We start from the raw sequence: 563596 nt of genomic DNA on the forward strand, positions 1-563596 counted from the left end.
CTTTGTTTTTTTTTTTTTTTTCATTTTGAAAGAATAAAAATCACGAAAGATTCGCGTAAATGAGTGTACGCGATTAACGGGTGTTTATTTTCTTCTTTTTTTTTTTTTATTTTTTCAAAGTGTTGGAACGGTGACGAGAGATGCATAGAGAAAATGGGGAGGAGAAGGAAAGAAATAGTGAGAAAGAGTGAGAAAGAAAAGGAAAAAAGAAAATGTAAGAGAGAGAGAGAAAGAGAGAGAGAGAGAGAGTGAGTGGTAAGCTTATCCTAATTGCCGGTAATAAAAGCTTTTTATCGGGTAGAGTTATGCTTTCGTTCGTTCGCTTCGCTACCCACTACACTATCTCGGTACCTTTAGCCCTCAAGCGAAAAAATAATATCAAACAAGCACCGCGGACGGACGCGAGACTTCTATATCTTTCTTTTTTTCTTTTTCTTTTTTCTATTGTGTCTAAGGGGAAAAAGCTTCTTCGTATTTGAATGAAAAAGTAAGAAAACAAGTGTCGTTTCATATTTTTGCTATTCAACCCTTTTCCAAATTGCCTAAAACTATCTTTTGCTACATACTTAGTTTCCTTATCAATATCGTGACTGATCATGCTTAATATTTTTCACGATTTAATAGATTTTTCGAATGAGATCGTTCGATTAGTGCCACAGGGCTCACATTTCCAATTTTCAGATTAAAAATTCTTCAAAATCAACTTTGTATTACGCGTACTTATATCCCTTTTCTTTTCCCAAAACTTGACTGGTGTTCTTCCCTTTTTTCTATTTTTTTCTGTTAATACGTTCCGTGACATGTGTACCACCGGTGGTACACTTATCATTAGACGTATTTATTTAATGCACTGAAAATATATGTTTAATTCTGTAAAAGAATATTTCTATTAAAATATTGATGCATTATACAAAATGCAGTATACAACAAAGTACATAAATTTGTTTAATTGTTATATTTATAATAATTAATAATTACATGTACTGGTTGATTTTGTTTAAGCAAAATTAAATGGCCTGAAACAAGTCAGGTAGAAAGGGCTTGGCACGAAACGAGTTATTCACATTTTCAATATGCATCGAATTTATTTCTTTCATTCATCGTTACCAAACAAAATGATATAATTTTTGATCGAATAAAAGGAATGTTATAACTTTGTGTTTTTTTTTAATTATTCTACCATATTGTAGTTGACAATAACACGCGAGTTAAAGTTAATTACGATTTTAAAAGTCATCAATCGAAAATAAAAAAAGAAATTGTCAGGAATTTTTAACATTATCTTAATCTTTTAATCTTTTTAGTTTCTATGCAAACATTTTATTCCGTTATTCTTATATCTAATTGTTCTTTATTTCTTTTTTATTGAATTTTTTTCGTTTTTTACTATTTCGTTTCGTTCTTCAACGTATAAAAAATTAACGAAAAAAATCATGAGAGAGAGAGAGAGAGAAAGAGAGAGAAAGAGAGAAGTGTTCTCGTTTTCGTATTCCAAAACGATAAACGTTTGTGTACATCACTCACGATCGATCTAGATCACGATCTATGAATTGATCGTAGCCAACGAACGAGACGATGTTACGATTGGTATATACCTTTCTTTTTTATTGGAAGGTTTTTTTTGTTTTCCTTTTTTTTTGTTAAAGGGATATCGCTCTGACGAGGTTAATATCGTACGTTTCTCGTTAAACGTTATATATATATATGTATGTACGTGCGTGTAACAAAAATAAAAAAAGGGGAACTTGTCAACCGAATAGAAACATGAATCGTGACAAAAATTATCTATGGTTAATAGTAAGTCGTCAGAGAGAAAAAAAAAAAAGAAAAGAAAAATACAAAAAATAGGAGAAGACAATAATTTTACCGTCATATTGGCATTTCTATTTCGTTTGAAAAATTTTGTTCTAATTTTTGTCAACGTGTCTATATGAATTCATTTTTTTTCTACCTTTTTTTCCCCTCCTACTCCTCTCACTTTCTCTCACTCCCTCTCTCTAACTATTTTATTCTAGTTTAAAATGCTACGACGTATAAACGTGATGAAATTTTTGGACGACAAAATAAAATTTGCACGAAAACACATTTTCGATTTATATTTACATAAAGAAAATGATTATATTCTCTCTCTCTCTCTTGATCGTTCATGATAAATTATTGAACAACCAATGTCCATCTACAAACACTTTTACGCATTGTGTATAAAACTCTCATCATATTCGTATTCCAGAATTATGATCAACATTGTTGGTTGGGATATGCTAACACGTATGCTGTAAAAAAGCAATTAGAAAAATAATAGACGGACACAGAGAAAACGGTCTCTACGTTGTCATCTACTTTGTAATCTCCCACGTATGTATGTACGTTCAACGACTTTCATACGATAACTATCATTTTTACCTTACACGAGTGGGAAGAAAAAGAAAACAACAAAAAAAAAATAGAAAAGAAGAAAAAAAAAATAAACCAAGAAAAAAAGAGAGATAAGATCGATAAAATGTTTCGAACAAAAGTTGCTAACGCGAACATTTTATAAAACGTGTCTCCTCCTTCATGTGTTAAAAAAAAAATAATAAAAAGAAAGAGAGAGAGAGAGAGAGAGAGAGAGAGAGGAAGAATAAAATTGACGTTAATATATTTTTACGCAGAACGATTTTTGTCGTTCACGGTATTAAACGATATAAACTTTATGAAAACTTTCATCCAACTTGCAATCTGTGTTCTAACAATTATCGTTCTTCCCTTATTTCACATGTCCATAATATTGTGGTAAAGAATATTGAATATTGTCTATAAATAATAACAAAAAAATACTAACTTATTCTGTACTAATAAAAAAAAAAAGGTAAAAAGAAAATAATTATCTTCGTTCCAGTTTTATATCTAAAAAGTAACAAACTCGATCAAAAATCCTATAAACACACCCCACTCCCAATAATTGATTAAAAACAAATTACACTAATTCTTATATTAATAAAAACAAAAAACACAAATGCACAAATAATAATAATAATAATAATAATAATAATAATAATAATAATAATAATACTCTATTCTGTATAATACATCCATACAAAAAATTATTTAAATTAAATTGTCCAACAAACGATCAAAACATATTCCCAATTTGAATCATCAGTTCAAAAAGAAATACGAATGCGTACAAGTGTTAGAAAAATTAAGATTTCATTCATAATAGAATCAAAATAAATTAGAATTAAATTGACAAAATTTAGGAAAGGCTATTCTTCTTCTTCTTCTTCTTCTTCTTCTTCTTCTTCATCTTCATCTTTTTCTGCTCTCATCGTGAACCCTTAAACTCATTCGTTGGTTGTCTTCGTAACAACATCTCACCACTACCAGTAGCAGTACTAGTACCAGCAACAGCAGCATCATCATCCGAGTAGGAACATCGAGGAATCGTGGCCCTTCGCCACGCTTGTTTATTAAGGCCGTTTCGCTTTTAATAAGCTGGAACCGTTCGCCTTCGCGCCGCCTGTAGCGAGGATCTGACTCTCGTTAAAGCCGCGGTTTCACGCTGACCAACTTTTATTAGATATCCACGGTATGTCCGCCGGCTGTTGTTAAAGCCCGCTAAGTTATGCCAGACCGTTAAGCCGCTGTCACGGATAATGGCTGGCTATTTTCGCGAACGCTTTTTCCAAGCTTTTCTACCTCGACCTCCCACCCACATACACACACATACACCACCCTTTTCCACCCACTAACACCCCTGCTCTCATCATCCTACACAACCAATACCAACCGACACCATCACCGACATCATCCATGCCATAATCGAAATTACCTGCGCTAGGCTTCGAATTATTTTCTTTCCTTTTTTTGTTTTTTGTTTTTTCCTTCTTTTATTTTTGATCGGCCCTTTTAGTTAAGCTAAAAAAAAAAAATCTTTTTTACATGACAACGGACAGCCCCGTATACTTTTTATATTATTTCTTTTTTTACTCGTACTTCGTATTATTTTGTTTTCGAAATAAATATTATGACTGTAATTTGAGTTTATTTAGGATATTATTTATTACGTGACACTTGGCAATTTATTATCGTTTATTTGATTTTTTTGTTTTTTTTTCTCTTTTAATCAGTTTAACAAATATCCTGTTAATTATTTTTGTATTTGGTTTAATTTATTTTTTTGAGAAGTTGTTTTGTAATCATTATTCTTTTCTTTGATTTAAATTCGAAGTAATTGATTCGATTGATTGATTCGATGATTAAAATTCGAGTAATTGAAGATACGATGAAATTTGTAAATAAAATACGTTTTGAAAATCACGTTAGCATTGCATTATTCTTGCATTCGACGAATATACTAAATATAACTATATAAACAACAATAATCGTTTTTTATACTAATAATAGAGAGTAAGTAGTGTCAAGTGGTGGCAACGATAATCTTGAATTGTTTCGCTGTTTATACACAAAGACGACGAGTGGTCGCGGTTGCGCGTACGCGAATAAGCGAATCGGTGTGGTTGTTCGTCGTTGTTGCTTGCTTTTGGTCATACAACACAACGAACATCGTTGCTTTTTGGAGATAGGACCGTAACTCGTACGATTCGTACTCTTCGCTAGTAGAGTGAGATAAGTTAATTACCTTTACAGGCGTAAATAACGACAATTACAAGTTTGATAAGCGAGAGGTACGAGGGCTTTAAATTCTACGTTTCTACTGCAAAATATTCTAGCATACGCGACAAACGATTGGTGTGTAAGGGAGAGTTCGTATATTTAAAAAAGGGGGAAAAAATACAAAAAAAAAGGGGGAAAAAATAAAGAGTACAAAGAATAAAATATCCTTCACCTTTTGTATGTGTAAATGTTTTTGTGCGGTCGTTAAAAGAGCAGTTAATACGATTAGACGATATTCGCAACAAAAAAAAAATATGATACGAAAGAATAAAAAAAGAAAAGAAAAAGAGCCCCCTTTTATTATCCATTTTTCTTTTTCTCTTCTTTTTTTTTCTTTTTTGCTTCTCTTACAACCAATTAAAAAAGAATAATATTACGACTTAAATCGGGTTCGATAAAAGTATAATTCTTAATCCACTTAACATCGTTTCTTCAAAACGATCATTTTTTTGTTCCTGCCTTTTTCATTTTCTTTTCTTTTTTAAATTCTTTTTATTCGTGCTTAAAGATACGCATCGTTTCATACATCGTCGATAATTACGATCCCTACTTATACGATATGAGCTTCTTTTTTTATACGTTTATTAAAAAATAACATAAATATGTTTGAAATGAAAGAAAAATTTCACACTGACAAAATATTATCAATATAAACTATGAAATATTATATAACTTAAGTCGTAGCATACACACACAAGAAGTATTTAATAAGTATAATAATATCTATAATATATAATATATAATAAAGCAATAAATTATATATGGTATTTATATATATATTAAGTAATAAAATAATAAATAAAGTAATAATATATATTATATATATTAGAATATAATTATTTAAATAATTATACTCTAATTATAATTAAATAATATAATTATATATATTTATATAAATTTTATATTATATAATATTATTTAATTTTAATATTGTATATAATATAATATATATATAATATTATATATATTAATAAAATTAAATATTATAATTATATATTGTATATTAGAATATAACATATATTATTACTCTATAATAAAGTATATCTATATAGTAATTGCAATATTACTATAAATAATTAGCGAAAAAAAAGATAATAATAATTAATTAATAAGTAATTGCCTAAAAAACGTACAATCTCGTTGTAAGATAAATACAAAAACGATCCTGTTACGTAATCGTTTTAGCACTTCTTTTTGTTTTTCTTTTTTTTTCTTTCTAACATTGAGAATTCAAACGAATGAAAATTCTCTTCGATCTATCTTCTCCATCTAATCTAACACGTACCGAAAAGGCGTATAAAAAATGAGGCTATCGAGTAGTGCCTTGGGCACTGTTTTTCCTCCCACCTACCGAAGAATCGTGATTTCCTGCAGGCTGTGCACTAGTTGAGAAGGATACGAGGGTGGTCCTCCTTCGCTAAGCTGCCTTTTATTAGTTCGACCAACACCGTTTGAACATTCTCTCTCTCTCTCTCTGTCTCTCTCATACACAAACACAAACACAAACACATATACACACATACATTCTGTTTCTTGTTCAGATCAGAGCCAGTTTCCCATCCAAGTAGAGAGTTTCGTCTCGCAAAAGGGAAACTTCCGGAGAGAAAAGAAGCAGAAAAAAATATATCTAAGACACCCTTAACACGCACAAGAGTTTCGATCCTTTATTTCTTTTCCCTCGACAAAAACTCGTTGCATTGGATGCGTAATATGAAATATTATAGATTGGGATGAGAGAGAGAGAGGGAGGGGGAAAGAAAAACACACACGAAGAAAAGTAGGGGAAAAAATGAAAAAAACAACAAAAAATATAGAAATTTGTTTTTTCTCGAGTTTTACGTAAGTTAAAACCAAGTTCTCGTTAAGATACGAGAAAACTTCATCTCTTCGATTAGAAATTAATTAATTTGATTGCAATAAAATGTCGCGGTTAAACCTTTTAGGCTTTGTACGTAGACTTTCGTAGACGTAAGTTAACGCAAAAGTCTTTACGCGTCTAAAGGAATCTTGGTGAGTTAATTGGAATATATAGAAGGCAATTAAGTACACGCGGATGATTATACGTCGCTCTGTTTTCATTCGCCCAAGCTATAATTCATTCCGGTAACATTGATTGCGTTAATTACTAGACACTGTACTATATATATTATATAGATGCGTATATATACATGCATATATATATTTGGTATATATATATCTCTCTCTCTCTCTCTCTCTCTCTCTCTCTCTCTGTTCTATATATTTAAAACGTTTGATAAGTAATATCGAATGAAAACTTAGAAAATCTTGACAAAAGCATTGCATGCTTCTGTAATTAGATATATTTCAATCGAATTTTGAAAAACAGGTAAAACATTTCATTTAAGTTAGGGATGAAAATGGTTGGAAAGTCTTGAATTTAATGTTGAATTTCTAACGAACAGAACAGAACAGAATAGAACAGAAGAGAGAGAGAATGAGATGAGAGAATTTGATTCTAAAGTTTCTCCCTCACGATGAGATAATAATTAATATTTCATTCAACTTCTTATATAGAAAATAGATAAAATAAAAAAGGTATATTTTAACATCGTCCATTATTAATAATATTATCATCTGAACAAACAAAAAATATCTAAATCTATAATAATTATATATCATCTTACAGAGATTAATGAATATCCCACTAATTCAATCAAACATAATGACGTTTATATAATAGAATGATGTAACAGGGAAAAGGGGTGGGGGGAGGTAGATAATTAATTCAATCGTTTTGGAATTATTATTATTATTATTATTATTATTATTATTATTATTATTATTATTATTATTATCAGTAAGTACGTATAGAGACGATGATAGTTCGCAAATTTCGATCGAATTTATATATCTCAAAGTTGCTCTTATGTCTTTCATGATCATCGAGAGTTGGTACTTTAAATGAGTATCATAATAATCGTAGGTCGAACTGAGAAGACAGATAAATAGAGGGACAGAGTGGTAGATAGATAGATATATAGACAAATGAAGAGGGAAAGAGAGAGAGAGAGAGAGAGAGAGAGAGAAAACTATGCTAGTAGAGAAAGGAGCCAGACCAATATCCATGCTATGCTTCCTAAGTCATGCGTTTAAATTACCTTATTATGGGACATGGCTGTCATAATTAGAGACGAGGTGAGAGGGGAATGAGAGGGGAAGGGGGTGAGCTACTAGTTGGCGGGAATTCGCAAAGCCAAAGGCCGAGTGAGAGTGTGAGGAAGAGAGAGAGTGAGAGAGATAGGGGGAATTGGTTAAAGGGAGTGAGACAGAGAATGATAGAGTAATTAACATCCAGTCAACTCCAGACTGTGCCAATAATTTCCGTACGTTCCCACCGACTGACTTGGTTGGTCCTACATTGCGCAAACACGAAAGGACCTTTCTCCATGCAAGAATCATCGAATCTACAAACATGACGTGACATGACATTTTCTTTATACCTATTTGTCCTTACGTTTGTTCGAGTTGTTACTGTTAACTTGCTGTTTTTATAAATTTTCTGCAATCTGATAAAAAAAAAAAATTACAAAATATATTAAAATAAAAATAAATAATATCTCTAAAATATTATTTAATATTTTAATATGGGAGAGATTATTTTTTAATGTATACCATATTGGTTTTTTCTCCATTTAGAAGAGTGGTAATATTAATTATGAATATGGAAAATATGATAATTTTTGTATGGGATAATAATATTATTTTTATAATATTTTTGTCTGTATATGTGTTAAGTTTCAAAAAACCATATTTGTCTGGTTATTTTTTTTATTACTTTGAGAATAATAAAAAGATAATAAAAAGGTACAAGAATTTTAATATGAAAAATAATATTATGTTTATATCATTTGGTTTTTGTGTATTATATTACAAACATTCGTTTCGTTTTCTATATTAAAAAAAAATACTACAAAAAAACATTTAAAAAAATATATATATTAGTATATATATTATATACTTGAATTTATTTTTATTATTATTATTATTATTAATATATGATTATAATGTATTGATACAATTAATAATTGCAAAATTATTTGATATAATAATTATAATCTATTAACACTTGATCTATTAATACTTTGTTGACCGGTCCCTAGTTTACTAGTGTTTCTGTGGCCGAACGTTGCTGACCGGTCACGAGTTAACTCGTGATGCGCTTTTTTCTCGCATCACGCTATTTAATAGGAAAACGCAGCAAAAATAAATATTACAATACTAACAGATTTTTTTGTACTATTGTTATACTGTTTATCATGCGAAGAAGAAATATTTAAACTTTTCAATTGAATTACGAAGTAATAGCCGGTGACATGAGATAAATTCTTTAAAAAATAGCCGGTCAACAAAGTGTTAAAACTATATGCTACATATTAGATTATTTTAATGTAATTAGAATTACGAAAGTTCATCATTTTCGATTCTCGTAACTACGCGTGTACCAAGGCGTTTTGTAATATACCTATGAAGAAAGGAGCATCTCAAGCAAGTGTATGTGAACGTATCCCTTGGTGAGTTTATGAGAGCATAACTTAGGTCCAAGTATGCGAACGGAAACTACGGAATTCCGGAAGACCTACCCGTCCTTTCTTCCTAGGTCTTCTCCTTCCTGCTCTTCACTTTTTCTCTCTCTCTCTCTCTCTCTCGCATAAACATGCACACACATACACACACACACACACACTTTCTTTATCCATATTTTCTTTATCTTTTCTTTATTTTGTAGGACTTCTTCCTTTGACAACTCCTCCCTTTTTAAATAGGTCTTCTTCTCTTTTTCATTTTTTTTATTTTTTTTTTTTTTTTTATTTTAAGGTGGAGAGCACGAATTATATTTTATTCATTGTTATTAATTGATAATAAGATTTGAAAATTTAATAATGTATATAATATTATATTATAAAACAAAATAACATAAAATTAATTATTTCTTACAAAGATTATTTTGAAAATTTTTTAAAAATAATAATTTTTTCATTTACGAATACTTTTCGTAAAGAGATCGTATAAAATATAATCGTAAGAAAGAATATTTGCTATAGTAAAAAAAAAACGATCGTAAGGAGAAACGAGTACACCTAATTCTCTTTGTTTTTTTTTTTTTTTTTTAACGATAGATACCTTCTCGAAGAATACGTGTAAGAAAAAAGAGAATTATATTACATCTATCGTAAAAATACTTTTTCGTTTAAACTCGGACGAAGTGCCTGTGTTAAAAAGCAATATTTTCTTCTCTTCTTAGAATTTGGGTCGATGGTGTTAAATCAAAATCATGTAAAAAAAACGTAAAAAATGTGGATTGGGGAAGAGCATATGAGTAAACGTAGAAAAAAATATGTTTCGCGTAAATATCGATTAAAAAATATATAAACTGAACGAATAGAAAAATATTCGATTTAAGTGTTGTGTATAGAAAAAAAAAAAAAGCAAAAAGTAAACTATGTAAATAAAAAAAAAAAAGTATAGATAAGGAAAAAGGAATGAAAAATAAAAAATAAAAGTAGTTAACTGTATAAAGATAAATAATAGATAAAAAAAAAAAAAGAAAAATATAAATCTCATCGAAATAGAAATAGGAAAATAGTTAACATTTGATTTCAATCGATCGAATTGACGACGACGACGACTACGAAAGATCCTTTCAAAATTCAAGAATCACTAAATTCCTATGAGAAATCTTTTTACAGAATAGTGTGACCGTAAAAGAAGAAACTTTCGTTACCGCAAAAGAAGTCAAGCTCAGGGAATCGAATGGATCTCGATACGTTTGTACATATATATATACCTACTATATACCTATATACCTACTATAATACATACTATATATACTAACATCGAGAATGTTTCGAAAAATGTTTGAGAAAAACGACCAGAGCAAAACTCTAACGAAAAATACTGGTTACCGAGAGGTGAACTTGATTCTTCCCTTTTTTTTTTCTACCCGACATACAAGAAAAACTAATGCAATTTTACCAGATAACAGTTAAAATCGTTCTCGCACTTTCTATTTCTATTCCTTCTCTCGTTTTTTTTTTTTTTATTATTCTTTCTCTCAGTCATTCATCCCTTAAACTTTTTCTCTCTCTTTCTCTCTCATTATTTCATATGCTCTTACTTCCTATATATATAGTATTCTAACTTTATTATACTTTCTCTATCTCATTCCATTTATTATTCTTTCTTACACATATACTCTCTTTCTTATATTTTTCTTTCTCTCTAATACTTCGCGTACTCTCTCATTATCTCTTATATTATCTCTTTCTATCTCACATTTTTTTTCACTCTTATACTCTCAGTTTAATGTTCATTTTCTCTCTCTTTCTCATACATACATACACATACACACACACACACATATTATCTCTCACTCTCTTCTTCCACTTTTTTTTCACATTCTCTCTCATGTTCTCTCATTTTTACTCTCACATTCTCTCTCATTCGTTCTCTCTTTAATCTTCTTCTTTCTTTTACTATCTTTTGGCTTCCGTGCTTTTAAAGAGGTCTGGCAGGAGACGGTACGAGAGTTGGTACGAACGCTATCGATTTAAATGTAAAACCTCGAAAGAAAGATAAAGATAGATAGATAGATAGATAAAGAAAGAGAGAAAGGGAAGAAGGGTGAGAGTTGGATGGGGCAAGGGAAGAGGTCGCAAGGTTTTCCATGGGGTTCGAGATGGATGCGGATGAGGCGTAAAATTAATTACCTCGTAATACGCACTTAGTGTACCGTAGCGTACCGGATCGATCATCCTCGAATGAAAAGTTGAACAGAAAGATAATTATCTTCTCGAATTATTATGTACATCTAATTAAGAGGTTCTTTCATTCTAATCCGTCTACGAATGTACTGACCTTTCCAAACTTTATACCAATCATTTTAACCTACAAAGAAAACGAAGGGTGAGAGATAGAGAGAGATGGAAGAATTTTTTTTGTTTTTAAAAAACCTACCATCATTTCAATCTCTTCGATGTTTACAAAATGTTTCTACACGTTTTTTTTACCTACGTATATATGTACGTATATGTATGTGTTTATATAAGTGCATTTACTAATGTTTATACGCTTATATATCTACAAGATATTTCAAAATATGTAAACATAACTTCTGCAATGGTTTCGATTAATTAGAAGATAAACAAACAATATTATTTTTTTCATCTATTATATTGTACTTTGTAATTATATATAAGTGTATATAAGTATATATATATAAGTATATATAAAATGTACTGTGTAAATTTAGTATCCTAACGTTGTCTACACATTAAATCAACAGATAATATTTTTTGATATCTAAGATAAGATTTTTGGAAACCTTTATTGAAACAAAAGAATTATTCGAATGATTTCTATTAAAGTCACGTAACACGAAACGTATATAAAATATGAAAAATGATTATAATTCGAAAACAAAGTCAAAACAGGTTCCAAACGATTACGTGAACTTATTTTTATGTTCTCATTTTTAGAATACTTATAATAAATCATTTCTTCGGTTATACCGGCATATTTTAAAACATCCTATACATATCGATCGATAAATTTTCGATAAATAATTCTCTGTATAATATAATATTTATAAATGTTAATTATGTATACATATGCGCATTCATTAATGTTATCATAAATGTCCTATGAAATGTTTATACGAATTTAATGTACGAATTAAAGCTAGAAACGTGGGGGAATAAGGAAGGGGAGCCAAAAAAATTTGATAATCGTCGCGACGTTAATTAATCGGCTCGAGATGTAATAACGTATAGAAATAAATAATTAAAAAAAAAAAAAAGGAAAAAATAACAATGAAATTTCATTATCAAATAAAATGATAAAAAATGGTAGTATTCTCTTGAATAATTACGATATTGTGTTCTGTAATAAAAAGAGAAGCTTCGAAGGAAAACCTAAGCTCCCTTTCGAAAGAGCTTCTAAAATGAAAAAAAAAAAATAATAAACAAGAAAACAAGAAAACAAAAGAAAAGGAAGAAAAAAAGAAGAAAATTTCAAAGAAACAGAGAAAGACAGCATTGCGGAACGGAGTGTCGTGAAGCAAAGCAGTTATGACTTTTTTCAGAGAGTCAACCAACTCTCTCTTTCTCTCTCTTCTCTTCTTCTTTTTTTTCTCTTTCTCTCTCTCTCTCTCTTTTCAGCCACTCTTCTCTGCAGGGTTTCATCCAGAGCTTTCCTATTATGTGAATACAGCATTAAGGAAAGCACTTACTCAAACTTTTATCGTGACTCATAGTGAAAGGCTACGATTCATAAGGAAAAATGTCTCTCTATCATTCCCTTTCTCTTTCATTTATTTTCCTCTCTTACTTATCTTGTCTCTTTCATCTATTATATTCTCGTTAGTTTTACGAAGAAATCAAGGAAATTAAACAATATTGAAATCATTTTCTGTTTCTTTTTTCTTTCTTTCTTTTTTTTAATCATATGTAATATCAAATAATCATTTAGTTTATTATCCAATTGATAAAATAATATAATAGATAGTAATTAAATCTAATCTGTGTGAATACTGTTTCATAATTCTAATTCTAATTAGTAATAAAATAGAAAAAAAGAGATTTAACATTAAGAAAATAATGAATAATGATAATAATTGATGAATCGTGAATAATTGATTCATCCACACAAATTTGTTGCGATATCAACCACGTTACAATTGAGATAATTGTAAGTGAGAATAAAACAGGAATATAAAAATACATATACGTTTCATGATAAATTATCATCGATCGTAATTTAATTTAAAAAGAAATTGAAGTGTTATTTGTTCCTTTTTTTTTGGTTCGAGATTCAAATCATTTCAATCCATCTCCCTTATCTACAATAAAGTTTGTTACGATACAAAACTTGTTACGATTTAACTACCTTGCAAGTAATCCAATACAGATTATAATGATTAAAATTACAACGAAACAAAACTAAAGATACTTGTAAAATAAACCTGAAAAAACTATTGTGATTAAGAATTGACGTATCAATTTGAAATAAAATAAAATAAAATAAGTAAACCTATAATATAATAACAATAATAATAATATTAAAATAGATGAAAAAAGATAATAATAAAAATAAAAAAAGAAAGAAAAGAAAGAGAGAAACTCATTAGAATATTAGCCACTTAGCAGAATCCATCCAATACTAGTTAAAATTCTCTCTGAAGAGAAAGATAGCTCTAAGCGGTATCGCGCATATAATCGTTTCCTTCTTTCTCTATACCAGAACCTCCCCACCTTTTATCCCATCTTCTACTACTTCTACTTCTTCTAGCCGCAAAAATCTCGTCTTATCTCGAAGCACCGCGAACGAGCTCGCTTGCTAACTCCTTCCGGCCATTAGGTTCTCCTTTCCCAGTTTTCGTTGCTTTAGGATTTCGTAGCTTGCTTGCTTTCTTACTTGCTTGCTTGCTTGCTTCGACGTAAGGCCCTGGAAAAAAAAAAACTTATCGGGGATCGCTAAAGTGAGAAGACAGAAAGATAAAATGAGACAAGAGACAGTGGAAGAACATAACGTTGTGCTTACACAATTGCCAAGCTATGCGCTTATAACGGTCAATTGCCGGTACGATAAGAGAACCCAGACACAAGGTGGCACTTTGTCCCAAGGACTTTAAACTTAATCTCTCGTTCACGTTTACATTTATGAGAAAGTTCATCTCTATCTCTCACTCTCACTTTCTCTCTTTCTCTCTATTTAGTTACCAAAAGGAACTGGTAACATAAGATATCTAGACGATATGGTTATACTTCTTCTAAAAAAAAAAAAATAAATACAGAAGTAAAATGCTAAACACAACAATCCTAAATTCTATCTCTCATTGACTCTCTTTCTCTCTCTCTAATTTCGGATCTTCGGATTGTTCCGTCGTCTCCATAGGATTAACTAGGAAATATCGGTCTCAAGATACATGTACACTAACACACATTCACACATTCACACACATATAAAACATACATAAATATATATACATATGTATGAAAGGGAATAGGATTATGATGGTAGTGGTAAGTGTAGGTTGTTGGATATGGCAAAAGGAAGAAGACTCGCAAGTAGTATAGCTCCGGCATTAACCAGCCGAATTTATGGAGTCGTCCAACTATTTAGATAGGCATATATATATATACATATATGTATGTATCTATGTATATGTGTATATCACTACGTAAATATATATTCTATAGATAAAGAGGGTTGACTATGAGAAAGAAAGAGAAAGACAAAGAGAAAGAGAGACAGAAGAAGTCAAGCGATTTTGCTTTTTGCTTTCTCACTCATTCGTCGGAGTATTCCAGCTCGTTCTTTTCCTCTGCTACCCTCTTTCCATCACCAACCCCCGTTTTCAATTCTCTTCCAATGCAAAAGGACACGCGTACACACTCACCCACACATACACATGTATATATAGCGTTAAACGTAAATCGTGAAAATATTCACCGAGCATGTCCTGTTTACCACTACAACTTACTATTACTAATACTAATACTAACACTATTACATATTACTCTTCCACCCTCACCCTTACCCTCAGCCTCGTTTCGAGTAGGAGACTTTGCCGATGGTATTTCGGCTTAATTAGTTTTTCGTCGGCGGATAATCCGAGGAGGACGATTTGTCACCCGACAGCCATCTTTCTCTTTCTCTCTCTTTGAAAGAGCGAAGTTTATGCTCGCGGAATTAAGCCGCGGACTCGCAGTTACGAATAAAAGCTGTCCCATACTGCTATACTACTTCTGTTATACCCAAACGATATACTCGAGGGTTGAAGTTGAAGTAACAAAAGTAATAGTAGTAGTAGAAGAAGAAGAAGAAGTAGGCTTTGGACGAAGTCGAGATTAAGGCGATATTTAAAGGAGCGAAAGCCAAGTTGAACTTCCGGTTAGCACCGGCTACGTATTTGTAAGGGGTTTTGCTTTCTAACGCTTATATTTTACCTCTACTACTTACTTATTTGTAAATCTTATTGGAAAAGGGCCTAAGCCAAAAGAGGATTCCTTTTATCCTTGAATATAATTCCTTACTCGCGACACACAAATGCCCAAAGCGAATGATTGCCAAGAATCTCTTTTTCAAACGAGGGATAATATGTTTATCAAAGTTTCTCAAAAAGGGTCAAAGTTTTGATCTTTATTGCTTGACTGATGTTGGTTAGGGTATTAAATGGATTTTGTACGTGTGACTAATTAATTCGAAGTTAATTGTTTTCTTCTATACTATACGTATACTTTTGTAGGACTGATAATTATTATTGTTGTTCTTGTTGATACGTTTGATAATTTGTAACAATTAATGATATTTATTTGAGAGAATGTATAAATATATTATAATATATTTATTCGTGCTGTTAGAATATAATTTAGAATTATTAGATTATATATTTGATTTATATTTAATTTAATAATTTAATAATGATTATTGTGAATTACTTAATTATTATATTATTATATTAGAATTGAAATAAATGTTATGAATTGTTGTAATTAATTAACCTTTATCATTTGAAACAAATAAAATGTACTAACTTATCGACTCGTTAGGATTACATTTTGACTTTAATTAATTGATATAAATTAATGAAAATAAAATTGACTATACTTCGTTTTAAAAATTCTTCCCTTAAGATTCCAAATATTAAAAGATTAGTAACAAAAAATAGAAAATTTAATATAGAACAAATGCATTATGAAAATGTTAATTAAAACTTAATTATACTACTTAAATATTTGCACGATAACGATTGATTAGTCGATTGATAAAGTAATGACTGCATTATGTATATTTGTATATAATGTATCTACGTACGATCGATATCAGTTACGAATCTACTTTAACAGTCCGTGGTTAGTAGGAAAATTGATAATGAGCTTGCACCATTACCAGGGCTTGCATCAATTATCGAAGCTTACCGAGGTACATTGAGTCCAATATACGACGTTAAATCGATTTTCAAAATCGACTGGGAAAATTATCAGAATTAAGCTAAACTTTCACCATGGTGAAACTACCATCCTTTAGGTTCATACTCTTCTCCCCCTTCACACTCACCCTTCTTATTCCCTAACTACCCCTTCGTCTTCTTGTTCTTCGTTTTTCATCTTCGTTCCTCCAATCCGTGTTATAAGAGGAACCCTTAAAGCGATTATAAGGTAAGGCTGTTAAGGCAAATAATATAGAGAAAGAAATAAAGAGAAAGATAGGACGAGTTAGTGGTACTTTAAAGAAATAATTAAAAAAAATAATAGGTAAGCCGAAACTCTCTCTCCCCCCCCCCTATCTTGGGCTTGTTTCGAAATGAAAAAGATACTTATGAAATTATGACTCATCGGGAATAGATAAAATATATTGTTTCATGTTATGGATTTAATTCTTTCTTTTTTATTTTTTTGTATTTTTCTTTGCAATTATTCCGTGTAACGAGAGAAAGAGAGAGAAAGAGAGAGAGAGAACAAATAGAACTTTATGAAATAAGCAATGAATGCACAAAAGAAGACACAAAAAAATAGAGACGGGAAGGTATACATTAGAAATCGTATAAAAAAAAAACCAAATTGTGCGAATGAATGAACGAAAATTCAAATATCGATTTTTACTAGGAATTGTTCGTATTAAAACTTGTGATCTCGTTAAACAATCAAATTTTTAAATTGTCGAGGATGAAAGTCATAGGTTGAAATATCATAACGAGATAACTATGAATAGACAGATCTGCATATATGTGTATATACATACAAATATGTACACATATATATACATATATATAATATATGCGAAAATAGTAATAATATTGTAGGACATTGTTCTTTTTTGTTTATTCTATTTATAATACAGATTGTATTAAATATTGAGAGGAACGTGGCACTGATTTTATTTTGTTTCTCTTATTTTTTTGTTTTTACCACAGTACTATATATATTTACATACATAAAGAAACATTTCTACGTGTCTATATATATATATATATATATGTACTTACATTATGTTACAAGAGTCTAAAAGTTTAGAAAGGAATCGCTCTCGAAACGAAACGTCGACGAAATTAAGACCTCTCAGAGAGTGTTCGGGTTCGCAAAACTTTTTCCTTCCCTTTAAAAAGCTCGCTTTACTTCCACATCTCTTCTCTCTCTCTCTCTCTCTCTCTCTCTTTCTCTTTTTCTGTCTCTGGGTTTTTTTTTTTTTTTTTAATTCTTTTTATTCTTTTTATACAACGTTACTCACTCTCTCACAACTTTTCGTTGATTTCTCGTACGTATTAAATACTTCTAACAAAGTTATAAGAAGTATCTAATTATCTCGAGTAAATATTGTTTTTTTCAAAAATAATCTACTGACGTTACGATTAATCTTACGATCATTTTGTTCGAATATAATTATTATTTTAAACAACAGTACTATTTTTCTTATTAAAACAATTGCAACATTCTTTTTTTCTTTTCCATACGAACAAAATGTCGAGAACATACATTGCTGCATTTCTAAACAATTATAATCGATCATCCCCACACAATAAATTATCTAAATATTTTTTATTTTTTCTATCGATTAATAATAAAATAATAAAATAATTGAACAACGAGCTATACATATCTATTTCTAAAACTTTTTACCTAAAAAAAAAAAAAAACAATACTAAACAAAAAATTATGTAAATATATTATAACTAAAGCATTTTGCTACAGGAGAATCTTCAAAAAAAAAAAAAAAAAAGCAATAAAAAAAATTCACGATTTTTCTAAGCATACATAAAAGTAAAATCACGTGACACACGTTTTGCGAGGAGCATAGAAGTTCGTTAAAAAACTTTCTTTCCGAAAAAGCACGGAGGAGAAGGAGGAAGAGGAGGAGGAGGAGGAGCTTTCGACGAGCTTGAGAAGAAGAAACTCTGACCGGAAAGGGAAAAGTTCTTGGACGATTTCTTCGGAAATACTTTTGGCTCTTCTTTTTCGCGTCCTTTCTCTTCTCTTCTCTTCGAAACAAATTTAACGAGCGTGCGAATGAAAAATTGGCCCGACGAACTTTTACGAAATCTGACCTCTACCCTCCCACACACACACACACCCCACCCCTCTCCCTCTCCTCATTTCCCTCTCATTCTCTCCTTCTTTCTTTTTATCTTTATTTATCTTTATATCTGTTACCAAAAGAATTTTAAAGTTTCAAGATAAGAGAGTTAACGAGAGTAAAAGTAGTGAAAGCTAGCTAAAGCTCTCTCTTCATTGTCTTTCGAATTATATGAAGCCCTTTTTCTATATAAAATTGTTACTTCTTCCACCCCCACATATCGCAGCATATTATTCTGTTCGATTAAGTGCAATTGTGAAAGATCGAACAAAAGACAAAAAAAGATATAACAATTAAATAATAATAATAATAATAATAATAATAATAGACCGGTAACGTTGACAACGTGAAATATAATTGGACGAAATAGATTAAATAAATGAACAAAAGAAAATAAAAAGGAAAAATCTCTTTCCGAACTAATTAACTTGATTGTTCATATAACAACAACAAAAAGCAACAAGATTATCGAGATCAAATGAGTCTATCACCGTGTTCAGTGTCGGAATGTATTTTTGCACCGTTAATCGAGGTACGTTGATCTTCCCTAAGGATTCCCGAAGGACAAGAAGGTCTGTGCCTTCTTCTTGGTGGTGTAGGAGTATCCTCGGATTTATCATTCATGATAGAATCGTCGAGACTGTATCGACGCATTGGTTCATCAGGTTTATCCCTAATAATAATTTTCTTATCGTAATTCTTATTAACACGACTATCATCATCATCATCATCATTATCATCATTATAAATTAATTCTTTTTCTTCCCATGCACAAAATGATACTTTCCTTTGATTTTTCGGTGAATTCTTTTTAAGAATATCACCCAATGAAACTGGACGTAAATCGTTCCTTCTGTCAGAATGTTTATCGATTGGAATAATTTTTGGTTCGATTTGTTCATTACAACCAGATGGTGACAAGGATCTATCATCTGAATGATGTTCATTTTTAGAAATATCCTGTTGATCGTTTTGTTCTTTTTCCAACATATCCGACAAAGCTACTTCCAATTCGGTTAAACTTGGTGTCATCGAACTAAAATTACTACCCTCGGCAGCTAAAGCTGCTTCTTCTTTTAAAACCTTCAATAAAATTGAATGTTCGTTTTCAACAATCTCAGCTTTGATTTTATTCTCTGGACTAGGTGGTGGGGTTTGAATTTTCTTCATTTTAAGATTCTTTTCGTCGTCCCCATCGAAGAACGACGTATTTCTATCAGGTAACATCTCACGTGTCAACAATTCCTCCGATATCGTCCTGATCATCTTATTTGTCTCACGTAAACGTAATTCTTTCGTTTCGCATGACACATCAACTGGATCGTTGGGTTCACTCTCGTTCGATAAACTCCTACCAAAGATCATCCTCTTTGAATTAGATCGATCGAAATCATCCTCTTTTTCCTCTTCTTCTTCTTCCTCCTTCTTTTTCTTCCCGATTTCACCACCGATGTTATCTGTTAAATAGAAGAGTCGTGTTCTAACTGGTCACGTATTTAACCACTTTTTATTACTTTTTTTATTAACTATTACAATTCAATTCGAAGGATAATCTTCTTCTTTCATTCACTCTACTACTATTCAAATAAATATTTTTTTTAAAGTAAAGGTAAGGAGGAGGGAAGAAAAATTTCATTCAAAAAATATACCTGAATAAAATGAATTGATCCGATTAGAACAAACAGGTTCTTTGCATAATGGTGGCTTATCTGGTTTCGATAATTCTTTCGTTTCCTCTTGAATACATCTAAAAATAATATGAAACATTTAACGAAGCATAAATTATTATTATAAATGTGTTTTTTACAAACCTGTCTTGTTCCATTAGAATACAATTCAACTTGGTATCGTTAACAAACTCGGTTGGTTTCCCAAAGGATACTGGCTTTTGCACTACGTGAGTATTTTCACGTGTCTGATGAAAATCCACCACGTCACGATCCGCTATATCTGGATCCTGAAACAATTGAATTGAATTTATTATTTTATATGTAATTATGTTTCTCTAATAGGTAACATAACGTTAGTTTAATTTTCGAGAACTATTATTGAATTTGATCGAAATGTTTAATCGATCATGTTTTATATTGTTGTAGAATATAATTATTTTCAAACATATCATCTATCACGATTATAGATATTATTTATAATTAATTGAAATAATTTATTTAATTGAATTAATTCATATTATATATTTAATATACAGTAGAGAATTTTGTAATTTGTAAACCGATAACTTTATATATATATATATAATCCTATATAATTATATGAAAAATTAATTTATTACGATATATAATATATTATTTATAAATTGAAACAATTAATTATAACAAATAAATCCAAATGAATTGATAGTATGAGAATATTTCATGAAAAGTTAAATATCGATTTGAAAAGTCAGACTTTATTCTATTCCTGAGAGTTATATACCTCATGGGGCCTTTGGTGGTGGTTCAATTCGCAATTACCGATGTCACCAATGTCCCAATCCTCCAATTTACTTGAATCGTACTTCAAGAATTCAGTCTTGCCATCGGAATCAGTGCAAGGAAGCTTTCCTTCTAGTACTTCATATTCCGATAGATTTTCGGTACTACCATGACGTGAAATATAGTCCTCCAATCGGATACTTGTTTTCTGTGTCCAATCAAAACGAATTCCGAATGGTTCTTAAATAAATTATTTTTCTTTTTTTCTTCTTTTTTTTTTCATACAAAAATACATACATACGACCTTCCTATTACACATTCCTATTTTGAAATTTTGATCAGGAAAAAAAAGAGCAAAAAAAGGGGTTATCAAAGTTATGCTTCGATCGTTCGAGGCTTAAGTTAAAAAGGTTAAATTAGATTTTTCGGCGGGAAGAACTTTACGTGGTAGTTTGAAATCGATAGATTTAAAAGGTAGATGCTATCGGGAGATGAACTCCGATAATTGTGTGGAAAAGAGCATTTCTACTGACGCGTGGAATAAAGATGAAGAGTAAAGAAAAATGGTAGAAGGAAATTGAAATTTAAAAATAAAAAAAATAGAAAAAAAATAAATAAAAGAAAAAGAAAAAGAAAAAATGGAGAGGAAATTGAAGAGAAAGAATGAGAGAAGAATATATAAGAAAAATATACGACAAATATATATCTTTCTCTCTCTCTCTCTCTCTCTCTCTCTCTCTCTCTCTCTCTCTCTCTCTTTGATATATCCAATTTTATATACGTATACCTGAAAAATGTGACAGAGAAAGATAGAATAAAAAATATAAATAAATAAAAAAAATATAAATATATATATATATATAAAAAGAAGTCCGAAGAGAAAATAAATATAAACCTGAGAGAAAGGTTGAAGGAAGGATTCGACCGGAAGAGATCCTGTACTGCTTCTGACGGGTCTCCTTGATCTTATTTTCTCGTGTTCCCCTTGTTCATCGTTGTTCCTTTTCATCTCGTATCTACCTACGTCCAACTCGTCGTAATTTGGAAGACTAACGGTACTGTAGTTCTTTGGTCTGATATTAACTTCTAATAAATTTCCATCGTTTTTATTAATAGTATCATCGATTTGTCGTTTTATTAGCAATTCTTTGGACCTTTTACACGTATCAACATTGTCTTTTTGATTAGGCGTGGACGAAGAATCCTTGATGGTACGTCCGTTAACAAATCTCTCGTATTCCTCGGTATCGTTTATTTTTTTATTCTGATTAGTATTTTTGTGTATCTTCTTATCGTAGTTCTGGGATAATCTTTTGCCGGAAACCACCTCGCTCGATATTATTCTTCCGGTACCGTTAACCTGTCGAAGAGAAAATCGATAGTTGCGGTCGTTAACGAGCACTTTGGATTTATCGATCACGGAAGAAGTTACTTTTGGCCATACTGATTGGCCAATTATTGGCCACAGGACAAGCGCACTGGGTTCTATGTCTTTCTATTTCTCACTCTCTCACTCTCACTTTCACTCATTCTCTCTCTCTCTCTCTCTCTCTCTTTTGGTTCTTCCCTAAACGATCCCATTTACGAGTAACCAAAATTGCCACTTATAATACCTCGGTAATACTCGCCTTGTGCTCGTATATCTCCTTCGTCCTTTTACCCTCAGGCATTACACCTTTTGAATATTCCTTCAACCTAGGAGAATCTCTCGTACCATTCGTTTGATTTCGGTAAATGCAACCTTCATCTTCTGATTCCTGTTGCTGCTGCTTCTTCTTCTTCTTCTTCATACCAACATCACCACCACCAACACCACCACCATCATCATCGTCACTGTCAACCCTACCAACGACATCCTCCATAGTCGCATAATCGTTCAGCAACATTCGTGGTGAGTTGTTACTCACTACAGATGAATATAACGGCTCCTCGCATGAATCTACATGCCGCAAATTGCACATCGTTTTATCTGCAATCTCGTCCGGTTTTGGTGGCAATGGTCTACCTCTATTTCTCTTCTTTCGTCTGGGTGGTGGCACCGGTGTTACGTCTTTCAAATTATTCGATCCTATAAAACACATTTATTCATTCATTCATTCATTCATTCATTCATTCATATTTATTTTACGTTTATTTAATAGTACATTAAAATGAGAATATTTTTTTCAATTACGGATATAACCAATGGATTTAATCGATTTAAATCAGTTATTTTACATACGAATTTAAATGAATTTACTTAAGGGATCATAAAAGTTGTACAATCCTATCGATACGAAATTTTTTACATATACTTTTTATATATACAGATTATAATTTTTATTCGAAAAAATCGTTCGGTTAATGAACGTTTTTCAATTACGAATTCAAATAAATTAACTTGAAACGTCATAAAAATTATGCAATCATTTGGAAAAAAAAAAAAACATTTCTATATACTTTCATCCAAATTATAATTCCCCTATCACAAAATGTAAAATAATTTATTTCACTCGTAGGTTGCTTATGAAAAATAAATGATGAAAACAAGCATATACATAGAAAAAAAAAAAATAAAAGTAGAAAAACAAATTCTTACTGATAGACGTGGGAGTGGTCGTAGGTGGATAGAGATTCGTGTCTATGGTCAAGTTGGTGAGAACCGAGTTAGGTCTTGGTGTACTGGGTACTTCCAAGTTAACGTCCACCCAATCACTTGGTTGAAAGGGTCTGTCGACTGAGTCGATGCTTCTACCTCTAGTGAGGACATCTCTGGGTGGTGAACCAGCGTATCCAATCTCAGAACTGCCAATGAAAAATTAAAAAAAAAAAGAATGATTCTTCTCACCTCGATGTTTAAGTCAAAATAAAACTCGATACATTATTTTTCTCCCGTTGTTTTAATCTCAAACATTTTTCCAATAATTAAAAGGACGTTTTATTTTTATTTTTAACGTAAAACGATCAAAAAAGATTTACGTATGTATATGTATATATGCATGTGGAAATTTAAAGCAATTTCGTTTAAAATTTGTCTGAAAAAAAAAAAATGATGGAAATTAAATGTTTAGAAAGCACATGATTAGTTTACTGATTTAATATAACGATTGATAATAATTTACGTATACTTGACATAGACATATCATTTAAATTTTATTCTAATAATTGCAAAGATGATTAGATCGAAATTGTTCATTATACTAACACAGTTAAGATAAATCTACGTGATCGGTAAATCATTTGATTCTAATCGCTTAACAGGATGATTAGACAAATATGATTGAAAACACATGGTTGTTGGATGAACGAGAAGATTTCTCTGCAGATAAATATACGTATATCTATATATACCTAATACATATAAATATATATAATTTGTGGTAGATTGATTGAAAAACTCATCGTCGGTAACGTGAGTTCTACTGATTCATGGTTCAGCGTGATTAGTGGGAGGACGTCAATGCGAGCAACGCATATAACGGCCGCCGACGCATGCACTTTATTTATGCACTGCGTTAAGCTCTCTGCCTCATATAATCCAACAACGACACTACCGTAATTTATGTCCCAACGTGCGCGTATAATCGACGCGAGAACGTCACTCTCATTGTTCCACACTGAATCGGATATAAATTGAAAGCCGAATTATCCGATTAATCCTGGTCCTCAAGCGAATTTCAAGATAAGATCGAAAATGAGAGAGAGAGAGAGAGAGAGAGAGAGTGAGAGAAAGGGGTGGGGGTAGAAGGAAGGAATAGGAGAATAAGATAAAGGTAGTAAATCCAAGAGAAAGAAAGAGAGAGAGAGAGAGAATCCTTGAGAACCGATGTCTTTGACGTGCAAATTTACGTTGAAATTCATATCTGAGTTTACTTTGGATTAAATTCTATTATTAGATGATTTAATTGAAAATATTCAATTTGATTTAATTAAATTAATTAGATTGGTTTTCTTTTTGACATAAATATTCAATATTTTTTTATATTAATGTCTTGTTATAATTCTAAAAATAATTTTTTTATATTACAATTTTGATAGTATGTAAAATAAAATTTTAAATGATTATACATAGTATGCGAATTATCTAATATATTATATTATATTATATATAATATTACTTAAATTATTCTAATAATAATAATAATAATAATAATAATAATAATAATAATAATAATAATAGTATATTAGGTGGTTTTGAAAGTTATTTCATTAATTACCGATACCAAATTTTACTCTGAACTTCCAAATTATTTTATATTCTTGGAAACAGAAATTTCAGATGTAATTTAGAATTTTCTTGCATTTCGATCCATCAAATAGGTTTTTTCTTTTTGACGTCGTATCGGTAATGGAAAATCAAAGTCAATATTTTCATCGGTATTTTGACTTTTTCATTAACGTAAGTGTAATAATGCAATCCAAGGGAGAACAACAAAATCATGTGACGTTTACGTCGAGAATATGTCAAGGGAATGCCATTGTCAAAATTGCTTTTCGAAATATTTCATATTTTTTGATTATTATTATTTAAATATATATATGATAAAAATATATATTAAATAAAAATATAACTTTTTTATTTAAATATAATTCTCCTTGAGAGTTCAAAAAAAAAAAATCTGTTATCGAATGTAAAAAAAAAAAAACAAAAAAAAAGAACAAAATGTTTTAATTTACACATATCTTTCAGATAAAACTGATTTTCCGGAATACCTACATTATACAATGTAAACAAAAACAAAACGATTTAGAGAAGATGTCAAGATATGTCATTTCTAACGAACGAACACGAAGAAACGCGATCGACTGAAAAATGCATTGCATATATTAACAATAAAAAGTCCAGTATGATTCATCCATGCATACAAATGAATGAAAATCATTTCTACTAACATACCCCTTCTTCCCATATATGAATAGATACATGCATGGAAAACGTATAAATATATACAAACAATACGCATATATCTTCTAACTCATATCTCAAAATGTAACTTCGTATTCGCGTTATCCTTAAAACGGGATATTACTTGGTATATAGTATTCTACGACAAGATTTCTCTTAGAAGTTCATTTCCCTCTCAAAGTTTTCCTAAGCGAACACCATAGCACAATTTGCATTCCTTGTTTATATATAACCGAATAATTAACACGGAAGCGGTTTGACGAACGAGCAAGTAAGTAAGCAACCAACCAACCAAACAACAAGTATACTATATACATATATATACATATACACAGACACGAATATATATATATTTAAATAAATATATGTATGCATGTATAAATATTTGTCCCTTGAGAGATCGAGAGTGGGCCTAATGCGAAAATAAATGGCACTATCTCCACCGTTAATTACAAGTTGACGATAACGTTGCAAACGCGCGCGCGCGCGCGCTCGAATGCATATATCTATCTACATAGATACATGTATATATTATATATATATATATATATATATATATATATACGAAGTAAACGCGTTTGTGGGAACATTTAACGCTAGGATATCACGTCTAAATCCTACCAGCAAATTCCTCTTCGATCTTTTATCATTGGATTATTCTCGATTATCTCCGACACCTATATGTGTATATCTACCACTTCGTCTAAATAAACGATTGAAATTTCACTCTTAACAATGTATATACACACACCTCTATATACAACAATATATATAAAAGTACATATACAAATACGTATACATATATGCAAATATACATGAAACAACTAAAGTCTATCGTTATCGTTATGATTATTTTATTATTATCTTTTTATTATTATTATTATTATTATTATTATTATTATTATTATTATTATTATTATTATTTGAATGGTATAACGAGAAGCATTTCTCCAAAACGTTTTCAACCGTCTACCATTTCCGTATGGTTTTAATCTCACACATGTCGCATTGTATATTCCTATCTTCTCTCTCTCTCTCTCTCTCTCTCTCTCTATAGTACTATCTTACTATCTATCTATCTCTATCTCTCTCACTTCATTCGTTCTATATATACATGTATATATAGATATGTGTACATGTATGTATATTTCACGTTTATACATAGGTATAGTTTATGCTTTAAATTACGATGCGATGCGGTGGCGTATGTATTTACAGATACCGAGCGTATATTATAAAAGGAACACGTGTTCTACCGTAACGAGACACCTAAGGAATGTCGATGTAATAAGCGTATATATCTATGCGAAAGAAATAGAAAGAGAACAGGAGAGAGAGAGAGAGAGAGAGAGATGATACGTTTCACGATAATTATCTCATTTTATTATTGTCTTTTTTGCAATAAGAGATATGTCAGTTATATGAAATTGTTTTTTGAAACGATCAGAGTTTATATTTGATTCACATAATCATCGTTTCGAACTACCCTATTGTTTTAAAGATCGAATTACATGAATTATTTATAGAAAATATTGTAGGATCGTGTTATATCGTTTAACATTTCTTCAATATCGAATTGCACCTATTGAAATTCAGATATGTATGTGCATTTGTATGTGTGTGTATTTGTGTGGATGATAAATGAATAAAAAATAACGGTAAATTGTTATTAAGAAAAGTAATCTTGATTTGACATCAACGGTTAATTATTGTCTCTTTTTTTTAATTATATACAGGAAATTCATGAGAAATTTTTACAACGACAATGTAAAAGTTAAAACGTAACGTTGAAACAACGATTAGGTTCAATTGTAAGGATAGATTATAAGACCTTCGTGAATGATGCCAAGTTTGTTATATGCCAGTCCATTATGCGGTTTCGTTGTGAAAGTATGAAATTGTTCTAGTGACCTCTTAAAAAATAAGATCAGGAAGATATTTGTAGTTAGACGATGGAGTATAATAAATTTTTCTCACGATCAATTTAATATGCATCAAGATAATACTTAAGAATGAAAATAATAATGAAATATTATGTCGACGTTTAATATCACGTTCGTTCAATTTATTTTAAATAATTATTTAAAGGAATATTTTTTTAATGTCTGTTTTATTTTTTTAATATATTGTTCATTGTTTAAAAATTTCTTATGTGATATATATTTTTAAATAGAAATTATTTTTATATTATTATTATTATAAAATAATATTTACTTGTCAACTTAGATTTATTAAATTTTATTTATTATAATATTTAATAATTCATTTTTCATATGAAAATATCTAATATTAAAATCTTGCCAAATATATATCTACTGATTTTTATATTCAAAGTTACTCGAGTTAAATTACGAAATATTACAATGTACCATATAAAGCTTATTATACCATATTAAGTAAAACTAGTCTATAAAAAATATTTACCTGTAAAAATCTTAGTCATTTAAAAATCATATAAAAAATACATTTCAAATGTAAAACCTTGAATATACAATTACCAGAAATAAAATATCAACCTACGATATTGACTCATGAAGATATACAAAAATATTTAAAAAGAGAAATAACGAATATTTTGAAGACATAATTATATAATAAATAATTAAAATATTTTGTAACATTGAATATGTAATTAACAATCCTCACAATTATCAAAAATAATTTATTGTCAAACTACAATAATAACATACAAAAATATTACAAAAAAAGGAAGAAAATTGTTCTGTCTTTCTAAAATTTCATTCTATGTGAAAAAAGAAAAAAAATTCATAAATATGAAACAGTGAATATAGAATTACCAATAATAATCAATTTACGACATTGACTTGTTATATAAGGAAAAAATAAAAATAAAAATAAAGACTAATAAAAAAAGATAATATAAAATCCTTCTCTCTTTCTTTCTTTATCTTTGAAAAGTTTCTTTTTGATGTTCATCGAAGATAGGCGTATTGCGGTGGCGTTGAGGATGGCGATCCTACCAGAGAATGTGACCATTTAAGGTCGACCCAACCAGGTTTGCTTGTGCTCTCTCACTTCACGTCTCACCACTGATCCCGATTCATTCCAATTCATTGTTGCTCACTTCAACTAAAGGCTTTACCTTTAACGTTGAAGGCGTGTCCTCTCTCTCTCTCTCTCTCTCTCTCTCTCTATCTCTCTCTAACTATTTCTCTCATCGAAAGACTCGATCATTCGATTCGGATTTCACTTTGTCACTATCACAATCCCTGTCGTGTCACCGGTTGCACCTCTTTCCTGCTTCTCGCTAATAGGTCGTTGCACGAGATCACCCAGGATTATGCTACGTTAATTGGACTGGCCTTGCCGTCACAAAACGATTGTCCTTCGAGTACTTCGTTAACGAATTCTGACTCGTATTTCAATGTTATTATTTATTATCTTTCTCTATGTTTTTTTTTTTTTTCATTTATTTTTTATTTTATTTTATTTCATTTCATTTCATATTTGCTTTGTTTTGTTTAGTTTCATTTTATTCTACTTTATTTTATTTTATTTTGTTTTATTTGGCAACTTTTTTCTTCTCTTTTTTTTTTTTTTCTTTTTTTTACGTTGTTTGGATTGGCTTTCGCGTGTGTGTGTGTGAAAAGTTGTGTCACCGGTATTATACCTACCTCGTTACTCTTTGAGTGGCACCACCGAGTACAGAACCCTCTTCTTTTAAGCTCGGATAAATCTACAAAAGAAATTCATCCCTTAATTAGATAAATTTATTATTGGTCTTCTGTCGAATAAAGATAATGAAAGTTAGCTTTTAAGGATAATGTGTTTATATCCAAATCTTTTGAATAAATTCATTAAACCCGATTAAAATTGTGTATTTTAATATAATCTATGTCTACGAGAAAAATAATTAAAAAGACAAATTAATATTCGTCTTAATATATAAAGTTTTTATTTAAACAAATTTTAATTTTAATATCGCAGATTTGTATGAATTGTTCTTTAGGAAGAATAGAAAAAGAAAAAGAAAAAGAAATAGAAAAAGGAAAAAGAAATTGGCACGTTCGAGGAATGATTTTTTTTCAATCTCACGCGACACGTTTCAACGAATCTCATTGAAATCGATGGTTAAATTGACCTTGAAGAAAAAAAAATAAAACGAAAATATGAGAGAGAGAGAGAGAGAGAGAACAAAATTCCTTTAAAATCGTTCCTCCTTCCAGAAACATGTTTTACGAGGTACAATTTTGAAGGGTAAAACGACGATCCTTGCTACAAACAGTTAGACGAAGGAAAGAAAGAAAGCAAAGTAGCAAAAAGAACAAGAAAAAGAAGCTTTTAGGGTTACTACACCCTATAGTAAACAGGGAAGTTAAAGGGCTCTTTGGATATCGGTTAAGGTTTTTATTGCTTTCTACCATTTTATAAGTAGACCGAAAAATTCAATAGATAGAAAGAGAAAGGGGATGAATAAAACAAAAACAAAGAAAAAACAAGGAGAATGTTAGAGAAAGGAAAAGTAAGAGGAAGTTGGTAGGAGAAAGATTAACAGGAAGTTAAACGAAAAAAGAGAAACAGAAAATCACTGAGAAAAAGAGAGAAGAGAGAGAGAGAGAGAAAAAGATTGAAACTAAATAGAAGACAAAGAGATGGTTAAAAAGATTTAGAATAAATTCAAAAGAGAGTGAAAGAGAGAGAAAAAGAGAAGAGTGTTACTGTATAAGATAAAAAGATAAAATAGAATAATATGAGAATTCAAAAAAACAAAAAAAAGATACGCGAATAAATAAATGAATAGAGAAAGAAAAATAATTTTACCGTAAATGATAAAAAGATTAAAAAACAAGGGTAGAAAGTATAATAATAAGTAAGTAAGATAAAGAAGTGGATATTAATCCACAAAGTAATAGATAAATAAATTAATTAATAAATAAGAAAGAATAGAAAAGTTTAGAAAATGAAAGAAAGTTGTAGTACAATAATAAGATAGAAAAAGAGAAACAGTAACAAGAAGAAAAAAAAAAGAAAAAAAGAAAACAATCAACAAATGGAAAGAAAGAGAGAGAGAGTATCTCAGTAGATGAGTGAGTGAATGAGTAAATAAGAAAACATATAAAAATATGAAGAGAAAGAAAGTGACAGTAATATAGAAAGTGAAAGAGTAACATAAATACAAAGCGAAATAAATAGCTTATACAGATAGATAGATAGATAGATAGATAGATAGATAGATAGATAGATAGATAGATAGATAGATAGATAGATAGATAGATAGATAGATAGAGAGATAGATAGATATCCGAGTAGAGAAAGAGATGAGGGTTTGGTAGGATGAAAAATTAGATTTAAGCTTGACGGAACGACACTCGTGCTCGCGTTGCCGAAGTTTCTCTATTGTCTGGGTGCGTACAGTTGTAAAATTAAATTGAACCTACAGGTGGCATCCAGGGACGAGTAGGAATAATTTAAATTTTAAAGCAAGCACCCCCGTTGTCCCGTGCCAGCCGGGAATTTCGTGCAGCACGGGAGTTTGCTTCAGAGCTGTCAGCCACTCTCATACTCTCTCTCTCTCTCTCTCACACACTCTCTCTGTCTCTCTTCCTCTCTTTCTATCACTAGCTATCTCACTCACTCTTCAACCATCTATCCATATGCATCTATCTATCTATCTCTATCTCTATCTCTCTGGAACGTTAGTTTCCCTAACGAAGGAAAATCTACTCATGAATTCCCTTTCAGACAATCTAAATCCCCGATTAATACGATCAGAAATCAAAAGGATACCTGAGCCTTCATGTTTTCCAATATATGGGATCTATCGATGATCACATTTTGAGAAAATAAATATATATATATAATGATAAATAAATGCAATACGAGAATAATAAAAAAATATATGTTTATTTTTTGAATTTTGTTTCTTTTTTTTAAATTTATTTTTCTTATATATATTTTTTTCTTTTTATTATTATTATTATTATTTTTTTTTTTTTTTTTTTTTTTTTTAAACAGACGTAGAGACGATTTGGACCGTGACGCTCTTGGCGAAGGCTTGCATAATCGACGATCAACTCGACAACGAGCAACTCGACTCGGTCGTGCGAGTTGTTGCATAATTCTCTTTGTATCATCGGGAACACGAAAACACGATTACGTTGAAAAGGATGGGATAAAGCACAAAAAAAAGGTATATGTATAAACCTATACGTATGTCTGCGTTATATACGAGTAACCTATCGATAAATAAAACAACGAAATTTCATATGTAATATCTTTATCGTCTTTATTTTAAATTTGTCTCTCTGATATTATAATAATTGATTTGAAATCGATATATTTAGATCAATTCAGAAGATTTTGTTTTCAATCTTCTAAGATCATCATTTAATTTTTCTTTAAATAATTATAACAAAAAAATGTACAATAAATATATGTATGTGTAGAAGTAATATATATTTATGAATAAAGAAATAAGTTTGATAAAATTTAATCATCATTTTGTACATTTTTCTTGTAATAAAAAGTTCTAGAATATATTTAAAATCATTTAATACATACATATGTGTAGAAAAATTTTTAAGTATTAAAAAACATTAAATTAATGAAATTATGTCACTCTCATTTTAAATAATCAATATAAATATCTAAAAAAAAAATTTATAATAAATCTAGAATCATTTGAGTACTATTATTTCCACAATAAAACAAATGCAAATAGTATCATATTTAATTTAAAAATGTAATCAAAATTTTTCATATACATCAAAAACTCGTAAAAAATAAAAACAAAACAAAATCCAAATTAATATTTATATGAAAAAAAAAAAATAATAATATAGATAGTATAAAAATTTGATCGTATTGTTTGATTGTAAAGTTTCTTTTTTTTTATAGTAATTCTACGGGAACAATATTTTTTAGGTTGAATAATTTAAAGTATAGAAAAAGGTAAAATAGAACAGAATCGATACTAATTACTAAAATAACATAAAATACAAAAAAAGAAAGTATATTACTTTACATTGTTTAACTTATCACCAAAAAAAGGAAGAAATTTTTAAGACGACCTAATATTAAAACATTTCTAACTGATTCTAACTTACAATTAATGAAGATCGATTTAGGTAGTCCTTGGGGGAATAAAAAAAGACAAAGTAATAGAAGAAGAGATGTTAAATATCCTGAGTAAGAGAAAAAGAGATAAAGAGAGAGATAAAGAGAGAAAGAGAGAGAGAGAGAAAAAGAGATAACTGAGAAACAAGCTTGTGAGTTACGAGCGGTCGCTTATATTATAACGCGACACGAGGGTAACATCCTGTCGACAAACTATAACATATGAACACTCACTCCCTTCAGAAATCGTATCTACACGTATCGTACACGAGAGTTTCACATCCCACCTACTACCTTCAACGTTTACATTGCAAATTCGTTAGATAAACTTCGTCGTGCTAGTGAGAAAGGATAGATACGAATAAAGGAAGGGAGGTAGGGGGTGGGAGGGAAGTGATAATTGACCGATCGAACAAAATTGATCTCTGATGGATGTAGAACCAAAATTTTTCGTTTCTCATAAAACTTAATTTAAAAACATTTGCAAACAATTTATGTATATATTACTTATTTATATTATAATCGGTCAAACGTAAAATAATAAAAATAATAATAAATAATTTCTTAAATAGTAGTAAAGTAATATTCATAATTATGATATAAAATAATGAAGAATATACGTAAGTAAATTGAAAATGTATTAGAGTTTATAACACGTGAACAATTTTTTCGAAAAATATGAAACAGAAAAAATAAAAGTAATTTTTTTCTTTTATCGTGATTCAAAAATTTTTCAACCCACCGACTTAATATCGAGTAAAGAAATTAAATTTTCATATTATCGAGGAAATAAATCGAATATAGAATTTATCGTCGACCTTTAAGTTGTTACATAATCAACGATACATTCTATCCAAATAATATAAATTTGTAACGTCAATTCGATGTACCGTGTAGACATTTACCATATGCACGTACAGATACGTGTATTTAAGTACATATATATGTATTATTGCTTATTAACAAGTTGCAGTCGTTAAATAGTCGACGATGAGTTTGTAACTGCGCCATCGAAGGTACCTCTATGCATCACACGTTTTTTTACTTCGACGAGTAACATCGTAACTCGTTTAACTCTCTTAGCCTTGAGCCGGAAAAATCTTCTCATGCTTACCCATACATTTTAAAACGAATATCCACGTAGTAAAGTAGTCGCGAATAACAAAAAAAAAGAGAAAAAAAAACCAAATGAAATGCATCATGCTAGATCGATGGCATCATCCTACACGTAAATGATTCATACACGTTATTTCCTATTTTCTTATTATTGTTATTCAACTTCTTTATAATCTCACATTCTTATATATATAAGATATAGTATTATTATTTTACTTTATTTATATCATTTTAATTTTAATCAACATTAAAACTTAATTGAATATTTTATTCTATATACATATATATATGTAGGTGGGTGAGTTGAAAAGTTTTGAGTCTAACATAAAATAATATTTTTATATATATTTTTTATTTGTTTTATTTAAGTCATCAAATTGTGTTTCAAGAAATCATAACTACTACTACTATTATTATATTTTGTATATTTCGTTTACTTTTATTTAAAAATATAATACAATTTTTATTTTTTGTCAAAGCTCAAAACTTTTCAACCCAACCATAGTAAATATAAAAAAAAAAAGATTAATTCCAAGATTTTATGATTAATGATATTCTAATTGTCTCATTAGAAATGAAAAAAAAAAGAATAATTCTAAAAATGAGTAAGTAATGTTTAGCCCACACAGTATATGCGTATATACATGTCATTAAAATTTACGCAATTGTCACGATCCTGTTGTTGCGATGTAAGTAGCTAAGAAACTTGAAACGTGAGAGAACCGATGTAAAAGTAGACTCAAGACAAGCTATAATTTCGTTGGTATGCAAAAAGTTATACCTAAGAAAGTTGTTTTTTGTTATTTTTTTTGTCTTTTTTCTTCCTCATACATTAGCATATACACTTACACAAAAAACATATATATATATATGATCTTAAAATTTAGTTAATTCCAAAATCTACCTAAAGTTTCGTTTTTCTTTTTCTTCGTGTTAATCAAACACTCTCTAGAAAACTATTTTATAAAACGTGTCAGCCATACCAGTTACGATTTCTCGTTTAGCACGTAACTTATCGCACTTAGGCTAATTGATACTGCATATCGGTAACACGAGAAACAACCAACTGCTCTTCTTATTCTTACCATCTTTTCTTTGACCATCTAACTATCTATCTAACAATGTTTCATTTTTATTTTATTCTTTTGCAATAAGATTCTTTAACGTAAAGATCGACACCTGTGTATTGTAACGTCCTTCGACTCTCGTTTTCTAAAACGATAAACATTCTATTTTTATCACAACGTCTAACCTCTTCTCGTCTGTGGATTAAATATAAAAATATAAAAAAATATATTTTCTTAATTATTACGTAATATAATAGGACTGAGATTTTCAATGAAGTTGACGCTAACGTTGACGCGTTAATTCACTTTTAATTTTATCAAAATGTTCTATCTCTTTATCTCTATCTCTCTCTCTCTCTCTCTATTTTTATTCTATTTCATTATTAAAGAAAATATTATTATAATATTCCCAACGATGATAATTAATCTCGCGAAGATTTATGAATATTATCATTAAAATGAAGTTAATTGTAACGATGTAGTAACATCAACCTCCCCCCCCATCCATCCTCCACCCCACCCCCGAATGGATGATGTTAAATCGCTATGGAAATCTATCAATGTCAAAAATAAACGTTAAATCAATAAATCTATCGAATTTATAATCTATAATTTATTCGTACGAGATATATATATATATGTTTATATATATTCTATTACTGGAATATTCATTAGAATGTTTTTTCCTATCTCCATTGTTAAAAATAGAAATGTAAACAAGCCTAACACGTTTAAAATACCGTCCACACGAGAAAACAATTCTTGCAATAAAATTATCTGATATTCTGTATGGAAGAAAAAAAAATATCTTTCTTCTATTGTTAAAGTTCAAGAGAATGGAAAAAAGAAAAATAATAAGAAGAAGAAATAATAAATAAATAAAAATACAATTGGTTTCTTTTTTACATACCCGATGAGCACATCGAACAAAGACCCGATCCAAAGGTGATTTCGAATCCTGTGCCTTTGAAGTTTTTTCTTTGCACCAAGCTTGGCCCATTTTTATTTTGTGTTTATTTCTTTATAAAAGAATCGACAATATTTCGGAATAATAATTTTTATGGAATTAATCAATCGGTTCTTTGGAGAATGGGTAATAAAAATTTGTTCTTTCTTCTCTTTATTTTTGTTCTTTCTCTCACCGTCCCAATTTTGTTTTCTTTTTCTTATTTTTTTTTTTTTTTTTTACTTTTTCTGGTCAACGATAATAACGAAATAGTATAATGTAGGCCATCTTGAGAGCCGTTCCTCGTGACCTGCCGCAACTGACGTACAACATTAAAAACCACCGTAGTCGGTCAAACGGTCGAGGAGAGTTCTTGAGAGTCACAGTCTCTCTTTCGAATCTTAAACTAACCGAATAAGAAGAAGAAAAAGAAAAACAAAAAGAAGAAGAAGAATAATAATAAGATGATACACGAAAGGAAGTTAAGTGAGAAAAAGAAGAAGAAAAATAAGAAAGGTATAGAACGTCGTAAAGATATTCCACGATGCGTGACCTTCTCTCTCGCGATGCTTCAACGAACTACAGTAAAAACGCATTCCTTCAGCATCAAAAGCAAACTCTCTACGAAATACTCACGACATTTCTTTATTCACAATAACAACAACAACAACAAACTAAAAATAATAATCTATACAAAACCGTAAATCTACCGCAATATTATTAAACGTTCAACAAATAAACATGTTGAAAAAGTTCCTTTTAAAAAATAAGAGAAAAAACAACTATACAATACCACATTGAAATAATAATCCTTGATCAATGACAAACAAATTTTACGAATATATTTCAATAAAATAATCAGAATATGAAGAAGAAAAAGGTGTGTCCCCGGAAACATACGAATAAAGAATTCCACGATGTACCGATTTTAGAAAAATCATTAATAAAATATACATCGATTGGTTTTGTTATAATTAAAGATACAAGAGGATGCTGGGACCTAGACCAGTCAAGGCCCTAATAGTAAGAGTGAGTGAAAGAAAGAGAAAAATAAAGATAGAAAGAGAAAGATATGCGTGCCAGGAGTGTGTGTTAGCACCGTTAAACTCAAAGAACCGATGACGATCGAACGTACGGCACTACTCGTACGCGGATACCGTACATACTGGACAGGTAGCTCTCATGCGAGCAGGGACCGAGCTATCCAGCTGGTATAGTTTGATTGTATAGGTGTTGTAGGTATGCAGTCGCGACACGGTGACTCCAACGAGAGCTGCCTTTCTAACCGCAGCCTCCGCACAACACTACACTGTATTACTGACTAACTCATCTCCTTATTTCTCTTTTACTCTTCTTTATCTTTCAATTCAAAATTTTTCAAATGATTTTCTTTTATTTTTCTTATTAAATCTTTCAATACGTTCTATTTAATTATAGCTTGATTTTAATTTAACACGATGATTAAAATGATTTTTATTTATATTATAATAATAATATATCGGTCATTGTTTTTTATATTTACATAGAGTGCAGGTAATAAAAAAGAAAAACGAAAGTATATGAATAGATTAATATTCTTACACCGGTGTATCGAGGGTTGCATATCTATTGGCGTTTATGCCCCTAACAAATTTTTCATTTTATTTTATTAATAAAAAAAGGATTAATATTTCTAATAAGAATTATTGATAGTTTTAGGTACATAGAATTTTAGTTGTTGATCGTTTTTGGATAATTTTGATTGATACAATAACGTATGTTTTTAGTAATGTTATACAAACCTACGCAATACTCTCGGGTACTTTCACTCATCGGGGCTAATCGTTGTCGTCGGTAAAACGAGATTAGCTGCTGTAAACCTGGCATCTCCTCTTCTCACCCTCACCTCATCGTAATTAACTGCAACTTGTAATTAGAGATAGGGTCTAAAGTGTAGTCGAATCATTCGAAACTTAACTTAATCTAATGTAAGTTGAATTATCTTGAACAATATTTAAAATATTTTACCTTAACATTTCGTATACACAAAAATATGATTGTTCTAACGACAAACGTGGCTTCTCATTTTCCCCTTCATCCCTTTTTCCTTGCTTCTTAAAATTAACTGAATTTCTAATTAGTGATGAGAGATCTAAATCGAATTCATTCGAACAAAATTTGAAATATTTTATCTAACATTTTGAATAAACGAAAATATAATTGTTCTAATAACAAACGTGGTTTCTCATCATCCCTTCCATTCCCCCTCTCTTAGTCCTTAGAATTAACTGAATTTTCAATTAGCGGTAAAATCTAAATCGAATTCATTTGGACAAAATTTGGAATATTTTATCTGACAATTAATATATTATGTAAAATATGATTGGTTTTAATAATAAAATTGGTTAAATTTTAATCGAATTTGTAAACGTGAAAAGTTTGAATGAAAATGTAAGTTTAATCGTTGAATTTCAAAATGAGAAAATACTTCGGGGTGAAGGGAAAGGGAAGGGGTTTGGACAATATTCTTGATCTTGATCTTCATCCAGTAGTCGTCATTCAGGTTCGATTGAAGTAACCTTGTTTGGACGTGGAGGTTGATACTGTGAAATAGCGGAATCTGAACTCTCGTGGAAGTGGTCAGGTGGCGTCAACCAGTTTGCGTGATAACTGCTAAAGGTTTACGGATCGTGTCTCCTGTCTTTTGTGGCTTGTACTAACTACAAGGAAATAAAACGAAGAGAGAAACAGATAGAAATTATGAACAAACAAATAGAAATAATTTAACGAGAAGTATTAAAAAACAGTCAGTTAAGAAATTTAAATAATAATAATAATAATAATAATCGTCGTAATAATCATGAATAGAAAGAACCCACAGGAATTTTTTTCGTAATCTTAAAAGCATCGATCATTTTTATCCCTTATCGCATGATATTTTTATACAGATGATATTTCTATTATTTATCTACAAGATAAAACCTGATCCGATTTATATTATGAAATTTGTGTAAGAATACAATGCATTTTACGTTTTGATATTTAAAATACAAATTTGTAAGATTCCTGTACAATAGAATAAATTGAAATAAATTAAACATAAGAAACAATATTAAATAAGGTATTTGAAATTCTGTAATGAACAAAAATTATGATCCGATTTATATTACAAGATTTTTGTTACATACACATAATGATTTTTGTTTCAGGATTTAAAATATACAAATTTGTAAGATTTAAAATGTACGATATAATCTAATTTATATGTTATAATAAAATTTCTTGCGTACATGTATACAACAATATTTTTAAACAAATTAATGAGATTTAAAATCTATAAACATATTAAAATAATTATTTTATATTGCAAATATTTGTATATTATAGAGAATTCGTAGAAAAGAGGAAACTTGTAGTTTTCCTCCTTGTATCCAATTAATTCTTACAACACGATGACCTCAACCAATCGTATTTTATAAACAAAGTGTTCGAAGAATATAACAAGGTCTAATAATACAAGATAATAAGAAGGAAAATAAAAAACAATTCGTTGATGATCTAACGACTAGTCAAATTGTACAACGTGATGAGGGATAATAGATACAGATTTTATACAATCATACTTATATTATAAATTTCATTCATTTTTCTATCCCTCTTCTCTACTCCTTTTTCTTTTTTTCTTTATTTTTTATCTTACTACGAAATATTTAATTAGAATTTTGTCGATAAAACATTTGATATAAATCTCGTCGTAAAAAATATTGTTCAATCGGTATATTTATTATTTTCTATGATTAATTATATATACTATTTAAAATTTATATTTTATCAAAGTAATTCTTGATTATTATTTATAATTATTTTATTCATTTTTATTAACACGTTGAACACTTGGTCAATTCATGCATTATATATATTTTATTTCACAACATTTGAAGTTTTGTAAAATGTTGGAACATTTATTCGTAAGAAATGTGTATTATTTTTTTATTTTTAATCTAAATTAATTAGACCAGTCAATCTGTGTTAGCAAAAAAAAAAAAATGAAAAATAAGAGAAGAAAAAAGAAGAATTACTTTGAAAAAATATATATCTTTGACCGGTGGTTATTACAATTAATTATTAACAATTATTATTCTCACTAACTTCTCACTAAATTAATTAAATATAATCTACTCTCTGTTTATTTAAAACTAATTACTTAAAATATCTCATTGTCATATATATATACACATATACATATATATCACATATGTTACTTCGCATATTCTAACAAAACTAGTTCTTAATAGAAAAGACAAAAAAAAGAAACAAATAATCTACTAAAATAAAATGTCACGATCGTTAGCGAGAATATCGAGGAAAGATACAAACAAAATATTGCTTTATTCGAAAAGTAATTTTGTTAATCTCGTTTATTGAATAATCAACCTTGTTTTAAACTTCAAAATTATTTTACATTTTAACAACAAAATACCTTTAAATGAATTCCACTGTTAAATTTGCTTTTAAAAATATAGTTCTTATAATTTTCTTTCTATAATAAAAATATCGATGAATGCCAATTGTCGTAAAAGGTAATAAAAAGAAAATTGTTTCTTGGTTTTTAGGAAAAACAAATCTCTTGGTTCTTTAAATTATTTAAAAAAAAAAACAACAAATAAATCATCTTTTATTTAGCATAGGATAAAGAAAAAGAAAAAAACGGTGAAAATTACTTTTCGAACAACGTAATGAAATATAAAATCTAATAATATATACAGCGATATTTGTTTAACCTAAATTAACAAAACATGAAATATATATATCACAGTTATACACACATACACATATATAATATTTATCGCATGATATCGTGCTCCATTACTATGTTAATATAGATTAGAAGGCATATTAGAGAGTCAGTTTAAATTGAAAGTAAACATCGATTGGAAAAATAAAAATAAAAAGTTGCAATGATTATGTCGATTCGATTTCCGATTAATTAATATAATGATGATAGTAACCAACCACGAGCTTTGATATGCATTATCAACGTTGCTGATATATTAAATATAAAAATGCAAAAAACGTATGAATCTTTGTTCATATCAACATAGGATGACCTCACTTCGACCTAACCTTCGATCGTTAAACATTAAACAATCTATAATAATAGTATTCGTTATTGGAAAATAAAAAATGAATAAAAAATAACAAGAAGAAAGTAAAAAATAGAAATTAATTTCAGCTTCAAAATCCGTCCTATGCTATCCGTCTTTCTTTTAAATAATATCTACTTCTTTTAATAATAATTATTATAATTATTAATATTAATATTAATATTATTATATTATAGTTAGCTAAAGTAATTATATTAGAGCTGAGATTATATTAAGTATATATTAGCTTTTCGTTGCGTGTTTAGTTAATTATAAGTTGTATGTATTAATGCAAAAAGATGGTAAGGATGTGTTTAAACGTTTGTAAAGAGAACCAACCCATAAAACCCTTAAAAGGGAGAATAATAAAGATAATAATATTAATATTAATATTAATATGTAATAATAACAAAATAATATTAACACGTTGATTACTAATATAATATTTGATTTTTTATTCTCAATTCTATTCCAATTTAAATCTAATTTTATGTTTGTTATATTATATATGTAAAATTCTAATTATTAGTGAGATTATGTTGAAAAATTTTTTTTCTTATAACTAATTTATCCTAAATATAATACGTTTTGTTATACAATAATAATATTTACTATATTTACAAAATGTATTATATCATTCTATTTAATAATAAAATCATACAATCAACGTGTTAATAATAATAACAATAATAATAATAATAATAATAATAATTACCGACATTCAATTTGTTAAAATTTCTCTTCTCTTTTTTCCTTCCCTATTACTATTAAATAAATCTAACAAAACAAATGAAAAATAAAAATGATCAAATAATCACTTAACTTTGAAACACGAAGAAAACCAAAAATATTAATCTTCACAAATGACGTATTATCTTCATCTAATAAAATTCATTAGCCATTTTTTTTATCGTTCTTAAAATCTACTCAAAAAGAAATAGGACTCAATCAGAAAAATTTGCTTAATCTTCCCGATAAGCTTAATTTTTTAATATCGAATGGTATTGATTTCGAGTACGGAAATTCGCTTCCTCTTCTAATTTCGCGACGATTCAATTTGTCGCATTTTTTTCGTCTTCTTCTTCTTCGTTTTCTATCATTCGTCAAAAAATTCGTCGAATTATCTTCGAATAACGATGAACTCGGTAATGATTTAATTAAATCGTTATGATCATTATCAAACGAAATCATTGAGGAAGATGATAACAATTCTTCATTAGTTTTAAACAAATCATCTTGTTCGCTACTTCGTTTTTGTTTGTGTTTCTCTTCTCGAAGTAATCTCATAGATTTCGACCATTGATTTACATCGAATTGTGGAAAAATAAACGTAGATTCGATCGTTTCATCGTCCTCGATTTTAAATGGATATAATTTCCAGATTTTCGTGGCTTTCTCTAAAAGATCTTTAGATTTGCACAACATCATTCTAAAAGGTAATCTAAGAGAAGAAAAATTATAATTATTGTTAAACTTTTTTTTATTTTATATACATTAATTGCATATTTTCCTTATTTTATTAATCTCTTCAAGGCCATTGCAACATATTTGCAAATGTTCAATTTCAAATTCTATAAATAAATTTACAATTTTGTTCTTTACCATAAAATCAATTCTAATTGCTATAAGATAATTAACAAGTTTCATGTTTTATTTTATATTTTGTGTATCATTAAAAGACAAGAAATGAAAACGTTTAAAACAAAATAAAAAAAAATGTTCCTAATATTACTGACATATAACAAAACTTGGCCTTGAAAAGATGAAAGATTAAAAACGAACATATCTACCTGGAGGGTAAGCAACCTTGCAAGGAATAAACCGTAAAGTGACCTTTATAATTCGATTCGATGTTCGAATTAATATTATCGTAGTTAATAGATCGATAAAATCTTTGAGTATTTGTGTTTCTATTGAAAATAAATGAACAAAAAAAATTATATATATATATATATATAAATTAATTAATGTAATTAAGTATACAGATAATGATCTAAATAATGATATATTTACCTTATAAATTGGCAAGGTGGTAAATCAGGTGGCACGTAAAGACAAGAATGAAGTTTATCGGGATAATCGATCGGTGATATAATCGATAATGGAGACTTGTTAGAGTTTGTAGATGAAACGAGATCATTCTCGTGGAAGAGATTGTCTCGGACGGAAGTTGATTCTCCTCCCGAAACTATCAGGAAAAGAAAGAACATAAAACATTCCAATGAATTAGGCCTCATCCTTTTCGATAGTCACTTTAAACTCGTCCTCGTATATCCAAAATTTTCTATAACAAATAAAATAAAAATAAAGGAATTCTATCAATCGTGAAAATATAATTTGCACATAACATTATCGTATAATTTTTTTAAATTGCATACGCGGTGGTATAAATTATTAATGAAATTAATTAATTGACAAATTATGAAACACAATATTGTAAAACTATAATTGGATTAAATATTATTTAAATATATATATATATATATATATATATATATTTATTTTAAAATAAAAGTTTCAAAAAATAATCTAATTAAATATATACCAAATAAATTGAACAAATAAATTCAACAAATTCACGAATAATAATAAATTGAAATTATTGAAATGTGTATACAGTTGATAAAATGTATTCAAAAATATTTTTAAGACAAATCTAAGAGACTTAATGCCAAAAAAAAAAAGAAATATATATACATAAGAATGTAAATATTATAAGCAAATAATAATAATAATAAAAATAATACGAGAGAAAAATAAATTCCTAAAACTCTGACTGAATATTTGCTGATTTAAAATCAAAACGATAAATATTAAACCAAAAAGGTAATAATAATAACAATAATAATAATAATAATAATAATAATACGAAAGATCAAAACCTATGTGACAAATAAATTGATACTAATAGAAATATACTTTGGTAGTATCGTATATTTAACCAGGAGTCACTTAATTACATCCACACATATACATCAATATATCTGGCAACATAATTGGATAAAGGTATGAGAGTGCAATACTTTAAGTTAATTTATTAACTTTCGTCGAGCGATTAAAGCGAACTAGCCGGTCCGATATTGCCTCTACCAAATAAATGGAGGATCCTGTATATATGTGTGAATATGTAGTATGTGTGAGAGAGTGAGAGAGAGATAGATAGAATGTAACTAGACGACATTGTTCGTGCACGGATAATATCGGCATCGCGACGCTAATAGCTGTAACAATGATAACCGGCCGTTATCGCATCCAAAGTGGTACAGAACAGATAGACGAGGACAGAGAAGAGCATGGAAAACAAACTCGTCGTGTAGTCCTCGTACTCATCATCGTCATCGTCATCGTCGTCATCATAGTCGTCGTAGTCATCGAGATCGTTTAATTAGAGTATTCAATTTACGAAAAAAAATGAACATATTTATAATTCGAAAGAAAAAATATTATACATTGCATATAAAAAAAAGAAACCAAAAAAAACTTGATAAAACTCGAATCGGTATGAGATGAAATAAGTAAAATTTCAACGTAGAAAAAAAGGAATTTTTCAATCAAAATCATTTCAATGACAATGTTTTTTTTTATTAATTTTAAGAAAAATAGAAACAGTAATATATATGTAAATATATAAGTGTTTCTATTTCTCTTGGAAATATTATCTTATTATCTTATTATCTCATATTAGTTTCTTTCTATATATATATTAATTTGAATATGTATTCCTATTAAAGGCCAAAAAATAAAAATAAACTCATTTACTGCTACTTTTAATTTACATACACAATATTAAATAATATATTGTATAATATAATAATTAATGATAATAATAAATTAATATATTACATATATACATTTAGGTTGAAAAATAGAGAACCTTACATGGAAACAATTTGAATTTTTTCAGTCAAAATCATTTCTATTTTTTAATAACATATGTAGTCTTAATATTTAAAGAAAATATTACATTCAAGATTTTTCAATTCATCCTTATATACACATGTATAATATAATTGAATATATTATTTTTCTTTATACATTTCTATCCTTTTCTCTTTTTCTTTTTATAAAAAAGATTATAAATTTCTCCATAAATAATCTATTTTATCTAATTATTTACAAGAACGAACACAATTGAACTATGTGATACACAAACATGAATAGAAAGTAGAAAAATCATTGACTGTCTGTATAGCTTACGAGATGTTCATATATGCCATTTCATTTCTCTCTCTCTCTCTCTCTCTTTTTCTCTTTCTGATTCTCTATCTAACGACGGGGATATTCCTCGAATAACAACTTGGTGTTTACACATTCAACCAAGAGAAGAGACTACGAAAAAATACGACGATGACGATGATGATAACTGAAGATGATAAAAAGTATGACAGGACGATACGATTGAAATGACAATAAACTATAATTAAAATAATATGAATTATTATTATTATTAATATATTAATTCTTTGTTTTTTTACATATATATATTTTTATTTTCCTATCATGTATTTACATTATACACATTCCGATAATATTAAAGAAAGAAGGAAAATGCATTCCGCGGAGATTGCACTCTGCACAGAGGATTATATTGCCCAGATCGATATGCAAAGCTAGTAAGAGATAGATACAGTCAGAGAGAGAGAGAGAGAGAGAGAGAGAAAGAGAGATAGGGATGCTGATACAGGCAGATAATGCTAGCACTGGACACGCGACACTGCCAACGTTTAATCGTGCCTAACGTCCGGTAACGATTCGCGTGCTAGCCTATTATACATCTATACCTATATATATATATATAAATATATATACCTATATATGTGTATGCCTGTACGTGTACGCGTATACATGTTGGTAGGTGAATATGTGCATGTGTAGATATTCAACGTGTGTGTATATGTATATATTCATAAACAGAGACAGCTGATATCAGCAGGTATAGTCATTGGACCGAATGGAAATTATTCAACGTCGAACGTGTCCTCCTTTCTGATCTTCCTTGATTATTATCCCCGATCAAGTATAATCGAATCTAATCTAATCGTAATCGATATTGAGTTTTGATCCGGGGTAAAAGAGGGGGAGAGAAGGGGGTTGATTGGTTGGAAAGTACATTGGCTTTCATAACGCAAATTTACTCTTGGAGAGTTAATTTTGTTTAATTAGAATGTATATATAACATTAAATGTTCTTATTCATCATCATCATCATCATCATCATCATCATTGAGGAGAAGAATACCAGGACAACAATAGAAGTTATCCCAGACAGTAGAACAAGAATGCGACACCGAGGCCAATCCCCGAAGGAGATACTAAGTACGGGTTATCGGAACCGATATACTATTTATAAATACGCCCACGGAACATTAAAAATACATCCGCAAAGTATTCATTGCGTATATTATTAGACTCCTGTGGAACGTCTTATATGCGGTAGTTTAATCGTCCCGATGAACTTCGATACTTTTATTTATTTCTTTCTATCTTTCACTCACTCAATCTTTTTATTTCTTTCTATAACCATTCTCATTAAGTGTACCGGAAAGATTTAGTTAGCATTTTAAGATCATCTTTTTTAATTTTATTGTGATTTTTGTAAGTTTTAATTGTAAGAGACATTTATACTATGAAATTGTTAAAAGATAGGCAAGGGTGGGGGTGGGGGAAGTTGATTGTAAGTTACAGCGTGTTTTGTATTATTTTTAGTTAAATGTACAATCATTTGATTTATTTCATTTTTATTTCAAGTGTTTGATTGATTAAATGTTATTTAATTCTTCTTTTTATTTTATTGTAATTATATTTTCTTTCAAGGTTGATTGATTAAATATAATTATTTATTTCCTTGTTATTTCTTTTTTTTTTTTTGCTTCAAAGTTTATCGATTAAGTGTACTTTAGTCTTTTTTGCATTCAAAGTTTATTGATTCAATCGAAGTATTTTTTTGTTTTTCTTTTTTGTAAATTATTTTCCATAAAAATTGTTGAATGATTTAAATGTGTTTATTTTTCCCTTTTCTTTTTCTTATTATTTCGAAGTTGTTTTCTTTCTTTCTTTTTTCTTTTTTTATTAAAAATGAAGACTGTTCGATACGATCTAATTAATATTTATCTTATTTTTTTTTTTTATAGTCTTCTTCCTATTTACGAATAAATATCGTTTAAATAGAAATTTTCAATTTCCTACGCGATCTTCATTATGAGAAAATAAATGTTCTCTCCATGTTTTTACACTATGAAAATCATCGAAAAGTGTAATTAAAATCACGTGATTTTTCATTTTCACTTTAATATTCAGATCGAATATATAATAACATTGATATGAGTAAATTTAAATTTTCTGTTGCTTCGTATTTTCAATCTAAATTATAGAATACTGAAAAAATTTTTAATTTCATGTTTGATTTTTTATAATCAAAAAAAAAAAAAAATAAAGAAAAGAGAGACAAATTCTCGATACCGTGAATTATACGATAAGTATTAACGAAAAAATCAAATTTATAAAATTTTGAATCACCAGACGATTTAACTCGCATCTACTGTTTCGCATTTCAAATGAAAATTACGAGTCACGAATTTTGAATATCCAACTCGACGATACTTATGTGTTTCCTATAAATTTGAACGAGCTATAAATATAATCAAAAATACAATAAAAGTCATTGCAATTGGTAATCTCGTAATTTCGGTAGAAAATTACGACCAACTAATTTCGCATTTCGATAAATTAATGAATACAAATATAATTATTTTCAAAATAAACGACCTAAGATTCCGTAAGCATTTTTCACAAGCGAAACATAATAAATGTTCTTGGAAAATGTCAAGATCAAGAGAAAATACGAGACTGGGATCTAATCCAACTTGTTAGATCTAAACCATTCGTTCAAATACGAAAGAACAAAACTTCGAAAATTCTTCTTTTTCTTTTTCGTACGAATTACATTAAAAAAATTATGAATGTTTCTATTCGTTTTTTTATTTATTTCTGTTTTTTTTTTTTTTAATTTTCCTTACCTCGTGATTCTCCAACGGCAAGATTAAAGTGCTCTTCATCGATTCTCTCATCCGGCACTGCCAAAACGTGTCTAATCGCTTTTTTTACACCCTCCTTTTTCTGTTTCCTATTTTCTTTTCTCTCACCCTTTTCCCCTTTGCCTTCTCTTCTCACAAATAATTAATCTCGCGACTTATTTAGTCTTCGACAGTCGACACCAACGAAAAAAAAAATATAAATCCAAACGATCAATTTAAAAGACAATTGTCCCCGCCAATTTTTAAATTAACTAATACGAAAAATTGAAAATAATAAAATATTAAAAATTGTCAATCACAACGAAAATTGCTTTACGAAAAAAAAAAAAAAAACAAAAAATAAAAATAAAATATACTAAATTACAATTAACAATTCGTAATTACTTGTTGACGTTCGGAGAAATAAATGAAATGAAAAAGGAAGAAAAGAAGAAGAAAAACAAAATGACTTTTTAATGGAATAAAGAAGAAAAAAAAAAAGAATCGTAGAAGCACAGCTAGCTTTTAAAAGGGATGAAAATTCTTCACAATTAAATGTAAAAAAAAATAAGACAATCTTTTTCTTTAAGAGCACTTAGAAGAGCATTCACGTTGGCGTCGATCGTACTACTATTGAGAGAGAACTCTGGGATATGTTGAAAGAGATGAAAACAAGTATCGTTTCCAGGTCCCTACCGCACCAAACGTCTCTCCATATTTGTGTTAACATGATATGACTACGTCATCACACACATACATTATTAAACTTCTTAACATACTCTTGGAAGAAAATCATTCGATACTGATATAGGTTGCCTCTTCTCCTATTTAAATCTATCATTTTATTTCCGATTTAATTTAAACAAAACAAAAGCAACATTTTGACTCTATTTAAACTTACCATACTTTCATATTTCATGCTTATAAACAACAAATTATTGCTACGTGTGTACACATTATGGTACTGACAATTATGTGCAACTGAACAAAATCAAACAAAATTAGAAATATTTTTTTTATATATATTTAAATTATTCTTATATATTTTAAAGTATAATTTATAAAAAATATAAAGAGTATACATGAGTAATATGTAAAGTGTATTAATTTATTATCAGAATTTGGAAAGAAAAAAAGGCTTAGTGTGGAACAAGCTCAAAGGTTTGCGTCAAGATGGCGACTGTGATACTGTAAAATTAAACAATTTAACATGTATAAGTGTATATTAATAAAAACAAATTATATAAGTAAAAAAAAAAAATATAAAAGTATCCAATATCGTCACATTTATTAATAAAATTCTTATAAACAAAATTTTGTTGAATTCTTCTTTATTTTTTTTTATTTTTTGAAACACAGAAGTAATTCGTTTTAAAAATATTCAAATTTAAAAGCGTTATTTAAGAAAACGTTGATTATGCATGCTCAAATTTGGTAATAATAATTATTTGAACGAAAATAAGTAGGTTACGTAAAATAAGAAAATAATAATTTCATATTAGTCGAGGGGGACGGACGGTTGGAGGCAAAAAAAAAAATAAAAAAAAAAAATAAAAATAGAAATCAAAAAATAACAAAAATAACCGAGAACGAATAATAAAGCTGAAGATGAGAATGAGAATGAGGATGAGGATGACGGTGAGGTGGAGAAGGGTAACACGTGTTACTCACTATCATTACCAATAACCCAGAGGTCAATGAAGCTAACTACCGTTGATTTATTCTGAGGTCAAGAGACAGTTCCTCTCTCTTTCTCTCTCTCTTTTCATTGGGAAAAATATATATATACATGTATATAGTAAACACATGCACGCGCACACAAACACACGCGCAAAAGTATAAATATATATTTAATTAGATAACAAAGATGTATTATCTAAATTATTTTGGAAACATTTCCAAGAAAACAATCCAATTAATAAATTACAAAATAAGATTCTAAGAAAATTTCTCTGAAATGTTTCCTTCCTATGTTAATTTTATCCGAAATAGAACACTTCCCATATGTGATACAATAAATTTATTTATATAATAATATTTAACGATAATTCACAATATATTTTTAATGAAAAAAAATTGCAAACATATTATATCTAAATCTATAATTAATATATAATATTAAATGACGATTGATTATAATATGTCACCACATTTATTTTTATATTTTATTTTAATCGACAATATTAATATATCTTACTTTTTATAATTTCAACGAATAATTTATAGTTATTTACGTTTTGATTTAAAATAAAGAAGATTCATCAATGAAGGTAAATATGTCAGCAATGATACATCATATACCGGATTTTAATTAGATAAGTAAGCGAATAATTGAGTAATGCACACGCGTGATCCATTTAGTTGCACGTGCACCAAACACGTGGAATCTGTAAAGGAAAACATTGGTGTACACGTGTATTCGATTATACAGTCAATACAAAAACATTATTATCATTACTAAACATTATTATTATAATAATAATTATTATTATTATCATTATTGTAACAATCTCTACAGATAAATTCGATTCCGTATTTGAAAAAACAAAAAAATAACAAAATTGTTGTATCCTAAGAAAAAAAAAAATAAGATGAATAAAAAAAAGTAAAAGAAAAAAAATGAGTCTCGTTATCGTGGAAAGAAAAGAAGGACTATTTTTTTTTTTTTTTTTTTATTCTTTGCTCATAATTTCTACTGGAGTTGGAACAACGAGAGAGGGTGGTGAGGCGAAAGGGGGAGGGGGGTGAAAGATGATAGAAGAACCAGTAGAAAACGGTTAACTAGATAAGATTATCTAATGAAGAATCGCCTGAAGTAGAGTGGGCGGGAAAGAGGGTGAATAAGTAGAATGTAGAGGAAAAGAAAAGGACAAGTAAGAAAGAATATAAAACAAATAGATTAAGAAAATATAATATTGAAGAAATAAAGAAATAGAAATGGAGATAAACTGTGGATAAGTTTCAACATATTAATATTTATCTCAATCTTATAAAATTATTATCACTTGCAACATGATTACATTTTTTATATTTTAAGGGAACAAAAAGGCGAGTTGTTTATGAAAGATAAAGATTACTAAAGTTGATCTTAGAATGCGAAATATTTTAAATAAGATTTGTAATTTTATAATTTGTATTAGATATTTGATTGTAATTGCCAGTACTGTTAGATTTGTTTAGAATAGTTGTGTTGATTTGTTAATTGCTTTTTGGATTTAGTTTTTTTTTTTTTTTTTTTTTTTGATAATGTGTGGACATGTACCTTTTAATTTGTATTGAAAATTTTTAAATACCCCTAGTAGCACAAAATATTAAATACACGTGTATTTAATATTAAAAAGAGATTTAATGTCTTATTAATATTAAATACACATGTATTCAATATTTTTCAATATTTTGTGCTACTAGGGACATTAAAAAAATTATCCAGTCCAAAATAAAATTATTGAAATAATCCAAAAAAAAAAAAAATAATCATACAAACAATTAAATAACAAAATTCATCTTGATTTTTATTTCTATCTTTTTTCTTTTTCCTCTCATTTAATCATAGAAAAATAATCTTCATTCATATCCTTCGACAATTCGTTCATTCATAATTTACGTTCAAATTTTGAACTCTATCATCTGAAAAAGAAAAAAGTAAAGAAAAAGAAAAAGAATATCTAGGACGATTATTTGATTTTGTTCGAAGGGGTCTATTTAATTTTATTTCATTGACCTCTGTGTGTGTGCAGCACTTGTACAGCTAATACAACGAGGACACACGATGATAGAGTGAGAGGGATGATAGAAAGTGAAACAGAAAAGGAAAGAAAAAAAAAGAGAAAGAGAGAGAAGGACCAAAAGGGATATGAAAGTCAAATGATCGATTTGAGTTACACGCCGCGGTTCGGTTTGTTCGTTTCGAATAAAGTCGATAAATATGGATGTACCACGAGATAAGGTTTCGCGCACACTGGAATTAAAGCGAAGAAATATAGACGTTTCCGTTCTATCTATCTTTCTCTCTCTCTCAAACACATATACACAAACAAATACTAACTCTGTTATATTTTGTCTCTCTTTTTCTCACTCGATTCGCGTGTCTCCCAGTCGTAAAAGCAATGCGTATGGGTGCGCCAATGGATGGCCTTCGATCGGCTTATCCATCGGTGCAGAGGCGTATTAAATGCAGATGTGTGTATGTATGTATGTATGTATGTATGTGTGTCGATGGTGAGGATGATGCTTTTACGTCTTTGTGGATTTAAATTCGACGTAGAAAAAACAAATTGTCATTTCGTGATAATAAATAATTCAAAAATTGATAGATAAGTTAAATAACTGTATCAAATTCGATCGTATATACATATATTATAATAAATTTGATGATAGAAATTATTTGTCTATTTGTTTTTGTTCAAATCTTGTTAACGAGAAAATAAAATATAATTATATCGATGAAAAATTAATTCGTACAAAATAAATGATCATTTTTGCATGTGTTTGTGTGTGTGAGAGTTATTAAAATAAAAAAGAATAAAAAAAAATATATAAATTATCGTGTAAAAGATAATAAGAAGTGCATTAAAAAATTATTACCACCGATATTGAATATTCTTTTTATTTTTGGTAAATATGAATTAACAATTATGAAAGATAGGAGTAAGGAAAAAAATATTTCAGACGAAATAAATATAAATAGATGATATAATTTTTGATTTAAAATCACTCGTAGGAAAAATAACGAATAGAATTAAATGAAAAATTGACGAATGCAAAATAGCATTGTAAAATGGTCGTAAAAAAAATATTAAAAAAAACGCGAAAAAATAAGACTTTATTGTTAGTTTAATTATTCCGAGGATTTGCGTATCTAAATCGTGAAGGTTATAAAAAATAATAAAAATTAAGCAAGTCGCGTGTTAAAGAGAAAGAGTAACTAACTAACCAACTAACTAACAATAAGTTCAACTTGGCCAAAAGTCAAACGATCTCTGGCCCATGCCGTTTCGTGGATGTTGCAAACTTTATACTAGTCGATCGTGTTGGTCTCTTGACTTTTAACGCATCCCGAGAAACGCAAAAGCCAATTCCTATTGCAACGTGACTGTGAAAGATAAACCTTCCAAATGGGTACTGTGAATTCTCGTTGGGGGCTTGTAAAAATATCGTTGGGTTTGGTAAATAAAAAAATAAAAAGAAAGGATTGAAAAAAAAAGATAATGTTTTTTAATAACAAATTGATACCCTTACGAGTTACGATGTCATTTTATTTATTTTCTTATTCTATTGTGTTAAAAAAAAAAGAATTTATCCGTAGACTATTTCGTGCTCAATTCGATGAAAATGGAAAATGAAGTGAAAGAAAATAAATGACAAAGTAAAAGAGTAAAAGTAAAATAAAATAAAATAAAATGAAATGAAATAAATAAATAAAATAAAACTAAATCAAAAAGAAAAAAAAAGGAAAATTGTAGAAACTTTCGAAACCACGATTTCTAACAGTTCTACTTTACACTTAGGCTTGGAGCTGTTGAGTTTCGAAAACGGAAGCGCTTCTGGTGCTAACGGACATCGGTGATAGCGAACAGACAAATCGATACGTGGATTGGAGTTCACAAAAAAAAAAAAAAAAACAAAAAAAAAGAAACAAACCAACAGAAAAAAGTGAGAAACTGTTAAAATATTAAGTAAATTTATTGCGTCATGCGAATATGCAAAAAGATAATATGTATGCCAATGGTTTTCCTTATAGTTAGTTTTAAAAAATGTTTTTATTTTATTGAAAAATTAGTATAAGTTTCTTAAATACGCAAATATTATAATAAATAATATAATTTTCTTATATGCCTTGGACGATATATATCTTACGTCAATAGAATCACACTGATCGTCATGCCGCCCTAGTGGCAGAAATAAGTATTAGTTATTTTTTACGTTTTTAGAGGACAGATTTTATGAAAAATTGCCTATATCGTTCGTTCTCCTTAGTCTCTACCTCAGTCGCTATAACAGTGGATGATGATATAAGATTTAAAGAAATGATATATAGGAATACTAGAGTAAATCTTTAATCCTAATCTTTTCGAAAATGACTGTATTTAGGAAGATAATTACTATATACCGTATGTACGGTCTGTAACCCTAACGAAAACGTATAAATTTATAAAATTTTCTAAACGTCTTAAAAATATAAACTGTTGGTTCTCTGTGAGATAGTATGAGTGTACGCTTCGTATTATGCAGTCGCACACAAGCACACACATGTTTGACTCTTAGTAATCAAGAGTGGGGAGATTCTCGCCCGTGACGTTCGGGTATTCTTGCCGCTAACTCAAAGAAGAAACGTTACGTGTTATATCGAATGCGTGCAAATGCTTACTCTCACTCATCTTTCTCTCTCTCTCTCTCTCTCTCTCTCTCTGTCTCTGTCTCTCTCTCTTTCTGTCCCACACTCATCCCTCTCTCTTTCTCTTTCTCGATAAGGTCGTAGTCCGAAGAGGCCGGGTTTCTTGAGTTGAGCAAGCTCCCTCACCTAGTCATTTTGTAGGAGTACTCGCTTGCGGACGTGTTCTTGCACTCTCTCTCTCTCTCTCTCTCTTTTATTTAAGAAAAAGATACTCCTTTTAACAAACGGACAGGAAACGCGTAAGGAAAAAGAGTGAAAGATCACTGAGCGAAACGCACGATCGATTTAACACGCCAACATGAAGGATATCGTTACTGAGGTAAGTTAACAGTCTCTCTTCCCTCTCTCTCTCTCTCTCTCTCTCTCTCTCTCTCTTTCTCTGTCCCCCATTCTTCCTTTTCCTCCTCTTCCTCATCCTCTTCCTCGTTCACTCCTTCTACTTCTACTTCTACTTTTACCTTTTCTTTTATACTCGTCCATTGCTACGTCATCATTGACGCCATATCTATCTTCATATTTCCATTCAAATTTTCCCGCGCTCGTCTCAACACGAAACGTGCTTCCCAATCCCTTGACAGCTTTTCTCTATTTTTTTTCTCTTCAATTTCTTTTTATTTTCATCCTAATTTTATCCTTGTTTTTTGTTATTTTCTCTTTCTCTATTTTGTTAATTTTAATTATACCGTAAAAAATTTTCTTTTTCTATTTGAACGAAAGAAACATACATATTCGTTACTAATTACAAAATTTCAAATAAACTAAACGTTTAATTTGATCTAATATTCTTTAATTTTGTAATAAACATAATCGACATGAGGATAATGTTATTCTAACACGTACTACTATTTTACATTCTAATTCACAATTTTATCAAGCAAATATAAATAAAATTTACGATTTAAACTCAACTCTTTGACATATGTTTTTCTATACAATTTTTAAATTTAATATGAAATGATGATTTTACACGCAACGGAAATGGAAACAATAATAAAAGAACAAGATAGAAAGAGATAAAGATAAAAATAAAAGTTTATCTTATCTATATATATATATATATATATATATATATATATATACGTTTAACGTGTGTATACATAAACAACATACAGAACATACACACGCACACAAATACGTGATAACTGGCACGAAAGAATATTTAATCGACTGCGCAATACTACTACTACTACTACTACTACTACTACTACTACTACTTTGAAAAATTTTAAATGTAAAAGGAATTATCAATTGATGTTTAATCGTTTGCAAGTAAAATCGTATATATATGAATATATAAGAAAGGAGAAATAATATTCAAATATAGTATAAAGAAAGTAGGAAAAGAAATACCATTGAGAATGAAACTTTTCGTAGAATTGTTGAACGTGAGTCATGCTGATAGAAATAGATCTGACACCGTGGGAGACAATTATAGATAAGGATAGAGAACGACGTTCATGTTTCGTTCGATCAATTAAAAACGAAACTTTAAAAATATCTCGATACTTTTTAACGAAAGAAAGTTAAAAAAAATAAGAAATGAAAAAAAAGTTCTATTCATTGACAATTTAGATTATTAGAATAATAATTATAAAGAATAATATATTTCTTATTAGATATGAAAACATTCGTGCATGTTATAAGATTTAATTTGAATTTTATTTAATAATTATTTATTTCAGTAAATTTGCATATTTTTTTAGTAATATTATTTATTAATTATTTATTTGGTTATTTAAAATTCTTTTCTTTTATTAAAAGAGATATATTAATTTTTTGTAAAAAGTAGAATATATTTCTTTTTCTTTTTTCAATATATTGTTATCAATATAAAATATAATAATTAATTTGGAAATTTTTATTTTACGAGATAAAAAAGTATATTTATCCTTCTAATATAAGCTATAATTTACTATCTAATTCAAACTAAACTATCCTAATTAACTTCCTTCAATTTAGGTATGTTCTGATTTCATATATTATGTATTATTCTATTCGACGTGATAAACTTTCGTATAATTAGTTTAATACCAACATACTTTCTACACAGTCAAATTTTTCCTTATAATTCTTAATATATGCACTTGAATTAAATTTCACTACTATTTTATGTATGATGTTTTCATTTGACATAGTCTATTTATTTCTCACTTGCTCTTAGAAAATACTAATACTAAAAATAAAACAAATGATTCAAATGATCAAATTTAAATTTAAAATTTAATTTCTACATTCAATGTTATTATTTTTAATCATTTCATAACATTTCACGCAAAAATTATAGTTGCAAATATTATTTTAATTATTATCTAAAAAATTATGTTATTTATTTAACATAGATTTTATAAAAATCAATTATAATAAAAGTGGATAGACATAAATTTTAGTTAAGTTTAGCATTAATATATTATACTTTAAAAGACACAATTATTTTTTAATAATTTTCTTGATATAAGCTACTTCTATTTCACCCTTATCACGATAAAAAAAAAAAAAAGAAACAAATATTTTCCATCGAATCCCTAAATTTCTTAATTATTTATACGAACACTCAAATCTCACTATTCAATCTTAAAATAATCTCATAAAACAATCTATTTGTAAACCTATCCTAAATTATACTAATTAATAAATACTAATTCAACTTTTAATCATACGATTATAATAATATTAAAAAAAAAAAATATCACTTTGTAACTCGATAAAAAATTCTACAAAAAAAAAAAAAAACTAATATTTACCAAAAAATATCTTACTTTTAATCAAACAAACAAACATATCATATTAAACATTTCTTAAACCTCATAAAATAATAATAATAATAAAAAAATAAATTAGAATAAAATAAAAACAAAGAAAATCTTATGTTTTCTCTAACATTGAATTACATATGCGGGAATCCATTGAGCTTTAAAACTGAAAAGGAAAATGACAAACGTTCGCCCACATGATTCGCATATGTTTCTCTCTCTATTCTTATTCGTCGATTCATATACCCACGCTTGACTCACCCGTTTTGCATGTTTTACGAACGATGAAATTTTCGAAAAAGCATGAACGAGGACACGTCGTCGAGGATGACGTAGCAAACGTACCACTTCCAACAACACCACCACCAGCCACCCACCTGTCGGCCCTGGCTATTTTGAACTTTCATGATCTTCCACTTTCCTTCCACCCCTCTCTTCTCCTCTCATCATCCTCATTCTCATTCTCATTCTCGTCTCTCTTCTCACTTTCTTCCTTTCTGTCTCTCTTTTTCTCACTTCTCGCGTTACCACCATATCCCTTTGACGAGAAAGAATTCGCGTGCAGTCGGCGAAACTCGATGCACTACTACTATTCTGAAAAAACACGAGGGAAAAAAAGAACGAATGAACGAACTAAGAGGACCCGTAATTCGTGAAGTGAAAAAAAAAAAAAGGAAAAAGAGGAAGAGAGAGAAAATAGAAGGATGGATTGAAAAGATGAAAAAGGAAAGAAAAGGTAAAAGAGGTGGAATGGTGGAAGGAAAAGAGTGGGAGGGAAAGGGAGATCGTATTTGCCACGCCGGAAGTGGGACCCTCGGAAGCCTCGCCATACCACAAAGGATACAATGTGCTCTCTGATGTGGGAAGCCTGAAACGAGAGTAAAGAACGTATATGACGTTATTAATGATATCGTTTCTTTCATTTTCTCTTTCTCTTTCTTCCTTTTCCTGTTCTATTTATCTCTATCTCTATCTCTATTTCTATCTCTATTTATTTTTCTTTTGGATTTACAAATATTTGATAGAAATATTATTTCAACACGTCGAGACATTTTTTTTCTAACCATATTTTTACGTAGATTATGGGAAGATTTGATAAGGTTTTATTTATTTATTTATTTTTTTTTTTTTATTCTTTTTAAATCGCATTACATCGGAGAAAAAAGTTTTATAACTTTTTTTTATAATTTATTTTATACTTTTTTTTTTTAATTTATCTATCAAGATAAAAAAGAATTTTATGGGAATATAGTAAAATTACTTTATCTCATTATAATGTATAATTTTTTCAAAGCCTATTATCCAAGATTTTTAAATTAATTTAATAGTTATTTATTTGTAAAATAATCAATAAAAATACGTATATTAAGAATGTGTTAATATATTAGGTTGTTCAGAAAGTTCGCGCCGATTTTGACGAAAGATTGAAACGCAACACATTTAAGTTTTTCTCTTTTTTTTTTTTTTAGTATATATTTATTCAATTATTATATATAAGTGCTATTTTGTTCCATAACCTTTTTTTCATTTTAAAGGATAAATTAAAAAGTTTGTTCCTCCAGAAAGAACTTTTCAGGTTTTTTTCAGAAAACAAATTTTGTGCCATCTACCGACAATCGACACGAACTTTTTGGACAACCCTATATATGTGCAATCTCTGATCTAAAAAAAAAAAGATGCTTTTCGACTCTATTACGTTTTTATTTTTAAACGAACACATTTTTAACACTAGATATTAGGATCTCTGGCAGGGGCGTGGCATAGAAATTCGACCTATCTACTCTAATTTTGAATTTAGCCACCAGATAGCGTATTCAAGTGCTAGAGATCCCAATATCAGACCAGTCATTTTGACTGGTGGCCATTTTAAATCAAAATTTCTACTTCATGTAACATTTGAGTTCTGTAAATAATTAAGCGTTTTGTTATTTAAAAATGTCTATAAATCCATTTATTTATTAAAATTATTATTGTTAAACAGTTTTTGTTATTTTTTATAAGTAAATAAAGACTAGAAGCCTCAAAAAGCATTTTTTTTATACACCAGTCATTTTGACTAGTGTGGTAGAAATAGGTATACTGAAAATGGTGGTATATCTAGTGTTAAATTTACATTTCGCTTATTCGTTTTTATACTCTCCCTTAAAAAAAGGAAAAAATAAATAAATAATAATAAAAATTACGAATATTTTAATTAACGATAAAAACAAAACAAAAAAGAGAAAATAATCATTTTATTGTAATTTTTCATAATAAGGAAAAAGAAAAAAATATTGTTGGCAGATAATTAACGGTTAATGTAAGAGAGAAATACACAACAGTACGTTTCTTGCTGATTACCGATGCGATTAATGACTACTCTAGTAACTAATTAGAGTTAGTTAATCCGCTCTGTTAGACATCGGTTTAATAAACGTTCTAGCTAGGTAGGTTGGTAGCTAGGAAGGAAGCTTGCAAGCTCACTCCTTCGCGATCGAGCAACCATAATGCTGCGATCAAACTCGCGTGATATCTAACTTTCGCGTTTAAAGTGATTCACGAGTTTGTCGATAGTTTTCAACAGAAGAGAATTTCAAATAAATACAGGAAAATATTCCTCTTTAATAAATCACGTTTAGCTAGATGGTTTCTACTAAATTACGTTTCCTTTCATCGTCCAGTCGTTCTTTCTCTTTTTCTCTTTATCTATCTATCTTTTTCTCTCACATTTTCAAATATATATATATTTATTTATTTATTTTAAAATTATTTACATATAAATATTGTATAGATTAATAATAATGTAGATGCATGAATACATTATTTTATATCTTCTTTCATGTTTTTAATTAATTTGAATATTTCATTTCTATTTTATTTTTTATTCTAATATTAATATCAATTAATTTGCTACAATATTATACTGCAAAAAAAAAGTTTGTTTTAATATTTATATATATATATATATTTTTTTTTTTTTTTTTTTTTTCATTAAACACCCATTTCATATATTAAAAGTATTTATTTTATATTTTTATCTACGTCGCGTAACGCGTACGTTAAAATAATAATTGATTTTTTTCTTTTCCTTTTTTATATATATATATATATATATACATTAATTAACATAATAGATAAAAAATTTTAAATGTATAATATTACCATGAAAATAAATATTAAATATTAACGCGTCGAATGAATAAGTTTAAAATGAATAAATTAATATTTAAATGGTATATAACGGAAAGAGAAGATTCGAACACGCAAAGAATTAAAATACATTTCTCGTGTTGCTCGTTTACTTTCGTACCGAAGGAGAAAGTACCAAGTTCTTTTAAAGAAAGAAAGAAAGAAAGAAAGAAAGAAAGAGAGAAAGAGAAGAGAGATAAAATACACTTTAGGTACAAACTTTCCACGATGGCGAATAACCTTCGGACTATTTACATTTAACTTTAAAAACCGATATTCTCCAAGAGTGAGAAAACATTTCACATTTCTTTCCTAAATAAATCACATGCTTCGCATGATTTTTACCAAACCTGTTTATCCTACGAGTCGTATAGATCGTGATTTAGACCTTCTTGATCTAACTCTTCTCCTTCATTCTCTCTCTCTCTCTCTCTCTCTCTCTCTCTCTCTCTCTTTGTCTTCGGTTTCTCTAAATAGAGATTATTATTCTAATAAACGTATTTTCCATAGAAAAATATGATGGTACATGGAATATGTAAATGTTACCATGATTCTATTTCATACTTCATAACAATACAGAATTATAATATAATAATTGTAATAATAATAGTAGTAATAATAAAATTATACGACTAATATTAGTTTATATTTGATATTAATAGATTATATTTAAAAAAAAAAACTAATAATAATAATAATAATAATAATAATAATAATGATTCCATAATTAATGTGATATAAAACAATTTTTCTAATATTAAATTATAATAAAGTAATACGCGATAAATATTCATTAAATATATATAAACAATGTGTTTTAATTAATAAAAAGTATTAAATGAATAAACAAGAAAAATAAACGCGTACAAAAAAAGTCAATAAAAAAAAAAAATAATAATTAAAAAATTACTGTAAAATGTTGTACTCTATTCTTTTCAAAGGAAACGAATCATCTAAAAACATTGTTAACAATTCTAAAAAATGATGATAATAATAATAATGGTAATAAGACGATGATAATGACTACATTGATAATCATACGGTCTAATTAAAATACAAATGAAAATCTAAAGAATAACTCCATGAATAGACATGTTTATGCGTACTACTCGACTATTCCATGTGGGTTTATCAAACAAAGTCTATTATTAGATGGCGACCCATCATCGAAAACATCGTTAAATGATGCAATCAATACGTTTACTCGTTTTAATGTTTTCAACTGATTTGTTTGACCTTTTTTCTTTCTTTCTTTCTTTCTTTAATTTATTTTCTTTTTTTACTTACCAAATGTAATGTTTCAGTTTAATACAAATGGCTTCGTCGTTCTCGAAGATTTATTTAAACCGGAAGAAGTGGACGAAATGAAATCTTGTGGGGAAAAATTCACGGAAGCTTTGCCAAATGAAGCGGAAAGGGAAATTTTTAGTACGTCAGACGAACATAGAGATTTAAAAAAAAGTAAAGGATTTTTTCTTTTAATATTTAAAATATTATAAATTAATATTTAATACATAAATTATGACAAAATATAGATCAAAAGTTTTTGTATGGAACAAAAGTTTCTTGATTATTTTAAAAAGTAATTACTTTTCTCCAGAATTTTATAGACCTATTTTCTTTCTCAAATTGCAAAACTACAAGTTTAAAGTATAAAACACAAGCACAATTATAAATCTAAAATGTAGAGAGTAGTTATTTTTTGAAATTACCTAAGAACTTCTGGCCCATCAAGTAACTTTTAAGCCATGATCTATTCTGGATTATAAATTTTGTCTATTACGTTTTAGAGCTGGGATCAATATTTCTTAGACAGTGCGAACAAAGTGTGTCCATTTTTTGAAATTGATGCATTAGAAAAGGATGGTACTTTAAAAGTTGATCCTAAAGTATCTTTAAACAAAGTAAGTTTTTATATTTCCATAATTAATCCATTTTCATTAGATAAAATCTTATATTTCTATTTAATATTTAAGAAAAGAAAATTTAAAAGTATTTATAATTATTGTCTTCGATACTTCGTGTCAATGATCTATGATTTTTCCTATCATTTTGCCGTCTGTTGGTAAAATACTTGAACAAGTTTCAACACAAACTGCACTTGTCGGTAATATGCAATTATTTGTGCATCCAAAGGCAATCTTGTAATGATAAGATAGTTCTCTATGTTATTTATAATTTTTTTTTATACATAGTGTGTCAATTATTTATCATTTTTTTTTTTATACATAGCTTGTCAATTATTTATCATTTTTTTTTTACATAATTTTAATTATTTATAAATTTATAATATATTTATAAATTTATGAATAATATTTTACATTTTACATTACATACACAATACAACTTAAATTACACTTATTATACAAATTCATATTAATTAATATATTTCATTTTTAGGTAGGTCATGCATTACATTGGCTACATCCGACCTTTAAAAAATACACATTTGATGAACGAATAAAAGAGGTTGCATTCCAATTGGGTTATATAGAACCGGCTGTGTGCCAATCTATGTACATTTATAAAAATCCTGGCAATAATTCGGAAGGTAAAGCAATAACTATTTATTTCGTCCTTTTTTTTCTTGCGATTATTACGTACAGTTTTAAATAAAACTGATATATTTTTTATTTATTTTTTTCCCTTTATTTCTTTTTCTTTTTTTCTTCTCATTAGGTCAAAGTATAAACAAAAAATATATGACACATTTGTCTGTTTATATAAAAATTTACATAATATAAGATATATATATATATATTTTTTTTAAACGTATATAATAAATATAAATAATTAATTTATTATTTATATTATATTATACATATGAATACATAATTATTATGAATTGCAGTAATTTTGCACCAGGATGCAACATACTTATACACAGATCCAGTTAAATTACTGGGTTTTTGGATCGCATTAGAAGATGCTACGCAAGAAAATGGTTGTCTTTATATTGCTCCGGGTTCTCACAAAGGTGGTGTTAACGTACGTTTCCTTCGAAATAAAGATCCTGATTCTGAACAACTTTTTGATACACGACAAACCATACCCTAGCTATCCATTAGATACTTTCCGACCTGTTCCGGTAACCAAAGGAACTTGTGTATTAATTCATGGTCAAGTGGTACATGGTTCTTTTCCAAATAGAAGCAAAAAGACAAGAAATGCTTATACTTTTCACATTATCGAAACTAAAGATGTGACTTATGCTAAGGACAATTGGTTGCAACCACCTGCTAATGGATTTGCACTATTGTATAGAAATTAAAAATACAACTAATTTTTACAATAAACAATGCAATATTTATAAATATGCGCGTACGTGGCAGGTTGTGCTCGTTTATTTGTTCTTAGCGTTGAAGAAAATTAAAATTTTTAATTAGTTTCTCTGTTCATTCTTTATGTTTAACTTAAAATTATACGAAAGAAAAAAATATATTCTTTAATGACGTTTTACTGCTCTTTGTTTTGTTTTTTTCTCTTTATTTTCTTCCCTTTCCTTATTTGCGAATTAAAAAACCGAGTTACATACTTCTGAAACTTGTCAATTTAGAATAATGTATACAAAGTTCTTGTAGCTGCTTTATTCCCTGTTTTAATTGTTCTTCTCTGACTTTTAAACAACAATATAGATCCAAAGGAGACAATTCTTCTCTAAACGTACTTTCAGGAAGAAAATTTTTCAATATTTGGTAAAGATTGATCAATGTTTTATAATCGAGACAATTATCTCTTATTTCTTCTAAAGAGCTAAAAAAAAAAAAAAATAAATAAGGAAAAAAAGTATTAAAATTTGCCTTTTCAAATAATAATCTAAAATAAAGTATGTTTCGAAATGATGTTTTACTTACTTAGTAAGAGCACGTAACAAATGATTGATGTTTCGTGAAAGTTCTAATTGAACTTTTAGCACGTGATCAGGAGTGACTGATGAATCTAGCGTTTGGAAAAAAAAACTAGTTGGCATCCCTATAATATTTGCAGCCATTCCACTAAAAAAAAAAAATAAATATATAAAAATAATTTATTTAAAAATTTTTTTATAGAATTATTTCTATTTATGTAAATAAATTTTTGTTTACCCATAATCGCGAGCATATGAATAGATGTGCTCGAAATAATTAAAAGCAATATCTGCTCTATGTTTTTGTTTCATATCGTCATCTTCTCTGCCGATCTTTTCTAGCAACTTTTTCTCACATATCTCGTTTTCGTAATTATGACATTTGTGTTGTAAATCCTAGAACGAACAAAACAATATTAATAACATTATATAGAAAAAATTTTGAATTATATATTAAAAAACAAAAATATATATGAATGATTGTTACTTGAATGGCATTCAATACTCTGGTCATAAGTTCAGAATATTTATCAATATTTATCGTTTGAATCAAGTCATTACACTTTTCCAATAAATAAACAATGTCTTTCAATCTTCGACCGCCCTCTGAAAATGAATTAATCGTTAGTTCTCTATACACAATCTAATTTGTAAGATCATAATATGAAATTTTGACTGACTTGAAAACTCTTTAAACATTTCTGATAGTTCTTTGAGTAAATTTAACGCTTCTCTGTCGAATACTTCGCTAGTAGCAGCTATCCAATGTTTAATGGCACATTTTAAAACACACATAATTGTCCAAGGTGGCTTTACGATAACATACTTTTCCCAAGATTCGTCGTATAACTTTTTCATTTCTTTACTTACTATCTGTAATCATTAATTTCATTCGTATAAAACATGAATATAAAAATATTCTTATTCTTATAAATTTTAGACATATTGATGCACAAATTAATATTTACCACTGTAAGAAATTCTTTCATCACAGTTTCTACCTCTTCGAACAATTCATTAAAATAATTTAATTCTTCTTGGAAAGCTGAAATAATTTGCGAACTATCATCTTGCACCCTTGGAAGAGAAATATCGTGAAAATTTAATATTGTTTTCCTATTCGAAAATATGTAATCTATTTTTTCAAGAGGATCATCTTTTCCAAGTGCTAATATGTCAGATATCATAGCTTTGTTGCAAAGATTTTTGTCGTACGATAATAAAGCCTGTGTTAAGGAATATATACATGAATATGTAAACTAATTTTTTATACATAGAAAGAGAAAAAAAAACATGTATCAGAGATATTAAAGAAATCATTTTTTATCACACGTACCACAGCTTTGTCAGCTTCTCGAATTTGTAAACAAACTTGAAGTATCTCATCATCAGGACATTCAGCAGCAAATTTTTCTTTATTATTCATTACATCCTGTAAGGTCTGACCAACTAAGCGTGGATCTTTAACGGAGAAATGATTATTCAAGAATTGAATAGCTTTTCTGGATTGTTCATGCAAACTTTGCTTAGATTTGGCTGCTTTTAAATAATCTAATTCCTATAAAATAAAATTAATAAAATAGAAAACATGATTCTTCATATATAAAAAAATTTCCAAATAATTTATCTATGTTTCTTATACTTACTCTTATAACAGTCCATGGAATCACAATAATTGTTCTATCGTACGTTATAAACTTTTTATTCATAGCTTTAACGACTGCATTTAAATTTGATAAAAAGACGTTAGTATCTACAACAATGTACAATATGTTATCTTCTTTTTGAGATGGTAAATGAAAAATATTTCCTTCTATCGGTAATTTTACATCTGTTATGCCTTGAGTACATAATTTTATCCTTGCGGCTTGTACCTGTAAGAGAAACAATTTCTTGTATAAAATGCCAATAAGGAATAAATTACTGTTTAAATAATGTCAAATTATTATATTACACAATTATATAAATTAGACATAATAACCTCAAATGTAATCTGTTCGTATTCCAATGGCTCCCAATCCATTTCTTCTTCGCAAATAGAAGAAGACTTATTTAAGGAATTTTCCCATGACTTATTATGGGACTGATTTAATATATTACTTTCAACAGACATTAGCAATTCTTCTTCATGGGGGATCTTCTTATTAGATAGAAGTCTATTTTGTAAATGTTTATGCCTTGTATCACTGTTTTTATAAACATCAGGTAATTCTGTAATTAACATTTGAAACGTTATGTCAAATTTTTCAAGCAAAAGCTAATATTTTACAATTAGTCAAATGTCATCCTTTAACGATAATTTACCCGAATTCTTTTGATCTTTTGTTTGAATATTTAATGAATTTCTTAACTTCTCCATGCGGTCTTTAGCCAAATTTTTCTTGATAATATTGCTTCTGTCGATTATAACCTCGTTTGATGTTTTATTTTCTTTAAAAAAAAGTAAAAAAAATCATGATCTCGATAAGAATTAAAATAAAGTATCGTTAATATATATACATTTATTATTTATATATATATATATATATAAAAAAAAAAAAACAATTATAATTACCTGTTTTCGTTAGCACAAATTTGCATCTTTTATCTGTAGTAGGACTTGACTCTTTTAATGACTTTCTCTTCGTATTATTTTGCATGAAATTCTTATTAATATTTTCTGTAAGATCGCATTCAGGATTGCTAGAAATAGAATTCATAATTTGACTTGAATTGGAAGATTTTGCCATGCTCATTCTTGTACTTCGTGTGCTTCTTCTATTGTTTTCTTTTATCGTACTTTGAATGTTGTCAACTACATCGGTATCTTTAACAATGTTGATTGGTTTTAATGATTTAACCCCTTTCTTCTCCATATTCTTCTTTTGTAACTTTTCATAAATAACTCTCATTTGTGGTGTCATCGTTTCTAGTTTGAAAGTATCTGTTTCTGGTTTGGAAATATCTGTTTCTGGTTTATCCAATTTAGAAGTCGTTGCTTCTGGTATTACAATCTTCTTGCTTTTACTCGAAGCGATATTCGACTTAAACGAATTGGTAAAAGAACTATTTTTATTATTACTTTTATCTCTCTTAAGCTGTATCTTCTTCCTAAGATCTATCATTTGACGCGTATCAACATCTTTTGTAGGTTTAAAACGTTTGGCTACTAATTTTTGCCGTACATTACTTTTATTATTAACTTCTTCATCTTCCAAATCAGGTGTTTTTCTTTTCAATTCAGAAGAACTTCTTTTAAACTGCCGTTTACGTGCTAATATTTTTCGTTCATTACTTTTATTATTAATATCTTTATCTTCAAGATCAGGTGTTTTACTTCTCAATTCAATAAAACTTTCTGTACCTGTTTTCTTTTCCTTTGTCTTTTCTGTTCCCATATAAGAATTCTACAGAAACGAATAAAAAAAAATAAAAAACAAAATTTAATTAAGATCTGATACATAAACATAATTAATATATAAAACATGTACAATTGAAATAATATAGATTCGAATACCATAATTCATAGAAGACTAGTTACAATATTATGAAGTAATAAAGTTATATTTTAATCTAATACATAATATTTTTAATCTAACCTTGTCTGTAGTATCCTGAGTAGGTTCATTCCAAGACGATTCTTTGGTTCTAGTATTAAAATAATAAACTCTATCCTGATGAGTCTTAGATTTGACAACAACCCAGTGTTTTGACAAATTATGTTTCTTCATATTGAGATGAGTAAATGAATGTCAAAAAAAAAAAATCTTCAAATGCACTACGTAATAAATTGTATTTATTTACGTCTTGAATGTGATTGAGGTTAAACACATGTTATGCTTCGATTATATTAACGTTCTCTGAGAAACATAAAATCAATAGATTATATTTAATATTGAACAAATACTAAATTATAAAAAAAAAATTAAATTCAATATAAGAAATATAAATAACGACATTCGTAATTAAATATTACTTATCACAAATATACTTCACATGGGATAGTTTAACCAATATAATAGAAACGTCGTAATAAAGGTACTAGTTTTCCGTAAAATGGTAAGATCCCATTGGTTCTTGAATAAACATTATTAACCAATCATATTTAAGTAAATGGCGCTTCGATCGAACGTGTAGTAACAAAACTAATATGGATAAAACTTTTTGGAGGTTACCAAAGATCTAAAATGGCGCCATCTTTGAGTAGGTTAGGAAGCACATTTTAGTCAAAACAATCTCCGAAATCGCAATCTATTTTTAGGTGGCACCCACTGAGCTACGGTACTTGACCGTTTTTCTCGGGCGTTGAAAAAAAGAAACGGGCGGTAGAAGAGGTTAAACGTAAGCTTAGTCGAAGTTTTTCTTCGGTAAAAGGGTTCAACGACCTTTCTCTCTCTCTCTCTCTGTTTTCTCTCTCTCTCTCTCTCTTTGTCTTTTTCTCTTCGTCTCACTCTATCTCTATCTCTTTCTCTCGTGCTTTCTCTCTCTCTCTCTCTCTCTCTTTCTTTTTCTCTCTTTCGGTCTGTTTCTGTCTTTCTTTCTCTTAAACACAGGTTACATATATAGAAAGCGTGCGTGTGACAAGAGTGCCCCGACCGGCCATGTTTATACCGTGGTGAATTTTGAGCTAAGCGCTCGGACGAAATTACCGCGATTCGATAATTTACACGTGCTCTCCTAAAAAGATATTATCCTGTACGATAAATCCAGGAAGGTGACACTAATACTTGTGAAATGGAATCCAGTGAGAGAGGTGAGTTAACGGTATTCGACGTGAAAATCGCGGCAATATTGAGAGCATCTGACACAAATCGACGGCCCCGGGGGGCAATGGCAGTGTCAGGGTCGAAACGGAACTAGTTCAGTGACCGCATTCGCGCGATTCCATCGTTTATTTCTACCTTGATGCCCTTTATCTTTTATTTATTACGAGGTATATATCAAATAACATTTCCTTTCTAACCATTTGCGAGAAACCTATCTTTATTTCTCTTACATTATCTTTCTTCTTTTTCTTTATCTTTATCTTTATATCTTACAGCGTTTCTGCTGCGTTTCAAGAACTAGAATTTCTCTCTTTGTCTTTCTCTTTTTCTCTTACCGTAAAAAAAAAAAATATAATTCTACTTACTGCATCGAATCTATGTCATGCGTTCGCATCTTCGCTTTTGAACACGACTGTACACCACTCCTCTCTCTTACTGACACACCAAGCAAACGTTCTATTACCGATCATTTCTTTCCGTTCCTTTTTAACCCTTTTTTTTATTTATCTCCACTTTCTATTTCCCTTTTTTCATCTGTCATCTATCATTTTTTCTATTTCTTTGTAAATCATCTTCGGCCTATTATCATTTTCCTACATTCGGTTTACATATTCGATGGTATTCCTTTTTACTTTATCTGTTTTATAATTTTATTTTCACTTTGCGATAGTCTTTATTTTATTTATTTTACAATTATTTAAATGTATAATTTAAACCAAATGAAAAATGTTATTATATTTTTAAAGGGACACGTAGCGTCATGCTTACTCCGTAAAAGACACGTGAGTATTGTTATTGCTTTAGACGAGTTTTCATTTGGCGTTAGTTGTAACGTGGCGACACCTGTCGTATATTCGTGCACGCCCTACCCCAAGTTCCCGAGGATTAACCCCCAATCTCTCTCTTTCTCTTTCTCTTTCTCTTTCTCTCTCTCTCTCTCTCTCTCTCTATCCTATCTTACTTTTACCCTTATTATACTACACCCTTTTTACTCGCTGATATGGCGGCCGACTAAATTGCAGGTGTCCATAGGCTAATTGTTTATATGTAAGTTTTTTTTTTTTAATGATTTAAAACAGCAAGAAATTCGAAAATTATTATCAACAATTTGAAGAATTTTATGAAAATTTATTGAAATAATTTACAAATATTTCTTTCTATTTTTTTCAATTAAAAAAAATTTTAAATTACTTCTTCTGTTCCTTTTTGTTCTTCATTTTTTTTTATAGACTATTTTTTGTTTGAAAAAAAAACATAAAAAATAAAAAAATACCTTGTTTTTTTTTTTATTCTCCAATATTGTTTCATATTATTTAACAATTTTCTATTTTATTTTGGTTTACTATTATTAATTTTTATTATCAAAAGAAAAACAAAAGAATGTGTTATTATCTCGGTCGATAAAGAAGATCGTTGTAAAAGAAAAACAAAAATTCTCGAATATCTTTTCTACGAGTAAAAAATTATTATTACAAAAATGACATCCTCTGTAACACTTCTAATTTCATTTCTATAGAAAAATCTAAGAATTTACAGCAGTTGGCCGGACGTTTTAAAATAATTGGCCGGATGTTTGCAGAATGCCCGAAGTCCGAAGCTAAGAAATTTGGCGAAATTCTTTTATCCGTGGAACGTGATCACGTCGTCCCTTCCTTAGCTAGTTATCCTTCATCTTTAATTCTCTTTCTCCACCCTCCATATCTTTTTTGTCTTCTTCTTTCTTTCTCTGTTGCAATTCCGTCCTTTTCTCTTCTAGCTCTTAGTTCTTAGTCTCTTCCTCGTTATATAAGTCCAAGGACAAGAACTGTGCAGCTCTTATATATATATATCTATCCTTTTGTTTTTCTTTCTTTTTTCTACCACCTTCCTTCTCTTTCTTACACACACATATATACACACGCGTGTAAGCGTACCCAGGTACAAATAAATGTTCCTTCTTCGCTTCCCGTTTATTCTTTCAACCACAAATAATTTTTTGAATCGGTAAAATTATCCTCTCTTGTAATCTTAATTTTGCAAAATATAATAAAATAAATATTTAAATTTATTTATTTCTTTTTCATTTTTTTTTTTGACTCACAATCAGTTTATTTCTATTATTACCGATACCGTGCATACGCGTATATAAATTTAACACTAGATATACCACCATTTTCAGTATACCTATTTTTACCACGCTATTCAAAATGACTGGTGTATTAAAAAAATGCTTTTTGAAGCTTCCAGTCTTTATTTACTCTTAAAAAATAACAAAAAATGTTTAACAATAATAATTCTAATAGATAAATGAATTTATAGACATTTTTAAATAACAAAATGCTTAATTATTTATAGAAATCAAAAGTTACGTGAAGTAGAAATTTTGAATTAAAATGGCCCGACTAATCAAAATGACTGGTCAGGTATATCTAGTGTTAAAGTGCATATGTAAATAAATTGGAAATTTTCTTACGTTTCTCACTCTTTCTCTTTAAATTTCTTTTTCTTTCTTTTTATCTTTCTTTCTTTCTATCTTTTATGATGATAATTAAAACAGGAGATTGATATCACGTGGGTGGTAGATATTGTACATGCAAATATAAATGCATATATATTATATATGTGTACATGTGTACTCTTGCTTATTTAGATTATTTCTAAACTCTACGTAAAGTTAGAGTAAAAAAAACGGTCGAGAGAGAAAAAGAGAAAGAAAGAGAGAGAGAGAGAGAATTGCGTTAGCGTGGGTTTAACAATTTTTTTGCATGACTCGCGATAGAAAAGATAAGATTATCCAACTCGACTCGACTTGACTTTATTCAAGTTGGTTCTGTCGATTTATACGTTATTTCAAAATATTTGATCATTTTTTATTTTTATTTTTGGATCATTCCGTTAAATATTCTACAAGATGCATGTAATTTCTGATGAAATCGATTATCTAATATAATAAATTAAAACAAATCCAGAATGATCTATTGAAATATAGAATAATAATAATTATGAGATTAGTATTTAATATAAAATGAAGTTATCATCTTTTGTAGAATCGATAGAAAATATATTGTTAATTTATTAAAATATATATATTTTTTTTAATAATAAATATTAATATTATTATTTTGTTTTTTATTTCAATATTTTTTCTTTTCTAAATATAATAAATAATAATATACAGTAGGCCCTAGACTTTCGCACGTAATTGGTTCCTGAAAGTGTGTGCGAATGTTGAATGTTCGAAAGTAGTGGAATGTAAAAAAAATATGCACCAAAAACTGTATTTTAAAGTATTCATCTAAATTAGCAAAATACAACACGTTGATGCACGCCCTAATGTAAGATTGAAACTGTTTTATTTTCTTTATCCATCATGTCATCTGATGGTTAGTCTGATGTCCCCTGAGAGGGAATATCCGATCGCAGAGAAATTAACAGTTAAATCTTTAAAAATGTGCGAAATAGTGAATTATGCGAAAGTAGAAATCGCGAAAGTCGAGGGCTGCCTGTATATAATATAGTAAAATATATAGTATATGTATAATATAGTAATTTATTGGGTTGTTCGGAAAGTTCGTGCCGATTTTCGATAAATGGCATTAAAATGTTTTTGCTAAAAAAAACCTGAAAAGTTCTGAAGCACGAAATTTGAAAGTTATTATATTATTATATTTATTATTTATTACTATATTATTTTTATAATTATATATATAGTTATATTTATTGTGTAATAAATATATAACAAAAAAAGAATTTAAATAGGTTGCTGCATCTTCCATCTTCCGTTAAAATCGGCACGAACTTTCCCGACAACCCAATACAATTACGATGATATACTATAATTAAATTTAATAATATATTTTTATATATTAATAATAATAATAAAAAAAATGCCGAGGTCTCGATCGAATAATCAATAATATAATCAAAAATGAAAATTAATCAATCGATCTTACTCGACGTAATCTAATACGTAATTTTCATGAATATTTCGTTTCTTTTGGTTTCTTCCACTTATTCGTTATGTATATTTTTTATGTCGTTTTTAATTTATATTTTTTTTTCTTCGTTGATGATACGAAAGAACACGTTGACACAATGCACTAAGGTCGACAATGAATCATGATACGTTCTTGATGCAAGAGTATAACGGGTTTATTGATCGCGGTTCGCTCGATCGTAGGCACTATACTGAAGCATATATAATTATGCAATCGTTACGCAATTCTCGCCAGGTTCTCATGGCAAGTGTTTGTCTCGACCTACTGACATTGGTCTGCTACAGAACGGGACACGCCTACTTGCAAACTTTCAAGGTTGCTAAGCTGTTCACGCTTCGACGATCCTTTCCATTTTTATTTTTTTTTTTTTGCTACCTCTCCCTCTCTTTTCTCTTCCTCCTCCTCCTCCTCCTCCTCTTCATCTTTTGCTTTTTTCCCCCTTTTATTCCTTTCCCACCTCTCCCCGCCTCGCCCTGTCCCGTCCCCTTTTTCCTTTCCTTTTCTTCCCCTTTCCTCTCTCCACCCTTTCAACTTTTTTCAATTCCAGACAAGCTGATCCTTGCAATGGAGGAAGGATGAATAAATTCTTTCGAAGATATTTTTGTGCGTGCTGCTTGCTGCTGCTGCTGCTGCTGCTGCTTTTATATTTCTACGTAGGGTGGAACATTTCAATTTTACACATTTGTTCTTTTATTGATGTGCGAACGTTCGTTCAAACATTATTTCAACGTGTTTTGTTTGAAAAATTTCATTATGTATATATTTATTTACTATAAATATTAATTGCGGCTATTAAATAATCATTCGTAAATTATTCGGAATATTTTTCCATTATAAATGTTCCATCCTGTATAATATATACATGAGTATGTATGAGAATCGTTCAAGTACTTTTTTTTTAATATAATTTTCGATCGAGAATATATTATTGGAAGAAAAGGCAGGACTTTTCCGTGTTTTTCCATGGCAAACCTTGATGTTTAAATGATGGAAAACTTTACCTTGAGTTTTCACTTCTTTTCCTCTTTCTCTCTCTCTCTCTCTCTCCCTCTCTCTCTCTCTTTTTTCTTTCTTTCTTTATCTTTTATGCTTTTTATTTTTTACGTGTTCATTATACCGTAAACGTATTCATTTCAAACGATTATAATGATCGTTACGAAATTGTGGAAAATGTTTTCTTCTTCTTATCGTCCATAAATAAAATATTATGTTACTTATTCCATTAAAATTATTACAAATTAAAATAATATTTAAATGAATTTCAATATTATTTCTAATAAAAACAAAATATATTGTACTCGAATAAATTGTTACACACTTTTTATCTTTAATACAAAAATATTAAACATCGACGTGACATTTAACACGATGACTGACACCATTCATTGAAATCACTGAGAATTTAATAAAATCGAGAATAAAATTTCATTATTCGTCACAAAGAGAATCAAGATCCTTTTCATTTTGAACAATAATTCAATAAAAAAAAAAAAAATAAATAAATAAGAAAATATTTGTAATAGTTATTATTAAATTAAAATAAATAAAATGAAAATTATATCAATAAAACAAATTATACAAATATTCTAATCCCTATCCAATCAACTTCCCAATGGTCAATAATTTTTTTTTTACAAATCCTTCATTATATTATTAATAAATCATTTACTCGATTTTCTAATTTTTCTACAAATAATCTTTACGGAAGTTTTCTCTAGTGGGATGTAAAATGGACGATCGTGTTGCGTATTATGTTGTAACCTTGGGCGAAAAGTTGTTTCACTCTCTCTCTCTCTCTCTATCTCTCTCTTTCGCTCTCTATCTTTCTCTTTGTCGCTTTAATTAAACACGTTTGATAATTACCGCTGGTGGCATCGTGGGTGCGATATATTACTGCGTATGTTGCTAGGAAAACCCATTAAAATCACTTCGAATAATCCTACAAAGTGTTACGAGAAACAACATCAAATGTTTCTTTATAAATACCAAAATGGCGACCTTCGTAAGTCCAATTATTACAAACGATACATTTCATTATTAAATGTGATGAAAAATATAAAAGTAATATGGTAAATAAAAATAAAAAAAAAAACAACATTCGAAACTATCTCTGAAATCACTTTTTATTTTATTTGTCGTTAAACAAGAGTTGCATAAATACGAAAACGTTTATTGTAGATTATACCATTCGATATTTGTCCAACAATGTGAAATAAAAAAAAGTTTTGAAACTTCTTTTAAAAAGAAACAAAACAAATATAACAATTTCATCATCAAAATATCGATTGAAAAATAAGAAAACATAAAAAAATAAAAAAGCAAGAAGTAGAATAAAACACAAACATCGGTTATAAATCATCTGTTTGATATTTACGTAGGATGTAAAAAGAAGAAAAGAAAAAAAAAATGCAAAATTCATAAGAAAATGAGAATAAACGTGACCGTACATATATATATATTAAAACTAAGAACGAATGCACGCGTAAAACATCCTACTTTGAATAAAAAACAATGTAAAAAAAGATGTGATGAACTTTGAAAATTACGGACGAGTTACGACGGTGATTGTTTTAAAACAGAGCTCCTTCCTACGCAATAAAAATAACATCGATTGAAAAGGGACTTCGATAGAATATATTGAAAATTATCGTGTGCGATTATATTACACGTATTTTATATACCATATCTGTATAATAAATACATAATATTATATATATATGTGTGTGTGTGTTGTGTTCTTTCTTAACGCTTGGATTCCGTTGACCGACGATGGTCATGATAGGCAGTTGTTGTTTTTAACGAAAACAATTTTTTTTTTTTTTTAATCTATCATTCGACTTTCTGCTCGACAAATTACCAAGAGCATGAATAATTACAAACCTCTATCTATCCTCCACTTTCTTTTTTTTATGAATCTTCCTTTTAACTTTATTTTATTTTTATTTTTCATTTGATTTATTTACGTGTTATCAAAGTTAACCGTACACAATGGGTTTCTATGAAAATAATATGTGTGTATAAAATATACGTATCTATTCAAATATGTATATATAAATGATTTAAAAGAACAAGCTTTTTTGTATCATTAAACGTAGGACAATTATGTATAATATATATATATATATATATATATATATATATATATATATATAAAAGTATTTATATACGTAATATGAATATACATATATGTATGTACCGTAATTAACTCGACCAGGAAAGGTCGCATTATTTATCGGCACGTGTCTCTCTCTTCTCATGTATTCTAAAACGGAAGATATTATTACTACTTCAATATAATATAATATAATATAAATATACATAGTAATCGATGATTTAAAAGTAGAAATCTTTTATCTCGTATTTTTCATTACGCTTTATAAGAGAATTGGCGATAAGTTTTGATCGAAATAGAAAATGGTGGTATGGCATCGATCGTTGAGTTTAGTTGAAATAAGATGGGTTGCTGTTGTGAGAAGGTGTGGAACAGAAAAAAAGAGAATAAAAGAGAGAGAGAGAGTGGGAGTGGGAGCAAGTGCATTTTAAGTGCAAGCAAGGCCAACCCTATGCAATTGGTTGGAAAGCGAAACGGTTCGTTGGAGGGGCATCACTTGAAAGTTAGAGAAAGATGGAAGATGTTCTAGAGAGAGAGAGAGAGAGAGAGAGAGAGAGAGGAAGAAGGGAGAGAAAAGGGGTAGTAGCGGTAGTAGAGGTGGTAGTGGGGTGGATGGATGACTCGAGGGAAGAAGGGCAAAGAGGAAGCCGAGTGCACAAAGCAGACATATGGGTCAATGTCAGGACACTCCTGTGTACTGTTTAGCACGATTCACCTACTGACCTACTTGTTATCCTTCTCTTTCTTTCATCTTTCCTGTATCTCCTCTTTCAACTCTCTTTCTCTCTCTCTCTCTCTCTCTTTTTTTTCTATTTCTCTTTTTATCTTTATCTATCTAACTATTCGTCTACAGTGAGTATAAAAAGTATTCGTAAATTCTTCGACTTTCTCGTTCATCTGTCAATTGTTTTTTATTTTTTTTATTTATGTATATAGATATTTTTATAAAAAAGTATAATTATACGACTATGGACGATATTAGAATTTTTGTAATTTATTAATATACAAAAGATAGCACACGTCTAGAAAAATGTATGATTATTATTTATCAATCATGCATTATATATATTTTAAACAAAATTTTATAATTATTTAATATACTATTTTAATATTTATAATATTTTTAATAAAACATGATTTTTATATAAATATAAACTCTCTATAAGAAATATATATTTAATAGAAAAATCACAAAGTAACATATCAAGGAATACTTTTTACATACACTGTATCTTTTACAATTCTAACTTCCTCCGGTCCGTGTCCCGTAGACTCGTTGCATGTTTAGAATTCGAAATAGCGTTAGAGTGTGCCATTTTACTTTCTTTATATATGTGTGTCTATGTAAAGGTGGCCCAGTTCTAATGTTGTAAGCTATTTTTTGTAATTTTTTGTTTTACATATATTTTTATAGAAAAAAAATGTATTATATAATCAAACGTTCAGCGTATTCTTTTAAAAGAAGAAAATATAAACGTAAAAATTATTAAGGAAAAATAAAAAAATAAAATTATATAACAATTAATTGAACTATCTTTCTTTTTGTTTTTCAGGTGAGTTTAATCGTGCCATCATCTTAACGAACGACCGATCTCAATCACAGCACGTTATTAATACGTCCTTCTGCCTTGTAAGTTACTATTTTTACGATCCGTGTAATTCTTAAAGTGTGTTCACATTGTTTATAGATTATCTTATAATAAATTATCTTTCTAACAAAAAGTTATAACAAATATAAGAAAAAAATATAGGTAAAACAAAATTGAAATGAACTTTACGTTTGGTTGTTAGGCAAAAATTCGAAAGAACTTTATTTTGTTACAAAAAAAAAAAAAAAAAAAACAACAACAACAACAACAACGATGATAAAATTTTATTACTAAAAATAATGATTTTTTTATTCGATACTAATTACGATCGATCTGTATGGTTTATGATTCTTTCTTGTGGCAGAGCATGGAATGTGTGTGCATTTACGATTACACATTTACAAATACACGTACGTTGATACGCACTCTTATACATGTTTCTAAATAAAATTGTATTTAGGCCGTTGCAATCTGGTTCTTTCAATAAAATATGCGAATACATTAAAGATGTCCATAGATCTCATTTCATATCATTGTGTTTGAATCTTGATTAACCATAATCGTATCAGATCGAACTTAGAAATTTTAATTGGAATCTAAATCTCTTCGTTTTTAATCGAATTTATGAAACTCGATGTAATTGTCCCGTCTTTATTACTCTCCCTTTTACGGATTTCAAGGGCTCGTTCCCTTTACAATCGTTTAACAACGATCCTTATATAATCTATTTGCTTTAACTATTCAGAATTTCGATTTAATTAAAATTGTGGATGATACGATTAAAATCATTAAAATGATCATTGTACACAAAATTCATATTTTATTTATCGAATTGAAAAATTCTTATCGATTAAAATGACATAATAAAATTGAAATGTTACATTAACAAGATATGTATGCCCTAGTAACACAAAATATTGAAAAATATTGAATACATGTTCAGAGACATTGAATCTCTTTTTAATATTTAATATTATATACTGTTATTATATTATTACTATTATAAATACTATATTTATTTAGTAATTATTACTATTATTACTGTTATAAATATTATATACTAATATTTAATATTATATATATATGTAAATAATAATATATAGTATTTAATATTAAATACACATGTATTCAATATTTTGAGCTACTAGGGTAGGTGTTTATATATATATGAAAATGACTCTATACAAATTTTGTTCCTTTTTATCAATACTCGAGAATTTTTGAAAACGGTCTTTTCAAGAAATAAGCAAAACAAAACAAAAATAAAAATAAATTTATATCTCTTCAACGACGAATATAACAAATTTTCTCTTTTCTTACATTCGAGTTTTGTAAAAGGTTAAAATAAAATTTATAAAAAAAAAAAAGAAAAAAAAGAAAAAGTGAAGTTTACAAAAATGTCACGTATATATTCGTTTGGTTGAGACAAAAAAAGAAGAAAAAAAAATAAATATGAGAAAGATAAGTTAAAAAAAAAGAGGAGAGAGGAAGAGTATAACGTCGGGCTACGTCGCAATGCGACGAAATTATGCGTCGACCTTGACTGTTTTACTCGCCTTTTCTCGTCATCCCCACTCGGGAAACCGATTGATCATCCTTCTCTCGTCTCGTTCCTTATAAACGAGCATTATTTATAACACGATGCGTGCATGCGCTTGCTAGCTAGCTAGCTAACTCACGTTAACATGCTTGATCATGCATACGACCGATCAACCGATCAACCAACCGCCATCTCGATATCTTTCTAGCCTTTCTGATGCTTCCATAACTCATATGGTTTGCATTTAATGACACATCGCATAAACGTGCGACTGACTTTCAAAGAGAGAGAGAGAGAGAGAGGGGGAGGAAAAGAAAAATTATATATCTCTATCATCTCCATTCCTTTTTATTAATTATTATTATTACGTTTAAAAATAATCTGATTGCAATTTTTCTTCTCTCTTTCTATCTGAGATTCTTTTAGATTTTTATTTTTCTATGAATGACGTAAAGAATTTTTCTTAAGTAATTATAAAAGTAAAGAAATTATAAATTATTATTATTGTTATTATTATATGATTAAGCATGACTTTTAATAATTATTTTTATTACAACATATCGCACACACATATATATATATATATAAATATATATTTGATTATTTTTTTATATTTAATTATATAATATATATATGCAAATAAATTTTATTCACGATACTAATGCGAAAAGATTACAAAATTAATATTTTATAAAATTAATTGTTATTCTATAATAATTTGTTTATTATATTAGATTATTACGAAACAAATTTGTCATACATGTTTGACATTTGATTTTCTTTTTCTTTTAATACTACTCGACTTTAGAAAAATACAAATAATAATAATAATAATCCAACGGTTTGTCCTTTTTTTTTCATCAACTAACTAACTACACTGGTGTATGTATTTTACTTGTATGTGTACTTTGAACAATTGGTACGTAGTTTCCTCGCTTATTAGAATTCAAACGAGCGATTAAGAACTATAAGAATGAGAAAGATTTTTCGAGTGTTCACGCGTGAACAATAGACCGTCTGATTGGTGCTCTCTTTAGAATTAGAAACCCGAATTTTGCATTGTGCAAACTACGACCAGACGAAACAGCTGCAGCCAAAATCTTTTTTTTTTTTTTTTGCCTTCTATTTCTCCCCTCATTTCCTTCTTTTAGACCTTTTCTTCTTCTTCTTCTGCTTCTTCTTCCTTCATTTTTGTTCTATTTCGAAAGACCGCAATAAAAAGCAAAAAAAAAAACGAAAAAATTCAAATTCAAAAAATAAATGTCTTCCTTTAATATTTCCACATTTTTTGAGACTTTTAATTTTCTTCCTTTTCATTTTTATTTTAAAAGTTAAAGGTTAAAACGAAAATTGTATCTCGCAGTAAGTAGTATAATAATTATATGGGCAGACGCATCACATCGTTTATTACGAATTACACGAGTGTCAGTGTCTGATCTTGACCACTGACAACTTACGATTTTCTTTTGATTTAATTTGACTTTTGTTCCGTTTTTTTTTTTGGTTTTAATTTAATTTTACTCAAAATAGGTGTACATTATTTATGAGAAACGGCAAAAGATATAATTGAGACTAAAAACATAACTTGGTAAGTAGAAATGGAGTTACATAGGACCGACGAATATGTAGGTATCTGACCTTGAAGATTAACTACTTATAACCAATCCACGCGCAGACAAGGAAAGAAATACTCGTGGTAGTATACTTGTGAGAAATCTTTTCTAAATTTATACACGCATATGTACATATGCAGTGGAACGAAGAATCTCGTGATTTTAAAATTGAACAAAAAAAAAAAAATGAAAAGAAAAAATATATATTTTTAAAAGTCCTGCAACGTTTTATATACATATATTCGTTTCCTTTTATTTTTATCTATGAACAATCGTAATATTATTAATATTTCATACAGTACATATGTTAATACACGTTTAATAAAATGATATGCCGAATTGATTTGAAATATACTGATTTTATTTATACCAAGAGAACAATTAAAATGATCTATATATATATATATATATATATATATATATATATATATTTATTCTTCAATGAAATAATGTGTTATGTTTTATCTTTGTATCGATAATTATTGTTATTGTGTCTGGATCGTTGTTTTTTACAAGTCTTGATTAAAATAAACTCGTCAAGATAAAAAAGAATCCTATTATATAAAGTTTAATTACGTTAAATCATAATAAAGAGAGAATTCATTTATATAGATTACATATACTTCATATAAAAAGTTGATATAATACAAAAAGGGAATATAAAAAAAAGATTATAAAAAAAGTATTCAATTATCTCGATACTACTTGAATTCTTTAGAATATTAAATCTTATGTTACATCGCAAGTATTATCGATATTCCAATCTCGTTACGTTGAAAGTTACAGCATAAGGAGATCATTTAAAACAAATTTTGCAAATATTTATACATTATCAAACAACAATATTTTTTTATTAATTTTATTTATAACGTTTTGATGATTTTTTATATATAATTACTTGTTCAAATATATCTCTGGAGCTTAAAGTTCAATTATATATTATATATACATACTCTGTAAATGAAATACTTGAGATTAAATCGGTTTAAGTATACAGGATAATAAGGTAAAAGATTTCGATAATTTAAGGATTTTATAAGAGTACTCACCGAGATGACTTTAAAATATCTTAAAGTATGTCCTAAAATCTACCTGAACCTAAAATTAGAACATTTTTTTACAACATTTGTAAATCTGTATATCGTAAAAACTTTTTTATTCAAATCAATATACTCTTCTCATCTTTACTGTCTTTGATTGAACAAGCATTATAGAAAATTGTATGAAAGAATTAATTAATTTCTTTGACAAGCAAGATATTACAAACTAAAATAGAAAAAGAGATGATCTACGAGATGATGTTGACACGATCAAAGATAGAGGAATACTGAAAGGGGATTGTGCAAACGATGATGAGAAACTCGGGGTCGAAAGCACGAGGAGTTTCTGTTTTGTTTACGTCTAACGTAAACTCTAAGGTCGTTACACCGTACATATACACACACATGCTTTCGATTTTACTTTGAAATGCCGACTTTTAAATCGTTTAAGTTAAAAAATAACAAAATACAAGAATGCATCCAGATCGTATTATATGAACGTAAACATTTTCAACATATATTCTTCACATCAGACCCATTTTTTGAAATTACAAACATTATTTTCTTTCCCCTTTCCCGATATACGTACATATTTATTCTATAAATGATAACAAAATAATACAAGAAATTAATTTCTTTTTGTTTTTTGTATAATAATAATAATAATTATTATTATTTTTTTATTACGAAATTTGTATCGTATGAGTGTATAATCAAAAGTAATGTTTATTAATACACGAAACTGATTCATTGGAAATACGATCAAGCTTCTTTCCATTCCCTTCCCTCTTTTTCTTTTTCCCTCTCTTCCTGTTATTTCTCTTTCTATCCTACCACACAACTTGAATGTGCTCACACGATAGAGTTAAAAGAGAGAGAGAGAGAGAGAATGAGTGGGGGATAGAAAGAAAGAAAGAGTGAGAAATGGAGGGAGAAGACGACTCACCCGTTTCGGCCATGCACTAGAACTTGACTCCTAAGTTCCTCGTCGACGGCAATGTAATGCAACTCCCCCTCTTTCTCCCTCCCTCTCTCTTTCTTTCTCTCTTTCTTTCTCTCACACATACTCATCTTCTATCTTTTTCTATAAACGCATCAACCATACGCGTGTTACAAGAATATGAGAGTTGCTCGCTACTAAAAAGAATGAAGAAAAAATGCGGATGCATATGCAAACTAGATTTTTGAATAAATGCATTTTTTCGTTGCAACGAAATAAAACATAATTATTTCAATTTGAACGATAAACGAACGAAAATAACGATCTAACAAATGTGAGATAGTCGTGGGTGTAGGAAAATGTATTGGAAATCGTCAGACGATGTTATAAGAAATTAAAAAAAAAATAAAATAAGGAAAATGTTAAAAAACAAACAACGCTAAAGATAACAAAAAAATTAATAAAACGAACTTATATACGAAAGGAAAATTATAATAATAATAATATTAATATACGATCCTTCTCTCTCAATCATCTCTCTCTCTCTCTAAAGAAAAATCCTTCGACAAAAAAATAATAGTAAGAACGAGAATGATATAGCCCCCCCCCCCCCGCCCACAAAAAAAGAAAAGAAGAATGATTGAGAGAGAGAAAGAGAGAGAAAGAGAGAGAAAGAGAGAGAGTAGCGTGGGTGCGCAAGTAGAGATGGAACGTTACTAGCCGGGCGGGGACTATGGGTTCGTCCGTCCCCCTTGCATTCTCCTCTTCTCCTCTTGTTCGTCCTCGCAACTACTCCTCCTCCACCACTTCACCACTTCTTGGTCGACCACCTCACCTCTTCCACCGGTCCCTTCTCTACCATCGACTTCCCCCACCCCCCATCTACGCTATGTCCTCCTCCACCTTCTTCTTCGCTACCACCACCCCCGTTGCCCCTCCCCCTTGCCCCGTTAGCCTTCATGCTCACGCTCACATGCAACAGCAGAGAGGCAGGCAGACCGGCCGGCTGGCACTCGGGTGCCTTTAGCCAGTGCTGTCAGATCGTGGGTAAATCTTACCCTCTCCCTGTGCCACTGGGATTGCACACAATGAAAGTTTTCCATGTCCGTGTGTTTGGGATGTCGAGGAAAGCCGAGTGTAACCGAAGTTGGCGGGCACGCCGGAGTGACACACTATGAAAGCGACTCGTGTCGTCCGAACACATGGACACGAGTCGCTTTCATAATGTGCCACTTCGTGGCCAACCGCCAACTTCGGTTACATTCGGCTTCTTTCGACATCCCAAACACACGGACATGGAAAACTTTCATTGTGTGCAATCCCAGTGGCACAGGGAGAGGGTAAGATTTACCCACGATCTGACAGCACTGCCTTTAGCGCCCGTGCATCTCCGAGTCAGTCAGTCGGTCGGTCGGTCTCTCGGTCGGTTCATTCGCTAAAGCTCTTGCTTTCTCGTTGAAGAAACGAACACGCGAGTTGTGTTATTTTCTTCCCCCCTTTTTAACCCGCCTGCCCACCCCCTATCTCCCACACCCCTCCCTCTTAATTCACGTTACAACACAACGTTTTATCTTAAACGTGTAACTTTCGTTCGTGGAATTTTTTTATGTCATTTAAAACGCGATTGAGAGGTATATAAACCCGTATATATTTTGTAGGGATAAAAAGTGTGGGTTAGGGCTAAGCTTAGGGAGACGGAGGAAAGGTTTGGAAGAAGGAGGGTGAAGTTCTGGAAGCATGTGACTGGAATTTTATAGGAAGTGCATTAATTCTATTCAAATTGTGGCGCGTTTTCATTTGGTTTTCTTCTTTTTTTGTTTGTTTGTTTGTTCATATTGAAAAATTATTTATATTTGTGTAATTACTTAAGAGTAATATGCAGTGTTAAAAAATTATGATAATTTATATGATGAATATTTTTATGTGCGTGGATTCGTTTGATTTCAATTGATCTGTTAGTTTAATTTATTATTGTTTATTTTTGTTTTTTATTAAAATTTCTCTTTAAATCGATGATCATTTAATTAAAAGTGTTTGATAATTAAAAGCAAATTTTAATATTATTTAAATTATATATGTATACGTGAAATGCATTTATTTTATTCAACGCATAAAATGCTATATTATATTTTTTTTTTTTTAATAAACATTATTTACGATCGGAAATTATTTAAAATAACAAATTTAAGAATTAATGCACTGTCTATATATATTTATATATGTATTTATAAAATAACGAAAGGAAAATTGCTATGATATATGTGTACATTCGTATTTATATAAATAATTTCATAATAATATTATTTTATTAAACTTGAAAGAAAATAAAAAGAAAGAACATTCGTGATTATCGAATCGAAAACACTATTACGATTTTCTCTTACCATTAGCTCAATAAAATTGTGTATATAAATCTATGCTTATGTGTGGGTGTGGGTTTATATGTGTATACATATATTATGTGCAATAAACGTGTATTCTCTCGATGCACTAGTCACGGTCACAGTCAGAAAGGTTTCGTGATTTAAATCGTGAAAGATATGTGTACATTTATCACGAGTGATATGTTGTTACATTCGTAACGATCGTTTGTTACACTAGTTTATTCGTTAAGAATATTAGAAATGTAATATGATAGAATAAAAGAATGATTTTAATTCGTATATATATGTGAGATAAAAAGAAAACGAGATATATGTGTAGAGAATGCAAGAGACGAGAGTGCATTCTGATTGGACGTCGTGTTGTTTTTATCTAGAACGAACTTTCGCGTGACAGTGAACTGTCTTTTCTCTTTGAAGATATTTTTATTTTGATTTTGTTTTTTTTTTTTCAATTTATTTTTCTTCAATCTTCTTTCCTTATAAATTCTCTCTTTCTTTGGTGGAATTTTACAAACGTCGCGTGTACGTATATTCAAAGATAATTTGCAAGATGCTGGGACGATAAGCAATTCCAGATGATTCTCTCTTTGTAAACGTTTCACTGAAACGTTCGCTGCTGCTGTTACTACTGCTACTAATATTACTACGACATGTAGTTCTTTTCTTATACTTCGAAATCCTTTTATGTCGTATATTCGATTTACAAAGTAAAGGAAAAAAAAAAAAAGAAAACAAATCATTGAAATAATAACGAGGAGGGAGATAATTTACAGGTTCTTTGCAATCATCTGCTATTACATTTTTCTTTTTAAAGATTCATGAAAAAAATGTTCACACGCAAAAGTGTAACATCATTCAACAAAATTTTAACATAAATTCGAATTAATTCATTTTTCTTCATATTTACTTCTATAATTAATTAATTAACACGCATTACGCAAAATTGGATGATCGTTCTCGAACGATCTCGCGTTTCAATTTATTTTCGTTCATTTTTTGGGTTAACAGATGTCCTTGTTTGGGACTCATAAAACGAACAACAACAAAAACTATATGAAAAGTATAAAAAAAAGGCCGTAAAAGGGATAGAAACTTGTACGGTTACTTCCATTCGCGGCATTTTGCGACGTGCATCTTGCTACTCCTCGAATGTAGTAATGATGATGATGATGATGATTATGATGACGATGATGATGGTTATGGTGAAGTAGCAGTAGCAGGAGTAGCAACAGTAGCAGAGTAGCATTAACGTGGCGCACGTGTGTTGCGCATTCTACGATACGATTGGTTAAAATGCAAGTAACCTTCGCAGATAGTTGAGGCTCGTTGTTTAAAATCAATGCTCTCGGATGACATTCAACGTGAATCTCACGCAATGCCGTACCTTCCAATCGTATTTTCTATCTCATTTTAATTATTTCTTCTTTTATTTATATTTTTTTGCTGTAATTTCTTATTTTCTTTAAGAAAGAATTTATTAAAAAAAAAAAAATAATAAATATTGAATTTAATCGATAGGTGATTTTACGTGTTGTGTATCGTGTATCGTGTGCGTGTGTGTTTTTTGCCTTGAAGACAATTTTTTGTTATTATTTTTTCCTACTTTTATTTTATTTTCAACATTACATTTTAAACGTGATTAAAAATAATTTTTGAGTGAACAATTTTTTCTAATTGATAAATTATTAACGTATTTGTGTTCAATGTTCAAGAAAATGCAGTTAAATAAATTGCACGTTTATTATATCTCACTTTTTACTTGAATTACTTTTTCTACGAAATAATCTTCGTCGTTTCGATCCATCGTCATCACGAATCATAGTGGATACTATTACGATACACGATCGTACTTTCTGGAGTTACACGTTTGATAGTTCCTCGTTGACTGTCGGGAATCTTAACGACACTAGTAGTAAAGGTCTCCCTCTTATTACCGTCAGACATGTTCATTTATTTTTTCTACCCTCGTATTTGTGATGATACCACCGTTGATAGTTTCTTCGATGATTGTTAACTTAAATTTATTAATCTATTTATTTCTATCATGTTCTGTAATTTTATCATTAACGTAATTCATTAATTTATTCCAAATTTATTACGAAAAATATTACGAAAATCATTAAAAATTATCTCGAAAATTGTTGGAAAGAAAAAATCATCGAGAAAGAAAAAAGATTTCAACAACATAAAAAAAAATACTTTAAATTATTGTGAATAGGGGGGTGGAGAAAAAAAATGAATCGATTAAAAATAACGGATGAAGATTAAAATAACAACTTCACAGTGAGATGAAAAATTTTCTGTACAAAATTATTGGTTGGATTTGAAAGAGGATAAATAACATTTTGAAATAAAAAAAAAAAAATAAAATAAGATGGAAAAATTTAGAGAAAAATAAATCTTTCTTAAACATTGAAAAATAACCAAAAAATGTATGAGAGGGTGTGTAGGAAAAGAACTGGCAATCGAGACATTTCTCTCCCGCGTTGTCGTCACAAGTGAGAGAGAGAGAGAGAGAGAGTAAAAGAGTAAAAGAGTAAAAGAGTAAAAGAGTAAAAGAGATAAAAAGAATAGATAGCGGTGATAGAAGAGAAGAAAAGAGAGGAGAGGAGAGAGGAAAGAGGAGAAAAATATCAGGCGTGCAGTCTGGCCAGCTCGTTACCAAATTCAGTCTAGGTCGTTTCTGCGCAGTTCCCTCGAGGTCAGACAAGAACAGAGAACATTTTACGTTGTTATAGACAATATACAGTTTTCCCTTGGTTATAAAACTTACCTTTTGGTACGAAAAAATACGTTTTTATCTTTTTTTTTATTCTCTCTCTCTCTCTCTCTCTCTCTCTCTCTCTCTCTCTTTCTCTCTCTCTAGATGCATTTTAATATTTTTCTATATTTTTCATCACTTTCCTCATTTTATTTTATTTTACTTATTAGAAATTTCTTAGGTATACATGTTAATAATTAAAAAGACTGAGCTAAAAGTTTTCTTTTTTTTTTGAATGGACAGACAATTTCTGTTTCACTCTGTATTCGACAATGATAAGCGTTTGTTGTGTTGGTTAGACTATTATTACGTCCACGCGCGAGATACGATGAACTTTTGTATGTGTTAGAAAATGTGTCGGACACCCGTTAGATATCGATCTGCCTTCCGCCATGGGACTACGACGACTACTGCCGAGGAGGTGGTGGTGGTTGTGGTGGTGGTGGCGGCGGCGTAGACTATGTATTAACCTTGAACTTCAACCTCGGCATTGACGGTGGTGGCACGCCAAAGACGTCCTTCCTTTTTGAAACTTTATACAATCGATTAGGATTTAAAAGTCGATTTTACATTTTATTATAACGTCATATTCATGTTAATTAAACATTTATCTTTTACAGGATGTTTCATTATATTCTTAAGTTTTATCATTATTCTTATCACAGCTGATCTTTTACCTTTTTTTTTTTTTTTTTTTTAATATTATGTGTAAATATTGTACATTTGAATTATTTGATATGTCGATCGTTTTTATTAATGTTATTGGTAAAATTGGGGTTTTTTTATTTTTATTTTTTTTTTTTTTCATTTAGAATTATATCAATTTGATAATAAAACATTCGTATATAATAAATACACGGTATAATATATTTGTATATATATATATATATATATATAAATGTGATATAACACTCTGGTTTATAATTTATTTAATTGGAGTAGAAGTAATTTTGATATTGGGTTGGTAAGAAAGTAATATATAATAATAATAATAATAATAATATTATTATTATTATTATTATTATTATTATTATAATATATATTACTTTCTTACCAACCCAATATTTTAATTAAAATTGTTATTCAAATAAATAACACTAAGTCAATATATACATATATTATTAATTGAAACACATATTAATTTTTTTATGTTGAAATAAATTCATATTTTTCTATAAAGTATTATTTATCGACCTAACATATATATCATGTTTAACTTATGATACGTATATGTAATAATATTATATATGTGACATAATTTATATCTAGGTATAATACAAAGCTGGATTATAATAGAATATATATATATATATATATATATATATATATATATATATATATATATATAAAATAAAATAAAAATAAAAAATAAAAAGATAGAAAGGATGATGATACAAGACTATATAGTGAAAAATGTACGGTTCATAGAACGTATTGATAAAAGTTATGCCAGCACGTGTTAACTAGTGGGAAAAGGGAAGATGAGAGTGAGAGAGATAGACGAGTTTCTTCTCCCCTTTTCCTCCCTATCACTCTCTCTTTCTCTTTCTATATGATCGTGTCAATGTATAAGAACAATGCTTATGTAACATGCGAGAGCTGGTAATTATATCGGTGCTCACGTTCGTTCACGTGTATCTTTTTTACTCTTTCCATTCTATGCACATCCGCATCGAACTACACTGTTGCACATAGCATAATACTAGTCAGTGAATACCATTCATTCCGAGAGCATACGCACTAATACACACATACACACACGTAAGCGTGAATAAATACAAACGCGTGTATACACGCGTATTACTTTCAATATTTAAAACGATTATATATTCGTATTCTTGTTCTTTTTTTTGAGTAAGAGAAAATTATTAATTAATAAATTAAATCGACGTTTCTACGATAACATTGAAAAAAAGGGACAGTAGGGGGGAGGTGGTAAAGGGAAGAAAATTATTTTACCATTAGCGTAGAGCGTTTAATACCTGTTCAAATTCTAAAGACACGTTAATTGACTTGAATAAAGCAAAAGATACAACCAAGTTCTATCTCTAAGTGCATATGTAAACTACTATCTTTTATTATTATTATTATTATTATTGATTTTTGTAGTTTCTTTTTGGAACGTTTAACCGCGATGCTTTTAAAGTACTTACATATGTATAACCAACTTACCAAGGTTAATCGCCATCTTAACGCACTTAAAGTTATTTCTTCGGAGACGTTGGGATCGCTATGAAGATTATGCTAGCAGCTTCGTTTATGCTCGTGACTAATTATGTGGGCTTGGTTGGTTCTTCAAAGCTTATTTCGAACATTTTCGCTGAAGATTTATCATAGCAATTTTCTTTTCATTTGTCTTACTTATTTTTAGAAATATCTTTTTAAGACAAACAAATTTGAACAAAAACTACGAACTCTCGTCGAATGATAATTAATTAATTATTATTATTATTGATACTAATCGTATTAAGAAACGAACCAAAGAGATTATAGAACAGTGCCGTTTAATGATCCGTATACCAAATTGATACCAAAATAATATAGTGACAAATTTACGTGAGTGTGAGATGGTGTCGAAGAAATTAAACGTGTTTTGACAAAGTAAGAAAAATCAAATCAAAACAAACAATTTAAACAAGCAAATAAAAAGATATGGAAATTGAATGACTGTTGATATCGTTTAAAAATAAAAAATAAAAGTGTTTTCGTTGTTGCTGTTGTTGTTGTTGTTGAGTTTGCGAGAGGGTGTACGTGTGTGTGTATGTGTTTGTAAGTGAGAGAGTGTACAAAGAAAAACGTGAGAAAAAAGCATCAAGATGATGAAAAAGGAGAAACCTATGATGTCCGTGACGGCCATTATCCAGGGAACGCAAGCTCAACATTGGGCTCGTGGTAATACCTGTACGTACAATTATATTATTACAATGGTTTTTATTGTCTTTTTCTTTGGAAAAAAAGTTAATCCTCAAAATCGACAAATTTGTGTGCCAATTAAGTTTATTTGATTTAAGTTTATCTTTATTGATTAAAAATTACACGAATTTTCTTGATTGTTTGATATTATTTTAAGAATACGTTATACATATTTTATTGTGTCAGATAAACAAGAAAGTTCATGCCGTTTTAATCAATGAAGATAAATGACAGATAACACTCCACAAGAATTTTCTTCATTATTTAAATTTAAATAATTCAATCGAGTAACAAGTGATTTGAAAATATTCAACATTTGATAGCATATTAAATAATACTAATATAATAAATGAAAATAAAAAATTAAATGAGATATATTTTGTTTGAATTTCAAATAAAACGATAATTAATATATTTATGGTAATGATTAATTTTTAATATTGAATATATTCCGTATGAATTATAAATCCTTCAAAAATATTTTCTTGTTTTACAAACGATGCAATGTTAAACTTTAAAAGTAACAACACACATTTGTTCGTACAAAACATTCGTACTAATTCGAGTATAAGTTTGAGTTAATGAGTACATAATACCTCGAAGGTGAACTCGAATCGCGAATACTCGCAAATAATAATAATTAACACCTTTTTTAATACGAGACAAACGATTAGCGGAATTCCCAAGGTTCTTCTCATAGTACATGTTTCTCACCTCGTTTAGTTTACTCATGCTTATCTACATATATGCAACGTTTATATATATATGATAAATATACATACAGGGTGTTCGAAATTTATATATACTTTTTTCACCTATTTCAACTCAATAAATACGTAGTATAAGTTTAGTTCCAATCTTTTGAGACACTTTGTATATGTACGACAGTAAAGAAAAAAAACAATAAAAAGAAAAAGAGAAAAGAAAATAATATTTCCATGCTAATGACTTCCTGGTAGATTGCTATTAACAATAAGAAAGATTTTTCTGAATATATAAGTAGATGAAATCACGAGTTCAATCATTTTAATTATCCTTTCTTCTATCCTTTTAATTTAACGAGAAAATCGAAAGGTTTTTATTTCTGTTTATTGTGTCAGACACGTAATATTGCAAACGTGTATTTGTATTCTTTATACGATGACACCTCATTTCAAAATGACTCACCGAATCGTTTCTGCGGGTCTACTGATAACAGACAATGTGTTTGTTTATTTACAGGGCAAGGCACTTTTTAATGTCCAGATATATATATATATATATATATATATATATATATTCAATAACTTCGAATTTATTCTTTATATGAAACATTGCACTCGAGTATAATGTTTCTTTTTATACTGATATGTATTACTCAATATATTTCATTTAATAAATCAATCATTCGATAATATTTGTACATATACGATTACAAAATCATTTCAAAAGGTATACGTCGAATAAATTATTTATTTAATATTAAAATAATTTGTATTAATAATTATATATAATGAAATAAATTATTTCAATTTTATCGATTCAATTTGCTTCACTTTTGTATTTTTTAACACACATATGTATATACGTCTATGTATCTGTATATGAAAATCAATTATTGAAACACGGAACGATACAATTTATGAATAATAGTTACAATACTATTTATCTACTTTTAATTTAATGCAAACTTTAAAAATAACAATAACAGTAAAAGTAACTGCAATAAAAAAAAAGGATATTACTTTTTCTCATTCTTAGACGAATTCTTGGTTGCGTCGGTAAAACCAAGGTCACGTTAATGCGCCTCCTTATCTGCACCCAAGCAAGCTACGATTTATGAGCCTTTTCGTGCCTTATCTCGCACCTATATTGCTTTACAACACGCGCGTCAACTCCGTGACTCCTTTTTACGATGATAAAGTTACTTACTCAATTTTTTTCTTTTTTATTTTTGTACTTCTCGTACCTTTTTTTCTTTTTCCGTCTTTCTCTTCCTTTATTTACATGTTTTGTAATATTCTAATGTTGTTTAGGAAATTTCAGGGCTTAATTAAAAATCTTCTAAATGAATCTAATCAAGTAAAGTGTTATAAAAAAAATTATTACTATCGTACGGTTATTAATTAAAGAATTTTATTATATATATATTAACAAGTGTTGTATATAATATTTTTTAGTATATATGTAAAGAATTAATTAAATATTATTTACGATAATAATGATATTGATATTGAAATGATATGAAACAATATATTATTCTCCTATCTCTGTCGCTTTAATGAATATAATTAACAAACAAACGTAGTACGGTAATATTGTAAATTTTATTTTATTATATATAAATTCTTTCGAATGTATTTGTAAAGAATTTATAAAACGATATTTATAAAGCGAATTTATATTTTAATTTATGAAATAATATCAATCCTATCTCTTAGTTTGATAAAAAAAAAATTAAAAAAAATGTATATAAACGATCTCAAATTTAATTCGATCGATCGAACTGTCTAATAAATAAATGATATTACGCAAAAGTTTGCATTTATATTAACATTACATTATAAAAAAAAAATTATAAAATTACTTTTAATACATACGCGTGTTTAAGATCAAATATACACATATATCTTCTTCAGCATTAATAACAATAATAAAAAATAAAAAATAAAAAATATAATTATGATCATAAACGTTGTACTTATAATCGTTCGTGATAGTCTTGTGAAAGTTAAAATTATCGCGTAACATTATCAACGTGTTACAATCGATCATTCTCATTTGACGTTTATATATTTTTAACGGTTATTCATTGTCATATATGTTATACCTATATGTTAGATACTATACATGTTGTACGTCATGAAAGACTAAAGAAAGATGAATGTTCTTTCGCGTCATCTCGATCGTCAACGATAAAAACGATGTTGATCGTTTCGAAGAACAAACTTATCGATCCTTTTTACATACACACATACAGAGATGCACACCTTTAGTTAAATTACGTCTGTTCATCGATCCATGTGACGATAGAGGTGACAGTGACGCTTAGTCGCTTACATTAGTGTCATTATCGTATCTTGTTTCCTTTTTATTCATAAAAAAAAAACTTGTTAAAGGATTATATATTATATGTCATATTATACTTCACTATTTATATATATATATATATATATATATATATATTAATTAAATTATATTATTATTTATATATAAATAATTAATAATTGTATAAATATTAAATTACGTATAAATATTAATAATTAAAGAAAAAAAAATATATATTTATATGTATATATAATATTTATTATATTTAATATATATATATATAAAGGTTTTTTTCTTTAATTTTAATTTCATTACTATAATTATTATATTGTGTGCTAGATATTTTGGTAATTTAAAAATAATTTCTATATGAACTATATACTGTAATGTGATTATTCATAAGAAAAAAATTAACATTTTTATCAAGAATTTGATCAGTGTCGATGCTTCGAAAAAAAAAACAACATTAAAATCAATACAAGAAATAAAGAAAAATAAATTCTATTGCAATTTTGCAATAAATTTTTGATACTTTGAAAACGATCTATACGATCTAAGAATATTATTTGAAAAGAAAGAAAAAAAAGATTGAACATTATTCATAAATTTTTCCCCTTTCTCTATCATTTTTATTCCCCAATTTTCTTACTTTATATAACACCTTATCCTTAAATTATTATTACCTTGAATACGATCTACAATGAGAAAGATAAAGAGAGAAAGAGAGTAAAAGTGAGATAGAAAGAATTAATGAGAATTCGTTTGTAAAGAATGAGTGAGATAATGAATGCGATTCATCCTTTATACAAATTGTTCTCTAGTAACACTATTCGTTTATATTAGTCTAGACTCTAGACCGTAATAGACACACGCAACAAACCACACAACACTTAAATATATACGTACACATCTATGAAGAAACTGCACCACACCTACGTAAAAAAGAAACGATTCGCGTATCTGTTTGTACTCTTCTTCTTCTTCTTCTTCTATCTCTTTCTCTCTCTTTTCCCATATACATACACATACATACATAAATATCTAACACTTTTATTAGTATGCGTATGTATATATATGTGGGTGTGGGTATGTTTAAAAATACACATATATATATATATATATATATATATATATATATATATATATATGTGGATGTTGGTTTATACTGTGTCTGTGCTTTGTCCAATGAAATCGTTCGAGCTCAACCTTGGCACCAATGTGAACAAGCCGTGAAGTGTTTCACATATATACTTCTCTCTCTCTCTCTCTCTATACATATATATGCACACATTATGTTACTTGTTCACTACAATGTAAGATGCGTTTTATGTGTATGTATATCTTGTGTGTATGACGACATGACGATGCCTTGTACTGAATTACATTCGACACGTTCAATCTTTCTTTACGTAGCCACCACCCCCTCCTTTTCTAACACACACCTAACTCTTCTTCTATACTTCTCTCTCTCTCTCTCTCTTTTTTTTCTATCTTTTTAACTTTCGTTGTGCGACAGGAATGACGTTCGTTATGTGTTATCTCCCCTTGTTGCTTGTCATACACAAACATAGGGGGGAGAAAGAAGAGCAGAGAGAAAATGATGAAATTATGGAAAACGAGTTTAACATTGAAGGTGTAATATCTGTATGTGATACATGTATTTAAAAAAATAAATGATTCAAATAATCCTAAATTGAGATTTCATATTTTCTAATTATTTAAGAATGATTTTTAAATAACAGAAATAAATACAAAATCAAATTTATAAATTATTTTTATTATATATATTATCTGTTATAGTTTTTCAATGCATAATCTTTTTACAAATATATCAATACATTTACAAAAATTGATACTTGCATATATGAATATATGTGTGTATGGTGTGAATGTTAGAGAATATAAAAGTAAACACTTACGAAGTTTTATAGGAAATGATATTTTATTATAGTCACGTTGATAGAGGATCGTGTATCGTGGCTAGTGACCGATTAAAGATATCTCTATTACGTAAATACGAGAATGTATGTGTACTTACTTCCATACTTTTATATTTCAATACATACTTTCTTACTTATTTTCTTACTTACTTACTTAAACATTAAGATCCCGTGAACGTGCTCGCGTGTAATGTGCGCACGTGCGACTACTCAACCGTGAGCTCTTCCACTAATATCACCGTCTTTCACCCTGACAATCGCGGCCTTTGCATTGTTTCGTTGACGTAACGAAACGCCTGGAATTTTGCCTCGACATGTGTTAACAACACATCTTTAGATTGCATGTCTAAAGTCACGTTCACACCAAAGATTAAAGTTCATTCTTCCATTGATTATTGTCAGTTGTATATTGTCAGTTGATATATATGTTATTGATTAAATTATAATAATAATATATAATATATATATATATATATAATTTAAAATATAAAATTAATCAATATTCAAATTAAATTATCAATTCAATTAAATATTCAATCAAAATTAAAATATAAAATGTATTACATGTTAACTTCGAAGATTAGTATAAAACAAGGAAGGTGGACATGTGGAAAATCTTATAAAAATATTGAAAATTTAGTAGTAAATTTATAAATATTGAATGGTTGTTTTTGAACACCCTGTATATAACTTGTGTATAAAAACTATTCTAAGTAGAGTGCATTAGAGTATTAAAATAATTGTTAATTAATCGATAGAAATGTATATTATTGTTTAAAATCTCCGAGAATATAATCTATGTACTATCCTCTTCAAGATTCACCTTCAGACTGACAGGTTGTCTTCTGTAAAAATTCTTATATTAAATGTTGTTTATATGACTTTTCGAATGTCGCGTCTGTGTATAACGGTAATAATATTTCTTAATAAAGAGAATTTAAGACTATAACGTTCTAATTTTAGCATTTTTTGCTTTCTAATGTAATTATTTTAACGACCCTGGTTAATGATGATTTAGGGGGTGAAATTTTCCTGTAATATAAGTACAGTGTATTAGAATATTAAAATAATTGTTAATTAGTCGAAAGAAATGCATATTGTTATCTGAAAACACCAAGTATATGATCGGAGTACCGTTCTCTTCGAAATTCACCTTCAGACTGGCACGTTATCTTCTATCAAAATACTTTTATTAAATGTTGTCCTCCCTCCCCTTCCCCTTCCTCAAACTCACTGCCCCCCACCGCCTTTTTAACACTGTCCCAATACCTCCCCCACCCCTTCTCCTTCTCCTACTCCCCCCCCCCAATCCTATACTTGGTGTTTTCAGGGCAAATGCAGATCTGCAGGTGAATTTCGAAGAGGATGGTATTATACATAAATCATATATTGCGAGCTTTTAAACAACAATACACATTCTCCTTGATTAATTAACAATTATTTTAATATTCTAATACACTCTTCTTACATTACAGAAAAATTTTACTTTCGAAGTCATCACTGTGTAGAAGCGTTAAATTTAATAAATAAGAATGAAAAAAATGCTAGAATTAGAACGCGTTTTAGTGTTAAATACTCTTTATTAGGAATATTATCATCGTTGCACACATGTGCAATGTTCGGAAAGTCATATAAACGATATTTAATATAAGAATTTTCATAAATGACCACCTGCCAGTCTGAAGGTGAATTCCGAGGAAGACGGTACACCGATCATATACTTGGTGTTTTTAACTAACAATACACATTCCTTTCGATTAACTAACAATTATTTAAGATATGTCGCATCCCACTCATAATCAAACGCATCTCGTACTAACGATCGATCGACAAACACACAAACACACACACATACACTATACAACTAACATTAGAATCTTTTATAATTTTGTTTAACTGTCGATCAAGTATAAGTTTTATCTCTCTTTCTCTTTTCATACCATTCCATAATATGTTATCGTTACCGTAGTCTAAAAAAAAGTTTCACTTCAAAAACACGTTAGATATTCTCTTTGGTTGGTTCAATTTGTATGAGAATTTTCTGCACGTGTCAGGACGTGAAACGTGATTCTGTACATGGGTATCATCGTACTGTGTCTTATTGTACACGAGCGCATGGGTTAAACACATGTTACATTGTAGACATCGTTATGCTGCATTCATTTTTGTTTTCTTTAATTTTATCAAAGTTCCTATTTTTCTTGTTTTCTCTCTGTTATTCAATCTTAACAATTTATTATAATTAAAACTCTTAAAAATATATATTCCCCGTCATTTTTATTTTATCTTTTTTGTTCTTTTTTTATAACACAATAAAAAAGGCTATTATTTCGCTACAAACTCGTGGTTGACATTTCAGACACGGTCTCTTGGTTGCACCTGCAATCTGCAACGCGTTTGACCATCAACCAACAACCACTAACATTATTGTCGTCAGTCCCCTCTGTCCCAACTCCTCCCCCCAATCTAGTCTACCTGTTTGAAACCACGAGCTCAAACGACCTTCGCCCTGATATTGATGTGCAACGTGCAAGGACACTTATATTATGTTAATTTATTCTTTAGATTGAGATTATAGAAACTTAAGAAAGGGGAAGTAGAATATTTTAAATCCTAGTGCATGAATATGCTAAATGACAATATATACGGGATGGTAAATATATGTGTAACATTGTAACATAAAAATAAGATAGAGAAATTATACAGGAAATGGAACACTAACAATCTATATAGTATGTTAGATGAGAGAGAGAGAGAGAGAGAGAGAGAGGGAGAGGGAGAGGGAGATAGAAAAAGATTAAAAAAATCTGCACTGACATTGTATATGTACAATATGTAGCATGATAAAAAAAAAGAAAAAGTGAGAGAAAGAGAGAGAGAGAGAGAGAGAGAGAGAGAGAGTAAAATATATGATATGAAAAGATATACTAACAGTGTATATGTAACAGTGTGTAGGATGAAAAGAGAGAGAGAGAGAGAGAGAAACATGATAGGAAAATCTATACTAACAATGTACATGAAATAATGTACAGCATGAGAAAGAAAAATAGATATATATATATATATATAGGGAGAGAGAGAGAGAGAGAGAGAGAGAGAGAGAGAGAGAGAGAAACATACACGATAGGAAAATTTACACTAACAATTTATATGTAAAACAGTGTGTATAAGAAAGAGAAAGAAAGATATATAAGAAGAAGAAGAAAAATAGAGAAACAGATAATTGATAATGTATATGTAATAATGTGTAGCATAAGAAAGATAAGAAAGATAAGAGAAAGAGAGAGAGAGAGAGAGAGAGAGAGAGAGAGAGATACAAGAAACACGATTGAAAAATCTACATTATCCAAGTGTATATATAAAAAAATTGTGTAGTATCAAAAAAAAAATAGAGAAACACGCGATAGGAAAATCTATACTAAAAAAAAAAACATAGTATATATCTATATATATGTGTGTAGGAAAACATTGTGGTAAATGAGAGAGAAAGAGAGAGAGATATAGACAAATATACATTTTAACACAGCGACATGAAAAAAATAGGAAACATATAACGTATAGGAAAAGGTAGACTAACAAACAACATAGATAATATATATATATATATATATATATGTGTGTGTGTGTGTGTGTGTGTGTGTGTGTGTGTGTGTGTGTATGTATAGCATGATAAAGAAAGATAGCGAAAGAGAACTATGCAGTTAAACGCCCACGTGGCTACACAACGTCCTCGTCTTATTCGTGGTCGTGGTCGTTCGTAGTTGTAAGTGCAACCAGCAGGATGAAATCGCGACCTCGTGACCTTCTCCCGGTGACCCGGGTAGCAGAGCAAGTTGCCCTGTGCATGGCACGCTGCTCTATATAAAGTACAGCTGCATATAGATCGGCCTCCTCTGCACTTTCAGGGCCGTAACCATACTACGCTTTTACCCCGTTCCAATGTTCCTAACTCCAATGTGTGTATACTCTTGCTTCATCGATCGCATAAACGAGCTGGATGAGAGTTCAACTACGATTACATATATATATGTATAATATTACGTTTAAATTCTCTGCAATCACCTTTTTTTTTTTTTTTTTATCTACAGTTGTACATAACGTTTCTTTTTTAACGAACTAATTTAAGACCTTGAAATTAAAACGTTTTAAAATAAATGAAAACGTGGTCGGTATAATCCACGAGGTTTTTTGTTTTTGTTTTTTTTTTTGTTTTATCTTCTTTTTCCTACCTTTTTGTATTTTAGTATAATAATTATAGTAGATATTATCAAGGTTATTATGAAATTCAATGTTTGTGAATTTTTTAATTGATCATTATGAATGGAATTTAATTAATGAGATTTGACTCAGCTCGTTTGACAATGGTCATTATGAAATGTTGCTACATCTTTCTTGAACTCCTTGACACTATTGTTCTGCTTTTTTTTATGATTGTGAAACTTAATTATTATGAATTATTAAATGCTAAAAGATGCTCGGATAGAAAACGTATTTTTTTTTTATAAAAGTGATGGATAATACTATTGATGACATTGAAAATTGTTAGATCTTGATTAAATTCTACAATTCAATCATAATTAATATTTCGAATAATTAATTGTATGAGAAAATAATGAAAAAAATATGAAATAAATTTCTATATCGAAATATAATACGAACGTCATCGATTTATTTTAAACATAACGACCCTTTTTCCCAGGTTCATTTGGGTTTTATCGAGAGAGGTCTGAAATCCTGACGGTTTCCTTGAAGTATATGTCTTCAAGGACTCAGGACGCCAGGGACAGCTACTATTTTCGTACTTTCGGTCTGTGTGTGTGTGTGTGTGTGTGTGTACGTGCGTTCTTTTGCGTGGGTTGCACATGCAACCACGATCGTTAAGAGTTTTCTCTGTGTTTATATCGGTGTGTATCCGGTGGCAGTGGCGTGCAGAAAACTCTTGAGAACTTTATCGCTCTAAGAACAAAAAAAAAATAATATATATGTATATAAATATATCGTATCCATATATTTCAGTGAAAGAAGAAACTGTGATCTAAAAATCATGCATTTCTTATATCTAAAGATGACGCAAAGTCTTATAAATCTTTTCTACAGTAAAAAAAAAAATAATTTATTTAAAATATAAATAAGCTACAAGCATATATATATATATATATATATATATATATATATATATATATATATATATAAATATTTTAAATAAAAAATAAATTGTGATTCAAATTGAAAGATCACGTATCTTAAATACGAAAAGAGACATGACAGAAATTCACTCGTAAATCTTTTGATATAAAATAAGAGAAAAAAAGAGTTATGATACAAAAAATGATACGAGTCTTAAATCTCTTGAATTAATGTTTGTATTTGAGTAAAAAAAAAAAAAAAGAAAAACAACTGATGCGTAAAATATATAAAAAAGTAAATATTTAAACAAATAATCTTGAGATACATAAATGTCAAACGTGTTACAAATTAAATGAAATAATTCATAATAGTAAAAAAATAAAAAAATGTTCTTACACGAGTCGTAATAAAAAGGATAGAATATTTAAGAAAAAAAAAAAAAATGATGTTATACATAGTAAGAACCATAAAAGAGGTACGTAAATTCTCGTTTACATGATCATGATAAGAGTTGGAGATCATTGAAGAGTTCTATGGCGGCTTGGTTATGGTCTTAAAAACGTTTAGTTCTCCTCCCATTTGAGAAAGAAAAAAAGAGAGAAAGAGAGAGAGAGAGAGAGAGAGAGAGAAAGATCAGAGCTACTCTCAGCGCGGGAAACTGGTTTTCAGTTTCGGAAGAGCGTTCAAATTGTCAGACGGTGACGTCATCATCGTAAAAAGTCCTATCCGCGGTATGTAACGTCGATCATTGAAAAATCATTTTATCTAGTTGTGAAATTATCAAATATCATCTTAAATCTTCCGAATATTTAACATAAAACATAATATATACATATACACGTGGATCCGAATCAAATAAAATCGAATATTAAATAAATATATTCATTCGATCATTTAAAAAAATGAATATATATAAATATATATACATATCTAATCAATATAACGTAATATATAAATTTAAATGTTAACATTAATCTTGCGAATGATTTTGATTAGAATTAACCTGAATTTACAAGTATCATTACGTGCAAGTCGATAATTCTATAAGAACCAAAATGACGATGATTGGTCTCGATGATGATGGATTTTTTAATATTGACGATGACGTAGTGTAATGATCAATTCTTAACGATTACCTATGATTGAAATCTATCCTTTTATGATGAAAGCAAAAAATATGATTTAAAATGAAAGAAAAGGAAAAAGTGTGTGAGTGAGAAGGAAGATGTGGTATACCACCGCCTGGATGCATTCAACGAGTATTTTCTTAATTCACCGCTTATGCACCACGTACACATCGGGATCTAAACTTAGAGCTTTGGATCGTGGAACGTGCACCGCTCGTGTTAACGACTCAAGTCTTCTCAACTGCATCGAGTTATCCCTTGTTTTGCCAGTTCTCCTCTCAATCCATGGTTCCAGCTATATTCTGGACTCAACAATGTTCTTCCTTTCTTTTCCATTTATCACCCCCTTTTTTTTTTTATTCGTTGCTTCCATTTTTTGTATTCGATTACAATTTGTAGATCTTGAGATTTTATTTATTTCTTTTATTTTTGTTTTTTTATTAGAAATGGGTTAACGTGTCGAGTTTTGTATCTATGAACATTTAATTAATTTATGTTTCATTATATTATATTATTCAATATTATTTTTATTTATATCTGTGGACGTTTAGTTAATATATGTTTTATTATATTATTCAATATTATTTTCTTGTAGTTAAAAAAATTTGAGACACAGTGTTCATTTAGACTAAATTTTATTCCATTTCCATTAAGTCCCATTCGAATTTGGATTTTCTTTTTTTTTTTTTTTTGTAAATATGAATGCATTGTAGCATTAATTTTTACATCTGTAAACATTTGATTAAATTATGCTAATAATTATGTTTATTATTATTTTTTTTTTTTAGAATGTTATTGTATTTTATTTTATTTGATAATCTTTAAAATTTGGAGAAATAATTTATTTGAAATTATTATAGTTAATTAAAGTTACCCTACTCTCGTCATATAAATTTAAATTTATAATTTGTCTTATAATATAAAATTATTATATTATTCATTGTTATATTTATGATAAATAATATAGAATAAATTAATATGAAAATTAAATGTTCGATATGATTCGAGTTTTGTAATTTGTTTTGAAATATAATGATGCCAAAGAATTAATTACATGTGATGAATTTATTTAACTATATCAACAATAATATAAAGAACGTCATGTATGTTATTAAAACAAATAAATTATTTTATTTAATAATAATAATAATAATAATAATAATAAATAATTTTCACGAAATTTGTAGCATCATTTATTTGGAACGAATTAATGAAAGTTTTTCCCTAAGGAAACAAACAATGTTTTAATGGTATGATAACCAAAAAGAAAAATAAATAAAAAAAAGTAAGAAACAAAACATAAGCTTTTAATGTCCAATGCTAATGAACGTTTGCCCACCCTAATGTTCCACGCGATTTTATCATTTGTAAATGCCGTAGTAAGAGTTCGTTGCACGTTTCGAAACGTTTTTCACCTAAAGGCTGACCCTTTTAAGGTCGAACTTTGACGTTCAACGTCCGCTTACTTTCTCCCTTTTTAGTCAGCTTTCAACGTGTCGATCTATGAAAGGAAAGAAAAATAAATAGTCAAGAAAAAAACGTTTTCATTAAAATTTCGTTCACAGTACACGCCCACATAATACGTATACCTATACACACATTAAATATTAGCTTACAATTTTCTATAATCTTTTGTAAATTGTTTGCTACTTTATTATTCTGCAAATTACATTTTCCAATTGGGTGAGAAAATAAATGATAAACATTATTGACTCAATTATTATACTACAAAAAAGTATTTAATTTTTCTTCGCAATATGAAAGATTTTTCGTAAATTGGAGAACACATTTTTTTATTTAAAATCGTTCAATTAATTCTTTTTTAAACGAAGAAAATAATTAATTAAACGAAAAATTACTTTCTTTTAAACATGGGATATTATTTTTTTGTTTTTAATTCGAGTACAAATATTAAACATTGTGTTAATTGTAATTCGTTTAAAATCAAATATTTTTGTTAATGGTAAATAAGAATATTATGATGATTGATTATTTCTATTTGAAAAATGAAAATTAGGGAAAGAAAACAAAATATATTAATTATTTAAATTATTTTTATTATTAATTATTCTCTTATCTTTCTCTATCGTATTAACTTTCTGTTCTTTGGTTATTATATATACATATATATATATATATATATATATATATATATATATGCAACTATCATACGTATCTTATTTTTGTTTCCACCCTTATTAACGTCTCAAGTTTCATAGAGAATAACATTTTATGAAAATAAAAGTTCTTCATTCTTTTTATGAACGTTCAACACGTCTATTATTTTTCCCCCAAAGAAAGTATCGAATACTCTTCTAATCTTTTTCTTATATTTATTTATTTCTTTTTTATTATCTTCCTTCTTTTTTATCTCTCGTCATTTTAACGACGTTTCTAATCTTCTCGTTAAATTCTACAAAAAAAAAAAAAAAATTCTTAAAAGAAGAAGAAAAAATGTATTAAAAAAAAAAACAACAAAAAAAAACCCTTATCGATAATATTCGATTCAATCTCGATATTAAATAATTACACACATTTTATCATTATTACATTTAATTAATTAATTAATTTTTTTATTTTTCATTAATCAATCAATTATGTGAAACGTAGTCTCTTTCGATATAACTGTACAAAATAAAAATATTGTATTACTTGATACTAAAAATAATCTTAATAATAAATAAAAAATGTAAAATCATCATCACCTATAAATTTGACTAATAATTATTAATAATAAGTTTAATATTATATACCTTTATAAAAAAATTCATTTTATTCACATGTAACCTAATTTTTCTTTCGTGTCATCCATAAAATTATAATATATTACCAAATAACTTTTACAAATGTCATGCAAATTACGATTTATCTGTTAAATAAAATTCAAATCCTATTTTAAAAATAAAATCAACGGATATTCTATATACAAATAAGGTATGGAACAAAATTGATATACAAAATACAGATAAATTCGATATACAAATACATAATATATTAGAGATAGAAATAGATAGATAGAGAAAGAGAGTTTAAAAATATATTATAATCTAATGAATAATTCAATATCAAAATCATGGTTGTGTTGTCTCGACGAAATTTGAACAGGCAATTTATGCGATATGGATGATGATACATCCTGTTAAGAGACGTAGGCAAGTTTTCGAACGTTGCACCGGCCTGTTTGCGTCTGGTCAAGGTGCCCGTCCACTACTTTCATCATATATACACATATATATATGTATAGTTTTCATAGTGTGTGTTTAACGTCACCCGGGTTTGGCCTTGCAAATACTCCCGCCCAGCTCTCGTCCTCGTCCTCGTCCTCGTCCTCGTCCTCGTACGAGCTACCTCACTTACACATTATGTTTCTTTCTCGTTTACTCTAATGCTTTCGCACAAAGTCGCATTTATGGTCTTTATCCAACGAAATGATAATATTCACGAGCTTCAATGGTAAAGAGAGAGAGAGAGAGAGAGAGTTTATCGATAACGAGTGAAATTATGTGAAACGATTATATTGCTGCTTTAATATTTCTTGATATATGTAGAACAAAATTTGAGAACGTCACATTCACATGGCTTAAGCTTAATAATAATTTATAAAAATAAAGAATAAATCAAAATATTCCAAAATGAACATCAAAGTTAGACCCTAGATTACTATCACTCGTAAATACAATAATTATATTTTTTTTATAATTAAATACAACTCTCGTACTTACTACAAGGAAAAATAAGTAAATAAATAAATCAAACTAATTAACAAAAGTCATTGATCATAATTATATAACCAACTTGTGCTTGAAATAGACGCTTGAAATGACGATCATTTTTCACTTTCAAATTACTATTTTCTAATGACAATTCTCGTCTAATAAAAGAAAAAAAAAGTGAAATGAAATGAAATGAAAGAGCAACGTTACTTAATTAAGAGGAACATTAATTAATCACGAATAAATGATCTCTTACAACTCCTCCTTCCCTTTCAACCCTTTAGGGTAATATCCAGCAATCTTTAATTTTCTCTCTCTCTCTCTCTCTCTCTCTCTTTCTTTCATTAAATCGATATTATGCATATAAAAAAGATTTTCAAGTTGTTTGCAAATTTGAATCGTCATTGTGGTTGGCTGTCGACGACCTTCCATCGTTGCTTTTCGAACTTTCGTTGCGTAATTAAAGCAAGCAATGGCTTGGCTAGGAGCTTTAATAAATGACAGTGACGAGAGACATGCATCGAACAACACGACAACTCGAAATAGACAACACACATCACAACGACGCACGTACGTTTGCCATGAGAGATCAAGAGAGAAAGAGAAAGAGAGAGAGAGAGAGAGAGAGAGAGAGAGAGAGAGTTACGACCTCGATACAAATCTAATCGACTAACATAAGAAAATATTCAACCTTTTCTTTTTTTGTGTTCTCTCTTCTTTCTTTCTTTTTGTTTTCTATTTCTTTTCTTTTAAACATATATAACATGTATAAGCATATACACAAATGCATGGTTAGTGTCGTATGTTATCCCTGACGTGCATGTGCGCGCGCGCGCGCGTGCGTGCGTCATACTTGTATATTATAATTCTAATAGGTGCATCCTCATAAATATTCATACATGATGACAATTATACTAATGTGAGCATAGTTTTCATTACATATTAAATTACATTTGAAATACTTCGATCCTATTAGTAATTTATTAATCATTTCGTACGATTTCAATGTGCATATATTAATTATACGTAATTATGATATTGAATTAAAGTCAATTATATTTTTCTAATAATAATACTAATTATTGTTATGCGAAATAAATTTGTCATGATATAATTTACTTATTATTATTATTATTATTGTTTGTTATCGTCTATTATCGATGCACGTTACGCACTATCGGTTTAAATTATTTGACCATGTAATAATTTTAGACAATTTTCGATACAAATAATGAACATATTATATTTCTCTCTATTCGTCGTTTATTTTCGTGACTAAATAACAAAAATAAATTTGTTTTATTATGAACAATTCGTACGTCATCAAATGGATCAAAAATTTACGTAATATTTATTTAAATATTTCAATGAAAAGTTATACTTTTTTCGTTTTCTTTTATCACATTTAACTAGAATGTAATTAAATTAATTTTTATTCAACAAACGATACGAAAAATAATTGCAAAGGAAACAATAAAAATTGAACAAACCGTTAAACAAACTTTCTATCATTTTGTACGATGATTAAAATAATTTCGACCGATATATCGTATTTTTGTTAATTTTTCTATATTTTTGTTTTTTCAAGGTCATTTTTCAAAGGTCAGACATTGAGTTGAAGGTATATAATTCATCGACGTAATATCATTTTTTTTTTTTTTTTTAAAAACATGTAAATTTATGATTGAATCATGATAAAGTGTTATCTTTGAGTCTACGTTTACTTCCACTATTCTCCCCCTCCCCCACCCACTCTCTTTCGATCATTGCAAAATGAACAAAGACATAACTCTCGAATGAATAAAAAAGAAAGAAAGAAAGAAAGAAGGAAAGAAAGAGAGAAAAAAAATAAAAGGAAAAAATATGTGACGTCAGTCAGTAGAATTACCGATGCACTTGACGTGTCCTCTTCAACATAACAACAACTAGTATTAATGCGTTCGCTCTTCTATACTGATTCATCTCATTTTCTCTTTTTCTCCTTTTTTCATTTTATTACTTTATTTCATTTCTTTTTTTCTTTATTTATTTTAATTTACACTCTGTAGCGTCTTTTTCTCGGTCATCATCCACGTCGATGAGAAGGGGCCAGTGTCATCGACGACTTGGTCTCGTTTTAGTCTTACATTAGTTCAATTAAAATGTCATTAATCTTCTTCATTGCCATCATTTTATTTCTCTTTTATTATTTATTATTGTTATTATTTCTTTTCTTTTTTTTCGTAAATTCGAAATTTTTTCATTGAACAATTTCATTTCATTTCCTCAATTATCAATTCTGTTATCAGTATCTTTAAATTAATAAAATGCAATAGACGTTGATCAGAATGATGACACTTTATTTGAATGTCATTTTTGTCAAACTATCTTTATTTTAATTTTTTTTTATAAATTTGTAGCACATGGAGATAATTGAAAATAATTTAATTTACTTTTAATTAAATAGAAAATAATTAAAATGATTTGATTAAAATGTGATACTTCATAAAATAATATATAGAAATAATATATAATATTATATTTATTATATATTATTAATATAATATTAATGTATACATACCTCTATATATATATATATATATATCAGTTTGATATAAAATTATGACAATTGATTTCACCCTGTATTTTTTATTTTTCAATCGGCCATATATTAAATAAAAAAAAAATCGATTGGTATAAAATGATTCGACTTAATGAACGTTTTTAGATACAATTTTTAAGAAATAAAAATAGTGAGAAAAAAAATAATATGCAAGCAAGTGCATTGATCCTCGTTGTCCTTCGGCTTAAAAATAGCAGAAGTAGAGAAGGAAAAGGATGAAAGGTGAGGAGATGGAGGAGAAGGAGGAGAGGTTTTATAATGAATACCCTCGTCTTTTCGCAAGCTCACGAAACTTGCTCATCATTATGCCTTATGGATAGCATATGCAAAACTTTCTTCACTGACCATTACTTCCAATTTCCTTTTGTTCTTTTTTTCTATTTTTTTTTTCTCTGAATTTCAATGTCAGATGGTACACAATATGCACTTCCTCTAACAAAAAAGAAACACAATAGATTAGTATAATAATTATATACAAGTGTAAAAGTTTCTAAATCATTTTGTAAAAAATTTCTCATTACATTATTTCTTCTTTTTATAAGACTTTTGTAACTTATTATAAAATTTGAATACCAACACCTTCAATGAAAAACTTTTCATTCAACTTGTAAAACATTTAATAATTGTATACTATATATATCTCAGAAAATTAATTTATAAAATTATTAAATTTAGATTTGTAAATATGCAATGTGTGAACAAAATTTAATTTACAAAAAAGAAATTTAAAAAAATCAATAATTATAATAATTTAAAAAAAATACCTTTCCCCCATTTTTCAATATTATTATTAATATATAACTATTAAAATTACTAATAAATAATTAGAAAATAAACGAAATAAGTAAAATATTAAATATTAAAATATAAAATATTTTCATATATAAGAACTAACATGTTAAATTATATATTCAAGTATATAGTTTAAAATATCCTTTATATAGAATTTTCGATAAAAGATCGTTGTCTTCGATGCGCATGCACCTGCCATAAAATCGGTTTGCATACGTTTTCTTTCTCTCCGAACGTGCTGATCGAGAATCAACGATCGTCCCTTTCGATGGCGTGTATGTTCGTTGGCCTTGAAGCGAGTCCTCCTCTTGGCTTTCTCCAACGTAGGAAAGATACTAACAAACGACCAAGCAAGCAAACAAGCAAGAAAAATAAAAATAAAATAAAGAAAGATCGATTGATCGATCGTTCGATCGATCAATAGACAACGATGATCCAGCACGTGAACGTTGTTGTTTCGTTGAAGATACTTCTCACTCACGTTTCACATGTAACAACATGTTATTCTTCTTCCTGTAATTTTAAATAATCTTTTATAACATCCAATAGTTTTCTTGTTTTTATTTTTTTGTATTATTTATTCATATTTTCAACAACATCGAAGATACCTAGTACTTTGTCATACATGAAAGATGATACTAAAATGATAATGATTTTAATCTAATGTTATAATAATCTTCTATAATATATATATATAAATACTTATCGTAATTTTTTCAGGGTTAAGCCTGGATAATAGCAACATGTCGATGTCATCAGTAGGCCCACAGAGTCCACTTGACATCAAACCCGATACGGCTAGTCTAATAAGTCCAGGAAACTTCAGTCCTTCAGGTCCTAACAGTCCAGGGTAAGTCTGAAAAAAAGAATAAAATAAAATAAAATAAAGTTTAACATATTTGTTATTTTTTAGTTCAGTTTCAAAACGTTTTTAGTAGGTCGTTACGAACTTGAATGTTTTGGGAATAATTATTGAGCTTTTGGATCTAATTTGATATTTCCTTATATTGCAAATGAGTAAAATGATTAAAAAAAAAAAATAACAAAGAAATATATCTTGTGGGTCTCTTATTGATTATCCAGAGTCGTAACGATACCCATAGATATTTTTTGTTATTCTCTTCTTTACATGTAAAAGATCCTTCAACGCTGCTGGTTGTCACAGCAACCTCTTGAGTACCTCGCCAAGTGGACAGAACAAAGCGGTTACACCATACCCACCGAATCACCCTCTGTCAGGCAGCAAACATCTTTGTTCGATTTGTGGTGATCGAGCTAGTGGCAAACATTATGGTGTTTATAGGTAAATATTTTATATACATTTAATTATTAATTTTTGTTTTTAATTTTTAATTTTTAATTTTAATTTTTATTTTTAATTTGTAATTTTTAATTATTAATTTTTATTACTCTCTCTGTCATTATCTATTCTTATATTTCTATTAAAAATAGAAAATAATCGTAGAATTCAAACTACGACATTTTTATAATTATAAATTCAATATTTTGATTTAGAAATTATGTAGAACTTATCATTTAAATAAAATAAAAATTCAATATATATATATATATATATCATTTATAAATTTCTTTTTTTGAAAACAATTCAATAATATTTTTTTATTTGATTATAATTATAACGCGTGAAAGAACTTTAATTGCAATAATTGAGTAAATAATTATTATTAAAAGTATTATTGTGTTCTTAGAGAAAGAAAAACGAACGAGTGTGTTTCTTTAAATAGATATTAGAATAATTTATGAACAAGGATGCACTTTTACAATGCAGAAAAATGCACTTGCACGTTCACCGAGTAATAAAGTAAGAAAAATTCGCATGGAATAAAGATGGAATGTGAAAGAATATTGTACGGATGTATTGTGAAAGCAACATCGAGATAGAATTATCAGAAAGGAAAATGGCTGGTTATCAAGAAACATATATACGTACACACAATATACAAGGTGGAGCAAAAGTTCTTAGGTGATGTTAAAAATTGATTATTTTCTTTCAAATTATTTCGACATAATTGTTTTTTTTTTTCAAAATTAATTAAACTGCAAACCATGTTTATAACATTGTTAGTTTAATTGATAATTTTTAAAGATTTTGTTAAAAGATTAATTGATTATTTAAATTACTTAAAAAAAAAAACTTTTGATTCATCCAATATACATTATTAAATTAAAAAAAAAAAAAAAAAAAAAACCAAACACAGATTAAATTATAATATATTGTTATGACTTTATGATCCCAAATGAAGCAAATTAACGAATGAATTTTAAATAAAATTCTCAATAATAGCTTTCTCTTCTTAATTAAACAAATATCTACTGTATTAATATAATAATATTGTAAAAAAATTAGCGATTATGTTCGATCGATCGATCAATCATTTTCTAGTTCCCCGTAATGAAGACTTTGGCAATGAACTTTGACTCTGATATACTGATTGTGTTCTTATAATTAATTAAATTAACGATTTTATACGAGTTTGTTGCTTTCTTAACGTAAGAAAAAAGAAAAAATGCGGTAAAACGAAAAAAATCCATTTTAAACAAAAAATAAATATAAAATACTATAAATAATCGAATAATTATTTTACATGACAAGGATTAATAATCACAGATAGTAAATGAATTTTATATACAGAGTGTCTTGTAACTAATAATACAATTGTTAGTAAAATTTGTTTATACATAGTTTTGTTTTTACTTGAGTACTTTTTAATATATTTGCAAATAATATTTTTATATTACTCTTATGCTTATTAAGATTAAACAAGAGCTTTTTATTTCCTGTATTGCAACTCAATAAAATGCATAAACTTATTATATTTTTTCAAAACTAATCGTAACCCTTATAGAAAGAAATTTAATTCTACATTGCTAACTTAAAATTATTATTTCACGTAGAATCATCCCTTGTACGCTTGTATCATCAGTTATAAGACACCCTGTAGTTAAAATAAGAACTTTGAAAAAGGTTAATATACGATCTGTGCGACAGAAAAAAAACTGATAAGATATCTCGAAAAGAATTTTATATATATATATATATATGTGTGTTATATTTTCTATATATAATATATCGTTGGTTCTTCATCTCACACGTGACTATATAAGTTTGCTTACACGTGGAAATAGTATACTATAAGTAAGTTTATGCCATCTGTGCAAGCACTTTGCATTTCTTCTGAAACATCAAAAGCATCCTCTCTTTTTCTCTCTGTCTCTCTTTCTATTTCGTTTTATCTTTTTTCTATCACTAAACTCACTTTGTGAGATAGTAAAAACAAAAAGAGTACATATAAAAATAAAAAACATTAGAATCTAAGTAACGATCTTTGATCGTGTAAACGTATATAAAAAAAAAACTAAATTTTTTATTTAAACTTTTAATATCGATTAATTAATATAACTCAACACAAATATCGCGCGTTTACTTTCTTTTAAATTATTAACAAGGATTCTCAAATTTATTACAAACCTTCATTAAAAAAAAAAAAAAAGAAAATTATTATTCTCAACTTTCTTTCTCTTATGATAATTATTTATAAAAAATCAAAGATCACATTTATTTTCAAATTCTCTCATAACTCGACGACAATGGTCGTTCTTCTCGCGTTGCATCAGATCTAAGTTAACCTTGGACTTGTATCGTGCGTTGCACAAGCTCGCTCACGAGGCTAGGACGGTTACCCAGCCGTAGTTCCTATGTGCTATAACTGCAATATATATATATATATATATATACGTATATCTATATCCTACACATATACATACATACATACATATAAATGTGTTTATACGAAAGAGAAAAAGAGAAAGATAGAGAATGAAAGAAAGATGCCGATATATACACGTCTCTTCTGATCCTATAAGTAACATACATATATATAAATATATATCTATTCACACATTTATATGTATACACATGTACGTATGTGTTTGTGTTTGTGAAAGAGTGAGATACCGATATGATTCTCATGGTCTTATAAACAATCTTTATATACGTATATATCTGACATGCATATATGTGCACGTGTGTTGAGTATATAGTGTATGTATCAGTGCATGTGTATGTGAGTGAAAGAGATAGCGATATACCCGTCTCTCATGGTCCTATAGGCACTTTACTCCAGTGGCAGCTAATTAAGTAATCACGGCCATTACCAAGGTTCCTCTCCCTTGCACGCTATATTTTCTCTCTCTTTCTCTCTGTTTTTCTCTCTTTTTCTCCGTTGACTCCTCTATGCTTGATTTCCATCCGTCCTCGTAGTTGTTACGTTGATGTAAGTTACGTTACGCTACGTTGTATCCGATAATGATTATCTTTGACGTGAATATCTCTATTAAAAAATGAAAAAAAATTTATATATATATATATATATATATATATATATATATAAAGGGGAAAGGAAAGAAAGATTAATATAAAATAATAAGTATATCCTAATTAATGGATTTGATCTTGAAATGTAATAACATGTGAGAAGGTAGTTAAGCTGTAACCAAAATAAATTCACTTCGTGGAATGTTCGTTTTGTTTTCCTGGCAGAGTCCAAGTGTCGGAATCTTTTGGATATGATCCAAATTCAAAAACGAAGAAACATGATTCATTAAAGAGAAAAAGAGAGAGAGAGAGAGAGAGTTTGTAGTTAATTGTTTATAAGAAGAACAAATGAAAAGTGTAAGAAAGAAATGATGAATGTTGTAATATTTCTAAAATTTTGAATGAAAAATCTTTATATTCAGTATTAATCTATAATATATAAAATGTGTAGAGATGAAAAATGAAAATATTGTATAAATATTTCAATATTTTTGAACAATAGATTGTTTTAAAGTTATAAGCAAAAAATATTATTGTAAATTTAAATATAAATCTTAGCAAAGTATAAATCACAGTTCGAAGTTTTGTGAGCAAAAGTTTAATTAATTATATAACTAATTGATTAGATCAAACAAATATAATATCCGCTTGAACAAAAGATAAAAGAAAATTATGAAAATTCAGGAATTTCAAAAGAACAGATTGGCTCGTAGCTATACGAACAAAACTTTCATTAATTAAAATTAATTAACTAATTACGTTACTTCGGAATATCTCTAAAACAAAACAGAGAAATAATATTGGAAAGTTCTGACATTTAAAAATAATTAATGTAAAATCTCAAACAAATAAAATAATAATAAATTTTCAGCTGCGAAGGATGCAAAGGATTTTTCAAAAGGACCGTTCGCAAGGATCTCTCGTATGCCTGTCGCGAAGAAAAATCTTGCATAATCGACAAAAGACAGAGAAATCGTTGCCAATATTGTCGATATCAAAAATGTTTGGCCATGGGAATGAAACGAGAAGCTGTACAAGAGGAACGACAACGTACCAAGGAACGAGATCAAAGTGAAGTTGAAAGTACAAGCAGTCTTCATGCTGATATGCCGATCGAACGTATTTTAGAAGCTGAGAAGAGAGTTGAATGCAAGATTATCCAACAAATTGTAACAACCGAAGAAAAGGTACTTTAATTTCATTTTTATCCACGTTTATATAATGCTTATTCCCTATGTTATTGCTATAAATAGTTTCTTATCCTTAACATTTAGAACTTACTAAATATTTGAATCTAATGATTTATTAATTTATTACAATGTGTATTTGTTCTGATCAATTATAAAACTTTTCTTTCTATTTTTGAGATCAATAGATTGAAATTTGGTAATTCAACTCTACTTTACAAATTTACTTTCCTATAATTTATTATACTTTCTTAAAAAAAAAAATACTTTTGCATTCTCTAATCAGCTATTATTTGGTTAATATCAATAAATTGGCACTTGTAATTAACATATTTTACCATAATTGTACGTAATTGATTATCTGACTTTATTTTTCTTTTTTTCTCTCCTCTTTCATCTTATAAATTAAAATTATATATAAGCAATCTTAGTAATCCAGGGAAATTAACGTTCACTAGGATCTAATGTTGCAGATACGCCACGCTTCAAATAAACAGATGTTTCAACTGGTAGCATGGGCTAGACTCATCCCTCATTTTACCTCGTTACCAATGGAAGATCAAAAGTTATTACTAAGGTGTGGCTGGAACGAGTTGATGATAGCATCCTTTTCTCATCGTTCAACTTCTTACAAGGATTGTCTTGTTTTGGCAAATGGTTTTCTCATCAACCGTGAATTGGCACCACATACTGGCGTAAGCCCGATATTTGATCACGTCCTATCCGAACTTGTAACCAAGATGCGAGATATGAAGGTGGACAAAACTGAAATAGGTTGTCTCAGGTCAGTCATTCTTTAATCCTAATCTATATTAGAAAAACAAACAAAATATAGACAAAATATTATTAGAATATAATTTCATTCAAATATTCCAATTGATTTAATATGGTGTATATATATATATATATTAAATTAGAATACTTTATTATTAACCCCTCAACCTACAACTACGGGCATAGCCCGTGTACGATGATCGGGCCAAACTTAAATATTACGGGCATAGAGCCCGTGTACGATGATCGGGCCAAACGTAAATCCTACGGGCATAGCCCGTAGTACGATGATCACAATATTTACGTTTTGCTCGATCAGTGTATCACTCAAGTCGTGCGAATGGCTCGAAGCCTGCACGAACTTGTTTACGTTTTCGGCCCTAAATTCTCGAACATAAATCGTAGGTTAAGGAGTTAATATTATTATATTATATATTATACGTTCAATTTTTTTATAATACGCAGTAAAAAAAGACATAATTTTTACATAAAAAAAAAATGGACACAATCAAAATTTGAACCAATCCACATATCCCACAAATTATATTTTCCCTACAATTTATATTACTTTTTATGTGTTTTCTAATATTTCTATTTTTCTGTTCTCTTTTTGATGTTTTTTTTTTTTCTAACATTCCAATAGATCAATAATCCTGTACAATCCTGATGTACGAGGTTTAAAATCCATCCAAGAGGTCGGTCTTCTACGTGAGAAGGTTTACGCAGCATTAGAAGACTATACACGTTATCTTGTCCGAACGATTCAGGAAGATTCGCTAAGTTATTACTTCGCTTACCGTCCATTCGTTCAATCGCCCTCAAATGTCTCGAACAACTTTTCTTCTATAAGCTGGTCGGTAACATACCAATCGAAGACTTCCTAAAGGAGATGCTGGAGAGACCCCTTGAAGAATGCATCTAAGAGGAACAAAAGGTGTGTCTCATTTTAGGGCACACCGATCTCTAAACGAAAGGTGAAAGAGATTCAAAATGTAAAAAGGAAAGATAAAAAGAAAGATAGGAAGAGAGAAAGAGAGAGAAAAAGAGAAAGAAAGAAAGAAAGAAAGAAAGATAAATTAACAAAAGGAAATAACGCTGCGTAGAAAGATGATTAATTATGGGATTATTAAAAAATAAAAGAAAGAAAAAGAAATTAGAAAGAAAACAGAGCTATACGTTAACACCATACTACTTACTATATAACAATGGTAACAATTGCAACAAAAATTAAGACAACAACAACATTGAAGAATTATTAAAATAGAGAATTTACGGATTTTTTAGTTTTTATTTTTCTTCTTATTCTTATTATTATTATTATTATTTTTTTTTTACTTTATTCTTTTCATACAAAAATATTGAACACATTTTTTTTATAGATATTTAATGATAAGCAAGCGAAAGTGAAATTACTTATATAATTTCTTTCTTTCTTTCTTTCTTTCTTTCTTTTTATTTCTCTCGTAATTATTTTTTATTATTTTTATTTTTAATTAAATAATAAACTGCAAATTATTTCTTCGTCGTCGAAGGATCGATGAAGATTTTCTCTTTCTTTTTTTTTTCTTTCTTTTTATTTTATTTTATTTTTTTTTTTGTTTATTTCAATACGATTCGTATCGAGAGCATGTCGGAACAAATATACGGCAAGATAGATATTGATTTTTGATGATTTTGTATTTATCGTTTAGATCATTTCTTTTTTATTTTTATTTTTTTTTTCAATCAAAAGATTGTCAACACTTTCTTTTCTTAATTATTATTATTATTATTATTATTATTAAGTAGAACATTGATTATAAATTCTTCACGTCGTATAATACAAAGTATGTAACTGCATCACTATCTTATTACTGCCTATTTGTTGTTGTTATTATTATTTTTATGTTTATTATTATTATTATTATTATTATTTTTATTATTATTTTATTATTATTATTATAATTATTATTGTTATAAATAATATTATAAATATTCTTATATAATTAATTTAATTTAATTAAATTAATTTTATTTCGATAATTTGTTTTTTAACAAAAACCACGTACGTGAGTCTCCTCGTTTTTACATACATTATTTAAGGATGCAGTTTACATGTGTGTGTGTATATCACTAAATATGCATATTAGTACATTCCAACTCTGCCTCGATTCGAATCGTTTATATTTTTCTTTTCTTTTTTATGAAAGATTTATAATAAAATATTGCGTGTGTGCGCGTAGATTATAATTTATTGTTTTGTACTTTAAGGTTTAGAGAAACATAAAAGAAAAGAAATTTACAATTTCTTATTAAAAAAAAAAAAAATTAATTATTGATTTTGGATAAATAATAGATTTGTTTTTTTTTTCTTTTCGTTTTTTTTTTATAATTTTAATTTGATTTTATTTGAAGCTTATAAGCGAAACGTTAAAGGAAAGTAAAAAAAAATATAAAAAATATTAAACAAACAAAATAAAATAAAACTGTGACAAATGAGTATCCGTTTTCATGGATTTAGGGATTCTTCGATAAGATGATAATTGATTAAGTCGATAGATTTATTTTGTTGAAAAGTTTGTAACTCGTAAATGGCATGATGATAATAATATGGACAACAACAACAATAACAATAAAAAAAAAGAAAAGAGGAAAGAACAAAAACGACAAAAAAAGAAATAATAAAAACAAAACCATGTTTTCTCAGTGTAACTCTGTCTTCTGTGTCCGATGTAAAAGAAAAAGAAGAATAAAAAAAAAAAAGAACTATATTTACAAGGGTAGTGAACAAAAAAGATATCTTATTGTTTAATCAATTGCAATAAGATTCTTTTTTAAGTATCATAAATATTTTTAATCGGCAATACACGAAATGATATAATTCAAAAGTTTATAAAAGCTTTGAATATCTTTTCGAGGACACCCCTTGTCAAATAACCGATTTATTCTTTCAACCTGGAAATGTAGAAATTATATTGTAGAACGTAACTAAGGCAAAACCCTTACTCTCGTTGTTAGCGATTTAACAGAACTCTGTGAGATATGATTTGAGCTGAAGGTCTTTGAGAATTCAGTTGAATTAAATGATCATTGTTTTAATTATTTGACAAAGATGAATTGTACAATTGAATATTATTAAGAAAACATTGATTGTGTTTCGAAAAAAATATTAAAATATATCAAATGTGTCCCTTCTTTCGAACTCATATATGCTCAAACAGTTTTGATTTCAAATTCCAATATAATAATATTTAATTAATATTAAATAATTCCTTGAAAGTTCTATATTATCACACTATTATATAGAAAATAATACATTTGAGAATCTTTCAGCTCTAGTCATTGACACTATTTAACTCTAGTACTCTAGTATTCATAGGCAAAGGATCATACTTACACACACTTCGATACTATAAATTATAATAATATTATTATATATTATTAAACATATTTCTATTTTTGCGTGAATGCCTACGATTGTTAGTTGTTGGTTATTGTTATCTACTTGATATGAGAGTTTTTAATGTTATGCCTACCATCAAAAATGAAACACAATATTAAATTCTTCATTTTTTTCATAAACAAAGCTGGAGTTACGGTTCATTTCAGATGCCTGCCGTGCCAGTTATGAGTATTATTCGTTTTAAAAACAAAATAATGCGTAAAATAGCCTGTATAGAAGACGGATAACAGAAATTGTTGTTTTTTACCTGATTTCTGTGATTCTTTTAATTAATAACGCGAGATATAATAATAATAATAATGCGATACTATCGACGTTTCAAAATAATATTTATGAGAGCAATTAATAGTTTCATATCTTAAATCTAAAAAGAACAAAAAAAAAATAGATTGTCACGCACTATTCTTTACCCTTTCCTTTTCATAATTGTTAGTTAATTCTGCTCGATCGTTAAAACTGAAAGCACTGACCAGAATTACCTCCCAACTATTGACGCATTTTGCGTAAACCTCTTTTCAAGCTCCTCAAAGTAAACAATAAGATACGATGATCACTTAGGGTTCGTGGGCGCGAATGCTACCTGTGAATGAAGTTTCATATAAATCTATAAATGTTAAAAAAGAGAGAGAAAAAAAAGAAAACAAAAATCTATAGATATACATGAATATATATATATATATGAAAATAATATAAACCGAACTTTTTCGCAAACGATTATACAAATTTCAGTAGTGATCGATAGTAGAGTATTAAAGCTAACTACAAAAAATGAACTTAATATTAAATATATATACACGATTCGACATTATTAAGGTAAGAGATACAAAGAAAAACAAGATTTTAAGAAAGCGAACGCATTAAAAAAAGAAAAAAATTAAAAAACAAACACAAATTATATTAAAATATGTAATTAAAAATAATGGAATTCATCAAGAATTATTCTTCGATGTAAGAGATATAAAGATTACGATTATCTTTGATGTAAATCTTGATGCTTTTGCCACGTTTTTTCAAATAGTTAGAAATGGTACAATACTGACAATTTGTATTTAGATATATTTTACATAATAATTGATGGTTCTACATGGAGAAAGATTTATTTTTGTTATTTTAATCATCCCAATTTTTAGAGATTTTACGCTGTGATAGAACGCTCGTAATACCGTTGCCATTTTATTTAATATTACGACAACAAATTTTGTGAGGTAATATTTTTAAGTGGTATAATAATATTTGTTACTATATATAAAAATGATCTACTATACTACTATTACTACTACTACTAATAATAATAATAATAATAATAGTAATAACATTTATGCGTGCTTGCTATTATTTTATTTTGAAATAAGTCTTTCTCTAAGTAGAGTAATAGAATGGGATGCGTAGTAAAGTGGTATTTTCTTATATTTTCATCCTTGTACTTATAATCTTTGTGATTGCATCTTACGACTTCATCGCATACTGCATGGTTAAAACAAAAATAATTTCTATTGGCTATAGATGAAACTAAATTAATTTATATCCAAGCTTAATATATGCAGGGTGTCCTCTATAATTGGTAATACAAGTGAGCAGATGATTCTCTGCACTTAACTTAAACTTGCAATCCTGTAAACTGAAAGCCTATTCGACAAGCATAAAAATAAAATTGATACAAAAGATAAGTACTCGGCAAATTTTCAAACTTATTTTTCTCAAGAAGAAAAAGTCTTATATGAACAAATTTTATTATACATTTCCGATTTAGTTTTTCATGTAGAATCATTACCTGTATGTTTATACCAACTGTTATATGATATCCTGTATATATATATAGTAGCAAGAGTAAAATCAAGCATAATTTATTCTTAGCGTGTCTGCGATAAATAATTTTGTTTCCTTGTTATAGAAAATTTTCCTCGCGCCCATTCTATGTAAATCAGTACAAATAAGAGTAATGATAATACAATGTTTAATCTTTCTGAATATATAGAGATATCTGACTCTCACTAAGAAATGTCCTATCGAATGCTGTACCTTTGCAAAAAGCTAATTTAGAAAACCAGAAAAATTCTATATACTTTCTGCGGACATGTCTTTATAATTTATATATTCTTAAAACTGCTAATTTTAGACAAATTAACGTATATATATATATGTGTGTGTGTATATATATGACTGCCACTACGATTAATATTTTTTGGAGTATTTGCATTAGTCGGATAGACTTCAATCAATCTTTCTATACAATCTAAAAAAAAAAAAAAAGAAATAACGACAAAAGAAAGAAAAAAACTAAGTATTAAACTAATTTACTATGCCATTTTATTGTAAATTATATACTCTGAAGCAACAGTTGGGATGTGATGAGATTTGTTTTTATAAAATTAAAGCAAAAAAAAAAATGAGATGAAATTTTTCAAACGGAAAAATACGAGAAAATGATTCAAAAAAAAATGAGGAAGAAAAGAAATTAATAATAAAAAAAATTAAGAAAAAAAAAAAGAAAAAGAATTATATTCTCTGAAATTCCATAAAATAATCTAAAACGGGTAGGCAGCTCTCTGATATAACATTCCATCCTGCAAAAGATTATTATAAGCAGCTTTAGATTAAATTACGGATACCAATTAATCAGTGTCCAGTCCCGTGATAAATTGCTGCACCGTTCAATTCAATACCCAGTTTAATTTTAATATTATTATTATTATTATTGTTATTATAATTATTATTATTATTACTATAATTATACTATTATTATTATTACCTGCCTATTTATCTTGAAAACATCTCGTTTTTATTCATTTTATATATGTGTAACAAATACACTTTTTAACGTATCAAAAAAAAAACTTCTTAAAAATATGAAATTATTTTAATTTTAATAACGAAATTTCAGTATTTTGTTCTATAATTAGCAGCAACGAAAGATGTATGCGTGTGTGCGTGTGTAATATATTATGAAAGATTATAAGAAAAAAAAGGAGAGAACAAAGAATTCAAAGTATCATCATTTATGTATACGCACATACACGCATTTTTCTCCTCTTCTTTGGTATATACTATATATGTGTTTGTTTGTGCAATAATTCTCCTAGTCCATTATCCACATCACTCTAAAAAGCTTGAAAAAAATAAAATAAAACATTAATATAAAATAAATAAATCTTCAGCGATAAAATAAATTAACTAATTGCAAACACATTGCATACGTATTCGTTGTAGATTAAAAATGTTTAACTATCTCTAAAAAAATAATATTATTGGAAACTATGATACGCTTTTATAAACGTGAATAAAAAATAATTTTTTGAAAGAGAGAAAAGCGAGAGAGTAAAAAAAGACAATGGCATGGGAAAATAATTTAAAACAAAAACAAAAAAAAAACAAAATAAAATACAAAAAAATAAATATAAAAAATGTAATGCGTTTGGCAAGAGATGGGACAGCAATTGTTTAATAAAAAGTAAGAGTAATATATTGACCTGTGTATGTAATAACAATGAGAGTATATAAAATGTAATATAATATAAAACTGGAAATAATAAAGAAACAAATGGGTGAGATTGTAAGATTTAGAAGACGAGACATACGATAGAGTGATGATATTGTGAATGTACTTGTAAAACAGTATGAAAAATCATTAACAATCCCTGAACGCAAAGGAATATTGTGTATGATCTTACATCAAGAAATAGAGTCGTCTATTCTGATTTATCTAAATAAAATATTTTTATGAAGCAAATGTTTTCTATCGACTTTCTCTCCATTTCATTTTTATTCCTTTTTTAATGTTGATTGTTAATTTTATTTTAATAAGGTTATTAAATGATAAGGGTGTGTGTAACATTTCGTTTTAAATTGTATTATAATTTTGTTTCATAATAATGACAATCAATCATTGTTGCTTATAGTAATATATTAGGTCGAGTCATAAATTTCAATCGCACTCGATAATGCTTTTATAATATATATGTTTCTTCATCGTTACTAGTATTTTAAATTAATTTATTTTCTATTGTTTTTGTTAGTAAAAGAAATTTTATAGTTTTAAATAAAAGATATACTAGAAAAAATTTTCAAAAAAATATATATCAACAGTTGCTACAGCAAAAATGTTTTTTCTTTTAAAAAAAGATGAATAAATTTTGTTAACTTTTACTCTCTTAGATGCCTTTGTTTTTGACTTCGGATTTTTTTAACTAACAATAAGTGAACATCTCTGAGTATTAGGTTATATATTTGTTACAAGTCTTTGTTAAAAACTAAAATTGAATAAAAGAGACACAATATTTATTCACCAGAAAGGAATACCTTAATTTTATTTTTATAAGTCTTCTTATCCTCTCGAATGCAAAGGATGTCTCATAAAATAAAAAAAATACGTAATAAAATTAAATTTATATGGAATGAGGGAAGATGTGTGAATTAATAATTACATAATTTTTGTTCAGTTTCAGCTTTAATTGAGAATCTCAAAATAAATTTGTGGTTAAAGTAATCGAAGATAATTATTATGAAAAAGAAATCATTCTGTTTATCATTCTGTTTCGCTTTTATTCATGATGGACAATTAAAGGTTCTTTTTTTGTTTCGCTTTTATTTCATGACGAACGAGTAAAAATAAAAAAAAATTGTTGTATATATTATTATTAATAATAATAATTTTAGGCATTTTATATTCTATGCACTGTGATTTTTATTATCACTGCAAATTCTTTTTCCCATCTTCCATATTTTGTTTGCGTTATTTTTTTTTATATATATATACATATTATATATAAATAAAATGACTGGTTGAAGTATCAAATAAAATAAGAAAAACAAAAAAAGATCTTAAATTTATCACATATTATTCCAAATATTTAAAGTATTCAAAAAATTGTTGTAAAAGATCATTTTTGTCATATTTTTGTTATCATCTATACTCCCGTTGTAAATTATGTATATCTGGTGGTATTTCCTTTGAATACATATTTTACATTACAGATGAAATAATTTAACTGCACTGCAGAAAATTATTGTTATTCAGGAAGTAATATTTTGCAATACACATCTGTAACTAAATCTCATAGTTTATGTATATTATATTTATTTATTTATTAATTTTTATTAGTTTGTGTGCAGTCTTAGTTATTGTTTATCTGAAAGAAAAAAGGAATTAATATTAATTTTTGTATACAAAATAAATAATTAACATATATTCAAAAATAAATTATATGATTGGAATTGACGTTGCAACATAACAATGTTGTAACGGGAATCATTAATCAATCATTAATTTCATTCTAACATGAAGTGCTACGTCATACAAACATTAAATGTAAGGATGAAAAAATTCATGTATATGCAAGAAAAAATCACAAGTATAAACAGAATAAATATTGTTGTATACGATGTGAACTTACAAAACTTTTCCAATTTGTTGAATATCTAAAATTTCTTTAAAATTTTTCTTCATCAAGTCCATGCTTAAAAAACATCATGACCGGCATGGATTCACCATCTATTTCTCTGTATTCCATAAGACCAACTAAACCATCGATCTCCATAGATTCACCGGTAAAAAACTGTAGTTCCTTGAATCTACTAAGTATATCCTTCATAACTTTATTCATATTGGTCTTGAAAACCTCAACTTGATCGGGAGATTTTTCTTCTAATCTGGCTACTAATCTAATATTAAAAGAATACGAAAGAAATCATTTTTAAAGAATAATACAATAAACAACAACAAAATTATAATACTTAATCTGCCACTTACTTCTTCATATAATCTTTTAAGTATGATGTGTACGATTTTTTATCCGAAAAAGCGAACGTTTCTTGAAGTCTATGATTCAAGACTATATCGACTCCTGATTCGACGGCTTCATCGGTGCATTCTTCTGCTTCTTCAGCAGACGGATTGAAACCAGCGATATCTATATCACCAGCTTTTCTTGTGATCAGCTGTATTTATTAAATAGAATATTTAATTATGTAAATACATGATAAATGCATTTATAATTATAGTATTCTAAATTTCATATAAGAGTTACCTTTCCATACACCTCATAAAGGACATCATCAATAAGTTTTATTTTATAGATGTCCGCAAACATTTCATCTCCTAGAATAATAAAATTTTCATTACTTAAATATAATGTTCTAATAATAAAAGAAAAGCTACTTCCAAGATATGTAGATGTGATTTTCTAAATCAAATGTTCCATTGTAGACACGTAGAGGTTATAAACGTGTACATTCAGTTATAATTAATAAGGACATAACTATGTTCGAAATTTTTATACTAATGATTAAAACTATTTTAGAACAATACGATAACAATGTTTAGTATTCGAAATAATAAGAAAGATACAATATTGTTGCAAGATACATATAACTGTCATTATTCGACCCAGTTTAAACAAATGTTGAAAACATTAATAAAATTAATCCGATTACAAAAATATATATAAATAATGTTAATAAACAATTAAAATAAACGAACTTACCAGTAAAAATGTCTTTGTAAATCCTCATATTGACGGATTGAAACGATTACTTTGCAGCTATTACTAAACACAAGCTACATTCACTGAACAGATCAAACCGGAAGGGAGAAGAGGGCGGGTAGATGAACTGTGGCCAACTTATATACCAACTTTCTAGCTTGTGTTTGTGTTTATATATATATATATATATACATAACACAACATTGACGTTCATATTTTCTTCATATCCTGCTAATGAGATCATTTAAGTTATAATATCATTATTTGGAATATATAACTAATAAATTTATATATACAGAAAAAACATATATCTATCCGAAAATCTTTTTTAAGTATAAAAGCATTCAATAAAATGATACCAATATTTATTATTAATTTTTATTCATTATCTATTTTTATTTGTCATTTATATACTCGTAATATATATATACTCTTTTTTAAATTATAGTTATCTTGAAATTTAAAATAATGTATGCTTTTTAATATTATTATTTATTTTATTATACATTCAAAAATATTTTATACTTTGTTTTCTCAACTAATAACTTTCAATCTTTAAAACTTTACAGCCAATCACATTTGAATTACCGACATATTGAATTATTGTTGAATGCATGCATAGATGCATTATTAATGTTTGTATATAAAATAATAAATATGTGTCATTCAAAATTATGACTTATTCATTACTTACTTATATAATTATCAAAAATTTGATTATAAAAGAATTTTTCTTAATTTTTTTAAAAATTATATATCACGAAAAAATATTACTAGTACAACCAATGAGCGTTGAGAATTGGAAAGAACGGAAGTTAGTTACATTAAAGCGAAAGGAAGAAGATGGCTGACTACATAATAAGGTAGGATAGTAATGAGTGAAGCGATCCCATTCGTACGATAATTATCGTACGCGTACGATAATTTGAGGCCCTGTACGATCCAAAATTCGTGGTGTACGATCCATTTGGAATTTCGAAAACTTGATGACCTTTTTTTTTTAGTCAACAAATTTTGGATTGGACCACCCCTACCACCACCATCACCCATACCACCACCACGATCTGTGTACGATCCGTGTACGATCTCTGTACGAACAAGTCTACGTTTTTATCGTTTTTATGATAGGGTTTAAAACTTGATAAAAAAAAGGTCATTAACTTTGAAAAAGTTGGAACTTAGACACTTTTTCCACATTTTGAAAATCTCGTCCGAGAAATTGTCGGATTTCAAATTTTCCCGGGGCGTACGATAATTTTACGCCCCTGTGTCGATCAGACGAACTAAAGTCTCTAGGATCACTGGTAATGACTAAGGCATGAACTCACTTCCGCTTTTAACTTACGAAGAGGAATATCGCGCTTGTGTGATCGGTTTCTCTAATTCTTATTTGTTTCTAATAAACATTGACTTACATTAAATTTTAATTATAATAACGCGTAAACGTCTGTTATTACATTTAGAAATAAATATTGAAAATAAAATCATGGATAATAGTAAGGAAGAAAATAATATTGAAAAAGATGTTGAATCTGTTAACGAAGAGGTTAAGGAGGACAAGCCGGTTGAAAATTTGAATGATGATATTAATAAAAAAGAAGAAAATGTTGAAACAGAAGAAAGTAAAGAAACGGAAAAAAATAAAGAAAAGGAAGAAGTAAAAGAAGCTACAGAACCAGAAGAAGAAAAAAATAAGGAAGAAGAAAAAACTAAAGAAGTAGAAGATAAGAAAGTAGAAGAAACTAAGGAAATAAAAGAGTCCTCGGAACCAACAACTGAGTTGTTAGAACAGATTAAGGATCAAATAGAAGTAAATATTTAATAATTTCTTTTTTATGTTATTTCAATTTTTTTCTTTTATAGAATAGACAAAATATGTTTATTGGTATTTAACACGTGTAAACACGTGTTTTTTTATCACCCATTAACACGTGATATTTTTTGTTTCTCACTCTATCCGTAACTTAAGATAATTGTTTTAAAATCAATAGAGAGTGGATTATTTTGAATTAAGATTAATGCAAAATTTGTTTGAATAATATTTATAATCATTTATTTATTACAGTTCTATTTTGGTGATGTGAATATGCAAAGAGACAAATTCCTTACCGAGCAAATAAAATTAGAGAACGGATGGATACCCTTAACGGTAATGCTCAATTTCAATATGTTAGCCACTATGACCACCAATTGTGATGTTATAGTTAAGGCTTTAGAATCAAGCGAGTTAATTGAAGTATCAGAGGATAAGACAAAAATAAGACGGTCACCTAAATTTCCTCTACCAAAATATGATGAAGAATATAGAAAAGCGCAGGAAGCAAGAACAGTTTATATGAAAGGATTTCCATTAAAAAATACAAATATTCAAAAATTAAAAACTTTCTTCAAACAATACGAACCTTATGAGAACGTTGTTGTAAGTATTTCTAGATATTTTATATATTTTTAATAGCATTTATTATTAATGTCAAAATTGATTGTGTAAAAATGATCACAATCTCTTACTTATAATTTATTATTCTTTAGATAAGAAAATATCAGGACAAAGATAAGGTGCTACACTTTAAAGGTTCAATTTTTGTACAATTTAAAACCTTAGACGATGCTAAAACTTTCATGGAAAGAAAATCTGTTAAATATAATGACGTCGAATTGATTAGAAAATGGGCGTAAGTTTAACTATAATGTAATATTAATTATATACAATTATATCAATTTTAAAATAATTTCTTTTTTTGTTTTTTCAATGGTTAGGGCGGATTATTCCGTTGAACGTGCAAATAAACATGAAGGCAGAAGGCAACATTATCAAGAAATGAAAGAGAAGAAAAATGAATCTGTAAGTACATGCATTAAAAATATTTAAATATGAAAGTATAGAAAAGTAATTAATAATATATCTTTTATAGTTACAGAAAGATGCTAAAGTTTTAGAGAGTGTTAATTTACCAAAAGGTGCTATTATTCATTTAAGCGATATGCCAGATAAATGTAGGAGGGATTTAATCAGAACATGTTTCGAAAAGTACGAAGTTCCTATTGCTTATGTTCAGTATGAATGTGGTGACAAAGAGGCATGGATTCGTTTCCAGGAAGAGAATGCAGCGAAAACAATTTTGGAGAAATTACCAAATAAAACAGTGAGTTATTGATGATTATTTTAATTTCAATATTAAATGTAAATGTTTAATTTACAGTTGTTGCATTATAATCTTATACATTTATTTTTATTCAAAAGATCAAAATCGATGAAAGTGAAATTACTTGTCGAGTATTAGAGGATGAAGAAGAACAGAAGTATTTGGATGAAGTTAAAAAGTATATCGTAAATGTTAGACAACGTAACAAGAGTAGAATGGACAATAGAAAAGGTAAGAATTTTGATTAAATATAAATTAATTATATTGTTAATATATGAAAATATAAAATTATAACATGTGATGAATTTTGCCATGCTAATACTGAGAAATCTATAGGATTTAATCCATAGGATTTCGTTGAGTTGAAATTATTCTCTTAATTCTGATATTTTGTAAAAATGAAAATTAACTTGCTTCTTTTGGAGGATTTTCTATTCATTAATACGGAAATAATATTATTTCAGGTCGTTCGACATATAAGGGAGGAAGAAAAAGGCATATGTCTCCTCCAGCAAATCAACCTCCAGTAAAAACGCCAGCCCAGGAATAATTATTTCTTAAAATATTCAACTATGCAAGAAATAAAACAGGTAGATGAAAGTTTTTCGTCTTAAACCTGCTATGTATATTAATATAATTCATGTTATTGTAACCATTTAATTATTTACAATGCACACAGACAAACTTTAAAAAATTTAGAAATGCTAGACATTATTTTTTATTATTCCAATTTATATTTTCTTTTTTTGCGGATAACTGAAAGATCTATGTTATATAATAATGAAAATTAATTTATAAACAAAATCCGGGTAAGAGAAAAAAAATGATATATTGTATTATTATATATGTAATACCTTAAAATATGATTATTTTTATACGATTATTGAAAATCGTAATAATTAGATACTGTAATAATATTTTATCATACACGATGAGAACCGTTAAAAATAAAGTTCGTAATAATGTTCCTGAGATTAAATTATATATTATTATTATTATTATTATTATTAATTTTAAATCTATTCGTAATATTCTTTATTCTTTTCTTCTTTTTTTTTGTCACTTTTGCAAATAATAATACATATATATATATATTTATTTAGACGTACATATCGTACCGATGGAGTATTTATAAATAAGTGTGTTTATTGTTTTACAGTGAAATTTACAAATTGTATTTTCGAGCTAAAATCGCTAATTGAATTTCACCATCGTTTTTAATTTATTTTTATTTTCTTTTTTTATTATTTTACGTGCTTGATAAATTCTTTTTTCTTATCTTTTGTTTTCTTTTTTACGTACGATCGTAAACAATATCGTTTGAAGTATGACTACGTAATGCGAACATGAGAAGGATCGTTTGCGAATAATGTTTGCTTAAAAAAATGTTTACGCGATAATGTAGTTTGAAAATGATCAAAGTCGATACGATTAGATGATTTTTTCTTTTTTCGTTTTTATTTTTCTTTTGTTTTTTATTTTTTTTCGTGTAAGTTTTACGCTAATTACAAGAGTAATTTTAATTACACGATATTATTACGGCCTTAAATCATTATTAGCTTCTTATCAACGAAGAAGTGTATTTTATTTAGTCCTTTTACGAATGAAGGATTTAGTTATTTTCTATTTTTTTCTCTTTACTTTGACGTGATTTAATCATCGAGAGTTTTTATTTTATTTTATTTTTTTTTTTGATTTATTATCGTACACGAACGAATAAGTATTTACTTTTTCCTTCCCTCTTGTTTTTTATTTAATTTTTTTTTCTTGTTTTTTTTTTTTTAAGAAATCGAACTTACGTAATCTTTTAGATTTTTACTCGTCGTTGAGACCATGTTTTTTTTTTTTCTTGCTTTCTTTTAATCTATTTATTCGAACGATCGAGAGCACGTCTCTTTTCTTGCTTACGATAAAATCGTAGCATTTGTCTTTATTTATTTATTTTATTTTTTTCTTTATTTATTTTTAGTTTTCAAAAGAGAGATATGGATTCTTTCGAAGTTGCAAATGCCACTACGATTTTCTTTTCGTATTTTTTTTTTAAATATTATATATATATATATATTTATATATACATAATACAGTCGATTTTATTTTATTTCTTATTTTAAATATTCTCGAAGAGGTTCCTATCAAATACACAGGCTCTTTTTTCATTTACGAATTCGAGTTATTGTGAGTTGGTCGTGGAGAAAAAAAATCTATGTATATATATATAGAGAGAGATACATACATATACACAGTGTTTAAGGTTTTAATGGGTAAACACTATTAGCGTATTCTATTCCCGAAAATAAGAATAAACTTTTATACAAATATCAGCTTATTTAAAGCTTTTTTACAAAGTTATAATAATCATAAGTACAACGAACGTTCGCATATTTTTAATTTGGAAATTTAAGGACAATCTTGTTGCTTAGTTTTTTTATTTGACATATCTTTAAGTGAGTCTTACATTTATGTAACATATTTTTAATTATATTCATGCATAGAATACGCTAACACCGTTTAGCTGAAAAAACCTCGGACACCTTGTATGATATATATATATATATATATATAAAGTTTATACGATTTCGACGGAAGAAAATAATTTATATCTATTCATTTTTCCGTTCTTTTCTTCTTCGAGCACAGCACTCATTTTAATTTAGTTTTTATTTTATTCATTTATTTATTTTTTCTTTTTTTTTTAGAAGTACACACGCTCACTAATTTTTTTTTTTTGGCGTATATGCATCGATATTCGTAGAGACAGGGAGAGTTATTTACGTTTTTCTTATAACGAATGTTAAGTATACTTGTGTGTGTGTATGTGTTCACGTTGCATATACTTCATTATTTTTTTAACTCTATTATAAAGAGTTTGTTTTCTTTTATTCAAATATATATAGCAACATGTAAGACAGTACTTACACAAGTGTATACGTAAGAACATTCAAATCTTTCACTTGAGTTCCATATTAATTTGTTTGTTTTTTTTCTTTTAGAAGTAAACTTCAATGTAAAATGTACATTTTATGGCATAGTACGCGGACGAAGGTACTGATTTTCAAAAACTATTTCTCTCACTTTCACTCTATTTCTTTCGTACAGACTTGCATACATGCATACACACACAAATATTCATCATTGCACCTTTGTTATCCCTAACGAAAGAAGAACACTCTTAGAACACAGTTATCTGAAAGATAAAACAATCTTTCCTTAAATGATCTTTTTTTTTTTCCTAAAGATAATCATTAACGATTGATTAGATGTCCATGTGTTTGTGTAAAAAGGCAAAACCAGTCTTTTATCATCGATTATCCATTTCCCGATGATGATTAATAGATATAAGTTTGATTTAGTCTTATTTAGAATCTAGACTGGGTCGTGGCCTCACAGTCGACGAAAGTCACCCTCTTTGGTCTGATGGTGCCGCCCTCTGGCGGCAACCCCTAATGCTATACAGATATCTCTTGTATCTGTACTCGTTTTTTTATGGTATTGGTATTGCCAGGTGTGCTACTACTTAGAGAACTGGTAGTTCTAACTGGTGGTTTTGGTGGTACTGGATCTTTGTGGATTGCATTACCAGCAGCAACATTTTGTTGTTGTCCTGTTCTATTGTCCACTTTTGTTTGTCCATCTTCGTTCATTGTTTGCTGTTGGCCTTGAGGAGGTTGTTGCTGTTGCTGTTGTTGTTGTTGTTGTTGTTGTTGTTGTTGTTGTTGCTGTTGTTGTTGTTGGTGTTCTTGAACAGAAGGACTTCTTGCTAATGTTGTATAAGATGGGGGTGGTTCTTGACTAGGTCTATTCGTATTTTCTGTAGCCTTAACTGCGACAGGTCTCGTAGTCATCGGTAAAGATTCTTGTCCATTCGGTGTACAATCCATCGCAGCTCTTTTTTTGTCACGATCACGTTGATAATAAATGCCAGCGAATATGAGCATGTTTAGGATTAGTAAAATCAATCCAACACCAACTGTGATGGCTAATGCCGTTGTTGTACTGTAGTAATGACGAGAGGCTAATCTTTGAAGTAATTCATTGTCCTCTTCGGATTCTTCTAAAATTGGGGTGATATTTTCAGCTATTGTCTCGTCATTTGTTGATGTACTGCAAGCTGTTGTCGAGGAGGCTCCACTGGTTTTTGTTGTACCCGTTAAGGGAAGTGGTGTATACCATTCGTCTCTAACTGGACCTGTTAAATAAATTATTATTGTTATTGGTCTCGAGGAAAGGATTGATAAGTAAATTAATTATTTAGTAATTTTTTTTTTGAGGGATATGCTAGTAATGTAATATATTGATTTAATTATTAAGTTAGATAGTAAGAATAAAAGTATTGAAATGTTTGTGATTATACCCGCATAATAGTGTTCTTCCCGTTCACGAAAATGATGATGTCTCATAGAAACGTCATCGTCACCTGGTCGATGAAGTTGGGGTATCAGATTTAACCAGACAGCCATTTTGTGACCTCGATAATGGCTCTTCATTTTAGGTTTCAAAGCTAAAATCATAGCGATTATATGTGAACATTACGTTAAAATATATGAATAAATTGTTTTTTTTTCTTCAAATAATTTATATACCTATCGTTAAATATTTTTGAGAATTAGTCTCATATGGTTCCCACGTTAGACCCCGAAAACGTGTTTTCTCTTTCGGTGTACCATAATCTACGGATTCAATTTTGTGAGGCTCGTTGGGGTTTCCGGTTTTAGCGAAATTGGTGAAAAATGTGAGGACGGCTTCTGCGACACCCTGATCTTGTCGGGAATAATTACGAGGGAAGAAAGTACCACCTACTACCAATGGTAATCCAAAAATATATGGAATGTCCTCTCCGCGTACACTACCCAAACGCTGAAACAAAATAATAAACAAATTAATAAATAAAAATATATAATATATACATAGGGACTTCATAAACAATATTTATTTTTATAAAAATGATATATATTATATTTTTCTTTTATTTATTTATTAATAAAATTATTCTTAATTACCTATAAGAATTATATATATTTTATATAAATGAAAAGAAACAAAAATAAGATTAAACGCGAGGATTATATTTGAAGAAGATATCGGTGTAAAGAATTATTTAAAATCTAAAGTCACTTTTCTCTCAACGATCTGTCTAGTATTTACGATCGTAAACACAAAGTAAGAACGTGGGTGGGGGGTGCTCATTATAATTAGCCGTATAAATGAGAAGTGAAGCGACTTCAACGTTACGACCCCGTTCGGGCTAATGAAACTTTCTGTGTTAAAATGGGGAGAAAGTACCTTACTCTTCCTCTCCGTCTCTCTCTCTCTCTCTCTTTCTCTTTCTTTCTCTTTCTCTCTCTTCGTCTTTTTCTTTGCTTACGAAAAAGGAGACGAAGAAGAGGTAGAGAAGGTGACTCATTTCGCTAGTTAATCTCCGAGTGCACGTAAATAAGTTGGCTATACGGGTAATATACGTAACTATACAAAAAGTTTGAAAAAAAAAGAAACAAATATACCTGCATATATGCACATATATAAATATCTATGTATAAAAAAAAGAGAAAAGAATATATACGTGTCCTGGTAATTTTGAAAGTGGACTCCGATCAATAAATGAAACAAATTTATTTTTTAATAGAAATTATTTTAATCGAATTTTGCAATATTTTGACTTATAAATCCACAATCATAATTATCGATATATTTTTTTCCTCATATATACATATACAGGAATATATACATATATGGACTATATATTATAAAAATGGTGTAAGTCAATTTAAGAAGAAAAAAATATCGTTACAATTTTTTATTTATAATTAATGAAAATATATATCAATTTTATAATATAAAATTGAAAAAAAATATATATATATATATATTAACTTTATCATGTAAAAAATAAAATCTGTATATATATATATATTTCTTTATCTCTGTTTTTTTATCTTTCTTTCTTTGACGTATATAAAGGAATAGAAGAAAAAAAGTAAAAGAAAAAGAAATGAAAGAAAATAGCTTCGGTGAAAATAAGTAAAGAAGGATACAGGAGGATTCGCATTCGCAATTAAGATGCATCCTCTCTTAATCTATGTTTAATCGTTGTCGTTCCCTAAAGAGTTAAAGATAGTAGAAACTGTGTAATACTATTATACATTAAACCTTTAAGTATCGTGATCGTTATTTTCCAAGATCTTTTCTTAAACGAATCACGTGCTTTCAAGTGGAATGAATTGCATCAAAGATTCTTACTCGTTTAATTTGAAATCAAATCTTTTATCGATTACACATTACGCACAATCCCTGAATTCAACAATATTTCTCTTACTTTCTTTTACACTTTTTTTTCTTCTTCTAAAATTAAAGATAATATTTTCAAAATCTGTTAGTCGTCGTCGTTTATTTTTTTTTCTTTTGGGTCTTGATTCTCTTTACTTTTTTTTTCACTCTTCTTCACCCTCTTTTTTCATTCTCTTAGCTTTTAATTTGCCTAACCTTCGTTTAAATTTTCCAGAGGTAATACGAAGCTGGAGCTTCGAGTTTCGGTTTGACTCGAGCAAAGTCAAAGGGGGAGTTCGAATTTTCGTAATAATTTTCTCTCGGTAAAGAAAGAGAGAGAGGGAGAGAGAGAGAAATAGTGCTAGATACATACACGTACATACGTATATATATATATTATCACACATAGCTTGTATAAAGTTATGAAACGAACTATCATCCTTCGTTTGTGGCTCACTTGGAAGTTGATTAAATTTCCTACCCCGTTTTATATATGACCCCTGGTGTTAGAAGTAGAACGATCGATTCGACGAAATCGTACGGAATTCAATCCTCAAAAGGGAGAAAAAGACAGATAGATAATGAAAGAATGAAATAAATAAAAGAATCCTATCATGGGAAATGAAACGAATTATTTAAAAGATGATCCTAAGGTCTAAAGGATACTGTCAATTCAAAATATATAAATATGCATCACAGATTAAAATTATTTGATCATCTTACGAAATGGTAGACGTGATTCTAAACAAAATATTTAATCGATATTACGAAAATATTTTCCAAACGAATGAAGTTTTTAAATTTTCTTCAAATTTCTATAAACATCGAAATTTAATTATGCTATCTCATATGAGATCGAGGAAAATCATAGATTAGGAAAATACTACGAAAAATTGTATACGTACATATATACCTAACCTTAATAACCTTATAAGTAAATCAAATAATTTAAATCATTATATACTAATAATATATAAAATGAATAATATTCAGAGCTAATAACGGAGACCAAATTACGGGTAAAATTTCAAAGATTAAAGATGAAAATTTTGTGGTGAAGAGAAATAGTCTCCATTTAATTGACGTCTTTAAAGTCCTTCACTTTATTTTTACCCAACATATACATATAATAATGATAATAATAATAATCATTACCATAATAATAAAATCATGATTATCATGATCGTAGTCATGATGATCGTGACGTCGTAAGGATTGTCTTCGTCGTCGTTATCATCATAGCCAGATCATGGAATATGGCATTTTAGATGAGAGAAACGTGATCGTCCCCCTTTTGGTAATAAGCTTTCACATCCTAACCCAGGAATAGTGAACCAGGTAGTGTCTTATTAAATCAACGTCTACGTCTTGAAATCATGGCTAGCAGTTGCCGTGAATGTTCATGGTGAAACATCGAGGAGTAAGAGTAGAGGATGAGAAGGGGTGATGGTGGTGGTTTCTTGTTGTAAAGAGGGATGGATGGTAAATGTAGAGAACCTCCTGGTGGGGTGGATACACAGCACGTAAGCTGAAGCTACGAATATCTAACACCTTAACCAAGAAGGTTACTAAAGTTTACGTTGAGAAGGAACCTTCTCTTTATCCCTCTCTCTCTCAAACACACACACATACACACGTTTTGTATCTATCTTTCTTGCTTTTGGTCTTTTGTCCTAACTATAACTATATCTATCCTTTTCTCCCTTTGGCAAGTCGAGTTAATAAAGTTAACTCAGACTTAAGCAGTCTCTCTCTCTCTCTCTCTCTTTCTCTCTTTTTCTCTCTTTTTCTTTATCTACCTATCTCTTTTTATTTCCATCCATCTATCTGCTTTTGGCTTTGCCTTGGCTGAACCTTTCTTCATTGGAGAGGAGGCATCTTAAACGAAATTCTTCCTCATTCCTCACCCTTCCAGTCTCGTTTTTGGCCCCTGGTCCCACAAACCCATCATCCCTTTTACCTTACCTTACCTTACCTTCGAGAATCTTGTATAAAAAAAAAAAAAAGAAAAAACTTTAAGAAGAAGGAATCCCTCTTCTTTAGCTTCGGGCAAAAAAATTGCTTCGGTACACAAGTATTAATAGAAAAAAAAGACTCTTTGAAGAAATCGACAAGAGTTAAGAGATATTCGTGATTACTTTAAGAACATTTTCTTTTTTTTTTACGATTTTGTGTTAATAATTATGATTTATATATATATGTATATTAAATAAGTTGATAAATACGAAGAAAATGATATTTTATGATTGGAGGATTTATTAAAAATGCAAAATCAATTAAAATGGTGATGCTATTCAATTTGTGGTAGTATTTTAAATTAATGATCAGCATTTATAAGCAAATATATTTGTAGTCTGTGTATCAAAAATAATTATTAAAAATAGTCAGCATTTGATATAGAAGATGTTCCAGTATTTATAATTAAATATTAAAATTTATGTACTCTTTATTAATATATTATTTTAAATGCAACATTTTTGGACAATGTTGAAGGAATATTGATTATTCATTTAAAATACGTACCAACAAAATATTATCTATATCAATTGATTCAATTCAATCTTAACTATAAATAATACAATTATTTATTTAAAATATATAGAAATAAATTATTAATTGCATTAAATAAAGTATTGTGTAAATAAACAACTAACATTTTTAATATATGATTTATAACACAGTCCTGATTCATCAACCAAACTCCGGTGTTATAAATTATTGATCGTTCATTTAACAAAAATGTTGACCCCCAAAAAAGGATTAAAAGTGAATAAAAATAATAATAATAAAACGAACCTTAAGATGGCCGCTGTCCTTGGTCTGATAATCAAAGTGATAAAAATATGTCTGGGCTCCTCTTCTTGCATGATAAAATGCAATCCTCATTAACGGTGCCACTGTGTGACCATCGCTAAGTGCTTCCATTGTTGAATCACGTATTATTATAGGATGTAGAACAGGCTTGTCCCAATCTGTGTATTCGTTCCTCACTGCTGAAAATATCTCATTGAGATGATAAACGTAAGCGTTTCGAATGAAGGTACGTAAGATCCGATTTCGATGATCCTCTTCGAAGCCATACTGAATATCATTCGCGTTAAAGTCGAGATTGGATTCGGTACTGGAAACTCCGAGGATCAAGGGTACTTTTATAAAGGCATCACTGGCTCGTTCCATGTCAAGACCTGGATCAGGATTGTTTTGGTCCACGGGTAAGCCCGGTCCTATTCGGGGTACGAATCTATTTTAACAAAATTATTTTTTATTATTTCAATAGATTTTCTTATGTTTTTAATTCATTATATTTATTTTTATTATTATAATATATATAAATAGTAAATATTTGTATTATCAAGTTAATCATTTTATTATCTACATATATATATATATATATATATATATATATATTTTATTTTCTGTTTTATTTTTATTATTTTGTATATATGTATATGTGTATGCATATGTAAATTAAATACATGCTATTATATGGTAAAATATTTAAAAATGTAGATAATTAAATATTATATTTACTATTATTTTTTTTATATAAATTAATAAATTTTAAAATAAAAATATAATATTATACTATATATAGTATAATATAAATAAACATATAATATACTAAATTATAAATAGTAAATATAATTATACTAAATTATTATATATAATTTTTTTTAAATATACGCGAATCTTATTTAATTAATAATCTAATTTAATATTATATTTAAAATAGTATATTTAAATTAATAAATTATAGAACAAAATAAAATATAACAATATGAAACTAGTGTATTCGATTAAATCAAATAGCTTTAAAATATTTAATAAAAAAAAAAACTATAAATAACTTTTATAAAAATACCTGATCTCAGGAAGTTCGACAGACATTAGAGCTTGCAAAAGATACACCTCGAAGACAATCAGCAATATCTTCGTCGTTTTCAGTAGGACAGCCTATTTGTTCAGCAACTTTGATCCTAAGATCGTTTGGATCGTGCACAGAAGCCCATGGGCTCAATGCCGAGCCACTTGACAATACAACGCGATGAAATAGACCTGGAAAAAGAAAGAGAAAAAAAACAAGAAAAAAAGAGAAAATCAAATAGAAGTAAAAGTAAAAAAGAAATATACAACAAGTGATAAAATAGTGTCGTCGTTTTGTATAGGATAAGTAACAATATGCGAGAATAGTAGGTAGTAAAGTTTTTCATTCTTCTACTCGACACTCCTCCTTGAACTTATTATTCGTAAAATACTTCAGATAAACTTTATACCATCTTGAAAGATAATGTCAAATTGTAAAACAGTACTTTATTCGAGTTATATGACTTTTGTATGTACATAAATATACGTATATACACGCATGTAAAAGTAAGTATAAACGCGTACTAATACATTTTACTATGTACATGAGTATATGGATATTTTCTATTATTTTAGTATTGGTTAGAAGTTATATATGTATGTATGTATGTATGTATATACGACAGCTGAAATACCCGAGTCTAGGTGCGTGTTTACGAGGTAAGAAAACCTTAGTAAAATAATACGTCGTTAAACCTTATGTCGTTATAAATTCTTATCTAAGCGTTTATTAGGTTAATAAACTTTAGATACGCTAAGGGACATTGTATTACCTTTATTAAGATATAATTCACATGATCATTTTCTTACTTGTTTTTACTTGAGAAATGAGTAAGATAATTTGATATTAATATTCTTCTAATCATATTTTTTTCTGGGGGTAGAGGGGAAGGGGGAGGGGAGGGGGAGGATTTTCTTTTCATTAATTATACATTTGTAGTTTAAATTAGATACTTTTACAATTAATTTTTAATTTGATTTATCAAAATTTCGAATTCATTATATACGTATATAATTTTATTTATATATACGTTTGAATAGAAAGAAAATATGTAACGATAATTTGCACAATACACGAGCATATAAATTGTGTGTTATGAAAAATTTAGTGTGCGCATTTTAGAAAATAAATTCTATTACGTTTGATATTTTTCTATCCGTTGAAAATTTATTTTCATCTAAAAAGAAAAAAAAAATATATAGACGAACGTACATGGAAACACACAAGTAGAGAGTTAGTATATGGGATATCATCTTTCGACAAACTTCTTTAAGGTGAATAAAATGAGCTCCGTTGAGCCTATGTTAGTAGTACATAGTAGTTATTTTCTCTTTCTTTCTTTCTTCCTTTTTCTTTTTTTTCTTTATTTTTCTTCTCATCCTTCATTCACCCTCTGTCTTTCTATCCTTTCAACGACAAAAATTCTTTTTTATCGATTTTCTACCACACAAGTCGGGCAAAGTCGGTCCCCTCTCTTACTATCTTCTCAATTTCGTTTAAGAAAAGTATTTTTCATGTAAAGTCGAAGCATGTAACTTTAAACTAAGCAATGCAGAAACCCTCTTTTACGTTACGTCTTATCGACGAAAAATATTTTCTCTTTCTACGAACGTTTTATCGTGAGAGAAACATTGAAAGAATATATCGAATGACGATAACAACAAGAACACGTAGAGAAAAATAAAATGAAAGGGTAAGGAAAAGGGAATAGATATGTTATAGATTTAAAAAAGAAAAAAAAAGAAAGGAAGAAGAAAAAAGGATTCTTTACATCTTCGCGATTCAATATTTGTACTTACATACCTACCAGCATAAAACTTTCAACGTTTACTCTAAATATTATTATTTGTAAAACGAATCCAAATATGTGATAAAGATAAAGATAAAGATGAAAGGAGATAAATGTTTGTCGAATTGTAATCCATCGTTTTGTGGAATATATATATATATATATATATATATATAAAGAAAAAGTGTTCGTGTACATTTCTATTTGATTTCTTTCTTTTTTACTTTCTTCTTTTAATACTTTACATGTGAGATTTATTTCCTTTTTTTTTTATTTCTTCCTTCCTTTTACTCTTTGGATTATTTTATTAATACTATTATGTATAAATGACGTGTGACGTGTTCTCGAATAATCTTTTACTTGAAAGAATGCCAATACTCAATATCATTGTGTATGCCATGCTTCATCGAATATATTAAGTTGTTCGGAAAATAATTTTATTTCACTTTTTTTTTTGGTAAATAAAGGATTTTCATATTGAAAATTTAAGCCATTGGAAATTATGATAAATTGTCAAATTTGATAAATTTAATTCTTTCAAATATTTCTGGCATTGTTATGCGATAATTAGCAGCTAACATAACGTAGCATTTATCGTAGTTTATTTCACTGAATGATCTCAACGCGATGCATATTTTATATCGAAATTACCACACATATCTTAAATAATTTCGTTTTTGTTTTGTTTTACAGTTTAGATAAAAATAAAATAAAATGTTTAATAGAAAAAAGAAGAATAAAAAGAAAAAATCATCTCCAAAGGGAAAATCTGCAAAAATGATACAACTAAAGTAGTAACAGAGGGGAAATTGTATGCCTTTCGTTAACGTTAACTACCAAGCAAGATTAAAGGTAAACAAGATGCCACATCTCGTTTTGTTTCATGGATAAAGAAATTCTTCCTCCTATTTCTCTCTTATTCTAGTTTTATTCGTAGTTTTTTGCCTTGCATACGTACAACGTGAATTGTTCTTTTTTTTATATCTTCATTTCATTAATTTGTTTTTCTTTCATTTTCACAAATAATGAAATTAAATGAGAAATATCTTTTATTGTAACTAAATTAACTAAAATGAGAAACAGAGAAGAAGAAGATTTTTCAATGAATGAAAGTAATAAGGAATATAAGAGTGCACATAATTTAATGGTCAGTATTTTATAGTACCATGTTATTATGTATGCATGAATGCATGGATGGAGAAATTGAATTGATAAATCAAATTGTTTTCGTTATAGGATCATATTTTTATTACTTTATTTCTATTTTATTTCTCGTGTCTCTTTTTCATATTGATTGATAACAAATATATGAAATAATTTGTTAAATAAATGATCAGCATACGTGGTTGAATTAAAAAGTATTGAACCTGACATAGAAAATAATTTTTCATTTACGTCAAATTCATTTTTCTTTTTCTATCTAATCTGAAATTATTTAGATAATTTTGAAATGTCAATAAAAATTGTTCAATAAATATCATTATTGAAAATACTGATCAGATTATTAGCCATATATTTTGTAAAGATTTCTTTAAATTATGGATCTCGTTTGTCAAAGAAGCTAATAATAATAATAATTTTATGTGCATACATATAAAATATATTTACGAGATGTAGATACTTTATAGTTACGTATAAAATATCTCTGTCAAAAGTTAATAATAATTTTATTTACGTAAGTATTCATACAGAAAATATTTGTATATATGATGATCTTCTATTTGCCTTAAGGCATATATGAGAAAAGTTCTTTTAAACGAGGATATATTTCATTTTCGAACGAAGAAAGCTCCAAGTTAAAATTTGAAGTAGACTCAACAGTAGTTGCACTTACTAAGATGCATAGTTTGCCTCTTTCCATCCTATCCCTTTTACCACTATCTACTACTATTCGTGAGAGGCAACATTTCCCATGTAAATTACTTCCATGCATTTCCTGGAAAATTTTATGCTCTAGCACAAATGGCTACGGTGAAACGTGAAAAATTAAATCTTTGTTTGCCCGGTATCACGTCCTATGGGGTTTTAATACCACGTGGAAGGGGACGGGGGAGGAAAATTCGAGATTGGGCTTACAAATGTATTCGATTTGTAGAGGGAAAAGAATAATACTAAAAATGTATATACGAGCAGGTTGCAGAAGCGTTTTTTTTTTTTTTTTTTTTTCAAAAGAAACAACAACATAAAGGAAATTGAATTTCATATGAAATCAACGTTTTTAGTTTTTGAAAGGGAGCAGAAAAAAAAATAGAAAATGTAAAAAACGAAAAGGATAAATCTATTTTTTACCGTCTACTTTCGAATAGAATATATATTTAATTAATATTTGACGATTTCAAAATAAATATCGAAATATTTTGGATGTGAATTATAGAAAGAATTTTTTAATAAATCGAGCTTGAAAGGAAAAAAAAAGGGTATTAAAAAATACATTAAAATTATAAACGAACCTTTCGCAATTTTGTTTCTCTGTTTTTTTTGTTCACATAAATAAATAAATACGTTTTATTTCGGTTCGATTTAAAATAAAGATTTTCAGATTACTTTGATAAAATTAAGTGATTCAAATTAGTAAAAAAATAAAAAACATATATTATATAAAAGTACTTTTCTTTGAAAACAAACAAACAAACATGATTTATTTTCGTTAGATCTAACAAATTAAGATCGAGATGATCGATCGTTGTTGTAAATTTTTAAGAAAGATATAAAAGAAAAGGAAAAAAATAAGGGGGAGGGGTGAAAGGGATGGAATCATAGAAACGAGGGCTCGTAATCGTTTTAAGAGGGTCAGGTCGTTCATCGAAGTGAAAAAGGTCGAGCGATGGTCAGCCAATGCGTGAGAACGAATGAACGACCTAACGAACGAACGAACGAACAAACGAGAAAGAGAGAGAAAGAGATAGACGATAGACCAAGCGGCTTTTTTTATCGTTGCCCTTTCTTCCCACTCGTTACGTCCTTAAGCCATTTCTCAACCCGTGAATCGATCGTTCGCCCTCGCGAGTATAATCGTGAAAGCGGTCGAGTGTGATTCCTGCCAATTGTCCGATTCACCGAAAGCTCGGCGCATGCGTTTTATACTCGTTTATACGTTCTGATAACGAAGAAAGTAGAAAAAAAAAGATAAAAGGGTGAGAGAGAGAGAGAGAGAGAGAAGGAAAATAGCTTTCATTCCACTCGAGTGGATTAACTCGCTAATTGTAAGTGGAGAAAAAAAAAGAAAAAAAGAAATGAGAAAAATTAGCATAATCAATCGGTCAGTAATATAGAATAAAAAAAATTCCTTTACTTCTTTTTTTGTTGTTGTCTTTTTATATTTATTATTTATATTGATCTTTTTTTTTCATCGTAGTTTAGTTAAAATTTTTTTTTGTAGTATTAATATAATTTAATGTAAATAATTATTAGTAATTATTGCAGAGAGAGATACAGAGACAAGAATTTTTAATAGATGATAATAAAAAATAAAAATTTATTATTATAATAAAAATATTAATAGTATGATAAAATGAAAATGGATTTGTTAGTATTAAAAATTAATAGGAATGTGACATAAAAATTGATTATTTTTTATTTAATTTAATTCTGTTTAATTATCTCTGTTATAAGAATATTATTATTATTATTATTATTATTATTAATTATAATAACAGCATATATTTACAAATATTCAGAATTATTTTTACTTTTTATTTCATAATAATTTTATATCAATGCATTATTGTACAATAATAATAATAGAAATTGTATCGTTGTAATAAATAATAATAAAAAGAAATTTTATTTCTAATGTAAAAAAGAAAGAAAAAACAAATGGTATAACAGAAAAGTCGAAAATTGTAAAGAACTTTTGAATGACTACGAAGGATGAGTCTGTTTCTCACTAACATAAGCCATTTCCTGAAAAATGCTCTTGCTTGTAGTAGGAAATCGTTGAAACTAGAACAAGCAGCGGTTTACATCTCGCAAAATACTTCCCTTTCGATCTTCCTTTCCAGAATTCGCGTGTTCGCAAGCTTCTTTTCTCGGTCTGCTAAATTACACGATTTCCGAGAGATTTCGGACCTGTATAGGATGCTTCTCACGTATTTTCTTGAATTACTCTAATATTTTATTGAATAATTCGAAGCTTAGATATAATGCTCGTACTATGTGTATCTATCTAAAAATAATTAATTTTCTTTTCCTTATATTAAAAAAAAAAAACCAGCAGATTTTTTAATTTCTTTTTTAGAGAATTATTTAGAATTCAATTAATTCGTGAATTCAAATCAATCGGTTGAACGTAATCTATTGATTAGAAATTTTTTTTACTTTAATCTTAATAAGCTTTATATTATCATTATTATATTTTTTATTTAAAATAAAAAAAATGCAGAGAGAGAGAGAGATAGAAAAAAATATTATACAATACTAGGGGTGCCCCGCCACACGTTGCTGTGGCTCACAATCAGTCCGATACACACGTCTTTAAGTCAACGAATTACCTTATACCGCCATCTGTTAGAATCTTATCGAACTAACAGAGATAATCATGAATCTTTGTTAATAAACAAATAATTTGCAATAAAATAATATTGAGATTATAAATTCAGATATAAACTATCCTACCTTTCAAGTTGGATGAAACTGCACACAGTGTGCAAAATTTTATTAAAATCGGTTCAGTAGTTTAGGAGTTCATTGCGGACAAACAACGTGACACGTAATTTATATATATATTAAGATTTATATGTAAAATCGAATAACATTTTTTCAATTACTTTCCCATTTTACGGATTTAAGAGATTCGTTCACCTTTAAATTCGTTTAGCAATAATCCTTACAGTTTACTTGCTTTAATATAAAACCGAGTTAAATATTTTCTTTTAAAAAATTTAAAGCTAGTTCACAAAAAATGTAAAAGCTGTAGACGACATTTAATATATTTTTCTTTGAAAAAAATATCTTTACATTACTTGTACGCTAAATTTTTATATAAAATTTTTCAAAATGAAAATGAAATTTAATATTATGCAAAAAATTAAAAACAGATATTTAAAAAAAGAAATAAAAAAGATTTAAACTTCATAAAGAACATAAATACACAAAATGTTTCCAGGGATTTTTATCTTTCCAACAGTTTTACTTTATTTTCTACGGTAAATTGCTAGGTAAACCTTTCCAAAGTGAAAGTCGGATCAAATAAGAGTTAACATCTAGTAGGATGAACGTGTATACTTCCCTCTCACAGAGATAGAAGAAATTAACTCGAACCGTTTGGTAATGGACCGATTTCCTCGAGTAATTTCAAGAAGACGCAACCATCTACTATTTTTCTTCGGCTTTTCCGGTAGTGCGTCAAGTCGACTTTTCCGACGTGCAACATCATGGTGGTGAACGGGGGTCAAACAGGAGAGCAGGGGATGACTCGAAAGAAGAAGGAAGTCAAGGAAGTAAGACCGGTAAAGAAAAAAAAAAAATAACACGTACCATGTTTTTATTTTTTTTTTCCTTTTTTCATTCATTTCCTTTAGGAAAACGTTTTGTTCTCCTTCGAGAATCTACCGACTCGACCTGTTTTGGCATATTTCTTTCTTTATTTCTGTTAAGGTCAAAGAAATAGACAGAAATAGAGAGAAAGAGAAAATAATTCACGTTTTTTTCCTGGTCTTCCACACGGATATTCTTCTTCCACTTCCACTTCTACTTCCTCTCCTTCTTCTTATTCTTTTTCTTATTCCTTCCTATCCTTCCATCTTTTTTATTTTTTATTTCTTTTTTTTTCTCTCTCATGTGCATTTCCTTTTCTTTTTCCCAAAAGATTGCTCTCTCTCTCTTTCTCTCTCTCTCTCTCTCTCTCTCTCGTTGGTATACTTATCGCGTACGTTGAGAAAGAGTACGTGCTCTTAGAAAATTAAAGTCGAAGAAATTAAAGCGATAAAGCGTAAAAAAAAACATAAAAAAAAAAAATGAAAAAAGCGACGTATGGAAGTAATGAATACTCGTGTAGAAGTTTTCTAAACATGTATCTATAAATATATATTTATATTTATATATATTATACATAACGCGTAATATACAACTTATACATGTATATACGTATTAGATATATGCGTGTGTGTATATATATGATGTATTAAATATTGAATGTAAGTCAAGCAAAGTTTTTGAAGAGGACGCATAAATGTCGAACGTGTCTTTAAAAATATTTGCTAAATTTATTTTTTTATAAATTTTTTTTATTCATTATCTTTATAAATCTTGCTGGGTGTAATTAACTAATGATTATCGATTGGTTTACTTACCTTTACCGTAAGGTGCAAGAAGTAAAAGATTTACGAGAGCAGCACCAGTGTCATGACCCATTAAAGTGATCCTTGTTGGGTCACCACCAAAGGCACCGATATTTTCACGAACCCAACGTAAAGCCATTGCTATGTCCTTTAATGCTAAGTTTCCACCTGATCCTGTTGTCCTGTCTGGGAAAGGACGAGTTCTAAGGAATCCTAGAAATGATTTTAAATATATTTTATTATTTTTAATTTTATTTTATTATATATTAATATAAATATCTTATATTTATATATTAATATATTTATTTTAATATAATATATTATTATATATTTAATAATTTTATTTATATATAATAATAATTGATATATAAAAATAACTTAATATATAAAATAATAATATTATAATTAATATATTTATATTAATATACTATAAATATTATTTTATATAATATAAAATTAATATAAAATATAATTTATGTAATAATATAAATATTATATTAATTTTATTTTATAATAGATTTTTAATATTTTATTATTCAATATTTTCTTTGTTTTAATTGAGAACAAGAATTTTAATGTAATAAAAATATAAAATTAATTAAAAATATTTATGTATTATATAAAAAAGAAAAATAGATTAAATATTTATTTTAATTTATAATCTGTCGATCCAGTAAATGAACTTTCGTTATACATAATAATTTGTTACAAAACTTTAAAAATATAATTTATAATTTAAATGAAAATTATCAATAAATATTAACACGGGATCTAAGAATAAACAAATAATACGATAGAATAATTCTAGTAAAAGAATAAAAAAAATAAAACTAAAAATAAAATAATAAAAATATATATATATATATATATATATATATATATATATATATAAAATAAATAATATTGTAATTTATACCTAATATTCCTAAACGATAATTAAGCGTAATGACAATAACATGACCAGCACTGGCCAGTACAGATCCATCATAAATATTTCCTGAACCCCATTCGAAACTTTCACCGTGCACGTACACCATAACTGCATAGGGTGCTTCCAATCCAAGGGATCCTGTAAAACATTTTTCCGTTAAATCAACACAAGAAAACGATAATAAAATGACGATAAGACGATTATTGATAAATCATCGTAAACGATCATAGTACGAGAGATGAATCAGCATTTTTTTTTCAACGAATAAAATTCATTTATAAAATTAGATCTCGTTTTTTTATATATATCTATCTCTATTTCTCTCTCTTTTTCTCTTATTCTCATGGGGAACGAAGTATAAGTAACATTGAAACGCGTTAAGCTATTTTCACTTGGAATATAATTTTGATTTCTCACGAAGGAAAATGGAATTCTATTATTCCCGACTATTCTGAAGATTTATCATTGAATTTTATTGGAAATTGAAATTCTTAACAGGAATTTGAGATATCAAATATGTCGATTATCGATATATGATTTGATATGTTTGATGAATTGTTTGATTATTGTTTATCTCTTTCTTCGTACATAGAAAAATGCAATTTTTGTATGATTTCATTATTTTATTTTAAATAGTAGGAAAATTCAACTTAAGAGATATTTTTAGGATAATTAAATTTTATTTTTTGTATCATATTTCTCATTTTTATATTTTTCAATTGAAAAATATAACTTTTCGTCTATTTGTTTAAAAAATATTCAATGTGAAAGTACGAGATATTTGAACAATAATCAAATTTAAATTTCGAAACAAAAAAATGATTAAACAATTGAAATTTATTTACCGCTTCCGGGTATATATAAATTCAAAAAGAGACAATCCTCGCTTTGATTGGTCAAAAATGCTAGTAAACGTTTCAATTGTTGATATCTGCCGACAGGCATTTGCAATAAAGCGATAGTTTCGTTGCTGATGTCTGGATGATTTTGAGGACAAACGGAACCATAAGTTTCCGCCAATTTGACACCGTTCCAAGGTATCGGTGAAATTGGTGCACGAAATCTTAAATCTCCGATTGGTGGTGCGGCGTATGGGATACCACGAAACACTTCTACTGGATCCAAATGTTTGCTGTTAAATTCCTAAAAACATACAAAATAATACAAATATATTTAACACGTTCCGTGCCAAGTCCTTTTTACCTGATTTGTCATTCAGGCCGTTTAATTTGAATCAACCATTACATGTAATTATTAATTATTGTAAATATAACAATTAAACAAACTTATGTGCTTTGTTCTATACTGCATTTTGTATAATACATCAATATTTTAATAGAAATATTTTTGTACAGAATTAAATATGTTATAAACATATATTTTCAGTGCATTAAATAAATATGTCTAATGGTTAGTGTACCACCGGTAGCACACGTGGCCTGAAGAACAAGTTTAACGTGTACCACCGGTGGTACACGTAGCACGGAGCGTGTTACGTATATATTAAATAGTATGATAGTCATAATAATTATATTCGTAATTAAATAACGTGTAAATAAATTCTATTATTGTCACAATAATCGTAATTTATAATAATTAATATGATTATTAATGAGATACAAATTAAATGATTAAATTAAAATTTAACATATGAACAAACATATACGAACAAAAAATATATTAAAAAATACGAATTCAAAGAAATTTAATGATTTGAATGATTTAAAAGAGATGCACGAAATAAAAGAAGAATTAGGAAATTGTTACGAGGAACGTAAACAATATAAAATTGAATCATAAATGATACAAATAAAATATATTGATTAATAAATTTCCCAGATTAATGTATTAAATGAATACATCGAATATCCCGTAGGACCACTTGTGTTATGGAATTTTCTCTAAAATTGGAAAATTAAAATAGATATTTAATTTATATAAATTGAAACACGATCCTGAAAATTTTCATGATATCATCAGTAGAATATATATGTAATAATCATTCATTCAAAAGCAAACTACGTTCATTTTATACGATGTAAACATATATGTATAAAAAGGTTGTAACCGAATAAAATTTAATGGTTAGAACAAGTGAGGTTAAAAAGTCACATGAAAATAGTCTCATATCCAATATATTAAATTAGTTCGATAATGTCATCACGTTTTTCTCTTTTAGTTAAGAACCATTTTTGATAACCATTCTCTCATTTTCTTTCTTTTTTTCTTATCATTATTTCTCTCCCTTTTACCTCTTTTAACTTTTCTTTCTCAATTTTCTCTATCTTTTTCTTCTTCTCCAATTTCTCATCGAATGTTATATTTCTTTCTCTTCTATTCCTTCAAAATACTTTCCTTTCTCTTTAAATTTTCAAATCTTTCTCAATCTATTTATCTCTTATTTCTAAATTCTGTTCGTTTCTCAATTTGTTTTTGTTTTTCTTTCTTTCTTTCTTTCTTTCTTTTCCTCTCACTAACAATTCTCTCTCTCTCTCTCTCTCTCTTTGTTAATTGTGTTTTCTTTATTTTTAAATTTGTTCTTTGATTTTCTTAATTCTTACACTTACTTATCATCTCTTCTATCTCTTTTACTGTCACCCTTTTCAAACCGTATCCTTTTTTTGAAAAAGATAGGAAAAGTATGAAAAATAAAAAAAAAAAAAAAGAAGAAAAAAGAGAAAATTCTTCAGTCAGGCCGCTTCTTGAAAGCAATTATAGGCGGAAGGACCAATAAATCTCGTGTGGTGGGCGTCGACGTTAATTGCACCTTTCGGGTGCCCTTGGGGATAGGCGAGGCCATTGAAATCTCGACGCTTCGGCCTTGCATCCGGATGAAATCACGAATTCCCATTAACCTTTCGCGTCCTGGTGTTATTTGGGTGGGAATGAAAAAAAAAAGGAAAAAAAAAGTAAAGGACTTCTAGCGAGAGAAAGAGAGAGGGAGAGAGGAACCAAAAAAATGGGATTGACGAGAAAAAAAAAGAAAATATATTGAAAAAAAACGAGCAAAATGAATTGCATTCGACCGATGGTCCGGCCTCTAACACTCGCCCTTTTTCCCTCTCCGCATCACTAAATCCCTTCTTTCTCTTTCTCTCCCTCTCTCTCTCTTTCTATCACACACACCCCGACATACTAGTTTGTCGCTCTTTGGCTAGCATTAAAAATTAACGGCAGCCACGTGGTAACCCCATAACCGACCTTTTCCTTTTTCTTCTTTTTTTTTTTTTTTTTTACGTGGGCGCGTGTGTGTTGTCTTTATTTTTAAATTTTTTTTTGCCATTTTTGTCGTTCAATTTTTTTCCCAAGGCCTCTACAACGAAGCATAGTCAACACCCAGTGTCGACATGCGTGCCGTTATTTTTCAACCCTTGGGAAAAAAAGGATGGCGTGTTACTACATTCTCCCTTTTTCCTCTCCAACCCTCTATCTTTCATTATTTTTTTTCTCTCTCTCTATATATATATACATACACGCACGTACGCACACTCTTTCATCAGGCATTTGCATTTTTTTCTTTTTCCTGTGGTTGGCTAGTCATTCGCCAATATCCATGAACGGTAAACTCATCGTCCATAAACGATGAGTGTACACACCCCATCTTTTTCTCTTTCTTTATTGTTTTACTTTCTTCTTCCCTCTTTCTCTTTTTTTTTGTTATTTTTTTTTTTTTTTAAATAATTATACTGTTCGATCCCGCAACGATTAAAAAGTTATAATAGTAATCGGATTACAACTTTTCTAACGAAGGCTACTTCTTTTCTATTCTTTTATATATTTTCTTCTTTTTTTTTTTTTTAATTCTTCATTCTCTCTTCCTCTCTCTTTTTTCTTTCTTTCTTTTTCTTTCCCTTTCTATAGCTTTCTTTGTTTTCTTTTTTCCTCTCAAATTTTCCTCTCCGATGCTCGCAAACTCGATAGAGGAAAGTTCAGCAACGGTTTTCCTATCTTCTTCGTTCGGCCAAACTCGTTCACCCCTGGAGTATAATTTTAAAGGGTGGCCTTAGGTCGAATCACCACCACTGGACAGGTACCTATCCGATCGATACTACACAGAGTTACGTTCAACCCACCTCCCCTTCTCCCTGCCCCCTTCTACTAAAAATGTATCCAACGAAGGCTTATATTTGTGGGGAGGATCCGAACGGAAAACGGAAGTTCTTTGACCTGACAGCCCCCAAAACTTCACGATCTTCCAATCGGTATTACCGAGCTTGCAAATAGACTGACGGAAGATTTAAGAGAGTGAGAAATTGAAATGGATATTCAAAGAAATTCCCCACATATATATAAATATGAATTAAGTAGATATTTTAAAATTAATTTTAAAAAAATATAAGAATAATTAAAGTTGATTTTTCAATGGATTTTAAAATGAAATTTAATATAATATAAAAAAATAAATAAAGTAATTATTATTTGATATACATTCAGTGTAAAAAGAAATTCACCATACATTCATATATATATATACGAATTCAGTTGATATTTTGAAATAAATGAAAAAAAAAAGAAAATATAAAACTAAATAAACAGATAATTTTTCTATTGATTTTAAAGTAAAAATTAATGTAATATAAAAAATGAATAAATTAATTATTTGATATACTTTCAGTATAAAACCTATATGCATATGTATGTATATTTTTTTATGATTGATGTATGCTATGTAAAGATATACGTGTATATGTGCCACAGTAATTGTAAAAATGAAGTTGATAAATTGTAAAAATTGATTTTATAATTTATTATAGATACACAAATTATTTAGATTACAAATTAAATAATAAAACGCATTTCTTTTTTAGCAATTTTCTTGATTTCAACCACTTCTCTAATTACCGATACACGTACTTATGTTTATGTTTGTATATATATATATATATATATATATATATATATATATATATATATGTGTGTGTGTGTGTGTATTGAAAGGTCTGATTTCCTTGCTCGGACGTACACGCCTTGGAAACTAGTTTCACACGGTGTGAATCTGAAAGGGAGATCAGTAGGGCCACACAAAATCAAGAGTAACTTCTCTATGTACTCTAAAGACGGATGTAATTAGAGAAACGGACAGATAGATAGATAGATAGAGAGTAAAGGGGTGAAAGGGTGAAGGGGGAGGGGCGAGGTTGAGAGAAGAGAGAGAGAGAGAGAGAGAGAAAGCTTTCTAACGTCTAATCAAGTTAACTCTCAAAGCCATTTGTTACAATTACTCTCGTTGGTAAAGAGAAAGAGAGACAGAAAGTGAGAGAGAGAGAGAGAGAGAGAGAGAGAGTTGCTGCTATATATAGTAATAGTACTTATCGATAATTAACAAGAGTAATACGAATGAGTAGAATATACCAAAAGAAAAGTGTTAAACTAAAAGATTTTCATTAAGTTGAAATTAATTATCTATTATTTAAATTTAACGTAGTCTACGATTTTAATAAGTTAAATGATAAAATAATTAATGTGAATGTTTGATAATATTATTTAAATACCATCATCACGTTGACGAATATTCTTTAATTATATTCCAAATGATTAGTATGCATGGTTCAAAGTAGAATATAATGAAATAGATATTATAGATAAGATAGTAATTGAAGGGAAAGAAAAAGTAAATTAGGATAAGGGATTCTAATGAAATTCTATTTCGTATATGATTGTGAAATTAGCTTACATTTAGATTAGATAATAAATATCAAAGTAATTTATTAATATTACTTCATTTAATAATTTAATATTATCATTTTGCATATATACATATATAGGTATATATTTCTAATCAAATTGAAAATGTATGTAACAATAAACTAATTTTATCTTTTTAAATTGTTCAATTGTACTGTAATTAATAATAATCAAATGAGTGAGAATATATATAATATGTAATATATACAATGTAATATAATATGTATATGTGTATATACATATACATATACATATATATGTATATATATATATGTATGCCGTGAGAAACGCGAACGATGAAATGATATTCAATTTCTACGTAATATTCAATTATTCTGAATATTCGGAGATATTATTCTATCATGCTTCTATATATAATTTATCTGTCTGTCTGTCTGTCTGTTTCTCTCTCTCTCTCTTTCTTTCAAAATCCTGGTTTCGTTCAAACCGTTCTCTGTTCGTGTCTACGGTTATACGTAGGACTCATGCGTTTCGTTCCGCATGCATAATACATTCGATGACGTACGAGTCCTCGAGGGGTTTTCCCCGTTTCAAAATTAAAATACACAGTACTGGGCCGTCATAATAAATAGATCAGCGAGGAAAAATCAAGAGTACTAGTCGATTTCGCGATTGTGAACAAGTTATTTTGTATTTCACATGAAAATTAAAATGTATATTTCTTTTTTTTTTTGTTCTCTTCCTGACGATGATTAAAATTAATAAAATTAATGCAATTATTATATATGTGTGTGTGTATTTGTAGGTGTTTGTTGTAGATACATAAAAATGTGCTCGTATAAAAATTATCCATATATATATATATAATATTTTTTCTTCTTTCCCTTATATTTTAATAAAAGAACAATATTAAATATCAACGAAATATCAAATATTTAAAAAAACAAAGAATCAAAATTTCAATCAATTAATTTGAGGAAAATGTTCATACGTTTTAAATTTTTGCAAAGAAAAATAAGGAGAAAGATGATGGACAAAGTGATGGGAAAGGTTTATTTAATTTAATTTCGTTTTAAATCGTTTCTTATTAAAATGTGATATAAAATTTCGTGAAAATTTTCTTCGAATTGATCTCACATTCTATCTTCCTTTTTTTTGTGCGCAATATTGTTCAAAGCTCGACTAGTATCGTTCTACGGAGTTTCTGAAAACCAGGCGAATTAAAGCTTTCCCATGCGTATTGCATTCGAAGGACGTAGGAGAGTTTTACTTTATATCGGCACAATCAGAGCTCGTAAAACGTGATGGTAGTGGTAGTGGTGTTGGTACTCATGTTATATAGAATATCCTTGTTATTCCTATGGTATACTAAAATCGCCCATAGTGCTTCCTACGAGATTCTTTTTTTTCTTTTTATTCTGATCAAATTTCGAACTAATTGCTATTCCCGTTTGAGAGTTTCTTTATTTTATATCTGAACCAAAAATAAAAAAAATATATTAGACAAATTAGATTAGACGAGTGGATCGATAAGTAATCATTGTAAACGAAATCAAACGAAATTTCGTTTTATTTCAAAAGGAATATATTATTATTGTCATCGTGTTTCGTTAAAAGTTATTATATATTTTGTTATTTTCAAAATTACTGTAATAATTAATTTATTAATCAGCGTTTGCATATATATATGTACATGTACAGAAATGATATTAAAATCTTCAATTAATATTGAAAACTTTCGTACGAATTTTATCAGATGATTTTATATATAATTTTTAAAATTAAAATCAATTTGTAACTCCGTCTAGTTAGTATCTAGATACCTAAATAATACCTAGCTGGTCCCAAGCCTAGATAAAGGAGCTGGGTAGCAACCTACGTTCGGTAAAAGAAAAAATAATATGCTCCCAGAATTAACAATCAAATTAATCAAATTAATTAATTTGTATGAACTTGTTTAACTCTTGATAATTATTAATATTACTCTCTATTATTATACTCGTGTCTAAAAAGGATATTATTAATTTTAAAAAACAAAGTAGCAGAAAGAGAAAGACAGCGTATTTGTAAGAAAAATTTCAAACATCGCGAAAATAGGGAAGTACCAAATAGTTCATTTCTTTTTTTGCAACCTTAATAAATTGAAGTCGAAAGGTGAAGTGAAGAGAATTCTGGGTCCGTGCAAACGCTATGGAAGTAGTCAGTCGAGTTAGGAGAGCGAGAAACGAGGCTGGTGGTAATGGTGTAGTGGTGACGACAAGGGGGTGGAGGGTTGGCAGGAAGAGGATGAGAAATAGACAGAAAGAGAGAGAGAGAGAGAGAGAGACAGAGATAGAAAGAGTGAAACGAGACGAACAGAAAAATAGCGAATACAAAGCAAATTGGCGCCGGTATACATATGTATATATGTATGCATGTATGTATGTATGAAGGTACGTTATGTATGCATGTACATACCGTGTGTCAGAGCGTAGCCAAATGGAGAAATTTCCGGGTAAAATCGAGAAACGTTTCAAGTAAAACGTGTCCGGACGAGTGGGGTTCGCGAGGTGGGGGAGAAGGATGGTGGGTGAAAGACAGAAAGAGAAAAGGGGTAAAGAACGGTGGTGGAAAGAAGGGTGAAATAAGAGTAGGAGGAGAAGGAGGTTTAAGGGGGGGGGGGGGTGGTTGAAAATGCGAGCGCGTCAAGTAACCGGATATCTCTCAAAATGCTATTCGATTTTACTGTCATCTCGCTTGATAGCGACGATACGTTTCGTAATCGACGCCATCGATTTCGTAAGAGTAAAAAAAAAAGTACGATGATGGAAGAAGGTAAAGAGAATGGGAGAAAAAAAATAGAAAAGTCAAATGATATAACGGGGTGGAGGGGGGTGTGGGAGACGGAGGAGATATAAACTTGAGAAATAAAGAAGATTGAAGGAAAATGTAAATTATGGTCAATGTTTTTTGCGAATAAAATAACATTTATTATAAAAGACGTATATGTGGAGATAAATATTAGAATATTGAAAATGGGTAATATTTTTTCTATCGATAAGAATTGTGAGAAAAAATATTAAACAATTTTATTTATTATTGAAACAGAAAGAAGAGAGAAAAACAAGAAATAAATGAAACTTTAAAATAAAAAGCAAGAAAGGATGGATATTCAATATTTTCTCTTTTCTTTTATTATTATTATTATTATTATCAGAATTTTATTGTAACGAGAAATGGTTGTATCGAAAAGGTACACAGAAAGGAATAAGGGAGTGATAAAGATAAATGTACGAATTTAGGAAATTGTGCGAGAAACTTAAAATAAAAAATATCGAGAAAGAAAAAACATACAAAAGAAGAAGAAAGAGAAAAAGAGAGAAAAGGGAGATAGAAGAAAAAAAAGAGAAGAAAAAGAAGAAAAATGTATGTAAATGGAATTAGATAAATTAGATACTTCAGCGAACGCAAGAACTTATTTCTACGATACATCACGAATCGATCTGTTTCATTCGCTTCACTTCACTGCATAAAAAGCATCGGTAAGGTATGCTAGTTTTCTTGATGGCCCCTCGTATTTTCTCATTCTGTCTTTTTCCTTCTATTTGTATTCTTTTTCTTTTTGTTTTTTTCTGCAGCGAATGATGGGAGGAGGGGGGGGGGTAGGGCAGACGGTGTAGTTTATTTGAACGTCGCGGAATACTCGATCGCGCGAAATGGACCGTGCAACGAGCCGAACGGAAGAGATAACGAAAAAAATATAAAAAAATGGAAAAAAATAACAAAAAAATAAATAAAGTACGGAAAGAGAGAGAGGAAGAAAGTAAAATAAAAGAAAAAAGAAATCGTCTGGCTGCGGTTGTTTGCGACGACGACGACGACGACGACGACGACTCAAACGATTACTAGGAAGCTACGCGACAAAGTAATTTAAAGGTCGCGAAGGGGTGATCCCGTTGAAAGTGAAAAACTTTTCTCGTTATCTATCCATCGAGAAACATTCATCTGTCTAATGAGACATTATTATTGTTGAAAGAAAAACTTAATCAAATGGAAGAAACGCGAAAACACTGTTCAATTACCAAATAGAATAATCTCCGATCAAAATGATTAAATTGATTTCCTTTTTTTATAAAAACAAAAATAATTCAATTCTTTTAGCTAATTATATTAATCTAAAGCTGTTAATACATTTTATTTATAAGTTAATCATTAAAAGAAAAGTTAGATAAAGAGTTAAAATGTTTTTACAGACAAACCAAAAAGTCATAAAAATATGAAAAGAAAGATTTATCGGCAGAAGTGTATAAAGGGTTGTCTATCTCAAGGCGTCTAAAAAAATAGCTTACCTTCAATCGTACGTACAATAAACAATTACAGAAAGTTTCAATAAATCACGAAAGAAATGTGACTTTATCGACAACGATACTATCGACTATGTATCACTCGAAAAAACCCATCATAAATACTTCGTTATAGACTTCCTTGTCTTCCTATCATTCTCATATTTCAAAATTCTTCCAAACAACAACAATATCCTATCACCGTTGTTTTCGAAAACGATAAAAACGGGTTTCGTCGCATCGTTTTAAAGATGCCATATCATCACGATACACCATTTTACAGATAGAAAAATACGTGCATACCAACGAGCATATATATATACCATAGATATATACTCGCATCAATATAGAATGTAAAAGTATCAGGAGTCAGAGTTCGAGCGTTTTTTTTCTTTTTTTTTTTTTTTTTGTCGATTTTTAGAAAGAGATCTACTAGCCGACGAGCTATCGTTCGCGTGTTATCATCGGTGAACCGCCACGGCCGATCGGTTTTGCTCGATTTGAATTTATTTTCCGCGTCTAGTGCGAAAGGTTGGTTTATTCCACCTCTCTCTCTTTCTCTCTTTTTCACCCTATATAAGCCCTTTCTTCTCTCACCTTTCTATTTCTATATCCTATCTCATTCTCTACAGGAAGAAATCGTCTGGGTTTGATGTTACTTCCGTCGCAATGCAGCGATCGACTATAAAATCATCGAACGATCGTTTACTACACGTTGTCGTTGTCGTTGTCGTCGTCGTCGTCGTCGTTGTTGTTGTCGATACGAATATCTATTAGACGTAATTGATGCGAGGTTACAACATCCGACCCTTTGTGGTAGTGTTAGTGGTTATTACGTTAGTATTAGTAAACAGGTACTAGTAATCTACGTATACACGTATATAATTCTAGTATATATAGATATACGAAGGTTTTGCTAATACAACTACTACGAATGAGATCGCAAAACATGCTGGTAAACGTCAAAACGACTCACGACCATCTGACCGATATCGTTTATGCGAAAACGTTTACGCGAAACGATCGTTCGTAGCGATATCGTTCGGCTTGCTATCGTCACCGCTATCGCTCATATTTCATTCGGAATTTAACGCGACGAGAGACAGAGACATGCCAGACGGATATCTGTGGTAGAATAAAAGAGAAATGAGAGAGAGAGAAAGGAGAGGGGGGAGGAAGAGTTAAACGTTCTAGGTTGTAAATCGTAATTCCTGACGAATGCGTTTTAAACCGAAATATCGTGCTTGACGCGTATGCGTACGAATTGCCACGAATTTGTCTTCATACTAATTTCAAATCTTGATAACATTTATTTTGTCGTTATTTATGGAGATGTTTTGAGCTATGTTATGTATATTATTTTATTATTGTTTTATGATAATTTGTTGTTATAATTTGTTATCGCGACGAACACTCTAACTGTGATAGAAGACAAATCATAAATACTAATATATGATAATTATTAACTTGCAATTATATTCGATTTATCAATAAATTCATGCGATTATTATCGCTTCTTTGCTTTAAAAAAAAACCTCAGGGATTAATTGGCTCGGCCCATATTAAGTGTTATAATATAAGTAACATATAATACATCCAACATTTACCTACCATATCGCGTGGTGTCTTTAATTACAAAAAAAAAAATAAAAATAAAAAAAAAATTAATATCAATTTATATGTAGAACATTAATATAAAATGAAAAAGTAATTACAAAAATATGTTACCTGAAGTATTCCACGAATTTGTCCACTTTTGGTTTCGACGATTCTCGAAGCGTAACGCGTGACAGCGTTCGCACGATTCCTCACGTTGCTTGACGAGAAAATAAAAATTAAGAAAAGAAAGAACAGAAATTTGGGCGTTAGTCGATTGGCAAGAAAATAATCCTTCGTTCCTCCGATTGTACTCAGCGTGACCAGCGGCCTTTTTTCGGCCGCCGGTTGGCATGGCAGGAGCATGACAGCATTTGCCGGCGTCCACCTGAAGCGACGCCAGTGGCATAACCGAGACCCCTAAGTTCTCCCCACGAAACTTGACTTCTTTTCTTCCCACACCTCTTCCTTTTTATTCCTCCTCACTCTTCTATTTCTTTTTCTCTTTTTCTTCCTCAGACTTTGTATTTTTTTCTTTCTTTCTTAGATTCAACTCTTTTTGTTGGTTGTGGTTTCTTGGTCTCTTATTGGCAACTGGTTGCTCTCTTGTGGCGACAATGTTTCTCTTTCTTTTTATTATTCTTTTTCTACATCGATAAAAAGAAATAGGAGAGAAAGAAGAAAATGTTAGTAGTCCTATTGAATAAAACTGTGTCAGAGTGAGAGACAGAGAGAATGAGAATGAGAATGAAAATGAGAATGAGAATGAGAATGTAGCAACCCCCAGTTGAGAAACAAATCACTTTGTAACTTTGTTATGCAAAACAACGTTTGTCTTTCTTTCGTTTTTCTTCTCATCCTCTTTATCCACCCTTTCTTTCCATTTATTTTTATCTTATCTCTTTCTCTCTATCTCTCTCATTTGCTTTTTCTATGATTTGGTGATGCTGTTGCCACTATACTGTACCGTTGCTGATGCCAACGCTGTTGATGTTTCTTATTCTAACCCTTCTCTTTTCTTCCCTTCCCTTCTTCCTTATTTTTGTTTTTCTTCATGGAACTCTTAAGGCATCTTTTCCACCCTTTGATAGTATCGGATAAGCAGGAACGTGTTAACCCCTCTTGTGATCGTTATTTCTTTTGGAAGCTGTAAAAGAAAAGGTATTCGTTAGTCTTCGTAATCATCGATCGATTCTTTTCGAAAGTACGAAATAATGAAGTCTGATCACTACTTGTCTCACTAACTTCTCTTTATTTCTCATTCTTTTTTCTTTTTGTGTGTTGCCTTTTATAGATTTCGAACTTTTAACGATGCATTCTTTTTCATTAATTATTCTTTTAGAGAAAAATAAAAAGTTTGTTATTATTCTTTACTCTACCGTTATTTTTATTTTCTTTTTTTTTACGGCTAATTTTATTATATTATAGATTAAACAAAAAAGTGAGAGATGACTTTTCAACGTCCGTTATCGATCTCTATTATCTTTATCTACTTTTATTTATCTAAATATCTTTATGTATACATGTATGTATGTATCTCACTATTTACTAATTTAATCGAATTCTTAATTATATCGTTCACACCGATTCCCTAGACGGCTTTAACTTTTGCTTATCCGATGTATGTAGGTATATTCTGCTTATCCTTTTCCCTTTTTTTCCCTTTCCACTATCTTCATCCTCATTCTACCCTTCTAACCCTCCAGAGAGTGTGGTTGGAATACCAACGGAAACGGAATAAAGCCACGATCCGATACGCGCGACGCTCAAATTCCTATTCCAGCACTTCATCGTATGGATTGACGTTCCACTCGTAGAAATCGTGACGAGAAATAAAATCGATTCGTAAAGATCGGTTCCTTTCGCTCATGTTTTCAAAGAAGGATATAACAAATGATGACAAAGAGGAAATATGAATTAGAGGAAAAAGAAAGAGAACAATTTCGTTATCGATAATTTGTTTGAATTATATAGAATAAAAATTTCTAATTATAAATTTAAAATGTATACCAAAAAAATGTTAATTCTTATAATTATTATTATTATTAAAATAACAAAAAGAAATTTATCTTAATCACTAATCTAAATATTTATTATATATTAAAATACAGTAAATAAAAATTTCAAATCATTAAAAGAAAAATAATAATTAATATTATTAAATATTAAATATAATTAAAACTAGATAACGTTTCGAAGTCAATCAGAAAACGAGAGAGAGTTCGAGATTAACGTATTGTTTTTCATTTTCTTTTATTTAACTTCGTTGACATCCGGTTATGACATGGAATTAATTAGATGCTCTAGTTTTTCTTTTTTTTCTTTTCTTCTCTTCTTGTTATTTTTTTTCTTTCTTTCTTTTTTTATTTTCTCTGTTTAACCCTTTCACTACTACGGGTGACTATAGTCACCCGCCACAAAACGACACCCGCACACGACGGGTGACTATAGTCACCCGTCACACGATGCCACCTATACGCGACGGGTGACTATAGTCATAGACTATAGTCACATAATTATGAACAAAAATCATTTTGGTTCTAAAAGTAATGTCACAAAGTCGTTTTTGAGACAATAGGCTCCGAATGCTAAAGACTGCGCGCGCTTAATGTTCCCACTTTCGGTACGGCGCTCCGTTCTAGACGAGGTACTTCGCGGCGAGGCCCACCGTAGCGAAAGGGTTAATAGGAAACTCCTTCGTTGGCGACACGAATTATGGTTTCGGTCGTTACACGTCGTGCGCAGAATGCCATCGTAAATAATAGTTTAATTAAAATCGTAACACTCTGACAGCATTAGGACGCTTTTGCTTATGAAAAGACCAAACGTTATTGTAACCTTCCTTACTTATTTTCCCATTCATGTTAGTCATACATACATATATTCATATATCATTTTCATACATTGATTCAAAAATTTCTTACACACTTATTTATAGTATTTCATGAATAAGTATATTTATTTCAAATTAATATTACATTAATTATTTCAATGCAATATTGAATTTAATTGATTACATTTGTGTCGAAATTTTATTTCTTTTAAATTTAAATCTTCTTTACCGACCGCGATATAAAGTCTTTTATAATACATAATGATTGATGATTAAGAAGAAAAAAATAAAAGATCAAAAGTTATTCAAGTTATATCACTAATTATGTAGTTAAAGATATTAATGAAGTAGCATAGTTTAAATTTTCAAAGTTTGAAATATCGCGGAAGTTTGACGATCGATATCTCGAGATAACTCGAGCATGCGCAGAAGTGATATCGAATTTCAGCGTCATAACATCGAATATATCCACGGTGGCAGTTCAGTGTGCATCGCCGAAAGTAAGAATGGGAGTGTTTTTCTAAAGCTTCTCTTTTTTAATTCAATTAGAGATTTAATACAGTTTTAATGTCTTTTTTCTTTATTTATTTTTATTTACAATTAAACGTTGACGATAAAGTTTTCAAGTATCAAGAAATTGAACTGTGAATGTGAGTAATAATACAATTAATATATATTTATTATATTTTATTAAAAGTCAACTTTTTCTATGTTGAACATAATTTATAAACGCATTTCATGCATTATTAAAAAAAAAGTAATTTTATACAAATATGTTTAGTATTCATCTTATTTATTCAAGAATGCATTTTACCTGTACTGCACATAACCTATAAATATCCTTTATGTTATTAATAAGAAAATAATAATAGACAATTTTTCTCTTTTTTGTTAATATTGATTTTACTTGATGAAGAATATACTTTATTTATGCTGCACATAATTAATATTAATTTAATAGATTAATAATAATGTATATTATATTATACATAATACACTTAATATGTACTGTGAAATGAATATTTGAGGGAATACCTTTGATTTGAATTTAATCACTTTAAGATGTCTACGTCAGCTATATACATATTGGATGTCAAGGGGAAGGTGTTGATATCTCGCAATTACCGTGGAGACATAGAACCTGGAGTAATCGAGAAGTTTATGTCTTTGGTAATGGAGAGAGAAGAGGAAGGCAATCTAACACCAATAATACAGATACCGGAATGTACATACGCTTACATTAAATATAATAATCTTTATATTGTATCGATGACTAGAAAGAATGCTAATATTTCTTTGGTATTTGTGTTTTTGCATAAAATGGTACAAGTTATGCAAGAATATTTTAAAGAATTGGAAGAAGAAAGTATACGGGATAATTTTGTAGTCATTTATGAACTTCTCGATGAGCTATTAGATTTTGGTTATCCACAGACAACGGATAGCAAAATATTGCAAGAGTATATTACACAGGAGGGACATAAATTAGAAATACAACCAAGAATTCCTATGGCTGTGACCAATGCTGTGTCATGGAGATCGGAAGGTATTAAGTATCGCAAGAACGAAGTCTTTTTAGATGTAATTGAATCCGTTAATCTTCTGGCTAATGCTAATGGAAACGTATTAAGTTCTGAAATAGTTGGTGCCATAAAGATGAGAGTGTACTTATCTGGAATGCCAGAATTGAGATTGGGTTTGAACGATAAAGTATTATTTGAATCGACTGGACGTGGTAAGTCCAAGTCAGTAGAGTTAGAAGATGTTAAGTTTCATCAGTGTGTTAGGCTATCGAGGTTTGAAAATGACAGAACCATTTCCTTCATACCGCCAGATGGAGAATTCGAATTGATGTCTTATAGATTGAACACTCATGTTAAACCTTTAATTTGGATTGAATCTGTAATAGAAAGACATGCGCATAGTAGAGTAGAATATATGATTAAGGCTAGATCGCAATTTAAACGTAGGTCTACTGCGAACAATGTTGAAATAGTAATACCTGTTCCGAACGACGCAGATTCTCCTAAATTTAAAACAACTATTGGCAGTGTTAAGTACTCACCAGAACAAAGTGCGATTACTTGGTTCATTAAATCCTTCCCAGGTGGGAAAGAATATTTAATGAGAGCACATTTTGGTCTGCCATCTGTGGTTGGTGAGGACGTAGAAGGTAAACCACCAATTCAAGTAAAATTTGAAATTCCCTACTTCACTACCTCCGGTATTCAAGTGAGATATTTGAAAATCATTGAGAAGAGTGGTTATCAAGCCTTACCCTGGGTTCGTTACATTACGCAGAATGGTGATTATCAGTTGAGAACGAATTAATTATACATGATAATTAACAGAATATATTAGCTCGAAACATTTTATGAATCCACGAGCGCGTTGGAAGCTTGTAAAAAAAATAAACTGTTCATTTCAAACGATTGTATTTATAGTGTGTAAGAAAATCGATCATTTTTAAATGTTCGAATATATAAATATTTTCATGAATAAAATATCTCGTATATGAATATGTATATCACTTATAAATAATATCTCGTTTAATTGCATTGTTCAATTTTCTCGTTAGATAAACATTTCTTTTTCTTTTTCTTAATACCTTCTTTAAATTTTACAAAATTACTTGGTAATTTACACCCCCTTCTTTTGTTTTATATTTAGATAGAAAAAAAAGTATTAATTTTTATATAACAACTAACGATAAATCTGTAAATATGTTTACTTTTTATAGAATAAATAATGTTATCTTACAAGTAATTTCGTATGTCTTTTACTATTAATTAAGATTTAAACAATTTCTATAACAATGTTAATAAATAAAATATAGAAGTAAAGATATTATTGTATTAAAATCAATGAAAGAATCTAACGTGACGAAAAGGTAACGAATGAAAAGAATATTAAATTTCTCTTTTGAAAACATGACTCGTAAGATTTTTTAATTTTTTTTTTATCTTTTTCCTTTTCTTTTCTTTTCTTTTCTTCTTCTTCTTTCTCTTCTTCTCACACTAACGAACACATTTTTCATCCCCCACTTTTTCTCATAAGCCGGTAAGGATCCTTTTCTCTTTAAAAAGAATTTTTTTCATTCCCTTGCCTTTTTCTTTTACTTGATTTTTCGTATGTTTTTTTCTGTTTTTTTTTCTTTATTTTTAAATAAAAAATTCGCAAAGAAGAAAGGTAGGATAGGAGAATAAAAATATTCTATCTAAATTGAACGTTAAGTTTTCTTCACTTTGTAAACACAACCGAAAGAAATGAATAGCTTGAGCCTTACAAAAAAAAAAAATTAATAAAAAAAGAAAAAGAAATGAAAGAAAAAAATAAAAAGTTAGTAGTAAAATTTTACTTCGGAGCTGACACGCTGTCGGTCGGAACGAAGATTAAAAAAAAAAAAAAAAAAAAAAAAGGGTAGAAAATTAATAAAGAAATAGAACTAAAACTAGAACTAGAAGTGGAGAGAAATAAGAAATAAGAGACGGAGACACGAAAACGCGATTAGAGTGAAACGGTTGTGCGGGGAGAAATACATTTTTTGTATTATTATTTTTTTTTATTATTCTTATTCGTCGTTCAACGCAGGTACCCCGAATGGTCGTAATATGCAAATTCATTCCACGTATATGAGCCCGTAATAATTTTATGGAAATCAGTAGTCTTGCACGCGGAAATTTTACTCTCCTTCTCTCTTTCTCTCTTTTTCTCTTTTCCTTTTTTTTATTTTCATTTTTCTTTTTTTATTTCCTCGAACGCACGCGCTTGACGAGAATTATACGTGGAAGGTAACCACGCGACACTGAGAAACTTTTTAGACCTGTTTTATTATTTTACTTTTTATTCTATTATTTTTGTTTTTTTTTTCTTTTTATTATTGTTACTCGAGTACTTTGGATATCTTCGTTTGATTTCTTTCTTTCTTAAGATATTAAACAAGTTTTGATTATTATTGTATTATTTTTTATTAACAATCCGATATATGAATAGGATTATTGTTGTATTTAAATGAAAAATAATAATAATAATATTAATAAATATAAATATAAAAATATAGAAATGTAAAACTATAAAAAGAAAGAAATGGGAGGAGGAGGAAAAGAAACGGAAAGGAGAAAAACTTTGCGGAACGTGACAGTGCATAAAAAGATGCGTGTAAAACGCAACGAATGCAGATACTGGTAATAACGTTATGTGGTGCATGTAACGAACGATAGTAATACCGTGAAAGCACGGAGATAACGATATTGCTGTTGTTGTCCTACTACTGCTGTATGCTACTGCTGTTACTACTTCTGCAGCACTGCTTATGATAAAGTGGAAACACACGTGGTGTTGCCTTCCTACTGGACTATTATAATGGGACAACCTCTGTCGAATAAATATTTTCTTAACTTTATTACCACAAATACATTCTTATAGAATCATTTTCTCAATAGGTATATTAAAATCTGAAAATTTTTCAAATTTTTCTCATCTTTTCAATTAAAAATTGATTAAATGGTGGGTATTATATAATAAATACTCCTATTGAATATTATATAAGAAGAAAACTATGGATAAAAGAATAAAATATATGTATAATAATATAAAAACAAAAATATATGTATAAAAGAAATTAAATACCTATTTAAAAAATTATTTATGACCAATATATGTGAAATAATTTAAAAAAAAAAAAAAAAGATGAATATACAAAAAAATATCATACTATACTAGATAAGATTAATTTTAAATGCTTATAAATAAATTATTCATATATTTAAATAATTATGTATATGTTAGAAATGTGTGAGTTATTTAAGGAAAATATTTGATTAATTATAATAGCTCGTATAGTATGTGCACTTAAAGAAAATTTCTTAAGTGATAGCTAAATCCATACAATACCAGAAGCATAACCCAAGAGCACGAACCGAATACTACCTCTTACCCTTATTCCCAAAGGAATTTCCTTCTCTGGATGGATCGTTTCATTTCTCGTCGAACATTCGAATAAATTTTCCACATTCAAAGGGCGTTTCACGAGCCACTGATATACCAGTTATATATACATATATATATAAATCATCTATATATACACATACACATACAGACAAAATATATATCGAAGAGATCGACATGAAGATAGAGAAATTTGTTCGCACTAACAAATAAATCTCTACGATCAATCCGATCGTAGAGATCAATAGATCGTTAACGTTACGATCTATCGATTAATCATCTATCGATCATTATTATATTCTCAACGTTATTTTGACGTATAACGTCATCGTTATAATTATCATCATCATCGAATCGTATACGTTAACGATAACACAAAAGAATTAGCGAGAGTGGGAGTGAAAGATAAAGAGAGAAGAAGAAGAAGAGAGAATAGAGCAGAACATTTTAATTAAACTGCCAGTACGTTTGATCGAAACGCATTTAAACATAGATCCACATTTCCGTTTGGACGATTTCATTGTTACTTGACACTCCGATTCATCGCCATTTTCCATTTTCTCGCTCGGAGAACGCACGTCTATCACCGTTTGGGGTTTTAGCATAATCTCGATATATTCCTCGTTGGAAATATAGATAAACCAAAAAGAAAATGATACGGATATAGGAAAATATATATTTATATAACTGTATATATATCATTTTCTATCATTCTATCTCTTTTCTTGTTCTCTTCATATTTCTCTCTCTCTTTTGCTTTCCTCTTACTTTTCCCTATCCCTTATTTCTATATCTTTTCTGTATTTCTTTCCTTATCTCTCTCATACAACCCTGTTCTTCTCTCTTTCTCTCTCTTTTTATTTTTCATCTCACTTTCCCACTCTCCATTTTCTATCTTTTCCTTTTTATGACTCTCCTTATCTTTCTTTCTCTTCTTTTACTTTATCTCTCTAACGTAAGAGTTGTTATTTTTGTTTGTTATAAAGTACGACTAGATAATAAATAAATAAATAAATAAATCATGGGATATAAAATCTGATCGTATATTTCACATCGCAAAATGATATTACCCCTTTTTTCTCTCTCGATGTTTTATTATACATCTATAGTTAGGTATATCTATAGTAAGTCACAGAAGTATTCGTATAAGATTTCACTTTAAATTTGAAGTAACTGATATTTGCTTGTAATGCAAAGCTTCAAAGTTCTTACATACACACACACACATTCACAGAAACCTTTCTTATTTTTTAGAATTATTAAACTTTCAACTTGATATCAATTTGTATGGAGATGAATTTCTGAAAAATATGATAATTTGATTGAATTGATTACAAAATTAATCTCACTAGAATATTTATAATTATAGTAAGATATAATAAAAATACAATTATTATTAATATAATTAATATTTCTTTTTATTTTATAAAGCTTTTGAGACAATTGGGTATACTCCTCGTGAAATCAATTTCTTTTTTAATCAATTATGTCAAATTTGACTTCTATTATAATAAAATGCTCATTAGCAATTCAATTGATATAAATTGAAAAGATTAATAATCTTAAAATACACGTTACTTGTTTATATAAAATTTTGAAATATTGTATTATAAGAAATTATTGATTGTATTAAATTGACAAAGCTGGGGATTATTATTGTGACTCGCTCTATGTATTTGTTTCCCCCTTTTATATTATGTGACTCGACGTTTCTCTGTGATTTATCTGAAATAAAAGAAAAAGGAAGAAACGTTTATGAAAGGTGAAAGAAAATAGAGTGTAGTAGCAGAGGTTTTGAGGATGAGTGGGTGGGAGTGGGAAAAGGGCGTCCGGCACTCTTTTCACGCTGACATGAGTGACAAAACGACGACTGAGACTCTGCAAAAGAAGAGTTATCCTCTCCCTTTCCCTTTCTCTATTTTTCCTTTCCTTCCTTCCTTCCTTCCTTCTTCACTCACCCTTTTACTTTCTTTTTCCTCGTGTTATCCGTCATTGGCTGGGAGCCAATCGTGTGCGAGTCTTCTTTGTTTTCATCCTCTTGGCATAGACGTTTCATTGCAAATTACATTGCCCGAGAACTCCCCCCAACCCTTCAGAATCTTTTCGTTCAGTCGATAACTTGAGTAGTGTTCTTTAAAAGAAAAAATAAAAGAAAAAAGAAAAAGAAAATTAGTTTATAAAGGAAGAAGGTATCTCAAAAATCATTAAAATGTACGAATCAAAAATTTGTATCTTAAAAAAAAGAATTATAACCATTTTCATTATGTTTATATACATAAAGATTGTTTTTTTAAATCTGTTTATTAAATATTGAAAATAACTTATTAAAAAAAAATGTTATGTTCATTCAATAGATCCATGATTTTTAGTACACCTTGTATACTAGAGTCTTTGTTGATTCTGTCTAAAGGAAGAAAATATGAAATTTGAAGTTTTTGAAGCAAGCAAGTAAGCAAGAAGTCGTCAGTTTAATGATTGATCGAACAATAAACGTATTTCTTCCCTCACCACCACCACTCTATCTCTCTTCTAGAAGGAAATTTCATTTTTAAGAGAAGGTAGATGAACATGGGCTGTTTATTGCGCGAGTAGTATAACACAGGAGAATAAACGAGGAGAAGTTTAAGCTCGACGACGCGAGACGACGAAACTCGAGACTCTTCGAGAGTTTAAGTCCTTCGTGATGAAGCGTCGCGTTTTAGTTTCTCTCTTTCTCTTTTCTTCTCTACTTTACTTTATCCTTTCTTCCTCGAAAGATGTTGCTCCTTTATCTCGAACGTTACGAGGGTTGAAATATTTCCTTCTCGTGCATCCATCCTTGTCCCTTAACTTAGAAAATTTCTAAATTTGTTTTCGACTTACGCGTAAATATATATGTTCCATATACACACTATTGGTTTTTTCCACTTTAAATTGAAATATTTATTATTTCACGATTAATAATAATAATAATAATAATAATAATTAACTCTTTTCCATTTTGAAAAGGCACATTCTAATTTATAGAAATAATCAATTTGATTTGTAAAAGGATTTAATATTGGAATATAAAATTTATAGTAGTATTTTTTATATAGTTGTTATATATTTATAGAAATTTTTATAGAAATTTATTATATTTTTAAAATTTTCAAATATTTTATATACTAATAGTAATATAAATATATACTATATAATATAATATTAAAAAACAAGAGTATATCTTCTTTATCTTTCTTTCTCTTGTTCTCTCCATTTAAGTTTTTTCTACTTCGAACTTGTCGGACTAAAACGTCTCATCTGACATAATCTACTTTGTAACGTGTACATAATGTACAAATGCAATAATTACCATCGTATTTGAAGATAAATGAGCCGATTAACCGTACGTTTACTCGTTTTACCTTTCAACCTAATGTCATTATTATGGACACATACTATATTATACATGATGTATGACGATTATGACTTGTATTTAGAAATACATTGCTCTCAGGTCTGATCAAATGTCGAATCGTTTTCTACTTCGTCTATAAACAACAATATCAACCAATGTGCACACTATAATAATGATTGGCATCGTTTGAAAATCTCACCAGGCTGATTATACATCGATTCATACTACTTCGATAAACACACGATTACAATAATACATGACCGGTCTGTTGATCATACGTCCACTCGTTTTACTCTTTTAGATAACATTATTATCATACGCATACATGTATATATATATACAATCGGTTAACATTATTTGATCATCTTACAAAATGATACAAAAGTTCATTCAAATTAGTGCCATATTCAATATTGATGCAATCAATAAAAATACGTAAACGTTCTAATGCAAATACGTTTCGCACGAATAAAATTATTGTTTTGACGAATGAAACATTCAGATTGAACGTAATTATTATTCATTTACTTAACAAACAATTTTGATTTTCTATAACGGAATTTCTCTAAATTTTCCATTTAACGACTTCTTTTACCTGAGTCAATATTATTTCATCTTTGGGTATGGACTCTATGCTATATTATCTTTTACTATTATATAAACTAATATAGATATATTATATTATATTATATTATTATTATTATTATTATTATTATTATTATTATTATTATTATATTTTATATTATATATTTATTATATCTAAATTGGTTTTTAATGAATTTTCATGTACATAGGAATTTCTTAATTTTATACAAAATTGCTATACGAAATTTGATAATACGACATTCATTTCAACCAACTTTCTATCTTTTTGTAAAATGGTCAAATAATTTTGACCTGTATTGTATATCTATTTATCCGTATACACATGTATAAAATGACAATTACGGTTGAGGGCTTAAAAATATATGTGAATTTGACCAGCTGTCAAATTATTCTACTTTCCCAACTTGAAAGTTATTATTATTTATTGTAAATAAATGTGTATATTTATATCATAATAACCATCATAATTCCTATAATTTGAAAGTTTCAGTCTGATTATATATCGATCGTTGTTACTATATTATTACTCTACACATAGATATACACGATCGTGATTATGGTCGTTTGAAAATCTCAACAGGCTAATCATCATAGATCGATTCATACTTTCTACCTCGCAACGTGATATTATTACTATAAGCCTTGGGTATACGGAATGATGATTATGGTAGTTTGAAAATAATATGAGTCGCATGTTTGATCAAACGTCGTCTCGTTCTACTTTTATTGCTGTATGGTATTATACGTCTATCTTGTAAGCTGATTATAATAACGATTGGCATCGTTTCAACATTCCATTCAACGTGATTTTAATCGTATATCAACTTGTTCTAGTTAATAATAACGCACAATAATCAATATCTAAAATTAGAAACAAAGTATATAGAAATATACAAAAAAATATCCAATATTATTTTTAATTAAACTTACTGTTAAATATAGCAAAAAACAAATGTTAATGTTAATTTTGTAAGAATTCAAATGTCTTGAAACAAATATTAAAAATGTGAAACACCAGAGAAATAATTTAATAAAGAATAATTAAACAATTAAATTTTTACCACAAGAAAATATATAAAAGAAATAAATTTTGTAATATACAATTAACATTTATTTTAACTTATATATATTTTGAATATTGTCCCATATTCCCTGTTATATGTTGTATTACATTAAAGATATAGACATGTGTATGTGTGTGTATGTGTACGTCAGGTTAAAGGTACGATACGTCGTACTGATTCTACTTAAATTACTTTCTCGAATCGAAATCACTCGGTCGATTTCCGATAGGACGATTCCAACTACTCGATTAGCGGACGATTTGTCTAGGCTCGGTTGATTATACTCGGATTCGATATACTACTATATCTACTAGATAATTAAGGTTCGAGTAAATCGTGTTTCGTTCTACTCCATATCACTCAGACGTATATATGTATTTGTATGTGTGTAAACATGCACAAATTAGCCGACTCTAGTCGAATTTATATGCACTATTCGAATTCAACATAGAAACAGCTGCATCTACTGAATCGTGTCCTTCCTCTCTCTCTCATACACGTACACATATACATATACACTCTCACGATGTTTCAAACGTTAGTCGGTTCCTATCTAATAGACATCGATCGACAACGGAATGGAATTAGCTTATACTACAATTTAACTATATATATATTCGTGTTTATAGTAGGTGAGTGTATATATGGGTGTGTATGCATATCTTGCCTTATTAATTAGGTATTATCAGATTACATTGTAAGTAGCACCCTATTCTATCGTTAAGATGAGATTTATCCTAATCGTATCTAAACGATGATATATAAGAACCATTTTCTTAACATTCTGTGTATTTATATATATATTTCTATGTTGTAAAGATTGAATAAAAATTTCTAAATAATTTTACAAAAATTAACAAATCTAAGGAATAGAATAATTTATTTTAATATTACTTATAATTGTAAATTATTTAATAATTATTTATTGTTGACTATTATCAAGAAATGAAATATATGAAATAAAATATAAATTATAAAATAGAATAAAAAGTATAAATAAAATAAGTTTCAAAATTACTATTATTTATAAATTAAAAATTAAATCCTATTAAATTCTTTGTTTCTCTCTTTCTATTTATTTCCTTGGTGAATAATAAAAATCAAATCGAGTATATTAAATAAATAAATGATTTCTAAGACGAATTGGAGTAAATTTCATTTCGTTATCGTCATAGTTGTCGTCATCGTCGTCGTTTCTTCGATCGTAGAGCTAATATTACTACCTTCGTCGCCATAACGTTACTGAAACGACAAAAGCGTTTCTCGCATCAAACGAACAGCCACCAAGCAACCAACCAACCAGCTTGCTTGCTAGCTAGCTAGAACTGCTGCTGCTGTTAGTACCTTTACCTACCTACCTTCCTACCTTTCTACGTACCTACCAACCAACCAACCAACCAACTGACTGCTGCTACATACTTCGCTTTGGCTCCTGTACAATAAATAGTCGTACCGTGCGATAAGAAGTTACGGGAATGTCAAGCGTAACTTCCTACTAATACAACTACCACCACTACTACCACCACCACTACTACTACTACTATTAGTACTAGTATTGCATAGTACTACTATTACTATTATTAGTAGGTAGGGAGCCAAGCAACGATATTCCAGCAAGTGGAAACGGCCCTGTTTACTCGGACAAAAGAACAAGATAGAGAACTGGCAAAGGTTACACGTTAAACTATGACCATACAAACTGCTGTTTTCACATATGTATATGTCTAACTATGTATGCAACCTATGCACATATTTATTTGCTTTGCCATCATATGATAAGTTCCTTTCATCTATCTTCAACATTCAAAGGAATTACCTTTTTAATACCATCTATATTTTCATATCCCATGTATACATAAATTCTCTCTTTCTCGTTTTTTTCTTCTTTTTTAATATCGAAAGTGTATTGAATAAATATGCAATCGAATTTTTCATAAATTAAATAGAAAATTTGAATTGATGATATTTCGTTTAAAATTGATTAAATTTACTTTGTTGAAATTAAAAATATATTTGATACATCGCATATAAGTAAATATGTTTATTTTTGTTGTTGTTTGGTTTTAAATAAATTACTTGATTTTCTTTGAATCATTTGAAAGATATACAAACATTAATAATAAATATGAGTAATGAAATATAAGCTTACAATTAGATTAAGAATATTAACAATAAATTTAATGCAAAATATTGTTGTATCCGTTTCACTTAGAATTAGTTAAAACGTTATCGTCCCTTTTAAACGGTGACGTCTATCCAGCTATCAACGCTACTCTGTGGCATCAAGGCTTCCGTTCGAAATGAAATTACCTTGGTTGGGACGGTTGAAACTTCGATAGAGCAAGAGCAAGAGCAAGAACAAGAGCATGAACATGAGCATGAGAGCATGAACATAAGTAAAAGCTAGAGCGAAATAGAAACAGAGAGAAGGGGTGAAAAGGTAGAGGGAGGAAGTGGGGACTTTCACCACGGCTGTTTTTAGAAACTAACACCGCTTCTCCCTACGAAGTTCAAAGTTCCCGCGGCTTTGATGCCATGAGAACGGAATGAATCTCATTAAAATCGCGGTTCATGCTACGTTTTACGGCTTCCCAAGGGGTTGCAATCGAGAACCAAAGAGAAAGAAAGAAAGAGAGAGAAAGAGAATATAAGTGTATGTGTGTGTGTGTATTAGTGCGAAAAAAATTAGGATGAGAAATAGGAGAAAGAAGTGGAGAAAAAGTGTTAGGTAAGGTCAAAGACATAATTATATTAGAATAAAAAAGAAAGATGGAAAGAATGAAAGAGAAAGATTGAACCAACGGACAGAGATAGAGGATAGATCATTTTATGTGATTAGAAAATAAAATATAAATATATATATTTAATATATTAAGGTTAACACACATAAGAAATAATTATATAAGAAAGATGATATATATTATAGTAAAAGAGATTATTAGATGATATTGTTGGTTAGTTGATCAAAAATTTTAGAATAATTTTGATCAAAGGAAGATTCTCTTTGATAACATAATTTCTAAATTAAAAATATTAGAGCAAGTTTTTCATAGCCATCGTCAATATTTTTACTCGTATTCTTCATTTTATATATATATTTTTTTTAATTAAATTTCAAAATGTATAGAATTTCTTCTTTAATTTATTTTTTGATAGAATTAATGACGAATGTTATAACTTATTTTTTATCAATTACTTTCATAATATTTCAATTTACAAGATGCACGATCCGATAAAGTTATACGTTTTTAAAAGTCGTGTATGTGTCAAAGAAAATAAGAAAAAAAAACCACAATTTTTATTCAATCGGATATAATTATGATAGATAAAGAAAGATGAATGAAAATGATCCGGAAAAAAAGGGTAGACAAATAAATGAAAAGAAAAGATAGGACAGATAAGAAATCGTTAATTAACTCGACGACATTAAAAAAGAAATTCGATCGTTACTAGTTCTTGTCGAACTCGAGACCTTAAAATTTGTCCTCTTCGTTTCTTTCTGTACTCTTTCTTTCTTTTTTTTTTTTCTATCTTTTTTTTTTTTTTCTTTTTTGCTCCTTCTTTCTTCACGTTGCCGCTTTCCGTAGAAAAGTACGAAAAAGGTAGAAACAAATAGAATGTCACGACTATGATTTTCTTTGAGAGACGCAACCTTCTTACCTTTCTACCTTCCTTCCTTCCTTCCTTCGGTCTCGTGCTTAATTAGAACCTTTCGTTCATTTCTTTTTTCTCTCTCTCTTTCTCTTTCTTTCTTTCTTTCTTGTCTTCCCTCGAACGAGTTCAACGAACTTCCATCCTTCTGTTCTTTTCCTTAATATTTTTCACTTCGTTAAATTCATTTTTTTTTTAATTCTTTTTATCTTTTTTTTTTTTAACATTATTCACTTTTATAATATAAAATTATTATATTAATCGTCAATTCGTGTATGCTCATTTATTATGATACTATTAACAATCCTTAACAAAAGTTATTTAAATTATCGCGATTGTAGTAAAATTAAATAAATAAAAAGAAAAACAAATGGGAAGATAAAACATTGAGAATGTTGATTTTAAATTGAATATTTAAATTGTTAAACGATACTTCAAATTAAATGGAAAATTTTGTTCATGATGTAATTGATATGCGTTCGTACGTACGTACGTACATACGTGCGTATATTTAACCTTACACAAGATAGGATTTATTTTAAAACACAAAATACTCCAAAAAAAAAAATATTACGAGTTAATACAGGCAAATTTCTGTAATTAACGATACTCAAAAATTTTGAACGAAAAACTTTTTGTTTGCGACCTAATCGTTGTACATACGTATGTGTTTACGCGCGCGTGTATGTGTGTGCAGATATGTATGTTTGATTTTGCTAGCAGGTAAAATTTATTTTATAAAAAGAAGTGAGAGTAAGGGAAGTATGGAGGGGGAGAGGTGGACGGATTAGTAGAAAAAAGAGCAAAATAAATATTTTTCTACGTATTTAATATGGTAAAGTTTTTGTAATTAATTCCCACACAATGTATGTCATCCGTTTAAAGAGAAACTTGATACTAATTGTTCGTATGCCACATAATATAAGTTGAAACATTAACGAATAGTTCTTCTCTCTTTTGTACGTTTTGTTGTGTTGCTACTTTTCAGTTTTGCTACTTTTTTTTTTTTTTTTTTTCATTTTTTTCCACGTAAAAAGTAACTTCGTCCAACCGATTCTACGACGCACGTGTGCGTGTACGCGAACGTGTATACCCGCGTTAGGTATGTGTCGCGTGTGTATGGGTGTTTGCTGCTTTACATACATTTTTCGTAACCAATGCTTTTCGGTTAAACGACGTTCGTTTTAAATAAAGTTCAACTAAAAAACTTTCTTCTACATTTTATTTTTTACTGCGTTGCTAAATTCGAACGAATTATATTATTATTTTGTTTCCATTTATTTTGTTAATATCTTAACCTGACGGTTGAACAAATTAATGATTTAGAAAGGAAATTCTATTTTATAATTAATTTAAATCAAAAACATTGTTATTTTAATTTTATTTAAAATAAATCGAATTAAATATTATATTAGAAAAAAATTTACCCCAGTTAATATGAATCCTTTTAAAATTATACAAATTCTTTTTTTAATATCCTACTTTATAAAATTTATTTAAAATATCTACCAATTACAACTTTTAGTATTTTTTATTTATTATTATTATTGTTATTTTTACAAAATCTAATTATTGTATATTATATTTATTAATTACATTTCTTCTCGACATTAATTATTTGCATATCTTAATAATTATCTCCACCCTTTCGGAAAAAACAAATACCAAGAAACAAACCATTTAAAAAAAGTAAGGACGATAAAAAAAGAGATGCACATCGATACACACACGCACACACACGTTCGTACAAATACACATAGAAGAATATTAGCTCTTTTTAACTATTATATGAAACTACTTAAAGTCTTCTTCCGACGACTGGTTCTTTGTCAAAGAAATGTAAACAGTGGCTCTTTTGACCACTTGGAAGAAGATGTCACCAACCAACGAAGGGAAGAATCGTGTGCTGGACTACGACGAGTACAGAGCTGTCGTGTAGGAGTGAAAGCATTTTGTAAGAAACAAGACAAAAAAAAAAGAAAAGAATAAAAGAAAAAAAGATGAGATAAGAAATAAAGAAATAAAGAAAGAAGAATGAACGAGTGAGTTAGTGAGTGAGTGAATTATAGTGAGTGGGAGTAAGATAGAAAGAAAAAAAAGTAGGGGTGGGGGGTAGAAGGACTTCTACGTTTTCATTTTATTTTCTTTCGTAACTATTCCTTGTACCCTTTTTTTTTTTTTTTATCATTCTATCTCTCTTACACATACACAGTTACGTGAATTCACTATGTTTGTCTTTCTGTCTCTTTTTGTCCTTTTATTTTTCTATCCTTTCTTATTTTTCTATCTTTTCTTACTTTCTTCGTTTTCTTTCTCTTTTTCACACACATACATACGTACACTTACGTTCTTTCCGTATTTTTCCTTCTTTTTCTTTTTTTTTTGTTTTTCATTTATTCTTCTAGTTTCTACGAACAGCATTCATTGTCCACCAGCGAACTTTTCGAGCTTTTCGTGCTTTCGTCTATAAGAGGAACCAGAAGATAAAGAAGATGAAAAAAAAGAAGAAGAAGAAGAAGAAGAAAGGTAAAAGAGAAAGATTGATTGTAAGAACGCTAGAGGCCGAATAGCATTCGGTTCATTTTATATTTTTCTTTTTTTGCTATTCGCAAAATAAAAGCTTTCGTTGTGCTTTTAACGATATTTAGATCTTGTTTTAACTTATAACGAGTAGTCTCACAACTTTTATTAAACTATAATTTGTATTTTTTGAGAAAAAAAAACAAAAACAAAAATAATAAAACTTTTATCTATCTAACGAGCCTTTGATCATGAACATCATGCAAAAATTACGATCGTTAGAATTGATGGCATGAATATACTTACAAAGTCATATTACAAAAAAAAAACATGCTTTTAACACACTATTGAACGGTTTATTATACTGGGGAGGAGGGTGAATTTTTAATGTATATTATAATGATTGTATATTAATATTTGAATGGGAAGTATATTTCGTAATATTCTAAATTTTATGGATTATCCAAATTTTTATAAAACGTAAACGATACATAATAAACAATATTATAGGAAAGACATATAGGCGATTAAATTTTCTACATTTAAAAAAATAAATATGTACATTATTTATCGCTTAGTTAATTATTTATTAATAAAAAAAGCAAAGTTTTCATTATAAATATATTATGATATGTTTCAGTTTTAGAGAAAAAAAATGTCCAATTACTTATAAAAAAAGTTTTTTTATTTCAATTTTCAACTGAGTTATTAATTTTCAGGCAATTCTTTGTTGCAAGTAGGGTAATTTTTTCGATGCTCTTTAACAAAAAAGTTTGATGATGAATATCTTTTGAACGCTTAATTTAATTGTCAAAACATAAGACACCGTTTTTATAGAGCAGTTAATTTCCTACAAAAATTTGTATTGTGCACTTTTTAATAGTCATTTATTGTCGAGTTATAAAATTCCGAAACAAAAATGAAATTTGTCTTAAAATAATCAAACTTAAATCTTCAATATCATTCAAATGGTGAGGTTTACGGAAAAAATATAAGATACCTTTTTTGTAGAGCATTAAATTTCCTACAAAATTCTTCCAGAACATTTTTCTGTACAATCAATTAATGATGAGGTATGCATTTTATTCTATTGGACTGAGAAAAAAATAAAAAACTGCGATGCGGAGGATCTTCCTATTAAAATTAAGAGCTCATATTTGGTGAGAATTTTTTTTAAGGTGTCTAGCAACCCATTTTTCGTGGCATTTGTAAAAAAAAAATAATTGATTTTTTTGACCCACCCTAATATACAGGGTGGGGCAATAACTATTAGCATCACAGATATCTTCGAAACTATAAGGTTCACAGAAATATTTGCTGAAATAAAATTGCACAGTACGAAGGGGGCCATCCGATAGCGATAATAGTTTTTTTGCAGGTGGAGGTACTTGGGACATTTGAAGGTCACCTCCAATTTTTCAAATGGATCGGTATGTTTTTGTTATTGTATCATGATAGAGGAGCTTAAAACGAGTTCAACGACCTATCACATAAGGTCATTGAAGGTCATAGAAAGTACATAAAAGTGATAATTATTTTATCAATGGAAATTTGAATGGCAACATCTACGCTAATTTTATCAAGGATACATTGGGTCTTCTGCTAGAGGAGTTACCTTTGCTTACACGACAAACCATGTGGTATCAACATAATGGATGTCCAGCACATTATTCATTGATTGCACGAAGAGAACTCGATGAAAAATTTCGAAATCCTTGGCGATAATACTTACAGTTTTGGCAGTAAATAAAATTATACGTTTAGTAGGTGTTCGAAATGATGACCATCAGTATCAATGCAACATTGGATTCTTTTTACGATTGATTGACTTGCAAGTCTTACAGTGTCAGAACTTATTGATGTACAGGCTGCAATAATTCTTTGTTGCATGTTGTATAGTGTAGTTGGTACTTCTTTGTACACTTTATCTTTCAGTGTTCCCCATAGAAAGAAATCTAGAGGTGTTAAGTCTGGGGAACGAGCTGGCCACGATATTGGACCGCTGCGTCCAATCCAACGATTTCGAAATTTTTCATCGAGTTCTCTTCGTGCAATCAATGAATAATGTGCTGGACATCCATTATGTTGATACCACATGGTTTGTCGTGTAAGCAAAGGTAACTCCTCTAGCAGAAGACCCAATGTATCCTTGATAAAATTAGCGTAGATGTTGCCATTCAAATTTCCATTGATAAAATAATTATCACTTTTATGTACTTTCTATGACCTTCAATGACCTTATGTGATAGGTCGTTGAACTCGTTTTAAGCTCCTCTATCATGATACAATAACAAAAACATACCGATCCATTTGAAAAATTGGAGGTGACCTTCAAATGTCCCAAGTACCTCCACCTGCAAAAAAACTATTATCGCTATCGGATGGCCCCCTTCGTACTGTGCAATTTTATTTCAGCAAATATTTCTGTGAACCTTATAGTTTCGAAGATATCTGTGGTGCTAATAGTTATTGCCCCACCCTGTATATATATCTTATCTCTATAAAATTCCCCTGTCACAGTGTTTGTTATTCTTATTCTCCGAAACGACTTGACCGATTTATATGAAATTTTTTGTGTATATTCGGTAGGTATGAGAATAGTTTTTCGTATATTTCTTATACCCCTGAGTGATAAGGGTGACCCACCATAATTATTTTTCCTGTAAAAGGATATTAAGAAAAAAGAGAAAAAAAGACAAATGATATGTGCGTATATTCAGACAATGTAAAATTATTTGATGTGAAGTAAGTGGTGATCTTATGTTACCGCTCATGCGCAGTTAGTTCGATATTAAGAAAAAAAGAAAAAAAGACAAATGTTATGTGCGTAGATTTAGATCTATCTATATATTTATTAGCCACAGTAACGCGTGGCCGGGGCACCCCTAGTATATATATGTATATATATATAAATTGAATAATATAAATAATTATCCTAATCAATTTAAATATTTATTAGATCATTGAAATGAACACTCAACTAAGAAAGAAAAGATTACAATAATTTGTAAAATATAATTTTTATTAATTTCATAGATTGTTTTGATCATTGTGCAAACAAACATGTTAAAAATTAACAATATTGCATATATAACGATTGTGTAAGATTTAAATATTTATTAGTAATTTTATAAATTGTTAATGATGATAAGAGAATAATAATTAATCATGTTGAAATGAATAGAGAGCGTAAAAACGACAGAACATTAGTGTGATAATCTTGTCTGATGTGAGAGTATTATTCTCGAACAAAACTATCCTAGGAACTTATCGACATGCCTATCGCCAAAAGACGAGAAGGGTTGGAAGAGGGGGTTGAGGGAGTGGAGGAAAATGTTCGAGTTTCTTAAAAGATATCAAAGTTAAATTCGTTCTTAGGAGAAATCCGACGCCATAGCTTTTATCGAAAAGACGGGGCCAGACAAAAGTGAACGATTAAGATAGGAAGGTAGTACTTCCCTTTTCCATTGTTATGGGGCGTACATAAAGCGTTTTACGCGTCGTTTCGTGCAGACCTATTCGAAGTGAGACCCAAGCAGTCTCGTTCTTCCAAACGTTTCTCCTAACTACAATGCTTTATTTACAGGAATAAAAAAAAAAAAAAAAAGAATAAAAAAAAGTATAAAGAAGAACACAATGAAATAAGAACATAAACTGAAATAATTAGAGAGAAATATTTCAAAAGTAATGTAACATAATAAATTTTAATGATATTATATACCTTTATAACGTCGTTTAACATTTTTAATTATGTGCATTACAAGTTTTATTTTTTTGTTTGCTTATATGCATCGATTCATCGAATACACATTTCGATTTTTAAGAAAATCGAAATTTGAAAAATTTTGTACAAATAAAAGTATCATAATGATCAATTACTATTTTAAAACATTTATCAATGTGATTTAAATTTAAAGATAAAAAATAATTATATTTTTCTCACCAATTCTTTTTTACACCTTAATAAAATAAATCATATATTTTAATTTATAATTTAAATATTATAAATAAATTTATTTGAAATATTTTAAAATAAATAAGTTATTCAAATATCAATTTATTTATTTAAATAAACCGTATATACTTATTTAACTATATTATTGTTAACCATAACCATATTTAAATATAAATAAGTCATATATAATTTCAATATATTTTTAATATTAAGAAAAATTAAATAAATAATATATATTTTTAGTATTAAAAAACAAAAAAAATAATTTACAATTTTTATCTTCCTTTAATTTTAATTTGAAGATATGAAATAGCACAATAAACTTAAATAATGTCTAAAGAAAGTAAAAATATAGAAAAGTAGTAAAAAGATCTAGAAAGGATGTACATACATATATGTGTGTATATATAAAATATATGTACACGTATATATATGTACTTTATACACTTCTTCCTGGATGGAAAATGAAAAAAAAAGATGAAGAAGAAGAAGAAGGAAAACGTGAGAGAGAATTGTTCGAAATCGTGGATGTTACCAACGGACTATGACGAATGAACTCATAACCCCTTTAAAATCTCATGGTATTTTCCTGAGCTTGTTAAAACGTGGTTGGCTTGGTAACGGTATAAAAAGAAAATTATATATATATATAGTTATTTCTAACTGTGAGAGGTAAAACATCGTTTACTGTCTGTTTATAAGAAAGGTGATATTATTTTTCTCTTTATATATGTTCCATTCCCTACCCCGGAGATTATTTTTTAATATTCTACTCTTATTTAAACGTAAAACCTTAACGAAGAAGACGAAGTTACAGTAATAATATTAATAACGTTAATACACGGCGAATAATTAAATCTGTTCATGAATATTCCAATGAAATGAAAATGAAATGTTAGACGACGAGTAGAATACTAAAAGAAAGAAAAGATATAAAAAAAGAAAAAAAATATTGTTCAATTCTTGTAAAAAAAAAAAAAAGAAATGCGTACAATATCCTTTTTAAAGATCAAATTTCAAATATAAATATACAAATATATTAAATACGATTATAATTTTGACAAATAACGTTAACAATTTTTTTTTTTTAAATCAACCGGCATTATTACACTTACAAGTATTTTTAATTATTTAATAAGAAACAGAAAATAATTAATAACGAATGAAAAAAAAAGAAAAAAAAGAAGTAAAAAATAAAAAGAGCTGATAATACAGATAATTAATTTTACTTACGTACAATCTCAGGACGATCTTTTCGAATCAGTTGTTCAGTTGTGTTTCTTTTCCTTTCCTTCAGGATAAAGGTGTGAGTGGGAGATTGAACTGAGAAAGAAAGCGGGGAGGGAGGGGGGGTATGTTGGGTTGTCTGTGATATCACGTGAAACGATGATAGAAGTAGACTGAGAGATCGTCCGAGCACGTAAGACGATAAATCACATGGTGGTGGTGGTGGTGTTGGTTATGGCAGCTTCTGTGAAAAGAGAAAGAGAGAGATAGATATAGATATAGACAAAGAAATAGAGAAAGTTAAGGATGAGTTTAGAAACGTGTGTCTCTATCTATGTATGAGCAACATAACGCTTCTAGTTATGCTATGCTATACTATTACTATACTATGTTATGTTATGCTATGCTATGCTATGCTATGGCTATGGCTATGCAATGGCTATGCTATGCTAGAGTTAAAGGAAAACTCTTGGTCCGTCGTTAACCAAATTGATATCGTTCCTCTCGTAAAGTTTACCTCGTATATACCCCTTCCCCATTCCCCCCTGCACTCCTACCAAACATACAAACAACTTCTGTATATGTATATTTACTTACAACGTATAAGATCGTATATATGCATATGATATATTCAACATACAAGATGTTTCAAAATATATGAGCATAACTTTTGAAGTGTTTTCGATAAATTAAAATATAAACAAAAAGTTCATATATAATATAATACAATTATAAGATAAGATATAATTTTATTTTTTGAAGTAAAAAAGGAGTATAGTAAAGATTGTAATAAGTATTTTAAAAAGAAAAGTAAAAGATATGTATACATTAAAATAAAAATAATCAATGAATTATTGTATAATCCATTTAATATATTTGTTATTATTGTTTGATTTTATATATTAAAAACGAATGTTTTATATAAAAACTCTCTAGGAATAATTTCGTGATTAAAAAGATTCATTAAGATAAAAATAAAAAGAAAAGAAATAGAAGAAAAGAAAAATAAATCAAATATACATACACACACACATACATATATATATATATATATATAAGTAGAAATATATTGCGTCTTTTTGTGATTTTAGTTTGAATAATGCAGAATTGAAAAAAAGAAGAAAAAAAGGTTGGCATGATCGTAGTTTTCAAAGAAAGAAAGAAGTTCTAAATATCGCACACGTGTATATGTATTAATATGTGTATATGGGTATGTGTATATATCGAGCTATGACGTAGACGGTTCGATACTGGGCAGCATTGTTTCCAAATTCCGATTATAAGCGAGCCTCGATTCTGACGAGCTATGTGCCTGACGGCTGTGGTTCCTTTGTGCATGTTGACACAGAACTAAAGCTTTTTCGTTGTATTTAAGAAGAGTGGCAAAAATTACGGATCGATCCAATAACAAAAATAAACTTTTATATATACATATATACATATATATACGAAGAATTTATTTCCATTATTTAAATTTAAAAATAATATTATTGTATTATATTTATTGTGTTGCAATTTCAATGAATCCTTTTATTTAAAAAATATTTAAGTGATGTAAACAGTATATTTAATTGATGGTTTAAAAAATTAATTGAAAAAGAATAATCGATTTTTTGTTAAGCGATTTAAGAAATTTCGAAACAACCACTTATCGAATAATATTGTATGTAATTTCAATAAATCAAACGATCATATTTTTGATTATATTATTTAACTTTTATCGAATATTTTTTTCATTGAAATTGTTAATGATACAATGATAAATTTATAATGAATAAATAAAAATTGAAATAAATCCTAGATGGGTACGTAGAAAATAAAGAAACATAAGCTACACCAAAATTTAAATATACAATCCCTTATTAAAATATTAATATCAACGAATAAAAAAAAAAACAATAATAATATATAACTCAAATGAAATATATATAAAAAAAATATACTATCTACAATTTTTTCTTTATTAAAAATATATATTAATAAATCCTATTAACTTTTTTCCATTATATTTAATCAATCAAGCTCGTGAAAAAAAAGAGAGGTAAAAAAAAAGAAAAAAAGAAAAAACGGAAGTAAAAAAAGATAAAGAAAAAAAAAGGTAAAGACGCGTGATGATTCGTTAAATGGACGCCAAACGTTCCTAGTTCTTATCGAGAATTCGAAGAAGAGGATCGAGGAGGAAATTAGAGAAGAGCAGCTTGCGGAGATGGTGCTAAAATTGCTTTCACGATCGGCCGACGTCCCTTCACTCCACTTTCTCCGCTTCCTCCTCGTTCTCCACACCTAAACCCACACCCACATCCACACCCACTTCCTCCTTTTACTCCTCTTACTCCTCTTACACCTTTACCATCATCCTATCCTCTTATATTCCTCTTTACTCTCCTTCTATTCCAACTTCGTGGATCCTTTATCGTTTGACTCCTGCTAAACCTAACACAGAGGTTTTAACTAATGGCTACTCTACTTCCAAATAATTCGTAATTCACGATCAAATTATCAACCTCTAAAATGCAATCTTAAGAATCTCTATGAAAATCTACACCAATTGCGATTTTAATTCATATGTATTCTTGACGAATATTCACTGTCATAATTCAACGTTTTATAAAACATAAGAAATATTATTAAACAAAATTTCTTTGATGAATATTATTATTAATAAGTCGTTTAGCACTTAATTTTAAGAAACGAACAAATATATTATTGTTCGTTATTTCATTGGTAATATCAAATTTTGTAAGTTTTAACCGATAGAGTTATAAACAATTGAAATGAAAAATCAAACTAAATCAATATTGAAAATTGCTAAATTCAACATTATTAATACAAAACTCGAAATAAATTTTATTTAAATCTAGTAATACATTAAGTCAGTTCTGATGTATAAAAAAAGAAAAACAACAGATATTTAAATCAACATTCAAATTTACTTTTGAAACAAAATATATTGCATTTTAATTAAACACTAAACAATTGTTGCGATCAATTTGCTTAAATCTTACCTAAAAGAAATACTTTAATAATACCATTTAAATAAATAAATTCTTACAGTTAACTAAAATAAAGTATAAAACAATTTGCTTCATGAATGAACACGAACCAATGTAGAAATAAATATATCTAACAAACAAGAAATGTTTTGTCAAAATAAGAACAAGAAGAATAAGAAAAAGAAGGAAGAATTTAAACGATGATATAATATGTCTCTCGTTTAAGGAGTCACGCGAAGATCGTTTGATTAAATTTGAAAGTGAACGAATAGAGTAAGATAGATCGATACTGTTCTGACCTCACCTCACTCAACACGACACACGACGAGTAGTGAGTGAGTGTGTCCAACTATACTGAAGTACTACTCTCTGTGTACCAGCTCGTGGTCACCCCCTTTACCACCCTTAAACTCCCAACCCCATACCACCCAACCTTACCTTTACTCTCACTCTTTCTCTCTCTCTGTCTCTCTTTAGCTGTGTCGACAATCTCATGCATTATGGGTATCCTCGAAAGCCTTCAGGGTCTGGCTGGGATATGGAAAGGAGTGAAGCTAACACACAGACTGAACTCCCTTGTCCCTTTGTGGACGATGCTAGGCGGTGTTTGGCCTTTAGCAGCCTGTTTGCCTAACCCTATATGCCCAGCTTGTCTTACACGTTTCGATTTGGACGACAAGCGAAGAAGACATCCGATAAGTATCGATATCGTCTCTAGGTCTTTGACCTTTAACTGATATTACCTACTTCACTCTCTATCTCTATCTTTCTCTCTATTTGTCTGATTATCTTTCTCTTGTACTATGTATCTTTCGTCTTTAATTAATTTAGGTATATTAGATTATACGTATATTTGATTACTCAACTTAATTGAGAAATTTGAGTTAATTTCAAAAGGAAACTCTTCGTTAACAGTAGGTACTTAATTAAATATATATATATATATATTTATTTATAATTTAATTGGTTGTTTTTCTTTTCTTTTTTTTTGGGGGGGGGGGGAGATATGGCTGGTTAGTTGGATTTTGTTGCAAAAGGTTAGACGAAAGTTGGAAATATGAAATGGTGTGGTTGCTGTGGTTAAAAGGTAATTTGAGTATCTGTTTTATTTCAATAATTAAATATAGGTATGATATTATATACGCGTGATTATATATTATTCTAAAATAATATATATAGTTAAGGTGAATTAAGAGAAAGTTTTAGTTATTAGGATTAATTTTGTGCTTGAATTTATACGATTTTTTAATTTTTTTAATTTTTAATATAAGTTGCATTTTTATTAAAGTTAAAAGTATCGTGAAAAATGATGGATTCATTTACGCAAAAAAAAAAAAAAAATTCGTTTTACCATTATTTCAACTTAAATTCCATATTTTATTTGAAAAATAAATTTTGATTTTTCACGATTCGTTTCAATGATTTCGATTCTATTTATTAACACCGAATAAGAAGCAACTATTTCGATGAGCATTAACTGTTATTTATGTATACGTGTGTTTGAATTGCGACCACGATGAATTCTCGAGAAAGTGAGGAAAATTTCGTCGATCTAGTTCCGAGTTTAAAGGTTCTAGGGAAATACTTTGTGTGTGTGTGTGCAAAGACTGTCAAATGATATTCATGATAATTTGAAAAGTTTCTTCGTATTTATATACTTCGGTAGAATATATTAGCAATAATAGAAACTAGACTATATTGAAACAAATTACAAAAAGAAATAAATAAACAAAACAAAATATTTCCAATGCTTAACTATATTTTAAACTAATTAACAAAAAATTATTATATTAACTCATCCGAAAGAATTGATCGAATGTAAAAAAAACGAATGAACAAGATAATTTAAATTTGTCATTAGAAAATGTTAACTAAATCCTATTCGTGGTTGTCAAGTTAAATATAATTTTTAAATAAATAAATAAATAAATTTATCGTAAGAATTTTTAATTTTCTCTTTTTTTTTCTTTCAATTAAATTTGCGTATTATTTAACTATTGAATTATTTTTGAAACGTTTTACATGCAAATCTTCACGCAATTTTTATTTTTCTGTATTAGAAGAAACAATAATAATATTTAATATTTTCATTTTATAATAATATAACAAAACAAATTTGTAAAATTTTTCAAACAAACAAACAAATAAATAAGTGCATTTTATTTTTATAATGACGAACGATTAAAAGATAGAAATTGATGAATGTACAAATAGATTAATTAAGAACAAAGAGAATGATCGAGATAATTTAGTGGATTCTGGTAAGTATAGGGAAATATTGTTGAAACAGGATGGACATGCTCGTTGGCAATGTTGTTTGTCGTTATCGACAAAACGGTAATTGTTTGAATGCACAATCCTATTTGCTAAGCAATCGGACACCGTCCGCAGTTTGTATAATTTCCGTAAAGTTCGGCAGGCTTGTGGCGACGGTCGGCTTTCGAACAGCTCGAAAACTCGTCGTTTCAGTTTTCAGGGTCGTCAGAGATAGAACTACACATACATTCATATACACGAATACTCATTTACACGTATAGAAGTAGTAGAAGAAACAAAGAGCAGTACCGTCAAAGTAAGGTGGTATTTATCCTCTTAAAAGATGACTGATAAGTTTAGTATATATATATATGTATAATAACATTATAACGTTAAGACTTAAGTATTTTAACCTTTTAAAGGGTTTCTAACAAATATGTACCCCTGTTTGATTTATTTTTTATTTATAATTTTTTTTAAACAAATTTCTATACTAATTTATTTACATAGATATTTTTAATTTTATTTATTATTATTATTATTATATTTGTTCAATATTCATGCTTGATTTGGTTAAGCTTTTATTTATCATTGTATTCGTTTTATTTTAACAAAAATTTATTTATATTTCTATATTTGTATATTATTTATATTTTATTTTTGTTTATTACAAAATTAAAAGTACTATATTCCTTTAATTATCTTTGATTTATTTATATAACCGCATTCGTTTGAGATTTTTATTATGGATTATTTTTAGAACTAGAAAACAGTTTGTAAACATTTAATTTTCATAATTCAGATCACTTTAATGTTTTATAATTACGATGAAAGTATATTTATCGATTACTTTATTTTTGTAACACGAATAATTATATATAGAAGTGAGGGTAATATCTTACTATGATTAGGCGTGTAACGTATAATAGGACACAGATCGATGATGAATGATCTTTTTCTTACGTGTTAATTAACTAATGCTACTTCATTCTACTTCATTTTACGCAACATGTTTTCTTTCGTATAATAATAAGTTGTATCCGTCTATTTGTCTTACAGTATAATAAAATTTGTAAAAATTACATCGTTTCAATATTAATCAAGTAATATTGGAATATCGATAATCGATATTTTATAAAAAAAAAAGTTGCACTAAAAATTATTAATCATGATTGATGAGAAAATGTGCAGTAAAACTTACTACGAAAAAAATTTTCCTTTATATTATATTTTTTCTTTTAAAAGATAAAATAAAATTAAACGTAACATTGCAATAAATTGTTATGAATCATATTTTTAAGAATACGATCGAAATTTTTGTAGAAAAAAAAAATGAGGAAGAAAAATTAAATGAATAAAAAATAAGTCAAGTATTAAACGTATATCAACGTATGGATAAAAATATAAATCAAAGAAAAATAAAAAAGAATATACGGATAATCCATACATTTATAAATGGATACACCATAGAAGATAGAAGCTTATATTACCGAGAAAAAAAATGAAATCGACCGTATATGGGACCGTTAACTATTATTACAAATAGAGCGTTATGCGTGTTCCTATGATCACTTATGTACTCATGTATGTGTATATAATAGTAATAGTAGTAGTTATATGGTTGTTCCACCATATTCGTGCCATCTTCTTCTTCGTTATTGTTTTTTTCTTTTATCTATTTTTCCTTTTAGATCCTTTTTTTCATTTTTTTTTTTTTTTTATTATTTCTTCTCTGTACTACTATGGCCATTACGGAGAAGCACAAAGTAAGCTGTGCGTGTTATAGAAGGGTAAGAGGAGTGAAAGAAAGAGTAAGAGAGACTACGAGAGAGAAAAGAGAGAGAGAGAGAGAGAGAGAGAGAGAGAGAGAGAGAAAGGGTGGCCGGTGTTTATCGATCCTCTGAGGCATATACTCGCTAGCCAATGACCGGATATCATTGAAATACGTGCTATTTTTATAAGCAACAAAGGCCAACGACCTACCTAGTAAACGTATCGAGAATTCCGATCAGGTAATAAAAACAAAAACAAAATGAAAATAAAAATAAAAATACAAAAAGAAGAAGATAATATGAAAAAGTTGGTTGGACAAAGGAAAAGAGGGTAGGTGAAAATTTTTGTGTTGAAAATCAATTCGTACGATCTATCGATATCGTTTAAATCTCGTTGAAAAGATTACTCGTTTAAAATGAATCATCATCTTATCGTGTTAGTATTCAACAAAAATGAAAAAGAAGGTAAAGCAAAAAAGAAGCAACATTAAACGTAATGAAAACTCTGATTACGTAATAAAAAAAAAGAAAGAAGAAAGAGAGGAAGAAAAGAGGGCTGGGAAAAAAGTTTAAGATGAAAATTTTGTAAAAATTGGGTCAGCCATATCGGTTAGTTTAATCTCGATAATATTACTCAATTATCTGAAAGAATGGAATAATCTTATCATTAAATTATTTTCTCTTTTTTTGTTGTTATACATAAAAAAATAGAAAAAAAGATTTAAAACCTAACAAAAAAAGCTCTGATCGAGTAATTGAAAAGAAATGAGAGAAGAAAAAGCTGAAGTTTTTAGAAAATCTGTATCGAATAAAATCGATTACTTTAATCTAAAATAATAAAATTACATTTTATGTCAGTTATCTGAAAATACGAATGAATAATCTTCTCGTATATATATACATATATACTCTTATCTATTGTGTTCACAGAAAAAAGGAGTAAGAATTGTCTCCCGTTTCTTATCCTTTATCGAATGTGAAATTCTTGATGATTGGATTTCGATATCGTCGCCAATTTCCGATAACAGGGGTATGTGGATTCATTTTGAAAATGAATCTAATTATGTTCTTCAAGTGTCACTGGTCTCCTTATCGAGCAACTAGAGAAGATGGTTGAAAGGTCAAAAACCTTGGCTTATTAACCGACAGGGAAGAAGATGCTCTTTCACCGATTTAATCTGCTTACCGAGTAATACCGTATAATTTCGGGATGGTCCTTGCACGACGTAAATGAGACTCTAATGGAGAACGACGGAGAGAAAGATAGAGACAATAAGAGAGAGAGAGATAGAGGAGAGAGAAGAGAGAGACCTTTAACGAGAAGCCACAGTACGAGAACAGGCAATTGTGTTCATGGAACAATGCACGATGCCAACGAAGAGTATTAGCTTTGTTATCATTCGTGATTTCGTGAGAGACGAGATCGTTTATTCTATATACATATACATATGTATATATATATATATATATATATATATATATATATGTGTGTGTGTGTGTGTGTATATATATATATATACGCATGTATGTAAGTGTATAAGTATCCTACGTGTGTATTATTATACAAAACCAAATCAACCACATATTCCATTTTTGGCTAATATAATATATATATATATATATATATATATATATATATATATATATATATATATATGTTTATTTTTTTTATATGTATATATATATATGTGTTTATTTTTTTCTTCTGTCTCTCTCTTTTTATTTTTTGAGCGGACGCGTGTAGTAGCACTTTGTTTCCTGTTGTAAAAGAAGCGACGAAATGAAAGATCGAAAGAAAGAGTGAGAAAAAGAGAAAGAAAGAGTGAGAAAAAGAGAGAGAGAGAGAGAGAAAGAGAGAGAGAGAGAGAGAGAGGAGAGTTAGGACCATGAGAGAGTGTCGACGCATAACCCTCCTCCATTTCCGGGCGAAGAAGGTTTTATGCGTGCCATTATTTTTATGCAATGGAGGATGAATAATGCCTCGAGTTTTTTCTTTCAACAGAACAACCATAGCTACTACCCACCGACACCAGCATCCAACACCAGTACTAATACTACCATCAACAAGGTAGGATGTCCTAGGACACCCTCTTTCTCTTACCAATGTTTCTTTTATATATATATATATATTGTTTTTTATATATTTTTTTCACCCCGAGGGTAACTCTACTAAACAACCACCATCAGCTATGGTGTCCTGGAACACCCTACTCTTTTTCTCGTTTTTTTGCCAACGTCTCTGGTATTTATATACACATTTATGTATTATATTATTTATTTTTTTACTTTCAGAAATGACGCCTCTACTTACCAAGTAACCACCATTAACTACGGTGTTCTAGGATACCTTTCTTTTTTTTTTTTCTTTTCTTTTTTACTTTCTTCTCTTTTTCTCTTTCTTTTACTAATGCTTCATAGAATATATATTTTTTATTTTTATTTTTCTTTTTTCACCAATATAATGACTCTACTTACAAAGCAATAACCATTATCTATATTGTGTCTTATATATTTATATATACTTTTTCTTATTTATCTTTCCAACCCCTAAGTTAATTCTATTTACTATGTAACCACTATCAACTATGATATCTTAGAACGTCTAGCATCTTGTTATATATATTTTATTATATTTTATAACATAAATATGAAATTGAAATTTAATCTCTTGAAAGTTTGCTTTTATTTCTACTATGAAAATACTATTACAATTATTCTGTTTTATTTTTTTCTTTATTTTGAAAACAAATATTTTATTAGTCGTGCTATGCTATTAGATCTAATCTATTCATCAAATGTTAATTTTATACTTTAATTATTATTATTTTTTTGTTGTGAATTCTTATATTAACTGGTTAAAGGTACATATTTAATTCTGTCATATTTCATATTTTATCTGATCAGTATAATTATTTATTGATTTAACTCGATATTTCCTATATTATATGTGCCCATAATTATGAGAGTGATCTAAGATAAGTTAAAATTAAAAAAAAATAAGTTTATCAGTTATTTCATATCACATTATTTCAAACTAAATTAATTCAATATAATTTTCACGATATTGTCAAAAATGAACCATTAGAGATAGTGTTTGTTATTACAATATTGTATAAATTCATTTAATGTTCAAATGTAATTCTTTAAATATCTTAAAACAAAAGATAAATGATTTAGACCACTTTCTTAATTATGGGCACTTATAATAGTTATATTATTATTAAATTATATATCAGTTCGTGGGTAAACAGAATTCACGTTTTTAACAGTAACATATAAGCATTTATACACACACGTACACACACATTGTAAATGTCTATAATATATATCTTCATTTTACTTTTTTTTATTTCCAGGGTAACTCAACTTACCAAGTAACCACCAAGAGCCCGTAATTCGTAAGTCCTGTCACCCGTTCCCATCACGTTAAGGAAGTACCACCTAACACGAGCTATCTTCTACAAGGTGTATCTTCCTACCTACCTACCTATCTACCAACCTACCCAAGTTACCCTTTCTTAGGGTTACTTGTGCTATGTAGGTGTTCCTTTTTACTTGCCAGTTCTCGAAGAAACTTTGATTATTACCTGAGCTTGCTACTTTTCACGTTAAAGTCTTTCCTCGGTACCTTAATTAATTTACATTAAGAGACTTCCTACCCTTCCACTTTTTAACCATCCCACCCCAATCCTTAACCTACTCTCTTCTTTTCTTTCTTTTCATTTCATTGTTCTCTTCTTCTTTTTTTATATATACCTGTGTATATATAGAATATAAGTTAGAGGAAGTATCGCGTGATCGTTGAAGGGATAGGGCCGGTAACTTTGGTTGTGAAATTTTCGTGAGAGATTGATGCCAAGAATTTCAGTGAAGTACAAAACGATAAAACTTTTCATTTAATTTTCGTTTTTTTTCTATTTCTTTTCTCTCTCTCTCTCTCTCTCCTTTTTCTCGTTCTTTTTTCTTACGTTAAAACCTGACGAAATGACAGCGCTTATTATGGGGAATAAAATGTAAAAATTCTCGAGTGGTTGAACGTTTCGGGAAACGCAATATGCAAATGCGTTGAATTTTTTTCTAAAAAAAGTAGAAAGAGAGAGAGAGAGAGAGAGAGATAAAAGAAAGGTAGATAGTTGATAGTAAAATAGGAAAGAATTAGAAGATAATAAAAGTAAGTCTGTTATCAACTGTGAATATAAAAATAAAATTTAAAAAAACACATAAAAAGAAAGAGAGATATAGAGTGAGTTGAATTATTAATAAAGAGAAATATTGTATTTATTAAATTCGTAATTAATTGGACGGAAAGAATACAATCAAAATAAATAACAAACAAAGTGAGTGTGTGTGTGTGAGAAAGAAAGTATTGCGTATGTATATATTAGATAAATAATTAAAAATAAAAATAATAAAGTAATAAAAGGATTGATAATAACATAACATTAAGTCCCTAATTAACTCTGAAAATTGATAGTTACTGAAAGATATTAAGAACGAAAAAAAAAAGAATAAAGAGATTCAATTTTAACGAAGAGAAATATATAGCGTATTGTTCGTGTATTGATAAAAATATTATTATCATTGATTATTTCGAAAGACTGGAATTTAAATTAATAAAATAAAAAAGGAAGTATATGTAATAAAAGAGGATGATAGAAAGAAACAATCGTTCGTTTAATATGAAAAAGAAAAGAGAAAATAAAACAAAAGAAATAGAAATTACAAAACCGATAAAATAGAAAAGAAAAAAAAGATAGAAAAGGTTGATAATAAATTCGTAATTAACGAAAGTCAATTGAAACTTCATTGAAAAGGAAAGGATACCAAAAAGAGATTTTTGTAGATTTTAAAATAATTAAAAAATATTGTACAGAAGCATTGTTTGAAGAATATTAATTGCAAAAAAATTTTTAATTAATACATAAACGAAGAATTATTAAATTCGCATACAAAAATAAATAAATATATATATATATAGATACATATAATAGAAAAGTAATATAACGATTGGACAAAAAATACAATTTGGATTTTTTGGAACGAAGTGAAAACATACACGCGATGATAAAAATAAAAAATAAAATAAAAAAGTAGCTTTCAGCGGTTAGCTTTCAGAAGCCAATCACATTTGTGCGCCTAATCATACTTTCATTTGATCTGATAGAACACGCAAAAACGATTTTAATTGCTACGTGAATCGGATTCGATGACGTTCGTGACTTTAGCTTTCTTTACTTCCTTCCTCCCTCCTTTCCCCCTTCGATGTAATATGATATTCGAATGTCCCTCGTGATAATTACACGTTCTCTCTTTTTCTGTCTATCTCTCTCTCTCTCTCTCTCTCTCTCTCTCTCTCTTTCTCTCATCCTAGTTGTCGACATTTATTGCGACAGGAGGGGGATGGGGGTGAATGCTAACGATATACGCGTGTGTGTCCTCCTTCCCTCAACCCCAGTCCAGAACCAGTCCCTCACCCTCTGTCGTTACGCTTGCGCTTGCGTGAAAATTCCCACCCGAAGCTGCCAATTTTATTCGTATTATCTCTCTCACTGGATGATATTGGCACGCGAATTTTCTAACCAACTACAACACGACGACGACAATGAAACCGATTCGATGAAATTTAATGTCACGTTCGTTTTTTGTTGTTATCCTTTTTTTTTTTTTTATTTTCCCCGAAACGTTTTATTTAAATATAACCTACCGATTGGAATTACATTTCTTGTTTTTGTTTTTATATATATATATTTTTTTATTTTTCTTTTTGTTTTAAAAAAACAACATTCCCGCAATTCGTTGTAAGAGAAAATAACTCGTATTTACATTTTATTTGTTTTTTTTTTTGGTTTTGTTGTTGTTGTTGTTGTTGCGTTCCAATATCGCGCCGATTGGAACGTAATCTTTTTTTCTCTCTCTCGATTTTTTTTTTCAAACATTTAAATCTGACTTGGAAAAAAAAAAACGTGTTTTTTTATGCTCGTGTTCTTTTTCTTGTTTCTTTTTTTCTCGTTTTATTTTTCTTTTATTAGGGTAAGTTGTGTAAAAATATCTTTGTAAGTTATTAAACATTTGTCGATTAGAAATCGTTGATTGTAAAAATATTATAGAAGTGATATGATTGTTTTTTAATTAACAAATAAATTCGATAATTGTGTGTATTTAACTATTTAAAACAAATGTATCAGGATTGACGCGTTAATTATTTTTTTCTTAAGAATAACAAAAAATTAATAAAGTCAACCCCCTGCAAACGATTAATTTAAATCAAGATTAAAATACTCACGATAAATAAATTCAATGCTAACATTTTCATTAAACGTTAAAATAAATGAAACAGAATTTGATTTGATTGTTTAGTGCGTTTCTGACGTTTAGAATTTCCCTAAAAGCGTACGTTAATTAGAAACTGAAGTAAATGGTATATAAAGAGAAAAGAGAATGTCGCAATGTAATTAACACTCGAGGTAGTAAAAAAACAAAAAAAAAGAATTAAAAAAAAAATAATAAATTCAAAAAGAAAAAAGGAACAAAAATAAAGTACAAAATAAAGGAAAATAAAATGAAATGAAAAAAAAGTATTGTCAAAGTTAACCGATAAATGAACTTCAACTATGAACATTGAACGTTACGAACGAAAGTAAATTATACACTCGTATAGAGAAGACACGTGTTAGGTGAATAATTTGTAATTATATTATACATTTCGTGATTTCAATTAGTTTATTTTATCAAGTTCTATCTCTCTCTCTTTCTCTAATTCTCTATTTTTCATCCTATTTTTTATTTTCTTCCTGTTTCTCTCTCTCTCTCTTTCTATTTCTCTTTTTATTTTTTATTTCATTCGAATATCTAACGATTTCCACGATCTCAATCACGAGGTCATAAATTTTTACGTACGTAAATAAAAATAAAACACACGTAAACAAAGTTACTCGATCGAAACGTGAAATTGACGTTAACCTGACTCCCTTCCTCCTTCACTCTTTCTCTTTCTCTCACTCTCTTCTATTTCTCTTTCTTTTTTTTCTATTTTATTTGAAAATAAATATACTCTCTTGTGAACCCCCATTCGTTCTTGCACACCGCAATCCCGTAGCTAACACCAACCCACGTTACCAAACATCATCGAACCATGCATGGGTTGATATACATCCCCTACTACTACTACGAATGAAATAGTAAATGAGAGTTTAGGGCAATTTCATCGGCCAGCAATGGCGATGAATTTTCATCCATTCTTCTCGGTTAACATAAGTTTCTAACAGGCAAGAGAGAAGAGAGAACCTACTGTGCAAATATGACCGAAGTTCAGCCAGTTCGAAGAACTCCTGTAGGAGAGGCACTAACGTTCTTCTCTCTTTCTCTTTCTCTAAAACACACATATGATCATACACACATACACGAACCAACATTTATTCATTCTCTCTTTCTTCCTTTCTCTTAGGTTTACTTTAATATATATACTCACACATACATTTATTCATTCTCTTTCTCTCATATTATCTCATATTCTCTTGTTCACTCTAATACATACATAAAGCACACATACCTACACATATTTATTCATACATACACCCTTACTTTTATATTCTCTTGTTCACATAGGCACATACACAGACATATTTATTCATACTCTCTCTCTCACTCTCTTTTATTCTCTCTAATGCACATAATATATACACACACACACAAACATTTATTCATTCTTACTCTCTCTTGCACATTTTAGTAAACGCACTCAAACACACATATTTATTCATTTTCTCTCTCTTACTTTATCTTTCTCTTTTTACTGTCTCTCCCTCTCTTGTTCTCTTACTTAAAGCAGCCAACGAAGACTGCTCCGCCGCGAGTTTGTCTTTGGTATTAACGGGTTTTGGTATAGAGACTTGCACTATGCTCGGCTTAGTACCATAAATTCTCCACCATGGCAGACTCCCGTTAATATTGCCCGGAAAGCGGAAAGCGGTTTACGAAACCCTCTAAACCGTCTCCTACCCACCACCTATGCTAGCCCTCACCATTCTCTCTCTCTCTCTCTCTCTCTTTAACTATCCCTTTCTCTCTCTCTCTTTCTTTCTATTTCCTATCCCTCTCTATACCTACTATCCCTCTTTTACCTCTTCCCATTTAACTCTCACGGTACCCTTAAAACCAACACTTCGTTCTATGTACCATCTCGCGTTACCCTTTTACAACCAAATCCACTCTATTTTCAATGGATCGTTCACAACTTACGACTCGAGTACCGTTTTCTGCTTTATACTTTCTACGTGACCTTGAATATATATTTAATATACTAATATACATAGTACATAGTTGGTATATACATACGTAGGTATCATCAGGTATACATCTAATCAGAAAGATTTGAAATTAATCTATGCTAATATTCTTTGTTAATAGGGTTTATCAATTTATTATTTTAATTAAATATTTTTCATCTATTTTATATATTTCATTTTTATATTCTATAATATATGTAATTCGTTTGTTCTCTCGTTGATATACTCATACATAAAATCAGGAAGAGATTTGAAATTAATTTATGTTTATCTATATGCGTACCTTATTTTATCACGTTTATCAATTTTTTTTTTAATTAAATATTTTTATTCTTTTTTATTTTTAAGTTTTTAAATTATCTTTTATATTTTCTTTTTTTACTTTTTTTTACCTTATTATGAAAGATTGTGTTAATTGCTTGTTTTTTGATTGGTACACATAGCTTTGAATAAGTCGTATTTAATATTCATTTATATTTGATGAATAATTTTCGATGAAATACTTTTAATCGTTTATTTCAAATGATTGACTTTTTTCGTTTTTATTTTCTTTTCTTCTATTTTCTTTTCTTCTTCTAACAAAAGATCTTTACGTTTGTTCTCTAAATCGGGAAGAAATACAACGTAAAGTTTGATAGGTATCACGTGTTCGATGCTTTCTCAAAGCTTGAAAACTTTCCAAAAGTGACTCTCGTTCTACTATCCTTTCTTATAAGTATTACAAACACACACACACTCATGCACGCACACAAGTAGATAAGTAAGTACGTATGTTCGTTCGTATTAAAACGAAAAAGGGAAGAAAGGGGGTAGGAGAATAAAGATGGTGGAAAAACAGAGAGGACTGCAAGAGTTAAAGGAAACTTTGGTCTACTGAAATTTTCGAGTTGAGATTTCCCGAGCTAGAATCGTCCTCATTGGAGTAAATGTGTGTATTTGTGAGACTGTGTGTATAAATATATATCTATGTGTGTGTGTAACTGGTACTTTTGAAAACGTTCAATTATCTTTCGAACGACTTTAAGAAGTAAAAGTTTTCTTAAAAGTGATTGATATTTTTGTTAAATGTTTTTTTAAATTATCTTATCTTTTAATTTTTTTTTAAATTATATGTCAGACATAAAAAAATATTGCTTATTATACCAGTATAATTATTGAATATTTAAATAAACGTTAGATCTATGATAAATTAAACGAAATATCAGGAATATGTGTTTTTAAACGAATAACAAAATTCATTTCTTTATTGGACGATTTTCGATTCAGTATTGAATTAAATGTCCTCGGTATAAACCGAGAAAAGATAACAAAGACGTAAAAGTAAGCGGAAAAGTCAGATAAAATATACAACGAATATACGTAAAACGTGTTGTATGCCAATTTTATAGTTTTTTTTTATTTACAAAGAACCAATCCAAGTCTCGCGTAGGACAAATAAATACGATAAAAAATCATACAGTTAATAATTTCCATATTTTTATTCCCCCACATAAAAAAAAGAAACTCGATTGTGCATCGAACGCGATTCCAAATATTGTCTAAGGAATAAAAAAAATTCAAAAGAGAAATAAAGTGGATAAGAGAAATTTGCAAGAAAATAAAATGTCGACCGAATGAAACTAAAAGTAAAATAAAAAAAATATAACAATAATAATAACAATAGAAATAAAATATTTATAAAAAAAAAAAACAAGAAACATTTATTGAAAAAGTGTGATCGGTGTAACAGAGAAAAAATGGTTCGTTAAAATAGTTGAACATTAAAAAAAAAAAAAAAAAAAAACAATCGGAATACTTCGTGCTCGAAGTTAATTTTGTTCGTAATTCGATTGAACGAGATATATCTCTCTTTTTTTTTCCAAATTTCGATGGATCGATAAGTCGTTCGTATCGTTGATCATACGAATTTGAATAGAAAGAGAGAGATAGAGAGAGAGGGAATTGATGGAATCGACGGAATCGGTTTACACAAAAGCATACAGACAGACAGAGACAGAGAGAGAGAGAGAGAGAGAGAGAGTCTGAACAGTATAGCAAAGTAACAATAGCAACATCATTCCTCTCTCTCTCTCTCTCTCTCTCTTTCTCTTTCTCTCAGTATCTCCCATTTCAATGTTTCAGAAAGCCCTTTCGCGAGCTTCAGTTTCCTCGTCCGGTCTTGTCTAGTTCACAAGGTGTAGCCTCAAGCTGTGACAAATCTGGAAGCACTGTTAGAAAAGGAAACGAAGCTAGAAATACGGGATATATCAGAAAAATGGAGAAAGAGAAAGGAAAGAGACAAAAAAAAAAAGAAAGAAATAAAGGAAAGAGAAAGCAAAAACAGCATGTAGGAAAAAAGACAGAGAAAGGAATAGTTGCAAAAAGGAAAGAAAGAGAGAGATGGGAGAATAGTTGGTGAAATAAAAAGAGAGAAAGAAAGGTATAGTAGTAGTTACAAAGAGTAAGAGAAAGAGATAGAAGAATAATAGTAGTAGCAAAGAGAAATAGTGAGTGAGATAGATAGAGAAAGAGGAATAGTGGTAGTTGCAATGAGTAAAAGAGAGATAGATAGAAATAATAGTAGTTGCTAAGAGCAAGGGAGAAATAGAGAGGAATGGCTGTAAAGAGCAAATGATAAAGAGAGAGAGAGAGAAAGAATGAAAATAGATATAAAGAGAAAGAGAGAAGAATAGAGGTTACTGTAAAGAGATAGATAGAGAGAGGAATGGTGGTTGTTGCAAAGAGGAAGAGAAAGAGGTAGATAGAGATAGAGATTGGGGAATAAAAGCAGATGTGAAGAGAGAGAGAGAGAGAGAGAGAGAGAGAGAGAAAGAGAATAATAGAGATAGATGTGAGAGAGAAACATACATACAAAGAGACAGGGAAAGAGAGAGGAAGAGAGTGTTAGAGAGAAAATACACCTTGATAGTACGGAAAGCCCAATTCTTGGTGAGCATAGTCATGATAGTTGGAAAAGGAACCCCCAGGCTTCTCGTCGGAAACGTCTACGTATCGAGAGCAAAAGCTTGCATCTAAAATCCTTCGAAGCTTTTTTTTCTTCTTTCTTTATTTCTATGTCCACGTATTTCTCTCTCTCTCTTTCTTTCTGTTTCTATTTTTCTCTTTCCGTTTTCTATTTTCTTTTTCTATGCAACGCTTTCGACCTCGAGCGTTAAAGCATAAAGTTTTTTATCTTGACGTTGATAAAATCTGTCGAAAAATGTTTCATCCTTTTTCTTTTTTTTATTATATTTTATCTATCTTTTTTCTTTTCTCTCTCTTCGTTTCTTCTTTCGTTTTCCTACTTTCTATCTATGCCATTTTTTTTCTTTTTCTGCTAATATATGCCTTTACTTTCCTATTCGAGTGAAATTCTAAAGGACAGAGTAAGGAAAAGAAAGATAATATCATAAATAACGTTTTATGACAATCGAAATGTCCGAGAATATGAATTTCTCAACTACCATTCCGTTTAATATCTTCCTTCATTTTACTTGACAAAAAAAAGAAAAATAGAAACAGAAAAAAAAAGAAATGAACTGAGAAAGAAATATCTCTTTCTCTTTTATTCTTTCGACAAACACGATTGCGAAAAATGCGAGGAGGGTAAGGTTAAATAATGCGAAATAAAATGAAAAAATTAAAGATATAAAAAGGTGTGTTAACACACTGGAGAATATTTCGATGAAAATGGATGATGGCAAGAGAACAACGTTAAGTTTAAAACCCACCTTTCTTATAAAACAATAAAGTACTTTGGTAACATAGAATAATATACGCGAATATGTGATATCAAAAAAAAGTTGCTCTCGTTTTTATATTTTTATATTAAAAAGAAATTTATCTAACCTAAGCTTATATATAATTAAATTGAACGGAATCTTTTTTCTATATTTTCGTAAAAGTTCATCCACACGAATTCTTAATACGAATGAAATTTTTATTCGATTATATCGATTCAAAAATTTATTCCAAAGTTACGAGAAATTATATTTACAAAAATTTATGTGAAAATTATTCTCGAGAACAAATTTAATTGCCAAATTTACAAACATAACTAATATTTTTTTTTCCAAAAATTTAATAATCAACTCGTGTAAAATACTATTATCCTCAAAAATGTGTGCTTGATCATTAGAATTGAATAAATTTATAGTTGCATAAACTCTTATAAATGTACAGCAACAGATTATGCATATCTATCTTTTTCTCTCTCTCTCTTTCTCTGCTTACTTTACTTTTGTTTCATAAATACGATGATAAATGTACAATACAAGTTGCGTTAAACTTATAATAAATAAAATCTTTAGTTTAAGCAACAAATTAAAATTGTTTCCTCTTACTACTAAACTTACAGAATGGAATAATTAATGTCCAAGGGGGAATGAGACGAATTTGAATTACGATGTTCATGTTTGAGAACTCGGTGTAAGTCTGATACGATACAAATGTGAATAGCAGTCCGTTGAGAGATACTGTACATTATATATATACATGCATACAGAACGCATACAGAAAGAGAGAGAGAGAGAGAGATAGATAGAGAGATGGATAAATTTCATAATCCCCTTCTCTATCTCTTTCTCTACTTACATACACACACATACATACGCTGATTCATTCATTCGTTCACTTACACGTTCATTTACTTCACAAACTATGTCACCCTCCCAGGATTTGAAGCTACGATTACTAGCACGAGCGGAAAAGAAAATTTATTATAGTCGTACGATATTCCTTTGTCGAAAAAGGTAAAAGGGATCGAGCGAGAAAGAGAAAGAGAAGGGGAAGAAGAAAGGTGGGGAAGTAGGGTGAAACATCAGCAGCAGTAATAGCAGCAACGAGTGATAGCAACAGCACTGGCATATCTCGAAGAGCACCGTTAGATATCGAGATATCGCTGACGTTTCGCTGATACCGAGAGAAAAGAAAGAAAATTTATCACTACCACCTTTACCACCACCATCTTTACCACCACTACCATCACCACCACCACACCACTAAGAGCGAAAGCTTTCCTACTAACGAGACCGACCTTTCTAATGTTCCTATTCGGTTTGAAAAATCTACCGTAAGTTTCGTAGAGCAGTTCGGGAAGAGGAGCGGAATAGGAAAAGGAAAAGAGAGAAGGATAAAGGAGGTGGGGGAGTGAGTTCCATTTTCGATTCTTGTTACCTACCAAACTCTACTACTACCAACCAACCAACCAACAACCTTCTCGTCTGGATATCGATGGAATCGAATGAACTGCTTCGACGTTTAAGAGAGAGACTGATTCTTAAAAAGAAAGAAAAGACAGAAAGAAATAGCGAACAAGGGAGGCTGATGCAAAAAATAAAAAAAATAAAATAAAAGAAAAAGAGAGAACGATAGCCAGTCAGACCGATAGAAAAAAAATTTGTAGAGAGGGGTGAAAGACAAAGTGAGTGAGTGAGTGAGTGAGTGAGTGAGTGAATGACAGAGAAAAAGTATGAAAGAGAAAGAAGGAGAGACAATTTAATACAAAAAAAAAAGAAAAAGAGAGAGAGAGAGTAGAGAAAGAAAAAGAGACTAATAAGACATGAAGAAAAAAGAGAAAGATTTAAAAAAAAAAAATGAGAGAAATAAAAAGGACAGAACTATTGCAATAATATATAAAAAAAAAAAAAAAAAAAAAAAAACAATAAGACAAAGTAAGAAAGTATAGAAATAAATCAACAAATTTAAAAGTGAAAAAGAAATATAATACACATAAGAATTTTGAAAGAGTTTGGGGAAAATAATAAACTAGATTTCTGCTTTGTAAGGATATTTATTTTCCAAGTTAAAGGGTTAAATCGTTTGTGCACGATTTGAGCAGACACGTAAGGTATAGGTACACCTGTTAGTTCTGTTCAACGAATGCATGCTCATGCATCGCTTCAAGCTCCAATGGTCCAATCAGGTCTTACAAATGAGATAGAGAGAACGAATGTGAGAGAAAGAGAGAAATAGAGAGAGAGAGAACCATACATAGAAGATAGGTAAAGTGTTTAAAGCAATCTCATCGACATTGCGAAATTTCCTACAAGAAGTTAACGTCACGCGTATAGTAGTACTCGTCGAGTTTTCCCTTTTTGCGAACAAGCGAGTAGTATATATGTGTAGTTGAGGAAGTTGTTTGCACACTTCTGCTAATGCTCCTTTGATTATTCTAAATATCCTAGACGAATACGTCGTTACGACGAATGTAACTCATACTCGAATGAATTTTCGTCTAATTGTTTCTATTATATAGAATCGTTTAATTAACATTCGTCAAAATTAATCATCAAATTTTATTCCTTATTTAAATATATATATATGTATAATGTTGATATTATATTATTTAAAATGATCATAATTTTTTATATCAGATGTATCATTCTTAATTCTATCAATCTATCGTAAAATAAATAATAATAATAATACACATTACTATAGAAATGAATGAAATATAAATAAATTTGTCAAAAATATTTTATCAAATATAATACATGAATAGTAATAGTAAATAGTAGTATTTTAGATAATTGACAAATAATTTTGTAGATAAGCATAAATCATTGTGAAAAGAATTTCAACGTTAGAAGAATTCTTTTTATACTTATCCAACTTTATCCGTTCTTATAGACACATAAGAAAAATAACGATTTCAACGATTGATCTAGTAAACTCACAATTTTTCTTTCCCTCGAAGATCATTTGTCATGATTGAAGATAAGAAAAAGTTTATCTCTTCCTAGTCGAAATAACACCTACTTTTTTTTTGTTCTATATATGCTTGGGGACCTATGACGTCATACCACATACACTAAACTGCACTTCCTAGAACTGTTTAGAAATTAGGAGCTTGCTGTAGGGCGTTACGTCAGAGGCAGAAATTTACGACGAATGGGACTTCCTGATTCTCTCCTCTCCTCTCCTCTCCTATATTCTATTCTCTTCTTCTCTTATTCTCTCTTTTGTCTCTCTCTCTCTCTCTTTCTCTCTTTTCTGGCATACTCTTGCTCCACTTGTAAGGCAATTACGACAGTAACAGTAAACTCCGATCGATTTCTTCTTCGGAATTCGAAAGGGCGTATTCGAATGTCGAGTTGGACGCCAATTGCAATTTCTCCGATCTTTCTCGTGAGTTTCTATCTATTATCTATACCTATTCTATCTCCTCTTATACTACATAATATCGATCCAATTTTATTCCTTGCGTTTTATTCGATATTCCTTAATGTTATACGAGAATTTCAATACAATCGATACATAATTATAAAAGAATTGAAATTACATACCATTTCAAGAATGTGTATCGAATTTATTTTTTTTTATCTCAAATCGTATATATTTATTTAAATAATTTTATCTAATCAGAAACGTGGTATTGCGTAATTTGAGTAATTTTGGTAAGGTTTGATTAATTTATTATTAGAATATTATAAATATTATACTTAACGAACGCATTGATTTTTTAAAATACAATTTTATTGATATATTATATTTAAGTTAATATTCATATTATATTTATATATTAAATATAAATATAATATATAAGTTTTATATATAATATATAATATATTATATTTATAATTAAAGTTACTATATAAATTTAATATATATTTATATCCATTTAGATAAATATAATTTATGTAATATCTCTAAAAAAACAAATAGAATATTTTAATAAATTATAATTTCCATAGAAAGAAAAAAGTATAACAAAGGTAAAATAAAAAGATGTTAAACGAGAGAAGCTGATAATTAACAAGTTAACGAGGACAGCATTTATATTGAATTTTTTTAATCAATATTATTGAATAATTTGAATTACATTTTTTTCCTCTCTTTTCTTTTTTTTATGTAATTTACTTACGTTTTATATTAAATTAAAAATAATATGATTGTTTTACTTTAACATGAGTTCTAGGTTAGATTTTCTCTATTTCCCAGGGGACGAGGGTGGTAGATAGGTAAAGGCTAGAATCTTGTGCAAAGGTGTAAAGGTTGTAGTAGAGAGAGAGAGAGAGAGAGAGAGAGAGAGAGAGAGAGAGAGAGAGAGAGAGAGAAACATTTAGAGAACGTTGAAGACATTTTCCTTCAACGCAGTGTGCAACCTACGTTCCCCTATTAACATTTCTACTAACGTTTCTCACGACATAATTGTCTCGGGACAAATGAACTTCACCTTTTCACCTATGATCTTATTCCCTTCCTATTTCTCTTATCTTTCCTTATCTTTCTCTTCTTCATCTTCTACCGTTAATGCATGTAACCACTTGAGAACGAGACGTTTTACTTTAGTGACCGTACCAATTATCCACGAACCAACTTCGATAAGTTAAACAGGAAGCGATCCGATTCGATTCAAACTTCTCAAACCGCATTTCTTGTATATTGTATAACTTTAATTAAATTTTATATCAATATTTATATGTATATGATCAAATAACTTAATTAAATAATTCGATCGGATAACTAGAAACGTCGAAGTTTTTATTTTACTTTCATTTTAATTATTAATAATAATAGTATGTTTTAATTAAATGTATTCAATATTTATGTATACATTTATTGTATAATTTTTTTTAATTTCATATTTAAATAGAATATAATATTTGTATTATATATAAAGAAAAATGTATAATAAAATGATGTTTAATGTTTTCTATTTAAACAGCTTTGTGAAATAGATTTTTTTTTGTTTTTTGGTAAATAAATCATTTAAAAGTTACTTATTGGTCAAACGCAAATATACATATTTTTCTATATACATAATCGTATATAAAAAGTTTCGAAAATAAAGTGAATTCAACATTTATCTTTTTATTCGTGAATATATATGTATATTGTTGTTGTATATTTTTTCTATCGTAACTATTTTTTAGTTTTTTTTGTTATCCTCTCTTTTTCATTCCTTTTAGTTACTATCATAATCTTCAATTTTATACTATGCACACGTTTTACCTTTACTACTACTACTACTAATACTACTAGTACTTTCTACCACGCCATACATACTTGACGAACCATTTGTAGAGTAAAAAAGAAAAAAAAAGGGAAAAAAGAATACCTCGACGAATCGTTTTAACGTTTTACAAAGATTTCAAGTTGGCTTGGTTTCTACGAGCTCGTCGTGAAGCATTAAGATTACATAAAACAACGGTGCTTCCTAAATCCTAAGCAGACGACGAATACTTTCAAGGAAAAGGGATTTTATATAAGGGAACAACGGAAGAAACATTCGATCTTGTTTATTCTTTCAAGATTTACTAGGGAACTTTGTCTCTTTTTTAGTTTTATATCGTTTTGTTAAAAGAAAAAAAAACACACACACACACACAGCCTTACAGAATTTTTCTTTATCGATAAAATATAAGAAAGAAATAATTTATTTTTCAAATTATTTAATTTTTCTACTTCTTCTTCTTCTTCTTCTTCATATTTTTCTGCGATTTCTTTATTTTTTTATTTTTTGTGTGTGTATCTTTTCTTATCTCGATGATAACTTTAGTTGTCGCGAGGGAAATTAAAATTGCAAATTTTCTTAAAGTTCATGTCAAAATGTCCAAGTTAATAGGAACGAACGATGTGGAATGAAAAACGGATGGACGATTGAAAATAAAGACAGAGAAAAATTCTCTTTTCTTTTTTTCTCTCTCTCTCTCTCTCTCTCTCTTATTTTTACCAGCAAAGGTTAAGCTTTTTCTTTTCAATTTGTTTTCATATTTAGAAAAATATCTTTTTCAACGATTATTATAATGATACTGAAAAATAGTACAGAAAAATTCTTTACTTTGCGTTGAAATTTATGTATGTACGTATTTTCTGTTTACCACCCCTTACACCACACCCCTTGATAACCAAAAAAGAAAAAAAAAGATATTAAAAAGAAATGGATCTCGTCTATTATTTTTTTCTCTCTTTTCTATCTTTACTTTCATCTAAAGAGAAAGAAATATAATATTTGTATTGTAATAATGATAATAATAATAATAATAATAATAATAATAATTCAGAATATTTATACACATCCACAATGAATGTTTTTCGTTTAAATGTAATGACAAAAAAATATATATATAAAAAGAGAAAGAGAGAGAGAGAGAGAGAGAGAGAGAGAGAGAGAGAGAGAGAGAGAGAAAGAGAGCGAAAATCCTTTATAATTTTTCCCTTTTTTGTATCATATTTTTATGTTCCCTTAAAAACAATATTTTATTTTTTTTTTCATGCTAATTGATATGCATTATATACACTCTGACGTTACGTAATATATAACGATACAAAATCCTGTGCAAACCATTATCCTTGTAATTCATTTATAAATATATTTATATAAAGAAAAAAATGTTTGAAAAATAATAAAGAGAAAAAATTTCTCGTCTTATTATTATACTATTATATATATTATTTTTCTTTTTCCATCATTATTTCTCATTTATTTTCGAACAAATATTTCCGAGATTTCGTATCAATGCATAGATTATCGTAAATAAAAAACAAAACAAAAAATAGAAAACAGAGAAAAAAAAGAGGAAAAATAAAAATTTCACTCATTCGAACCATTGCATAAAATATTCATAGTAATAATAATAATAATAATAATAATAATAATAATAAAAATAATAATAATAATTCAGAAAATTTCTAACGTATAGAGTAAATATACATATGCGTTTCCTCTCTCTCTCTCTCTCTCTCTCTCTCTCTCTCTCTCTCTCTCTCATACACACACATACATACATATACACATTCTCTCATTTTTTCTTTCTGACATTATATCGATCTCCTATTATTTTTTCTTTCCAATCACCATGAAAAGGGAACGCGAAATGAACGCGAAGAAAAAAAAATCTAAAAAGAAAAAGACAACACAAACAATAAAAGAATAAGAGAGAGAAAGAGAGAGAAAGAGAGAGAGAGAGAGAGAGAGAGAGAAATGAGTCGTACGCGTGAGCAATTATTTTCTCGCATTATATGGAAGGACAAATATAGAGAGATTGTGAATAGGAGGAGTAGATGGAGGAAGTGGAGGAGGAGGAGGAAAAAATGGTGAGAGAGAAATAGAAAGGAAAGAGGAATATGGAGAGTCGAACAACAATTTACGCGTAGATTCGTACGAATAAACGAATAAATGCTTCGGGGCAGATTTTTCATGGATGGTTTAAGCTTTAATCTAGGGATAAGCTTCGCGAACAGAAACAGAGAGAGAGAGAGAGAGAAAGAGAGAAAGAGAAAGAAATGAAAAAATATAGATAGATAGATAAAAAGTAACATTTGGCTACGTTTTCTATATGAACAAATATATATGCGAACAAACATATGTTTTATATTTGGGTTCGAGTAAAAAGTTTCTACATATTTTAGTGCGAAAGTTAAACAAGTGTGCTTTTTTTTTTTATTATTTTTATTTCTTTTTTTTTTCATATTTTGTATTCAGCATTTATTCGAAATAATACGAAATATTTTATCAATCGTTAGTTTAATTTCGTACCAGAATAATGTGATTTGAAAATAATATAACAAACAACTTTTGCGAAAAGTTACATTTTCCTCAACCTGATATACTGGATGTCCTATAATTGAGTGTTTACAAGCTACCAGGGAATAATCTTACATGAAAGAAATGTAGATTATAATTTGTTCGTATAAATGTTTGTTTTATTAGAGACAAAATTCAGTTTGAAATATTTGTCGTACGACTACTGCACGTTTTTGCACAAATGCTTCGTTAGATAAGCATAAGGGGAAAACCTATCAAAAAGATATCATCGTATTACCAACATGTTTGTAAATATGTTAAAAATTATCAAAATATTTTCGAAAATATACCAGAGTGTATACCAGCTAAAATTGAATTGAAAATTCCAAAAAAATAAAACCGTAAGCCGCCTTATACGAACAATTTTTGATTCAACGTAAAAAATTAATAAGTCGAATATGAATATTATCTAACTCTCTTATGCAAATATCTATAAAACACCCTGTATATACACGTCGAAGTATATTTAATGGAGAAAAACATTGGTAAATTTATGAAACCTTAAATTCTTTTTCCTATATCTCGGAACAGAGTTTTTCGATTTTGATATTACGAATAAAGGAATAAAAAGATAGATAAATAGATAGAAAGAGAATCACATAGAGAGAGGGTGGAGTGGGATAAGGGTGGAAGAGGGGGGGGGGTTGTATAGAGAAAGAAAGAAAGAGAAAGAAAATGATAAAGAAAAGAAAAAGTATAGGAACATTTGGCTTGGTGGAAGTTTGCCCGCTTATCAAAAAGACCGATCGAAAGGGGGTTGGGGTTGGAGGAGGAAGAAGAGAAGAAGGAGGAGGAATAAAAAGGGTGAACGGAAGCGAACGCATTGTTACGGATTTAATGGCGTCGCTTGGATAAAGTTCAAGTAGTAGTCGTTGTTGTCGAACTACCGGCCGTAAAATAACAGGAACGGATAATGTAATAACGAGCCTTTTTCGCGTCTTACGTTCTCACGCATAATGGGATCATATGAGAATATATATGAGAATTTCGATGACACCAAAGATATAAGAGAGGAAAAGGGGTGGTGTATGGTGCCAGTAGTCGTTCGCTAGAAAAAGGGAGATGAAAAAAAGGGAGGAGGGACTTCTTCTTCTACTCTCAGATATCGTTAACCTTCTTCTTTATTACATTTTTGTGGTAGAATATGGATCCCTTATCTCACTTTTTTTTTCGGGGATTTTTGGAATTCACCCATTATTTACGAGCCCACTCTTTCATATTTATTATAATATTTTTACCATAATGGTATATAACACATTATAATATTATATTATAATAATAAATATATATATATATATAATGTTATAAAATAATTAAATATATATTTTCTCTTCTTCTCTTTTTCTAATTTTGTTTCTTCTTCTAATTTTTTTTTTTAAATCTTCTTATAATTTTTTCTTCATTTTTGTTCATTTTCTATCACTTTTTATTTTTCTGCCTCTTATTAGGAGCATTTCTATTTCTCTTTCTCTTTATCTCGGCAGAGAAACGTATTTACCCTGATTTTTGGTCGTTTTCTCTCCTTATCTATATATATATATATATATACTTCTCTTTCTTTCTCTCAGTAATTCACGAGACTCTGGGAATCAAGAAGCTGTGAGAACGTAGAGCAAGGAACTCCCTCGAAAATGGAAAGTACGCTCAGAGTACGGTCGGTTTGCTCGATAACGCGCGATTTAAGCTTTGATCTCGTGCTTTTCTCTTTTTAGCTTTTCTCTCTTTCTATCTTATTCAAGAGAAAATTAGTTTTCTTACGTGGTAATACCGAAAATCGTTCCTATTCCTTTACCCATTCATTTTTAAGTCTTATTTAAAGAGTATAACATCTTACGTGTCGACAAAAATATTATTATTTTCCATTAAATTGTTAATTTAAAAATATATATCTTTTCTTTTCTTATTATTGCAATTCTCGGCAGACAGATTTCTTAATGAGATTTTTCTATTAATATATATAACTGACTTATTATTATATTTATTATATTATCCTACAGTAATTGTAATAATTTTTATTTAATAAACAATAAATGCGTTCATACGTGTAATAAAAATTGTCAAATATAAAAAAAGATGAATGATAATTAACATTTTTAATCTAAAAAAAAAAACTATCTTCAAACATCATCGTTGCATCTATCGATGAATACGAGAGTAACGATAGGTTGTAACATACATCCCTGTTTACACATAAATTTTACATTGGCTATTAGAACGAGAGCAAGTTGTATCTCTGTGGAAATTGATAGTACACGCAAGGTTTGCTTTATCTAGCCCTTCTAATGAAAGCTATGTCCTCAAAAGCTATCCACGAACGCCCTAATTTACCGCGAGAAACGCGTTTACCTATCTCTAAATACGTCCATCTACGATAATCTACATATATATACATGGAGTTATATGTTTTACGTATATCAACTCTCTGGAAATCCACGCATACATATACAGAACACACGTTTCCAAAACGTACTAAATATATTTAAATAATTTGGTAACTTTCAAAAGTGATAGTTACGCTGATTGATTTGCATTTAGATATTAATGAGATTTATAATTATTTATTTACAATAGAAAATTCTCATTATTTTTCATTCCTCTTGAGGTTTTCAAATTACGTTAGATAATTTATTTAAAAATTCTATTTAAGGTGATTATTTATAATGAAAAAAAAATAATGATAAAAAAAAAAGAAAACGTAGGTTTGTAATATTATTTGTCATCAATATAAATCATAGATAATATAATATTTTATATTATTTGACATAATTGACTAAGAATAGATATAAATTGACGAGTAGATTGATGGATAGATAGATAGGTAAATAAATCTTTTAGGCATAATCAAATCGAGAATTTAGGTTTGTCCTGATCCTTTGCTCTGCAGGAGACGTTAACGAGACGATAGAATACGTACAGGAATATTAATATAAGGTAAGAACGAAATTGTTGAAGGAAGGTAAATCAGTTCTCTGGGAAATCCATTTTGTTGGAAAACTATGCCCTTTAGATACGATTCTTTCTTCCCTTTTCCTTTATAGAATACTATATCTCTCGAACTATAAACGTAACTCGTTAAATCGTTTCCTTTCTACTTCCTTGTTACCTTTCGATCGGCACGTTCCGTTCTATTTCACACCGATAATATTTACTATCATCTTTCTATTCTACACGTTGACATTTATGTGGATCATAAAGATAATATATAAACAAACAAAAAAATAAATCAAAATAAACGTAAAACGTATGATCTGTGTGTCTATGAGGTGGTCAAAACTCATAAAATATTTCTCTTAGTCTCTTTCTTTCTTTATTATTTTCTATTTGAAATTATTTTTTAAACGTATCATTTTATATCATTATAATATTATCATTCAAATGTACATTTTTTTTTAAATGTATCTAGTTAAATAAAATTTGAATAATATTTTTATCGTAATTATCGATATCTAATTTCAATTTTCGATGAAAAGAAATATATAAAAAATAAGTTTAAAAATTTATAGAAAATAACACTCTCCTTCTCTATTTAATATTATTATTATTATTATTTTGTATTTAATAATAATTTTTAGATGAGATCGAAAATTTGATGCTTAATTAAACCATGGGATAGATTTCCTTCCAAGAGAAAATAAACTAAATGAAAAGAAACATAATTACGAAGCATCATTTTATGAATAACTCAAATAACATCTCTATTTTTGTTAATTTTTATTAAATAATAATAATAATAATAATAATAATAATAATAATAATAATAATAATAATAATTTGAAAATAATATATCAATATGTACAGGAAATTTCGACGATGTTTTTTTTATCGCATGACGAGATCAAAATATGACACCTTCATTATATTATCACGGTGGAAGATTTTTCTACGATGAAAAATATTTCTTCAACAATTTTCTTGCTTTCCCGCCTTCTTCTTCCACTTATTCTTGATCATTTTATTTTTCTTCTTTTTTCTCTCTCTCTCTCTTTTTCATTTTTTATCCAATTTTTTTCATTTTTTTTTTTTGTTATTGTTCCCCATCTTCTTCCTACTTCGTCTAGACTCAACTAAAATTACCAATCGATTTATGCAAATCCGTGGTTAACAGACAGCTTGTCGCTCGCAGGTAAAGCTTTTAATAGCGCTGCCACTGTCATTATTGGCTACATAGTGGATCGTTAATCCCCTAGAGGCATAATGAAAATTAAACTTCAGCCAGAAATGTGCAAGCGTGTCGATTAGTAGAGTATTATTTTTAGGCTCTTTTTCAAACAAAAAAAACCTATCCTAATATTTTTTTTATTTATGTATCAATACGTTTTTTTAATTTTTTTTTTAATTAATTTTTATTCATTTCTTTTCTCTTCTATCCATTTTGTTAAATTATTTTTGATTTTATTTATATTTTTGTTTTCTTTTTGCTTTCATTTATTATTAAAGAAATAAATTATGTTTAATGGGTTTATGATATTATCACATGTTACGAGGATTGAATAAAATCTAACGATTAAAAGATTTTTCATATACGCGAGATACGGATTTATACTGGAAAATGTATTAACTGGGATATTTTGTTTTTTATTATTATTTTTTAGCCTTATGCTAAAAGCTATAATAAATCCTCTTGGAATATATATATTACATCGTGTGTTAATGCATTGAAGATAGATATAAGGCGATTTAACGGAAGAATCTACACATCGTTATAATATTTTCGATCTCTCGTTCTCTTTGTTTCTTTTTCTTTATTTTATTATTTGTATCTTTTTATCTCGTTGTACTTTCAAAAGATCAACTTATGGAAATGTATAATCGTATAAATTTGTTTCTTATCATTGCTATCTCTGTTCTAATATGTATTTTATATTAATTCTTTTCTTTTACCATTGGGTAATAAAAGAAAATGCATCGTTGATAACAAAAAATTGTAAACTAAGCTTATTAAATAAAATTGTTCGGATAAATGAAAATATTTCTATATTATTCATTAATAAATTAAACACAATATGATATAAGAATTATTTATTTTACAAATTATTTAAGTATATTGAAAACATTTTCATTTAATAATATTTTTAATAGAAATAATTGTCATTAAATATTTACTAAAGAAAAAAAGAAAATATTTTTGTTCTACATATGCTGAATGAAAAAATATTTCTATTATTTCTAACAAAAAAAAATCATCTTAGCCACAAAGGAAAAAGAAAAAGAAAAATTGAATGTATTATAAATAAATTATAATATATAAATATTTTTATTTGTAAATGTAACAAAGAAGTATTCAATTAATTCAACTCACGCATAATCATTTAAAGTTCTCTAATTTCTAAAGTGAACAGAATAAAAAGGTCCTTCTATATCTCTTTCGTTCCAGTTTAATCTCACCTGATTTGAATCCCAGATTATTCGAGTAACGATGGAAACACATGCTACGAAGTACTTTGAGACTAGTGAGAATTGTCGAGTTACGTCAACGAGGGGATAAGAATCGTTTGGGGGATCAACTTCTAACATTAAAACGAGGCAACCTTAATAATAGCAGCACCAACAATGATGAGAGATTAACATAGGAAAGTACCTACTTTGTATTATCGTGTAATGCACTGTCTGACTTTTTGCAGACCGTTACTACTTTTTACGTATTCGAAAGATCACAAATTCAAATTAATTCGAATTATTCCTTTCTTTCTTTCTTTATTTTGTTAGATTTGTAAAACAATACGATGAAAGATGAAAATGAAATATTCAAATAAATTATATAAATTAAAAATCATTTTATATGAAATTTCAGGTAGTGAATATTTATTATACTTCATATGAGATTAATTGTAATTTAGAAAATATTTTTCAAATATTATCGCAGTACTCTTTGCTTATATTATTAAATGAATTATTACTTTTGAAAATTGTTTAAGGTTAACTTTATGTTTTTAAATTATATCAACGATACAATTTATCTTTTGATTAATATAAAAGTATATATATATATAATTTATGCAAAAGTAATAATAATTGAATAATTAAATATACACGCATATAATTCGTATAATATAATGTAATTAATAAAACATAAATTCACAAAAACATTCCAGTTATTAACGCTTCGAATAGCGTTAAAAGTAGTAACGGTCTGCGAAAAGTCAGACGATGTATATAATATTGATATAAAAAAGAAAAAAAAAAAGGAAAAGAAAGCAAGATTTTTCTAATCTTATTAAAATCCAATAAAAAAAAAAATGAAAAGATTACACACCTCCTCGTTAATTAAAGTAAACGTTGGGATCTCATTTCTAGAAAAATCGTGTCGTTGAAAAAAAAAAAAGTAAATATAAAAAGAGAATGAGATGGTACAAAAAAAAGGTGACACAAAAAAAGAAAGAGAAAAAGAAGAAAGAAGATGATAGGCAAACGAGATAGAGAGAGAGAGAGAGAGAGAACCGACTTATGGTGAAACGACCCTCGATGGAGAGACTATGGTTTTTTTATGGCCATTTAACGATACTTCCCCCGTTATCTCCATCCCTCTCTCCCCTCTCTCTCTCTCTCTCTCTTGTGCTCTCTTTCTCTCTTTTGTGCTCTCTTGTTCTGTTCTTCTTCCTTCAACTTCCAACGTATTTCCCTTTAAAGCAACGCCTCGAAATTCGTCGAAAGTAGGCCATTGAGATTCTAGTTAACGATGCTATCGGTATAAGGCAGTTGCCTTGGCTTGCTAATGTTCTCCTTAATACATCCCGTCTATAATTCATGTAGAAACATTCGTCAACTTCATCTCCAAGGATCGACGTCTTTATCGACCTCCAGTTTTTTTTTCTTCTTCTTCTTCCGTCCTTCTTTTCCTTCTACTTTTTTCTCTTTCATTTTTTCTTCCTCTTATTTTTTTCTCATCTTCTTCTTCTTTTTCTTCTTTTTTTCTTTTGATCTTTTACCACTCCAGACAGAAACTTCTATTATTATTCAAATCAACGTTCGCATGGACTTTTTCGCTGGCAATCGATACGTAAAAATTGCAATTTCCAAGGGTTGCTTCTTCCTCATCCTTTCCACCACCCACTCCAGCCTTCACCCATCTTCGTTCATTCTTGTCTCGTTTCTTAGATTTTTTTTTCTTTTTTTTTTCTCTGTACTTCTTCTTTTATTTGTCTCTTTTTTTTATTGTTATATTGTTGAAAGAATGAGATGGAAAAAAGTAGAGAGATAGTAGCCAACTTGACGGTGTACCTTCGTGCGTGACTAACGAGAAACTTGAGAGGTAAACATCTTCTATATGATTATTTACCGTTGAGCTTTAAATATCTTTACGTTAACGGTAAAAGAGGATATAATAAGTTTTTAAATGATTATTAAAGATTTAAATTAGATTTGTAATAATAATAATTTAAATCCTCCTTTTTTTTCTTCTATATCGATTTTATTATGAACTATTATTATTTAGATGAAAAATTTCAGTAATGTAGTTTTAAACTCGAAAATAATTTAAATTAAAGAAAATTATTTTTAATATCTTATACGAAAGAAAAAAATAATGAGTTTAAATGATCATTAAAGATTTTAATTAGATTTGTAATCATTTAAAATCCCCTTTTTTTCTTCTATATGACTTTTTTATTGAATATAATTCTATAGAATGTGAACATTTGAATGGTGTAGTTTAAATGAAGATTAATTTAAATTAAAGAAAATTATCTTTAATATCTTATACGAACGAAAGAAATAATGAGTTTAAATGATTATTAAATATTTAAATTAAATTTTTTCTAATTTTTTTGATACTTTTGTCTTACAATTATTCGTACAATAAAACTTTTTACATGAAATTTTATTTGAAATCAATTAAAATAATAAAAACCAAAATTGTCGATAAACCTGACATGTGAGTAATAACGTCTATAATGTAAATATTTATTTATTAAATATTTTCATATATATTGTTAGATTATAAAGCAACCAAATTACAATTAAACGTTTAGTATCAAAATTAAAATAACACAGTTAACAATAATTATAATAATAATAATTAAATAAATATCACGTAAAGTAAATATCGAAACGTTAGATATAAATGTAAACATTTTCATAATAATACAAAAATTATTGATACGTATTTCTATAAAATTCTCTTTAAAAAGAATAATAAATAAAAAAGTAAAAATATTTCAATAAAATATCGTAATATATATTATATCGTAAAATAATATATGTTTGTGATGAAATGATCATGACAATAATATATTCAAACTATTTGTGATATATTAAATATTTATCTTAAAAAAATAATAATTAAAATTCCTATTTGAATAAAATCATTGATTATCTTAGAACAGTAGTAGTTGACAAAATGATTAAGATAATAATATATCGAAGGTATACAGAGTAGATGTATATTAAGTAATTCACGAAGCATTTAGAAGACAAGAGACAAGTTAACGTATACGTACGTCTACACAAACGTATTGTAGATGTCTATGTAACATGTTCTCTTGTGTCTCCAACAGTCTGCATGATTTCTCCTTGTATCGCGTAACGTATCTGTCAACGTGCTACAACGGTGACTAACGTGTGCTTTGCGTGTGCGATAGTATGCAAATACTACTCTTGTTACGCGTTTCTCCTCTCGTAGTACAATCGTAAGAGAGATAGATATACAGATAAACAGAGATAGAAAATAACGTATAGAGATAGAGAAAGAGAAATAGATAGAGAAGTTCAACCTAAGATTGCTTAGATAGATTCGCCCATTTTGGAGACATCAGAAACACTGAAACGAAATTCGAAGACGATGAAACTGAAAGGAATACAATCGAGAGGTACGAACATCCTTAACGTGAATCTATTTTGCGGAAACGAGAAAGATAAAGAAATAAATGGAGAAAGAAAGGGGAAAATTGAGGGTAAAGGGAGAGAGAGAGTGAGAGAGAGAGAGAGTAAGAGAGAGAGAGAGAGAGAGAGTAAGAAATTTCAATCTCACTGGCGAATTTCGTTGTTAAGTTTACCAAGACGCTTCTAATCCACATTATACTTGATTTTGCCAGAGGTGGTGTTGCTGCTACTACTGCTACAGCTACTGCTGTTGCCAGTTGCATCAAAGAAACTCATAGTAAATTACTTTGATATGGTATAGTCGTTATTGTCACGTACAAAATACCTTTGGAAAAGATTTTCTATCTCTTTCTCTCTCTATCTATTTATCTATCTGTTTATCTATCTATCTGCGTGTGTGTATTTAAGAATGTAAACGTTAATGTTTACGTATAATTGATCGAAATTTTGTTGAATGATCTAAAAGATTTTAACGAAAATTAATATTCGTAATACAAAAAAAATTTTTTTAATATATTTTCTTTTATATCTTCGTTTAAATTTCGTTTTAGTTTTATGTTAGGTTTAATTTAAATTACAACGAAAATTTTGTTTGAAAGAAAAGTAAAATCAATTCTTAATGTTTGTTGAAATTTTTATTGAAAAATGCAGTAGAATTATTTTTTTTTTATTTATTTCATATATTCGCAAAATCGATATTTACTTATATAATTCATTATTTCTAACTATTACAGAAAATAGAAAAAAATATAACTTCAATTTATTTCTGTTTTTACTTTCTATACAAACTTGATACATTTAATATCTTCGACTTAATCAAAATTTCTGAATAAACCAAAACCCTATTAAATAAAACAATTTAAGTACTACATTAATTCAACAGAATACACAATGTTCTCTTTGCATTTTCCTCTATACCAAATTTAATATTAATATTCTTAAGATAATTGAAATATGTTAAGAAAGGAAAAACAAAAGATGAAACCTAAAATATTGAAAATATTTCATACATAGAACAATATTGTATCTTTCAATTCAAATATAATTCACGAGTTAAAAATTCAAACTTCATATAAAAACATTCCATAAAATAGATATTTTGGTATTCGTGTTTAAATGTTCGAAAGGAACTTGTAAAACTAAAAAAAAAAATATAAAAACAAGAAAAAGAAATAAAGAGAGAGAGAGAGAGAAAAGGAAACTAGTCATCGTTAAAGATTGGAGATAGAGTAAATAGCTACAATATACGAGTACATAAAAGTCGAAGTGAAAAAGGATATATCGTAGGAAGAGGGTTGCATCTGCGTTGTCGATCCTGGTGGTTGGAATTTGTGAAGGAAAAGGGAAAAAGAAAAAGAAGGAAAAGGAAAGAGAGAGAAGGAAGTAGAAGGGTGGAAGGAAGGAAGGGAGTATGGGAGGGTGAAGGTTCAACGGGGAACAAGCCCTGCTCGTGAACTCGCTTTAAACTCGGTGCCAATGGGAATCCGATAAAGAGCCCGAGGCGAACGTTCCTTTCTCCATCGTATTACAAGCATCTTCCGAAGGAGCTTTTCCACGCCGAGCTTTTCCCCTAAGCACGCGTGGTTCTCTATCTTACAATTCGAGACGAGACACACTCTACGATAAAAGATAGATAAATAGATAGATAGATAAATAGATAGATAGTTATAAATAAAAATATTTTTTCTTTCATATTTTTTATTTTTTATTCCTTCCACAAAGAACAGAAATATATATAATATATAAGGTCTGGGAAAAAATGAGATTCATTATATTAATGCGTTTATTTTGACGTAATTATATTCATTATTTTAACGTTAAACTGAAAGTTATAATATAATTGATTTCTTTTTACCAGAGAGAGAGAGAGAGAGAGAGAGAGAGAGAGAGAGAGAGAGAGAACAATATTTTTATATTATATGTATTAACACGAAAGAATATCAATATATACATATATTCTTTTTCTATTTTGTTCTTCCTTTCTAGAGATAGAGAGATCGTGTTCAATTTTGAAAGAAAGGCCTGAAGGTTCAACAACTCGTTCTAGAAAATTCTAAAGCCTGCGGTTAGTTTCCGATAGTTCTAAACATTTTATTCTCTTTCTTCTTTTCTTTTTTATAATATAAAATATAATAATGATAAAAAAGAAGGATTCAATGGTAATTGTTGAATGTAAATTTATATAGTTAAATATTATTATACATATATATGAATTAGTAATTAGTTTGATCTTTATCTATATAAATATTTAATAAATGAATTACGTTGAATAATTCCTATTTATGAGTTTTAGAATATACTCTGAAGATTAGGTTTATATATATGCAAGTGTCTCACCCTTGTCACGATGATGGCTGTCTACAGATTAGCTAATCAACTCTCTCGAATCCTTTAAATCCTCTAGATTTCTTGCACTTCATACACTTGGAGAATTCGGTAACACGACTGTCTCTGAAACATAATAATCAAAAAGATAAAATATATGTTCGATCTTCCAAATAATCAAATCAATATTTTTAAATTTAAAAAATGTTAAAGATAACAAAATTAATTACATTTATCATAAATATTTAAAAAATTTCTAGAAATATTACTACAAATAATAAATAATATTTTAACAGTTTAGTAGCTAATTTTCAAAATTTTTATTGTATGTTTTCCAAAACTTCGGAAAGTCTTGATTATAAAAAATAATTTCCACGACATTTATTAAACTTTATCAAAAAATTCGCGAACCTACGAATTCGCGCTATTGCCAATTCGTAACTTACTTTCTTTTTCATAGGAATGTTCTAAACAAATAAAATAAAATAAAAGAAAAGCAAAGAAGAAGGGAAAAAAGTAAAAAGAAAACAAGTTACGATAGGAAGAAAAGAAAAAGTTATTTTTTCTTCTTGGCATTCAAATTACGCGCATACTTCATAGAAAAAAGGGACAAACAAATCCTGGAGCCCGTAATCTAGGAGCCCTTTTAAATCCGCGCGAAAGTTGAAATTACTCGTTGTCTTCGTCCAATGAAAAAGTTGACTTTCGTTTAAGCGTAATGGCGGTTAGGTGGGTAAGTACACGCAGGGTAAGAAAGCAAACCACTGGATGCTCGTACTTCTGAAGAAAACTTTGTTAACTCACGACTGTATAAAATGCTTGACAAAAAATACACCGGGAAAGAGAGAAAGAGAGTAAGAAAAAGAGAAAGAGAGAAAGAGAGAAAGAGAGAAAGAGAGAGGGAAAGTAGGAAACGTACTTGATTCTGCATTTTCCGTATAATTGACTTTCACGAAGTGAAATCTTGTCCAGCAACTCCAAGGCTAGTGTTCTTTTCATTTTTAAAACGAAGACATCCTCTCTCTCTCTCTCTCTCTCTCTCTTTCATTTTCACATTCTCTCTTTCTCATTTTCTTTTATTTTTCTGTTTCAGTAGGCGTTACTCGAAGAGTTGAAAGAAGAAGACTTGAATTATAAGGGTGCCACGATAAAATTAAACTTTAATAAACTTTCCAAGAGATAACCGGCCGTATGAATAACGCAATAAGAAACTTATCTCTCTCTCTCTCTCTCTAAAGTAAATAAGTATCTATATTTTACTCGGTATAATATTACATTAAAACGTAAGTACAAAAGACGACGAAGGAAGAGAGAGTGAAGGAGGAAAACTGATAGGGTTCGCATAATTAACATTCGAGATCCCACGTTTCTCCCTTCCAATCCCTTATTCAAATTGTGGGAGACAACAAAGGGACTCCTCTGGTGGACTTGCTTGGATGGTCCAAGGAATAGTGTTTTGCTACTGGTAAAGAAAGATAAGAAGAAAGAGGAAGAGAGATAGAGAGGGAAAAGAAGAGGGTTGAAAGAAGAGAAATGATAGATAAACAGACGGGGGGTAACAGAGTAAGTGAGTGAATGACTGAATGAGAAAGTGTATAAGTTAGAGAATAAGTGAGTGTATAAGTGAGTGAGCAAGAAAATAAATCAACGATTACTCTCCAATAAAGTTATAAGAAAAAGAATAAGTGAGAAAATATGTGAGTTAAAGTGAGAAAAAATGAGTTAGTATTACAGAGAAAGAGAGAGTGGGGGTGGGAGTTAATACTCAGTCAATGGAAGACGGGATCGAAAAAAAGGAGATCAGTTTTTAAGCTCATTGTGAATTGACTCGGCTTAAACTCGTCCATTCTGAAGGAGTTGTTATGAAATCTCGAATAAAACTAATGGTAAGTTTTTAATTTGTATTTGTTCAAAATCTTCTCGTTCGTTGGAGAATACTTTATCGTTGTCTATTTCATATTTTAATAATATTTATTCGTATATTTTTATTAACAGTTTTATTTGTACTTTGATCGACAATTCGATCGAAGGAACAAAATAGTAATCGAGAAACGTTCAAAGGAATACAATCCAAACTAAGATAGCAAACATTCTTCTCGTAGAATTGTTACTGGTATTTTTATTACTCCCATGTTCATTAATTCAATCCGACCTCGATCCCAACAATCGTTTCTCTGATACCCATGGGAAATGGAAGTGGATTGGTGACAAGAATAATAAAGGATGTTTTTGCTGGATACTTAAAAACGATTAAATCAACGTATAGAAAGGAAGATGAAGAAGGATCTTTCCAAGATAGATAGATACTACCATCCTTTATCAACATCCTGTGAACTTTGACGAGTATTTCTATTCAAGATCTCAATCAAGATATTCCAACATACGAATTCCGCCTTTGTGTAATCAAGAAACGTTTTTGGCTTCTTCCTTTATTCTCCATAGACATCTAACTTCCTTTGCATCCTTCTACGAAATTACAGAAAGTATCCAACTATGATTATAATATATGCGCATTCGTTATAAGCCCCCCCCCATCTTCGCTTCGATAAATCTTTTAAATCGAAGAACACGAATTTAAAAATTTCCTATTCTCCTTAAAATTATTTTATAGATCAAATTTTTGCAACAAACAAATCATATGAAAATATATTAGAAATCTTTATTTTTAAAAAGTTTGTTTTTTAATTGACACCCGGTATATGAGTCGTTAATTTATCTGTCACCCTGTATATAAATCGATACTTTTCTTTAAAATGTATATGAAACAAAAACTTTTTTATCGAAATCCTTTACAATTTGGACACCCGGTATATAAATCGTTGCTTAATCACCCCTAATTGGTTACCTTTTAAATTGGTGAGGGAAATTTTTTTTTCGAATTTAATTCAATTTGAACACCCGGTATATAAAATGAATTTTTTCAATATGACTACCCTTTATATTGTCTTGGTACCTGACCTATATTATTTCTTGGAATCGGTGAATGACCTGTATTAACTCGCGAAAGACGTATGTTCGGTTAAAGTGTGAATGTAAATACAAATATGAATGAACTAATGACCTACATAAATTCTTGGAAATACTATTTACTATCTTCCATTGATTACTGGTCAATGAACTGAAGGAAAATGTTAAATCAATTTAAGCGATTTTTAAGAACGCGTATCTTCCGAACAGATTATCGTAGAAACTTTAAACGACTATCGTTTTAATCGTCAAACTCTAAGCTAAATGATGATGTTGTTTAGTGAACTGGAAAAATCATTTATAATGTTTAAAAAAATATAAGAAAGCTGAATTATAGTTTTCTGTGCATTTATCCATGTATAATATACGTTTAATTATTGTTAGGATGTGATCAATAACGAGTTCGTTTGTATATGATGAATGAGAGTTAATTGAGAAGAGGGTAATTAATTATTTGGATTAATAATTATGCATATAAAATAAATACGAGGTGTTGATGATGATGATGATGATGATGGTGATGATGATGATGATGATATGTTATGTTTGTATCGATACTTCTGTGATCGAGGCTTTTGCGGTATATGATATGGTATGATTTATGATGTTTATTTTCCATCCAATGATATATTTATTCGTATTAATTATACACATACGCGAATGATAGAATAATAATGTAAAAAGTATAAATTTTAAAAGTATAAAATATCTTTATAAATAATTTTAAATAATTTTATGAAATCGATTATAATATGTGCAATAATAAATAATGAAAGAAAAAATACATATATAATAGTGTCTAAATAAAAGAAAATAATATAAAAGAAAAAGTTTAAGATTAAAATGTAAACTATTAAATATACCCAATCATTTACGTAGGGTAATAACATGTGAGAAAATAGTGTAGAGCTCCCTAGTTGTATCGTACTCGTTACTACCTAAGGGCTTGACCCTCGTTAGAAGCATTAGAAGGATACGTACATACATATATACGTATATACATACATACATAGTAGAAGACAAGTTAGGTTTGACGAGACACCTTAGTTGTACTCGAGTCACGTGCTTCGATGGATTTTGCATGTTTGACCTGAGGCTACGTCGAGGTACGTTTCAGATCGACAAGACTGATTGTTAGATGGATCGAAATACGAAAGACAATGACAGAGAAAATGAGAGATAGAATATGTGTGTGTGTGTGTGAGAGAGAGAGAGAGAGAGAGAGAGAGAGAGAGAGAGAGAGAGATAGTAAAGGAACATTGTCATTCGTTGCAGGTTTAGTACAATCAAGCGTTGTCCTTCATTTCTCTTTCTCCCTTTATCATGATTCCTGTCTGTCTGTCGTTAATAATAAGTATTATTGACTTTATAACCAGGACACATTATATGTAGAAAGGTTTTCTCGATATAGTTCATTGTATGATGTATAAACGTTTAACACGTTGTTGCCTTTGACATAGCCATTGTTATTCGTCCCTTCTTTCTATTATTAACAGGTGAGAGAAAGATATGAGTACCACTTCAATATGTTATGTATATTATTACATTTATGTATATTATTTTATACGTATATCGTATTACACACTTTAGTTGTATTATAACATCAGGTAACAAACAATTGCATTCTAATCGTATTCTAAAATTGAACTAACAGAATAACTAAACAAGTAATTAAAAATTGCAAGCATCGAAATTTTTGACGAAAGTATGTTTAATTAAAAATAAGTAGTATAGTAATACAGATAAATGATAAAATGTGTTAAACGATTGTAAAAGAAATTTGTAAAAAGGAAAATACTTTATCAATAAATTTTGTTGTTATTGAAAAAAGTTTGATATCGTAATATCATACCACTTCATTCTATTTAACAGATTGATTCAACAGGCACACCTGTCTCTCTCTCTCTCTCTCTCTCTCTCTCTTAGTACTTTATAAAGATATATTTGAAAATTAAAAAAAAGAAAAAAAAATGTGTGCGAATGTATTAGAAGATAAAAAAAAAAAAATGTTAATTAAATTTCTCGAAAGCGTTTCGACTTTTTCTTCTCACTTTTTTCTATTTTAAATCGTACTCTGACACGAGGATCGATAGTAACTCGATAAATCGATTAAACAAAAGGAATTCGATAATTCGAGACTGAAGAAACATTGTCGTTGTATTTCTCAAGCAAATGATGATAAGAAAAGTATAATACTTTTTGTAATAGAAGGAAGAAAGGTAAGAGGAGAACAAACAAACGATAAAAATAAAATGAAATGGATAAAGAAAGAAGACGAAAAAAAAAAAGAAATAATTAAATAAATAAATAAATAAGATAAATCGTGATGTACTTAAAAGATTTCATCTGACGTCAAAGTATACGAAGTATCGCGTAACCTTTCCGATGTTTTCTGTGAATTTACGTTACGCCAGGCCACGGGAAATTAAACGTCGATAGGAAATACCGATTCGGTCGTTTGAAAAGTCTATGTGACAGAAAGAGAGAGACAGAGAGAGAGAGAGAGAGATGATGTTTTCTATATACATATATAAAACTATGTATATATATATATATATATATATATATATATATATATATATATATATATATATATATGTACAAGACAGTGAGTGCTACGAGGCAGATAACTAAAATGCAACGTTTATTCGGCCATCGATTTTCGATTCACAGCAGTAGGATTTTGATTCCACCCTTTGGAAAACTGACAATGTATCCGGAGATTTATATAACCCTTCATTCTCTGTTTCTCTCTCTCTTTCTCTTTATCTTTCTGTCTTTCTCTCTATAATACTTCTCCTATATCCATCTCTTACTCGAACAGTCAATTCGATATCGAGAACAAAACAAAAAAAAGAAACGAAACGAAAATCCCAATTTCCTTCTCTTTCTTTTCTGTTTCCTTTTTTTCGTTTTTTTTTCAAATTTTATTATTTTTTTTATTTTCCAACCCTTCCTTTCTATCGGAGGGCGGGAGGGATTATTTAAAAAAAAAAAATATGTCAAAAACATTCGCAATTGAAGATAAATTCGTTAAGTTACTTAATCGTGAGAAAAGTACTTTTTCTTTATTCACCGATCTTAATCAAAACCTTTAAATTATTTGATCCATTCTAGTAAGAAAAATTTAGAAACGTGATTTAGAATCTTTTTGTGTTTCGATTCGTTATGTAGCTTTTTTTATGACATCGTATCAGAAATTAAAAAAAGTGTCAGTTACTTCATCTCATAATTTGCATTTTCGTTATCATAAGGACAATAAAGTTTTGTGCAAAAAGATGAAATAAAAAATGACGTGTTATTTACGGCAGAGATTATATTTATCTTAATGAGAAAACAGCAAATGTCAAAATTACTTTTCAAAATTTTCGTATGAGTAATTTCGAATTTATAAAAGATGCACCATCACGTTTAAGTCATCTAACTGAAGTAGACGAGATTAAAATTAAAGCAACGATGAATCCTAATTGTAGCATAATAACACGTGAGAAATAACTCGAAAGACTATGAATTTGTCATATTCAACTATTTGTTGTGATTATTAAAAAAAAAATACGCTTTGTGTTATAATAATAATAATTAAATAATTTACTATTGAACAACAACACAAAATTTACACTTCACGTATAATCCGATAAAAGATTATAAAGATAAATAGATAGATAGGATAGATAGATAAATAAATAGATAGATAGATAGAGGAAGCAATTTAACGAATCTTAACGAATGCAAGCATCCATTAGTAAAAATTAGTATATACGTTTTTCTTTCCTTTCTGAAACTCGTTATCAGTAGAAAATAGCACAGAAAAGGAAGGAATTATTTTCTCTAATCCGATTAGCAAAACGATAAAAGCTCTCTATCTCTATACCTATCTCTCTCTTTCTTTCTTTCTTTTCTTCTTCTTCTTCAGCAATCGGTCTTCATTAGCCCGTACCAACTTTTCCTCGAGCTTAGCTCAAATTAAACTAGCTCGGGGATTCGTTGCTACCGAGCACTAATCGGACGGTAACGAATTACGAAAGAAAGAACACAAGAAATAGACAAGGAAGAAATGAGCAAGAAAATGTGAAGAATAGAAAAAGAGAGAGATGAAAGTAAAGAAAATATATATAGAAGAAATCTTTTCGACGTTTGGCAAATAGTTTAACACAAGAGTTAAAGAAGTCAAGAAGAAAAAAAAAAACAAAACAAACAAACCAATTTCTGAGTTTTCGATCCACTATTTGCCAATTCTTTTTTTTTTTATAGTTTCTTCTTTTATGTACTTTCTCTCTTTCTTTTTCTATTTCTTTCTGTCTCTTTTTTTTTAACACACAGACACATAGACACATACAGACAGACAGTCGAGGAATTAAAAGAGGAAATACTGGATTGATCGTACCGAGTCATGTGTGAATATCCCATGCGAACATCCATGCAAGCCGATTGCTTTCTTCTCGGCGATCGGTAAATCGGGAAAAGCGTTCGCGTTAATTTCCGCATCCTTTCCCGAATGATTTCGATAGACGTTATAACAATGCGGAAAAGGGGGAAGGTTTTAGGGAGTAGAAATGGTGGCTTGAAGTAGGGACGAAGATTGAAAGAAAACGCGACTGATAGGAATTCTGTATTCATTCGAAGGGAATAATTTCTTTTCTTTTCTTTTCTTTCCCTTTTTTGTTCTTTTATTCCCTTTCTATTTTATTTTGCGTTTTATTTATCTATTTATTTATCTTGTCTGGTCTTTTCTTTTTTTGTTGTTGCTCATCGATGCGAGATTTTTGTCTAAACAAATAGAAGTATGAATTTGTAAAAATTGTTTGAATGTAAACAATTGTTAGCGTGTGTGTATATGTTTGTATTGTAAGCTATCAAAGTGGTCAGTTTTAAAGGTGATATAAAATCGTATTAAGGAAAAAAATAAATAAATAAAAAGAAAACAACAACAACATAGTCCATAAAAGGGTTAAATTGTTTATTGTTTTGAATGAACGTCGTATTTTGAAACAACAAAAATAATTTCACGCCAATGCTATTCGCTATCGTAATAACGCATTCCAGTGTGACCATAAACAGTAACGTGGGTATGTCCTAACAGTAATACGATGTGATAGGGGAATAATAATAAAACAAAAAGAACAAAAATATGAAACAACAATAATTGGAAATTGTATAATTAAAAAAAAAAAAAGAAATCTCTCTGTATTTCTCTCTGTCTCTCTTTCTCTAACAAGAAAAAAAAATTGGCAGATCGGTATGTATTCGTAAATGATTCGTAACACGAGTCACGGTAGTAACTACATACAAAAATTGAATAAAATAAAACAAACGATCTCTCTATTTCTATCCTTTCTCTCTCTCTCTCTCTCTCTCTCTCTCTCTCTCTCTCTCTCTCTCTCTCTCTCAACACATGATATACGTGTAAGAGTAAAGAAAAATATGAAATCTAACTCTTGAAAAATGATCCATACATTCTATGTAGATCTATATATTATACTCAATATAACGTGAAAAGAGAATAAAAAAATATATACAGGGTGATTTGTAACTGGTGGTACAAACGAAAAGGAAGTAATTCTATATGAAAAAATAAATTGAAAATATAGAATGAAGCTTTGTTTTCGAGAAAATCGACTGTGAATTTTCGCAAAGTACGCGTGTATCGCATACGTGATCATGTCTCGTTATAACAGACCTACGAACTTTTCGGAAATACCCTACGAACTTTTCAGAAATACTCTACGAACCTTTGGGAAAAACCCTACGAACTTTTCGAAAATACTCTACGAACTTTTCGGAAATACCCTAGGAAGGCTCTTTCACGAGGCTTGTTTATGAGGCTCGTTCACGAAGCTCTTTCACGAGGCTCGTTCACGAGGCTTATACTTAGTAGTACTAGTATTACTTAGTATGCTAGTATACTAAGTATTACTAGTAGTGCTTGCATAGTAAAAGTACTACTAACTAGCATAAGTACTAGTATACTAGTACTAAGTAGTAATAGTACTTCCTATACTTTGTATAGACATTATATTTCTAATATATAAACTATGGTTTCTTAGGAAGGGAAGCTTTTCTTTAACGAACAAATAAGCTTTAATTATACCATCTATTAAGTACGATCACATGTTTTACTTCTCATTTTAAATTCTCTTATTTTCCCCTCATCATAGCTTTTCGCTTAGGCCAGAAAACTTCATTTTTTATATATCTGTTTAACAATTTAAAAAATTTGCAAACTAGAGAAAAAAGTGTGAAATTAAGCAGAAAAACGCGATAAGGAAGATTCCAGAGTTCAACGGAACGTGTTTGTGCATTTCGTGCACGCCAGGAGGCGTTATTAAATGTGCAGAATAATATCTCTAATGCGGGTAATAATGCGTTCACTGTTAGAAATAGTTAGAAAACGATCATTGTAAGTCATTTAATAGCTTTAAATCAATATATTTATTTCTTAATCCTTCTACTCATACTAGACAAGCATAATCTCAATAGATCACTTTTGTAACATTATTTTTTATTTTCTATTCAGATGATTCGCAATTGGATATTGTGAATTGCGATTCAAGTGTCTCTCTACTGAAAAATAACGCTGAACAGTGTCGTGAAAATCTGCAGAAAGAAAATATTAGCGAAGTTTTGAAGAGTTCGACGGAACGCGTTCGTGCATTTCGTGCATGCCGAGAGATGTTTAGCTACCATACATATTTTAGTTACCATGAGCAATTCGTCTCATTTCTTCAAATTAAGAACTTGCTTAATGTGTAATATGTTATGTATTATATATCAATAAAACGTAAAATAATTTTTGAATGTGGTAACAATATTATAATAATAATATTATAACAAATAAACCCTACAACTATCCTACACCTGATATTCTGCATTCGTCTCATTCTCTCGAAACTTAGTTTTTGGAAAGTTTCACTTCTAACACGTGTGATCTATTTTTTGTCTCATTCTCTCGCATGCTGAAGCCTATATGTTTTTCTCTTTTTTCTTCTTACTTCCGTTTTGCCACTGCTCGCAATAACGTTACGCCGCGCCGTGTTTCATTTTTTTTTCAATCATTTCCATTCTAAAGAAGTTTTCATTTCAACAAGAAAGATAATATAAATTTACATGGAATTAAGAGTCGTGATCGAAAAAAAAATAAAAGAACAATGAATTTGAATTAAAGTGAGGAGAAGAATTAAAAAAAAAGAAAAGGTTGAACAATATTTGAAGTATTCGTATAATTTGTTCGATTAAAATTCCAAGCTTTGACATGATTGCAATACCAAAGCACGTACATACGCACACGTTTGTGAAATGAGTATTTGATAAGGACGTTGTTGGATGCCGCAAACGATGCTCGGATATCTGATCGCTATAATCTCAATCTCTCTTTTTCTCTCTTTTTAACTCTTTCACTCTTATAGCAATTCAAAGGGAAAGGAAATGGAGTTGAAATCCCTCATCGGTAAGGTAATTTGATTAAAGGAGTCTTTACCGTAAATTAGAAGCGGAAGATAGGTGTTCAAGAATACGTGTTGCCAACGAGTCGATTGATCCTCAACATCATAGTAGTCGTTTTCATCGTTTTCATAGTAGTAGTAATAATAGTAATAGTAGTAGTAATAGTAGTAGTCATCGTGATCAACGTTATAGTCGTCGTCGTCGTCGTCATCGTTATAGTCTGGACGATTCTTAGCCCTTTGATATCAAAGGGTAGCTCGTTATTGCCGACATTATAACACATTATCCAATTTCCTCTCGTTAAATTCTCTTACTGTCTTTCTATTTCTGTTCCACCCCCCTTATTCTCTCTTTAGAGTCTGTCTTTGTCTCTCCTTTATTTTTTATCACTATCGCTATCTCTTCTCCCCTCCCACCCCTTTTCATGCACATACTCTTGCAAATTACACGACATTAAAGTGTCATTCGTTGGTGAAACTCGGTAAAATTCATGCTTCGTGAACTACTTTATCTATCCATTCTTAAAATAGAATGAAAAGGAAAAGAAAAATAATGAGAATGAGAGAGCTTACGAGAGAGAACGAGAGAGAATAAAATTTTATTCTTGGAAAATTTCTTCTTCTTCTTTTTCTTTATTTAAACGTTTTGTAAAAAGAAATAAAAGTATCGTTTTAATTGAAAAAAGGAGAAAAATAATCGAGTACTTTCTTAAGTGGTGGTTCCCCTTAATAATACACCTTTATTAAGGGTTTGTATTATAAATTTTTTCATTATTTATATTGTTATTTGAAAAAAGAGGAAGAAATATGAAGAATAAGATAGAAAATAGTTTTGTTATTTATATAAATGTAGTAGAGTTTTAATTCATCTAAACTGGATGATCAAAAAAAAAAAGATATGATGAATATTAAATATTTATAAAAAAATAAATATATTATTATATATAATATATTATTTACTTTAATATTAATATTAAATTTTAATTATACAAAATCGAATCAAATCAGAAAATCGAATCAAAACAAAAAAGAATGATTGTCAAACATTAAGATTTACTTTCACGTACAATGTGAATTAATTAAAAAAAAAAAAAAAACGGTGAATAAAAATCTAGATTTAAGATAACTAATTCAATATATATAACACACACACACAAACCACACACACACAAACCACACACACAGACATTTATACATATGTATAAAACTATGTTAATTTATTTTTGATGCGGTCAGCAAAGGAAGAACTCGTTAAGAAGTTTCCTTTCGTTAACTTGATAAAAATAAAAGTGGCCGGGTCAGGTACAGAAAGAAAAAAAGAAAAAGAGAGAGGAAACGAGAGGAAAAAAAGATAAAAGAAAAAAAAAGAAGGAAAATTCTGGACACGATCGCTCGGCATCGTCGGACTCTCCGGAACATGGTACCGGACGCGGAAAGTGGTTCGTTTCACCGGTGGCACGTAATTTCGTAAAGCAGTTACGAAAATGTCTTCCATTAGACGTATTCTCTACAAGAGCTTCACTATACCATGACGAAATTATACTACATGATATCATGTAAATCCAACAAATACGACTATTAGTTGACAACTTTTTAAATTAAATATCATTATTATCATTATCATTTCATTTTCCTGTATAAAATTAATGTTATTTTCTTTTTTTCAAATTTTCCTTATTTATTTATTTATTTTTGGTATTTTTCTGTGAAATCTCATTTTATTTTTCTAGGAGATAGTGATCAAATAATCACTAAAGTAATATTTTGGTGTTTTAGCTTTTCTTACAATTTTTTTCTTGCTTATCTTTTAAAGTATAGTCCTCGTTTATATTTTGTTTGTTTTTTACTTCAAAATTATTGTTTTTTGGGTAATACGAAATCTTGTTGATTTTTTTTTTCTACGCAATGTGAATTTAGAAAAAAAAAGAGTGAGAGAGAGAGAGAGAGAGAGAGGAGAGGGTGGGTGAGAAAGGGAGATAACTAAAAACAATTTGGAATATATTTCTGTACACGTTTGGAGATATCTGCGTTATGTATAAATATCGTAGTTTTTTATATACATAGATTTTTCTTCAACTGTCCTGCGGTGGTTGTCCGTTACCGTTCCCGTTGCTTTTCGAATTTATTTACGAAAAAGTTTATTAACGGTGAAACGTATTCATTCATGAATATGCATTTATCGTGATGGGATACCTTCTCGAAAGACGAATCATTTCGCTCTACTAGCGGAAGTATGCAAAATAGTAAAAAAGCATACATTTCGATATGATCAATAACGATACGTTTCTATTATATTCATTTTTATTTTTTATCGTTTTTATTTCTTTCTCTCCCTCTTTCTCTCTTGTTCTTCTTTATTTATTTTAATTTTATATTTTATTCTCTTTTTTCTTCTTTAATTAAATATCAATCTCGTATCAATTTTATATTATTCCATATATATTTGTTTTATTTTATTTTTTTATCACCATACAGTCATTAAACATAGTTAGGAACATTTGAATAAATTATCTTGTTTTTTTTTTCCACCCATGGGAAAAATTATTCTCTCGAAACGGCGCCAGATGAAAAACAGCTCGTAATATTTTTTATGCTATCCTTCTTAAATTATTCTACATGGTTACGAACACATTTGAATAAATTATGTTTACTTATCAATTCTTCTCTGTCTCCTCGTTCCCCTCTCTCTCTCTCTATCTCTCTTTATTTTTACGGGGAAAAAATTAAAACTGATAAAAAATAGCCATAATTTTTATCTACCATAAGTCTTTGAATCCTTTTAAATTATTCCACGTGGTTACGAATATATGAATAAATTCTTTCTCTATCATTTATTTCTATTAAAAATAACAATGTTTGTAATATATAAAAATCAATAATTAAAATAGTTTCATAGAAAAGTAATAAAAATATCCTGAATCATTTGTTACTTCAATTTTAATCTCATTAAATTATGCAATCCAGTTAAAAATATCGTAATGTATTATTGTTCTCTTAAAAAAAAAATATTTTTTTATCAGAAAGTAAATTAAAAAAACAGCTATAGTGTTTATCGACCATTAACATTTGTATTTTTTTAAATTACTTAAAATATCTATAGAAAAAAATTCAATATAAAATTTCAATCATTATAGTTATCAATCATCTTTTTTTACGTGAAGGAAACAGCAAACAACGATAACAAAAACAAATATACAAATATACAATATATTTTTTCAAAGTAAATAAAAAAAAAAAAGAAAACACACACAAGTCAAGATTTTAATTCTTTTATAATTACCAACCAACGTAGGTTAACAAACATTTCAATTTACTTTTCAATCTTCCCTCTCTCTCTCTCTCTCTCTTTCTTTTTCTTTCTACAATAAAAAAACATCTATTTTCCAAAGAGGAATGAAAAGCAGCCATAATTTTCTTAAAGCAGTTAGTCCCTTACGAACGTTACCTCGAGTTTTACTTTAGCACCTTAACATGGAAGCCCATTTTTTCGTTACCCAACCCCCTTTAAAGTAATGTCGAGACGACGACGACGACAACGACATCCCTTACATCAAGTCACCGTCATTTACACCGTACTACTACCACCCTTCTTAACCCTTCCTCTCCCTCCCTATGCTTCCTTAAACCTTCTCTTCACCCCACAGACCTAGCTATACCATTTCTTCTTCTTCCTCTTTTTTTTTTCTTTTTATTTTAGCCACGTCCAATAAAGCGTTCGAGGTGATTCGTAAAGCTGTGGCTGAGCTACGACATGGAAAGAACGTTCGGGGTAGAGTATACGGGGTGCAAAATGCAAATGCAATTAAGTCGTGACACCGCCTTACTTCTTCGAACACCCTTCTCTCTCTCTCTCTTTCTCTCTCTTTTTCCTATATACCGAACCTTTTCCTCGTTTTCTCAACTGCGATTCTCGTAAAAGATGTGCCACAGCAAAGTCTCGTTTCTTTCTTTTCTCGTTATTTACTTTTCTCCTTTTTTATTTTTTCTTAACTTTCCTTGTTCTTTTTAATTTTTCTTCCTTTTTTTTCTCCTTTTTTATTTTTTCTTAACTTTCTTTGTTCTTTTTAATTTTTCTTCCTTTTTTTTTGGTTTTTATTTTTTTTATTTTTTTATATATTTTTTTTTTGTAAGTAGAAGAGACACAAGAAACTGGAGAGAGTTCACCCGTTTCGATCCAATTTAAATTTCTTTACGAATAAAATGTCTCGACTCTTTTGCGTAATTTATTTTTTTTCTTCTTTCCTTCTTTCTTTCGATTAAACTTCTGGTATAGATAAGTAAATAAATGAATAATAATAATAATAATAATAATTAATAAATGAAATTGGATTTATATTTCTTGTTTCAAGAGAAAATAATCATTGTACGTATATTAAGGTATAATTATGTTACAAACTTCGCATAATATATATAATGTATATTTGTTAATATTTAGACTAAAAAAAAAAAATACTTAAGAAAGAGAGTTACAGGATTGGTTAAAGAGAGTTAATACAAAAGTTGAGTTTTTACAAGATAAGAGTAACGATCGTTTTCCCTGTCATAACTTTGACAAGTACTAACGTTAAAATCTTTCTTTGTTATTTTACATCGGTAACAAAAGTATAATGAAAATTTCACGAGTTTCTTGTACAATTACGAAAAAGTATATATACTTACAGAAATAATATATTTGTCAGTCAACGCGATATAAAAATTCAATAACAAAAATTGTGCATGTAAAAAACATTTCATTTCCTGTTTTTTTTTGAACTTTTTCTTTCTTTTTATTCATTCCTTTTTTTTTGGAAGAACGAAGAAACAGAGGACATTTAACAAAGAATTCAATAACACATTCCGCGTGTTCATTTACATTTATTAATTTGTTTTTTTACTTTCCTTTTTGTTTCATCTCCTCTTTGTTTCATTTTTTAAAGAATTAACAAGAACGTTTAAACAAAAAAAAGAATTGAGAAAGAGGAGAAGCTCGTTTCTATGTAGAGGAACTGCCTAAGTGTTTACTGCAAAGTAATTTCAATTAAACTTTTTAATTATAAGTGTAGACCATGGGGAAGAGGGCGACAGACAAAATGAAAAATAAAAGAGAAAAGAAATAAAAAAAATAAAAATAAAAAAATACGAAGTAGGAAAGACGTAGGAGTCTACGTTAATTCTCGTTACTTCAATGTGAATGTCTATGTATTTGTGTAAGTGTGTTCGTGTGTGGGAGTGGTAGGTTAAAGAGAGAGAGAGAGAGAGAGAGAGAGAAAGAGAGAGAGAGGAAAATACTATTGGTGTCAGAAGGAAACAGCATCTAAATTAACCAAAATAAATTTAATAACAAAACCATCTGGCCGCGAGCGATAACGACCCCGTTCTATGTTTTTTTTTTTTTTCAGAACTCGGTGCAAGATAAAAAAAATATTAAAATAAAATTAATAGAATTAAATTAAAAAAAAAAAAACTAAAAATAAAGATAAAAATCATGCATATTTTAAATTTTGTATAACGAGATTCCTTTGCAAAAGTATAACATTTAATGTTTACTCATTCATTATTATTTTATGTATGAGGGTTATATACGTATAATTGTTAAAAACGTAGAAAAAAGTTTATAGTAATAGAAATTTTGAACCCTTCTCTTTCTGTTGGTATTTTTTCACTGGCATACCTCTAATTTTTATTTAAAGACAGTTTTTCTGTTCTTTTCTCACTTTTTATCTCTTTTTATTTTTAAATGAATATGCCCAAGTATGTGTATGTATAATAATAATAATAATAATAATAATAATAATAATAATAATAATAATAATAATAATAATAATAATATTAATAATGATAATGATAATGATAATGATAGTAATATATCGTGTAGAAAGTTGAATGAAAAAGAAAAACCACGTGTGACGTGTATAAGAGGATAAAAAAACAAAGCAAAGTTTATAACGAAACGTTGAAAATAATCCGTGTACCGCGAGAAGTTATATAAAAATGTTTGTTCATAAAGGATTAAATGTTGAAAAAGAGCCCATTCCAAAAGAAAAAAACGAGAAATCCTATTTTTTACGTTAGATTTATTGTATATTCATACATAACATATATATAGACATAAACACACATATGTATATTCATACACCTCTACGTATTTTATTTTATGTGTAATATTGTAAAAAAATATTGTATGTTAATAGTATTTCTAATATAAATATATATATATTTAAATATATATTATTAATAATTATAATTATATAAGAATATTTATATCACATATATATACAAATTCGAATGAATTCGGATGCTTCATAAAAATTGTTATGTGATGTATATTATTTTTATTAATATTAAATATATAACGTAATTAAAGTAAAATATTACAAACTCCCGTATTTTTGTGCATGTTATAAAAATTATTATTAAATATATATATATACACGTAGATAATAAAAAGGATAGGGATGGTGGGTATATCAGATTTGCGTCAGAGTTTGTAGTCCATGGTTACGTCATATGGTTGCGTATTAAATAAATACATATATAATAATATAATTGACTAAAAATATTAATCCCATTTAAACGTGTTTGTTTGCGCATATATAACACATATATATATATATGAAGATAATAAAAAAATTCGTAGGTATGATGAGTATAAAAGAATTTATTTCACGTATATATGGATATATTAATACATATAAATATATATATATATATATATATATAATAAATACGTATATATATATATATATGATCTGTCGATAAATGGGTAGATTTATAAGTCTACAGTGCGATGCTTCGGAAGCCATTAGATTTATAAATTCGACCGAGTTCGTCCATCCAACGTAATCGAGATTTATTAATGCCCGGGATTTGCGAGAGTCCTCTATCCAAATTGAGCACTGAAATCGTTCGTAGCGATAACAACTACCGTACCGTACTAGACGACCCCAGTAGAGTACAGTACCGTACCCGTACCGTATAGTACCGGACTGTCGGTCGCCATTCCGAGAATATAACGGACAGCCATCGATACGTTTTCATCGGGTGGGAGACACCATGCGAACGAATGTGTGTTCATTTGTTCGATTCTCTCACAGAGAAACGAAAATTCTATTTAAACGCAATATTACGTAAAACGTTATGCCGAGAATTGCTTCCGACAGCACCACCATATATACACACATGCTATATATATATGTATATATAGATATGAAACAATAATAAAAATGGACGATTCTCTTTCGTGCGAACAAGCAATCATACATGCAAGTTCACATGCGTGGGTGTACGCGTATTTTGATATTTTAACGTTTTTTTTCTCTCTTTCTTTTTCTCTTTATTCTTTTTTCTTTATATCTTTTTTTTTGTTCCACTATTTTTTGTATTTTGTATTTTTTTTTTTTTAATATTATTTTTATCGACAAGACTTGTGACAGGAGTTTGTAATGATCGTATCGAAATATATATTTATTTTTATGTTCAGTTGTGTGTACGTGTGTATAATTATTTTTTCGAAGTAAGATAGAATATAATAATGTTAAAGGTTAAATTATTTGTTGTTTCGTTTTCCATTATTACGCATCGAATCGAAAATAACTGATAACGTAGATAAAATAATAATGATAATACGTCACTTTAATGAAAATGATATTTAATGATTGAGAGAAGATTAATTTTTTCCATTAACTCCATATACGTTCGACAAAAATAAATTTAAAAACAATATATATATATTAATAATTAGCAAGAGGTAGAAATATTTATATATAAAAATTAAACGTCATTGAAATAAAAATTATTTCTGATGCAATATCCAGTCAAAAAATCATTTTTATTCTCGAAAATTATCTCCCACAAAAATATATTTATAATTATTATAATAATTAATAATATATTAAAATAAATTTAAAAAAATACTAAAATATAAAAAATGTGAAATTAAACATTAATTGATTAATTTAAAAAAAAGTAATTTTAAATCCAACATAAAGTTCTACTTTAAATGTTTACTACGATAACTAATATAAGTTACAATTCTTAAACTCTATTCATTTAAAAGAAAAACAAAAAAGAAAATCGTTAGGTAAAAATAAAATACCTTTTTCAAAAGTTTGAATAAACAAAAAAAAAATTCTAGGTAGAAAACTAGTTTCTATTAAAATACGAGCAATCGATTTAACCTTTAAAGAACCGTGTGTTCTTGAACATTTGACATCGTCGTAGGTAACTGGGTCTGTTCCAAGCATCCTACCACGAAAACTTCACTTGATCCTTTCGAGGAAAAGGTAGAAGAGGACATCATAGCCTAGCTCGATTCGTAACCCTGCCCCTCGTAACTCCCCAAACCCTTTACCTATACTTCCTTCACGTCGTTCCCTCTTAACCCCGCCTCCATACCCTACCCAACTCCCCTTTTGTTGAAAAGGGAGGCTCGAAGCAGCAGCCTCGTGGCAAAATATTTGAGTATACGCTACAAACGTTTGCCTTCGTCCTCGACATCGCGTAATAAAGCGCCTGAGCACTTTTCCGATAATGCCCTTCCATCTTTCCGATCTACACTTCACCCTACTGAACCCACCATGACCATCCACCCCTTTCGATTTATCCCCCTACGTTATTTTCTACCCCCTTTTTTTTTCTTTTTACTATTTCTTTCACTCTCTCTCTCTCTCTCTCTTTCTTTCTTTTTTTTTCTTTCTCATTTTCTTTTTTCTGCTAAACCCACCGACCGACTTTTCTTCGATTCGATCACTGTAATCGGCTTTTTTCCAGCTTTACTTTTTTCATACTCGTAAAGTCTCATACGCAAGGTTTTAGTACTTTTTTTCTTTCTTTTTTTTTTATATCCAAACTGAACGTGTTACTATATGAAATTTATAGACAATTGTTGATTGTATTTCTTGTTTCTTTTTATATATATGTACGAACGTAATAGCATTGTAATCTGTGTATATGTGCGTATGTTGAGTTTTCTAATATCTTTTTTATTCAATTATTTTTTTCAATTAATACAGTATGTTTTTAATGAAATTTTTATTTTCGATGTTTAACACGCATAGATTAGTTTTCAATAGGAATACAAATTTTAATGAATGAAATTTATATTAAGATTGTAACATTTATTTTTTTATTATTACATACGAATTAATTAATTATTGCACGTGTATAATATGATTTAGAAATTAATTTATATTTACCATTAAAACAATACATTTGTGTAATTTCTTTTATATATTTAATGCTATATACGAAGATAATTATTATCTAACTTTCTAAACTAATACATTGCGTAGAAGCGTTGTAGAAAAAATTGTAATTCTTGATTCCAAGATTTGATCATTTTTTTTTTTTTTAATTAGAATTGCATGCTTATAAAAATATTTGTAACGATAACAAGATTTGCAAATTAATGCAAATAAAGATTTAACCGGTATACAAAGTTACAATTAAGATAAGAGGAAAATAAGAAAAATACAAGTAAAAAACACGCAAGTTTATATATGTTACGAGTATACATATATATATATATATATATATATATATAGAACTACCGATAATCCGAGATAAACTTTTTGCCCTCTCGTAGGAAGTTTTTTCCTAATAGTTATTTCGCGCGAAACATTTCTCGATGTGATTTAATACCACACAGAAAGAGAGAGACAGAGAAAGAAATATAGGAATGACGTGAAAATCGGGAAGAAAAATTGCGGCGATCGCAATTTCAGGTTCTAGGACGAATAAGCGTAAAGCTTGAAGGGATGAGGGAAAAGGAGAAGGAAGGGAAGAGAGGTTATACCGATGGAGAGGGGGACGGGTTTGGTAGGTCGGATAGAAAAAGGAGGATGTATGTGTGTGTGTGGTAGTATTGCGTTTTGAGAAACGTTGATTAATTTCATGCTTACAACGATGTAGGACCGGAACCTCGAAAGATTTCCTTCGAGCAGGTGCAAGGTAATGGATACACACCTATATGTATCGGTTGGTAAGGGAACCACGATTAATCACAGAACCTTGCGACAGTTTCTCTCTTTCCTGTCTGTGTACGTGTGTATATGTGTTTGTGAGAAAAAGAATAGAAAAAGTGGAAGATGAAAAAAAAAAAAAAAAGATAGGAAAAGCACTTTTCGAATCTTCTTCGATTTTTCAAATCAAAAGTTCCAACTCCCATCTTCTCTTTTCGTTTTTGAATTATGTGACTTACAAAACTAAGAATTATATGTATATATATTATTATCAATAACTTCGATAAGGATACGAATAGTTCAATGTTAAAGTGTTGAAATAAATAACATGTTGCATTGTCGTTTAAAAAACATTTGTTAAAGGTGTAACATTTTAATTCACGTGTGTCTCGGTGTTATTCAATTTCGATGAATTTTTCGCATTTATACACATTTTATGTAATATATATTTAATTTTAATATTAAAAAAATAAAAGAATGTACATCGAAAATTAATAAATCAATATTTATTCAATTGTGAAGATTGATATTCAACGTTTTAGGAACAATTAAAAATAAATTTTCGCAAATCGTGTGCATGAACAAATAAAATAAAAGAAAAAGAAAAAACTAAAAATAAATTGACGAAGTATAAATGAAGTTTATCCATTCGAGAGAGAATATATTTGTTACATATTATCAATATAGAATAATAATTATCACCTAATAAAATATATCAACAAATATAAAAAGAAAGAAAAAAACAAGAACGAAATATCGTTAAAAACGAAATAATTCATTTAGAAACGATATCCTACTGTAATATAATGCAAATTTTGTCAATAATTATGATCGAATATTTTATACACGCATACACACATAAAAAAAAAAGAAAAGAAATAAAAAACCAAATAAAATAAAATTCGTCCGATATCTCAATCCCTCGAATAAAACAAATTATCGATAATTATTCATAAAATATTTTCTTCTTAAAAATATTAAAAAAAAGAAAAGAAAAATAAGAATAAAAATTTACTAAAAAGTCAAATTCTCGTTCGGGTTGGTTTAGAAGTATAGTAAATTTTAACGGGGAGCAAATCACGAACTAGCTGGTAGGGTTCGTTCGATAAATAAGACAGCGTGTTGCTTCGTCGTTGATGTAATGTGAAAGAAACAGGGGGTAGGGAAGGAGGGTGGTCAAGGAGAGAGAAGGGGGTGAGCAATTACCGGTTGTGACCTCTCACCCTTAAGTCAGGACGTGCCATACGAGCTCGTAAAGGTCGTGGACGTCATCCCTCTCGAACGAAATGGTCCATGAAAGATTTAAACGTTTTCTTTTTCCCCGTTTTCTCTTTTGGTTCACGAAACTCGAACGAAGGTCAATCCAAAAGCTCTTTAGGTATGAAAAATAAACGGAATGGAAGGTTGTACGTTTATGTTTGTATTATACGAACGTTAAGGATTAAATATTTCGTAGGATGATCATTTTTTTCTTTCTTTAATGGTGGTTTTTGTCCCATAAACTTTTTGCTATTTATTATTATTATTATTATTATTATTATTACAAAATTTCAATATTTTGTGAAGATTGTTAATTGATGTTATGTAATTGCAATTCTGTCCAAACACCATGACACTAATCATTTCTTCATAGTAATTAAAAAAGCAAAATTTTCATTTCGATTTTTTATATAATAAAATATTATCGAACGCGTATTGAATTGAAAAAAGATTCTTAATAACAGTTTAAAGTGTTCCGTTAGTTAAAATGTAAAATAATTTTGCAATTTAGATTATGAATTGGATATCGGATTTATTGGATATGAATGGGATTAACGTAATATATCCGCATAAAAAAAAAAAAAAAAAAAAAATAAAATAAAATTAATTTTCGTTTAATAATAATACTTATTAGTTTTTAACGTGAGTATTAAAATCAAATAAAAATTTATTAAATAATTCTATACCTCTCTTCTTCGAGAACTTTTATCTCCTTCGACGACACGTACTAAATTGAGGACAGGATTTTAAACGTTTCAAGTCACGTGTGTCCTTGTTTTTTCAAACTACGAAAGAAGTCAAATATAAACCAAGGCCATATTCGGTCACCAACACAAAATATAGCAGAAAAAGAAAACAAGTAATAAAATAATAAAAAGAAAAAGAAAGAGTTACTTTAACTCATATACATATATATAAATTTATATTTTATAATAAATAAACATTTATGAACAATTAAAAGCACATTTATCAAGTATAAGACATTCAACCAACAATAAAAAACAAATTAAGTTTTATTCTTATATATTACATTCTACGAAAAAAACAACATTTATCCACAAGTGTGCACACGAATAATACAAAACGTATATAAATATGTAAATTTTGTATTGTATAATAAACGAGCATTTTATAAATGACTTAAAGCACAGTAGTATAAATACGAAGAATAAAAAAACCTGATGAACATAGAAAAAAAAAAAAAAAGAAAAAAAGGTAAAAAAGAAAATTTATTCTCACGTAAATAAATAATGTAATGCATAGATAAATCGTATATAAGTACATAAATTTGTATTCTATAATAAACTAAACACACACACACACACATATATATATAAATGATTTAAAGCACACTAGTTTGTAGAACAAACATATAAAAAGTAAAAATAAAAGAAAAGAAAGGAAAAGAACAAAAAAAGAAAAAGAAACGAATATTCCCTCATATTAAATGCAGATAGTGTTACATTTTCTAGCAATGTATGTACGTACATTTGTGTGTACGAATCCCTATATACACATGTATGTATGTATGTATGTGTGTATATATCCCTAGTGTGTACGTTTTGCAAAGGTGTAAAACCAGAGGACGAAATTCTCTATGCGTCCATCCGTGCTCGAACAGAGTGTAGAAATAGAATAAGGGCTACAAGTGAGAGTAAGAGAGAGAGAAAGAGAGGGAATGAGGAAACGTGAAAGCTCGGGGATGGACGAAGGCGGAAAGTGATGCCAGGAGGAAGAAGGTCTACCAACTGCAACGTAGCGAGAAATTACGTTTCCGCAGCCGGTACCCGCAGACATTCCTCCGCCTTGTCTCTTCCGACCATTCAGAGTCCTTGCAATTCTACGAATCGGTTTCTCTTCAACTTCCTCTCTTCAACCACCCCCTTCATCCCCAAACCACCACGCCATCATACCCGTCCAACAACCATTTTCTCCTTTCTTCTTCTTCTCTTACGTCTCTTATTTTTCCCCCCCTACTTCTTTTCAAGACACCCCTCTCTCTTCTTTCACCTTCTTTTTCCTATTTTGCCTTTAAACTCTTCCCCATACCCCTGTTTTCAGTTCCTTTTTCTATTTCTTATTCTCCTATTTATTTTCTTACTTCCCGTTTTTCTAGTTCTACTTCTATTTCCTTTTCTTATTTCTTTTTTTTTCCTTTATTCTCCTTTTTTTTAAGCCTTTCTTCTTCTACGTGTAGTCTTAACAACCATTATTGTATAAGTTACTTATTTTTTATAGTAATTATAGTATATATAATATATAGTATAGTAATATGTAATATAATATAAATAATATATATAGTATAGTAATTATTACATTATTTATTTATTTTTTATATATATGTATACTTAATATTTATGAAAAAAAATTATTATTTTTAAAAAATTAACTAACTTAACTAATTATTATTAAATAATTAACTTATTTTTTTCCTATTTCTTTCTACTCTTATTTCTACTATTCTTTACATCATCTGTTTGCTTTATCCTTTACTTATTCTACTTTATTCTTTTCTTTTTTTCATTCAACATTTGTTTCTTCCTTTCTTCATTACATTCTTCTCTTTATCCTAAATTTTCAACTCTTTGTTTCTCTCATTCTCATTTTAATTATTCTTTCTTCTTCTTCTCATCGTCTAATATATTTCACTTATTCTTACCTTTCTTTTTTTTTTTTTTTTGACTCTTTCCATTCCTTTCTCATTCTCTTTCTTACTATTTCTTTTTTTTTTTCTTTTTTTTTTTTTTTACCCTAATTTTGCCTTTTTCTTTTTAGACATTTTCTACAAGAGGAGACTCCCTTTTCTACCACTCGAAAGTCAGTGTCGAGTCACGGAGATTGAACTTAAATTTTATTTTCTTCCTTTCTTCCTTTTCCTCTTCCTATTCCTTTTTTTTCTCTTTCTTTCTCTCCCTCTCTCTCTCTCTCTCTTTCTTTTTATTTCTTCCTATTTCTATTTTTATACCTTTTACACTCGTTTTACGTTCAAACGATTTCTTTCTATATATCTTTCCAATGAAATACCTTAGTTAGCGTGAAGAAAAAAATAAAGAGAAAAAAAATAATGAGGAAAAAGAAAAGGGGAATGAGAAATGGTTGATTAGAGTGCTCATTGAATTTGTTTCTTTATTATAATATTAATGTTAAAAAAAAATGAAAAAATTACATTATAAAAAAGTCTCGTTAAAGAAAATTTTAATATCAGAGAAATTCTATTATTTTTATTATCTTTTTTCTTTTCTATACTTTTTTTTTTTTATTTGTAATTAAACTGATTGAAAATGTAAATAAAAAATTTGAAGTAAGATTGATCACGTAAAATCAATAAATATAATATAATATAATTAAATTAAAATTTATTTTCTCATCAATTTACGCTATCTAATAGCAAAAAAATAAGACTGCTAAAATAAAATAAAAAAATATCATTGAACTTATTTCTAAATATTATATTATAAGAAAAAAAGATGTCAATACTTCCAGTTAGAAAAAAAAATTTGAATAAATCAATTAAAATTATTACCACCATCAATAATTATATTCACTAGAACGTTTCTATCTTATTGTAAATAAAAAATGACAACGGTATGAAATGAAAATACAATTGAAAGAATGAGAAGAATGTAAAAGTAATAAGAAGAAGAGGAAGAAGAAGAAAAAGAAAAAAAAATATCGACCACATAAAAGCTATAAATATTAATGGCCGGAATCAATGAGTATCATAAGTAAGAATCTTTGGCTCATTTCCGAGGTTATTGCACCATTCTCTTGCAAACTTACTTTGAAATCGTGCTGTTCGTGAAAGTATTGTTAAAAAGTTTTGCATTTGAAGTTCCCCTTTTCTAAGATAGGTAAAGGAAGAAGAAAAAAATAAAAAAAAAAAAAAATAAAAAAGAAAGAAAGATAGAAAGAAAAAAAAAAGGAACAAACATCTTCAGAGATATTTCAAGTATTTTCTCTCTTTCTCTCTCTCTCCCACTCACACACATATCATAAGAATATTTTCATAGATATTATAGTTCGAAAGATCAAACCTTAAAGACTATTGTTTGTACAATGAACAATGATCATCTTCGATTTATAGACCCATAAAAGGGATTCTACGAGAAGCATGACTAATAATTGGGAATAGTAGAAGAAATCTTCTATCTCTATCTCTTTCTCTTTCTCTCTCTCTCTTACCCTTTCTATTAAACAGAAACTTTAGTCTTTCATATCTCTCTCTCTCTTTCTCTTTCTTCGATAAAACTTTCAACGAAGACCATTCTCTTTATCAGAACAGCAGGAAGGAGACTAAAATCGTCCTTTTCGTGATCCATCGGAAATCCTTCGAAATTCACTTCCATCAAGATGTGGAACAACAAAAAAAATGTTTTCTTTGTCTTGCCATTTAAAAATCTTATCGTTCGTTTATTCGAAAAAATTATTATAATCGTATTCTCTAAAAATAAAAAAAAATTAATGGTAGAAGACATTTGATTGGACGATTGGATTAAAAAAAAAAATAAAAAATAAAAATAAAAAAGGGAAATATAATAAAAGGACGAATATTTGTCTATTTCTTTTTTATTCTTTTCTTTCCTTTTCTTTTCATTTTTTATTCGATCGAAACTTTTGGTCTTCTTTTATCTTTCTCTTTCCATTTGACAGAAACTTAAGTCTTTCATCTTCCTCACTCTCTCTCTCTCTCTCTTTCTCTCTATCTATTTTCAAGAAAACTTTCAACGAAAGCCATTATCCTTATCGGAAAAGTACGAGACTAAAGATCGTCCTTTTGGTGGTCCTTCGAATCTTGTTAGATCAAGATAGAAAAATTTCATTGGTCCGCCACTTAAAGTCCTATCGTTTACTTGAAAAAATTTATTATACTTTATTAAAAAAGAGAACAAAAAAATGATAAAGAATAGATAATACAAAAATTATCTCTCCTTTCTTCAACAAAATTATTCAACAAAGTAAAAAATTGTTTTCCCCCTCCCTCCCGTTTTGAATACAAACATGAAAGAAGTTTATATTGTTACGTTTAAAATAATTTGTTATTTACCAATCATAATCGCACATAATTTCCCATTATTTTTGTAATCAAATTAAAGGAAACGCATTGAATTTTTCTTTCAAATTATTTCCAAGTCTTTCCATAAATTTTATAAAAACTGAATAATAATCATAAACAAATAACGTAACTTGTTCTTTTATTTTTGTTTAATTTAATTCAAATTCACGAGATATCAGTGTAAGTTTAGAAACTCATTCATTAAGTATCAACAAATTTGATAATTATTAGTATTCATCAGATTTTATACGATTTTTGGAAGTAACAGACACCATATGGAAGAGGGGGGACAGAGAGGAAGGGAAAGGGTTTGTGGAGAATTAAGAAGTAACTTTTTCCCCATGTTCCAATATTACAGAGAAGAATACTGGATAGTAATAAGAAGATAATGAGAGTTCTTCCTATCTTCCTGTTTATTTTTCTTCCTTTTTTTTTTTTTTCTACGGTTGTATGGTGGTGGTCAAGATAATTCCCCATCATGCGAGTCGTTAGCGACAACCTCTGTTGCACGATAGCGTTTTACTTTAGCAATGTTACTCGTACGTAGTTGAAAGTAATGCAGCGCAACCCGGCATGTAACGATCGAGCTGTTACGTTTTATGGACTTTCATTTCCTATATAATAGAAAGAGAGAAAGAATAAGAAAAAATAAAAGTATAAGAGAAAGAGAGAGAGAGGGAAAAGAAAAGTAGTATATATGTATATATATTTGAAGTCGTTTCGTGAACCAAATACCGAGACTATTTGCATAACAATTCTTTTACGATGAGCCAGTAAACCCATCGAAATTGGTTATATAATGTAACAAATAAGAAAGAATGAAAGAATAAAAGAAAGATAAAGAGAGAAAGAGAGTGATAAAGAAAGCTTTGGATTAGTGCAACATTCATCTCACTTTCTTTCTATATCTTTTTCAATATTTTTATTTTTGTCCCTATTTTACGTTTCTATTTCCATTTCTCTCTTTTTAAGTCTTATGAAACTTTCGAAAGGGGGGGCAGGGAAAGGAAGGTAGGGGTTGGTAGATAGGTATAGCTCGATAACAAAGAAAATAACTTGAGTGAAAGAGTGCGAGGTAGATAAAGATAGAAGATAATCGTTGCTTCTTGAGAAATTATGCCTCTCTGGGTATCTCGTTCGATGCTTGAAATTAAAATCGAAAGACGAGAATCATCATCGTACTAACGTATTATTGAAACTATACCAACATTTTCTTTCATTTTTCTTCTCGGCATTTTTTTATCTTTTCCGTGATAGAATTATTTTTTTTCTATTGATTTTACTTTAATTCGATTTTTTAAATTAGATTTATTCGCAGATACGAGTTTACTGATTTCGTCGATGTAAAAAAAAAAAAAAAAAAAAAAAAAATATATATATATATATGTAGGAGAGTTTTAAGTGTAGCAGAGATAGACAAAAGCTGGTATTCAGTCCTTTCTATAGATCTCATTTTATTTGAAAAAGAGAAATCTATCCAGATTAAAAGAAAAGATTAGTTGGGCCATAAAACCATAAACGAACCTTGAGGGTTATTAGGATATTGGGGTAATAAAAAACCATGTGTGCAGTGTAGTGACCCTTTGAAGAATTTCCGATACCTGTGTAAACATAGGTGATGCCATAAAAGGTGTGACATTCCGATGTGCTAGATTAAGTTGCTGTATGCATAGTTCCCACTACCGAAAAACCATAGGCTGTACCTGTCGGTGGACTATGGGGTGGATCCTTATGCTATTGGTCAGTTAGATTTGTAAGCTTCTTCCCTCTCAAAAAGGGGTGTAGGTGATTTCTGATATAAAAGACATGGAAAGGAATAAGGGAGTAGAGTCTCGGTGGTAGAAGCAATGGAGTGTCAGTCGTAGAAGTAGAACAGTAGCAGTCGTAGCCGTAGTTAGATATCAGTTGTAACAGTCGCAGTTGTATCAGTTGTAACAGTCATAAGAATTCAGTCGCTCATCTAAGTTGTAACCGTAAGATTGTGAAATTAATATTGTACCTTTTCTAATACCTGTTTTAAATAAATCTTATTAGTAGGATTAAACTGGGTGTATGTATGTTCACCTCGCACCTCTCACCCTAAAATTAAATCCCTACATAATATATATATATATATATATATATATATATATATATATATATATGTATATATGTATGAAATATTGTTTCATGGCGTGAGACGAATTTTTATTAAACGAAATAAATAATAAATGCATAGTATTTTTTCAAATTAGTCGGAAAAAAGCAAATTCTGTCTCTCGTATCCGCTGGCCATTTTTTCTTTTTTCTTTCATATTGAAATTTCAATTTTTCTAACCTTTTTTTTATTTGTACAGAAGAAAAAAATATTAATACACTTTAAACGTGTATAGTTTTAATAAATAACTATTCGTTTTAAGATATTTGGGAAAAACTAAATCCGACTTAATAAAAAAAAAATATAAAAAAAAATTGAACGCTTGGTGTACCAGGGAGAGTAGTAACAACATCTATCAAAAATGAATTCAATGATTTTTACTGGTTTGTAAAACCACGTATTATTCATAGGAGAGTTTACATGTTCTATATTGGAATTGTTAAACCAACATTCATCACGTACATATATCCATATGAAATATTTCGTTTTCCTTCACGTTTATATATGAATATTGTATACAACATGTTATACAGATTGATTCAAAAACAATACTAAATATAAATTTTATTCAAAACAATTTTATTTTTTTTTTATATTCGTATCAAAGATTTCCATATTTATCACTTAATCGTTTTAGATTCAATTCAATATAAAAATGTTATAATTCAATGTTTTAATATTTGTATAATATAATATTTATTAAAAAATTTTCCAATTTCTTATTAACCAATTCAATAGATATTTAGCAATTAATGAATGCATACAATTCGTTTAATTGAGAGCTTGAAATTACGATACTTAAATTTACCAATACAGCATTATTTCATATATTATATTATATTTAGAGAAAAATATCAATTATAAATCTACCAATTTCTTATTGATCAATTCAACATATATTTCGCAATCAATAAATGCATATAAATCATACAACATATAACTTGAAATTATAATACTTTGAATTACCAATACACCACTATTTCATATTTTATAATATTTATATACAAATAAAATATTATATATTTTTCAATTTCCTATTAGTCAAATCAACAAATATACCGCAATCAATAAATGCATATAATCATTAAATAGAGAGCTTGAAATTATGTTAGTTGATTTAACAATTCTATATTATTCCATAATATGATATCATGAAATTAGATGCCGTTTATGGAAAGTGTAACGTAAATGTAAAAATAAATTTTTTAAATTTCATTCTAATAATATCATATTTAAAAGATGTACAACGTCAAAATCATGTTAAAAATAAAAACATTAGGTGGATATTATAATCATATAACAACATTAAAAATAATTAAAACAAATTAAATTTATTCAAATATTCACGTTATTCTGGATTCTAAAAAATGAAATTACTTTTCTAACAATCTAATATTTATATGCATAAAAGTTTTCAATAAATTCATATTGATCAACTCAAGAAATAAATCAACCAACATACATATATATATATGTACATATAAATCCAATATGATACAGATTTAGAAATTATGGTACTCGAAGTCGACTGGTTTTCAATTTATGACTCGATAAGTGCAAAACGTATTAAGAGAGTAAGAAGATCGAGAAAGCTGAGAACGTATTCCCAGAAGAACCAACATGATAAAAACGAGAAAGTAAAGAGAAAGAGAGAAAGAGAGAGAAGGTGCGATTTCAATCAGGGTGAGCACGAGATATCCGTATTTTGTGGTCCAATTACAAGAAAAGTCTAGGAAAGTGGGGGATGGTAGCACATTATATTTCCATTACTGGTAGAGAACTGAGCAGAAATTCAGACTTAATCGAGACTACTTCTTCTCTTCCTTCCTTCCTTCTCTTCTCTTCTTTTTACACGATATTTCACGCAAACCTTCTCTCAAAACCTTATTTCTTCTTCCACCCTATATATATATATACTTAATGTTCTTCTATTTCCCTTCAGAGTAACAGTCAACAAAAAGTACACTAAAAATTAATAAAAAAAGAAAAGAATAGAAAAATAAAGAGAGAAATAAAGAAAAACATAGAAAGGTAAAAAAAAAAAGGGAAAGAAAAAGTAAGGGTCGTTAGCAGCAATTTTAGATTAGACTAATAAACGTTCTCATTTTGTACGCTGACTATGTGTCCTTGGTTTACTAGAGTCTATTGTAATTAACGTATTAAACCTTGGTGAATGAAGTTAGTAGTATTATTCAGATGATTTTTCTTCTTATAATGTTCATTTATATTCATTCATGTTCATTTACGTTCTTATATGTATTTTTATGCGTTAGTAAAAAAGCATGATAATTATGATAATGGTTCATATTTCTTCATATATATATGTTTGTATAAGTTTATATTATTTGCTCATTTTCTAATTTGTGTAAACCTTATAAAAGATGGTGAGAGAAAAAAGAAAAAGAAAAAAAAAATTAATAAAAAAGAAGAAAAGGATTGTTAGATAGAAATGAAATTTTTTTTTCTCTTTTTCGAGTATTGAAAGAAAAAAAAAAAAGAAAAAAAGAAAAAATTCAATAGCCCGTGTTATTCAAATCGAACATTTTTCATACACAGATGGTATAATAATAGAACTTTTCACTGCGAGATTTTTTGAAGGGTTTATAATACTACAAATACCAATATCGTGTAGAAAGAAATGCATACGTATGCCTGCATATGCAAGGTGCTTTCTTTTATATTTCGTAAAAAAAATCTGCATATTCTACAATTTTAAGACCAATAAATGCATTGAATAAGTTAAAAACCATTTATGCAAATAATTGAAAAATAAGAAAAAAATATTTAACAAAATATGAAATAAATATCATGATAAAATATATTCTATTCAATTTATAGTCGTTATTAATTATTATTATTATTATTATTATTATTATTATTATTATTATTATTATTATTATTATTATTATTATTATTATTAGATCAAGGTTTAAATAATTCTAATAAATAATGTATTAGAAATTTTTGGTAAGTAAAAAAATAAAATCAATGAATTATTAGATTTTATAATTTGAACTTTGCAGTTTATATTATATCAACGATTTGCATATTTATTTTCATATTTTAATTTAATAGAATATTTTAATATTCGTGTTTATCGGTATAAAAATGTATTATTACATGTTTGTGTATAGTAATAAAAATTAAAATTACAAAAAACGTATGCAATTAGAGAATATGAGAAAAATAAAAAGAAAGTGAGAGAGAGAGAGGGAGTATCCGAATGAAACGTTCGTTTCATTTAAAAAAAAAAAAGGAAAAGCGCATATATACACTTGGATATTTCTTTCGCACAGCACACGTCTTGACGCATTGCGGCTAGTGAAAATGGCGTTAGTCTGGATGGATTAAAGTACGTTAATTACAACTTGTTACCCCCTTTTCAGAGTATAGCAGGGGATGGGTCATAAATTATACGTATGAACGTCCGCACCCATGACGACGTTAATTCCACTAAGGCTGCACGACCTCTACTATCCTTTCTAATGAATGCTACAAAAAGGGAATATTTAAAAAACGATCTGTCGCCAAGTTACCCCATCTCCATCCCCCAATCATTATAACTTCCCTTTCCATTTAACGATAAAAACCATTCAATGAACTCTAATATACCTATTTGAAAATTTCCTATCCGATTAATCGATATTACCTATATATATTTCATTTCTATGATCAAATTTATTTGAATTTTGCTCTTACCTCTATCGATCAATCGATCGATCTTCTATTTTAAGTTCTTTCCCTTTTTTTGTAATTGTTTTTTTTTTTTCATTTTGATACTTTGAATTACGAATTGTGAAATTGTTTTCTACTTTTGTTTTATTTCTTTTTTGTAAATAATTTTTAAATATTATATTTGATTAATAATGATGTTTTTTTTAAATTATTATTATGATATAAGAAGAGAAAAAAATTATCAATTTATTAATATTGAAAATTGTCAATCAATCAACGCGTGCGATAATAATATTCTATAATTATTGGTAAATAATGAAATATCGAAATATAATGTGTGTCTCTCTGTATTAAAGGATAAATTATTTTCAATTTGATAAATTTTAATTGATTCGTTTCTAAAATTATCATTATTATTATTATATATAATACTGAAATGTGAACTACACGTTTGTAATTTAAAACATTATTATTAACATCAATAAAGATTGTTTTATCGTAAATCAAAATCATAATAACAAACATTACGTTTGCGTAACCAATATTTAAACATTAACATAGCATCCTAAATGAACATAAATATTAAATGTGTCAAGAGATCCTTATCGAATCAACGAAATATTAAACAAGTCAATCTCGTTAGCAGACACTCTATTAAAAAAGAACTTGATCAAGTCGATCAATATTTCAATATTAGTTCATCGAGTGATTGTCTTCTATTATTATTATCATACGAATTAAATATACAGGATGTCTCATAATATATTGGAATAATTTCAAACGTGGTTTCAGTATCCTAAAATTAAAAAATAAATGTTTATGAAATTATTTACTCGAAATGGTCTTATTACAGGTTCTTATTATTTCATAATAATTTACATAACTTAACTGATTGGTGGTTTCAATTATTTACGAGTAATCTTTTTATTCTATGCTGTCAGCATATTGCAAATTGTATTTTAGAACTATTTTTTTCCTTATTTTAGTATATTAAAACCGTCCTTTAATTTATGCGAATAAATTTTGAAACCTCCTGCATATATCATATTACTTGGGATTCACTTTTGTATCGATGCATACATATATATACTAAATGTATGTGCATATATATATATGTATTTATATATGTATAGTTGTTAACCTAATTTATTGTTTTCTCGGTGTCTCGAATTTGTAAAACGAGGGCAAACCGATTGACCGATTGATCGATCGATCAATTGATCGATAGATTGGTACTAACCACTTGGAAAAGCTAAAACCGACCAACCTGATCTCTCATCGAAAGGATAGAAAGTGTTCGTATCTTCCAAGTGGACTCGTTCAACTTTTGCGATCTTTTTTCCCTTTCGAGATCGAATTAGAACGATGCTCTTGTCCTATACTTCGTTTCCGATTTGTATTCTTGTTATGTTTTAGTTAAACATTCCGAATTAGATCGAGTTTAATGGGAACATTATTTTTAGATTGAAAATTCTATAACAGTTTTGGAGAAAAAAATAAATCAACATAATGTCTCAACTCAATGTCTCTCATTCGCATAATTATAATGATTTTAACAAAATAAAAATTAAATAATAAAAATAACATAAATTTTAACAATATCAAAATATATTTTTCTCAACGTGTACAGATTTAAAAAAAAAAATAAATTATTTTTATTTCAAATTTATCTGAACGACATTTAATCTCGCAGATTATTATTCATAATCGTTCGTGAAATTGTGAAAATACAAAGTAAAAAAAATATATAAAATACCGTTAGTAGTATACTTTGTACAAATACAACTTCGAACGAAGAAAAATAATTTTTCAAACGATCGAGAGAGACGTTTTTCTCTCTCTCTCTCTCTCTCTCCACCGAAGTTATTTCCTAGGAAATAATTTTCAATCTCAATAACAACAAATAATATAATAGACGAACTGATCGAAAGAAACGAATAAAATCGAAGTATATAGTATCTCATTCCACGTATATTCCAGTGAACCAACCAACGAATGAACGAACGAACCAACCAACCAACCAACCAACCCCTTCCGTTCTTTTATTTGGCAAGATTGAATTTCGATCTTTCTTCACGTATATTCGTATCCTATGTATTTCTAGATACTAAGAACATGAACATGTATATATATATATATATATATCTTTCTCTCTTTTTCTGTGTGTATGTGTGTAAGTTGAAGAAAAGTCAAAGTGCAGAAGTACTCTCATGGGGGCAAGTCCAAGCAACGGCAGTGACATTGTACATAGACGATGTCAGATACGACCAGCCAAGATAGAAACTTTAAACTGACCCTGATCGATGCTTATAGACCATCCCACTTCGATACTACTACGAGATTTATCCCAAGTTGAAAGTAACGATCGTTTCAACGTCTACAGAGACGAATAGGACAGACAGACAGACAGATAGACAGACGAAGAGTGTGTGAAAAAGAGAAAAGAGAGAGAGAAAGAAAAAGGGAAAAAGGCTTTTCCGACGCAACCTTCATACTCCTAAAACCCTCACAGAACGTTCCTGTGCACGGATATAAACCGGAAATTTCGTTTGGACGTCGTCGCGATTACTCGTTTCCTTGTATCGAAGAAAACTTATAGGAATCCTTTGATATATCTTCAAAACGATTGTTCACATGGGAATTAGATGAGACAAAGATCGATGGGGTAAAAAGAAAAAAAAAAGTAGAAAAAGAAGTAAGGAAGATAGTATGAAAGGAAATAAGAAGAAAAAGAAATTGATTTATGGTTTCTTTTTCTTCTTCTTCTTCTTCTTCTTCTTCTTCTTCTTCTTCTTTGAGAAATATGAATAATAAAAGTTAGAAAAGATAGGAAGAGAAATAAAATTAAAAAAAAGAGAGAAAGGGAAAGTTCGCTTAGGAAAAAAATCCGTAGCACTTGAATTTGCCTTATTTACCAATGTGTTATGTGTAGGGTGCCAAACGAGGAATAAAAGGGGGTGCCACTAGTACTGGTAGTTACGAGTTACCGTTGTAAAGGGGCAATGGGAGAAAAGGGTAAGGGGGGTAGGTTTGTCGAGGGACTGTATGGCTCGTAGAATTACTCTCGTTGAACGAGGTGTGCCATCCCGCAGCGTGCGTGCAAATTGCTCGATAGAGAGAGAGAGAGAGAGAGAGAGAGAGAGAGAGAGAGAGAGAGAGAGAGAGAGAGGAGGTCAACAAAGGGCCGATCCCAACATTCAGACCCGTAGTATTACCAATTAGAATTTCGTTAGAGTGAGTGAGAGAGAGAAATAGACAGACAAGTGGACGTATATAGACAGATAGACACAATGACGTGAAGAGAAAGAGAAAATCGGTCAGGTGATGTCATCAAACAGAGAAAGAGAAATAGAGAGAGAGAGAACATAAAACAGTGTCAGGATGTCATCGAAGAGACAATGAGAGATAATTAGTGAGATTGTGGTGTTAAAGTGAGAAAGAGAGAAAATTAGTGAGATTGTTGTGTTGAAGAGAGAAAGAAAACCAAATAGATTTAGATGGTGGTGTTGTTGAAAAATGATAAAGAAAGAAAGAGAGAGAGAGAGAGAAATAATCAAAGAGAAATAAGGAATAAGAAAGATAGAGAATCAAAGTGAATGAGGGAGAGAGAGAGAGAGAAATATAGCAAATCTGTGGTTGGATATTATGAAAGAAAAAGAGACAGAAATCAGTGAGAGTGGGTATTATTGAAGATAGAAATAAAGAAAGACGGAGAGAGAATCAGTAAGATGGTGTTATTGAAGAAAGGAAGAGAAAGAGTGAGGGAGAGAATTGGTAAGACGATGTTATCTGAAAGAGAGAGAAAGGTAGAGTTAGAAGAAGGTTAGGGTTGGGAATTGAAAGTGATGGCACTACTACTACTACTGCTATTACTACTATCACCATTACCACTACTACCGCAACAAAAGCATCCAGATCAACACTATTACCAAGAAAGCTTGTAAATGAACACCAGAGAATATTCCTCTTTCCTCGTAGTAGGACAAGCCCAGGTGAATTGATGTTCGTAACGTCGGTTGTCGCACGAGACCAGCCCACTTTCATGGCCAGCTTCCAGTTCTCGTTAGGTTCGAGCTTTCGACTCCTCACCATAGTCAACTAGATTACTACCGGTTGCTAAAGGTATTACCTGTTACAATGTGCAACGTATTACCTTTCTCTTTCTTCTCTTCTCTTCTCTTCTCTTCTCTTCTCTTCTCTTCTCTTCTCTTCTCTTCTCTTCTCTCTTCTCTTCTCTTCTCTTCTCTTCTCTTCTCTTCTCTTCTCTTCTCTTCTCTTCTCTTCTCCTCTTATTCTCTTCTTTGTTCTATTCTAGTATTCGATTATCCTGCCAATTCGATTCCAACCTACGTTTCAATTCAATTTGGAATATTACTTCTTCTTATTCTTCTTATTCTCATTCTTATTCTTATTATTATTTTTTTATTCTTAACTTTCACTGCTCTTTACTTTGATTCCCTGTGTTACTTAATTACATTTTTACGTTGATTAATTGTAGAATTAAAATGAAATATGTAAATATTTTATACTATATAATACCAATAATATAACCATGACGATGACAATGATGATGATGATGACTATTTTATCTTTATTTCTTTTTCGTCGTTTAAAAAAAGAACCAGGCGACGTTATATAAAATAATTTAACAGGGAAATGTAATTAACTTTATCGTATGGGTCAATAAATATTAAAGAAATATAATAAAAAGCACGGGTATAGAGAGATATTTGTTAAATGTAAACGTTACTAAACCATTACTTTCTATTTTTGTTATGAAAAAAAGGAAAGAATAAAACGAGAAAAACGAGATACATGGGATTTCAATTCACCGAACTATATTTCTCTCTCTCTCTCTCTCTCTCTCTCTCTCTCTCTTCCTCTCTTTATTTTTTTTGTTTTTTTATAAATGCATCGTTTATTTTATTATTTGTAAAATAATTTTATATGGAATGAGATAAAACTGGGCCGATGATTTAAATAAATATTATATAAGCGTAATTGCGAATATTTTATAGATTCGTTGACGATATTAAATATGATTAATTTTATTGATTTATTATTTTTACTTCTTTTTAAATATTTTTAATTTTTAATTTTTTTTATTTCTTTATTTTTACTTTACTTATATAATAATCTTCGAGATGCTTCGAAAGGGTAAAAATCAAATCTATTCTTTTTTTTTTTTATTTAAAATTAGAAGCCAACGATTGTTCGTATATCTTTCTCTTGTATTTTTTTTTCTATCACTCGGAAATAATACTTTCATAAAATTTTACAATCGGAATAAACGCGAGAACGTGTTTTATTAATTCGGTAGCCCGTTTCGTCATCGTTTGTGTTTTACTCGAAATTCTGCCAACGTGTTCGGTACATTTAATCTATTTAATTCGGCATGTCATGTTTATTATTCGATGGGGCGTATAGCAATGGCTATTAAAATTGCCAAAAAAAAATAATAATAATACCTTTTATGTTGTTAACGGAATTCAGTTATTTTCTGTATTTATTTTAAAATTTGTTATATTTTCTAATTATTTGAAAATAACATGTCCGTTTAATATTTCATACAATTTTCGACACATATTTCCAATTCATTAATAACGTTTATGTAAATAAATATTTAATAATCAAAAAACAATTTATAAAATTTGCATGGTTTTTTTAAGTTAAGAAAATTTAACCCTACATATTTTTAAGTATCATTGTATAATCAATTTTTAAACACTCGAATTACAAAAAAAAAAATAAATTGTATTACCTTTTTCTTTTTCAGACACTCGTTGATAAAAATTTAAATATATATATATTTAATTATTAAAACAATTTTTTTAAATGTACTCTTTCAATATATTGCAAATATTTTCATAAAATTTATGTAATAATAAAAAATGTTTTATTTACGATCGAATTTTATTTAATACGATTATTTTTAACGTAAAAATCTATTCACTAATATATTTATGTATTCATATATCTATCTGTCAGTCTTTATCACACACTTTATTTAAGAATAAACGACGAAAGTTTTATTATTAGTTTATTAATTAAAGACAATATTATCACGACAAAGTGCAAGTAGGAAGCTTGCTAGGCTCTTAATGTTCATAGTAGTATGCAAGAGAACCCATCCCGGAAGTAAGATCCCATGGGGATACAAAAGGAAACTAAGGATAGGGGTTAAATTTTCATAGAGATTATACTACATCTCTCTCTTCTCTCTCTCTCTTTCTCTTTCATATTCACTCTCATTCACTCTTCTTGTTCACTCTTATTCGCTTTCTGTGTACCTCAAATTGGTAAAATACACTATTTCTATTACTACGAACAATAATAATAACGTTATTAACCTAATTGAAAATGAGGCCCAACAAAGATTTTCAAGAAAAGTTTGTCGAAAAATTCGATAATTAGTTCAACGAGCACAAATTTTTCCCCAAAGTTATAATTAAAAGAGTTTAAAATGTGTTACGTGAAATCTTCTACGTAATGCAATTTCATTTTTATATTTTAGTTTTAATTATTTTAAGTTAAGATAAAACATATTTTTTTCTAAACAATTATTAATGCGAAAGTATAAATGTCTATTAAAAATTATTTACAGATTATTATGTAATTATATACCAATTTTAATAAATATATATTACAATATTACGATTATCAATCTTACAAAATAAAAAATAAAATAAACATTTTGTATATATTAAAATACAAAAATTGTATTAACAAAGTGAATACGATTATTTTCAGAGAAATATGTAAATTATGTTAAATTTAGAACAATGAGAAACAATTTTTTATTGAATAATTGAATAAATTCATGAAATAATTTATATTTTATTATATTATATTATGTTATATTATATTATATTATATTATATATCACACACACAGTGTATAAAACCTAAAAGTTAGTTTGAATTTAAATAAAAGAGAAATATAATATGTACAACATACTAAAGTTAGTTAATAGTTAAATAACTGATCTGTGAGAGACACGTTTTGTATAGTTTTTCAAGTTGTATAACATAAAAGTAGAAAATCGATAATGTATATGTTGTAAAACCAAAGTATTTGCGCGGATTAAATTTTCCTATAACATTAATCTGTAAAAAATAAAGAAAAAACAACAAGTGTAACAAAAGATAATTTTGATTGGTCAAAAATATTTGTTCAGTAAGAAAAGATTCTTCAACAATTTTTTGTGATCGTTAAAATATTTTTCTGTTATAAACTAAAAAATATTTTAATAACAATTTTATACCATAAATCTCCTAATATAGAGAATAATTTTAATTATTTTAGTTTGTTCTTTTTTTATTTGTAATAAATTTTAACATTGTCACAAATTCATATTAATATTGAAAATAAATGTTATTATTATCTTCGAATTAAAATATATTATTTAATACGTGATTCAAACGAAAATGAAAATAAATAATTATTATTAATGGCAACATAAAAATTAACAGATATAATATTATATAATAAAAATTCAATATATACCAATAGATTTTACATTATTGTATTATATATCATAATATAATAAAATATATAATATATTATAATATATATAATATATTTTAATTGATAAAATATATTTTATTATATTTTATAATAATATTTAATTATATATATGTTTTACAATATTTATCAATAAATATATTATTAAATAAATATATTAATATTTTTACATTAATATATAAAATATATATCTATTATATATTATATATATATTATATTATGTATTATACATCAATTCTAAATTAGATGTATAATACATATATGAGTAAAGTTAAGTTATGTAGAGGAACTAGAAATTATCACATAGGGTGTATCTCGTTGGTCGTTAAACGGGGTTGGTAATAGCGTTCATGATTAATGTGAGACCGTCAAATTTGTCGCGAATGATGACAAAGGTTGCTTTAGTTTAAGGGTTGCTGTTTTAAACCAGAGGTGAAAGAAGACGAAGAAGAAGAAAAAAAGAAAAAGAAAAAGAAGAAGAAGAAGATGAAGAGGAAGAAAAAGAGGAGAAGTAGGAGGAGAAAATTTTAGAGGAAAAAGTGGAAGAGTCTCTGAGGTTGAGGTGACCAGAGAAGAGAGAAAGAGAGAGAGAAAGTTGAAAACGGAAAAAAAAAAAAAATGAAAAAGTGGAAAGCTCGACGCTTTTTTTTTTATTTAAGTTTCCTACTTGGCCTGATCTCGTTTTTCTACGCAACCTCATCCTCTCTCTTTCTCTCTCTCTCTCTTTTCTCTAACTTTTTTTTTCATTCAGTTTCTACTAGGCAAAAATAATTATACCACATTAGGAACGAGCTTTTCGTTGCTATTCAAACAAAGCACTCTAACCCCTCCCCCTCTCCTCCCTCCACCACCTTTCTTTTTTTCTCACTCACTCACTCACTCGCTTATTTTCACTCTCTCACTTTTTCATATATTTCGTATACTTCGTACCTTTCTACGAATTGTCAGAAACATAAGAGAAAGAGATAGAAAAAAGGGTTTTGACGTTCATCGTTCGTACATTTCGCAATTTCAAAGGACATTTAAATTTTTGTTCTTTCCTTTCTTTTTTTACTTTAACTTTTACTTTTTACTTTTTACTTTTTACTTTTTACTTTTTACTTTTTACTTTTTACTTTTTACTTTTTACTTTTTATTTTATTCCATTTCTTTTTTTAGTAATGTGTATACTAACATGTGTATATATTTTTTGGATATATTCATAGTTGCTTATTATAATTATCAGGTAGGTCGAGTTTTTTAACGAATAAATACTCGAGCTTGATTTAAATAAAGTAAAGTCTGTCGGTTAAAATGTAAAAAGGGTTTTACAAATTAAGATTTGTACGTTTCTTTAAGGGGGGTTTGAAGATTTAAAGTTAGGGGAGTAGGAGGAGTGTGGTTTAAATAAAGGTGAAGAAATTTCAAAGGTTAAGTCAAGTTGAACGTTTACGTGGCAATTAGAATAAAACTTAATTCGAAGAAAATTAATGTTGAATCTTTTTTGCATATTTATATTTGTATATGTATATTTAATCCCCAGTAAATCAAAAAAATATTCAAACAAAAAAAGTGTTTTGCTTGATTAGGTTTTTCTCTGTTTCTCTTGTTTGTTTATCTGTTTGCTTTTTCTTTCTTTTTTCTTTGTAATTATCATCTTATCAAAGAATAAACATCAAACCAGATTATAATTTGCCGACTGGAATATTTCATTGCACAATTTATTTTTACATGGGTATACGTGACCTAAGAAAAACGAAAGAAAGAAAAATTAATTTTAAACTTCTTTTAAAGAGAGATAGTATGTAATTTCAAATTATTTATCTAGCATAAACTAAAGTATATTTCCCATAATTATATTACTATTTACTTTGACAGAGATTATAAACGATTTCTGTAGAGTTTTCTTCGAGATAAAAATAAAACAAGAAAAAAATAAAACAGAAAGGGCAATTTAAAATATAATCAATAAAAAAACGTTATATATTCGAAGCGTTTATATGAGCATTCGTGAATCACGTTGTAAAGTTTACATAAATTTATTATTACAAAATACACCTAATATTAAACCAAAATCAAACCTAATGAACAACCACGAAAATCATTTCAAAATAATCTAACAATAAATATTGCAAAATATAATTTTATTTATAACTATATTTATAAATAAAAAAATAGTATATACATACGTAATTTATTAGAAATGAAATTCGAGGTATTTTTCTTTTCTTTTCTGTTTATTTTTTACAGAAACGTGTAAGCGGACGGTGAAGTCAGATAAAGAATTCGAAAAAATGAAAAAGAAAATAAAAGAAGAAGAAAAAGAAGAAAAAAAGGGAGCATTTATTTGGTAGTATTGGTATAGGGAAAAGAGAAGAACGCAGAAAGGTAAACGATCGGTCGCTTATTAGTTTACTTTACCCCTCGTTAAACCGCGCAGTAAGACCACACCAGTGCTCTCAAAGTAAAGCGAATTACACCCCTCTTTTTTCCTCTCTCTTTCTATCTTTCGATTTCTTTCTTTTTCTTTTTCTCTTCTCTTTCCTTCACAAAAGCTTTTCCCCAACGTTCGTTGTTTTATTCGTTTTCCGTTTTGGTTTCTACGATTCCTCAGGGACTCCGATCCTAAAACAATTTCAATTACACCCTCCTTTTTCTCTTCTATGTATCACAACTAGGGACAGATATATCAATGATTTCCTAAATTATTTTCTTGTTTTTTTTTTCTTTTATCTTTAATTAGATAAAATTTGATAGAAATAAGGTTTGAGTAATTATCGTTTCTTTCTTTTCTCGCTCGTTATAATCGAAAAATAATTTTTTAGAGAAAGGAGGTGATTATTTCTATTAAATAATTATTTATCATTAATTGTCTATTAGTTAATTACAATGATCATTGTTACATACACTAAACATATTCTCACATAATTAAAAAATAATAATAATAATAATAATAATAATAATAATAATAGTAGTATTATTGTTTGATGACTAAAAAGTAAAAATATTTTCTAAATGCAATAGCATATTAAAAGCAAAAAATCATTTTATATAATTTTCATTTTAAATTATATACATAAATAAATACATGTACATAATACTAATATCAAAAGTTAATAAACATTAGGATAATTTAAAAATAATTTAGATATTAAAAGTTAATTAAAATTAAAAATAATTGTATTTATATATAATATATAAATGTAGTGACAAAAGTAAGTATAACAATAGATACTAATCTCTTAAAGTAGGTCAATTAGGCGGCAAACCACGAAAAGCAGCCGAAGGCAATGACCGCTTTTAGGGTTACAGTGTCTAAAAGATAAAAACTATTGTTAGTAGAAAGAAGACAGTTAGTTTTCTCCCCTTTTCTCTCTCTTTCTTTTTCTTTCTATCTTTTTCTTTCGATTAAGAAAAAGAAGGACACAAGACGGATAAAATCCCTCTTTGTCCTGACAGTTAGTGTACTATCCTTTCCTGATTGGCTGGATTAAGGATAAGTTAGCTTTCGAACCTCAAATATACGATTGTTACAATCTTATTTCTTCCATTCTCTTTTTTTTTCTTTCTTCATTTATCTTTTTTTTTTTTTACAAACTAAACAAGAACTTCGTTCTTTTCAATCGATCATTTAACAACAACAAAATAAATAAATAAATATTATATAAATAAAGATCTAACAATTTGGACTTGTAATTACTTTGAAGATAAAAATTGCAAAAATTTTACAATTTATTATTATAAAATTATAGTTAAACTTATAATTTAGAAACCCACATAAAAAAAATTAAATCTTAAATAGCAAATGATTGATGCACAATTGATATTTATTATTAATTTATTATAATATAATAATATATTATTATTTATTTATATGATAATTTAATTATAATTTAAAAAATATTATTATATTTAACAAACAAAATTCCTTTCTACCCTCAAAAAGAAATATAAGAAATTAAAAAATGGCAAAACCATTTATTTTACGCATCTTGAAATAGAATAAAAAGTATCGACGAATATGAAAGAAAAAAATAGAACAATATAAAACACAGAAAACCAGATTTCGATATATCATCAATTTGCGATAAATCGATAAAGAAAAAGAAAAAGAAAAAAAGAGAGAAATACGTGAAAGGGGAAAGATTTGGTCGTGAATGGTTAGAAATGTGGCAAAAGAAAGAAAGAAATCAAGAAAGAAAATAGAAATAAAACTAAAAAAAGAAAAAGGGAAGAAAGAATGGCTAGAACACGCATGCTCTTATATACATTCAACCACCCACCTACACACACCTACATATACACACGCATTCATAAATACTCACAAATACAGTAGTGGAAACGAGAATGTTCTGCGGTCTGGGGATGTTCTGCGTTTAAGTGAAAACTTCGAGTTAAGGAGGACGTAAAGTCTACGATGACTCTCGAGATTGGTGCGCAATTTTCCGTGGAATGTGAATAGCCCTGCCGGTGATTTCAGTGATAGAACGAGTTCACGTACAACACAACAACCAGAGAAATACGATAAAACATGTTGTATATACATATAGGTATTACACGTGTATATAACGTAAGAAAGAAAGAATGGGAGGGAATGTTGATAGTGGGGAAGGGTAAAACCTATCAGAATGAAAACTATCGTGAGGACCAATCATAATTCGGAACGTTTCAGAATCTTTTGTATTCTTATTAAAATGATATATGTATATATATATATATATATATATATATATATCGTGATCTTTTAAATAATAATCTGTATACATATGAGTATGTAAATTAGTGTAAATATAGAAGAGAGAGAGAGAGAGAGAAAGAGAAAATTCGAATATCGATTAACAATAAGATTAAATTTTCAAATAGAACACGACGTTATTTGTGGACAATGCTTTAATACATATGAAATGGTTAAAAAGAGGAATACGAAATTATAACGATACTAATCCAAAGGATTAGAAAACTAATCTCTGACAAAGATCGAAAAGGGATAATATTTGAGAAATTTATGATCTATTGGTTTAATATATACGACGATTGTATACAAAATTTTATACATCATTCGTATAAATAAAATGAACAAATATTTAAAATAATTCCATAAAATAAAAAGCATATAATTTTAATTCTTTTTCTTTATTTCTTTCTCATCCTCGTATTATGTATATATATCTTTCTTTTTTTTTTCTTAAAAGTGCTGACACCGAGGTCAAATTTCAACTTACTCTAACAAGATTACATTTCCACTCTTTTCTTCTTCCTCTCTCGAGAAACACACGAGTCTTTTGGCAAAGAGAGCTTCTACCACATAAAGGAAAAGTACCTCACAGCAAGTGGCAGTGCCTACTTTTCGACATACACACACATATATATGTATATACATAGACATTCATAGCTGTTGTTAACACATTCATAAACCTATGTGTGTCTTCTTGTGAATTACTACCATCGCGCATATATACTACTGACTTATCCACATTTATCACGTATGTACTTAGGTTAAGACAAAAAGAAAATGAGAAAAAATAAAAAAGAAATAAAGAAAGTGAGAGAGAAAGGTTTAGGCTTTAGTTAGGGTGACGATTAGGGGTGTTAATTGATGTTTGGCCTCTCGAGAAACGACTTACCGGATTTAAGGTGAACCCTTTTGCTATTACCAACCTAACCAACCCTCTAAACCCTTCCAAACCTTTCGTCTTTTCTTTTCTTTTTTTCTTCACACACACACAGACACACACACACACACACACACACAGAGGGAGAGAGAGAGACAGGCACACACACACACACACACACAAGCCACTATTACATGCCGTGATTCGACTCCTTTGCTATCTTAATCACGAAAGAAATAAGAATAGAAGTATAAGAAGAAGAAGTAGAAGAAAAAGTTAAGAGAAAAAAGAGAGTGACGTCATTAGTCACATTTCTTTCGTGCGTGGAATTCGTTTTTATTTGCCGGCTAATTTATTATGCTAATTACTTCTCCAAGTAATGCTGTTCTTTGTCCTTCTTTCTTCTCTTATGTTAGATTTTCTTCGCTAGTTTTGCTTCTGAAAACGAACAACGTTTAACCCCACCCTCACCCTTCCCTCTCTCTCTCTATCTTTCTCTTTCTTACGTTACTTTACTTTCTTACATTTCTACGTGTACCCTTTTCTTATCTTTTGACGAAAAAACGCAACATATTTTTGGCAATACTTTAAAGATTTTTATCGAGAGAAATGTTCTCTCTCTCTCTCTCTCTCTCTCTCTCTCTCTATTTCTTATCTTTCTTTTTCTCTTTCTTTTTCCAACGAAGCTTCTTCATCTTTGTCATTCTCTTTCTATCTTTCTTTCATTTTATTTCACACGATTGGTTTAGTTAATTTATCGACACGTTATCTAACCCTAACCCTCGTTATTTTTTCTTTACAATTTTTTACGTTCTGTTCTTTTTTTTTTATAAGTTGTTACAAAAGGAAATAAGAAAAGATATTGGACAAATTTTTTGACATAGAGCAAAAACGAAAGAAACAGAATTGGAATGATTTTAATCCCCACTACGAACGTATTAGGTCCTTTCAAGCGATCTCACGTTTATCGTAGTATTCTTGATGAAAAAAGAGAGAGAGAGAGGGGGGGGGAGGAAGGGTGAGAAATAGATGAGAAAAGGGGGAAGAAAAAAACTTGTGGACATGGTTTAGAAATGAATCGTTTTTATCCCTATCTTATTCGTCGATAAAAGTAGACTCGTTAGATTTAAGTACGCGTATGTTTCATTTCTGGATTATCGATAAAACCTCGTGAGATCGATTATGACGAATAACAAATTATATATTTAGTTTAAGTGTTTTTTACTTCTGTTGTTCAGTTTTTAACAAAGAAACTTGTCAAATTATTATTATACATGAGGCACTTTTTCTAATAAAATGTTTCATTAATTTTCTATAAAATGAACTCTTTTTTCTTTTGTAGAATAAAAGAAAAAAATTACTAAGCCTAATTTTGAAATAAAATATTTGCTATAAGTCTTAGCGTAATGTTAATTAATATTTAATTAAAGCTCAAACACATAATTAAATTTATTATAAAGCTTTTATATAAAATGATACGATCTCGTTTTGTTTAAAATAATAGCAGGATTTAAATAGATTGTACTGTTGGATAAATAAATTAATGCAATATATAATATAATTAATTATCATTAATTTTTTTGATATATATATCAAAATATTATAAATTTAATTATTACAGATATATAGTATACACGCGTTATATATAATTTTCAGATAAAATGATACACACATCATCGTTTAGAAAAAAAAATTCTAATCAAACAATAGACAAAAAACATTTTCGATTAATTTACCAACATATAGATTTATCGAAGTTAATCTATCGATATAAAAAAAAAAAGAAACAAAAAAAAATGTTTGAGGAACTGTCGATGAAAAATAGAAAGAAGGAAAAAAAGATATTAAGAAATAGACAGAGATAAAGCAGATATTATATAATATATAAAATAAATAAAAATATATAATGTAGTGTATGTATATATATATAATATCCTGTATATATATATATATACAATGGGATTAGTTAACTTCAAAGTTACATGTCAAGTTTTCCTTGAAGATTAACAATCTGTCAAGAAGAATATTATTCTCCTTTTGTTCTCTTTCTTTATAGAAAGGGAGAGAGAGAGAGAAAGAGAGAGATCGACTATTTCTCGTTCGACGATGTAAAAGACAGTTTCTCCCAGGCGATTATTATTGAAAAAGGTACGAGGACGAAGCCAGTCCATAAATTTTCGACCAACGACGTTTCTTCGTTTCTCTCACGGGTAAAATAGGGAAAAGAAGTTTTAAGAATAAAAAGAAAGAGAAAAAAAGAGAAAGAGAAAGAAAGAAAGAAAGAGATAGATAGAAGTGAGATAGAGATAGAAAACAGTAGAACTGAGTCGAGATTAACCTTCTCGTCTCTCGCGAAGGTACGCTTATCCAGAAATCTCAGGAGATTTCCAGAGTTGCCTCTGTGTATCATGCTTTTTCCATCCTCTCTCTCTCTCTCTCTCTCTCTCACACACACACACTCACTCAATTTCTCTCTTCCTCTCTTCTCTTTTATATTCTTCTTCCTTTTTTGTTTCTGCTTTCTCTTTTATAACATTTTTTTTCCTTGTGTTTTTTCCTTTTTTTCTTTTTTTTTTTTAACGAGGAGTACCGTTGCCCGTTACTCGAAGCCGGAGATAGCCGATTGGAAAAATCGCGCGAACCGAGCCGAACGAAATTGACTCTGGATGCATCCTGGGAATCTGCCCGAAAGAACGAACGAACGAACGAACGAACGAACCAACCAACCAATGAACGAAGAAATAGTACAGAGAAAGTATAGAAGAAGAAAGAGAGAGAGAGAGAGAGAGAGAGAAAGAAAGAATAGAAGAAATAAAAAGAATGAAAAAAAAAGAAAGCTAATAAGTTAACGAGAGGGAATGAACGAACGTGAGAGAGAAAGAGAGAGAGACTTTGATTAACAGAAAGAAAATATATGAGATAGAGAAAGAAAGAGAATAAAAATTGTAAGAAAGAAAATGAGAGTGAGTAATAGAGACAAGAATAGAAAATATGAGATAGAGAAAGAGAAAGAGAAAATTCTATAGAGAAAAGGAAAGGGAATATAAATGTGTAAGAGAGAGAAGAAAAATATAAGAAAGAAAGATAATGTAAGAAAGACAGAATATGATAGAAAGTGAGTGAGTGAGTGAACTCGTTCGTTCATGCAGTAAAGGAAGGTAAAAGCGGGTGGGTGAGTGGAAAAAGGGGGTGAGTAACAAGACGAAGACGAAGACGACGACGACAACGACGAGGACGACGAGGACGAGAACGAGGAAGTGGAATAAGAATAAGAATAAGAATAAGAAAAAGAAGGAAGCAGCGAACCGTAACCCTTGAACTCGTAGGAAACAACAATATTTTTCACCTTTATCGTTCCACCCCCTGTCTTACCGTGGGTTGCACACTACCGAGAGATGACAGCTCGATTCTGAATTCCACCCACTCTCTTACAACCCTTCTCCCTCTCTTTCTCTACTCAATTCCTTTTTCTTTTCCTTCCTAACACTACCCCCACTTACCACCCCCTTATTCATCCTACGAACTTGTTCGGCACTTCCTAGAAACCTGTCAGTTTGTAGATTATATCACACCGTTCGACAGGATATTTTTACATTTTTTTTTCCTCTTTTAACGATTACAAGTTTTTTTTTTTACCGGTCTTTTATTTTTTATACTTTTTCTTTTTACAGGTAACCAAGTGTACGCCGCAAGATAAAAATGAATCGACGATCGAGAAAAAATTCATGTCGATGAATTTAATTCGATCGAATAAATCAAATGGATTTAATGAAAATTTAATGGGAAAAAATGTTTCTACGAATTCGTAATATTCTTTATTTTGTCATTACGATTAGTATTTTCTTTTTTTATTTCTACTCCATGTACGAAGAATAAATTCAATTTATCTAGAAAATTATTAACGTAAATAAAATATATTAATGTAATTCGTTAAAATTAAATTCGATCGTAGAAAATGGATCGCATTTGATAGTAATTATTGGTTTTTTCATTTGTACGTGTGTATTTTTATTCTACATCAATTTAGTTTAATATTTTTTAATCAGAAAATAAGGGTATAATACTTGTTATTTGATAAGATTACTGTACGGGGAAAAGATCTATTTAAGAATGAATGTACCAAGAGAGAAATAAGGACACAAATGGTACGAGAACGAACAGAAGTTAATAATGTAGGATAATAAATATTTATCGGTTCCGGGATTATACGAGGACGAACGCAATTAGCTGCTTTTAATAATTAAAGACAAAGTAACTTGTTCGCTTGGTAACTATCTAACTTTTACTCTTTGGATAACTCTCTCTCCGATGTCTAAAAAGGAACGATGATGTACTATTACTCGATAAAAAGAAAAAAAAAGATAAATTATATACCATTTTTGATTCTTTTTGCTTGATTCATTATTTTTTATTAATTATTTACATATATATTTTATTTTTCTATTTATTCATACAAGTGAATACTTTGATGAATAAATCAGTATAATTTGTATGTACATTTTCATATCTTATAATTATTTCAATATTTTATTTTTAATTTTACTATATTCACATAAATAGAAATTACAATTTTTTAATTGGTTAGTATGATCATAAAAAAAAATTAATTATTCAACTTTATATTTTATACAAATATTTACAATATTTAACTTTCCTTTTATATATACTATATCAATATTAATTTAAAAAAAAAAGAAATAGAAAAATTATATGATTATTTTTTTCACGAATAAAATATTTTGTAATATTATAAAAAAATATAAAAAAAAAAACCTATATTTTTTCTTCAATTTAATTTCATTCATATAAAGTGAATATTACAATAAATATCTGGCAAAATATACATTATAAGATAAATTATAATATACAAACTATATGAACCCTTTTCATATCTAATACCTATCACAAGAAGAAGGTATATAAAATCATGCATGAAACCTTTCCATGTTTTTCAAGGAATGAGTTACGATCGATTTTGAGACACGTTTTATTATCTCTCTCTCTCTTACTCGCGTTTCCTGCTCTCTTATTCATCGACCTAGTCTAACCATCTTGCAAAAAAGGAATGGAGGAGAGGTTTTCCTCGTTGCAGAGCCTCAGAAACGAGCTTTTTCGATGTAGAAATGTCTTCGAATCTAAGGACTCCTTCTTTATATTTTCCTTTCATTTTATTCCTCTCTCTTTTTCTCTCTTATTCTATTTCTCTTTCTACATTTTCTGTAATTCATGTTAAAGAACCTTGTTGTCCATATCTCTCTCTCTCTTACTCTCTTTTTTCTACTCTTCGTTCTTGTTAATAAATCGTTATTATCGAGTTTCCTAGTTTTGACAGGGAGGAAACGATGTCGTCGGTAGCTAGCATGAACCTAACTGTTAACCCTCCCAATACTATCACTGCTTTAGCCTTCTATAAAATCTTTCAGGTCATCCAATTATGCTTCCATTATTATCCTAGACTACCTTACTCTTTCTTCCTCACTCACTCACTCTTTCACTGGCCCTTTCTTTTTTTTTTATCTATGTGTTTGTGTAACTGACATATGTTGTTGGTGTAATAGTATGTGAGTGAAAGAGAAAAAGAATAGGTTTAGTTTGATAATTCTATACAAAAGAATTTCGATCTGTACTACACTATTGGAACTACATATAATGGAAACGTACGAAAGAGAAAGAAAAAGATAAAAATGGGGAAACAGAGTAACAAAACTAAAAATAATCATTGGAAAAAATAAAAAAAAAGAAAGAAATAAAATATAACATAGAAGAGAAAAATAAATAGAGGAAACTGTAGAGAATATGTGTACAACTAGATGGTAAACTTTTGCTTTGTAAATAGTAATAGTAGTAGTAATAGGGGTGGTTTGTTGGTAGGGGATAGGTTTGCTATTTAAAGGAGAAGACCGACAAAAGGTATTTACTATACCGTAAGGATAATGTATATACTGATTAGTGAACATGTGTTCCATAGTATTATAGTTTCGAAGAAAAGAAAGAAAGAAAGAAAAATAGAGGTCCTGTGTTTATTCCAATGGGAGAAATTATGATAGTGTGTGTGTTAGATAAAAGTAGTGTAACGTTAAGGTTGAAAATATTTATAACCATTTCCTAGAAATATGTTTTCGAAAGCGTTCCAACCTAGTATTGCCATTGCACCCATGTACTTTTCCTTCCTAGTAGATTGCAATTCGTGTATTTATGTATGTATGTATGTATGTATGTGAATATGTATTTGTTGTGTTACTCTCTATTGTTGCGTTGCAGTTACAGTTTTCAGGTGCACCCGCCGGTTAACAGAGACCATATCTCGTGTTCTCCAATGAATTTTGCTTCTTTTGGCTTAGGAGACAATAAACCCATCCTCTATATGTCTATTGGTGTGTATGTTTTGTGTATATTTATTTATTTTAGGCTACAAGAGTTTGTATATGTATATACGTGTATATACATATTTGTGTTGGGGGTTATATAGAATATACTTTAAAGAATTCAGAGTGAACTTTGATTTTTTTCACAAAACGATCTACACGACTGACAAATTATTGGAGTGTAACAAAAAACAAATAAGAATAAAATGACAGGAAAAGATATAACTATTACAAAAAAAAAAGAATTGAGAGAAGTAGCTTTGATTTTTCACCAACTGCCACGCTGCTTAATAATTATTAGAGTGTAAGGAAAAAAAAGACATTATGAAGATTTGAAATACATTTTTTTTTCGTTGCAAATCTGTAATGTGGTATATTTTTAAAATTGATTATACTAAAAAGAATGAAGAAAATTAAACTTTGATTATTCGTTAAATTAGTAATAATTTATTGGAATGTAAGAAAAAATATAGAGTCGAAAAAAAACGTTTTCCTTACGTACTTGTGTACCATATTTGCATTGATTTAATTTCTTTTTTTTTTAATTACATTAACAAAATAAAATCGAGAGACTTAAGATTTGATTTTTCGCTAGTTTCGTGATAAAAAAAAACCAAAAATTATTAAAGTGTAAAAATAAAAAAATGAATAAGAAAAAGAGGACAAGAGAATGAGAAAGAGAAAGAGGGAGGGAGAAAGAGAGTAGAAAGAAATTTTATATTTTTTGTTTCAGACCCTTCCTGACTTCAACGAGGAGACTGGAAATTCAATCGACTGCTCGCAACCCAGCTCACTGACCAACTTTCGAAGTTTAATTAAAATAACCGCGGTGCTAAGTGAACTCGTAGAAAGTAGTAGCTCGTTCCTGAACGTTAGTACTATGTACATATATACTTATAAGTATATACCTACATACATACATACATATATACGTACGTGCTACGATTTTAACTTGAATCGTTTGAAAGTTCATCGAGTTTCGATGTACATACATAAACACATACACAAACACATATGGACTCACACAAACCTAAACGCACATACATGCATACATCCATGTATGTATGGATGCATGGCATGCATACATTATTATTATTCTCAAATATTTATATTAATTATGCATATAGAAATAATTTGTAAAATCTACAATGAATAACAGAAATATTCGTATTCCCATTTGTTGATTTAAAAAAAAAATATTAATATCTTTTTGTAATAAAATATTTCAAAATTCTTACAAACAAAATAACATACATTAGGATAATTAAATATTTAAATTGATATTAAATTTTATATGCACAGAACAGCATATGTATATATATGTATATATATGAAATTATACAATAAAAAGGATTTGATCGTTTTACTTTAGATGATAACGATAGAACACTTATAGTCGTTGAAAAATAAGTGTGCTAACGGATACTCGAGGGATACGCATTACACGAGACAAATACTCTCTCTTTCTCATTCTCTCTTTCGCCATTAAAGTATTATTTACCTGCAAATTCCAGACATTAAAAACTCATTTGCAGTTAGTCGCATCGTGTGATATTGCAGCATTGTATCTTTCTGCCATCTTTTCTTCTCCCTTTTTCTCTTTCTCTCTCTCTTTCTCTTTTTTCGTATTTACGATTTACGATGTCTCATATTCCATTCTCATTATATTACTTATATATCCTTACTAAGAAAATATCGTTTATATTCAACCAAAATGTCACTAACCAACATTTATGCTAATCCAAATTATTGCTCCTCGAATAAATTTGTAATTGCATAAATCGGTTTTCGAAAAAGTATGCTTGTACACATTAACATTGATGCTTTTTTTTACGAAATAATAATTAGTAAATTCGAAAAAAATAAAAAGAATTTTCTCATTAAAAAAGATGAAAATGTGTTTAATGACTTTTGGCTTAACGTAGACGAGAAAAATAAATAAAAGACGATATTTTAGATTAAAAGAGCAATTTGAAGAAAAAATATTCGTTTCTTAATAAAATAAAAAACAATTAATACAAAATATAAAACTTACTAAAAATATATAAGTTCTTTTTTTTTTTAAACAAATAAATCTACCACGATTATTCACATAAAAATTCATTTATTTTCCTTACAAATATTCTATTTCTCTGAATTTATCTAAAGATTTTCAAACATTTTCAACCTAAACTATCCAATTATAAATTCGTTAAATATGAAGTAAGAATAAAAAGAAGGGGCGAAATTGAAAGGACTGTGATTATTGGGAACGATTTATTCGACTATTTTACATTGGGAATGTGATCGACGTAAATCTTTCCTCAGCACGTACAATATTTATACGAAAAGCTTGCTCGTTCGATTTACGATGGAATACCAACAGCAGCAGCAATAGTACCATCACTACTATATAACCTTAAGGAATTGTTTAATGAAATTCAAACGATGAAAGATGAATAGCATCTACCATAGTAAATATATATATATATATGTATAGTTAGAAAGAGAAGGAGGAAGAAATATGTATGAGTATATACCCATCTCTTTGGTAAAGATGAGCAAAGTGGTGATTACCAATGAGAGTAAGAGAATGAAAACGAGAGAGACAGCTATACATAGATAGATGGAGAGAGAGAGAGAGAGAGAGAGAGAGAGAGAGAAACACATAGACCAACAGCAGAGAGATAACTGGAAAGTTCAACACGATGATGTCGATTTAATACTACGTTTGCAGAAATCTTACTCCTGGTACCCGAACTCGAGCGATGCAATTTCGTGCAAACTTATGGAACAAAATTCAAACAGTTCCAGTTCTCTCTAATACAGGAGCCTACAAGATGATGACTAGTAAAGTAGAGTAGACTAGAATAAACGTTTCATTATCATGCGTAGAGCTTTAAGTACTTCATTAACGATACTACCACCTGTGTTAACTCGCTCGATATAGATTTATTACCAACTGTGTACAATTTAACTATGTTCACTCGAAATTATTTAAATTTTATTTATACTTTCGTTAGATAATAGAAGAAAGAAGAAAGAAAGAGAGAGGAAATAATAATAAAGTGTATGGCGTTTGTCTAAAGAAAATGAAAGAATATAAAAAAGATGTCATAAAGAATAACACGACGTGATTTATTATTAGTTATATACGCGTTTACGTTTGTACGTATTTATGTGTAAAGTAATCATGCGAATGACAAGAAGATGTGGATTTCTTATCTTTTTGACTTTGATCAAATATGATATTTCAGAGAAGAAAAATAGAATGAAATATTTTCTTTCTCTAGAATAAGTTGAACTAACGTGCAATATATTACGTTCAAAAAGAAACGATTTTTCTTTATATATAAATTTATATATGTATATATACATATTTTTTTATAAATATAAAATATACGTATAATAATACGTACATATATTTAATTACTAAGATTGGTTTCATTCATTCATTTATTCATTCGTTCATATATCTTAAAAAATTCTTATAAGTTCTTGTGTTATCGCGATATTCGTGAAAACTTTCGTCGTAGTGAAAAGGACGACAGGGAGTCGTACACTTGCAGTATCACCATCATTCTGCTCTTTAAAATACCTTAAGGATAATATCCAGGCTCTAATGATGTTCCTTATTACACCAAGTGCATCCCATAAACTGTTCATACTCTCTCTCTTACCAGACTATAACTACTTCCCATGAAATTCTTTTCCTTCTTTTATATCTCATGATGAAAGATTTCTAATCAGAGTTTATTTCCTTCAACTTATACTAACATAATAATATATTCCTATAACATCATTTACAAGAATTTTGATCAACTTTAAATAACATTTTAAATTAAAAAAATGTCTATATTTTTATTATAAAATTATTTTTATTATTATGAAACTAGAATATGAATTTCTTAATTTATCATATATATTAGAATATATTAAAAAATTATATCGTGTATTTAAATTTCTCCTATTAAATTATCAATAAATCTAATTTACAATTTTACTCATAATTAAATATAATCCTTCTTTTAATCCAGCACACGATACTATCTATCACATATTTAAATATAATTCAAATATAATATAAAACCTAGTTACACATGACAATAAAAAACAAAAAATTAAACGAACATTAAAACGATTATTTCTTTTGTAATAGAATAAAAATAATATTATTTCTTACTTGAGGATAAATGACCGACGAAAGGTTGTTGCAAATCCACTTCTTTTTTCAAACACTTAATAACACCTACACAAACCACCCTCGACAATGTGGCAAGCCTTTTCGTAATATATCCTATACTGTTGCTTGTCTGGTACTCACAGTGCATCCAGTAATCTTCGTGCACGGAATAATCTGTATTGTCCGAAACACGCTCCGCGCCGATTCAACTAACCCCTCTTCAAGCGTACCCCCACCGCCACCCTCAACTCACCCTTCTCTAGTCGAAAACGTGACAAACACGGAGCCTTCCTGTTAGCGCACGAGTTACAGGGATATACACGACAATCAGGATACACGATTATCTACGACTGTGTACTTAAGTGCACGCATATATCTTCACGTACATATGCATGCATATATATTTATATATATATATATATATGTATGTGTTATACGTATTTATAGTTGGGAACACATATGCATATGTACATATACGTGTGTGTGTGTCTGTTTGTAAGTTAAATCATCAACACGAAATTAGACGAAATGTTATTCTCTTCAATGGTATATTAATAATGGTCACTTATTATGATTATGTTACTTTTTTTTTTATTATCATCGTTAATATTACTATCATTATTATTATTTTTTTTTTTTTAATGTACTTTTTCAACGGGAGTTATATTCTCTTATTGTTTATTTCTTGTTCATTGTTTATAATTCGTTATAACACACCAATTTGTTTCTAAAAATATTGAACGTTTAACGCACTTAATCATCGGTGAATCACTGAAGAACTTTTGACATGTGTAAATATGCACTAAACGAATCACTTGAAAACCTCTTTTTTCTTTAGAAATCGCTCGTTCAATTTCTACTCAACGTCATTCTTTTAAATCAATGCCTCTCTCCATTTTCCTCTCTTCTTTTGAAAAAAAAAAATAAAATAAAGAAAGAAAGAAAAGAGATGGAACGATGACAAAGTTCACGTAGCATAATTAATCCGATAAAAACACATCTTCGAGGAAAAATTTATTCCAATCTTAATTTTAATTTCTCTCATATTCCTCAAAATTAAATAAAAAAAAAAATTTAAAACAAAGCAATAAAAAAGAATTATTTTGTTTTTAGTCTTTCTATCTCGTTCTCTCTCTTTCTTTTATTATTCCAACGAAGAGTGTCCTTGTCCTTCGTAAGACGTAGAATATTTAATATAATGCGATGTGTGTTATCACGCGTAGTAGACACGTGAGGTGACGTGGGAGGAATTATAGTTCCTGCTCTACTACGTTGTGTCTTTAAAAGTTTGTAAAACGTAGAAAGAGAAACACAATGATTTTTTCCAATATAGATCTGACGATGATCGTTTATACAGGATCCTGAAGATATCGAAAACAGAAATCAAAACAAAAATTACGAATGTGCACGCATGTAATACGATGACAAAAGAAGGAATCAAAGATCAACCCCTTTCCATCACCTCCGAAAAAGAAAAACAAAACAAAATTACCAACAAACACGAACGAATGAAAACAATGTATAGGTAAAAAAGAAAAAAGAAAAAGTAATAATAGAAAAAAAAATGTGAGAGGGTGGGAGAGAAGAAATAAAAGTAAGAATACGAATATCTGGAAAAAAAAGAAAAGAAAAAAAAATTAAAGAAATATAAATATAAAAAAGAGATTAATTGAAGGATAGAAAAATTTAGAGATAGAGAAGAAAACAAGAAAAAAATAGGAAAATTACAACAGGAGAAGTAATCGCGTGGTCACGTTTAACCTGAACGCGAGTGCCGACCGGTTTGACGTTCTCGTCTGCTCTGCGTACCGGGCTGCTACTACTGGGGATCTCCGTATGCTTGTTTTTGCAAACCCACCACACGCGAAAGAGAAAGAGAGAGAGAGAGAGAAACAAGGAGAAGGAATGGAAAGAGAGAGAGAGAGAGAGAATGAGTGGGAGAGAACGAGTTAAAGAGAGATAAAGATAGAGATAGAGCAAGAGGGGTTGATCTCCCCACTACAATTATGAGGAGAAGCAGTAGCACAACCACCACCACCACCAACCACCATCACCATCATCCTCACTCACCCTTATTTCCAATACCACCACCACTACTCTACCATCAACAGAAACAGCAGCAGCAGCACCAGACACAGAAACAGCAGCAGCACGACGAAGTTCGGCTGCTTTCGACGATGCTCGGCGTCGCGACGGCGCACTAAACCGACAGGACCTTTCTATCCTTCTCACTAGGTATCTGCTTTTCCCTCCACTACCAATGATACCAACACCATCATCATTTTACTTGTATTACTTGTATATATGTATACACCTATCCTTGTATATTTTCCCCCTCACCTTTTATCAATGTGTACGTTTATTTCTTTCTCTCTCTCTCTCATACACTACACGCACACTTCTATCTTTCTCATTCTTTCAGTATATATAGATATGTGTTTATGTGAATACGTGTGTTTCTCTTTCTCTTTCTTTCTCAATTTATATATACGTGTATGTGTATTTTCTTTTCTCCCTCACTCTCTCTCTCTCCCTCTCTCTTATACTTAATTCGTATATGTGTATGTGTGTGTTTTTCTCTCTTTCTCACTTAATTCGTAAATGTATGTGTATCATTCTCCATCTCATTTTGTCTTTACTGTCAAAGTTTGTATGCGTGATTTGTCTATCTCTGTCTCTCTCCCTCTCTTTACAGCACCTCTGCGCCCCCCTCCAGGGGCCACGGGATCGATCCGTCCCTACGTTCGTATATACGTTCTTCGTCCTCCGAGTTGCTCTGCCACACTAAAGCTTATCCCTCCACTGTACTTGCGCGCCAGAGTTTTCTGAAAGGGTGAGTGTATAAGGAGAAAACGAAAGAAAGAAAAAGAAAGAAAGAGAGAAAGAGGGAAGAAGTGAGAAGGGTAAAAGGGTAAGGAAGAAAAGTCTCGATGTTAACTCGCGTGTCCTTCACGATTTTCCATCCAACTTCTTTACGAGATCGGTCAGCTACCAAAAAAATTATACTATTAAATTTCTATGCTTCTTTCCAAGTTGAATGTACAATTTTTTTTCCAAGGAAACTTTGATTTTTTTTCCATACTTTTTCATTTGATTTAGTTTTTCTTTTTTTGTTTTCCTTTTTGCTTTATTTCTTTCTTTATTTTTGAATACAAACGATGAAATTGTTTCGTATTTTGAAAATTGTTGAATTTATATGAAATTTATTATTCGAAGTAAATATTATTTTCTATAGTAATTTTAAATATTATTTTCTTTTTTCAGACAAATATAAAATCAAATTTAAATAAAATATTTTTAAATTATAATGTTATGTTGTAAGAATTATTCAATTAAATTTAATTAAATTCTTACAAGAGATCTTTCGATATAAATCATTGATATAAATCTTTTAAATCTGATGATCTAGAAATTTTATTTCAAGAAATACAATTTTGTTATCAGTTTTTTTTTTTTTTTTTTTTTTTTAACAAAGATGGATTTATGAGATAAAAATACGTTTACTCTCTCGATGGTCTTGAAAATTTTCTATTCAAATTTCTTTTTAGGAATCGATTAAAGCCACGAGAAAACTCGAAAGATCTATAGGAAAGTACAAAGGGAAAGATCATTCGTATTTCTATCTACAATCTTAAACGAAAATTTTAACACGGTCGATAAGTTTGAATAATTACTTTCCTACTTTCTGCGTCTCTTAGTCCGTTTAGAAAATTCTTCATGGAAACTTTATGAGTGTAATCTTGAGATTTAGATGATTCCTTTGACAAAAAAAATTAAATAAGTACGATTAATAAAATTCCAATTTTTTTATATGGGAAAACATTAAAGGATATAGTACGATATAATTAAATATATAAATATGCCAATATTTTGTCTTCAAAATAATTGAAATAAAAAGAAAATGTATATGAAAATGAATACTTATCTCTTCTAAAGCAATCAAAACTAAAGTTAACAAAAAAATAACGATATACCAAATAATAAAATAATATTAATAAATTAATTATCGATAAATATATTACTAAAATATAAAACTTTATCAAACAAATAAATAAATAAATTATATAAAAAGTATTAAAAATAAAATTCATATTTAAAAAAAAGAAATGAAATCAAATCAAAATACGACAAGATTAAAACGTACATTTCATTTGAGCATAATAAAAAAGTAAAATAAAATAATATCAAATATCAAATATATTAATAATCTCAATAATTGAAATAAAATTATATAACAAATAAATAAAATTGATAATAAATATCGAACATATTATGATTAATCAAACAAGATCAAGTTGAAATTACAAAATTGATTAAATCATTCTCCCTCCCCCCTCCCTCTCTCTCTCTCTTCTCTCCTTAACATTCACTCTCTGTGTATTTCAATCGAGATTAAACTCAAAGAGACACACAAATAGATAGATATAGATATAGATAGATAGATAGACAGATAGTTAGTTACAGAATGAGAAAGAGAGATAGAAGATCGAAATTACGCAGAGAGTAGGATCTCGAATGAGCATAAACGCACGCGCATGTGTATAATCGCTGAGCTTACAACGTTTACGCGTGTTCGATTCTACGATCGTGTTTAGACGCCCTTTGAAACTCGTACGTCTGGATGCTGACAGTTAAACCGATGCTATTGGCTCGCTCGATTGGTGAATGATATCGCACTACTCTCTCCTCTCCTTAGATGATCGATTTGACTAGAGAATATATTACGATATACATCTCTTAACTTCCGCTTCAACTATTCAAGAAAATTCCATTACAATACTTTTCTTTTTCTTCTTTTCTACTTTCTCATTCTTTTGTATAAATTTAATTCGAATTTTCCCACCCCCTAACTCCCACCACTCTCCTATAAACACATACGTACCGCGAACGAATATAAATAAAATCAATAAGCGGGTATGCATGATTGCTATTACCGACACCGATATAGATCTGTGATTTTTTTTTAATAATTAAACGAAATTATGTGTAATTACTTGTCTATTCGTTAACAAAACGACGAATACACGTTTAGGATGTAATATTATTTTGATTAAAAAAAATAAAATTACAACAAAATAAAGTGTACCTACTTCTTTTCATTTTTTTTTGTATTTTTCATTCTCAAAGATAAACAATAATTATAATTTTTAATTGAAATAAGAGACACGTGTATTCAAATTAATTTTGTAATATTAATCGAACAAGAAATATGTATATGTATCTTAATATGTTGTGTACAAAAACACAATCATTATTTATCATTTTTGTTTATTTTTTAATTTTATCAATGAGTTCTATACATATATATGTATTTTTTTTTAAAGAAACAAAAACACAGTTGCGAACTTTTCGAATGGCATCTCTTAATAGGAGGAAAAAAGAGAATCTTTAGAATTGCTTTAGACTTCGATCGTTAAAATGGTCGAAAGATTTTGGAGAAACTTATGAGAAAGAAAGATATAAAGAAAGAGAGAGAGAGAGAGATAAGTAAAAGAAGAAGAAGAAGAGAAAGAAAGAAGAACCCCTCTTTGTTTCTCAATGGTCGCTTTTTTTCAGAACTTTATTACCGAGACGCCAGAGGTTCCTATCCTTTTTTCGTTTATCTTTGCGTTTTTTTTTTTTCTAACGAAAGTCGTTTATTAAAAACCCAAGGCACACAGGAAGATGTGATGCTCATTCCCACCCCCGCTCTCAACAGTTTTAACTCCCACTACTAAGCCTCTAAGATATTTTAATGAAATTCCTTTTCCAAAGAGTAGTACGGTTTTTATAGATATTTCAGATTTTCTCTTTCGTCTTACAAATATCCAGATAAAAAATAGTGTTATTTTCTTTTCAATGCCTAGATAATCAAAATGTGTGTATGTGTGTAGATAAATGTATGTAAAATGGTAAATGTAAAAATAGTAAAGGCCCTATGTAAATAGTAAAGGTATAAGTAAATAGGTGTATATAGAAAACCAAAAAGAATATAATAAATATGTAGATATGTGTATATGATAAATATGTAGATGTAATTATATGATACATTCTATAGATATACGTATATGTGGTATACATGTGTATATAAGTATTGTATAAGTAAGTATATATGTATATATATATATATACAAATATACGTGTGTGAATAGAACGCCGAAGGCGAATCGAATACTATTATGAATTTTTAAATAAAGGAAAACCGAATCGAGTTTAACAACGGAATACGTTTCATCGTTCTATCGAACTTCAAAATCATTTCTTCTACTTTATTGTAACGTTTCTCGGTTGATATTGCACGTACCATTTTATCTTACCGAACTCACGTAACATCCTTTATCTTTAACTCTATTTCTATGTATGTATTGTATAATACATTTATTTTTTTAAATATCGTTATATTTCATTCTTTACTTCGATATTGTGATGATACTCATTTTGAAGTAAAAACTTCTTTAGAATGGGTGTGATTTGAAGAAATGTAACGAAGCGGTAGGCGGCGGTGTAACGAAGCAGAGGGGGTCTATGAAACGGCCAAGAAACTAAATAAGAAGAGAAAAAGAGACAAACGTGTAGGATTGAGAGAGAATGCGAGAGAATGAGACGAAATATAACTATACAGTTTCTCCTATTCTCGGCCTTTGACTTGTAGTCCACACCACACCGCACCGCACCGCACCGCACCGCATTCCGCATTCCACATTCCGTATTCCGCATTCCGCATTCCGTATTCCGCATTCCGCATAGAATTTTTTTATATTGTTTAACCAATATATAAAAAATAAAGTCTTCTGGCCTAAGCGAAAAGCTATGATGAGGAGAAAATGAGGGAATTTAAAATGAGAAATAAAACATGTGATCGCGTCCCTAATAGATGGTATAATAAAACATTATTTGTTCGTTAAAGAAAAGCTTTCCTTCTTAAGAAACCATACTTTATATAATAGAAGTATAATGTCTACACAAAGTATAGTAAGTACTATTACAACTTAGTACTAGAATACTAGTATACTAAATAGTACTAGTATACGCTTTTCGCGTTAGGCGTTTCATTCATCATGAATCATTCATCCTCATTGTGAAAGAGGCTCGTAAAAGAGCCTCGTAAACGAACCTCTTAAACGAGCCTCGTAAAAAACCAACGTAAACGAGCCTCGTAAGCAAGCCTCGTAAACGAGCTCTGTTTTCACAAGAGGAATGCGGAATAATCCGTTATGCCAAATGCTCAATGCGGAATGCGGAAAAGAGCCTCGTAAACGAGCCTCATTGAAGGGCCTCGTAAAAGAGCCTCGTAAAAGATCCTTGTAAACGAGCCTTGTTTTCACAAGCGAAATGCGGAATAATCCGCCATGCGAGATAATTATCATGCGAGATAATCCGTCATGCGGATTAATCCGTCATAAGGAATAATCCGTTATGCGGAGTAATCCGTCGTGAGGAATAATCCGTCATGCGGAATAATCCGTCATGCGGAATGCTGAATGCGGAACGCGAAATGCGGAAAAGAGCCTCATAAACGAGCCTTAATTTCACGAGCGGAATGCGGAATGCGGAATGCGATATGCGGAATGCGGAATGCAGTATGGTGCGGTGCGGTGCGGTGCTGTGTGGTGCAGACTACGAGTCGAAGGCCGAGAATAGGAGAAACTGTATAGTTTTTTTCTTTCTCATTTTCTCGCAGGCTCAATCCTACATGTTTGTCTTTTTTCTCTTCTTATTTAGTATCTTGGCCGTTTTATAGACTCCAGCTGCTCTGTTACACCTCCGCTTACCACTCCGTTACATCGCTGCCTACCGCTCCGCTACATTTTTTCAAATCACACCCATTCTAAAGAAGTTTTCACTTCAAAAATTCGCAAACTAGAAAAAAAGTGTGAAATTAAGCAGAAAAACACGATAAGGAAGATTCCCGAGTTCAACGGAACTTGTTCGTGCATTTCGTGCTCGCCAGAAAGCGTTATTAAATGTGCAGAATAATATCTCTAATGCAGGTAATATTGCGTTCACTGTTAGAAATAGTTAGAAAACGATCATTGTGAGTCATTAAATAGCTTTAAATTAATATATTTATGTCTTAATCCTTCTATTCATACTAGACAAGCATAATCTCAATAGATCACTTTTGTAACATTATTTTTTATTTTCTATTCAGATGATTCGCAATTGGATATTGTGAATTGTGATTCAAGTGTCTCTCTACTGAGAAATAATGCTGAACAGTGTCGTGAAAATCTGCAGAAAGAAAATATTAGCGAAATTTCAAAGAGTTCGACGGAACGCGTTCGTGCATTTCGTGCATGCCGAGAGATGTTTAGCTACCATATATATTTTAGTTACCATAAGCAACTCGTCTCATTTCTTCAAATTAAGAACTTGCTTAATGTGTAATATGTTATGTATTATATGTCAATAAAACGTAAAATAATTTTTGAATGTGGTAACAATATTATAATAATAATATTATAACAAATAAACCCTACAACTATCCTACACCTGATATTCTGCATTCGTCTCATTCTCTCGAAATTTAGTTTTTTGAAGGTTTCACTTCAAACACATGTGATCTGCACACATGTTGTTTTTTTTTTTTTTTTTTTTTTTTATATATATACTTTACTTTTACGATAATTGTGACAGCGATTACATAAATGGAAAATTTTGATATTTTATTATAAACTCGTATCGATATTCGAACTTTCGATAACGAATAAGTGAAAAGTTGAAAATTATCAATTTTTCTCTCTCTCCCACTCTTTCTCTCTTTACTTCTATACGTATTTTTATTTAATATACATACATAAGAATGTATTTCATTTACATTTAAATAAAATTCTGTCTTTCATATTTAAACTTATGATAGTACTTATCACGTTCGAATAAACTTGAAATTATTATATGCTGGAAATATTCGTGCATCAATTCAAAATCTTGACAATGAACCGTTGAAAAATTAAAAATAATAGATCTCTCCGTATCTATTTTTTTTCTTTTCATTTTATTATTTTATTGAAATTACGTAACCGTATTTTAATATTTCTCTTACGTCAATCTCCTCTACCTTGTTTTTCTTTAGTATTAAATAATATTTATCGTATTTGAATAAATTAGAAAATTATGTTTGTAACTGGGGTATATCGATTTACCCCGACACAATGAATGGACCAGTAAAAAGATGAATATTCATCTCTCGTTCTATGTATATTTATCAAATGTACGTAATACCATTCTTATTCGAGTACGATCAAATACCAGTTTTCTCTATAAATAATAATAATAACAATAATAATAAAAGAATATTAATTAAATTCAATTAAGTCAAATATAAATTAAAAATTATCTTAAAAGACGCATATATATGTACTATATCGATTCATTTTATGAACAATGAACTACAGATAAATCGGGAACAGAGATTTCGTACAAGTAAAAAGGACGGATAAGTGATAATCGAAATCGAGTTAATATTCGATTAATATTATCTGAAGAATTGATGGGAACAATCAAGAGTCAATCGATGCTCCGATAAAAATTTCTATCACAAAATTTTTTAATGTCTTTTTTTATCTATCTACTACATATACATACATACATACATATATATTTATATATATATGTGTGTATATAGGTTAAAATGTTTTTGTCACTTAATTAAGAATGATCTAGTGAAGAACCCCTTTAATTCGATTACTCTACCGGGTGGCACGCAATAATCGTGATGATAAGGATCAAGGAAACGTGGCTGGTGATCGCTCGTTTTCGTGAACCAAGCTAGTTAACCGTACTCGAGTTGTTCGCCACATTTGCGGCGAATCCGATGCTCCTAGACCACGAATACCCCTTTCCTAACTTTTCCTCCTATTCCTCCTATTCCTCCTCCTCTCTCCTCCTACTCTTCTTCTCGTTCATTCTAAACGAGTACCCATAACGAAGTTTTCGACTTATTTCTCTCCTATCTTCCTTGTCTCAAAACTTTTTTGCTAATTACTATCACCTTTATACGTGTTTATAATAACCATTTGAATAAAAAACAAAAACAAAAGAAATTAAAAGTCAAATAAAACAGAAGAATAATTTTTGATATATCGATTTGAAAAGGATTCTATTTTATATTTTTTATTTATTATTTAACATTCGTATATTAAATATATTGTATTATAAATTGTATATATAATATATTTCTTTTATTGCATTAATGGTCTAAAAAAAAAATAAAATAATATTTAAATATAACAGTAACTATAAATAATTTAATAATTAAGCTCGTATAGTCAAGAAAATAAAAAATTAGGTTTCAAATTAACATTTCTTCATAATGAAAATTGATTTAATTGAATTAAAAAAAAAAAAAAAGAAAAAATATTATAAGAAGATATTGCAAGAAAATGAAGAAGACGTCGAAATCGAATATGAAAGAAATCGTTTGGAAGTAAGTGAGATTAAAAATTAAATAGAAAAAAAAAAAATGAAGGATCACCTCGAAAAATGGTTCAGACATTTTTGTGGATTTACGAAAGAGGAAGTATAATTAACGTTATATTGCTAAGGAAACTCTAGCTGGGTTGGTGGAATCTCGAACTTCACACTTTAAGGTTAACGAAGTTTCGCCTCGTTACGTTCTAGGGTTACCGCTCGTTGAATCTTCTCTCTCTTTCTCTCTTTTCTATCTCTTTCTCACCCTTATTTCACTCTTTCTCTCTACTATGTTAGACGGTTGATTAATTTTGTAGATAACGATCGAGTTCTTACCAGGAGCGATTTTATGAGGTCGCCTAAAAAAGGGCACTTGTTGCTTCGATATACATGAAAAATAGTGTTAAAATCTGTCGAGACCTCTTAAAATCGAGTCATTCGTTTCGTTCCTTACTTGAACGATTTCATTCCAGAATCAACAACCTGGCAACATCTTCCAACCCAACGATCTCCTTTGACTCTGTAACTAACATGATAGAACCAGAACAAAACAGTTAAGTACGGTACGGTATAAATCTTACCATTAAAACATGGAATAATATAATACAAAGAACAACACTTGAAATAGTTGTCGCAAGATTGGATTCGATTTTATAATTCCATTTTTTATTTGTTTTTATTTTCTTCCTCCTTTTTTATTATCTTTTCTCAATCTGAACAAAAACGAGAGAGAGAAAAATAACAAAGTGTTTTAAGCTCTCGATCGTTAGGAGTGAAAATGAAATGGATCTGTGAAATCCGTGCCAACAAAACGTTTTGAATGATTCATTCATGTGCGTCAGTGTAGGATGTTCCGTATCTGATAACGATCGTTCTTTACCACTTACCAGTGTCTGTAATTTAAGTAATTAAGCGGTATAAGCTTTCTTATCAAATGATAATAACATAGAGAAAGATAGAAAGAAAATAAGAGATAGAAAGATAGATGAAAGTAAGAGTGTATTAGAGTAGTCATGAATTTGAATGAAAAAGAGAGTGACAAAGAAACTAAAGGAGAAATTTCAACGATCCAATTTTATCGAAAAGGGTCGAGCCAAAGGGTCATTAACCGACCGGACATTATCCCTCTAACGAGGCGTCCAGCAAATTTAGAACTTTCGCACCCGATCTCACTATCTTTCTCTCTCTCTCTCTCTCTCTCTCTCTCTCTCTTGCTATCCTTTTACGTAAACTCTGTTTTCATCGAGATAAAACACAATGCTTGCTCGGACATTTACTAGCGTAATGGGGCGACATACTTTCGGACGACGTTTTGAGAGATCGTATTTCGTTCAATTAAAACCTACAACGAACTATATTCTTCGATTATCGTTAAATTACGTTAGAATATTTTCTATTGGATTTATATATTTATTTATTTATTTACCTTTTTTGTTATTAGAGAAAAATTGTATCATGCTTGTTTTTTTCGATCCGAACGACTGAATTAATTACAAATCTAATCACTTGTATACCAAAGAGAGAGACTGAGAGACAGCCTTTAATAATTTTAATCACGCGTGAATTCACGTTTCAAAGCCTTTTATCTATTCATTTTAATTTAATATATACATTGTATCATATATATATATAGTCTTTATATATATATTTCTTTTTAATCTATGAAAATGTAACATTGAATGAATCACAAATTTAATCACCTATATGTCAAAGATAGATATAAAGACATATTGAAACAAAGCGAACGAGAAACGGATAAAGAATGATCATTCTACCTTTAATAATTCTAGTCATATATATATCCATACCTTTTGCCATATTTCAAAACCTTTTACGAATTTAATTTCTATTTCTATTATATCTCTCATATAATATTTATTTATAGAGTATATAATATTCTGCTTTTATTTTTAGTGGAATGTTGAAAAAAAATATATAAAATCGAATAACCAATAGAATGTACAAAAGTAGTGACAGCTTGATAGAAAATGTATTTGTATCTGTATATGTGTGTCTGTGTCTATGTGAAAAAAAAATAGATAGACAGAAAGTGAATGAAATACATAAAGAAAAGAGATAGACACCAAGTGAATGAAATAAAGAACGAGAAAAAGAGAGAAAGAGAAAGAGAAATAGAAAGAGAGAAAGAGAGATAGATAGACGATGAATGAGAGAGAAAGAAAAAGAGAGAGAGAGAATGGTTACTCTACTTTTAATGACTTCAGTCACGTGCGTCCATGTTTTAGAGCCGCAGCTGTTTCGAAAGCAAGGAATAACTAAAACTATCTCTCTCTCTTTCTATTTCTCTCTCTCTATGCGCTATTGCGCACGAAAACATTCGGCGGGTTTTGGGTTTAGTTTAATTTAGTTGGCCGTTCTCGTGACGCAGCAAGTAACCAGAAGCACCGTCATGCGTGTCGTCCTGTAAACGTTGCGACGCGCGTTTCCACCATTTTCACATAGTGAAAATGTGCATGTGTGAGATTGAGTGAAAGAGAGAGACACAAATAGAAATACCAGAGAAAGAGAGAGGAGAGGGAGATACGTATGCGAATAGTCGTTTATGACTACCGTTAGAATATCGCGAATGTTTGCTTGCAACGTGTCTCAACTCCCACGCAAATAACGAGAAACATGTTACAGAAACATGACGTCTTGCATCATATTACCCTACGTTAGTTGTATCATTAACACTTAGTAATAATATGTTTGTTTGTTTTTTATCTACTAGTAAATGGATGTATTTCTTTTCTTGTAATAAAAATAGTAATTAAAATTATAAGAAGGAAAAATAAGATTTGAATATCTTATAAGTTTATAAATAATAATATAAATAGATATTTTATAGAACTACGATTTAAACATAAAAATTGGCAAGTAATAATGTAAAAAGAATATTATTAATTAAATTAATAATAGCATACGTAGAAAAAAATATATCATTAGTACTTTACTTTAATGTGTTTGTTTCTTAAATTCTGCTATAAAAGGATATTTGTATAAAATAATAATAATAATAATAATAATAATAATAATAAAATAAATAATTATGAAACTGTTAGAGTGATTTTCCCTATTAGTCGCCTCATACGACAAGCAGGGATTACTGAGGGGGTATTCTTTCTCGCCCCCTCACGAGTTTCAATAATAATATAAAATATTATTATACAAAACTATCAAAATATCGGGATGCATATAATTCAATGCAAAATGACTGTTGCATTAAAATACAAAAAGAAAAAATTTATAAATAAAATTAACCACGTGTTCATAAAAAAAGGAAAAAAAAAACAAAACACGTCAAACTAATTATTCTCACACGCTTACATCTATTAAATCACATTAAAAACTCGTAAAGTTAATTAAAAAAAAAGTTTAATAACCTCACACACACACACACACATACGAGATCACAATTCGTAATATAATATTCTCTAATTATTTATTTGAATAATTAAAAACTCCGCGTGTGTTATTTATTTCTCTAAACCAAACAGCAGCGAGTAAGCCTAACTTTTTTGTTGGAAGTTTTCTAAAAAAATATAAATAACAAGAAAGAAAAAAAAACAAGAAAGACGAAATAAAAAGAACAACACCAACAAAATAAAGAGAAAAAAATAAAAAACAAAAAAAGGGGTAAAAGTGGACGAGTTGGGAGGAGGAGTAGGAGTTTGGGGGGGAAGAGAGGGCTCGAGGGTTTCGACTCGAGGGTTTGGGTAGGAAATCGACTTAGCCAGAAATCGTTTTACTCCGGAGTTTTCTCGTGCGATGAGGGTTGAACGGGGGAAAAGGAAGGGTTGGATGGGGAAGAATACGGGGGGGGAGAAGTTAAGGGTGGATTCGGAGGATGAGAAAAAGTTGTCGCAAAGTCCACTATGGGGCTTTGAAAACAACCCGTTTTGCCTCTGGCTCTAAAACCTTCACCCTCATCCTCACCCTCACCTCAACCAACCCTACCTCTTTATTCCACCCTCTTTCAACAGTTTTGCTTCTATTCGAACTGTCACTAATTAATACACACTTTATAACAATGTTAGAAACGTTTACGGTCAGTTTATATTATCGGTATCTAATTTAATGTGCTTTTAAATTAATACACCATCTATCATCCAATCACAAATCCATTTAGATGATTTCTATCGTTAAACTTAAATTACGTTAACGAGAAAGGTTGGCTTTAATTTTGATTGTAAGTTGGCAACAACTACAACACCACTAAAATTAGCACCGATAGAAACACTGGTATTAGCAACAGCAACACCAGCAGCAGCTCTCGTAAAACCACTTGAAGGATGCTTCGGAATTGTCTTGACTATCTCACTTTCTCTTTATATATTGTATATATATCTTTATTTAGTGTATACAAAAGATACTTAACTCTCCTCTTCTTTTAACTTCAATGTAGTGAGCTTGTAATAAGTTATCCTTGATATGATATATTTCCAATATATATCATAAATAAGAAGATTTATAAAGTATAAATAAATCTTTATAAATAAAAACACACATTTTGATAGTATTCTTTTTTTAATCTATAAATTAAATTCTCCTCTCATACGAAAAATTCTATCGAAATGTATTGAAATGTAATTTTTTTTTTCTATTTTCATTCTTACGAAATATATATTTTATTTTATGAATTATAATACACACACATATACTATGCTAAAAATATGTTTAAATATGAACGTTGATTATAAAAGCAAAAGAATATAATAATAAAAATTTATTTTAATATACATATTTTTTATTCATGTCAGTAATATTAGATATCAGTATTTACCATAAATACAACATGAAACTAAAAGTCATAAAACAAAGGACATTATTTAGACTGTTAGTGATGTGTAAAATAGGATCTTACAAGGACCTGAAAGTCCTCTCTACCTCCTTCCCTCTCTCTCTTTCTTTCTCTCCCTCTCTCTTACTGTTAATACCGTGTATACATTTGGGAAAGTTAGTAGGGGCGTATCGTAACATAAATCGAGAGCATGGCTTTTCCTCGAATTAATTGCCTCGACTATCTTCGATTTATGTACTGTATCCATTACTTTACAAATCTCTTCCTCTCTTCTCCCTTATCCCCCTCCCCTCTCCCTCTCTCATTTTGTGTCAACCTATTAAATCAAGTAGAAGTAGATTTAATAATAAAAAAAGAAAAAGAAGAAAGAGTATCCACATAAAAGAATAACGATTTATCTTTCTATCTCTATGAAAAAACATTAACATATCTATAAATCGATAGTAAAACGATTCGATTAAATCCCTACCCCTATTCTTCTATCTCTTTCTTACACACACACTTTTTTCATCTTTCTTTTTACCTTTGAAGAAAATCGTTACAAGACAAAGAGATGAGAAATGGTAATTTTAAAGAAGAAGAAGAAGAAGAAAAAGAAATAGAACTATGTATGCATCGAAGTAACTCGAAAAAAGGTAAGACAAAAGTAAGACAAAGATGAAAAGAAAAGAGGAAAGAGTCCTCTTGCTTTAGTACAAGCTACCCCTTCCCCCACAACCCATCACTCTTTCTTCCTTTCTCTCTTTCACTTCAGAAAAGTACTTTGGTCCACTATCGAGCACAAACGCGTCATCACGTTTGTGGGGAAACTTTCACTAACGTCTATAAACGAAAAAGATTCCAACACATTGGAACTTTCAGCTTTCTCTAAAATGTTTTCCATCTTCCTATATCCATCTATATCTCTTATTCTCTTCAATGCATAAAAAGAGAGAAAGAGAAAGAGAAAGAGATAGAAATGCATATATATATATATATATATATATCTATAGGGTACTACCATCACTCTCTTTTACAAAGTCCTGTCGTTGGGTGAGCGCAAGGCCGCCATGCGCCATGGTGCAAAATTTAAAAGTCAAAGCGAATGCAGATTAGGTTAACCTCGTAGCGCGTGTATACACCTTTTCACTTTGCGCGAGCAGCCTCTCTTTTGCCTTGCGAAAACCCCTTGAAACCCTTTCTATCTTCCCTGTACCACCACCTCCCTCCCCCATTACTCTACCCCTTCTCCTCCTCCCTCTACGTCTGGCGTCCATCGTTTGCAGTGAAAACGCCGCCACGTTTTGCTTCGCCCTACACCGAGATGCTTACTTAGAAGGATTATCACTGACTCCCTCTCACACAATCTTTCATTGAAAATATAAACGCTCGTGTTGATATGTATGTGTGTGTATGTGTATGTGTCTACGCGCGCGTATCAGTTTAAATTTTTTTCCTATGTATTTTTCATCATATACGAAATTCTTCTCTTCTATTCTTTTCTTTTTATTCTTTATGTGTGTGTGTACGCGTATGTGAAACACTTATGTGTTCGTACCTGTCTCGAGTGCGTATGGTAAAAAAAAGTAGAAAAAGAAAAGTAAGAGAAAAAATTGTTCAGAGGAAAGCGAGAGTGACGAGAGAACGTAGTAAAAAAAGAAAAAAAAAAACAAGCAAAAAAAGAAGAAAAACGAAGAATAAAAAGAAAAAGCGACGAAGGGTGTTTGGGAGGGCTGGGAGGGTGATGAAGGAGGGGGAGGGACTAAAGAGAGTTTACAGAGGCTGCTCGACGTTCTGAAAAATTAGTCTCGAACTGACGGGGGTGAATGCGTGTGTGGATTTTCAAAAGGGTTGGTAGAGAATCGTGCGAAAGGGAAAGAAATTTTTTCCCTTTTTCTCCTCTCTCTCTCTCTCTCTCTCTCTCTCTCTCTCATTCGTTGTCTCAAGCTTGGCGTTTTAAACGATACGTTTCAAACGACACCGACCATGTTTTCACGCGTAAGTATGTGTACGATTGCATATATATATATAGATACATTGTGCATAGGTGTACGTGAACTTTAATAAGTCAGGTGATAACTCAAAAAAGTCAAAGTCTTTTCGAGAATTCTGAAGAAAGGAAAGGTGAGATGTACGTTAACAAGGTCTAAAAAAAGAATAGGGGGTTGAAGTTGGACGCTACAGGGTGATGGGTTGGTCGCGTTGCGTAAGAGTGAAAGTGACAAACGAAATGATTATTTTTTTCTTCTTTTCTTTTCTTTTCTTTTCTTTTTTGTTGTGTTGAGGGTGGTATTTCTCAGAACGTTTATCCCTGAAAATTATCACGAGTAAAATAACATACACACGTTCAAACTAGGATTTTCCTTCGTCATCCCGTAGCTTTTGTCTGTTAGCGACATCTAAAGAGAATGAGAAGGAAGAGAGAAAACGAGAGAGAGAGAGAGAGAGAGAGAGAGAGAAACGGGGTGAAAGGATGAAAAAAAATAAAAAAGAAAGACGGTGGACAAATAATAAGGGAGCTTTGTTCTCGAGCACGATCCACGTTTTTCTTTCTATGCTTTGTGTATCGTTCAGTTCTTTTCTTGTTTAAATAATAAGAATGAACAGTTGTTATTATCTGTGTTGGATTAATATTCAGATATTATTTTCTCTTAATGATGGTTTATTATTTAAAAACAAAACAAAAATAACAAAATTTACTCGACATTCTTCATTATATTATTATCTACAAAGTAGCATAAGTTCGATTGTTATATCGATTTATTTTAAATGTCAAAAATAATCACTGAAATATGACAAAGTTAATGTAAGAATAATTTTTATAAAAATTAATGCACAAATTTTCTTAAATAAAAAAAAATATATATATATTATAATACAATATCAATTTCCCCAATCTTATTAATTTTCAAAAATAAAAAAAACACGTATTTAATGTTACTCATCCGAACGTAATCACACGTATATAATTTTTTTTTACGCAATGAAACCCCGCATGCATAATAATCCGATATATTGTAAAAATAACATTTAATATATTCAAATGATCTACAGTTTTCGAATATTTCCTATAAAATGTCGTAAAAATGTTATAAAAAGAAAAAAAGAATAAAATTCTTTTGTCTTTTTTTGTGCTGTTAAATAAAAAAAAACCGTACGATACACGTATCCTTTTACAAATCGTTCGAATCTCGTCTTACACGGTTGTTCCCATTTGTTGGCCACTCGTGACTTTCCGGTATCCATTGTTCGAACCTATGATAATGTATACGTATGCGTTTGGAAACAGGGAACAATTCTCGGCCATCCATCCGTTTCTAGTCTCTCTCTCTCTCTCTCTCTCTCTCTCTCTCTTTCTCTCTCTCATGCATGGCGATTCCGATAATGATACTTCATGCACTGTACCGCAACGAGTATAACTGTGACAAGAGTGAGTGAGTGAGTGAGTGAGTGAGTGAGTGAGTGAGTGAGTGAATGAGTAAGTGAGTGAATAAGAGAGAGAGAGAGAGAGAGAGAGAGAGAGAGAGAAATAGACGAGTGGCTTATTAGCGAAAACGAAGACAATGCAAGCCAGTGTTTTTTCGTCACGGCCGATAGTTCGTCACGCGGCCTGTTTTTCTCAGCGTTAGCCACTTTTGCATTTAAGATAGAAAGAAAGGGGTTGAAGAGGAACTAGAGGTAAAAAAAAAAAAAAAAAGAACAAGGGGTAGATAAAAAGGAGGAGTGGTGGGAACGGTATCATCCTCGAGATTTCGCGAATGCTTGTACATCTTTTTATTTTTTTATATATTTTGGTTTCGTTCCTTCTTTTTCTTTTATCTTTTCCTTGTTTGTTATTTTGTTATTTTGTCTTTTTTCTCCTGGTTTTTGATTGTGTAGGTGTTTTTTCTCTCTCTTTTTTGTTGTTGTCTTTCTCACTTAAAAAAAAAAAAAAAAATCGTATACGCTAACGCACAGTTTCACGAGAGGAAACTTGAAAATCGTCGAAAAAGTAGTACAACGGATACTTTACACCACGAACGGGATGGAAAAAAAAGATAAAAGATACAAAAATAGAAGTAGGGATAAAAAGAGAGAGAGGATAGAAAAAAATAAAAATGAACCCCTTGCATGGTGTTGATCGTATCTTCCGATATGATGTTTAATTTCGTTTGATGTCAATAGAACCGAGATAGAAACAGGAGTTAGGGTGATATATTATATAAAAAAATATATGGTGTTAGGTATAATTTTTTCATTGATATTTTAACGATAAACTATTATCGAATATATAAATAGATAAATAAATAAATGTATAAATCAAATTGAACTGTATGAATATTTAAAAAATTATAATTTTATTCGATCCGATCGATATGTTAAATATCGAAATATAGTTTGGTCGAATGAACAGAAATATAATATTATAATAAATACAACTTTACTATCTTTTACTTATTTTTTCTCTCTCTCTTTCTCTCTATTTCTCAATCAATCTTTCTTTTCATTCTTTCTATCTAATTTAAACTCGTCGAACAGACTTTTAATACAAATTGCCATAACCGCCACAGAAATTTGTCCTTGTGGAATGTAAAACTCAATTTATGAGAATTACTTACTCTAGACTCGAGTAAGACCGAAGTTTCTCAAAGAAACTTTTTCTCCCGTTCATTTCAGAGTTCATCGACTCCTTCGAGACTTCACAGAATGAATGAGAAGAAAAAGATGCGTATATATACGTATATATATATATATATATATATATATATATATATATATATATATATATATGTGTGTGTGTGTACTCACAAGATCTTTCATTTGTATCACATCAGAAAGTGTCAACGTAAGTAACAACTAAAAATTTAAAATAAAAGAACAAAAATTTTATGGGAACGATTATGTCTTAGAAAAAATATTATAAGAATCATGAATAAATGAATGAATGAATTTCTTGTTTGATTTGTCATAATAATTGCATGTAAATGTAATTCCTTTTTTTACTCATATCATTTAGTTATATTTTTTACTCATATCATTCATCAGTTAAATATCATCGATACAACTGTATTATTACAAATAAAAGGAAATTAAAAATATTAAATTGCAAAATCAAAACTATACGAGACTGTTGTATTAATATGCAATTTTTACACATAATATGAACAAAAAATAAATGAATAATTTATAAATTGATAATCAAATATATAGAATCCTTATCATATAACATTTAATTTTATTGTTATTGAAGTCATATATATTAATTGTTATAGAAATAAAAAAATCTTATAGGATGAGAGTATAAACGAAATATAGACATACATATATCAAATGGAAGGGTTAATTATTTTCAACTGTCGTGTGTGCACACGCAACATGAATTCTTCGAATTCCTGTGGTTTAAATGGATTCACGAAATACGTGCTATGTATCCCCTTAACATAAGATTTTCTCTCTCTCTTTCTCTCACTGTTTGTCTTTTAGAGAGTAAAGGATGAAAATAGAGGTTCTACGTTAATCGTGTTGGTTGGTCTTGTAACAGTGTTGCAACGTGATCGTGTTGGTCGGTTTTGTAACAGTGTTGCAACGTGATCGCGTAGCTCGTAATATTCGGTGTCTCTTGGATCTATCCTAGCTCGAAACGAGCTACGCTCGAGGGTGCTGACCTTTCCGAAATACCTATAGATAAGATACCTAGATAGATAGATAGATAAATAGTTAGAGAGAGAGAGAGAACGTCACGTAGATACCTCGTATACACGTAGATAAAGATTTAGAGGTACGATAAAGACAGATAGAACTAGGATTATTTGACTTCGAATCGTGTACGAATGATTTATCGATCAATGATAATCTTCAATCGATACTAAACTTCGATTTATTTCGAATAAATCTAATCCTTAAAATATACTCAATCATTTAATCTTTAAGAAATATTTAAATCCTTCGATATACGTATGTATATGGTTTTGTATTTTAAAAGAAACTTTGAAGATGAAAAGTTATATTCTTTTAATAAAATTATTAATAATTATTATAATTGTGGATTTTAAATCTTCTGTTTAATAATTATTAAAATTGTCACCTTCTTTTAAAAAAAAAGAAACATATTGACATTAAAAGTTATATCGTGTTAATTAAAAATGACTTGAATATAATAAATAATTTTCTATACGTAGAATAATGAAAAAAAAAAACTAGAAAATAATAAAATAATAATAATTGTAATATTAAATAGACAAAAAATAGTAGCTTTAAGTATTTTAATATTTCCCTAAATATAAATCCTGAATTAAATTAGATAAAAAATCTACACAAAAAATTGTATGATTAAATATTTTATGAAACTTATAAATATTACTTTTCTCTCTCTCTCTCTCTCTCTCTCTTTTCTTTTTTCTTATTTCTCTGTTGTAAGTTACATCTATAAACCTCGTTTCTTTTTTAATTCTTCGACTTTCTTTTCAGTCGCATGTCAGTGACATTAAACATTCATATTCTTCCGAAACTCAAACTTTAAAATTCTCCCATGAACGTCAAAGTTTCTATCTATTGTCGCTACTACCCCTATCCAAGGAAGAACTTGTTCCTCACTTCGACTTAAATGTCGTAAAGCTCGACTCTCAGTTTCGTAGAGTGATACATACGTAGAAGATAATTCACGTAAAATGGCTGAGCTAAGTATAAAGGAACAGGAGCTATTCGGTGAACGTGTTGAAAGTTTAACTTTCAAATCCTCTGTTAAAACGATCCGAGTTAGTCGAGCGTATCTTCTTAATATTACGATTTTATCTAATACATTTTTTTGTATTATTAATTAAATAATTTTATTGTATTATTTTTTTGTATAATTTATTTTAAAATAAAAAATAAATTTTTTAATAAAAAAATATTATTTATTTTAATATAATCAAACATTTTACTAAAACAATATCAAAATACAAAATATTAAATTATTTTCTAATTAAATGCAATCTTATATAACGAAACTACAAATTATCTAAAAATAACATAAAAACAAATTCATAACTATTAGATTAATACAAAAAGAAAGTAATATTATCTCAATAAACTCTTTACATATAAACACACACACTCGTGTCCGTATAATATAAAAATCAATAAAAATTCTCAACACTTCAATAAGTTACTTACATTAGAGATACAATCGAAATGTGTCGAATACCTTTAGATTGGCTTCGACATATTTTTATTGGAACAAAGAAAGAAATAAAGAAAAGTAAAATAAAGCTTTCGTGAAAAACGTTAATGGAAGGTTTTGTTCTATCGACGGATCGAAATATTTATTCTTGCATCTGTCTTCTTCGAACGTTTTAACGCCAATGGTGAGTACCACCCACTCCCTCGGGAACACATTTATCGTTCTTCCTCGAGAAAATGGGTGGTCCGGTAAAGGGGTTAGTGTGGTATAGTTTAAAGGTTGTAGAATAGTAGAGGAAAGGGCTAGATGGGTAGTAGTGGTGGTGATGGTGGTGGTTGAAGAACAGAACGACGTGTCGATGGAGAACCGCTACGTGGTGTGGAAAGGTACGCGTTACTGCCAAAGATTTATACTTGGTCACGCCTAGAATGTCCAGTTTCTATATACGTGTGTATTTGTACTCGTATGTGTATATGTGTGTTGTGTGTGAAGATGAGAGAGAGAGAGAGAGGTAGAAGGAAAATGGTATCGTTGAAGCTTACCTCCGGACAGAGAAGATATGAGAATTCCAATTCTCTGTTATACGACGCGTTCCAAACTCGATGCATCGTCAAATTCTATTGTCTTCTGCATCGTAACACCCCCATCAACCTATTCGACTATTTCACTGACATTTCTGTTTCTACTTTATACCGAGATAACTTCGAATAACAATCGTATAGATTGAATAAGATATTACTAAAGTTATTCTATCTGATTTCTTCATCTTGTTTTAGTGAAATAGCATTTCATTTTTTGTAAGATATTTATAAATTTTGGTTATATTGTTTAAACATATGGGATATTTATGATTGCATTTTTGGAAGAATCGATTACATGGAGATATGACAGGACATTTTTCTTTATTTTATTTTTTAATAACGTTTTATTTTGTTTTTAGAAACAAATTTGATTAATAAAAATATTAAATGATACGACAAGGTTTATAATTTTCATTTATATTGTTAAAGGTATTTGAATCAACAATTTGCATAAGATAATTGTTTTCTATAAATTGAATGAGATATAAAGAAGGAAGTTTTATCTATTTTTTTACAATCTTTTCATTATTCTTATAACAATGTTAAAAAAATATTATAGAGTATTTTAATTAACAATATGGTCGGATAAGTAATTTTGTTTAGGTTGTGAAATAATGCGAAATAAAACTTTATTAATTCTTAATCTTATAAAAGAAGAATAAATGAATTTTCGTATTGAACAATAAGATAAGAAAAGTGAAATATAATTAGATATGACAGTAACCTTTTGAATGTTCACAAAGTATCTTTTGAAAGTTTTAAAAGAGAGAAAGAGATCGTATTATACGTCAATGACGTTTCCTAGTTCGTGTTTTCTGAGTTACAAAGGAGACTTTCTACCCGTACTTTAGAAGGACGAGTCCCTCCCTTCAGGAGAGCTTGTCATTAACCTCCGGTTTTCCATCAGAGAAAAGTCGATAGCGTCTTCATTAAAAACTGATAGGGAATGCCACAACGGAAAGAACGACAGCAAGGGAAATGAGAAACGAACGTATAACTGGTAACAACAATAATGAACACCGTTGTATGATTTATCTCGTTTGAATACATTCGATTTTTTTTTCAATGGCAAGGAAAAACGAAGAGGAAGAAGAAAAGGATAAATAAAAAAAAATAAGAAATAAAGAATAAGGGAGCAATTTTGTTTTGATTTCAAATAAAACAATGACAACATATTTTATCGAATAAATGAACAGTTTGTATTTAGAAAAGAAAAAGAAAATCAAATAAAACAAAAAATGTAATAAAATCGAATGAATTATTTTATTCTGTTTGGAATGGAAAAAAATAAAAAGAAACCTGTGGTAATAAAAATACAAAAAAAAAAAAAGGTGTGAAATACACACACTGCGTTATATAAACTGTCTCGTTTGAATTGATTTAATTCGTTCATTCAATTTAGAAAAGAAAAAAAAAAGAAAAAAAAAATACGAAATAAAATATTAGAAAAGAAAAAAGATAAAAATGAATATACACAAACCATTTGAAACGAAGTATAGTAAATAAAATGAAAATGAATGAGCATTCAAGAAAAAAAAGAGAAAGTGTTAGGTGTAGTAAGGCGTGAAAGGAAAACAGTCACTTTTCTCTACCCCTTTTCTACCTTTTCACACTACAACCTTTTGCGATCTTTCACTTCCATTCGACGCCAAACGCTCGACAATTCTTCCCCTCGATTGAATTTCAATACCTACGAAATTAGGTTCACGCGACTCGTATGCACCCTCTTTCTTTCTTTCTTTCTTTCTTTTTTTCCTTATTTCCTTTTCTTTCTTTTTTTTTCTTTTTTTACTACTCCGTTTTTTACTCTCTTTCTGATTTTTTTCTTCTTAACCTTCTTTCTTTTACGTTTTCGTAAGAGTTAAATCTACGACTTTTTTTCCGTGAGTTTCAAGTTTTCTTTTTAAAATATCCTTTTTACTAGATCTTCTGATTTATAGTTTATGATAAAAAAATTATGAAAAATATTATCGAAAGAAAAAAATAATATTTAAAATTGTAAAAATAGAAGAAAGGAGTGGGGGGAGGGAAATGAATTAATGACGTTGAACATTTTTTCTCAAAGAAGAAGATCATTTTCTAAACGCGTAATACGAATCTATTAGAAGGAGGCCTCTTTCTTCTTCTTTCACAAAGTACATAGTTTGCACGACATCTGCAAGGTACAAAGATTTACGAGAGATAAAGGGAGATCATTGACTTTGCAAGGTGTCGCACCTATCTTCCTCGTTTCATCGTTTATCATCAGGAAAGTAGACGACGAAGAAATTTACCACCACCACCTATCCCTCCTACCTATCAACCACCCACCTTTCTCTCTCCATCTACACCTTGGGATCTTCTTCAAAACTTTAGAATAGATAAGAAAAAAAAACACGAAAGGAAAAAAATAAAAAGGAAGGAAAAAATATAGATCTCTACTAAAGATCCTAGATATTACATCCCATTCTGTCGTTTGTTGGTAAAAAGAAAAAAGAATAAAAAGAATTAAAAAAAAAATCATAAAAAGTAAAAGAAAGGATAAAAATTGATTATATTATACAATTTAAAATTTTTTTAAATATTTTTTAAATTGTATAATATAATCATTTATAATTTTATTAATATAATAATTTAATTTTTTATAAATAATATATATATATATATATATATATAATATATTATTTATAATATAATATATTATATTAGTTTAGTTTATTTTATAATTTATTTTAATATTATTATATACAAAATAATATATATACATTATATATTATTTGTATAAATTTAAAAAAATTTATAAAATTTATTGTAATATACAAAAAAAATTTTATATATTAGTTTTGTTAATAAAATATATAATATAAAAAATGCTACAAAAATATATATAATAGAAATTAAATAAACATAAAAATGGTCAAATATTCCATTAAAATAAAATAATTCAAAACTAGTAAAAATAATTATTTCGCAATGAATAAATAAATAATAATAACTTGTTGAAAAAATAACACAAATAATTTTTTCAATACTACAATATATTTTAATCCTTTAATTTTATATTATTTTATTAATAAACCATGATAAATCATTCTTCTTGCAAAAATTCCCCATACTCTTAGTTTTCTTTTACCAGTTAAATTATTGTTTAACTTTTTCCCGAATAAAGAAGAGATTAGCAATGACGAAGTTGAGTGAAAAAGAGAGAGAGAGAGAGGGAGAGAGTACGAGTGATAAAAAGAACGCATTTGCACGTGCGAGAGACGTGTAAACGCGATATCGTAAGACCTCCTTTGCATTATCGCGAGGTATATTCCCCATAAAACACGCGGAGTCGCTTTCGAGCATAAGCGAAGCCTGCGAATAATGTTCTTCATAGTACAAGCGTTCCTTGTGTGTTCATTCTTTACTACGAATTCTTTAAGAAAATGGACAAACATTTTTCGCATCGTCTTGGAATACCAACATTTTGTAAACAATTTTCATAATTTCCATCTTCCTGATTTTATATTTTTTTGCAACAATTTTATAGAAATAATTGTATCATTTATAATAATTATCGATCAAAAACGATCATTAATATTATTTTTAATTTTTTTTTATATAATTGGAAATAGTATTTATTTGAAATATATTATATACATTTATTGTTAATTATTGTTTCAATATATTATAATATTAAAGTATCTTTTTAATAATATTTAATTCTATTTTTTTTTTATCTTTTTTTATATACGATATATTTAATTATACCGTAAATATATTTATTTATGTTTAATATTTAATATATTTATATTTATATATATTATATATTATATTTTATTTATTATATATGATTAAAAGAATTAAAGAAATCGAAATATTACAATAATTAATTATAAATTTTAAAATCAATTACATAATAATACCATGATAATTATACCAACAACAAAATATACTTTAATATTATCAAAAAAAATACACATATAAAATCAAAATTGATACTACTTTTTCTTTAATGATGAAAAAATTTGTTTTACTTTTTTATTAAAATATCGAAGAAACTATTGACACAATCCAATAGACGTAATAAATAAATAGATAAATAGATAGATAAATAAATAGATAACATGAGACGGTTAGAATATTCTCAATAGAGATCGTGATATCTCTCTTTGGTAAATATATACCAACGAAAGGGATACATACCCTTTAGAAAATTCAATGTAACGTGAAACACAACGTGTAATAATTTACGTATTTACATTTCTATATACATATATATGTGTGTATGCATGTTCATCGTAGAAGATGTAATTTTCCACTTGAAATCGTAATAACATGTACTCTAACATAAATTCAAGCATATGCATATAATGCTTAGGTTTCCCTCTTGAACGCATTATCACGCTCGCGATCACGTGCCATTAGAGTTGTTGTAACTGTTAAACTTATACAATTTCAAGATAATGTTAGTTTACCGGACTAACTTAGACGTTAGTTGGATAGAAATTATGTTGTTAACGCCGAAGAATATACAGAAGTAATATTATCTAAACGATTTATATTCTTTTCTCTCATACACATATACACATACACATATATATAATACATATTTATTTTTCATAACATTAGTTACTTGATAAGAAGCTTAATGATGGACTTAATCCACATAAGATCTTCGTAATATTCAATTAAAAAGTTAATTCTGTCGTTTCTTATATTTCCTAACATTTTTTATATTTTTAATTTTCCCTAAAGAACGGCAAACGCTAAATGGATTTTTTCTTTTTAAAAAACTTTTGTTAATAATTATCGCAGAGGAGGATGATATAGAAAGAAAAGAAAGCAAATAAAAAATATAGGATATTAAAATTTTCTTAGGGGGATATAAATTTTAAGGTTGTGTGTTGTAAAATAATTAAAATCACCAAGTTTAAAATACGTACGATGTATTTTAATTGATTTCACATAACTATCGTAATAATTTATTTATTTTATTATCATCTATAATATAAATGTATTATTAAAAAAAGAAAATAAAAATTTTATTTACAAATAATGATAATATTAATAAGAATAATTTTGATTTTCCTTAAAAGTTAACTAAAATATTGAATTAGAAATTTTCTAAAAGAAGAACATAACGTGAAAAAAATGTTGAGGTGATGATATGTTAAAAGAGAAGTTAATAATGTTGGGGAGTTTTAAGTATCGAAGAGTAAACATAGATAAGTAGGTAGGCGACGAAAGATTAAAGGGAAAAGGACCCAATGGTCGAAATAAAGAAAGACGATGTGTGGTCTTTTCTTTGTAAGTTGAGTAAGTTGTGTGTGTAAGTCTGTGTGAGTCTAGAAGGTTCTCGAGCGATATCGGTGATTTGTTTATTAGACCGAGCTGGACGTTAGGAAAATTCGAGAACGGTTCGGAAGATGGTTTATCCCTCAGGGATGCAGGGTGGAAGGAGAAACTCATAAGGAGAAGACAATCACGCGGGTGCGAGCGTGAAAGAGCGTGGTGAGAACCGAGCGACGAGAGCGAGCGACAAAAACGATACGAGATGAGCGATTAGAGAGTGATTAGCGAGTGAATAGCGAATGAGTAACGAGTTGCGGTAAGATTGCGGATATTCGCGGATATCGTGCGTTTTGTGAAGTCAGAGTGAGTGTGAGAGATTGTGAATTGTTATTGTATACTGATTATACTTGTCGAAATAAAGAATATCTTCTATATCTTAAATGGTACACGGGGAGATTAGATATCCTTAGCCGGATACAGAATAATTGATTTTCCTACAATAATTATATTAGAAATAATTTTGTAAATAAAATATATATAAAAATAAAAATAATTTTATTCTTTCTTAAAAGATAACTCTAAAGGATTGAAAGTTAAACATTTCATTGACGTGATATGGTAAAAAAGAAGTTAACAATTATGTTATAAATTATAATAATATTATGTTATTAATATTAGAATATAAAGTTAATAATTATGTTAATTTTGTAAATCATGTATATAAACATATATAAAAATAAAAATAATTTTGTTTATTCTTTTAAAAGATAACTCCAAAAGATTAAGAGTTAAAAATTTGTCTATAGAGATAAACGTAATGTTAGTTAAAATCGAATAAAATAAAACTAAAAATAAAGAATAAAGTAATAGTTAGGAATCGAAATAAAAAGCAAGAAAGCAATGAAAGTAAATAGTTGATAGTAGTAACATCAAAAAGAGAAATAGATACGTTTCTCGAAATGCAAAATGCCATTAAGGTAGGTTGGTTATCGTCGTTCCGCAGTAGGACGCGTATTCGACCGCGAAAAGTTTTATCGTTTGCGCGGGAAACACGTGTAAGTTAAAGTTGAACTGAGTAAGTCTCTCTCCTCACTCTCGGAGGAGGAAGTTTAGTAAAGCGCTTTTACAACTATCATCCCTCTTAATCCCCACGGTGGCTGGCGGGTCTGCAAGGCTTCACGTTTACCCCCTTTTCGTACACCCCTTTTCGTAATACACCCCCTACCTACTCTCATCCTCTCCCCTTTCTTTCTCTCCTTCTATTTATTTCTTTCTCTTTTTCTCTGTGTATACTCAGAGTTATTCGTCCGTATCGATTTCGAAAACAAACATTTGAAAATCCGGACGTAAGCCACTAGAGCGTTTATAACCGTCTCACTATTTCTTTTTGTTTTATATATATATCCTTTCCCCAATCAAGTTTATCTTTCCTATATTAAAAAAATACAAATAAAAGTGTTTAGTGTATGAAGTGTGTATATTTATATATATAGCATAAAAGTATTATATATAAAACACAAAGATATTTATTTGCAAAAAAAATGGAAGAGACATTTTTTTCTATTCTTTTTTTTTTTTTTTTTTGACAAAAGTTTATTCCCTCTAATACACTGTTTAAAAATGTTATACAAAAATATGACAAAATTAAAATAAAATAAAATAAATTAGCAAATTGCAAGACACGCGAAAGAACGAATAGAATAGAACAAAAACAAAGAAATAAGAAAGAGAGAGAGATAAAAAAGGAAGTAAAGAAAGGAAGAGGATAAAAGTAAAAGAAGAAAGGAAGGATGTAGGAAAGAGAAGGTTCCTCAGGAAAATACAAGTTGCTTGCACGGCCGCGCAAAGAGAAACGGGCCGAGAAGCGAATTTACGAATCCATTGGCGAAGCGGTTCACGAAAGCGGTTGTCGCACTCGAGTAACTTCTCTCACGAAGAAAACCACGAGGGAATGTAATTTCTGCCAGTCCAGGGTCTCCGAGTTTCGTTTCGCTGTCTACCCTCAGGCATAGTAATAGTACTACTACTACTACTACTACTACTACTACTACTACTACTACTACTACAACAAATACTACTATTATACTGTAACACTAGTAAGTAATATTAGTAGTAGTAGTAAGGTACGTCTGACAAAAGAAAGAAGTAGAAAAAGAAAAAGGGAAAGGGAAAGCTAGGAAAAGCCGAGATTCTATGTACACACATACACATACAGAGACACATAAATATATATATGTTAAAAAGAGACAAAGAAAGAAAGAAAGAAAGAGAAGGAGAAAGGGAGGGACAGAAAGGTGGTGAGAAAGGGTGAAATGGGAGTTGGTGGGTATGAACTGGGGGTAGGTTTAAAGCGTGACGAGATTACTCGTTGTCTGACAGAACGGCCATGGCTTTGTTACTCATTGTCAGAGCCGACAACTTTTGCCGCGTTCTGTGTCAAGTTGGGCGCGTTTTCGCGTTTTGCTTCCGACGACGACGACGACGACTACGACGACGACGGCCCCGTCCCGACGACCGTAATGAAAATTCATACACGGTGCATTAAGTCGTCTAATGACCCGTCGGGTGCCTAACGACGTCGCAGCTTTTCCCCGTCGGCGGTTTCTCACCTTTTTTTCTTTCTTCCTTTCTTTATTTCCTTTCTTTTTTCTTTTTTTTCTCTTATTCACTCTTATACTCACGTCAGTCGTTCTTCGTATCAGACGTACACGTTCTCACTACTGTGAAATGACGCAATAGGCAAAGTCGTGGCAGTTGCAATAACCCACCCCAGCAATCACCACCACCACTACACTTTTTCTTTTTTGCTTTTTTTTTATTTTATTTGCTGCTGCTTCTTATTTTTTCCTTTCGTTTCGTTTTTTATACTTCTTCCTTTTTCTTTATTTTTTTTCTTTTACTCTCCTTCTTATTTACCCTCTTTCTCTTTCATTCACTTTCTCTCTCTTACGTTACGTTGACTGGTGTTTCTTTCTTGAGACCTTAGCGAATCTTAATTTGTACGGTTACACCACCGACCAACCCAAGACGTCTACACGATACTTCTCAACTCGCCTTTTTTAATTACATCGCTTTCAAACGTTTCCTCTTCTTTTTATTTTTCTTTTCCTTCTTCTTCTTTATTTCCTTCTCTCTTTCTTTCTAATTTTCTTTTTTCCCCCTCCCCGTCCATTTTTGGGGCTCTGTATATTCCACTTTTCACACGGAAAAAAAGCTTTGAAGCTTTTCGGATTAAATCGCGAATCTACGTTCGAAGGTTTAGTGCGGGTGATTAGGGTCGCTAAGTGAATCGGGTCGATCGAGCGAAACGAAATTGAAAAGTCGAATAATCGACTCTTTCCTTTTCTTCTTTTTTTTATTTTTTTTTTTTTTTTTTTTTTTTTATTTAACTCCCACCTCCTTCTCTACAAATTTCTATAACCCCGTCTATTTCATTCGATCGGGTGATAACTTTAACAGTTTTTTTATTCTTTTTTTTTTCTTTTTTTATAGACTTTCAGACTATCGCAGATTTTTTTCGAACAAATTTTCATCAATTTTATGATAAAAAATTATAGGATAAAATAAAATGTCCTACGTTCTATTTCTCCTTTCTTTTTTTTTTTATTATATTTCGTTTTACTTGTAGAATAAATTGGCTGTTAATAATATACAATAAAATTTTGTTATTCTTTTTTTTAGATCACACTTGCATTTAATTAACCGGTGTTAATCAAAAGAGGTTTTCGTTTTATATTTCAAAAAAATGATGATAAAAAATAAAGAGAAAGGGAAGTTACTTTGAACGAAACGTTCGTATATGAAAGTAAACGAGAAACAAATATTTAAACAACTTTTAAAAGGAAAAAAAGTTTATTATTTAGTTAATAAGATGAATTCCATGGAAAAAATATACAAGGAGAAATCTTGCGTTAGTAGAAACAAACTTTTCTTATATCTCGTTGTACTCGTAACAAAGTATATGATTTATAAAATACGATAATCAAATAAAAGTAATATAAATGAAATCATATTAAATCAAATTTTCTTATTAAGATTAAAATGCAAAAGAAAAGAAAATAAAAAGATTTGATCTGTTCAAAGTATCACTTACGATTGAATAAACTACAAAAGAAATAATACAACAAAATGATTATACTAATATTAAATATTAATTATTTCTTAACAAAAAAAAAAAACAAAGAAATAAATAAATATCGAATTATAACGATCCCTTTTACAAAAAAAAAAGAATAATAATAATAATTCACATTAGTTAATGAAATTAATTTCATAAGGTTGATGGTGAGGTTGAAGGGATGAACGTAATAGGGTAGTGGTATCGTTTAGTTAAAACAAGTTGCTCGGTAGCATTTCGATAAAGTGCTTTATCGGTTTTTCTCCGGTGATTATAAAGCTCAAGTGTCAGACTTTCACGTATGTAAATATTCATCTAATGCGCAAGCGTTCGTTCGTTCATTCGTTCATTCGTTGGTTGGCTCGTTCGTTCGTTTTCACTAGCATGATACGCAGTTCGCGTATTAATTATTACCCACGAGCGTACCGGTAGATACGAAATAAATCCTTCGCTTGGTCAACTCTCTCTCTCACCCTCTCTCTCTCACTCTATGATTATGGTTTACTGGAAACGCTGCAATTAGACCGTGTAGTCGCTCGTATTAATACGCGCCTTTACGAGCAACGGCATTACGTACATAAATGACGCCAGCGAATCTCGCGGTTCCAAACACGAATACTACTACTACTACTACTACTACTATTACTATTACTAATACTAATACTAGTACTGTGATAAAGCCGTATTAATTTCAAACTATCGATCCTTTCGATCTAAACCGTCCTTCTCCCTCAATCCTTCTAAACTACAGCTCGATATATCTCTAAAACGAAAACCAAATTCATACCTATCCTATGTCACAAACATATTTATACATATATATTTACAATAATATATTTACATGAGATATATAGATATTTATGGTAAATATATGCATCGATGATAGGAAATCATTATTGACATCGAATTTCCTGTTGTTTAACTATTTTCTTGTTTACTTCCCATATATGCATATGTCGGTAAGAATATCTATAACCTCACGAAAATTTCAATTTATTTATACAGTCACATATAGTACATATATCCGTGTGTATATTTATTTTCTTTCTAAATTTTTTTATCACTTTTTTTTTTTAGTTACTATTGGAACAGATCATTTTTTTTAAGTTATTTTTTTTAATTCCATTTTAAATTTTAAATCGTTTCAAATTATATCATTCAAATATTTCTCAACAAACTACATTTGGAACAATCTAATATTTGGTATGAAATTACAGAATACGTTTTTAATATTATATCTTATTTGAAGTAATTTGAAGCAGAAAATTTAGGATTTGTTTAAAAAGTTAATTTACATTCTACGAATTTCATATGATTGTTAAAATCACGTGCAATTCATTTTAATAACTTTCTATTATTTCCTTTTATCCGTTTCAAATCATGGAGAAAATTTGTTCACGGTAATGTAGAATTTAATTTAAAAAAAAAATAGTTCCTTTCAATCGTTACTATATCAAGTAATAATATAACAGTTAATAATTTGCTATTGTGAACAAAATAAAATTACTAAACGTAATTAACAATAAGATTTGATTAAAAATTGGAATTTTATAGAAGAATAAAATATAATCGTATACCTTGTCTTGTTTGTTAAATAAAAGAAAATAATAAAAATTAATTATTTCTATGTTTTTTTCTTTCTCTCTCTCTTTCTCTTTTTCTCTGTTCTTTTTTTTTCTTTCTCTCTCATTGTCAATTAATTCGAACGAACGACAAAACGGATAGTCGTCTAACAATAGAAAATCCAATGAACGAAAGCAAAGGGATTCTTAACGAACGAATAATACGTAACGCTTGCGTAGTATTAGTGCCAGCTTTGCACAAAGAGCAGTAATTAATACTACATACCCTATACAGTGACAATTCATACGAAAGATAGAAAGAGAAAGATAAACAAAAAGAGAAAGAGAGAAAAAGTAGGTTGAAAGGGGGAAGTAAAGAAGGAAGGGAGGGAGGAAACGTATGCATAAACCAAGCTATGCGAAAGAGGCATAAATTTCTACCATGTAACGAATATTATTTGAACATTGCCACGAAGCTAGTTTGGTGTTGTAGATAGGAACGAAACCCTTTGCTTGGTTCACCAACTTTTGCCATTAATCGTGGGAGAGAGAGAGAGAGAGAGTTAAAGAGTGAGAGAGTGAAAAAAGAAAGACAAAGAGTGAAGTGAAGAGAGAGAGAGAGAGAGAGAGAAAGAGAGAGAAAGTAACCACTTCTGTTAGCAATTACTAACAGCAGACTAATTAATAATTAATGATCCACATTGCTGAAATTCTTAGTATCTGATATCGACACAAATCACTGTATTATTTGTTTCAATTATTGATTAATAATTAAGTTTTTATATGTTCCCCAATTTTTATTTAAATCTTATTATATTCGTAGATAAAAAATAAAATAGAAAGAATAATTTGTTAATAAATAATTATTATATTTCTAATATAGGAAGTAATTATTTAATTAATTATTTGAAAACGAGTTTGAATTTTATTAAGTATGTGTTATCGATAAAAATCATTTTATTATTTCTTGTAATCGTAAATTAAGATTTTATAATAACATTAGAAAAAGAGACAAAAATTATTCACATTTATTTATAATTACTATTTACAAGTTAATTAATAAATAATGATCCATCACTCTCATTATCTGTAATTCAAATAAATTTTTATTATTTCTAATTTCAAACAAAACTTCTTCTCTTCAATCAGTTTTCTATATTAAAATCTTACAATTTCTTTTTCAAAAAAAAAAAAAAAGAATTAAAAAGAAAGAAAAATGAATATAAATGATATAAATATAAATTATAAAAAAGAAAAGAATTCTTTTTACTTGTCAAAGAAAACTATTAAGATACGAGAGAATATAATAATATCTAATTGGTCAATTAAAATTTTTACAAAATACAAATGAATAACCAAGTATGCTCGAGTAAATAAATAAATAATTAATTAATTAATTGTGAATTTGTTTAATTATTCGTAACATATAAACTTGAATTATTATTTTTCTTCATTCGTGGCAAACAATCCTGATAATCCTTCGAGTATAATTATTCTACTAAAGGTAACAACAACAACAACAACAGTATCAACATTAACGAAGAAAAAGAAAAAGAAGAAGATGACGAGAATTGCAACAACAACAAAAGCAGACATTCGTTCTAACGACGTGCTCGTTAATAACAAAAAGAGGATTCATTCATCTCGTCGAGGCTTGTTCCTTACGCAAGTTAAAGAAGAAAAACATGAAAGGAAAAGAAGAAGAAAAAAAAATGGTAGAAAGAGAAAACGTAAGCAACGTTGATATAAAGAAAAAGAAAAATAAAGAGCCAAAGTAATAGAGAGAAAGTAAAAGAGAGAGGGAGAGAGAGAGAGAGAGAACAACCATCTGGCGCAAATTTATACCAACTATACAATGGAAAGTCGAAGTTGTATAACTTTTTCTTAACGAAACGCTTTTCTTTCAAATGAGATAAAAATAAAAAAAAAGAACGAAAAAAGGATTGAGGGTGAGGAAGGATGGGAGGAAGGTAGGTAGGTAGGTAGGTAGGTAGACAAGTCAACGTCCACTTTTCGCTGAGAGAAGTTCAAATAAACGAAAAGGGACAATTAAAAACGTAACTGAGAAATAACAGCTCGAAAAATATAAGCAACTGAAAACGGTGACAGGAAAAGAAAAGAAAAAAAAACACAGAATAAGAGAGAGAAAGAGAGAGTGATATATTATTACTCGTTGTTAAGCAAAATAAATATAAAGAATAAGAGGTGAAATAAAAAAAAAACAAGATGAAAAAGAAAGAAATATATTATATATTTATCTTTATTCTATTTAAATAAAAACGTGTAAAAAGAAATGAACGAATAAAAAGATGACGAGGTATAATGATAAATGTACTTACGTTATTGTTAATTATAATAAATTTAAAAAAAAGTAAACAAAGGGATATATATTTTTTGGAGAATAAATGTATCGAAGCTTACTTTTTAATTAAAAATTAAAAAATGAAACAACAACGAAAAAGAAAGGAAAATGATAAGAGATTTATCAGATAAGTGGAATCTTATACAGGTGAAATAAGAGGAAACTAAAAGAAAAAAAGGACAGACAGATAAAGACAGAGGGTGAGTAAGTGAGAAAAGAAAAATCGTCTTTTCCAAATCCCACATGGACAATAACGTGAGAATTGTTGGAAGGGTGTAACGATAAAAGAAACCTACTACTACCCTTGTTGCTACTTTTCGTCGTCGTCGTTAAGAGAAAACTGGGAAAAATACGAACGTTCATTGCAAATGAAACAATATTTTTCTCAACATTTTTTTTAGAAACAATAATAATCGTATATCAATTAAATATCATCGAGATATTCAATTAATTTATTTATCAATATAAATATGTAATAATATAATAATAAATACAAATTATATGTACTCAATGTTCTCATTGTTAATTAATGCCATTGTTAAAAGAATATATTCTGCTCTCATAGAATAATTTAAATAAAATTTATAATAAATTTAGTTGTTGAAAGATTCAACAAGTATTGTTACAATTAAAACTTGTCATTGCAATTAATGTGTATTACCTGCACACATTACACACTGGTTTATTTTTTTTTTTTTTTATAGACATTACATTTATTTTCAATGAATATTTCTATATAAAATATGCAACAAATTTTAATTCGATAAAATATATTTTTATAAATTTTGAAATAATAATATATGAACAAATATATAATCTCCTAAAAGAACCCAAAATGAAATCTATTATAGTTACATACAATTATTTTGATTTATTTTCTCTCTCTCTCTCTCTCTCTCTCTCTCTCTATCTCATTTTTTTTAGTACATATTGTTTTTTCCTCTCTCTCTTTCCTTCTTGTTTTTTCCCTGTTTCCCTTTAACTCGTTCGTCGCAAAACGCTCGTGCATTTCGTTTGGCGTTGTCGGTTACAAAAGCAAAAACAACAGCAGCAAGTCGTTGGCTTTGAAGAGTTCTTCATTTATCGACATGCCGCACGCAATCGCTGATAGCTCTTCTGTATACGGACGAATACAGAAAAAAAAACGGGGAAAAAAAATATAAAAAAAACCCCCAAAAAATAAAAAATGAACGAAACATAGACTGATGGTGAGACCACTAGAAACAAAAATAAAAAAAAAATCAAAGAAAAAGATAGGGAACATGATGTATGTGCACAGTATTTGGCGTTCGAGTATTACAAAGCCCTGAATATGGGCCTTCGACGTTTTACATCGCCGAAGTATAATTCGGACGAGTAGAAGAAAAGGAAGGGGGTGGAAAAACTATTCCTTTCCTTCTCTCACTTTTCCCATTTTCACCCATCTCGAAGCCCGTTATTCTTTCTGTCAACTTCCCTTTTTCCTTCTATATTTCGTCCTCTTCTTTTTCTTCTTCTTCTCTCACCCTTCTTTTTCTTTTTGGAAGAATTTTTTCTCTTTTTTTTTTATCCATTATGCTCTCCTCCTCCCATTGTTTCGATCCCTTTTTTTATTATCTTCTTCTTTTTTTCCAATATCTCCCTTCACTCTTATTCAAGAGCACCCTTTATACTATATATACGTATACATATATATATACATGTACGATTCGATTAATTCGTCGTTGTGTTGTTGTTATAATTGTTTTTGTTTATGTTGTTGTTGTTGTCATCCTTGTCGAGTGATTGATTGTCTATAAAATACTTTACGAGTCTTATCCAATTTTTCTGACGACGATGACGTATTTTATTTTCTACCTTTTTAATAGATAATATATTTCATCCCTTTTTTTTGTCTTTATTCTCATTTTACATTTAACCGAATTTATATTACGAGTTTATTATTATTATTTTGTGTGTGTGTATGCAGTAACGTGTTCAATACGTGATTGACATTATTTTATGATTAAAAATGTCAATAAAATAAATGTATCTTTTCCCTAAACGCACAATTACATGCATACGTTCGTAGGAATCTGATGAATATTAAAAATTACTCAAACTTTTTAGTTTCTCTTTTTTAAATCACGAAATAGAACAAAAAATATTTGCGTTTATGACACTAAAAGTAAATACGGTATGCAAGTAATAGGAAAATGAGTGAGAAAGGATGAAATTAAAATAGGAACTTGGTTCGCGTATGAGTTTCTATGGGTTTCTCTATACACATCCATGGTTTTCACTATGTATTTACACTAAATGTACGATATAACTTCACCCTTTACTATCACTATCTTTTTCTCACTATTTTTTCCTGCTTCCTTTCTGTGAAAAGCTTCGGGCCAAAAAAATATAAAAGGGAAAAGTGGGGAAAAGAAAAAAAAAATAGCATTTGCTTCTTCTAATCTCGTTGCTAACAGCGATACTCGAGCTCGCCTAACGGCCTGCGTCTATTTTTATTAAAGCACTACCCTACCTGACCTCTATTCGTAAACATTCTTTTCTCCTTTTCTTTTTTTTCTTTCTATCTCTCTCTTTCTCTCCTTTTACTTCTATTTCTATTCCTATGTCTTTTGGGGATGGGGAGAGAGAACCCTTTTTATGTAAACACTTTAATATTTTTTTCTCTTTTTATCTTCCATTTATTTCATTCTCTCTTTTTCTACTATATAAAATGAGAGAGTGACATTACTATATATATTATATCATTTTATTAAAAATTTAAATATTTTATGTATAATACTACTAAAATATTACTGATATTATTTATATTATTAGAATACTATAAGGACTATTACACATACACAACAAGGATACTACTGAAACTATTAATTATAAGTATATATATATACTATTTTATATACTAATAAGATACCATTATTACTATTGAAAAAATGCTATTGATACTGCTGTATACATTAAGTTGGTAAAAAAATATTCATGTGTGAGAAATAAACAAACACACACACATATATATATATACATATATTTATATATTTCTCTTACTCAATGATTCTAAACGAATTTATTTAAGGATTACTCACGGAAAATAAAAGAGAAACTTGAAAAGACGAACGTTCACGCCGTTGTAGATTCCTCTGCGAGTAGAACCATCGAGAATTCGATAAGGTTTTACTCGATCGTGCTTGGAATACGTAAAGCTTGTTCGCTCGCGTGTAGAGTGATAAGCTACTTGTGGTGGTGGTGGTGGTGGTGGAATAAGGGGGGAAAAGGGACGAAGGAAAAGTGGATGAGAGGGTGGCATGGGCTGAGTAAAACAAGAAAGATAGAAATAAAGAGAGGGGTGCAAAGCATTTCGTACGAACCGTAACTTAATTAAATTACAAAGCTGGTATTTCTCTGCTACCGTTTATTCCAATTGTAACGAACTTAAAAGCGAATAAGGGAAAGAGAGAGAAAGAGAGAGAGAAAGAGAGAATAAATGAGAGAGATAGAGAAAGAAATAGAGTTCGAAGTTCTTTGAAATGAAATTTTATCGACATCGACGACACATCTTTCTCTACCCTTTTCTTTATTCGTTATGTTTTACTTTTTCCTTCTTTTTTTTTACTTTCATTTCCTCTCTCCTTTTTTTTTAATCTAATTTTTATAACATATATATATATATATGTATTTCGTGAAACGACACAAATTTCTTTTACGCCGGATTCTACAGAATTTTATTCGTGTCAGTTGCTCGTGAATGTAAGAGAGAAAGAGAGGGAGAGAGAGAGAAATTTATATTTTATTCTCTTTCTTTCTCTCTCTCTTTCTTTTGCTGTAGGCTAGCTTGTTAAATCGACAAAGTAAAAAGATAAAAAAAAACGAACAAAAAGAAAGATTCTCGAAAGGGTAACACGAAAAGTTAAAAAAAAAAACAAACAAACAAAAAGTTTATTTTTAAATAAATAAAAAAAATGAAATTTCTTTTTTTTTTTTTGAGACAAAAAAGAAATCTCGCGGACGAAATAATTTGAGTTAACAAAATATAAAATAAAATAAAGAAAAAATTTCCCACGGTGTTTTATGATACTCTATGGATTCTACCAACCAACCCCCCTCCCGCCCACGTCTTCCACTATAAGCGTATTGCAAAATAGTTTCCAATATTTTCCGTCGCTTTATAATGTACGACCGAGAGACCCTCGAAAACTTCCTGACAAAATTTTTCCAATATTTTCTGCCTAGCCTTCTACCTTCCCTTCCTTCCTTCCTTTGGTTCTAGTCTTTTTACTCGAGAAGAAGGATGATCTCGAAGTTAAAATCTATAATATATTGTATATATATATATATACCTAAGTACCTGTATACATATATACTTACACACTTATATATGTATACGTATATAAGTATATGGAGGATGTTTTATTAGAATCGATTTTAAAATTGGTAATAATATCTACTTAAAATAAATTTACCCACAATACACAAATAATATTTTTAATATAAATGATTTTAAATTCCCCCCTTCCAAAAAGAAAAAATCTAATATGATTTAATTAATCTATATTTAGTATGTTTTTATTAAAAATCGATTTTAAGATTGTTAATAGTACTTACTTTAAAATGTTTACACGTAAGATAACAAAAAATATGTTTACAATAAAATTGTACATTTTTAAATTCAAAAACGTAAAATATAATTCCTTTCAAAGTGTATTATATATTAATATGAGTTGATTAATATGTAATATGTAAACCATAGGATAAAGTTTCTAAATATACATTAATAATCAAATTTCATTAGACTAATTATAAATAAAAATAATTGGAAATAAATAAAAGGTGATGTTTATTCGAAAATTAATACGAGTAATATTAACGTGAATCGAATTAAATGGAATTTAAGATAACTTCTATTTATTTTGTCAATGTTTATAATAAATAAATGATAGTCAGAATTTACAATTGTAAAAAGAATTGTTTTTACAACTTACATAAAGATATTTTATTGTAAATAATAACGATTTGTTTAAAATATTATACAACGATAATAAATAGCGATCGTATAAGATATTTTTAATCGAAAGAGCAAATTTCAGATAAATATTATCGAAACATATAATTAACTCGTTGAAATTATCTAATTATCTATAATTTATATTCATATAAGGCTTATTATTTATGAAAATCAGCTATCATGCAAAAATAATAACAAAATACTGATCCAATAAATCGCAATTGCATTTAACGTGACGTTTCATTTACAAAGCAAATCTCAAAATATAAATTTGATCTAAATGTACGTTCTAAATATGTTAGAAAATCTAAAAAGCTTGTTAATAATTAAAAGCTTACGGATGTCAACGTGTCTTGCATTCATTCAAGTTAAAGCATAAAGCAGCAGCAACAGCAGTTCAACTGATGAAGTTAAGGAAAGTTTGCTTAACCTGATATTCAGCAATGGTTCATGGTCAGAGTCACAAATGCTTCTGCTTCTGCTGCTTTTGCTACTGCTGCTGCTACTATTGCTGAAAATTCAACGAAATTCGGAGGAGCTCGAGTACCATGAAACAAACTATTGCTGTGAAATGCTCGAGCTTTAACCACGACCACCGATAGCGTCCACAAATTGACTTGGGTAAACGGTAAATTAAAGTGACCGCTTGTTAAACGCAAGATTGAAGGATAAACTTGTCGCATTAATCGTTCATACTCAAAAATTTCCTATTAATATTAATATTTTTGTTTCATTTCATTATTATCGTGTAAAGTTATTATATTTTGTTATACCGATGATTTTCTTTTCTTAATTATAATTTTTTTTATATTCAGCTTTTAAATTAATTTTTATAATTATTATATTTAAATATAATTATATTTAAAATTCTTGCAATTTAACAGGGGCACTTTGATAACATTTGTATTATTGACGATTAAACGAACTTACCTGTAAGTGAAGTTCGATCGTAATTATACGAAGTGCTCGTTCGAAAAGATTACATGTAGTATCGCCTCTGGGCGCTAGATGTCACAACTTTAGCGTATGAAAAATTTCCCTTCGTATGTCCCTTCTATATGATACTTCATTAATTTAGAGACTGTGTGTAAATAAAATTGCTCTTTTTTTTTTTTTTTTTTTTTTATATGGGAGGGGATGATGCTGAGTAAGCATTATGGGAGGGATGTAATCTTTTCGAACGAGCACTTCGTATAATTACGATCGAACTTCACTTACAGGTAAGTTCGTTTAATCGTCAATTATACTTCATGCTCGTTCTCAAGATTACATGTAGTTGTTTAGAGTCGCAATTTTATTTTAGGAGGGACAAGGACTAGGATAAATTTAAAAAATTAACAAACTTATATTCTATCAATCTAATCTTTGGTCGAACAATCACATATTGTTTTGATTTTTATCTTATAATTGACCTTGCAAATTCCGTATTTTCGCTTATCTCGCGATGATAATATTTTGCAAAAACTAACGAGTTTCTCGACCATCCCGCCGTTTTACGAATAACACTTACATCTACACCTCGTGACAAGGCCGCCGAAGTTGACGCGTGCCGGGTAGAGTGCCCCGTAAAAATCTCAGTATCTATCCCGCTCTCTTTTAGTGTGGTTTTCAACCACCTGCTTACGGTTTGTGATCCTATCTCTTTATGGGGTTTCTTTAAACTCAAAAACAAATTCTTCTCGCCGTTTCTCACTTCACTCGTCTTCTGAATATAATTTAAAATATTGGAAGCTACACATAAACTAAGTTTCTCTTCAAAGAATGGTAATATAAGGACTGGTTGATTTCTACCTGGGGCCGAGGTTTTAATCAAATCTGTAATCAAAATTTCTATCGAAGAATGCGTTTTTCGAATGTTTTCAATTTTGATTTTTGCAAAGGTTTGTGCTCGGTGCGCCGTAGCAAGAGCAAGTAACATCAAGGTTTTGTAACTAGCTTGTGTTAACGTTAAAGATTCTAACGGAAATAATGGCTCCAGGTAGTCCAGTACAATATTAACATCCCATGTAACATTGTACTTTGTTCGTGATGGTCGAAGCTTATGCACTCCTTCAAAAAACCGTTTTACTAACGAGTTGTCGCCTAAACTCTTGTTCGATATGAGCGAGATCGCTGATCTAATCGTATTGAGCGTACCATAAGAAGCACCACTGCGAAACTTTTCTGTTAAAAACTTTAAAACCTGATCTACTTGAGTATCGAAAGGATCTAATTGTTTCTTGGCACAAAACTCCCACCATTGCTTTATTCCTGAACTGTACTGTTTTATCGACGCGTCTGATAAGGATGCGATCATAATGTCTAATGCTTCTATCGGTGCTCCTTTTCTCAACAGGCTTTGCCTGAAACTCTCGCGGCCACTAATGAAAGGTGTTGCTTCAAAGGGTGCGTCGTCCTGAAAGGTGATAATAACAAATCTTTATTAGGTTTAAAAATAACTAATTCGCTTGTCACTAGCTCTAATAACACAGGGTACCACGGTTGGGCTTTCCACTCTGGGACTACTATTATTCCTTCCGCTTTGTCTCTTTTAACTTTGTGTAACACTTTTAAAATTAATGAAAAAGGTGGAAAAGCATAGAAAAAACCGCAACTGGCCCAATCTACCGTAAACGCATCTATATTTTCTGCCTGAGAGTCCTGATGCCACGAGAAAAAACGGTTGCATTTTGCATTTAACCTAGACGCGAAAAGATCAACTGAAGGTTGACCAAACTTTTTAACAATTTCTTTGAATGCGCGGTTCGACAATTCCCATTCGGTGTCTACATTACTGATCCTTGATAAGGCGTCTGCTACTTTATTATCTTTCGATTTGATATACGATGCGTACAACCAAATCCCATTGTTTTCGGCCCACTGCCAAATTTTCTTTGCTAAACAATTGAAATTACTATACTTTATGCCTCCCATTCGGTTTACATAAGACAAGGCCGTCGTGTTGTCGATTCTCAATAATACCTCGCAGTCATGCAGACCCTCGCCTAAAACCTTAAGCGCTTTGTACACCGCGAGTAATTCTAAATGATTGATATGAAGCCTTTTTTTTTTTTTTTTTTTTCTTTTGTTCCAAGTCCCGTGTATTATTTTACTACCCCTTACAGCCCCCCAGCCCGAAGTCGACGAGTCTGTAAAAATTTCGGCTTTAAACTTGAAAGTTTTAATTTTACTCTCTGTTTTGAAAATGTTCGCTTGCCACCAACAAATATCTTTGCGGGCCCATTCTGACACGATCATCTTTGCTTCATAATTACCATTATTGAAAATGAGCGCAAAACATTTTTCTCTCTCTAAAAGTTTCGTGTTTGCAAGACCATACTCAGCCGCGGGGCATAAGCTGATTAAAATTCCAATAAACTGCGCGAATTCACGAATAGTACACGTTTCTTTAAACAAGAACTTGTTACATAACTCAAAAACCTTGACTCGTTTATCGCTTGTCGGTCTTATGCAAAATTTTTCTGTGTCGACTTCTAAACCTAAAAATTTACAAGACTGATTCGGGCTCAAATTACTTTTCTCGTAGTTTATAAGGAAACCAAGACTTTTAAGTAACGCGATCGTTTGAATCGTATTCTCTCGACAACTAGCTTTATCTTTTCCTATGCACAAGAAATCATCTAAATAAACAACCGACTTTAAACCTTTTGACCTAAGATAATTCACAACCGGTTTCATTACTTTAGTAAATACAAAGGGACTTGTCGATAAGCCGAAAGGGAGGACAACAAACTCGTAAATTTTTCCTTCGAATGAAAAGCGTAAAAATTTTCGACTGTCTTCGTGAACGGGGATGCATAAATATGCATCTTGTAAATCCAAATTACACATAAAGTCACCCGGGCAGATGATCTTACTGACAGTTCTCATATCTTCCAATTTGAAGTGCGTTGTATCTATAAAAAAAAAATTAAGTTTTTTCAAGTTGAGTATGAATCGGTGTGAACCATCGGGTTTTGGAACCGTAAAATAGGAAGACAAAAAGTGCCCCTTAATAGGGTCACATTGTTTAATTGCTTGTTTGTTGATTAACTTTAAGATCGCTTCTTTAACCCTACATGAGTCTTGTTCAGAAAACAATGGCTCTACTGGAGGGCAAGTTTGCACGACCTGCCTTGCAAACTTGATCTTGTATCCCTCTACACACTCAAGGATAAATTTGTCCTTGGTTAACTTGAGTCATTGATTTTTGAACCAGCGCAGTCGACCTCCTGTCTGATGTACCTCTACTTCGGTTTCGTCCCCGTCCTCTGATTCTTTCGTTGAGTCTGGTTCTGAAACTGCCTGTGGGCGAAGGGTGTCTTTTCGGACCTGGAAAACTGCTGTCTCGCCTGTCCGTATGTATTGAAGCTCTTTTTTGGCCCAGGTGAACGGCCGACGTGCCTGGGCATTGACCCAGTTTTTTGTCGTGAACGGTGTCTTCTTGACAGCTGGCTGTGGCTGAGTTGATAATCATGGAAATTGCTGAGCCCAACACGATCATCGCGCTAGCTATCATTTTTTGGTTTTCCTCAAAATGTCCATCTTTTTTAATGGCACTCTCTGAAAGCGTTGCTCGAACTTCGGGGTTCAGCGTTGGAGCACTGAAGGATTCGTCTTGATTATATTTCTCCAACAACTTTTCCGTGTCCTCTTTTTTGAGGCCCGACGACAGCCAATAATCCCAGTGAGGCTTGAAAGACGGGTGAATCTTTGCATCCACCTTGTTGGATTGGGTTGGGTCGTCACCGAACACTTGTAAAATTTCTTCGTCCACGATCTCTCTCTCTTCTTTCGCGTCGTCACCCGTTTTAGGGACCGTGTTTTCCTTGTCGCCTACAAAAAATCAACAGAAAATGTACATTTCCGACTGTCACAATTGACACTTTTAGGTTATGGTCTGACTTGACTCGAGTTCAAGCTCACCACACCATCTTCTGGTCTGTCCTGCCTCTCGTGCAGGCTCACCAGTGATTTTTTTTTTTTTTTTTTTTTTTTTTTTATAGTACATTTCCGACTGTCACAATTGACACTTTTAGGTTATGGTCTGACTTGACTCGAGTTCAAGCTCACCACACCATCTTCTGGTCTGTCCTGCCTCTCGTGCAGGCTCACCAGTGATTTTTTTTTTTTTTTTTTTTTTTTTTTTTTTTTTTTTTTTTTTTTTAGTACATTTCCGACTGTCACAATTGACACTTTTAGGTTATGGTCTGACTTGACTCGAGTTCAAGCTCACCACACCATCTTCTGGTCTGTCCTGCCTCTCGTGCAGGCTCACCAGTGATTTTTTTTTTTTTTTTTTTTTTTTTACCTTGAATTATATCTTCGATCAACAATTCATTGTTTCTGAACTCGTTGCTGTCTTCGTTTTCCACCAGTGGCGCTGCAACAAACGCTGGAGGCACGGCCGAAACGACAGGCACCTTCTCGTTGCACGGGGGCGGGGAGTATGTATGCCCCCTTGACGTCACTGTCGATACAGACCTGCGATCGCAACTCGCACGCTCACCCCGTCTGCGGCTTCTCGATCTCGACTTGGAGCGCTCACGCCTACGTTCTGCGCGGTGTCGCTCGTGTGAGCGGCTACGAGAACGTTTTTTTTTTTTTTTTTTCTCTATCTCGAACGGGCGCGAAATCTTCGACGCTTTTTGTCCGATCCGCCATGTTGGTCGTCAGATTCTGTCGTCGCTTCTCTTTTCCTCGATTTCTTCTCTGAACTCTTCTTTTTCCTTCGACTTTCATCGTCCTCGCGATCCTCGCGATTCCGTTTTCGCGATTTTCTACTCATCTTGTGGTTCGCGACAATTAACACTCAATAATTTTTTAATTTTATACGCTGTTCGTTGTTACTTCTAACACACAAAAAACATTAATGAAGTATCATATAGAAGGGACATACGAAGGGAAATTTTTCATACGCTAAAGTTGTGACATCTAGCGCCCAGAGGCGATACTACATGTAATCTTGAGAACGAGCATGAAGTATAATTATTATTATTTAATGTATAGGAAAGAAACAATTTGATGTGCCTAATAAAAAGAATACGATGCATTTAAATATCAAAAATATTATATGTATAAACAAAAAATAAATTATTAAGATTATATCGAATATAATATTACATTTAAGTACAAAATTTGGAACATTTGATAAAATAAAAAAAGAAGGATAAAAAAAGAGATTATTCTCACATCGTCATGTTAATTACATCTATTTTAAATAGGATAAAGTTAGAGATACAGAAGTTGGTCTTAACTTCGTTTATAGTTCGACCGGAGTTAGGTGAAACTTGTAAGAACTTGACTGAAAGCTTTGAGCGCCTACAACATGTCTAAACTTGTTAACTTCACAAATTAACTTTGTTAAACAGTTCGTTAAACTGACCGCTTGTAAATTCCATCATAGTGTAACAAGGAATGACGTATTTGCCTTAGGTATGTAATGTATCTAATAGATTCGTATTTACCAAATACAATTTGCTTCTGTCTTGTTTACTTCAATATGGTTAACGTGTTGAATTTCATGTTGGTTTCTATAACCACTATATATATATATACTCTAAATAAAATCACATACCAATTCCAGTACAATAAAATATTACGTTTATAAAAATAATGATGTTAATATAAATAACTGCTATAATTATTATATTACCAATTAATTATTTATTATTATTATGTCTACTATAAGTAAAATCACAAACACACATACACACGCGCGTGCATATATATTATCAGTAACACGAATTTACGAATGAAATAATAATACAATTCATCTAACGGTGTTAATTAAATTGTTATTTATCTAACTACACATCATTGCGATTATTCACACCAACCACACGTAGTCTATGAAATCATAGTAATCCTCTATATACGAAAAACAAAGTATGATTTAAAATAAATGACGATAGAATTGAATTAAAAATACAAATCAATCTGAATAACGATATAACCTAATGTCAATTACATAATTGATTTTTAAAATAATAAAATAAATAGTCTCAATATTTAAAGACTCAAAATAGATTTAAAAGAAAACAAAATATACTAATTACTTTATGCTAAACTTCGGAATGTAAAGCGATAATCGATTGACGTTCTGCATGGTTCACCAAAGCGAGCATACTTGAAATCGCCAAGATATCGTTTTCACATGACTATATATAGGTAGTACGTTTAGTATGCATGAAATACTCAATTAATCGGATCAATTATCATTGTATCTTTTGTTAAATAAGTAACTGTGAAAATAATCAAAGGAAATGAATGTACATGCTTGAAAGGGTCAAGAGTCAACTTTAAGGAATAAGTTGACTTAAAAGATCATCCTTCTATCTACTAATCTATCTTTCTTACACATATATATGTATAATATATATTTTAGTTGTATATACATATAAACTTAAATACTCTGAGTTCACGAATAGCTTGTAAGCTCGTTTGGTGAATACAACACGTGAGGATAGGACTTACCGAGCGTGAATAGGGATTGCGAATTAATTCCTGTCTACGTGTCGGAGGAGATTAGAAGCTAATTAATTGGCCAAGTAAACACCTAGATCCGCGATAGATTAGCTATTCCTGTATCGTGGCCCCTTCTAACAAACAACTTTATCCGTAAGCTGATCCATTGTTTTCACCATAAGACAATCGATCAAAAATGACTACTTTAAATATTATATTAACTTTAAGTGATAATCTTCTTCTAAGATTGTCCATTCTTTTTCCTTATTAATTAAAAAATTAATTTTATCTAATATCTAATATAATGATTAATAAATTATTAATATGTAAATCATATGATTGTCTAACGATTATAATGATAATTGTTATAATTATATTAATTTAAAACATTCAGTATAAGAGATACGCGAATTATTATCATTTGAAAATTGTTAACAAAATATTTTTTTATATAAAATTTTATGAAAAAAAAAGACAAGATTTTGATATATGAATTTTTCTTTGGTGGTGGTATCGTTTATATCCATCATACGAGTAATTTTAAATATTAATTATCAAGTAAGAATTATTATCCTTTGTCGTGACGAGCAAAGTTATTTTTATAGACTAAAATAAAAAAAATAAAAAAGAGAAAAAACAAAGGAAGAAAAAAGAAAGAAGAAAAAAGAAAAAAGAAAAAAGTTTAAAAACTAAATCAACGGATACCCTATGAAAAATAAATTCACAGTTCTTATACTCTGGGATAGCGTCGTTTATACTCTACGCAGATGAAATTTCTCCTTTGCTGTTAAACGCGAAAGTTATACATGAAAAGAAGGAAAGGAAAAAAAGAAAAAAAAAGAAGAAAAGAGAAAAAAAAATTCCAGAAGGGAAAAAAGGAAAAGAATTGATAATTCCCTCGTGAAAAATAAATTTTCATCTCTATATTCTAACGCAAAGTCGCGTTTATATATCTAACGCACGTGTAATTTCAGTTTTGTACGTACACCGAGGGGTTTTCACCGAAGGAAATGCGTTTGATTAAACATGATAAAAAAAAGGAAAAAAAAAAGAAAAACAGAAATTAAAATGAAACCAAAAGAAAAAGAGAATGAAAGAGAGAGAAAGAGAGAAAGAAAGAAAGAAAATGAAAAAGAGAGAGAAAGAGAAAGGGAGGTTAAAAAACAGAAACAAAGATAGATAGATAGAGAGAGAGAGAGAGAGAGAGAGAGAGAGAATGATAGAAAAATTTAAAAAGAGAAAGAGAAAGAGTTAGAAATATAATAAAAAAAAAAAAAAAAAAAAAAAAGGAAAAGAGGATAACGTGAAAAAAGCGTGGAAACACTAATACGTTCTCTACCGTAAAAGGAACATGAACGACCAAACATAGAAATCCAACAACGTAGAGCTTCGTTTGATATCGGCCAAGCAGAGAGTATCGGTGTTTATCGAACGCGAGAAAGGGAAATATTTCAACGGGACGGAAGTGCAATGAAAAGCTATCTATTAACGAAAAGCGGCTTAACCGGCTCAAGGGAGAACGAGAGAAAGAAAGAAAGAGAGATAGAGAAAAATATAAAAGTAAGAGAGAGAGAGATGAACTCACTCTCATCCTTTCTCTGTCTCTCTCTTTCACGTAACGAGGTTCGTTAAGTCTTCCACGATATTCCGCTTTTTAATTGAGCTTTAGTTAGGCGTAGTTTCGTAATCCGATAATCGGAAAGAGCTTCGTTTTCTCAAACCCATACTCGAAAAGCCCTAGGTGTTACATGCACCCAGGGATACAAGGCCATAACGCGAACTCTATTTGAAACTGATATCGAGGAGCTCAGATTCCGCACGGTTTAACTCGATAACGATTTACGCGTTTCGAGCTTATACTCCAAAAGAGTAGGATCTTTACGTTAAGAGAGAAAAAGAGAGAGAGAGGGGGGAAAAAAGAAAAAATAATAGAGAGAAAAAGACCGACTAACTATTATGTACCATACAATACATACTCGAGATTATACCATCTATCGATTTATATTTTTTTTCTTCCATCCTTCCTTCTTTCGCTGGTTGGTTGGTTGGTTGGATTGTTCTTTTTGTTTTTCTATGATATTAAAACTTGAAATTTTTTTTATTACTATTTAAATTGCATATGGTTTTCTTGTTCTTTTTTTAATAGTATAGTAAAAGATAAAGTATCAAAGAAAAATATTGATTTCATGTAATGTAAATAATTAATCTTTTTTTTTATACCAATGTGTGTTCAAAATGATAAAATAATTTAATGATTTATTGGTTTATTAGTAAATGATTTAATTTTACATTTTGTATAATAATATTGTTAGATAAATCCGATTTTAAAGGATCATCATTTGCTATCTTGTTCTCATACACATCAAAATCTTTTTCTCTCTTCCTTCTCTCAGTCTATTTAAATCAATGAAAAACATAATAGAACACGAAAACAAGTCAATTTTAGTTTTTAGAAAACGTTTTACATAGAAATTGTATTAAAGAACAGAGAATCGTGCAGTAGTGTCGAACAAATCGGTCGTTGTCGTAGTAGTTGTAGCCTTCGTCATCGTCATCGTCATCATCATTGTTGTTGTTGTCGTCGTCGTCGTCGTCGTCTACGTCGTCGTCAAATTGCAAATCAATATTCAAATTCATTCCTGTTGACAAACGAATTTACATGCCGATCGTGGCCCGTCCTCGATTCGAATCGATTAACGACACATTCGGCTCGATCGTTGATTGTACCGAACAAAGTGTCTCGCGATAACCATGGGATTTCGATATAGTAATAGTAATAGTACAAATAATAGTACTAGTAGTAGTAGTAGCAGTTGTTGTAGTAGTTGTTGTGTAGTATAAAATGAAAACTCCGTTCTACTTCTCTATCCTCAAAAATTAATACAAATACGTTATTCGATACATATGCATGTTCGTATGTGTATATATGTATGTATGTATGTATCTATTATATATGAATACGATGACGTAGAACACGTATCGATCCGTTAAAACAAAAATTACATGAAAAAGTTTAACACATAGTAGATTTGATAAATTTATTTCTTTTTTTTTTTAATCCATTAATTTTTTTTTTATTAACTCATCGCATATATGCTTCATTTTAGAAATATGATTTTTTCTATAATTTCTCGTATATCTAGGTCATACTGCAAAATATAATTATCTTTTTGAAATATTTTATTTTGATTTTATTATATTGAATTAAAAAATTTCCAAGTTAATTTTAATAATATCAAAAAATGAATGTGTGTGAGAATAAAATTATATTAAATTGTATTTAACGTAAATACATTAATTACTTCAAATATATCGAATATACGTATATATCATATTTAAATAAAATGAAGTATAAAAAAGTATCGTTCAAAAAAAACCCAAGAATTCGATCAAAACTCTAATACCAATTGGATAAATCTATTTATTGTATTCTTATTTTTCTTGTTTCTTTTAACCATTAATTAAGCAACATGTAATAATAAAATAAATGAATCTGTATCGAATTGTACCGAAACGTAAATATTTTTATTGCTTTCAATATTATATATCGAATAGTTGCATATGTATGTAAGCAAACAGATGTACAAAATATCGATTAAAAAGAAAAAGAAAAAAAACCAGAAAAAATAAAGAAAAAAAAAGTAAAAAAAAATACAACATCGATAAATTTATATTTTATAATTCTTTTAATTATGAAACAGTATCTAACGATGAAGTAAACGAAATTGCATCGAATATTTCGTTGGATATAAACGTAATATATATGTGTATTGTGTATATGTATATGAATATATACAATCCATAGGATTCATTGAACGTTAACCTGGTAATCGACTTCAATCATGAACAAAATGACTAACGTTATCATAATTAGAACGTCATTAAGCACGTTTACCACAAAGTTCCGATGAAACGCACCGCCATATTACGAAAATCGGACCATTAATTAATTTCCCACGCGTTGCTAATCGCATTTACATAATAAGACGTTAGAACGTGAACGAATTCATGCTCTTCTTAAACATTCTCTCTCTCTCTCTCTCTCTCTATATATATATATATATATAAATACATATACACGCATACATAAGTTTATATATGTATATAATACGTAGAACGACGAATCTCAACAACTAGGTACTAGTTACGACGTAGAAAGTAATTATATTCGGTTTATGATGCGTATTATGGTACCGCTAATATCGAATCTCAAATCCTGCAAATGTTTCAACGAGAATATGTTCTCTGTCGTTTTCTCTCTCTATCTCTCTCTCTCTTTCTCTTTCTCTCTCTCTCTATCTCTCTCTTTCTCTTTATCTGCGTAATATTATAGAAAATGTACTATGTTCTCGTAAACGTACTCAGAATATCTACTCCTTTGCTTTTACGGAAATCATGTATGCTACGATATTTAATTACTTATTGTTTGTGGTATTAAATGAATCTTCCGAATTTTCTAATTAAAATATTAATTATATTAAATAGTACCGTAATTAAATATTTATTGTTATTAATTACAATCATTGTTGTTACTCATAATATGTTTTGCATCCTATTATATCAAATTATAAATACAAAAAAGTAAGTAGGAATGCAGTGAATATATGAAAGTTTAGTTTAATATGGGTTGATAAATAAAAAGGAAATATAGGTGACATTAATTATATGGATATGTAAATAAATATTTAAATAATTAATGCAATACTGATCTACTATATTATATTACATGCAATACTATACTGTACTTAATTAACAGAATAAAAGAAAAAAAAATGAAAAATGAGATATTAAACGAAATACGAAATAAATCTGTTAGATATGTATGTGCCCATAATTATGAAAGTGGTCTAAGTCATATATCTCTTGTTTCGAGATATTTAAAGATTTCTATTTGAACATTATATGAATTCTATGTGATATTGAAAAAACATACATTATCTAACGACTCATTTTTGACAATATCGTGAAAATTAAATTAAATTTATTTAGTTTAAAATAATGTGGTGCGTAATAACTAATAAACTCATTTTCTTTTAATTTTGACTTAGACCACTTTCATAATTATGGTCACATATATCATATTTCATTTCGTTAGAAGATACAACAAAAATTTCTAATTATTGATTAAAACATTAGTAACAGTAAATTGATTATTATTAAAATATAAATTCTAAAAAAAAAGAGAGAGAGAGAGAGAGGATCATTTATTAACGTTCCATCCACTTCGTGAAATATTATATGACTTCCCTCGTACTTTCAAATGGAATCAAAAAGATATGGAAGAGATTGGAGAATGAGAGAAGTAAAAAAAGAGACAGAGAAAGATAGAAATAGAAAATCCTCACACCTTTCCTGGATTATCAAGTTCGCATTTAAGGGTGACTACCCCGTCCTCGCATGGAGACGGCATCCGGACGAGGAATATGTCGACTGCATTTCAATGCGAACTAATTCTGAATAGTTAGCTTCGGCTGATTACGTATTCGTATCGAAATGGGAAAAGTATTGACGCTAGTGGAAGTACTATTCGAATACTACTAAATCTACCTTTCTCTCTCTCTTCACTGCTACCACCCCATTAACGTTTAAACGTGTCCCCCTTCAAACCCTCTATTGGAACACGTATTTTCGAGAATAACTTTTCAACAACTTTATACTACTCGTATTATCAATAATTTCATCTTCATTTTTATTCATTTAATTATATTTCATTCGTCATTATTTTATATATATATATATATATATAAAAGTTTATACCTCATTTATATATTATATTTTTCTTTAGCATTTAAATGATAATCATTTGAGTATTCTCTAAAAATAATTTATAATTTTTTTTATAGAAATTTCTTAAATCTCGTTTTTACCTTATCACCAATTGATTGTTTATTGTAACATAACAAGTTTGTAAAAAAAAACCGCAAAATTAAATTTAACAAATTTGACGATATCAACGAGATCATTCGATGAACCTTAAATTCTAATTATAAAAAGTTTTATTTATCGCAACGTTACTTGTAAAAATAATATCAAGTACTAGATCGTTCAAAAAGTTATTTCGTTTATACGAGGATGTACGACGACGATAAAAAATAAAAAAGAATAAAAGAAAGAACAATGAAGAATGATGATGACAGTAAAAGTAAATAACATTAAAACGATATATGTATATATGTGCATATATGATGAACGCACATTTTCATGCTTTCTCACGTCCGCCTTTCGAGCTCGCTTAAACACATGCTCAAACCCCAGGGCCACCGTGTAATCTTAGCTTAATTCTAACACGTCCTAACGCAGAAGCTCTCGCGTGTGCAAACCATTTCGGGATTGTGCATCAATTATCTCTCTTCCTGGCAAGCACCATTTTAAAGATCCCTTTAGTCTCACGCGTGTAATTTCAGACGACTTTCGTGTAACGCTCTAGCGTTAAATTTACTTTTTATTATTTCTATATTTTATATTCCTTTTTGTTTTATTTCATTATTCGTTTATTCATTTATTTTCTAATGAGTGAACAAGGGTTAACAACATTCGTTACAAGATACGTTATCACAAGAATTAAAGTTTTATTATCAAATTAAAAAAAAAATTTAATTTTACTTTAAGAATAGTAATTAAATTTTTAAAATAATCAATGAAATTATTGACAACCAATATTTATATTTTTTTTAATTAAATATTAAATTATATATAATATAATATATATGTATAAAAAATAATATATAATATATATATTTAAATTATAAAAATTATAATAATACCAAAGAATATATAAATAATTCGAAAATAAATGAAGTAAAACAATAATTTGTTACTGGACTTAATTATGTTATAATACTAGAATAAAAAATACACATGAATATTAAAAAATATATTATTGTATATATATGAGATTCTTAATCTACTTTATTTTAATATTCATGTTATTTAAATAATCTCATTTTTTGGTATATAACCTTAATAAGAAACCCTTTTTTCTCTCTTTGTCTCTCACCCTCTCTCTCTCTTTCTCTCTTTCTTTCTCTCTTTCTCTTTCTCTTTCACTCTCTTACTGTCTGATACACACATGCGAGTGTAACTACGTGGAAAACGAGGAAACATTAACTGTAGAATATTCTAGGCACTTCTAGGCCATAACTCTCAGTGTTAGCCATAATTAAGTGTAGTAGAACATGCTACTATATTTGACTTCTTGTTTAACCAAGGTAACAGGTGTTCCCTTTTCATGTTACAGATAATAAAATAGAAAAGAGATTAGAAAAAAAAAGAATATTAATAAATAATGCTAGACACACAAACTCACGTATACGGTTATACACGTAGCATGATACATCCGATTAAATTCATAAACTACATTCAATGTACAACGTAAGTTTCATTCCTTTATTATGAATAATAAAATTAAAAAGAGAAATAATAAATAAATAAAATTTAAAAAAAGTATATACTAATAATATATGTGTATTATTGTACATAAGCAAAAGTAACGTATACATACATATATACGTATTAATTTAAATTATCAAGGATATGCATAGAAACGTATGTATGCATGAATTAATTTGGACATAATATAAACGATAAAACTTGTTATTAGCTCGGCGATCCGTTTGAATTGAATTATCCTCATTAATATAATCAATGATGCGAATTAGCGTAGAATTAAATAATATTTCGAATGAGATTAAAGTGAATGATGTATATATATATACACATATGTATAATAAAATGAGTGAGTGAGTAAAATGAGAGTGAAAAAGAGAAAGGGAGAGAGAAAAGAAGAGAGAAGCCTATCTCTGGCTGATAAATGTTTGTTAAGCGAATGGAAAAACGATGACCGGCTTTCCCAGTTCGTCGAGTCGTGGAGAGACCTGATGAAAAATTGCCACGAAATTAGTCACCGGACGACAAGATAGTAATCTACGTTTTTATTAATGGTCCCACGAAAGCGGAAAACCATCGTCGGTTGGAAGAAAAAAGAAAAATATGTATATATATATATACAAACAGATTTCTACTAGTTAAAGAAGGATAAAATACAATAAAAAAGAAAAATTAAAAAAAGAAATAAGGCGAAGATAATTAGAGAAAATTTTTGGTATAACTATGTAATGGAAAGATCTCACAAAAGTATTTTAATTCCGACAGATGTATTTTGAATGACTGATAAAAGATATATTGTTATGTAAAGATATTTGTTTATGTCATAGCGAAGACAACGAGTTTTTTAGTCTAGGATTTGAATTTTAATTCCCAACAACGAGAAATAATATTTTTTGATTAATTCAAGTAATTCATTTTTTTACGTTAACAATAAAATTTTAAATAAAGCAATTAATATATATATATATATATAAAGAGAGAAAGTAATCAAAAAATTCGTACGAGTTTATGTCAAAGTGAAAGGAAATGAATTTAACATCGGTCCAAAATTTGATAAGATTGCAAAGAAATATGTTTTAATAAATTTGAATAATCACTTTTTACGCGAACGATGAAATAATAATTCGAACGTTGAATAAATTATTCCAATTTCTTTATTTTCTTGTTTTTTTTTGTGTTTCTATTTTTGTTTTTGTTTTTGTTTTAAATGTTTAAATTGAAATTCATCGTAGCTATAAAGCATAGATTAAAATCTACGTTAAATTTATGTAACGTGAAAAGCGTATCAATCGATTTTTAACGTTACGAAAGAATCGAAAATATCGACAAAACGAGACTCGAATACTAAAGTCGATCAAATGGATAGGTTCATTTCTATCGCGATTTTAAAATGACTTTCTCGCATGAACAATCATCGGCACGTTATCTGGAATTCAATTAGAAACATTAAATCTTTCTCTCTCTCTCTCTCTCTTTTTTATGGTAAAGTTCGATACTTCAACTTCAATTATCTCGACATTTTTCTAAAGTTTTGCCCAATATTTTATTATTTATCGCTATCTTATATACTAAATTATTATAATGATCATTTTTAAAATTATATAATTTCATTTAATTAATTACCCATTCATCTTCCTAAAAATAATAAAAAAACATGTGTGCATATCACATAAGTTAGAAGTGAAACCATCAAATAAACAAGTTTCGGAGGATAATTTATTATATAATATTATTATAATATTGTTTGTACTTCTAATTTGTAATTATTTATTTAATTATTAATTTAATTATAAAAATGCGTGCCTGTTTGTATGCAACCCACCAGACACACTTTGAAAATGTTGCTTGCGAGCGCCATCTACTGGGACGGAATTTTTTTGCAGTCAAAACTGTTTATACACTTATGTATGACGGGTTTCCTATCTTTCGGACAGAAAAAAATTCTGGGTTGCATTCATACAGGCGCGCATTTTTACAATAATTATAAAGAAAGTAAATAATAAAACACTTTAAAAAATGTTTGCAAATCAAATATATTTATAAATAATAATGATTTATAAATAATGATATGTCTGTCTCTTTTTCTCTCCTTACGTAGTATTAAGGCCGTTTCTTTCTTCCTTTACATCCCGGTTTCTTTTTCCCACTACATCACTGCGTTTCATTTGTTCAAATCACACTCATTCTAAAGAAGTTTTTACTTTAAAAACTACCTATTGGAAAGGGGAATATGTTTCTTTATATTTTAATGAAAAAGTTAAGTTTTTATGTTTTTAAGTTCTAAAGTGGTCTATCAGGAAAATACGAAGAAACTTTCTCCCAACCCAATATAACAATATATCTATATGTGTATTATATAAACTTATATATATATATATATTAATTTCGCATGATACGTTTTATTATAATTAAATGCTATCATTTGCATACGTAATGATAGAAACGTCATAGGACATGTAACTCGTGTCATATCATAAACTGTTATGTATTATTAAGGAATACCTTCGTTATGAGAAATATATTTGAATGAAGACGTAAATGTCATTTAATAAGTGCCGTTTTCATTTTCGTTGATTGAAATTTTGTCCATTATAGTGCTTAAAGCTCAAAGTTGAAAATGATTAAATAGAGAAAGTAAGAGTGAGGGGAGAGAAAGAGATAGAGATATATAAAGAGAGAACAAGTGTGATAGAGGAAACGGGATAAAGCTTTTAATACTGTGAAACATGCAATGGATAATAACATTAATTTAATGCCACTTGCTACCGATCCCATAATGTTAATCCACCGGAGATAATTTATCATGTACATTTATATAACGAAGCCGGTCATTATGCGTGTGTAATTAAGAATCATGAGATACCTCTCTTTGTGCATTATTATTGTTATCATTATTTTCTTTTTTTTCTTTGTAGTCTTCTTTTATTCCAAGAAGAATATTCTTGAGCATTTTTATTCGAGTCTTAGTTCTTAGTCTCTAACATTTGTTATACTTGAATTACCGACAATATTATTCCGGTAAATTTAGGATATTATAATTATATATATATATTTCAAAAAAATGAAATAGGGAAAATTATTAAAATTATCTCTTTTTATATGATTGAAATTGTTTTTAATATTTTTGTCTTTTCGAATATACGATGAAAATTAAATACAGAAGTTTCTCTACGTAGTTGAAATTTTTATAGTTGTTATATAAAATGACGATATTTATACGGATTTTTTATAAATTAGAAACGCATAATTATTATATTTTTTAATTGCTATTATAATACTTTCACGAAAAATGGAATAAAATTTAAATTAGAAATTTTTATTAAAATATAATAATTGAAACATATGTCATTCTTTTTCTTGATTAAATAATAATTTTAATATTATAACATATTAAAGTGAAGATAATATAGATATGAAATAATATTTAGAAATATTTGAAATACTTTGAAAAATTTCTTATGTTTTGATTGTTTTTTTCTGTTTTGATTTATGAATTATGCATTGCATATGCAATTGGAAAGTTTAATTCCTACGTAACTAGAATCGTGTCGTCTTTCCGGCTTGGTGACAAAGTTATACGGATATCAATAGCTATAATAACCACTACAATGCACCAGCCGGCTGGTGCATTCGTTTCACAGCTGATGGTTGTGAGTAATGAAACGTAATAGCGTTTGACGATGAATAACCAAAATTATGAGCTTGTTACGATCGGTTGTTCGCTATTCGTTACATTAATAATTAAATTCGTTGGTCCGTATAACGATTGTTTGAACGCTTCGAGTTATTAAAAAATTTAAATCGTTATTGGCTTCAAATTATAAATGTTTAAAAAGAATATATTCAACTATTAATTATAATAAATCAACAAAATTTAACCGATAATATACAGATATAAATTCGAAGATATGTGCAAGTTAAATGTTTTATAAATAATATTGATTGAAATAAAAATTTGTCTAAAAAAATATTATAACGTTAGAAAATTATTATAGATTAAGAAATAACAAAAATTTCATTAAAATATAAAAATATTCTGCACCATTGAACGCTAACAAATCTTAATTAATTTCAAACTTTTATTAATTTTTATCTATGTAATTTAACTAGGTATATGTAAAATATAATATTTTCTATTATCATAAGTATAATTAATCTCTATAATATATTCTACACACACACAACTGAATACCCTATATATATATTTGACTATCTTTAATAAATACTCGTATGCATCAACACTTTTTTTTACAACGTTTATCCTACTAATTTCATTTTCCCCTATTACATCCTATTTCTTTTTTAAATTCTAAATTTTATTTTTTAATTACCACGACGTTGAAGAAAATAAGATTTAAAAAATTAGCTGCCATAAACAGGACTGGTAGGTACACTTCATAAGAGCGTATATGATACGAAAGTATGAGATAAAGTGTTGGTGAGGTAACGGTAAAAGTAACGAAAATACAACAACAACAAAATAAAAAATAAATAAAAAAAAACCATCTGTAGACATTCACAAATGCCACTCTTTACGTGGAACAGATATTGATACCTCTACGTACTATCCCAGCTTCTGCAAGAAAGCTTTTAATAAAATGGTAAAGAAGTGTTTTATGTCATCCTAAAAAAATGGTACGTTCAAACAGAAAAAAAAGAAAAAATGTATTTCGATATCCTTTACCTTTTTATTTAATTGCTCTACGATTCGTAGATCAGAATATCAGAATTATTTGATTTTAAGGTAATCTATCTGAAAAAAAAAAGAAATACGAAATAAATTTGTCATTTGATCAATATATATAGTATATAATTTATGTAAATAAAAAGCTTTTGAGACGAATAAATTTATAGTCGATTCGTAAAAATATTTTCCAGTTAGTATCACAAAGAGAATATAGACCGGTTTGACAATAGAAATGAAAAGAGAAATAGAAATAGAAAAAGAGAGAGAGAGAGAAAGAGAAAGAGAGGTTAACGAGTTTCCACAATTCTAATTAGTTATAGTGGTAGAATACGACGTCGAGTACAAAAGCACAGTCATTGTCATCGTTACTAACAATGCAATTGTCCATTCTTTGACGAGTGCATGTCTTCGTTCAAACAATACCATTATATAGTTACCTTTGAATAACTTTTATCGATTATGAAGCAACCAAGTAACATCGTCTCGTACCTATTCCTCATTTAATTGCGTTCTTACCAATTACTTCACGAAATATTATTAATTAATTCAATTTCAACAATTTTTACGCAAGATAAGTCTTTTTTGTTTGAGTGGGGAAGAGGGTTTAATATAATAATAATTCAACAATAAATAATTTTCACAATTAATGTAACATCAACAATTTTTTCTATTTTTTAATTGAACAAAATTTAAAAATAAATGATTACAAATATATCTTTAGAATAAATGTATTTTTTCTTATTTACGATTTATTTGTCCACAATCAACGTGTGTCCAGTAGTTCAATTCTCTTGGAATAGCAAGCAAGGATTTTCTTACCTGTTGTTAAGGGCTCAAACAAAGACACAAGGGACGTTAGTTGGTGGCAACCAAGTCGACTTTCATGGATCGAAGACGGTCTTACTGAATTTCAGTCTCTGTAGAATACTATGTGGCTTATCCTTGATAAAGAGTGAAAAGTGCCAATGTAAGGACTTTACTTTTAAAACCATCAATACTGAAATAAATAATCCTATTCTCCTACCTTCCAAAAAAAAAAAAACTAAAAGAAAATTATAAATTATTTTCATGAAAGAAAAATAAATGAAATAATAATAATAATAATAATAATAATAATAATAATAATAATAATAATCGATAAATTAAAAAAATGATTGAAGTGATAAAAAATAGAATAACGAATAGAATAACGAATAGAATCAACCAAAGATAAAAAAAAATTGTCAATAAAAATCAAATACAATACTAAAAGTATTTATAATAAAAAAAATTGAGAAAATGATTAGAAAGGATTGAAGTGATATTGAATGGAAGGATAATAACGATCAGAGAGATTGGATAGATTAGTATTAGGAAAGCAACCTTATGGTTGTATGTACCCCATAGACTGAGTAAAATCGATCGATCAATCACATAATAGCGAGTATACTACGTTAACAACATCTGAAGGGAAAGCACCCTTGACCTAGGTCCAGCTGGCTTAGATAGTGTGCTCCATTGAGACAGGTTGTATTAGTACACCTGTCAACACTAGCTACTCCCACCTATTTGAATCGCATTGATAGCCCATTACCATAAGTACCCCTCCTCCTATTCTCCCTTCTCTTCTATTATACTACAGTAATCTCTTAAGATGTTAGATTTTCTAAGATTAAATCAGACTTATCTATTAATAGTATGTGAAAAAATAATTAATAATTTATATTCGTTGATGAGATTAATTTTAATATTATTGTATAGTTTTTGTTTGAATTGTATTGCTATAATATATTATAATGTGCTATATATACTGATAATTATGACAATCTATTAATTGTAAATTAAAATATTGTTTTAATTGATTTAATAATTTATATTTAATAATATAAAAATTATTTTTATATTAAAAATGTAGAATTTAAAACCTCAATATATTTTATTTCAAAACACGATTATTATTATAGCCCATTAAAAAAATATTTAACAATGATTTTTTTTCATTTATTATATAATATTAAAGAATTATTACACAAAAATTTGTATTAAAATGTTTTACTAAAAATTTAGAAACTTAGGATTTGATAAGAATAAGATTAAATTATTTGTTGATTCTTCAGTTTCACTAATGATTTTTGACAAAAGATGAACAAAGAATTAATTATAATTAAATATTTATTATATTATATAAACGAAATCATTTTCTCTCTTTATATCTCTCTCTCTCTCTTTCTCTCTCTCGATGCTACTTTTAATAATTTAACCTGTCCATTGTGTAACTCGTTCCAGATTGTTGTGTGGTCCTGTTGCGCAAATTGTCGCACACGAAATCACATATTTATATCTATACACGTAAACACGTACACACACACACTCACACACAGGTATACACAAAACATACCGATCGATATATCAGCAACCTTTGTTAGAAGGTAACCTATGGGGCCAGCGATGTTGCTCGTTAATTAACAATCGCTTAATAACGCGATAAGAGTGATTATACAATCGAACGAGTAAAACGAAGGAATAGAAGAAGAGAGAGAGAGATAAAAATAGGGGGAAGGGGGGGGAGAGAAGAGGATTATCTCTGGTATATACCCTTTAATATAATACAAATTTCATTAAAATTCTATTTTGTATTAACTAATGAATTTTGTTCAAATAAATTTCTTTTATTTTTTATTTTGTCATTATTTTAACGTATTCAAATCATCCAACACATTTTTTTAAAACATTCTCTATACACGTAATAATAATAATAATAATAATAATAATATTATTATTATTATTATTATTATTATTATTATTATTATTATTATTATTAAATATTATTATTATTATTATTATTATATATGAAAAAGAAATGGTATGAAAATGAATACAACTCCATAAATTTTCTCTATTTTTTTTTTCAATTCATTTAGTTTTCTTTTTTATGTATATGCATATATATATATATTTTTGTATGCATATATAATGAGAGAGAGGTAGAGAAAGAAAACAAGGTATGGCCCATTTATAATAGACAGAGAGGATGGTGAGAAATCATGTTTGAAGAGGATTCCAGAGGCGCACTTTATCTCCGGACACGTTCTTATCGGTGACAGGAGCAAACTGACGTTGTGTGCTTGCGAGCTTATGAATGAAACATGGACGAATGCCTTAGTAGGTATGGTGAAAAAAACATGAGGAATCGCTCGATCTCCCTGGATCATTAGTTCCTAAAAGAAAGAGAAAAAGAACAAGAAAAGGAAGAAGACCAAAAAAAAAATGGACGAAGAATAAAAAAAAAAATAGAAATGAACCTAGAAAAAAATTACGACATATTTCGTACTCTTATAATTATTAATTTAATTACGATCTCTATGATTATTATAATTGATATAAAAATATTATTAAAATAATAATAATAATGATGATGACGATGACTATGACAATGACGATAATAATAATGATGATTATTATTATTGAAATCTTATTATAATTATTATGATAATAATAATTATTATTATTATTAATATTATTGTTGTTGTTATTATCAGAATTGGTAAATCCAGGCAAATTTCGCTTCGACGCCCAATTTCATTCCAGCTAGCCTCCGTAACAAATGATGAATATCATTCGGATTCTATACCTAGCTACCACCAACTCCTGCTCCCACACGATGTAGCAAATGTATCAAAATCAGATTTGCCCTGGCCTCGTTCTACCCCCGCAGTTCCGATTATACCGCCCTCATTACCGTGCTATACCATTCAATTCTACAACCATGCGAATCTAATGGCTTCGTTCCGAAATCAAAAGAACAAATAATCGCTCGATCTGCTATATATCTACGCACACCCATGCACACATATACGTATATATTAATAAATTTATAGGTTTCTAGTGTACACTCATTTGTGTACGTGCACGTATTTGTGTAGGTTTGTGCATATATATATATATATATATATAATATATCTATATTTTATATATATGTATAATAATTATTATACACAATATATATAAATGGACATTATATATATAAATGGACATTAAAATGACATATATAAAAATCTGGGCGAAAAAAATTAATCAAATTATTTATTAAGAATAATATTTGACAGTGGAGAAGGGTGGGAGGGGGGGGGGTAATTCGTCAAAGGAAAGTTCATATTGTGATCTTTATAAAAAATATTATCCAACCCTATTCGTAATGATTCAAATCAAATAATAAATGAAATATTTTATTCCACCTTGTATAAAACTACAAACACAGACACGCACACACCCATAATAAACATACATCCTCTCCTTTCGTTTTCACTTTTAAAACACAAATTTCATTCGATCCTGAAATATAATACTTTTTCTCAAAAGATAGATAAGAACCACCAACTATTTATGAAACCATTAGAGACAGATTTTCCAAGTTTACGAAAATCCCTACTTTCCCTTTTCCTCCTACTATATATTCCAAGGAAAACAATACATTTCCTAACACGAGTGAAATGGGAAGCTGTTTCTACGGTTAAAGCTTCTTGACGAGATGGTGTGTGCTAGACTATGGGTTGGGTTGCCAAGGAATTAGCACCACTTCATGAATTATAGCCAGTGCACAATTCTCGGTGAAAATTAGAGGAAAAGCTCCCATAACTGCATCGATTTTAGGTGTGTCTAGATTTCGATTTCCTCGTCTGGAAAATTAAGAGATTTATATTCTAAGGACGTTCTAAACGATGCAAATAAATCTCACGATTCCAGGCGTTCTCTTCTCCAATATCCTGCGACTTATTGCACATGAGCTAAGAAGATAGGTATGAAAAGGGGGTTAGAAAGGGGAGTGGGTGAGGATAAAGTGAGATGGAACGGGTTAGAGATGAGGGTGAGTTAGAAGAAATAGAAGAGCATGTGGGGGGATAGGGAAAGGGATAGATAGGTATGGGGGTTAGGGAACGGGAATAATATCCATCCTTTACACGCTCTTTCCATAGAAAACTTCAAAAATGTCAGCATTGTGCTTACGCGATCGTGGATGAATAGGCACTAAACCGAGCGTGTATCGTTCGGCTTCGTACAGGATGTACCATAATACGCGGTCATAACTTTGGTGTAGATAGATTTCAATACGTATAAATAATCGGGACAATATGGTATTTTATATATGAATGATATAATATATATATATATTTCTTTTATTTCTATTAGAAAAATGTTAGATCAACGAAACAACATTGATAATACGCGCTATTCTATGTTTCATGGAAAAAAAAAATTTTTTAATTAGAAACAAGTTATAATGATATATATTTAATAAAATAATTTTTGATTCAGTTTGTTCGAAAGTGTTAATGTTTGCGTTAAACAATTTTTATTAAACTTTAAAAGTTTACTTTAAAAAAACTCCGATATATTTGTCATTTTATATTTCTGTAATTGTGGAACTGAACAACACATCGTTTAACAAAATATAAATTAAATTAATAAAGAATAATTTGATAACACCGGATGGATAATTATTAAAACGAAAAAAAAATCACGTTAACGTTGGATTCTTCGTAAGCAATATGGTACATCCTACAATTACGTTTGTTAAATCTCGCGCACACTGATAACTTAATCGGAAGTATCGTCGAATGAATGACTCGAAGGTTTCCAGTTATGATTTATATCCTAGAAAAAGAAAAAAAATAATATAATAGGCATATCTCTCTCTTTTTCTCGTTTCTTCTCTTTCTAGCTTATAGTATCTTTTTAAAAGAGGGAAACGTTCTTCTTGCGTCGTAAATTTAGCTATGGGTTTCTCTACAGTTACAAACACGAAGAGGAAGGTAATATCTCAACAAAACTGACATCTTTCCTATAGTTATCTCTTTCCATCCTATCTATCTCATCTATCTATCTACCTATATCTACCTATCTATCTATCTATCTATCTATATTTCTCTTTTTACAAATCGTTTTCATTTATTCGTTCTATGACAGTCTCGAAGATTTCTCGCCATTACATCACAGAAAAAAAGAAAGAGAAAAAGAAAAAAATACAAGAAAAAGAAAACAAAAGTAGCCTATGACAAGCAAGTAGGCACAAACAACGAGATTATTATCGTTTCGCGGGTTAGATAGAAAGATCGTTGAGGTGTAACGAATAACTAATTTTCCCCCTGACATTATCTACGTGCAGCACGCTCGCGTCACGGATAACGGAATATAATATGCGCTTGGCTCTTCACACTCTGAGCCAAAGGGAAGGGGGTGGTAGAAGAGGATGGGAAGGAAATAATACGTTCCGTGGAAATAATACGTTCTATCCTCGTGAACAGGTTAGAAATCGAGACACCCGTATAATGTGCGTCAATGAAAATTGATTTTTCAATATTGAACCGATGAAAATTGATTTCTCAATATTGCACCAATGAAAACTCATTTTTCAACATTATTTCCATCGAATATCATTCAATACATAAACGTATCTATATAAACATATATGTATGTATGTGTGTATGATTGAGTATAATTTTGCATCGCTTTATATATAATAAAACGATTCGTTTTATATAAACGTTAGTAAATATATAAACATTATTTGACGTCGATAGAATGTAATTTGATATATGAAAATATATCACAATGGTGCTCGATTATATTTCATATTCATATATAATAATAAAAAATGTAGAATAATTTTAAACAAATTAAAGGAATAATGTATAAGTATGAATATCATGCATCAATGTGATGTTATTTAATCATATATACAAAATTGTAACAAAAAGATACTTAATTATATATTACACGTTAAATATTAACAAAAATATACTCAAAAGTTTACGATTGATGAGTTCAATTTAGAAAAATAAAAAATAAAAAATATAATAAAATAAATAGACAAAAATAATACCAAAGTAGAATAACAAGTTGTAAATCTTAAAAGAACAGAGCAACGTGTCGTTGACGGTAAAAAAGAGTATAAGGGTGATAGGATACGTAAAAAGAAAGAAAGAAAAATAACAAAACAAAAAAAATAAAAAATGAAAGAAAAGAAAAGGGAAAAACGAGAAGAAAAAGAAAGAAAGAGAAAGAGAGAGAAAGAAATAAGAAGAATAAGGGAGGAAAAGATGGAAGACGAGAAGCATCCTTGCCTATCTCTCCTTTCAATAAGATTCCGCGTGAACGGTGGCTCATGCCAGACGCGAAGTCATGCTAGCATATTGAGAATTCAAGCTAGCTTCTATATATATATATATATCTACGTGCACACATACTCATACACACATTTATATATATATATATATATATATATATATATATATTCTCTGTCTGTCTTTCTTCCTTGATCTCGATCTCGATTTCTCTCCCTTTCTGGTCCACGATTTCGTATATTCGCTTCTAAGAGGAATGCCGTTCTGATCTCTCTCGATTTGCCAAAACGGCACATCTGCTCTACCGTTTGCGTACTTGAGAACGAAGTACTTACTCCTAACTCCTTTTCTCTCTCTCTCACTTACTCTCATTCTCTTACACTCTATTTGCACTCTCTCGTTCTCTCTTCTCCTACAGCATTCTCTCTATCTCTCTCTCATTCTAACTGTCTCTTACATTCTCTCCATTTCTCTCTTTCTCTCTCTTACTCATTCGTGGTCTCGTGCTATCTTTCTCTTTCCAATACTTCGTCTCGGTGTCTTTCTCTTTCTCTATGGTTCACTGGACCGATTCGGAGATACGATCTTTCCCCCAACGTGATTTATCGTCCAGCGAGAATCGCATTTCCAATACCACTGTCTTACCGATTAAACGTCTTTGCGGAAAATAAGACAAGAAGAAAGATAGAGATAGATAGATAGACAGATAGATAGATAGAAAGATAGAAATAGAGAGATAGAGATAGAGAGAGAGAGAGAGAGAAATTCGTTCATGAGATTATGCGAGATTAGCTTTTTCTTGCATTCTAAATGAGAAAGAGAATCAGAGAGAGAAATTGATCGAGATCGACAAAACCTACTATTCAATATATATGTATATATATATATATATTATATATATATATATAAACCAAGAGAAATCATTCATGCAGATCTCGATGCTTTAATTACGGATCATGGATAGGAAGATTAAAGGCAGGATTAAATCAAAGCGACAGTTAAATTGATGTATAACCGATAGTAAACACAAATAGAGTTATAGTAACCGATTTATACGGTCACTTGAGAACGAATGCACGAATGAGTAAATGAATGATAGAACCTACGAGAGAAAGATCCCTTCCCCTTTTCCTTTGTTTCCTTTCTTCCTTCGAAGATTTCTTCTACCAAAGATGGTCATTTGTTAAACATCTTGATACTCTAATTACAATCTCTGAGATATCTAATTAATAAGAAGATATATATATATATATATATATATATATATATATATATATATATATATATGTATTATTTGTCTTGATTATCTAATTAATTACATACGTTCTTCCTAGATCTTGATACAATTTGTTTTTATTGCAAATAAAATTAATACTTTAACAGACTAAATATTTTTGTTAAGAATGTATTTAAGGATGGGGCTTAAATTTTTTAAATAATTAGAAACATTTTTTTTCTTTTTGAGAGAGAGAGATTTTCTTTTGCTGAATTCTTTTTTTTTTTTAACTAAAATTACAAGTCTCAGTAATTTTAAATCAGATTCATAAAATGTGTAATTTTAGAAAAAAAAAAAAAGAAAATCAAAAACGATTTAGAAAATCTCGACGTTGAATTTTCTGGAAAGAGAATTTTCGACTACATAATTTTTTCTATATTTTTATTATTTAAATCAAAAATTAATATTACAAGAAAAAGTAATAAAATCAACATTAAAATATTGTGTGAAATTTTTGAAAAAGCACTGTATAATTTTAACTTTCTTATTGACTAACTTGATACCTGTTCTTAAACAAAAATAAAAAATAAGAAAAATTTAAAAAAAAAAAACTCAACGAACGACCAAGAAGAAATTCCAACGTTGAATATTTTCCCCTTTCCAGCCCTCCCGCAAAGATAAATTTTCTTATCGTTTCTTTCATATTTTTTTTTTAAACATTCCAGAAGAAAAAAAAAATAAAAAGAAAAAACTAACTTACGAACTTATATAGAAAAAGTATGCGGTGACAGTTAACTGGTAATATGTTAACGGAGAAACGTACGACATCCATTTCTCACTTTGGCAAGTTCGCGGTCGCGAGAACGATCGTAACGGAGTCATCTTGTTTGCGATCAATTGGGAATTCCACGAAAGATGGATGGCAGTCTACGAACTCGGACAAGCCAAAGTAACAAAAAACTTCATCCTATTTGGTTCAGATACTTCAATGTTAGTTATAACGAACCAAACGGCCAAATTTTACTCTTTTCATTTCGATCGATTGATCCTCTCAAAACGAAACGATTACTACCTTTTTTTCAATTTATCAACATCACCAACACTATATAATCTTTTTGCTAGGTCAAAAGGAAGATATTTTGAAAGAAGATCATTCGAAGCAGTACTGAAATGCTTTGATCTGTTCCTATTCTATTTATGAAATCTTAAATGTATAGAATATGTCTACGTGACACGTGTTTGTGTATCTATGTTTCTATATCATTTCTATTTATGTACGAAAAATTTTTTTAATGATATTTTACAATTATTTATATTTTAATTAAAATAAATTTTATCTTATATGTATCGTTTATGTTACACATGTCTATTTAGATCTTGAAAAATTAATAAAAATTATTATCCATATCGATTATTTTTCAAGAAACTCTAAACACTATCTAGCGGATGATTAGTTGAACTAACTTTGCCGTCGAGTTCCTAAAATATGCAACCCTTTATACACACAAATATAAAAATAATTCAAATCAATAGAATCTTTGATTAGTCGATATAAATAATCGAATAACTAGGGGTTCCTACGAATAACGAGTTAGTTACACCATCTAGCGGATAAAAAACTGAACTAACATTACCGTCGAGAGTTCATTACGATAGGCAACACTTGTTACAAGCACGTATAGAAAATAACAGACAATTTTCAATTAAATTTATCTCTACGAACATTAAAGTTAAAATGTTAAAGTAATTATTATAAGATATGCAGAATAATTAAAGAACTTAATCTCGTTTTATCGAATAAAAAGAAAAAGGTAATCCGTGATATTACCGATTGGATCCTCCAAGTTTTAACGACTTATCTCGAAGATTAGAAGAAGAAAAAAGGGAGCAGAAAAAAAAGAACCAGTTGGATTCCAACGCTAAAGTCGAACGTTATCACACGTTTCGATGTGTCCTCGAGCAAGTAATGGCCGTTCCAACTCCTTTTCGTAAAGCCCATTCTCCCTTTCCATCTCACTCTCCCACCCTCTCTTTCTTTCTCTTTCGACATTTCGTCCTCGTAGAAATTCTCACTTGTGGTTCTACGAGAATTCCTACTCGAGAATTGCGCGGTGAGATCGTAAACGTCGAGAATCAAAGTCGAACATATCGTCACGCTCGAGGTAACTTTACTCAATAAGAGAAAGAAGAAAGGAAGAACAAAAAGAAAGAGAGAGAGAGAGAGAGAGAGAGAGAGAGAGAGATAGAAGACAAGAACATAAAACTATGCAAAATAAAGAAAGAATGAAAAAAAAAAGGAAAAATGGAACATATGAAATAAACAATTTCATAGCTCGTAAAATTTTATTGCTGATACTATTGTTGAAATAAAAAATAAAAATAAAAAAAAGAAATATAAAAATAAGAGAAAATAAAAAGATAAAAAAGAAGAAATCATCGATAGTGTTTGAAACGCATAATTCAAAAATACGTTCTGATACGAAAACTCGTAAGGAAATTCATAATACTCAAGGAAACTATCTGCGAAGTGAAATTCGAAGTTTTAAGTGAATGAGAATCTCTCAACGAGAGGCCTATAAAAGCACGAAGTTCGACTTCATTCTGCAAAATTACCACCAGCTCGTATACGTGACTCCGATCTTACGACGCGTTCCGCACATCAACGAGTGTATCAAGTATGAACGTATTTCAGATAAAAATGGAAGATAAAAAGAAAGGACACGAAGAAAGAAAAAATTATTATCCTTCTCGAAAGTGGGATATACTTTTATATTGAAAAAAAAAAGAAAAAGAAAAAAAGAAAAATCTGAAGAAAAAAAGAAAAAACAAGAATTCGTATCGATAATGAGTAACGATATAAAAATCGAGAGATAAATTCTATGATCCGACGAAAAAAGATAAAAATATTCTAAATCAAAAATTTTTATTGCATGTATATGTGTATTCATCTTATTTTACGTAAAGTACATAAAGTAAGAAATATACTTGTTCTTTGATACAAAATAATAAAAAAAATAAATAATACAAAATGTTAAACATGTTAATCGTAAATTTTTGTTAACAAATAAATCAATCTCGATTAGGTACACCAAAAGCATTCATTTTTTTCTTGCGAATACCTGTTTCCCTTAATTCTCGCAGTGGTTGCAAACTTTTGGCTGATCACGTATGTATAAATATAAATGTGTATGCGTGCGTAATGTAAGAAGAGACTAGTCGTTTTAAAAATCGTGTTTATATGTATTATGCGAAACTGACGGCTTCGAAAGTAGAAATTCGTCCGAGCTTGATCATGTATCTATCTCTCTTTCTCTGACACGCATACATTCTAACACAGAGAGAGACTTTACGTTAGCTTTGATCTTTGCTTCAAAGTGCATAGTGCATGAGATTCGACACGGTAGAAGGAAGTAAAACTTATATATATTCTAAAGTGAAGCTTAGCGAGAACATTTTACTCACAGATGGAATTTCGAACAAAAAATTATAAAATCTAGTTACCATTTGATATACTCTCTATCTTCTTTCCATCTAATCCCCTCTCTCTCACTTCTCTCTCTCTCTCTCATTTTATCTATCTATCTGTCTATCTATCTTCGTAAGTAAGTAACGTGGAATTCCTTCATAACGAATAGATCGAACAAATTATCACACCTGATGGTTGTGGTGGTGATGGTGATAGTTATGTCGATGGGTGGGGAAAAATAAGAAATGAAAGGGATAAAGGAAAATTAGAAATTCATCGTCTAGATAGTTACTGGTTGGTGGTTAAGTGATAAATGAAAATTCTTGGGGAAAATTAATGTGGTTAGAAGTGGAACGTTATCAAATCTTACGCAGGTATGCCAAGTACATATACGTATATATATATATTCACCTACTACTTACGTACTTACAAACATACGTACGTAGTGTATGGATGTATATACGTATACGTATATATGTATGTACAAATCTATGAATGTATGTATGTATGAATGTGCAGACCAGCCAAGGGATAGTGTAGCTTGGTCGAGCCTTGGAAATAGAAACTCGTCGTCCGAGGTCATTGACCCTGTGTGCCCTAGGGTGGCTCGCAAGTCGCACTCGATACATATCTCCTACAAACTAGGGGAGCGCGCAAGGGATGCAACATTGTCAACAGCTCGAGCAAGATGCATCTCGATTTGAATGCGTCCAATGCATGATAAACCCCCTTCTTCATCCCCACTCTCTCACTCACTTACTCCCTAACTCTCTCTCTCTCTCTCTCTCTCTCTGTGTGTGTTTCTCTATCTTTGTCTTTCTACTTGTATGTATTGCTATCTCTCTCTCTTTGTAAAATTTCCGGGATTTCGGGAAACAGCATAGAATTGTCGTGGTTAATCCTTCGCGTCTAGTACGCTTTCCTATTAATTTCCATGTACAAAGATAATCTATCGAGTGTTAGCCTCGTATTCGTCACCATCAACCGCTAACAAGTCGACACTTGTGACTAGATAATTAATTATCCAGTATCAATAAATTAACTTATGCTAATCATTTTAATCATAACATGTTGAAAACGTTACTAATTACTTAATATTTATCACGCGAATTATTTTCATAAAATGTATTGTATCCAATTCATTTCCTAATCGTTTTTTTTTTATTTTAATTTTTTTTTTTGAAATATTAGTAATAAAATATTAAAATTATTATCCATTACTAATGCATTATTATAAATTATTTTATTGAAACATTATTATTAATTAAACATCACTAACTTCTTTTTTTAAATTACTTAAATTTGAAATTTCATATTACTAATGAAAAAAAATTGTCAATTAAACTTAATAGAATAATGATAACGAAATTCGTAAAATTCGAAACATGCACATACTTATTATGCATGCGTGTACACATAGACACATATATAATGTACACGTGAAATATAAAGATAAATGTATATAGGACCTAGAAACAAGTATAGAGGAATTTTAACACCCACCCCCACACACCAACACTCACCCCTTCTGTTCATCCTATTCCAAGCCCCTCCACTTTTCCTTGGCAAATATTTCCGGTTGCAACGTAATTGCGGGTGGCCGCTAACGAATTTACTTTTCAACGAGATACGACAGAATAGAGACAGAGAAATTAATTATTATTGACAGAGTAATCGGTAGGAAAGTAGATATGGGATCTCTGGCTCTAACGCAAAATAACTATCGTTTTATTCGTCCGATCGAAAATGAACCAGGTTCGTAGTACAAGTCGCTTATGGTTTTATATAATACACATATACATACACATATATGTTTTAAATGGACTCATACTCACTCGTTGTCGTATTATCAAAGGATTTTCCTTTAATTTAAATCTTTACAATGAATCGATGAATAAAAATGGTTGAACGAAGATTACATTGATATAACCAACGAATGGTGCGAAATCAAACGCGTGAATTTTCCAAAGTAACGATAACAGAAAAATTGAAAAATGAAATCAAATAAAAGAAAACCCAAAAAAAATATTCGGTGAGAAAAGAAAAAAAAACAACATGAGAAACGATAGTTACAGATCGTACAATCGATAAAAAGAATAATAATAATGATAACAAAAAATAAAATAAAATGAAATAAAATAAAATAATAAGTGAAACGTGCATGAAACGATATTTTGAATCATGAAATCGATAAAAAGAAACACATAACCAATGATCAAATGAATAAATTGTTGATTTACTCTAGCCATTGGAAAAGCATGTTAAGTAATTACATAATTATTGATAATAATTACCAAAAAAAAATGTTAATGTTAGGATAGTATGAATTATACTATCGATAAAAGGATAATAAGCAATGATCAAACGCTAGCTTTACGATTTACGTTGGATAGTGGAAGGGCATGTTAAATAATTATTGATTATAAGTGGATTATGTAGCTTGTCAAGCTTAGGTCGTCAGGTTTGGGTCCGAGTGCAAGTATCTATCCCATTAATAGGCACGGTTAATTCGATTTATTTGACGTTAGGTCAGCTAATTCGTTCTATATAGTCAAAAGAGATGAAGAGAGAGAGAGAGAGAGAGAGAGAGATAGAGAGAGATAGAAAAGATACTGGATTAAAACAGAATACCTATCTCACACATTTCGAGAAGAGTTATCTCGTTAAGCTACGGATCGAAGCTTCGTTTCTGTTGTTTTCGTAAAATGAACATACACAGTTAAAAAGAGAAAGAGAAAGAAAGAAAGAGAGAGAGAGAGATAAACAGAGAGAATATCAGAATAGAGGAATTGAACAAGGTCAAAATGTTAAAAGGTTAGAACATTCTACTGTGAAATTACGTGGATGTTAGTGTGATACCATAATTTTCCGATATAAATTACTACCTTAAATAATCTCTTTTTCTTTAATCCGTTTATCTGTAATTTATCTTTCTCTTGAATTATTTTATTTTCTCTCTTTCTCTCTCTCATTGTCTTTCTCTTTTTATACTTCTGTCTTTATGTGTATATGTATGTGTATGTGTTAGTTTCTGTTACTCTTTATCTTCTTGTGTTCTCTTAGAAGATAATCTTACGATTTTGCAGCATCCTTAGTCCGTTAGATCGAGGCACGTATTTGGTAACAGCTTGAACCGTTACAAGATATTCTCCTTACGCAATAATCTCGCTTGCAGATCTTTAAAGAGAATCCTCTTGGTTTTGAACGTGCTCAACTTCCTTCCTTACTTCCTCCCTTAATTCCTTCCTATCTTCCTTTTCTTTTTCCTTACTTTCTTATATACTTTTTTTCTTTTCATCGAAAAATTACACTGGTTCAATTATTTTTCAAGATCATGTCTCTTAGAAATTACACTTATCTACTCACGAAACGAACAAACATATACTAGCAATCCGATTAGTAAAAGATGTAATAATGTGATACTTCGATTTTATATTACTTATTTTAAATCTAATTTATAATTTGAACTGTTATGAATAATGAACAATTTTATACACGTATGAACTAATAAATATTTTATTTTATGTTTTAAAATAAATATGATTTTGATAGTGGTGTGTAAAGGTTTATTAATATATACTTGTGAGTGTAATATACATTATACGTAAAAATAAATAAAAAAGAATAAAGATAGACATAATAGTTATAGAAGTGATGAAAAAAAAAAAATTACATGATAAAACGAAAGAATTGGAGAAGACTTCCGAGAAATGGTCTTACGCCTGTCGAATTACTCGGTAACGATCGCGTTAAAGTTTTTACCTTCGTACGATTCGAAAAGTGGACGATGTTACCAGAGGGTGAAGAAAACTTTCCAATGTAATTTCAAACACGAACGAAATGGAATTCGGGACAACGTCGTTCGCGGTTGTATCCGGATAGAGCACGTCGAGTTTCCTTTTTAAAGGAAAAATCGTTGAAAAAGAGAACCACCATCTCCTACTACTACTACTACTACTACTACTACTACTACAACGATGAGAAAAATATTTTTACGTTCTCTTCTCTTCGTGGATAAATGAGGGGAAATTTTGAAAAAAATAAACAAAACAAAAAAGAAATTCCAACTGCATTATTTTCCTCCTCGAGTACGTTATTATATTTTTTTTTCAACCCACCCCCCTCTTAACCCCTTATTTTTTTCTATTTATTATTTGTTTATGTATTTGGTTCGTACAAATTTAAACGCATTATTTCGAAATATAGAACGCGTGAAAAAAATAACTTTGCAACAACTATAACGATGTAGATGGATATGTGAAAGCTTACTTTATTCATTCCTTTTTTTTTATCTCAAATCGAATCGAATTTTTTCAAAGGGAGATATTACGAAAATATTTCTCTCTCTGTCTCTCTCTCTCTCTCTCTCTCTCTCTCTCTCTCTCTCTCTTCGTCTTCGAACACGTCAGACTGAAAAAAGCATAACTGTATAAACTAGAATCTTTATTACTATCATAATTTTTAAAGAAAACATTTTGCTTAAAAATGTAATTTACTACTACGAGATTGTTTATCATTTTATAAATAATATTCAAATAACTATATTAATTAAACCCATTTTTTCTCTTTTTTATACATTATGATATAATTTAAATAAAAAATCATGAAAATCTTGATATATCCTTTACCTTTTGATAAAGTCGACCGTGAAACGCGTTAAAAGGATATTTTTTTAAAGTTTTTTGTATTATACGTAAACGTATAAATACGTGTTTTAAATATCTATAGATATATCTGCATGTATGTGTGTATGCTTTTACCTGAATAAAAGAGGAAATTTATCAACGACAAATTTTAATAAGTGATATCGAATCTAAGCCCGTTGTTTTCTCGTTCGACGTTCAAAGCTATATTGTATGAGTCCCGATAAACGAAGGTAAACTCGTTATTGTATAAACAAAAAAAACGTATAAAATGATTGACACGAAAAACTAACGCATGTGAAAGAGTATTTTTATACAAGAGAAAAATTATGAACGTTTTTTTATTTTTTTATTTTTTTTATTAGATCATCGTTAACGACCTGTTCAACGAAATTAATTTTATCCTGAAACATTTTCATTAATTTATATATATATATATATATTTTTTTCACTTTTTTTCTTTTTTTACAAAAACACGAAATACTTCATTTTGTAAAAGATCTTTATAGTAATATAGTAATAATTTACAATAATATAGTATTGTAAACTCTTTATAGTATTATAGTATTAGTTCAGGGTGGAAAAAAGTCCCTTCTTATTTTAATTTAAAATATTATAGTTGTTTAGAATCGTAATAATACGACGATTACTATAAAAATCCTAGTCAATGATAAAAAAACAAATAATCGATTAAACGGACAAACAAATTTAAAAAAGAAAAATAAAAAAGGAAATAAAAAAATAAATATAACGATGAGCTTTTACTGGAAAGTTAGTGGAATATTTAAATCATAGGGTAAGTTTTTAAAATGAGAATGAAAAAAAAAAAGAGAAAAGATATATATATAGAGAGAGAGAGAGGCCATCTTTTCAAGCTTATTAATTAAAAGGGAAGGAAGCTCTTTTCAAAAGGGCCACTTCCTCTCAGTTATATAAAACAACATCTTTCCTCTCTCTCTCTCTCTCTCTCTCTCTCTCTCTCTCTCTCTCTCTCTCACACACACACACTTTCTCATTCTTTCTATTCTTTTTTTGTTTAGTCCAAAACTTTTTTCGATGGTTTACGCCAAGTTTCGTTGTGGCTTTCATCAAATATACCTGGCCGTTAGTAATCTTATAAGTAAATTACTGCCAAAGCCCTCTTCTCAATTTTTCTTTTCTTTTCTTTCTTCTTCTTCGTCTTCGTCTTCGTCTCCTTTAACTTCTTCTTTCTTTTTACTTAACGCTTTAAAAAATTTCACCCTTTAAGACACTTCTCCTCTTTATCTCTTATTCTTTTTCTTCTATCTAAAAACTCTGTCTTATTTAAATATATTTTGAATTTGTTTCTGTCTCTTTCACTCTTTCATTCTTTTTTATCTAAAAAGAGAACATTATCGATTTTCCGTTTCGTGCTTACCGCGAAAGTTTAATTAATAAACGTATAATTAAAAATGAAACAAAACGACACTCAATAATTTCTATACTTCTTTTCTCTTTTATTTTGTTTTAAATCTCTCATTTTAAATAAAAAATAATAAAATAAATAGAATCAAATGCACAAACGTTTTTCGGTAGAAGGTAAAAAAGAAAAAGAAAAAAGCACAGTGAAACAAGTTTAATCGTCGGATATCTTTAAAAAAAAAAAAATATATATATATATATATATTATATATTTTTATTACAAATGAATCCTCTTGATCCCTACTTTGTTTATTATATATCTTTTTACAACGAAATAATAAACAAAATAAACTTTAATTTCTATACTTAAAAAAATTCATCTCCGAAAAAACAAACGCATCAAATCAATTAAAATCGTTTGATATAGTTTTAAAAAAAATATATATATATATACGTTTGCATTATAAATAATTCTTAATTATTCCTAATCTTTTATTACGTTTTTTTCTTTTTATTTTTTTGCTTGATTTTTTGGTTTTTGGAATGAGATATCCAAAATCTTGCATTTCCGTGCTCGTAAAAATGAATGTAGGTATCGAACGAGACATAGGAAGACCATGATCACACGTCGTTACCTGCCTGTTATGGCCTCGATGTGGATTGCTACTATACCACCCTCGTTCCGATCAATTAATCATTGTCAATGGCGATTCGTTTCCTGTTCCCGCCCTGAGCACTAAATTCAACGCAGGTACTGTCAATGAAAAGCGAATTGACGATCGGTGGTGTAACTTTGACTCACGAGTTCTGTCGAGAGCCAACTTGATATACTATATACCGGGTGATATCGTTAAAAAGAATTATATGAGAATTTATCGATCGTTACATACGCGACGATATATTTTTCTCTTATTTTTTTTCTTTTTTCTATTCAATTTCTTTTTTGTTTCTTTTATTTTTTTTATATTACACGAAAAGTATTCGCGGGTATTCGAATGTAGAATATATTTCATTGTTATTGCTAGTTTCGTCAAGAATAAATTTCACATATTTTATTATAAATTGGGGTGATATCGTTGAAATAAAAAAGGCTTTATATGTGAATTTATTGTACGACACAGTATGTGAAAATCTATATTTTTAATTTTTTTTTTTTTCTTATTAATTTCTTTCATTTTCATAGAAAAGTGTGTCAACGATTTATACGTTTATCCTATTATTTAGTACAATTTTGTTTAAATATTTAACTTGCTGTACTGTATAATTTTTGTTTGTTAAATTCATACATACGAAAGATAATTAGTAAAAAAAAGTATAGAGGAATACTAGGAAACATAGTTTCGTCAAATATCGTTTGTATGAAAAAGTTCACTTAAATTGTATAAATTGAAGAAGACGACAAGATTATAAAGTTAGAAAAGAGAAAATTTCAATTTAGAAACTTTCATGGAATCATATTCTACGTCAAACGCTTAATGTTCTTAGTTCGCAAGTAAGATTTGATCGAACACAATCCCTTTTACTAAGTCGATTGTCGTCCGATTCTCGGATAAGAATAGAAATAGAAATGGTCTCGATAGAACGACGTGATCTGTTTCCCAGCAAAATCTCAGGTTAATGGGATTTCGAGAATTCCAAAGATCCCTGACGTTCGAAGGAAACACGAAACTTTTGGCTTTTATCGTTGAACGAACGTAGAACAAACCTATCGAAGATATCGTCGCGAACTCGTACGATTCAGAAATACGAGCTTCAAGAAATTCCAAGTATTTCTAATCTATTCAATGGCCTAACGCATATCCGTCTTTGTGTTGCCTGAGAATATAAATAATAAAATTATATTAACAGAATATTAACCGATCGTTATTATAAATCAAAATAACTACGATAAACATTCATTTATAAAATTGTTCCAATTGTTAGAAAAATATTATTCGTACCGTTTGACAAAGTCTACTTAAATTTTGTATATAAAAAAAAATTGTAAATATTTTATTTCAGTTATTCAAAAAAAAAGAAAAAAAAACTTATAAAACAAAGGCACTTTGTGTAGAAAGAACCCCTGAAAGTAGGCAATATAGTATAGAGAACGAAAGCCCCTGGAAAAAGGGTAAATTGTTGGAAAAGCCTCTGTAAGTAGGCAATATGTATAATTTAAAGAGACAGAAAGAACAATCGCGTTGACTTAACACCCTCGTAGATTCAGGTTTGAAAAAGTAGCCGAAGGTGGCTAGTAAAAATTGATACGCCGACACCAGGACCAGTTAACCGGACGTGAATGCAAATAAGATCGATCGATCGTAAATTTGTAGAATAGCCACGATGTAAAATCCGCAGGAAATATTACGAATTTTTCCATATCCCTGTTAAGCCCTTCTCCCTCCTCCTCCATTTCCTCCACCGTCTGCTCCTCCTATTTTACCCTTTCCATATCCTCCTCACCACACCATCACCACTATCAATACCAACATCACCAATACCAACACCACCAATTTCAGTATCCATTTCTCTGCGTCAAAACGCATCGGACTTGTTCGAAAATGAACAAAATTGTATCGTCCACTTTGCATACGCACAAAATTTATATTATTCTCACCTAACCGATTTTTCCTGGTGGTTCCCACCAACTCGCCAATTTTATGCGTTTCCTTTTTATTCTTTCTCTCTTTTTCCGTCTCTCTCTTTCTCTCTGTCTCTTTGGTCGTTCTTTTTGTTTTGTTTTTTCTTTTTTTTTTTATATTTTTTTGCAAGGCTCGTTGGTTCGTCGGTACAGTGACCATTTCGCTCGCTCTTTTTACGTTAACAAGACTGTCCGAAAAGCGGCCGTCGGTTATTTATAGGCGGACGTACGTAAACGTACAAAAGTGTAACGTTCTCTCTTTCGTTTAACCGGGGAAAATGATCCTTTCAGGTAGACGAGCGTATTCCACTACTCTTTCTCCCTGTCAGTAATGTTAACAAAAATAAAGTTAAAAATACAGGACAAGCAATTATTTTTCTTTATATCCAATTTTTCATACTAACGCAAGATTAGGAAACACAGTTACGAATATAAATAATACAATTTTATTGAGCTTTGTAACGTGGAATAATTGCAGCTCAAAACACAGAAAGAAAGAAAAAATATGGAGAGAGAGAGAGAGAAAAAGAATCGTACAACGAATTTTTAACGAAATTTTTGTTCCGATGAAACTATGATAAAAATTGTAAAAGAAACAACGATTGAGTGCAAAACGGTGGAAAGCTGGTATCCTCGTAGAGGAAATTCGCTTTAATCCGATACTCTGTCAGACGTCTCACGGTTTACACGATTCCGGTAATCCTGTAGAAAGTTTTCCTAGAGGATCTTGTAAAGAGGCAAGTCCCTAATTTGTAAACGACAAAAGGACATAACCCTGCCACCCCCCCCCCCTCCACGTGGTAGAAAATGTGAGAGTCCTCCGATATGGAAGAAACAACTCCGGGTGCGTTGTTTCGTTCGCAAAGAATCTACCGTGGAAACTTTTCCTACAATGTTTTATCCGTTTGTTGTGTCCCACACCCTTATCCTATCCTAACTATTCTTTATACTTTTTCCAACTGGAACTCGTGTAGTAGTACCGTGTTTTCTGGTACGATAAGAAAGTCGAATTTTTATTTGTCCCTTGGTCACACCGATTATCTATCTACTGTTATTTATTTTCCCGAAATTTATTTGAATTTATAAAACAACTGAAAATAATAATTATTTATTACAATTATTAATATTATTATACAATGAATATTTAGGACAAAAGTTTTATGTTCATGTGTTCTTAAAGATAAGCATCAATGCATGTATAAAGAACCCCTGAAAGTGAACAAAGTTGTATCTAAGAAATATGTAGATTAACCTAAATGCAAATAAAACTTGGACATACATTTTAAATACAAATTTTTCTACAAAATATGAATTTCGTATAAGCACAGAGTATTTAAATATATTATTCATTTTAATAATAAAACGGTTAGTAATTTAAATAGAAGTAAAATATCGATATATCATAAAGCAAAACATGTATCTATCTTCAGAATCGATCGCACACGTCCCACTAACGCGAAGTTATTTCCTAACTAATAAACTTCCCCGATTGCATCTCGTAATAGAATCGATATTAATTTATGGGTATATATTAATAGAACGAGATAGATAATACACAGATAGATATGTAAAGAGAGGAAGAGGAAAATATATAGATATATATGAAATAGGAAGTATATTAGATGAAAAAAGATGATGATCTATAAACATTTAAAGAGAATCGTTCTAACATATTCGTTTAACGATCAACATGAATGTAATATAATCTACCGTATGGATCACTTACTAGATATCCTCATAACGTACCATAATCCAGATAATAGGATAACAAGCACTGCATTTGCCACTAACCAGGACAAATATCAGCAAATGTGTTTCATGTAACCAACCAATAATTCTGTTCATCATGATCTTCCTTTGATACCTGCCAGATGTTGAGAATTCTTTATTTATCCTAACAGGAAGTTACACATGATCGATAAATCATTGACAATCCTCACAGCATAATCTCCACTCCACAAATCAGCAAAATAAAATCAAACAGTATTAACCCTTTGCAGTAGAGGGATTATTGTATCTAATTCCTATTAGGAGGACACTGAAAAGTTCTGAGTTTAGCATGTCATTCTATGTCAGATACACTCACACATGATAAAGATAAAAGGAATATAATCAAAGATATCAAAAACGTATGCGTACTAATCGGTATGATTACGGATCTTTCAACGATTTAACGAGCGCCAGTTAAATAATAAAAACAATAAAAATTAAAAAATATGATTAAAAACGTGAGGTATAATTAAATATGATCAAACGAACAAGAAGGATAGGACATTCGACTAATATAGTAGTGGTACGAGTGCTTCTTGTCAGAAAGGATGACATGCAATAAGAGAGAAGAGTGAGAGGAGTATGAAGGGGTAGAAAAGGGTGATAGCGAAGAGAGGAGAAGAGAAGAGAAGAGAAGGAAAGGGTGGGTGGGGGAGGGAGTGAGAGAGTTCATAGGTAATGGAATTCCATAGTTTCGTACTGGGAGTGAATCAAAGCGACCGTGAAGCCACTCGTTGACATGACAATTGCACCAATCATCAATGCATGAATCACGGGCAATCCACTTTGCGTTGTAACCCCCTCTACCTACCTCTATCTATCTATCCATCTATCTATCTATATCTACCTCTATCTCTATTTCTCACGTTTGCGTCGTGGGTCGTTACGCGTTGGAGCTGCGTTGAAACCGCGTTGTGGAAAGTTTGATATCGATCTCAATGTTCCGATCTACAACACGCTCGTGTGAGCAACTTAAACATAGATCTATTCTCTTTACCCCTTTCTCTCTCGTATTTTCTAACTCCTAATAATAATAATATCATTTGTAAAGATTCAAAAACAAAATTATTATATTTTACATACACAGTTATTATCTAATTTGTATAATCATTAACATTAGATATACCACCATTTTCAGTATACCTATTTCTACCACACCAGTCAAAATGACTGGTGCATAAAAAAAATGCTTTTTGAGGCTTCTAGTCTTTATTTACTCTTAAAAAATAACAAAAAATGTTTAACAATAATAGTTTTAATAGATAAATGGATTTATAGACATTTTTAAATAACAAAACGCTTAATTATTTACAGAAATCAAATGTTACATGAAGTAGAGATTTTGAACTGGAATGGCCCTACCAGTCAAAATGACTGGTCTGGTATATATCTAGTGTTAATATATAATATACAATTAGTATCATATTATAATATTAAATCATAAGAAATCATGTTCTTACTTAACAGATTTAGAAATGGAAAGAGATTTATGAATACATGTTTTAAATGTACGTATACGATCATCGCACGTATAAATATACATGTGCATATAGATATGCATAAATATGTGAGGAATATAGTATACACGATCAAAAGTTTTGCACAAACACGATATGGTTTTCGGGACACGGAATTACCCTCATCGATAATGCCGTAAAAGTTATACTCGCACGGGACGCGAAACTTCCAACCCGGAGAATCCGGAATTCAATGGAATACGATCCTTTCATGGATGCTATGCATCTTTAAAATTTGATTCCACCGATGCATTTGCTACGGCGAGAAAGAAGAGTGGGAAAGGGGGAGGGGGAGAAGGACGGTTGTGGCAGTGATGTTGGTGAAGGAGGAGTAGAGGAATGAGAGAGGTTGTGCTGGTCCACGGCTGGGATCGTTCATACTGAATTTTAATACGTGCTTCATCGACCGTACTTTTCCACGCACACATACACACACACAGTTACACACTCGTGCATTTATATATTCGTGACGTGACATTTATACCTTCAAAAGTGAGAAAATCGTTTACGTGAAATCTGTGATCAACGAGGTGGGATAAAGGATCGATTTACACGAGTGCCTAATATCGATGAGTTTCTAACGTTTCTTCGAAATCGCTAGGCGTATCGCACGCAGTTACGAAAATCGATTCTAATGAAATTCCACGAGTGCTACTGAGAGTCCTCTCTCTCTATCTCTGTGTATGTATAAATGTATATAAGTATGTATGTATGTGAGAATGTGTGTGTCTGTGTGTTAGTGCATATGTCACTCACGTGATCGAATTGAAGTGATCGATAAGCCAACCACGTTGACATGGTAATTGCATCCGAAATTGAGCGAATTAGGAATCGAATCATAGATCGCACGAATGCTCTCGATCATCCTTAATGATCCTATCAAAAGAAGGTATTATATATATATACATATATATATTATACATATATTATGTATATTTATGAATATTATTAGTATTAATTAGCTATAAATTATAGAATTATGCTTTCGACTTTTATATAATCATTTATTGTAACACTTCCAATACCACGAATGTTTAATTATGAAATATTATATGTTTAATCATTCAGTTATTATTTTACGAATATTCGGTTATTATGTACTATGAAATATATAAATTATAAAATTGTATGTTAATAAATATATTATTACCTATTATAAAATCTTAAATTAAACGGATATTTAATTGTTATTTTTAAAAATCTAATTTAATTTTTTTTTCCAAATTCCACAAATTATTGCCTGAACAAATGTTTTTTCTGCAGATACAATTTTGCCTACTTTTAGGGATTTTTCTATATACAATTTTGCCTACTTTCAGAAATTATTTCTACCTACAATTTGATCTACTTTTGAGGATTATATGAATATTATATATTAATATCATTAATATTAAACATGAGAAATCATGATCCGATTAAACAGATTTGGAAAGAGAAAGAGATAAATGGATAGAAAAAGATAGACATTGTGTAAAGCATTAAGTCAAACCTATTGAACCATGTTTGTTGGAATTCAAAGCGAATTTCCTTTCCAAATGGATAAGACTTATGTTAGTCCCGACCTCGAGACCGTACTACCATCTTCTCTGAGAATCTTCCAATACTATCTATTGCACCTAATACGATTTAAAGATAAACGCGTTGCATCGAAAACGGTAATATTACGTTAATTATTAAATAATTACATGAATACGTAAAATTCAATTTACGAAAGAGAATAGAAGAAAAAAAACAAAAAAGATATTTGCATTAAATAAATATCGAATGAATAAAATTAAAATCAAATGATCTTAAAGCTCCGGCGAATACTTTATTTTCAATTGATTACTTAACTTTAATGTAAATACCAATTTATATATACGCACGTGTATATGTGTGTACGTAACATCCAATCGAGTGAAGTATTCAATTTGCTAAATTGTACGTCCTAACTTTAAGATTTTGTGTAAAAAAAAAAAAAAAAAAATAAATAAAAGAAGGAAAAAAAAGTTAGATACATTTTCAAGCAAGACGATTCGTCCTCCTCCCCATTATTTAATCAACTTGCTAAATATTGTTAGAATTTCCAGAGATAGAAATAGAGAAATAGAGAGATAAATTTTCGGATGGTAGGGACAAATTCAGTCGTGCGAAACGAAATCGCGATGGTAAGACCTTGATGACGATGGGTCGAAAGTCGAGAGTAAATAAAAACGATAGAGGAGAAAACGTTGTACGTAGAATTCCTACGGGATACACGGGATACGAAATCAGAGAAATGTACCGTAGCGAGCAAGTAGATATAACATCGTAGACTTTTCTATTACGACTATTCGAACGATCTACCGTCTATTTTGAAAATTATGTTGTTCGCTATTTCTTTTTTTTTTTGTTCCTCTTTTCAAATTATATCATTATTTTTCTTTTTTCATGTACATATTTTATATATGTTATATATAACAACGATGAATACACAAAACTCTTTTTTTCTTTATTCCTATTCTTTGATATAAAAGCGAAAGGAAATGCCAATGACGATAAAGATCGATGCAGACTGTCTTCATTTTGATTGATAGTCTTGAAAAATGAGGATAACATATTAGACAATTATTTCTTTATTTAGGTCATCAGAATATAAAGAAAAAGAAGAAGAAGAAAATTCTTCGATCGATTAATCCTTCAATATATTTCCTAATAATTTAATATATAATAATAATTGTAAAAAAGTGTAAACTTCCTGTACTAGAATATTACTTTAATGCAATTAATTTTCTCGAAGATACATCAAGTATACACACATACATAAACATTGTAAGATACAAAGGAGATAAATCACTGATAAGAAAAATCTGTGAAACTAAGATAAACTTGGTCTTACGGTCAAGTAATATATTTCAAAAGTCCGAAGAGTTATAAAACATTACCGAATGAAAACCATTAAACAAGATCAAAAGCGTCGAAGAAGATGCATCGTTCGCCATATTTGTCGGATAATAAGAAAATTTATAATTTAATTTCAACTTGGTTTTACTAGTCATAAACTTTCTTACAAAGCTTAACCTCCCACTCTACTTCCCCGCCTTCGCATCTCCACCTACACTTCCTTTTCCACCAACACTACTATCTTCTCTCTCAACTTGGCCTCTCTCGTCGAACTTACAAACATTAAGATCTCTAGCATCATCTCCTTCGAGCAGGTACTACGGGTACGCTTCCTCGATTTTATCCGATAAGCACTGCAGTTTATTTTCTTTTGCCATCCCTTTTTTAAAAACATTTCAAAAAGAAGGTCCATCTTTAATTATATATATATATTATTTATTCATTTATTTATTCATTATGAAAAATATTTCTAAGAGGTGTGGCCTTTATTTCTTTTCCTTTTCTTTTTATTTTTTATTATTTTTTTTTTATTTCTTATAAAGCAAATAAAAAATCTTCTACGTCGTTACCACGACAAATATTGAAGTTTATCCTGAAGGAGAAAAACGTACATACCAGGAGTTACGATGTGCAACAAGAATAGAACGTAAGGTAATAACAAATAGGACAAGTTTGTTGAACCTGTTTCTATTGAAAAAGTAGAACGACACCTCAAAGGATGTTTCACTGTGCGATACAAGATTATTTACCGTCCACCTGACCGATCTACTTCTTTAAACAGAAACGAGAGAATACACGATTTATTCGTTTGCAGTAATTCAACGTACAAATAAGTAAATCAATCCTAATATGTATATTTATTATGTGTTAATCTAAAGACTAGAATAAATCGATTTAAACGAGTCATTGAATTAGATTCGATTTGAATAAAAAGAATTCGTACAAAAGATTTGAAAGGAATATGATCAGAAAATTTTCATAGGACTGCAAGGATGCAATGAATGCATCGAGTGCAAGCTCTTTTATAAATCGCAACTGCTATTCGGCTAGAATTAAAGAAGAATTATAAATATATGTATAGTAGTTATTTAAAAACCGGTCTTTACGTTTGTATGAGAATTAATATTATCCTGAAAAAAAGTAAAATAAAAATTAAATATTAACAATAATATATATACCTATAAAAATATAAAAGACATTAGAAAAACATTATAAGGTAATTAGTTTCTACGAATAAAATAAAAAATTAACATAGAAACGCGTGTATGATTCGAAATTACAAAATCATATAATATTTAAATGGCAATTCATAATGGGAATAAATTGTACTATACAATAATTTTAAGGTATTCTGTTTTTTATAAATCAAATATTATGTAAAATAAAATTCTTTAAATACTCGATTTATTTTTAGGAATAAATATCTCCGGTAGAGTTAATGTGGTAAATCCAACGATGTTCATCGGTAATAAAAGAAAACTATGATTATTATTTCCATTCTCAATAACTACTACAAATTATTGACGAGTAAAATAATAAAATAATAAAATATAAAATGACTAATAAGCTATTCTCAAAAGATTCAACCATAGTGTTGAATCTTAGAAAATACCTCAGTAGCCTATGGTTATCCTCTTCGACATTTAGCTTCTTCTTTCTTGATGCCTACTGTCGGACATTTCCCACGTGCTAGTTTGAAAAGAATCATTGACCAAAAATGTCAATCGTTCCCAAAAAGTATTTTCAAAATTTGGCATATTACAACGATCAATGATATAGAATCAGAATCGTCTCTGATTCTAAATTATAAAAAGAAAAAAAACCTAACCGACCCTAACACAACCCTGACAAAAATGTGATTAGTAAACATCCTGAGCTCTTTACATAGAAAATGATTATTACCTTTCGGTTGAGAGATATCTCATCGCTGAAAGGAAGATTATTGACTATGTAAAGTATCGATTCTACTCTAATACCATGCCACTGTTATATGCCAGATTATGATCCTACAATTTGGAAACGACTTAAAGGCATTTTCACCCAATTACTCATGACTGCTTATAATACTAATATCAATGAAACATATTTTATATTAAAATATATCTATGATATATTTTCATCAACATTTTCTGGAATACACATCTTTTTTCAAATATTTTCAATTTTTGTTATGACTAACTATTAATTATTACAAAATTAATTCACGTTTCTCGTTAGTTAATCTAGCTCGTGGACAATCAACGAACTTAAAATACATCGACTGTACACATATACACGAGCACATTTAATCAAATGTCCAAACAGATAATTATTCTAATCGATGACCTAATAACACTTCGCATTTTTATTATCGAGTAATAAAATCAGATCGAAATAAAAATAATACTACAAATGTGTAATGCATTTTCTTGTCATTCTTTTATTTAATTTATTCTTTATATTGAATTATATGAAATACTTCAAAGATTAAATCGCGATAGTGAGAAGTGCTAATTATAATACTTAAAACTAAGTATCAAATTCATGAAAGGCTTTACAAATTTGATTCAACTCTATCGAATATACGAAATAGAAATGAATCTTTCAAATGGTTGCAAATCCCTTTGAATCATGATACATAATAAAGATAACAGAATTATCACAAAATAAATTTACAAATCAAGCATAATAAAGTTAGATGATAAAATTTTGTAACAATTCTGTATAAACCAGAAGGCAGAATTTCCACTCCGGAGTGGAAGCAAGCTAAGTGTCTTTCCTGGATCCTACCTGCTTAAAATTAAAGTTTTAACATTCGCTCAAAAAAGTATGCTACCTGCCTGTCTATTACCCGTATTTAAAAAGAGCATACTCACCCACTCACTCCACGGTTTTCACACATACCACCAGGGTGCAAAAGCCTAAACTAGAGAGCATGTCCCGGAGCACCTCCGACACCCTAGTTCAACCGAGTATTCTAAACTTACATGCTAATGGAAATACGTACTGTTTGCAGTAATCGACTGTCAAGGTTAATGATTATTGCACAAATTACTAAAGCAAAAATACAAGTATACACTAGTATATGTGCATACTAGTAATATACAAGTATATCAAAGTTTCCACAAATAAATGCGATAACTCTACTATGCAAAACGATATTAAAAATAAAAAGAAAAAAAATTCGTATCGTAGCCGTAACTCTACAAGTTATTTTTATTTAATAACTTTGCAAAATGCGCGGTATTATTTATCGCGAAACGATGTACAGTGCACACACCTAAAACGCACACACAGGTACAAAGTACATCGTGCAATCACTAGCACAATAACAGCAACATAGGGGAAAAAACTTATAAGTAAACCTATACTAACCGTTTCTCACCTATACGAGTAGCACCTGGACACATGCATAGATGAGAACTCAGAAAGTACAGGGGGAAGAAACGGGAGATTAGTCCTATATTAGAAGCTGAAAATCCTGATCTAAAAAATATGATTAAAAAATAAACATTTAAATACATTTGTATAAAAATTCGTCTAAACGACTAAGGACTCTACTAGTTACTTCTTAAATAATGACTTTTAATATATTTTAATATATTTCATTAATATATTTCAAAACCTCGCATGACTCCTTTTATTAAGTTGGCTGTTCTAATGAAAGAACTGGGCTTTGAGCGAAAAGAAATCAAGTATGAGTTCATCGCGAATGAGTTTGTCTTCTTACTCATTTATTTAAAATATCGAAGTATCGATATATCAGAATTAATCTCGATTAGATAAACAATGTACGAAACAATGGATATAAGACATTTATTACATGCTTTTCTGGACGAAAACGAGTAAATCAATGCTCAATTTCATCACTACTGACCACGAACAAAACACATAATAAAAAAGAGAGTACATTTATTAATTGCATTATTAATTAAATGAATTTAACCGATGAAACAAGAAAACCTATTCTTAACTAATAATAAAACATACAAGAAAATATACAACTTTCATGAGTAACTTCTAAAAAGGAATTACTCATGTGCTCGTCAATAATTTATTTAAATAATTACAACCAATAACTTGTGCCGATTAGGACCTTTCATCCTTGACATGATTGAGCACTGGAGAGACATTAAATTTTTTGACTCACTCGTTTTACCAACCGTTATGTAACATATATGTGGCATTTTATAATTAAAATAACGCATATGCGAAACATGAACAGTTAGCATTAGAAGTTCTGCGATTGCTCCAAAACACTCCTACTTCGTAGCAAATAGATTGGCAGCATCACTCGTCCAGACCCATCGGAGAATTCCTTGATGATTTTCCTTGATGCATTTTTCCTTGCATTCGCATGACTCTAATTACGCGGTAAGCGAATATAAGAAACTATAAATGAGTTTCTTATCGCGAAACTGAAATTTGTATATACGACTAACAACACACTCTAATTCGCGTTTGATTTTAACTTATTACTCGCCTGATCACTGATTCTACATTAACTACTTTAAAGACTGCTTTGCACGCAGTCAATGCAAATACAAAAGTTTCACACATTATTTTAATCCCGAAACGCGGTAAATTTTAAGTCTTCTTTAATCTTCACTGGTGCACTGGCTTTATTACGCAGTATGCACGTATGCAGTACGCAATACCTTATTACGAACAGTATGTGCGACTATTTTAAAATAAAGATATACGAAAACAAACCCCCTAATGCAATTACGATCTTGCTCGCAGTTAATTTAACAATAGTAATTTTATAAATATTTTGCGAAACACGATGAGATTGAAATTAATTTACGAACGTGCTTCTAATTCGCGATTTTTAATATTATTTTAAACGATTCAAAAATTCCGTACATTACAATTACGAAAATAAGAAACTTCAAAGTTTCTTATCGCGATCACGACGCTGACTCTACTCCGCGATTAAAATTTACTTTATAAATTTGAACAAACACCGACTCTATAATTAATTTTATAACAGCTTTGCACGCAGTTCAAATATCAAACACTAACACTGTTTACTCTTCTGAAAAGAAAAAGAAAAACAAAACAATTAGAATCATTGTTATCATTTCAAAATTATACGAAATTATTGGAAAAAAGTTTAATACAAAAATTAATTTACCTTCTATCTTTAGAGATGAATGCAGGATGGGTCTCCTACCCTTAAGATGGCGATGATTATCTAAAACGAATATAAGAAACTTACGAGTTTCTTTACCCGAAAAAACGAAACTCTTGCAGCGAACAACACTGACTTTAATGTCCGATCTTTTAATATTTCTTTTGACGATGCAAGATACGAGTACTCCATTGCCTACACGCACGATTGCAATGAGTTGCTGAAACATAATTAAGTAAAACAACATTATTAATATCATTATTGTAATTAAAAATTATTATAATTATTATACAAGTATTTGATATAAAAATTAATTTACCTTTTGTCTTCAGTGATGATTGCAAAATGGGTCTCCTACCCTTAGGATGACGATGAAAAAACGATAACAAAAATAAAAAACTATAAAAAAGTTTTTTATTCGCGACCACGACCGAGACGTGACTACCGACCGCACTACACGTCAAAAAACGACTGAAAGAATGTACATGATTAAAGTTCCTAAAAAATAAATCGAGTATTATTCCATGAAATATAATATGAAGAGAATATTTAAGGGAAAACAGTGAGAGGAATTTGAATATGATACTAATTAGGAATATGAAAGAAACTAATTACCTTTACAATGTTTATGGTAAGCGGTCTTTAGCTGGATTTCACTTGCCATGGAATGTATAGTATATAAAATATGATAAACATTACACGGAAAGTAATATCCATTGCCCGGGTCTAACCACGAGGAGGTAACCGCTTCTGAAGACCCACGAGGGATGTGCATTCTGAAGATGTCCACATCCGAATATAATTGAAAGGAACAGAATCTAACTCTTAGTTCCCACCATAAGAGTACAATCAAAAAAATCCTTACAATTATTATCAAGAATAAAAAGAAAAGTTTGAATACCAAAAAAAAAACAAAATGATAAACGATGAGTGCAACCTAAATAGAATTTAAGTAACATCGATGATTCTATTAAAAATTAACACATCCTAGAATAATTGCAATTTATAGACATACAATCTATATACATTTATATACATAATTTTTAATCTACATAAAATAAAATACAATAATTAAAAAATCATACAATTATATGTTGTTCCATGGAACTTATAAATAAAAAAAATACATTAAAAATTACTATCACACATGTGCAATGCTAACATGTGCAATGGTAATAATATTCCTAATAAAGAATATCTAACATTATAACGTTCTAATTTTAGTATTTTTTGCATTTTAATGTAATTATTTTATCACGTCTACGTAGTAATGACTTCGAGGGTTAAATTTACATGTAATATAAGAAGAGTGTATTAGAATATTAAAATAATTATTAATTAATCGATACAAGTGTCTAATATTTTCTAAAAGTAATATAACGTCAATTGGTTTTTAATATTCATTTAAAATCATAATAATAACATCAATATAAAATAGGATAAAAAGTATAGGAACAAGTTTCTCGTCTTCAAACAATATTTGCACTAATTTTCGGTTAATCAATTTCATTCAGGTCACGCAGTATGAATTATAAGTATTACATTTTCATTAATTTTGAATAAAATAACTAATATTAGTCTTTAAAACAAAAGGATAACTACATGATGTACGACAAGTGTCAGACCGATAATTGGTCATCACTGTCAACATCTTCATCACTTACTTCTAACGCGTCAATAATTCGAACTAATTCTGCGTCATCCATATCCGCGTAAGGAGTATAGTTTTTGTAAAAATGTAGCAACAAAACTGACAAAATTTTCGACGACTAATTGTAATTGAAACGAAAAGTACGGTTTTCCAATAAGGACTACTAAGAAATACTCTATTCCAAGCCAAGAAAGACTAAAAAAAAGATTTCTATCTCCCTGTGTCGATACATGGAGTAACATTAGAAGTGTCTGATAAAAATCCTGAAAAGAATCCGATTACAATCCCTAAAAATTATCGTTGAATATGTATAGAATTTCTGTCTTATCGCTCAAGCGCCTACAGAGCATCAGCACCAACCAGCATAAATTATAAGAAAAAGTAAAAGTAAAAAAATATTTTTTTATTCTTTTGCAATGAAATTAGACCGCTAATAACATTTTATAAATATATTTTGAGATAGAGCTGTCTTGCAATGCGAAAACAAGGACCTCATCGCATACGCAACGATATATCGTCGTCGGCACTTTTCGCAAGTGATTTTCATGACGATATATCGTCGCGCGGCACTAAAAGGGTTAAAGATAATGTATGAGTATATAAAACATTTATTTATACTCCACGTATATCATAAATTGTTTAAATAAATATAAAATCATCGAAAATAAGTAAATTAAGCTTACCTGTGTACGAAAAAAAAGTTTTGATATTCTATATCGATAATGTTCGATAATGTTCGATACTCGTCAAATATTTTAACTTTAATTCAAAATGATTTTATAATAACTGCTTGTTACCTGTATACAACAATAATATTTACTATATTATGTTTAAACAAATGTACTGTTTTTTAAATATTAGTTAAATTATATTGCATAGACATTATACATATTGTAAATGATAGTTAAACGAACGTAAGAATAATTTATTTTTATTTCTCAACACACAAAAGAAACTACATTCTGTAGAAATATAGTAATAGAAAATTCAAGTGTATAACATTTGCGATAAGATGAAAAGGAAAAAAAAACAAAGTAGAAGTAAAAGCTGAGAAAAAGAAGGAAGAAAAGTAGGAGAAGGAGAAGTAGAGTATAACTCTCTTTGAAAGGAAAAAAGTGTGAGAAATCAATTAAAAGGCAGGAACTACAGTGATTCACATTGTGGTATTTAAATTAATTTTTGTAGCATAGGAAAAAATGTAGCATGAGAAAAATAAATCGCTATTAAACTATAAAATTCAATTGAACAATTTCAAAAACTCTATTGTAGCAAAAGTATTCTTATTCTACCAAGTAGAAAAACAAAAAGAACGTTTGTTGAAGACAAACTTGTTTGCAGACTGTCCATTGGCAAAAAACCTTTATAATTTAAGACCTGAAAGTTTTAACAAAAAGAGGATGATAGAAAGAATAAGAAATACAGAGAGAGAGAGCAGGAGAAAAACAGGGAGAAGGAGACATTGAGTGACGAAGAGAGGGAGAAGGTTAAAGGTCCTTACTAGAGGAACGGAATAACCAGTTACTCTGACTGATGCGTTGAGCCACGACAAAGGATATCTTGGCTTGAGAACGTAGAGTAGTTCATTGAAGAAAAAGGAGAACGCCTTGGAAGCAATCAAGGTTCGGGACCAAAGAGCAGAGACTGACTAACTCATTTAGCTGGAGCAGCCGGAACACTTAATGAAGACAGTGGCGAGAAGACAGTAGGAGCCACTCGCTGGTGATGTTCTTCTTCTTCAAGAAGAAGAAGAAGCAGAAGAGAAAGAGGAGGAGGTAGAGGAGGATGGTAGTATCGATTCCGTCTTTCGATTCAAGAATGGTTAAAAGTAGACGCTGAGACTATGCTTACTACCCACCTCTACAATAGAATGTTACACTCCGTGGACCTGGATAAAAGCGAAAGCGTGTTGAGTCTAAGAGTTTCAGGTGTAAAAGAAAAGGTAGGTTGCTGTGGAAAAGAGAAGTGAAGGGGGAAGTTTAAGGTGAAGGGTGGTAGGTAGAGGTACTACCCATAAAAGAATGGAGTTCTTTTTCTGAGGGTGTATAGAAAAAGCCTGCCACCTTCCCCTCGATATAAATATAAAAGATATAAATAAAATAGAAAGGAAAAGAAGAAATAAGTAAAAATATAAGAAAAAGATATTTTCGCCAATCTACAATCGCGCCTCTTTCATTTGGCTGGCCAATGAACAAAAAAGTCATATCTTTCTACTGATAGGAATATATCTTATATATCAATTATATATTCGAAATTTGTTAAATAGTAAAGAGTAAAAGGAGAAGAAAGAAATAGAGAATAAATTAAAAGAGAAGGAAGGAGAGGAAGAAGTAAACGTGACCACAAGAAGAAGAAAAGACTTTTTTCTCTGGTACGCTGATACGAAAAGTCTTATCGGATGGCACTGAAGTCGGCACATACTTCAGACCGACAGTACGCTGACTGTGGACGATACTCGCAGATGGTCCGCGACGATAAGTGACCCTCGTTGCCAGACCAGACTCTTACTCCTGCAAAAAGAAATAAGAGCAAGAGAAAGATAGAGAGAGAGAGAAACAAATAGGCAGAAAGAGAAAAAGAGAAAGCTAGCTAAATAAGAAAAAGAAAGAAATATAAAGAGAAATAGAGAGGAGATACTAGCTAAGTAAGAGAAAGGAAGAAAGAAAGACAGAAAAAAAGAGGGATGAGGAGAGGAGCGACGAAAGTAGCGAGAAATGTTGAGGAAGAAAAGGGTGGGAGTGATAGGAGAAAAGAGAAAGAGAGAGAGAGAGAGAGAGAAAGAGAAAAGAAAGACGAGAGCGGGACCCCGATGTTTCCGTGCGAATGGAAACGGGCATGCAATAGAAAAGGCCAGGGCTCTCCAATTTGCTGAGAGCTCTCCATCTCCCAAGCCCTTCTTGTTCTTTCTCTTTCTTTCTCTTTCTCACTATTTCTGTATCTATCTATCTCTTTCTTTTACTCTTTTTCTTCCCTCTTGCTCTCTCTTTCTATCTGTAAGCTATACCTGTCCTTTTCTCCGTTTCCAATCTTTCTACCCTGTCTTGCATCTACCTCTCTCTCTTTTTCTCTCTCTCTCGATATTCCCCTCATCTTAGCATCAGAGTTTCTGTTTTCTGTGCATTCGCACCTCCTCTCTTCTCCTATCTTATTACGTTTGTTTTCCTCCGTTCTTTCAGTCCTAAACCCCTTTTACTCTCTCTCTCTCTCTCTCTCTCTTTCTTTTCTTACCACTTCTCGACGAATTCTGTTCTTGTTCTAGTTTTTTTCTTCACGTGCCTATCTCTCTCTCTCTCTCACATTCTCTTACACTCTATTTTTCTCACTCTCTTTCTATCCCACTCTTTTTTCCATTTCCTTTTTTTATATTTTTTTCACTCTCTCTTTCTCTTTCTAATTTTCTCACTCTCTCACTCTTTCTCTGCAAGTCTCTTTTTCTATTTTGCACAGTTTCTTAGTATTTCTCTTTTTAGCTTACATTTTCACAAACTCGAATGCACTCGACCGCTAATGGCAACATTCGTTCGTTCGTTCGTTCATTCCTTCGTTTCTTCGTTTATTCTCGAATTGGGTAACCAAGGTAGCTAGGTTATTCTTCAACTGGTATGTTTCACCTAAAATCGAAATACGATTCTTAAGATAGGATCTAGCAATGACGATGACGTGTTCTATTAAATGTAAGAGGAACTAGAGCGAAATGGAAAATAAATTAGATGCAAGATGCATAACTCGTAGATTACGTTCCAAACGTAGTCGACGTGTTAATATGCTTTTCCAAGACACGCCACTACGCGAGATTATTGAATATTTCTAAGAGACCGAGTAAAGTTGATTAATATTCAATTAGGATCTTTTTTCTTTTTTTTCTTCGTTTCATGATTCAATGTCGAGTTCAATTCGTTTGTAATATTGTATGAAATTAATTATATTTTTTTCTTTTTTTCTAAAATAAATTATAAAGAATATCGAATGAATATATTTTATTAAGATCATGAATAGTTCAATACTTCATTTAAAGTAATTACATTAATATTAATAAAGCTAAATAAATAATAATATTAAAAATGAAATATATATATATATATATTTAAAATAACATTAAAGAATTTAACTTGAAAATTAGTTAATCTATCTGTCCATTCTTCATATTTTTCTAAAATTTTCTGTTAATTAATTAATATTGAAATTAATTTTGTGCTTAAAGAAAATGATGAAAAATAGATAATTAATATCAATCTGAATAAATATCAAAAATGGAGTATTAAAAATCATAATAACTATCTACAAAAAATATAGTAAACTATAAAAATAATTTAGTCTACGGGAGAGTATCACTTTCTTTAGTTCTTTTTAAGTTTTTTTCCAAGCTCTTAGGAAACGTCTTTGTGTTTTCGATCTATCTCGTTCCCTTTCATCTCTCGAGCAAATCAAAATGTGTGTACGTGTGAACTCTAGAATTTATATGGGTTGGTGAGACGATAGAAAGAAGAGGAAAATTTCCGATAACGTGGTGCAAGAACCTCGAGGATCTTGTCCTTCTTACTCGAAAAGGATCCAGGAAATTGATCCAGCTATGGAGATAGCACCGTCGTCGTCGTCATCGTCGTTCTCGTCGTCTTCGTCGTCTTCGTCGTCGTTGTCGCAGTGAAAATTCTCAGACAGCTGTCAACCTTAGGCAGTCTTACCATCAGAGATCTCGTTTGTATGTAGATACAAGAAACGTCTTAGCAGTTTCCTCTTTGCATGTACGACACCAACCTGCCAGTTTCGTTTCTTCCCATCTCTCACTTTACCAAACTCCTATCACCTTTAAAATAAGCATCGAATTGATCGTCTTGATATTATATTTGATAACGTATTATGGATAATGTTTCTATATATTTATATAATGAGCTGGTATAATTAATACAATATTTTCGCACATAAACATTTCTATAAAAATAATATAATATTTAATAAACTATATAATATATCATGTTACTCATATCAGAAAAATCGTAAACTTTCTAGACAACCTAATGGTATAATAAGGGTTGTCAAAAAAGTTTATGCTGATTTTTACAAAAATCTATGTATATTTAATAAAAATAAATAACATCAATTTTCATAACAACCTAATATATTATATTATATTATAAGATATTATTTAGATATATACTATGTTATACGTTTTATTAAGATAAATATAAGAAAGTTTTATATCTATTCTTACTATATAAAGGATTTATTCACGAGCAAATAAATCACGCTCTAAAAGTTCAAAAAGGGCTTCCTCAAAGTCCTTAATTCTCATAATTTATTTGAACGATGAATAAACCACCATTGCCTTTGCCATTTCTATAAAATCCATAAAGACTCTAATACATGTATATGCATACATAGAAATGTATGCAGTAGAGTTTTGAATGCCCGAACATTCATTAAATAATAATTATCCTGAAAAAGATATAAATTAAAATAATTATAATAAAATATTCAACAAAATATATAAAATTATATTAACATAGAAAAAGTAACAAAAATTCTTATTTCTTATATGATAATAAAAATATATATGCATACACAGCATGTATTTCTAAGAAAGCAAATAATATGAACAGAAAATCGTACTAAATTTAAAAAAAGAAATTAAAAACCAAGCTAAGAAAGAATAAGACGAATGCACAGTATCAGGAATAAGATAACTGTAATAAAACGAGAAGAACAGTTGGAAATTTAAAACTAAAATAGTTAATTATTGAGTAATTTTGAGAAGTAATTATACCCAAAAAACTATACAAGGGTATCGATAGATTACTCGAACATTTCTACGTCCATAGATAATACTTATAATGCCGCTGGGTTCTCTGTAAAATAATTTGAGTTTACGTTTCGTAGTATGCAATCGTGCACAAACACACACATATACAACGCTTAGTAGTAGGAGTGGGGAATACGAAGCACCACACAAAGAGGAAATCGAAAATAGGAAGAACTATACTATATTCTATCTTATTCTCTCGCAGGCTCAATCCTATAAGTGTTAAGTGTTTGTCTTTTTTTTCTCTTTTTAGTGACGCAAGCTATTCGTCATTTTTTTGTTTCATCGTTTCATCGTTTCATTCGTTTTCAAATCACCCAGATTCTAAAGAAGTTTTCACTTCAATCAAATATTCTCAATAACTTTGCAATATAAAAAATATTTCTAAAAGACATCTCCCCATAATAAATAAGTCCATACATAAATATAATTATATATATACACACATATATAAAGATAGGTAAGAAAAACATAGAAAATTTTTTATATCGTAGATAGTAAAATATATATATATATATATATATATATATATATATATATATATATATATACATAGACGTATATTTCAAAGAAAGAAAATCAAAGAGAACTGTAGCGCATATAGGAAGAGAAGAAAGAAGACGAAAAGAGGCGTATCGTGTTCGGAGGAAAATCTTCCCCAGTTTATAGCTTGTTTTATAGACTTCCCGAGCATCGATTCACAACACAAAAAAGAAGACGATCAAAGTGTTACGATCGATGTATCGATCTTTACTATATGTAGTCGAGTTGCAACGAATACGAATACAACTACGACTACGACTATGACTATACTACACTACGACTACGACGATGACGACGACGACGACGGCGACGGCGTCTGTTTCATAAAATCCTGGCATCGTGAACATCGTGAGTATGTATGGCGCGTATGACAAGAGCCATTGTAATCCATATGTGCCTATTGTATGGCATACGTGCGATGAGCACAGCGGAAGAAGCAAGATACGAGAGACACGCTAAAGAAAAAAGGCCCTGAGAATCGTGCTACTATATAATGTAAAGAATACATGTACTTTATATAACATATATGAGTATGCACGTATATGTACGTATGTATATACATGTATGTGTTTATATAGACATATATGTATATTTTTATATTTAGATATTTATATGTATATGTGTATAAAGGTATCCAGTATTATAGAAATACACACACAAATATATCTACGCACGTATCAACGCTTTGAGAAATTCGATATTTCACCTTGCACTACTATCAAGTAAGATCCGTGCGTTGAAAATTTTTCCAGGAAAATCGTCGCTTTTCACCGTTATGTTCGTTCCTTCTTCACAAAACGCAACTGATCTACTTTGTGAATTCATGTATGTATATATGAATGTATGAATGCATACTATATCTATATTTTTCCAGATCGTCCATCTTGTTACACGCTTTTATCATTTATCAAACCTACGAATACAAATATTTTATGTTAGATAAATAATATTACGTTAAATAGTATTCCAATATTTTAAATCAAATTTATAGAGTGAAGATAAAAAGGGTGTTTGAAATGTTAAGTAATTTACTATGGTAAATAAGAAAGATAATTTGAAATATGTGCTGGTAATTAAGGCAGTGGTCTAATTGTAAGCTAACAATTTGTTAAAATTGATTTATTTTATATCACAATTATGTATATTATATAAAATAAATCATATAAAATCAATTCTTACAATTACTTTACTTATTGTTAGATCACTGTCATAGTTATTGCTAATAGATAATTTGAATATATTATAATTATATGGAAATTGACACTATAAATATATAAATTAAATAGAAAATAGATAAAAATAAAATGATTATAAAGACTAGAAGTAACAAGAGAGAAAAGATCGAAACAGCAATTGTACGAAAAGTTAGAGATAAAAATTTCGAGGCACGCTCTTATTCGTCGACACTCTTTCTCTATATTTTCCACTCTTTTTCCCTTTCTTTCTTTCTAACTCTTAGCCCCTGGTGGAAAGACTTGAATTATTCAAACAGGTTTTTCCGCGATGTCTGCGTTTTTCGCGGTCGCCTTCTATCCTGTCGAGCTTTCTAAGAAAGAATGAAATTTTTACACCGAATCTAGCACGTTATAGACAAGTCGTGCATACGTTGACCTCGATACTGCCTTCAATGAATTTTCAGGAAATAATAATTTTTCTTCTTTCTTTCTCTCTCTCTCTCTCTCTCTCTCTCTATCTTTTGAAAACTTTTCTTTCTTCTATCCATCTTTCTTTTTTCTTTTCTTCTGTGAATAAAGAAAATCTTTTACAGATATTTACAAAAAAAGAAGAGAATAGACATTTTTCTATTGGATAACATAATTAATCAAGGTAGATATATACTATCGAAACTATCTAATGTAATCGCGTAATTAATGACGCCTACGAAATGAACCGATTTGACGTTGCATAAAGCCTTAATATTTGCATGAAAAATGATGCCACTTTACCGATAGAAGTTTCGGACTTTCGCCCGGAAGTTTACCCATCTACTTACATAAATTTATTGTCCGTCAACATCTCTTTCTCTTTCTTTTTTAAAAGAAAAGAAGAACGGGAGGTAGGTATATATATATATATATACCTGTAAAATATACAAAAGGTGAATGAGAGTAAATAAAAAAAATTAGTCTACTCACCTATAACCATGATAAAAAAATTCTTCGGTTACGATTACTCGATTTATCATCGCGTGATAAAACTTGTATATTTTTATTTCCTCCAACCAACCACGATATACTTATAGTACGTACATATAGCTATATCATAGGATTCCCTAAGGATCTCTTCTCGCCTCGTATACTACAGGAAAAGAAAATAAGGTGTGAAAAGAAGAAAGAGAGAGAGAAAGAGAAACGAATAAAAAATATTAACAAGATAGAATTCCAACATTGATCATCCTACTACACTAAGAAATATATATTTAAGAGATAAATGTGATAGTTACTATAATAGAATAATATCTATTTTAAAAACGTTAATAGAATACAATATCCTCATAAATATGTAATGTAATTAAAACAGTTGGATAGTATCTAATTAATAAACTTGAATAAAATACTTACACTTTCTTCATAAATTTTCAATGAAATTTAAGTAGTAATAAGAATCAAGGATTGATTTGAACAGGTTAAATCAACTAGGTAGGATCTCTATTAGGGATGAAAGGGTTAACCTTAGATCCTGAAACACGGAATGCGGATAAACATACAATAGATAAGTAGGTAGATCATGGATCTATGTTGGTTGGCAGATCGCATACGTGAATACCTCGTATAGTCTCGGCTATACGATACAGCAGTGTGTATTAGTACCGGTAATTCCAGCATGATGCACCGGACGTGGATCACGCTGGAAGATAGATGACATTGTTTCCTGAATCCCTGGGGAGACGCCGGATGACGCACGGAGCTTTGAGAAATAGGGATGAGAAGGAGAAGAAGAATGGAACGAGAAGAACGAAACGAAAGATGTCTCAATAAATAATCTATCGCTCTGGTTTACCTCCTGACACAATCTTGAAATCAAAAAATCTTGTTTTATCAGAACTTCGTAAAATTGTTATCTGAGAAATCTTTTCTTCCATTTCGTGATTTTCTTCTAAAATAATATTCCTTAGAATAATGTACACGCGATGATAATAATGATGATTGAGATAGTTGATTCATCTCGTGACAATTCTGAAAAAATAAATAAATATACTTTTATCAGAACTGTATAGGATCATTATCATCGAGTAATCGACTACAGTGTTTTTAAAAAAAAGCAATCGTTCCAGGGAGAAATCATATACGCTCGAATAATGACGATGATCGAAACGAAAGATTCATTAAGGACAAGAAAAGAAGAAGAAAAAAAAGAAAAATCCTTCGGTTAAATCATTAGCCAGTGAGAAAACAATGCCTAGGATGTTTCCGGACTCGTTTAGTCGACCAAAATGACGCTGAATGAAATTCACCAAGCAAGTACCAACGAACACTTCCATCCTCTCGATAATTCTCGGGAATTCCGCTATCTCTTATTTTTCTCTGCGTGATTTCGACACAATGGAATGAAGGAAAGAGGAAACGCTAAGGAGGGGAACACTATATGAGAGGATGAGAATGAGACGAAGAGTAGGATGAGGAGAGTGAGGAAGAAGAGAAAGGAGAATGAAAAGGAGAATGAGAGGGAGATTGAGGGTGAAGCGAGTACGAGGGTGAACCGAGGGATGAAAACGCCTAACATAAATCTCCTATCTGCTTCGAGGTCGCGTGAAATAAATCCAAACGTTTTGGTGGCAGCATACCTACCGCGATTTTATTTTCTCCTTCCTTGTGTGTGTGTGTGTGTGAGCTTTTCTTCTTGAAATATTATATTCCACCAGACGGACGTTTAATTTGAGTGAGAATTGCCGCTATTTTTTTCAAACTGCCAAAATCTATGACTAACGTAGTGGTAGATTCTAGAAAAACTAATTTTTTATGGAACTTAAACATTTATTAAAAAGTTAAAGGAATTATATTTTAAAATTGTTAAATAAAATGTTAATAAATGTTTAAAGGAAATTAATACAAACCTTGGTCAAATTTTTTACAAGCAAGAAAGAAATATAGCAATCTTTTCCTCTTGAAATATTAATTTGAACTGAACAAACTTTTAACATGAGTGAGAATTACCGCCATGTTTTCCGAACTACGGAAATCTATGACTGCTGTAGTAGAATCTGAAATTAAAAACTTTTTAATATTACCTAAATACACATGAATTAATTGACAATTTCAATTATTTATTAAAATCATTAAATACTATTGTATATCAATTCAAAAAAAATGAATACAAACGTTTAACATATTTTCGAAGAAGAAGAATACGTGAGAGAGAAAAAAGAACGATTATTTCATTTTGAAATATTACATTGTACTGGACAGATATTTAAAGCAAATGAAAACTGCCGCCATTATTTCGAGAAAATAAAAATTCTACCATGTCAATAAATTTTCGCAAAAAAAACAAGCATAAAATGTATCACTATTGAATTTCCAACGAAATAGAGAAAAAGAAGAATCTTTTTTATTTTTTGAAATATTATATTGCACCGGACGGACATGTAAAAACTAACGTAGTAGTAAATCCTAAAACTACTTTCTAAATGAAATCTACTTATCGACTGATCGAAAATAATGAAGAAATGATCTGTTTAAATAAAATCATATGTCAATGAATCTTCAAGGGAAACAAGTAAATACGTTTATCGAGTTTTTCACGACCAAGAAAAAAAAACGGAATGAAGAAAAAGAAAAAGAGAAGGAAGAGAGAGAGAGAAAGTGAGAGAGAGAGAAAGAATGATCCTTTCCATCGTGACGATTCACGAAACGGAAAGGATCGTAACCGAAGGTAAAGCTCGAAATGCGGTAGATTCTACACGCAGGCGTGATATACATTCTGCATCGGATAATTTGCACGCTTCGCGAAGCGGAATACTCGATTTTGAATTTACTCGTAACAACCTTGAGAGCGATAGAAAATAACGATGAAAAAATGGTAAAAGTACTATAAAACCGATATGCAAGCTCTATCCTTTTGTATCTATAACTTGAACGATCGATAAATTGAATTTACTACTGCCCGTCCAAATTTCCTTCATCCATTCGTTGTAATATTCTCTAGTTTCATTACAATGAACGATCCTCGTAATATTATACAAAGTTAAATTATATTATACCTGGTTAAAGGTAGAAACTTTGATGCGTGCATTGTTTGTCATAATAGACATGGGTTATTAGAAATTCCTTGTTCTCTATAATGCGTTATTTTTGAAAATGATCACATTGTTCAATCGTTTATGATTTAACCTTATGCTCGTAATATTCGGTAAATATTTCATTAACTAGTAGAAACCACGTATTACCCTAAATTTAAATAGAACTATTAGTCGAACATTCCTAGGAATAAATTGCAAAGAATTTCTGAGTTAATAAAAAAAAAAACAAAGAAAACTGATAATATGAACTAAAAATATTGCATTATTAACGTACTTGATTTTCTATTTATATTATACTTATTTGTATAATTATTAAACAGATAAAAATGTGTAATATTAAATATAAAAATTATTGAGATTAACTTGGAAATTCTATATCACTTAAAAGAAAGCTCTTAAATACGCTAATTATAGAAAAATAATTCATTGGGAAAATTCCAAAAAATAAACCTGTGGCGACATCTACAATTTAAACGATATCTGCTCTGTCAGTAAGATCGAATTTTAGTTAAAACTTTTCTTCAGCAGAGGGCAGGTATCTCGTGTCTCTCTGTTTCCTCTTTTGAGATTAAGCCAAATATCCGGTACGTTCTTTCTTACGTGCATCTGTAAATATTTAAACATATCTTTATAATTAATAAAAAAGTAAGACAGATAATAGTGAGAATTTGTTTAATGTGATGTTAAGATGTAATACGAAGTTTAATTTAACAACATTTTGCAAATAATCTTACGATTTCAATAGATTCTAAAAACGGTTTTGTATCACGATGTTACAACATAATAACGTTAAAAACAATGAAATGAATATTTCATTTTTTCAATCATTAAACAATCATTACTATAAATCATACTTTGTGTATTTGTTTTTTATAAAAATAATGCATTGATTAATTCAAAAATAATATAAGTTCTTAAAGAAAATTAAATAAATGAGTTTTATTGAAAAATTAAATGAATGGTTATAGATCTTAATATATTTATAAATAATATTAATATTGATTAGTGGTATATAAGTAAAGTGCACAAATCTCTACATATTAATTATTGTAATAACCTTTCTTACAGAAATGGCAGACGTTGCTGCTAATCCGAAGACCAAAACAAAGGCACAGAAGAAGCCAGTAGAAAAGGCTTCCGAACCTGTACCATTAAAAAAACGGCCTTTCAAAAGACATGGACGTCTTTATGCTAAGGCTATTTTTACTGGATACAAGCGTGGTCTTCGTAATCAACATGAACATACAGCCTTATTAAAAGTTGAAGGAGCAAGAACTAAAGGTGACTCCGATTTTTATATCGGCAAGAAATGTGTCTACGTATACAAAGTAAGTATTTTAATATATTGAGTTATAATAATTTAACAATGAGAACATATAATTACAAATATTTATCTTTTCAGGCTAAGAATAGGACACCTGTTCCTGGTAAAACTACAAAAAAAACTAAAGTAAGAGCCATTTGGGGTAAAGTAACTCGTCCACATGGTACCAGTGGTTCAGTTCGTGCTAAATTCAAGAGAAATTTACCAGCCAAGGCTATGGGTCATCGCATTAGAATTGTAATTATAGATTTTCTTAATTATTAACTATATAGATCATAAATTTCTCTAAATTTAAATCAGAAAGATATAAATTTTCATTTTTTTCATTCTGTTGCAGATGCTGTATCCTAGTCGAGTTTAAGTTTATACGTAATATAAATAAATAAAAATATCAACATCAATTTAATTTATAATTTTGTAATATTTTTTATATAACCTTCCTACTATAAATAAGCCTGTCCTATTAATTATACAATTATTTTTAAAAATGTGCATGCTTCAGAATTGCATGGATGAAAATATAACCTTCAAATTACTTAAAACTTAACCTTTAAATTTTTTGAATTCTTGCGTCATATCGATATAAATAATTTTTTATCGTAAAAATTGATAGACTATAAATTATAGATATTTTTTAATTATCTTTTTTAACATTATTTAAAAATGCAATAATAACGATAAAAAGAACAGTTAATATTGATTAAATATGTGTCAGTGAAGGAAGCCATTTTCTGTTACCACCACACACAAGTTTTGAATAAGTCGTAGAAACTATCAGAGATTAAAGTACCTGTTAATTATTTGTTAAAAAAATACTGTGCACTATTAATACCTTTAACAATTCGATCGATATTTACTTAATTTATAGTGATCGAGAGCGAAGAGAAAAAGAATTTATATGAATCATCAACTTTCCTAGAGGAAAAATTCAATTTTTTCCTCGTGTCAAACGATGCAATGTTGTGTTTACTCTTTTGAATAGATCAGTGGAAGGAAAAAAAAACAAAAAAAGAATTAAAGAAAGACAACAACAACAAATAAAAAGATGTTTTGCTGTTTGAGAAATTGTTTTGACGGTATTGGGTTTACCGCAACGCAAATTCCAAAAAAAAGAACCAAATCCGATTACTTTGGATACAACTCATATGGGTAACCATCATTTTTTCTGCAGAAAAATCATTCAAGTAAATCTAATTATTTGTAGGAATTATATTTCTACGTATTTGTCAAATGACTTTTTTCTTTAATTGTCATCAATTAACAAAATAGAACTTGTTCTATTCCAAATTTAATATTATATTTATATATATATTTATATATGTTTGAAGTTCGTTGTTTATAACTTTATTTAATAATAAAATATCAAAAGAATTGAGACGAAGAAAAGAATAACAATAAATGTAAATTTATTATTATACTGTTGAGAAAAGCATGACAATTCTTTTTTTGTTGTCGAACCTAACCAAAATAGACACAAATGATTACACAGGAATATTTCATTTAAATATCATATATATATATATATATATATATATATATATATATATATATTATATATTTCTGCTTTATATATTTTATATTTGTAATTCGTAGGACATGAAGTAGTTATAGTCAAAAATGGTTTAAGAGTTTGTGGACGTGGTGGTGCCTTAACAAATGCACCTCTTGCTCAGAGCAAGAGTTACTTTGAAGTTAAAATACAGCAGGGTGGAATATGGGCTATCGGATTAGGTACCAAATCTACAGATCTTACTACTGCAATTGGAGGAAATGACAGCGAAAGTTGGGCTCTTAATTCAGATGGCATTTTAAGGCACAATCAGCAAGAGTTGCACAAGATTCAAAATCCTGTAGAGGAAGGAGATATTGTTGTAAGATTAATATAAGTTGTGTATCATTTAGTAATAATGGGAATATATACAATTAATGTTATACACACTTTTAGGGAGTGTCCTATGATCATATAGAATTAAATTTTTACATTAATGGAAAATCTTTGGAAGCCCCGATCATTGGTATCAAAGGAACAATTTATCCCGTGCTTTATGGTCTGCTTCTATTTGATCTTTTATCTAATTTTATAATGATACATAGTATTATTTTATATCATTAATAATTTTTATTATGAAAATATTTTCAGTTGATGACGGAGCTATATTAGATTTAATTTTGGATAATTTTGCTCATCCACCGCCGATGGGTTTTGAAAAAGATAATGCTAGAACAGTCTTTACTCTAGCGATACATACACACAATATGATATGAATAATATTGCAACGGCTAATTATCAGACAATTTTAAACTACAATTTTAAACTATTCAAAGTACACTTTGTCCATCTTAAAAACGAATAAAAATGTTGCGTTAATTATATATAATTCTATTTGCAGTTAAATATTGTATACAATAACATAAAAAAGGAATCTTTATTATAATGTAATATATATATATATATTTAATAATTAGAGCGACTGCAAAAATAAACGTTTTGTCTAATATCTATAGTTTTCTTTTTTTATCTGAAGAAACTATATATATTAATAATTAAATAATCTTATTATAAGTAAGTTAGTGCAATTTGTTTTTGAGACCTTTTTAGTTTTATTAAAATTAAAAAGTTTACAACATTCATTTTAAAGACAAAGTTAGCAATATACTTAAATTCGGTATACATATATTCCATATTTATTACTGTTACTGAATTTCCAATTTGTTATGTAGCAACAGCGGGTTTAGTAAATCATAATAACAATATAATATTTATGCCTCATGTATATATATATATAATCGTACAATAATAGAATGATCATTAATTATTAATAATGTTTTTGTTTACTGCACGCACAAGACTATTTACATTTGCATGTATTTTTATCATGTTTACACGCATTTTTATGTAGAATTATTAATTTATAATGATGTAACGGTATGATGTTATTTACACTGACATTACTAAAATACCAACATCTTAGGCCTACTCTTATTTTTTTATTGGGCTAGTGTCATGGCTTTATTCTTCATTAATAATAAATTTATAACATATTTCGATACCAAAAATTTCAAATGTTAAAGCTAATTTTTGATCCACACTAATATATATTGAGTATATGCGTATAGTTATACACTTATATTTATATATATATATATAGAGAATTACATAAATATTAAAAATAATTAACAAACCAGATGCACAAAAAAATGTAAACCTTACTTGGATTTCTTTACATAGAATATACTAAATCTTGTTACATTTATAAAAAAAAAAAATCTTAAATGTTATCCGGAAGGCAATTAATTGATTATAAAAAATTTTTAAGATTGAAAATAATTAATAAAATTAGTTGTTAATTTTATTGCTCTAATATTTCGTGACACGGTCGTTGAATATTTTATAATTATGTCGAACATCGATAAGAATCAACTTTGTTTATACAGAGTGATATAGAATGTATCATTTGTATTCTTATGTGATAAATTTTTCTTCGTTGCATTTAGATATCAAATGCAGCCTTACATTGAATTTTTTTTCTGATTACTGTACATATAATGAGTTAATTATTGTGTCACATATAAAAGGTCGTTTTTATGATTGTGCTGCAAACATTTAAAATACTTGCAAAACATAGTTAATCTTTGGTCCTTAATATTATTTTTATGCAATTTGTATTACAACATATGTTTATGTATTTTTATAAGTAGGTCATTCGATTGAAAACAATGTGCTTTTATAATAATTTAAATGAGAGCTATATACAGAGTTATAAGGTAAAAATGAAATTAAAATTAATGATACTTAAATTTCAGAATCAAATAAAAAAATAGAACAAAAATTAACACTGAAAATTAAGGAATCGTTGTATGTTATTCAACCCTTTTTATTCATTTTCGACTCTGTATAAGACTTTTAGAATGTAAGACATATAAATCATATTGTAAAATACATATCACATAAAATTTACAATTCATTATTATTAACGGCAACTATTAACTCTACCTTCACTTGATTTAATTCCATTGAACATTAATTTATGCATTTTTTTTCTTTCTTTTTATTTTACAGACATATTTATAATGTGTAAAATAGCAATTTAATGGCACTGGTTTTCTATTATTTATTTATTTTTTTTCTTTTATTATCTTTTATTATAGGAATATTGTGTTCATTCGAGAGACCAACATTAAATACATCCAAGAGAGCCTTTGCAACCTATGCCTTAATGATATATAAAATATTCGCTAAAAAGATATAAGATATATTACATTTAGTTTATGACTGAATGATATGAAATATTTATAATGGTAACCCAGCGAATTGTATTGCACATAATTCTCATTAGGCAGTAATTATTAATAATTAATTAATTAAACTTATAAAACCACGTCTTTCATTATTATTTTAAAAGATATAATTAATGACCAATATACCTAATAATTTTTTCTTCTTGATAAATTATTTAAAAGTTATTTTATATATACTATAATATATTAAGTAATTCTACCAGACTGCACTCATTGTTTTGGACGTTATTTGATCGTTTTTTTTTTCAGAAATACTCTACGTACTAAATCAAGATATTTTCTCTTTTTTTTTTATTGTAATTATATATAATTAAATATTTACTATTCTATATCATAATAATTATCAGATGTATGACCACCGATGCTAGTTTCTTTCATAAAGATCTTATTGCTTAAACTATTTAAAAAAAATTTTTTTTTTTAATAAACCTGATATCATTTCCTTTACAATGCAAATAATCCAATTACAAAATATATATCTTTTGGCATATTTACAAAAGTAATTTATAATCTATACACGATTTATTTTAAAAAGCTCGACTACCAATAAAATTATCATTATCATTATGCCTAAAGTTGATAAAACGTTATGTATATATATATAGAATTTGTTAACACAATTGATCACACACTAGTAATGATTCTAAAAAGAGATAAAACATAATGATTTGAGATCTTTTTTTTGTTCACAGGACCAAGGGTTATATTATATTAACATGATATAATATCAAATGTTTTTGTTCGCAGCCATTCGCGCGCATGTGTGCATGTATGTTATATATTGTAATAATTAAAAGTAACTCTTAAATAATTATAATAGCTCAGAAGCATACATACTTAATAACTAGATGTCACAACCCTAAGCCAGAAGTAAATTGTTCAAATATAAAAATCAGTTTGTGTATGTTAAACGGAGTAAATTTGCTGCCATCATAAGTATCACTCACTCGTATGTATACTCTTCCTTATAAACGCATTTAAACCAAGAGACAATTTATTTTTAAACTTGTATATCTAATCGAGTCAGTAATTACTTGTAGTCATATCCTAAAAAAGTTAAATGCCATAATTAGAAAGATTTGATATATGAAATTTTGATGTTTATCCAAAATTTTCTGATTTTCAAAATGTGTACGAATATCAAATACAAAATACAATAAATCATGTAATTCATAGATTAGATATGTTAATATTTTCGAAATCACAAAGGTAATTTTTCTTTTTTAATATAATAACAATAATATTAGACAAGATTGAGACTAATAAAAATAGGATGAGACTTTAATTCGATCTATGATTTTTTGTTTAGCGTTGAAACTACATTTTAAAAACGCACATATGTAAAGATATATAGAGATTTTATCACAATTAAAGAGAAATTCTATTCCTAATTTTGTTTGTACAAATCCCTTGAATCCTGTTGAACACGCACAAAAAATTTAAATCTTATATGCGTATCTATTATTAAGATTTTATTTCAACAAATGTAGATGCAATCCCATTCATCAACTAATATTCGTTTTAACATATAGGGAAAAATCAGTACTTTTTAATAATTGCATCTCAGTGTTATATAAGCAAAGTTATATTAACCATATACATATATGGAAGAGCTTTCATAGAGTGTTTGCAAATGTTTTAAGAATATATAAAGACTTTTTTCTTTATCTTTTTTTTCTTCTCTCACATTATAATTATCTTGATATCTATTCTTACATGAAATCATTGAAAAGTACCAAGGATAATACCAAGTTTCTTGGAGCTCTCTTTGGTCTTGTCCAAGTAAAATCCTACGACACTTTTGGTAAAACTCACGCAACAAATGCGCTTGATAACTACATGTATATAAAGCATTCTGTTCCAATGCGCATTTCCCTGAGACACTCAGATCCAGTGCAACAGCTTTATGCGTATCATTAATGATTAATGTCTATTAATATACTCACACACTATTCATTATCCGTAGTATCTTCAATAACGGAGTCCCAATTAAATTCTGTGGCACTTTGTCTTGAGGGTAATTCTCCAAGATGCTGAAATCGTTGCACAAAATAAGGATCACGATCTTTGAGTTTTCTAAACCTTTGAAACGCAAGTTTCTTTGCGAATTCATATAGTTCCAAATCCAATTTGTTAAGTTTACGCACTGCATCTAATTGTTCGGGTTTAAGAGTGGCCATAGTAGCTGCACTAAGTGTGGCATTATGCTGTTCAAAGGCAACAGCAAATCTCATTCCAAATGTTTCTTCAAATGAATACTGGCCCACCTGTTGTTATAATCAATATTATTAATAATGATTTATAAATCTTAAATTTTATTTATATAAACATTATTTAATATAATTAATAAATTTCTTTTTATTTTAAATTTAAAATTATAACGCGTATAAGCATGAAAAAGTTAATATTCGATATATAATCTTGAAAGCAAAAAGAGAAAAAAAATTTAAAGCAACAAGCCCACAAGAATACACTTATGGTTAACAGATGTTAAAGGCAAACAGAGAAATATAAATATTTACTTTAAGTCTAGCTGAACTTTAAGCACATGAATGCAACTATACAATGATGACAGAAATATATACCAGGAGAAATATATATACAAGATATTTACACATTAATAAATGCTACATGCACCAATTAAAACATTAGCATGAATAATGAAAAAATAAAACAATTTACAAGTATGTTCTATACTACAGGACTGGTACAGTGAATGGATGAAAAACTGACAGAAGGTTCAAAAAATTTAAATGAAAGAATAAAAAACTTATAATATATTGTTATTTAAATTGACCCATTGAAGTGTTAAAGTATGATTATAAACAATAATTTAGATAAATTACTGATGTTATTAATATCATGCTTTCATGCAAATTTGATATTTGAACTTTTAAATTCTTACTTTTTGGAACTCAGTCAACATGAAGAAAGGCATAAATTGTAAATTATGTTTGGCACTAGCCAACATAAGACGATCCCTGTCCAAGCTGCTAAGCGTAGAGTTGTAACAACCAACTATTGACAAATCGGCCAGCATTCTTGTTTGGCGATTGCTTGCCAAATTGTATGGGCACGCCATAAACTGCACAAACGATAATTTTAATTGATCAAATAACCACCATAACCTTATCATTTATTGCATATTATCGTATGGAATAAAGCAATATTACAGCTATGTGTACATTTTCTATTTGTTTTATTATCAAGTGCGAACTATCCCGCAAATAATGATTCATTGCGATATTTAATTATTCATAAGACCTTGAATTAATGAGTATGACAGGTTACTTGATAAGAACTGTATCTATGCAAAATAATAAGATAAAAAAAAAACTACAGATAAGAAGTACGACTGTGTGCTTAGACAGTGTATTTCTAAAACATTTAAAATTTTCTTATTAAATATAGAAGTTGATTTTTTTCTTGCTAACAAAACAATTTAATAATACGAGCAGTCAACTAAACTGTACCTTTAGCCTTTTGTTTTTTCTTTTATGTACATATATTACTACATAATATATTAATATCACCTGTTCTAAACTAACTCCTTGCCAACTAAGTCCATTATAACACTGCGGTATATTAGCTTGAGTTCCACCACACCAATGACGTGCACCTCTCCATGTCGCACCTCTTTGCACATGTCGAAATTCGGACAAATAACGTGCAACGGGATCCCTTATGATAGTTATGTAAAAATATCTACGCTTTATTCCTTCTCCTTCAATTTTGTTTAACTCTGAATCAACACAACTAGTTAATTCAGTCCAGTCAGCGTGTAAGCCACACTTCCAGCCAGTAGAGTATCGAGAAAAAAGCCAATTTTCACTGCGGTGTGGACGGAAACAAAGGCAGCGCTTACGTCTTCTCTGACAAGAACACGGTCTCTGTAGATCCAGATCTCTTACTAAATGTTTACCAAACAATGTTCCCCCTTTAACAGAAAGCCATTAACAATACAAATTAGCTATGAAATATAGAAATGTTTTATTGTTTTTGTTTTGTTTTTTAATAACATAAGTGAGTAAATATTAAATTTAAATAGAAATAACGCATATATTTCATTTTTATGTTCTTTTTTTTTTGAAATGGATAAAACAAGGGAAGAGTAGGCTATAGATACTCAAGGAAAGACATAAACCTACAGCATACTAAACAACTCAACAATTTAGAATTATTCTCTTTCTTTCTAAGATAGGCCCTGTTGGTTTGAGGATGCCTAATGAATAATGCATAGGTTTTAACTACACAATGGTTAGAAGGGAAGTTTCCATGCTTTTATTATGCCATCACATTGCTTTGGCTTATAGCCAAATAAATCTATGGTTAAGTTCTCAAATTTGGATTCGATAAATTAAAGATTAAATATAGGTTTGGTAATCAATGGAATAATAGAAAGAACGTATTTCTCTATGTAATATCGATACAATTAACCCCGGGTCAGATAAATGTATTGCATTAGACGGTAACATATCAATAAGATGACAATAACAAGGAAGCATTAAGAATAGCAACATTTAGCTTACCTGTCTTTTGAATATGCAGGAACACCATAACATCATGCGCATTGATGTCAAATTGAAATGTGTCGTTGGCAAATATATCATCATAACCAAGACTTCCCTGTATGCTTTGTAACTTAAATGCAGGGTGTAAAGAAAAAAGACCGTTCTTGTCGAGCTCTATAGAGACAGAAGATGACAAGGCAGCTGCAGGTGCACCAAATGATAAACTCCCCTCTGGAATTCTTCCAGACTCTTTGATGTCTTGTCGATTGGTCAGGGCACACACGTGATCCGGACAAAAGTAACCGAGATATACGATCCCGGTTAATGCAAGAAATAGACATAGACCAACGAAGATCCGTAATCGAATACGTCGTGTCCGTGACTCCATCGTCCCGGACTTATCGAATAAATCATCCGGCACGAGGATCGTCAGATCACTAACGCCTTCTGCGCTTAACCGTCTTCCCATTATTTCGGACCATCTTTTTTCACCCGAACGTAAGCAGCAGGACGTTCCGCGCGCCAACACGGACCGACCAAAACTACATACACGCACCGAGTATCGGCCATGACAGATGGATCCGATGTTACATCCCCCCACCATCTCCTCACCACCACTACCACCTACTACTACTCGCGCTCTTTTCTTTTTTCCTTGTTTTATTTACTTCCTTGACCATTCGCTTATGCTCTCCCTTTTTTCTACTTATGCATATTTCGCAGTATATATATTTATACATGAAATCTTTTTGCTATATTTTTGCTTTTTTTTTTTTACATCAGCGTATACTTATTCTTTTCATTTTTCTTCTTCTTCGTTACTTATCTTGATACACGATCTGCTGTCTCTGCTTCATCATTTAACAACGTAATTCATAACAGAATCTTTATAAATGTCTTTCTTTCTCTTTTTTTCTCTTTTTTCAACATTTTTTTTCTTCTTATATTTTCATTCAATGTCTTCGTCTTTTTAAATTTTAAATTTAAAAAATGATAAACTTCTGATTGGTTTAAAAAGTTTCATTTTCATGTCTCTATATTTAGCGATCGTATATATCGTTTTTATGTGTGTGATGTAAATATATATTTAAATATATATATATATATATATGATGTCGCGTTTGATCGTTCCTTCGTTTGTATATTGTCTGTCATAATAAATAAAGTACTTTATGAACTTTAAACGATACAGTTTATATAATAAAACGTGGAAAAAATTTTAAACGAGAGAGATTGTTCTCTACAGATATGCTTAATATTTAATTAACAATTTAATTCATTATTTGATTAATGCATTAATTTAATAATAAAACGGCGCGAATTTTAAATGTAAAGATTATTCTCTTAAAAAGACGTAGAGCGATATCTCATTAATTAGTAATTATAATCGATTCGTAATTTATTACAATTAACGATTAATGATTATATTGTGTAATTATTATTTTCGATATGAATAACAAGGCGTGCTTACGAAATAATTATTTATTTAAAAATATGTTAATTAATGATTGAAATATCTATTAAATAATTCATCATGTAGGTGAACCATTTAATTAATCAATCGTATGCACAAATAATTAACTAATTTAATCATTAATTGAATGAAATATTATCAAGACGTTAACGTAAAGTATATAAGTAAGTATATATCACATAGTTAATGTATTTGAGATCGAAGTATGAAAGAAGATATTTATTTTTTATTTTTATTTTTTTATTTGTTTTTATAAACTCTATCTTTTTTACCTTATCTTTATACAGGCAAGGTATTTACATCGATAATCAATTAATTGTAAAAAAAATCCTATTACGAAGGATCGTAGCTAATGTCGTAGTTCTATAATTACGTAAGTCCCTTGAAAATGATGCTTTTATAATTTTATCTTGAAATAGCATACGCACATTAACGAGTAAATATATATGTATATGTGTTTTATACATAAATAAGTCTTCCCTTTACTGATCTTTTCTTAGGATCTGGCCTCATTAAATATCGTTTATCAGGATCTGGTTTGAAATACAAACGATAGCTTTATTAATGATTTAAAATTAGTCTATTGTCAATTGAATACGAATTTGTGTTCATTATTTAATATCTTATTTCAAGAATAATTGTTTTATATATAAAAATAACGACGTACTTTTATAAATAGCATGCAAAGTAAATGAAAATGATATTAATGAAATGTTGGAATATTTTGTGGCTTATTTAAACAATTGGGTAATATAAGATGGAATGTATCTTTTGTAGGTTATTATTAGTGAATTCATGTTATCTTTACAAGTAGTAATCTAACCTAAATGCATCCATGACTACTGCCTTATTTAGACTGACAGTAAGAAGTAATAGGCTATGTTCACTCTACACTGCACGCATGCGCAAATGCATATGGGCAGTAAGGAAAAGTTTTGTTGATTATTAGGTTATATCGAAATTTCTTATGCATTTTGCATTATTGCAAGACTATTTTTCAACATTAAGTGTGGCACATCGGTCGAATTCTACAAGACTGTATTTATAAAAATTTGAAGTTGTTCATAACTTTTCATATTTATTGTTTAAACGATTGTGCTATTGTTTAATTATTAGGTAATTATATCCCATATATAAGCATTTTACATTATTTTCTTTGATATCAAATTATCTTTTTTTATGTGCATTTAAACATAAATGAAATTTGTTTTGGTAAACATTAGAGATATGCAATTATTTCGAGATCGAGATCTTATCGAAATATTGAATGAAAATTATATTTTATAATTAACATATGTTTCGTGTGTTATTTGTAAAACAACCTAGAATTTTTTTAATATTAAGTAATTATACTATATTTTTATCATAAATTACACTCTCTTACTACTACTGCTCTTTTTTTACGGAAAAACAATCGAAAGTATAAATCGAATGATTTAAATTTACCGCTCTTTTCTTGACAAAAATCACCAAACTTTTCCAAACGTTGTTCATCGAAAGTGTTAGTATAAGATTTTAATTTTATCTTAAAAATCCGTTCGTGTGTATTGGTGTTTGTACGTAGTATAGTTTATTTGTAGTATTGTTAAGTTAATTATTTCATATTAATTATATCGTAGGTCTTTTTAATAAGTGGTGCAGTTATTTCTAGAGAAGTTAACCTCAATCATATGCAAGGTGAGTAATTTCTTGAATACTTTTTTACATTTACACTAATCAATATTTTATATCTGTCTATATATACATATATAAATATATATAATATATATTATATTTATATTTATATTTATATTTATATTTATATGATCATTTTCATCAAAATAAGTTGAATTTGTTTAAGGAAATTGTACAAATTGATTGTTTTACTTTTAGCATGACATCTATTAAGTTATTGGAAGATAGACTAGACGAATTGGAAAAGCAAGTTTATGGATTTGGGAAGGTGTTGCAGCTGGATGATTCATTTCCAGAAACATCTATTACCGATAATCTCTTACATGCGAATACGTTGATCTCTTCGGCATTATCAGGCAGAGAAAATATAGCGGAAGCTATTAAACGATTACCAGAATTGATTAAATATTTAGATATATCTCCTGATGAATTAGATGAGCCCATACAAATTAAGTCGCTTTTATTATTACTTCCGGAACAAGAAATCATGGATAATTATAAGTATTTAAGTAAAATACAAGAGTTGATGCCAGTTTTAGAAACGGATTCTTTAAAAGACCTTCCAGAATTATCTGTTAAACTTAAAGAATTATCTTTGAAACAGTTGAAGATACACGATGAAGCCGAAGCATTTGCTAAGGATATGCATGCCATCTTCAGTGTTTATAATGATGTAATAGATAGTATATCTAAAACATTAATTACCTTGGATCAAGAAATAACACGTGCTGAACTGAAAGAAAGTAGAAAGTAGATAAATGACTGTATATTATTAATTTATTCTGCAATTTCAAGAAAATTATTTTCTTTTGAGTACTCATTACACCAACAGTTGTAAAGGTATAAAATTTAGAATTAATTTGTTATGTATATAATCAAAATTAATCAAATATATATATATATAATATATTTATAATCAAAATTAATTTGATACATATATATATATTTTTATTTATTATCAATGGCTTAAAATATAAAAATACTTACGAATTTATTCATGCCTACACTTAAATGAAACTTTTTCATTATAATATTTATCATAAAACATAAATGAAATTGTACATTATTAATTAATATTTCATTATTAGTGTATCAATAACAATGTATTTTATTACAATAATCATATATACATTTACTCTATCTATTGTTTAATCTTATCCGCGTCATTCGTTTCAGGAATGCTTCGCAAGAATTATTGAGACTAATCATTGATCGAATATAAATCTATCATTTTATGTTATAACCGTTGGTCTCTTCCATTAAATGTTTATTTTATTTTTCGATTTCTAGTAATTGTAAGTTTCTTTGTACAATCTAGAAAGATTTAACAATCAATACTTTTATATGCATATTCATACTTATTGCATTTACTTTGGTCCAAACATAATATAACTTTTATATATTTTTCGAGTCTAACTTGCAGCTTGTGTTTGTATGAGTATAATACTTAAAGAGACCTAATTTCCTAACTTGCAAAAAAATCTATTACCACGTTAACCATATTAAACAATTACTTTATACAGTATTTACATATTGTTTTCCTTAATGTTAAATAAAGTATGATTTTGTGATCTACATGTTTTTAGCTTATGTTATATATATATAGTATGTATTTATATAATCACCGATGTAAATTTTTAGTGTAGATATTGCATGTGCACGCTTTTCATTGTAAAAGAAATGATTTCATGGCCATTCAATACTAGGAGCATACTTTGTAATATAAATAGGAACATGATTTATAAAAGAAGTACAACAAATAAATTTCAATCGTAAAAAAAGAACAAAAAACATTTGTATGCCGTGAATATTTTAGGAGTAAGTACTTTTGTAAGTGTTTGCTAAGCAAATACTCGTTGAAATCAGAGTAATTTTTTCTTTTTCTTTCAACATTGATCGATGTATGATCAAGATCACGATGAACTTTGAATTACTCGTATACTTTCAAAGTGTCCATATCTTACAAGTTGTTTAAATTTATGTTTGCAAAGCTGGAACTAAATGTCGTAACCAATCTAAAGCAGGCTCCAAACTAGAATAAATTGCTGGATGTCCTCTTGAACATTTGCTATGGTGACTGAGTAAACCTTGAATATTCCAATTTCCTGATTCATTGACACAAATTAGAGGTGCTCCTTCATCATTCTAAAAGTAAGATATTGACACAATTATTCTCTAATCATCTTTTAACTTTTTTCTCTTTATACTTTTTATAATTTGTTTTTTAATTCTAAAATTACTTACATAACAAAGCTCTTTATCCATATTAGACAAACCAACGCATATATTATATTTTGTTATAAATCCTGCGTAATGGCTTGTTGTATTACATTCGTCAGAATCATACATCGGCATTGGCAAGAATTCATCATATTGTTGTAAGTCTAGTTCTCCGTTAACTGGGAACCTCCATCCTACGTTAACACAGACATCATTTGACTGAAACATAAAATATCATCAGAGATGTTAGGTAACTTATTAATTTATTTTATAAACAATATAATTCCCACTTGCTAAAGGTTTTAAAAAATAATTATTTAAACATTTTCTTTGTACTTGAAATAAATTTAGTTTTCTAATATTTTTCTACTAGGTGGTGCTCTCTCACAATAGTCGATAATAAGAGCAAAAGATCATCTTTCTAAAAATCTGTATCTGAAGTTCTAAAGAAAAGGTTTATTAACAAAATAGCTGAGTAACTTTTACACGTAACATCATTTTAAAAGGTATTTCAAGCACAAGATGTTTTTCAATTAATAAGAATTTCGAATATATACTTACTTTAATAGGATGAGTTGGTAGGCAAACGGCAGAAACATTTTTTGAAAAAATTAAAGGTTCTTTGAGTTCAATCAAAGCAATATCGTTGTCGTAGAAGAATTGATTATATTTCACTTGTGGATGTGGAATGATACTTTTTATAGAATTACTTCTTAGCAATTTTTCGTCAGTTAACAATTTCCATCCGTCGCTTTGTTTGTATCTAAAAATGAAAAAAAAAGAGCAATTAAATTTCAGTTATGAATTTTAAATAATGATTAAATAAATATATATCATAGAATGATTATAATTTCTTACTTGTAGACACAAGAATAACTGGTCAAAGCATGCATAGGTCCTAATATGCTAGCTGTGCAAGCTATACCATGTTCCTCTTCTTTCAAAATCACTACAGAAGGCCATTGCATAATACCAATTGGAGTTTCACCTTCTGATTTTGCAGTAGTTCTATCAACATGATGCTTATCGCAAGAAAATTCTTCGCACGTAACTTCAACGACTTTTTCTGAGACACAAAACTCTACTCGCTGAAGATTACTGACTAGCGGATTGCGATGATTTGGATTAGTTTTCAGTCTTACAATTTGGTCGCTTTTATTCCATGCTTTAAAATCAGTTGTTTGGGATGAAGCATAGCCGAGAGAACGACAGTATGAGTCACTGAACTCTTTACTCCAACCATCCGAACATACTAGTCGATATTTACCATCAAATTGCCTGTTAAATTATACTTTAAACCAAGAATATTCTTTTATTTTTAAAGAGATTTGAGTATTTAAGAAACTGACCTTATTTTTAAAAGAGAATCTCGATGATTCAGTTGATTCGTCGAATAATTTCCTTCGTTTTCTTTCAGATCAGTTTCAGTATGATTTCTTTGATCAAGCAAATTGCTAGATATACATTCCCATTCATCGGAACGATCAGGACAATGTTCGATACCGTCGCAAACTTCTTCTTTGGAGACACATCCACCAGTGTGACATTTGAATTGATTCAAAGCACAATCACAGAGTTTTTCGTCTTCCCCATTAGTGCAATCGGGTGATCCATTACATCGCCATGTTTGTGGAATACATCGTTTATCAGTAGAACATAAGTATTCATCATTGCCGCAACTTTCAGCACAGTTAAACTCGTCTTGATGATTTTCGCAATCCGGTCTACCATTGCATAGCCATAACAGTGGTATACATCGTCCTGAAAATAAGAACGAAACTTGTTTAATCATGACGATCTTTAATTAACCTATTAACCCAATAAGAAAGGACACCATATCATTTGTCTCGTTATGAAACGATCATGCGATATGTTATTCTGACGATGAAATTTAATCGGTAATTATTATAATTAATTAGGACTCACCATTGGTGCAGCGGTATTCGTCGAATATGCACTTCCAATTTTGACAATTCAATTCATCACTACCGTCGTCGCAATCTACGATTCCATTACACACAAGGTGTCTCTTAAGACACTGACGATTGGCACACTGAAAGTTTCCAGGACATCCTTCTTCTTGACAATTGAGTTCATCAGAGCCATCAGAACAATCCTTATGGGAGTCACATTTTTCGGATAAACTGACGCAATAAGCACCAGCTCTGGAAGTCCCATTGGTACATTGAAACTGGCCTGTACTACATTTTGAATAGCTCATAGTACTTAACGTTAAAAGGTTCAATGCGTTGACTGTTAAATTGTTAGTTTCTTGGCTATTATTTTGAATAATCGTTACGTTTGATTTATTCAAAGTATTGTCACGTTCGATAGGAATGTTACTTTGAGTCGTAGCTTGTTCAACTCCCATGATTGGAATTAATGGAGTCGTTTGATGCAAAGTGTAATTTCGAATGAGTATGAAAGGCTCTGTTACTGGGTCAGATTCTATGATCTCTTCAGACACGGGTATGTAGTTAGGATATTTGTTATTTGTTTCTACTTCTGTATCATTTCTTATTAAACTAGCTATAGTAGTATTTTCTTCGTGAGGTTTTTCCTCCTCAGATTGATTTGATGTAGACATGATTTCAACAATTTTCAATTTTGGTATTGGCACAATATTACCTTCTGTATCAGATAAAATGAATTTTGGAATAGTCGACTCTGTACTTGTGGTAGATATATTTTCTGTAGCAATATTTTCATTTGATTCGACGAGAATCTTTGGAATTTCAGTAGGAATGAAACTTGTTGTATCATTGATCTCGGTTGTAACATTTTCTACTCTTTGATCCTCTAGATTAAGTTCCTTCTCTTTTTTGTATTTATATTTATCTGAATTTTTTTTATCAATAGATTTTTTCTTAATCTCTTGGCTTTTTTCTAACGGTATTACTTTCAGTTCTTCTTCAGATAATTCTCTCGAATCTTCGTTGAGAATAACATCTCTCATAGTCGTTGTTGAGAAAAATGATCTGAAGTTAAAATTGTATGGTCTCGTATCGTCTAGAATTTCTTCAGTAACTGGCCTTATATCATCATTCGTAGTAACTGGATCTGGTTCTTTAGCAGTATTGATTTCAGTTGCCATTGCTGTATAATCTTCGTTGGCTACTGTGAAAGTTGTTTCTGGTTTTGGATAGTTCGTTGTATTTTCAAGAATCGTCATCTGATTCACTATTTTATCCGGTTGCTCATTTAGAATAGTATGTTGAATATTATCATGTTCAGTGGACATTGATTCAGTCAAATTTGTGTTGTCTGTTTTTGTTATAACGTTTGTTGTATTACCAACTTCTACTGCCATCGTAGAACTAGCTGTAGTTGCTGAAATGTTATTAATATATTCTATTGAAATCATAGTAGTTGCTGTCCTGTTAATGTCATGCCTCGTATCATTAATTTCTTTAATCATTTCTGGCCTCATTGAAGAAGTTGTTATTGAGAATTCGTGTTCAGTTGTTTGCAATTCCTCTGGTAAAATTGGTACTTGTGCAGTTGTTTTAGTCTCCAGTGCATACATTGGCGCAATAGTAGATGGAATCATAGTGACAGATTCTTTATCTGTATCATCATGAACAATATTAGACCTGTCAGTGTGATTATCCGATAACAAATTATCATCAGCAATCGTAGTTGCTTCCATTTTGTCTGTTAATTCTGTCGTAGAAAGTTCCTGTTGTATTTCCATAGGTAACACTGGTACCTGCGTTGTAATCTTAGCATCTTCAACATGTTTTTCCATAAAAATAGAAGGCATAGTCAATGGTAATTCCGTTTCCGTTGATAACATTTTTTCCGTCGTACTTTGAGATTCTTCAGAGTCTAAAGTTGATTTAGTCTTTTCTTGTTGTTCATCGATATTATTAATAATTAATTTTTTCGATTCATTATCGGTGACTTCAGTCGATACGATTTTAATGTTTTTATTACGATCGAAAGTCTTGGATAACGTTTCATCGTTGATATCATTGTACTGATCCTCTTCCGCATTTTCTTCTGGTTTCTCTGAACTACTAGCAACATTATTATTAACAATTAAATCGTCCATAGATCTACCATTTTCTTCAATAAACATCATTGTAGTGATTTGTGCAGCTTCTGTGGTACTTTCTACTTTATCCAATTCATATTCCATATTTTTCGTGTCTTTATACTCTTCCAATGGTACTACCCTAAGTATCTCATCATCCTGTTCATCTTTCATACTTTTTCCATCAAAAGTATTATTTGTCATTGTATCATCAGACAAATCATTGGTCACAAGTGTTCGAGTATTGTTCAAAGTCTCTTTCAATTTTTCACTTTCGGATTCTTTCAAAAGTTCATTTTGTTGCAGTGGATCCTCCATTTCAGTCCTAGTTTCGTTAATTGTTTTAGGTATCATTGAAATATCCTTACCATCTATTTTCATATTGATATTGTCATTATCAAGATCAGTCAAGACTTCTTCACTTTCGTTTTTGTTTGTAGAATACGTCAGTTCAGTTTTGCTATCCTTTCTTTCAGGTTTACTTATAATAACGTCTTCAACATGAGTCTCGAAAGGATTAGGGACATCTTGCTCGTCTTTATCCAATCTTGGTGCTTTTTTGGACGTTTCCTTCTCCTTTTGAACGTCTGGTAAGAAAGGTGACATATCCTCAAGATGTCTTTCTTCATTAGGATCCATTTTTTCAACATAATGATTCATTGCGTTTTCAGGGAATATCGCAGGGTGTAAAGGATGACTAGTCGAATGCTCGATCGTTTCGCCAATAGAAACTGCATTCTCTTCAGGATGTTCGGTAGATCGATCTAAGATCGTATCGATCGTTAAGTTTTTTCTTTCAACAGGCTGATTGCTAGCTTGTAAAATATTTTCTTGATTGATCGTTGATTCTTCCGGTCTCGTAGTAAAATGTGTTATCTGTTCAGGAATCAATTGAGGAATGATTGCATGAGTATCTTGTTCATCTTTCTTATTTTGTTCTTTAGGTGATGGTATTACTTGTTCTTCATCAGTTTGATTATTCACTGATTCCAATAATGGTTCTACGTTTTGACTGAATTCTTTAGGTAAACTTGAAAATATTGATTTTGGTGCGTGTTCAATAACGTTTGACTCGTTTATATCTTGCACGTTGGATTCTGGTATATCTAATGATTCGATAGAATGATTCTTATTCAAAAATGATTCTTCTGATTGATCTGTTAAATTAGATGCTACTTCGATTCCGGAAGAATCAATATTCTTCATTAGAACTTGATTTGATTCTGTGTTCGTTTCTAATATTGATTTTGGTGCCTCAGAAGTGATTTCACTCGAAGTAGTGTCCATCACAGAAATGGTTGTCTCACTCTTTGATTTTAATGTTTTTGTTGGTTCTAGTTTAATATTCATTTCTTCAAGTTGAATTGTTGGAAGTGTGATATCAGACATTCCTGCATCATTGTTTATTGATAATTCGGTTACTTCATTTTCTTTCTCGGTAACTCCATCTTCAAATTGTATCATTATAAGTGTAGTTTCTTCATCCTCTTTTTTATTATTTACGGTGGTCGTCATTATCGGCGATGTTGTAATACTTTCAGTCATCACTGATGGTTCCTTTTCTTCTAAATTGTGTTCTGATAACATCGTTGTTATTCGTTCATTGTGAATTTCTGTCGTAGGTTCTTCATTGCTCGTTTGCAAAGGTATTACTGGTAATGGCTCTTCATTATTTGCTTCATTGGTATTTTCATTTATATTAGTATTGAAATTTCGAGATTCAGAATCGTACGAAGGTTCTGATTTAATAGTAGATTCGATAAGAATTTTTGGCGTTGTTTCACTTTCTGGAGTTGTTTCAACAATGATTTCTGGTATTGTTGTATGCTCCATTTCATCTGAAAATTGTGGATATTCTTGTGGAACTTCTGTTGCCATTGCAACGTCAGTTTCTATAGAAGATTTTATTATATCCTTCGATTCAGAAGATGCCACGGACGAAGATGGTTCCATTATTAATGTTGTGGATTCTACATCATCAATTGAATGTAATACACTTTCTGAGGATGTGTCTATATCTATGGAAGTTTTTGGCTCTTCTGAAGAAAGATTTACATTTTCTTGTGTTGTCATTACTATTGGTTTTTTCTCCAGAGAATATTCTGAAGATGATTCGAATTTTGTTAAAGTATTTACTTCTGTAAAATGTTCAGGTATCACAGAAATTTTATGTATTTGTTCTGTAGAATGTTCAGATTTTAATGATGGTTCCGTTAAAGATTCAGCTTTTACTGACGGTTCTACAGTGGATGTTGATTCAGTTTTGGTAAAGGGTTCTATTTCAAAAGAAGATTCTACTTCTGCAGATGGTTCTGGCTCAGCAGATGGTTCTGGCTCAGCAGATGGTTCTGACTCAGCAGATGGTTCTGGCTCAGCAGACGGCACTGGCTCAGTAGACGGCACTGACTCAGTAGACGGCACTGGCTCAGCAGACGGTTCTGGCTCAGCAGACGGTTCTGGCTCAGCAGACGGTTCTGGCTCAGCAGACGGTTCTGGCTCAGTAGACGGCACTGACTCATTAGACGGCACTGGCTCAGCAGACGGTTCTGGCTCAGTAAACGGCACCGATTCATTAGACGGCACTGGCTCAGCAGACGGTTCTGGCTCAGCAGACGGTTCTGGCTCAGTAGACGGCACCGACTCATTAGACGGCACTGGCTCAGCAGACGGTTCTGGCTCAGCAGACGGTTCTGGCTCAGTAGACGGCACCGACTCATTAGACGGCACTGGCTCAGCAAACGGTTCTGGCTCAGCAGATGGTTCCGGTTCAACAATCGGTTTTGGTTCTGCACTCGGGTTCGGTTCTGCGGATGGTTTTAGTTCAGCAACTGGCTCTAGTTCTAATTCTGTGGTTGGTTTTGACTCAGTAGACGGCTCTGGCTCTGCAGACGGTTCTGGTTCTGCAGACGGTTCTGGCTCTGCAAACGGTTCTGGCTCTGCAGACGATTCTAGCTCAGCAGATGGTTTTGGTTCAATAATCGGTTTTGGTTCAGCATTCGGTTCCGGTTCTGCGGATGGTTCTGGCTCAGTAACTGACCCTGGTTCAGCAGTTGTTTCTGGTTCAGCAGCTGACTCTGGTTTTGCAGCCGGCTCCGGTTCAGAAGCCGGCTCCGGTTCTGTGGACGGTTCTGGGTCAACAGACGGCTTTGGCTCAGCAGATGGTACTTCTATAGGATGCTTAGAATATTCATGCATCCAATTAGTAATATCAGAATTATGAGCTCTTGAAATTTCTGAATCATCAGTTGGTTCTGATACAGGATTTGGTTCATTTCCCATACTTTTATCTGATATTTCTTCATTTGGATTTATAGATTTCTCGGTAGGTTTAACATTTGTTTTAACTGACGACTGATTATTCATAGAATTTGTAACTAAATCTGAGTGATCCCAACCATCGGGATGTCCAGGTTCAAATAGCATTCCTGGACCCCGACCTCTACCAACGAAATTTTTCGTTGATTCTGTGCTCGATGACTCTACTGTATCATCCATTTCAATGTGACTCAAATCGTTCTCACCCAAACAATCTTTTCCATTCTTGTCTAATATTTTTCCAGGCATACAAGAACATATGAATCCTTTCGAATAATCGAACTTGCATATTTCCGCACAACCGAAATTATTATTTTGACATTGATCAATAAGTTCTTTTACTTGCAATCTACCAAGATGATATCTTCCAACCATATTACCGTTTTCTTGAATAACTTTCTCGATACCTTCTTGAGTTTCTTTCGGAGTAGCCCACAAGGAATGATTTATTCTGAACTTAACTTCAGAATTCTTATTAATATCATAAATCTTGATGTCTGGTGAAGCTCTAAATTTAATTATAGTTCGAAGATGCCTCTCTATCTCAGTCGCAACTTCTCTGTACACTCTAGATTCAACATCACTCATTTCTTCTTTCCATACTAAATTATCTAACTTCAATATACCATCTAAAACATCTGGTACAGTTGGATACCAAGTTTCGTCTGTCGTAGGCCATGGTGGAAAAGTAGAAGTTTCAGGTGGTGGACTCGTAGGTGGATTTTTCATGTATTCTTGACTTTCAGCTATTTGAGCACCATTGAATTGACGAGAACTAGTTTGGTCTATGGTATCCAAAGGTTCAGTAGCTTCCTGAGTGAGAATCACACCAGCTAAAATGATCCAAATTTGTCATTGAAAATATTTCCGTAGAAAATGTGAAATAATAAATATGCGTATATCATATATATTTTCTTACTTGCTGCTAAAATAGCGATTATGATTGCAATTGCAAGAACCAAAACACCACATCCCCAACATGCCATTCTTCTCCAATACGAACTCCTAGACCTTTTATCCTTGGTAACATACAATTTTTCTCCCCTGCAACACATTATCATTTAACATGAACGAAAAGTCATTATTAGAATTCTTTTTATTTATCTCCCATATCCAGGGCCCCAATGATAAGCGTTTTTTGTACAGCGTTAAGCCTTAAACACACCAACGTAACAAAATCGTCACATATTCTATGTCAACGCGAAATCGCATTTATTTCTGACAATTATATATCGGTCAACTCGTAAGGAACCTATTTATCTCCTTTATATATAAACCGCATCAATTTTCAACCACTACCGCAGCAATCGATCAGCTGCGGTCATCATGCAACGCGTAGGTGCGTTTAAAGCGCTAATGTACACGCAAACGTGATTGCTAAACCTTCATCAGCAACCGGCCGTGATATTAGAAGCTTTCCCTCGATAGTCAGATATCACTATACAATAATCATATTTTACAAAGTATCAAGCATATATTATACATTGATACAATTATTATTTTTTGTTTTCAGGTCGTTGGTATGAAAAAAAGGGCTAATAAAAAAAATGGGAGTGGAAATGGATAATCATCTTATTGTATACACGTTTTTATGCGTGGGTATATATATTACTTTCACAGTCGAGGAGTAATCTGCAAGTCAAGGACAAATAATTTAAAGGGATGATTATGAGAAGAAAGTTGAGATCAACGAACCAGTCGACTGAATTAACGAATAGCGAACGTGGGTGTTATCGATAGTATGCCTACAGATTTCGAACTATCGAAGTGGTCGAGCAAGATTATGCGACCATCGATGAACTCGAAGCAGAGTCAGTGGAATCTAATATAGAAGCGGGTTAGTCCGCTACCAAATGCCCTTCCCTTCCCTGGCGCATTAAGGCAAGAAAAAAGGTTTCTTTTATATATCCCTTAGTCGTCAGTATTGTTTCTTTTTTTTGGTTTTATTTGGTTTTTGGTTTTTAATTTTTGTTGTTTTGTTTATTCCCCATTTTCCTCATCCTCGAAAGCATCCTTCAAGTACCTGAGGGCTGTAAGCCAGTGGGAATAGTCAACCAGTCCGGCGGCCGGATCTCTCAGGCTGAGTCCTTCACGGCCGACACCCGGGCCCAAATCAAAACGTACTCCAGCCACGGTTGTTTCAACCTCGGCCTCGGGACCCCTGCTATGTATCGGCGTAACAGAAAACATCGTCTGACACTTTCACCCATCTCTTTCTCTCTTCTCACACACATACTCTCTTTTTTTCTTTCTTTTTCTCTTATTTTCTTTTTACTTGTTTGGTGAACAGTAAATGGAATCGCGAATCTGATAAAAAGTAAGTGTTTCTTCTCACGTACATATGTTTTTTTTTTCAATAATTTTCACCAACACGTGCACAATTATCACGTACATATTTTGTTATTCAACAAAAATTTGTTCTTTTCTTTTTAATTCATTTTTAATCGTCTAATTCACGTGTATAGAGTCTGAAGGAATTTTTTTTTTCACCTAATCGATTATTTGACTCTACATGATTCGCCGATCTAATGTCATCGAAACGTACGTATATACGTTAGTTAGTTAGTATGCCGACGTTAAAGTCACCTCGTGCCACGACCGCATCTCCAAAGAGGCTTTACGCGTTTTGCACTTTAATCCGAGCTCATAAGAAGAAGACGGAAAAGTCAACGAGGATTCGTACGGATCGGTAAACCTAGTCTCGTCTTTTACACCGGATAGCTGCTATTAGCAAAAGGATAAGAAGAGAGTGATGCTACTTAGACGAATGAAGAATTTATTCATAGTGTGTCTTTCTTAACGTTTTTCTTAGTAAATTTAAAAATCATCATTTAAAATTCGTCGCTCGCTTGCTTTACGAAGGATGATCGTTTTGTATTCTTTTATTGTTTTTTTTTCTTCTTTTTCGTAAGCGATGACATAATTTTTAACGCAAAGTTTTTTCTTTCTCTTTCAGAATATTCTGTTCACCATTGTAATCATCATCATCATCATCATCATCATCATCATCATCATCATCATCCTTCCATTTATTCTTTCACGAACGAAATTCCTGCACCCCGAGCATAAATACAGCGGCAAAAAAAGGGTTGGAGAAAGTGGAAGGAAATTGTTAACTACCTTCATTCTCAGAAAATCGCTAGGCAGGCTCGCCGGGCTGGTAAACAGTGCACGCGAAAGAGTTAATTAGAATTAGAAGAAAGATATGAGAATTAATCATAAATAATAATCGTAATATAAATAACAATGAACAGAAAAAGTGAACAACAGCAACAACAACAACAACAACAACAACAACAGTAAGGAGTAAACAAAATAGAGACAAACATATTTTTCCGTTTCTTTCCTTTTTTTGACTGTTTTCGTTATATTACCTAATATACTTTCGATGTTCGTTAACAGGAACAAAGTATTCCTCGTAAGGATCGGCTGGTACCTCGCATGCTTCCTGACCCTTCGTTTGAATATTGTTTCCAGTATAGGGCCTCATGGAGACCAATTCTAAATTCACTGCTTCAATCTGTTCCTTTTTTCCATTATCTGTGAATGATAAATATTTTTTGCAATTATTTAAAGAATTGTTCGAATTGAAGAATTAGCTAGAGCTCAGTTCAACAAACTTTCGTTTTCTTTCTTTACTTCTTTCTCTCTATCTCTCTCTTTCTTTCTCTCTCTTTATCTTTTTCTTTTTCTTTACTTCTTCTTCACGGTCTACGACCCTAACTTACCGTTGACCTGGACGCTTGTGGCGCTGCTGTTGAGGAAGCTAGCATCGTTGTTGTTGCCATTTCCATGAACGCCGTTGAGCTTCGGCTCGCTCGTGGAATTCTTATCTGGAGTTTGTCCACCAGTCGTTGGTGGTAACTCGATCTTCGTCTCAGATTTGTAACGTGGCTCTGGGCTACTCCTTACTGGCTCAACATAATGCTGAGAGACGAAAGATCGACGATGACCATTTTCTGTTGGCGAACCAATCGTATCAGACGGTGACCTGTAATCCTGTTCTAGGTTCACTTGTTGTTTGTTGCTTTGTTGTTGTTCATGGGTATTGTTCTCAATGTGTTGTTCTGTGCTATTTGCGCATTCATCTTCTATTGCAAATGCTAGATTGTCCATTCCACTCTCACCACCAGTACCACCATCCCCACCGATCTCCGACATTTTCCGATTGCCTTTTCGCTTTCTAAAGACGAGCCAGCCCTTTCCTCTGTCATGCGTCTGGATTCTGAAAGAACAAAAATCATTATTAGATACCACTCGTTATTTTAACTAATATAAATATTTATTTCAATTGAAAATGACAACATAAATTTAATTTGATAAGAATAAGGGAAATTAATATATTATCCACTATACTATATCTTTTATGAAACTTTTATATATGTCTAGATATATGTTAATGGATAAACTATTGTTATTAAGTAGAATTAACATTTTATATTTTATTGAAGATTTTGAAATTAAGGATAAAGGGAAAATGATATATTATAAACTATTTTTACATATAGGTATATGTATCTTTTCTGAAACTTTTATGTATGTTCAGATATATGTTAATACTACTGATTTTCCATTCGACTGTACCAACCGACGACGGTTGAACTCACTGGCGTGAATCCAAGCCAGAGTGACGTTGTTTCACGAAGCGAGTTCGAATCTTTGAAAGAAAGAAAGAGAGAGATACAAACGAGAGATAGATGTGAGAACCGTGAGAGGATGAATCTTCCTTCAGCATTCGTACTCGATATCCTTACATATTTATATTATTATTATCTTTTGTTTGTAAGTGAAAAACTATTTTTTTAAACAAACAGAATTTTTGAATTTTTCTATTTAACTTATCAATATTTAATATAAAATACATTTTCATATATGTTTTCATTTATTTCTTTTCAGATGGAAATAGAATATTTATATTTGGTCTCATACGTTTATAATAAAAATTTCGGTTATATTTGTAAGTAAAACATTATTTAAAAATTACCACAATTTTGTTATTTTTAATCTTTCTATGTTTAACATATTGTACACTCTATATTTTCATTTTTCTTCTTTAGATAACAAGAATAACTTCTATTCAAAAATAAACTGTCTTATTGTTGGAAAGAGAAAATGAAAAATCTAATAGGAATTGAGTTTTCTAAGTCTCAAGCGACGATTTCCAGGACACCCTATAGGAACGCTCAGACGAGCGAGCGTGTTTGCGAGTGTACACATAAACGTTGAGAAGGCATATACTGCACCGAAAGTGGTTGACCCTGAGAGAGCCAGGCACAAAGGACTGATTCACCCCGCGGAGTTCTACGAGAAAAGAACCAACCGTTTACCCGGCTTCATTTTGTAGGAATCTTTCCCCATTCCTGTAAGTGACATAATCCTCCAGAACTCATCGAACCGTTCACTATAATCCTGTCTTTTTTACTTTTACTTTTATCTACCTATTTCATCCGACTCGTTTAATTCTTATCAATCTACACGAATTTTGACATTAATTGTAATGTACATTTTAAACAAATTCTTCTTATCTTTACTTTATAGCAAGCTTAACTGATCTCTTGGAATAAAGTAACTTATTAATGATCCTAGGAGATAAATTCTTAATCGTTGATAAGGAATAAAGAAAAAAGATAAAATCGAAAGGAATATTAATTGCATCTATAATTCTCTTAATTGCAAATATATAAATTTCTGTGATAATATTAATAAATAATTAGTTATATCGTTTCAAGATTAATGTTAATTATAGTTTAGTATTGTAGAGTATTATATTTTATGTCTGATTTGTTTTATTGTTTAATAGACAGAAAAACTTGGTTGATAATAACCATACAATTTTTCGCTCTACTTGATAGCATGAAGAACTTATTACCATGATAAAAAGAAAAAAGAAAACTATTTTATACGACACGCCTTGCTAGAGGGATTCCAAAGATTCCATTAACGATGAAAAGTCGACATCCTCGAGAATGATGTAATGATCGTAATGAAAGAACGTGCGAAAGCATTATGACACTAACATCTACACAGATGTAAACGACACGTACACGATGTAACACGAATACACTGATTCAAATATGTCCTCTCGTTGATTGCACGAGAAAACCATTGTACTGTGTGCAATATTACTTAGCCACCGTGGGTTTTGATCCCTCCTACCGATAATCTTTTACAGAATGGAAAACAAGAAATAACAAGCTAGGGAAACGATCTTTGTAGATTTATATTTGGTACCAGAACTTTTTTCTTTGTTTTAACGCTTTTGTATTCATTACTTTGACTTAAATTATTGCTTTGATTTTGTACGTTAATTCTAATTATATTTTCAGATGGTATAAACAATGTTCCTGATTTTTTAAGAACTATCTATGGGAGTACAATAATATGCAATATGTGTATTGTTTATTTTAGTGTTCTTATTCTTATAATTTTTAATTATAGCAACAAATTACACAAGTTAAAATGAAAAAAATGTACACACATCTATATCATAAAAGAAAATAATGTTAAAGTATTAATTGTTCAGTTTTTATAGTTTTTCAATATTAAACATAATTGTTCAAAATGTCAGAAAATGAAAGAGATTATTCTTTCTTGTTTATCTTGGCATAGAGAGAAAAGATATTTTTTATAAAATTATATATGTAATGTGATGAAATAATTTCTTATTCATTTATTATATACATATAGTTATAGTCCAATAAAACTAGTAATAAGCTATTGTTATTAAATCGTAATATTTAATTAAAATAACAAAATATTTATTATTAAACATTAACAGATAAGAATTGAATATAATGGAACCATTTCAGAATTTTTAAATGTTAAATACATTAATTTATATGTTAATCAATTTTTTAGTTATATTTTTGACTAATGAAGTCACAAAGAGAAATAGTTTTGTTTTACGACAAAATTTGAATACAAAGTTGAGAACTTATTTTAATAATTTAATATAAAAATAGTTACTCTTATTTTTATAAGAATCAATAACCGAAAAATTTAATTATTTTAGCTTTCAAATTTTATATGATATGCATATTTTTTCATAATGAGTAAAAGAATAAAGAAATAAAAAAATATAAAAATAAAAAAATAAATATATTTGTTCCCGGTTATAGTATATAAGGTGGCGCTGCGCGCATATGTGGCGGGAATTGTTTAACTGGTGGCGGTAGAATAACGACATTTTAGTTCCCTGTGACAGCTACTCCGATACAGAATCCGTATCGTCCTCGTTAATTACAGGTAATTAATATATTTCTTTTACTTTCACCTTTTTCAAATATATTAATTAATTCGTAACATTTCTTTTCGCGTAAAGAATGTAAGCAAATCGAGACATTGTTGCGTTTAAAAGATATCCGCAAATATAAAATCGGTCTCTTGGCGTCCTGTAGTCAGTTCCTACTCAATAATTATTTTTTAATTTTCTAACTTTATTGTTAAGATCTCGATAGATCTTTCGTTTTAAAATGATCCTTATTAGCAATTTTTCATCGACTTATGTTAATTAGTTAATACACTTATAAGCATATACACATATTATGCATTACACATACACATATATTGATGCATAATAAACTTATTAAATGCATATAGAACACATATATGCATGCGTATAAATGTATAAATATACATGTACATATATAATATATACATACACATATATAAATGGATATACTCATAGTATTCCTATACACATACAACACATTTTGAGCTTCACTGATATGATCTTATATTTGTCACACTTACAGATACTAAATATACATATACATATATACTTCTTTATATTCTCATTTATATATATAAACACACACACACAAGTACTTTTTTCTTTACTAATTTCTCTTATACTTACAGTTTTTTAAGAAACATTTTACGAATGGAAAGACGCATCAGAAAATACGGTGGAAATAATTCTACATAACTGCCGAAATTCATCGGACACGTAAGTTTATTTTGTTTTTAAATTAGATTTAATAGAGAAAGAGGTTGAGAGAGAGAGATAGATAGATAGATAGATAAATAGATAGTAGCATTCGACATGTAAACAATAGAGTAGGGGAAGTTTCGCCGAGCTCAATTGAAAATAGTAAATGAACGTGTCTCGTGTTTCTTCAAGGGTAAAAACAAGAATATAACAACAAAATTTTCAGTTAGATATTATGTTTGGACACGTGAACATCTCGTAGAGCAACGAGCAGTTTTCTGGAGTATTATTAAATATTTACATTCTAATTATGTATATGTATACTATAATATATATATATATTATGTTATCCAATTAATTTAAATTATAATTATTAAATTAATTTATATTATTATACAAGAAAGTATGGTTAATATAATTTTATATTTTTATTTATTTTATAGCAGTAACATTGTTTAATTTAGAACATTTGTAAGGATAATTATTAGTATAAGAATAAATTTTATTAATAACTTGTTTTCATATTCAGCAAATTCCAAGTGGTAAAATCTTGGAAATTGATATTGCTTGAAATGTATTATATACTTTATTATACTACAAAAAAAAAACACTGTACACAATATTCATATATTTGATTTTTTGTATATTGCACTAATGTAATCTTATTTTTTAATTTTTTTTAGGTTTTCAAGCATGAGGAGAGTACAGCACGAATTCACGTACCTAATCTTATAGTTGTGGCAACTTTTTTATCTTCTTCATATACGTCGAGGTAAGCATTACTTTTTTTAAGTATATCTGACAATAGAAATGCTATAGAAAGAGTGAAAAAGAAAGTGAGAAAGAAAGAGTGAGAGAGAGAGAGGGAAAATAAGAAAACAAAACACTTGATATACAGATTATTATGAATGCGTATGTATATTTTCAGGAATTTCTCGAGCCGAAAATATAAGAAAAACAGCCGAGCATTCGACACTCTCAAGGATAAATAGTAATGTATTTCATTCCCCTTCCATCTTTCGACGTGTTAACGTCAATGAAAGTAAGACGTATTAAACTACTTAATAATTTTTTAATGTGTGTAACATCTTTTAATATGTGTTCTGCCTTCAGAAATGATTTACAGGAAATGTTGTAATATAATCTTTAGTATGTTTCAGCTTTTCAGATTTTTTATTTAGGGGGTAACACCACTATAGAATTTTCAAAAAATCGATTTTTTGTTTTTTAGCTTAAAGTGTACTTTAGACATCTAAAAACATTATGCACTTGGTCCCGAAGCAAAAAATAATTTTTAACATGGCGAAATTTTATTTTTACGAAGTGCCTCAAAGCGCTTCGAATAGTGATAACAAAACTTTAAACACGTTTTTCTCGAAACTACATTTTTAAAACTGGGCGGACACAGAACTCGACCATCATTAAACCGATTGACTTGAAATTTTGAAAATAGTTTGATAGTTATATTTTCTACAGAAGTACATATCCGATTTTTAATTGAATAAAAACTTTTTTTTTATATAAACAATTTTCTACATTTTTGTTGTCGAAGAGTCGAATTTTTTATTCAAAGTTGCGCCATTTTTACAGAATTTGACTTAGAGAAAAATCCGTATGTACTTCTCAAGGTAATAGTACATAGATTAAGAATTTCTTTTATTTTTTATTCTAGGTCTTATAGTTGTCCAGGTATGAGTCCGCCCGTTTTACCAAAAAAAAAGACAGGGTTTGGTTCAGCCATGAATACCGACGCCATTTTTTATCTAAAATCAATCAAAATATTTGTTTGCATAGTTCAATATATGATTACCCAACCCTCAAAAAAGAAATTTTATTCCTCATTTAGTTTTCACAAAAAAATTCCCAAAAAAAGGCTTCTTTTTCAGGCTCATCGTTATTGTCATCGTAAGGGTAGGATACCCATCCTGCAATCATCCATGAAGATTAAAAGTTAGTATATTTTCTTATCATACATTTATATGATAATTTTAATGGTTTTTTATTAAGACGATGACATTAATTGTTCTGTTTCTTTTTCTGTTTCAGAAGATTATTGCAATCGTGCGTGTAAGCAATGAAATACTCGTGTATTGTATCGCATAAAATAAAATATAAAAAAGTCGACAAGTAGATTCAGTGTTGATCGTCGCATGTAAAGTTTCGCGTTTGCTCGGTTAAGAAACTCGCAAGTTTCTTTTATTCGGTTTAAATGTGTGCTCATCGTCATCCTAAGAGTAGGAGACCCATCGTGCATTCATCGTGCATTCATCAAAGTGAGTATATTTTTGTATTAAATAATTCTTCTAAAATTTTAATGCTTTTCTGTAATAGTAATGATATTAATAGTATTGTTTTTTATTTCTGTTTCAGATTGCAATCGTGCGCGAAGCAATGTACGGGAGTGTTTAATCGTTTAAATGTAATTAAAATCACGGATTAGAGCACGTTCGTTCGTTAATTTTAATTTCGTCGCGTTTCGCAAACTATTTAAAAAATTATATATATTAAATTAACTGCGATCAATGCAGTAATTGTATTAGAGTTTGTTCGAGTAAAGTTGTATTTTTATCTAAAAACAGTCGTACAAACTGTTCGCGTATTAAAATCAGTGCATCAATGAAGATTTAAAATTGTTTTTTTCAATTGACTGTGTGCAAAGCAGTCTTTGAATTAATTGTAAAATCAGTAATCGGGCGAGTAATAAATTAAAATCAAACGCGAATTAGAGTCAGTGTTGTTCGTCGTATAATAAAATTTCGGTTTCGCGATAAGAAACTCATCTATAGTTTCTTATTTTCGTTTATACCGGGTTATTAGATTCACGCGAGGTGCATCACCATAGTGCAATAGAGCTGCATCTCATTAGAATGCATTGTAAGTATTCATTTTTATTTACATTTTATTCGATTTTATTTTATATGATTTTGAATAATATTCCAAATAACTTATCGTTTTGTTCTATTTTATATTACAGATATAACCATGGATTCTCTTCCTTTCAAAGATGTTGGATGAATTTTTCGATGGATTTATGGTAGATCTTCGATGGGTCTTCTTCAATGGCAAATCAAGTATCGTCTTCCATTGTCAGACTGCAATACTTGCTGCGAAGTAGGAGTGTTTTGGAGCCATCGCAGAACTTCTTAAACCGTAAGTTTGTATTTAAGGTCCCTCCAGTGCTCAATCATGCCGAGGATGAAAGATCCTAATCGGCACGAGTTATTGGTTGTAATTATTTAAATAAATTATTGACGAGCACATGAGTAATTCCTTTTTAGAAGTTACTCATGAAAGTTGTATATTTTCTTGTATGTTTTATTATTAGTTAAGAATAGGTTTTCTTGTTTCATCGGTTATATTCATTTAATTAATAATGCAATTAATAAATGTACTCTCTTTTTTATTATGTGTTTTGTTCGTGGTCAGTAGTGATGAAATTGAGCATTGATTTACTCGTTTTCGTCCAGAAAAGCATGTAATAAATGTCTTATATCCATTGCTTCGTACATAGTTTATCTAATCGAGATTAATTCTGATATATCGATACTTCGATATTTTAAATAAATGAAGCAAGAAGACAAACTCATTCGCGACGGATAGATTCTGGTAGTTAAGTGGCGGCTCAAAGCCCAGTTCTTTCATTAGAACAGCCAACTTAATAAAAGGAGTCATCCGAGGTTTTGAAATATATTAATTAAATATATTAAAATATATTAAAAGTCATTATTTAAGAAGTAACTTGTAGAGTCCTTAGTCGTTTAGACGAATTTTTATACAAATGTATTTAAATGTTTATTTTTTAATCATATTTTTTAGATCAGGATTTTCAGCTTCTAATATAGGACTAATCTCCCGTTTCTTCCCCCTGTACTTTCTGAGTTCTCATCTATGCATGTGCCCAGGTGCTACTCGTATAGGTGAGAAACGGTTAGTATAGGTTTATTTATAAGTTTTTTCCCCTATTGGCGGCTGTTATTGTGCTAGTGATTGCACGATGTACTTTGTACCTGTGTATGCGTTTTAGGTATGTGCACTGTACATTGTTTCGCGATAAATAATACCGCGCATTTTTCCAAGTTATTAAATAAAAATAACTATTAGAGTCACGGCTACGATACGAATTTTTTTTCTTTTTATTTTTAATATCGTTTTGCATAGTAGAGTTATCGCATTTATTTGTGGAAACTTTGATATACTTGTATATTACTAGTATGCACATATACTAGTGTATACTTGTATTTTTGCTTTAGTAATTTATGCAATAATCATTAGCCTTGACGGTCGATTACAGCAAAAAGTACGTATTCCCATTAGCATGTAAGTTTATTATAGAATACGTGGTTGAACTAGGGTGTCGGAGGTGCCCCGGGGCATGCTCTCTAGTTTAGGCTTTTGCACCCTGGTGGGATGTATGTTTGCTCTTTTTAAATGCGGGTAATAGACAGGCAGGTAGCATACTTTTCTGAGCGAATGTTACAACTTTAATTTTAAGTATGTAGGACCCGGTAAGACGTAATGAGTAATTTCCATTCAGGAATGGAAAGTTCGTCTCCGGATGGTATACAAAGTTTCAGTAAATTTTAGAATTATTTAATTTTTGAATATATACTTTTATTTTCTCATGTTTTGCTGATACTTTGTACTTTGATATATCGATTAGTATAAAACAATTTAAAATGTCTTTGCATTTGTTTAGAAATACTTTTCTTTCAAATTAGCAAAGATTTTTGAATCTGCTCGATGCTTTTAGTATTAAGTATTATAAATGAATACTTTGCATTTTTCCATTATTTTTAGAATATATAATATTTTTTATAAATAAATAATTAATTAAATTATAGTGAAGATAAATAATATAAATGATCAGATACTACAATAAGACCATAATATATATTATATATTTTTTTTTACTTTTGTTTTAATATTAGTTTATATTTTTAATGCAAAGTGTTCTTAGTCTCATCGATTAAATCGAATTATCTGCCGTGGCATTCGACTAAATGCGTCTGTGTAGATGCTGATGGATTATTTTGATCCATTAATCGTTTACAAATAGTTTATAAAATATATAACATATAATTTTGTTTTAATTTTTTTTTTAATAACAACTATATTTAATTAATTTAAGAAATGCCTTACAGCAGTGGTTAGGCTAGAAGAAAAGAAGAAGCTATATGCTGAAGAGGCCCCCACTTAATTGTGGTTCAAGAGGGCAACTATGTCGACTATGAGTCATTTCGAAAAAGATTATTATTATAAACCTATCGAGAATGGCTCACGGTATTATTTTATTTTACTTGTATTTACTATTTTTTATATTATCTTTTTTGCTCGTCAATAATTATCGTTATAACTTAGAAATAATAAACCATTTCATCTTCTTGGCACGTCCAACAAGTTCATAAGTAATTTTTCATATTAGGAAATAATTAAATTCGCGAATTATTAAATTAAATAAATAAATTAATTTTACTTTTTATTATTTACATTAATAATTTATAACTATAATTAACTTTTTAGATTTGTTATTCGTAACGTCTTGATTCGTATAAATAAATAGTTTATTAGTATATATTTTTAATTTATTACTATTCAATTGATGTCATTAGTAATTTTATGAGAATTTCATTTAAGATTTAACAATTTTTTGATTATTTCATTTATTGTCTACAAATTTTTATTTTATTTTTTTTATTAGTTGTTTAAAATTTTAGATTTCTTGATCGTTTAAATATTTAATAAATATTTTTATTGTTATATGATATAAACATTAGAAATAGATAAGAAATTAAATGCATTTTTAATTGGCACGTGTTATACTACATGCTTTTATATTTGTTTATTACATGCTTTCGAATTTTTACTGTATGACTAATATATTTTCTTTTTGTTACAGGTGATCATCGTTGGAGTTTCTAATATCAATTCATTTCGATTAGAACATTTATAATAATTGGTGTTTTAAATATTATGTATATAAATGCATTTCTGAAGGCAAACACAAAAAATTTGAATATTTTAATTATTATATTATTTTATTCACACAATAGAATCTTTTAAAAGAAATATTATTTCATATATCGTTATGAGAGAGGGAGAGAGAGAGAGAGAGAGAGATGTACCAAAACTATTTTAGATTTTGTATTCTCAAAATTTTAATATTTTGAGTTTAAAAATTTAATAGAATTTTTATTAATCATCATCATTATTATTAAATTAACAATTAATAAATTCAATATTTATCACTACTATTCTATTTATTATTATGAATTATTTATTATTAACATTTATTATTCTACATATTATTAACAGCAAATTCTTATTTTTCAGATGTATCATTTCAATTGCTACATGAATCTGGTTTGTTTTTTTTATAATAATTAGTTACATAAGTATAGGTTAAAATTGCATAATTGTATTTTGTTAAAAATTTATATATGCATAAATTGATGATGTAAAATTGATATATTTATTGCAATACTTTTTTTTTAATAATGACATTTAATGATTTTCGATTAAGAAACTTTGTAATAAAGATTGATCTAATGAACGTGAACAGTTCACCTGATTACCAATAGAATCAAGTATAATACACATATAGTTGTATAGAATATATATATATATATTCTCGTCACACTCTACTTACTATCGACAGGGGACAACTATTGTCGTTCGAAAGGGCGTATTAACATTCTTTTTTCTTGTATTTTTTTTCTTTCTATTTTACCGTCAAAGAACAATTTTATAAACGGGACTTAACTGCAATCAAAAGGAAAAAGTAGAGATAAGGTAGGAAAAGTAAAGATAATCTTTCCTCGTCTTCGTGGAAAGAAAATATGTAGCAATCAACTAAAAAGCTTCATTCTTATGACGGAAAGGGAAGATTATAAAGACAGGAAAGTGTCCACCTTTTCCAGACTATCTTTATAAACCTTTTCTTGAATAAAATAAAACCTTTAAATTTGTAAAACCTTCTCCACGTAATTCTTTCCTCATGTGGATGATAGATACATGTAGAAAATCGTGATTCGTATGTACAGGATGATTCCTTTTAAAATAATTATACATATAATTAATAATATCTTGATAATTATTAGTTTTTGATCCTATACACTTTGATAGAATTTTTATTCAATTTTATGTTATTTTTATTAATTTTTAATTTATTCAAACATTTTACATTTTCTTCGATATTATACAATTTTAATTTAAAGTATTTTTTCATATAACAAACAATTTACAAGTAATTTGGATGGTACATTTAAATGAATCAACCTGTACACTTGAACATTTCTTAATTGACAGTTTAGCTTAAAAACATCGGTTACATTCAACCATTATTGAAGATGATATAGTCAAGAAAACAAGCTGGACTGGTTTCGCAGGACATAACGATTCGATGAATTCGCATTTGCATTTAGTCACTAGTAAATTTGTGTATAATAATCACAGCTCCCACATATTTAATGATTTTCTTTTTCTTCGTAGTGTGTCTGTTTCTATCTCTGTTTCTTTGATATGTGGCAAGTTTTACTCGCGAAACTCGAGAATCATATCGTCCTTGACTGATTCCATTCGTTCGAAGTAGAGCTACCAGTTTTAAACGTCGACGATTTGAATTTCTAGTTTGGCTTCTTCGAAGTTCTCGTTTTATTTAGAATTACGTGAAAAGTTTGTATCGATTAGTCGTAACTATCGTAACACTTTCCTCTTTTTTTTCTTTTTCTTTCTATCTCGGTCTGATAACGTGCTCGACGAATCGATACGAAAAGAAAAGGAAAGAAAGAAAACTTTCAATGTCGCTTACGTATTGTGTGAAAGGGAAGAAAAATTATTTCATCTAGCAACATCACATTATCGATTGCCGGTCGATCGGTCAAGTCGAAAATTTTCAGCTTAAAAATAAAAGAACGTATAGTTAGAGCTCTAACTATTGTATGCTTAATTGTTAGTGTTATCGGACAATTTCATGCCCCCCAGTCGTGTTCTAACCATCCTATTGTGCGAGTTCTTTCAACGTGGAAAAAATTCTTTTACTCTTATAACAATGCGTACTTCTTATGTGAGAGGGAGACGAATTGAAAGAGTTATTATATACATCGAGTTCGACGGATTTCTTCAAAAGGTCAAACGTTTTCTTCCTTAAAAATAGAATCTCTTTCTTTGATATTAACGCGATCGTGAATATTTCTTTAAAATTTTTGAAAATCAAAAATATTCCATTGAACATGTGTTCTTAAATTAATACTTCATATATTTTTATTTTTTATTTTTTCGTTTAATATATAACAAAATATATATAGTATATAATTTTGTGTATTAGTTTAAGATGTGAAATATAATAAATTGATATTTTATTTACGAGTAACACCTAGTCGCGACATATATTTACAATGAATTTGCGTGTGAGCATCGACGATGACCTTTCGGCGAGATTCAACCTGGTGGTACCAAGAATAAGACGACGAAGAGGATGATAATGATGATGATGATGATGATGATAATGATAGCGTTCCGTGAGCTCTCTAAGGCGCATCCTCGCCAGTCGACAGCCTATACTCTTGCTCCCATCGTGCTGTGTTACTTAAGATACTTTACTTTCTACATTCCTTCCGAGACAATACCTACATCCACGCAGCCGGTTTGGTATATACTTCACTGTTCATACATACATTCGTACATTCATACAAACATACGTGCAATAAGACAGAATTATCCAGGTCAGAACAGCAAACGAACGGTTCCTGTGTGACTACACTGGTCCTAGATCAATAGTACTGTTAGATAATATTTTATTTTATTAATAATTCAATTAGTTTTTTATATTATTTCTAAGATTAATGATCGTAATAAAATTAACGATCCTTTAATAATACTTCATATCATTATTTTTTAATTTAAGAATTTTAATATTATGATACACAATATTATTGATTAAGTAAAATCACGTTCATTTTATTTAATTATTTTTATTAATTTTACAAGTACGATAGTTTCAATCGATTGATTATATTGAAAAGAAATCGAAGTCTTATACGAAAAAAGTGAAAGTCATGTATTTTGTTTTCTCATTGAATTAAAATGTTATACGATATGTAATGAATGAACAGTGTCGAACCGTTAAAAACTTTTGATTTTATAAATTAATAAGGTAACGTTAGAGAATAAGTGGTACTTCGTTTTCCCGTTTTTCGAAGAGAATAAGAGAGTGCAAATTAGTAGAGTTCGTTTATGCGAGTTTAAACAGCTACCGCCTCCTCATATAATGAACTCATCGTTGGAATCACCGTGTTGCTCGTCTACCGTGCATTAAAGTCTCCTTCGTTAGTCTTCCTTCATTGTCTAGCTACTAACATGAAGATGAATGAACGTAAGAATGAATTGTAGACGCGGGAACATAGAAATTAGATCCTGTTTTATTACAACTTTTTTGTGACGTTTAGTTTCCATTTACACGATACTTTCATTCAGTTTTTTTTTGCTTTTATACAGTAATAAAAATTAATTTTATGTATTCAAATCATTTCAGATACGTTAAACATACGTGATTTAAAATTGAATTATTTAAAGAAATCAACATCTTTAATTTAACGTTAAAGTTAGCTCATTTATTTTTGAAGAAAAAAAAAAGAAAGAATTAAAATTCGAGTCGAGTTAAGCACACGTAAATTTGAACTACGAAGCAAATATCATCGTCGAGTTAGCACATACTACGTGGGCAGATAATAAAGAGCACTCTTGATAAAATATTCCTGCAAGCATGCTTCAAGTAAAAGGGAAGGACAAACACCATATATGTATGTATATATGTGTTCTACGTAAATACGTATATATAATATATACGTGTTGTAAAAAAATATACCATTGCTCCACCTACGATTTAAGTTACACCTACTCTTTCGATGCATTTAGTTTTTAATTACGTTTTTTTAAATCCGCGAAGGATTATTTTCTATTATTAAATTAAAACGGAAATATACAAGGTTTCAAGAAACAAGAAGTTATAAATATCATCTTAGCTTACATCATATGATTTTATTCAAGACGTACGAAAGTATGTAAGTACAAATACTTACGTACATTATTTATGAAAATGAATACGAATCACGAGAATCGATCACGTCTCATCTTCCAAGATTGTGTTTTTTCTTTTTTTATATGTTTGCAAAAAACTGATGAGTAAAATTTACGGTGAATCATCTTTTACTAACCTCGTGTAATTCCCACAGTTTATTAACTAGAAGTACAGAAGCGTATCCTTACTTACACGCTTGGAAAATAGTAGCATGCACGGGCCGGCGATTTTACAGCAGACATTTTATTTTCTTATGAGTATACTCTCTTTCGTAGTTTACAAAGTACGGGGTTATTCCATGATAGAATAAAATCTCCATCTCTGCGTAGGCGGAGTGACACCATGTATGTATGTGTGTATGTATGTGTGCGTATTTAGGTATACATGTTTGTTCGTCGTCCTGTGTGCGCGCGCAGGATCCAACGTTATATTCACGGAAGCCATAAATTAGTAGCAGGATTTTCTTGCTGTTTAAACGAACGTTATACTGTGTGCAGTATAGTAAGTACAAACAATAGAACAAGAAGAGCTATCTTGTATTTTTTATTTATTTAATTTTTTTTCACGTTATTTTTTAGTACGAAATTAGATATAATAAATAAATCGAGATCTCATTCGATATTCTCGATCTTGAATAGAAATAAGAATGATTAAGATGGATGACGTAATTGAATGTGTTCTTTTTACCTCGTAGAATTAATGTTAGAATTGAATGAATGTGAATGAACGAGTAAATGAAGGACGATAAGAGGCGTTGAATCGTAACGTAAGATTTCTTATTAATTACTGTTTTCTTTCTTTCTTTTCTTTTCTTCTTTTCAAATGTTAATACCAAATTTTTTAAGCATCTAAATTAGAATCATCTTCTCTCTTTTTTCTTTCTTTTTAGATTTCGATGCAAATGAGAGAGTCCGAGTCATAATAAATTCCATACATTTTATTTCCTTTTTCTTTACTAATGTATTACCCGGAAATATCAAATGTTATATAGACACGTTACGGAGAAACAATGCGAAGATTATAAGAAACAATGTGAATATATATATATACGCATGATCATTCGAATAAATAAAACATCGATCACATGACGTCGTGTACCTCGTATCCAGGCTTCCAGTCGCATTAATGTACGAATTCCTTATGGTGATCCAGGCAAAACGTTCGTTAGGATATAATAATAATAATAATAATAATAATAATAATAATAATAATAATAATAATAAAGAAAAGGAAGAAAATAAAATAAAAAAGAATTAAACGAGAACTAAACGCGACCAGCAACTACGGCCTTGCGCTCACCACCAAGAAGGCACCTTTCTCGTTTCCTCGGCTAATGGTCATGGACGGTTTTATTTAATGGCGGACGTTATGAAAACTTCTTAGTTTAAAACACGCAGGATTGTTTATTCGAGCGAGTCCTTTTTTTTTCTTTCAAAATCTCAAGTGAATTTTTGGTTTTTTTTTCGCTTTTCTTTTTATTACTTTTTTTATTTTAAAACGATTACAAATATTTTTATTCTTCTAAATATTTTTATTAACGAATACTTTCGTCGTCGAATGTAGTATAACGGTCTGAGATCGAGTAATTAGTAATTATATAATTTTTATAAGAACGTAATTTTTTTTTATACGTAGTAGTCACGCTTGCACGACGCTTGCTTAGAAATAGGTAAATTTGTTTGAATAGTATGTTGGATAAATTATGGCTATTACGAGACACAAGTCGAGTGTTAAGAGTTAGAAAAAGAAAGAAAAGAAAAAAAAAAAGAAATAGAAGAAAAAAATGTTGATCAAAAGTGTACGTAAATGTACATGTGCGACGACCAATAAGGCAGTCACTCTGCGTGCGAGACCGTCTAAAGCAAATACCGAGAAAAATCATTATGCGGAGCACGATAACCCTCTCTTTCTTTCTTTCCTTCTTTCTTTCTTTCTTTCTTTCTTTCTTTCTTTCTTTCATTCTATCCTTTTTTTTATCTCTCTTTTAGACGATATTATACGCCCACTTGGACATTCAAATGCACGACTCGAGAAAAGTATTCTTTATTTTTTCTCTCTTTCTCTCTTTCTCGCTATATTTAGCATCATTTTACATTAACATTTTTTGTTATCATACTTTGTTAGGGACTTACGCAAGTTCATTGAAATAATTGAAAATTCATTAGGAAATCGTTAAGAAATTTTTTATTGAATGTTTTATTATTCCTTCGTAGCTGGCGTAATCGACCAACTGAAATCTTACATTTGAATCTAATCTATTGATCCAACTCGAATAAAATCAAAGTTAGTAATTAATTTGTAAAATTGTTAGATAGTAATTAGATGTATTGAAATTAGACATCGCGTGGAAAGTGGCATTTTTCATTCCTTCGAAAATTCCTTAGCGCCTTCCTCACTGAAAGGAGGAACTAGAAATGCCGAAATGGTCAGGCACGAATGCGTAACGACTATTACTCTTTCTCTCTCTCTCTCTCTCTTATTCTTAGTAAGAGGTAATTTATTTTCTGCGCATACGGTTAGATCGAAAGGAGCGAAGGCGTTTTCGAAATGTGTGTGCAGCTTGTTGTAGGAGAAGGAGAGATGGAAACTCGTTCTGGCAAGAATCGATAACTCCCCGATCGATTTATTATTCGGAACCAGTTCTACCACATATTTCTCTATTAACTTATCGTCCAATTAAAATGTAACGAAAATTAGCTTATACCGAAGGAGAGCTTTCAAACTTTGTACGAATTGTATCGAGATAACGCGTGTAATTACAAAATTATTATTGATCATTCCTTTATTCTTTTTTTTGTGTGTGTGTGTTTTTTTTTCTTATTGTTAGAACAAAAATAAGAATAGAATAATAATAATAATACAGAAATAAGAGGTCTCATTAACGCATACCTCACGTTTTAGAATTACCCTTTTTGTAATTAAAAGTATATATAATAGGGGAAAATATATACACATTGTTAGTAATACAAATATAATTGATTTCTAACGTAATCATGGCTGGAATTCACGGATGTTACGGCTGTAGGGTATTACGAAGCACCATGCAATTCTTTTAATCGTATACGAAATTATTTACATTTTTTTTCTCTTTTTATAAAGACTCGATTTTCATATGTTAATTTTTATCACATAAATACGTATATGAATATATATATATATATATATATATATATATATATATATATATATATATATATATGATACGTGGATCATTTTACGTGTTACTTTCAAGGTAACACACGTAATCGACTCCTTTTGATGTTTCTCTCGATAATCTCAAGATCGATCATGGGAATGTTCATATTTGAATGATGCATCTCTTATGTCCGATTAAAATAGTTTAGGTAATGTTTTTTTTTTTTTTCAACGAATTTTCGTCTTGGTCGATCCATCTTCGAAAGTCGTCACGGCGGATACGGTCCAGGCCGGATCGGTTTGATTAGAAAGTAGGACAGACAGGCTTGCAACGGCAGCAACGGCAGCTCGTGCTACAGCCTTCGGGCTCTTTTGCCAACCCACACTTACGTAAGGACTTCTTTGCACGCCTTTCGACTATCTACAAACGCACTAACACATATTACGTTGAAGTATGTATATAAATATTGCAAGAAAACGTGTTCTTTCGCATCTTTCTGTGACTGTTTTGTTTTTTCATTTCTATAAATATTTATTATTTTTGTAAATTTTTTTTTTTATTATTATCGATGTAACATACGTCGGTATGTAATCAATTTTTTTCTTTATAGCGAAAAATAATTATTGTTTCATATTTATTTTAATTTATTTTAAATTAATTACAGTTATATTATTTAATTTTTTTCTAATTATACAAGGTAATATTTGTAAAAAATAAATAGCGTATAAATGTTTCGTTGTTCCTCTCGTTGAGGTAACATGGTATCACGCGAGTTTCGTTTACGCCACGGAAGAAGGAAGAAAAATACGAGAGTTAACGATATTCTTTGCAATATATATATACATATGTAAGTTTCTTAGTAGGTTTTTGGTTATTCAACAACTAGGATTACGTCGCTATACATATACTTTTTCCAAGGTGTATACATACTGATCGATTGGTATGCTTGTTGAATAATTTATCATTATTTTTCAATTGCCGTTCGTTATGTTCATTTTTGTAATAATAATAATAATGCTAATGATAATAATAATTCTATCGTATTAAACACGGAGACAAAGAAGAAACGAAAAAGTACGATTGATTCTATCGCTCAAATACCATAATACATTACGTAATGGAGAAATCATTTTTAAAGCAAGCTATAGATAAACCAATCACACTCTCGATCGCTACGTGTATGGCATTATCTTCCTGAATTAACAAATAATATTTGTTGTAAGCATCTCAATAGAAATTTTAATTTCCTTTTCTACGATATACGTTTGAATTTTGATTATACTCTTTAGACGTTCATTTATTTGCATATATTTTAAAATAATAAAACAAATCAATCATAATTATATCAATTTTGTTAATTTTTCTTTTTAAAATTACCAGTAAATTTATTCATAATTATACGACAAGGAGTTTTCATCGGAAACGTCTATTTATTATAATAAAAATTAATTGTAAAATATTTTGTTTGTGTAGAAATATTTACTAACAGAATGTTGTTTCTTCATTAAAATAAATCAAAATACGAATCCTTAAAGTCTGTATTTCGTAATGCATAAAAATAATGTTCGAACTTTGTCTTTTTTTTTCTTTCGTGTTTATCTCAAGAGTTTCGATACTTTCGTAAAATTCATGATAGATTTAAATATATTAGAAAAGTTGGAGAATTATCAGGCAGAGAGTTATTTCTCTATGGTCTTCTAAAGTCATTTCGACTCTGAACCGGCAATACAACAGCATTAATGATCTACGCCCTAGTACCGCATTCTGCATTCAAGTTATACTCGCGCAAGTGTATGCGAGAGGCTTGACGGACGTGGAATTTAATTTAATAGCCATAAACGGTCGCGCGAGTGAGCGACACCGGCGACTTTGTGAAATGAAAGTGCGGCTTGTCGTTGAATGAACAAGAGAGAGAGAGAGAGGGTAAATGAGGAAAAATAAAGATAAGAATCGAGGGATATAAAGAGAGAGAGAGAGAGAAAGAGAAAGAGAGGCGGAAAAGAAAGAAAGAAAGAAAGAAAGAGAGAGAACAACGACCTTGTAGACAAGTCTTAACATAGCTAGGCGCGGCCGTCGTCTCTTGGAAGATCATTTCGATTTCTTTTGAATAATGTACGCCTCGATTATTCAGACTTTCGAGAGAACGATAGTTGGAAAGATTGAAAGGGATCGCACTTTCAAGATCAAAAACCATGCTGCTACCTACCTCTCCCTTCATCTTATTACTTTTCTATTTTTTCTTCTTCTTCTTCTTCTTCTTCTTCTTCTCGGTTACTTTAGGTGTATTGGATAAGATAATTGTTTATTTTTATTTTCTTTTTCTAATTTCAACTGCAGATATAAATCTTCTTTTTTATTTCATCATAAAAAACATAGAGAGAATGGTGAAGAGAAAAAAAGGGTAGGGGGAAGAGTTCCTAAATGGATAAGTTAGGAATTTGACTCGACCTTGAAATAGTTTCGTCATGGTTGAAACTACTAAACGATCTGAAACGTTAACGTAGTATAAAACAGGTTGTTGATACCTGAGGGATTCTTTAAGCTTCCGTTTTATTATTATTACTATTATTATTTTTCCTTTTTCATGTTTTTTCTTTCAAATGGCGTCAATTTGCTCGGAGAACCGTTCCATCTTCTTCAGAGATGATATTCCTTCCTGTTCCCAGGACAGACGATCGTAATATTGATGGTCGCAGATGGCTAAACCGATTTTGTTTTTATTTTGTTAGAATTTGTCGATTTGATCGATCTCAAAACGGTAATAATAATAATAATAGTAAGAATATGATGGAAGTTAGGTCGTACTACTTGTTAGAGCTCGACGTTGATATATAGCGTTGATTTCTTTGTAACGGTTTCATCTTTCCTCATCCGTGTCCTTTCGTGTTTTTTACGGAAGTGTTCTTTTTAAATATTTCAGACTCGTTTTTATTTGTTTTTTATTTTTCTATGTTTTCTTTCCTTCGATTATCCGGTTCACTTAGGATAGACAACACGAAGGTCATTCTCTCCTAAACGTTCCTCAATTGAAAGTGAAACTGCTGTTCGTGGTCCAGTACAAACTTTAGTATCCTTTCGATTCTGACCTTTCCCTTTCTGACGGTGGTCACCGTTCAAAGAACAAATCTTGATATCCACTACGTAGTTTTTAATATTCTTTTTCATTTAACCAAAAAAATTCTTACTTCTAATCTTACGTAATTATATTTTTTAATTATAATAATTGTTCCGCGTTTGTTTTGTTTTATCGTTTGTATTATCGTAGATTTTTCGCATTTCTGTATTAAAGAATTTTTATTGTACATTGTAGACACATTTACGTAAAGCATAATATCAACGAATGAGTTTGATATGTACTACGTTGACAAATCGATGCAGTCGGAAGTAATTAACATAACATTGATGTCCATTGTTCATCGTTGAAACCGGATCTCCTTCTCGACGTTGCTATATTCAGAAAAGAACACAACTATGTTTGTTGAACAATTAAGTTTGTTTCTCCAGTTTGATTCTTAAGTTTCCTTGAAAATAGCATTGATATATTATTGGAAAACAATTGATAATGATATTAACAACCATAATCATAATTAATTCGAAAGGGTAATAAATGTAAAGGTGATAAATTCTTTCTTTCTTCTTTTTTTTCAGGAAATACGTGAGCAATTGTAATAAAGGATATGCTTTTAAAATTCATAGAACATTACGAAATAAAATAGAAACCTTGTGAAATGAGCCGATATACAAATAATATATATATATTATTTATTGAAATTAAGTAATTAATTTGTGAAATTAATTCCTTATCTCGGGCGTGACTTAATTAAGACGAATAGTTAATTCAATGGTAAATTAGTTCTTCCTTAGGTTAGTTCTTACGTGAATCTTCTTCGAAGTTAAGAACTTAACGAACGGCGTTGTTCGACGAACCGTGAATTATGAAGTATCGAATCGAAAGGTTTCACGATGAAGAAATATCGATACACGAGGTTGAACGAGATCGAATCGATATAAGGATCAGGTTATAGGAAGGTGGCACAAGTGCTTTTGCTGTGTTTCGAATTTATATATGAGATTGTCTGTACTGTCTGTTGGAAGAACACAACATCCGTCGTTTTTTTTTCACTTTTCGAAAGAAGTAGAAAGTTTTAAGAATCGAAACTTCTTATAGGTTTACGTGTGTGTATGTACCTTTGTATACATATCATTTTATACATGTCCAGATATGTGTATAATACGTGTTTCAACGTATCGATCGTACGTTATATATTAAAGAAATAATTACACAGAGACGATCGCAAGACTTCACGAATTCTCAATTAAGATTTCTCCTTGAGAAAATATTTTTCGTCTGTTCCTTCCGCCTTTCTTCTCTTGGTTCATCCTTTCTCTGATTAATTCTTTTTTATTTTTAAAAGAGAAATTTAAAAAGTATTTATTTATATATGTCGATAATTTAAAAAATTATATGTAATACCAAATTAATTAGATAGAAAAAAAAAAGAAAAAGAAAAATAATGTTCTACAGAAAAGTGCTAAAATTGGATTGAAATTCTTTGGAGCAATGGAACGAAACTGTAACGTTAGCTTTGTTGTTAGGTAGCTGCATACTTGGAGTTGATCGGACATTGCCTGTAAGTGAAAGTGTCGCTGGTCGAGTTGGTCATACGTTTAGATATATCTGTACAAATGTGTATAGATACTAATACATAGATAAACACACGTGCCAGTCTTGGGCAATATTTAACTCTATCGACGATTGCAATTAATCAAATCTTTTAATTACACGCCAACCCTAATAACACAATACATTTAATCATAATAGTTCTAACTAATCAAAAAAAAAATCGTACGAAGTAATTTGTTTATTTTTTTCAATTACAAAATACAATCATTGACAAATTAATCCGTAGATAATCATTTTTCATTTTGTCTTTTATCATTTTGATTAATTTACTAATGTTAAACAATCCTTTTGGTTTTAAATAATTGCAGGTAATAAATATTTTGATTTTAATCATTAATAGAATTAAATATTGCCCAAGATTGTTGATACATAGAAAGCAAAAAGCTACTTGGAAATCCGTAGACATTATATCTGGCCATACCAGACTTCCTATCGTATCTATGTATGTATATATGCATCTGTAGATATATATATATATGTAGACTATTGATATATCGAGTATTTCTATTCCTGTTTTCACGTTCCAACGTTCAAAGGATATTATATCGTGTGTCGCGAATACGCAACTCGGAAAAAATCATTGGTGGAACGAACGAAGTTTACTTGTATATAAAGCATATATGTAGGTATATATTCATATGTATATTGTTATATACATAAATACAAATATCTCGTGTTCACGATGCGAGACGTTTAGCCGAAGGAGTATCGATGATCGTCTTGAAAACAGGACTCCGATGATCTAACGTTTATTCGATACAAGATTACCCGAGTATCTTTTATACACTACCGACCAAAAGTTCGGAATATCACCATGTAAATTTCGAGAAACAGGATATTTATAAGAAGAAAAAATAAGAAATAGCTTTAGCATAACCGAGGTAGATTCAATTTAAAGAAAATTTATGAGTAATGTATGTCTTACATTTTGTATTGTTTTTTTTTAGAACAAGGAATGATTATTTTTCTTTCAATTACTTTTTCATAAAAAAAGTCACCTTTATTTTTAACAATAGTCTGACATATTCTGAGCATCTTGGTAGTTAATTTTTTTGAATGTTCGTAATTGAATATTTTTCAATAAGTGATTTGAAACTTTCAGTTGTTAATGCGTGCGTTAGTAATTCTACATGATTGTGCATTTCCTATGATAGGAAAAAAGATACCTTCTACTTTTAAGTAAGAAATAAAACTATAGCTCTCTCGATAAGCTTGTATTCCTTTTAAAGAGAGTATCTACTTGTAAGAGAAATTTTTTGTCAAACATCTTTTTTCTTCTTCTTTTTTCTCCGTACGATTTTCTCGATATAATTTATATAAGGAAAAAAGAGAAAGAGAGAGAGATTAACCTAAGCAATTTCATGGTCACTTTTCAATGATTTTCTACCACCCGTTATAAACGGATCGTGTGGAACGTAGAAGGTGCAGGAACTCGTCCAATGAACGATCCTACTCCATGAGATGTCTACTTATCGTCCTGAACATGCGGGTAATAACGGTTACTCGGTAGCTCGTTTCTATAAGAGTTACGGTTACTCTCAAGATTTAGAGTAGGTCACATCATAATGATCGTGGGATTTTGAAAGGTTTCGATTAATATAGGATAACATTTGTTTATCTGATAATTTAATTGACGAGTTTAAATGAAGAACATTTAAAAATAATTAAAATCCAAATTATTTTTAATCAAATCCTGTTATCATACCGTAAAATATATATTAGACATTTAAGTATCGTTACAAGATCTTTGACAATTTTCAATCAATGCAATACAAATATTTGTATATAAAAATTAGATTATAAAAGAAAGTGAAAAAATGTCCATAATTTTGTTCATTTTTAAATGTAAACATTATTTATATCTTATGTTAAAACCGTAGATCAAAGTTCGTAGATAAATCTTAGGAATATAAAAAGTTTTCTGTTGTCGTATACTGTAAAAGGTATATATAAAACTTCCTATTGGTTTCAATAGTAGCCGGTTTTGATGTATAAGAAACTTATGAGAGAAAGAGATACTTTCGATCGAGTTTGTCGAGGGAGTGAGGGAGCTTACAGTTGCGGAGAAAGTTTCTTCGTGGCGGCCTTAAAGGAATCTTCGCGGCATCGTCAAGGACGACTTCGTCGACACAACCACAAACGACGATTCCTGTCCACGGAAAGGTTAAACATAATTAGCTTGATCGACCAGCGAGCAAGTATAATCGGCGCTATTTCATTTCATTTAGATACTGATTTAACAAACAAAAAATAAGCGTGCCAACGATACCGTATAAATATAGATGAAAAATGAAATTTAATACGGTGTTTTATAATAGACTCATTTAACTGTCATTTAGATTTATCTGTATATACGTATTTATATATATATATATATATTACTTTCAATTGTACCATTCCTGCCAAAGCGGAAGAGAAGATCATCAAAGCGTGTTAAAGAACAAATGAATAAATATAATGCACCGACACGCACTGTCCTATCAATGATAATTAGGTTTACGACTATAGGGAAAATTCAATTAGTTTTAAAGGAAATGAGGAAAGAAAAAGTGATTGAATTGCAATCGGGTTAATGAGGAGAAATTTTGTGTGGATTATTATTTAAATATATTTTTTTTTTCTATATAAATTAGATTATTCTCCATATTATTTATATTCCATACTTTTTATTTTATCTTTTATAATTAGCGAGTATTTTTTTTTTTTTTTTAGAATTAGAGAATTACTAATTGAATTATAAATGTTTTACCTTTTTAATATTTAAATCTGCTTAAAAAAGATATTTTGTAAACCCACTTTGAGAAATAAATTACTCGAAGTACAGGGCACACACACACACACACACACACACACACACACACGCGCGCGTACACGTACACCTATAATTAAATACCTAAATAATTTATAATTTGTGTTATTTTCATTAAAAAAATGAAAATAAATTTACTTCGTGAAATTGAATAAAAATAAAATTTCGGTTCAACGTTTTTTTATTTTTTATCTTTTTTTTTAATTCCATACTTCGAATAGTTTATTAACAATTAGGTTTTAAATAGAAATCAATAATCGAATCCTTATAATGACTTATTATTATTTAAGAAATAATAATGAAAATTCGTTAAGCAAATGTCAAGCAAGAAATAAATCGAAGACGATGACGAAAAAGAAGAAACGAATATGTTACTCGTATACGTTCGGTGAAAGCTAAATACCGGCTTAAGGACACCTCGCCAATATCACCAAGGCCGTTTTCCCTCTGAATCTTTCCAAGATTCCTTCGTCATCATCATCATCATCATCTTCTTTTTCTTCTTATTCGTCGTAAGTCTTCATATTCTTATTCGAGTGGTTAACCTAATTAGCGATTTCCGTGTGATCTGGCTCAGTATTGCGCGATCATCCGAGTTGCATCGTGATCTACGAAACATGATGGTAAAAGGAAAGACGAAAGAGTAAAAGGTAAAATAAAGTGAAGAAGAAGAAGGATGTATAAAGATGTACATAACGGTCGGAGTCGAATATTTCGACCGCAATTAATTGGACACTTTTTAAAGATCGTAACAGGATGAAGTATATCTTTCTCATACTTTATCTTTCAATTTTTGTATATACATATAATATTTAATTTATAAATAAATTGTGAATAATTTATAATGCATCAGCTGTTCATTTATCAAATTGATTAACTTCACAAAAAGAAAAGTATAAAATATTAAGAAATTGATATAAATAATCAGAATATTTTTTATACTATAATTTAAACAATTTTAATCATTTAGTGGTGTCTAATTTTATTAAGGAAATTTATTTTAAATATATAGAGTGTACACATTTAAATGTAAATTTAAATGTAAATATCAATATTATTAATCTGAATACTTTGGTATTAAAATTTTAAGAAATTCTAGAAGTGAAGTTAATCATTTGTTCCTGCAAATGGCTCATAAATTTTTATCAATTTAAATAATACGATAGCATGTTTGTCATTTCTAAAATTATTGTGTAAATATATGATATTAAATTTTGAGAATAGTTGTCTATAAGTAGAAATGCAGTTATTGATATTATTTACAAGTGAACTAATCGATATTAGATTTGAATGAAATAGAAGAAAAAAAACAAATATCAAATGACAGTAGGACACGTAGCAATCGTTTGTTAACCATAACGGTTTGACAACGTAACAGAACGAATCTAACTGTCCAAGTGCCATTTCGAGAACGGTGAACGTCCTTTCGATCGTTGTCTGGTTGTAATACGATAAGTGTCTAGTATTTGTTGTCAAACTATCTTAAACAGGAAGTTCTTTCTGGAATTCAAACTGGCTAAGGCAGAGATCGAAGAAATTGGGCCAGATCAGAGACTGGGGTTGGTGAACGCGAAAGTTGGGAAATCGACGTCTCGAATCAGCGAGAGAGAAAGAGAAAAATTAAAAGAGATAGAGAAAGATAACTTTCGTCAAATTCTTTTCATTTCCTTTTAAACGACTAACTCGACAATCTTTTTCTTTTTATTTTATTTTCTTTTTTCATTATCGACTTTGTTCGAATGGAAAATTTACATTTACCACTTTGCTACTTGCTTTTCACCAATAATTCTAACAGCTAGATCCTCAATCAAAACTTAAGGTGAGAGTTCGAACAACGTGAATACTTTTAAAAGGAAATTATTCCTAGATGGATAAAGAGAAAGAGAAATTTGAACATAAACGATAAACAAGTTTGCTTTTTTTTTTGCTTCGACGCGTTGACGTTGACGATTATAGTCGAATTCGGTCATAATGTTGCTTGAAAGTTTGTTTTCTTCTTATCGTATTATATTATATATATTATTTTTTTCTTGTACTCTTTTATTATTATTTTTTCAAGGCAAAAGTTTTCAATAATATACGTGAAACCGGTCCGAATCGAAATCGATGAAACGGTGAACGGATTAAGTGATTGCTATTATTAAAGTCATAGTCTGTCGAAGATTGTCCTCAGACAATGTTACTATTATTCTGAGCAATAAACCGAACCTTTATATATCTATCGAAAATATCACATTCTTATTATATAGCATACGCGTCGTGTTGAAAGTAGTGATACCACCGGCGGTTGGTTGGTCTCTTGCTTGTAGAAACTAAAATGAAAGCTGTTGCTGCTGTTGCTGTTGCTTACCGTTGATGGAGACGCGTAAGAAGCGAATCTCGCATTTTACGGTATACCTATCTCTTCTACTCCTCGTGGACATTTATATCACTTTGCTAAAATAGAAAGAAACAGAATCAGAGAAAGAAACAGAGAGAGGGGGGAGGGGGAGAGATTAAAACTGGTTTTTCCACAGCTTAGAAATCCCGGGAGAGTCAGAAGAGAATGAATCGATCGATCTCGATCCTACAGATAATATCTCTCTCTCTCTCTCTCTCTTTCTTTCTTTCTCTCTCTCTTACTTTTTATGTTTTAAGATCGAGGCGAAAGGAGACACCTGTGTGACCACATTTGTGCACACGCGTGACCACCACCTCTGTGGATCATCGTAAAGAGAGTAAGAAAGATAAAAAGAAATAAAGAATGTGAAAAGTACCCTTTAAATATCACGAGAATATGAATGATTTAAAATACAAGATTGAGTAGAAGATAAAATAATATTTTTGATTTATTCGTTTATTCTTTTTTTTTTTTTATTATGTTCAAGGAATATCATTAACAGAAATAAGAATACTTTATCAGTGAACTCTATCGACATTTCACGTATACACGTGAATGAGATTTTAACCAATTGGATGGTGTACAATATATTTTATTTTATTTAGAAATGTATGATGTACATAATTTATGGGTTTTCAGGAGATTTTTTTTTTTATAAATTACATGACGCGTTTAGCGTTAAATATCAGGAATATAAATAATATTTGAATTTGAAATCAGTTTAAAATCGTAATTATTATGATATATTTTTTTGTCTTAAACGTTTAACCAATAATCGTTGTTACGTTATAGAAATATCGTTGAAAGAAATATCGACGAAATATAAGAGAAAGGCACGACGAATGACCCAAATAAATGTCTCTTTCTTTCTCTCTCTCTTTTTCTTGAAGTCGATATCCGTACGGAAGAGAGTGCTGACAAGCTCGTGGCCGTGAGCAAGGAAAAAGTCCTGTTATGTTGGTACCGATATGTTAATTCAAAAGTAATAAGGTATTTAGCGAGGCCTCCTTCTCGATCCGGTCCCTTGAAGGTAACGAGGTAATTCAACGATTACTCGGTCAGGTGTGTTAGACGAATTTTAAATGGTGAAAGTTTTTTACGAGAATTCGAAATATTTGTAATCAAAAATGGTACTGACAAAAAATTTCATCTATTTTTCTATCCTATCGATTAATATTTCATTCGTTAGAATAAAATCATTTAAATTTACATGTTTTTTTTTTTTTGTAAACTTCTTACATAAAAATGGAAAACATCGAACTTTAACATAGTCAGGTACGTTAGACGAATTTGAATGAGTGAAAGTTTAACGGGAACACGAAATATTTGCAAATCATAAATTCGATTAATATTTCGTATGTTAAAATAAACCTACTCTCATTTCAAATAATTTCAGAATTCTCGATTTTAATTAAAAAAGAAAGAAATGAAAAAAGAAAATGAAAATCAACAAATATCCAATTAGAAATGATAATAATCTTAATCTGGGAATATATTATGGTCATTTTCTTGATCTTTAAAAGATTGTTTACAAGTTATGTGTCTCGTGGCAATGGGGACCCACAAAGTTCTCGGTAGCCCCACGATGCGTGCATGGCATCTATAGCCGGTTCGACTGCATTTCACGACGGCGATGGCTGCGGCGGCTATGGTGGTTATATATACAAATACAAATACATGCATACACACGCACAGGTGATCGTACAAATACAGACAAATATACATGCAAACGAGGAGAGGCAATGTGGGCCTGTTGCAAGCTTCTACTATACGACAATCTCCTAAGCGTTCGTGTCAAGTGCTACTAATACACTCTTATTTTGATTCCTATCCGTTTCTGCAAGACCTCAAATGTAAAAGCGCATGAAAACGGATTGGCTTGTTTCGATGTTAGAAGTTAGAAAGAGAAAGAGAAAGAGGAGATCTCTTTCGATTACAACGAATCACGATTTTGTGCCATTCGAGGGGTTTTTTATCCTATTTAAAAACGATGTTTTAAATGTATAATATTTTTTAGAAGGTCGTATTAATTTTTATTAACAATTTTGATATTGAAATTAATTTTTTTTTATTATCTCATCTTTTTATTTTCGACATATATTAAATTAATTATTTCATTAAAAATATACGAAGAAGAAAATGTGCTGTAGACATTTGATATTTTTGTTTTTATCATTTGCTTTTAAAACAAAACCATACTCTAAAAAAGGGACATTATATACGCCATACGTTAATAAATACGACGACGTGATTTACATCCCGATGTTTATTCTCTTTTTGAAAAAGTATAAAAAGATGATGTTGGGTTGGTTGAAACTTGTTGCGGAGAGTTAAAGTCAGTGGATACTTAAAAGGCGTTTAAAATTCTACCATGAATTCATTCGCCCACATATATGCATGTCTTTTCTACTACATAGAAGAAACGTTTTCCTCTGCTTGCTACTTCTACCCCAAGAGGATTCAAACTCTAAGAAGTTACGTCCGTTCCCTTCTGGCCTTCCTCACTGGACACGCTTGGAATCACAATTTTAAATATTTTAACCGATCATATATGTCTATTATGCATTTTTTGTATTTTATTACAACTAAGACAATTTTTATTTTTATTTTCTTTTATTTCGTGAAAATTTTACCAAAGCGTTTCAGTATTGTATTTACATTTCTATTATCAGTGTACAAAAGTAAACATAATTTTATTAAATTGTCAGTGTATTCTATTCTAAACAATTATATATCTTTTCAAGTACTCTGTTAAAAAATTATTTACTTTAAAATTTTATTTAAAAAAAAAACAAACGAAAAGAATTTAAATAGTTGCATTCTTTATTAAGCGTTGTTTGTAAAAATAACTGTTATATTAAATTCGATTATAAGCTAAAAAAAAAAGATTGAAATAAAATTAATTAATTTGTTGATTAATCGAAAAAGAAAAAAAAATTGTAAAATAGAAACGCTGACTTAGGATAAAAATCAAGACTTGTCACATTCGTTGCGCAACGTTATTTCTTCCATATGGTGTTAGTTGTGTTAGACGAAGGCACCCACGACGGAAACTCGTCTGAAAGATATCATCGATTTTTCTCAATCTCGATTATATTCTAGACTCGTTAAGGATCCTAGAAACGTAAGATTGTATCACTTTGTAATTTAACGCGAGTATGTTGCTTACAAGGCAAGAAGTTGCACTATTTATGAATCAGTTGGATATTGTTTTCCGCAGAGCATTCAAATCACCGGTCAGTGCTCTTATAAGTATTCCTTTTTTTTCCCTTCTATTTCTTTAATAATTTATTATTATTATTGTTAAATAATTAAAAATCTCCCTCTCATTGCGATAAAAAAATTAAGAAAAATAATAATTAAAAGTATTAATTAAAAGCACCTATAGAAATTTAATTTATGTGAGTATTTTTATCTGACGTTAATAGTACTGTGAATACGTTTAGCTTTTTGGTATTTATTATAAATAAAAATTATATCAGGATTAATATACATATGTATATTGTATATTGTTTGTATTTTATATTGTAAATATTCTAAAAGTAATTATTGTTTAAATTTTAATTTAATATTGATAATACAATATTTTTAAAAGTTTCGATTTCATTTAAATATTGATTGCATACATGTGCAAAACACATGTAAAAAATATTACAAATGAGGATCCTAGTAAAATAATTTTCTGGAACTTTTCAGTGCAAGAAAAATATCCTACTTTTTGGAAATTGTGGGGTTCGAAAGAAAAACTTCTAAAAATCTTTAAAACGTAATAGTAAAGAAAAATATTGGAAGAAACGTGTTACTGATCAAATTACTATACCAATACTTGGGACTAATTTCCTGTGTGAAACATTAAACAGACTCTCCCATAAATTAGAAGGACACTCTTGAAAAATTCGATCCTTTTTTAAAAATTGTATATCCGTAGAAGTGTCTTTTTTTCAAATTATTTATGAAATAAATTTAAAATTAACGAAAGATTTCTTATAATAACTTGAATCCCTGTAAAACATCATATCCAACCCCTACAAATCTAATTCTATAATAAACGAAAAGTTATAACTTTTATATTAAATAAAAAATCATATTTGAAAAAAAAATATAATTAAAACAGTCCGTGAAAAATGATAAAATTGCTCAAAGAAAATATGCAATAATCAGATATACGTGTTAAACATTAAATTATGACGAGTAAAACATTACATTATCAAATACTAAAGATAATTCAATATTATGTTTAAAGTCGTGTTTTAAAATATACATTTATTAGATAAGATTGTTCGAAAATAATTATTTTTCTTATAATATTTATAATTTTATATTAAAATTTAATATAATATAAATTAATAAATTTTTGTTAAAATTACTAAAAATAATAATTTAATATAATATAAATTATTAAATTTTATTTGAAATTATTCAGAATAATACATTTTTTTTGATCATGCAGAAAATTGAATTGACAAAAAAAAAATATCGATTAAACATAAAGGAAAAATCAAATAATTTTTTACAATTTATTATGCAGTTCATATGTTGCATTTTTGGAAAAACATCATTTGTCATTTGTATTTTATGTTAAATTCAACCACATTGAAAAGAAAAATAAATCAAATAAAATTCAATCGTATTTCTTCTCATAATATTATCTTTTATTTACCCGCCATAACAAATTCACTCAGCATATATGATGAATATATCTTACCTAGCAACGGACAACAACATCTTTCAACAGATATATTATAATAATAGTAGTTAACGAACGTAGAATAGATCGATCGTTATAGGAAGAAAAAGAAAAAAAAAACTCACCCTTGGCGTCGTTCTTAGATCCCCATGGCACTGTATACACTGACAAGCACAATTTTTGATCCTTGGTTGCACGAGAGATAGATAGATGATCCTCCCCCTTTTTTTTTTTTACAAATCCTCTTTAAGGATTATCGATCATTCGTTATTGCACACTCGCGTCTTTCGTTGTAATTTGTTTCTTTTGTTACAAACGGTAAATAAAAATATATGATAAAAAAATATATCAAAAATAAACAAACGAACGGACCCAAAAATTGTAGTAAAATAAAATACGAACAAAATATCGAACTACGAAAATGAGAAAGATAGAAACAGTGAGACGATGAAAGAAAGAAAGAGAGAGAGAGAGAGAGAGATTAGAAAGATAAAAAGATAGAAAGAAAGTAAGAGAGATGTGTTATTTTTCACACGGCACCGGCCGATTCCGGTGAGGACGATTCCGCGGCCTTTTCCTTAACGAATCGAAGCGAACGTTGGGTCTCTCTCGACTAGCTGACCGCACGACTGGGGCAAAGGACCCCGCGGGCCTGCGCGCCTGCGCGTCTCTTTACCACAAAGCGTCCCCCCTCCGAGAACCCCCTAGTCCCCAAAGTACCGTCGGTCCCTCTTTCTGCCCCTTTTCTCCCCTCCCCACCCTTCTTCTTTCTTCCTTCCCTCTCAATGTTGCATTGCCAACAACCACTACTACTACCACCACTATTACCACTACCACCATTACTTGGTTGCTTTTGCCTCGAGCAAGACAAAAGGTGGGAGGAATATAACTGGCAACCCTCTTCGAAAGGGACCTGTTCTTTCCTTCGTGTATATCCTCTTCTCTCTTTCTATTTTACTCCTTTTACTTATTCGTCTGTTCTTCTTCTTCTTCTTCTTCTTCTTCTGCTACTACTCTTTCACCTGCAGAGTTTACTTCGGTCGCAGGTGGCAGCACCTCACCTGAATTCTTCCTAATCTTCCTTGAAGGATTATGTTTTCTGTTGCTTTCTTTCTTTCTTTTCTTCTTTTTTTTCTCTCTATTTTATTTTATTTGAAAGGATTTAGTTGGAGATTTTTTTACTGGTGCGTTATTGAGGTTTCTTTTTTTTTTTTTTCAAGGGGATTATTTTTGTAGATGTTTAGTCGAGATGGTGGTGTTTAATCTATGGGGGAACGCTTGGTAATTTAACTTTTATTAATCGTCTGTGTAATAGGATTTTTATTTCTGGATGAATGATTTTGAACGGGAATATATTAAATGTTTCTTGGTAATTTTATGAATTGAACGATTTGTAGTTTAAATATGAATTTGGTATTTTAAGGTGGTTAGTCCTGTTTTCCAATGTTTTTAAAAAGAGGGTAAAAAAAGAATTAAAGTATTTTTATCTGGTATTAGTTAAGTGGTATTATCTGGTAAGAATTAAAGTATTTGTTATCTAGAATTTATTATATATATTGTATATATGTTTTATTTCGAAATAATGGATTGAGTAATATAATTTTTATAGAATTAAAGAGTTCTATATATTAATAAAAAATATATATTAATATATAGGTTCATGTAAACGATAGTGAGTGGTTGAGATATAATTTTAATTATTGTTAGGATATTGTAAATTTATTATTAATTGAATTCTTGGCTATGTGTGGTGTGTGTAAAGCTGATAAAACTTATTTTATTTATTATTTCTATATATAATGTAAAAAATTTTTATCTTATAAAATTAAATAACAATATAACCGTGCAGATAACTTCATCTTGAATGATTTAAACTATATCTCAAATTACAATAATTACACGTTGTACTTTAGTTATAACATTAACATGAAAAATTTAGATATGCAGTTTTAGTTTGAAAATGTTATTCTTAGGAAAGGGATAAAAAAAAAGATAAAGGAAGGGCTGGACACTCATGGATGCACATCAGTGAACCCCCATATGTGTTAATAATTTTTTCTTTTTCGTACTTCCACGTTTCTCATCTGGTTTATTAAAAGAAAAAAGGGTACAATATAAAGATCATCTTTTTTTTGTTTGTATATGTATGTGTGTGTGTATTTGCTGAGCCAAAAACATGTCACGAGGCCACCAACGTTGGTAGGTCCGAATCATAATCGAGCGAGTTTCAAATTTGCTCGAGATCGTAGAAGGGAGACTGACTCAACTTCCGGATAATCATGAAGACGAGTCACCTGTTGCTCGAATAGCGCAAAAAGGAACTCCGTTAGAGGATTAACACGTTCGCGCGAGGGAAGAGAACGATTTCCGGATGGGCCGATGCACATGAGCGACTACTGCTTCTTAAAATAGAACAACAACAAAAAAATGTAATTCTTTAATATAAAATGCAATGCAAATTACATATGTTTCTTAACACAACAAAAGAATACATTTTCTCATATGAAATAATCTTATAAACGATGCAAATTAATATTACGTGTTTCGTAAAATAAAAAATAGAAATAATTAAAATGCTGCATCTTTAAATTTAAAATAAATAAATTGTTAAGATATTAAAAATTTGAATTTGACGTTTTAAACTAAAAATTAAAGATATATATTTATAAATAAAAATTATTGTAAAGCAATACAGAATGATAGGTACGTGTTTTGTAGAATAAAAATAAATACTTGTAAATAAGAATATTACGTGTTTCGTAAAAAAAAAAATAAAAAGAATTAAAATGCTGCATCTTTAAATTCAAAATAAATAATTTGTCAAGATATTGAAAGTTTGAATTTGACTTCTTAAATTAAAAATTAAAAATAGATTTTTCAATGGAAATTATTGTAAAGAATAGAAATAAATACTTGGCAATAATTTTTTCAAACTATTCAAATCATTTTAAGAATGTACATTTTAAATTGTAAATAAATTCCAATTGTTTTTTTTTAATACAAAATAAATGTAATGTAAACAAATCTTTCTTCTTTGAATTCAATAGACACAATTTGTAAGATCAACAAATAAAAGGTTTAAGAAGGTTTAAGAAAACAAATTAAAGAACAGGTTAGAAAATTTATCATCTCGATGTTGCCTTTCCCTTTCCGGAACATAAGCAAGTAGTGAATCATCGATACGTACCTGAGATATTGTTACGACTATAAGAAAGTTTTCTTTCTCTCTTTTTCTCTCTTTCTCTCTTCCTCTCTTGAACTCTTCGCATTGTTCTCTTGGATACAGCATAGAAACGCGTACGTGGGCACGTAGTCGTCGTCGTTTCGGAATTCAAAACGAACGTTCAAAATGCACGCTCAAACTTTTTGAATTTTGTATGTGCTAAGTTAGTTGGGTAGGTATATTTGTTAGGTACAAAAAAAAATGAATTTTCTATTATTAAACGATTAATTTAAATATAATAAAAATAATAATAATAATATAATAAATTTACACGATAAAAATTGAGCTGACGATTAGAGGTCTTTGGAATTTTTTTTTTTAATAACAGTTTAAAAAAAACAAATAATCATGTGTGTTTATATATGTATATATTGATAATAAATGATAAAGATATAATAAACGCTTGATATAGTAAATTAAACTTTGTACAATCTTAGATTTAAATAACAATTCTTAATTTCTGTTTTTTATACTTTTTTTCTTTTCTAGTACAATCTTAATTATCTTAACACAAGGAAATAAAAACTTACGAAACTATATGTACTGCGACTAAAATATTAATTTACTAATGAGAAAACACATGAAAATTCTACAATTAAAATTTCATATCGTGAATAATCATTTGGATTATTTCATTAGAAAAGTATATTTCGTTTATCGTCATTTCTTGTCTTATCGATAAATATTATTTTATAAAAATTCATATTAAAATATTTTATTATTTAATTTTTAATAATTTGGTTAAAGATTAAAAAATATTTATAATCATATAACTTTTTTCTCGAAATAATTATAAAGTTTTCTTTTTAATTTCAACGAAATTTCATTCCTTATCATGAAATTTAAGAGAAAGAAAAAAAAAAAGAAACTGTACGTGTATCGTCATGATTTTATCTAAAATTTTTGAACACATCTAATCCACCTGTTTTATGATACTGGCAACAGAAATAGAAAGAAACATAATTCGCAAAAAGTAAATCGGTCTTTTCCATTTTTTTTTAAATTATGAAAATATTAAAAACAAAATCAAAAAAATTGTAGTAACGTGAACACGTTTAAAAAAAAAACAATAATCTTTGATTTTAATAGAAGATAGTCATTCTTCAAAAATAATAATAATAATAATAATAATAATAATAATAATATATTAATTCAAATAAGTCGAAATAAAAACTTTTCACGAATTGAGTTTCCTGCCGAGAATCTTACTCCTTTGATCTTTTACTTGTAATATTCATTTTTCTAAATATGATCACGTTGTCAATTCGATAAATCTTTTGTTTTCAATCGAACCATAACTGTGAGAATATCGTCCACTGTAAGATGCTCTTGACCATGCTCCAGCCCTGTTCGAATAACTGTTGCATGCTATCAAAGAGTTCATGGCATTTGGCCTGTCTATTGGTACGCTTTGACCACGAATTACACGACCACCATTATCTTTTGATTGAGTACTATCCATCAATGGTACTCTAATGTCATCCCCTACACCAATTTCCGTATAAGGTTTTGGTGTTTTTGAACAATTTGAGAGAAACACTGCAGCGAATGCACCCTAAAAAAATTGAAATTTTTTTTTAATTAATAAAATAAAATATCAGCAGGTAACTAAATCAACAATCTAATTAATCAATCTAATATTAATGTGTTATATTGAACATAATAATACTTACGATCAAGAAATGTAGAATAACAATAAACATTGAAGCATTTCTAAATCCGATGTTATCCAATAGAATACCAGCTACACTTGGACCAATAAAAGCTCCTAATGCAAATGTACTCGTCCATAGACCACTAATTAAACCATAGGTTTCAATATTATTCGGAAACCCATAGGCTCTACAAATAAATTATTAATTAATTATATTTCATATTATTCTATAATGTAAGTTAAAGATAACACCTGAACGTAGGCATCACTTTATATGGTTCGTCGATAATTGCAGTTTACTACTTTATCTGTTAGTTGATAAAATTGTTTAACACTTTTTATTAGAGTTTCTTCTTTGTATCTACAGATGGCACTAACAATTGTACGTATCGAATAACCATAAGTATAGAATGTTGCCTATCATCAGGTGTAAAAATTAATTAATCATAAAAATAAATAAAAAAGATAGTTACATGCTTGTTCTTAGAGCATCCGTGAAACTAGCAACCAATTGAGCAGACATTCCTAAGCCGTGTATAACCAGACCACAAATTGTCAACCAAATCATGGTAGGATATGGTATGAAGGGTGCAGGTCCTATCAAACTAAATGCAATACAAACGAGTATACATCCAACGACTGTTGCAATCTAAAATAAAAAACAATAAAAACAAGAAATCAATCATATTATTTCGTTTAATTAAAAATCGATTCGTCAATTAAATAATAAAGAATTTTACTTTTGGATGTGAATATTTATCACAAAACCAACCCCAGACTGGAGCAGTAAGAGCATAAGTACCACCATTGATAACAAACATCAAACCCAAAACTACATGACTCAAATTGAATTGACGTAAATGTGGTTCCAATGTTGCTTGCAAAAATCCGATACTCATACTTGTTGCAATTATCGATGAGGTTGCCATTAAGACACCTGGAATTCTCAGAACCTTGGAAACACCTTAAAAAATATTTATGTTATTAGTAGAAAGATAGACATTTTGTTGGGGATGGTAAGAGGAGGGGAAGTTTTATATTACCTCCAGTATTATGTTCGTCCTGTTCACGATTATTATGGACTGGTAGGATGAATGCTGTTGTCACTGCTGATAGAAAGAGCGCTGAACCTAGAACTGCAAATGGAGTCGTATATCCACCAACCTAACAAAAGAAAATAATAATTTTCATTTGATTTTTGTGACACAGAATTTGTTGTTTTTTGTTTCAATTATTTGTTGATGTTTATAACGATATATTTAATGTTTATTATACCTGATAAAGAGCACCACCAACAGTAGGACCAACAATAAGTCCCAAACCAAAGAACGTTTCCAAGCTGGCAAATGTGGTAGCAACATTATTCGGAAATTCTTTAGCGATAATCGCAAAACTGGCAGTGAGAAAAGCGGCGTTTCCAAGTGCCTCGACAATCCTAATCACGAAGGAGAGGATTATAAATGGATAGTGACCGTCGACCTTATCCAACAGACCGAAAAAGATAGCACAAGTTCCTGTCGTCAAGATACCGCCATTGAATAACAACTTCGGACCGATCCAGTTTAACTGCAAAGAGAAACACATTTTGATTAATTAAGAACAAAGGTCGTTAAAACTTTATACTCGCGTAAATGAATAAGCATGCCTGAAAATTTATAATAACTTCTTCTTCTTATTATTCTTCTTATTTTTTATTAATATTTTTCTCTCGGGTATACTACGTTTATCTGTTGTTATGGTGTTACTTATCAATTCTAAAGAAATACAATCGAAACTAAAACTTCATCATTTTAACTTTCCTTTTTACTTTGTTTTTTTCTTTATTTTAATTATATTTAGATTAGTATTAATAAATGAATTAAATTTCGTCAGTCACTTGGAACGATTGAGAAACGAGCAAAGGTTTCAGAAACTTAAAGATGATCGATCATTTCTAAAAGTTACGCTGATCGTTGAAATTTAAAAAAAATTTGGTTTTATATTATTATTGTTATTTTTATTATTTAGTACGTGTGTGTACATATATGTGTGTTTAATGATTGTAAACTTACGTGTTTCCCATAAACAGGACTGATGATAAAAACGACAAGTTCGAAAACACCAAAAACCAGTCCATACTCGGTAGGTGAGGCGCCCTTTTTTTCAGCCTATAGAAAATGATTAATTATGTTATTATAATAATATAGAAATTGTCCACATTTATAGGAGGATTTGACCGACAACGTAGTTTATTATCTTGTTGGGATTGCAATTAACGAACTCGATTAGATAAAACACGATAAACTTTGTACGCATAATGTATATTTTACAAACTTATACATAAATCATGAATTTATTGCAATTTTGATGCAGTAATAAATGTTCTCGAAAAGTTTTTTTTGTTTTTGGGAAAATTACTGTTGAATTTTTGTCGATTATAAACGATTTAAATTTGGTTGTTTTATTTATTTCATATTTCGAAAGATAAAATCATTTTTTTTTCTTTCTCGTTTATTTTATTCGGGAAAAAAATGATTAATAATTTCGTCTTATATCAACGAGTTGTAGATACTCGTACGATGATAATAATTATACTAATTATAAGAAATATTTAATTAGAAACTCGTGATCTTTTTGATTTCTTTTTTTTTTTTTTCTTTTTCGTTCTCTCTCTTTTTATTTATTTGTCTTTTTGTGAGATAACAATTTGTCGATACTAATTTAACTATTTCTTAATTAAAAGAGACATAACTAAGATATAAAGAAAAGATAATTAAAATAAATGTTCTTTGTTTTTTTTTTTCCTTTTGCAAAACGACGTTATTGCTGTGTTAATCCCTTTTAAAAGGAAGAAGAGATTTGTGATGTAAAAAATAATACATTTTCATCACGAAAGAAATCATAGAATTGTATCTAATTTATCTGTTTTATCTAATTTATTATCTCGCTCGTAAGTACGTTAACCCTTGAACCTTTTAAAGGGTGATGAAAAAAATATATTCTCGACGTTTTCCTTTTCTTTTTTTTTTTTTTTCAATATTTTTGAACTATTTTGTTTCGAAAAAGAGACAATAATTTCTATATTAATCGTCACGTTTATCATTGAAAGAAAGTTTTATCAAGGATTGAAAATGCGTGCGTGCGTGCTCTCACTTCGCTTCATAAACAACGTGAAAATTCAATCATTTCATATTATAACGATACAGATGATAATTCTCAAAATATTCGACAGATAAAAAGAAAACAAACAAATTAATAAATAAATAAAAGATAAATAAGGGAATTTTTTCAAAAGAAACATTATCACAAATTACATATCGTACCATAAGTTACGATTAGTATTTAAAATATTTACCAGTTATACGCGTCCTATCAAAATATTATAATTTAAACAAAAAGAATGAAATATAACAAACAAAAAATAAAAAAGAATTTAGAAGAAAATAATCTCAATAATATTAATAACATAAAAAAAAAACACGAACGTCAAAACAAATAAATATAATCAACAAAAATAACTCGAATATGGTATTTTCAATAAATTCACAAATTAAACATTAAAACCAAGAATCCTTTAATTAGAAAATACAACACTTTAATTGAATAATCTAACACAATAATATAGATAATAATAATAATAATAATAATAATAATAATAATAATAATAATAATAAAAATGATTTTACCTCTTGAGGATAAAAAGGTGCTTGAAGAGATACGCAAATAGCATTAGCGAAATCTGCAATGCTAATCACTATGAGTGTAAGCCATTGTCTTTTAGTGAACTGTCGCACCATGATGATAGAAAATATAAATGATCTTTAAATAAATAAACAAGGAATATTGTTAGTAACACTTGTAAATTTTTCAATTAATTGATCGATTCGTTTAAATGATGCTTTAGAGAGCATCGAATACGCGTTCTCGCGAAGTTCTGATGAACTTGTCACTTGTAGTCAGTCATGTTTGTCTTATACTTCGTTTTCTATCTCTCTCTCTCTCTCTCTCTCTCTCTCTCTCTCTCTCTTTTACTTTCTTAAGATTCGGTTGATCGTATGTAAAGACTGACGAGAAGACATGAGCTGTTCTCGGTTCTAAAAGCGTGTGTTTCGTTTGCTTTTAAAGTTTGAGTTGTGAGTCGAAGACCACAGGTCGTAGGTCATTAGATATGTTCATCTACAACGTTATTCTAATTTATTATCAGACCAATGTTATTACCATCTACGAGACAGGAACATTATTATCCGAGTTTCGGTAAATTCCGTCATCGAGGATATTTCTACGATTAACTTTGTACGACTGAAGAAGAACTCGCTGGTCTAAAACATTTTCTTTCTCATCTCGAATGATATGAAGAGATATTTTCTTCTTCTCCTCTTTTCATATATACCCCCCTCCCAGACCCCCTCCCTCTTTCTCTCTCTCTCTCTCTCTCTCTCTCTCTCTTTCTTTCTCTTCTTCTTCTTTCTATCTCTTCTCTTTCTTTATTTCGATTAATTAATCTCTCTTTCATATTATATTTTCTCTCTATGTTTGCAACAATTGATATCATTTTAATGGGTAGATAAGAAGAAAATAGTTAAGATAAATGTATTTCAACTTTTATTTATCAATTCGTCTAGCATTTGATGTAATTTTGTTTTAACGAATTTACTATCATTATAATCATAGTAGTTTGACCGTTGTGGAAAGAGATAATATGAAATTATAACAGAGAGAGAGAGAGAGAGAGAGAGAGAGAGAGAGAGAGAGTGTGTGTGTGTGTATGAGTGAGCGGAGTCAACGTGCTTTTATTACAAGTATACATTACAAGAGTAAACATAGGAATACAAGTTAAGTGTATTTATAGGAACAATGTTCATGTTTCTATTCTATTCTTATTTCATACGTTATTTATTTCATTTAAATAATGTTTATATTTATAAACGATTGTTATTTTTTTTTATTTTTTATTTTTTATCAATTTAATTTCTTTTTTTTCAGATTTTATTTTATATATAAAAAAATGTCTTCTTTTTCGTTTTACATAGATTCAATGCTATATAATATAATATATATGTGTACGGTTTATATAATTATAATGTAAATACTATCACAAGTAATTAAAAAAAAAAACAAAAAACAATAGAACTTAGTATAATTATTGCATAAAAGTTGCTAAAGTTTTTTTTACTTTGAATTACTTGTTTGTTTTTAAGTACTTTCGTTTATTCGTTTAATTTGTTTGTCTTTTATGAAAAACTATATACAACACCATGGATAACAAATTTTCTAAAAGTGTGAGATCGATATTAATTATTTTTACAATTTATATCGAATGAAATCTGACGAAACTATTGATCGTTACTTATGTGTATATACATATACATATATATATATATATATATTTATAAATATTTATATGTGTGTATGTATGTGTGTACGCACACACGCGTACTATAGAGATCTAAATAATTCTGAGTTAAACATTACGAAACTAATTGTTATTAATAATAAATCTTCTGTTATTTGTTTTGTTTTATAACAATTTTATAGGTAACGAACATTTTTCGAAAACCACGAAATATCGTTCGTTAATTAATTTGGTATGATTTCATTGAACGTCTCGAATATAATCATACTGCACATGTCGTATCTTTGCAAAGAACGCATGCGAGTTATTTACGTATCTCTATAAATGATTTATAAAAAAAAAGAAAACAAATTTTGAAACGTATTCCTATTTTTTTTCTTTTTAAATTAAGAATTTACATGTACACGTATATGAAAATATTCAAATAACCGAACAAATATTATAATAATCATTCGATATTCGTACGTCGTACATATTCGATCTTATTTTTGTTCGTCTTATTCCTTCTTTTTATTTTATTATATTTATTTTTTGTTATTGTATTATTGAAACATAAAAATATATATTTGTAATCGTTGTACATTTATACGTCATTTAACCAAACTTTAAGTGGTATCTTATTGAAAGCCGTGTTAATAAATGATAAGAAGTGTTTGGCAATGCTACTACTAGCAGCCGGTCTCATTTCTTCGATAATCTCTTTCGCATGTTGATTGAGAAACTGATTCATCGCTTGACCAATAACGTTGTTACCATTTAATTCGTCGTTAATACGAAATCTTGCATGTCCAAGACTAAAATCTATGAGTAATTTAGTGAATTCTATGTAACGTACACCATCACGAATTTGTATTGCTCCTTGGGTACGTGCTACTGCTGCTATGTCACCTAATTCATTAAAAATAATATTATTATCGTTTGTACTATTTATGTTTATTGAAAAAATGTTGATAAAATTTTTTGCATTTTATTTGTTTTTAATTGCTTACCAAACAATGCCCAAAAGTCTCCATGACTTTTAATTGGAAACAAAAGAACATTTCCAGCAATTTCGTAACGACCTTGCAACTCGACCTTGGGAATGGTTAGGTGAAGATCAAATCTCAAATTTTTCAAATCTACTCGTACTTTCGTGGCATTGTAATTGCTCGCACCATTAACGGTAATGTTGGAATATAATGCGCTAACTCTGACCGCACCCTGCCCATTATCCATACGCAATTCCGATATATGTAGTGGTTCGATCGATGGCAAATCCAACTCCGGTATTCCTGGGTTGTTTGGAGAAGAGAAAGAAAGGAAGAGAGAAAAAAAGAAAGAAAAACCAATTGAAGAAAAAAAATACAAAGCAAGGTAATCGACTGATTATAACATTAATCACATGGGTTATCTTTAAATTATGAGTTTATGCATTTTATTAAAAATTGCAGTTTAAGTTTTCTATTTTTTTTTTTTTGCTCTTACAGAATATCACAGTATTCTTGGTTGACCGATGTATTATGACACATTAATAGCAAATTTCATCATCTTTAAAAAAGGGGCTAAAGGAAAAATGTCGGAAGTTACGACTTAACGTTGATTTACGTAACATTTAATATGAAAATACGACGTATATTATAGTCTATTATTGAATGAAATTTCAAATTCTCTATCATTAATTACCACAAAAACAAATTATCTAAGATTGTATGTGTAATTTAATAATATTGCTGTTATTTATAGAACTGTCTTGTTAAGTTGCAACAATTGTTGATGCTAATTAACGACACTTTCAATTGAAAAGTTACGTTCAATTATAGGTTTCATGAATCTAGGTATTTTTTTTATATAAGAATGACGTTAGATAAACCTTGTTATACCTCACCTTTTATTAAATACGGTTTCAGATGGTTAATCGATTTTGTCACGCATGCTTCGACTTTGGGATCCTTTTGTGAACATGGTATTACGTACTCCGCTATAAAAAAAATAAAACAAATAAATTTTATTTTTAATCACTTATCATCACTTATTAATCACTATAAATCGATGCATTTTTTTTCATTATTCACGTAAACAATTTGAACAGAATAAACGAGAAAACAAATGTGCACATTTTTCATAGATCTTCTGTTCAAATGTAAAACTAATGACACATAGTAATAAAATCAAAAGATTAAAAACTAATTATACTAATTATTCAAGGCTCTTTCTTTAAATTTCATTACAATCTCATTTTCTTCGAAGATACTTGTAATCATTTCTCAAAGGATTAAATTAATTTCCTGTATTACGATTTAAACTCTTCGTCAATCTGCATGATTCTTCGTTTTTTTTCGTAAAAAAAAAAAAAGAGAATAAAAATCAGATTTTGTGAATAAATCAATAAAAAAAAATAATAGGAAAATTTGTAGTAACTAATTTACCATTTAATTAATACATTCGTTTATAATAAAAGAAGATATTACTTTGACAATAAAATAAAATAAAAAATATAAAAGATAAAAGAGATAAAAAAAAGAAATTAAAAATTTTTATCGTAATTAAAATTCATGGATCATTCTTCTTCATTCACGATAGTATCGGTTAATTGTTATTTCTCCTCACGTAAAAACGTGTTTGTTTTCTCCGACGACTACGCGACGACGACTACCAAGGTCATTTTCAAGGTATCGACGACTTTTTAGTTGAATAGTTAATTTTTAGGTTTCTTCTTTTCTCTTTTAAAGTATACAATTTTATTGCATTGAAATTATTCGTTGAGATCAATGTTGTTAATCGATAAGATCGATCGGGTCGAGGTAAAGTCTTGACACTCGCGTCTATCTTCCTTCTTTTTTTCTCTTGAACTTGCTACGATATTGCCATTCGATCGATTTACAATCGAAAAATAAAACAACAAATAAAAAAAAATAATAAAATAAAATAAAATATAATAGGATTGAAAGGTCGGTCCACTTTGATCTGCACACTTTCGAAGATTCGTAAGTTTGATGTTTATCTTACAACTACACGTGGTTATTACTGTTATCGTCATTGTCATTTTTTCTTTACTCGTTTATGTACATTTTTCGTCATTACGTATTATTACGTGATCCATTGGAATCCACAAAGATACAAATGCGTCATTGCCACGACGAAGATTACGTTATCACTTTCACTCATAACTATGTCTCTTTCGTACTCTTTAATTTTGTATTTACTCTTACTCTTACTATTATTATTATTATTATTTTATTTTGTTTTATTTTTAATTTTATTTTTATATGAATAAGTAGGTCGAATTATCGAAATTAGAATCGTCGAATTAAATTAAATCACATAGATCCCTGATTAGAAACAATGATTTTGTTTGATAGTCAAATTTTTGATGACGAAATAATAATTTGATATTATCAAACACGAAACATTTTAATAATAATAATATAGATGAATTTTTTGTTATTTTTTATTATAAAATTTGGAAAAAAAGTGTGTACACTTGTTTAACAAATAAAACCAAATTTTAATATACGTGAGTGAATATAAAAATGATTAGTATACGATAATAGTAACAATTATAGAACGAATTTAGTTGGATAGTAAAATTTAAGAAGAAAGGTGTCTACGCTGTTGCAAGTAACAAATACTCTTACGTTTTAACGAGTTAAGTTTACGAACAACTCAGGTACTTTCTCCGAGCGATCGACGATCCTCCGCATAGAGTATTATGTAATCTCTGACATAACCATCGCCACGCCATCGAGAGTTGTTACGCCATGTTCTATTATACCATTATATTGACGGGTAATGTGTTCAATGCAATTCGATCTACCTGCCAAAATACACGAATACTCGTCCCCTTTCTAATTCGATAATACTCGAGAGCTGACCTAGAATAATCCTACTTGACCTCGAAAATTATTTCGATTTTCATTTTTATTTTTATCCAACTCTCATCAACTATCAACAATATTTTCTCAAAAGAAAAATACTTCATTCGTTGTACGATTAAAATGTTTACATACAAATTCTAAATAAAAATATGTAAAATAAATGTTGATTACATTGAAAATATGAATTTAATCGTTGAAGTATGATATAAAGGGTGAATATTTTCAACATGAGGAGATTCATTCATAAAATGTAATAAGAATAATATTACAAGATCGCACACGTTGGTACAATTATACGATCCCACGTAAGGAAACAAAACAATTTCTCTCTTCCTAGTTTCAATCGAGACTATTTATCGTACATAGAACATGTGTGTACGTAAAATGTTCGTAGAAACGTGTGAGACTCTACACACGAGGATGCTGAAACAAACGAACTTAACTTTCACCGATTCACTCCGAACTTACTATTACCTAAGACCGTAATATAATAATATGAATTTATCTAGGGAAAAAAACCATTTATTACAAAATATGTCTCTTATTGAACGTATAAGATCTATAAAAATAAAATTTTCTATTATATATATATATATACACACGTACACTTGTAAGTGATAACAAATAAACGAACAAAATTAATGCATATAATGTAAAGTAAAACTTACGAACTTCAAAATCCGGCTCATGTACTGCAGGATCATTCAACTTAAAATCCTGACAAATGATTGATCCAAGACATATTAAATTTAATAATACGATGACATTGATCACATTCTTCAAACTAATCATTTTTGACAACTTGTATCTTAGTTCTGTTGAAGAAGGATCGTTCCTTCCAAAACTATCGAAACTTGTTTCTTTTTATTTACTTATTTTTTAATTCTTTTTTATTTTTTGTTCGATTTATTTACACTTTGTTTTTTTTTTTTTTTTTAATGATAAATTAGAAACCCGGAAGTATGAATAATTTTCGTTAAATAATATCAACGTTCACTTTGTTAACTTCTAATCCATCAGGACATTATTTAGAATAACAATTTAAATGTGATTGTTTAAACGAACGAAAAAAAAAGAAAAGAAAAAATAATTAAATAAAATGAAATTTTGTATTGATATATCAGGTGATCGGAAATGGACCAGGTGAGTAACTAGTTGGTGGTTTTACGTTATACTAAAGACAGTTCCCTTCATATTCTGGCTTATATGCGAGAACCCCCTACTCTTTTTAATACTTCACCAACACAACTAGCGAGTTTAAGAGCTTCGTCCGTAACCGTCTTTCATTCGTTATTTTTCTTCGTTTTAAAAAGATACAAAGTATAATGTTACTATGTGTATGTTTTATTATTTATGTGTTTGTTGGGTATATATCATCGCGTGCACCTTTTTTTTATTTTATTTTTTCTCCCCTATACCTCGATGGAAAGATTAGTCTATCATCGAGAAAATGCCAGACTTTCTTTTTATTTAATCTATTCGAATAATCAAGTTTTTTTTTCTTCTTTTTCCTTTTTTTCTTTTTAACAGACATAATCATTAAAAGATCGAAAATGATTTGCAAAGTATTCATGAGCTTTGAATATGCATTTCAATATTTTGTTAGTATTTGTATATATGTATATTCAATTCAATTATTCAGTAGTTTGTGAAAATAATTTTTTAATAAAATTGTGTAGAAATAGAAGTAACATTTAAAAAGTGATTTTAATTATTAAATATTTATGACATTTAAATTATACGTTTAAGTAGTTCTTAAACTATCAATATATATTTTTAATTCAATTATGAAATATTTTTGGGAAAATAGTTTTTTTAATAGAATTATTTAGAAAAAGAAGTAATCTTTTTTATTCAAAATAATGCTTCCCTTTCGGGATACATGAGGTGCGTCGACACCGTTTTAATATAATACTTATTAAATTACATTATACATTTTTACAAATACACATACATATAAATACACATTTATTAACATCTTCTTTCTGCTACTGACTCTTAACACCGCTCTCTCCTTCTACTTAGTTCTTTCATCCATTCGATTCCCTTTCCTTCCTCTCCCATCAATACTTCTATCCTCTCTTCCGTTTCCGAATAATTACATTCCTTCATTACATGCATTCCTGTTTCTTTCTCTGTCCCACATAATCTGCACATAATCTTCTCATCCTCCTTTATCCAATATCTGCTTACCCTCCATTCATTCCCTAATCTAAACCTTGCCATTATTTTCAGTTTTTGTCCTTTACTTTTCTCTTGCAGGTATTTTGGTAGCCCTTCTGTTTTCCATCTTCTATATTCCCTGTTGTAATTCGATTCTTCTATCTTTTTATCCCTTTCCTTTCTTTCCTCTTCTATCACTTTATTTCTCCATATCTCGACCACATTCTGTCCACTGTCATCTCTTGCCTCTGCTTCTCATCTATTTAGTCCTGCTCTTTCATACATTTTTTTTCCCTCAATCTGCCCATTCTCGTTTCCTCCCATTTCTCCTTATCCATTTCTCTCCTGCAGTGTCTTTATAATTCGTTTTCCGCCCTCTTAATCTTTTCTTCATATTTAATTACTCTTACTCCTGCTTCCACTGCTATCCTTTCCACCTTCGTTTCTTCCCTTATCAAATATCCTGGTACACATAAATCCAATCCTAGTATATTCCTCAAGTATCTCTCCTGTATTCTTTCCACCTCTTTCCTCTCCTCTATCCCCCAAATTTCCACTGCGTACATACATATACTCTTCACCATTGAGTTGAACATTATCATTCTCCTTCTGAAGTCTCCACCAAATTTCCTCTCTCCAATGCTCCATATTTGTACCATAGCTGCTGCTGCTCTCCTTCTTATGTCCTGAATGTGCGACTCCTCCTTGTTGTTGTATCTGAACGTATATCCTAAGTATTTAATTTCGCTTACCTCTTCTATTTCTTTCCCATTATAGAACCATTCTCTTTTCTTTCTGCTCTTTCCCTTACTAAATACCATCACTTTCGTTTATTCTGTATTTAATTCCAGATCCTTCCTTTTGAAATATCTCCCCACGCTTTCCATCATTTTTTCTAGTTCCTTCTCCGTCTCTGTTATTATCACCAGATCGTCTGCATATGCCAAGGTGTATATCCTTTCCCCTCTTATCGTTATTCCTCCCTCCTGTTCTCTTCGTAAATATTCTTCTATATCCGCAATAAATATAATAAACAGGAGTGGGGGGGCTCAGTGGGCAACCTTGCCTCACACCTTTTTCGGTCCAAAACTCTTCTGTTATCTTCTTCCCTACTCTTACCTTGCTCTTCGTTTCTTCGTATATCTTCCCAACATTGTAGAAAAAGAAGTTATCTTAAATTTATTTTTATTTTCAATTAGATTTAAAATATTCATGATTTTTGAGTATATATATATATATTGAAATTATTTACACTATTTATTATTAAACGTAGCTATTAATTCGATGTATTTGTAATAAATTTAGTATTCATTTATGAAATAATCATTTGTCTGTTATTTTTTATTATTTTTATTTAGATAAAATGAATTTAAAATCAAAGTAGCAAATTATATTGTTACATTTACCAATTAGATTTCAAATATTTATTATCTTTCAGTACTTTACTAAGCACGTTAAAATAAGTAATAAAAAAAGGTATGGTATAATATCTTATCGGAATTATAGTCTTTTCTTATGGTATTTTTCATAACATTTTAGATTGATTTTTACAATTATATGCAAATAATAATTCTTATCTTATACTTGATATTATAATTTATTATATGAATATAATTAGATACAGTTCCAGACTGGATGTCATTATTGACCATTCATCGGATTAGTTTCTTTTTTTTCTAATTGAGACAGTGAATAACAAAATCATTATTTAAAAAAAATGTAATTATTAATGGAAATTTTATACGAATTATTATTAAACATGTTGCTCGATGATATCATGCCTGTTTTTATAATACTATATATTAATTGATTAGCAAGATATTTTGTAAATAAGAAACTTCTTAATAAACGAATTGATCGTGTGAAATCAAAATTAATTGATCAACACGATTACCTGATTTAAATTCATTGGATTTTTATTTTTTGGAGAGAAAACTTAAATCTTAGGTTTAGAACTAACCAATAAACAATATTGAAGAATTATATTATATTATATTCAAAAGTGTTGTCGATAAATTTAAATAATACCTGGTACTAAAGGAGGTCATTTCGAACAATTTCTAAACAAATAATAATAAAAACTATGTTAATATTTATGAACTTTTTTTTAAATATCTTGAACCTACTAAATCTAACTTTGAGGCTATGACCATATTTTCAATAATACTCTGTATAATATTTATAACGTAATTATATCGAGTGATTTCCTATAAATATTATTTATAAGATTATGTGAAAAAGAAAACTTAATAATTTAATAATTAAATAATTAGCATAAAAAATTAATAATTAATGCTAACGCACATCGTAAATTGGTAATAATAGGTAGACATAAAAACATTATAACGTTGGTGCATTTATTTTTTACATTTGTTTATCATTTTGTATAATATAATTGTGAACTATATGCAAATGTTATGTTTTTATTTTTCAAGAATCTTTCCACGATAAAATTTATAATGCATCTTTAACGCGTGACATTTAATTTTTTTTATATGTATATTTAATGTATATACTGATAAATTGTTAACGTAACTACTAATTAAAATGTTATGATATTCGCGATTATTTCCTTTGTTTTTTATTTAGAGCAAAAACCCGTCTGGATTATAAAGGTTGAAGGAAAATTATTTAACGATTTTTATATTTATATTTTATATTAAAAAAAGAAAAAGATCTTATAACATGAGATAATAATTTATTCTTCTGTTTGACGTAATTTGAATTATTCAAACATAAAAAAACATGGAAAAATAATATAAATATTAATACTAAATGATCGTAATAATAGCATAGTTATCAAACACGTAAATGAAAGAATAATTAATTAATAACATGAAAAAAAATTAATAATTTGTTAATTTTATTATTTAATTTACTATTTTTTTAATTACTGAAACGTATTTGTAAAAAAAAAAAAAAAAAAAAGAAATCAATGAATTTCCGATGAAAATCAAACAATCCTTCCGGAAGAAGAAAAAAAATAAATATTCTTCAATGGTCAAACTAAAATGACGTTATAGAAAATTCACGTATGTTAGAACTGGCCATGAATTTCGAACGATCAATTGTCTATCTAAATTCGTCTTGCGTGACTGTCCATTATTTATAATCGCATTATTATATTGTCGCATATTACTATTGGCCTTCTTGAATCTTAAACGAAAAAAAACAATTCCTTCTTTTCTCAACTAACTAGCTCAACTAACAACTATGTTATCACAGTCTTCAATAATCGATATAGAAAATTAGCAATTATAATAAATTGAAATAATTTTACTTGAATGGATACAAAACAGATCGTAATCAAGACCATTAAATCATTTTTTTTGCTTTTTTTTTGTTACTGACAATGAATATCTCATACTATGTAAAAATTGTTCTACGAATAAACGTGTAGTAACATGTGAATTTTTCTTAGAATCATCGTCATACTGAAATCATAAAGTAAAGATGTAGTAGAATAGTAAAATAGGTATAAAAAATGTATTGCATGTTTTTAATCGTAAATATATATATGGTTCTTAGTATTGTATTATAAATTGGTAGCTTCTTCATATTACAATATAGTACATATTACAATATCTACATGACTGGGACAAAGAAAGAGAAAAAAGACAGAGAAAAAGAGAGAGAGAGAGAGAGAAATGTAGAGAAAGAAACAGAGACACGAAGGTTATTGTAAAAGTCAGACTAAGGTTCTGCAATACTACTTGCAATATAAAACCATTAGATTATTATTCTCCTCGTGCAAACTTCTCGAACGTTGATGACTCGATTTGTAAGTTCATTCCTTAATGTTAAATGATAGGTTTTATCTATTGTATATATAATATAATACAAATTTTTTTTCTATCTTTCTATATGTCAATCTATAATAATATATTAAATATAAATATTATGTGATTTGATATACAAAATATGAATTTTTAGTTTCTGTAATTTAAATTTTTTATTTCGTGTTTTCTTGTATTTTTTTAAATATAATTTAAATTTATATAAATTTTAGTTATACCTATAATTATTATAGTTTATAGTTTTATATATTATTTATATATTTATATAATATATTTATATAATTTAATATATAAATTAATTTAATAATTATAATTTATTATATTTATAATTATATTATAATAATAATAATAACATAAATAATATATAAATAAAACTTTTTATAATATATTTAATTTATAAATTATAAATTTATATTAAATTAAAATTTAATTATAAATATAATTATATAATTAGAAATTTTTTTGTAAATAAATAATATTATTTTTCTATTACATAACTCGCTGCACTTTGATAAACAATCGATAATATTTTAATATCTTCTGAATCATTACCTTGATCCTTTTTTTTTGTCGATATTTCTTCCAATGCTACAAAACCAATACACATCATAGTTACAATTGTTATAATGTATGTATCATTCATCTTTTTTACAAACTTAGTTGTTTTCCACACTGATTTCGTTAAATTTTTCTTCCTCTTTCTTTCCTTCTCTTTCTTTCTCTTGTTCTCTCACAAACACACACTTTGCCCTTTCCAAATTATTTGTTGACTTCTCAAAAATATTTCCATGTTATACAAATAGTAATGTGTTTTATTCTTCGTTTAGGTTTTAAGATGTTTTTTTTTTTGCATATATTTTACCATTTTATCAAGGGAAATAAATAAATTAAATTTAAGTGTTACGAATCTGAGATATAATCAGAACTTGTTTAATTATAATATTTCATTCTATTCATAAATTTGTAATAAAAGGTCAGACTAAATTAATTCTTGAAATGAAATAAAATCATCTGTTGTTTTATTTAAAAATAATTCTTTAACACGCAACACCGAAATATGCGTGCGAAAACGTTTAAAGTGTTGCATATCGTAAGGCGTTCATAAATAACACGCAAATTTTGTCATTTTATTTATCTTTTGTCATACTCCTCCTTTATTAACCTTTTCACACATATCAAAATGTGGGATCCAGGAAACAAAATGTTGTGAAATACTTTTATTTAATTATCAATAATATTACATTTATATACAAAGTATATTTTTCTTTTTCGGACATATTTATCCCAATATGTGACAAAAGTTAATTATTTATTTATTTTTTTTAATCTTAAATACTGCGAAATTCAAGAAAGGAGTTGGTTTCTTTCATTCGTTTAACATAAATGTATATTTAACGCAAATATTATTTTTTCTGTTGTTCATCCGTCTTGTTGCATATTGGACACATCTTTTTCTAGTTTGGTTTTCTAGAATGGTGACATTTAAAAATTTAATTAAAATCATAATACATATTGTTGATAACCTAAATAAAAAATCAAGACCACCAATTATTATGCATACAATAATAAGCGACTTATAATTAGTTCTTATTAATTAAAATTAATTAAAATAATAATTGAAATTTATTTGTACAATAAATGTATAGACATATAATTAATTCCTATAGTAGAAAATATATTTCAGACAAATATGTTATCATATACTGTAAACAATTAATTAAAATAATAATTGACATTTATTTATATAAAAATAAAATACATTTACTCATAAATTTTGTATATGTATAGCATAAGCCTGCAGAATAATTAACCGTTCTACAAATACGTAAAATAATACTAATTAATGAAAATTAATAGTTTATACATAAATTTAAATTATTGTACTCTTATAATTAATATACGTGTTATCGTTACTCTGTGAAATTGGTAAAATAATAATCTAAACTCTGAAATAACTATACTATCCTGTTAATGTACGTAAAAAGTCAGAATTACATACTCCAACTAAGTAATGCATTAAGATTCGAATAGTTAAAGTATGTAATTGATATTTGATTCTAAACATAAGAAAAATGTTCTTTAATTCGTTTCGATATCTACACTATTTAAATTCAGAAATAGAAAGTATATATTTCATTTTATGGCCTTTCAAGCCAAGGTTATCTAATGTCGAGATAGAATTAGTTTCTCTATTGATTTTTAATGGATTAAAAAATTAAATTAAATTTCTTTTGAAAACTATACATATATATATATATATATGAAAACAAAAATAAAATAAACTTGAACAAAAAGTGCCCACATTTATCTATTCTTACTTGCATCTGTTTCTTAAAAATAAAATATATATATAGATACATTTATTACTTACTCTAGTTTTAATTTTATAAAATAATTTCTAATCTTATGGTGGTAGTAATGTGTCGATGGGATAAATCGTAAAGATCTTATCTATTATATTATTAATTATATTAAGAATAGTTTCTTCTAAAGTAGGTTTGACCTCATCAACAATTAATTTCCAATTATTATTTAAAAATGTGTTCATTGCTTTTTCGAGCATATCGTCACCGTTAAACAAATTATCTAAATGTACTTGTAAGTTACGTATGTTATAATCGATGTTCGAGTTTTTAACTCGAAAGTGTTTCTGATTCGTTTTAGGTTCATGATAAGGTTCAAATTGAATCATTAAAGTATAGTCAACGTTGGTTAAATTAAAAGAAGCTGATCCAACCCCTGATATTGGTAACATCATAATTTTACCGTTTATATTATAATTCGATAACATTTCGAAATGTGGTACAGATTGTTTTATTTTCAATTGATTTTTCTCCACATCGTACCTGATAACAAAAATTACTTTTATTATTAATTATTTAAAAATTTATTGTTATTGTTATTTTTAGATTTAGATATTTTTTAATTAATATGACGAAATGTGATCTTTGGTTCATATGAAATATGTTGCAATCAATAAATACATATAATATTACACCAGATAGTTTGAAATTATAGTACCTGAAATTAACAATACTATACTATTTCAAAATTTAATTTTTATATTGAAATAAAATATTAAAAATGAAACAATTTTGTTACTGTTCAACTCAATAAATATGTTGCAATCAATAAATGCATATAATCATTTAATAGAAAGTTTGAAAATCAGGATACTTTGAATTTAGCAATACTATATCGTTCTATAATATAATATCGGATTGTTCGAAGAATAATTTTTTATACAGAAATTTTGTTAGTCTCCTTTATTATTATCTAATCTTATTCAAAACTTTAGAATTATTTTGTATTATAACAACAGATATTATAGACGTGATTTATAACTTCCTTGTGTTTCGATCCGTCAAGTAGTTTGTTTTTTACGATCACATCAAAAATGAAAAATCACAATCAGCATTTTCGTCATATTTTGCATTTTTATTACCGTTAGGATAATAATGCAACGCATGCGAGAACAATTTTATATTTTACAGAGAGAAATTCGTTAAGTAACAACTAAAAAGTCGAATTTATCAAATTAGTTTGTTAATGATCAATTAAAACACCTTGGATTTAAAAAATAAAAATGAAAAAAACACAAAATATTACTTTTCGAACAATCTAATATTTATAATTATTTAATAATAATGATTATCATTTATTATATACATTGAAATGACTTACTTGAGCTGCTTTATATTGCTATTAAATGAATTGAAAATTTTGATGTCCGTGAAATAGGAATTTATAAAAATGGAACCATCTGTCTGATTTAAATCTACCCGATCGATATAAAGTGGTTCGCAAGGTGGAATATTTAATTCTGGAATTCCAGTATTTAAATATGGTTTCAATTGTTCCACACTTTCTTTAATACATCTATTCAAATATGGATCATTTCGGTGACATATTTTTAAAAACGATGCTGTAAAATGAATAACATTTATCAAACTCTAATAGATACAACTATTTAAACGAGAATGTTTTCTTGATAATAATAGAATGTTCAATGTTCCACATACGCTTATGGTGGCACACACTTGCGTGTCACCAAAGTGGAATCTGAGTCACACACTGTTTAATACGATCGTAAGTGAGTGATCTAACGCGTTAGAAATTTCATTTAAATCTCGTCGTTTTAACATTTTATATTTATTTACTTTTATATTAAATAACACTATAATAATAATCGTGTGTTTTCTACTTACGTAATTGAGGTACGTTATTACCAGAAATACAGTAAACCAACGTCAAAAATAATATTATTGAATTCTTCATCGTGTTGATCAAGATTTTCCTAACGAAATGATTTTTTCTTTCTTCGAAATCGAGCTAATAAATGACCGACGAAAATTATTTGACCTACATTGTTTGCTGATTAATGACATTTTTTTTTCTTTAAAAATCTCTTACGTATTTATGTTTCATCATTTTTATTATTTTTTTCGTTATTCGTGTCAATCAACTCACCCAATTTATGTTTACAAAATGGAAAAAAAAAAGAGAGAAAAGATGAAATATTTTTAACCATGTTAGTAATTAATTCTGACTAAATTAACTAGACGTTACTAGCAAACTCGATCGGTAACCTTGATCTCTATAACGCAGTCGTGCAACTGTACTACAGAATTCTCTTTCTTTCTTATTTTTTTTTCTCTTTAAATTCCACGTTTTATTCGTACCATGATATTAAAATTAAATAATTTTATAATAAAAAAAATTAATAAATAATTATAATTAATTAATTATAAAACTCAATTGGTAACCTTACTCTCAATATCATAGGAATAAATCGATTGCCAATAAAGTACGAAATAAATCATTCATTAAACAAAGAAATTTTTTAATAAATATTTCGTACATATTTAATATTCGTTTTAAAATGAATTAGTTCAAAAGACACATCGACACAAAAAAAAGAAAATAATCGAACAATTATTCTTTTAGTAATTAAAATTCTAATTAATTACCTCAGACATTGGTGTGGAACTCGATCGGTAACCTTGCTCTCTATATTGTGTAGTCGATTACTGCATGACTTAAGGAAACAATTTCCAAAAGATAAAAAAAAAGATAATCCTTTTGCTGACCAAGATCGACATGTCAAGAATGACTGGTCCATGGCCCAGTTAATATGCCCTTCCACGGTCTCCTATAAAAATAGCTCGTAGAAGTATCGAACACTTGCATTTAGTGTTTTTCTATCGTACGTACATCTTCTTCTTTATTTCAATCGTATTTCTAAAATTATCGGAGATACAACATTGATTATCAACAATCGAGGATTCAGAAATGTTCCTCGAGAGATCCATCGATCGTTTCGATTGATCTCGTCGAGAGAACTAGAACGCGTTATCCTCAACCGCTCAAATTTATCTGCACAATTGTATCAATAATATTATTAATTATTATTATCGTAACCATCGTATTTATGCTGGTTTATAAACCTACCAACGTTTCGATTGATTATGATCGTAAAATTATAGTTCATCGTTAAATTGAAATAAATTCATTATACTCAAACAAACAAAAAAACCAATCTTTTAATTTGGTGATAGAAGAAATAAAAAAAAAATACAAGATGTGGAAATACTTGAAAATATTTTTCGGATTTTATCTGATAACAATAACTAATTGTTCGTTATTGGAATTGTCACAATCGATGTGGTCTAAATTATTAGCAGGTGGCTTATCAAAAGTTGGCCAATTGGATCCATTGAGAGTTCCAATGGTAAAAGTTGATCAATCCGAAGGTAACACGAGTTACAGGATGGTGTTAAGGAATATCGAAATTTCAGGATTAAACGATTCAACTGTAGAAAGTATTCAAGTGGCTCGTGGTAAATTAAGATCGAATTTGAGCGATTTGGAAGCTGGTTTTGTAACTTACAGCGATCTCGGGGATCTCGAATCAATCAGATACAAATTCCACACAGTTGTCAATAACATGAGAAAAGAAAACAAAGATGTGGCGGTTGCTACGAGTGCATTTAATTCGTCTAAGTTTGAACAAATCACCGAATATCTACCACGATATTCGAATTCAGAGAAATCAGCTGAGAGTAATTCTCATAATTACGAACAACAACAACAATTATCTCAATTACAAGAACGCCATTATCGAGAATCTCAAGAAAAATTAGACGAAGTTACAACAGATTCTGCTTATTTGAGAAATCTTAAAATCGAAGAAAGATTGGAGAGTCATCGTTCAACTGACGATAAATCGAAATATCCTTCCAGCGTTCACGTGATTTACGCCCAAAGTTCAAAGAACACAAAAATAAATCATGAAACTTATCAAAAAGATGATAAAAACGTACCGGATTGTTATGATTATTCTTCCGATCCAAGGCAAAGTTCAAGATCGAACGTAGATCAAGGAAATTTTCAGACGTCTAAATTAAATCCTAGTCAAAGTGATTTGCATACATCAGCTGCAGATAACAAAGAAATTAAATTGCAACAACCAATTGAAAGAACAAGCCCATTTTTGTACGCCAATCAACGTAGGGATTATCAAAGAAATGGAAATGTTGGTGAAAATGTTAAACAATCCACTGAAAGTTCAGATTCATCGTATTCGATTGATCAACAACGTAGGAATTATCAAAGAAATAATAATGATGAAAGATTAGAACAATCAAATGAAAGATCAGGTTCATCTTATTACGCTGAGCAACGAAGGGATTATCAAAGAAATGGAAATGAAGGAAGATTAGAACAATCAACTGAGAGATCAGGTTCATTGTATTATGGTGCTGATCAACGTAAAAATTCTCAACAAAGTGACAATGTTGAAGGAAAAATAAAAAGAATGTCTCATAGATCGGAATCGATTAAATCAACTGATCAAAGATTAGAAAATAAACCAGGTTACATTGATATTGTTTATGCTGATGAGAAAAATTCAAGTGGTGTGAAACGTTTTGGTAATATGAAATTACAGGCTAATCGAGAAACAAAAGTTTATGGATTTGAGGATGTTATGAGGGTATATAATTATTTATTATTTTATTATAAATATATATAGTATATATTTTTCTTTTAATAATTCATTTCTTTATTAAGATAATATTGATGTATTTATTGATAGGATATTCGTGATAATAGAAGAATATTAGTTCATAATTTTACCGAAGGTGAATCATTAACTAAAAAGAACGATCGTGTAAAAGCAGCATTAGAAGCTAAAAGATTAAAGGATCTGGCAAGATATGCGGCAAATTATGGAGAAAAAGAAGGTTACTTTGAAGAGGGTATGGAATTGATATATCATTATGGTGGAATGGGAAATGAATCAAAAGAAATGAAACGAGTTAAACGTGCACATCCGGAGAATGATTCAGAGGTTATTAAATTATTAATTATTATGTATTATAATCTACTCGTTTTAGATCTAATTATAAGTAACGATAGCTGTATAAAAGATACATACATATATATAATAATAAAAAGAGATCTTCTTTCACAAGGACGACGTGATGCACGTGATCATGCGAATACATGTTCCACTTCTTCGTATAAAGTCTGAATACATGCTAACGGGAAAAGTAGGAGAAGAAGTTTTAAGAGGGAACGGATTACTCGCTGGAAATTTCAGTAAGTTTTAATTATTATTGTCTTTATTTTTTTATTTAAGCATTTTTTAAATAATAATCTTATATTTATAATTAATAATTGATATTGCACTTAGATAATATTGTTTTTTTATGTCATTAGACTATATCTAAATATAACTTGAAAAATATTTAAATTAACGCAACAAAATAAAAATTTAACTGATTAGTATTTTTATTATTATTATTATTATTATTATTATTATTATTATTATTATTATTATTATTATTAATTGGAATTAGGAACTCGAAAGTTCATTGCCGCAAATACCAAATCCGGCTAGTGTTCTCATCTCTGAGCGCGACCCCACCATTCACGGTTTTCGTAGCCTATTTCTTTAAGATTCCAACATAATATTGTTAGGATTTAATAAAAATAAGAATAAAAATATTATATATGGAAATTTATTCCAATTAATTTCTAAATCTAATTTATTTGATAATACTGAGTTGGCAAGAAAGTAATTTCAGCTTATACCAATAAATAGCGTTATGTTTGTTTCGTTAATCTTTTGTTAATGTTAACATTTTTTAGTTATTTAATTTGAAGTTCATATTTTGTATAGAAAGTTAATAAAATTTAGTTATTTAATTTCAAGTTTATTTTTTGTATAGAAACAATTGAGTTTTATTTCACCGAATTAGAAAACCGAATTAGAAAACCGAAATAACTTTCTTGCCAACCCAATATTATTAGCATTTAATATATAACAATATTTAAGATTACAAAAATTATTTGACTTAAAGTATAACACTAGAAAAATTATGGATTAACAAATTGGAATTAACTTGGATAAAACAGATCAATTTATTTACAATATTAATTTCTTTATTATTATTATTATTATTATTATTATTATTATTATTATTATCATTTTATTTTGATCATAGCCGAACTTCATGGTGATTTTACGGTAGAATTGAAGAAAGGTACAAACGATTCTATGATAGTACGTGCAACCAGAGCCAAATTATCAGCAAAAGACAAAAATATCAATCTTCAAGGAATGGACGAGGAAGGACCAGTAAAATCAATCTTAACGCAAGGTAACAGTTCGATCTAAATGAATAAAGTGAAAAGGAAATTCCAGAAACGAAAGTTCGTTGAATAGCCAGTTCGTGCTCCTTGAGGTGTACATTCATATATCGATTATCGAATGGAAATCCTATACGGTTGTGACTTGTACAACGAACTACATGAAACTTCTATTACGCGAGCCAATAATTACGTAATTTTGATCTATGTATGTGATACTTACGTAGATATATATATATATATGTAATACTTATGGAGACATAGAAAAAGTTTCTTCCTTAATGTACATACATGTAAACTTTATTTCATCAAGATTTCATTTGTCTATTTTCGAAATTACTATTTTTTTTTCGCGACTGAATAAATTGTTCCAAATAATTAAATTAAACAATTTTTTCTGATACAAATTAAAATAAAATATATTATTGTTTTATTATTAATTTATTAATAATATATATAGATTTATTGGTTTCGCACAAAAGCTATTTATTTTTTTTTCTTTTTGAAATTGATAAAAGAAAATAAAAAAAATAAAATAAATCACAGAGAAGTTCGCTAGGATTGATCTCTATAGTAAAAGTTTTTTTCACTTTCATAAAAGATTGAATTTAATGATGATACATCATCATAACAAAGTTAATTCACTTAATCATTTATTCATATTTAACTTTCTTTCACATAGGTTTAATGGCTGCCGAAGCAGTTGCAGCAATGCTTGCAGATGACTTGACAACTAAGGCACTTAGTGAGAAAACAGCCGATGCCATGGTTTACCGAATGTATAATGATCTTCCAATGGTTAATTAATTGTGACTACGTCACACGCATATATAAAGGTGCTTTTTTTTATCTATTACTATTATCATTACAATTACTCAACATTACTCGACATAATTATTATTATTATTTGCTTTATTAATTTCGTATAATTGATCTTTGGCTTTTTAACATTTTATTTATTTATTTATTTATTTATATTATTAATCAATTTTACTCGTATTAGAATAAATTTAATGAAAATTCATATAAACTTATGAGAAGAATGAATTTTTTACTGGAATCAAATTTGCATAATATTCAATGCATATTTATTCACAGAATTGCGTTTTCTTTTTTTTGTTTGTTTTTTTTTATTTAAAAGCTACTTAGAGGTTCACACACAAGTACACATATTTACATTAATTTGCATGTTGTATAACATCTTTTGTTTTCAAATTATTCTGTATTAGTATTAATATATAATAATTATATTTTTAAATATTTTATTATTAATAATATCTAGTTTTAATTTCATTAATATATATATAAAATACATTGTACATTATTATTATTATTATTATTATTATTATTATAAATATTTTTCTCATGGTAAAACAAATTATCCATAATACAAATATCATATTAAAAAAACAATTTTATTCTAACTAATAAAAAGAAACTTATATAAACGTATGTATTTATTTCAATTATTAATAACTAATTAACTTGGTATATATAATGTAATTATCAAGTATGAAAAAATAATCTAACAATTTGATCGTCAAATAAAATGATATTATCGTTTAATTAGAATTAGCCAAGTGAAACAATATATATATATATAATACTTATAATAGATATTTAAAGTAGGATGTGCAAAGAACATATGAACTATAGTGAATTACATACAACATGCATGTATCTACTAACATATTTTGAAAGCGTATTACGCAGGAAACGATTGCGTAGAAGGACATTAGTGTGATTAACTTAATACCTGTCAGCGTACTCAATGATCATTATAATTTTCAAACAATGTTCAAAGGATAGAATAAAAAAAAATAATGAATTGCAATACGTCATATGAACAAAAAAAAATAACTCTTCTCTTTATCTATAATTTTTCTTATATATGTATAAAAAAATTGTATACACCTATCTTGTATTAATTTGAAACACATTTATAATCAACGTATTAGTAAACAAAAAAATTCTTTTTCTCTTTCTACACATTTTGGCATATATATTTTCTATTTGCCTAATTTAAATAAACTTTCCATTTTATCCTAAAATAATTTGTATTTGTCTATTACTTTTCTTTTTTTAATCTTTTCGATTTCTTTGGAATAATCTGAAGATATTAAATATGAGGTGTGTTTCACCATATGACAAATCAATTCGTACAAATCGCTTTCGCTGTGTTCTTTACCCCTTTCACGAACGAAGAAAGTTGTAATCTTAGCTCGATGATCTTGCTACTATCGATTTATCAGGAAAGAAAATTATAGTCTTAGAAATTCCACCGACGCAAACTTCTACAGAGTAACAATAAAAAAAAAACTTAAATATTAAATATAACAATAAAAAAAAATCACAGAATGCATAATATTCTACCAACGTATACATGTATCCCTTAAAACATGAAACACAAAAATATTGAAAATTATAATTAATCTAAACTTTCTAGAACGATGAACGAATATGCAAACGAACATATGGAAATCATTTAAAATTTTTTTTATTTTCCTTCTTTTTTCTTTTATTTTATTTGAAAGTATACGTGAGATATCACGATCAGGTATTAATTAACTTTATCATTGATCCTAACTTCTTATATAATTGTTCAATTAAAAAAAATTTAATAATAAATTATAACTGATTAGAATAATTAATCGAAGCATATAAAAACGATGATCAATAATTGTTCATGATGCAAATAATTAATTATTTAAAAATCATGATTTATCATTATTATATGTATTATTATAATAATAATAATAATAATAATAATAATAATAATGATAAATAATTGAAATAATAAAAGAATAAATAAATCGTAATAATTGATAATACAAAACTGTTATACGTTTAAGCAATTGAAATAATGTAAAAGAGATACAAAGGTTTATTTATCATAAGTTAATAGTATGCTTGTTACGGCCCTGACAAAGTTTAAAAAGAAGCCATTCTACCGTGATAAATTTACTATTGCATTGAGTGGGGCATTATATACCTGGAGAAAGTCTACTTAGTTTATATATACCCGTGCACAGGGGCCATCGTACGCATTTTCAATATCGCTCTCACTAATTGTGATACACACATATATATAGATATATATATATAAACACATATACATATACATATAGACACATAAATATACGCGAGAACGAACCAAGAGATCTAAATTCACCTGGACCAAAGATCATTATAGACCCTCGTTTAATTCTTCATAGAAGGATGACAATACTCGTAGGATTATTAACAACAATTTTTACGATCTCATCGAGTGTCGTACAAGCCGAATTACGTAAGTAACATTTAAATATATTATTATATATTTTTCTTTTCTTTTTTTTATATATTTTATATATTTTAAATAATTTAAAGATATTTACGAAAAAATGGATAAAATGGATTTTTATTTAATATAATTTTATAAGTATTAAATTAATATTATTTTATAATATAATTATTATTTTATATATAATTATTTTATTTATTATAATATTTATATATAGATGTTTAAGATATAAAAATAGATTTTTTATATGTGGATAGATTGTAAGAATTTTTTTTTTAAATATTGTAACGAGAACGAACCCTAGGATTTCGTGAAAGTATAAGTAATAGCAATATTAATAATAAAATAATACAATAAAATAATAATATTAATATTACTAGTATATATATTATATACTAAGTATATAATATCATTAAAACAATTTATTATTGTTTACTCTGTAAACTAGTATATTTAATTTATACTAAAATAGTAATATTACTAGTTTAAATAGTATTATACATATAAACTATTAATAATAATAGTAATAAAAATAAATTCTACTTTTTTTCGTATTCTTTTTCCGTTTTTGCATTTTTTACATTCGATGATTTTTGTACATGTTGTACACTTTAATTTATTACAGCATTATCAAATTACAATTCTTTTTAGTTGTTTTTCTTTTCTATGAATTTTATAAATTCTTAACATTTCATTTACAACTCTTCCTCTCTCTTTTTTATTTTCTTTTTTATCGAAAAGTAAATGTGAAGAAGAATGATCAAAAGAAAAGTCGTATAATTTTGAAAGTGTTTCTTCTAATTCAGAACAATGCCCTTAGGCGTTCCTTTCTAACAAACGTCACGTTACATTCTACATTGAACGATAGAAAAACTTTAATTGCAACATAGAACATTTGCATATATTGCAAATACGTTTTTATCATTCATATTTGTCTATGTGAATAATCACGTTCATGAATACACATATTATATATAACATACACAAGTATCCAATAATTAGATGTTTTTACGCAAAAAAAAAAAATAAACTTTAATATAAAATGCAAAAAGAAATGTCAAAGATTTTCAACTAGCAATATCACTTTCTATGCGTTCACTTTCGATATGTAAACTATGATGAATCATGTATTTTGTTAAGAAACAACTTATTATTCTTTTTACATTTAACATTTGAAATCATTGGTAATAAATAATTGATAATAAATCATATACACGTATTAAATAATTAATTTAATAATAATTATTATTTTAGCTGCTGGTGTAACGGGATGTCCAACAACAACGGATCTTCAAATTTTTAACAAATGTGTATTAAAACAAGTGGAAGCTATTGTACCATATTTGGCAAAAGGTATACCGTCCTTGAAACTACCGCCATTGGATCCACTTTTACTACCTTCTCTAACGGTTGATAGAAATTTGGAAGCGCTTAAGATCAAGGCTAATATGAGCCAAATTCATGTTTACGGTGCTACGAATTTTTTGTTAGAAGAACTTAAAGCAAATCCCAATGATTTAACGGTTACGTTAAAAGTACAATTACCTCACATACATGTCAGGGGTGATTACGATGTTCAGGGTAGATTATTTTTATTACCGTTGAAAGGTACTGGCAATTTCAAAGGAAATTTCAGTAAGTTTATATGTTTTATTTATTTTCATAAAAGAATATACAATATACAATGAATAATACTACTCCCTACTTGTCTTTTTATTTTTTATTTTTTTTATTTGTTCGATTTTGTATTTTAGCCAATACCGAGGCAATAGTTAACGCAAAGGGTAAAGAAGTTACCGACAAGAATGGTGTACAAAGATTGGAAATTGATAGATTAAGTACCAAAATTCGTGTTGACCATGGAAATATTAAATTAAAGACACCACCTTCTCATACTGTTGCTGGTAATTAGAAATTTGTATTATTAGAATAATCGAAGTATTTATATTGAATTATATTATATTATATATATATATATATATATATATATATATATATATATTTTAATTATTCTATTCGTTTAAAAATCAATGTTAAATCAAATGTTTCTATTATTTATTATTATTATTTTAGCGAATGCAGCAGCAACGTTCTTCAATTCTAATCCACGATTAGTACTTGACATAGCAAGTCCTATCATCGAGGACACAGCTGCAACTATTAGCAATGCTTTAGCAACCCGTGCACTCAGTGTTCTTACCAAAGCTGAATTATTGCCCTAATTCATCATTATTTTTCTTTTTTTTTCACTACTTCCATGATAAATATGATTAGATATATATATATCTAATCATATTATATATTTTTTTTATAATTGTTATATAGTTTATGAATTCGTAAAAAGTATTCAGAATATTGTTGAATATTGTAAAATGTTTTTTAACGTTTAATTAATCATTTCATTAATTAATTTATTAATCGAACATAATAGAAGTTCATTAATTTCTATATTTTTTCTAGAATTTAATTAATTTACTGGAAACAGTTCGTCGTACGTAAAAGCTTCGACAACTTTATTCGCAATATTGGTTAGCACAGTAGATAATGATTTCTCAAGTTCTGGTTTAATCTCATCTATCAATAATCCACTATTGCTTTTGATAACATCATTACTGATTTTTCCTAAATCAAAAAGATACAAAATCGTTAATCATTTTTTCTTAATTTTCATTTGTAAATGTGATTCTTTATTTTAATTTAAATAATAATAATAATAATAATAATAATAATAATAATAATAATAATAATAATAATAATAATAATGATAATGATATTATTATTATTATTATTATTTAAATTTTATTTGATTTGATTCTTACCTAATACTGGATCACCATTGAATAAATTTTTGAGATAAACGTTCGCATTGCCAATTTTGATTTTTATTTCCATTTTTTTGAATTGTACATAAATTTTATCGTTTCGACGAATTTTCTGTCCTTTTAATACAATGTTCGAATCGTAGTCATCTGTAAAAAAAAAAAAAACAAAAAACATGATATAATTCGAATTATTTAAAAACAAAAATTTATGATATGTAATGATTTAGTTACGGTTTGTTTTAAGTGTGAGTATCTTTCTAAATAAATTTGTTCATTCGAACACTTATCTGAGTCTTGGTTGTTCATAGTGATTTTTTACATGAATTACTCATATATATGACTTGCTAGTAACAAAAGAAATGAAATATAACGTACTGAAGCTGCCATCTAAATCTCCATCTCCAGAAAGATGCAACAAAAGTAATTTAGAATCTATTTGATATTTTCCATTAAAAGTGAGCACTGGAAAGTGTAGTCTGAATGTGAATATTACGTCATCGACATTTGTTGTCAAATCTGATAGAACAAATTTTGATGCTCCCCATACCTAATACAAATAAGACAAATTAATAATTATTAATTAATTTAATTGTTAGAAAAAGTTAAATTAGTTCATTTGGAAATATATTAATTTACCTATATTTTGATATATCATTTTAATTATAACTGATTGAATTTAAATTGAAAATTGAGAAAATTATAAATTTTGATAAGAATATTTAACGTTTATCGATTAAAAATAAATATCAATTAAAATGTTGTTAAATTTACTTGAAGATCAGTTAGATTGACGTCAAGTTTTGCAGCATTGGGTCCTCTCAATAATCGAATTTCGTTTAATTTAAATGGTTCCAATGGTGGAACATCAAGTTCTGGAATTCCTATAGCTAGTTTTTCATGAAGTTGGTTGATCGAATCCAAAATACAATCGTTTATTTTTGGATCGTGCCTGTTACATATTTTTATGTATGGTGCTGAAAAACATAATAATGTTTTAACGCGAATTGCACAGGAAATATTTACGCATCAAAATTACCATTTATGTAATACTTAATAAAAAACAAACTCATCAAATGCATTCTTGTGATAAACAATTGTGATTATTTAAATTCATTATTCATCATTTTTTTTTGTCTTTTTGCCTATACATGTTTTCTTATCAAAGTCATGAATCTGAAGTCTATTTTCTCACGTTTTAATATAAACATAAAAATAGAATAACATGAGTAAATTTGCATGTTTTAAAAACAAATTAAAATACGAAAAAAAAAAACAATGAAGCTTCTTTATTGATTTATAAATTTAAAAGATGTTTTTGTTAAATTTCCATTCTTATCGTAGCATTTTGATATATTATACCTATCCGTTCTTAAACAAATATTATAATAAACATTAAATATATAAATGTAAAATATAATATATAATTAAATATAAAAAGAAACTTTATTCTTACGTTCTAACTTTTTTAAGAACATTTGTAAATGCTACATTAAAGATAGAATGACAAGATTTATGATAAATGGAACATTTCTAATCATCTGGGCAAAAAAATTATCAATCATGCAACTCTTTCTTAGATTGTTCTCGATGCAACATTGATATTAAGGTCATTTTCGTAACATTAATAATTTACGAGGTAGCCTCACCATCTAGATCATTCTTATGATTAATGATTACTCCTGTATTGTTACTATTGTAATATTTACATATATAGAGAAAGTACATTAGCTAGTTATTATTATTTGCGGTCAAGTTTTCTTGATTATTTCAAGATAATTTTCTATTGTTCTATTTTTTGTTTTTTATATGTGTTTTTTTTTTAATTTATACTTACGTATTGCACAAACAACATCTCTGAATAAAGTCAATACAAAACTGAAACAAATGAAAAATATTTATATAAATATATATATATACGTGTGCTTATGTTGTATATATTAACAATATTTCAATTTTCTTATTATTATTTTGAACAAAAAATATTTAAATATTTTTAAAACCATTAAGTAGATAGAATATGTATATTTAATAATTAATTAGTCACTTTCATTCTTTCTTTTTATAGAATCGTGTCACATTCTCTATTAACATATTTATTTCCTAAACAAAAATTTTTATTTTACAAGTCACCCATTCATTTATGTATTCGTATATATGCAACGTGAATATATAGAATAGAAACGTGTTTATTCCAGGCACATGTTGTAATACAACGTGACTTAGTTGTTGATTTGTTATTTTTTTTTGTCTACTAATTGTAAGACGTACAGTAATTTTTTTAGAATTTTATAATACTTTTCTTTTCAATATTTAAGTAGCCTAATATTACATAAACATCTCATTATTTGGTAATTTATATGTTTTATTATTAATACATTAGCAGCCGGCATATTTTTTTGCGTTTCTTATACTAAGTACCAGCAAAAATAAATGAAATTTTAAATAAACAATAATTTTTACATATATTCTATATACAAATATATAAATATAAGTTTAAATTATTTAAATTTATATTTAAATAATAAAATATAATAATATATAATATATAATATTTGAATAATATATTTAAATAATTAAATATAAATTTAATATATAAAATTTATATAAATATGTAAATATAAATTTTATATATATAAAATACTAATAAAATGATAAGAAAATTAAAATCTCTTACATATTTTTATAAAATACTCTAACTAATCACAAACCGGTTTTATTACATATATATCTAATTCAATATGTTGCAATAAAAATTTAAATAATTCCAATTCTCATTACACATGTATTATTATATTATTTAAAAATACACATGGTCAGTTTTTTCTTTTTAATCTTTTTATTTTTTAAATCAGAGAAAAATAATAAGTTTAATCGATGTTTGTACTAAAAATTATTACATACATGTTAATGAAAATTAAATAACACAAGTCAGAGAAAGTGATTAGTATAGTTGATTTTCGCGTGCATTTAAGTATATATATATATATATACATCGTTTTTAGTATAATCGTTTTATTTATTCTAATCGTACGTAAGCTATTAAAATCAATCACTTGTTTACTCTGTAGTTATTATTGAAGTAGCACAATATTTTATTTGAATAATCGATCACATTAATGTACGAGTATACTTTACAAGGATAAGGAAAAATATTTGCTAAATATCTGTAAACAAAAATACGTTTTACTTGTTAAATACTTCTCATCTGTAGCAACTTGGAACAAAATTTAATCATTAATGTTTAATTACGATTTAACTCGTATCATTAACACTTACACTTTCATTAATGTCGTCTGTTATAAGTTTCCTTTGTTTTTTTCTTGTTATTTTTCCTTACTGGTTTTTTTTTTATTACTAATCAATAAAACAAGTTTTATAATTGTTGTTTAGAAATAAATAAGATTAATATTTTAACGAATTACTTCTATACTTATACTTCCTGTATTTTCTTTTTCTTCACATTCGCGTTCACAACTTTCATCGATCTCTCGCGATCATATAAAAAACAAAAAAAAACATTATATCCGCTCGTAACGTAAAATTGTTAACCGTAAAAAATAAAAATGTACCTGTCCATAGTAACCAAATAATTCATAAAAAAGATTTAAAAAATAACAAACCAACAATAAACAACAACAGAAATAAAACGCAAAGAATTACAAAATGTAAAATACAAATTGATAATAAAAATCATCATCATCGTCATAAATAGATACAAACGAACAATAAGAAATATTGTAATAATATTATAAAAAAAAAAGAATGTAGGTATATTAAAATAAACGTACCAGAGTCCGATAAAAATATTGGCACTACGAACCATTGTGAAGAAAAACTTTGATAAAAATTTGTACAATTTGATAATATTAACAATCACCCTTCAATTATTACCCCAAAATTGATTAAACATAAAGAAAACTGGTATAAAATAATCACTTGATGAACGAAGACTAAATCAATTGATCGATCAGATCAATCAGATTGATCGATTTGTACGCACAGGTTACAAGTATGATAATGATGATGCTGTTGGTTATCGTGCTGGTAACATCATAGCATGTTTAAAAGCTGGAACGACGTAGTGAAATTCTTCTGCTGTTACATTCGAACACACTTGATTACCTCGTGCTACTTGATGGCTATTGGTTCATATTTGTAATATCCCTCCTAACTATTAGAGAATGTATATATTAGTAACAAGAATCAACTTTTTCATTGGCCCCCTCTATCCTATATCATCCCCTCCTATCCTGTTATTTTACCCTACTCCACCCTGTCGTACTATAATTATAATTCATCTTTTTTTTTTTTTTTAATTTTAAATTCATTCATACGCAAACAATTTTTTTCCCCCTTTATCTCTGCCTGTCTTTTTATCTTATTTACTTTCTAGGAGATTCTTTTGTATTCATTTCCTTTTTTTATTTTGAACAGTAAAGTTTAATATATTCGATTTGTGTTTTTATTAAATTTATGATTTAATTATTCTATTTGTTATTCCTTCTTTCCTACCCCCACCCATTCTCTTCATCACACTATTTGTACAATTCTTTTTTTTCTTTACTTCATCAAAATACTCGTTCATCTTTATATTTATTTCATTTCTCTTTCTAAATCATTTTTACTTATTTTCTATACTGATCATTTAATTATTATTGATCTTTCAATTGTTTAATGGTAAATCAAATGATTCCATTTTCTTTTTCTTTTATAACCTTCAATTTTTGACTCTTGATAGGATCTTTCATATTTTAATTAAAGATGTATACATATAATTTTCTTTTAGAAATGAAAAGTTCAATTTCTTAGAAACGTAACTTGTAATTTATTTGTAACGAGAGAAGAAGCAAAATAAAAGGATAGAAAAACGGTTTCTCTACTACACTTTCTATTTCTCGCTAAGTACGAATGCCATTTCTGGCAATAGAAGTTGCGAATAGTTTGAACATTCTTTTCTCCTGTCTAAATGTGTAATCTTATTACTATTTTCCTACTAGGAATATATCTTTTTTTTTGTTTAGAAATAGAAACGAAAAAAAAAGGATTAGCTCATTACGAAGGAAGAAGTTAGATCTCATAGAACTTTTAGTTGGGAATGGTGGGGGGAGTAAGAGGGATAAAAGTAAACATTCGTAATATTACATCAAATGAAATCAATTGCATTTGATCATTCTAATCAGTAAAATAATAATATTGCAATCGTAATTGTTAAAACCACATTATTTTTCAGCGGTTTTAAAGCTGATACTTCATCGATATTCCATAAGGTTGATATTTATTTGGTTTACATTTTTGTTTTTGTATTTTTTCTAATATTCTAGTTAATATTGTGTAAAATAAATAAACAATTTACGTGAATATTTTTTAAAATAATAATAAAAATAATAATAATAAAAATGTAATTTTATTCATCGATATTATATATTAATATTATTAATTTTTAATAAGAAATTTTATATATCAAATTAAAATATTAATAAATAAATATTAAATATTAATTGTATTTTAATATTATTATAGATAAAATATTTTATATATTAAAATATTTTTCATAAAATACAAATTTTATCAAATATATATTTTATAATTGATATATAATAATTTATATTTATGATTTTCAAATTTCATAAAAATGTTGAATATCTTTGAACAGTCAACAAAAAAGAGAGAAAGAGATACGAAACGATACGATGTTAAATGTATTATAAATAAAATATAGAACATTACCACACACACAGGCACACATATGCACATTAAAGTACAAGAAACAAAAAATGTAACATATATTTATAAGAAAATTTGCTACATTTTTTTTTATTGAACAAAGATTATTGATTTCATCAATACAGGATCAAAATTTCATGATTTTATATATCTCCATGTAATTTATTATACATACACCACTTACGTAAATAATATTAGGTAGGATAAAAAAAAATTCTTTATTTAATATATAATAATAGTAATATTTTCATGCAAATGTGAAACAAGTTTTTTCTCTGTATTTTTTTCTTCTTTTCATATTTAACATTCGACCTTATACAAATGATTTAAAACTATTTCGTGCATGATGTTTTATTTCTTATCTACATCACCAGTATTAATGGTGCTGATCTTTTTCATGGATTTCTGTTCATCAATTTTTCGAATTATTGGTCAATCAAAGTGATCGGTTAACATTTACATTTCTAGTTTGAAAATCCTTGAATCAATCCAATATTTTGTTTTTCTTTTTCTTTTTTAGTTACTCTGTAATTTTTCAGCTGTCAAACGCAATGAATCATCATTGACAGATTCGATTAATAATATTAGCATATAATTATGAAAGTTCTAAATTGGCTATAAGAAACATTCCAAATAAACTAAAAAAAAACTCTTCCCACATTTACCCCCCGCGTTCGATCGAATAATTAATACTGTTTTTAAATATGTATAATTATTATTATTATTATTATTATATTATAATAATAATTAGTATCATGAAACATACGTATTATTATATAATTACAAAAAATCAAAGTATGTATTCTTAAAAACATATTTTCAAGAAAATTATTATGAAACTTATTTCCCCCTAATTGCAAATATAAATTAAATAGAAAAAAAAAAAACAAGAATAATAAGGAAAGATAATATTAAAATTTAATCAATTTGACCTATATATTTGAACTATATTTATATATGCTAAGTTATGTAAAAAGAATTAGCATAAAATTAAAATTTAATTAAAAAAGGTAGAAAATAGGCGAGTGTTACGATCTTTTGTAAAATTATTACCGTCAACTTTGATGATAAAAAATATTAGGTAAGGTTTTCAAAATGCATGTATATATAGAGAGAAAGAGAACAGAAAAATTGCAGTCTAACTTATTACCAGTACTACTTAACACACGTTGATCTATTTTCTTTCTCTTTCGTTAAGAAAAAAAATCTCATTTAAAGGTTAATTCTTAAAAATTCGAAAAAGTATATCAGAAAAAATGTTTGTCAAAATTTTTGTCGTTTTCCTTTTGATTACTATCGCAACGTCGAAAATTCGTGAGTATCTGAACGAAAAAAAAAATTATAAACAGATTTTGAATCGAATTAATAATTGATTTTATTTTCTTTTTTTTTTCATATAATTTTGATTCTGAAATTTTCTTCAGTTAGAACAAAAAAATCATAAATCAAAAAGAATCAAAAGTTTTGAATTAATTTTACAATGCAATTATTGTTTTCATGTAATTGTCGTTAAAAAAAGACAACACGGATAAAAAAAAAAGACGTTCTATTGACTACAGTGAAATATAAAAAAATAATATATTCTTTCGTATTTCACAGCATCGTACATTCACGTATGCGGTCGAAGGAATCCAAATTTTTCGGAATGTGCAAGGAAAAGTATATTGGCACTTCGTGAAAAGCTAGCAGAAGGAATGCCAGAATTCAATGTTCCATCGACTAAAACTTTTGTCTTGAATAACATTTCGTTTGTAAATCAAACCGATTTCATTGTTTCTTCTAAAAAAGCGATGATTTATGGGGTGCATGCTTTCGAATTACCAAAACTTGACGTGGATTTGAAGAAAAAATATTTTCATGGAAATTTCAAATTTGAAACGTTGTTAATCGAATCTGATTGTAATTTTTATACCAAAATTGTAGTACCCATAACAGGAAGGAAACACTTAAAGCATTCGCACGTAAATATTTTTAATATTTTATCATATTTTTCATTTACTTTTTTTTTTTTTTTTTTTTTTTAATTAAAATTAGATTGACCAAGAGATGATAAATTGTTTCTAACGTTAAAGCTCGAAACCTTTCAACCCACCCACGTAATACTTTTTAAACTCCCGTTTGTTAATTTTTCTTCTTCTTCTTCTTCTTCTTCTTCTTCTTCTTCTTCTTCTTCTTCTTCTTCTTCTTCTTCTTCTTCTTCTTCTTCTTCTTTCAAATTTTCTTATCTTGTCTACAAAATATTTTTTTATAACATATACCATATTATTTAACATTAAAACTATCGACGATTCAAGTATACTTATTTTTAGAAAAAAAAAAAAAAAAAAGAAATGAATTCTTTAAAAGTAGCTAATTAGAGTCATAAAAAACTGTCTTCAATGCAAAAGAAAAAAAAAAGAAAAAAGGAAAAGAACGAATCAAATAATAAAAAAAATTAATTATATTACAGATAATGTGACAGCAGACGTAGTTTTAAAATTCAGATATACAATGAAGGATGGTAAAAAATGGATACACTTTGATTCGGTGAATGTTAAAATGGACATAAAAAAAATAGATATAAATATTAAAAAAACTGCTGAAAACAAGAACTCCGTCTTATCAATTACAATCAACACGATTCTGGGAACCAACAAAGCTGATATTATTCGCGTTGTTAAACCAAACATTGAAAGGGATATCGCCAAAAATATATTGACTATATCCAACAATATCGTTTCAAGTTACCCATTGGACGAGATTTCACCTGATCGAGAATAAATGTACGATTTTTGTTGTTTTGCGTTTTTTCTGATCTTTCATTTTGTTCTTTTTTTATACTAATGGACTTGTCTATTTCGATTATTTATTAATATATTAAATAATAAAACATAAAGGAAAAAACCGAGGAAACTTCAATTTCAAATTTCATCAAAATTAAAACAAAAATAAACATTTTTATATTCTGACCACTTTTGTCAACCTTTTTATCATACTATGCGTTTACCTTGTGAATTTGTTTTTCTTAAATATATTATTTTTTGATACAGCATTGATTTATATTTTTTAAATTGACTATAAAGGAAGGAAAATAACGAAAAAAAGTAAAAAAATAAATACAATATTGTACAATACGCTTCACTATCAATTAATAAAGAATTAATGCAATTTTATGGATAATGCATCGTTAAGACCTTGATTGAACGTCAATGGAAAATAACTTACACGTGCATTACAAAAATAGAACTATTATTTCTTCATTTTTTTTCTCTAGACAAATCATTCAGTTATCTTCCTGAATCAGATCATGTTCGAATGATATTAAATGAAGAATAATAAATATTAATAAATAAATAATTACTACTGTGACATGTCCAAAAATAAATGAAAAATATATAAATGATTTTTTACTACTATAGTTTTCGATCAAGCTGTAAAACTCTACTATAATTAAATATAATCTTTATCTCAATGTTATTTCAAACTATACATTTTGGTTTTTTTTTTTATATATAAAAGGAAAGAATTATATTATTAATCAAATAATACAATTTTAGGATATATTTAACATTAAATTGCTTTATTCAGTATGTTGCGTCTCAGAGGCGTTAAAATCTACAAATTTATAAATTATATTTGACTATTCTTGTATAATGAATATACACCTGTTTATAATAATCTACTTATCGACCAGAGTATGCGTATTGTATTCTATGTTACTCGCTTAAACATGATGAAGTTCAGTATCTTTTTTTTTTTTTTTTTTATTCTTTTTTCTTTTTGATTTCTGAAGATAAAACCAAGAACTTTGAAATGCACGTCGATAAAACATCCGTAAAAATAAAATTAACATATACATAAAGATCTATATAAATATATATTATTCATATTCTATATATAGATATACATATATATAGATATGAATTTCTTATCTTTCTCTCATACTGATTATTTTAACAAATTTCAATATCTTTTTCTTCGCATATTATATAATACTTAAGATTATGAATTTTTTTATAATCTCATTAACATCATCATTCCTCTTAGTTCGAATCACAGGCATATATATAGATATTATAATACGAATTAAATTAAATATTATACGAATACTGGTATTGAAATGATTATAATAAAATAAAATATAAAACTAAGAAGCGATATTATAAATTAAAATTCGAATAAGCCTTACCTTTTGAAAGTATTGAGAAAATCTTTATTACAAAAGGTAACCTTCGAATAATTTTTTTTAACATAGTTGAAGAAATATTTTACATTTCTTAATACAAATCAAACATTTATAATATACGAATGATTTTCGACGTGGTAAAATCTAATCATTTGATCTATAAAAATATACATACATACATACATAAATATATATATATGTAAAATTCCAGAGGTAGTATTTTAAATTGTCAATAATGTCAATGGCAAATTATCAATATTTAATCATTGACATTATCATCATCATTATCATCATCATCATTCGTCATCCGTATCGTTTTCTAAATATTCTATCTATGATTTGATTTTATTTTTTTATTATTTTTTATTTTCTTCCATAAGTCTAATTTCGTATGTATGTATACCTTTTTTATTTTCGTTCTACTTGGTTTGAATTATTAATTTAAAGGGAAGAGTTGTTCATAAGTGAAATTACTGATAATACCATTCGCTATTTCACGGAATGCATCGGACAATGCTTTCTCGATCAACGGTTGCATTTCCCCTAAGAATGCATCGAAATTGCTGTTTATAGCGTTATTGATTACATCACCGAGAACCTTTTCACCGCCAAAAAGATTGTCAAGATTTAAGGTACCCTTGCCAACGGTTATTTTCATTTGAAAATCTTCGATGAAAAGGCGATGATCTCCGTTAGGTTCTTCCGTACTTCCTGCACGTACTTTGACAGATCCGGTACATTGGGTGAAATTTCCATTCATTGGTCCGGAACCTTGAATTGGTAAAAGTAATACTCTTCCGTTGATATCGTAATTTCCTTTGATATGTAAGTGCGGTAATTTGATCTTCAAATCGAATTCCAACTTGTCGAAGTTTGTCCTTTGGTGATGTGGTGAGTTTTAATTTTTTTTTTTTTTTTTTTGAAAAAGAAAAAACAAAATTATGTTAATATTAATTTTGTTCGTTAATTTTTTGTTAAATGGTAATTGATAAAAATGATAATTGATTTTTTTTTGTCGAATAAATTTGAATTTTTTTAATTCTTTTTTATGAATTATACTGAAAGATGATACGTGTCTTTTCTATGTTTTAAAACGGAATATGTTAATGTAATGTATAATATGTGTGTTTGTTTTAGAGGTTAATTGATTTTTTTTTCTCTTTTGAAATTCCTTTTTGCTGACGGTCTTCCTAATTCTTTTGGAAAAAAATCCACGTGTTACTCAAACGACGTACAGACGAAGAAGAAAGAAAGGAAGGAACAGTGATCCCAGAGACTTTCAAAATGTAGAAAAAGAGTTCCAACTTTTTCAAAGTTGATGACCTTTTTTTTTTTTTTAGGTAGCAAACGTCGATGACTGGCACACCTATTACCGAAAATTGATACACACCTAATACCGACGTTGAATAATTTTTTAAAAGGAACTAAAATAGTTTATTTCAATTTTTTTTTTTTTTTTAATTGTATTCTTATAAAGAGATGAATTTTTAAAATTTTTTTAAACAATGGAATTGAATACTTCGAAAGTATCCGAAATTAGAAATAAAGATTTGATTTTTTTTTGAAATTTTAATAATCAAAATCAGGTATTAATTTGTTTATGAAAAATGTAATCTCTTCAAAATAAGTGATATTTTATACTGTGTTTCTTTTTTCTTTGTAAAAAATTAAACTAGTAGACAATTTTCTTAATTTTCTTAGACAATCATAAAATAAATACTTCAAAATTGATGAGATAAGAAAGGAAGATTTTATTCTTGGAATTCAGATAATCAAATATTAATTTGTTATTCACGGTTCAATCAATAATTTCCAATAAATTTACATTGATTAGTTGTATTTTTTTTAAATTATGGTAGCTGACAATGAAAATGAATACTTTGAAAGTATCGAAAGAAGAAAAAATTTGATTCTTGGAACTTGGATAATTAAAATCAGATATTAATTGGCTACAAATTGTTCAATAAAATTAGAAATAAGTATCTTTTAATCATTTTTCTGAATAGTGTTGATTAAAATGATCTCTCTAATTTCCTTGAACACTGTAGAAATTAATACTACAAAATTGTAGAGACGAGAAGTTAAGATTCTGATTATGGAATAGTTATTACTTGTAATCAAAGTTAAACAAAAAAAAAACAAATTGCAAAGATTAGATTTGAGGAACATTGATTATCAAAATTCAATACAAATTTTCTATTTTGATTCACAAAATATCAGAATAATTTAAAATGATCTATAATTTATCAATATATTAATATTTGTGAAAAATAAAAATCAACACTTGCTATTAAAAAAAACATCGAGCTTATTATTTCATTCGAAAATTGTTCAATATTATTCGTGGAATAAAAATATTTGAAAATACTTGGACGAATATCGACAATTAAAAAAAAAGAAAAAAAAATGTAAAAATGTAATGTTCCGTGAGAAACAGAAAACAAAAGAATTTAAATTCAAAAAAGATCAAAATGTAGTACAAGTTTGATACAAATCTAGAACTAGGGGAATCGTTTGTTGACCTTTTCAATTACGTGTTCGGCACGATGAATGAACTTACACGAAAGTACGAAAAAAAGAAAAAAAAGAAATAAATAAAATCAAGATCATGAGGAAAGATAGTTTCTAGGTCAACAATGTTATATATTTCTACAAATTCCTTTTTTTCTCATGTAATGATCATATCCATTTTTGTTTTTATTTTATTTTCTTATCTGTCAACGATTATCCACCTTTTTTATATTTTTCTTTCTTTCTATTTTTTTTTTCTAAGAAGTTACAGGTAACAAGCTATACGCGTTTAGTAACATGAAAATTGTTTTCAAATTCGCGTTTCAAGCAGTCGTGTCACGGTCGTACCTCAATACCATAAACTGAATATAAAGTAATCTTACTTTCCCGGATCGAATGATCAATCGATGTAATTATATTCACATTTAGTTTTATTTTTATTTTTATTTTTCTTTTCCTTTTTCTTCTACTTCTTCTTATATATTCGTACATTAAAATATCAATGATGATGATCAGTCGTGCGAAACTAGCGAATCACTGAATGAAAACGTTACGTTTAAATCGATTTATCTGATTTAATCGTTTATATAATATAATTTTATTTCAGTTTTTTTTTTCAAATAAGATAGGAAACGATAAGTTCGTCGTAATACAGTATTATATACAATTATTTTAACTTATTTCTATCTCTCGTTCGTTTGATTCATTGTATTTTTTTTTTTTTCTATAAAAATATACGTAACCAATGAAATGACAACTGAACGTCTGCAATTTATTTTCTATACAATTTTTCTTATTATATTTATTTAAAAATAAAACAAAAAGGATAAGATAGACTTAAGGGGTTACATGGGTTTCACGGATTCAAAAAATCGATTTTTTTTTTGTTGCTTATTAAAATCAACAACATCTCTAGAATATTATCCGAAAATTTCAACTTGATCCGAGTAATAGTTTCAGAGACACAGCCTTTTAAAATTGCGCGCTCAAGGCTACCTGCTGGGTCACTCAAAACTTGAAATGTGTTTTTCTCAAAACTATGTTTTCAAAGTCGGTTGTCAAGATTTCTCGAAGGGTACTCCACCGATCTCGATGAAATTTTAAACAGATCTTCGAGATACAATTTACAAGGACTTGGACGAAGGATTTTTTTTTTTTTTCAATTACAACTATTTTTTTTTTTTAAATGCCGCAGAATTTTTTTTTCCTTCGTCTAATTTCTAGTTTGAAGCCTTAATTAAAACAAGTATTTTTTTTTTCACTTCAAATGATCCTGCTTGGAGTTCGGCTGTCAACGCGAATGCACTTTTTTTTCGAGGGCTCGCCGGGAATGACGTCACAATGGCGGAGTTTTTAATATTTTTTTTTTTTAATTTCAGAAAATGTTTATTAAATATGTATCTTTAAGATAATAAAAAATTTGAATCAAATATTTCATATATTATATGAAAAAAAAAATCTTGAAAATACGCCGTTTTTATCCCGATGAAACCCATGTAACCCCTTAATAATATTTGTTCGTTAATCTGTCACAACTTTATTTCACTTTTATCTCTCGTTTTTTAATCAAATTCTAACAATTAAATAACAAAATCAAACAAAGATCCTTTACAAATGAATTTATCTCTGTTTCTATTCTAAATTACTATTCTTTTAAATATTAATAACAATTTAAATAATAATGAATATGAAAAATGATCCTGCGTAACATTTATGTGTTAAATCTTTTCTTTGTTATTTAATATTTAAAAAAAACCAATCAATATTCCAATATGACAACTTTTACTTCTCAATTATTTTACACAATAAAACACTTATCTTCTTATTCTAAAAATCATTCTCATTACCGCGGAACAATAAAATAAAATATTAAATTAATATATAATTTCGTATGAAATATAATATCGAATTAAAAAATTATATAAAAACCAAGAAGAAAGTAAATTATAAAAAAAAAGAGAGAAACAATTAAAACGAACGTCATGCTTCCTTAAAAAAAAAAAAAAAAAAATGAAACAAGTTCAATGATCGTTTATTATTGTTTGATAACGGTTTCATTCTTACTTGTTTTGCAGGTTAATAAAAAGTATCACATAAAGATGACTGTATAAGGTATCGAGTATAGTTTCTTCTTACTATTATTACAATTATATTAATCTACGTGATTAAGGATTACGTGAATTACGATAAAGTAGACAACATATTGAAATGATCTGTGCTGTAATGCGAGCCCAATCTCCCTCCCCTTCCTTCCTTTCACATTAAGCAGTAATTTTCTACTTCCTGAATTCGTAATCTTTTATTAAATATTCAATAACGTTATTACATTTTTATAGTTCGTGTCTCAAAGAATTCTTAATGAATGCCAAAAATTTCCATGTATCCTTCGGATTTATTTTTAAAATAAAAATACAAATTGAAATTCAATAAAAATTAATATTCATTTCTATATTTAAAAAAGATATTGAATTTTTATTTTTGGTTTTTCGTAATATTTAATTTTTTCTTTTTTGTATAATATAAAATTATTTGGAACAATTATTTAAACGTTCCATTATCTTTTGTCAAATTTTTATATAACAAAGAAGATTCTATTCCATTAAAAAAAGATAAAAAATAAATAAATTATTTTTTAATAATGGACAAATAAATAAACAATGTTTAAGTATGAATCAGAATCAGCTGTTTACCGGTTTTTTAATAAAAATTCATGAGAAAATATATTCATACGTAATTTATTGTTCAAGAATACTTTCTTGGAAACAATAATTTTATTTAATCGTAATGATAAAAGTGTTATTTTTTTTTTTAAATCGTATATGATTTGATTGAAATTGGATGAAATCATTAACTTACTTCAAATCTGTTATGGTGAAATCACTTGCACCATAGGCTTCTACATCCTTAGCACTTATCCTGAGACCAGCTCTTTCGGTAGCAATTAGATTTTTCAATAAAAGTGGTTCCAATGATGGAATATTGTATTCTGGTACCCCTTTTTGAAGATATGGTTTCAAAGATTCGACACTTTCAGTCACGCAAGGAACAATATTGGGATCGTTACGTTTGCATACGTGAATGAAATCAGCTGAAAAAAATCAAATTATTTAATAAGAAAATAAAACATGATCAAATTGTATACAAGACTCAGAATACAATTTAAAAATTAATTATTTTTTTTTTGCATAATGATGGTAATTATTTTTAAAAAAATGAACCAAAGAAATTGCCCAAATAATTATAGTTAATAAAAAAATGTAATACATTTAATATTTCGTAAAAGTTGAAAAGATAAGATGACAAATCTAATGTGCATAATTTAATTTAAAAAGAAAAGATAAGTTAAATGTGTTAATAATTGTTAGGAAATTTATAATTATTTTATTTTGTAAAACTATATCAATTAATTGAACCAACAGGGTGTAAAGAAAAATAAATGATTTATTTACCTGTGTTAAAAATTGTTATTAGAAAAAAAAATTTACTAAAACTATTGTAATCAAAATTTGACAAATCAAAATAAAATCTTATACAATTTGTAAAATAAAAAACAAATTAAAATATTTATCTTCTCGTAACAAATGATACAATTTTAAGAAATATTTTAAATTAACCATCACCATGTTTAAATTAAACATTCAACGATATAACAATTAAAAAAAAAATTAAAGAAATTAATTCATTTAATATAATTAAAATTGACTCACGTATATCTTTTGATTGGCCAACATCGAATATCATAGAAAACAAAATTAAATTGAATATGAACAAAACGTAACATTTCATGATTAATTTTGATATATTTGATATATAAAAGGTAAAATTGAAAATAAGAATATAAAGAATATCCTCTTTTGAATGAATTTAATAGAAGGAAACACAAATCACGAATGATTCTCGGTTGATGCTCGGAATCGAAGTGAATAAGAGTGAAGCGTGCGTGAACCTTATAGTGGTATACTACTCCTCCCCCCGTCCTCCCCCAATCCTTACCATCCACCATCTACCATCTTTGAGTTATTCAAAATTAGTCAGAGTTACAGTCACTGAAACAATTGTCTACCACATGTGCCATTCACATATCACACACACACACACACACACACACACACAAATATGCCAATGCATTTATTTTTTTATACATAAATATTCAGATATAAAAATATATATATATATATATATATATATATATATATATATACACGTATGCACCCAACTACCCACACACACATACACAAAAATCTACTATTCATTTATTTTTCTTCTACTTATTTAAATTTATATATCCTACACACACCTATACACATACATCTACATATTATTCATAATTTTATATTCACTGTGTGTACGCATGTGTGTGTGTGTGTGCGTTTATGAAGGTTACTTCTTTTAGATTCAAAGTCAAGGATACTCATTGAAAAGAGAGTTGAGAAGAGAGGGATGATAAAAAAGATAAACCACTAAAGATGTATAAACCGCACAATGTTAATTACATTAAACGCTTAAAGTTTAACATTGACCTTTTAAACTATTATCATTGGCAGATTCTTTAAGATACTTTTTTCTTCTTCTTTATTTTTCACTCTCTCTCTCTCTCTCTCTCTCTTTTTTTTTCTTTTATTTCTCATATGTTAATAATCTACGACCTGTACAGGTAAATACAATCATTCATGAGTATACTTATATACATACGTTTGAACATGTTAACTGTGAGAGTTGTTAATGAATAGAATAAAATTGACAATTTTTTAACAAATGATAATAACATTGTCGTGAAAAAAGTTCAATCGACTTTTTTGATATAAATAATCGTCCATTAAAATTGGATTTAAAATAATGCGAGAAGAAATTAACAATTTGTTTCAGAATATTCAAAGATTAAATTCACAAAAAAATATCCATCCATTCTGATAGAATCGCATTATAATAATTATAAGATAAAATGTAAGAAAATGAACAAAAAAATATACATCACTTTATAATTTATTTATTTATACCATTTAACTGGCTTCGTTACGTATTGCGATGATCGTTTAACACGTTCGAGCGTCACGGGAATTTTTAGGAAATTCCCGTCAGGCCACAGGTGTTACTTTGTATTAAAAAAAGTAGTTGAACGTGTCAGTCACCGATGACGGACGTGGCCTAAATGTAAAGTCTAGTGTCAGTCACCGATGGTTGACGTGGCGTTCAACGTCTTAAAATTTTATAAAAATCACTAAAACTCATTAGAGTTCTATTTTCTTGAAATGGATATAAAAAAAAAAGTGGTAACTAAAAAATGACTTTAAAATAACATCTGATCATTATTTATTAATCGTATACATATTCATACGAGATGTAATAAATTTGAACATTGAGGAAAATGAAAATAAATAAATTCATTTTTAATCGTATATTTCAAACATTAGAAGTATAGTTGACAACGCGTTTATCAATTTATTCATATGAGTATGAACGCTCTCGTATGACGTTATTTCAGCCTTTATTTCTTATACACAGGACATATATGCATCGAGAATTTAAATAAAAAACGTGAGAGGTGTGTTAATTATTATTATATATAAATATATATATATATATATATATATATATATATATATGTTTAAAAATATTCATCTGTAAGCACGTGACATTTAACATTACCACAATGAGTATAAAAGAAAGAAAAAGAAAAAAAGGAACAGATCTACATCAAGGAAAATAAGGAGGAATAGATTGTAAGAACAATGAATAATTTTAAATCATGTAACACATTGTGATATATCCTTATCATTAAAATTTATCCATATATAAATCTAATAATCAATTTTAAAACTATCCTATAAATAAATTTCAATAATATCATATATATATATATATATACATTTTTGCATCGAATTGCATATATCTTATTTACAATGTTAATTTACGTTGGAAGAACAAAAAAGAAAGAAAATATACTAAGTATCCTTGATAAGAAACTGTTCACTAGAAGAAGATAAAAAAAAAAAAAAGAAAAAACTGGGATGGTAAATCAAAGATAAAAAGAATATTCTTGAATAAAATTAAGATTATTTTCCATTTACCCCATTACATGGTTTAATCTTTCCTTATAATCCTAAAATTGAAATCAGTTATCGATATTTATCCTTAGTGTATTAACATTAAAAGATAATCAACTAATCGTGGTTTAATGTAAAGGATAAAATGAGGATAGAATAGTAGAAGATAATATAAAATATTTGTATATTTTTACATTAAAGTTCATTAATTTATCGTAAGAATGAAAAGAAAAGAAAATTATTAAATTATAAATAAATTAAATACAAATTCTAAGAATTTACATTAAATTTTATAAATTATTACAATTATTTGCAATATTAATTAATATTGCAATGAAAACAACAAAAAAAAGAAAATATGAGATTACAAACTATTAATCGTTTTGATAGCACCGATTACATTCAGTTTAAAAAATCGAACGTATCGTACTTAATGAACTAACATTTGTTATCCTGTAATCGAATTAATATCATTTGTAACTTACCCCATTATTATAAATTAAATTCTTAATTATGCTTAAGTAATAAATACTAGTTATTGATTGTGATTAATAGAATTTTGAATGGTAAGTGAAGATAAGAGAAAAAGAGAGCGAAATTAATATATCTACTAAATTAAAATTGTTATTCTTCAAGTCAAAGAAGTCGTCGGAGTTATCAACAATATGACGTAATAATTCTATTGCATAATGCATCGACTTACATCCACATCCGGAAATAAAAGCCAAGAGCAAGCAAGCAAAAGAATTGTTGGTTTGGAACATTCTAAATTATCAGCAAAGAAATTATCATAGGAATGGATGGTTTCTTTTTTTTTCTTTTTTTTCATTCATCGTTTCCCAATTCAATTTTTATTTTTATTATTTTTTTTATTTATTTATTTATTTATTCATTTATTATCAAGACCTGAATATACATTTCTTTGCTAATAAAAGAAATTATTTAATTATATTTCTATACATAGTAGTATTTAGGATGATGAACACAAAGAAGATATTATAATAATAATGATAATAATACGAGATCATTATTTCGTTCTTTTTAAAATAAGAAATACAAAATGTAAAAATATATGTATTGTATATAAATGACAAGCAATTCTACGTAAAAAGGAAATAATTCTACATAATATTATGTTAAAAATACGACCATGATCAATCTGCATTTTATCAAGAATTGGAGAAAAAAAAGAGCATTTAACGAGAACATTCTGAAAATTTCTTATTAATCAATTACTTTCCTCATAGTTAATTTATTTTAAGGATTCGAGGATAAATAACTAAAGTATGTTCATGTGAAAATAAAAAAATAAATAAAATTATCTTGATAATGAGCTTAAAGTTTGACGACAAACCAAAAACAATAATAAATATTAGAATATTTGTCTTTAAAATTCACGTTACTTTTATCAAAAAAAAAACAAAAACAAAAACAAAAAAAAACAATTTGTCGAAATAAAATACTATTTACTATTTATTGTAAAAATTAAGTAGATATCATAAAAAAAATGTATAATTATACTATAATAAATATGACTTATTATAAGACTTTAAGAAAGAAAAAAAATCTTAAGAAAATTATAAAGTCCGTTTATGTATGTACCATTAAAATTAATAATACGGTATCAAATGAATATTGATTTAAAAATTCAAATAAGAAATCTATAAACGTGTGATTCGTAATATAACCATGATTTTACAAAATATTAAAAATTCTTTACATTAAATACTAAATATTATTGTGAATTAGAAAAACGAAAAAAAAGAAAACACCTATCTACGATTAATATCACGAAACCTGACTAGAACATAAATTACTTTCCTTGTAATAACGTAATTCTAGTAACTATCATTTCATATCTTATTACAAATAATAATATCAGTATATTTATAATATTTATTTATTGTAAGTTGAAAAAATGCTGTTGTAATTTTCTTCATACACGTAGGAACGGGGAAAAAGATTCTTATATAAAAAATACATAATATATGGATTATATATTTAATCTCGATCACGTGATTACTCCGTATTATTATATGAATCAAAGATAAAAGATCATCTGAAATGATAATGTGTATTGGAAAAACTAAGAAAACCTCGATCGATATTTCCTTTTTCTTTTTTTTACAGTCGCTTTTAATCACCCATTAAATTTTATTATTAACGATTAGCGTAATTATTATATACGTGGCACTAAACTACATTGTTACTGCATTTTGTAACAATATGTTTTTTTCTTTTCTTTTTTTTTTCAATGATAACTTATCAATATTTAAGAATCTACTTGAAACATTGGATTATATATTCAACCAAAACTGTCTAATCTGAGATTACCGATCTCGTGTTCTGTCAGAATACGAGAACATGTAATTCACTGTCTTGTAATCGCTCGTACGTTTTATAATGGTAAGACATTATTTAATGACAACCGGCTATTCGAGTCTAGATGACATTCATTTCTTCTTCTACTTCATCATCTTCTTCTTTATTATTCATCTCTCTCTATCTTTTATAGATTAGCTAAAGAATCATACAGTTTTCTACGTCTATCACTCAAGATTTATTTGGTAAAACACACGATGACAAAATTCTGTTTTACTTTTCTATTCTTATTTCTGTTTCTTTCTTATCTTTTAATTTTCAGTTTTATTATCTTTGAAAAAATAGAAATGTATGTAAAACAAAATCAATAGGAAATAATAAAATGAAGATTAATTGATGGTTTAGAATAATTCTAAGAAATTTCAGTTAATTCGTAAAAAGGAATTTTAATATTTACCGTTTGAAATAAATTAAATGTAAAAATCTATTAAAATATTTATAGTAGTAGTAGTAGTAGTAGCCTTTTAATCGAGAATTGAAGAGAACGTTTTTTTAAAAGCACTTATTTTTATTTTTATTATCATTGAATAAAATATAGGGAAGAGAGAGAGGCAGGGTGTTGTAGAAATAAAAAATTGACGTAAAGTAATGCAATAAAAATATATAATCGATAGTTAACGATTATTCTAACGAGTACAGTAAAATGGCACGTAACAGTTTAAGATATTATCCTTTTCGTATAAATTCAGTATAAAAACTAATAAAAACTCTTGCCTACGTGTAAACGTATTCTTTTAATAAAAATCAATTGAAAAGAATTTTGTCCAAGGTTCCATTTAATCCTGTTTTTATTATTTCATATTTTTATTATTATTATTTTTATTTATTGATAGTTTGAGATAATCCAAATGATTACAGTAAAATAAACTCATAAAAACGAATTGGCAAATGTATACATTTGTAATGATTATAAAAACTATTAAAAAATTAGCTATGAGAATTTTATACAAAGAAAATTTGTTCAAGGTTCAATGTTCTCAGTTTTAGCACGTATTTTTTCGTTCGAAGGACACATACATACATACAATTATCAATTAACGTTGAAGAACTACGTTTATTCTGACATATGCTCGTTTATGCATCCTTTAAAAACACATTGAAATATGCGTTATCTTTGTATTTACAATGTATTGATTTATTAATTTAAGAGAACTCATGTTATTGACGTCTATAAAAGCTTTGACTTTAATTAATCTTTTTTATAAAAACATTAAAGATGACAGTCGATTGAGATTATTAAAAATAATGATAAATGAATTTAATGACGAAATAAAAATTTATATCAAAAAGTGTAATTAAAAGAAAAAAAAACATGAAAATTCACGTTGAGAAGAAATTATTTGAAAAATTGAAAATTAGATGAATTCATTGAGAACATTATTTACAATTGAAACTGATGTGTCTTTACATCGAAAATTATTATAATTAAAAATGAAACTAATTTGTGAATAGTTATTGTGTATTAATAATGAATAATAATAAAGTTTAAAATTATTTTTAATAATAAATTAATTCGATGAGAGACAATTAAAATTAACAAAATAACTCAAGCTTATTTATGTAGACATAAAAAATTGTAATTAAAGATATAATTTAATTTGTTTTAATTTTGTTCATTAATGAATTACAAGAATATTTGAAATTGTTACAATTATAATAATAAGTTGTAATAAATGCTTGACAATATTGTTATTTAAATGATACCAATTCTTGGAAAAAATACATTGGATCAAAAATACGATAGAAACGTGAAAATCATATAAAAACATTTTAGACAATACCGGTCACGTAGGGAGGAAATAAAATTAGTTCTATTATAAATTGTAATAAGTTCCAAGAATTTGTCACATGGTACATATAGTGCATATCTCATAAGAGATCTTATTTTCTGACCAAAATAAATGACATAATTTATTAAATAAATACACAGTTGTACAAAAAAAAAAAAGAAAAATTATATTTTAAAAACAATTCCCTTATTTCTAAACAACCCAACGAGTTTTCTTACTTTTATCTGCATAATGTGAATAGACAAAAAAATGTAATAATTATGTACAATACGTAACATACAATTTAACGTTAACATAACAAAATAAGAAGAAGAATAAGAAGAAAAAAAAAGCAATAAATCTCTAACTAATCGATCTATCTACACGATCAACAAAACGATTAAAAAAATGGCTAAGATCCAAATCGTCAGAAGACTGAGTTAGTTTTACAATATATCACCATTAACAACAAAATATATTCCCAAATCATTTGTACCGTCAATTATGACTAAACTTTATATAAAAAAAACAAATAAAAGAAAACATATCAATCATTCTTATATTTCATTTTATTTATTATATTTAATTCATATAATAAATAATAAAATATAAAATATATATCAAAAATGTATGATATTTTTCAATTGAATTGATCCAATAGTAAAGTGTCATAATTAAAGGTACATTATGATAAACTCAAATACTGGCAACTTTTTTATTTAATTAATAATATTATTATTATTAATTAAACGAAATAAATTATTAATAGATAATTGATCGGCCAAAATGATCTTTTTTTTCCTCACAAATCATTTATAGTTGACATATCAACTATAGGAATACGTTAACGAACGGATAAAAGTTTACGTCATTGCGTGCTTCTCTTTTTAAATAGCTCCCTTTGCAATGATCGAAAATATATATATATATATATATATATTTTCTTATTGTCCTATTTATCCCTTGATCCAAGCATCGTAAGGTACTTGAGAAAATATTTTCTCTATGAAATTCGTCATTACTTGAACCAATTTTCTTCTCAAATCTGGTTTCATTTCTCTCAACAATTCTTGACCGTTGCTATTGATAAACAAATTTAATGCGGCTTCTAAAAGGAAAAGAAAAAGTTCACAAAGTTTTTATTTATTTGTTCTTCCAAAAAAAATGAAAATAAAAATAAAAGTAACAAATATGTAAGAAGAAAAAAGAAAAAGATTATACTTACGAAGTATAGTATTGCCATCGTGTACATTTTCAACCCCCATGTTAATATCTCGCACACTAAAGTCCATTTTTAATTGTTGCAACCTCAAAAAACGAAGACCTTGATTATCATATGGTTTCGCCCTGATAAATATTTTGGCTTTAACTCCCTCTGAAAGAAAAAATAGACAAAAATATTGATGAGTTAAGATCGTAAATACAGCGGTGTATTTCGGGTTGCCTATCAGCAGGCGTAGATCAATTCATAAAATAAAACACTTTGACAAAATGTGTATATGAGTGTTTATAATTTTCAAAACTTCAAGAAAATTTAGTTTTTTATTAGAATAATTAAAATTAGAATAATAGTGAAAATTTAAGTAAACAATTTTTCTAACATTAAAGCTGAAAGTTTAAATGTTTAGTAACTTGTACTTAAAGCTTATTTTACTTTTTATGGTCACGTTATTGGATTTGCAAAGTAAATATGGAATATGTAATTAGTATATATTAAAAAAGAAATCATTTAGAATAATTATTAGAAAAACATTACTTTCTATTAATTCAATTTCTTTTGTTAGACATGTTATTAGAAAATTTTGTAATTAACATTATAAAATTGAATTAATTTAAATATATAAAATATTAACGTGTAAAATATGACCCGTATAAAATTAATTTAAAATATTAAATATATTTTTTTATATTGTATTGTTATTATATATCATAAATAAGTAGAAAATAAAAATAATAATACCATAATTTCCCCAATAATCTCCAGCACCGCTGGCCTGAACAAGAATAAGTGTGCCAGTTGACCTATATTTCGCATTAGCCCTAATTTTAGGAATACTGAGGACTAATTGCAATTGTACTTCATCATCGGATAATCTTGCTCTAAGATTAGTAACTTTGAGCGATGAAACACCTTTTGCATGGATATCCATAAATTGAGCTTTGTATCCATTAGGACCATCTCCGAGAGCTATATGAAGTTCGTCTAAAATGATTGGTTCAACCTCGGGATATCCTAATTGTGGTAGACCTATAAATATAAAATATAAAATTAAAAATTTAATTAACAAATAAAATAGTAATATACATAAACTTCAATGGAGAATATATAAATTCATATTCGTTCGTATACTACACACAGTGCCGTACACAGTAATTGGAATGTAGGACAACAAGTGACCATTCGAATTCACCGTTATAACCTGCTTCCGCTAACAAAGCAACTCTCATCAAGTTTTCTGCACATGTATCAATCAATTACAATGAAAATGTTATTTTAAATGGTATTCAAACTTCTTTTACACGATGTCCTAACTTTCTAACCGTTATCATATTTATTTAAATCAAACCCATTAACGAATAATATACCTCCTTCAATAACTATTTATTCGTGCAAATAATTTTAATAACAATGATTAACAAATTTACATACATATATATAATATATTAAATATATATATAAATATATATAGAATAATCGTATATACAAATATAAGAACTAATTGAAATATAAATAATGAAATTTATTAATACAAAAATCTTACCATTTCGGAAATGTTCGGCGAGAGCATTAACAGATCTTTCAAGACAACTTTCTAAATCAGGATCAGTTTTAGAACAAGATTCTAAAAATTCAAGGCCACGATATTTTCCAATGGCATCAACGAGACCAAGAAAAATCGAGCATATTATACACACATACGCTAATACACGAGGACTATTTATTTGAATCATTATTTCGATTATTTTCTCACTTAGTTCTCTTAGGTGATAATTAATATAATAGCTTCTCAAATATTATTATCAAAAGTTTCTTCTTCATTAACAATTGATGAACACTTCGAACCGATCGAATTTCTACACGTGAAATGACCGTTTCGAAAGAATCCTCATGGACTTATAAGACATTGCCTCCCCCTCTCAGCTACCTCTCCCTCCCAGTTAAAGTGCTGAGGGCACATCTGACAAAGAAAGAAGATAGTTCTTTCTCTTCAGAGAGAGAGAAAGAGGAAATGGAAGAAAGAGAAAGAGGGAAAGAAAATCTTTACCATGAATTCTAACTTTCCTTGGAAACCGTATAATTGTTTTTCTTTTTATTTTTATTTTTTTTTTTTATTTACATTAGACCTTTTTTTTTCTTTGTCTTTCGAATCATTTATCACAACTTAAGACATCACTCTTAAAGCGTTTATACAGGGTGTCGCTAAAATGACTTTAAAAATTTCTTTAAAATTGATTTTTAATTCGTAAAATAAAAGTAGAAAATAAAAATGAAAGGAAAATTATAAAAAAAGATTGTCAAGGTGGATAGAAAAATATTTAATATTTTTTTGTTTATTTTTTTTTTTTTTCATTTTTGGGACGGATTTTGGATCTTTCATATCAATAATGTATTTTCATTGTTTGTTATTTTATGGTAAATAAAAATAAAAAAAAGACATAAACGTACACGTCGTTAAATTTCGAAGAATATATTATATACATGGTACATAAATTAAATGTAAATCAAATAGAACCAAATGAGGTACCAACTGATGACTGAAGAGAGATTAACAGTAAACGACATAACCGGTTTTTAATTCGAAACTCTAAATATGCGTTCAATATTATCCCCTTCTACTTCACTTCATTTTAAATATTGTTTTCTTATAATATTACTTTTAAATTGTTTTATTTATTATTAAAAAAAATTAATATAAAATTAAATTTATTTACAATAAAAATAATTATTTATATTTGTTATAACAAAAATGTACGAGAAAATTTGAAAAATTGATTTCAATCAAATTGATTTATAATAAATCCATTAATTGATTTAATGACATCTAAACTTGTATTTTAGAGAAAAAAACATTTCTATTTAGAGAGAGAGAGAGAGAGAGAGAGAGAGAGAGAGAGAGAGTCATCTTATATTTTGATTTACATCTTTTTTAAACCATCCTTATTTAATTTCAAGTTTAACGACCGATAATGTATATATATATATATACTACAAAAACGTATTTTAATTGACACGGTAATTTATGTTACGACTTGTATTAGTGAAAGTGTGTTATTAGAAAGATGTATATATGTATATACACCTTTATTCATTTCAAGATCAACTATTTGCAATTATCATTACGTTTCTTTTTAGGTCATTTCATTGAGTCATTTATTTCTTGTTTTTATTTTTTTTATTTTGATACTCGATCTAACGTAATTTTTAATATTCAAAAATTGATATTTATTATAATAAATAATTGGCACACAATGATTTACATTAATAAAAAATAATTCACACGATAAACAAGTATGTAGTAACAGATTTATATATGTATGATAATTTTTTTTCTCATCATTGAAATATACTGATCGAGATGATAATTTCATAAAAAAAAAAAATAATCTAATTATCGTTAATTAAAACTCGTATACATATGCATACATATAACATACATTGACGATTTATCAGATATTTTACAAAACTTTCTTTTTCTCATCTAGAAATGTTTAAATGTAGGACGAGAGTTAATAAAAAAAAAAAAAAAAAAAATCAGTAATATCAACGAGCTTAAAAAAAAAATATATATATAATAAATTCAAAAAACGTAGCTGTGACGTAAATTGTTAATGATTTTTTCTATACACGTTTCATGGTGCTAGGAGAATGAAGGGTGTTCTTTACCGATACAATAAGTAATAAAAAAAGTTTTCTAGACACAACGCTATGAAAAAAAGCTAGCACGTACGAAAGACGTCAAAATGAAAGACGTCATCGAAAAGAAAAAAGAAAAATTAGAATAAAAAGGAAAGAAAAAATTATGAAACGTATTTTAACTGTCATAATTTTAAAAGTATGTTAAGCACCGTTAATCGGCTCAAATTTATACCGCAATTACGTGATTCAAATTTATTTTCCTATATATATATATATACATATACTTTTTATTTGAAGTCTTTAAAATATTATTTCTTTTTTTTTTTAAATAAAATTTATAATTATTATAACATACACACAAAATTTTTAATAATAGAAATTGTTTCATTACAAAAGTAAATATTTTTTGTACAATTTTTGTCTTGAAGAATATTCAAGTAAAATTTTTTGAATATTTCATTTACATTTCGACTTTTCGAACATGAAAGGAGGACAACTTAAGAAGAAATCTGGTTTCTGGTAGTTCTTATAAGAATCTCAGGTCAATAACCGGATAACTTTTCAAGGTAAACAACTGTAGCTTCTATCAAAGAAGATTTTTCACAACAGTGTCAAAATATTGGTTAATACGATATTTAAAACTTTTATAAATATTTAATAGTTTTTATTTCTAAATATAATAAGAAAATATTGAAGAAATAAATATTAATATGATTCATTTTATATTGATTTGTTTGTATAGACAATTTTATAGATAAAAAAGAAAATAATTTTGTTACACACAAGAAAAATAACGAAAGGATTAAAATAATTAGATAATTAGATAAATGAATCTGTCATTTGGTATATTAATTATTTATTATTAGTTAAGATGATTTTAATATACAAAGAAAGGAGTGCACGTGATAAAAAATAAATAAGTTAGAAAAATATAGAAAAATTTAGCACTAATGTTTATTATAATGAAGATAAAGTTTAATCGTTTCTATATTTGCTTAGAAAAAAATCAATTGTGGTTCTTCATATTTTCTTTTTATTTTATTTAAATCATATCCATTTATTATTCTCAATAAAATAACTTTTTTGATTCAAGTACGAATAGGTTTATTTTTGATGATATTTTCAAATGGAAAATTTCTGAAGGATTTATCAAAAATTTCAGTAAACGCAATCGATACTAATTCATTAATAATTCCTCTGGTTAATACGAATCCTGGTTGCCAAGCTCCATTTATTATTTTATCGAATATACTTTCGATTATTTCACGTCCATGAAAAAGATTCGTGATGTGAAGTTTCAAATCTTTTATCGTCTGTACGTCGATGTTTACATTAATTTTCTGACCCAATGGTCTTGTAATAGTCGTCGTTTGGATTAGATCATCTGTGAAAAAGAAATGATAAGAAGGATCAAATAATTCTTTTTCCAATTCTTAAAATAAAAAGGTGAGAAAAAAATTCCATGAGATTGTTATATTATTAATATTATTTTCTTACACAAAGTCATTGTAAATTTTCCTTTGTTATAGATCGATTTTCCAAATAATCCACCAACAAATTCGTAATCACCGTATAAAAATTTTTCCGGAAAACTTTGCGTATAAACAATCTGAAAAAATGAAATACAATTTAAACATAAACCAATAATTTTAATATTATAATTAGAATTTTAATATAAAAATAATTCATTAGCTTAATTAATTTAATTAATAAAAATTTAAATAATACAATTACATTTTATTAATAATAATAATAATAATAATAATAATAATAATATATAACTGTGTATATAATATCCTATATGGTTTGAATACAAATAATAAATTAAATTATATTACTTTTGAATTAGGTAAATCGCTGACAAATTTGGTCACTTTGCTATTGGCCCATCCACTTTCAGAAACATTTCTAAGTGTCAAAATAAATCCAAAACTTGAAACCCCTCGTTTGACGGTAATCTCCTTTGCAAAAAATGGATCGAATGGTGCGACATTATATTGTGGTAATCCAGTTTTGAAATATGATCGAATCGCATTCAATGCTTCTCGTATGCAAACGTCAAAACCGGCTACGTTTGGATGACAGTTTTTGAAATGATCATCTAAAAGAACAATGATTATATTTATATATGTGGATATTTATAGAATAATTGATTTATTAAAAGTCATTTTTTTCCCCAAAATTTTCGAAAAGAATCCTTTTTTTTACGTAATACAAAAAATTATGTTAAAGTTGATATTTTGAAAGGTAGACAAAATGAATTGATTTTTAAAATAATCCCAAAATAATGATAGAAATTGTTCGTTTTTCTTCGAATATAAGACTCATGTTCTAGAAAATAAATTGAATAATAAAAAAAAAGCAACACACGAACTTTCAAAAATAATCCGAGGATTATTAATGAATAAACTCGAGATAAACATTTATACAAATTTTTATTTCCATTATAAAAATACAAAATTCGTCTAAAAATAAATTACTCAATGAAAATATAAGAATTATTTTTTCTTTTTCAATTATTAATAAATGACTAAGATGTTACAAAATGCAAATTATTGTATACGTGTACGGATTCTTTTAAAAGAAATCTGCTATTCCTGTCGTTTTCAATAATTTCGCAATTTTACTTATATACGGTATGTAAACTTCTGGTTATGTATGCGTGTATAGTTACTTTCGAACTTATTCATCAAATTATTTGAATAATTAATGAATCCTTGTTATATAAACAACCTGTTATAAACATTCTACATTACATTAGAAACTGAAAAAATTAATTTGAACTTATAAATACACCTTTTAAAACATTTTTCATATTATACTCTATTATTTTATTATACTTATATATTATATTATACTATTATTTTCTTCTAGCATTTAATTATATTTAACAATTCAGAAAATGTTAATGTAATCATTTTTTTCTTTTATTACAAAAATTTGCAAAGTGTCAATTGTGTTTCTATGTGTAATTAAAAATTGAAAAACAAAAGTTGTTTAAAATAAAAATCTTTATGAGAATTTAACAAATTTAAAATCAAATGATCCTTGATAAGAAAGATTTGAATAATTTTATTAAAAGAAACAAAAATTCATCGAATTAAAGCAAAAAATCCATTATAAATAATTCATCTTTTATGTTTTACTCACCAAAATCGGAAGAAGCAAATCCCCAGGAAATAAAAAATACAACGTAGACTACTATACACTTTTTCACAATGACGATCATTTTACACGATTATTTTTAAAATCAGTAAGAACATAAAAAAAATTGTGTTTTGAATCACTGACGAAAGAGGAGTAAGAGACTATGAGAACTAACAAAGACCGGGCAAGAATTTAAAAAAAAATCTGCACGATCGAAGCGCCTTCAGAAGGAATCTAAATCCAGTTCAGATAAAATCCAATCATGAAGCAGATTCAACATAGAACTCATAATTGATGGAAAATATTGAATAATTGTTCTTGATTGTCTCGTTAAATTAATAATATAATTTTCTAAATTTCTTAAATATATCCAAACAAGTATTAATAGTGTCATAATAAATTTTAATACCAAAAATTTACTATCATGAATAAAAAAAATTAAAACGTAAAATATTTTATAAAACAAATATCAAGATCGAATACTAATTCAAAATTTCTTTTCATTTGTCTATAATTATTTGTTTAAATAGCATATCTTAACACATGCACACACACATAAGGAACAATTAAATGAATAAATTGACAAACTTCATAGGCGTTTCGACAATGTTTAATAAATCTTGCAATACTCACTCCCTCTTATGTTTCGTTCAGTCTCATACACACATATACATACATCTTTCGCTCATGGATTCAAAACTTCCGATTCTATTATATACTTACTGCAAAACTTAACGTCACTACTATTAGAAAATAAACGAATTACTCTGTGATATGCTCGTCGTATTCGAGCATACGCGAACACTCCTTGCACTTTCACTCTCGACGGTGCATCTGAGAATCAGCTTTAACGTACCATACTTTCTGGTAACATTTTTGGTCGATGTTATATAATTATTACGCTGGAAAGATCGGTTGGATCTTAATGCTCGATTGATACAACGATAAAAGTTTTCATAAAGAAACTTATTTCCACACTTGTTTAACAAGTTTTAATTATATAGTAATATTAGCTTCGTGTGAAACATCACGATCGTTTTGTTCGTTTTTTCTTTTTTTTTTTCTAATTTAATTGAAACGTGTTCACTTGTATTTTTTTCCCTTCCTCTCATTTCTTTTTCTCAATTCTCGACTAGTTTTCTTATCTTTTCAAATCTTTTCCGTCTATTTTAATGTAACTTTGAATTTGACATTGCGATGTGTAAATCCCCTTGTTGAACGTTTCGTCATTTTGTATTTCGTAAACTTCTTGAAAAAAAAAATTTCAATAAATTTGCTCTTGAAGTATTTTAATTATTTTAATTATTAATTAAATGCAATAATTATACGTTTATTCAAATATATTATTTGGTCCAATTTTGTTTTTTTTTTATCAAATCTTTTGTACAAATAATTTACTCCTGTAAGAAGGCAACCCGCAATGCATCCTTGTCATTTTTCTCTTACTGTTAATTTATACTTTCGTTTTTTGTGTGTTTTAATAATTTCATCGATTTCACTAATGAAATTAATAATTCATTCATATCTATTATTTGTTAACATTACATATTAAGATCTTTTCTAATGAAAATCTTTTTACCCCTGTACGAAGGCAACACAATATACACATCATCATTCACTATTTCCTAAATCTTTCGTTCTTTCTCTTTTTTCAATACTTTCAGTTTTATCAATTTAAATTCAAACGCATTTCGTAATATTCCATTTACTAAACTTATTTTTATCACATTTTTGTTAAATAAAATATAAATATAAATATAAATTTAATTCCTAATATTTTCTCATTAATTTTATTAATTTTATGAACCCGTTTGTTTATTCTTGTATACATTATTTGTAGAAATTCTATATCCAAATATATTTTTAAAAAATTATTTTTACCCCTTGCATGAATGCAACCCAGTTATACACCGTTGTCATCAAGTGAAATCATTCATCAGGCTGAAACTATTATTTTAAAGCAAGAGAGAAAGAAAAAGAAAGAGAGAGAGAAAGAGAGATAGATAAATAAATCTGTGTCAAAGTTTTTGAAATAAAAACGTAATTACATTCGTGACTGTTTCATGGATTTTACAATCCTAGGAACTCTCACATCAAGAGTTTCGTTTTGCTGTAGAACAAGAAGACATAAATGGAGAATGTTGAAAAACCAGTCTAACCGAATCTGGGACAAGTTCGGTTTTCATTTCGACCAACAAAATAATTTCTCTATTTAATAAATATTTCGATATTTACGTTGAAATATTGAAATAACTTTCATCTAATAGTTTTATATTTATGTTATGTATATTTATGTAAAAAATATATATAGGATGTATATATTATCGACAAAAACAAGTTACCATCTAGCAAAAAAATCATAGTATTTTATAGAATATTTTTTCTAAGAATTATTATCGTTAATGCTAATGAAGTATTTTCAAGTTTTTTTTATTTTATTATCCTTTATTTTATGCTTATACTTCATCCTTGATTATATTTTTTGTAATATGACGTAATATTATTCATCAAATTCTATTGAGACATCTTTAAAGATTCACAAATTTATCTTTTATTATATGTTATTTAATCTATTATTTGTAATATATTATTCATACATAAAAAATATATTTTTTTTTCAAGTTCTTACTCTCTCTCTCTTTCTCTCTTCATTTATTAATTAATTATTAATAATAATATTTTTGAAGGATGAACAATTTTAACAATTCATATTCAAATTGTACTTAAATAATATTCTTTCTTCATCTTTTTTAGTCGAGGATTCATTATTATGATTATGTTTTTTTCTTTTCTATTTTTAAATTCAAGGATATTAAATTCAATGGTGTGTTTAGTTTTCGTACATCTATCATTTTCAAAAATTGCATATTTCAAAAATTAATCATCGAAGAACGCGCATGCGCACATGTTAATTCTTTTATGCTCAATGTCAAATCAAAGTATAAAAAGTTGGTTATTTGTTCGCACATACGAAATTTCCAAGAGTCATATCGCAACATTCGAACAGTTCAACAGTGAATTTGTAGTTTCTTACGTTTTTCATCTTTCGATTATTTCATAAATCTTTTCTTAATGTTTTTAATATTTTAATTATTTTTCTACAAAATTATACTCGCAAAATTTATCATTCATTCTTAATATAATTTTATATCATCGTAGTATTTATCATTATTTAAAAAATTTTACGATTAAATTTGTTTTCCTTCAATTGTTTCTTTGTGTTTTTTTTTTTTTTGAGAAATTATTATTTCTTTCTTGATTACGTTTGAAAAATTATCCTCATGTGAGAAGAAGAAAGAATTTAGGGACAAAAAGTAATTCGTGTTTTATTATTTTTTTGCCTTTTTCTATTTTTTTTTTTTTTTTTTTTTTTTCAAGTAAAATACGACGAAAGAGGCGCAGGTGCGTGTTGCAGCAGTGAAAGTATCCGAGTGCAGCAACGATCTAGCATCTGTCAATGCCCTCTTGCACAGACAGTCTTAGTTTAGCAGTGCCATTTAGTAGGTATTCGCGATTTGTGAGATACTCGTCGAAAGGATACAACGAAATAATAATTCAAGCAACATAATCATCGTCATTATTATAATTATCATTATTATTATTATCATCATCACCTTCGTACACATTGTTAAAAGAAAATTTCAACTTTCATTTTGGGGGTGTAAAAATTCGAGCAAACATTTAAACTTTGATTGATTTTTAATATTGTAAAGAGAATCAAATTCTCGTTATAAAATTTTTCGTTAAAAGAAAAAAAAGGGGTTCAAGATGTCAATAAAAAATCAACTAATAGGATTGCTGTTCATTGTGTATAGTATGACAACATTATCGTTGGAATCTAATCGTAAGTAATTTGATCGATCTAACGTAATTTGACCAACGAGTTTAACATTAACTTCCGTGTGGACACGATTGAAAAGTACGCTGTATGTTTCGTTTAAGGAAAATCGGTGAAAGTTCAAATCAACGTAGTTATAAAAAGAGAGAGAGAGATCCTTGAGAATTTAGCCATTAAATCATGCTCGTATATTATTTATTTTCACGAGTTATATGAACATTGTTTATTCATCTTATTGATTTTAATTTTAAATATCATTTATATTCGGAATATTTTTTTCTTTTTAATACCAATTATACAATTACATATTATATAACAATTAATGTTATTACAAATTACATGAATTAAAAATAAATAAATGTATAAATACGATTAATAAATGAATTATAAAAGTTGTATGATATATTAGATGTGAAATTAAAAAAAAAAAAATGAAATAAATATTCCAAATGAATAAAAACGATTTATTACAACATTTATTTTTTCCTTTGTACAATTTTAATATGAATAAAAAAAAAGATTATATTTTTTTTTTTTTTAGCCGAATACGTGAAACAATGTTCTAGAAATGATCCTAATTTAAAAAGTTGCTTGATCGATGCTCTTCATCATCTTAGACCATACTTGAAAGATGGCATACCAGAAATTGAATTACCGCCTATAGAACCCTTTCGTGTAAGTATTAAAAAAAAAAAAAAATTAACATATGTATTTTTTTATTTTCTAACGAAATAAAAGTCTTATTATATTATTTGAATTTTTGCACACACAAAATAAATAAATAATAAAAAAATTTAAAAAAAAAAGAAGTAAAAAAAAATAAAATGATGTTTTTATTTGAATATCTCGAATGATGTACGTGAAACATAATTTCCTTTAACAGATGGACGAGCTGACTCTCTCTCTGACAGGTGGTAAAAACGGTTACAAGGTTCAGTTGCGAGAACTTTATGTAAGGGGAGCAAGTAACTATACGGTCGAAGACATTAAACTAGGTTCACCCTTCGAAGCTATCATTAGAATGCCAGCCCTTGTACTTGATGCTCAATATTCCAGGTGAACTTTTTTTATTTTTTTATTTAAATAAATATTTCATTATATTGCGTAATCGCATTGATTATTATGTATTACTGATCTATAGATTAACTCGTTAAAATTAATAGTCGTTATATTACATCGTATAATTTTATGTAATCATAATAATACTTTTTTTCTTTTTCTCATTAAATTATTGAACGTCAAATACATGATTAATTTTTTATTTCAATTTAAATAGAAAAGTAAAGAATAATAATGTAGTTGAAAAATTAATTATTAATTATATGAGCATAATATTAGTAATAAACCTTTGATCATATAAATAAAATAAAATTAAACAATTCAATAAAAAGTGATAATGTCACTTAAAGAAAGTATTTCATAATAAAATATTTATTATAACAAATATATAAAATTATAATTATTTAATATTTAAAATAATTATTTCTAATAAGAAATTTAAATATTTATATATCAACTGATTGCATATTCATAACTTTTATTAACACATTGCGTACGGCACACTGTTTACGTAGGTAGGATACAGAGCTACTGTTGCAATAGCTGTAATGATCCATTGATTAATATTAACATTAATTTTTTTCGTTAATTAGAGATTAGGATAATACACGAGACTCCGTTAACCTGGTGTTTTCTTATTACGTTAGTAATAAGAAAATCAAATTTTGATTCCATCATTAATTAAATCATGAAAACGAGATATCTCGTGACCCGTATGCAATGTGTTAACAAATCGATATATTCATGTTATAGTTCTGGTGTACTGATCATTTTACCAGCAAGTGGAAATGGTACTTTCTTTGCACGTTTCGATGACGTTCGAGCCCTTGTCAAGGGTGACGTATCAACAACAACTCGTGACGATAAAACTTACCTTCATGTTGATAAATTGGACGTTGATTTAGGCGTAAAAAATGTTAATATGAGAGTAAAGAAAATTTTTACAAACAGTAGAATATTAAGTAAGTATAATAATTATCATAAACTCATTAAACAAATTTTTATTATCAATGAATTAATTATTTTCCGAAATAATTTCATCATCAAATTCTTATTTTAATTTTTTTTTTTTTTATAATAAATCAAATAATAAGTAATTGTTTAAATAATTCCACTATCATATTTTGTTTTATATTTCTTTTTTTTCCAAATAAATTTGAAATAAGTAAATAATTGTTAAATACTTTTTTTAAATTTTTATTTTATGAATGAGTAAATGAATAATCATGATTTTTGTATCGTTTTTACAGCTGAGGCAACCAATTTATTCTTGCGAGAAAATGGACAGGAAGTTTTGAAAGCTATGGAGCCACAATTGAAAAGAAAACTATCAGTTTTATTTGCAGGAATTGTCAATCAGCTGTTACGTCATGTACCTGTCGAGACATTCTTATTACCTTGAAACAATCTTTTTATTTTCTAATATTTCATATTTTTTTTCTTTTTTTCTTTCGTAATATTTGTATAGAAAAACAAACCCATCCCTCATAAAAAAAAAAAAGGAACGATATTATTTTATAATAATTTTTTTTTTTGTATATAGTATATCTTTGAACATTTTCTAGAAATTTTTAATGAAAAAATCTTGTATAAATTATTTTTATTATTCGATATATTTATTTTTTTATTTTAATAATTTTTCTAAAAAATTTTAAACACATTCTTTTAAATTATTTTTATAATTATTATTCTTTTATCGGTGATAATCAAAAGAAAAAAAAAATAACAGAGGAAGAAGATTATTAAGAGATGTGAAATTAATTTTTTTTTTAGAAAGATTTGAAACAAAGAGAGAAAAAGAAATAATAATAATAATTCATGAATAATTTTATACCACTTTTTTTTCTCCTTTTTATAATATTCTAATGAAACGTTTTTTAGACTTAATAATGTGAAGAATATTCTATGAGGATAACGTTGATCATAATTAAGTAAACATTTACATTTGGATACTTCAGTATAATAAGGTGTACGATAGTACTCACTTTTACCTTCACAGTATATATAAAAATGTCTATAATATATAATATAAAATATATATATATATATATTATTTAAATATATAGATAATAATAAAGAGAGAGATTCTTTCTCCTGTCATTATTTTCATTTATTAAAAAGAAAATAACTAACGAACATAAATAAATACATACAATAGAAATTTCATTACCTTCATACGAGTGTGCATAAAATTCTTAAAAAAAAATTTGTTTTATTTCTACCGGCAATTCTTACGTTCTTAGGTTCACGAAGACATTCATTTTTACTACTTGTACGACTATTATTATTATAAAAAAAAAACTTTAGAAATATTACTTCTTAAATTTAAGAATTTTAGAAACAAAGTTTGTATGTTTGTGTGTTTCTTTATGAAGTAGGAAAGACTTCGTTGAAAGAAAGTTTGGAAAAGAAATTATTTAATATTGGTGAGTATTTTTTGCTCCATACTTCTTCTACGAATGGAATCATTCCACGGTATAAAGTTGGCCAAAATTCATTCATGAAACTCAAAGCAATTTGGGCTGAAAATAAATAAATAATAATAATATTGATATACAAAAAAAGAGATGAGCTGAGGAAATTATAAAAATTAAAAATAATATTAATAATAGTAATATAATAATAATGATACAAAATTGCATAGAATAATTTACAAAAAAAATAAGCATAATAACAATACTTACTTAATTCAGGATTGCCATTAAAGAGATTTTCTGCCCATACTTTTAATTTACGTATTGTAGGTCTTGGACGATACTCTTCAATTATCCATCTATCATTTTTAACAGGACCATTTATAAACCAGGTTACTTTTATATCTTCTGCACTAACATTAAAAGGACCTAACAATGGAAATAATAAGTATTAGAATTATTTTTAATATCATTTATATAATATGTGTAATTAAGTTTATATTGTTTATATTTTTAAAAAGTTTCTCTCTACGATTTTTTTATTTTCGAAATTTATGATTCTCAATGAAATCAAAATTATAACTGATCATATATATATTTCTTTTTTTGTTATATAAATTTATATATCTAAAATGAAACTAATCCAACGTATTTGAAAATAATTCGATTAGATCAATATCAAATGTAGATTTGTTAGAAATAAAAATAAAGATAATTATCGAATTTTTATATTATCTTGATTGATTAATTTTTGTAAGTTATTTTTATTGAAAAATATTCGTTTATTGAATAATTGAAATTTACCTTCTCCATTGAGTTTGAAATTGATCAAATTAGCATTAACAATAAAATTTCCTTCGGCAAGACCTTTAGGCATCTCAATGTCGACTTCTAATTTAAATCTATCACCAGTGTATTCAGGTCTGACGGCCAAAAATTTCATATTCTTGAAACCATAATAATAAATATCCTTAGTAATTATTTTCCCATGCAATTCATTACTTCCAAATTCAAATTCTCCGTATTTGTCGTAGAATGGATCTAATTGAGGCATACCAAACTCGGGAATACCTAAAATTACAATTTTATAGAATTAAACATTTATTTATGTTATATATATTTTGTTTTATATGGTAAGAGAAAACAAATTGAAGAAAAAAAGAATCTTTTATTTACCTTTGACAAATAATGGCCATGATTCTTGAAGAGCCAATCTTAAACAGGATGAGAAATCATCTGCATCTCTTTTACATGTTTTTATTTCAGCAGCTACAAATTCGATTTATTAATTGTCATAATTATTCTTCGAAAGAATAATAATTAAATTGATGTTTATAATAATTAGAGATAAATTACATTTTTGATAATAATTCAATAAAATATTTATAAAATAATAAGAAAAGATAAGAGTACAAAATTATTATAAAAGGTTTATTCTATGAAAATATGTCTAATCATCATTATAAAAAGCATATGCAAAATAAAGTCCAACCGAGTACTATTTAAAAAAATATTATAATTGTTTTCTTTATTGTATTTCACGTAGATACACAAATATTCTTGCGTGACGCATATATTTTTTTATTCTTGTAAAATAACACTTCATTAACGATTAAATGTTATTAGAATAATTATGATAATAAAATGTTAATAAATAAAAAAAAATTACATTTGATGACTTCGAAAAGAAACAAACGGAACAGAAAATGTTTAATTGTAACGACAATTTCAATCTAAATAATTAAAAAATAATTGATATTAAAATAAAACAAAAATAAATAAAAGGAAAATAAATTGAAAAGTCATTTGTCACATCGTGAAAAAATGATCTATAGAATATCAAATTAATCGATAAATAAATACATAAATAAATAAATAAATAAAATTACTCAATGAAAAATAAATAAAAATAATATTGTATTTATATGTTTGTATGTGTATGTGTGTGTTTATTCACTTACGAAGTTTAAGTTGTTCTTGACCGGCAACGAAAACGAAGAAATACACGGCCGCGAGTGTGAAGACGAGACTGAACGATCTCAACGACATTTTCAAGTCGATTAAAAATGTTGGGGCTAACCTGAACAACTATAGCTACTCGCCTTATATACCATTTCACCATCAAGGACTTGGCGCGCTGTAAAACATTACAAAATGTCGTATCATTAAGAAAAGTACTACGTGAGAGGTAAAAATGAAAAGACCTTACAACGCTGTAGATCGTTAGAAAAAAAATGTTCTTATTCATATCAGAATATCTAATTATGTATATTTATTGATTCTTTAATCGACAAATAACTATTTTTTATGTTCATGTTTTTTTGATATATATATATATTAATTGTATATAATTCTTATAAGAAATTTTTACAAATCGATAATACAATTTATATATTATTTTTTATTTAATTTCGATATGAAAAATATAAAATTATTAATTTAGTCTCTAATATTTGATGATATACATTTAATTTTTCAATTTATAAATCGATAAATTAATTTTTATTATTTTTTTATTTAATTTAAATATATATATTAAATATATATATATTTATAATTTAATTTAAATAAATTAATTTTTTTATTATCACAATTTTCGACTATATTTCTTTTTATTTCTGCTTAAATTAATTCATAAAAAATTGATGGATCGATTGGATATATAACAAAAAATGAAATTTATTATTATATATTTTAACAAAATGTATAAGTCGGTTGATCAATCGATGCTTTTATCCTTCGCATTGAAATAAACAAAGACTTTTTATATACCGGGTAATCTTATAAAAAACTATTTTACACTTTATCCAATATGCAATTTACGATGTAAAATATTAAACTCTCTCTCTCTCTCTTCAACAAAATTTAAACTGAATAAAATATAAAATAAAATATTTTTATTCAAATTTCATCTAAATCATATACAGTTTTTCAAATAATTTTATTTTTCCTTTTTTCGTTCTGATCACAGTATATATGAAAATATTTATTTATTGTTAATACGCAATATTCCAATGGTACAAACATTATTAGAATCAATTATACTCTAAAAAAATATACTCATGTCTTGACCCTACATGCTAAACTGCTTTTTACGCTTTTTTTATTACTTACCTACTAATTATTTCTAAAAAAAAAAAGCGATTTACTTCAATTTATCCTATGATTATTTTTAAATATTACAGATTTATGTAATACTTGTTAGATAATAAACACACGTGTTAAAATTATTATAAATTTTATTTAAAAAAAAAAAAGTAATAAAAACTGAAAGAAATAAATAAACTAAAAGAAAAAGTACAAAACTAAGCTTTTTTGTCTTGTTCTCTGAAATAAAAATAAACTTAAACATAATCTTATGATTGATAAAAAAATTACATAAACAATTTAAAAAAAAACAAACAAACAAGAAAAATAAAGAAAAAAAGTAATAAAACAAAACTTTGTTCATGGAAATAAAAACGATATAAATTCGATCTCTCATGAATACAAATTAAAAAATAAAAATCAAAGGAAAAAAAAAGAGCATGGCTGAGAGAGAAAACAAATACTAATTAAAGTAAAAATGACGTAAATACAATCTAATGAATAACAAACCATTTAAATGGATAAAAAAAGTGAATATTCTATAGAATTAAACATTAATTCAGACAAACATTATAAATCATAAATGAATTTCTATTTAACTGTTCGAGCGATCGCCTAATAAAAAGAGGACACAATTAATACGAACCAGTTTTTGGACAAATCTACTAAAGTCGTATTATTTTTATAAGGAGTACAAATTTTTTTCTTTTTTTTTTGTTATAATAACATTTCTAAATGTATGACATTTCTTCTTTATTTTTACTCGTTTTTATTTTAATTATTCTAAAATACGTCAACTTTTAAATGTAAACAAATATTTTCAAATCCATTTATTAGAAAAGTTATTATGCAATTCTAAGATTACTAAGTAGAGGAAAAATACGAATAAATTTTTCCGCCGGTTCATTAAAAATTTGCATTATTTTTTCGTGCATATGCATATGTATGCAAGTATATATATTCCAAAGCTTTATTATCAAAACATTGGAAATATTAAGGAAACAAGTAGTGAAACTAGTGGGAAGTAAGGAAACAAGTAGGCCCTAATATGACTATTAATCTCGATGATATACATTAGAACGTATACAGCAGCGATGACTTGATGAATCCAAATGTGTATTCTCCATTAGACACATGCTTCAATAGATTGTAAATAGTAATAGTGGTTGGCCTTGGAATATAGAAAAACGAGTTTTCAACTCAAGAATTTGCTTATTTCTTTTTATTTTATATTTTTCGTAGAACCTCATAACTTTGGAATTCGTCAGTTTATAGTCATGTGATAATTTGTTTTAAATATTTAATAATTGAGCAGATATGGATTCTTATTCCATTGAATAAAAATTATGTATTCTTCTTCTTTTTTTTTGCCTTTCTAATAACAGTGCCTGCAAAAGTGGCTATTCTTATATCTAGTATTTATTCTTTTTTCGCCATTATATTAATGAGATGATTATAAGAAAAAATTTAAATGAAATACAAATTATCTCTCTATTGTTCAGACAATAAAAATTATGTTGTCGTATCAAGCATCAATTATTATTAAGAGTTTTTCTTATTATTATCGATTTCGAAAATGAATACTAATAAAAAAAATCATGATAATATCATTTTATTTAATATTACATAATTGTTGTCCTCTCATATCCAATAATTTTATTCGTATTTAATTAATTTGTAAATATGTTATATATAAATCAATTAATATTGTATATGTTAATTATTAATAATTTTATTAATTTATTTCTAGTGTAATCTTATAGATTTTCTAATTTAGAACTAATAATAATAATAATAATAATAATAATAATAATAATAATAATAATAATAATAATAATATAGAGTTAAAAATTATACATTTTTCTCATCTTAATTTCTTAAGTTTGTTGTTATTAACGTATAGTTTGTAACGTATAAAATAAGTCGCATTAAATAAAAGAAAGTAGGTCTCCCCACTAGAGATTATAAATTGTTTTCAACTCATGCGGGAACAAGAATCAATGCGGGAATATATTAATCAATTGTGTATCGAGGTTATGAATTTATACGATTATAATAAATATTTAATTGCATAACTAGATATATGTAAATATAATGTTTCTAATATAGCATCTAATGAGACTGTATGAAGCTGTATATTCTGTATGAATGAAGAAAAAATAAATATTACATCATAATAATCTATAAGTGTCTACAAATAATCTAACTTAATTTACGAAAAAAATTATATCGCAATTTTACAAAAAACCTATCGACACTTTATGCATGTCTAGTCTTTCTATGAAAGGATTTAATTGACGGCTTTACAAAAAAAAACCATATCTCGATTATTATTGTAATTAATGTTAAGAATGTTATGTAAATCCAAGAAACAAATAATATTTAATCGAAACACACGTGTTTCATCTTTTTTTTCGAAAAATGTCAAAGCTTTTAACTTGAATATCAAAAGCAAGTGAAAAAGAAAAATGAATGATAAATTATTGAATATATTTAAATCGAGATAAAAATTATCAAGATCATTTACTTTCGAAATATGTTTTCATTTACTTATAATAATTTAGAAAAATAATTTTTATTTCTTTTCTTTTGTTTCTTTTTCTTTTTCTTTTTCTTCTTCTTCTTCTTGTTAACATATTTCGGTTTATTTTAATATAGAATTTACGTATATATTTTTCTTAAAGAAATTAAATGTCTCCTATGTAATTAAAAAAAAATAAGACGACAAATCATTCAAACTCGGTCGATACAATCGCGATCTTTTTCTCTCCCGTGTAAGTACTGCCATCTACGTAGTAGAAATTTTACGCACGCGTACTACGGCTCGTAGTATTCAACCAGGTAATCAGCTGATCGTTTATTCAAGTAGATGAGATCAGCTGTAGCCGGCCATGGACCTTACTAATGAAGATCTATCAATTCCACAAGTTAAATACGAATGTAAGTAATTAATAAATCTTATTAAATACATTAAAATATTAATTTATATAAATTTATATATCTAATAAAAAATAATGACAAGTATTTATTAATGCAATTAATCAAAATACAATACAACATTAAAATCAGATTTGAACCTAACCTAACGATTTGGCGGGAAAAAAGAATTCAAGTAATTTTTGATAATATTAAATCGAAATAATTGATCAAACATATTTTAATAATTTATATTTTCTTTTAGATCTCGATCACACCGCTGACGTACAGTAAGTATTACAGTTATTTAATATTTGTATTTTTAGGTTAGATTCGTTTGTTTTTTTTTTATATTTTACGTATGATAATCTCATAAATAAAATTATGATATATCATAACTTAAATGGTTGACAGAGAAACTCTTTTTTGAACGTTCAGATTACACGCATGGGGTGAAAGTTTAGAGGAAGCTTTTGAACAATGTGCGATAGCAATGTACGGATATATGACTGATCTTAATCGAGTGGAGATAACAGATATTCATAAATTTGAAATTGAGGGACACGATCTTCAAAGTCTACTTTTTCAATTTTTAAATGAATTATTATTTATCTTCAGTGCCGAACCATACCTCGTCGCAAGGGTAAATTATTATGAATCATTTAGATACCATACGATAAAACGTCATTTATTTCGTTTACTTGTTCTTCTTCTTATCCTGTTTTATTTATTTCTCTTATTTTGTTTTTCTCTAGAAAGTGAAAATCAACGAATTTGATCGTGAAAATTTCAAAATCAAGGCGACCATTTACGGGGAAGAATTCGACATTCAAAAACACAGTCAAGAAGCTGAAGTTAAAGCTATCACATATTCGGCAATGCAAATCTTAGATCAACCTGATGTTGAACGTCCTGAAGTTTTCGTCATTGTTGACATATAAACAAAAATAACATACTTAAATGACAACTAATATATTACATTATCTATCTGTATATCTATTTATCTCGCTCTCTCCCTTTCCCTCTGTCTCTTATTCTTAGTACCAATAAATTGGTACAAAATATTTAAACAATTATGACATCTACCAACAAATTAATTCAAAAGTAATTAACACGAATTAAATCAAGTTATCTGCGTTTAAAAGTAAACACACAAAAAATAGAATTAACAGCAAAAGAATGACCAAGACTTATACGGTAGATGAGCGACAGAGGGGTAGGAGTGGTGGGGGTTAACTCGAAGAAAAAGAAGGGAGGAGACGTCCTATGTAGGGTATAAAATTCTTTTTGTAGGGTTCGAATAAATACGTTAGAAAGAAAACACCGGGCTCCCCTTCTTACAGACGGGAGTTAAGGAACGTATAAAGATTTAACGATGCCCCTGACCTTAGACTATATTTTTATACTTTCGCCTTAAAATTTTATATAATTGTTAATATGATATCTGTGAATTTATTTGAATAATAAACGCACATTTTATTTTATTTTTTTGTTATTTTTTGTTGTTGCATGCAAATGATTTTTTGTAGTCCAAGATCGATCCTATTTTATTGTGCAAGTATTATAACAAGAATGAAAAATTGTAATAATAATTTTTTGTGTGAATATAAATCTTTTAAAGTGTCAAATTTAAATGCATACATGTACATATATTTGTGTGTATGTATTGTATTATGACATTTGGATCGTCAGAAAGAATGAAACATATAAACATTGATAAAATTTAAAGATTATTACATGCATTTAATCGATGATGATCCCTATTTCAAAGGGCTCCAAATACGCTACTGTTTAGGCAGCCCTCCATTCAACGAAAGAAGCCGAAGAGAACAACCGCTTAGTTTCGGCTTAGAAACGAGAAGCATCGGTAATGTCTTTCCGTTTTAAACAGTGAAGAGTAAAGGTTTTTTTAGCTAAAAAACGTTAGGGTAAAATAGAGATCAACTTTGTTAAAATTAGATCGATTTATAATATTTCGAATAAAATGTAAGATTATTAGAAGGGCTAATTTTTTATTATTATTTTGATATTAGAGTATTTATTTTAACTTAAGAATTTTCTGACTTTATTTAATGTTATTTTTATCAATTTATAAAACCTATTAAAGTTTAAAATTACATTGGCACGTAGAGTAAAATTGCAACACTAGTAACACTTGTGCGCAGAGACAAAGAACAAGTTTACGTTTTAAAGGGGGGAATCTTAAGTATGTATATGTAACTATGTAAGTGTATATATATATATAAAAATTGTTCACGTACAAGTACATTATAACTGTAGTAACTTTGATCTCCTTCTAGTTTTCTTGGTTAGATTACATAACACGAATGGCGCAGGCGCAAGGGCTCCGAAGAATTTTTCATCGATAAGGCCCCTGGTCCTTCGTGTCGGAAGGGGGTCTGTCGATGTGTCTCATCTGGAGTTGTGAAAAGTTCGTTTAGTGTGTAATGACATTTCGCAATGAGGAATAAAGGAATAATGTTTAGTAGAAGTAAGAAAGTGACAAGTGTTGTAATAAGTCCCATATTGTTGGTTAAATGTCATCAACTTTCTTAACAAGTGTAAATGCAAAAGATGTAAGATTAATCGGCTAGTCATTTTGGCGGGAAGTTTTAAAGTTCATCGATAATCAACGATATTCTCAACTTCGAACGTTTCCAGGAACAAATCTAAGTATATTTATCGATTGTGCCTTAGTTTCGAGGATAGACAAAGAATCAAAGCAACAAAGAAAGATATTAACTTCAGTGTACCTGAACATACAACCGAGGCCATCTTCGAAAAGGAAGAAGAAGACCCAGTTCGTGAAGTTTTGGCGCGCAGGTTATTACGAGGAGCGACCAAGAGATGCCGGTGTCGTCGATTAAACAGGAGATGCTAAAAAGAAAGAGAAGGAAGATGTGATCCATAGAGGAAACACTCGACGCTCGTAAATGTTGTCGACTTTACACGGTGCAACATCGTGGAAGAAGAAAACTTCCATCTAAAAATAATTTAAAAGCAAAGCAGACCTCGATCGAACTATAACCAATCATCCAACCAAGACACATATCTTCAACAAAAAGTAAGTATAGAACAAATTAACCTTAAAAAATAAGAAAGCTATATAAACGAGTATCTAGTTGCAACCAATCAGGTGGTAGGGTTACAACAGAAATAACTAGGACCCTAGTAACCTAGGGAATACTAAAGCCGATCGAAGCTTTTTGTAAAGCATTGAAAGTTTAAGCGTCAAGCGTATTCTTGTAGGACAGACTTTAGTAAGGAAATAACCAGAATGATACTAGTACTTCTACATGTTGTACATTCGAAGTCAGTTGCCAGCGCGCCAGGCAGGACCGTCTATCCAATCGCCCAGCTCACGAGCCGGCCTCGTGTGCGCGCGCGACACCCCGGACGGAAAAGGTTCGTTTTCTTCGCCGGTGGCCGCCTCGCAAGCATGCCGAGGCGGGGCTCCTCTTCGCGTCTTTTAACGATCTAGTACAACTCGTGAAATATTGAATTTTTCTAATTCCTCATTTCTTCCTTCCTTTAAGAAAGAACGAAAGTAAAACATACTTCAGCTAAACGAGAACACTACACGCGAAAAGTATTAAACAACAACATAACAACACAACAAAAAAAAAGCCAATTTAAAACTCCTCTTAAACGTGGAGAGAGTTCTTGGACAACGAGGGCTTCTAATCAAAAAGCTTTCTCGAGGTCGTTGTCTACGTAAGGTATAAAAGAGGAAGAAAAGCAGAAGAAGTAGGAGGAGGAGAAGGAGGAAGAAGAAGAAGAAGAAGAAGGAGAAGGAGAAGAAAAAGAAGAAGGAGAAAAAGTAAAGTAGAAGCAAAAGAAGCAAAAGGAAGAACCTTATTCTCGTTTACGGTGATCAAACTCGATTTGACGAGAAGAAAAAAACCTATAACGCATGTAACGTAATCTACATTGTCGAGTCTAAAACGTTGTCTTTGCCACACTACGTAGTAGTGTCATCGTCAGTTCTTGAAGAGAAAGATAGGAAAAAGAGAGAGAAGGAAAAGAGACGAAAAGGATTGTCGATCGTGTATACAGTTTGTTAGAAAATGGACACCACACCACCGGTGATATAATAAAAGAGAGTGCGCTTTGAAGTAAGAGAGGGAAAGGGAGGGAGAGAGAGAGAGAAGTATTGAGGGACAGAAAGAAAAAACGAGAGAGGGGAGGAGGGAGTCCAACGGAACATCCACGAGTACTGAGGGCCAAGAACGAAAGAAAAGAAAAGAGAGAGAGAAAAGAGAGGGTCTCAGGGAGTGTGCTAGAGGATATAGATGAGAGGGAAAGCGAGGAAAGCTCGTGTGTGAAAACCGGCCGAAGGAAATCCTCCTCCTCCTCTTCTCCTGGTACCGTCCACTACGTCGGCTTTTTTCTTAGGGGGAAAAAAGGAGGAGAGGTCAGGGGCAAGTAACAAAAGAAAGAGAACGAAAGGAAGAGAAATCCTGTATGGAATTTCTTTCGAAAAAGGGAATAAAAGAATAGAAAAAAAAAGGTCTTAAACGTTTTCTCTCTCTCGTAACACCGTATTCGCGTAATAACCCTGTCACATCATCCTAGTCAACATAGTCATCTTAATCATCATTATCATCATCTAATAAGAGGATTGCAAGAAGGAAAAGCGGACCGGGAGAGAGGGCCATGCCTTCTTCCTTGGCCCTGTGACACGCGCCAAGCCGCGTTCAACCACACTAGTACTACTACCACACACTACTACTACTACTACTACTACTACTATTTTATTCGCTGGGTGAACCTCCTCCCGGAAGAGAGCGTACTCTCGAAGAAGCGATTAAGTTCTCGGTGCGCGACACGCATCGTGCCTTACTCGTAAGTTTACAAGTAAGTGATGAAATGAGAGAGAGACTTTAAAACAAACCAAAACAAAAAAAAAAGCATAATAATAATGATAATAATAAGAAAAGAACAAAACGGAAAGAAAAGAACCATGCGCGCGAATCAAAACTGCATTCCTACTACTACTACTACTGCTACTACTTCGTCTCTTCTAACTTCACGTCGTTTTTATTTCATCGGTCGTCATCGTTATCATCATCATTATCGTCATCATCATAATCATCGTCGTCATCGTCGTCATCGTCGTCATCATCGTTCTTTTCGTCGTCATCGTTGTACATCGTTGTCGTCATCGTCGTCTCTGCACTACTAACTGAAAGTGTGTTAAAATGAAAGAGAAAGAAAGAGAAAGATAGATAGAGTAAGAGATAGGCTAAGAGTGAGGTCGAAGTTTCATGAGCTAGAAAGAGAAAAGAGAGAGAGAGAGAAAGACAGAGACAGGCTGAGAGTAAGAGAGAGAAAGAGAGAGAGTCGGAATTTCGTCCGGGCGGACGTGCGCTCGAGGTGCGCGCGCGAGCCACGTTTGGACACGCGGAGAGGGAAAGGAAAAGAGACCGTTATTTTCAGGCTGCAGCCGGCGGCGGCAGCGCGCCGATTTGCTTTTGGTGGGTAATACGTGTGCTTCCTCTACATATATTACTACATTCACACATACACTCGCATTTACATATATATATATATATATATATATATATATATATATATATATATATACACGAATTTAGTAGAAATTCGAAGACTGTGCGAATATTTTCGGAAATAAGACCTGACGATGACGATGATATGATGATGATTAGAATTATTCAAAAGATACGAGTTTCTCTGTGTTAAAACATATGCAACTGTTATGTATGCTCTTTTTAAAGCCGGCTTCTATCTCTCTCTTCCTTACTATCTCTATCTCTCTTACTCACTCTCACTCGTGGCTCTTTAAACGGTTATATAGGTGCGAGCGCGCGTGCGCGCGCGCATACTATGCTCGACCTTCGTATATACGTGCGATCATTCGCATGATCGTCGTTCTGCTCGCTCGTCGCTTGCTACGTTGTGCGTTATATTCCCTTTCTGCTTTTCTCTCTCTCTTTCTCTCCCTCCCTCTTTTTCTCTTTCTCTCTTCGTTTCGCTAGCAAACCATATTTATCTTTCCTCTTATGCGCGTGTCGCGTTGCGCGAACCAGACGCGAGCGATCGCACCGGGCGTATCGTCGTCTTCCATTCTTCCCTAGTTTCTCCTCCTTCTATTTCTTTCTACTCCTGCTTCTGTTACATTACATTACTACTACTACAACTATACTATTACTATATTATTCTACACTATTATTATTGCTATACTATTATTATTACTACTTGCTACTACTACTATTCTACTTTACTCTATCCTTATCTATTCTAATCTATTCTACTTTACTACACTACTACTTTTACTACTTCTTCTTCGAGATAGAAGCTTCCAGTTGGGTAAGAGAAAAAGGAACGTTCAGGAGCTATCTCACAGTAGAGAGAGACGACTATCGTCAGACGTCCTCCATCGTTACGTCGTCGGCCCTCTCACACATATGCGAACACGACGACGGTCAACAGCTGATCGTCCAAGCCGTCCGCCATCTTCGCGCATGCGTGAGATGCATCGACGAAGTAAGAGTGAGACAGATTGAGTGAAAAGACGCGCGCGTTTCAGCCACGCACACCAAAAGATAACTGGAGAAGGGGAACGATCTCTCTCTCTTTCTTATTTCTTCACCGTCGATAGGGTCCAACCTATTCCTTCTCTCTTATACATACTACACTCATCTGATATAACAGAAGAGAAAGGGAAATAAGCTTCGTGGGCCCCTTCTTTCGTGCTTTCGGTCCGGGGGTCCCTCAACCTCTTCTTCCTTTTCTTATTCATCTTCTTTCTTCTTCTTATTCCTATTCTTATTTTTCTTCTCTTTTGAATTTTCGCCGTTTAGAATCGTTTCTCTTTCTTTCCTTCCTTTCTTTCTTTCCTTCCTTTCTTTCCTTCCTTTCTTTCCTTCTTTCTTTCCTTCTTTCTTTCCTTCTTTCTTTCTTCCTTCCTTCCATGCAACTTCTCCCCCGCATGAGCCCGCGCCGGCTGGCCAGCCAATCGATGCTACGGTTACCCACCGCGACGCCCGCTTTATCTTCCAGATAACGGGCCACCAATCGATGACTACGCGCCGTGCGTTGCTCCCAATCCCATTGGTCCCCCGCGACAGCGACTGTCGCCGGCAGTGCGGACGCGACAGTCGTCTTGGAATCTTCGACTTCTCTCTCTCGTTTTTTTCATTTCATATCACTACACCGTTCCCTTTTCTTACTCGTCATTCATTCATTCAAAAAAGTGTCTTTATTTTCATTTCCAGTTTCTTTTATTCTCGTTTTTCTTTTCTTTTTTCTTTCATTTTTTGTATCCGTATGTTGGATGAAACATTTTGTTTTCATCATTTGGTAATTCGTCTTAGGGAATTCGTATTGGTTCGTCGTTGACTAAATTCTTCGTAGACGTTGATATCAGAAAGAGCGAGACAGATATATTCATAGGTAGATTCTTTTTCGTTTCAATGTTCATCGAATTAGTTCATTTCTTTTTCTATTTCGAGGTTATTTATAACCTTGTCGTACTTAATACATGCACGCATATGTATTATCATTTGTAAATTAATCTCATGGGGTTTTTTTGTAGAAACATTGTCAATTCTATGATCCTTTTTTTCTAGTTTCTTCTAAGCATACTTCGTTTTTTCCTAAGTCACAAACCGTTCCTCGAAAACACGTGCCGGCTACTAGGTAGTTAAATGAGAGAAAGAGAGATAGAGATAGAAATATAGAGATAGAAAGATATTTTTGGAACACCCTGTATAAAACTAGTACGTGATATTCTTTCTCTAACCAACGTATATACACAACGTATGTATCATCGAATATGATAATAATAATATATTCGTTGGTTTAAACGTTGAAATACGAGAATAAACGTCATTTCGATGTCGTGCCTTGGATCTGATTTTCTTATTTCCTATGTTAATTGTCAAGAGATAAGGAAATCCAATGTTCGTAAGAGATAATCGTAATATGAACAAAAAGTTTACGAATTCTTCGTATTTTCTCTAATTAATCGAGCAACGAACCGTCTAAGGTATTTTAGAGATTTCTCTCTTTGATATGTATATAAATATAAATTATTTATTTATATTTATGTAAATATTAATATTATTATTAATATTAATAGAAATTAAAAGAAATAATATATCTACGTTCTAACAATTCAATGCAATTTGTTTAAATAATAAATTTTTTTTTATTGTTCTGCTCTTTTTTTAGCCCTTTTTTTATTATTATTATTATTATTATTATTATTATTATTATTATTATTATTATTATTACTATTATTATTATTATTATTATTATTAATCGTTCATTGTTGACATTTACTTGTTGCCGCATAGAACAATATGACTTTCCGTTAAATGATTAGAAATTTTGATATTATTGCTATATTATGCTTATTATTATTATTTCAGGTAATCGTAAATAACAACGATGCCACGAGTAAGAAGACAAGTTGTCCTGGAAGACCCGGCTAGGCCTGTTACGCCGGATATGATGGAAACCAAGTTGTGTAAGTTTAAATTTAATAATTCGTTTTGAATTTTTTCGTTAATAGACAATTTTAATTTAATATTTAATACGAATTTCTTTTACCCCCGTGATTTATATCAAATACGTTGCATGTAAAATTGGATTTTTTTGTCAATGTGTTCAGTAAAAACTGAATACCTGGACGATGGTTCATTAGATGAGATCCAATCGCAAAAGGTATCCGAGGAAACGCCAAGTCCTCATCTTCAGGATCATCAATATGGTCAAACTCCTTGTTATCAAGTGTCCAGGAAACCAGCTCAACCATCACCTCGAACCGAGGTATGTTGTTGACGAGAAAATTCACTTTGTAGTTTCACTCTGTTGAAATTTACAAAAACAAACAAAAAATTTAAATAAAAGATAAATTTAAAAATAAAAACTATTTTTTCTATATCAACATTTTTCAACCTATGAGACCCGAGATCAAGTATTGAACAACGTTCAATTTTTAATTGACCGAGAAATGATAACTGCTGTCTAATTTCAAAAGTTTTAAAAAGTATTTCGTTTTTAAAAAAATTCGATGAAAATATTTTCAAAATGTCTTATCGTAAGTTTGCGAAAATTTAATATAGTAGTAGTACACTTAAAAATAATATACAGAGACTCCAGTGAGTCAGGTTTTTCAAAATTTTATATTATATAATATTAAATATTATATTAATATTTTGATAAAATAAAAAATTTATTTAATAAAATTATAAAATATTATTTACAGTTTTAATATAATATAAAAAGAGTTGAGAAACGTTGTTATATACAATAAAAATAATATCCTTGCAAGGTCTCAACACATTTATTTGGGACTTTAGCAGATATCGGTACAGGCAGTTAAAAGAAGACTGAATTTGGAGGTTGGTACGACAGGAGCTAGTCATTCTACGTTTAAAGCACCTAGAGGTAAACGTAGAAGATCTGGGTCTAATTCGTTAGCCGGCCATACGCCTACAAAAAGTACGTAAAAATAATGAAAAAAAATCTTTATAACATTTACCTATGTTTATTCGTTTTGTTTCATGCCTCATGAATTACATTTTTATTTAATATTTTTTTTTTTTTTTTTTTTCCAGGCAAAACCGTGGAGAGAACACGTTACGATACGTCGTTGAGTTTACTTACAAAAAAGTTCATACACTTGGTCGAAAGTAGTCAAGACGGTGTAGTTGATTTAAACGTAGCATCTGAAAAGTTGGAGGTACAAAAACGTCGTATATATGACATCACGAATGTTTTAGAAGGCATTGGAATTTTAGAGAAGAAAAGTAAAAACAATATACAATGGAAGTACGTTGATTTATTTAATTAACAAATAACTCAAGTTATACAGAAAACCATCAACCCCTTAATGATTTTATATTAAGTAAATTTTAATTATAGATTTTTTAATTTAATAATAAAAATAACTTCATTAATTTGCTTTAGTTTATGAGCATAAAATTGAATTACGGCTTGGTAATTGTACTAATTGCATAATGTAAAAGCTGTTCTATGAACAATTGATAATTATTTTGCAAATTAAAAATCATTAAATAATGGAATCTAATTTTTTTGTTGATAAATTTCTGTATAACATAGTCCAAATAAGTCGGTGGTTATGTTTGAAGTTATGTATATTTTGATTTTTATATATTTGAGTTTGGATTGTTTAAAAATATAAAAAAAGTAAATATTTATACTCAACAAATTAATTTGTTTTACAATTAAAATTTTAATAATATCATTAAAGATAGAAAGAAAATGTGTATGCCTGTAGGTGAAATTATTGACTTAGACTACTTGCGTAACCATCGTCTCAAATGATACTACAATTAAGGATAATAAAATGTAACCGAGTTGTGTGTCTCTGTTTAAGGGGTGGTCAACTGCCTAATGACAGGAACGATATCGCTAAATTAAGGAAAGAATTAGCAGATTTGGAAGCTAAAGAGAATACCCTAGATCGATTAATACATGGTGCTGATCAAAATCTTAGGGAACTCTGTGCGGACAGGCAATATGCTTACGTAACCTATCACGATTTACGTTCAGTCCCGATGTACAAAGACCAAGCGATAATGGCGGTTAAGGCACCACCAGAAGCAACGCTTCATGTCCCTCAACCTATCATCAACAGTCTTGGTCAACAGAAGGTAATTGTAATCTAATATTTTGAACAACAATAAAATCAAATCAAATTCACGCTGTTACTTTGTATCCACAAGTGTATTATCTTCGAATTTTATTTGTTATTTTTGTGGTCTTTGTTTAATTCGTTAAAAGAATAAATATCTCTGGTGTATAATATATACATTGTTTTAGCTACAAATGCACATAAGGTCGTCGCACGGTGAAATCGAAGTATTTTTATGTCCGGACGATGCACCGGTTAAATCACAAACGTCAGGGTATTCGTCGACAACACCACCTACGCCAACGCCAAAACAAAACCCAACATTATCGACAAGTTCACTAATGACAGCAGCAACGACGACGACGACGCGAACCGTGCCTTCTGTTAAAGAATCGGAATTAACTTATCTTCCTCCGGAACTTTTAGTCGACGCAGTTCATAACGAAGTTCGTGTCAAACAAGAATCTAATCCGGTCGTTAGTGTTCTAAATAGTTGTGCGAGTATGCCATCTTCGTTGAACGATGTTAGCAGCAGTATAGCGGGTATGAGGAACGCATTGCTCTGCGAATCGGATGATTATGGACCAATGGGTGGTGGCAAGTTCCAACTACAAACAGAGGACCAAATGGACGCTCCAGGTAGGAATACCTGTAGATAACATCAAATCTTGCTTACGATTGCATAAACTTTTAAACAGAAAATGGCTATCCTATCTAATCTATTGTTGCTCGAATATTTCTTCATATCTGTTCCTTTTTTTCTTTATCTTTTTCTATATTTAATTTTAATTCTTTTTGATATTACTATTATTAATTGAGCCAATTATTTAACAAATCGATTAATTCAACTAAACGAAAAGAGTAGAGAAAATTGATAAAATAATATACATTGTCATATCATGAATGGATGTTTCAATGATTAAAATTTAAAAAAAAATTCGGAAAGTTGAGTTAATCGATTTTGCCTGTTGTAAACAGCTTAATTGTTAATCTCTTTGTATATTTAATATGTGAAGGGTTATCAAATAATATTGCTTGCTTTTTTTTAACAAAGTTAAAGAAAGAAAGAAAGAGAGTATGGGTATTTTTTCAATAAATTAATTATAATTTTTAGTATTTTTTTCTTTTCTTTCATTCTTTGAAATTTGTTTAATTCTTTGTTTTTATTTTTCTTCTATTTTTAATCATATCATATCTTTCTTTCATGATACTTTTTCTGTAATCCAAAAATTGGTACTTTGTTGTTTATTTTAATTGTACATCATTTTATTCAACTTTTTCATTGATTGTATATGCTTTCTTAAATTTAATGCAGCGCAGTAACCGAGCATGTAAAGGTGCACTTTATTGTGAGAAAATTAAACGATTAATCTTCTTTTTTGTATGTAATATATAAAAACGAGTTAGTATAAATAATATAAAAGAAAACGAAGAAAAAAATATGCATTATTGTATTAACAAATTTATTATTCGTTTCCTCGTTTTCTTTGATTGCAATTTACATATTGTTTATATAAAAATATTTATATAAAGATTTTAATTACAATTGAAGCTTTTAGCTAAAAAGCATCTTTTAAAAGATATTTAAAAAACAATTATTATCTATTGTACAAAAAAAAAACGAAGAATATTTAATTGTCACATTATATACTTTGTACAATTTTTCAATTTACATTTTGTAAAAATGTTAATATAATTTTTTTCATGTAACTAAAAATTTTCTATTGAATTATTATTTTCTTTTTTGTTTTTATTTTTGTTTATTTTTCATTTTTGTTCAATTCTTTTCTAATAAAGCTCAGTTTTACACTTCGAAATTACGTACGTATATATGTATGTATATCTATGCATTTATATGTGCATATATGTGTATAAATACCTGTATACTTTTTATAAGCACGTATTTATTAAATAAAATATTTTTTTCTTCTCGTGGAAAAGGTTTATTGACAATTTATCCACTTGAGAAAGAAATATTATTTTTTATTTTTGCATGGTAAAAGCTAACTCGATGATCACTTATCAAATTAATCGTTTGAAGAGTAATAATAGCAAATGACATTATGATAAAGAATATCATGACAAAATGTGATGATGAATTTTAATTTAATTTGCTGATATACTTTTCAAACGATTATTAACAAAATGATTATAGAAAAAAATGAATTCGATTGATCGCCGTACCCTGATGGAGCTCTGGCTGTGACTTGTGTGTTGTTTAACTGAAAATCACATCACAGGCAGAGTTCTAATTAGGTAACGGTTTCTAGCAGCCATTTATTATCCGCCTTTGGTAAAGGTATGTTTTTTTTATTTAAAAATATATTTCATATATTTGTGCCAATAATTTTACAAATCTATTGACTCCAAATAAAAATACAATTGATTAAATTTATTATACTATGTTGTGGTTATCATTTATTCAATGGCCATATAAAATTTGTTTGTTCAGTGATATTTTAACGAAATTTATATTTATTAATAAAAAAAAAAAGAATTAAAAAGATAAACATTGGTCAAGTGGAGTTAATCGCTTTGGGTTGTAAATAATTCATTTATCATCTCTTATTATTACTTAATAATAAATAAATTAAAATTATGGATAACAATAAATAAAATAAATCAATTATGTATACAGGGTTGCATTTATCGAAAGGGTCTATATCAGACATAAATTTCGTTCTCAATGAAACTACATTCGATCAAAACTTTATTTCTAACAAACAATAACAAAAAATACTACTCTAATAAATTATCTATAAAAATTCAAGCATCTGAACTTAATTAAATCAAATAAACTAATCTTTTCGAATCCTCATAATAATATTACATCTATAAAAAACGTATAAATGCGACCTTGATATTAAAATTTTATTACATGCAATATATACACGATGTTTACCTCATACACGAATGAATGTTTGCTTGATCCATTCATAAATAATATTATTTTTCTGATGGAAATTGTAAAAGTCCATCGTGTTCGTCTGTTTTGTTTCAGATTTAAGCATTCTCGAATTTGGAGAACACCTGTTACCCTTGGAGCCGCCATTATCCGACAGTGACTACTCGTTCTCGTTAACTACAGATGAGGGTCTATCGGATCTTTTCGACTTTCCGATAATGTAATATAATAGAAATGTCATCGCTATCATCATCATCATCATCATCATCATCATCATCATCATCATCATCATCTCATCATCATCATCATCATCATTGTCATCGTTATCACGAAGGCACTTTCGTCTTTTTGAACTATCATTATGAGTTCGCCTCCTTGATATATAAAACATGACGAAGTTGCTTATCGGGCACCTAACGATTAATTATTATCCTTAATAGTTAACGTAATAATTATTTTTCTTCTCGCTGTTTCGTTACACATAACACAAAAGAAAAAAAAAAAGAAAACGTTCTCGCCTCGTTATCTACAAATAATACTATTATCGAGAAATTCATTTTAAAATCCCTTATACATATATTATTAAATTTCTAATAATAATATAATGTTCATTATTTTTTTTCTTTTCTTTTATTAATTTATAAAAATATCAATCCGCGCGTAATATTTCATGAAAATTGAGATTTTTCTAGAAGCATGATGATTAAAAATGGAAATAAAAGAAAAAGAAGTATTTCAAGATGGAAAATATAAAATAATACAAAGAAAAAAAAAAGAAAGAAAAATATATAAGATACACAACAATAAATGTTTCTTCGTTTCGTTTATTTAGTCGCGAATGGTGTATATGTAATATTAATTATTATTATTATCGTTGTTAAATTTTAAATAAGAAACTAAATTTTTCAAACGATCTCTATAAATATTTTAGTAATATTGGATTTGTTTTTTTTTTTTTAATTTGTTTTTTTTCCAATCTTTGTAATACTAATTCTTAAATTTTTTTTTTTTTTATTAAAATCACAGATAAGAAATTTCTCTTTTATAATAAATTGAAAAACAAAATAATGATGATGTTAAATTTTAAGAAAAAATTATTATTATTATTATTATTATTATTATTAGTATTATTATTATCATTATCATTATTACTATTTTATTATTATTGTCCTTATTTTATTATTGCTATTATTATGATTATTATTCTTAATTATAATTGTCATTATTATTACTATTATTATTATTATATTAAAGAAGCTGGAATTTATTTTTAAACTTTCAAGAAAAAATTATGAAATATGAGTTTTAATACGCGAGGCACAAGAGAAACATATCAGCTATATAGTTTTAAACAAACAAACAAACAAACAAACAAATAAATAAATAAAAATAAAAAAAGAAAAGAAAATAAATCGGCGTTTGCGTGTAAAAGAAAACTTGACAGGTACAACATCAATGATAATAAAGAATATTATTAATACTACGATATGTTTTTGAAAATAAAAAAAAAAGAAAAAAAACAAAAACTTGAATTTCATGTGTAACGATAACGTGAAGCTTCATCATATTCTCTAAACGGGATACGACATAAATACTTACTAGAGACGCTCTTTCTGTGCAATTTATTATTATATTACAAACAAAAATAATAATAATAATAATAAGTAAATAAGTTGTGCGTTGTAAGGGATATATTATGTGAGGGACGGTATACAAAGAGAAGAGAGACTGGGCCTATGGCAGGTAAACAAAACAAAAACAAACAAACAAAAAAATGATCGTGTTTTCTTATGTAATTTTTATTTATGTATATATATATATTTTTTTTTCTTTTGTCATTCTATTTGTTTCATCTCTTCGTTTTCCTTTTAAGTTTGTTTTTTATTCGCAAGGATATAAGGATAATTATATGACGTCATGAGAAATTGTATATTTGATAAAAATTGTCGCTTGCACATACTCCTCGTACGATGTGTGTGTGAAATGTTTATTTGTTTAAATAACTTGACAAATTTTATTTTTTAAATATTTTGTTGTTTCAAATCGTGGTACAAGCAAAGAAACATTGTCACTCGTTTAGACACACGTATATATATATATATATATATATATATATATATATATAAATTAGAATAAAAATTTGTTAATATTGCGATCGATTTGCACGATCAATTTCACATTGATAAATTGTTTGTAGAAAAGAAAAAGAAAGCAGTAAGTGCGCTCGGTAAGATGTAGTTTTTATTCTATATACTTTTGTAATCCTACAAACAAACAGACATAAAACACACATACACACCCACATTCGTCGCGTATATTATTAAATGACGTATGAGTATATATACGTCTTACATTTAATATATGTATATTATTTTATCTCAAATTGTGAAGAGAGAGAGAGAGAGAGAGAGAGAGAGAGAAAAGAAAGAATGCACGTATGCATGAAAAAGAGAGAAAGAGTGTTTGCAAGTGTGTAATAGAAAAAGTGAAAATAATGAGAGAAAATTTCACTATGTATTTGTTATATTCCTAATTTTATTATTCTTAATTATTATTATTATTATTATTATTAATTATTATTATAATTATTATTAATTCTTATTATTCTTTTGTTTGTTAGATATCATATTCTTCAAATATTTTTCTTAGCATGTTACGAAATAAACACGGAGACGAACTCACAAATGTACAATGAAAGATAAACACAACAAACAAACAAACAAATGACAAAAAAAGAAGTGAATTAAAGTGAAGTAAAGTAAAGTAAAGTAAAGTAAAGATAAAAGAAAAAAATCTTCGGCTATATCGCCCACGTATAAACGCATATTTAATTGTAATTGTAAACTATAATTGTCTTTTAAGGATTACTTTCAGGATACAATAATTAGAGAGAGAGAAAGAAAGAGAGAGAGAGAGAGAGAAGTAAATATCCTCTTCTCTGTATTTGTCCTGATTAATTAAAAAAAAAAAAATAACAAAAGGGATTTTCTAAGAGAATCGTGAAAACAACCAGCGGTACCCTTGAATTCTACCGCAATGTAATAATTAAAAAAGAAAAAAAAGGGAAAAGAAAATTTTTTAAAAATAATTATAAAGTACTAATATACAAATAACAAGCGGTATTGGAAAAAATAACAAGAAGAAAAATAAAGATTAATAATATTATAAAGATGAAGAGAAATGCTGCCCTAAAAGAAAAAAAAAAAAGAAAAAGAATTAAACGATTTATTTGCTAATCATTTATAATAATGTAATGTTCCTAGAGAACTCAAGTGTACACTGGAGGTGACTTCTTTCTCTTGGAAGTTCCTTACGGGATGTACCCTAACGTACAACAACTTAGTGTACGTCCAGAAGCCATAGTGCCTACACACAATAATAATCACACCCCTTTCTGCAATTGTATATAATTAAAGTAAAGAAAAAGAAAAAGAAAAAAAATACTTATATATCTATACATATATATATATAGGACATATCGTATATATGTTTTTATATATACGTGTATGGATATACATTTAATATACACACGATCAAACACACAAACACATACATTTTACGAATGTAATAATAATAATGACCCTAATGGACAAAACACAGATGCTGCTAACACCACCATGGTTATATATCGCAAAACACAAATAAAGTAATATCAGTTAGTTATTTTTTATTACCATTAGTTATTATCATCATCGTCATCGTCGATATCGAGAAAGAGAGAGAGAGAGAGAGTCATAAAGAGAAAAATGAGTGAAAGGATGTTAGTTTATATATATAAATATTATATATATAAATATTATATATATAAATTTCACTTATTATATATACTTATACATATATATAATGAGTAATCACACGCGTGCGCGCGTTTGTGTTTTTGTAGAAATGAAATAAGTTCTGTGTGGACATTGCGCAGAAATGGAATGATTTAAAAACTTATTATTATATTATAATGTGTATATTAAAAGAAAAAGAAAAAAGAAAAAAAAATAATTATTGACATAATTTTTAAAACGAAGATTTAAATCGTTGGGTGCTTGTTATATATATATAAAAAAAAAGTATTGCGATATCGTTTTAATGAATTATTTTTTAATAAATCTACGTGTTCGTATAATCGATAATTTTTTTTAAGAATTTACTCAATAGACGAAAAAAAATGTGTTTTATTGTTATATATTATGATTCATCTTTTTCTTTGTTTTTTTTTTTTTTTTTTTTAATTATTATTCAATCTCGTTGTGAACCTGCACAATGTCCGATATGAAAATAACAACCAACAGCAACGAGAGAGAGAGAGAGAGAAAAAAAGAGATAAACTTTACAATCATACAGTTGAAATTGTATGAGATGATTTATGGACTTTTTTTTATTTATTAATTTTTCTTTTTTTATATATATTTGTCTCCAGTTTTATTTAATTTTTTTTTCCCCAGTCCCCATTTTTTAAAAATCGATTCATCAATGTATACATCACGTACATTGTGTGAAATAAATCGCAGCAACACGCTTTTTTCATAACGCTTTGTGCAACAAAAGAGAGAAAGAAACAAATAGAAAGAAGAGAGAGAGAGAGAGAGAGAGAGATCGCAAATAGCGCGTATGAATGTTACGAATGTATGAAAGTGAAATTTACACGATCGAAATTTGTCGATCCCTTTTTCGCGCCCCTCTCGTCGTCGACACACAACAGTGAGAAGTTTAATCAATATTTTCTATCTGAATATTTACAAGGATATTGCGAAATCTGGATATGTAGGAGCTTAGATAACGATTTTACATATATACATACATACATAAATAATTTAGAAGTCCTCTTATCCCCCTCTTTCTCTAATTCAACCCCCCATCTCTCTATCCAAATAAATCCCCGTTTCATCTCTAAAAAAAAAAAAACGAAGAACAATTACAAATTGATAAATTTGTTCTTGTACAAAAATGAATGATTATAATTCTGTGCATAATTGTAACGAATTATTTCTTTAATGAAAATTACAACACCTCGTATCGTCAGATTTCGTGGCATCTTTTTTCTATTTCTCTATGCATACATTATCTATCATAATATATATTTATTATGATAAAAAGAAAAAAAGATAAATCATCCCGATATTATTTTTTATCCTAAAGTTTTATTCTCTAATACAAAGTTAGTGCATATGAGATCGCTTTTATCAAATCAAATTACGCCTAATATTTGTATTGAAATTTTATTCGAAGACATTTGGATTGTTTTTTTTTTTGTTTTTTTATTTCTTCTATTGACTTTAAAAGAAATTATCTTTATTTTTTTTTTATTTTGTATATAAAAGAAAAAGGAACAAATAAGGAAACTATAGGGCACTTCTTATCGTCGATCAATTGCAATTGATCGAAACGACAAATCGATTATTATATGACGAATGAAGATTTTTCTCAAGGATTTGAAATAAGATAATCTCTAATGAATGAATAATAAAAAGAAAAAGTTATAAGAAAAGAATAAAAAAAGATTATAAAATTAATAAGCTTGTTTAATATTGTATTATACAAGCATTCGTATTTTTTAAGTGCTCATATAAAATATGCGTATATATAGATTTATGCTCTTGAATATTTCAATTAATCAATTTTGCATGAAGAAAGTAATGTATACAAATTTAAATATTAATTTAACAATCACGAAATTATTTAATAATATTTTATTACGGCGTAAAAAAATATATCAGAAATATATATATATATATATAGAAATACTGTAGAGTAAGAAGGGAAGTCTGTCTTTGGTAACAATTTTTGCAACAAATAAATGTTTTGGTATTTTAATTATATTTTATTTTAAATATTTATCTAATCTCACGTAAGTTCTTGTAAATATTTAAATTATATTAATACATAAATCTATATAAATATACGCCCGACATATGCCCCTGAATAAAGGCAACTCAAAATAGATTCTACTACCCCATCGAATCTTTTCTATAGTTACGCTCCTGATAAACGTTACCATAGTAACCATGAAAATATTGGCGCCAAGAGCAAGTTTTAGTATAAATCAAACATGAAAGCCAATAAATATTTTGTTCCCCATATATTATACATTATTATAATTAAATCACATTTATTTAATTTAAATATTACATAATTAATAACTAAATTATGCGCGTGTGATACAGTTTTAAAATTAGCGCGTGATATATATATCGATATGACATCGTAACTGTAAATCGAGAATTTCACGAGGACAAATGTAAACAGGAACGAAAACGTTCAGTGCATCGACCTACCTCAATAATATTTGCATCAACCTATCCCAGCACTTTAACGAGTGAGTATCTTATGATTATTTTCGTAATAATAAATGCATTTAAATAAATAATTCTTGTTAATATTATTCATTTATTTAAAATAAAAGCATAATATGTAAAATATGGTTAATGAGCAATAAATTAAAATCATTTATAATTTTCAATGATTATGTTTGTTAACATTAATTAATTAGCGTTTTGTTTATGTCATATATAATATAAGAATATTAATCATTATTTTTTAATATTGATAATAATTATAAAAGATTATTAAAAATCTAACTCCGATAACAGCGACTCGTTGCGGTCAAATGTGTGATTTTGAAATAGATGAATGAAAAGTTAGGTTAATTCACGATATCGAAATAGATGCATAAAAAGTTAGGTTAGTTGGCATTACCAAATTGATATTTCTTAAGATTTTTATATCCTATACGAATTATTATTAAAAAATTTATTGTACATCTTGTTATAGGTTAAGTTTTTAGAATTGTTATTTGTTTGATTATAATTATGACTTCTCCGTTTTTGATAATACAAAGATGTATATCAACTTCTTGTATTAGTTATGGAAAGAAAAATTTTCGTAAATTTGAACTTATCAATAAACGTGGTGGTCGAGTTTTCAAAGAAAGGCAAAGGACAGATCCATATCCGGAATATCCAATAGACAGTAAGTTCAGAATTATTTAACACCTATTGTCATCATTGTCATCATCTAATGTTTTAAAAATAATGATTTAAATTGTACGTCAACTTTATTAGATTTTTCTTTGTGCAGAAAGAGGAGTAAGAGATGTAGGTTTCAAAATAGGAAAAAAATATGTTTGTATACCAGAAATGATACCGGAACTTATCGTTCCATCTTTAGAAGGTTTTAATTTGAAACCTTATGTGTCATATAAAGCGGAAGTTAGTCAAGGAGAATTTACAGCTCAAGATCTCTTCAACGAGATATATGCTAAAAAGATCAAAGAGGATTTTGAGAAAGATGATTTACATCCCAATGGAGATCCTAAGAATCCTAGTGAATACGAGAAACTTACTCCAGAAGAAGCATTAGATCGTGCTAAGAAAACTGGCACTGATATATTTTGTGATGGTGTTCCTAGCAGCTACATTCGTGAATAGGAAATATTTCTGTATCATACGGTAACAAAGAGATGCTATTAAAACATTATCAATGTTTTAAACTGGAATGTGGTGTTATATTTAATGTTATAATAAATTATAAATAAGTATTTCTATATATATATATATAAATATATTTAAATTGAATTTAATATTAACTCCTTGTACTATAACAAAGTGTAAGACTCTTATGATATGCTTTATAACTTATGGCATAAACACGAGTCTTGCTCGTAGTGAATCTTATGGATTAAACATAAAAAGCACAAATATGGAATGTAGCTCCATGTGTTAAATTGTAATATGAAGGATTAGTTAAATTTCTATACATATTAATAGATGAAGAAATTAAATCAAAGTTTTGATCCTCATATGTTTTTATTTGGTACATTCTATGCACGCGCTTATACATATGTAGATGATTTATAAACAGTAACTACTGAACTATCATTTGTAACGAATAAAGAAACGAGCAAATATCTATTTTCTCTAGGAGGACAAAAATGGAGTTTCCATATACATCTTTATTAACTCGTGTGTGTGTGTGTTTATGTGTATGTCTGTTATTATTTATAATATCTCTCTGTATGATGGTAAACTCGTGTGGCAGTCTTAATTCAATAGCAAATCATTGCTCTACCAAATATCGCAGATGTTATTTTGTGTTAGACCGTGCATTGCAAAACCAATAATCGATAATATCTTACAAACAGTCTTTTTACAAAGTATATATATAAATACATATTTATATATATACTAAAATTAAAGACACATACACTAGCATATATTATCTTGATGCGCGTAGAGATGAAATGAATTTTATTGCTGATTACAAATGAATGGAATACATCATTTAAAATGATCCCAGTTTAAAAATGTAATTACTAATCCATCGCTCCAAAAAGACAAGCTTAAATGGATAAACATTATCTTCTATCAATCAGTGGCGGTTTTAGAAACAAATTTTTCAATTCCTGAGTCTTACGCATATTTTGTTTGAAGTTCTAAGCCTTTTTTAGAATGACAGAGTATTTTTTCAGAATTAGGCTAACTTAATGGCTATTGATCGATACACATATCAAAAGACTTTGAGCAAAAGTTTGATTGTTGTTTCTCTTCCTTCTTGTTTTTTTTTTTTTTTTTAATCATCTTCCTTTGGGTAAAAAATGACAGAAAATTCGAATAGTAAAATCGTTGTTGTCAGTTGTGCGCGGCCGGTATTGCACTCTACTGACTAAAAACTACTAAACTCTAAGATTACGTATTATTTGCATTAAAAAGTGCTGTATTCATATCAAAATGTAAAAACATTGTTTTTTTCTTTTTCTCTCGATACCATTTCGTTTTACTTATGTATCATCATCATCATCATCATCATCCTTTCCTAACAGATATAATAGACGATCGTGCAAAGCTAAAAAATTCTATGTAAAAATACAAAAGCTTTGTTTTTAAAAAAATGTACTCTCTGTTCTTTAGGTGTTCATTCGTTCGTTATTATTTATTATTGTAAAACATATGATAATGTCTTTGATGTTATTGAGCTTTGGAGATTTTATATCTGTGGAGTAAAATTGACACCTATTGTTTAAAATATGGAAACATATAAAAAGTATATATGCATTTATTCTTCTTTTTTTCTTCTTCTTCTTATGAAAAACAGTTGCGACAATTAAGATATATTGAATTTAATAATGATTGCCATTAAATTGATCTTTTCTTTATTGTTCAGTGGTGTTCTATCCATCTTTCTAATATCGTATTTATATTTATTTCATTAGAGTTACTTTTCTTTTTTTATTTCTTCTACTAAGACGAAGCATCTCAAATCTGATTGCTTTGATAACATTTCATGCATAAATTTGTAAAGCATATATATATATATATATATATATATATTTATATTTTATATATATATATATTTATATTTTAATGACTTCTGTGTTAAACATTTTTACAGAATGCAGCACTTCTTTCGTATTCTTACATGCCAACTACAATTTATTATCGACTAATATTATTGTTTTCTTTTATTTATTATGATTATTTCCTAACGTTAACGTTATGCACCATTAAAGAAGAGTGGAAGGATTTAAACATATTCTAATTTTTGTACATTCAATATTATTAAAATATTTCTTCTAATTAAAACAACAACAACGCAACATTTTAACGAACAATTAGTTTTATTAGTTCTATTGCCATTTCCACTCTCTTTTATTAGTCGAAAAAAAAGATACAATTTAAAGTGGCATATGTTTTCCCTCATATTATCGATGTAACAATTTTCATTTATTCTTACAGCTTACAGCTAAAAACATGTTTATAATACCTCGTCATTGTTTTTGAACACTTGCGTTCTTCTTCTCATTCAGTGGCAGTAGAGAATATCGTTGGTAACATTTATATGGTGTAGAAATTCAGTGTGAGTTATTATTATTATCATTATACGTGTAATATATAAATAATAATAATATATTTCTAAAAATAATAAGCGATAGAATTATTCTGCCAGATATAGCCCGATAAAATAATCAACCTAAAGGATCAGAGGGAAGTAACATTTACGAAAGAAGACATATGCCGCTTATTTTCCAAAATCAATTTGATTGGTGTTTGTTGTTGTTAATTATCAGTCTATGATATAATTAGATATTTGACTGATCGTATCAGTCATGTAATAAGGCAGGCGCACATGCTACTGTATGACAAAGATTTAGTTTTTCTTTTTTTTTTGTTTGTTTTCTTTTTTTTTCTTTTTTTCAAAACCAATTTTAACATCTTAATAATAATTATTGCATTTTGCATAAAAAGATTAACCCTGTACCATTGGATATGATAACGACGATGTATGTATGCTGCGCGTACAGGATAATTTCCATTGTCATATAATATTATGACCATATATTCGTATTCTACCAAAGAGAGCTTATAAAAATCATATAAATTTTTGACATCCAGTAACATGTACTATCCACGTGGTTAGAGATTCTGGGTGTGTAAGCTAGAATACAATATTGATTTTTTTTTTCATAACGTAAAAGCGTTAATTATAAAGAAATATTTAATAAGTATACGTCAAGTAAACCCCTCTCGTCATGCTTCCAAATCTAAGATCAAATGTACATAATAAGACTAATATAACATTATGTGGAAAGACTAGGAAGGCAATATTGTTTATTATGGTTGTGTATCTTAATCTAGCTTTACAGACTCAAAATCTCTAAATTATTACTAAATACAACAGGACAGATATTCATTCCATTGGATCCCCAGCATTTTCAAATATGGTTGAATGCGTGTTGTTTGTAGTGGGCCATAAGAAGCCCCCAACACTGCCAGGTGGCAAATATGATGCACCTCCACCTAGTCCGACCTGATACGTTCAAATAGCTGTTAAAATTTTATTTTAAGCAAAGGCACGTGCGCATACATTATCATCAATATGAATATTTATTGTACTTTATTACATTACGAATTCATATATTCACAAAGTGAACATATGCTGATAATTAATAGTTAAAAATAATAATAATAATAATAATAATAATAATAATAATAATAATAATAATAATAATAATAATAATAATAATATATTTAAATAGCCAAATGATTAATTATAAAAATATACAAAGCACTAAATATATATACATGGGTAGAGATATAATAAATACAATTTTTACAGCACATTGATTTTTACACAAAAAAGGGATTTGAGAGAGACCATGCATACGAATTGAAATTAATTTGTAGTAGTATATATAATAAGTAGGCCAACTTAAACTTAATGTAACTGTTTATTTCTTTCAACATAAATTTACTAAAGAATAACAATTACTGCATAAAGGTGTGCTAATATAATCATTTTATAATAGCAGTCACAATAATAATAATAATGAAATAATAATAATAATAATAATAATAATAATAATAACAATAATAATAATAATAATAATAATAATAATAATAATAATAATAATACAACAAACCGGCAGAAAATCTTAATTTTTACAATCTACTACTTTTCACTACTATAAATCTAATTGAAGCAAGTAAGCGGGATCTAAAGCTTTATAGTTTATAAAAAATGTAAAAATATAATAGGTATAAAACATACAGCCACAAAATTATTTATAGCTGTGTATCACAGTTTTCATTTACAAAAAAAAAGTTAAATAAAAATTATAGCCTCTATAGATATACATGTATGTATGTATATACTTGCACGCGTGTATATACTAATGAAATTTTTACATTTTTATTTTTTTTTTATAGAATTACCTGTTGACTCCATAACAGCGTCCGTTCAGCTAACTGACAATCTGCAGCTAATCGAGATGGTAAACTCTTCCACCTTTCTTCTTCTCGTTTTCTATCTCTATTAAAATCAGGATCGACGTGTCCCTGAGATAAAGGTGGTAATATTTGTGTTCTCTGGGCCATTTTATAACTATCTTGTCGCGAAACATGATCGATACGTCTACTAGATGCATTCGTCGATACTGGAATTGGTGTTGGGCTTCCACCTGCACGGTGTCTGTGATATAAATTTCGTTTCTGTTGTAACATACGTTGTTGTACCAAAAGTTGTAACTGGGTACCAGAATCACCACGCATTTTAAATTGTGGTTGATTTTGAGGTGGTGTCGATGGTGGTCTCAAATGAACAAGATCTAAATGTCCTTTAGCTTTACCAGAATCTGTAATAATATTTATAAAATAGAATAGTTATATTAAGATGGTAATATTAAAAATTATGCAAAAATAGGAAAACAATAGGAACAATAAACTTACCTTGAATACTTCGTTGCCTTGTAGTAGGTCTATCACCTCCTCCTTGTTGACAGAAAAGTAATCTTGGTCCACCATCTGATGCTCTGCGTCCTTGGGAGGCTCTGGATATTCTACCAGTTATTGGAGAGGGACTTTTAGGTGGTGGCGGAGTACAAGAAGGTAAACTACTAGTAAAACAGTTTGCTCCTGTATAATCTGGTGGGCAACCGGAATCAAAACTAGATTCGAAAAGATCGGACGATGAGCTGCCGCTACCACCAGCAAGAAATAATGTCGTTCGACTAGGAGGATCAATAGGATCCATAAGTGGACTATCAAAATGTTGCTGGTAATCGCTTAATCTTCGATTGACAATTTGACTGTCGATTCGTTGGCTGATGTCATGGTCTAGGCCAAGCCTGTGCTCTTCTAATTTAATTTGCGCTTCCCTCAACTCGTCGCCACTTGGTCCTTCTTCTAAATCACCTTCTGCACTGCAACAACCTTCATCGGTCGAAGAGCTCGTTGAACTGAAGCGTTTACCTCCCCTGCTTACCTCGTCTCTTGTTCTAAAACAAAGCATGGATATTGATCTGTTATATTTAAAGTTATTAGAAAATTTTCCAGATTTTTTTGATCCCTCGTATAAATTCATTGACACAGGCTTACGTAATAATCTTCTTCTTATACCACTACAGCATATAAATGAAAAAGATATCATTATCATGTCATTAATATTATAATACATCATCAACATATTAATCTTCGTAGTTACAGACGCATGTTAAATTTGAAATAAAAAATAATTAATGAAACTTAAAAGAAATTCGAACGAAATTAAAATATATATTAATTTCAAATGATAATAATAATAATAATAATAAATAAGAATGATAAAGAAAAAGAATAATAAACGTAATCCATGGCGTTGTTTAAAAATAATCATAAGCAAAATAACAGAACAGAAAAGCAAGAAAAATGAAAGAAAGAAAGTTACCAAAAACAAAGTGACAGCAATGCGCTTCCAATCCAACCTGTCGTGACAAAATCTCTCCAATTTTCTGCACGACCCGCCAATAAAGATCAACGTCCCACTAAGCTATAGCTGGAAATAAAAATTAGAGGATTAAACATAGGGTACTATTTTTTATATACGATTTTCTTGAGACTGGCAGGATTGGAAGTAGACCTCTTTTCTCTCTCTCTTTCTCTTTCTCTTTATCTAATAGCAGCATTGAAAACAAACTAATATCTTTGTTTTTTTTTTAAATCAAGCAAAGAAAAAATTAAAAATATACCTTGACTTGAATTTATCTTCTTTTGATCTAGCAACCGTGGGCCAGCAAATATTATTCGTCGTACTGGTGACACGATGTTGCTTCAATCTTTCAAGTAATAAGAAATAAATAGCAGCGTGATGATCATAACTGCTGTTTCCTAATGACTGTTGAGATAAAGAAAAATAATATTATTAATAATAATAAATGATAATAATATAATATTTTATTAATTGTATCTTTGGAGAATTTTACCTGTCTAGTTCGTGTAATATCTATGCCTAAACTATGCATAAGTCGAAGTATTTGTTCGTTAGGTTCTTGAATAGATGGTGACGATCTAGTTATAATAGCTGAACAAACAGTATCTGCTGAACCTGCCATCCAACGATGCCTTTTTATTTGTGGGATTGTGTATCGTTTTGCAGGTTCCAAAACTAACATTTTACGTATGAGACTCTCGCAATCTATGAAAGAATAAAAAGGAAAAAATATTACATATATAAATCGTGATTATAATCGACTAAAAAAAAAAAAAAAAAAAAATAAAATATAGTAAGTAATTGAAGTACACGTGATATAATATAATAATGTACCTGTACTCATGAAATATGGAATACGAAATCTACCGCTTAACACGCGATCTCTTAAAGATTGAAGTGTAGATCCATCAAAGGGCAGTGCACCACATACTAATACATATAACACGACGCCTAAGCTCTGTAAAATTATTAAAAAACATACATGTATATATATATTTTTTTTTCTTTTATGGTAAACATTATCTGATACATATATAATTTTTTTGTTTTAGATAACAAGAAGTAGAAGAAGAAGATATATACCCAAACATCAATTTCTGGACCAGCGTAATGTTTTCCTCTAAATACTTCTGGAGCAGCGTAAGGAGGGCTTCCACACCATGTACTCAATCGCTCTCCAGGTGCGAATCTATTGCTAAAACCAAAATCAGCAATCTTAACGTTCATTTGAGCATCTAGGAGCAAATTTTCAGCCTTCAAATCTCTGTGAGCTATGCCTGTCGCATGGCAATATTCAACTGCAGATAGGATTTGGGCAAACGTTGCCCGTGCTCTTGGTTCACCCATTCTTCCATATTGTGCTATGTAATCGAATATTTCTCCTTTACTTGCGTATTCGCATACCTAAATAAATAGAAAATATGTTTTTATATTTTATTAAACGCATTGGCTTAAAGAAATATTATATTATAGAATATATTTTCTATTTGTTCTTACCATATATATCATATTTTTAGTTTCCATAACTTGATATAATTTAACAATATGGGGATGTTCTAGTTGTTTCATAATTTCAACTTCCCTATAAACTTTTTCTAGATTAGTAGGATCTAGTTGAGTCTTATCGATTATCTTGATAGCAACCTAAAATAAAAAAAGAAAACAAATTATAGCATAATTTATAGATAACAATTATAAAAAATAATAGGAACTAGTATATGTACCTCTGTTTTGGTGATTCTATGCCTAGCTAATTTTACTACGGCAAAGTTTCCTTTACCGATAGTTCCTTCTATGTCATAGAAACCCACACGGATTTGCTTTTTACCTTGGCTAGTTCCGGTATCCATTTTTATCAAATATTTTTCTACCGTTTACAAGTGAACAATATTTTGGATACTGTCAATCCTAAGCCTTTATTCCTTAGCGATCTAAAACATAGACAAAAAAAACAAGACTAATTACCAAAATGAATCATTAAATTTTCATTACATTAAATCAACAAAGATATCATAGAACACAAAAAAAAGTATCATTCATAAAACAGAAATGCATTGAAATAAAGAAACTTTCAATTCATTAAAAAATTTCTCAAACTCTGGAACGGTATGTAAAAAAACTCTTTATCTTTCTCATTACAGTTAGATGACATCGATGGTGGAAGTCTTTTCAAAACTGATCATTGTGAATGAGAACGCGAAGAAAAAAAAAAGAAGGGAAAAAAGAATTCAAACGAGATGAGAATGGAAGGTGATCATAAACGTACAAGTAAGAACTGGCACGAAGAAGAAGAAGAATCTTGAAACTTGAAGTAGAGGAAAAGGATGTATCTATGTCGAGAAAGTGATTCAAAAAAAAAAAAATGGAAATGGAAGTAAAAAAAAAAAAAGAAAAATGAAGAAACGTCGAGAAGATAAGTATCTCATGGACTAGACATATTCTTCTACGAACTTTTACAACACGGATAGCCGGGAGATATATAAAACCGCGTTTGTCGTTTGGGTTTCTTTCTCTATCTCTCTCTCCTTTTCTATTTCTTTTTCTCTCATCCCGGGACACCCCCACCTTTATTACTTCTCACGTAAGTACTGCATATCTATCTTCTCACGTTAACTCGAAGTTACGTGATGACAAACAGGGGACGGATCTTTGACGTATTTACACCCAGCAAGTAAGTAAAATCAACTGTCGAGGTTGCAAAAAAAAAAATCCGGAGAATATAGAATTATTTTTCGTATATAATATTATCTCGTATCATTTACGATTGAGTTGTATAAATACAAGAGGAAGGGGGGAAAGAAACAGGGTGGTAGTGGGAGGGATCGGAATAACGATAATTAATTAAAAATAAATCGATATGTTACATGAAATATAAAATATATATATATTCTAGCCAATACGTTCGTGCGTGGGGTTTCTTAATCGTGTTGCTTAAAAAAAAAACAACAAATTCTCTTTCAAGAATATAATTAATTAAAACTAAATCATCATATTGCATATAGAATATAATAAAATGATTAAAATATTATTTGTAACGATTTAAAAATGATTTAAAATGTAAAAAGAGAAGTAATATTTAAAACTAAAATAAAACTCGTACGAATTTATAGGGCAACCCAGTATTGTATAAAAAATATTGCTGCATCTATGTATAATAAAAAAGAAAAGAAAATTATTTAAGATACTAGACACAATAGGAGAGTGCATGGGATGCAAGGAATAAAGAAAGATCGAAGAAGAGAGACCACCCCTTTCTCTCCTTCCCTTTCCGTACCTTCCTCTTTGTCGTCCTTGTCTTTGGTGTTTTAGGACGAAAGAGAGTGGAAAGGTCGGCGCTCTCCTCTTTGCCGGATAGACGTTGTGTCTCTCTCCGCAACAAGTACGGCAAGTATTCGTGAGTGACGTCATGGATCGAGGACTACCCCTCGTACGTATCTATCGACCTATGCCGATCGATAAACGTCCGGCGGTCTTCAATAACGATATATATCGCCGAGAATGTGAGGGAGAAAAAGTAATATTTTTTGTAAGTATTTCAAATAAAAGAAAGATAGAAGAAGAAGAAGAAGAAGAAGAAGAATCAGCAGCAGTAAATTTAATATACAATTTAATATCACAAATTACATTTAAAAAAAAAAAAGAGAGAGAAGATAAAGTGAACTAATCTCATCAGATCAACGTTAATAAAATAATACGTCCGTACGAAAGAAAACGAAAAAGAAAAAGAAAACTTACTTTAGAAGCCGGTCAATGAGACCATCCAAGTCTATGAGGATTTACGTCGTTAATTGTTTTAGGATGAGGATGATAAGTATTGTAATAGACGTTGGTATCGTCGACCTCGAGGGGTACGTCGCACCGGGAGAACAGTGCCATCGGTAGAGACGTCGCCCTCTTTGATATATCTTTATCTTTTTAGATATCCCTATTCTCTTCTTTTTCTTTCTTTAACACTCTTTCTTTTATTTTTTTCCCTCTCTCTCTCTCCTCTCTCTTTCTCTCTTAGAATTCTCTTCGTCGGTCACGGAGATGTGCCGTGACCGCACGCGGTCCGCGTTACTCTCGTGACGGCACGGCGGTTCGATACCGACTGACCGGCAGCCATATTGCCACCCCTCTGCTCTCGGCGCTCCCACTCGACAGTTTTCACGCCCGCTACCCCTTTCCTCACCACTACACTATCAACCAACCACCTCCTCACCACTACCACCACTTCCACTTACTCGTCACCCTTCTCTCCTTCTCTTCTCTCTTTGTCTTCCTCTTCTTCTACCCCTACGCTTCATCCAACACACATACTATGTGCATATAGATATCTTATATGTACGTATGTATGATGTATGGATGGTTGTGTACTTCACTGTACGCGCCCGCGAAGCCCCGGCCATTCTTAGCGAGCGATGCCGCCGACGCGTTTTCCCCACTCCTCAACTCTTCTTCTTCTTCCTTCTCCTTTTCTTTCTCTTTCTATTTTCCCCTCTCCTTTATCGTCGACGTCGCCGCCGTACCACCACTTCTTCTTACCGCGCATCCTCCCTCCCACTTCATTTCTTCTCGAGGCATCGTCCCGTTCACGCGTATAATACGTTATCTTTGACGATTGACGTCAACGTACGTTGTACGTGCCACCACCGCTGTTCTTCATCATCCTTTTTTCTTATTCGTATTCTTGTTCTTTTACATTACTTACTACCTGCTACTACCTTACTACTACTACTACTACTACTACTACTACTACACTACTACTACTACTACTGCTACTATTATTATTATTGCTCTGCTGCTACTGTTTCTTTTTTTAAGCTTATTCTTCCTTCTTTTCTTCCTCTTCTTATGTTAGTCATATATATGTATGTATATGTCTTTTTCCCTTTCTCTCGGTAATTGTTCATTCGTATAATTGAATAGCAAATAGCTTCGCACACGTGCTTCTTCGCACGTCACTATCCGATTATTCACATTCTTTCTTTTAGCCCCGTTGTTCTATTACTTCTTTTCTTTTTTTGTCTCTTCTTTTTTTAACGAGTAGTATTCTTACGTTTCCATAACCTAACATATTTCGTGGGAGTTAAAGTCAATATATTTCAAGGACTTTTGGGATTCGTTGATCTTTACGATTATAGTTATAATAGGTACTTATTTATTTTATTATATCTTTTTCCTTTTTTTTCTTTCTTACGTTTAAACTCTGTAAATTATATTAAATCATACACACACTCATGCGCGCGCGCGCGCGTGCATTTATGTTAGAGAAATCGATCTTACCAGGGAGAATATAAACCAATGTAAATGCATATATGGATGTAGTATGTGTATGTGTAATGTATATAGAGATATATATCTTAGGCTAAGTTCACGGTGTTGTAAACTTCACTCCGTAGCCAACTTCTCAACGTCGCTACGGGGGCCATTTAACGAGTTCGTCGAACGTCGCTAACAATACGCGTCATCATGAAAATGCAAAAACACAATTGCAAGAGATGCAAACGGTTGGTAAATCTTGTTATCTCTTATTCGTGTTCTCTCTTATCGATCGTAAATCTTCCACGAGGTGCAAAACTACGTCAATGTTAAACGTCAATGCTTTCCTTTTTTTTTCTTATTTTTTTTTTTATCTATCTCAATCTTATTGTTCGATGAAATTGGTAACGCGATATCTCGATTCTTACTTCGATATTATATCGATCGTTTAAATATTTGAATTTGTACAAGACGATTGAGATATAATTGTGCTGACAATTAAAAAAGTGAACTAAATAAAAAATATTGTAGAACAATTGATTTTGTTTGTGGATTACAATTATTTATATTAACACTAGATATATACCAGACCTGTAATTTTGACTGGTTGGACCATTTTAATTCAAAATTTCTACTTTATGTAACATTTGAGTTTTGTAAATAATTAACCGTTTTGTTATTTAAAAATATCTGTAAATCCATTTATCTATTAAAATTATTATTGTTAAACATTTTTTGTTATTTTTTAAGAGTAAATAAAGACTGGAAGCCTCATAAGGCATTTTTTGTATACACCAGTCATTTTGACTAGTGTGGTAGAAATAGGTATACTAAAAATGGTGATATATCTAGTGTTAAAAAATAAATGCTCTTTGTTGTTTTATATTACATATATATAGTTCGCTTTGAAATTATCAGCACATATTCGTGTTTTTGTTTTTCGAATGACTCATTGCTGCTACTAATTGTTAGGTGTACATCAATTAATTGTTATATTTAAATGTTTAATGAAATCGTAGCATATGATTTATTGGACGAGTGTCGATCTTTTCTTTCGAAAAATTGACGTCAACCGAGTCTCGTATTTGTGGCTGAGTTGTGACGTTTTTAATGGCATATAATGGCCTTCGTTCCAAACGATTTACGCACGAAACGATTCGCTTTTATCCTCACAGAACATTTCTTTCTTTCTATCTTACTTTTTCTTTTTCATCTGTCTTTATCTTTCTTTTTTTTCTTCGTTAACAAGCATGTCTCTTCATGGTTTCTCTACGATGGACAATCATATATATATATATATATGGATATGGGTATGAAACATGTTTTACCTTGTCCTTAATTAATTTAACGATGAATCAAATACTTGTAAATAGTATGACGTATACAGGCTTTCTTCAAAGTCATTTTACTAAGTAAAGTAAAAGAGAAAATATAAAATTAATATTTGTTTGTTAACATAATTAAAATATTGTATTTTATGGTTAAAGATATGAAATTTTGGTTGGTTGTGTTAATATAAATTTATATTTGATTATTTGTAGTTTAAATATGGTTTAATAATTAATTTAAATATAATAATATTTAAATATATTATTAAATTTAATTAAATAATTTAATATAATAATATTTAATATAAAAATATATTAAAATATTAATTGAAATGAAATAATTAATTTAACGATGAATCAAATGCTTGTAAATAGTATGACGTATATAGGCTTGCTTCAAAATCATTTTACTAAGTAAAGTAAAAGAGAAAATATAAAATTAATATTTGTTTGTTAACATAATTAAAATATTGTATTTTTTTTATTACAGATATGAAATTTTAGTTGGTTGTGTTAATATAAATTTGTATTTGATTATTTGTAGTTTAAATATGGTTTAATAATTAATTTAAATATTTAAACTTTATTTAATTTCCAGATTACACCCTGTGATTATCTTTGACATAAGATAAAATGAAAAAATTTAAATTTCTAATCATATTTCATGTATTGTGCATTGATAACTTATTTTTTATTTGTTTATAGCATTAAGAAATATCTATCGGATGTAAGAATATATTAATGTCAGTGTTAAATTTATATTTGAATACTTTGAAATATATTAGAAAATCCAAATTTGTGAAAATACAATTTAGCGAGAAAATATTAGTCGAATTACGAAATATAAATGTATCTATGCATGCAGATCGACGTAGGACCAGTAAACGGGCCATTTGTGCTCGTCTTTATTATATAATTCTATTTATACGAGTTTTATTGCTGTTCTATAAACGTAAGATAGATATGCATGTTTTATTCGTAGGACAAAGTTAATTTCAAACGCGTAACAATCTCGTTAGAATCTTTTCTCTCTTGAAGGGGTATATTTTTCTTTTTTTATTATTTCAAATTTACAGACGTCATGTTTTTTTTGTGTGTAATAAATAATTTGTTGGAAATATCGTTAAGGAAATATAAGTGTGTGTTTTTACCTTTTTGAAGATAACACTGCTAACAATAAGATTGGATGATATTACGTCTAATACGAACGTCATCGTCGTGTGTTTCTCTAATCGATGTATACACGTGGTAACATTTATACATACATTAGTACATACATACGTACATACAGTGCTGAACAAAAGTATTATTTTGTAAGTAATTTTCCACCTTAGCGTCTTATGTTAATTTGTACAAAAATTCATTTCTTTTTTAATTATATCTCTAGATAATTTGTTTTTTTTTTTCAGTATATGAATGAGTTGCACAAGTTTTTTTATTTAATTTGATATCAATTACTTTTTGAACTCATATGTCACATCAAAGGTGACAAAATTATAATCATTTGTGTTTGTTGTAGCATATTTTTATTTATTATTTTACCATATATTTCAATTTTAATATCAAGGGATAGATTTAATAAAGAAAATATGAATAAAAAAATGTAATTTATGTTAATACTTTTGTTCGATACTGTACATAGATATCCAAGTATATGTATAAATACGTATATATATATATATATACATGTATATGTACGTACCTAAATACGTAAGTATGTATTACTCATAGATGCGTATGTTGCATACGTAGGTAAATAGATAAATATGTAAGTTTCCGAAATCGCACAAGATGATATACATTCTTAATTAAAATAAAATTCAGGATGGAAATTATTCTTAGAATTATCGTAATTTAAATGTAAATAAATATTTATTTAATTTGCATATTTATAATATAATAAAATATATACAAATTCTTTATAGAGTTCGGTCATTTGGAAAGAAAAAAAAAGTCGATCAAATTTATTCTAAATTCTTAGAAAATATAATTTTACATTAACATTGACATTTTTATTCGTGACCTTTAAAAGTTAGAGATAGATAGAATGTATAGATAAAGAACAATTGGATAGAAAATTAGATAATTCCATTAATCATTGGTTATCGAATGTTTGTTAATTAGTCTTAACAACTTATAATTACTTGATAGTAGGATCTCAATTTAACGTTCAATTACTCATTTTTTTTCTTAACGTAATAAATGTTTTATAACGTTTCATAATAAAAATATTATATATATATATACAATATTAGATCTATAAAAAAATTATCTATAGAGTGGGTTGACAAGTTTTGAGTCATGACATAAAAGACTGTATTATTATTATTTTTTTTTTTATAAATCTTATTGAGTTCGATAAAAAAGAAAATTATTACAATATTAGTTAGCAAATTTTTCTATCCATTCAGGTATATTTTGTATAAAAAAAAATTTATTTTACTTGCATATGAATAATTTTTATAATAATTAATAATATATTTCAAAATAATTATATTAAATTTAAAATAGAGAGCACAATTAGTTATTTATAATGAAATATTAATAAAAGATAATTATTTAAATATTAATAAAAAATATTACACGTATTTTATTATATTGTTCACATGTATACATATATACATAATTATTTATAAGAAATTTAATTTATATATATATAGCAAAAAAATTGTATTATTTATTTCTTAGAAAATATTTCATTTATTATATTATATAAATAACACGTATATTCGAAACTCAATATTTCGCGCTAGATGAGAAATCGACGAGAAAATTTTGATGAGTGGGCATGCGCGTGACTACGAGAAAGAAAAAGATGAAATAACAGAGAATGAGAGAGAGAGAGAGAGAGAGGGAGAGAGAGAGAGAGAGAGATAGAGGTAGAAGGGTGAAGTTGGATAAAAAAGGTAGGACGAGAAATAGGTGAGAATGTAAGAGAGATTGGGCGTGGGTCCTGGACACTTTTGGCACGGTCCTGTTTGACGTCATTGACTGACGTCAATCCCGGGCCCCACCAGGATCCTCTCTCTGTCTCTCTCTTTCTTATTCTCTTTCTCTCTTCCTCTTATGTACCTCGTTGGCCCTCGTGTTTCGAAGCACATTTTATCGGCATGAAGATGTAAGAAGATTCGATGTTACCTTCGTTTCCTTATTCCTTCGCACCCTTCAACCTTTTTCCAATGAAATCTAACGAAGTTCAATTAAATTTAATTTTTAATATTTGTTACGTACTTACATATGTATATTCTTATTGTTTGATTTGTTTATTATGAAAGTAATGTAAGTTTCATTTTAAAAGAAAAAAACAATACACGAGAAAAAATATAATATTTTTATGAATTGTAAATTAAAAATCAATGTTGTATTTTTTCATGTTCTTTTCAAAAATTGACTTACATCAGTTTTCTTATAAGCAGTTCATTTGATATTTATATAATAATATGGCATAGCAAGTATATAATATTCTACATTATACAATAAGTAATATTAGAATATTCTATTAATGCTATATATACAAATAAATGAGTTATAATAACAAAAGAATAAATAAAATAAAAATAAATAGCATAATGGTGTAGGTAATAATAATACATATTGTATTATAGTATATTGTCTATAAATTATTTAACGGTGCGTATTATATAGTATTTATGTAACAATCTATTATATATAGATATTTATAATTATATATACTATTGTGCAATAAGTAATTGATCGTTTTAGTAAAAGGAAGAATACTATTGACCAAATCCAATAAAATAGTATACCAAATTAAGATAAGTTTATCTATATATAGATAGACTTTTATTTAGACTTAAGAAAGTAGAATTAGGTTATATAGGGTGGTAAACTTGTTTCGAGTATTAATTATTCATTCTTTTACTATCTTTACAAAACTCTTACGATAAGTTGTAAGAGTGAGAGTGACTGAGTGAGAGAGAGAGAGAGAGAAATCAGGGTAAGTGAATGAGTAAGTAAGTGAGTAAGTAAAAGAAAGAAAGAGATAAAGAAAAGTTAAAGTATGCGTATGTGTGGGAAGGAAAGAGAGAGAGAGAAATAGAAGTTAACCGCGAAAATATTTTCAAACTTACGCTGTTTGCGACTTTTCAGTGATTTATGAGGGACCAGGATGGAATATGCGGAAGTGCACCCGGTGCCACTCTTTATTGACATTTGAACGAAATGCGTCGGCGTATGACGAACTTAAAGCCGTTATCGTTTTAAGCCGATTAGATGATAATCCTTTGTCGATATTTTAACGATTGTGTATGCGAATATGTGTGTGCATATATGCGTTATGCCGGCATGATCGACTAATCGATTTGATAGATCCGATTAAATTCCCTTTTAATATTACGTATCTGTGTATGAACTGTGTGTATATATATATGTATATGTATGTATTACAATTTGTTCGTTTCATTTTAATAGATTTTCTTTTAAAAAAAATTCATTAGCAATATTTTCATTCAATTGAAATGTCATATAAATTAAATTTATCTTTAGTTTAGGTAAATTAGAAAGACCACTAGTAGCACAAAATATTGCAAAATATTGAATACACGTGTATTTAATATTTTTCAATATTTAATACAAGTGTATTTAATATTTTTCAATATTTTGCGTTATTAGGGACGTTTATTGAATGGATTAGATATAATATTTATTATATATCGTTTAAACACGTGTTAAGTTTATTAATACTTTTGCTAAAAGTGTAGGTGTGTTATTAGAGAGAGAGAGAGAGAGAGAGAGAGATGATTATTTTATAAATTAGATATAATATTTATTAGAATTAGTCTAAATACGTTGTAAGTTTATTAATAGTTTTTAGAATGTGTAGGTGTATTAGAAAGACGTTTAGTTAATAAAGTAGATATAATATTTATTAGAAATCGTTTAAAAACGTGTGTATATTTAAAGATTCATAAACGTTACAGCAAATGTTATAAAAATATTATATCAAGAATTTTTTGTTTACATTGATTAGAAACACACGCACGCACGCACATTTTGTAATTAATTTATTTTATTTATTTAATATAACAAAAATTGTAATTTATTTAGCAAGTTGAATAGTCAATAGATTATATGTAATATCGATTAGAAATTATGTAAACGTTTTTGATACATTTGATGAATATAATAACACATCTGTGTTGATATATTGATAATATTAGAAGATAATAACGAGTTGTCTCTCGATACTTACAATTAGAAAGATAGAGAAAGTAGTGTGCGTGTGTGGGTGTGTGTCTCATATTATTATTATAGTTTATTTTGAATGGAATGCGGTAAAATGGGGTGTCATTGACGTCTAAAAATATCTCGCGGGTTCCGATTAAAATCGTTAGGGCAATTTGGTTAGTCACCGATGTGACTTCTTTCCTCCGTAGGTAAATATAGAGGATAGGTTGGTATATGTATTCAATATAAATTTGACTAGTAAAGTGACTAACGTCATATAAGATTGATAATTTAAAAAATATTCAATTATATTATTTGAAGAGTTGAAAGAATTTTGATAAATGTCATATTGCATATTTCAATTAAATTTACAAAAGAAAAACAAGTACAAAATATTAATCAATATTTCAATTGATTTTTTAAATACGTTATCATAGAATATATTTATAAATATTTGAAATTATTTAAAAAAATATTATAACATATATTAATTCTCGTATATACCACGTTCATATATTATACAATAAGCAATTTATTTTTTGGTGAATAAAATATGTATATATAAATACATAAAAATATACATGTGTTGGTTTTAGAAAGAAAACAAGAAAAAAAAATGAAAAAGAAAGAAAAAAATATTTTCTCATATGCGTCAATCGATGTTCTTCATCGATGTGATGTCTTCGAAACAATATGCGTTCGTTATCATTCCTGTATATTAGTTTGTTACATATGTAGAATGATTAGACAAATTGAAAAAAACAGAATCGATAAGCAATGACTCCACGGAAAAATAATTGCCATGTAATATTTTCATACATGCTATTTCTAATTATATGATAGTAATTTATTCCTGTTTTTTGTTTTATTTTTTTTTTAGATCAAATTATGTCATTCAATGAAACAAAAAAAGAAAATTTCATTTTATTCAGAATGTACAACAATTCTGTAAAGTTATATTTATTTATTTAATTATTTATTTATACAATGTTATATAAGATAGTATGACAGCATATCTAGTAGTTTTATTTTTTCTACTTTCATTAGTTATTCGACGCGTGACATACAAAAAAAAAGGAATACCTATGTATACACATAAGAACAAAAAATTACTTCTTATCACCTCTTATCATGTAATTTGAAGGATAAACTTGTCTCTCTTTCTCTTTCTTTTTCCTTTTCGTTTCTTTCTATTCGACTACAAATATAGGGTAGGTCGAAAGTTTTTAGTTGAAAAATATACATATATATTTAAAAATAAATTCTAAATCTCTAGAAGAATGAATAAACACGTAGATTCGGTTGAATAAGTTTCTAACTCGTTTCTATTTATATCATTTGAAAAATTTTGGTAAAATATTAGACTCTCAAAAATTTTCATTCTACCTTGTTAAATGATTAATAAAATAATTAATATTTAATAATTAATTATCTAAATATAATATACATTTTGATATTTAATAAATTGATACGAAATAATAGATTCTCAAAAATTTTCATTCTACTTTATTAAATAATCAATAAAATAATTAATATTTAATAATTAATTATCTAAATACAATATACATTTTGATACTTAATAAATTGGCACAAAATAATAGACTCTGAAAACTTTTCATTCTATTTCATTTAATAATCAATAGATAATTCAATTTTATTTAATAATTAATTAAATACAATATACGTCTTGATACTTAATAAATTGGCACGAACTTTTCGCATGACAATTTTTTTATTAAGTAACTGTAATTTATTTGTCAAATTACTTATGAACTTTAGGCCCACCCTTTATTCACGAATACATAATATAATAATGAATAAAGAAAGAGAGAGAGAGAGAGAGAGAGAGAGAAAAGGAGAAAATGAATACGATCAATCCAACTCTCGTTTTTGTTCAGTTGGAACTATCGTTACGTAGCGATCGTTACGTAGTATTACGTCTAGTACGACATTATAAAACAATATCACGTGAGATAGACCAACAACGTTCGTGAAAGATGCGATCTCTGCAACTCGAGGAGAGTTAATTCTTGCATGCAACGTAAATTTCGGTCGATTTTCTACTACGTTTATAAAAGGCAATCGTTGTATGCATATATATAACTATATATAGGTTGTATGTACATGTATTTAGTTATATACACGTTTTTACCTACCTACCTTTTTATCCGAAACCTCCATTATTATTATTATTATTATTATTATTATTATTATTATTAGGTTTTTCATTTTCTCTTATTACTAATTATTTTAATATATATATATTTTTTAAGTATTTTTTTACGAATAAATTATCTCTGATATAAATTAGAATTTTTGTTCTTTCGTCTAAATTTAATTTAAGATGGTTATTAGATAATAGATATTTTGTTTACGTTGTGTATTAATAAATCGTTAAATGTGTTAAGTGTCATTTAGTTATCATTTTGATATTTTAATTGTAAGTCGTAGGTCAAATTAAAAAGAAAAAAAAGAATAAAAAAAAAAAAATAATCTAATCTATTTGCACAATTTACCAATGAGTTCATTGAAAACGATAAGATTCTATTTGTCCTTGATGCATTAATTTTTTTTTAATCGTTAAAAAAGAAATATTTCCGACATTTCGGTAAACATTGACTCTTTGATAGAAAAAGAAATACGACTACGATAGGGTTCTCCTGGGAAATTTATCGTTTGAAAGATATAATCAAATGATTTTTAAAAATTTTTTTCCTTACATACATACATACATACATATATATCTATGTATTATAGTTTTTTTATATATGCAGTTACATATTTGTATTAAAAATAGAACAATGATATATCTGATAGAAAAATTAAACACGAGTATGATAAAAAGTTTTGAGCTTCAACAACAAAAAACGAAAATTTCAATTTCCAAAAATATAAATGGTTTCGATGTTAAGGTTAACAAATCATTCAAACCATCAACGTATATCGTACTGTAATATTATACTTGATTTTGAATTATTATTACAATTATTATAATTTTGTATGTTTGTATTATTAATTAAAATAAATTAATATATTTTTTTATAATATATTTAATATATTTATATATATATATATATATATATATATATATATATATATATATATATATATATATATATGTATATATATATATATATTTTATAATAATAATATAATATAATATATAATATGTAATATATTTTAATCTAATACATTTTATAAATATATTTAATAAATAATAAATTATATAAATATTTTTTTTATATATATACACTAATTTTTCGGAATATTTTTTTGTTCTTGAAAATTTATAGAAGAACAAGATCACGCAATCGAAACATCTTGTATTAGTGTTTTTCTTATCAACAAAAGGATATTTTAACATCATTAAAATACTATTTTGACGTTGTTAAAAGGCAAGCTGCGTTTTTCTTACGTCGGGCGTGAAGTATTTGCGTAAATAGAGAGTAGATAAAGAGGTTTTATATAATGGTCGTAGTTTTCCGAAAGTTGCGAGATCGTCATTAGCGAGAATATGAAACTTGCGTCGAGGATTCTACCACGTTTTAATATTACGCAACGAAAATTCACATCAAGATTTTTAACGGCCTGCAAATTTGTTATTCTACTATAGTTTGTACGTGAACGTGTCTGTGTAGAAATGGTACGATCACAATAAAAGAAAAAAACGCACAATATGCATATGCTTAATTATGCATAAGATGTAAATGTTCGATGAAAAAAACAAATTGATTAACAAAAAATTATTTTCTATTTCCTCCTTGTATTATAGAACAAAAAAAATTATGCATACTATATATATATATATATATATATATATATATATATATATAGTTAGATGCATGCGATATGAAGTAAATAGGAAAAATAGATAAAATAGATAAAATAGAATGGGGTGAAAATTTGGTTGAAAACGTAGGCGTATCTTCTATCTCTTTATCTTCCTTTTACACATAACACATATATATGTTAATATGTATATATGTGTGTGTTATACGCAAACGTTTAAACCATTGACGTACTCGTATAAATTCTCAACTACTTCGTGACGTTATCGCGTGGTTTTCGTTCGAACTCGTTGCCCTTTCCACGTTTTTACAACGATTATACGAAATTTCGTGAAATTCTAAACGACACGTCTGTTATTTCTTCGATTATTTTCACACGAACGATTAATTTATCTATCCATCACTCTCTTTTTTCTTTTCCATTTATTAATTTCCTTGAAATTATATTATTCAGATTTGTTACTTCTTTTTATCTTCTTTCCTTTATAAAATTTATCTCATTGTCGGTTAGTTTTACGTCTGACGAAAGTCGACTAACGTCATTCGAACGGCTGATTAGAAAAAATTTATGTTTTGTTGAACGATCTATTTTACATTAGGAATACATTCTTGTGTATATATTATTTTTATTATAT

The 563596-nt window shown here is 28.8% G+C and overlaps 30 protein-coding genes, 5 long non-coding RNA genes and 1 other non-coding gene across 68 annotated transcripts; 17 read left to right on the forward strand and 19 right to left on the reverse strand.

Annotated features, from left to right (window-relative positions):
* Positions 1–17483: 17483 nt before the first annotated feature.
* LOC107064541 (uncharacterized) lies at positions 17484–37566 on the reverse strand. Of its 5 annotated transcripts, none has more exons than XM_089177918.1 (10): positions 37370–37566; positions 36235–36589; positions 29700–29761; positions 23758–23963; positions 22793–23247; positions 22075–22539; positions 21181–21387; positions 20559–20704; positions 20397–20494; positions 17484–20204 (listed from the first exon to the last, which is right to left on the reverse strand). In XM_089177918.1, exons 2-10 carry the CDS (start codon positions 36322–36324, stop codon positions 19222–19224), a joined length of 2712 nt encoding a protein of 903 aa, XP_089034044.1. In that variant the 5' UTR covers positions 36325–36589; positions 37370–37566; the 3' UTR covers positions 17484–19221. The 5 variants fall into 5 exon arrangements, with proteins under 5 accessions (XP_089034044.1, XP_089034042.1, XP_089034038.1 ...); XM_089177916.1 differs by having other exon boundaries at positions 37064–37566; XM_089177912.1 differs by having other exon boundaries at positions 36235–36670; positions 37064–37566.
* Positions 37567–39398: 1832 nt separating this feature from the next.
* On the reverse strand, positions 39399–58576 carry LOC107074513 (uncharacterized). Of its 2 annotated transcripts, none has more exons than XM_089179226.1 (4): positions 57811–58576; positions 43407–43677; positions 43184–43303; positions 39399–42834 (listed from the first exon to the last, which is right to left on the reverse strand). In XM_089179226.1, the coding sequence occupies exons 2-4, from the start codon at positions 43628–43630 to the stop codon at positions 42342–42344; spliced, it is 837 nt and encodes a 278-aa protein (XP_089035352.1). In that variant the 5' UTR covers positions 43631–43677; positions 57811–58576; the 3' UTR covers positions 39399–42341. The 2 variants fall into 2 exon arrangements, with proteins under 2 accessions (XP_089035352.1, XP_015191509.1); XM_015336023.2 differs by lacking the exon at positions 57811–58576 and adding an exon at positions 48409–49075.
* Phyhd1 (Phytanoyl-CoA dioxygenase domain containing 1) lies at positions 54873–64176 on the forward strand. The gene is given in 6 exon segments (XM_089179231.1): positions 54873–55118; positions 62022–62163; positions 62506–62621; positions 63118–63268; positions 63569–63747; positions 63749–64176. Coding segments are annotated over 6 exon segments (849 nt in total). The 5' UTR covers positions 54873–55097; the 3' UTR covers positions 63989–64176.
* Positions 64177–64186: 10 nt separating this feature from the next.
* On the reverse strand, positions 64187–83663 carry Swt1 (Swt1 RNA endoribonuclease). Of its 3 annotated transcripts, none has more exons than XM_015335907.2 (13): positions 83127–83663; positions 68143–68403; positions 67119–67950; positions 66869–66994; positions 66546–66775; positions 66211–66438; positions 65901–66122; positions 65533–65790; positions 65245–65437; positions 65052–65170; positions 64803–64960; positions 64572–64712; positions 64187–64470 (listed from the first exon to the last, which is right to left on the reverse strand). In XM_015335907.2, the coding sequence occupies exons 2-13, from the start codon at positions 68272–68274 to the stop codon at positions 64245–64247; spliced, it is 2865 nt and encodes a 954-aa protein (XP_015191393.2). In that variant the 5' UTR covers positions 68275–68403; positions 83127–83663; the 3' UTR covers positions 64187–64244. The 3 variants fall into 3 exon arrangements, with proteins under 3 accessions (XP_015191393.2, XP_015191375.2, XP_015191410.2); XM_015335889.2 differs by lacking the exon at positions 83127–83663 and adding an exon at positions 68520–68536; XM_015335924.2 differs by lacking the exons at positions 66869–66994; positions 83127–83663 and having other exon boundaries at positions 68143–68618.
* Positions 68719–71346, forward strand: LOC149033474 (uncharacterized). The gene is made up of 2 exons (XR_016178825.1): positions 68719–69296; positions 70056–71346. It is a non-coding gene; the product is annotated as an uncharacterized LOC149033474 (long non-coding RNA).
* Positions 83664–84518: 855 nt separating the features above from the next.
* On the forward strand, positions 84519–122972 carry usp (retinoid X receptor ultraspiracle). Its single transcript, XM_015335955.2, is given in 8 exon segments — positions 84519–84751; positions 90737–91166; positions 110227–110356; positions 110645–110809; positions 114714–115029; positions 115488–115813; positions 116447–116547; positions 116550–122972. Coding segments are annotated over 7 exon segments (1299 nt in total). The 5' UTR covers positions 84519–84751; positions 90737–91081; the 3' UTR covers positions 116726–122972.
* A 929-nt stretch (positions 122973–123901) lies between these two features.
* Tctp (translationally controlled tumor protein) lies at positions 123902–125882 on the reverse strand. The gene is made up of 5 exons (XM_015318979.2): positions 125725–125882; positions 125269–125339; positions 124992–125179; positions 124636–124903; positions 123902–124371 (listed from the first exon to the last, which is right to left on the reverse strand). Exons 1-4 carry the CDS (start codon positions 125750–125752, stop codon positions 124672–124674), a joined length of 519 nt encoding a protein of 172 aa, XP_015174465.1. The 5' UTR covers positions 125753–125882; the 3' UTR covers positions 123902–124371; positions 124636–124671.
* A 1170-nt stretch (positions 125883–127052) lies between these two features.
* Positions 127053–129846, forward strand: La (La autoantigen-like). Its single transcript, XM_089179208.1, has 7 exons — positions 127053–127534; positions 127790–128143; positions 128254–128396; positions 128482–128566; positions 128637–128867; positions 128966–129098; positions 129332–129846. Exons 1-7 carry the CDS (start codon positions 127211–127213, stop codon positions 129415–129417), a joined length of 1356 nt encoding a protein of 451 aa, XP_089035334.1. The 5' UTR covers positions 127053–127210; the 3' UTR covers positions 129418–129846.
* On the forward strand, positions 129160–129258 carry LOC149033475 (small nucleolar RNA U6-53/MBII-28). Its single transcript, XR_016178899.1, has one exon. It is a non-coding gene; the product is annotated as a small nucleolar RNA U6-53/MBII-28 (small nucleolar RNA).
* An 857-nt stretch (positions 129847–130703) lies between the features above and the next one.
* Positions 130704–279260, reverse strand: NLG-5 (neuroligin 5). The gene is given in 14 exon segments (XM_015316048.2): positions 130704–133053; positions 133219–133365; positions 133448–133721; positions 137925–138369; positions 138991–139028; positions 139030–139184; positions 147073–147273; positions 147977–148129; positions 148837–149134; positions 159688–160202; positions 160523–160702; positions 183741–183978; positions 221704–221817; positions 277803–279260. Coding segments are annotated over 10 exon segments (2685 nt in total). The 5' UTR covers positions 159922–160202; positions 160523–160702; positions 183741–183978; positions 221704–221817; positions 277803–279260; the 3' UTR covers positions 130704–132313.
* On the forward strand, positions 162849–166214 carry AP-1mu (adaptor protein complex 1, mu subunit). Its single transcript, XM_089179217.1, has 2 exons — positions 162849–163038; positions 163451–166214. Exon 2 carries the CDS (start codon positions 163451–163453, stop codon positions 164717–164719), a length of 1269 nt encoding a protein of 422 aa, XP_089035343.1. The 5' UTR covers positions 162849–163038; the 3' UTR covers positions 164720–166214.
* Positions 279261–372864: 93604 nt separating the features above from the next.
* Positions 372865–383993, reverse strand: LOC107064025 (uncharacterized). Its single transcript, XR_016178874.1, has 10 exons — positions 383855–383993; positions 383366–383552; positions 382220–382366; positions 381954–382114; positions 380301–381341; positions 378872–380245; positions 377035–377258; positions 376366–376629; positions 375301–375436; positions 372865–374335 (listed from the first exon to the last, which is right to left on the reverse strand). It is a non-coding gene; the product is annotated as an uncharacterized LOC107064025 (long non-coding RNA).
* Positions 383917–385134, forward strand: RpL35A (ribosomal protein L35A). 2 transcript variants are annotated; one of them, XM_015316269.2, is made up of 4 exons: positions 383917–383988; positions 384473–384732; positions 384807–384965; positions 385066–385134. In XM_015316269.2, exons 2-4 carry the CDS (start codon positions 384475–384477, stop codon positions 385087–385089), a joined length of 441 nt encoding a protein of 146 aa, XP_015171755.1. In that variant the 5' UTR covers positions 383917–383988; positions 384473–384474; the 3' UTR covers positions 385090–385134. The 2 variants fall into 2 exon arrangements, with proteins under 2 accessions (XP_015171755.1, XP_015171746.1); XM_015316260.2 differs by having other exon boundaries at positions 383937–384049.
* Positions 385135–385419: 285 nt separating this feature from the next.
* Positions 385420–387711, forward strand: LOC107064005 (SPRY domain-containing protein 7). Its single transcript, XM_015316248.2, is given in 6 exon segments — positions 385420–385833; positions 385835–385877; positions 386322–386599; positions 386674–386776; positions 386869–386936; positions 386938–387711. Coding segments are annotated over 6 exon segments (582 nt in total). The 5' UTR covers positions 385420–385773; the 3' UTR covers positions 386968–387711.
* A 1136-nt stretch (positions 387712–388847) lies between these two features.
* Positions 388848–394132, reverse strand: Hs6st (heparan sulfate 6-O-sulfotransferase). Its single transcript, XM_089179456.1, has 4 exons — positions 393557–394132; positions 392561–392964; positions 391933–392112; positions 388848–391294 (listed from the first exon to the last, which is right to left on the reverse strand). The coding sequence occupies exons 1-4, from the start codon at positions 394005–394007 to the stop codon at positions 390977–390979; spliced, it is 1353 nt and encodes a 450-aa protein (XP_089035582.1). The 5' UTR covers positions 394008–394132; the 3' UTR covers positions 388848–390976.
* Positions 394133–395230: 1098 nt separating this feature from the next.
* Positions 395231–395820, reverse strand: LOC149033476 (uncharacterized). The gene is made up of 2 exons (XR_016178879.1): positions 395680–395820; positions 395231–395545 (listed from the first exon to the last, which is right to left on the reverse strand). It is a non-coding gene; the product is annotated as an uncharacterized LOC149033476 (long non-coding RNA).
* A 122-nt stretch (positions 395821–395942) lies between these two features.
* LOC107063664 (dynactin subunit 3) lies at positions 395943–411842 on the forward strand. 6 transcript variants are annotated; one of them, XR_016178876.1, is made up of 7 exons: positions 395943–396128; positions 396632–396689; positions 396885–397526; positions 407771–408150; positions 410804–411039; positions 411154–411214; positions 411315–411842. XR_016178876.1 is itself a non-coding variant. In XM_089179460.1 (3 exons), the coding sequence occupies exon 3, from the start codon at positions 396886–396888 to the stop codon at positions 397438–397440; it is 555 nt and encodes a 184-aa protein (XP_089035586.1). In that variant the 5' UTR covers positions 395943–396128; positions 396632–396689; position 396885; the 3' UTR covers positions 397441–397826. The 6 variants fall into 6 exon arrangements, 3 of the variants coding, with proteins under 3 accessions (XP_089035586.1, XP_089035587.1, XP_089035588.1); XR_016178875.1 differs by having other exon boundaries at positions 407771–408138; XR_016178877.1 differs by having other exon boundaries at positions 407771–408094.
* Positions 397773–443416, reverse strand: LOC107068229 (uncharacterized). 3 transcript variants are annotated; one of them, XM_089179459.1, is made up of 11 exons: positions 442084–443416; positions 409986–410482; positions 409632–409797; positions 408281–408421; positions 407177–407301; positions 400833–407090; positions 400256–400667; positions 399765–400184; positions 399468–399669; positions 398931–399125; positions 397773–398831 (listed from the first exon to the last, which is right to left on the reverse strand). In XM_089179459.1, exons 2-11 carry the CDS (start codon positions 410416–410418, stop codon positions 398664–398666), a joined length of 8520 nt encoding a protein of 2839 aa, XP_089035585.1. In that variant the 5' UTR covers positions 410419–410482; positions 442084–443416; the 3' UTR covers positions 397773–398663. The 3 variants fall into 3 exon arrangements, with proteins under 3 accessions (XP_089035585.1, XP_089035584.1, XP_089035583.1); XM_089179458.1 differs by lacking the exon at positions 408281–408421 and having other exon boundaries at positions 442084–442970; XM_089179457.1 differs by lacking the exons at positions 408281–408421; positions 442084–443416 and having other exon boundaries at positions 409986–410785.
* LOC149033477 (uncharacterized) lies at positions 413154–419623 on the forward strand. Its single transcript, XR_016178878.1, has 7 exons — positions 413154–413502; positions 414118–414205; positions 414871–414959; positions 415116–416137; positions 416234–416460; positions 416558–417061; positions 417162–419623. It is a non-coding gene; the product is annotated as an uncharacterized LOC149033477 (long non-coding RNA).
* Positions 443417–445532: 2116 nt separating the features above from the next.
* On the reverse strand, positions 445533–451451 carry LOC107065367 (MFS-type transporter SLC18B1). Its single transcript, XM_015318991.2, has 9 exons — positions 451033–451451; positions 450501–450633; positions 448887–448982; positions 448111–448401; positions 447879–447999; positions 447576–447799; positions 447309–447484; positions 446855–447023; positions 445533–446736 (listed from the first exon to the last, which is right to left on the reverse strand). Exons 2-9 carry the CDS (start codon positions 450609–450611, stop codon positions 446434–446436), a joined length of 1491 nt encoding a protein of 496 aa, XP_015174477.1. The 5' UTR covers positions 450612–450633; positions 451033–451451; the 3' UTR covers positions 445533–446433.
* A 127-nt stretch (positions 451452–451578) lies between these two features.
* LOC107065150 (protein takeout) lies at positions 451579–457200 on the reverse strand. The gene is made up of 4 exons (XM_015318587.2): positions 456690–457200; positions 454032–454124; positions 453157–453438; positions 451579–453055 (listed from the first exon to the last, which is right to left on the reverse strand). The coding sequence occupies exons 1-4, from the start codon at positions 456811–456813 to the stop codon at positions 452751–452753; spliced, it is 804 nt and encodes a 267-aa protein (XP_015174073.2). The 5' UTR covers positions 456814–457200; the 3' UTR covers positions 451579–452750.
* A 5625-nt stretch (positions 457201–462825) lies between these two features.
* Positions 462826–467090, reverse strand: LOC107064766 (protein takeout). 2 transcript variants are annotated; one of them, XM_015317832.2, is made up of 5 exons: positions 466952–467090; positions 466190–466313; positions 465666–465906; positions 464353–464827; positions 462831–463448 (listed from the first exon to the last, which is right to left on the reverse strand). In XM_015317832.2, the coding sequence occupies exons 1-4, from the start codon at positions 466958–466960 to the stop codon at positions 464386–464388; spliced, it is 816 nt and encodes a 271-aa protein (XP_015173318.2). In that variant the 5' UTR covers positions 466961–467090; the 3' UTR covers positions 462831–463448; positions 464353–464385. The 2 variants fall into 2 exon arrangements, with proteins under 2 accessions (XP_089034064.1, XP_015173318.2); XM_089177938.1 differs by having other exon boundaries at positions 462826–464827.
* Positions 467091–467562: 472 nt separating this feature from the next.
* On the forward strand, positions 467563–471458 carry LOC107068875 (uncharacterized). The gene is made up of 5 exons (XM_015326112.2): positions 467563–468975; positions 469078–469332; positions 469457–469583; positions 470492–470647; positions 471319–471458. The coding sequence occupies exons 1-5, from the start codon at positions 467563–467565 to the stop codon at positions 471441–471443; spliced, it is 2076 nt and encodes a 691-aa protein (XP_015181598.2). The 3' UTR covers positions 471444–471458.
* LOC107065276 (circadian clock-controlled protein daywake) lies at positions 471335–476146 on the forward strand. Of its 2 annotated transcripts, none has more exons than XM_089177947.1 (4): positions 471335–471472; positions 475174–475554; positions 475674–475823; positions 475993–476146. In XM_089177947.1, the coding sequence occupies exons 1-4, from the start codon at positions 471397–471399 to the stop codon at positions 476139–476141; spliced, it is 756 nt and encodes a 251-aa protein (XP_089034073.1). In that variant the 5' UTR covers positions 471335–471396; the 3' UTR covers positions 476142–476146. The 2 variants fall into 2 exon arrangements, with proteins under 2 accessions (XP_089034073.1, XP_015174296.1); XM_015318810.2 differs by lacking the exon at positions 471335–471472 and adding an exon at positions 473793–473925.
* Positions 476147–476168: 22 nt separating this feature from the next.
* LOC107065267 (protein takeout) lies at positions 476169–480878 on the reverse strand. The gene is made up of 6 exons (XM_015318797.2): positions 480530–480878; positions 478576–478616; positions 477513–477715; positions 477117–477288; positions 476739–476888; positions 476169–476541 (listed from the first exon to the last, which is right to left on the reverse strand). Exons 1-6 carry the CDS (start codon positions 480562–480564, stop codon positions 476387–476389), a joined length of 756 nt encoding a protein of 251 aa, XP_015174283.2. The 5' UTR covers positions 480565–480878; the 3' UTR covers positions 476169–476386.
* A 1715-nt stretch (positions 480879–482593) lies between these two features.
* LOC107069540 (uncharacterized) lies at positions 482594–485041 on the forward strand. The gene is made up of 3 exons (XM_015327348.2): positions 482594–483779; positions 484065–484426; positions 484915–485041. Exons 1-3 carry the CDS (start codon positions 483722–483724, stop codon positions 484921–484923), a joined length of 429 nt encoding a protein of 142 aa, XP_015182834.2. The 5' UTR covers positions 482594–483721; the 3' UTR covers positions 484924–485041.
* Positions 485042–486003: 962 nt separating this feature from the next.
* On the reverse strand, positions 486004–493068 carry LOC107065115 (circadian clock-controlled protein daywake). Its single transcript, XM_015318487.2, has 3 exons — positions 492849–493068; positions 491998–492229; positions 486004–487508 (listed from the first exon to the last, which is right to left on the reverse strand). The coding sequence occupies exons 1-3, from the start codon at positions 492925–492927 to the stop codon at positions 487067–487069; spliced, it is 753 nt and encodes a 250-aa protein (XP_015173973.1). The 5' UTR covers positions 492928–493068; the 3' UTR covers positions 486004–487066.
* Positions 493069–499285: 6217 nt separating this feature from the next.
* Jhbp2 (Juvenile hormone binding protein 2) lies at positions 499286–502455 on the reverse strand. The gene is made up of 4 exons (XM_015319031.2): positions 502099–502455; positions 501297–501584; positions 500562–500711; positions 499286–500444 (listed from the first exon to the last, which is right to left on the reverse strand). The coding sequence occupies exons 1-4, from the start codon at positions 502286–502288 to the stop codon at positions 500293–500295; spliced, it is 780 nt and encodes a 259-aa protein (XP_015174517.1). The 5' UTR covers positions 502289–502455; the 3' UTR covers positions 499286–500292.
* Positions 502456–505128: 2673 nt separating this feature from the next.
* On the reverse strand, positions 505129–508261 carry Jhbp16 (Juvenile hormone binding protein 16). The gene is made up of 5 exons (XM_015317308.2): positions 508065–508261; positions 507345–507511; positions 506033–506295; positions 505692–505803; positions 505129–505578 (listed from the first exon to the last, which is right to left on the reverse strand). Exons 2-5 carry the CDS (start codon positions 507421–507423, stop codon positions 505283–505285), a joined length of 750 nt encoding a protein of 249 aa, XP_015172794.1. The 5' UTR covers positions 507424–507511; positions 508065–508261; the 3' UTR covers positions 505129–505282.
* A 2054-nt stretch (positions 508262–510315) lies between these two features.
* On the forward strand, positions 510316–513964 carry LOC107063925 (circadian clock-controlled protein daywake). The gene is made up of 5 exons (XM_015316096.2): positions 510316–511185; positions 511721–511854; positions 512063–512235; positions 512992–513200; positions 513489–513964. Exons 1-5 carry the CDS (start codon positions 511110–511112, stop codon positions 513638–513640), a joined length of 744 nt encoding a protein of 247 aa, XP_015171582.1. The 5' UTR covers positions 510316–511109; the 3' UTR covers positions 513641–513964.
* A 359-nt stretch (positions 513965–514323) lies between these two features.
* LOC107063977 (circadian clock-controlled protein daywake) lies at positions 514324–523532 on the reverse strand. Its single transcript, XM_015316195.2, has 7 exons — positions 523409–523532; positions 522917–523071; positions 516614–516789; positions 515829–515921; positions 515457–515723; positions 514923–515081; positions 514324–514760 (listed from the first exon to the last, which is right to left on the reverse strand). The coding sequence occupies exons 3-7, from the start codon at positions 516699–516701 to the stop codon at positions 514606–514608; spliced, it is 762 nt and encodes a 253-aa protein (XP_015171681.2). The 5' UTR covers positions 516702–516789; positions 522917–523071; positions 523409–523532; the 3' UTR covers positions 514324–514605.
* Archease (protein archease) lies at positions 520550–522139 on the forward strand. The gene is made up of 4 exons (XM_015316184.2): positions 520550–520679; positions 520921–520945; positions 521094–521298; positions 521411–522139. The coding sequence occupies exons 1-4, from the start codon at positions 520631–520633 to the stop codon at positions 521594–521596; spliced, it is 465 nt and encodes a 154-aa protein (XP_015171670.1). The 5' UTR covers positions 520550–520630; the 3' UTR covers positions 521597–522139.
* Positions 523533–523584: 52 nt separating the features above from the next.
* On the forward strand, positions 523585–539202 carry LOC107063933 (E2F transcription factor 1). 13 transcript variants are annotated; one of them, XM_015316126.2, is made up of 8 exons: positions 523585–523719; positions 529052–529149; positions 529294–529451; positions 529985–530126; positions 530243–530456; positions 531025–531301; positions 531471–531921; positions 534284–539202. In XM_015316126.2, exons 2-8 carry the CDS (start codon positions 529071–529073, stop codon positions 534409–534411), a joined length of 1449 nt encoding a protein of 482 aa, XP_015171612.1. In that variant the 5' UTR covers positions 523585–523719; positions 529052–529070; the 3' UTR covers positions 534412–539202. The 13 variants fall into 13 exon arrangements, with proteins under 13 accessions (XP_015171612.1, XP_089035529.1, XP_089035528.1 ...); XM_089179403.1 differs by having other exon boundaries at positions 529327–529451; XM_089179402.1 differs by lacking the exon at positions 523585–523719 and adding an exon at positions 523750–526132 and having other exon boundaries at positions 529327–529451.
* Positions 539203–540394: 1192 nt separating this feature from the next.
* mRpL41 (mitochondrial ribosomal protein L41) lies at positions 540395–541757 on the forward strand. 2 transcript variants are annotated; one of them, XM_015316456.2, is made up of 3 exons: positions 540395–540494; positions 540950–541147; positions 541256–541757. In XM_015316456.2, exons 2-3 carry the CDS (start codon positions 540988–540990, stop codon positions 541603–541605), a joined length of 510 nt encoding a protein of 169 aa, XP_015171942.1. In that variant the 5' UTR covers positions 540395–540494; positions 540950–540987; the 3' UTR covers positions 541606–541757. The 2 variants fall into 2 exon arrangements, with proteins under 2 accessions (XP_015171942.1, XP_015171935.1); XM_015316449.2 differs by lacking the exon at positions 540395–540494 and adding an exon at positions 540641–540859.
* A 958-nt stretch (positions 541758–542715) lies between these two features.
* LOC107064102 (serine/threonine-protein kinase SIK1) lies at positions 542716–551494 on the reverse strand. Of its 3 annotated transcripts, none has more exons than XM_015316439.2 (10): positions 551153–551494; positions 549142–549348; positions 548915–549061; positions 548501–548821; positions 548252–548375; positions 547911–548122; positions 547677–547822; positions 546400–546947; positions 545887–546305; positions 542716–544981 (listed from the first exon to the last, which is right to left on the reverse strand). In XM_015316439.2, the coding sequence occupies exons 2-10, from the start codon at positions 549265–549267 to the stop codon at positions 544862–544864; spliced, it is 2163 nt and encodes a 720-aa protein (XP_015171925.1). In that variant the 5' UTR covers positions 549268–549348; positions 551153–551494; the 3' UTR covers positions 542716–544861. The 3 variants fall into 3 exon arrangements, with proteins under 3 accessions (XP_015171925.1, XP_015171915.1, XP_089035522.1); XM_015316429.2 differs by having other exon boundaries at positions 550692–551494; XM_089179396.1 differs by lacking the exons at positions 542716–544981; positions 551153–551494 and adding an exon at positions 550692–551003 and having other exon boundaries at positions 545384–546305.
* Positions 551495–556639: 5145 nt separating this feature from the next.
* On the reverse strand, positions 556640–558216 carry LOC149033478 (uncharacterized). The gene is made up of 2 exons (XR_016178863.1): positions 558078–558216; positions 556640–557172 (listed from the first exon to the last, which is right to left on the reverse strand). It is a non-coding gene; the product is annotated as an uncharacterized LOC149033478 (long non-coding RNA).
* Positions 558217–563596: the final 5380 nt, after the last annotated feature.

Source organism: Polistes dominula, unplaced genomic scaffold (genome assembly GCF_049000335.1).
Source record: "Polistes dominula isolate Pdom_NZ unplaced genomic scaffold, Pdom_raw_medaka contig_373, whole genome shotgun sequence".
In the NCBI taxonomy this organism is placed as follows: Eukaryota; Metazoa; Arthropoda; class Insecta; order Hymenoptera; family Vespidae; genus Polistes; species Polistes dominula.

Excerpts from the sequence above, each read along its gene's own strand:
- LOC107064541 (XM_089177918.1), bottom strand. The coding sequence starts at position 36,324 with ATGGGCCAAGCTTGGTGCAAAGAAAAAACTTCAAAGGCACAGGATTCG. Across the intron at positions 23,964-29,699 it reads GCCACTCAAAGAGTAACGAG|TTCTGAGATTGGATACGCTG; the intron begins GTAGGTATAATA and ends TTTCATTGGCAG. Across the intron at positions 23,248-23,757 it reads GACCACTCCCACGTCTATCA|GATCGAATAATTTGAAAGAC; the intron begins GTAAGAATTTGT and ends TGTGTTTTATAG.
- LOC107074513 (XM_089179226.1), bottom strand. The coding sequence starts at position 43,630 with ATGAGGCCTAATTCATTGGAATGTTTTATGTTCTTTCTTTTCCTGATA. Across the intron at positions 43,304-43,406 it reads CCACCTTGCCAATTTATAAG|AAACACAAATACTCAAAGAT; the intron begins GTAAATATATCA and ends TATTTTCAATAG. Across the intron at positions 42,835-43,183 it reads CAAGGTTGCTTACCCTCCAG|ATTACCTTTTAGAATGATGT; the intron begins GTAGATATGTTC and ends TTCTTCTCTTAG.
- Swt1 (XM_015335907.2), bottom strand. The coding sequence starts at position 68,274 with ATGAAGAAACATAATTTGTCAAAACACTGGGTTGTTGTCAAATCTAAG. Across the intron at positions 66,995-67,118 it reads ATTTGTGCTAACGAAAACAG|AAAATAAAACATCAAACGAG; the intron begins GTAATTATAATT and ends TTTTTTTTAAAG. Across the intron at positions 66,439-66,545 it reads ACGAACAGATTACATTTGAG|GTACAAGCCGCAAGGATAAA; the intron begins GTTATTATGTCT and ends TTTCTCTTACAG.
- Tctp (XM_015318979.2), bottom strand. The coding sequence starts at position 125,752 with ATGAGGATTTACAAAGACATTTTTACTG. Across the intron at positions 125,340-125,724 it reads TTACAAAGACATTTTTACTG|GAGATGAAATGTTTGCGGAC; the intron begins GTAAGTTCGTTT and ends TTATTATTCTAG. Across the intron at positions 124,904-124,991 it reads TTAAAAGATTATATGAAGAA|ATTAGTAGCCAGATTAGAAG; the intron begins GTAAGTGGCAGA and ends TTTTAATATTAG.
- La (XM_089179208.1), top strand. The coding sequence starts at position 127,211 with ATGGATAATAGTAAGGAAGAAAATAATATTGAAAAAGATGTTGAATCT. Across the intron at positions 128,397-128,481 it reads GAATTGATTAGAAAATGGGC|GGCGGATTATTCCGTTGAAC; the intron begins GTAAGTTTAACT and ends TTCAATGGTTAG. Across the intron at positions 128,868-128,965 it reads AGAAATTACCAAATAAAACA|ATCAAAATCGATGAAAGTGA; the intron begins GTGAGTTATTGA and ends TTTATTCAAAAG.
- AP-1mu (XM_089179217.1), top strand. The coding sequence starts at position 163,451 with ATGTCTACGTCAGCTATATACATATTGGATGTCAAGGGGAAGGTGTTG.
- RpL35A (XM_015316269.2), top strand. The coding sequence starts at position 384,475 with ATGGCAGACGTTGCTGCTAATCCGAAGACCAAAACAAAGGCACAGAAG. Across the intron at positions 384,733-384,806 it reads AATGTGTCTACGTATACAAA|GCTAAGAATAGGACACCTGT; the intron begins GTAAGTATTTTA and ends TTATCTTTTCAG. Across the intron at positions 384,966-385,065 it reads TGGGTCATCGCATTAGAATT|ATGCTGTATCCTAGTCGAGT; the intron begins GTAATTATAGAT and ends ATTCTGTTGCAG.
- Hs6st (XM_089179456.1), bottom strand. The coding sequence starts at position 394,007 with ATGGGAAGACGGTTAAGCGCAGAAGGCGTTAGTGATCTGACGATCCTC. Across the intron at positions 392,965-393,556 it reads CCTGCATATTCAAAAGACAG|GGGGAACATTGTTTGGTAAA; the intron begins GTAAGCTAAATG and ends TTTCTGTTAAAG. Across the intron at positions 391,295-391,932 it reads TGTTGACTGAGTTCCAAAAA|GTGGGCCAGTATTCATTTGA; the intron begins GTAAGAATTTAA and ends TTATAACAACAG.
- LOC107063664 (XM_089179460.1), top strand. The coding sequence starts at position 396,886 with ATGACATCTATTAAGTTATTGGAAGATAGACTAGACGAATTGGAAAAG.
- LOC107068229 (XM_089179459.1), bottom strand. The coding sequence starts at position 410,418 with ATGTCGGAGATCGGTGGGGATGGTGGTACTGGTGGTGAGAGTGGAATG. Across the intron at positions 409,798-409,985 it reads CACAAGCGTCCAGGTCAACG|ATAATGGAAAAAAGGAACAG; the intron begins GTAAGTTAGGGT and ends TATCATTCACAG. Across the intron at positions 407,302-408,280 it reads CACTGGCTTACAGCCCTCAG|GGGAGAAAAATTGTATGTTA; the intron begins GTACTTGAAGGA and ends AATGTGTTGCAG.
- LOC107065367 (XM_015318991.2), bottom strand. The coding sequence starts at position 450,611 with ATGGTGCGACAGTTCACTAAAAGACAATGGCTTACACTCATAGTGATT. Across the intron at positions 447,485-447,575 it reads ATAAATATTCACATCCAAAA|ATTGCAACAGTCGTTGGATG; the intron begins GTAAAATTCTTT and ends TTTTTATTTTAG. Across the intron at positions 447,024-447,308 it reads GATGCTCTAAGAACAAGCAT|AGCCTATGGGTTTCCGAATA; the intron begins GTAACTATCTTT and ends ATTTATTTGTAG.
- LOC107065150 (XM_015318587.2), bottom strand. The coding sequence starts at position 456,813 with ATGATTAGTTTGAAGAATGTGATCAATGTCATCGTATTATTAAATTTA. Across the intron at positions 454,125-456,689 it reads TGAGCCGGATTTTGAAGTTC|CGGAGTACGTAATACCATGT; the intron begins GTAAGTTTTACT and ends TTTTTTTTATAG. Across the intron at positions 453,056-453,156 it reads AGACTTTTGGGCATTGTTTG|GTGACATAGCAGCAGTAGCA; the intron begins GTAAGCAATTAA and ends TTAATGAATTAG.
- LOC107064766 (XM_089177938.1), bottom strand. Across the intron at positions 465,907-466,189 it reads TAATAACGTACCTCAATTAC|CATCGTTTTTAAAAATATGT; the intron begins GTAAGTAGAAAA and ends TTCATTTTACAG. Across the intron at positions 464,828-465,665 it reads AGCAATATAAAGCAGCTCAA|GTACGATGTGGAGAAAAATC; the intron begins GTAAGTCATTTC and ends TTTTGTTATCAG.
- LOC107068875 (XM_015326112.2), top strand. The coding sequence starts at position 467,563 with ATGTGGAAATACTTGAAAATATTTTTCGGATTTTATCTGATAACAATA. Across the intron at positions 469,333-469,456 it reads ATCCGGAGAATGATTCAGAG|GACGACGTGATGCACGTGAT; the intron begins GTTATTAAATTA and ends TTCTTTCACAAG. Across the intron at positions 470,648-471,318 it reads AAAATCAATCTTAACGCAAG|GTTTAATGGCTGCCGAAGCA; the intron begins GTAACAGTTCGA and ends TCTTTCACATAG.
- LOC107065276 (XM_089177947.1), top strand. The coding sequence starts at position 471,397 with ATGCCATGGTTTACCGAATGTATAATGATCTTCCAATGGTTAATTAAT. Across the intron at positions 475,555-475,673 it reads CAATTTCAAAGGAAATTTCA|CCAATACCGAGGCAATAGTT; the intron begins GTAAGTTTATAT and ends TTTGTATTTTAG. Across the intron at positions 475,824-475,992 it reads ACCTTCTCATACTGTTGCTG|CGAATGCAGCAGCAACGTTC; the intron begins GTAATTAGAAAT and ends TTATTATTTTAG.
- LOC107065267 (XM_015318797.2), bottom strand. The coding sequence starts at position 480,564 with ATGGTTCGTAGTGCCAATATTTTTATCGGACTCTG. Across the intron at positions 478,617-480,529 it reads AATATTTTTATCGGACTCTG|TTTTGTATTGACTTTATTCA; the intron begins GTACGTTTATTT and ends CATTTGTTTCAG. Across the intron at positions 477,289-477,512 it reads TCAATCTAACTGATCTTCAA|GTATGGGGAGCATCAAAATT; the intron begins GTAAATTTAACA and ends TATTTGTATTAG.
- LOC107069540 (XM_015327348.2), top strand. The coding sequence starts at position 483,722 with ATGTTTGTCAAAATTTTTGTCGTTTTCCTTTTGATTACTATCGCAACG. Across the intron at positions 483,780-484,064 it reads TATCGCAACGTCGAAAATTC|CATCGTACATTCACGTATGC; the intron begins GTGAGTATCTGA and ends CGTATTTCACAG.
- LOC107065115 (XM_015318487.2), bottom strand. The coding sequence starts at position 492,927 with ATGAAATGTTACGTTTTGTTCATATTCAATTTAATTTTGTTTTCTATG. Across the intron at positions 492,230-492,848 it reads TGGCCAATCAAAAGATATAC|CTGATTTCATTCACGTATGC; the intron begins GTGAGTCAATTT and ends GATTTTTTTCAG. Across the intron at positions 487,509-491,997 it reads TTCACCATAACAGATTTGAA|GACAAACTTCGACAAGTTGG; the intron begins GTAAGTTAATGA and ends ACATCACCAAAG.
- Jhbp2 (XM_015319031.2), bottom strand. The coding sequence starts at position 502,288 with ATGATTCAAATAAATAGTCCTCGTGTATTAGCGTATGTGTGTATAATA. Across the intron at positions 501,585-502,098 it reads CGCCGAACATTTCCGAAATG|GTCTACCACAATTAGGATAT; the intron begins GTAAGATTTTTG and ends TTATATTTATAG. Across the intron at positions 500,712-501,296 it reads AGATTATTGGGGAAATTATG|AGGGAGTTAAAGCCAAAATA; the intron begins GTATTATTATTT and ends TTTTTCTTTCAG.
- Jhbp16 (XM_015317308.2), bottom strand. The coding sequence starts at position 507,423 with ATGATCGTCATTGTGAAAAAGTGTATAGTAGTCTACGTTGTATTTTTT. Across the intron at positions 505,804-506,032 it reads GCGATTTACCTAATTCAAAA|ATTGTTTATACGCAAAGTTT; the intron begins GTAATATAATTT and ends TCATTTTTTCAG. Across the intron at positions 505,579-505,691 it reads AAAATTTACAATGACTTTGT|ATGATCTAATCCAAACGACG; the intron begins GTAAGAAAATAA and ends TCTTTTTCACAG.
- LOC107063925 (XM_015316096.2), top strand. The coding sequence starts at position 511,110 with ATGTCAATAAAAAATCAACTAATAGGATTGCTGTTCATTGTGTATAGT. Across the intron at positions 511,855-512,062 it reads CGCCTATAGAACCCTTTCGT|ATGGACGAGCTGACTCTCTC; the intron begins GTAAGTATTAAA and ends TTCCTTTAACAG. Across the intron at positions 513,201-513,488 it reads TACAAACAGTAGAATATTAA|CTGAGGCAACCAATTTATTC; the intron begins GTAAGTATAATA and ends TCGTTTTTACAG.
- LOC107063977 (XM_015316195.2), bottom strand. The coding sequence starts at position 516,701 with ATGTCGTTGAGATCGTTCAGTCTCGTCTTCACACTCGCGGCCGTGTAT. Across the intron at positions 515,922-516,613 it reads TCAAGAACAACTTAAACTTC|CTGCTGAAATAAAAACATGT; the intron begins GTAAGTGAATAA and ends TCGAATTTGTAG. Across the intron at positions 515,082-515,456 it reads TTTCAAACTCAATGGAGAAG|GTCCTTTTAATGTTAGTGCA; the intron begins GTAAATTTCAAT and ends TTCCATTGTTAG.
- Archease (XM_015316184.2), top strand. The coding sequence starts at position 520,631 with ATGGACCTTACTAATGAAGATCTATCAATTCCACAAGTTAAATACGAA. Across the intron at positions 520,946-521,093 it reads GATCACACCGCTGACGTACA|ATTACACGCATGGGGTGAAA; the intron begins GTAAGTATTACA and ends TTGAACGTTCAG. Across the intron at positions 521,299-521,410 it reads AACCATACCTCGTCGCAAGG|AAAGTGAAAATCAACGAATT; the intron begins GTAAATTATTAT and ends GTTTTTCTCTAG.
- LOC107063933 (XM_015316126.2), top strand. The coding sequence starts at position 529,071 with ATGCCACGAGTAAGAAGACAAGTTGTCCTGGAAGACCCGGCTAGGCCT. Across the intron at positions 529,452-529,984 it reads AACCATCACCTCGAACCGAG|CAGATATCGGTACAGGCAGT; the intron begins GTATGTTGTTGA and ends TTGGGACTTTAG. Across the intron at positions 530,457-531,024 it reads AAAAACAATATACAATGGAA|GGGTGGTCAACTGCCTAATG; the intron begins GTACGTTGATTT and ends TCTCTGTTTAAG.
- mRpL41 (XM_015316456.2), top strand. The coding sequence starts at position 540,988 with ATGACTTCTCCGTTTTTGATAATACAAAGATGTATATCAACTTCTTGT. Across the intron at positions 541,148-541,255 it reads TCCGGAATATCCAATAGACA|AAAGAGGAGTAAGAGATGTA; the intron begins GTAAGTTCAGAA and ends TTCTTTGTGCAG.
- LOC107064102 (XM_015316439.2), bottom strand. The coding sequence starts at position 549,267 with ATGGATACCGGAACTAGCCAAGGTAAAAAGCAAATCCGTGTGGGTTTC. Across the intron at positions 548,123-548,251 it reads TCCATATTTCATGAGTACAG|ATTGCGAGAGTCTCATACGT; the intron begins GTACATTATTAT and ends ATTCTTTCATAG. Across the intron at positions 546,948-547,676 it reads GAAGATAAATTCAAGTCAAG|AACAAGAGACGAGGTAAGCA; the intron begins GTATATTTTTAA and ends GCTTTGTTTTAG.